The 552,994-nt window shown below is 42.4% G+C and overlaps 5 protein-coding genes across 10 annotated transcripts; 4 read left to right on the top strand and 1 right to left on the bottom strand.

Moving 5' to 3' along the window:
• The first annotated feature begins 45,536 nt into the window (after nucleotides 1–45,536).
• SCAF4 (SR-related CTD associated factor 4) lies at nucleotides 45,537–120,137 on the top strand. 2 transcript variants are annotated; one of them, XM_054047972.1, is made up of 20 exons: nucleotides 45,537–45,765; nucleotides 65,319–65,402; nucleotides 66,000–66,044; nucleotides 68,652–68,813; nucleotides 69,631–69,766; nucleotides 72,871–73,010; nucleotides 74,274–74,450; nucleotides 78,351–78,448; nucleotides 80,158–80,266; nucleotides 80,861–81,028; nucleotides 85,734–85,819; nucleotides 90,649–90,839; nucleotides 93,555–93,655; nucleotides 94,799–94,912; nucleotides 95,615–95,771; nucleotides 97,896–98,050; nucleotides 107,887–108,061; nucleotides 108,195–108,275; nucleotides 108,402–108,590; nucleotides 118,235–120,137. In XM_054047972.1, the coding sequence occupies exons 1-20, from the start codon at nucleotides 45,736–45,738 to the stop codon at nucleotides 119,068–119,070; spliced, it is 3,234 nt and encodes a 1,077-aa protein (XP_053903947.1). In that variant the 5' UTR covers nucleotides 45,537–45,735; the 3' UTR covers nucleotides 119,071–120,137. The 2 variants fall into 2 exon arrangements, with proteins under 2 accessions (XP_053903947.1, XP_053903939.1); XM_054047964.1 differs by having other exon boundaries at nucleotides 78,348–78,448.
• Nucleotides 120,138–123,080: 2,943 nt separating this feature from the next.
• On the bottom strand, nucleotides 123,081–132,279 carry SOD1 (superoxide dismutase 1). The gene is made up of 5 exons (XM_054047983.1): nucleotides 132,111–132,279; nucleotides 129,185–129,278; nucleotides 128,368–128,437; nucleotides 125,347–125,464; nucleotides 123,081–123,402 (listed from the first exon to the last, which is right to left on the bottom strand). Exons 1-5 carry the CDS (start codon nucleotides 132,183–132,185, stop codon nucleotides 123,292–123,294), a joined length of 468 nt encoding a protein of 155 aa, XP_053903958.1. The 5' UTR covers nucleotides 132,186–132,279; the 3' UTR covers nucleotides 123,081–123,291.
• A 46,400-nt stretch (nucleotides 132,280–178,679) lies between these two features.
• On the top strand, nucleotides 178,680–446,485 carry TIAM1 (TIAM Rac1 associated GEF 1). 5 transcript variants are annotated; one of them, XM_054047952.1, is made up of 28 exons: nucleotides 178,680–178,813; nucleotides 244,821–245,017; nucleotides 337,743–337,921; nucleotides 343,401–344,380; nucleotides 359,157–359,604; nucleotides 363,961–364,133; nucleotides 370,661–370,885; nucleotides 372,033–372,218; nucleotides 377,003–377,149; nucleotides 379,593–379,667; nucleotides 382,043–382,213; nucleotides 386,999–387,103; nucleotides 392,668–392,749; nucleotides 397,555–397,641; nucleotides 402,736–402,960; nucleotides 411,791–411,894; nucleotides 423,150–423,329; nucleotides 423,842–423,910; nucleotides 424,598–424,723; nucleotides 428,962–429,070; nucleotides 431,037–431,216; nucleotides 431,344–431,462; nucleotides 433,984–434,092; nucleotides 435,531–435,589; nucleotides 440,315–440,417; nucleotides 441,241–441,328; nucleotides 442,238–442,383; nucleotides 444,228–446,485. In XM_054047952.1, the coding sequence occupies exons 4-28, from the start codon at nucleotides 343,412–343,414 to the stop codon at nucleotides 444,710–444,712; spliced, it is 4,770 nt and encodes a 1,589-aa protein (XP_053903927.1). In that variant the 5' UTR covers nucleotides 178,680–178,813; nucleotides 244,821–245,017; nucleotides 337,743–337,921; nucleotides 343,401–343,411; the 3' UTR covers nucleotides 444,713–446,485. The 5 variants fall into 5 exon arrangements, with proteins under 5 accessions (XP_053903927.1, XP_053903897.1, XP_053903914.1 ...); XM_054047922.1 differs by having other exon boundaries at nucleotides 442,238–442,410; XM_054047939.1 differs by lacking the exon at nucleotides 178,680–178,813 and adding an exon at nucleotides 238,133–238,219 and having other exon boundaries at nucleotides 442,238–442,410.
• An 80,171-nt stretch (nucleotides 446,486–526,656) lies between these two features.
• Nucleotides 526,657–529,241, top strand: CLDN8 (claudin 8). Its single transcript, XM_054016457.1, has one exon. It carries the CDS (start codon nucleotides 526,760–526,762, stop codon nucleotides 527,435–527,437), a length of 678 nt encoding a protein of 225 aa, XP_053872432.1. The 5' UTR covers nucleotides 526,657–526,759; the 3' UTR covers nucleotides 527,438–529,241.
• Nucleotides 529,242–537,908: 8,667 nt separating this feature from the next.
• LOC128830589 (claudin-8-like) lies at nucleotides 537,909–539,653 on the top strand. The gene has a single exon (XM_054016456.1). The coding sequence runs from the start codon at nucleotides 538,038–538,040 to the stop codon at nucleotides 538,704–538,706; it is 669 nt and encodes a 222-aa protein (XP_053872431.1). The 5' UTR covers nucleotides 537,909–538,037; the 3' UTR covers nucleotides 538,707–539,653.
• Nucleotides 539,654–552,994: the final 13,341 nt, after the last annotated feature.

The following is a 552,994-nucleotide window of genomic DNA, read 5'->3' as shown; positions in this document are numbered from 1 at the left end:
CAGCGTGGATGCAGTTCGGGCCTATGCCCCCTGGACTCGGGCCCTAAGAGTCTGCCAATGCTATCCCACAATCCTACTGATGGTGTTGTTTGTCCTCTCTATTGCAAGAGTAGTCAATCAACTCCCAAGAAATGGTAGCAAACCCCGCCCCCCCTTTGTTCAAGTACAGTAGCTTCCATTTTATTCTGACCTCTGAACTGCAAACACAATGAACCTTCTCCTACGTTTAAAATAGCCACCGACCAGAGGAAGACCTTTGCCAAGTGTGCTGCTTCCTGGTCATGTGGGTTTTGGTGTATCTCTGGTGCGAGGCTAGCAACAAGTTTGATTTTAGTAAGAGCACCAGGAATGACTACACATACCAAGAGACAGCAAAGAAGCTGGCAGTGTTGGCGATTCACTGGACCAGTGCAGGGAGAGGATTAAGTGACTGAAGACTGACTACCAGAAAGTTAGAGATGAGAACTGCACCTCTAGAAACTCGCCATCATCCTGCCCCTTTTATGAGGAGTTTGACCAGGTGCTGGCTACTGCACTAGGGCTGCCAATTTTGGTTGGATGCATTCCTGGAGACTTCATCACATGACATAATCTTTAATTAAAGATTAATCTTTACTCCTGGGGACTCCAGGCCAATCCTGGAGGGTTGGCAACCCTATATTGCACTGAGCACAGCAGGGCCACCCAGAGGATTCAGGGAGTCTGGGGCAAAGCAATTTCGGGGGCCCCTTCCATAAAAAAAAAGTTGCAATACTATAGTAACATGTATTTGGAAATGTAAAAAATAACTAGTGAAATACATTCAAAAATTAATTTGTAATCATTTGAAAATACACTAAATACATTATTTAAAAACATTAAATGCTTTAATGGTATGTATAAATTTGCAATTACATAATGGGCTGTTGCTGGGTGATGGTGATGGTTGGTGCCAATGGGCTGTCGCTGCCTGGGGGTGGTGCTGCTGTTGCCCAGGGCTGGGTGGGGAGCTGGACTCTGGGTTGAGGGGTGCCCGGCTCACAGGGGCTGGGCTCAGGGATGTGGGGAGATGGGGTCGGGGGTGTCCGGCTCAGAGGGGCTAGGCTCAGAGATGGGGGTCAGGGCTGTGGGGGGATGGAGTCAGGGGGTGTCCGGCTCAGAGGGACTGGGCTCAGAGCTGGGGGGGATGGAGTCGGGGGGGTGCCTGGCCCTGGCCCATTACCATGCCGCTTACCCCCTCTCCCGGAGGCTCAGTGCACCGCGTCCAGCGCTGCAGCGGCGTGGTGTCTCCAGCAGGGCCTGAGCTCCTGCTGCTCAGCCACAGCTCGCAGCACCGCCCCCTTATCAAGTGAGACACCAGGGGATGGGGGAAGACGGAGGTGGGGGGAGCCTCTGACATACTCGTGGGGGCCCCTGCTGGGCCTGGGGCAAATTGCCCCACTTGCTCCCCCCTCTGGGCGGCCCTGGAGCACGGAGCCAACAATGCTTCATGATGGGCTAGTCAGCTGGGATGGCAACCTTCTCCCCCTGAGTCCATTATAGGACTGGAGAGGAACCAGCAGGTGCTGGATCAGGCTAGTGAAGTGACTCTGGTGCTGGAACCAGTCACTGTGAAGGCTTTGCCACCAGAGTAGCTGCAGCATACCCTGAGTCCTTACTTGGAGGAGCTTTTTTATGCCCCGCCCACCCCTGCTGCAGAACTGACAACAGAAAAGGAAGAAACAGAATGTGCGCCAAAGCCTGGTAGGTTTCTGGCTCCGTGTTTGTTTTATTAATGTAGGAATGGGAGGGATTTCCAGGTTATGAACCAATGCAAAAGTTATTACAATCCATGGTTGGCAGCAGGTATCTATGGCTGATTACATGCCAGTACCTTGGCATCCCCCTACCCCTATGGAATTCAAAATGAAGACAGGGAAGCATTTAAAAATGAAATTTTACTAGAAATTTACATATTCTTGCTAAGATGTGCTGGGGAGTTAAAAATAAGAACCTTATATTGCCCTCCTTGTTCGTACGCTGCTCCCTACTAACACAACGGTGTAATGAGCGACCTGTAAACACGGAACTGTCTGGGAGGGGGAAGGTTGAAATGAGTCCATTTATGAATGTAGTCCATTTAAGCTAAATGTAGTCCATGGGTGACAAAAACATTTGTCCAAAATAAGGCTGGGGAGCTGTATATAACCCAGAAACATGTTCCGTGGGGGGGGTGTCACTGTCGCTGTGGAGTTCTTTGCAAGTCCACATTAGCGTGTGTGTTTGCATACAGTCATAAAGGCTCTATCAGAAGCCATGGGAAGGCAGTAATCCATGTGGACACTAACGGAGCATCCTGCTGATTCATCCAGGAACTTTATCCCAATCGTGGGTGCTGACAACTGCAAACATATTCCCCTAGCAGGAATGCCAGACAGTCACATTTTGGGGAATGGTGTATTTTCCAAGGCCACTGTGGTAGCTGACCAGCCTCCTCTACTCGTAGTTGTGCTGTTCAGTCACCATAAATTTGAATATTTTGGTGGCATACATGGCTGGCTTGCCACCAGAAGCTAGGAATAAAGTCTCTCTCTGTCATTCAGGAACCACAAGAATTGTTATGTCCTCCAAAATGTGGAATGTCTGAAATGATAGAGAAGGCTTACATACTACACCACAGCCACCCACCTCCCCCAGAGCCCAGATTAGTCTGCAATTTTTAAACAAAATTGGGATTTTTAATTTACCATGCTCTGGACCCTCTTTTCATTGTGATTAACCCAGTTGTGTTCGTGGAGGTTCTGGGATCTGAAGCATTCCTCTGACAATATACTGACATTCAGTTCTGCAAAGTATCATTTTTTGTCCCTGAGATTCTACATGGATTGGCTTGTTGTTTTTTGTTTGGTTGGGGGAGGGGAGGTTGTGCTCTTGCACTGAACCATTTGTTAATAACTGAGACAGTAATGCTCTGTTTTATGTCTGCTTGCAGGCACCTCTAGCTCTACTGGCCGTTGTACCCGGTAGATCGCACATACTCCAGCTGAAGCCTGGGTCTCCATACAGTTATGGACCAGTCCAAGAGGAAGCGATTTCCATGATGAACTTATGGTTGACATTCTGAACATGGCCAACAAGCATGTGCAATACCAAAAAGAGAAAGATTCATGGCAAGGGTAGAGGCAAGTAGAGAGGCACAGGCAGGCTGCAAAGCCTGAGGACAGAATTGCTGCATGGGAACAGACACTTGCATCGCCATTCCAGTAATAGGGTTACCATATTTCAGCAAGCAAAAAAGAGGACGGGAGGAGCCCCGCCCTAGCCCCGCCCCCGTCCTGGCCCCGCCCCCGTCCTGGCCCCGCCCCCGTCCTGCCCTAGCCCCGCCCCCACCCTGCCCCTCCCACTTCCCGCCCCCCCAGAACCCCCAACCCTCCCCCCGTTCCTTGTCCCCTGACTGCCCCCTCCTGGGACCCCTGTCCCTAACTGCCCCCCAGGACTCCACTCCCTATCTAAGCCTCCCTGCCTCTTGTCCCCTGACTGCCCCAACCCTTATCCACACCCCCACCCCCAGACAGACCCCTGGGACTCCCAAGCCCCATCCAACCACTCTCCACCCCCTGACAGCCCCCCCCAGAACTCCCAACCCATCTAAACCCCTCTGCTCCCTGTCCCCTGACTGCTCCGATCCCTCTCCCCACCTCTGCCCCCTGACAGCCCCCCCCAGAACTCCCAACCCATCTAAACCCCTCTGCTCCCTGTCCCCTGACTGCTCTGATCCCTCTCCCCACTCCTGCCCCCTGACAGCCCCCCCAGAACTCCCAACCCATCTAAACCCCTCTGCTCCCTGTCCCCTGACTGCTCTGATCCCTCTCCCCACTCCTGCCCCCTGACAGCTCCCCCCCAGAACTCCCAGCCCCCCACTCCGCTCCTTGTCCCCTGACTGCCCCCTCCTGGGACCCCCTGCTCCTAACTGCCCTCCAGAACCCCACCCCCTACCTAAGACTCCTTGTTCCTTGTCCCCTAACTGCCCCCTCCTAAGACCCCCCCCAACTGCCCCCCAGGACTGTATCCTGACTGCCCAAAACTTTCTCCACTCCCTCCCAAAAAGCCCCCCCCCGTTTCTTGACTGCCCCCTCCAGAACCTCCCTGCCCCTTCGCCTGCCCCCCCTTACCCTGCTGCTCAGAACAGGGTGTTGGGCTCTGTGCGAGCGGAGCCGGACACCAAAACCCGGTCCCTGGCCCTGCACAACAAAACCCGGTCCCTGGCCCTGCACAGTGCTGCCAGACCGGGTTGCAGGGGAGAGCTGCCCCTGGCTCAGAATGCAGGGCGGATCCGGCTCCTCTACAGCTGCTCCTGAGTCCAGCCCGGGACTTCCCTGCAGCCCTCCCAGCCGCTCGCTCTGCCGGGGGAGGGGGGAAATCCCGGACATTGTGAGTGCTTTACAAATTCCCCCCGGACGCTATTTTTAGCACGAAAAGGAGGACATGTCCGGGTAAATCCGGACGAATGGTAACCCTATCCAGTAACGTCAATTGAAGGAGGACAACATAGTGCAGCAGAAAGACCTGTTTGAACAGCTGCTTTTGCTACTGGCCACAAGACTGCAGGCTCCAGCTGCCCCCACACTGTGGCCCGAGTCACCTCCACGGTACCATGGGCTGCATATCAGGAACACTTTGGACAATTCTATGTGTAGGTGGCCTATGCAACTGGGACTTAACAGCAGCTGGACAGGGCATATCTACCCACCGCATACTTCTACCCCTGCAGTGACCCATGAGATGCTGGTGGACACTTCGGCAGTGTTTTCAGAACTGATAATGGACCTGCAACAGTCTGGGACAGCTAGCTTCCAGACAGTTATAGCAATCTTCTTTTTAACTGATATGGCCCCCCTCATGTGTATGCTGTGATGCTGGAAGGTCGGGGCAAGCAAGGCAAATTCTGGACCCATTGATGGTCATCCTAGGTCCATATGATGTTGTGATCCCACCAGCCTACACTTATGGCCCTGCTCCAGAAGTGCCAGTCAATGTAGGGGGCATCAGCAGCTATATTGAGAGTCATGAGAAGCATCAGCCAGTTCAAGTCTTCCATCTGTATCATCTTCCTCCTCCTCTTTCTGTTCCATCATTAGCCATCATGGACTCCGTGGGTCAGAAAACACTGCCCAAGTGTCCACCAGCATCTAATGGAACCTCTGCCTGTTTCCTCCCATTGCCTTACTGATATTGTTTGTTTGTTTGCTTGCTTTGAATTGTAAATCAAAAAAAGATCCCAGCCTACCACACCTTTGCAGGACCTAATTTGGGTTTGTTGACTCAGTATTTGGGCTGAGCCACAACCAGGAGGCATCTTTCATATTCCAGTACCTACAGTCACAGCTGATCTTTGAATTTTAGTACTTCAGCCATTTAAATACTTTTTCTAACAACTTTCCCAAACCCATAGTTTACATGAGGGGAAAAAATCTGTAAGCAAACAAGTGATTCATTCCTGGGCTAAGGATCTATATGCTTCATTTAAAGCAGGGGTCGGCAACCTTTCAGAAGCGATGTGCCGAGTCTTCATTTATTCACTCTAATTTAAGGTTTTGTGTGTCAGTAATACATTTTAACGTTTTTAGAAGGTCTCTTTCTATAAGTCTATAATATATAACTAAACTATTGTTGTATGTAAAGTAAATAAGGTTTTAAAAATGTTTAAGGAGCTTCATTTAAAATTAAATTAAAATGCAGAGCCCTCTGGACTAGTGGCCAGGACCCGGGCAGTCTGAGTGCCACTGAAAATCAGCTTACGAGTCGCCTTCGTCATGTGTGCCATAGGTTGCCTACCCCTGATTTAAAGCCTGAAGCAAACTTTTGTAACTGAATTATAAACTCTTGGAAAATAGAGTTTTATCATGGAATTGCAGATAGACCCTAGTATATTTGAGCTGTGTAAAGGCAGTTACTTCGGCGGTGGGGGTGTAGAATTAAATGCTTAACCAAAAATGGATGCATGACAGCTGGTCCGGAGATTTCCACTTTAGCCCTGCTACATACCCTTCTCTACCTGTTTCCTTTTCTGCAGGCAATAGCAACTAGGTGATTCATGCACCGCATGCCTGTAAAACTAAGCTGTCTCTTTATTAAGAGAACTATTTACACAGAGGCAGCAACTTGTGCCATGCGCATACAGACTAACTTCCTGGTGCCTAATCCAAATTCTTCCCTCCTGCAGGCTGTGCTCTTCCATTTAAGTTCCATACAGGTTGCTGTACCAGGGGTGTACAGAAGGAGTGAACAGGATCTGTCCAACCTAGCACAGAATGTAGCGTAGCCAGTGTGCTATAGTTGGTTGCCTGCTTTCACATTGGGAATTATGGACCAACTGATCACTAGGGTGCACAACAAGTAGGTCTGCATGTCCCCGTGCAGGACTGAGCTCTCCCCAAGTTTTATAGTTGTGCAGGAGTGCCATTTATTCACTGTTTACCATCAACAGACAGCTGTATTCTTGTAGGCTCATAATAAACCAGATTTGTTGTCTGTCAGCCTGGAAGACAGCACCTTATCCATGAAATTATATTTAAATCAACTAACACTACAGATTTCTATCTGGTATGAAAAAAACAGTAAATAATATGTAGCTAATCATTGGTTTGATTGTTTTGCACAAATTCCAAAATATAATTAATATATATCTATACAAATCCTATTAATAAATTCAGTGTTAAGTGAGAATTTAGGACACATTATAGTTTTTAATTAGATTATAGCCCTTGAAATGAATGCAATATTTTTTTTATAAAATTCCTCTTGGTGCTTTGAAACAGAAAGCATTAATTTTCTCTGCGTCTTCCTTTGTATAGAGATAGACTTGCTGCACGATTATTGTTAAATCTCATTTGCAAGTCACGGTTAACTTGCTGCAGTCATGTCTCTCTATGCAATTCTCCTAGCTACTGAAACCACGAGAAAAATTTGGAGATGAGGGATTCAATTATGAAGTGCACATTTGATTTTCAGATGTGAACATTTCTGCATGCACATGGGACTTTGCCTACTTTGAAGCCCTATTTTACAAGTGACATTGGCTTATTAACAAAGAATGTAAGGCAAGGTTTAAAATATGAATCATTTCCATGTGATTCAAATAAGTGCTAAAATAATTTAGATAGGATTTGGTATACTCAGTTTATGTTCCTAATAATGTATAACTAACAAACATGACTGTAGGAGACTATTATTAATACTTATATAATACAGGAGTGCACGGTGCTTTGCAAATATAAAGTTCGATGTAGGGCCAAATCCCAATTTCTTTATTAACGAGATTATTCTTACTGGCTTTAATAGAGTTACTTGTGCAAGTAAAAGGGGAAAGTTTTGGCCTCTGTTCCCTGCTCTAAGTATTTATGCAAGCAATTAAAGGATGAAAGCAGGAGCAGGCAGAGGCATAGTTGATCAGCAGTGGAAGTCTGGGCAAATGTAGTATGTTTTAAAAGAGGATTTGATGAAGGAGAGATGACACATAGGAAGAAGGAGGCTGTGCCAAGTAGAGGGGGTGACATGAAGGAAGGCATGAAGACAAGAGTGGAGGAAGTAGACAAGTGAGATCTCCAAGGATCTGTAACAGCTTTCAGGATGGGCCCCTTAAAAATGTTTCCACTAGTGAAGTGATATCTGTTTATTCCATCACCTTCCATTCATACTATAGAGAGCCCATGTGTGGGGACATCTTCATATCAGGCTTGCAGTTTTCCCCATCCATTTGCCTTACAGGGAGACTAACTAGAATGATCTTGAAAAGAGAAAAAACGTTTGAAGAAAAGTCCTTTATTTGGCCAATGTGTTTCTATATTCCCTTGAAATTACATTTTGTTTTAATAAGGGCTTCCTACCACACAGGCAAACTCTTCTGTTTAATGATTCAGTGATGGTATAATCCTGAGCATATACTACATCCCAGTCTGTTGTCATGGAAGTGATTGTGAGATGGCTTCTCTGCAGCATCAAGAGAAGACAGTCTAGGAGGAATCAAAATTCTTGTCTAAGTATAAACAGCACCAGGATAATTAACATCTAAAATCATTTTGAAACAGCTGTAAGGTAAAAGGATTTTATTTTTAAATGTATTTATCAGACACTCTGAGTACCTGTACATAGTTTAAAAATAAGATACACAATGTACTGACCAAAGTCAGCCTTAAATAGACTCCCCCAGAACAAGCTACATATGAGCATCTCTGCCAGCCCCTCAGGCAAAGCCCTGAGAAAACAGATGGGCCTTATACTGTGCCCTGACTGTCAATAGACCAATGGGAGAAGTAAATTCCAGAGCTGAGTATTCTCCACCAAGAATGCACTGCTTCCAGTCACCAGATGTTCAAATGCAGGGCATGTCAACAAAAGCACCCTGACTGGTCTCAGCTCTCATGATTATCCACAATAGCAGAGGCAATTCCTTAGGCAGATAGGACTCAAATCGCATAGGGGTTCATCAATCAAAATCAGTACCCAATATTGCTCCCAGAACCAAACAGGAAGTCAAAGTAGATTTTGGAGGAAAATTGTAACAGTACTCTCTGTGGCTAGCATTACTAAATAAACAGGGTATCTGCATTCTGCACTATATATATAGCTTACAAGCGGTGCTCCTGGGTAACTCCATTTAGATGCAAACTTGATATATCTGAAAGTTTTCTCCAGTATGAAAATCCTTTTTTAAAGTATCCCCCTTTTTTTTTTTTTACAATAGCTCAGACAGACAGTTTAAAGCACTTTCTCACAGAACTTGTTGGCATCCTGCTCAGAGCTGCCAACAGTCAAGTCACATTTTGGTCTGCATAGGGATCTTTTAATATTTCATGGTTTTCTTTTATATACCACTACCAGACTACTCTAACTCTAGCTTTCTGGTATCAGTGACTAAGACTGCAACAGTGTGGTAGCCTCAAGACTGTGAAGCTACTCATAATTTCACTACAGCAAAACCTGGCCAAAACCAAACGTTAACTCAGCACTAGTTTGCCGCTTACTCAGCAGAATGTTTACTCCCATCTGCGCTCTGGTTCTCGTCAGGTTTTTTTGTTTGTTTTTTATTTTATTCCCTGAAGTAGTAGCTATAAACTTCATTCTCTGCAGAGATCCAGAAATTCTCAAATACTGTAATTATCCCATTCAGTTTTTAGAGAGGCCAATGGCACCAGAAATTAAAACCTGTGGGACAATAAGCAATTTAGAATGTTTGGCCACTGTCTCCACCCCCATAACCAATGTTAGTTAAGGAACCCTTTCCCCAAGGTTTTGTTAGCATCTCTCTCATTTTTACAAGGAGAAAGAGATGGGTTTTCCTAACCTTGTCTTCCTTTTTGTCTCCTGTGTGGCCACTCAGCCCTTCCCTATCCATCTGGTGCAAGAGCGGGATTTCCTCTGAACACTAGTAGGAGAGGGAGAGGATGAGTCACTCAATATTGGCAGCATGGAATTTGAATGGACATTAAAATGGATGGCAGAAAACCAGACTCAGCAGAAGCAACAACAGTTTCTTCAATGGTTGGCTGCCCAGCTGCAACAGCAGCAGCCAATTCAGCAGATGGCAGTGCAGCAGCAGCAATGGAAAACAGCTGGTACAGCAAGCGGCTGCCCCAAGGGCAGGCTGCAGTCCTAAATGCTCCAGACCCATAAGTACTACCAGATGTATCTTGCTGGCCACGTGAACAGCAGGCAATCCAGCAGGCTTCATATCTGATGGGCCAGTCCAGGCTTGGAAGCTGCTGTTGCTATTCTGGACCGCCAAACATCAATGAAGAAATGTACTGAGATGTTTTTTTCAAGCAGAAATATCTGCCTAGAGTGTGTCCCTATGCGGTGGCCAGGAAGCTACAAGGTAAAATTTTCAGAAGCACCAAACTCCCCATTTTCAAAAGTGACTAGCACTTCAGAGCCTAACTCTCACTGAAAATCTATACCAATGAGGCTCCCAAGTACCTGACTGACTTTTGAAAATGGGACTTAGGCTTCTAAGTGACTTAGGTGCTTTTGAAATTTTTACCACAGAAACTATGTTGGTGCTTGCTGACACCTGAGCATGCAGAAGTGATTACGGTGGAATAATGGTTCACATGGATTATTTCCATCAAGAGGAAGTGACTGGATCTACAGGCATCAAGCAAGCAAACATCACCTTGGAAAGTGAGGGAAGATCTGTTTATAGATCCTTCCCCGGCCAAACTGGAGTTGGGGTTAGAAATAACTACTGCTCTGATAGTAGGAGAAAACCTAATCCCTGAGCAGAAAGCCAAGACTGTCCAATTAATGGGAAAACTTTTTCACTGTGTTTTTGGTGCTGGTAGGATGATCACATGAAATAAATCACCGTATTGAAACAGTGTGAAAAGGAGCTTGCCACGTCTCATGGAAAATGCAGGAGTTTGCAAAAGAACTCCAAAAAATACCTGAGTCAGAGGTCCCTGAGACAGCTCATAGCAAATGGAAAAGCTCCATGGTCCAAATCCCAAAACCTGATGGGTCCAGGAGGTTCTGCATCACCTTCCCCCACATTCCTCCAATGTTGCTCTGTGGCATGTCTTCCTCTGGCATTCCGTTGTGGCCACCCAGCCCCCTCCCACTGTGATGCCCTGAAAGATGCTTCATATTAACACTACCTAGCATTGCCAGCTGCACACATTCAAAAATCACGAGTCAGGGCTCCCAAAATCATAGGATTGACTTAAAATTGTCAGATTTTTAAAAAATAATAAATGTTGGGTTGTTTTTATTTGACTTCTGGATGTCTGAACATTTAAGGTACACTTGGGTTTGTGGCTAGAAACTAGAAAGAAAGAAAGAAAGAAAGAAAGAAAGAAAGAAAGAAAGAAAGAAAGAAAGAAAGAGAAATTTGCATGTGGAGATGGAGCTTTGAGAAAACCTCCAAATAACACAAAACTTGCAACAAGATTGTGAATATTGGCAATAGTCCCTAGCCCTCACATTGTTTCATATCTCAGGGTTAGATACTCAACGTTCAGAAAGAAAGTTAATTTCCTTGCATTAACTGCAGTGTCTCCATGTTTAGAAACCTACATTTGCTATGAGTCAATGACCCCATAAAAAACTTTTTCTTCATTTTAGGGTAAAAGGTCATAGTACAGAATAATATTTGATTATTACACAGTCTCTTATCTCTTGAAACATACAAGGACACAGTCCAAAGCAATGAATTAACATTATATTAAAAAAGAAGAGGATATGAATGAGTTTTCTGTGTCTGAATTTGTATGCCCATCTGTTTCTACATAATACTCAAATCAGCTGGTGACAAATTTACACCTTTTCTAACTACATCTATGTTCAATAGATCTGATTCATGTGGAATCTCCATCACTGGAGATTTTTAAGAGCAGGTTAGACAAATACCTGTCAGGAATGGTCTGAGTCTAGGTAATAAGGGAGTACAAGTAATGAGACATTAAAGTCAGAAATGGTTTCAAGAAAAATAAAGCTAAAATGCTTTCTACTTAACAAACCAGACTTGGTTTAAGATGAAGTCACATACCACATTTCTAGTAACACTGCTGACCAAATTCTCAAGTCCAGTGGCTATTTCTTGTTTCTTTTTAGGTGAAAAGAGAGAGAAGAGAATAGGGAGAGATAACTTGGGGTGTTTTTGCCCCTCACTTTTATAGCCCAGTCCCCCTTTGAGATATGTTTTCCTGAAGGTTAACCCTCAAAGCAAAGTTTATTCAAACAATAAAGAAGGCAACATTGTCTGGTAGTGAAAAAGGATGTACGCTGTTTCTTCTCATCTCTGTTTGCTGAAGTAAAGATTTTCCTTGTCTCCTGTCTTCCCCCTTTCCTATCTGAGGATGCTGTTTACAACTTATATGTAAACTGAGGTGAACACACATTCCTTTGTTCAAGACCTGCTTAACCAGTTCTGCCTAATCGTTACTACTTGGATTTGAACATGTGCCATCAACATCATTCAGGGAACATCCAAAATTTTACATAAATTGTTGCTACATACATTTCATCATGATATTATTGACCAGTGAATGATTAGTTTTCAAATGACACCTCTCAAGGCATATTTTGTATTAAGATTATTACAGTAATGTGTAGGGTTTGATTACAGGGGTGCATTCGGTCGCAGTGGCTAATAGGCTGGTGTTATCAGGGAGCAGAAACCCAGTTAAGCATCAGCAAGTCTCTTTTGCAGGAGGCAGGGGGACAACAAGGTGACTCACAGTCCTGGGCACCCTGAGAACCATCACAGATTGGTCTGAACATATTGGTGTATTTGAATATCCAGTCACTAGGTACACAAGTTCTTGTTCTATATGACCCAAAATATGATGAGCCATTATAAATGTGTGAAATTTTGAATAGATATCTGGGGAAAAGTGGGGAAGGCTAGATCAGCCTGACTTCTTCTGAAAAAAGGAAGATATATGGAGGATAACAGTTCTAACCCTCCTTCGCTCCACACAACCCTTTGCCCCATATGCGCAACGCTCACATGGCAACTGAAGGAGCCTAGCAGATTTGGTGGAATTTCTGCTTACCGTCTCAGCCAAGTAATTCAGATTTCACATATTCTTAGGTGCAATGCATTCTGTAACACAAATCATCAGAGCAAGTAAAATTTTAGTTGAACGTGCAATATGATGATCATCAGTTTATAAAACAAACCATAAGGAGTGATGGCTAGCCATGGTGTGAGGCAGGTCCTGTTTTTCAAGGCAGGCGCTTCCAGATAAATGCATTGTATCATGCAAAACTATTAGCCCTTCAGGCCTAGGGTTGCATGGGCTTTTAAATCACTGTTGATGAAAAGCATCATCTCCATGACCTAGCTGGCTGAGTTTATAAGGAATGCTCAAATGCAGGATTCTTGGCAATTTCAGTGCCCTGCCGGCCCATAAAAAATGGAGTTGGATTGGAACATGGAGATATGGTACAATGTGTGCACATGCATATTCAACATCATGTTGTACAGGTGTACAGTTCCAGCAAACCTGAAAGCCCCACACATAAATAGGAAGACTGTACCTGACAATCAAAATTAGTATGAAAGACCAATCACTTGTCTGACAAAGCCAGTAAAGATTATGTAGAAAGATTATGAGGAAATACCTAGTTATTAAATACACTGCAGCATTTTCAATCACTTACAGTTTTCAGTTAGTATATGTAAGCATTTTATGGAAAAGCAAGTCCCCTGAATTATTATAATAACCTACCTTAAGAACACATACAGATTAAAAAAAACATAGCCCTCGTCTACACTGGGGGGAGGGAAGATCGCAACTTCAGCTACAAGAATAGCGTAGCTGAAGTCGACGTATCTTAGTTCGACTTACCTTGCATCCTCATGGCGCGGGATCGACTGCCACCACTCCCCCGTCGACTCCGCTTCCGCCTCTCGCCGCGGTGGAGTTCCGGAGTTGACGGCAGAGCGATCAGGGATCGATTTATCCACGTCTACACTAGACGCGATAAATGGATCCCCAATAGTGAAGACGGTCGTTTTGTCTAGAAATAAACAGAATAAGTATTCTTAAAGGAATCAAAAGCAAATATGATTATATTTAAAGGCTGATATTCAAAATGGGCCAAATTCTACAAACCCTTACTCCCGTAAGTAGCCCTGCTGAAGTAATGGGACTACAATACTTGTGTGCATAAGGACTACTGCTGCAAAAGTTTAAAGGATCCAACTCTATGGATGAAATCCTGCTTCCATTGAATTCAATGGGAGCTAGGCCATTGGCTTCAATGAGGCCAGGATTTCACCAATGTTTCTAATTAATAAGGAATATAAAAAAAGATTCCAGCAAAGTTTCACAGTCAGCACAATAACAACAACAAACACAACAACAACAAAAAACAACCCTGCATTAACCTGGAGTTAAGGTTGTCAATATCCATTTCTAAATAACACATTACTAAAAATAAAGGAAATCCTGAGATAAGTTTCTCTCCCAAACTTTAGAAATAATATACTCTTACATAATATTTCAATCAATACGCTTAAGTACAAATAAGAAACCAAAAAATTACATAGCAATCTTTAACTCTGACCACAATATGAGTTCAACTTCCCAGTACATATAACTATGTTTGTATGCTTACATGACACCTTTTCTGAAGAACTTTACATTCATAATCATAATTTTACATCATATCTCAAATTTGTAGGTAAACATTTGTTACTGAAAATAGAGCTTCACCAAAGTTATCAAAAACATTCTTGCATTATATATATATATATATATAACCACACCATGGCCAGGATTTTGTAAATACTACCAATAGTAGTAAAGTCAAGCATGTCTCTAAGTGTTTTCAGGATTGGGGCCAAAATAATTATTGTAGCCAGAAGAAATGCTCTTCATAAATGTATAACAAATTAAAGGATAGAAGTATCTGATTTACATTTGTTTCATGAATTTTAAGGTAACTTTATATTTCAGATTTTTACTTCCATTTTCACATCTACATCTATGGTATTCCTACACAAAATAATGCATTAATCTTGAATTAATGACAGATTTAAGAGGATATCCTAACAACACCTCTGACATATAACCTTCTTAATTGTTCCTTGAAATACAATATTACATCTCTGAAAATCTAGTGTCTCACGTTGGGCACATAAAAATGAAGACACCCAAAATTAGAGCCCACTTGAAAATATGGACCCAAGTGAATTGCTCAAGTTCACAGAGCAAGTGGCAACATTGGGAATAGAATGTAGGAATCATAGACTCATAGAATTGTAGGACTGCAAGGAACCTCGAGAGGTCATCTAGTCCAGTTCCCTGCACTCATGGCTGGACTAAGTATTATCTAGACCATCCCTGACAGGTGTTTGTGTAATCTGCGCTTAAAAATCTCCAATAATGGAGATTCCACAACTTCCCTGTGTAATTTATTCCATTGCTTAAGTATCCTGACTGCTAGGAAGTTATTCCTCATGTCCAACCTAAACCGCCCTTGCTGCAATTTAAGCCCATTGCTTCTTTTCCTATCCTCAGAGGCTAAGGAGAATAGTTTTTCTACCTCCTCCTTGTAACAACCTTTTATGTACTTGAAAACTATTATGTCCCCTCTTGGTCTTCTCTTCTCCAAACTGAACAAACCCAGTTTTTTCAATCTTCCCTCATAGGTCATGTTTTCTAGACCTTTAATCATTTTTGTTGCTCTTCTCTGGACTTTCTCCAGTTTGTCCACATCTTTCCTGAAATGTGGCACCCAGAACTGGACACAATACTCCAGTTGAGGCCTAATCAGCATGGAGTAGAGTGGAAGAATTACTTTTCATGCCTTGCTTGCAACACTCTTGCTAATACATCCCAGAATGCTGTTTGCTTTTTTTGCAACAGTGTTACACTGTTGGCTCATATTTAGCCAGTGATCCACTATGACCCTCACATCCCTTTCTGCAGTACTCCCTCCTAGACAGTCATTTCCCATTTTGTATATGTGCAACTGATTGTTCCTTTGTAAGTGGAGTACTTAGCATTTTTCCTTATTGAATTCCATGCTATTTTCTTCAGACCATTTCTCCAGTTTGTCCAGATCATTTTGAATTTTAATCCTATCCTCAAAGGCACTTGCAACCCCTCCCAGCTTGGTATCGTCCACAAACTTTGTAAGTGTACTCTCTGTGGCATTATCTAAATATTTGATGAAGATATTGAACAGAATCCAGACCCAGAACTGATCCCTGTGGGACTCCACTTGATACAGCCTTCCAGCTTGACTGTGAACCATTGATAACTACTCTCTAGGAACGGTTTTCCAACCAGTTATGCAATGCACCCATCTTATAGTAACTCCATCTAGGTTGTATTTCCCAGTTTGTTTATTGATTGCCAATCCCCTATCCTAACCATATTTTCTATATCCGTGTAACGTATCCTAGCCTTTTTCAAAGACAGTTTTCTGATTTGAAAAAAAAAATAATCCACATTAAATTATTTTATATGAAGAAGATTTTCAAAGGCATAAATGGCTGTGAGGCAGTTAATTGCCATTAGAAATCAGTGTGAGTTAGGTGCCTAACTGCCATCTATGGCTCTGAAAATCTGCCTCAATACTATCGGAAAGAACATGGTCACAATAGCTTTGGAATCTTTCCCAGAAATGGTTTCTGTACAGGTGGCCAAACACTTTTAGATCTATCAATGGGATTGTAAATTACTAAGGCACACATTATCACAAAGATAATTTTTAACATGGCATCCTACATTTAAAATTATTGCTCATAATAATGTATCTGTCACACTAACCCTCTCACCACGCTCCCTTCTCTATCCTTGAATGCTCTTCTGTTTTCAGTAAATAAAGATGATCTCAGGGTATGTAAAGTCATATTTTTCTTGGTGCTAACATTTCTACATGTCATTTAATACTAGATAATATATAGAAGCTCACTCAGTAGCAGCTTCAAGAAGCATTAGGAAATGAGGCAGACATTCAGGAGATCCTTGTTTGTGATTGGTCACATTACCACACTAATGCCTGCATATTAATATAATCCAAACAATGGGTTATGCAAATTGGTATTAGTATTTAGTTGCCTAGCAACAGCAGAGTGGATACAGAAAACAAAATATTGCTATACTACTACAGTGAGCTCTCAAAAGACAGAGCACTGCAAAATAAAAAGACAAAATATACAAATACTGCTCATTTTAAAATGTAAACAAAATCCTGAAAAATCAAAATTATTACTGTGTTTTCATTAGACGCACAAAGCTGAGGTTAGGAAGAGCTGGATGCTTTAGGTGAGAGGAAATGGGATTATTGAGCCTTTCACTTCCAGATCTCTGTTCAAATCTAATCCAGGAGTCCTGTTCTGCATTTCTTGAACATTCTAAATTTTTATTCTAGTTATGGAGGTGTTTAGCATAAGCAATGCCAGATCAGGCCCCAGGTCAGCAGTTACCAAAAACTGTTACATATCTGATGGTTATTTGGAGGTATATGTGGTCTCAGTCCAAGTGTCCTCAGGAAAATTTTTCTAAAGCACCTAAGCATTTAGGAGCCTATGTCTCATTGAAAGTCAGTGGGATTAAGTGCTTTAGGACCAGTTTTTTCAAAGACATTGAGGTACCTAAAGTTGCAGATAGGTGGCTAGTGGGATTTTCAAAAGCAACTAAGGAGGTTAGGTACCTAACTCTCATTGAAAGGCACTTTTGAAAATCCCACTGAGCACTTAAATGCATCTTTAGGCACTTTTTTGAAAATCTGAATTTGTTGCTCTTTTGAAAATAGGATTTAGGCACCTAACTGACTTAGGAGCTTTGAAAATTTTATCCTCAAAACAAAAAACTGCCATTACCATAATTGGAACCCTACTGGCAATCTCACAAAAGGCTCAGAGACTGAACTACCATCTCACCTGTGCTGATGGGCCTTCTAGGTCAGATGTGTGGTACACTGGAAGGAAGTGTGCACGTCTGCTGACTATATTTTAGCTTTTCTGTGGAAAAATATAGGATATCACTCTATAGCAGTGTCTATCTGGCACCCTGCATGAGCATTCAATTCTTATGCACACAATATTTTTTTTAAACTGAAGACCGTCTGCATATATTTTGTAGGAGGCTATGTCACTAATTCAAAAATTCAGCTCAAGAGCATATTGTCACTTTGACATGCCTATTTACAGTTAATGGAACTGGAAGTTACACTTGTCCATCCTATCCACTGAGATGAAAATATACCCCTAAACCTTATATTGCTGGGCTTTCAATATGTATTGGTGGTTATTAATGTTTTATACTTTATTGGATGTTTTGCACTGAAAGGTATATATTCTGATCCTTAGGTTAACGGGTCCAGAGAAAGATTATAAAACTTTGAAGTCATTTAGCACCTTCTATCTGGGGTTCTCAAAATACTTTATGAACACTGGTGAATTTAACAATACATAACCTCAAAGAGGTAAGCTATTAACCACATTTTATGGAAGGGGCACTGCGGCAGGGAGTATGTGGCAGAGCTGTGTACAGAGATCAGGTCTCCTGTCCTCCAGTCTATGCTAAACTCAGAATTCTATTCTATTCTATTCTATTCTAGTTCTTATACCACCCTCATCACTGTAGTATCTGAGCTCATTCCAGGACTGCATTAATTATAGCAGACTTGAGGACTGAAGAAGCTTGATGGCTTGACAGCAAATTGACACTTTCACTTCAGTACAAAGTGCTTCATCCTTGCTGTTCTTATAAAAAGTGATGCAGTTGGGCTGAAGGAAGTCTTTGAAAATAAATCAGTGTTAAAATACATGTGTGGTGGGGAACAGCATGGGTCACCCCATCCTGGATCCTGTACACCAGGTGAAAGGGCCAGAGCAGTGCTAAGAGGCCCTAAACATCTTGGTTCCTACCAGGGGAGAATTCCTCTGGTGCATGCACTGTGATAGACAGTAATAAATCTGCCCTCCCAGCACCCCCTGGCTAACCTGGTGTTGGAGATGAGAGGGGCATGCCAAGATGACACTGCAACACGCAACATTTCAGAGATTCCAGGTAGCGCTGCAGCCCACAGGGCAGTCCGGGGAGGCTACGGTAATTTAGGCAGGAATCCCTGGTTGCTTAAAGTATGCTGGAAGCCCTGGATCAGACCAGGATTGAGAGGATGGAAAGGTGACTGCCACCATACCTTAGCCCCTCCACTATTCCTGGGTTGTGGGTTCTGTACTGGGCCTCTTAGTGCTTGTCTATACACAATAGCACTGCTTTAACCATCCCAGTATAGTTAAAGCAATACCTCCCTCTTATATCTTCTTGCCATAAGCCAAGGGGAATAAACTATGCTGGTATATCTATGTCCAAACTAGGAACTGTACCAGCATAATTATTTCGGTGGGGGAAAACTACACCCCTAACTGACTTAGTTGTACCAGTCCAAAATCTGTGTTTAGACCCAGGGCCGGCTCCAGCTTTTCTGCTGCCCCAAGTGGCAAAAAAAAAAAAAAAAAAAAAAAGAAGAAGAAGAAGAAGAAAAAAAAAAAGCCAATCAGCGGCACTTTGGCGGCAGCTCAATCGCGCCGCTTCATACTTCAGCAGCAATTCGGCAACGGGTCCTTCACTCCCTCTCTTCCTCTTCGGCAGCACTTTGGCGGCAGCTCAAAGAGGAAGAGAGGGACTGAGGGGCCCGCTGCCAAATTCCCGCTGAAGACCCGGAGGTGCTGCCCCAATACTGGACGGAGTGCCGCCCCTTTGTATTGGCCGCCCCAAGCACCTGCTTCCTTCGCTAGTCCTGGAGTTGGCCCTGTTTAGAACAGGCCTTACAGTTGCAGCCCAGAACCTTACCCAGGGTGGTGAAAGCACTGGAAACAGCTTTTAAATTATTTTTTTATTGACAAGATTTTGAACTGACAGTCTCCTATATAATAATTTCATTATTTAAAAAGAATAAACCTTACTGTGGAAAAGGAAAATACAAGTTTCTATGTGGAATAACACATTTCTGGACTTTGGTCAGATGGCTAAATCCCTGCTTTCAATGTACTGCAGACAGAAGTGGTCTTTTATCTTGTATTTCATTGTATGTCTGAAGTGTGTCTATCTGTAAAATGAGTAAGTATACTTACCAGACTCACAGTGCAAGTAGTACACATGTTTATGGTCACACAGTAGATCATGTTTTAGGCCATAATCTTACAATTAGATCCAATACGTGGTAGATGTTTGCACTTGGTCAGAGTCCCTAAACTTCAAAGGCACTTCATGTGGTGCAAAGGGCAGGCTTGCACAGATCAGCTTGCCAGTTTGGGATCTAATGCACATGTGTATAATATAGTTTATACTCATGTTCCTGTTCAAAAAGTTATTTTTGCACAGATATAAATTTCAATCAGAAATAAATTACTTAAACATTCTGGTCTCCTTTTCAGTGTGTACTCAAGTGCCATCTACTGGTCACCAGGGGGAATTGACTCAGTACACAATAGTGGAAAACAAAGTTTAACACATAAGCACAACTCTTCATTAGTTTATAGAATTTAATTCTGAAAAGTTAAACCCATGTAATGACAAGAATGATTGTGCCAGTATTGTTTCCCTGTAGAAACCAAAGCAAATGTTAAAATCCCTTTCATGGCAGTTACTATGATAAGTAGAATTTCAGAAAATCTGACATTTCATTTGCTATGCTGTCACCCTGATGCGGCAACAGATCACGCTACAAAATTAAGTTGACTTAAGTTACCCACTGCAGTAATTAAATTGGCTCTTCACGTCCACACTACACTCCTTCTGCTGTGGTGTGCTTCCTCACCAGGAACGCTTGCACCGACTTGGGACACTGACACCTGGAACCCTGCCGCCCTGTGCAGGGCTGACACCCAGAGCCCCGCTATCCAGGGCTGACAGCCACAAGCCTCACTATCAGTCCTGGGCAGCGAGGCTCCGGGTGTCAGCCCGGCTGGAATCTGGCTGTCAGACACAGCCCCTGGCAACTGACAGCTGGAATAGTCAATAAACTAACACTTTGTCAACCTAAGTGCATCAATCCAAATGGTACATCTCTCACAGAGATGGAGTTATTAGATCAGTGTAGTGAGCAACTTACATCAGCTGGAGCAACATTGTAGTGTAGATGATGTAACCTGCCTTACATCGACCTAACTCTGTAGTATAGACTATGTGGACAAACTGCTACCGCTGCATGAAACCTGACAGGGCTCCACCTAGGACAGCAGTCTGCCCACATACACTCCACTGCAGGATCGGAGTCTGTATGATAACATAAAACTTATTATTTTATATGCCCAAAGCAGAGAAGAATCATTGTTAATTATCCTTTTTTCCAGTTATGACTTGATTTTAAATACAGTGTTCTGTGTGCAATTTGATTTTCATAGAACCTTGCTGATATCACCCAAGTGACAGTTACAGGCAGAGCTTTGTTCTACTGAATTGCAAAATCTTTATGTAACCAAATCAAAAGTTAATTAATTGGACATTCTCCCTTCATCTTTAATATTGGATAGCCATGTTCCCATAACAAATCCAGCATAGTTGCTAATTCTCATGATTTTATTGCAAATCTCATAATATTTGGTGTTTTTCTTAAAGTCACAGCATCTGGAGTCATAGGATTATGTGAGAATCTCAGCTCTCATTTTAAAAAAATATTTAAGTTTCTAGTCTCCCTGATTGAGAGGAAAAGCTGGAATACATGCTCTCTAAAGGCTCAAAAGCCAGAAGGAAAATAAAAATTACCCCAAAGTTATTATTTTTAATTATTTTTAAGCCATTCTTGTGATTTTTGGGGGGGACCTGACTCAAGAATTTTGAATGCCTGGGATTGGTAATGCTGAGTAGGGGAGTTTTTAGCACAATCCCAGCACAACAACCAACCACGTACGTAAATTACACACTGACAAAATCACTTCAAAAGTCTCCACCTGTTTTGCCCCAGAAAATAGTGTGTTTGTTATTGTTTTTAAGTATAATGTTCTGTGCAAATCACATCTAGACCTGAAACATGACTCTCTTTACTTATTGTTCATGATAATCACTGTGACAGGGTGTCCCCCATTCTGGGGTGCCACTTGATGTACTGGGGTTTCACTGAGCCCACCTGCTCCACCAGCCTGGGCTCCCTTACCCTGTTTTGTTGAGCCAGGCTCTCCGGCATCCTCCAGCACACACTCAGGTAGGGACATACCCAACAGCAGAATCATAGAGTCTGCAATCAGCTCTCCATGGGAAGACTCAGCTAGAAAATTGCCCAGTATTCAAGTCCACTTCCCCTCTGGAGAGTAAACCCCAAACTGTATTGTCTTGCGCTGCACAGAAGTCTATACAGCGTAAGCTCATGAAATTTGCTCCCTTCCTCAATGTGGAGGAAGATATACACAGCTTTTTGCCCCCCCCACTCCCCCAGTTACGAATTACACAAACTGGTTTTAGAATAAACAAAAGGCAAGTTTATAGACTACAAAGGATAGATTTCAATTGATTATAAGGATTAGCAAACAGATCAAAAGATTACTCAGCAAATAAAACAAAACCTGCAAACTAAGCTTAATACACTAAATTAACTGCTTAATAGTAGCAAATTCTTACCCTAAATGTTGTTTTATGCAGATTGCAAAGTTTCTTGAAGGTAAACTGCACCGCTAGCAGCTTAAATCTCCAGATATTCCTTTCACAGGCTAGACCTTGCTCACCTGGACTCAGCCCCTCCCCCCCTAGTTTAGATCCTTTGGGTATGTCTACATTACGGGATTAATCTGAATTTATATAATTCGAATTTTGGAAACAGATTGTATAAAGTCGAATGTATGCGGCCACACTAAGCACATTAATTCGGCGGTGTGCGTCCATGTACCGGGGCTAGCATTGATTTCTGGAGCGTTGCACTGTGGGTAGTTATCCCATAGCTATCCCATAGTTCCCGCAGTCTCCCCCGCCCATTGGAATTCTGGGTTGAGATCCCAGTGCCTGATGGGGCAAAAAACATTGTCGCAGGTGGTTCTGGGTACAGCCTCACTCCTCCCTCCATGAAAGCAACGGCAGACAACCATTTCAGGCCTTTTTTTCTGGGTGAACACTGCAGACTCCATACCACGGCAAGCATGGAGCCCGCTCAGCTCAAGACAGCAGTCATGAACATTGTAAACACCTTGTGCGTTCTCGTGCAGTTTATGCTGAGCCAGGACCAGAAAAACAAGGAGAGGAGGAGGCGGCGACGGCACCACAGCGACAAGAGTGATAAGGACATGGACATGGACATAGAATTCTCTCAAACCGCGGGCCCCGGTGCTTTGGAGATCATGTTGTAAATGGGGCAGGTTCTATCCGTGGAACGCTGATTCTGGGCCCGGGAAACAAGCACAGACTGGTGGGACCACGTAGTGTTGCAGGTGTGGGACGATTCCCAGTGGCTATGAAACTTTCGCATGCGTAAGGGCACTTTCATGGAACTTTGTGACTTGCTTTCCCCTGCCCTGAAGCGCCAGAATACCAAGATGAGAGCAGCCCTCACAGTTGAGAAGCGAGTGGCGATAACCTTGTGGAAGCTTGCAACACCAGACAGCTATCGGTCAGTCGGGAATCAATTTGGAGTGGGCAAATCTACTGTGGGGGCTGCTGTGATGCAAGTAGCCAAAGCAATCACTGAGCTGCTGTTACAAAAGGTAGTGACTCTGGGAAATGTGCAGGTCATAGTGGATGGCTTTGCTGCAATGGGATTCCCTAACTGTGGTGGGGCAATAGATGGAACCCATATCCCTATCTTGGCACTGGAGCACCAGGGTACCCAGTATATAAACCACAAGGGGTACTTTTCAATGGTGCTGCAAGCACTTGTGGATCACAAGGGACGTTTCACCAACATCAACGTGGGCTGGCCGGAAAGGGTTCATGACGCTCGCGTCTTCAGGAACACTAATCTGTTTAAATGGCTGCAGCAAGGGACTTACTTCCCGGACCAGAAAATAACCGTTGGGGATGTTGAAATGCCAATAGTTATTCTTGGGGACCCAGCCTACCCGTTAATGCCATGGCTCAGGAAGCCATACACGGGCAGCCTGGACAGGACTCAGGAGCTGTTCAACTACAGGCTGAGCAAGTGCAGAATGGTGGTAGAATGTGCATTTGGTCGTTTAAAAGGTCGCTGGCGATCGTTACCTACTCGCTCAGACCTCAGCCAAACCAATATCCCCATTGTTATTGCTGCTTGCTGTGTGCTCCACAATCTCTGTGAAAGTAAGGGGGAGACCTTTATGGCGGGGTGGGAGGCTGAGGCAAATTGCCTGGCTGCTGATTACGCGCAGCCAGACACCAGGGCGATTAGAAGAGCACACCAGGAAGCGCTGCGCATCAGAGAAGCTTTGAAAACCAGTTTCATGACTGGCCAGGCTACAGTGTGAAATTTCTGTTTGTTTCTCCTTCATGAAAACCCGCCCCCTTTATTGACTCAATCTCTGTAAGGAACCCACCCTCCCCCTTCCCCCAGCTTGCTTTCAAAGGAAATAAAGTCACTATCATTTAAAAATCATTTATTCTTTATTAATTGATTATAAAAAGAGGGAGAGAACCCGGGTGGGATTTGGGAGGAGGATTGGCGGGAAGGAAAAGGCCACTAAAAAAAGGTTTAAAAAATGACAGCCTATTGCTTGGGCTGTCCACTGGGGTGGAATGGGAGGGTGTATGGAGCCTCTCCCCCGCGTTCTTACACGTCTGGGTGAGGAGGCTATGGAACATGGTGAGGGGGGAGGGGGGTTATACAGGGGCTGTAGCGGCATTCTGTTATCCTGCTGCCGTTCCTGAAGCTCCACCAGACACCGGAGCATGTCTGTTTGCTCACACAGCAGCCCCAGCGTTGCATCCTGCCTCCTCTGATCTTCCTGCCGCCACCTCTCATCTCGAGCGTCTCTCCTGTCCTCACGTTGGTCCCTCCTGTCCTCATGTTCACTGGCTTCTTTCCTATACTTTGAAACCGTGTCCTTCCACTCATTCAGATGAGCTCTTTCACTGCGGGTGGATTCCATGATTTCTGTGAACATCTCCTTTCGCGTCTTCTTTTTCCCGACGCCTTATCTGAGATAGCCTTTGGGACGGAGGAGGGAGGCTTGAAAAATTTGCAGCTGCTGGAGGGAGGGAAAAAAGGAGAGAATTTTTTAAAAAGATACATTTTGCAGAACAATGCTTATACTCTTTCACGGTGACCAATACTATTCACATTACATAGCACATGTGATTTCTGTGCAAGGTCGCATTTTGCCTCTTAATATTGAGTGCCTGTGGCTTTGCTGCTAGAGATCACAGATGCAGGTCCGGGCAACAGAATTCGGCTTGCATGCGGCCATGGTAAGCCATTGTCTTTCGGCTTCTGCACCCTCCTTTCCCACATACCAAGCAAAGCCCGTTGAGTGCTGCGGTTTTCCTGTTAACCTTCAGCAGCAGAAAACAAACTAACCCCACCTCCTCCAATTCTCTGGATGATCGCTTTATCCCTCCCCCCACCGCATGGCTGGTATCAGGGACGATTCCTGCAGGAACCAAACTAACGCCCTCCACCCCACCAAGAATTCTCTGGGATGATCGCTTTACCCCTCCCCCCACTACGTGGCTGGTACCAGGGAAGATCCCTGCCAGCCAAACACGAAAAGCTCAGGGCCAATTCCCCGCCCCGCGCGCTTGGCTAACTGCAGGGAAGGATTTCTTTTCAGCCACAGGCAAACAGCCCAGTAGGAACGGCCACCCCTGTCCCCTTAATTAAATTCCCTTATTTCAAACAGGTTACCATGAGCGATATCACTCTCCTGAGGATTACACAGCGAGATTGTCATAACTATAAAGGGAAGGGTAACAGCTCTCCTGTGTACAGTACTATAAAATCCCTCCTGGCCAGAGACTCCAAAATCCTTTTACCTGTAAAGGGTTAAGAAGCTCAGGTAACCTGGCTGACACTTGACCCAAAGGACCAATAAGGGGACAAGATACTTTCAAATCTTGGGGGGGGGGGTAGACTTTTGTTTGTGCTCTTTGTTTGGGAAGTTGTTCGCTCTTGGGACTAAGAGGGACCAGACATCAATCCAGGCTCTCCACATCTTTCTGAACAAGTCTCTCATATTTCAAACTTGTAAGTAAACAGCCAGGCAAGGCGTGTTAGTTTACCTTTGTTTTCTCAACTTGTAAATGTACCTTTTGCTAGAGTGTTTATCTCTGTTTGCTGTAACTTTGAACCTAAGGCTAGAGGGGGGTCCTCTGGGCTCTTTAAGTTTGATTACCCTGTAAAGTTATTTTCCATCCTGATTTTACAGAGATGATTTTTACCTTTTCTTTAATTAAAAGCCTTCTTTTTAAGAACCTGATTGATTTTCCTTGTTTTTAGATCCAAGCGGGTTGGATCTTGATCCACCAGGAGTTGGTGGAAGGGAGGAGGGGGAATGGTTAATTTTTCCTTGTTTAAAGATCCAAGGGGTTTGGATCTGTATTCACCAGGGAATTGGTGAAGAGTCTCTCAAGGCTACCCAGGGAAGGGAATTAGCATCGAGAGTGATGGCAGCGGACCAGATCTAAGCTGGTAGTTAAGCTTAGAAGTTTCATGCAGGCCCCCACATTTGTACCCTAAAGTTCAAAGTGGGGAAGCAGCCTTGACAGAGATAAAGAAAGGATGTTGCTTGAATGCCAGCAAACACCAGGACCATATGCTGCCAGGCTTTGTCATGCAATACCAGATTGCTTGCAGCAAGCATGGCATGGTTAAGTGTCCTACCATGGAGGACAGAATAAGGCTGCACTGCCCAGAAACCTTGTGGCAAGGCTTTTGGAGTACCTCCAGGAGAGCTTCATGGAGATGTCCCTGGAGGATTTCCGCTCCATCCCCAGACACGTTAACAGACTTTTCCAGTAGCTGTACTGGCCACGAATGCATCCCAAGTCCTCAGGGCAAAGTAATCATTACAAAACGCTTGCTTTTAAAACAAGTTTTATATTTTAAAAGGTAAACTCACCTGAGGTCCCTTCCATGGGGTCATGGTCTTGGATACTGGCTTGGGAGGGTTGGGAAGATACTTCAGTCAAGCTGAGAAAAAGATCCTGGCTGTTGGGGAGAACGGAGTGCTGTGTGCTCTCCGCAAGCTCGTCCTCCTCCTCCTCCTCTTCCCCGTCCGCAGAATCCTCAGGTGTAGTTGATGAGATTACCCCCGCCTCGGAATCCACGGTCAGAAGTGCAGTAGTGGTGGCGGCCCCCCCTAGAACTGCATGCAGTTTGGCGTAGAAGCGGCATGTCCGCGGCTCTGACCCGGAGCGACCGTTTGCCTCCTTTGTTTTCTGATAGGCTTGTCTGAGCTCCTTGACTTTCACGCGGCACTGATCTGAGTCCCTATTGTGGCCTCTCTCCATCATGCCCTTGGAGATTTTTTCAAAAGTTTTGGCATTTCGTCTTTTCGAATGAAGTTCTTCTAGCACTGAATCCTCTCCCCATATAGCAATCAGATCCAGTACCTCCCGTACGGTCCATGCTGGTGCTCTTTTTCAATTATTGGCCTGCATGGTTACCTGTACTGATGAGCTCTCTGTGGTCACCTGTGCTCTCCACGCTGGGCAAACAGGAAATCAAATTCAAATGTTCGCGGGGCTTTTCCTGTCTACCTGGCCAGTGCATCCGAGTTCAGATTGCTGTCCAGAGCGGTCACAATGGTGCACTGTGGGATAGCTCCCGGAGGCCAATACCATCCAATTGCGGCCACACTAACCCTAATTCGAAATGACAATATTGATTTTGGCGCTACTCCGCTCGTCGGGGTGGAGTACAGAAATCGATTTTAAGAGCCCTTTATTTCGAAATAAATGGCTTCGTTGTGTGGATGGGTGCAGGGTTAATTCGATTTAATGCTGATAAATCCGAATTAAAGTCATAGTGTAGACCAGGCCTTAGTTTCTTCAGGTGTTTTCAGCAATCTTCCTTCTTGGGTGGGGAGGCAGTGGAGAAGAGCCTAGATTGGGATGGGCAAATTTTTTGACCCAAAGGCCACATCTGGGTATAGAAATTGTATGGCGGGGGAGCCATGAATGCTCATGAAAGTAGGGGTCTGGATGTGGGAGGGAGTCAGGGTTCCAGCTGGGGGTGTGGGCTCTGGGACAGGGCCAGAAATGAGGTGTTCAGGGAGCGGGAGGAAGCTCTGGGCTGGGGCAGGAGGCTGGGGTGCAGGGAGGGTGTGGCTCCAGCTGGGGCTGGGGATGAGGGGTTGAGGGTGCAAGGAGGGTGCTCCAGGCTGGGACCGAGGGGTTTGGAGTGTGGGAGGGGGAGCAGGCTCTGAGTGGCACTTACTTCAAGCAGCTCCTGGAAGCAGCGACATGTCCCCCCCTCTGGCTCCTATGCGGAGGCGCAGTCAGGCAGCTCTGCGCCCTTGCTCCGTCTGCAGGCGCCGCCCCTGCAGCTCCCATTGGCTGTGGTTCCCAGCCAATGGGAGCTGAGGAGGCAGTGCTTGAGGCAGGGGCAGCGTGCAGAGCCCCTGTCTACCCCTACGTGTAGGAGCCAGAGGGGAGATATGCTCCTGCTTCCAGGAGCCATGCGAAGCCACAGCACACGTGGAGCAGGGCAAGCCCCAGACCCCATTTCCCGGCTGGAGCAGGGAAAGCTCTGGACCCTGCTCCCCCTTGGGAGCTCGAGGGCCAGATTAAAATGTCTGAAGGGCTGGATGCCGCCCCCAGGCCATAGTTTGCCAACCTCTGGCCTAGATTAACTCACTCCCCAACCTTAAATAGGATTTGCATATGGCGGGAATCTTTTGTTTCCCAGTTTGACCCCCACCCCCTCTTAATGGAAAAACGTTAGAAGTCCAAGATAGTGTCCAGCACCAGGTGACATGATCACCTGACCCTGCAGTGTCAAAGCAGCATTCCAGGAAACTTCTCAGGAAAGAGGGAGATTAGCATCGTCAAAGACTTATTTTTCCCCCAATAGTCCATCCAGGCTGTTTGCATACTGTCTGGTGGGCGGTCCCCAGATGAAAACACAGTTGTAATTGTTACATAGTCAATATTCCTAACTTCAGATACAGAAATGATACATGAATACAAACTGGATAATTATATTCAGTAAATTATAACCTTTCTAGTGATATCTCACAACCCATCTTGCATAAAATACATCTTAGTTATGCCATATTCATATCATAAGAATATGTCTGTGAAGAATATGTGGCGTAATGTCACAATCACTATGGGGGAAATCCTTCTCCACTTCCTTTAATCGATGGTGTTAGTGGGAGTCAAGTACTGAGGAAAGAAATTAAGGCCTTGAATCTGCGACATCAAACCCCTGACCCTGTGTGAGACCCCACTGAAGTTAATGGAGAGTCTGCCCAAATTGAAAAATCTGCAGGTTCAAAACCTTAATAAGGACCTCATGCTTTGATCCTACTAGAATCATTGGATTTTGGAGTCACGTAGGCCCTGATCCTGCTACCTACAGAAGCCAGAAGTGGTGGATTTATTGGCTCTCTTTCATGTACACTTAAGGTACACTGTACAAGTTGAGAGCTAGTAACTAAACACAGAGGTCTTTTGCTTATTGACAAATATGATTTACTGACTATGGTGCAAGTTCCCTAATGCTTTTAACGCTTTATCTTTCTGGATATTAAGGTGTGAATATTTGATAAAAACAGTTGTTCTTAGCCTCCAAATTTAATCCCATACTGTGTCAGGCTGAAACTATTAACGTTAATCATTACACACTAATAAACATTTCTACATTTTCTTTCTTTCTGTGTATATCAAATTCAGAATATTTGTATTATTTATTGGTCCACAGTTAATTACATACTGAATTTTTTAAAAATATTAATTGGTTCTTGCTTTATTGCTGTTTCATCTTAGCAAACCCTGTCCCCACCTTATTGATACTATGATCAGTACTATAGTTTTACAATATTTATTACAACTGCAGTCTCTAGCATTCACATGAAGGCACAGAAAAACCAGAAGGAACTGCATTCTAATACCAGGTAAGAAGTCAATCCTGTAAGCTATCCATGTGCAAAACCTCCATGTACTTCAGAAGGCCTGGGCACACACCGAGAGCTTGCAGATCCTTATTGCAACTGAACTTACTGACATAATAAGGCAAGTCTCTTGTGCCTCACTAAATACCAGGGGTGAAATTCTGGCCCAATTGAAGTCAGTGGGAGATCTGCCATTGACTTCACTAGGGCCAGGATTTTACCCCACCTGCTATATCCAATCTGGACTTTCCTGTACAATTAACTTATGCATAGAAATCACTCCTTTTCAGATGGGATTCATGTTTTCTTTTTAATATTTGAACATCTAGGGTTTCCAATTTCTTTTATACATTAATCAATTCCAGGTAGATTCTGCCTTGCCTGAGGCCTTGTCTACACTACACATTTTTGTCAGGTTTCGTCAACAAATCAGTGGAGGTGTACACACAACAATGTTCCTCCTGCTGATTTAACTCTCCTGCTATGCCAACATAATAAAACCACCTTGACCAGCAGCATAGAGCTTTTTGCAACCAAGTTAGAATGACACACCATCAGTGTAGAGTAGACACTGTGCTTGCTTATGTCACCTTAAAGGGACTCCAGGTGGTGTCCCACACTGCCCATCATGACCACTCTGGTAAGAGGTTTCTACTCCGCTGCCCTGCAGCCAGGTACAAAGGCCTGCACTCTTCCCCCTTTAAAGCCCTGGGAATTTTTGAAATTCCACTTCCTGTTTGACATGGACAGCTCCCAACCACATCTTCCCAGACGACCATGCTGGGTTTCCGCAGCAAACGCGCTCCTGCCTGGAGTACACCAGAGGTGCTGGATCTGTTGGGTCTGTGGGGAGATGAGGCTGTGCAGTGGCAGCTCCAATCCAGCCATAGGAACTTTGATACCTACGAGCAGATTGCTCATGGCATGAATGAGAAGGGGCACAAATGGGACACACAGCAGTGCCATGCTAAGATCAAGGAGCTGAGGCAGGCATACTAGAAGGCAAGGGAGGCCAACTGTTGCTCTGGTGCAGTGCTAAAGACATGCCGTTTCTATAAGGAGCTGCATGCCATCCTTGGCGGCAATCCGACCTCTACCCCCAATAAACCCGTGGATACTTCGAGGGGATTGGAGACAGCAGTCATTAGAGTCAACCCCAAGGACGAAGCGGTGGACAGGGTCGACTTGGAGGAGGATGTAGGACAGATGACAGGCTCGTCCGCTGGTGTGGCAAAACAGGACCTCTTTTTGATTCCAAAACGGTCTAGCCAATCCCAGCAGTCCAGCTTTGGTGTACCTGAAGCAGGGGAGGGGGGGGGGCGGTAAGTACTCATTTTGCTTTGATAGTGCACAGCTACATAAGACAGAAGTGTCCTTTATTTTGTTACATGGTGCACATGGGAGAAGGGATTTAAATTAACACTAGGTATCACAGGTGCCAACTTTCCTTGGCGCCGGTGGGTGCTTGTGCCCCTCCACCCCAACTCCGCCCCCTCCCTGCCTCTATTGGACCCCTCCCCAAATCCCTGCCCCATCCCCGCCTCTTCCCCAAGAGCGCCGCGTTCCTCCTCCTCCCCCCTCTCCCCCAGCGCTCGCCGCACAAAACAGCAAGCGCTGGGAGGGAGGGGGGAGAAGCAGGACGTGGTGGTGCGCTCAGGGGAGGAGGCGGAGTGGAGGCGAGCTGGGGCGGGGAGGTGGTTCAGGGAGCTGCTGGTGGGTGCAGAGCACCCACTAATTTTTCCCCATGGGTGCTCCAACCCTGGAGCACCCATGGAGTCGGCGCCTATGCTAGGTATTGTTTGCATCTGCTTCTCATTCACCTGTACAGCTACACAGTGGGGGTGCTGCGGAAAAGTCTGTTAAGGCACACCAAGATCTCCTGGAAATCCTCCATAGAGATCACTAGGAAACTTTCCTGCAGATACGCTGCAATCCTCTGCTGAAGGTTCCTAGGCAGAACTAGTTTGTTTCCCTTCCCCCACTGTAGGAATCCTTGCTGCGCCAATCAGCAATGACTTCTGCAGGACCCAAAGTGGCACACAGGCGAGCAGCGCACAGATCCAGTCTGAAGATGCATGCAGGCAGAAGATGCCCTTGCATCTTCGGTTACTCTCAGTGATTTCAGCTTCAGTTGCTCCCACCTGAGAAAAACGGTGCCAGTGTTCAGAATAGTGGCCCTAGATGCTTGTACTGATCCCCTTCTGAAACCACCCTGACCCTTTGGGCGTGCACACACACACATATGGGCCGAACTCACCATGTTTAGTACTCTGTCCGTGGTGTGTGCTTGCCAAGGGAAAGTGAGCAAGAGGTGTATGTAACTTTTATCATTCAAGACAGAGAATGCACACACAATACTGACTCCATGTATTGTTTCTTTTGCTTCTTTCTGCAGCTGTGCCCTTGAGGGACTACACATTAGCGGAACGTCTCTGTCAGATAAGGAAGTGAACGAGGAGTAAGGAGGACATGTTTTGCAAAGGGCTGCAATCGTCAGATCAGGCCAATAGCGAGCATAGAACATGGAAAGACAAACAAAAACCCTAGAAATAGATAGCCAGGAGAGGAGGCAGGGGCAGAAGTGGATGAATCAGTGCTGCAGTTGGAACCCATGCATGCTCGACGCCCTCTGCAGCCCATACAAAACTGATTCCTTGCTCTCACCAAACTTCCCGCACACATTCCTTGCACATTCCTGGCCATAGGGACATTTTCTGTCATGACAGCTAGACTTACACCCAGCTGTGAGATGCTCATTTCAGAGAGTGCTGCTCACTGTCATGTCCCTTGTAAAAAATGTTAATCTGGGTATTGCTGTTTAATAAAAATTTAGTCTTACATATCCAGTTATTCTTTATTTGTGACCTACACATGTTTGGTTGCAGCAGAAATTCATACACAGTGGCAATTGGCATATTTGCCAACTACAATTAGTGCTCAGGCAGGAATCATTACAAGGATCCTTCAAGGTGGCAAGTAAACAACGCCTGGCTGAGTGCATTACAGAAAGACACATTACCGGCGCTCAGTGTCAAAATGCTGCTTCAAAGCCTCCCTGATTCGAATAGCCCTCCTTTGAGCCCCTCTAACAGCCCTGATCTCTGGCTCTTCAAAATCAGCCACCAGGTAGATCCATCCTGATGCTCCACTGCTAGGGAAACTTTTTCCCATTGGCTTCACAAATGTGATGCAGAGCACAGAAGGCTGCTACAACCATGGGAATATTTTACCCAATATTATCCAAAAAGGCAATACCAGCGACCCTTTAATCTACAGAATGCACATTCTATACCTGCTGAGCCTGTTGTTGAAGTGCTCCTTGCTGCTGGTAAGATTTCCGGTGTGAGGCTGGTGTAAGGGGTAGGCTGGGTCTCCCAAGATCAGTATGGGCATTTCCACATCCCCTATTGTAATCTTCTGGTTTGGAAAGAAAGTCCCTGCATGAAACTTTCTATACAGGCCAGGGTTCCTGAAGATGCATGCATCATGCACCTTCCCTAACCATCCTGCATTGATGTCACTGAAATGACCCCATTGATCCACCAGCATCTGCAATACCATTGAAAAAAAGCCCTTTCGGCTGATGTACTCCATTGCAAGCTGGTCTGGGGCCAGAATGGGATATGCATGCCATCTATCGCCCCACCACGGTTAGGGAATCCCATTACCACACAGCCACCATTTCCTGCATATTGCCCAGAGTCACAGTCCTTTGTAGAGGAGGCGATTAATGGCCCTGCCCTGCATGTTTGCATCATCGCAATCCCCATGTGGACTTCCCAACTCCAAACTAATCTGTGACTGACCGGTAGCAGTCTGCCAGCTTCCACAGAGCTTCCACAAAGTGATCACCACATGCTTTTCCACAGTTAGGGCAGCTCTGATTCTCGTGTCCTTGCGCCACAGGGTGGGGGCGAGTTCCGCACACAATTCATGGAAGGTGACTTTGTGCATATAAAAGTTCTGCAGCCACTGCTCATCATCCCATACCTGCATCGCAATCTGATTCCACCACTCAGTGCTTGCCTCCCGAGCCCAGTAGTGATGGTCCACCATGTGCAGCTGCTCCATGAATGCCATCATCAGTCTTGAATTCTTCCTTTCCATGGCACACAGCAGGGCAGGCAGCATGGATTCCTCTTCAGATTTGCAGCTAATGAAATGCTGCAAGATCAGCCGCATTGTGTTCATAACACTCATCACAAGACAGATGATCAGTGCAGGATCCATGCTTTCAGGCACAGATGGTGGGCACAAAGTTTACAGAGGCAGTTGAAAAATGGTGCAAAACATATTTGAAAGCCTTTGGAATTATGGGACAGAGAACACTGCCTCCTGGGGCGGTGATCCTGCCCCCATGATGCACTGCAATCCATTCCCAGAACTCCTAATGGGAGAAGGTGGCAATTTGCACAATGGGATCGCTACCCACAGTGCACTACTCCCCCTATTGGTGCTAGAGCACCGACTGTGGATGCGCTCTGCCAACACAAGGAGCATTGTGTGAATATGCACAGTGGTTTATGATTGTTGACTAAATTTAAGTTGACTTAACTCTGTAGTGTCGTCATGGCTTAAGACTGTGAATTGATGCTATTTATTGGTAATCTTGATGGTGTGACATCTATGTGAGGCAAGATCAGAGGCTCAACTTTGGTTGCAAAACTTTAAAATGAACTGGTAAACTAAACATTGGATATATGTAAGCTATATGCTCAATGAATAGATACATGTTAGCTGGAATTCAGGAGACCCAAAGTTTCTTCAACAGATAAAAAGTATTAAATAGTTTGATTTCTTTCTATGTATCCATTATAGCATTATCTAGGCACACAACATAATTTAAAGTGCTCACAATAGACAACACAAACAGAATTAAGTCTCCACTGTCCCAACTAACTGTAAAAACCCAACCCATAGAGACTAAATCCCTGACCAAAAAAAGATATATTTTGCATCATGCATTTTGTAAGCAAGCAGTCTTTGGGAGACCACCAGAGGCAGCAAGTTTTGCAGTTGGAGAACCTTACATGAAAACATCACAGATCTAGGGTCTGTCCGCAAAAACAACTTCTCTGATCTCAGTCATAGTAATGGTGCACAGGGAAAGAGGCACTCTACAGAGTAGCCAGCTTCCAAACTTTACAAGGCTTTATGGATTAGAACCCAGGACTTTAAAGTAGGACTAAATATTTGGAACAGAACTTGAAAGCAGATTGAAAGCTAGTTCTGTTCACATAGCGTAGGCAGTTTACTCACATTGACCTGCTCCACTAACCAAGTAGTCAACTGCATGCTGCACTAGCTAAAGCTTTCAAGTGGCCTTCAAAACAGCCCCAATACACTGTGTTGCAGCAGTACTCCAACCTGCCAGAAACAAAGGCATGGATGATTGAAGGAAGATCATCATCAATAAAGAAATGCTATAACCTCTTAGCTAAGTGCAGACTTCTGTTGTAAGCCCTAAGGGCTTAGTCCTGCAAGGTGCTGATAAAGACCAAGAGAAAGCTGAACTCCCCTCTCACAGAGCTGCTGATAGCAGCGGTTTGATTCACCACTGCCTTGCACCTTGTGTATTTATTTACACAGACGGGTAGTGTTTTACAACCACTTTGCACATATGTGAATGACTACATAAGGTATAAAGTAGTACAGAATCAGGCCCAGAATATTTATTATTTGTAAACACATACAATAATATTTGTTAGTAAAGAATACAAATCACAGTAAAATATTAAACATTGCATGCATACTGATTTTGACATTTACTTTAGAAGATAGGATTTCAGGAAATCCTGCTCAAGAACTTCAAACCCCATCAATTACACCGGTAAATGAGAATGTGATGACAATGCCTCAGGTGATAACTGCTCTTTATCAAATGATTCATCAGAGTAAAAATCAAAGGCAGACATGGAGAATGAAGGAAAAACATGTGAAAATAACATTTTTATGATTATCACCAATCATTTTGTCAATGACTTACAATGGTCATAATGATTTAAAAGACATGAAGGAAAGCTTACGTTGCTCAGCACCTTGCAGCATCAGAATCTACTAATGTTACTTTGCAAAAAAAATACATAAGAACCGTACATAATAATATATCTGTCAATGCCAATGTAAATTGAAGATCAATGAGGCAGAAAGTTGTATTATGGTAGAAAATGATAGCAAAGATGCCCAATGCAGAGAACTATTTCAGAAATAAACAAGCTTGAGTAAAGAAGTATGGCCCTACAGCTGCTGATGAAATATGAGTAAAAGTCATGAAGCATCAACAATTTTTCTGTTACATCAGATAACTGTGATTTATGTATAGCATACTCACGTCCAGGTATCGATACATCTTTTCTTTAGTACAGTCATCCCTGTGCTAGTAATATGAGCATGCGGACTGAAACTGTGTTAAAAAAAAACCATGTACAGGAGTGAATAGGAAAAAAAAGGGAGGGGGGGTGGAGAATCCTGAGCTTCCAAAGCACAGAAACTATATCAAAACAAAGGAAAAAAGTTAAAACTATAAAATATATGGATTAAAGCCATGTAAAATGTTCCATAAGTCATATTGTATTTCAAGCTCCTTGAGGCACAGACTGTAATTTATTATATGTTTGTATAGTACCTAACTCAGTGTGGCCCAACCGGATTATGGCCTTTAGGTACTATCACAATATAAATGTTAAATAATAATAAAACTACAGTGAGCTTTTTACAGGCAGACTGGGTCATAAGTAATGCAGACATCCCAGACTCATGCTGATAAAACCTTTATGCTATACCATATGATCATGTATTCTATATCTGTGTAATGTATGAGACACTCTGGTTACTTTTTCCAGACCTGAAGAGCTCTGTGAAGCTCAGAATCTTGTCCCTTTGACCAACAGAAGTTAGTCTAATAAAAGATATTCCTTCACCTACCTTGTATTTCTCATATATGTATATCATCTACCATTCTTGATGTTTTACACATTTTGGTCCCAATCCTGCAAACCCTAAAGTATATGTTTAACTTTATACACATAAGTATAAACTAGTCTCATGTGCAAAGTTGAGAATGTGCTTTAGAGTAAGCAGGAACCAGACCGTAATGTTTTGGTCTATTCATATTTTTTAGACATATAGGAGTTTTTTTCATTGCTGACTTTCTGCTATTAAATTGTACTGACAATTGTATAACTGTCAAATATATAGTTATCAATAGAACCTGATTTTATTATGCATATAATTTATATATAAACTGCCTCCTCTTCACACCAGTGTGGTTGGGGTACTGAAAAAGCAATTGCACATTTGAATTAAATCATCACAGAGCACCTGACCATTATTATAGTTGCAACAGCTCCTCCATTCTTGGGGGTCAGTGATATAAACCTAACAAAATGAGAACTTTTAAGAACATCAAAGTTTTGAGCCATTAAACTGCCTCCATGTAGCAAACAGGAGCTGCAAAAAGAGGAGTTTTAAAAGGAAGTTTGAAGAGGTAGATATACCTAACAAACATACTCTAAACGTAGACCACTAAACCCCCCACCAAAAAAACAAAAAACAAAACAAAAAACCCTGCAAGAATAAAAATAATGCAGACTGAAGTCCAGCAGCAGAGTGGGGGGGCTATCCAGTTTGTTGCACTGAATGCATGTACAATTACCTGCCCCGTGGGCAGGTGTCGTATGTGTGCTTATGGTGAAAGCAGCTCTTGGCCCTCAGAGACACATTATGGGCTCTTTAGGCCAGAGTGGCTGAACTGGAAGAGCTAAGGGTGACAGAGAGGTATATGAGACTTTCAGGGATACAATAGAACAGTCACATCCCCAGTCTTATAATCTCTGTGCTATTAAGGGAGGATGAAAGTCTCGGGAAAGGAGAATATCAAGCTGGAGCAGAGAGAAACAATCCCATAGTTGGGACCCGCTTTCCAGATGATGTCATGGTTTTCCCTCACACTGATGCCCCTCTTGAGGAGGGAACCCCAGTTATTAGGAAGAGCCAGGTAATAGTAATGGAGGACTCAGTTATAAGAAATAGACAGTTGCGTTTGTGATGATTAGGAGAACCACATGCCTTCCGGGTGCAAAGGTTGCAGATCTCATGAGATTTCCAGACAGTGTATAGAATCACAGAAGTGTAGGACTGGAAAGGACCTCAATAGGTCATCTACTCCAGTCCCCTGTACTCAATGCAGGACTACATAATAACTAGAGAATTTCTGACAGGTATTGTTAAAAACCTCCAATGACAGAGATTCCACAACCCCAGTGCTTAACTACCCTGACAGTTAGGAAGTTTTCTCCTAAACCTCCCTTGTTTCAATTTAAGCCTATCGCTTCTTGTCCCATCCTCAGAGGTTAACAAGAACAATTGTTCTTCCTCCTCTTTATAACAACCTTTTATGTACTTAAAAACTGTTATAGTGTCCTACCCCTGCCGAGTCTTCTCTCCTCCAGACTAAACAAACCAAAATGTTTTCAATCTTTCATCATAGGTCATGTTTTCTAGACCTTTAATTGTTTTTGTTGTTCTCCCCTGGACTGTCTCCAATTTTTCCTGAAATGTGGCACCCAGAACTGGACACAATACTTCAGCTGAGGCCTTATGAGTGCGGACTAGAGTCTTGCTTACAACATTGCTGCTTATACATCCTAGAATAATGTTCACTTTTTTTGCAACAATTTTACAGTGTCGATTCATATTTAGCTCATGAACCACTATCACCCCAAGATCCCTTTCCACATTACTCCTTCCTAGGCAGCCCTTTCCCATTTTGTATGTGTGCAACTGATTGTTCCTTCCTAAGTGGAGTACTTTGCATTTGTCTTTAGTGAATTTCACCTATTTATTTCAGACCATTTCTCCAGTCTATCCAGCTCATTTTGAGTTTTAATCCTATCTGCCAAAGTACTTGCAACCCCTACCAGCTCTATATCATCCAAAACTTTGTATGTGCAGTGCTGGAGAGCAGACAATGGTCATGGTGCAGGTAGGTATCAATGATATATGAAAATGTAGGAGAGAGGCAGTGGAGCAAAATTTAGGTTGCTAGGTTAGAGATTAAAGTCCAGGATCTCCATGGTAGCATTCTCTGAAATGTTTCCACCTCCAAAAGTGGGGCCTGGAAGACTGAGAGAACTGCCTGTCTCAATGTGTGGATGGGACAATGGTGGAGAGAGGAAGGATTTAGGTATATTAGGAACTTGGGAACCTTCTGGGAAAGGAGGAACCTATACAGGAAGAAGGGCCACTGCCTACACCAAAATGGAACCAGACTGCAGGCATATAAAATTACAAAGGTTGTAGAGGACTTTTTAAACTAATAGCTTGGGGAACACCCACAGGTGTGATGGAACACAGGGCTCAGGCGGAGACATCCCCTGGGGAATGAATTTATTAAAGGGGGAACGCTATATCCTAGTAAAGAGCATAGGAAAGAAATCAGTAAAGTACAGGTAGAAGCCAGTGAGAAAGGCAAATGTAATAGAATCCTATTTAAATATAACACATAAAGCAGGCAACTGAACATTGACAAAATGTACAAGTACTTATATACAAATGCTGGAAGTCTAAATACTAAGATGGGGGAAAGTACAGTGCCTGGCATGAAATGAGGATAGTGATATAATAAGCATCATGGAAATTTGGTGGAACGATGATAATCAACAGGAGATGGTAACACCAGGATACAAAATATATAGGAATGACAATGTAGGTCATGCTGGTGGAGGAGTGGCATTATATGTGAAATAAAGTAAAAATCTTAAATGAATAAAACTGTACCATAGAATCTCTATGGACAGAAATTCCATGCTTGAACAATAGGAGTATAGCAGTAGGAATATACTACCGACCACCTGACTGGGATGGTGACATTGATTGTGAAATGCTCAGGGAGATTAGAGAGGCTATAAAGGCAGAAAATGCAACACCGCCAGGGGTGTGACGGGTTGGATCAGAAACCCTCTTGGGAGCTGCCACCTGATGTGCCAAGACTACTTCTACCCCTGCTTTTCCTGCCAGCTCAGGACCCCAGCACCCTGTTTTGCTGAGCCAGACACTCCCATCTGCTCCAACAGAGACTCAGGGTCTGAATTACTTGCTCCAAAGCTGCAGGTTTACCTGAAAGCAGCTAACAGAAGCGTACCTGTCTTTAACACTCAGATGCCCAACTCCCACCGGGGTCTAAACCCAAATAAATCCGTTTTACCCTGTATAAGCTTTATACAGGATAAACTCATAAATTGTTCATCCTCTATAACACAGAGAGATATGCACCGTCATTTGCTCCCCCAGGCATTAATTAACTCAGAGTATGTATTAAGTAAAAAGTGATTTTATTAAATACAGGAAGTAGGATTTAAGTGGTTCCAAGTAGTGAGAGAGAGAACAAAGTAAGTCACCAAGCAAAATAAAATGTGCAAATCTAGGTCTAACCAAACTGAATACAGATAATCTCACCCTCAGAAATGCTTCAGTAAGTTTTCCTCAGACTGGACACCTTCCAGACCTGGGCACAATTCTTTCCCCTGGTACAGCTCTTGTTCCAGCTCAGGTGGTAGCTAGGGGATTCTTCATGATGGCGCCTCTTCTTTGTTCTGTTCCACAGGGCTGCCCGGGGGGGATGGAGGGGGGCAATTTGCCCCAGGCCCCACAGGCCCCCATGAATATAGTGTTCTATAGTATTGCAACTTTTTTTTTTTTTTTTTTTTAAATGGAAGGGGCCCCTGAACTTGCTTTGCCCCAGGCCCCCTGAATCCTCTGGGTGGCCCTGCTGTTCCACCCCTTTATATATGTTTTGCATAAGGCGGGAATCCTTTGTCCCTCTCCATTGAGAAGGAGGGGGTGGGAACCCAGAAAGACACCAGGTTAAAGATGGATTCTAGTTCAGGTGACATGATCACATGTCACTGCAAGACTTTTAATATTTAATATTTAATTTAATATTTAATTAATGGAGATATCCCATCTCCTAGAACTGGAAGGGACCTTGAAAGGTCATCAAGTCCAGCCCCCTGCCTTCACTAGCAGGACCAAGTACTGATTTTGCCCCAGATCCCTAAGTGGCCCCCTCAAGGATTGAACTCACAACCCTGGGTTTAGCAGGCCAATGCTCAAACCACTGAGCTATCCCTCCCCCTTCATTGCCTACTTGCCAGCACACAGGTATACAGGAAGACTCACAGGTAAAACACAGCCATTTGCAGACAATCGTCCTGGTTAATGTGAGTCATCAAGATTTCAAACCACTATTAATGGCCCACACTTTGCATAATTACAATAGGCCTTCAGAGTTATATTTCATATTTCTAGTTTCAGATACAAGAGTGGTACATTTATACAAATAGGACGATCACACTCAGTAGATTATAAGCTTTGTAATGATACCTTACAAGACCTTTTGCATGAAGCATATTCCAGTTACTTTATATTCACTCATTAGCATATTTTTATAAAACCATATAGACTGCAACATCACAAGGGGATTTCAACTATCCTCATATTGATTGGGTACGTGTCACCTCAGGAAGGGATGCAGAAATAAAATTTCTAGACACGTTAAATGACCACTTTTTGGAGCAGCTAGTCCTGGAACCCACAAGGGAAAGGCAATTCTTGATTTAGTCCTAAGTGAAGCACAGGATCTGGTCTAAGATGTGTGCACAGCTAATCTGTTTGGTAATAATGACCATAACGTAATTAAATTCAACATCTTTGTAGGTGAAAGAATACCAAAAAACCCATCACAGTAGCATTTAACTTTAAAAAGGGGAACTACACAAAAATGAGGACACTTGTTTGATGGAAATTAAAAGAAGCTGTCACAAGGGTTAAATGCCTGCAAGCATTGGGACTATTTAAAAACACTATAATAGAGGTGCAGACTAAATGTATACCCCAAATCTGAAGAGACAATGAGAGGACCAAAAGAATGTAACCAGGGTGAAACAGCAGAATAATGGAGACCAGCAGAAGCAAGAAGGCATCTTCTAAAATTTGGACGTGAAACCTAGTGAGGATAATAGGTAGGACCACAAACTCTGGCAAGTTAAGTATAATAAGGCAGGCCAAGAAAGAATTTCAAGAGTAATTAGCTAAGGACACAAAAACTAACAGCAATTTTTTTTTTTTTTAAGTGCATCAAAAGCAGGAAGCCTGACAAAGTCAGTGTGGGCACCATATGATTGAGGTGCTAAAGGAGGACTCAAGGTAGACAAGATCATTGCTGGAAAGCTAAACAAATTCTTTGCATTGGTCTTCGCTGCAAAAGATATGGGGAAGATCCCCACACTTGAGCCATTCATTTGAGGTGAAAAATCTGAGGTACTGTCCCAAACTGAGGTGTAAAAGCAGAGGAGGTTTTGGAACAAATTGCTAAATTAAACAGTAATAAGTCACCAGGACCAGACGGTTTCCACCCAAAAATTCTGAGGGAATTCAAATATGAAATTGCAGAACTAATAACTATAGTACGTAACCTATCCTTTAAATCAGCTTCTGTACCAGATGACGGGTTTAGCTAATATTATGCCAATTTATTAAAAAGGCTCCAGAGGTGATTCTGGCAATTACAGTCCAGTACCAGTCAAATTAGCTGAAACTATAGTAAAGCACAGAATTATCACACATAGATGAATGAGTTATGTTTTGGAAGAGTCAACATGGCTAACAGGAAATCATGAATCACCAATCAATTAAAATTCTTTGAGAGTGACAACAAACATGTTGACAAGAGTGATCCAGCTGATTTAGTGTACTTGTACACCTCTACCTCGATAGAACGCTGTCCTCGGGAGCCAAAAAATCTTACCGCATTATAGGTGAAACTGCGTTATATCTAACTTGCTTTGATCCACTGGAGTGCACAGCCCCCACAGAGCACTGCTTTACTGCGTTATATCCAAATTCGTGTTATATGAGGTCACGTTATACTGGGGTAACGGTGTACTTTCAGAAAGTTTTTGACAAGGTCCCTCACCAAAGACTCTTAAGCAAAGAAGGCAGCCATGGAATAAGAGGGAAAGTATTCTTGAATCAGTAACTGATTAAAAAATAGGGAACGAAGGGTAGGAATAAGTGGTCCATTTTCAGAGAGAGATCTGGAAAAGGGGGGTGAACACTGAACTGGCAAAATTTGCCGATGATACACGACTACCCTTCTGATACTTAAGTAATTTTGTTAGTCTGGATCTGTAAAAAGCAACAAAGAGTCCTGTGGCACCTTAAAGACTAACAGATGTATTGGAGCATAAGCTTTCGTGGGTGAATGCCCACTTCGTCAGACGCATGTAATGGAAATTTCCAGAGGCAGGTATAAATATGCAGGCAAGAATCAGTCTGGAGATAACTAGGTTAGTTCAATCAGGGAGGGTGGGGCCCTCTTCTAGTAGTTGAGGTGTGAACACCAAGAGAGGAGAAACTGCTTTTGTAGTTGGCTAGCCATTCACAGTCTTTGTTTAATCCTGAGCTGATGGTATCAAATTTGCAAATGAACTGAAGCTCAGCAGTTTCTCTTTGAAGTCTGGTCCTGAAGTTTTTTTGCTGTAAGATGGCTACCTTTACATCTGCTATTGTGTGGCCAGGGAGGTTGAAGTGTTCTCCTACAGGTTTTTGTATACTGCTATTCCAAATATCTGACTTGTGTCCATTTATCCTTTTACATAGGGACTGTCCAGTTTGGCCAATGTACATAGCAGAGGGGCATTGCTGGCACATGATGGCATATATAACATTGGTGGACGTGCAGGTGAATGAACCAGTGATGTTGTAGCTCATCTGGTTAGGTCCTGTGATGGTGTCGCTGGTGTAGACATGTGAGCAGAGTTAGCATCGAGGTTTGTTGTATGAACTGGTTCCTCTTACTTACTTATATAATTGGAAAAGTTGCAGAGAAGGGCAATGAAAATGATTAGGGGTGTGAAACAGCTTTCATACCAGGAAAATTTAAGAACACTGGGACTGATCAGCTGAGAAAAGACATGACTAAAGGGGATATGATAGAAATCTATAAAAATCACAAATGGTATGAAGACAACAAATCGGGAAATGTTATTTAGCCTTTCGCATAACACAAGAACTAGGGGTCACCCAATGATAATAATAGGCAGCAGGTTTGAAACAAACAAAAGAAAGTATTTCTTTACACAATGCACAGTCAACCTATGAAACACATTGCCAGCGGATATTGTGAGGCCAAAACTATTTAAAAAAATAATTAGATAAGTTCCCAGACAATAGGCTCATCAATGGCTATTAGCCAAGATGGTCAGGGACACAAACCCATGCTCCAGGAGTTCCTAAATCTCTGACTGCCAGAAGCTGGGACTGGATTTTAAATTACCCTATTCTCTTTATTCCCTCTAAGCATCTGACATCATCCACTGTCAGAGACGGGATACTGAGACAGACAGACCACTGGTCTAACCCAGTATGGCCATTCAAATGTTACCATCCTTCCTTCGCTCTCCCCAGACTGGTGGTGGCCTGCCTCCTTCACAATCCAAATCTGACCCAAGCCAAAGCATGTCCAGGTATTTTCATACCAGACCTGAACTCAATACCTGTAGTTGGGTTCTACAGGGTTTGGCACAGGTTGCAAACTTCTAGCACCCTATTTTGATTTGAAAACTTCAAGAAATGGGAATCTACCATTTCCCTTGATAGTTTGTTCTAATTTTTAAACACCTTTCCTTTTGCCCTATGCCGTTCAAATGTACATTCCACACTTGCTGAATCTGTAGATGAACTACTATCCCTCAAGGTCTATACAGACAAGGTGGGTGAGGTAATAACTTTTACTGGACCAACTTCTGTTGATGAAAGAGACAAGCTTTTGACTTTACACAGATCTCTTCTTCAAGTGTGGGAAAAATTTGTACAGTCAGGGTATGACTTTACAATCCAAAATAGCAATGGGTACGCAAGGGTCCCAGGGAATCACTACTGCTCAACCAAGCATTAAAAAAATCAAAGGTCAGTCCCTCCACCCCCAAATGATGAGATTGGCTTAAAAATCATGAGTTAAAATAATTAATGTTGGGTTCTATTTATTTTCCTTCTGGCTGATGAGCTCTTAGGGTGCTCAGAATCAGCTTTTCTCTTCAACTCTGAGAGCTAGAAAGTTGCTTAAAGAAAAAAAGCTGAGATTCTCTTGTAATCCACTGACTATTATGAGCTGGTGTGTTAAGAAATCACCAAATATCATGGATCTCACAATAAAAATCATGATATTTAGCAACACCAGAGCATCATAAGGGGAAAAAAAAAAAGAGGCCCCCATTAAAAAGAACACTGTGGGGCTGGGAAGAACATCCCACTGAATAAACGCTGACTTCTCCAATATGCTGGCATCAGTACTTTCCTTGGTAACCCTACAAAGGCATCCAACAGAAAGTCACAATGGTCCCTCAAAGACTTACATCGCTACTGAAACACAACCTTTGCTGACCAGGTACTCAGTATGACTTAGGACACAAAACGGGCCTCTAGGCTAGTTTGGGAAGCCCAAACGTACACATCTCTCTCTGTGACCCTAGGCACTTTGCTCACCTTACTCACAGCCCCCACCGTACTTAGAGCTATTGCTATGCACGCCCTCCAGACCAGACCAGCAGCCCCCAGGGGCTCCCCAAATGCTAAGCCCATTGGCCCATATTCATCTGGGGAGCCACCTTCCTCGGGACACTTGCTAGTCTCTGGACACCAGGACCAGCTGCATGCACAGGCAAAGACAGAGCTCCCTGCGCTTCGGGAGCGCTGGGCCATTGCTGGCCTCCTTACACTGGGGCTCCCTCCTCCCTCTGCAGGGGATGGGTGGGGGAGGAAGCAGAGTGCGTACGTGCTCGCTCAGCCCCTTGGGCTAGGTAAACCAGACCCCTTTCTCCGCCGGGCAAACACCCCTTCTGTGCGGGAGGGGAGGGAAGCGAGGGATTTATCTCCCCCCGCCCCGCCCATTGCCCCCTCTCCCCGGGGGCGGGGCCGCTGCTGACATGGCGGGGCTCGGGATAGTAACAGTGGAGGGGGGTGGTCACGTGGCGTCCCCGCAACCGCGCCGCGCGCGCGCGCGCGCTCTCCTGTGGGTGGCGCGGGGCCGGGAGGCCTACGCGATCCCAGGGTGCTGTGCGCGGCGTGGGCTCCCTCCGCCATCCCGCTGGGAGAGACGATCTGTGCGGGGCCCTGCCAGCGAGACGCCGCCTGCGCGCAGAGCTTCGCCGCCGAACGGACATGTTAGCGCCGAGCCCCTGAGCGGGACCGAGCCTCCCCCCGCGCGCCTCACGCCGCCGCGGGCACCCGCACCAGCCGCCGCCAACATGGAGGCCGTGAACGCCTTCAACCAGGAGGTGGGAGCCGGGGAGCGCGGGGGGAGGCCGGACCCGGGAATCGGTTCTGGGGATCACGAAGCCGCTATCGCGGCTGCCTGTCCCGCGGCTTCCGGCCCCGGGGCGAGGGAGAGGCCTGGCCGAGGCCTCCGCGGAGACCCAGGTAGCGGCCGGCCTGCGGCCTCTCCTCGCTCCCGAGGCTGTTCGGGCCCCCTGGGTCTGAGGGAGGCCGGGCGGCCCAGGAGCGGCCAGCGCCGCGTTACTCCGGGAGAGGCCGGGGGATCACCGCCCCCTCCCTGCCGCACGCACAGCGCGCGGGCCGCCCGGGAGCTGGGGAGCGCGGCCGGGCCCTCGCGCCCAGGCGTTACTCCGGGCGCGCTGCGCCCCGCGGGGGCCGGGCGGTTCACAGCCGAGGCGCCTTGTTCCCTGCCAGCGCTGGGGGAGGAAGCGACCACGTGAACGGGCGGCCGATAGCACGGGCTGGGCCGCCCCAAACGAAGGGGCTGCCCGCGATCGTGCAGGAACTTCTCCGTGTGTGGGTACGGAGCCGCGTCTGGGGAAATGAACTATGTGGCGGGTGGGGAGAAGTAGGGACCGGTCTCCTTTCATGAGGCATGGAAGGCCCTTGTGCCATCTCCGTCACTCTTCTTTCGGCTGCTGCTGCTCGTTGCAACTCTGCCTGATCTGAAAACTCTCTAGCTAGGCAATAATATACCAGCGATTGTGCCTTCCAAATTGGACATCAATATAGGCCAGACCCTGATGTCTAAAGTTTCCCCCCCCACCTAAATTTAAAATGAATGTGTAGTTAGAGAGAACTTTAAATAAAAGTTTTGGTGCGTAGGATGTCCTTGCAAATCATTTTAGGGCCACACAAGGTGTTAATTGTAGTGTGTTTTCATTGCAAGTAACCTGCCAAATCTAATTCTATCTTAAATGTAAGGTTTGCAAGACTTATTCCAGAATGTGTAATGCATTTTGAAGGTTAGTGTGCTGTGAGTGGTTGCTGAACAGAAACAGTAAAAATGGCAGACTGCTCTCATGTGACAAAGTCATGCTGTGTAAAGTTCATTCCTTGCATCTGCTTGTCAGTTACACTAGACTAGAGTATCATTATGAACACAATTACATACCTACTTATCCTTTACTAAATAACTGACTTTGTATTTTTCTCTTTTGGTATGATTTTTCTATTCTATTCATGGGGTCTTTACATTTTGAAACAATACAGATAACTCCATAGCTAAGTAGTGAATTTTGAGTGTGAATTTTAACCAGCACTTTTCATTTAAATTGACACGTTCCTTATTTTGTCACAATTGGTAGTTTGATGGCTATCCATTTTCCACATTTCAGGCATTTCAGTGGTGGTGTTTTTAAACAGAAATCTACTAAATTAAATTAATTGGAGTTAGATTGCACATATGATGTGCTTTCTACTCTTATTAGCATGTAGGACAGAAATAGCTTTTACCTGTCTAAATATCAGTGGAGATACTAGCAGTGCTTGCCACTTCATTCATCTCATTATATTGCTTCCTTGTACGGCTTAACTTTGCTGATATTGGACAAAATGCCATTCATATAAGTATACAAATTTTATTTGCTGACCCAAATGATTTACGTAAATGTGTTAATTTAGATAACCATCAGTATCTCTTGGTATTTTAAGTAATCTCATTCTGATGTATTCAAAATGGATATGTCTTAAATAACACATCTGGGTGCCCAAGAAATAGTAAATGTATGATGCCTGACTCTGTCAATGTTTTACTTCTGGATACAGAATAAAAAAGAGTACTTGAAATTCTGGTAACTCTGCAGAATTTGTTTGATAACTTATGTGAAGACTAAATTGTATTAAAAAATGTATCCAGTTGAGATTTTAATGATTTCCCTCACAAATGGCTTATTCTCTATGGTTCCAATTCTGCAGTCACTTGAGCAGTTGCTTAACTTTATGCTCAATGGGATTTACTCATCTGTTCAGTTCAACATTTAGTTTCCTGGCTTTCTTTTGATGCCCACAAGGAATTAGTTTATATATTTGAAAACTAAATAAAAAACTTGGCTCTTAATCCCTTCTCTGAACTTCCCAGTTTGTCCTTTTCTCTATATCTGTATGTTGGATTGTAAACTGATTTGGGAAAACACTAAATTTTCTACAGCAATAAGCACATCGTTTGTGCTAAACAAACAGTTATTCTGCCTACTATATTTTTACTCAAATTTTGAGCAGATATTGCCAACTGGTGGTATTTGGTAACCCAGTAATGTAGTGTATTACCCTTCAGCTAACTAGTTTGAACCAGGTACTCCTGAAGCAATGAATTATAATTTGTGAATTTTGTTCAAGTATACAGTTTTGTAGTTAAACATATAGTGAGCATAACTAATGGGTAACATGTTGAAGTGCAAAATCTTACTAACACATTTCTTGAGAAAACTAGTATACCAAAAAGATGACCTTGACACCCATGTGAAAAAAGCATGTAATGTTTCTTTTCCAATGTTCATTTCGGTTATATTTTAGTTTGGCAGTGTAGGTTTAGCTTTCGAATTTGAAAAAAAAATTGGTTAATTTAGCAATTATAAAAATTAGGGACCAGTACTGCTTATTATAGGCCTCTGCACAGTAAGGCTATGTCTGCACTAGAAATGCTGCAGTGGCAGTGCTGTAGCACTTCAGAGTAGACGTGCTACACCGACAGGAGGGTAGCTGTAGTTAATCCACCTCCCCAGGAGGCCGTAGCTAGATTGATGGAAGAATTCTTCCATTGACCTAGCACTGTCTATACAGGGAGTTAGGTTGGCTTAATTACATCACTCGGGTGTGTATTTTTCACACCCCGAGTTACGTAGCTGGGTCACCCTGACTTTTTAGTGTAGACTTGGCCTAAGCTTCTGTACTCAGCTTTGCCAATGGAAGTGATATAAGAGCCAACAGACTGATAATTGTGCATTGTTATAATTTTATGATTGTTAAGAACCAAGCGGTGTCATCACTCACTTCTACATGTGACTCAGGGTGGTGATAAAGACACTGTACTTCAAGTCAGTAAACCCCCTCTCCTCCCACAAATGAAGAGAATGGATACTTGGGTGGGCATTTCTTCTTTGTCTACAACTGTAGCTTAGTTCTTTATTTATGCATGGGCAGTTGACCAGACAATTGAATATTTGATCTAGTATAGCAATCTTATGCTAATGATTGATCTCATTTTGCAATGTTAGTGTACCTCTATCTTTTCCTCCCAATCTTTTCCGAAGTCACTCACCTGTTATCAGCTAGCATTATTTCCTTACATGAAGAGCGCAGTATTATAGTGCATTGCTAGCTCTGCTATAATTAAAGTTAGAACAGCTTTCTGTTTAAAGCCTGACTCTTCTAAATGCTCTAAAATCTGCATCGTTACTTGGATGGCCTTGAAATTTGGTTTCCTCTGTGGAGATACAGAGTAGAGTAAGTGATCCAAATTTGGGGTAATTTGATCAATCGGGATACTGAGATGAAAATATCTTCTCCCTCCAAAAAAACAGCTTTTCTAAAGGTTGATGGAGTCTGCCAACATATTTTTGTTCAGAGCCAAGGAACTGATCGTGCCCAAAATGGTCTCCATTGCAGGATATGTACTCCAGCTATTGCAGGGAATCCACTGCCCCTTGAGGGGAGCAAATTGAAAATAATAGCAAGAGAGTTCAGCTCTCTAGTTAGGCATATGCCTAACGTTCAGGCTTACTGGCCAGCAAGTTTTCACTACAGCTGGGTAGCTAAAGGGGATATGCAGTAGCCATTGAGCCAGAGCTACACCCAGCCAGTGTGAGTTCAAGTCTGACCTAGAGCAGAAATCTGAAAAAGATTGGAGGCATGTTGCTAAAGTATGTCTGTCAGGTGTGTTTTGGGGAAATGTATTGAACCAGAAAATAAATTCTGCATGCAAATGCTTGCTGGGATGGTAGTGGGGTTTGGGAGCGGAGGAGTGGGGGGGATAGAGGTGTGGAGCTGCATTGAGGGTGGCAGGAGGTCAGACTGGGAGTGGTGACATGGAGGTGGGTGGCACAGCAAGAGAGAGGGTTTAGGGTTGGGGAGGTGTGGAGTATCAGTGCTCTACAGTTAAGATTGAGATGATTGAGTGCTGTAAAATCCACATATGTACTTGTGTTGGCTTGACTTTTCCTGTGCTTCATGGGGATGTGAGATGGGGACAGTGAATCAGATTGGGGTCATTTGAGCAAGAGGTTCCCAAGATACAGCATCCCCGAAAAATGTTTTTATTAAAGTTTACAGATTCTACCAGCATTTTTTGTGCATACCTGGCTTCTGAAGTTCTGATGGCTCGATGGGACAACAAGGGTAGGGTGAGCTGGAAATGATGGAGGGGGCTATATGTTGCTGGGGTGTTATCTATCTCCCCCTCTTCCCCCCCCCCACACATCAATTTTCTCACAGGTCCTTAAAGTTACTGTAACCACTGTGTAATAAAACTCAACTTTGGGGGGCATATAACATGTGTGAGACTTCTTTCACCGTCCCTGTTAGCAATTACACACTCCAAACATTTTAGAGCATGACCATTATTCCTATTCCGCAATAACAAAGTGGTAGGGGTGATGTTGGCCAACTCACGTAATTTCTCAGTGTGTCAGTTTCCCCATCTGTACAATGGGGATAATGACATTATCCTCTTAGGAAAGTGGTGTTGAGATCTACTGATGAAAAGTGCCATGTAAGAACTAGGTACTATCCTTACCTGGCCACAGTAGCATCCCTACAGCAAACCTACATGATAAATACAATTGCCTAAATGACCATCAACCCTTACCAGTGACACATCTTTCTGTTTGTTTTTCTTTCTTTCTGTTGAAAAAACTAGAAAATTCACTGGCAAAAAACTTAATTAACATAGAGTTAAGGTTGCCCAGTGATGTATTGTGTCTTTCAAGAAAGTCAAGTTCAGCAAAACTCAAACATGTGAAAACCAAGTATTTCAAACTCAGACTTCTGAAAAGCAGGAAGTAAGTAAGGACTACCACAACTTTAACTCTCCCCTCCTTTGTGCTGGCAATAGCTTCTGGGAATTACCTGCATGCATTTCAGCTGCATTCATTGTGTTAGGTGTAGCTGTACTGAATAGTGGAGGGATTAATTGGAGTAGTTTGGAAGAGCTGTGATTGTGATATGAGAGGATGTGGAGGGCTGTGCCCTTGTAGTAGGGTATCAGTGCAAAGGAAAGAGATGCATGTATACCCTGAGAGATCCGATATTCCTCCTTTCAAGTATTGAGTCATGTAGATTCTGTCAGTAGCAGGGCACAGGCTGGTGGGAGATGAGTGTGATCTGTGGATTTAATTAAAGGAATGTTACATGGCATCTTTTGCATAAGAGAGAAGGGGTTATAGATTTTAGCAGATGAAGTGTTCTTTCTGTAGGGTAAGCTATGTCTCTAAATGTAGAGCAGATGTATGTAGCTCCTGTTAGGTACCATGAATGTGTTATGGGCATATTGGGGCATCACTCAGAGAAAGCAGAGTTCAGGTTATGTAGGTGTGTGCCTAATCTCTGTATTTCCCACTTTTCAAAAGTTTGAGTTTGAAGCACCTTAATGCTTTATTTTCTGGTTTTTTGCTGAACCTGGCATTCTGAAAAGGCATGATATACACCAGGCAACCTTAGTTTCATGTTGACAAAGGTTTTGTCAGTGATTTATGTCTGCGTTCAAGGTTTTAAACTTGGTACAGAAACATGGGTTTCCTGTGTTCTGTTCCCCCTAGGCCATATTAAGAGAATTCTCTGAGAGATCTTGCACAATATTTCCCCGGCTAGTGCAGTGGTATATGGAAACTGATGCAGTCCTAGTTATTTTATACTTTGTTGTATGGAAGAGCAGGAGAGGCACAGTTACCAATCTCTGATGCTAGGAGGAAAGACTAACATTGCTGTTTCTCTCTCCTGGCCATCTTGGTTCAAAAGGCAATTGAAGGTCATGCCTTTGTTGCTCCTGCAGAAAGCATGTTTCCCATGTCTGCAGGGGCAGTAGAGTGAAACAGGCTAGGGGCTTGTCTACACTGCATCTCAGTGCAGACTATAGCGGTGTGAATTGCAGAGTACACCAAAGAGTATCTTAATGTGAACTAGGTACTTTTTAGTTTGCAGCAGTAGCATCCACATGGGGCAGTTAAAGCACAACTCTGGTGCACTCTGCAGTTCGTGCCCCTGTAGTCCGCACTATGGCACTGTGTAGGCATAGCCTGGGATCATGCCAGTGTGACTCTCCAGATATCCTTAGGGGTTATTCTGAGTGTGTAAGCAGCAGCAGTGGATGTACATTGAGGGAAGAGGAGGAGTAAATATATGCAGTTAGAAGGGTATGATCGTTGCAGTACATCAGAATTTGGGATTAAGCTTGGTCCTTCATTTACTGTACTACCAGGACTGAGATTATTGCAGCAGCAGCAAATTCATCTTCTGGGGTAAGGAAGGTGCTTTGCATTGCTTTAGTGGCCACTTCAGAGCAACTGAAGGAGCAGTATCAGTGTGATCCTGAAGGATCACATTCCTTCTGAACAAGAGACAGAGAACAAGAAAGGTGGAGGATCCTGTCAGAGACTAGCAGAAGTAAAAAAAAATGGGGAAATGAAGAGAAGCAACCTTCAAGGGGAGTAGGAGATTTATGAAGGTAGAAATAAATTAATAAATTGATCTTAGTAGGCAGATAATGTTTCAGGTTTTGGGCTACTGAACTAAGTAGTTCATACCAAAACTAAATCTTCCCCCACATACTTTTTCATTTCCATTTGAAAGTGTTTATAAAGAAGTTTGCGCCAAATGGACTCCTAACTTTGTGAGTTTATCCTTCTAGTCAGCAGGAATACTTCAGTGGACTAAGTCTCATGTATGCTAGACTACCCTTGATTTATCTCTGGACAAATTAGGCTGTGGCTTCATCTTCCAAAGAACATAAACTGACAACTGTGCAGTTTATGATGGTCTCTTACCCTTGGCAGCAGCTAGTAGTTGCTAAGCGTCACAATTCACATATCAGAGGCTGACACTAATGATGGATCCTCTGAGCCACAGCCCAAGAGCAGAAATTTTGTAGGAATTCCAACATTTCTCTTTTCTCAGTAGCTCTGGGGATTTGTGGTAGGGTAAGGACCAGGCTTCTAGCCAGCAGGTAGACCCTGGACCCATTCATTTTTTATGTCTATCTGTAGCTGCTAGACCTTTTCAGTCTGATAATCCAGTAGTATTACTGGTGCTTTGGTAGCATAAGTATTTTGTTTTCTTCTTTCCTTCCTCCTCCATCCCTTCCTGCAAATATTCCATTAATTTTGCATAGGCATATGAGCAGATATCTAAAATTGTATTTGAATAACCTATAATATTGTTAGTGAAAAATATTTCTAACTGTAATTCAAATGTATTCAACACACTTGTAGAAAAAAAATCTGTTCTTGGATTCCTTATGTGCTAATTTTTATGAAGCCTTTTTATTTATATGTTTAGAACAAGTCTGTACAAGCAGTCAAGCAAGCAACAGCATAGTACTGTATAGGAACACATACTTTAATGCAGGGGTCGGCAACCTTTCAGAGGTGGTGTGCCGAGTCTTCATTTATTCACTCTGATTTAAGGTTTCGCGTGCCAGTAATACATTTTAACGTTTTTAGAAGGTCTTTCTATAAGTCTATAATATATAATTAACCTATTGTTGTATGTAAAGTAAATAAGGTTTTTAAAATGTTTAAGAAGCTTCATTTAAAATTAAAATGCAGAGCCCCCCAGACCGGTGGCCAGGACCCACGCAGTGTGAGTGCCACTGAAAATCAGCTCGCGTGCCGCCTTTGGCACGCATTCCTTAGGTTGCCTACCCCTGCTTTAATGTCTCAGCACCTGATAAGATGTAATGTAGTAGGTTGATTTTATTACTAAAGGTAAAGATTTTTCAGAGGTGCTCAATGCATATATTGCTCATTCACTTCAGTGGAGTTGTGTGTGCTCGCTTCCTTTGAAAGTCAGGCCCTGACTGTGTATGTAGAAAGACATTCTTCTTAGTCTTAGATGCCCAGTTTTCAGCATTTGCTGCTGGCCAATTAAGTAACTGATATTGATGTGAAGAACTATTAACTCGGAAGTTTGAGACTTGTCACATCAGACACACCCACTTTTCAGAAAAAGAGGTCTAATTGTTTGAGCTCCTTAAAGCAGTTTGCAAACCTTCACAGCTTCATGTTTGTGTGCCATGGTATTTAATACTGGTGGAAGCTACTGAACCTGAACAGTGTTCTGTTCAGTAGTATCGCAAAATGTATAATTATTTCTCACATTTGGTATTTCCCAAAAGATACAGGTGTTATGTGGTACTTGTATTTTTTAAAGATCATGCCCAGCCCCAAATATACTTTTTTTCTTGTCTTTGCAAACTTCAGTTTAAAAACTTTCAGAGTTTACCACTATCCTTTGCCCTAACTTCATATGGGTATTCTTGGTATTTCTGCCGCTGTTGTTCCTTGTCAAAATTTAAAAAAAGTGGTCTATCTTTATCATTGTTTCTGGAATTGTCCCCTACTTCCTTGCTCTTTGATATTATGTTGTAGTTGATGTACTTGTGTGTGTGGGGAAAACACTTTCAAAGTCTGCTTCATTATATTTCCTTGATGAGTTGCCTTAAATTAAAACTTCCTTGTGCTAGAGAAGGTGATTTGGAATTTGCGGGTAAGTGGCAGTATACATGGACTATGGAAGACCTGCTTTTGGAGAAATTTTCTTCAACGTGTTTGTTGGAAAACTTAGACTCACTTAGGAACATTCTTTGATAGTCTGCTGAATATATCTATAATATATTGGACTATTTTCTCTTGACCCTAAACAAGGCTTGGAAAAAATCACCAGAAACTTAGTAGCCAGTAGTCAATATCAAAGTTGGGGGTCGAGGGTTCAAAGGCAGTATCTTGTTGACAAAGGTCAGCTGCTGGTGTTTAAGCCTTGTCTACACTGTGGAGTTATCAATAAAAGTTATGCTGCTTTAATTAAACCACTGTTGCATGTCCACACTATCTGTGCTCCTTATGTTGGCAGAGCGCATCCACACTAGCAGCTCTTAGAATCATAGAACTGGAAGGGACCTCGAGAGGTCATCTAGTCCAGTCCCCTGCACTCAAGGCAGGACTAAGTATTACCTAGACCAGGGGTCTCAAACTCAAATGACTATGAGGACTAGTACATTGGCCCAAGGGCCGCATTACTGACACCTCCTCCCCCTGCTGCCCTCTGCCCCGCCCCCATTCCACCTCTTCCATGAGGCCCCACCTCTTCCCACCCCTTCCCTGCCCCCATTCCAACCCCTTCCCCGAAATCCCCACCCCAACTCTGCCCCCTCCCTGCCCCCAGGGGGTGCAGGAGGGGTGTGAAGTGTGGTGGGGGCTCAGGGCAGGGAGTTGGAGTGTGGGGTGCAGGAGGAGTGAGGGGTACAGCAAGGGGTCAGGGTGCAGGGTGCGGCAGGGGTTCAGGGCAGGGGGTCGGGGTGCAAGAGTGTGGGATGCAGCAGGGGGATCAGGGCAGTGGGTTGGGGTGCAAGAGGAGTGTGGGGTGCAGCAGGGGGCTCAGGGCAGTGGGTTGGTGTGCAAGAGGAGTGCAGGGTATGGCAGGGGGTTCAGGGGAGGGGGTTGGGGTACAAGGTGCGGCAGGGGGTCAGGGTGCAGGAGGGGTGCAGGGTACGGCAGGGGGTTGGGGTGCGGCATGGGGCTCAGGGCAGTGGGTTGGGATGCAGGAGGGTTGAGGCAGGGGGTCGGGGTACAGGGTGCGGCAGGGGGCTCAGGGCAGGGGGTTCGGCTGTAGGAGGGGTTTGGTGGGGCAGGATCTGGCCTGGCGTGGACCAGGGGCAGGGCAGGCTCCCTGCCTGCCTGCCCTGCCCCCGCAAGAGGCTGGAACGTGGGGAAGGGGGGGGTGAAGGGGCTGTGTGTTTCTGTTGCTTGAGGCACCACCTCCAGCTGCTCACATTGGCCGGGGATCGTGGGGAAGGGGGTGGCGGGGGGGCTGTGTGTTTCTGTTGCTTGAGGCACCGCCTCCAGCTGCTCCCATTGGCCGTGGATCCCTGTTCCTGGCCAATGGGAGCTGCTGGGGGCGCTGCCTAAAGCAACAGAAACATATAGCCCCTCCGCCCTCCCCTTCCCCACATTCCAGCCTCTTCCCGGAGTGGTGTGGGGGCAGGGCAGGCAGGCAGGGAGCCTGCCCTGCTTCCGGTGCACGTCCGGCCGCCGCTCTGATAAACACTGGGGGAGGGTGGGGAGGCTGCGAGGGGCTTGCTGGCCGCATGAACAGAACCGGACCCAGAACCGATCCCTGCAGGACCCCACTAGTTATGCCCTTCCAGCATGACTGTGAACCACTGATAACTACTCTCTGGGAACGATTTTCCAACCAGTTATGCACTTACCTTATAGTAGCTTCATCTAGGTTGTATTTCTCCAGTTTGTTTATGAGAAGGTCATGTGAGACAGTATCAAAGGCCTTACTAAAGTCAAGATAATGTTTTCACCTCTTTCTACATCTACCGCTTCCCCCCATCTATAAGGCTTGTTACCCTGTCAAAGAAAGCTATCAGGTTGGTTTGATATGATCTTGACAAATCCATGCAGACTGTTATTTATCACCTTATTATCTTTTAGGTGTTTGCAAATTGATTGCTTAATTATTTGCGTCATTATCTTTCTGGGTACAGAAATTAAGCTGATTGGTCTGTAATTCCCCGGGTTGTCCTTATTTCCCTTTTTATAAATGGGCACTATATTTGCCCTTTTCCAGTCTTCTGGAACGTCTTCCGTCTTCCATGACTTTTCAAAGATAATTGCTAATGGCTCAGATGTCTCCTCAGTCAGATGTCTCCTTGAGTATTCTAGGATGCATTTCATCAGGCCCTGTTGATTTGAAGACATCTAACTTGTCTAAGTAATTTTTGACTTGTTCTTTCCTTATTTTAGACTCTGATCCTACCTCATTTTCACTGACATTCACTATGTTAGACGTCCAATTGCCACCAACCTTCTTGGTGAAAACTGAAAGAAAGACATTATTAAGCACCTTTGCCATTTCCACATTTTCTGTTACTCTCTTTCCCCCCTCATTGAGTAACGACCTACTCTGTCCTTGGTCTTCCTCTTGCTTCTAACATATTTGTAGAATCTTTTCTTCGTTCCTTTTATGTCCCTAGCTAGTTTGATCTTGTTTTGTGCCTTGGCTTTTCTGATTTTGTCCCTACTTACTTGTGTTATTTGTTTATATTCATTCTTTGTAGTTTGACCGAGTTTCCACTTTTTGTAGGACTCTTTTTTGAGTTTTAGATAATTGAAGATCTCCTGGTTAAGCCAGTGTGGTCTCTTGCCATACTTCCTATCTTTCCTACGCAGTGAGATAGTTTGCTCTTGTGCCCTTAATAATGTCTCTTTGAGAAACTGCCAACTATCATCAGTTGTTTTTCCCCTTAGACTTGCTTCCCATGGGATTTTACCTACCCACTCCCTGAGTTTGCAAAAGTTTGCCTTCTCGAAATCCATTGTCTTTATTGTGCTGTTCTCCCTCCTACCATTCCTTAGAATCATGAACTCTACCGTTTCATGATCACTTTCACCCAAGTTGCCTTCCACTTTCAAATTCTCAACCAGTTCCTCCCTATTTGTCAAAATCAAATCTAGAACAGCCTCTCCCCAGTAGCTTTCTCCATCTTTTGTAATAAAAAATTGTCTCCAATACCTTCCAAGAACTTACTGGATAATCTGTGCCCTGCTGTGTTATTTTCCCAACAGATGTTTGAGTAGTTGAAGTCCCCCAACACCAAGTCCTGTGCTTTGGATGATTGTGTTAGTTGTTTAAAAAAAGCTTCATCCACCTCTTCTTCCTGGTTTGGTGGTCTGTAGTAGACCACTACCATGACAGCACCCTTGTTTTTACCCCTTTTATCCTTACCCAGAGACTTTCAACAAGTCTGTCTCCTATTTCTATCTCAACCTCAGTCCAAGTGTATACATTTTTAATATATAAGGCAACACATCCTCCCTTTTTTCCCTGCATGTCCTTCCTGAGCAAGCTATACCAATATTCCAGTCATACATATTGTCCCACTGAGTCTCCGTGATGCCAACTATGTCATAGTTGTGTTTATTTAATAGTATTTCGAGTTCTTCCTGCTTATTCCCCATACTTCTCGCATTAGTATACAGACATCTAAGATACCAATTTGATTTCCCCCCAACTCCCAGTTCTGTCTTGTGTCTCCCTTATTTCTACCATAACAGCCCATGCTCCCCCCAGATTCCGACCCTTCTCCCAGGTCTTCATGTTTTTGACTTAACTGTGGGCTTTAGTCACCTGTTTCTTCACGCCCCGAGACAGAAAGTTGCAGCGCTGTAAATTGCCAGTGTAGACAAGCCCCACCATTCCACATTAATGGTTCTGATTCCTTCTTAGTTCTCCCACAGCCTCCTGAGCTGCTCTGTGAGCTCCCACACTGAGAAATGTCAAAGCTTCCAGAATTTTGAAAGACGAGTGGCACATCATGTCTGCAGGGCAGCCGAGTTCAAAACAATGAGCAGAGCAGTCACGGCAGGCATTGTGGGATACTGGGGGAGGCCAGTTATGTCGACATAATGGCAGCGTGTACACTGATGCTTTGTTACTTTAACTTTTCTGAAAAAAACTTTCTCTCATCGAGGTGGTTTTATTTTGTCGCCAAAAGTGAAGAGTTTTGTCACCAAAAGTGGTATTGCGGTGTGTATAGCTCCACAGTTTTGTCGGCAAAAGACAGTTTTTGGCAGAGGGAAGCTGACAGAATTCTTCCGTTTTGTTTTGCTGCTCTTTTTGGGATCTGCTATGTACAGAGTTGGACTTTTTCCTTGGGGTTCTAAGATCAGGCCACATGTAAAAAAATTCTTTTTCATCCTTTGTCTTAGAACACTGCTCCTCTGCTGCTTCCAAACATAGTAGGTCCTCAAAATAAGTTGCAGAATGAAATTAATGCAATTCTTGTATACTTTGTTATGAGGGAAAATTTGTCGGGTACTTTTTTCAAGCTTTGGATGTGAGCCTGGACAGCTTTTACGCTGAGCTAGGAAAGACCTGGTAGGTCATCTAGTCCATTCTCCATAATTCCCTACATTATTTCCTCCTTTTGCACATATATTGACATTTGTAAGTTAGTCAGTATGACTGTTGCCCGTTTGACATTATCTATTAAAAGTCCAGTAATGTTCATAAGTTTGGTTCCTCTTGTTTGGTTGTATTTATTAGCCTGGAAAATGAGGTGGTAACTCTTCTCCTTCTAAACTTTGTGAGCATTGGTTTTACCGAACACTTTATTTGCTAACAGTTTAAGGAAGAGTATGCAGGATTGCATATGAATTTAAGTACTTTACGTTCAGCTGGTTTAAGTTCAGTAAGCTATTTAATATTAATATTGCTTTCATTTTCATAGCACAGTAGGTTGCAGAAGTAGCAGTAAAAAAGAAAAGCAGGGCTTTAATTTCACTTGTCTGTAAAAAGGCTCTCATGCTTGCTGTACTCCCACCACACACTGACTTTCAAATTTAAATAAGTTTTGGAATTTCCTGTTAAACTCTAATTTGGGGATAGTATTTGAGACTGTGCAAAATAAAAATCACATTCTTTTCCTACTATTGTTACTGGTAACAATTAAGACTACTAATAAGTGAAAGGTTAGAGAAATTTTCTTTTCAGCTTTTTACTTCATGGATTTGACAGCATTTGTACATAGTCAGTTTTCCCTATTGTGCGAAACGCCCCCACAATAAAATGGGAGAGAGAAACACATATTTTTAAAACACTGAAATCAGCAGAATTCAGAAGCAGGACTATAATACTTCAACCCTCCATAGTCTTCAGGCTGACAGTATCCCTTTTTAAAATAAAGCAGCTTCATTTTACTTCCGTCTTCACCTTGACTTTTTTTTTTATTAACATCCTAGATGACGGGGGTATTTTTTTGTTACTCCGTTCCCTCCCCAGTGCCTCAGCTTGATTCGAGGTGTGGCTTTGATTTGTCAAACTGAGTATCTGTGGCTCCAAGCAACCATGGGGAAAGGGGAGGAAATGGAACATGCTGAGAGGGGTTTGGCTCCACCTTTCATTTCTTTAGTCCATGAGGTCAGTAGCTGTGGATGGGGTTGGGGAGCAGCTATGAAACCTAAAGTGTGATCCACATAGAATATGATTGGCTCCACTGCAGAGTGAGGAAGGAGGAAAATCTACTGTTTTAGGTCCAGTTGCCTGGGGGAGAGGATTATAGGGAAAGATCCCTGTTATGAAGTAGTCAATTTAAAGTACTCTCTAAAGCTTTAAATTGGTGTCTTTTTGGTTAATTTTATCAAATATTCATTGCCATAAAAAGTAAGAACTTCAGTTTTTACATGGTTATCCAAGTGCTGTTTCTTAAAATGATTAAGATGTTGAATTTTAAGACACTTTTCAAATTGAGAAATTTGACATTTCTTATAGGTAATTTTATTGGAATGATGCTCTTCTCTACTGATTTGTGACAATATAACTTTTCTGCATGTACCCTGATTTGGGTTCAGTGTATATAACAAAAGATCCAAAGTTTAGCAGGACATTCCCACTCTCATATGTGGAAAGGACATAAACCTTATTGTAACATATCCCTGTTGTAACAGTGAGATTTTACACCAAAACAAATTTAAGGGGGTACTAACAAGGTTGGTAAAGACACAATTTGATTTTTTTCTTCAAAACATGGTTTTGCCACTTTTTTATTTAACTTCCACAGTTTAGCAATCACAATCAATTCTAAAATTGCAAATCACAGCGTTTATTTTAATGGGGTATGTGAAAATTGTTAGGGAAGGAAACAGATTTTTGTTTATTCCATCCCAAGGGCTAGTTACAAATTGTAGGTGCAGTTTTTTAAATAGCTTGTCTTCATTAATTTAGACTTGCATTTAAATTTGATCCATATCTTTCCACCCCCAATTTCCCCATGTATGCATTTTCAGAGTCCCCTTTGGGAATATTGCTTGTGGTATCCTCATCACTTTCACTCTGTTCATGCTGTTGTTGCTTGGGAAGTGCTATCTGCAGCAACACAGGCAGTATTCCCAAGTCCTGTGCCCAGCCCTGCTTTCCTCAAGGCCCTTGTTCATTTCTTTCTTTCTCGTGGATTATTTTACTAGGCCTCAATTCCTGCTTCTCTTGCTCCTTAGATAATGGCCCCATGTTATCAACTCCTACCTCATACACTTCTTCGTATTTGGTTTCCCACTTCCTACCTGCTGGGTGCTTGCCTGCTCCTTGGATCCTTCGCTGGTTCCTAGCTGTATCGTATCAGACTCTAGAAGCAGTCTCCTGATCTTCAGGCCTGGCTCCTACCTCCTCCTGGGTCCATGACTACCTTCTGCACTCCCAGAGTTCCTTGTTTTTTTTATTACACTCCTGAAATAACTGCTGTTCCTGAGGACAGTGCCTTGACACAGGCTTCTTTTGCACTCATGATAGGAGATTGGTTGCTTTCTCGGCTGGAAGAACTCCTCCTTAGTCTATGGGAAGAAAGAGGTGGCTCCTTTATACAACATGGCTCCTTGTACTCTTCTTTCCTTCTGTCAGCCTCCTGGCCACAGCTGCATCAAGGGAGTAGAATCTGCTCTTATGTTCTACCAGGAAGGGCAGGTGTGAGGATCACAATTTAGAAATCTCCATGCTAATGGTTACTTTGTCTTTCAATATTTTTATGTTGACATTCAGGAGAATCAGTGTTGGCATTCTCTTTGTTTACCCAACAGTGACTTCAAAGAAGGAATGTGTAATAATTTAGCAAAAAAGAGATTGAGCTTCAAAATGATAAAGGGAAGGAACACATTCATTGTGTGAAGCTAACTAGCAGGTGGCATGAAATGTTTTGTTAGCCATACTAATCCTTCCCGGCAGCCAGAGATGGATGCTAGCTTGGAATGTATCTATTGGTTTGAAATGTTGACTGGTTAAAGCCAATCTGGAGCTGGAATTTGCCTTGTGTGGAAGGGTTAGCCAAACTCCTGGGTTAAAAATTATCTGTCTCAAAGGGTTGATGATAACACAGAGAGAATGGATTCAACAGCTGTATGTGGTGGCTGGCTCCTCTATGTTACTGGGCTACTAGCTCCTGAAGGAAGATGCTGTTGAAAGAAAAATACTTTCTGGACTAGGAATCTAGTTAAGGAAACAAGCATGTACTTGTTTATTCTTCCTGTATTTAATTACTGCCAATGTTGGTTTTTTTTGTTTTGGTAACTATGCTGAAAGCTTGGTGGTTGTTTTCTGTGGCTACAAGTATTTAGTCCATAATTTTGTTATTTAACTAAACCTATTTCCTTTTGTTTTTTCTTTCCCTTAGTAATTGAAAAGAGAGGAGAAATCTGTTTAATCTGACATCCTCTGAAATGGGCTATTAAACATCTTACCAGGATCTCAGACTAACAATTATACTAGAAAAAAAGGGCTAATATGGTGGCTACAATTCTATTTTGGGTTAAACTGTCCAAAAGAGAATTCTCCGTTCCTTTGTTGTGTTTGGCTAATGGGTTCTTATTGGAGATGAGGATCCTGGTATTAGGCCTTTTTAACTGGTATTTCCTAGGCCCTGATGCCTGTATTACACAGCCCTGAGGAATAGAATCATTTTATATAATAGCTCATTTATTTTCTTTCTTTTTGAAATATAGCTGTATTTTTTACCTTGAACTCTCCCATGTGTATAGGATATTTTGAGACTTGCAGGCTTTTCAATTACAAGAATCATGTCAATTACATACTTCTGCCCATAGTAAGCAGCAACTTAGGGCCTGTCTGCATTGCCCCACAGTTCATACTAAGGGGATGTGACTAGCAGGGCACACCAGAGTGCTGTGCTATAATTTATCTGTGTGGACGTCCAAATTCAAGACCTTATAAGTTTGTGTACAGACGGGGGAGTTAGAGTGCAGCACTTTGGTGTGCTCTGACATTCATATCCCCTTAGTCTGAACTCTGGGATACTGTAGACATGCCTTCAAATAACAAGGGCAGTGTAGGGAAGGAGCAGCAAACATTCATTTTAATAGACTGGGAGATCTAGAAATAGACTTAATGACAGAGAGCAGGAGCTAAAAGGGGGAGTATGAAAAGTGGTGGTGCACCTCTTCTTAGGTTGGAGGAGGAGCAAGAGTGGCATTTCCTCAGAGGGTATGTCTATGCTCCAGTAAAAAAGCGCATGGCACAGTCTGTATTGGCTGACTTGGGCTCAGGCTGTGGGGTTGTAAAATTGCAGTGTAGATGTTCGGACTTGGGCTGGAGCTCAGGCTTTGAGACCCCACGAGGGGGAGGAACTGAGAGCCTGGGCTCCAGCAAGCCCAAACATCTACACTTCTATTTTTAGCCTGAGCCAGCTGACTTGGACTCAGACTCAGTACCATGATTTATTTATTTATTTATTTATTTATGTATTGCAGTGGGGCCTGGGAGAGGACGACAGGCAGGAGGGAAGGAGCTTTTGGATCAGGGATGTGCTGTCAGAAGTGCTCAGTAGAAAATAGAAACTGTATCAGAGCCAGCCATCTCATAAGATGTTGGGGCAACTTTGATGGTATAGTCTTTCTAGTGAATTATTCTTTGAGGTGACATAGATGATCTATGTGTATATAGACTTCAGTATAGTTATTAGCAAAAGCAACACAGTTTAGTGCTGGTGTGAAGTAGCTGTTGGTTGTTTTTCTTCTCTCTTCTGTTTCTACCCACCTGAACAGTGGTTGTCTCTAGGGCTTCACTGTCCTCAGCAGTCTGAAGAGTCAGTGTTATAGACGCTGAAGTACTACTGTGTGGGCAGTGGGAGAATTCTACTGTGATTAGGTGGTGGGTGAGGGTGGGGAGGAGTGCAGCTTCACCCCTTCTGTGCCAACAAGGAGAGAAGATGCTTGAACTTCCTCTCCTGGATCTGTTACTTGCTTTATAGTCTTGTTCAAATCACTTGGGGCTTGTCTACACTTACAGCGCTGCAGTGACATAGCTGTAGCGCTTATTGAAGATGCTACCTGCATACGCCAACAGGAGAGTTTCTCCCATCGGCGCAGGTATTTCAGCTCCCCGAGAGGCAGTAGCTGTATCAATGGTAGAAGCTCTCCCATCAACATAGCGCTGTCTACGCTGGGAGTTAGATTGGTATAACTATGTTGCTCTGGGGTGTGGATTTTCCACACCCATGAGCAATGTGGTTATACTGATATAAGTTTTTAGTGTAGACCCAGGCTTAATCTGGGTTTATAAATTTCCCTCTATACAAAATTGAGATACTACTACTCTGCCTTTCAGGGTAATGCTCATCACCTTGAAGAGGTAGAGTACTGTGTGTGTGTTTGTTAAATACCTTGACTCTAAGAGAAAACGGTTCCATTACGTTTTTAACCTTTCACACATCAGGTGCTGTTAAATTATAGAGGTGCCAGTTGTAGATCCACATTTTAAGGTTGAGTTGATTTTGTCCTTGTAGTAGTTTGAATCCCTGTTTTATTATGCATGGGGAATACAGTGTATCTTCCCCAAATTTACAGAACATTTTGGGTACTAATGCATTTTCTTAGAATTTACAAACCCATTACAGTTAAAATTAATTTTAAAATAGGTATTTAAAGAAATTTGACACTGTCAGGCCTTTTTTTGTCTTTAATGGTGGTGGTAATAGAATAACACTGACGCTTCTAATGTACTTAAAACAGAAATGTTGTGCTTAGATTATATTTGAATAAATTAGTTAATCCTGTAAATCAGGCTCTCGAGATGCCTCACATTGGTCATCCAAACTCAGTAATTACTTTTGAAAATCTTGGCCCTCATTTCTGAGGAACTTATAAATAACTTCCCCTCTGGGTAATATTAGCATGAAGAGTAGTTCAGTGTATGAAAATTTCCAAAGCAATTGATGCAGTTAGTTTCTGTGGTAGTATTTCACCCTTACTATTGCAAGAATGTTTAATGGAGGTATTTAGCATATATGCTGCTATACCTATATGTAACAGGATGAATAAGAGATGGGATATTGGTTTGTGATGGTTTCAATGGTTAAAAGTTTGTGCTCATGGGAAAACCTTTTTTTTGGACTCCGGAGTAGTATAGAAGTATAAACTGCAAGCTCAGGCTCAAACTGATGATGATCAGGTTAAATAACTTTAAGTCAAACTACAGTTTATTCTCTTGGTTTCAGATCGTTTCCATGAAATAGTTTAGAATTTGGGAATTAATGTGTACCTAGTTTCATAACTGGTAAGTCAGACACAGATGAAATCTTCTGACAACAGCCGCTAAATCCATGGATGGGGCTTTAAAAACAAACAAACAAAAAAACCTGACATTGATTGTACAACTTCAGACATTGGCTTTCAAGTCAGTAATTGCATTGTTGAAGTGGCTGATCTCTTGATTTCAGGCCTTGTTATAACACAATCTTGGTTGCATGACCGTTGCCAAGAACCTGCATTGATTGTTATGTTGACTGACTTGCTTGCTTCTTTCAGAATTTTTTTTAATGTTTATTTTCTCTGTTTAGCTCTTTTCACTCATGGAGATGAAACCTCCTATCTCCCGAGCAAAGATGATTCTCATTACTAAAGCTGCCATTAAAGCTATTAAGGTAAAGAAAAACAGAAATAAACCACAAATTCAGACCATACCAGTAGCATTATCTTTGGATTGTACTTGATTTCTAAAAAATGCATATCTTTTACATGATTTCTAAAATTTTATAGCTTGGTAAAGATTTCTTTTGTTTGACTTTTGGAGGGTTTTTTCCCCCAAAGGAAAGTGAGTGAACGTTCTTTATCTTGGGTTATGCTGCCAGTATCTCTGCAAAACGGTAACACCAACTTGTTTTTAAGAAAATGACATTTTCTGATGCTATGGTTTACAGTCTTGTTATGATTTGTATATGATAAAATCAAAATGTTGTAACATGTAACTACATCCCATCGCATCAAATTTAAAAAAAAAAATTAAAAACAGGAAAAAGTAGTTGTCACAATAGTACTGCCTTCATGTTATGTATATGTGATGTGAGATGCTTCCAATGGCAAGGTCAGTTTTATCCATGAAAACTTTTTAAGGAATGTTTGAGATGAAGTGCATCACACACTAGAATATATTTGTTTTCCTAATTGTTAATATGTACAAAAAATTAAAATACCTCTGAAATCGTACATCACTGATTAAATAGATCACATCTCTTTTCCAGCTCTACAAGCATGTAGTACAGATAGTAGAGAAGTTTATCAAAAAGGTAAGTGCTTTTTATAGTATTTTTAATATTTACTTAATGGGATCCTGGGCATTTAAACATCCACAGCTCTATCACTATTTTTTATTAACTACAGTAGCTCCTCACTTAAAGTCGTCCCGGTTAATGTTGTTTAATTGTTATGTTGCTGATCAATTAGGGAACATGCTCGTTTAAAGTTGTGCAATGCTCCCTTCTAACATCGTTTGGCAGCGGTCTGCTTTGTCCACTGCTTGCAGGAAGAGCAGCCCGTTGCAGCTAGCTGGTGGTGGCTTGGAACCAGGGTGGACCAGCAGCCCCCCATCAGCTCCCCGCTCTCCTAAGTTCCCTGTGCAGCAGCTGCCCAGCAGGCTATCAGTTGCCGGCAGTTCAGCTGTGTCCCTCCCCCCACTGCCATGTGCTGCTCCTGCCCTCTGCCTTGGAGCTGCTCCCCGAGACTCCTGATTGTTGTGCGGGGGCGGGGGGGGGAGGAGGAAGAGGGGGGCTGATTAGTGTCCCCCTCTTCCCTGCTCCTGCACCCCACTTACCCCATCTTCCATAGGGCAGGGGGGACACACGACAGGGCTCAAGACGGAGGGAGCTTGCTGGAAGCAGCTGCGGTCTCAGCAAGCTGATCTAATTAACAAGGCAGTGTACTTAAGAGTATGGTCAGCTTACTTACAGGGGTGTGTGTCTCTGTTTCTGTCTGTGATGCTGTCTCCCCTCCCTCCATTCCTGCTACCTTGTAGAGTGTGAGAGTTAACCCTTGAGGGCTCAGCCAATTGCTAGTTCATCATTTAGCAGTAAGGCATCCCCTGGGCAATATCCCACCCTCTGATTCCTCCACCTCAACCAAGCTTCACAATCATCATCACTGTGTACCAGTATTAAATTGTTTAAAACTTATACTGTGTGGTGTGTATGTGTGTGTATATAATAGTCTTTTGTCTGGTGAAAAAAATTTCCCTGCAATCTAACCCCCTCATTTACATTAATTCTTATGGGGAAAGTGGATTTACTTAACATCGTTTCGCTTAAATCCCATTTTTCAGGAACATAACTACAACGTTAAGTTAGGAGTTACTGTAGTAATACTACAAGTATTACCTAAGGCTACTTACTGTACTAAAAAATCAGAAAAAAACTCTATTTTTAGAGAACTTTTTTCAGCGTTTTTTTTTTCTTTGTGCATTTGACAGCAATTTGTATATAGTCAATCATTTCCCTCTGTTCATGTGAGTCTTTCATACAGCATCAGGAGATTGAAAAAAAAAAAAAAAAAAAAAGTGTGATTGTAAAACCACAGAAATCGTCAGTGGGATTTAAGGATAGATATAGTGCTTGAAACGCAAATTCTTCTAATTTTTCAAGTTGATTGTGTCTTTTTTTACTACTACCGTTATGATTGATGTTTCCAGAAAATGTAACTTACACACCCTGGTGCCTGGAAACTTAAAAAATAGGTTAAATACATCACCGTCCACAAAAGTAGACCAACAGGCATGTTAATTTAAGTTCCATTAGACAAACAGGAAGAAATGGCAATATATGCCGAATGAAAAAAGGCAACATCAGAAAGATAAATACTTTTTTTCAAGCATCTAATTAATTCTAAATTAGTGGAAGGAGACTGAAAAGTGAGTGAGAGTTAGCTTGATGTCCCAGTGGTGGTGGTCTATATTGGAAAGTAAGAGAGGAGTTGTGTTCAGGTCCCAGACCCTGCTTCTTAAGGCAGCAAAGGAGACAGTGAATCTTTACTACATAAAGGCACACAAACATCTTTCCTCTATTCTGCCCTAGGTCCCAAAGTAACTCCTTCCTCCCTACCTTTGCCACCAATTAATTTTAGTTACATTTAGAAACATTACAGGACATAATGCTTATGTAATACATGGAAGTCATCTCTTTTTTACATTCTTGATTTCTACATTTGCTCATTTAAACAATTTTCATTTCACAGTATCTACTGTTTGTGGTCCTGCTTTCTCCAAGTTATTCCAACCTTTTTTATTACATACAACAGAACTAGCTTTTTGCATTATTAAGATCAATATCTCATGCACCACTTTCTCTTACATATTTATCATCTTAACTCATTTCAGTCCTTACATTGTCCTCCCCCCCAAATTAATTAGTATAAAATTGATTTAAATAGTAAAACTTTTGCTGCATCATGTGTATAAATAGGCTTGCTGCAGTTCATTCTTTTTCCTGTAGGTTGTCTTTCAATTAGTGGGAAGGCCTAGATAGTTATTGTTCATGATTAATCATATTTTAAGTATTTGCTTTATGTAAGTGTTTTTACTCAAGTTTAAATTGTATTGCCATGCCAGTCTTTCTCAAAGATAAATATTTTAGCTACTTTGTTTATCAGGGTACACATTACGAACACATTTTGCTATTAGATTTACTAGTGTTAGACATAGCTCCTTGTACAGCCCTATAGTACTGGTAAAAAGAGAACTGTAAATAGTAGAATTCAAGTTTTCTATTGGGACCTGCAGGAAAATATTAAGTACAAGGTGCAGGTTGCTTGTAGCGATTCTGAAACCTATTGGGGCGTTAGGGTGGTTATGCTGTTAATACTGTATATGCTACCCTGCAATAACTGGGAACAATCTATCTTTTCAGTGCAAACCAGAATATAAAGTCCCTGGATTATATGTTATTGACTCTATTGTTCGTCAGTCTCGTCACCAGTTTGGAACAGACAAGGATGTTTTTGGGCCAAGATTTTCTAAAAATATAACTGCCACATTCCAGTATTTATATCTCTGTCCATCTGAAGACAAGGTATAGCTAAAACTTCTTGAATGTTTTGAATTGCTGAATTCTTAATTGTGTGTTCCTGCTTATATGAAAGCTAATTTGGTGGTTCTCTGCCTTGACTGCAATGCCATAGTCGTCATTGTGTGGGTAGTGGTAATATTAGAGGTAATACTTCAGTGGAGATCCTGATGATGATAAATTCTTTTTTAACTTGTTCTCTGTTCTTTGTGTTCATGTCTTTGTCCAATTGGAGACCATACCAAAACTATTTACTTTTCAGGGATCCTTCTCGTGTGGGACTTGTTGCAGTTGATTGGATTGGTAGCTGAAAGAAATGCAGATAGTCTTCCTCTCCCCTCCGTCCCCCTCCCTCCCCCCCCACTTCAAAACTCTGTTCTAGTATTTTCTTTTCACTTCCTTTCACTCCCTTTTGTCAGACTTTCCCACTTCACTTCTGCATTTTTGTTGTCTTTTTCTCGGCTCTTCTCTGCCTTCCCCTTCTGGGATTCTTCCAAAGGCCACATCAAACTCTCCTGAATGGCCGTATGACTGGATGCAACTCTTAATTTTCTATCACTGCTATTCCTTTGGTTTGCCAGAGGAGTTTGCTAGAGAGTGGCACAAGCTCTCTTGGTGTATCCAAAAAAAAAAGGGGGGGGGGGGGTCCAGTAGTGTGGATCCTGCTAACCTGTGCAACAAGTAATCAAGCTGTGTCTAAAACTTGAACATGCTACAAGACCACTGATCCAGTCACCCATTTCTTTATGTGCAAGAACTAAATTTAGAGCCTGTGCATTAGGAATATTTTGTTCTATATTAATACTTTCTTTTATTTGAACAGAGTAAGATAGTTCGTGTCCTGAACCTTTGGCAGAAAAATGGAGTGTTTAAAATAGAGATCATTCAGCCTCTCCTGGATATGGCAGCAGGAACTAGTAGCGCAGCCCCGATGGCAGAAAACGCTACAAATAATGAAGGTATGAATGTCAGTACAACTTGTAAATTAAAAGTTATGGAACCAATGACTTGTTACTATTTGGTGCACTAAGGTAAAAGTACCTCATGTTTGTAAACCAAGTTCACTAGCACACTTCAAAATTCACTTTTATCACAAAAATTATATAGAAGAATCTGAACACATTCTGAATAAATGTTGCTGCTGTATATTTATACATATGTTATTGGAAATTATTGAAATTTGAGCTAATATGGCTTTGGATATTTCCATACAACTAAGTATGTATAGACCTATTGGGTGTTGATAGTAATGTTCCCACTAAAAATGACTTCCTTCTTAATTTTCTTCTTGTATCTGTGAGACTTTTTATTATTTCCCAGTATGTTCCTTTTTAAGCATCTGGTTCAGTAAAGTATGGAACATCTTACAGTGGAGAAACTTCATGCCTTAAAGTATATAAAAATATTATTACCTACACAGCATATTTTTAGTGACTAGTATTTGTTGCAACACAAAAATCTTGAGGCAAGGTTATTTAGACTGCATAACACATTGGTGCAAGCCATAAAATGCAAGAAAATAATTGTCACTCAACACCCCACCTATTCTCCACTCTCCGGTTCCCCTTCTCAATCTTTTGCCTTCTCTGAACTATCTCCTTCCACCATCTGCAGCACACATCTCCATCCTCATCCTGAATAATCAGTTTGTACTTCTGACGCCCCCAATACAGGGTTGGTGTTGAATGGTGTGCAGTATTGTACATGGTTTAAATTGGTATAAGTGAGGCATGGTGTCAGCTCACAAGATTTCTGTGAAATGTTTTTCAGTAATGCTTAGGAAGACATCACCTATTGTCACTTTTCCTAAACATACAGAAAAACAGAGCTCAGAGACATCACTTGCTATGTCTAGTAACTTCCTGACAGCCTTGCAAAACTCACTCTGAGGTGTGACCATGATCTGAATTTTTTTTCTTTTCCTGTACTGCCACTGGTAACTAGCAGACCAAACTCCTTTCCCTCAGATTTAGCTGTGCAATCGTACTGATTTCAGAGGGATTTCATAAGTGTAATAGAGGGAGTAATTTGTCCCTGCAGTAAACAGTTCTGTTAGTGCATTACAGGAATAGAATCCAGCTCAGTCAGCACTGCAGAGCCTATCCAGCAAAGAGTAAAAAGTAGTAAACTTACTTTTGTCCCATAAGCAAGCAGTGTCACTGAATACACACACAGAGCAAGTCTTGAGATGTAATTTTTCTGAGCAGAATCACACTCTTGGAAACATTACAAAACATTTAATCTTGCATTTGCCTTCTGGGAAAACAAATTTTTCAGAACACTGTTTGCTTTCCCTTTCTGCAAGTCAACACTGCAGTTATTTAAACTGTCAACAGATCCACAGGTTCGTAGAAATAAGTCTGGCATTGTGATATGCAATGTTGTTGTAGCTGTGTTGGTCCCAGGATATTAGAGAGACAAAGTGGTAATATCTTTTATTGGACCAAGTTCCGTTGGTGAGATAGAGAAGCTTTCAAGCTTACACAGACCTCTTCTTCAGGTCTGGGAAACTTACCCAGGCCCTGTCTACACTACAAATTGAGTTGACCTAAGTTAGGTCAACATACTGTGGTGGTTCATGTCCACAGTATGCTACCTCTGTCAGAGATGCGCGTCCTCACCCGGAGTGCTGCCACTGATTTAACTTTTGGGGGGCACTGACAGCTGGAGCCCCCTTACCCGCCACGGGGCTAACAGCCCACAGGTGACGTCAGTAATGCGAGACCTGAAGAAGAGCTCTGTGTAAGCTTGGAAGCTTGTCTCACCAATAGAAGTTGCTCCAATAAAAGATTATTACCTCACCCACCTTTTCTCTCAGATATTTTGAAGCAGGTGTATTTGCATCATTTTCCCACTTACTAACAGTATAGTAATATCTTTACTGTATTTAATTTTGTATTGAACCATAATAAGGAATCTACTAGAGTTCTCACTTTTTTTCCTGATACTTAGTGTTTAACCGTATCCATTAAGTATAAAAGGGTTGAAGTTTATATTATTTCAATGGGAAAAAAAGTGCATTTCCCAATAAAATGTATTTATATATTTACAATGTGTAGGAATTGTGGATGAAATGTATCTGTTAATTTATTTTCTACTACTAAAACATTTGTGTAAGAATTAAGTGCAGAGGGCAGGCACTAAAAAACCAAAGTCCTAAATATAACTTTTGCTATTAGATTTTCCTTATATTCCTATGCATATATTAAAATATGTTGAACTGATCACATAGGTTTATTAAACCCATTGTAAATTTGTGTCCTTTCCTGGAAATAGTAGTATGAGATGTTTTTGCATTAGAGAACTTCATATATAGAAGATTAAGTTTGGCTTGTACTACTGCTAGTTCCTTCTGAAGCAGTATAAGAAATATATACCAGGAAAGAGTTGCTCATAAGAAATAGATTAAATGAGATTTTTAAGAGAAACTAAGCACTTGAACAAATGGCATATAGCCCTAACAGATCCTGTAATAGTTTCTGCATGGCTCAGTCTTAGATGGATGAATCATGAAAACTTTGTTTCTCCTTAAATAAACCATTGGATAGGAACCTAGAATAAATCATTGAATGAAAGAATTATTTAATAGTACAAACTTAAACTTTGCCATTGGAACTTATTTTACAAATGTGTTGATATGCAATGTTTGGTGCTATTTCAGTAGGTAAGTTTTCACCTTCCACTCCTCTAAAAAATATTGTAATACTATAAATGGAACATTGGGTCAAAGTTTCATGCATTGGACTCCCTCCTATGAGATCCAATATTTGTAGTTTTTTGTCATTGAATACAGAGCATGCAGGTGCTAGATAGTAAATGGGATATCTAAAGGAATGTTAGATCATGTTGTCAGGGCTAGTTCACAGTGGTATAAACTGGACTACAGATGCATTGATTTGGCTGAATTTAATGTACATCAGCAATTCTTTTGAGGGGGATAGCTAAGTTTACAAAGTAATGAGTATTATCTCTTCATTGGAAGGTAGAATATTTTATATTACACACGTGGACTGTTAGTACCTTAAATTGTAGTGGACTGGTTTTCAATGTAATTCTCTTGCAGGTTCACCACCCTCTCCAACAAAGGTTCTATCTGAACCCACCCAAGTCACTGCTAATTCAGTACCTACTGTATCACAATTGCCTAGTTCTGATGCCTTTGCAGCTGTAGCTCAGTTATTTCAGACAACACAAGGACAACAGGTAAGCTATCTGTATTTCCGTTACAATTGTAATTTTAATTCTCTCACAAATCACCTAACTTAGTTACAGCCGTTGCTTCTACAGCCTTGATACAAAATCTATAATAATACTGTACCCCTCCCTTCTCCCAAATAAAACCCTTAAAAATATGGAATTTAAGAGTTAAGGTAACTTATTTGAACAGTCGATGGTCTTTATGGGTAAAACCTCCAGTAATGTCAATATTTTTGTGGAAAATTCACTGACACATTCCAATAACCCTCACTGTTAAATTATCAAGATAGTTAAATTATCAATGTAATGAACAGTGTATTGCACTTATTATCCAGAAACCCTTTCTCTTCTATATTTTACTTAGCACCCTTCATCAAACATTTGCAGAGTGAGCAGGATCACTCAATCTTCCATTTGCTTCTGAAGTACTAGAAGGTGGCCTGTGAATCATATAAACTTTCTCTACCTAAATCGTTGGATTAGATTTTATATTCAAAACAAGCTCTCTGAATTCACTCCCAACATTCATCCTTTTTAACACTGATAGGTTTTTAGACTTAACCTGATTTTCCAAAGCATCAAGTTTTTCTTGATGACTCCATATTTCCCTTAAGGGTAGAGACACCTTAATCCATTGAATTTGTTTTTGACCTGAATTACTCAATTTGTAAATCCTCCTCTGAATTAGAGCAAACAAAACTTCCAACCTGGACTTATGGAAATATTCACTCTGTTCATAATGTTCTCTCATATTTGTCATGACTGTGTATGTATGCTTTCATCTGGTCAGCTACAACAGACAACCCCTGTGACTAATAAATTGCATGTAGGGCATTGTTCACCTTCTGCACTTACAGCCATTTTACTAACTTTACTGGAGCTAGAGTGCAAAAACTAAACAAATGAGCTCTGGTGTGGCTTGTAGGGAGAATCTGGTTTTAGGAGGAACATAATTGATTGTCTCAGGGGAGGATGAGCAGGGCCACACGTATCAAGAGTGTCTGTATGAATCTCCTTCTACTTCCTAGTGACTTCCCGCCCAACAAATCTATTGCTGGTACCCATCTAACTATCAAGAGTAAACAAATGAGTGCTATACCTGCACACAAGTATGTTGACCTCCTCTTAAAACTAACCACCTGTCTAGTGTACATTTTTATATCTGTATCTGTCTTACAAATATTGTGTAACTTATTCTGTTAACGAGTTCAGAAATTGCTTTTTTTTAAATAGAAAAACTCATTTTGATTTAATGTCTATTCTGTTAAGCTTCAGCAGATTCTTCAGACTTTTCAGCAGCCTCCAAAACCCCAGTCTCCAGTCATAGATAATACTGTAATGGCTCAAGTTCAGGCTATTACTGCTCAATTGAAGACTACGACAACACAACCACCAGAACAAAAAGCTGCTTTCCCGCCACCTGAGCAAAAAACTTCTTTTGATAAGGTAAGTCCTTTGTTGTTCTTTGCATTCATAAGGATCATTTTAACGTAGTAACTAATAGGAAGATGGAAATACAGGAATTTAAGTTCACCTTTGAGTGTTGTCAGTGCAGATCCCCAGTTTTGGGATGTGCCTGTGCCCTGCCCCAAAGCCCAGGACTCTCTGAAAAGCTCTGGTTGTTGGGGGCCACATGGACTTCACCTTGAGCTCTGAAATATTCCAAGTGATGTTTTCTGCAAAGAGGCGTGCACCTACCCCCAAATGTCCAACTGCTAGAACAAAAAAATCAGAACTTCCTCTGGCCCCTTGACTTCCAAATCACTGGTTTTCTTGTTTTCCTGTATTAAGGATAGACTTTTTGCTTTCAAAAATTGAATAAAACTGGTTTTGAACAGTTTAGATCTATGCTTTAAGTAAACTTCACTACTTCTTCAATGCTTGCTCATGTCTATTCCATTGTAGGTGTGTGTGCTCGCCACATGCGCTAGTGCCGGAAGTTTTTCCCTCTGTGGTATTCGTAGGGGACATGCTCTGGCGCCGTCTGGAGTGGCTCGTGTATGTCGCAATATAAGGGGCGCTGCTGGCTCCCCCCCACCCTCAGTTGCTTCTTATCACCAGTGATGGTGCTGGAACATCTCCTTAACTCAGCAAGCTTACTCCTCTCAACTGCTCGTTGTAAACTTTGATGTATATAGTTGTTGAAAAGTTGTTAGTTTTTAGTTCCCTGACTGTAGTTAGCTTGTAGTCCCTGACGGGACTCCAAAGCCTGTGACTGTTGCAGAAAACCTACGCCAGTCAATGACCACAACAGTAGCTGTTTGAAGTGCTTGGGGAAACCCACATTAGTGACAAGTGTTGCATTTGTAAAAGTTTTAAACCTTGGACCAAAAAAGGAGTGGGACATTCGCCTCTGAGCACTTCTCATGGAGTCAGCACTTACACCAGCACCAGAGCCATCCAGATCAGACTCCGCTCCTAGCACCGTGGTCTTGATGCAGAGTGTGCCACTGGCACCGACTACGGACCGGCCTCTATCTCCCTCCCCAGTACCAGCTAGAAAGCAAAGAGAGGCTGGGAGTGGAGGTTCTCTTGCGTCCGGTAAAGGGAAGGAAAGGGCCAGAGGGGAGCAAAGACCTGTGAGGGGCAGCTTTTCTCCTCCGGACGAAGGTCAGGCCCCTGCTCCCGCTGAGCGGGCTAGCCCACTACAGGATCAGCCCGCCACCCCAGGAAGCGGCAGAGGCATTTGACACCTGGCGGTGCCATCCACACTGGAGGCCTTTCAGGCCACGAAGGACATTGTCCCTACTGGTGCCTGCCATGGAGGTGCTCCGCTTCAGGGGAAAATCTGCCATGAGACCCTTCCAACGGTCCCCATCAGTGTGACACCGCTCCTCACCACAGGAAGTGTCCTGCCAGCGCTCACCTGCGCAGAGCCACCACATCCCGGTCACGGGTCAGCCCACCCATCAGAATCTGGATGTCAGTCCCTGGACTCCAGGCAGCGCTCCTCGGTCTCGAGGAGGCAATCGCCAGTGGAACAACGCAGACCCACAGAGGTGCGGCACCTGTTCCCGCAGCCCTGGTGACGGGAATGCCCGAGCCGCTCTCCCAGTGTATGGCACCACTGCAGTGGTTTGAGCCACCGGTCCAAGGAGCCATTACCGGTTGCTGAAATGACAGAGCCATCCGCCTAGCCTGTGGTGTCTTCCTGCTACAGTTGTCTGCTGGGGTAGTACAGGTGTTGACAGACAACGTGACCTCGAGGTTCTGTGTCAACAGGCAAGAGGGAATGCACTCGTCAACTCTCTGTCAGGAAGCATTCCGCCTGTGGGACTTTTGCATCCAGCACGCGACCCACCAGGAAGCTTCGCATCTTCCCAGCGTCCAAAACATGCTGGTGGATCGCCTAGGCAGGTCCTTTTTCTCTCACCACGAGTGGTCGCTCCACTTGGAGGTCGTTGGAATGCTCTTCCAGAAGTGGTGGGCTCCCTGAATGGATCTGTTTGCCACCAGACAGAACAGGAAGTGTCATCAGTTCTGCTTTCTCTAAGGCTTCGGCAGGGGCATCCTTTCCGAGGCCTTTCTCTTGTCATGGGCGGGGGATCTGATGTATGCATTCCCGCCAATTCCGTTGATCAGCAGGGTCCTATTGAAAATCAAAAGGGACAAGGCACGAGTCATTATGATCGCCCTGGTGTGGTCTCACCAGCTGTGGTTCGGCACACTCATGGATCTGGCTGTGGCTGCTCCATGGCCACTGCCCAGCTGCCCGGACCCACTCTCGCAGGACCCTGGTCAGCTTCTGCACCTGAACCTTCCCTCTCTTCACCTCATGGCTTGGCTGCTGCATGGCTGAACCCAGAGGAACAGGCCTGCTCTAGTCAGGTACAGCAGCTTTTCTTGGAAAGCAGAAAGCCCTCCCCAGAGCGACTTACCTGGCAAAGTGTAAGCGGTTCTTCTGCTGGGTGTCGGAGCATAGCATCTTCCCAACCCGGTTGTCTCTGCAGTCCATCCTGGATTACCTGCCCTACCTAAAGCACCACGGCCTTGCGCTTTCTTCCATCAAGGTGTACTTAGCAGCCATATTGGCCCTTCACCCATGTGTTCAGAGCAAATCCGTGTTCTCGCATGAGATGTCTGGTTCCTAAAGGGCCTTGAAAGGCTCTTCCAACCAATCTAGGACCTGGTTCCCCAATGAAACCTCAACCTGATCCTCTCTAGGCTCAAAGGCCCACCCTTTGAGCCTATGGCTTCTTGTTCCATTTCCCATCTGTCGTGAAAAGTTGCTTTACTTGTAGCCATTACCGTGGCGAGGTGTGTATCTGAGATTAAGGCCCTCTCTTCGGAGTCTCCGTATACGGTATTCTACAAGGACAAGGTCCAGCTGTGACCTCATCTGGCTTTCCTGCCTAAGGTGGTGTCCCCTTTTCATGTGAACCAGGATATCTTCCTCCTGGTGTTCTGTCTGAAGCCACACTCAACCAATCAGGAGAGGCGGCTACACGCTTTGGGTGTCCGGCACACTCTAGCATTCTACCTGGAGTGCACCAAACCCTTCCATAGATCGACCCAGCTCTTTTTCGCCACAGTGGACAGGATGAAGGGTCTCCCGGTGTCCTCGCAGAGGATCTCGAATTGGATCACCACCTGCATCTGGATCTGTTATGAGCTGGCTCAGGCCAAGCCACCACCTATAGTGAAGGCCACTCGACCAGGGCTCAAGTGTCCTTGGTGGCCTTCCTGGCACACGTCCCTATCCAGGACATCTGCAGGGCTGCGACGTGGTCTTTGGTACACACGTTCATGACGCACTACGCCATCACCCAGCAAGCAAGAGGTGACTGGATTTGGCAGAGCTGTGTTGCTCCTCTGGTGGTACTGCTTGGGAGTTGCCTACAATGGAATGGACATGAATAAGCACTCGAGGAAAAGACAGTTATCTTTTTTTCTTAACTAGTGTTTTTCGAGATGTGTTGCTCATGTCCATTCCATGATCCACCCTCCTTCTCCACTATCGGAGTTTCTGGCAAGAAGGAACTGAGGGTGGGGGGAGCTGGAAGCGCCCCATATACCACGACATGCGCGCGCCACTCCAGAGGCCACCAGAGCCGGTCCCTACAGATATCACTGAGGAAAAACTTCTGGCACCAGTGCATGTGGCGAGCACACACCTCTACAATGGAATGGACATGAGCAACATATTTCGAAGAGCACGAGTTACAAAAAAAAGGTAACTGTCTTTTTCTTTGCTCCTTGGGTAAAATATCTTTTGCCTTAAGTTTCCAGAGTTGCTAAAATTTTATAGCAAGACACTTATATCCTTAATGTAATAGAAATATTTTAGCTGCTCATTATAAAATATTGAGGAAAGTGGAGTTCGCTCAATGTAACTTCTTTCAGAAGCTGCTAGATCGATTTGACTATGATGATGAGCCAGAAGCAGTAGAAGACTCAAAGAAAGAGGATTCAGCTCCGTCTCCTTCCATTTCTCAACCACCATTGTAAGTTTTGTGATGCGTAGTAAAATCCAAATAATAAGATTCATATGAATACAAGAAAGCTTAAATTAAAATTCTAGGTTATGACAATATAGAAATAAAAAGTCTGCAAGTTTAGATATTGATGATTGTTTGACTATGTTATTTTTATTTAAATGGTACTGTGTAAGAGTTTGGCATGTCACAGAATTGGGTGAAGAATCTGTTCTGTAGGTTATCTTAACAGCTCATCTAGTTATAGGTGCAAGATTTCAGATTCTTTTTTTTTTTTTTTTTTTTAAAGCTGGATATTTCAAGGCATTTTTTTATTAATAAAATTAACTTGACTGCTTTACTGGCTGTGGAAGAAACACAGAATTGCTAAAAGAAAATTGAGTTTGCAACCTTAAGCACTCAGAGTTAAGTGCATCCTTAATTCATATGCAACTTCAGTTTGGCCCCTTTGTGCGTACACATTGTGGTAGTCTTTAATTACGTGATTACATACTTTTGCCTGTAATGGCCCTGCCTCATTCAGTGCACAGGCTTGAGTGCATGGTACTCAATGAATGGGTAGTTACTAAGCAGCTAAACAAAAATATTGAATATGTGGCCTCATGTCTTATTTGTCACAAACGACCCAAACTCCGCACTTAATGCAGAATTGTTAATTTCCTCATAAGCTCTTTTTATGGTGCTCGTCTCCATAGCATCTGAATGTTTCACAAATATTAATGAACTTCTCTTCACAACACCCATGTGAAGTAAATTGGTGGTAGTGCCCCCATTTTAAAGGTGGGAACTAAGGCACATAAAGATTAAGACCAAAATTATCAAAAGTATCCACTAATATTGGGTGTACCTCTTGAGGCCATATTGGGCCTGATTTTTTTTCAGTGCAGTTAATGTATTTATAGCACGTTAAATGTTTAATACACAGCTCCCATTGATTCCAGTTGCAGTTGAGTATGTAGCATTTCTGGAAATCCGGCCCCAGCTGTCTCAGGTTGGGCAAACAGAAAATGAGAACTCACACTGAAAAGTTTGGTTTAAGTGACTTGCCCTATATCACAAAGGAAATCTGTGGCAGAGTCATGGCTAGAGTCCAGTTTTTCACACTTCCATTCATTACACACCTTCCAACGTCTGCAACAAAAGAGACAAGGGTTCTATAACACTCTTATTCACTATGAATATCTGGTTAATTTCCTGAGCACTGTCTGTTCTGTTTACTGAGTAAGGCATCAAAAGGCACTTCTCTGATCCCAGTGTGACACTTATCCCTCTTCTCTCCCCAACCTCCCTTGGCCAAACTTCAAGTCCTGCTCCAAAGTGTGAGGGTATTAGAGTTTCTCAACAAAACATTTGTAAGATTTTTTTTTTTTAACATGGGCAAAATGTTTCTCTAACCTCATTCTCAAACAGTTGAACCTTTTTTGCTGAAACATGGGTGTAGCCTGAGAGAGATACCTGGCATGAAAAATCTCAGCTTCGATGATTAAATTTTGGCAAAGTTATCATTGAAAATGGGATCTTGTAATGCAAAGTTTTAGGTAGCCTTAACTAAAGAAATCACTTCCAGCTTTACCTGTAATTGGATGATTGGTTTCTATGGAGTTTTCAGCTAAATTTTTATCTAAATTTGAAGCAGCAATGAGATTTTTAAATGTAAAAACAGAATGTTTACATATTAACATTACCTTGCTGCTGCAGAGTAATTATCTGTTTTTTAGTGGCTTTCCAGGAGAAGGTATGCAGCAGCCGGTATATCCACAGCTCCCAAATATAGACCCATTTCAACCACGACTGATGGGAATGCAGCAAGATCCAATGCACCACCAGGTAGCTTTGAATTACTTTTGAGATTAACTTCCTTTGGAATTTGTTACTTTTATTAATACGTGTTTAGAATGTCTATTCTTCATATGGAATCATTGAATATTTTTGATGCATGGAACTGGAAGGAAATCTGTTAAAAATGAAGAAATAATGTTTGTATACACCATTAGCTTTGGTAAACAACTTATACACATCCATAATTTCATGTGTGATTTCATTGACTTCAGTTGCAGTACTTACATATAGAAAATTAAATGTGTTTGCAGCATCAGAGCCTTGTCAGTCCCCTAGAGTAGAAAATGTTTAGAACTAAGTTGCATTGTGCGTGCATGTTAATGTATTTTACATATTCTAATGACATATTGCATGCTAAATTTTTCAGCTGAGTTTTGAAAGGGGCCACACAACTAGGGAGATATATAAATGTATGTATGAACACACAGAGTTAATGTATATATGTGCTTTTTTCATATAAAACTTGCAGTGCTGCTCTGAGCAAAATATGTGCAGCTTTCCATTAATCAAGCCAAGCTTATTATTGTTGAAGTAGCAATTTTTTCACTGAGACTGAAAATGAATGTTTCCCCTCCCCTAAAGATCCCGCTCCCTCCTAATGGACAAATGCCAGGTTTTGGACTTCTACCTACCCCACAGTTTCCTCCCATGACTCAGCCTGTGATACCACCAACACCAGCAGTGCAGCAAACTTTCCAGTCTCCTTTCCCAGTACAGAGTGAACCACACATACAGAAAACACATCAGCAGGTGAGGACTCTTGCCATCCAATACAATTTTAGGCTCCTAGTGGTTTAAAAGCACTAACAGGCAATCTGTCAGATCACTGAAGGCGACTATGCCCACAGACATTCATGGAGGCAGCTCACTCGATAGAAGTTTAGGTGCGAAAGTGCTTCAGTAGACACTGCACCACAAGCGTTCTGCCTCTGTGTAGCAGAAGCAATGCTTACTTTTTTCCTGATTCTCTTTGGGAAAAGCCTTGGATTTGGATCTTGCAGCCAGTCTATTTATCTCTTTTCATCTCTCCCTCCACCCCCATCAAGCTGCAGGAATATTCTCTCTCCTCAAAGTCCTTGCGGCAATATCAGTCTGACTCTAATGAGCTCATTTTAAAGATTAACAATATATTTGAAAAAGAGGCAGACTCAAAAATTCCAAGAAATTCCCCTTAAAATGAAAAATAGTAGTTAAGGGATAGTTTCCCTTATCTCAGAGGTTTTGGAGGATATTGTGGATTTAAAGTGACTGGTTCCTTCTACGAAGTGATCAGTGAGCAAATTCTGATTTATGAGCGAGTATATACGGTAATTTAAGCCAAATATTTTTGGTAAAAAAAAGTGACGCATCAAAGAGCGGGGGTCTACATCAAAATTTGATGATTTTAAACTCTATGGAATCATTTAATTGAATATCTAATACTTTGTCGTTTTGTTTACCTGGAGTGTCTGCAGGCATGGAGCCCTGGGGCTCCATGCTAGCAGACGCTCCAAGTAAACAAAATGTCCCGACCCACCAGCGGCTTACCCTGACAGGCTGGGAGCCAAAGTTTGCCAACCCTTGAAATATAGGGTTGGCTTATGAAAGGGTCATACAGTTTTTGCTATTTTTACCTAACCATCTTGGGGGGTCGGCTTATAAACGAACGGGCTAATGAACGAGTATGTACGGTATATAAAGTTCCTAAACACAACAAGTCAAAATTTACCATCTCTAAAATGGATTCTAAGACTTTATCCGTGAAAGACTTTTGAGGGAGCAATTTCCCTGAAGAACGTAGGGATAAGACTTGAACATTCTCTGAAAGAAGATTGAGTGCATTCTCAGCAGCCTTGTGTACTTATAGCCTGTGTAGTCACATCCAGAGCTTCCCTTTCTTTAATAAAAGACAGTAAATCATCCAAATGGAGATCCAAAAAACAATGTGATTACAAAAAAGAGGCTCCGGAATCCATACTAAGTTTTCTCAATTTATGATGCAGTCTGTGATATCACAAGATTTTCTTCATGCTCTTTATTCTGTTCCACCACAATAGCCAGGATATACATTCAGTTGCAGTCCTGGGACATATGCTATCTTAAGAATCTATCTGATTCAGGCTCCCTTTATAATCACAAAAAGTAGATTGTTGAGGCCTTGAATGTGAACAAGCTTTCTGTGCACAAAGACAAAAATGATTGCTTTCTTCAGGCTAAGAACTTTAGGGTACTGGCAAATGCTAGAAACAATCCTTTCTTTCTGCTAGAGAGAGAAAGAGAGCGTACTTCTTAGGAGCCACTGAGCAGTCAGAGTGTTGATTCTGACTTTGCCTCCCTATCAGGGCTAGCTTGAGAAGGTTTCTTCTGTCAGTTTGGGCTAAATCCACTTGGGATACCAGTGTGTTTGGGACATTGTGCAATGTGACTACCACATTTTTATCCCCTCTAACCAAATTTCATGTCCCTAATTTGCTTCCCTTCAGTCCAAGCAAATGGGAAGCTCTTTAGGACTTGGTTCATCACCATCTGTCCCTGTATGCGATTTCACCTGCCCCAACCTTTGAAGAGGCAGTTTGATATTTAAGATTTGCTTTGGTTCCCAAAAATAATGATGTGGGTCCGTCCCAATCCTGGTCCTGTTTCCTGTAAATTGTAAATTCTGGCAGTAAGATGCCTGCTTGTGGATGGTGACCCTTTTTCTTCGTTCAGGACATCCAGCAAAGGAGTTGTTTATGTTGTGTAGATATAAAAATAATCCTGTATTTGCTTGTTTTCATTAATCTGTCATGTTTCTAGTACCTGTGATTATTGAGATCATCACCATTTTCAATATTTCTTCCCTCTCCCCCACCCTTGGCTTTTTTTGTCAGCTCCATGTTTGTTCCCAAGATTTTAGTGGCCGTATTTACCTTCCTCAAAGAAGAGGGTATATACATTTCAGTCCTTTGGATGACAACCACTTCAGGTTTTGTAGCAGACAGAAGGTGATTCAGAACTCCTGGAGAATGGTCCATTTCTTCAACACAGTTTTATGATCATCTGGGACAAATGCTCCTTATCATTTTTGTGGGACTTAACACACCCGAGGTTCAGGTTCTGCACACAGTTTGAAAGGGTCATTCTTCCTGCAGACTTAAACGTAAACTCTTTGGAGCAGGGTCTGTCTTTTTGTTCATTGTTTTTACAATGCCAGGACTGGGGCTCCTAGGTGCTACAATCATGTAAAATAATAAAAATACAATGACAAATTGAACAGTTGGTTCAGAGACTACACAGACACCCTGTTGCAACTATTTGGCAAGCCATTCATCTGGAATTGATGATTTATTGCTCACCTACAGCTGAGTGGACCGTCCTTTACAGTAGGTTTTTCCAGGCATTTCTTCTGTCGATAAGATCAGTGCCCGGTCTCTCTTCAGAGATCACCTTCCTCACTGAAGTTTTTCAGTCCCCGAGAAGATGGAACAAATCTAGCAACATGAGTGAGGAAAACGTCTGTCTAAAATTCTTACCGTGTGGTTTACGAGGGTTGCCTGCCTGATCAAGTGCAAATGGGAAGAAAAATAGTTCCCATGAGAATTCAAGAGGAGCATCCATTATCTGGGATTGTAGGCAGTTGGCTCCTCACAACTGCTTCCTCTGTGATTTAGGGTGAGATCTACCCCGTCTTGTTGTGGAACACATTTTGACTTAACTAGTTTCAGCTTCATATGTTCTGACAAAACTAAGGTTTCAGGCTGAGTGTTCAGGGGAGAGAAAACTGAGCTGCAGAATGAGTCAGTCTTCCAAGAGTTGGGGACTCTGCTGATCAATTTATTTGCTTCAGGCATCAATAAGTTGGACCTTTGCTGCTCCTGTAGCTCTGAGAAAGGCAGGTGACTTCATTCAATTGGCCAGACTAGATGAACATAATTATATATATTTTTTACCTTTGAAAAATGAGAGACTGGGCCTGTGGTTGCTTGATAACATTTAATCTCCCAATTCATGGAAATGACACCTTGCGCTCCCTGTAGGGATCTCTGACCAGAGACCTGATAGTAGAAAAAGTCTGAGAAAAGGAACATGGAGAGGATGGTGGAAGATTGGGAGGCAGGGAAAGAGCAGGATGGAGTCATGCTCCCTGCTTTTGAATGGAGAGGGAGGAGAAAGTGTTAAGCATTTAAACCTCAAGTTCTTAAAATATGGATGTCACTCCCCCCTACTCTCCTATCATTCCATTATATCATATACAATCTCCATAATCCACCCTGTATAACTTTGCTTAAAGTCTGCAGGAAGGGGGAGTCCCACATTGGGTCTCATAAGACATTTCAGAGCAGAGTTTCCTTGTTGCAGACTGGGGGGTAGGGGCTCCCTCCAGACCCCACTTCCAGTTGTTTGTCCTTCCCCCAGTTAGTAGCACATGAGGAGTTCTCTGAGTAAAACAGACAAAAGAAAGGTCCTCTCCCCTCTCTTTCCCTTATGAGAGAGGAGAATCTGTGTGAAAACAAAGGCAAAAGTAGCCTGGATATCAGGCAGTCTTTCTGGATTCAGCTTCAGATTCTGGGCTTAGTCTGTCAGCAGGTTTGTTGTCTTTCAATGGGGGCTACCTCCAGGTCCTCGTTTTGGGGGTGTGTGCTGCTTTGTAAGGGGGCAGTTTCACTGTCTCCCTCTCAGCTGGCCTGTCTCTGCTATCAGCAGTCTCTGAGGTGGAACAGTCCTCCTCCTGTTCACTGCCTCTTCCTGTGGCAGGTTTTCTCTTTTTTTAAGCTCACCCTTCCAGGCAGGACAAGCCTTGTAGGTGTGCCTCATTTGTGCTGAACAGGCCCGGAAGAGCTCGTTAGTCTCCTCCCACAAGAGTGAGGGCATGTCCCTTCGTGCACACCTTGTTTTGCCAGTGATTTAATCTTTTGGGGCTCAATTAAAAGAAAATGTTCAAACAAAAAGTTGTAAGTGGAGAATTTGAATTGGCAGTTGGAGCTAATATCTTTTACTATTAGGGCATACTGTTGTGGAACACATTGTTGAGACACAGACTAGGTGACTTTGGACATTACTTGTAACAACAGTAGGTTTTAAAAAAAATCATCAAAGGTTTTTTTTAGCTTGACTGTCATTAGTTATTCATACCCCATTCTTACTATAGAAACATTTATTATACCTAATAACATAACATGCTGAAATTAACTACGTGTGGAGAAAAATCAACAATTTAAAAATTGAAGACAAGTTTTGTATGAGTTATTTTTAAAATGTTGACATAGTAATAGTATTTATTACAAATGTATTGTGCTTATTATTATTTTTTGCACTGGTGAATAAAATAGTAAAATCTGTGTTTTGGACAAAATCATATCATGGTTTTGATTCTAGATATCTAACTATGAATTTAATTTCATGTAACTTGTTGGTAGACTAATTGAGTCTAGTCACAAACTGGAATAAAATTAATACTTGCAGTAATTACAGTAGTTTAACTTGTGGGGTATTTTAGGATATGGAGGTGGAACAGCCCTGTGTTCAGGAAGTTAAACGACATGTTTCTGATAACAGAAAATCAAGATCTAGATCGGCATCAAGGTAAGTTAATGTAATTTTTTCTAGCAATGGTAATATATGTATATTTTTTACATATATATATTTAACTTTAGCATATCTCATCAAAAGGATTCAAAGTGCTTTACTAAGTGTCTGTGTGTTGAGGAAGGATAGCCCTATGGTTAGTGTGGTAGCCAGGGACTTGGTGATCCTGGATTCATTCCCTGGTCTTCCTGCATGACCTTGAGCAAGCCACTAAGGGCTTGTCTAAACTGGGAAATTTACGGGTATAATTTTACCACTATAGAGATAGCAGGATAAATCCCTATGTGGACACACTTATTCAGGAATAAGAGTATGCACAAAGGATATGTGGTATAACTATGTTAGTACGTTTCCTGGTGTCGACAAGTCCTTAGTATCTTTATGCCTCACTTTTCCATGGGTAAAATGACCTCCTTACTTTACAGCGTGTGTTGTGTTGATAAATACATTTAAAGATTGTGAAGTGCTTGGATACTACAATAATGGGGGGCCAAATAAGTAGCTGCAGTAGATACATAGGAATCACTCTTATATCTCTGAAATGCAGTAACTACTTGAGTGGACTGAGACAGTCCTTCAGAGCCATCAACATCACATTTCTCCTCTTCTGGTAGAAGTGAAGAATAACTTCTCCCTTTGCAGTTACTGGAGAAATCTTAAATAGACAGAATGTCATTATTTAATTTGTACCAGGATTCTAGAGTTCATAACACTATATTTGCAAAAAGATCCATAGGCTCTTGAATGATTTTGTGGGTTGTAGGTTTTGCCTATCAGAAAGACAGACAGCATATCCTAACAGAATCCTGGTATACTGGTTCCATGGTGGCTAAAAGCCACCTGTATTTATGTGGCAAATCTGCCTACTAAATTACCAGGGCCACTCCTTTGCAGCACTTTACCTTTTTTTGATTACCTTGAAATACCTGTCAGGCCTTGGTTTGCTTAGCTTTAAATAATAGTGTAAAGTAGTATTGTTCTTCCTCAAGTGCTTGTTCATGTCGATTCCAAGTAGGTGTGCGCATGCCGTGTGTACAGTCATTGGAAGATTTTTCCCTTAATGGTACCTGTTGGGTCGGTGCCCCTTGGAGTTGCACCTTCATGGCGCTGCATATAGGGCCCTGCTGACCGCCACTTCAATTCCTTCTTACCACCCATGATGGTCATTGGAGCTGCGTGTCTCTTCTCTTGCATTCCCCTATTATTGCATTTATAAATAGAGTAGAATTAGTGTTTTAGTAGTGGTTAGCTTAGTTAGTTCCTCCCCCCCCCCCCCCCCCATTTGTTTCCCCATTCCCAGGGATCGAAGCATGCCTCAATCCCAAGAATTCAAGCCGTGCGGGACCTGCGATAAACCTACGCCAAAGGGTGATCCCCACAAGTCCTGTTTGAGGTGCCTGGGGAATCCCATCAGACAAATTGGTGTGGGATTTGCAAGGGATTTCGTCCTAGCACTAAAAAAGAGAGGGACTTCATACTTAAACATCTCCTCATGGAGGGAGCCCTTCGTCCCCAACTGGCAAGGACCCTGTTGAAGGCTGCCCTGGATGCAGCAGACTTGGCCACGCAAACAATGTTCTCCGCTATCTCCATGAAGAGGAATTCATGGCTGCAGGTGTCAGGCCTCCCTCCAGAGGCCCAACAAACAATACAGGACCTGCCCTTTGAAGACTTGGGGTTGTTTTCAGAGCAGATGGACTCCAAATTCCATAACCTGAAGGATTCATGGGCAACATTGAAATCCTTGGGGCTGTGTGCACCAGCCACACACAGAAAGTGCTCTAAGCCCCAGCCTCCCGCGTGTTGTTATCCTACGCAGCCTAGGCAGGACTACTCCAGGAAGCAGGGCAGGAACAATAGATGTAGGCCTCCCCAGTTCCCACCCAACCAAGGCCAGGGTTTGGTGAGGCAGCCCTCCGGTTCCAAGCATGCCTTTTGAGGGTGCACCCGGGCGATGCACCAGACCACATCCTGGATCCCTCTCCCTGTTTCTTGAACCATCTATCCCACTTCTATTGTGTGTGAACCCAGATAACTTCAGACTGCTGGATGCAGTGCACAGTAGAATTGGGATATTCTCTCCAATTCTGTTTCTCCCCTCCCTTCCATCCCCCTTCCCCGTCCCTCTTCAGGGACCGCTCTCACGAGCAACTTCTTATACAGGAGGTGCAAATGCTCCTAAGTTGAGGAGCAGTAGAGGAGGTTCCTCAGGAGCTATGGGGAAAGGAATTCTACTCCCGATGGAAAGCCAAAGGGGATCTCAGACCCATTCTTGACCGGCAAAACCTCAACAGGTTTCTGAAGTTTCTCATGGTATCTTTGCCATCATCATTCCCTCCCTGGATCCTGGGGAATTTGTATGCTGCCCTCAACTTGAAGGACGCATACTTTCATATATTGACAGTCCTGTCCCACGGGAGGTTCCTCAGGTTCGTAGTGAACTGCACTCATCTTACAGTCCTCCCCTTCGGCCTGTCAGCAGCCCCTCGGGTGTTTACCAAGTGCATGGCAGTTGTCACAGCTTTCCTGAGGAGACGGCAGGTGATCCCGTACCTTGACAACTGGCTTGTCAGGGGCCACTCCAGGGTGGAGGTAGAGGTGTATGTAAACCTGACATGGTCAACCTTTGATAGACAGGGTCTATTGCTGAACGTGCTGAAGTCAACCCTATCCCCTACCCAGAGGAGAGAGTTTATAGGAGCAATCCTGGACTCCACTCACGCAAGCGTATTCCTACTGGAGCCTCGCTTCCAAGCCATTTGCTCCATCATAGAGGACTTCAGGCGTTTTCACACCGCGATGATGCAGAGCTGCTTGAAGCTGCTAGGTCACATGGCCGCCTGCACATATGTAGTTCAGCATGCAAGACTGCGCCTCAGGCCTCTCTAGGCGTGGCTGGCGTTAGTGTACCAACCAAACAGAGACAATCTGGACAAGATAGTTTCGCTCCCACCTCTGGTTATAGAGTCCCTCCTATGGTGGCTCAATCCTCAAGTGGCATACACAGGGGTGCCCTTCACGGACACATCAGCGTTTGGGTGGGGAGAACATCTAGGGGCCCTCAGGACTCAAGGCTTCTGGTCCTAAGCAGAGCTCTTACTTCACATCAATGTCAGGGAGCAGAGAGTGGTTTGCCTAGTCTGCCAAACTTTCCAATCCCATCTGGAAGGTAGATGCATATCAGTCATGATGGACAATACAACAGCGATGTTCTATATAAACAGACAAGGTGGAGCACGCTCCTCTCCCCATACCAGGAAGCCCGCAAGCTGTGGGACTTCCGCATAGCCCACTCAATACACCTGGAGGCCTCTTACTTCCAGGATCCTAGAATGAGCTGGAGGACCATCTCAGCAGGTCCTTCCACAACCATGAGTGGTCCATTCACCCGGACACCATGAACAGCATCTTCCAACAGTGAGGGTTCCCCAGGTAGATCTGTTCATGACAAGACTCAACAGAAAGTGTCAGCAGTTTTGCTTCTTCCTGAACCACAGCCCTGACTCTATCACGGACGCATTTCTCCTTCCCTGGAAGAACCATGTGGTCTATGCATTCCCACCCTTCTCGCTCATTCACAAGGTCCTGCTCAAGGTCAGAAGGGAAAGAGTGTCTATCATACTGATAGTTCCAGCCTAGCCCTGTCAACACAGGTATACCACGCTCCTGGAACTGTTGGTAGCCACTCTGATCGCCTTGCCTTTGGTGCCAAACCTAATCACCCAGGACCACAGATGCATCCAGCATCCCAACCTCATCTCTCTCCACCTCACGGCATGGAAGCTTCATAGCTAAACCCCATGGAGTTGACATGCTCAGAGCCTGTAAGAGAGGTCCTCCTCGGCAGCAGGAAACCATCCACTAGAGCTACATACGTGGTCAAGTGGAAGAGATTTTTGATTTGGGCGATGCAGAAGAGTACATCTGATGAAAGCAATCAATACCCCTCATCTTGCATTTGAAGCAGCTAGGTCTAGTGGTTTCATCCTTAAAGGTTCAACTGACGGCGAGCTCTGCGCTCCACCCGGGGGTTGACGGTTGATTGGTGTTCACTAGCCTGATGGTGGGCTGCCTTTTCAGGGACTAGACAGGTTATACTCTCAAGTTCACCATCCAATACCAGCATGGTACTCTCCAGGTTAATGTGGTCCCCCTTTGAGGCCATAGCAACATGCTTGCTCTTGTACCTTTCATGGAAAGTGGCATTCCTAGTCACGATAACTTCAGCCAGGAGGGTATCTGAGCTCAGGGCCTTGACATCCAGGGGGCTCCTGGACTGACCTGATACCAGTAGGGGAAAAACCTTCTGACGACTGTGCACGCAGCGCACACACACCTACTTAGAATGGACATGAGCAACACATCTCAAAGAACAACGGTTACGAAAGGTAGGTAACCGTCTTTTTCACTGACATTTCTATTAATTTTTTAGTTGTCATCTTGTAAGAAAAGTTTTCCTCACTTATAGCTGCAAGTACATTATGTGATATAATAGATATTGGAGTTAGTGCCATAATACAAGAGTAAAATAAAAGTGATAGAGCACTTTTCTTTCAACTTTCAGAAGTTGAAAGAATAATAAATTACAATAAATTTGTAGTATAGATAAAGTATGTTGCTTAAGTTTTTACAGTTGGTATAAATACTTATTTGGGATACACTATGTACTGTTAAGTATAAATGTCTAGTGTGTACACACACTAATGCTTGATTTCAAAGTTTTTAAAAACGCAATTGTTGAACTTTCACTCCCGATGAGTCAAATAGATATTTATACTGTGTGTTTAGACAAAGCATTGTATGTTAATATTTTTATTTAAAATTAGATCTCCAAAAAGGAGACGATCGAGGTCTGGATCTCGATCTCGAAGGTCACGTCATCGTCGCTCTCGTTCCCGATCCCGGGATAGGCGCCGACACTCTCCTAGATCTCGGTCGCAGGAAAGGCGTGAACGAGAAAAAGAGAGAGAACGCAGATCAAAAGGCCTTCCTCAAATCAAATCAGAAACTGTTAGTGGTGAGTGCTCTCCTTTGCTGATTTTACTTTCAAAGGAAAGGAAGCTTTAGTGCAAAATGGTTCTTATTATAGCATCATTTCTCAGGTGCTCAAGATTTTCTCTGTAAACAGGTGAATTTTGTGAAAAGGTGAGGAAATTTCTTTTAGCAGTTTGAGTTCTGTGAGGCTGAAGAAATTGCTACAATTCCAGACAAATTTTACACCTAAAACAGTTGAAATTTCAAACATAGAATTTGGCTTCTAAAACCCTTAACTAGGCACAATGCCTTTGATAGGTTTGAGAGATTTGTGGACGAATTATAAATGAGTGAAAAATCACTTTTGAGCATTCTCAGAAGACCCAAGTATTTTGCAATCTAATGATGCCTGCCACACTTGACCTCATTGCGTGTTGTGTGGTCACTATGACAGACGGGGGGGAGGAGGGAGGAGGGACTGCTGCTTTAACTGTTGCTGCCTTAGTCTGAATGAAATAACTCATACAGAAACATGCCAAAATCAAGATTGGATGTTTTTCTAAGAGATGCTCTAGGAATTATTTTAGGAAAGTTCTATGGCCTGTGTTACACAGGAGGTCAGACTAGATCATGATGGTTCTCGTCTGGCCTTGAAATCTTTGACTGATGGGAAGCCTCAGACAATGCACTTTCAGCAAGTGCTGGTGCCAGATTGCTCTCAATGCTGGAAAGTCATCCATGCTGCTTGAGATTCTAATGTGTCAGCACCACGAGAGCTGACTTCTTAGTAGTGCTGATGGTGGTCCTAGATTTGACTTGGTTGCTATTCCCTTTTGACAATGGTGCTGTGCCACTGTCTCATCTGTTGGTGCAGTTAGACCTGGGCTGTCAGATGACCTTGGGTTCCCTCTGATCTCTACCATCAAATATAAGAGGAACTTTGAGGTGAGGAAAAAAAACAAAAACAAAGACCTGGATCTGAGAGGGGGAAATGTCCTCAAACTGCAGATGCATCTCCTGATGTTGCCAATTCCTCAGATGAAGACTGGGTCTCCTAAATATCATGGGAACTCTCTTGTGCCAGGGTTGTTGCCTCTTCCTCTACAAGGGCCATCTAAAAGGCCAGACAAAGGGATGAGTCTCCTCCATGTCGGTCTCAGTGCTAAGGATTGCCTGGGTTAAGCTTGGTGTCATCTGGGTTGGGCTTTGCGGTGTGCATGGATGCATCCTGGGAAGAAACAATCCCAAACCATAGTGGGATTCGTCTCTCCTCCTACTCCAAAGCTGTTTGAGTGAATTCATGCCATCTCCCTTTTGTGGGTCCTATTATACTTCGATAGTGTAGCCTTATTTGAATACCTCTATACCTTGGGATTCCTCAGGCTGTGTAAAGAGGGAAGCTAAGTCTGCACCCAGTCTTGTTCTTTGGCTTCTCCCAAGAAATCTGCAATTCTCACACTGTGTGCCTTGATGAGTTGAGCAGCCTGGTTCCTCTTCTCTACTGTTCAGCACTGTAGATCTGTCTGAATCGAAGGACTTTGGCGTGGAAGATGTGGGAGCTGATACTGAACCTTGTGTTGTCTACATTTCTAGATTAAAGAAATATGGAGGCTTTTTCTACATTTTCCCTGGGGATATGAAGTAGTTCCTGGATTCAGTAGACAAAATAAGAGACCTTGAATTTAGTGTTAGTCCAGGAGAAGACCTATCCTCTTTGATATCTGTGGATAAAGGCTGAAGCAGGGTTACTTTGCCTGTTAATGAGGGACTTCTTGACTAGCCAGACACGTCTGGGCAGCACACTTTCAAATGTTTTTATTATTAGAGGTGAAAAGACCTACTAAATGTCTCAGGTGTTTAGGTGCTGCTTTTCCAGTCTCTCTCCCAATTTCTTTGTCATGTCAGTTGCCCCTGGGAGATCCAGGATGTCTAGGGTTAGCCATTCTATACCTACTTGCAGGGGAGTGGAAAAGGATAGATGCCATGAGTCAAATTCTGCCATACTTACTTTTGGAGTGGTGGTTGTAGAAGCCTGTATTTTGAACTACTTCTGTTCCATTTTCAACCTAAAGAACAAAGTTAATTGTAATAAATTTAAACACACTGACCAGAGAAGGGAACCATTTAAGAGGAGGGATCTGTCATCCATTCTAATTGATTTATCCTAACTGCTGGAAGGGAGGCCTCTTATCTTGTGCCTGCCAGATACCACCTTGCTAGCAAGATCTTTCATATATGTATTGTCACCTATCTAGAATCTGTCACCCTGGCCTGCAATTAAAGTGTGAAACACTGGGAGTCAGTATTTGCCTTGTTGGGGTTTATTCACCATAATTTGTTGGGAAATCCACAGGTCTGCACTGACACAGCAGTAAAAAAAAAGTTTTTTCCACTTTCTATCACGAATTTTAAAATTCATGACTCTTTAAAATTCCAAGTCAATTAAGCATTTATTTATAATTTTGAAATCTCTGTATACATTCTAACAATGGTTGTATGTAGTCATGGCTAAACAGAACCCTGAATTCAGCTCCTGGCAGGTAAGAAAAAAGGAAATAACTTTCAAATGTTTCTGTTTTAAAAGCTATTTATTTTGTAATATTATAAATACTTGAATTATAAACATTTTTCTTTTAACAAAAAAAAAGCTTCAGTTTATCTTTAATGGCCATTTTAACGCAAGCCTTTATATTGCAAAAGTAAAGTTTAAAAGTGCTAATAGTAAAGTCCTATGTGTCAGAATTTATTTTTTTTCTAGTTTGTAGTACTACACTCTGGGTAGGACAACTAGACAAAAGAACAACTCAGCAGGATGTTGGAAGTCTTTTAGAGGAGTTTGGCCCGATTGAATCTATAAATGTGAGTATAAATAGTGAAATACAAGCAAAGGTCATGATAGGCCTTTATTATAAAGAGGCCTTTTATTTATAAACAACTCATTTATTTAAAACAACTTTGTTTTAGTGTTCATTCCCAAGATCAACACTTACCTTTTTCTCTATACCATCATCTTTTTTGAACTATTGCCACTGTTAGATTTGTGGAAAATATGAAGCGGTTGCTACAAGACACTTGCTTTTAAAAGCACCATTATTCTTGGGGTTAACCCAGAAGAGAACCCCGATTTCATGAGCACCATGCTTTGTCTGAGGAGACCCAAGTGAAAGATGGTGGATGAGGAGCTTAGCTGCAGGATGCTCGCTGCACAGCTGTTGTCCTCCATTCTCCTGATTGTGTGGAGACCCCTTGATTGCAGAACCTTGTTTATGTAATACTCTGCTAGTACACTTTTCTTCCCCTTCCTTTAAGCTTACAGCAGTCTCTCTCTTAATTTTTTTTTGTTATTTTGATATAGCTTATGGTCCTACTAGCAGTGAAACTTAAAAAATAAAAAATAAAAATCCATAATTTGGCTGTAGTTTCTCTCTGCTACCTCTAATTCCTCAAAACAAATTAGAGGTAGCTTTGTAAAATTAGATTTTAAAAAATGACTATTCTTAAAACGATTACAACCATTTGAAGAGAAAACTGAAAACAGAGGTGTAGGTGGCAATTTGTAGTTTTTAGAAAAACAAAAACAGAGTGCTTTATGTATTTGAGAAAAAAGTCTCCTGCAACCATTAAAAATGCCATGATCTTGGAGTTAACATCTGTATATGCTATTCTCAGCCATATTCAGGATGGAGTACTTTTCATCAGCATGTTCCCTCACATGGAATATCTACATTGTGGCATAAGTACTTGCCTCCTTGTTTACCAGGCTACATTCTCTTTAAACAGGAATTTTAGATGGATAAATATTAATGTCTGTCTTGATATTAGTTTAAAAGGATATCCACTAATAAGTATTAGATCTGTTTATGCCCTCTAACTCATCCAGAGGTTTTCCTGACATGCAAGACTGTTGTTTCAGCATACTTCTGTTTAATAATACATTGGTTACCTTTTGTTTTACCAAGTGTAGCAGCTTAAATAATGTTGTTCCTGTACATGTTGTAACAGATGATACCGCCTAGAGGATGTGCCTATATTGTAATGGTTCACAGACAGGATGCTTACCGTGCCCTACAAAAACTGAGCCGAGGCAACTTCAAAGTCAATCAGAAATCTATAAAGGTACTACTTTGAAAACTTTTATAATAGATTCAAACAGTTTTAAAACTTACCGTAATCTTTAAATTTAATATTTTATATATAGCATGACGTTCAGTAACTTAGGTGAATGCCCTACTTAGTTTGGTTATTGGTGAGAATTTGGTATATGGAAATTGATGGAATTTGGATCCTTTCTTCTCTTCCAGGTCACTAACAAGGGTTTCTCTTAAGCTGACAAAAGGGTGCCTGTCTTAAATTCCCTTTGTCTTGTAATCATTTTGGAGAAACCCTCAAAGAAAATAAAGTACTAAATAAAGTGAAGCTGATTCAGTAGTGGCATTCTTTCATCTGAATCAATATTAAATCAGTGACCCAATATCGTTTTAGAGAGTTCGGTGCTGTCTTCTTGAATGACACCGAAATGAAGTGCTGACCATTTGGGATCATTTAAAATAAACCAAAATCTTATAGCATCTTTTACAAAATTATATAGAAGAATTAGCCCAGACAATCTGATTAAATTCCAGTATTTATAATTGCCTAAATTTCTCCTGCAGCTCCGGTTGGACACAGTATCCTTCTGTTGCTTCCTGACCTATGTTGTGATGCTGAATGCTGTTTAATTTTAAGTGCATATTTTTTGAGTACTGAACAAAAAAGTTAAAATGCAGTTGGGCTCTGACCTTTTTTTTTTGTTTTTGTCCCTCTCCCTCCCCCCTTAAGATTGCGTGGGCTTTAAATAAAGGAATTAAACCAGACTATAAGCAGTATTGGGATGTAGAATTAGGTGTTACCTACGTACCGTGGGACAAAGTGAAGCCTGAAGACCTTGAAAGTTTTTGTGAAGGAGGAATGTTGGACAATGAAACTCTTAGCCCAGGTAAAATACACAAATTTTTTTAAATCACCTTCAAATGAATTATTTTGGGTTGATTTAACTAGAGCTGTGAATGGTTTGTTTCAATAGAAATCTGTTATTTACAAACATGTTAATATTGATTGTATAGAAATATTGTATTTGTCTTGACCTAAACTATACGCATAGACTTCTGTATGTGTACACGTGTACTGAAAATGCAAGTTTTGTTAAGTTTACAATAAGAAAATAGTGATAGATATCGTGGTAAACCACTTAATGGGAATTACCAAGCTCTGGCTCAACACAAGTGCTAACGATAACTTTCATTACTAACTGTTGTGTTTTAAGAAGTGCATAAAATAACCATGTGACCAAAACTTATTTTAAAGTTGGAAGTTATTGTGTCTGTTTTTGTGAACTGGTGATATGGAACACTAGACTATTGTTGATTTTAACAGTTTAGCCATTGATGTGTGTGAGAAACTTCAGTGGCCGATTAGTGTTATTTCAACATTCTTCATTGTTCTATCCAATTTTTAATAAGCAAAAAAGCCAAGAATGCATTAAAATGAGCGATAATATGTGAAAGCTTATTCAGAGATAATCTGGGATAGACTTCACATTGGCTTTACTCAAATTTTTTTACTTACAGTAACCTAAGTGATTTCAGGCATTTTGTATCATCTCAGCCACTATTTCAGTCTCATCTCAGTGCAGCATTTCTGTTGATAGCAAATCAACACTTGTGTTCCATCATCAAGAATGGCATTCTAAATCTCTTGTCTTTTCTGTTGCTGTTTTATTCTTTTTTGTGTTTAATATCTGGGCTGTTTCTCCAGGTAGTTTTTTGCCTCATCCATCTTGCTTTTTTCTCTGCTGGTTTCTAAGGCCTTGGCTACACTTGCAGCTGTACAGCGCTGTGAGGTAAACCTGTCTTCGTACAGCTGAGTAGGGAAAAGCGCTGCAGTCTGTCCACACTGCCAGCTGCCAGCGCAGTGGTGTGGCCACACTTGCAAAATTTGCAACTGTGTTGGGAGCGGTGCATTATGGGCAGCTATCCCAGCATTCATGTGGCTGCAATGTCCTTTTCGAAACGGGGGTGGGGGAGTGGATTGTGACAGGGAGTGTGGGGGAGAGAGAGTGCTTTTTGGAGCATGTCAGCTCTCTATTTTGCAAGTTCCGAACTCCCAGCCCCCTGCTCATTCATTCACTCGCTCAAAGTAAGCTGCAAACTGTTTGCTTTTCTCTGTGGTATGAGCTTTGAAACCAGCACTTCCACATTCCTGCAGCCGGTCACAACAATGGAGAGGATTGGCCACATGACAAGGTGATTAGTACAGCGCTGCAAGCGTTTACACTCACACCTGTGAGTCGTAGCCACTCCGCTGCAGCTGTTATTCACATTCCTCTCGGAGATGTGGAGTACCTGCAGCGATGTTCCCAGGGAGATACTGCGCTGTAAGTGCCCTGCCAGTGTGGACGGGGAGTCAGTTACAGTGCTGGGGGAGGCTTTACAGTGCTGTAACTTGCAAGTGTAGCCAAGGCCTAAGAAAGCATTGATTGGCAATAGGGACCTCCCCTAAATATGTCCTCATTCCATTATAAAATGAGTTTGGAGCTATAGCAAATGCTCCTCTAGTGGTGCTTGACTAGTTTTTTCTCTTTCTGTTTTGCACAGGAGTGTGTTGTACCACACAGTAGTAATACAATATTAGTGCTCCCAACATGGTGATTATCAGAGGGAAAAGCTGCCTTTGCCTTGCCCTGGAATAACTAATTATGCGTACTGACTGCAGAGCTTGTTCCAAGCAACATCCCACTGTTTTCATTGTCACTAATGTGCTTCAGAATCCTTTGCAGAAATGCAACAGCAGTTCTGAATGCAAAGAACTGAGTCACATCAGCTGTTAAATGACTATTGGAAGAATTTTTTTTTATTTTACTTGCCTTGCTTTAGTGACTGCTTGTTGTACAGTCTGTATTTACAGAGATTTTCAGAAACATCTTTACATACAATTAGTTTATAGGGACAGCTAGTTGATTGTTTGCAACATAATCTTCACATTGGCTTTACTTAGCAGCAGTCGATAGTGACTAAATATTCATACTCGTTCAACTGAACTGGCTTCTATTTATTTCCTGTAGAGTGGAAAGGAATTTCTAAGAAATCTGAAAATGAAGTAGCTCAAAATGGAGGTGCAGAAACTACACATAATGAACCAGTGTCACCTATCCCTAAAGCATTGCCTGTTCCAATGCCTGTTCCCATACCGGCACCTATAACAGTACCTCCTCCACAGGTGAGATTGTTTACTCATTTCTCTCCATTTGCTGCTGGATAGCTGCAACTAGAAACTTATTTAAATCATAGTTCAACTTGTCAATTCACGAATTAATCATAGAGATGGAAGGATGGGGGAAACAGAAGTCACAGAGTATCTCAGGTAGTGTTTAGCCTTTTTTTATTCTGGTATGCCTGTCTAACTGGTAACCCTGGCAGTGTGTCTCACATAATCTTCTTTTCCCACATCCAGCTTCTACCTGATACCAACTGCTTCAATCTTTTTTTTACAAAAAAAAAAAAAAAAAAAGCAGTGCAACTTCAGCCTAGTCTCACTTCCCAGCTGAGCACATCTCAGCAAAAAGCAACTGGTCTGATCCTAGCTGCTGAACTAAGTCTCAATGATAGTAACAAAAGAACTTTAAAAATCACAGAAGATGGAGATGAGGTATATGTGACAGGTTGGATCACAGAAACCCCCTTGGGAACTGCCAACTGATGTGCCAAGACTACTTCTGCCCCTGCTTTCCCTGCCAGCTGAGGACTCCAGCACTCTGGGTACGTCTTCACTTACCGGGGGGTCCGGCGGCAGGCAATCCATGTTCTGGGATCGATTTATCGCGTCTGGTTAAGACGCGATAAATCGATCCTGGATCGATCCCGGAAGTGCTCGCCGTCGACGCCGGTACTCCAGCTCGCCGAGAGGAGTACGCGGCATCGACGGGGGAGCCTTCCTGCCGCGTCTGGACCCGCGGTAAGTTCGGACTAAGGTACTTCGAATTCAGCTACGTTATTAACGTAGCTGAATTTGCGTACCTTAGTCCGAAGTGGGGGCTTAGTGGGGACCAGGCCTCTGTCTTGTTGAGCCAGACACATCCGTCTGCTCCAAAACCAACCCAGGGTCTGAATTACGTGCCCCAAAGCTGCAGACCTAACTGAAAGCAGCCTACAGAAGTGTTCCTGTCTTTAACACTCAGATGCCCAACTCCCAATGGGGTCTAAACCCAAATAAATCCATTTTACCCTGTATAAAGCTTATGCAGGGTAAACTCAAATTGTTTGCCTTCTATAACACTGATAGAGAGATATGCACAACTGTTTCTCCCTCCCTCCCCCCAGGCATTAATACGTATTCTGGATTAATTAATAAGTAAAAAGTGATTTTATTAAATACAGAAAGTAGGATTTAAGTGGTTCCAAGTAATAGCAGACGGAACAAAGTGAATTACCAAGCAAAATAAAATAGAACACGCAAGTCTATGTCTAAGAAACTGAATACAGATAAAAACCTCACCCAGTAGAATTTGAACAAAAATTAGTGTTTTCAATACTTCACTGAGTTGGCCTTTGAGTACTTCACTAAAAGTTTAGAAAAATCTATTGTTATGGTGCAGTAATGCTGTTTCTTTGAGGAGTGTCCCTATGGGTGCTCTGCTTCAGGTGTGCATGCACTGCATATGCCTTCAGTCTGAGACTTTCATTAGCTATGTCAGTTCAGCCCGTGCATGCACCCTACACAATCTCATGCCCCACCCCAAGGCTATAGAGGGCTGCCTGGGTGAACCAACTATACTTCCTTCTCAACTGCCTTGGCCTGAGATGGAGGTTTAGTATGTCCACCTTGAGCGTGCCTTGGATGTTTTTTCCTCCCTGATTATTTAGTTTAGTTTTTTAGTTTAGTAATTGAAAGGATTAGTTTTGTTCCTCTGTCCTCCCTCTGGAGAGACTTCCTTTCCTTGGAAGGGCATGCCAGGCTCACCAGGGTTCAAAATGTGCTTCCCTTGCTGGGAAGCCATCCCTGTTAGTGATCCTGACAGTCACTGTAACAGTGGATGCATCCCTGTTGGGAGGGAGAGCTCCAAGGCAGATGTGAAGACTGGTTTCTTGAAGTGACCATCAACCTATTGGAACTCAGGGCAGTCAGGAGTTCCTGCCTTCATTTTCTGCCTCTCATCAGGGACAAGTCAATCTGTGTCATGCAACCTACAAGTAGGAATGAGATCTCCTCTCTCTGTGCGCTGAAGCAATACAGCTTATAAAAAGGCAGCCAGTCACGAACCTAGGGAGCAATGAACCAAGAAGAAGCAAACACAAAGAGTTTGCCTTGGAGTTCTCCTAGGGAGAGAGCACAGAGTTTTTGCCTTTCAGGCTTCCGGAAACAAGAAAAACATGGTCTGAAGAGGCTCTTGATACCTCACTACCCATATTTTCTTCCTTGTAATGTATCCGCTATTGCGACCTGTTTGGTTTTCTCCTGGAGGATAGAAGCGTCTTCATCTGTATGAAGTGCAAGCCAGTCTCCCTACTGGAAGAAAAGGTTAAAGGACTGGAGGCCGAAGTAGCGATCCTGCTTTGCATCAGAGAAAATGAAGACTTCTGGAATAAAAGTCAGGATTTGGTACTGTAGGCACAGCATTCTGAAGAATCAGAGAAGGCAGTGCAGGGGGGACTGAAGAGCAGTGAAGAAAATTGGCAGTGTGAGACCTCCAAAAGGAGGAGGGGAACCGGTATACCTCCAACACAGAGGCAAGCAACCATTTTCAAGCTCTCGGTACAGGTACCACTGTTGAGAATGCCTTTGAGTAATCTGAGGGAATGGATCAGAAGGAGACCCTCGTTGACTGGAAGGCATGGGATACATTGTCCTAAGAATAGGGGTTCCACTACTATCATTCCCAAGTGGAGGAGAAAGGTGGTGGTGGTCAGGGACTCCCTCCTAAGGGGGATGGAGACATTCATCAGCCATCTGGACTGGGAATCCCAAGAAGTGTGCTGCTTGCCTGGAACCTGAATTCAGGATGTGACAGAGTCTGACGAGACACATCAAGGCCTCGGACTGCTACACCTTCCCATTTATCTGCATCAGTGATACCGCCAAAAATAACCTTGAGCAGATCATTGCAGACTACGTGGCTCTGGGAAGAAGGATAAAAGAGTTTGGAGGGCAAGTGGTGTTCTCGTCCAGGCTCCCTGTCAAAGGAAAAGGCCTAGGCAGGCACCATCGAAGCATGGAAGTAAATGCGTGGCTACACAAATGGTGTCAGCAAGAGAGCTTTGGTTTCTCCGACAATGAGCTGATGTTTCAGGAAAGAGGATTATTTTGCTGGGATGAGCTCCATCTATCAAATACTGGGAAGAGCATCTTTGGTCATTGTCTGGCTAATCTTATAGGGAGAGCTTTAAACTAGATCTCAAAAATCTGGCCAATGCGCATCTAGGCTCAAGTAATGAAGACAAGGGGAAGGGGCTAAATTCTGGAAAAGAGATTAGAAATGACAACTGCATTAGAGAGGCAAGAAGAAAAATAGGGCAGTCTGTGAAATATCTTGTGATGCCTGTATACCAATGCAAGGAGTATGGGAAACAAGCAGGATGAACTGAAGTCATGGTATGTGAAGAAAATTGTGACTTAATTGGCCTTACAGGGACTTGGTGGAACAACTCCCATGATTGGAGTACCAACATTGAGGGATATAGCTTGTTCCAGAAGGATAAGTATGGGAAAAAAGGAGGTGGTGTTGCACTGTACATCAAGAATGTATACACTTGCTCCAAGGGCCAAGAGGAAATGAGCAGCAGTCTTACTCAGAGTATCTGGGTGAGGATAAAAAGTGAAAAGAATAGTAGTGATGTTACGGTGGGAGGTATTATGGACCACCAAATCAAGAAGAGAAAGTGGATGAGGCATTCTTCAAGCAGGTAATGAGATTAGTTAACAACATGAGCTAGTATTAATGGGGGATTTTAACTTCCCTTATATCTGTTGGAAGACCAACAGAAAAACATGATATGTCCTGAAAGTTCTTAGCATGTATAGGGGACAACTTTCTGAATCAGAAAGTTGAGGAAACTACTAGGGGGGTCATCCATTTTGGATCTGGTTTTGACCAACAGGGATGAATTAGAAATGAATGCAAAGGTGGTTGGAAACTTAGGAAGAAGTGATAATGATCTGATAGAATTCAAGATCTAATGGAAAGGAGGACATGAGAAGAGAAAAACAAGGACACTGGGCTTCAAAAAGGCAGATTTCAATCAACTCAGAGAAATAGTAGGCAAGGTCCCATGGAGAGACCAGTTAGGAAGAAAAGAAGTTGAAGAGGGCTGGCAGTTCCTTAAAGATGTAATACTAGACCTATTGGGATCCAGGAAGTGGGCGGGCGAAGCCATGGCTAGCAAGCCACATGTAGCTCTTTTACAGTTAAAGTGTTGCTTGCAGAGGCTCCCCCCTCCCCCCAATTCTTCACCTACCAGACATTGGTGGTGGGGGAGCAAGGGGCCTTCTGCCCTGTGACAGGGTGGTGGGAGTAGGGGCTTCTGCCCTGCAGGGCATGTCTGCTGGGGCTTGGGGCTTGAGCTGGAGCCCCAGAAGGCGCCTCCCCACATGGCAGAAGCCCCAAGCCATGACAGGCACACACAGCTCTCAAACGTCTGAAGATTATCATATGTGGCTTGGAGGGTCAGTAAGTTTGGCCACCCCCTTGTTGGAGGCTCAACATCAAGCTATTCTGATGCAGAGGAAAAATAAGAAGAGCACAAGAGACCAATGTGGCTGTACAAGAAGCTTTTCAGCTACCTAAAAACCAAAAAGGATAGATACAGAAAATGAAAGGAAGGGGCATGTCACTAAGGATGTATACATATAAATAGCACAAGCACATAGGGACAGAGTCAGGAAAGCCAAGTCAAGAAATAAGTTACAACTGGCAGGAAATGTTACAGACAACAAGAAGGGGTCCTACAGATGTATCAGACAAAAAAGAAAGATCAGGGATGGTGCGGGCCCGTGAAGGTGGTGTGCTGGTAACAGATAAGAAGGCAGAGTAGTTCAATGCCTACTTTGCTCCAGTCTTCACACACACAGTAACTTTGCTAGTCATCCAGTCTCATGTTATCATAGACAATAAAGGGGAAGAGATGCAGATTGGGATAAGTAAAGAACATGGCAGAGATCTTTTCATTAAATTGAATGAATTCAAGTCAGCAGGGCCTGATGCTATTCACCCCAGGGTCTGAAGGAATTAGCTGAAGAAATCTTGGTGCCACTGGCGATATTTGCAAACTCATGGATGATAGGAGATGTCCTGGAAGACTGGAGAAGGGTTAATGTAGTGCCCATCTTTTAAAAGGGGGAAAAGGAAGAACTGGGGAACTATAGACCAGTCAGCCTGAGCTCAATACCTGGGAAGCTATTAGAGTAATGAATAAAGCATTGCATTTGCAAATACCTTGATGATGATGGAGTGATCACTAGCAGCCAGCATGGATTTACCAAGAACAAATCATGCCAAACCAGCTTGATTTTCATCTTCGACATGGTAACTGATTTCGTGGATAGGGAGAATGCGGTGGACATAATATATCTGGAGTTCCTCAAGGCTTTTAACACAGTCCCAAATAACACTCTCATGAGTAAGCTGGAGAAATGCGGGCACTGTAGACCTACTATTAAATGGATACATAATTGGTGAAACTGCAAAGAATAACTATTAATTGAATGATGCCAGATTGGAAGGAGGTCTCAAGTGGGGTTCTACAGGGATCTTTTCTGGGCCCGGTGTTATTTAGCATCTTTATTAATGACCTGGATATAGAAGCATATTGATCAAATTTACAGATGAGACAAAGATGGGGTGGTTGCAAACCTTTGAAGGCAAAACTAAAATTCAAAGGGGTCTTGATAAATTGGAGAACTGGGCTATAAATAACAAAATAAAATTCAACAAAGACAAATGTAAGGTGCTACACTTAGGGAAGAACAGATCACAACCTCAACATGAGTCAAAAATGTGATGCTGTTGCAAAAACAGCTAATGCAATTTTGGGTTGCATTAACAGAGGCATAGCATGTAAGTCACAGGAGGTGATAGTACCACTCTATTTGGCACTAGTTAGGCCTCATCTGGAGTACTGTGTCCAATTTTGGTCACTGCTGTATAGAAAGGATGTAGAGAAACTGGAAAGGATCCAGAAGCAAGTGACCAAAATGACCAAAGAGATGGAATGCAAGCCATATGAGCAAAGGCTGAAGGAACTGGGTATGTTTAGTTTGGAAAAGAGGAGGTTAAGTGGAGACATGATAGCAGTGTTATGCTATACAAAGCACATGGGATCTTTTATAGAGAAGAAGGCAAATACGCCGCATTTATTGAAAATACAACAGTTAGCATATGCTTTACACACACACACACACTCACACTCCTGCCAGTTGATGTTTATAGTTACTAGTCTGTTGTAGCTCGAGTCAATCTAATGGCCTGTTAGATTGAGCACGAGTGTGGAGCTGGGCTCTATTGATCGCGATCCGATGCGCCGAGGCTTTGCAGGACTGAACCCATAGTTCCATGGCAAAACACTCCAGCTTTATAGTTGTAAATTTCCATTTGAGTCCATGCATTTTGCAATGTCATCCTGTCCTTAAGTGGTGTTAATCTTGGGGTTTTCTGCTGTTCTCATTTGATGGTTATTGTCGGGCTTCCCATCGTTATCTCCTATTTGTTGTCTCGCCTTCGGGGGTGCCTGCCTCACTTCTTGAGGTCATCAATGCTGCTAACATGTTTAGCATCGGATACAATGGATGTTTTCTGATTGTTTCCTGGTCTTTCCAAGTCTCTCACTTTTTCTTGACCATCTGGACATTTGTGATGGCTTTCACACCTTATCTTTTCCTGATGCATGCATTCCTCATTCACACAAACAATCTCTTACAGAAACCTTCAAAGGTATACAGACAGCAGTATTTTATATTCAGCAGAATACATTGTAAATCAAGCCTTGCTAAATCTTATAACTAAAACAATTCACAGTGGGGCTTCAGGCCCTCAACATTCCTCTAATCTTCTTAACATAGATACAATACAAGATCCTGTCTCTTACTTACTAAAACCTTAAAACAAAGAAATATATATTTAACTAGAGTGCCTAATTTGTAATACATATAGGAAACCATAGTAGACATTACAACTTATCCTAAAATAAAAGGGTGACCATAATCAGTCGTAAGGATTGTTCTGGTCTGTCATTCCTTTCTGCTATTCAAAAAGAGTGGCTGGCAGGATGAAATCAAATCATACATTAATTCTCATAGTACAATTATAAAATCCTGCTCCTACAGCAGTCTTCAAATACTTTAAAGGCTGCCATGTGAAAGATGGAGAAAAATTGTTCTCTCTTGCCACAGAGGGCAGGACAAGAGACAATAAGGTTCAAACTACAACATAGCAGATTTAGATTAAATCTCAGAAAAAGCTTCCTAACTGTAAGAACAATATGTCAATGGAATAAACTGCCCTAGGGAAGTCATGGAATCTCTTTCACTGGAGGTTTTCAAAAAGGGGCTGGATAGCCATCAGTTTAGACCTACAGCAAATCCTGCACCTTGGCAGGGAGTTAGACTAGATCAGTGGTTTTCAAACTTTTTTTCTGGCAACCCAGTTGAAGAAAATTATTGATGCCCGTGACCCAACGGAGCTGGGGATAAGGGGCTTGGGAGAGGGCTCTGGGCTGGGGGTGCAGGCTCTGGGGTGGGGCTGGGGATGAGAGGTTTGGGGTGCAGGAGGGGGCTCCGGGTTTGGAGGGGGCTCAGGGCTGGGGCAGGGGATTGGGACGTGGGCTTACCTCAGTTGGCTGTGGTGCAATGGGGGTGCTAAGGCAGGCTTCCTGCCTCTCCTGGCACCGCGGACTGTGCTGTGCTGCGTCCCGGAAGTGGACACCAGCAGGTCCGGCTCCTAGGCAGAGGTGTGCTGCTCTCGCCTGCAGGCACCGCCTCTCCCTGCCCCCCAGCTCTAGAGTGCGGAGCCGGTGCTCAGGGCGGGGGCAACGTGCAGAGCCCCCCTACCTAGGAGCCGAACCTGCTGCTGGCTGCTTCCGGGGCACAGCAAGGTGTCAGAACAGGTAGGGACTAGCCTGCCTTAGCCGGGCAGCACTGCCAACAGGACTTTTTAATAGCCTGGTCTGCAGTTCTGACCAGAGCCGCTGCGACACAGTGCCTTGCATTCCGTGACCCAGTACTAGGTCATGACCCGCAGTTTGAAAACCACTGGACTAGATGACCCTTGCGGTCTCTTCTAACCCTATGGTTCTGTGATTCAAATGTTCTTTTGTCAAGTTTTAAAGTACAAACTGTTTTAGTAGTTAGTGTCCACTAGTTAATAATAGTGGTATTTGGAAACTCATCGTTATGCAATGGACAACTTACCTTAGTTGAAAATTTTTTCTAAATCAATGGAGTCTAAATTTTCTTGTCTGAGTATCAAACATTTTTAAAAAGGACTAGGGCTACAATCAGTACTTTGAAGCAGATGCTTTGCCTTTTTCCATTCCTTTCTAGCAGCGGCAGCTCCAGGCACCAGCACAGCAAGTGCGTGCCTGGGGTGGCAAGCCACTGGGGGGCGGCCTGGCGTTCGCTCCGAGGGCGGCAGTCAGGCCACCTTCAGCGGCATGCCTGCGGGAGGTCCGCCAGTCCTGCAGCTTCGGCAGCAATTCGGCGGCAGGTATGCCAAAGGCGCGGGACCGGCGGACCTCCGGCAGGCGCGCCACCGAAGGTGGCCTGACTGCCGTGCTTGGGGCGGCAAAAAAGCTAGAGCCACCCCTGCTTTCTAGGAAGTAGATACGACCCAAAAATCCACCATTGGTCAGTAATTATATGTAGTCTTCCAAATGACCCATTAGAGATCTTTTTAGGTCTCTCAATTAATGAGGCAGCCTTTTTAAAACTTACATCTTCAGTATGTTTTAGTAGTATCATGGCTATTACTATTGGGAATTGGGAAAAGAAAATGCTCTCCTCTTATTACTTGGTGTAATATACTGAGAAAGTTTTGTTTCGCTTATGTTTGGGATCTAATTTTAATAACGAAATTAATGCATTAAATTAAAACTCAGCAAAGAGGACAAACATCTATCATATGTAAACACCAGAAGTCCTTTTATTTTAATTTTCAGATAAGATACATTAACCAGATGTAATGAATGAGATGTTGATTTACACGAAAAATTCCAGTGAAAATGTCCATGTACACTAGCAGGAAATACAGAAAACTCTCATAACACCTTTATGAAAACTAACGACTGTATCTAAGAAATATAACCAAAACAATACACACAACAGGAAGGAAATGTAAATTAAAACTAACTTTATAACATTTTAAAATTGGAAATATTATGTTGAGGCATATTTCAGGCAGTCTAAACTTAAATGAAAATAAATTCAAGTCCGCTCTGAAAAACAAAATTATATTTAAAAAAAAAGTTATGAGAATGGTGGGATGGGGTTGTATGTTCCTCTCAATCTCCATATCAAATTTGCTTATTTTATGGCAAAAAGACAATCTCTGATAGATAACTCATGCAAACTCAGCTTAGGATCTGAGAGTTGAGCTGGGTCTTCCCTTCTTGTGCAATTGCCCTGTTTCATTCATTCTCTCTGAAGCACCTGGCATTGGTCACTGTCGGAAGACAGGATGCTGTTGTAGATAGACCATTGGTCTGACCCAGTATGGTGGTTCTTATGTTCTAAGGAATACAGTTCAGTTAAATCAAGAGCTATCATGGGTCTCCAGTGCTATTAGGAGTAAAAAATACCTACTCAGATGCGACGGAATCCGTGACCAAATCGTATCCTTATTTATAAGGTGCCATTTTTATCTAGTCACTTTTCAGAGCAGAACTGCAATTTAATCTGATGGTGTTTTGTGTGTTCTCCAGTGTTTGAGTAAAATCACAGCCATCTGTGATCAATTTCAGTTTTGACAGTAAATTTGTTACTTTGTCTTGTCTAACAAAGTAAGCACAGCAGATTATTTCTCACCAAATGCATGTGGTTTTAAGGCTAACTCTTCCTTCCTTCCTTTGTAGGTTCCACCACATCCATCGGTTCCACCACATCCATCAGGTCCACCTGTAGTTGGTGCACTTCAGCCGCCTACTTTCACGGCTCCTTTAGGGATCCCTCCTCCTGGGTTTGGCCCTGGTGTACCACCACCACCTCCATTTTTGCGACCTGGATTCAATCCAATGCATTTGCCCCCAGGTATATTAAGTACTTCTAGAGAATATACTTTGATTTAAACTTATAACCATAACCATTAAAAGTGTCTGCACTAAAACATGATCTAAAAGTACACAGTGTTAAAATTTGTCAATTTTTGTGTTTGTTCATATAGGTTTTCTTCCTCCTGGACCGCCACCTCCTATAACCCCTCCAGTATCTGTTCCTCACACTCCAGGAATAAGCATCCCAAATTGTAAGTGTGTGTGTGTGTGTGTGTGTGTGTCTACATTGATTAAGGGGACTATAGAGAGAAGGAATTAGATGTATGCAGGGAAAAATTACATCTAACTTTTCATATATTAATGTAATTGTTCCTCAGCTACTGTGGCTGGCATAAATGAAGACACTACAAAAGACTTATCTATTGGAAATCCCATTCCAACTGTGGTTTCTGGATCGAGAGGGAATGCTGAAACTGGTGATGGTTCCAAAATATTTGGGACTGTTCCACCACCTGTAGCACCTACTAACATACCTCCACCTGTCACCCAACCTATTTCACTTCTTGGTAAGTTCATTTTTTATTGTTTGCATATTTTTCAATTTATGCTCAGTTTGTTTAAGAAACAGGGTGTTTTTTGTTGTTGTTTTTTTTTAAGTAAACTAGGAGGTTTATGCTTCTTTCCTTGTTATCTATTTAAAATGTATGGGAAACTAACACAGTTCAGAGCAAGCTGTGTACTGAAATTTCTGTCTTGTTTATGTATGGCCAGTACTGGCCTTTTTATACATTTGCCTTGGTCTAGAACAAGCATTTAAACTTTAATTTTGTCTTCTGTTTCCTCATAAATGAAGACCCTATATTGTTAATCTAATTCTAAATCTTGGATAAAGTTTGGGACTGACTGACTCAGTCTAATGTTTAGACAGTTCCAGCAAATATGTACACTCATCCAAATAAGACTTTTAATTTAGCAATTATCTTTATGACATCCAGGTGTTTGGTCATATGGCATGATCTGTGCTCTAAGCTCGAATTTTGTGTGCATGGAGGAAATTGTACACATCCATTGAAAGAGTGCTATTTTCCTGAAAATAAATTTTAAAAAATCTGAACAATTGGTATATTATTTTTGTCTACAAAAATGGTAATTTTATATATATTGTCTTGACCTAGCTCTGTTGTATGCAAAGCTTTAGTAACTGCCTGTGGTACATGATCTCTTAAGTGTTAAATCTTAATAAATATTTACATTATAGAAGAAGAGATTTGAAAACATATTAGATTTGTACATACCAAAGTTGGTTTACTTGATTGATTATTTATTTTTTAAGTACATGTGAATACATGCAGATTGTAAAGGCAATTTAGTTTTCTACGGGTATGTTAAGAATGTCTTTCACATACCCCTTACTTGTTTCTACCAGTATGGGTCATTTTATCACATATGCACTCAAAAGTCTGCTCTAATTTTCAGATTGATTACAATAAAATAAAATACTTGTATTGCAGCAAACCATCTTTTAAATTTGGTTGTGGGAGTTTACGAAGAAGAGCTTGGCATGCATGATATAAAAGGATAACATTATTTAGAATAGTGTCCAGAAATTTGCTAAGTGCGTTACAGAAGTAGAAGGACATGGACCTTACCCTGAAAAATCTCATAGTGGACATGGTGGCAAAGATATTTAAAGGTGATTAGTGATTTTTTTTTTTTTTGGAGGCTCTCACTTGGAAGCTCAAAAATTGAGATAACTTGGAGACCTGATTTTCAGAAAGTGCTGAGCACACGCCCTCTGAAAATCAGGCTGCTTTAAGGTGCCTCTAAGTGGACATTCAAAATCAGTGTTCACTTGTGAAAATCTAGTCCAGTGTGACAAGTGGGGGATAACAAACTGTAGGGAGGTGTGGCTTGAGAGAGGATGGTGGTTATAGTGATAAGATCACTTGGTTATTCAGTCAAGGCATGTGGACATCTTGATGTCTCGATTTTTTTTTTTTTTTAAATAACTGACTCAGTATAAAAATGTGGGTTTTTTTTAATCTGTTTGGTAATGGTACCATAATGTATAACCTAGATCTTACTCAAAACAATTAAATTTATTAGAGTATTGTACTGTTTGCTGTTTGACTTTGTATATAAGGGATTTTATTTAGTGAAGTGAAAACCAACTTCATAAAGGAAAATAAATTCAAGTGACATTGTCAGCTTTTAAAAAAAATCAAAACATTTCTGAATCTTTTTAATTGCTGTGTTTACATGTGAAAGAGCTTAGAGAAATTGACTGAAAATTTTTTCTCCATTTTTATCAGTTTAACTTCATACATTGACAGTACTTTGCATACAGGAAAAACTGTGATGCTGATCTTACAGTCAGATTAGTTTATTCCAACATTCTGGCTATTTACTGAGTGGGGTATGGGGAGAAGCATTTTTTGAAAAGTTATTGTAAAAGCAGAATTTTTCAAGCGGGCTTGTTTCAGGTACTATACCTGTCCCTACTTTGCCACTACTAAAAATGACTATTTCAAGTTGATAGGTGTCCCTTTTACATTAGAGATTATATATACCAAGGAATTATGCAAGAACATGCAGATGAGACAAAAAAAACAACACAGGACCAGTAGAAATAAATATATACAAAGAGATGCATGCATTTTACAAATTAAAAGTCAGAAATTAACATCCTTGTTGTATTTACTAACTGAAAATCAACTGAAATTCTCGCACCCTTAAAAAAACAATATTCAAAGTGCATTACCCCTAGAGCAGGGGTGGCCAACCTGTGGCTCCGGAGCCACATGCGGCTCTTCAGAAGTTAATATGCGGCTCCTTGTATAGGCACCAACTCCAGGGCTGGAGCTACAGGCACCAACATTCCAATGTGCCGGGGGGTGCTCAATGCTCAACCCCTGGCTCCACCCCTTCCTGCCCCTGAGCCTGCCATGCCCTTGCTCCTCTTCCACCCCACCCCCACCCCCCGAGCCTCCTGCACGCCACAGAACAGCTGGTCTGGAGGGACGGGGGAGGCACTGATTGGGGCTGCCAGTAGGTGGGAGGGAGCTGATTGGGGTCTGCTGACGTATTACTTTGGCTCTTTGGCAATGTACATTGGTAAATTCTGGCTCCTTCTCAGGCTCAGGTTGGCCACCCCTGCCCTAGAGGGTTGAGTTCAGTACTGCTGTGTGAGAGAACCAGACCTGGTCTCTTGTTCACTAGACTAGCAAAAGACTGGGTGGGAAGCAGAAATTGTTCTCCTTCACTTAAGATAGTAAAGTAGAGTGCCTTGCATAACTCTTCTGAATTATTATCAAAATGGGAAGGGTATTAGAAGATAATACAACAGGCTGTAAACAGTCACCTGCAATTAGCTATCCATTGCCATGGAGAGAAGCAGGCAAGGGGCATCAAACACCTTGGACAATAGAACCTTTCATTCTTGAATATGGGGTGTAGCTATTTGGAATAGACATTGACAAATTCTACATGAAGGCCCTATCCAGCTTCTTCTGGGCCTTGAGGTGGGCCTTCAAAATTGAGAGAAGTGGGAAAGCAAATAGATGGAAAGATTTTCAAATCTTTCAAGAGCATCATGAAGGTCCATCTGAGGAACTAGGGGTGATCTGAGGTGGGGGGGGGGGAAGGAGGAGGGAAATGATCTTCAACGATGTGGACAACATAGAAGACGTATCTCAGCCAGTGGAATTTAAGGAAAGAAGATTGTTCTGACAAGATGTTCATAAAAGTCTAACCCTAATAATCTTGCCTGGGAATACTTTAAATGTAATCTGTATAAAGGCAGGGTCTTTCTTCTAATATTTTTGTAAATTAAAATGAAGCTTATTTATCTGTTTGGTTTACAAAAAACATGTATTATTGTATATAGAGTTCTAAATGGATTAATTACTGTAAGCTTTCTTATGCTGTTTTACAGTGATGTCATAGTTACGTTTTGTTCTGTCACTCCAGTCACCTATCCAGTTCACATCTGCATTATAGTTCCCTTCTCAACAGACAGTTTTGGTTCTGATTATCTTTATAGTCACATTGTGTCTGAATTTTATGTACAATATTAATTTCTGAAAGGACCTTTTTGTGCACTGAGAGTCTCCATAATGAAGATCTTTGGCCTTAACATAATATTTAACCAAATAGTTCACCTTCAGATGCACAGATTATTTCATGTACAAGTTACAAAAAAGTAGTCTTGGAAGAAAAATTGATACACAGCCCTAATTCTAGTAGAAGTGTGTCATTGTACCACTGTGTTCAAGTGCTGATAACTTAGCTTCAAAATGAAAAAATACATTTTTTGGTGTGATGTCTACATATGAGAGCAGTTTTTTAATAATTTTAACAACCAATCACATTTAATATAATTCTCCAGTTTAAACACCCTTGACTCTTTAGCCAATACAGTGGCTAAATATTTCCACCTTTTCAAAATATCTTTTTTGGAATGGAACATCCAAAGCACTGTTTATTTACCCAACATTAAGTGAAGTTTTACAACCATGTCAGGGTGGCTTTAATTCAATGGATGCTCCTGATCATATCTACTTTCATGATAGTATTCTCATTCTGCGCAAGACTGTAGAAGCACAACTTCACTTTGATGTTTTTGGTCTCATCCAAACTGCTCATAACATAACTTGGGATGTGATGTCATAAGTTCTCATATGCAAAGCAGATTTTTAGATCCTGCCAGTGATCATTGATCTGCCTCCTACAAGAAGTGGTGGTCTTGACTCACTAGGTGGTACTTTATTATTGAACAAATGCTCTAGCTTTAGTAGGCATGTCACTATTGAACATATGTTTGAGATGGCTGTTAAAAGGCTCTGACCTGGCTTTTTTTTTATGCTAATTGAGATACTGTGTCACACTTGGTATAAGTAGAAATGTTCTGGTGACCATCAAAATTCCAACTCTGGCACTTGCATTCTACCCGAAAACAAATTTTGCTATAATCAACTTCCTGATAATATTAAATGTGTGGTGCATATCTCTTCTCTCACCCTCTGCCATCCTTCAGTGAGGTAACTGCATGTTAGTGTAATCTATGTTAATAGAGAAAAATAAAGTAAAACACTCTGAGAAAAGATAACTCTATTTTGAGCTAAATAGAAGCAATGAATGTGTATTACAAAGTGGCAATTAGGAAAGGAAGTTTATGGGCTATTTTTAAAATGTACACTGTGCTGGTGACATAACTGTACCGCTAGACTTTTTTGTGATAACTCATTGTTACAAAAATACAATAAACATTTTATTTTTCTCCTTAATGTAGTAGCAATACCAACTCTCAAGACAAGTGACCAAATGAGAAATCTAGTAGAATTCATAGAATATTAGGGTTCAAGAGACTTCAGGAGGTCATTTAGTCCAATTCCATGCTCAAAGCAGGACCAACACCAACTAAAATCATCCCAGCTATGGCTTTGTCAAGCTGGGCTTTAAAACCCTCTAAGGATGGAGATTCCATCACCTCCCTAGGTAACCCATTCCAGTAAGAGAGGGAGAGCTCTCAAACACCACTCCTGTAATTGAACTCTACCTTAAATCAGTCACATGACATGCTTTGATTTCACTAACTAATGTTTTATAAAATCAATAACATAATTTATATATTGGTAGCCAAAGCTTGATATGGTAACCAAGTTTTTTTTTAAATGATGCCTAAAGTTAGGCTCTGAAGTTTGTATTTGGGCACGTAAATAAGTACCATGATTTTCAAAAGTGCTGAACATTCAGCGACTCCCATTGGCTTCTGGGGAAGCTGTTGAATGCTTGGTACTATAGAAAATCAGACCAATTATTTTGGTGCCTAAATATGGATTTACAGCCTAAATTTAGACATGCAGGCTTCTTTAAATCTTGGCCTGTGTTAATGGATACGATAGAAAACTGAGAGAAACAAAACTTCTTGGTTTCAGACATGGACTCAATCTTGAAAACACAAGAAGCTATGTCAAGTGAAATTGTGCATAAAATTATAATAAAGGAAATAGTGAAGTTGGGAGGAAATGACTGTTTACATCATTTAGAAATTTTTGCTGTGCAACCATTTTCATGGATTTCATGACAGTATTTAATTTTCCAATTTTATGGTGAGCAGTGTTAAGATCTTATCAGAGATTTGCAATGCAAAAATCTGATAGTTGTTGGAAATTAAACATTTTGAAATCTTAGCAATAGCCTCCATCTTAAACATTTGACCTCCTGATGGTCTAACAATGTCCCAGAATTTTGAATCTCAATATTTATATGTCATCCTAACAGATCTCCAGAAGAGGGTGTGTTTTGGAGCAAAAATGGATAAAGTTACACTGGACTTTGGACTGAATATTGTCCAGAGTTTGGTTTTTAAAACAAATGTAATATTTTTTAGCTACTTTAGAGTTACAAATGCTAAACCTACCAAAAAGAAACATGTGGATTTGTAAAAACTGCTGGGAGGAGCTGAACAGAAGTGGAATTACATTGGCCTAGAAATCTAGCTTTATCATTCATTACAAGTATATTAAAATGACTATATTAACTGTTTTAGTATATTATATCTGACAAACCCTGGCCTAAAGCTGCTTATACAAAACAAGGCAATTACAGCATTTTGAGGCATAGCTCATCTATGAATGAAGCGGAGTATCACAAAAGCAGCTTTTGATACTACGTGTAACACTAGCAACATCCATGTTTCTTGTTGAAGAACATATTTCAAATACATTTTATTGCTGAGCTCTTTGTGTTGTATACTTTTAAAAGCACCTTAGTATATATTGCTGGTAAAAGCTATGTAGGCCATTAATATTTTTTGTCCCTATGTGTTGCATGAATGAAATCTGACTCCTCACATATTCCTCATATAATAATGGCAATTAATGTCTGTTATGAGTACAAGCCATGTTCTAGCTAAGAGATGCAGAATGAAGCATGTAGTTAACCTATCTGGAGAGTTATAAATGGCTATATGTAATTTAAACCAATTATTAACAAAAAAAATTACAATAAATCTGTGTGGTTAAGATGTGATTTTTCACCACTGTCAATAGTCATGGATGGGCAAGTAGATCTTATTCCAGGGCAGGTAAATTTTCATGACTACCTACACAATTACTGGTGGACACTTAAGTGTGGGTGGGGTTGTGGGTGTTTTTTTTTTTTTTTTTTTTTTTTTTTAAATAACTCACATGTTGCTTACAAGGTCAAATGTTTGTAGGGGGAGCTTTGGTACTTCTTTTCACATTTGATGATTAACAGTTTGACATTGAAATCCTGTTTCTACCCCAAAGGATTACAAAGTAAATTATATCAAAAGTTGTGTGTACAATCAGAGTAGTGTTCTAATTTTTATTTAGCACTTGTCAGTAAACTTAGATATGTAATTTATGGACTTTAGGCTTAGAGTAAAATTAGTCTAATGCTTGAGTCAATTCAGTAAAGAAATTCTATAGCCTAACCTTGTATGGTGCAAGGCTAAAACATCCAAGACGCTTCACTTACAGTGAAATCTATTCAACTACTCTGGGATGATGAGTTGGTCCAAGCTGGAAAGAAAGGAACTTGCTGACCGTTTTATGTTCTTACACCGTGAGAAGACTGGGGGTGGGATAGACACCACTGCATTTTCAGTGTGCTGAGGATGAGAAATTAATGAGCAACCAAGACTTCAAAAATGGAATTAAATTTTTTCTTGTCATATTAATGTTTCTAAAGTTTGTTTCAATGTACTCTCATCTGTCCTATGCCAAATATAAACCCAAGGCATCTACCTGCCTTTTTAAACTCATTACATCACAGATTTAGATAGGTTTTTATTTGTCACATTTATTCTCTATGCAGTAACTTTGCCTCACAATATAAACAACCAACCATAGACTACACAGAGATGCTGGTTTTATGACTCATTACAATAATTTGTAGCACACACTACTGCCTGCTAACCCTGAATTGCACACTTCATTTTAAGTGGTCCCAAAGAAGAGCTTAGTGAAACTCAAAAGCTTGTCCCTTCCACCAACAGAAGTTGGTCCAATAAAAGATATTACCTCACCTACTTTGACTCTCAGGCATTCTTTGACATTTAAGAAGAATAAAATATGTATTAGCATGTATTGACTATTTGCTGAGCATTGTACAAATATGAGAAAATGGAGTCTCATGAGCTTAGTTTGTTCATAAACCAGATCATAATAGGCACAATTGCAAGAATGATATGGTGAAGAGGTTATCAAAATGCCCTTCTTTGGGAGACAAAAAAAACACAACTCAAGCTAGCTTTTACTGGTGGATTCTTTATCAAGAATGTCACAGTATCAAACTCTGTAGTTAAAGTATCTGGTTGGAGAGGAAGGCAAGAAGATGGACGACCGTACCATGGACCAGTACAACAGCCAGCTTCTTTATCATTCCTGCAGTAGACTCTTGCTATCTAGAGCCTTTAATATCCATGCTATAAGTAAGGAAGATACCATAGTGCTAGGTGTCAGAGATGGATGACCCTAGTTCCAAGGAATTTAATCTAAATTTAGTTATCATAACTGGAAACAAGACTGTGGGTACTGTGAGATGAGAGATTGTTCTTGGGAAAGCATTACACACTACTGATCATTAAACATGTCATGTTTACCTGGGGCAGGGGGAGAGGACTAAATATAGTCAGATTCACACTGAATTGAGTTGATACTGTAGCTGAAATGGAGTTGAGGGATGTGAAATGGGGGAGAGATCACTTGATGTGTCTTTTTCCCTCTGCTCACAACAGTGGCTTTAAAATTCAGGCCTTCTGTAGTGGTACTCTTAAGTAATTTAAAAATGTAATATATGGCTTTTGGTTAAGGTTTCTGGTTATTTGTCTCCCCTGGAAGAGCAATCTCAAAACATCTATAAGTTGCGTTGTTAGCTTTATGTTCACTTAGTCTAACTTTCCTGTGACTGCTTTTATGAATAAAATCTATTATTTTCATGATAAAAGTTTAAAAACAAAATAATTAATGAGACAGATTAAGATCAATTTACATGTTATGCTGAATGAAATCCTGCCAATATTCTGATTAAAGTTGAGTCCTGGAGGTTCCTTTCCCTTGAAGTAAAAACATTTTTGTAAAATATCTACATCAGTTTCTAGCTTTAAAGAAGTATTTTCAGACCAGCTTCTCAATGAGCAGAATACAGAAGTGACTGAAATGAGTCATAGGGCTGGGGTTGTAGATGCATATAAAAGCTAAATAACGGGCCAGCCATGTTATCAACTGTAAACAAATGGAACTGTGCAAGATAAACTCCCACAGTACATGTTTTAAATACTTGGCTGTGACAGTTCTTGCAGTCTGCTCTTTTTTGGACTCCCAGGTATGGAGCGTATGGATGTAAAGAAGCTCAGGATTGAGCCTGCTCTAGTGGGGTGTTCTCAAGTTTTATACTTTTTTCCTTATATCTGATCACAGCATTCAAATAGAGCCCAGATTTAAGAATGAAAAACAGTTGAGCGAGACTGCTATAAAGTAATTTAAAGGTTAAAATTTGGCCAACACCTGGCAGTTACCACCTTAAAGAACAAAGTAAAGTGAGTTGTATCTACTCTCACCACCTGCCCAGGTCCCCAGTTCTGGCCACACCCCCGTCTCAGGAAGTTATTCTGCACCTGCTGCCCCTCCCCCATTCACTCCGAGACTCTCCCTCCTGCCTAAATTCTAATCTTAGCTATTTTCAGTTGGGTATGAATTTAACTTTTCTCCTGCTCCTTTAACTACACTTTGCAGGCTGGATAGTGGGGAAGGTGCTGCAGCAGTTGTGAAATGTGGAATATAAATTGCTAGGAAGTTGGAGGTGTAGCCAGAGCAGTGCAGGGAGGTGGAGATAAACAGCCCACTTCAGTCTCTCTCCTGCACAGTAGCAGCTGCCAGGCTTTGAAGGTAGACTATGAAAAACAAAAATACTATTTAGTATTAACTATTTTTATGCAAATGTATAGACACAATCTCTATTTAAAAAATGGTGTGTTCTTTTACAGTGTTTAGTATATGGCAGATGTGTATTTATGAGACCGAAACTACAAGGAGTGAATAAAATTCAAATAGTATGCAAGCAGTTCTGATTTGTCCAGCCTTCCTAACCCTACTGTTTTTTATAAGCTTTAAGGGGGTAACTTTCATAAGAGAGACTGAGGTTATGGTCTTTTTATAACAGATTTACTTTTTTTGGTTTGCAGGTACTCAAGGGGTTACGCCACCTGCTCCTGTGATCGGGCTACAGGCACCATCTACTGGCCTCCTTGGTGCACGGCCTGGTTTAATACCACTCCAGCGACCTCCAGGAATGCCACCACCTCATCTACAACGGTTTCCCTTGATGCCACCTCGGCACATGCCTCCCCATATGTTGCACAGAGGTCCACCTCCAGGACCAGGGAGCTTTGGAATGCCTCCACCACATGGAATGAAAAACCCTTTTCCACCACCTGGTCACTTTGTCAGGCCTGGTGGGATACCAGGAGTTGGAGGACCAGGTGGGCCTGAAGATAATAGAGATGGAAGGCAGTTTAGGAATGATAGGCAGACATTCACTCCTAATAGAGACCAGGAAAGGTTTGGAAGGAGGTCTTTTGGAAACCGGGTAGAAAATGAGCGTGAGCGCTATGGTAACCGCAACGATGATAGAGATCATGAGCGACTTGGTAATCGCGAAAGGAGAGAATGGGGAAGAAGAAGCCCTGAACGTGATAGACATAGAGACTTGGAGGAAAGAAATAGACGGTCCAGTGGACACCGAGACAGAGAGAGAGATTCTAGAGATAGGGAGTCTCGTAGAGACAAGGAAGAAAATCGAGGAAAGGAAAAACCTGAGCTGACAGACAGGGCAGATGGTGACAAAAACCATGAATCTCATAGTGGCAAAGTGGAAAATGCAGACATTGTTTCAGAACTTAATAAAGGGGAGTCTGAACCTACAGGTGTAAAACCTGATGAAGAGTTAACATCTGAGGCTACCTCATCTGTTGAGCAAGCCGAAAAGGATACCGGCTCAGTTGTAGAGGCTCCTCGCTAGAGACTGGAATTTGTCAAAAACGTGACAGTGACATTTAATGGAGTGTAGAGCTTTAGAGTTGTACAGTACTGCTGTATTATATTTGCTTCTGCTATACCACAGCCCCTCAGTAGTTTGTGGGGAATTGTAAGCAATTTGATTGCTTCCCTTCTATTTAAAATAGTGTCAACATAACACAAAATACTGAAGATATGAATATTACCCATTTTTGCTGTAACTTTTTTAAAGTTTTGACTTTAAAAAGTTTACAAATCAGAAGTAGAAGTGCTTTCTATTTTTTTTTTTTTTTTAATTTAAGAAAAGGTAACGGTGAAAGCTCCTCAAAACAATAGGGATGTTTTTAATAAACTCTATTTTCGTAACAAACTTTAACGTGTGCTATTCTTCCTACACTGCACTGAAGTGGAAAAGGATTGTTCAACATCTTAAAGTTTGAACTGTTAATGCTGTACTGGAGTCTAAATTAGACTGTTTTGTTTATAATTGTTAAAAAGAAATACATCTGTTTGTGTAGCTATTCACAAAAGCAAATTTTTATTTGTAATAGTTATTTTGATTTTTAGATTGCTGCATTTTAATGATCTACTTGACCATACTAGGTAAAGGTTAGTGGTTTTAAAATGTTATTTGAAGAGGTAATTGTTTAAGTGTTTGCAATGCAATCAAGGTTTTATTTTTTCTCCAATTGGTTCTATAATGTTGCCCTAATTAACCTTTAAAAATACTTACTGACAAAGCAGACCACTTCAGAAAGTCTGCTCTGCTTGTAATGTTATATTAAGATTGTGTGTGGTGGGCTGGGGAAGCACCAGTTCAGCATCTTTTGTACTTGTAATTCATTAATGCTTTTTGGAAGGGGGGTGGGAGAGAAATCAGAGACACCAAATCACCAATTTAAAATGCTAACCTATTTTTTTTAAGTGGGGATGGGAAGTGGTGGTGGGGATATTCAAGGGTTTTATAAAATGCTGTCTGTTCCTTCACACAAGTCTAGCCAATTACTATTGTTTGTTTATATTAAAATTGCCTATCTCCTGTACTCTAGCAAGAGGTAGGCTTAAACTTTTTGCCCATGTGATGGTATAATTATCAAACTAATGGAAGAATACACATTCCTGTATTTGTGTAAGTTTAACTGTTTTCTCCCTCTGACAAATTATTTTTTTGTAAAATAAACTACAAAAGGGCAAGTACTAATTCTAATAGCCCTTCTGCTGCAAACAATTTAGAGGCTGCCAACAGTAATCTGAACCAAATCCCAAAGAATTCTACATCTGGAAGCTCTTTCTCCTTCATTATCCTGTGTACAAGAAAATGAGGCTTATGTTACACAGAGGTTCAACTGAAGCCTGTTGTACTATAAAATGTAGTGGGGGAAAAAAACTCTCTGAATCTTGTCCATGTTCAAATGTTTTTCCCCTGGGAGTAGATGTGCTCTGCATTTTAAAGTTGATTTTTCTTCCTAAGTGAAGGGCAGCTGCTTTCTTACATCAATACTTTTTCATAGCTGGGATTTTTTGGGAGGGAGGTAACAGTAGGGGGAGGATATGGGGGGGAAGAGGACATATATTTTTTGTTCTTGCAATAGCAGAATAAAGAAAAAAACTTTACATACTTGCAGTGAACTCAAATTCCATGTGTTAAAACTTGTGTATCCTTAATGTTTGTTCCATGGCAGGCCACTGGACCTAACTTTTTTTATATAAGAACACATTTGTCTAAGTGTAAAATAGTCTTAACTGTCAATTCTCCCCCTTCCTTATAGGTCTTTGAGTGGATACATTTTATCAAGACATGGAAATAACCATTTATGTATTATAGGTAACATGAGTGTCACCCTACACTTCCACCATCTCCATTTAGAAATCAGATTTTTCAAACAGTGAACAACTTACTGTTTGCAATGCCATTTCTTAATGGTGTCCTGTATACAAACTCTTAAACATTAAAGGGTAAATATGGTTTAATTGTGTGCCAGTAACATTGTGAAATAGTGCATATTTTAGGCTAGCCTGCTTTCATTAATATTTAATGGTCCAGTTAACCTTTGAAGTCTCCCCCCCCTTAGGATGCCTGTAATATGAGTTGCACTCAAATCAATGCAACCAGGCACTGCTGAGAAGGTGCTGAACTTTTTTCCTTTTCATGAACTTAAGTAACTGGTGTGGGTCATTACTTTGGAAAGGAGTATTTTGATAGTGCCCCATTTCAGATATATTATTGTATTTGGTCACTTCACCTGAGTTTTTTTATTATAGCAGAAAACTTTGTCATACCATCTGATACTTAATAGTATAAGAAAATGTTGTTTTGAAAGTAAATACCTGCCCCAGTTGTATAAAAGCCAGTTATTCTATAAAAAGTAGGTTAGCCTGTAGTGAGTGGAACTAGTGGATGATGCTTTGCAAGTTTCCCTGCTACCATGGATCAATCCACATCTGCAACAGTACAGTGCCTAAGACAGAGTTGACCTTTTCAGTAAGCCAATTTCAATTATTTTATAATTTAGACAAAACTGTCTTCTCCACTCCTTAAGTAAAATCAAACTTAGGCACATGTTGTCCAATAAGTTGATTTTAAATTAGAGGGTTGTTGGGGGAAGATGGTGGTGGTATTGGTACACACCTTATTTCAAAGGTTCAGCTGCCTGTGGTTGAGTAATGCTAAGACCCTGAAACATCCCCCTCACTAGTATCAGTACTACTGTCAGACAAGTCATGTGTAGAATAACAGAATGGTAGAGTTCCCTGGAACCTGTACATGATTGTTTGCCACCTTTAAAGAATGACAGCATAGGCATTTTCTACAGTTTTATTGCTATTCAAAGAACCATTCCATTTGTAATTAGTTACATGGGAATCTAGGTGGCTAGAACTGCTGCCAACTACCACAGCTCACATTTTATATATTCAAAATATGAAGGAGTGTTAACATCTTTAAAATTCTTATGAAGAGAAATAGAAGTGTTAAATAGTAGTATATACCAGGAATTACTGGGCCCTGGAAATGCCTAGTTACTATAATATACTGTATATATTATATTTGACACTACCTGGAGAAGAAAAGCCTTACATTAACTTCATATAGATGGTGCCCTTAAGACATGCATGGTCATTTCAACAGCATGACCTGGGCCAAGCCAGCTGGGTTGGTAATAGGTGAACTATCTTCCCAAACCATTCCAGCTAGTTAATTAGTTCAAGAGGTATGATATATAGTTTTGGCAAATGCAGTAAGAGTATCTTATGGATCTGTATCCAAAAGACTAGTGCCACATAATACTACAGTTTGATAAGCAGGTAAGGCTTTCAGTCTAGATGATTGCCCTTGTTCTCACCACCACCCCTGTAACTAAAGTAGCAAACTAAAGCCCTTCTCTGTGCTTGGATAGTATTAGGTTTGTTTTGCTTCCCTCCCATTCCAAAATGCTGTATAGCTACAGCTTGTAGGAAAAAAAAATTCTGATGAAATTACATATATAATATATAAAGAACAAGTTTTACCCTTAACCAGTCAGAACTGAGCATGTTGTATGGCAGTTTTAATCGTTTAGTATTGCTGCAAGTGAATAGGCAAAATGCTGTGCATGAAAAAGGTGTGCTCAGCATTTAGTTTAATAATACCTCCTTTCAACAGCAGAGGCAGCAATTCTATAAACAGTTTTGTTTTCAGATATTTCACTCAGATGTAATGTTCTGGTCTTCCAGACTGGACTAGAGAAGTGGATCCATATGGGGAACCCTGTTTACATGATCAATGATGCTAAGGGTTGAATGAATGACTTTCAGTGCAGCTGTTACCCTGGTGTATAACTATGTCCCTTCATTATAGAAGGTTTTACAGTTAGTATTACAGTGCTCACTCATAGGCCTTAAGTAACTTCTGCACCTGTTGAGGGTTTAGGAACTGGAAGCCACTACATAGATGCATGTTGATATTGACCCTATCCATCTTTAGGAGTGTTTTACTCCTACAGAGATGATGTTAGAACAGATGAACATACAACTACATATATTTCCATCAACATTTTAATTGCAGTACACATTGTACAAAATTAAGTCAATCTTTATACTGTTTTAGCCACTACATAGACTGAAAGTAGCAGTAAGATTAAAGAAAGCTTTTGCCAGAACAAGGCCAAAATATTGATGTTTTCAGGGAGATGTACATAGCTATATAGCCTACTTATTTCCACTTTAAGTGCTTCTAAGTAGTCAGTATTTAGATCTTAGCTATTCCAATAACACCACAAGCCAGACGACTACCAGCATTGCCAGTTTTTAAACTCTCATCATTTTCTCCTTTACCCAAGTCATCTTCTTTCTCGTGGACCTAAAGAAAAAGCAGTGTTAATTCTTAATCCATTTAAAATGGCAAGATATTAACATTTCAACCTTTAGCCATGCAACTTAAGTGGTAGTGGTTCCCTCTGAATTCTAGTTCATATCACCAAGGCAAGCCTAGTTTTTATAGATTAAGTGAGAGGAAAGATACTTCTACTTCCCTCGTGTTGCTGGAAACAGTGTCTTAGAAGTTAAGCACTTCCAGATAAGAGTTTAATTAGAGTGAGCAAGGTTCAAATAATTCTGTGCTGAATATTAAAGTGCACCTGACTGCTCATAAGTACTCAGCATGAGTGTCAATAGTATTTCTTTAAGAAATAGAGGTTACTCTTATGGCCAATTGACTTATTTGCAAGCTGAAATTTCCAATCAAGTTAAAATCCAAATTTAGAAAAAAAATTAGGCTTAATATTTTGGCACCATTACCCAAAAGGGGAGTATTAAGCTATTTAAGATTTAAATTCATCCCTGCAACAGGGACCCAAGCCAACAGGAAGATTTCAATAGCCAGTAGTAGGTTAAAGCATTCATAGCTAGTGCCTGTGCTGTAAACCTAATGGATGGCACAAGTCATTTCTCTGCTTGGTCAAACACTGATGCAGGCCAATACAACAGTGGTGATTTTACAGTGCATTCACAATCCAGTGATGCAACTGCATCACACCAGTTACCTTGCACAGTATATCTCCTGAACAAGAACTTTGCATTAAGTTATAGTAGTCTACAATAGAGATCCAGAGTGACTGAATACCCAACTAGAGTGTTATGGCACTAATTAAGTTAGCTGCTAACACAGGTTAGCAGCATCACTATTAAGTGCCTCTTGTCAAATCCTTCACTGAATCAAGTTACCTGTACTCAAACCAGTTACCTGAAAGCCATGCCTAAATACTAGAGGAAGCAATGCAGAGACCAGATCCACAGTTTCTTCTAGCCAACTTTTTTTAGTATCTCACCTACTGAATGAGACTTGGCAGGAGAGAGTTGGAAAGAAGCAAAAATTAAGTGAAGAAGGGAGTGAGTGAGCTTCAGAATCTAGCCTGCCAGAAGCCATCTGCCAGCCAGGAAGACACCACTTGCAGAAATCAAGTAGTTGGAGTAGTCTGTGTGACAAGTGACACCAATTCTTCATGAAATCCTTTAGGTGACATCAGAAATCAGGGAAGGACTACAAATATGTAGCTCAAGAGCTCCAACATGTTCAGCATCTTCCCACCTCTTCCTTTAAGATGGATCACAATTTTCTAGTCCTTTAAAGTGCAAGTAGATTTTAACCTTCCACCTTGAAACTGGTATCTTCTCCCCTCCACACAAGCCTTCATTATGCAACTCATACATCAAGTTTGCCATGTCTCATTTTAAATGAGGCTTCAAGTTTTGGAACTACAATTCATGCAAGAGAACTACTGCACATCTTTTAAAGTCAATAATGCAGATCAGCTTAAAAGTTTGAGGCTGAAAAGTCATCCTTCAGCATGACTTGTACACAGCTATGGATGCTGGTTATTAGCAGGTGTGTTCACACAAATTCTGCAAAGCTTCAGGTAACGTCATTAAACAAAGATACAATAACCTGCAGTCATGACGGTCCCTGTTTTTAGGGCATCACAGATTCATGCTGGCAAAACCAGAATTGTTGCAGTAGTAATCTATAAAGAGATTCTGAAACCCCAAAAAGTTGTTTGAATTGAAGAATTAGTTAAGGATATCCAGAAATGCTAGTGTTGACATTTAGCTTGTTCTTAGACACCCAATTTAGATTAATAGTGCTGTTCAGTTAATATTATAGCGTCCATTTACAAATGGTCACTGATTCAGCTTATTTGGTTCAGATTTTTCAGTCGAAGAATGGTAGATTCTGTAATATGGGGGCACTGTACCAAATTTCAGTCTCACAACAAGACTTTAGTACAGATAGTCAGCTGATACTTACCACCATGGTGCGTCCAATAATAGAAAACTGTCCCGTAAGAGAAATTAAAGAATCTTTAATTGACACTTCTGCCACACCGTCTTTATTAGCAATCACATTGCCAAGATCTCCAACATGCCTAGAATGCACAGAAATAATCGTTTGAGTCTTGAGACATTATTAGTTTTTCCATGTAGTGAATGACATGGTGTTAGATTCCTGGTTTCTTGTTTAGTACAAAAGTTGAGTTGTCATTTGTACTAGGTTTTGACCTGAAATAGTGAGTAAAGCATGCCACCTACCCCCATCTTCCCCAACTTAAGTCCTCACAATATTTAAAAGAATCAGATATTTAAGGATAAGGGTGATCTGCCAACATTTTGGCAGAGAAACTGTTCAGTTTGACTTCAAAACACTAGCTATGCTTTGTGGTCTCCAGAGCTCTGCCTGGGAATGAACATGCAGATGTTGAAACAAACAAACAAACATGGCTTAACCAGGACAGATGGTAGTCCAGCCTACAAAAATCTTTGCAAAACTCATCAAAATTCACCAGCTGGTAAAGTTGATCTGCCCCCATTTACCATACTAACATTTTCCACTTAAAAAGTTATTCATCTCAAGAAGGCAGAACTCTAAGCTGGCTTACATTTCTAGTGTCTGAGTCTTACTGACAAGGGCACAAGTAGCCACACTTAAGTGTTTGATGCAGTACCACAATACTTGCTGTCAACAGCTATTTGAATCAAAGCAAGCTCCCAGCTGAGAGGAAAAAGTTTGGTACCTCAAATGATCTGGAATATAAAAATCAGTGACCATTTTTTCCTATTCTATTCTTATGAGATGTGACCTTATCTGGCATTTTCCAGGGCTCTGGCCTACTGTGGAACATTCTCCCTAGCATGTGTTTCCCCATTATCTGATTCTCAATAATTAGGACATGCATCCATAAGCAGGGGGGGGGGAGGGGGAAGAGAAGCAGGAGGAGAGGAGAAGAAGAACAGGTTAGATTTGTTTTTGTTCTTTAAAGTCCAGGATTTTCCAGAAGAATTAGGATTTCCAGAGGGAAAAAAGTGGAATACCCTTGGTGTACAATTTAAATTAGAAGTGTACATAAACTCACCATGTCCAAATATCAATTTGAGATTGTTAGTGTTTGGCTGTATTTTGCTTGTACTAGCATCATTGCCTGTACTATTTCTTTTCTGACATCTGTATTTTATGAATTGCAAAATAAACTATAGGCAAGACACTAAGACTTTGTGCTTGCTCTAGTTACCCAGAAATTTGAAAATCTAGAAGTGCATCTTGAGATATAATTTGGAGACAGATGAATATCACTATTCTGACTAGTAATCAAAATACCAGACTAGACTAACAGCAGCCAATACCAGAAGCTTTTAAAGAGAGAATGCTTAGGTCAATAGTCTCCCCCCGCAAATATTTTTTTGCTGAATCCTCTAGAGTTTTAGTTGAGGCATACAATTTTCCTTTAAAATTGCTATGCTGTTTGGTTGGGGGGGGGGGGGGGGTGAGGGGAGCGGGAATCTAGAAGGTTTTTAAATGGTCTTTAACTTGATACTGAAGGATTTTCTTTTATTAATTATTATTATTAAAACAGTGAAGGCTCAGAAGTCTAGTTTTCCAGACTCCTATTTTGTAACCTTTTCCAAAGATGCCTACAAAACTGACTACATAAGCAATAAAAGTTTATGCAGGCCACTACAGCCAACACCTAAATGCTGAAGTTAATCACACCCACGTCTGCTAGAACTATGGCAGAAATTTTAAAGGGTTGGTAAAAGCTCTGCTCTAATGCAGAAATGGAGTCAAATGAAAAATAGCTTGGCTAGTCTGACAATTATAGCCATGCTTATGGTGTGGCTAACTTTGCTAGAAGTTGATTTGGGACACTCCTAGAAGTTATGTTGAAACATTTGGAATGAGTGACCACATTTACTATAAACCCTAAATGAAGTATTTGATCAATAGGATTAACTGCACAAAAAAGTGCACATTCAGTTCCATCATATACAAATAAATATTTATTGAATTAGATGCTTACAACACCTGCTACAGTGCTGTAGTCGAGTCAGGCTAGTGTAAACATTCACAAAAGTAACTCCACTTTTTTGGCTTCACTCCACTTGCCACCATTATAACAGATCTAGATGCAATTCTGTTCTCTACTCCAGTGCCAGTTCTGATGAGAGGATGGTCCTCTCAAGTACCGGACACACTGTCATTTGTCAATTATTCACAAGGGCATCATACAGGACAACACAATTGGGCCGCTGGAATTTCTAAGGAACAAAACCTGGCTCAGCTTGGTAGTGTTAGGTACACAGAGCTATCAAGCCTCTACACTGATCCTTAACTTTTATGGCCCATAACTAAACAGCAATTCCCACTCCACATATTGATGTGCTTTTCAGAATGGTATAGAGTTCACTTAAGGCCTTTTCTAAACTAGAGATTGGTATCAGCTAGTTCAAGTGCACCTTGTGGCTACACACAGTAATACTTAAATTGATTGACATGGGATATAGCCCTCAGCAAATTCGTACCAGTGCGAAACATCCATATAATTGTGTGGTCAACCCCGACAGCTGTCAAAGATTTCTATTCCTGTAGGTGAGCCCCCTTAGTCCCCACCATGCCACCTTCACCAGTATCTCCCAGTACCCCTCTCCCCAGACACTCCCATTCATGGTTCCCCATCCCCTACTGTGCAGTTCCACTGCACATATAGCTTAAGACTGCAGTCTGCTCCACTCCTCAAACAGTTTCTCCCTCGTGTTTACTAGGGGCAGAGGGCATCTCCCAGCTCCTATAACAGGCACTGTGGGGAGGTGGAGCCAGATATTGCAGTTCCGAATCGCCAATGGACTGCAGTGGCTGAAGACTGAGGAAGGCCAATGGCATAGGGTGAACTTTACACTAGTTTCAGGGGGACAGTTGGTGATGGAGCAACTGGTGTTAAGACCAGCTTATCTCTAGTAGAGATCCATAGAATGCAAGAAGTTAAATACTGATGCTCACCTCTCTTTATCCTGTGGTCCACCATGGTTTTTGCCATTAGGGTTGAAGTGAGCACCTGCACTGGTACATCCTGTAACAAGTTACAGTCTTCAGTAAAAAGTTAATGCAGAACAGAGTAGTCTTTCTGATGCATAAATTTACCTATTTCCCCAGCAAGATGTCTTATACAAGTTTAATACAACTCAGTAGCCATTTCCTGTAAGAAGGACGTGACACTTTCCACTCAAATATGGTGGAATGACTATTGCCCTGAACACCCACTACAGTTTATTCACAAGAGATGCTTCGAGAACTTCCAGAGTGCTTTATCCATGGTATCTAAAGAGTACTGTCAGGACAAGCTTCCTCAGATTGACCTACATAGATATGGAAGGTTAAAACTCCAGTGAGTCAATCCTTGCTTCAGCTGAAAATGATACTTTTAAAGTCTATCCACCCAGTTGTGGGCACAGACCAGTTAAACATTCAAATTTGAGCTAGCTGACCTCACGTTCCATTCCATTGCCTATTTGCTTTCAGATTTAAAACTACTGTGTTAGAATACTGGTAGCTCAGATGCAGTGGTCATATACCATCAGTTTCTTAAAGTGAGATACTGCTATCAACAACTAGCAGACAGACCATTTTATATTGCTTTCCTTTTATTTCAGTACACAGAAACTGAATTTACACTGGAATTTGATTCCAGTACGAGTATCACTACAGTAGTTTTATAGGCCCACAAGACATATTAAGGACAATCATGTCAAGTGCCATAAACTTAAAGGTGTCAGAATGCAGTTTAACTATAGCAAGAAAGCCCAGACAAGAACCCTACCATTTGTGTTGTCTCCAAATTCATGGACATGGAAGCCATGTTTTCCTTCAGTCAAACCTGTAATCCTTCCTGAGAGCATTACTGGTCCATTATCCTTCAAATGGAAAAAAAGTTATTTCTTTGTTAGTCTATAACAATTAGTTGGACTTCTAGAGTTTTAAGGCAGCAGATAAAGCTGTAACTGAGGCTTGCTAATCAATGAAGAGAATACACCTTGCAGTCCCATCGTTTGTACAGCACTTTGTACTTGTGAAAAACTGATGCAGTAGTTATGAACAACTATCATGAAATATAGTCAGTCCATCCAGCAATACAGGTGCTAAGCCTTATTGATTCAAGCCTCAAATGAAGATACAAAGCAGTCTTTTGACCTGACCACTTTATTTATAAAGTAGAATTGGTTTCTATATTATAATTCCACAGCACAATCACTGTTCAAGAAAGTTATCTTGTTGGCATCCATATTTTAAGACCCTTGTCAAGAGGTATTTGCCTTTTCAAGGAAGTGTATACACTTTACCTTATTTTCATGCTTTAAGGTGTTCTTTTAAACTCTGCAGTATAAATACAGTGATTTTCCTTTATATGTTTAGCCTGGAAGTAATTTTAATTAGCTTCAGTTTATTCTGGAAACTTATGTAAAGGATATTGTAACCTCTGGATCATCTCTGTTTTCAGCCCCCTTGATAGGCAGTTTAGTAATTTCTATTTGCAGAAGAATTTAGGCTCCTGCAGGTGCTACTTTTGATCATTATGATTGAAAACAAGAGTTTAAGCAGTATGCTGTCCAAGAAAGGTTTTCCATGGTACTGAATACTGCTTAACTGCTTTAAACATGCACAACACTTTCAAAAAGATGAGCCTGGGAGTTTAAAATCATTACTTTGCTAGACACTAAAAATCATGGACTGGACACACCAGATAAGCACCTCGCCCCCTTTTATCCTATAACTGCACAGGCATTAACAGGCCATTCTACCTTGAATGGTCCCTTACAATAGGTGCTCACTATTTATGCTAATCAAGCTGTTCCACCTTGCATTTTGCTGTCACTCTTCCCAGACCTGCAGAAGAGCTGCATGGCTCAAAAGTGTCTCTTACCAACTCCTGTTAGGCCAATGAAAGCTATTACCTCACCTGCCTTGTCTCTTTAGTTTAATATGTCAGTTATGAAACTACATTCTGCATGCACTATTTTAAGTGGCCCTGTTTACCAGGAATCATTGTTATGTACATTACTATTTGACAGGTTTCAGAGTAACAGCCGTGTTAGTCTGTATCCGCAAAAAGAAGAACAGGAGTACTTGTGGCACCTTAGAGACTAACAAATTTATTAGAGCATCAATCAATCAATAAATAAATAAATTTGTTAGTCTCTAAGGTGCCACAAGTACTCCTGTTCTTATTACTATTTGAGTAACATTCATGGATACATGCCCTCTTCAAGTAAGGAGCACTAGCACACAAAAGTCTTGTCAAGTACTGGTTGCGCGGAGGGGTGGCCAAGATGATCTCAGAGCAACACTGGCTCAGTGAGGTGGCATGGCTGCTCCTCTCCTCATTTACATCGAGGCCAACTGAAATCAACGGCATCATGCCAGCACAGATACAGGAGAGGGGGTGCCAGTGCCCAACCGCAGAGAACACTCAAAGCAAACTTGTTCCCAGTTTTCCATACTATTGCATAGTTCAGCCCATAAGACACTTCACATCCAGAGTGGCTCTATGGCTTTGTCTATAGTGTCACTTTCAGCACTAAAAGTGTAGTCATTCGGGGGTGTGAAAAAAACAACCCCCACCCCAAGTGATATGTTTCAGTGCTGAAAAGCGCCAGTACAGACAGCTCTGGGTGATAAACCTCCCTGAATGAGGGGTGGTAGCTTTTTTTTTTTAAAAGCTGAGCTCTCCCCCAATGATAAAGCGTGTCCTGCACTGCCCATGTCACAGTGCAGCTGTGCTGTAATGTGGGCACGGTAGACAGGTCTACAACTGGTGTAATAACTAGTTAAGATGACAGCCTTTCAACAGGTTTAGTAACTCAAAGCTTAAGTTCAACTGCTGTTTTGTCACAAATATGGATGTAGACAAACTGAAATGATTCGGTCAGTCCTACCAATAATGTCCCCTACGCACTGGTGGCTTTGCTAAGTCTCCCAGAATGCACAGAGCCTACAGCAACCTAGATTTATGCAAGTGCTACTGAGAACATGGGCAGAACTTGAACCTAGTTAGTAGAGCCAGTAGAGACACTGAAGCACTTGCACTTTAGCCAGTTCAGTCACAAACAGTTCAATTCTCTAGTGCGGCTCTGTCCCCACCGATCCCAAGTGGCTGGAGACTGGCTCTTGAAAGCCATTTCAAGCCGTACCATGGTTCGCTATGTAGGGGGACGTTCAGCTTCCATCCCTACGCCACAGGCAGCAGCAAAGCTTATCAGAGCCCGTTTTCAATAGTCTCTGGAGCCATTAAAGGAGCGGGAAGAGCTCGTACTTTGGAACCACCTTTCCGCACCGCCGCTCGCAGCCCAGCCACACCGGGGAGTCGGCGCGTGTCCACTGACCGCGCACGTCTCTTTGTAGCCGCTGCTTTCCAGGGTGTCTGCCCCGCGGGCTGCGGTTACCCGAGGACGGGCGGCGGCTGGTGCGGGGCGGCGCCCCGCTCTCCCCCAGGACAGCGGCGGCACCGCTTGTTCTGCCTTCCGGCATCCAGGCACCCGAGTAACCCCGGGCAGCCTCTTAAACCCGCAGCGCAGCCCCGACCCCGCACAGCCAGCGCGGCTCGCCCCACCCGCAGTGACTCAGCACTTCCCACCCGCCCCACAGAGCCCCGCCGACCCCGAGCTCCCCGCGGCACCCCGCACCCTTCCCCCTGGGGATTACGCAAACCCGCCCCAGGCCGCGGACACCCCCTCCTCCTCGGGCCTGACCTGCTGCTCGAAGTTGATGACGCCCGTCACGGGGCTCTCTCCCTTCAGCACACACACGGCCTTCACCGGCGCCATGATCCCGCTGCTCAGTCGCGCGCCGCAGCCTACCACGCGCCAGACACAAGAGACCAGACCCGCACTGACCTCTCACCAACGCCTGAGTCCCCTCCCTAACCCCTGCCGCGCCTCTTATAGCAGCCCCGCCGCCGCGTAGCCAATCACAACGGTGGCCTGCGCGGCTCTGCCCGCCTCGGGAGAGGCTCAACCAATCCAGGCGACCGAATCCGCCGCCCGAACCCACCAATCGGGAGCGGGAGCAGGAGCACTGTCGCCCTCCCCATTCTTAATCACTCTGCTCCCGCCGTTCCAGGTGAAGGGTGCAGGGAAACGCTGGGGCAATGACAGAAGGAGCGGAAGAGGCCAGTGTGGAGGCAGGGTTAACAGGGCATGTACCTCTGCATAGTCCAGCCTCCATCCTGCGCCCAGGGAGATCAATGGCTAGATTCTCACTTACCTCAGTGTGTGTCCCTCAGTCCCTTCTGCCCTTGGGAAGGAGGCAGTTCTTTTTCTTAGCTACGTTTGGCTGGGTCCAAGGCTGTGATCCTACAAAGTTACAAATGGCTGGAACCTGTTGCACACAGCAAGCTGAGCTTTCTGAAGGGTCAGCAAAGAGAATGGCAGAGCCTCAGGGCTTGTTACATAAAAACCCTTGATTACAGGGTCTTTTATTAAAAACATTACCTCATCACTTCACTTGCATTCTTCCACCCCCTCAGCCTGTGGAGATGGGCCTAAATTGCAGTTATCCCATTTAGATTAGGATAAAACAAGAACTCTGTTTGCTGATACTTTCACAATTTGAATCTCTTAGTCAGACAGCAGTTAGTTAGGCCCATCTACCCCTAGTTGGAGATGGATTTTATTATTGTTCTTAGCTGGGCACATCTCATCCAGCTTCTAGGCTCATCTGCTTGCTAATAACCCAGCTGACACATATTTCCAACTCTCATGGAACCTTTTTGTCCCTTCATTCCATCTCAGCCAGATAGTCAAAGCAACCCTCCACCATATCAGTTTCACCATGAATACACATGAGATGTAAAATCATGCTCATGCTATTTTGAAAATCTCTTACCTCCTTAAAATTGTCAAAGAGAAATGGGACAGAGAGGATGTGATCCAGACAACTTAGGAGGGAGGCAAACCAGCTTAAGTTTCCTTGAGTTTTGAAAAAAAGAAAGGCATTGTATTGGATGAGGGGTAGCAAGTAAGTACTGAAGATGACAGAGGACAGGGAAGACAGGGTCTGGTCCTACAGTCCCATGTCAGCAAGCATTAAGGGTGATAAGTGTGCACTCAGTCTCACAGGAGACGTTGAAGAGCATAGAAAGTCGCCTGGCTACATCCAGGCAGAAATCGTGAAATGTAGAGAAAGGGGTTTACAAACACCATCAGAATGCAAAGGCACTTGCCACTGCACAGTAGCCTGGTGTGAACAGCATTGAAATGATCTGATTCTCCCTTGCCCTGCGCTTTCTGTAGTCATTTACACCAGAGGTTCTCAACCTCTCTCTTTCTGAGGCCCCCCAACATGATATAAAAATTCCCTGGTCTACCTGTGCCACAACAACTGTTTTTCTCCATATCCAGTAGATTAAAAGCCAGGGCTGGCACTAGGGGGTAACAAGCAAGGCAATGGCCTGGGGCCCAGTGCCACAGGTGGCCCTGCAAAGCTAAGTTGCTCAGGCTTTAGCTTTAACCCTAAGCGGTGGGACTTAGGCTTTGGTTTTCTGCCCTGGGCCTCAGCAAGTCTAACACTGGCCCTGCTTTCTGGTTTATTTTAGCAGACCCTCTGAAACCTGCTTATGGCCCCACAGGAGGCCCCGGACCCCTGGTTAAGAGACCTGATTTACACTAATGCAATGTAGGTATACAATACACTGGGGCCAGGATTTTACCCATAGAATTCAGTGGCATAACTGCCACTGACTAGAAGGGGGCCAGGATTTCATACTACCATTTTTCCAAATATTTCTTACCAGAAAGGTAATAGATACTGACTGTTACCACTCTAATACTGAATTAATAGTGTTTTATAATGAGCATACAGTCAAAGAACCATTATATTTAGCAACACAAAACATTGGAACTTGCCAGTCATTTTGGAGCTTGTTCAGTTGCTTGTCAAGTGCTTCTTTTACAGCCTATGGCCTTGCCTTGCAGAACTCAGACACCTCATGGGCTTTTAATGTGACATGGGGGTACTGATTTAACAAAGAGGTCCTTTCAGGGCTGGCTCCAGGGTTTTTGCCGCCCCAAGCAGCAAAAAAAAAAAAAAAAAAAAAAAAAAGAGCCACGATTGCGATCTGTGGCACTTCGGCTCTACCACCTCCGCTTCAGTTTTCGGCAGCAATTTGGCGGCTGGTCCTTCACTCCGAGAAGGAGTGAGGGACCTGCCGCCGAATTGCCGCCGAAGAGCTGGACGTGCCGCCCCTCTCCATTGGCCGCCCCAAGCACCTGCTTGCTGGGCTGGTGCCTGGAGCTGGCCCTGGGTCCTTTATCTCACACCCTCTTACACATAGGTAAATACACGTGAACAAGAACAAATAAAAAACACAGAGTTTAAAACAGTCTGATTAAAAATGCCTTCCTCACTCAAGCCTCAGCTTTCAGTCCCTTGTGTTTTATAATGTCACAATTTCATGCTGCCATAAAATCTTCCAGGGTAGACAAGACCTGAATGTCTACTGTTAAAAACAAGTTGAACCCCTCGTTTCTGCTTCATTTTACAAAAATTTCTACATCATGAGCCTAGAAGCCTGTTTGTTTTTTCTCTTTGAAGGCCACCTTTAAATGACTCTGTTACAGAGTGGGATATATCTGTATCTAATTATGATTTTCATTTTGCATTATGAGTTGAACACGTTTAAGCTTGCCTGAGGGCAGCCTTGTACTGCATTCCAGACAATTGCCCTGTCCATGAAAGGCATTTTCCAATTCATTGATAAGCCATCAATACCACAACCTAAGGCCAGTTACTCTGATTTTGTTTCCCAACTGCTGGACCAGCCAGCCATGGAATAATGTTATTACTACACAGGGGCCCACAGATGAGGCAAACGTGTCAAAGGAGAGATGGGGGCTTCCCAGCTCTGCTGAAGCACATGGACCAGAGACAGAGGCTGTACATAAGAGCTGGGTTAGCTCTGTGCAGAGGGTCAACCATTGCCACATGTAAGAGAAACATGCAGGAAACAGGCCAATCCTTGCTTACAAACAGCCCCCCAACCTGAAGCAAATATTCACCAGCAATTACACACCACACAACAGAAACACTAACCCAGGAACCAATCCCTGCAACAAACCGCGTTGCCAACTCTGTCTGCATATCTATTCAAGGGACACAATCATAGGACCTAACCACATCAGCCACACTATCAGGGGCTCGTTCACCTGCACATCTACCAGTGTAATTATTCCATCATGTACCAACAATGCCCCTCTGCCATGTACATTGGCCAAACTGGGCAGTCTCTACGCAAAAGAATAAATGGACACAAATCAGACATCAAGAATTGTAACATTCAAAAACCAGTAGGAGAGCACTTCAATCTCCCTGGAGACTCAATAACAGACTTAAAAGTGGCCATTCTTCAACAACAAAAACTTCAAAAACAGACTTCAACGAGAAACTGCAGAACTGGAATTAATTTGCAAACTTGACACCATCAAATTAGGCCTGAATAAAGTCTGGGAGTGGCTGGGTCACTACAAAAAATAAATTTTCCCTCTGTTGATACTCACATCTTCTTGTCAACTATTGGGAATGGGCCACATCCACCATGATTGAATTGGCCTCATTAGCACTGACCCCCCCATGCAACTCCCATCTTTTCATGTGCTGTATATTTATACCTGCCTACTGTATTTTCCACTCCATGCATCTGATGAAGTGGGTTATAGCCCACGAAAGCTTATGCCCAAATACATTTGTTAGTCTCTAAGGTGCCACAAGGACTCCTCGTTGTTTATGCAGGAGAGAGCAGGCAGAACAGACTGGCCAGCCTGAAATGATGGCAAGATTGAGATCAGACCAGGCGAAGTCTATCTCAGCCTCAGGATTGTTGTTGTTTTCAAAGATTTGTAAGGCCATGTCTACACTACCAAGTTTTGTTGACAAAAGTGATGTCGACGTCCAAAAGTCGACATAATAAAAATGGGAATCTCATGTTCACATTCGCTCCCTCTGTCGGCAGAGCGCATCCACAGTGGGAGCACCATCATCAACAGTGTGAGCAATTCATTGTGGGTACCTATCCCACAGTCTAGCTTGACATCTTCTGTTGTCTCAATACTCCATGGACTTCCGGCTTTCTTTCGCAGCATTTTTGCAATGGCCCTTCTTTGCTGTGCGCCCGGAATCTTTGTGAGAAGGGATGTATCCTGCACTGCTCTTCTATACTCTGTTAACTGCAATGAAGACATCGCGGAGGGCAGTGCAGTTTATCGTGAAGTTCCTAACTGAAGAAGACTAGCAGGTGCCCAACGTTCTGCGTGATATGGATAGGAGCAACTTTAGATTGCTTTTGGCATTCACAGAACAGCTGCATACGGTAGACCATCACTTTTGGGCTCGGAAAACAAGCACTGAATGGTGGGATCATATCATCATGCAGGTGTGGGAATATAAGCAGTGGCTAAAGAACTTTCGGATGTGGAAAGTCACCTTCCTGGAACTGTGTGCGGAGGTCGCCCCAGCACTACAGCGCAAGGACACCATAATGACAGCTGCCTTATCAGTAGAAAAGTATGTGGCAATAGCTATGTGGAAGCTGGTGACTCCAGACTGCTACTGTTCTGTCATGAATCAATTTGGAGTAGGGAAGTCGACTGATGGGGCTGCGTTAATGCAAGTGTGCAGGGCAATAAATCAATCCTGCTATTAAGGACCATGACTCTGGAAAATGTGCATGAAATAATAGACCGTTTTGCACAAATGGGTTTCCCTAACTGTGGAGGGGCAATAGATGGCACACATATTGCAATTTTGGCACCAGATGGAGCATCTTGCAACTGAGTACATCAATAGGAAGGGGTACTTCTCCATGGTGTTGCAAGCACTTGTGGATCACTGTGGGCATTTCACTGACATCAACACCGGATGGTCTGGGAAGGTGCATGTCGCACGCATCTTCAGGAACACTGGCCCGCACAGAAAGCTACAATCGGGGACTTTCTTTCCAAACCAGAAGATTACAGTGGGGAATGTTGAAATGCCCATAGTGATCCTGGGAGACCCAGCATACCCCTTGAAGCAGTGGCTCAAGAAACCTTACACAGGACACCTGGACAGCAGTAAGGAGAGGTTCAACAACAGGCTGAGTAGGTGCCGGATGACAGTTGAATGTGGATTTGGCAGATTAAAGGCTTGCTGGCGATGACTTTATGGCAGGTTAGACCTTAATGAAGATAATGTTCCCAGGTCATAGCTGCGTGCTGTACATTGCATAATCTCTGTGAAGCTAAAGGTGAAAGGTTTGCTTGGGGGTGGAGTGCTGAGGCAGACCACTTGGCTGCTGATTTTGATAGCAGCCAGATACCTGGGCTATCAGAGGAGTCCAGAGGGGAGCAATTTGAATCAGGGAAGCTTTGAGGCAACACTTTGAAAATGAGAACCAGTAATGCATATCTCTGTGATTGGTGCTGCAATGTTACATTACATGTAGTTTTCCTAGGAAGCAATGGTGACATTTGGGGCCTTATATTCCAGTAAGCAAATGATTAAAATGCCTGTGCGTGTATTGATAGTGCCTGCAATCTCAATTTGTAGAAAACAAATAAAGTTGAGTTACCGTTTGAAAACTTTGCTTTTATTGCACAAAAAACAGCACACACAAACGCACAAAGATGCTTGCTGGGAAAGGAGGAACCAGGGAAGGGCAAACTTTCACAACTGTGTTTAGGTCCAGTTATCATTGTGAAAGTTGTCAGGGGGTGTGGAGTAAATGGGAAACTGAAAAGTTCCAGAAAGTGGAAAGGAATGTACAGGCAGAGTTGGGAGGTGGGCATAGAAAAGTGTTCTGAATGTGCAGCAATCTGCAGCATTATCAAGGACTTCAGTATCTGCGATTGCCCCTCCATTACTTTAATCATCCGCTCAGTTGCGTCCTTAACAAACTCCTGATTCTCTTTTTTGTCCTGCCATTCAGCTTCCCAGCACTTCTTGCGTTCCCTTTTCTCTGCATTGGAGCACTGCAGTATCTCCCGGAACATGTCTTCTTTGCTGTGTCTTGGGTGCTTTCTTATCTGGCAGAGACACTCAGCTGGGGTGCGTGGGATGCTCCTGAAGGCCACATCTGGTGAAGCACAGGGGACAATGCACAGAAGCAGGATTGCTAAAGTCACACACAGCATTGAAACATTTCAGTTAAATACACCTTTTGCAACATTGCAATCACTTTCTCACTGACCCTTGCCAGGCACATATCTCTGCGAACACCCAAAGCATGGTGAGTGTTGGCGGGGATGGGGGGCGCTCCACATAGGGAAAAAAGCACACACTCTTTGCAAGAGTTGTGGTGCAGCATAATAGGAAAAAATTCTAAAATTCTCCCACACTTTTCCACCGGCAGGTGTCATTCTAGCAGACATCTCACTGCTAAGGGTAAGTAGGGAAACAAGGGTACATCTACTCCATGCTTATAGCTTCCACCCTGCTCCCTATGCTGCTCACCTATGTGCCGCTTTGGTCCCTGCACAAGTGATTGCCGAATGGTGCAGGAAAGTTTCCTACAATGGGGAAAGGAACAAAGCTGCTCTGCCACAGAACCTTCAGCAGAGGATTACTGAGTACCTACAGGAAATTTTCGTGGCGATCTCTCTGGAGGATTCCATGAGATCTCGGTGTGCATAACACTCTGTTCTGCTGTACCAATCAGCTACACAGGGAAATGTGTCGCTCACAGAAACACAGCCAGCCTTTCACATTTCTACACCCTGAACCCACCTCTGCATTACACAAACCACAACCACTTACCAGGTATCTCCTCTCCTGCTTCTTGCTCGACGGAGACCAACTGCTGAGACTGGCTAGACCTCTCTGAAGTTGAGAACAGTTCCTGCCTGCCTGCCCCACCGGGTGACCCCACCGGGAGCTGCACATCGTCGTCTAACTCCATCTCTTCATCAATAACTTCGTCTTCTAGGTTAGGTCCTCTTTCCACTGCCTCCAGGCCCACCAAAGTATCCACAGGGCACCCGGCGGTGGAGGTGGGGTTGCCACCAAGGATAGCATCCAGCTCCGTATAGAACCGGCAAGTCTTAAGTGAAGCACTAGAGCAATGGTTTACCTCCCTTGCCTTATGGTAGGCCTGCCTCTGCTCCTTTATCTTCGCTCTGCACTGCAGCATGTCCTGATCATAGCCCTTTTCGCACAAGCCTCGAGAAATCTGCCCATAGGTATCAAAATTCCTACAGCTCAAGTGCAGCTGTGGCTGCGCCGTCTCCTCTCCCCATATACTGATCAGATCCAACAGCTCAGCAGTGGTCCAGGCGGGAGAGCGTTTCATGCGATAACCCGCCATGGTCACCTGGGAAGATGCAATGAGACCTCCATGCTGAGCCAACAGGAAATGGAATTAAAAAAATTCCCGGGGCTTCTAAAGGGGAGGAGTGGATGGTTGTTTGGCTGCGGGGCAGTGGAGTTCAAACTGCTGACATGAGCGGTCACAATGGGCATTGTGGGACACCTCCTGGAGGCCAATTAAAATGATGACTCAAGCATGGTGTCTTATCTACACTAGCACTTTGTTGAGAAAAATGTAGAGGAAAAAGACGTATGTCTCTCATTGGGATGGTTGCATTTTGTCACCAAAAATGGACATTTTTTATCAACAAAAGGCAGTTTTTGTCGACAAAACTTGGTAGTGTAGACAAGGCCTAACTTTCAAGTGCTTAAGAGTAAAGTGACTGTGGTTAAAGAAGTTCCTCTGCTCAAACTGTGCTCCTGGCTTTCCTGCTACATTGTCCCAGAAGGAGTTAAACTAGAAACAAGAGCACCACAACCTATGTGGGATACAGCACCACAGCTCTGGGGGATTGTTTGTAAGGGTATTTCTACACTAGCACTTTTGTCAGTAAAACTTTTGTTGATCAGGGGTGTAAAAAAACACTCCCCTGACCCCTTAGGGGAGGCTATCCCCGGCTCTGCCCCTTCTGCCTGCCCCTCTCCTACTGCCGGGGCCACAAGTCCCCCGTTGGCCGGAGGAGTCCCAGGCCAGCCGTAGCCCTGAGCCTCCCCTCGCCCCCACCCACCCAGAGTTGCCCCAACGCCCCCCCATACCTACCCGGAGCTGCCCCGGGTCAGCCGCAGCCATGCCGCACCTTCCTTCCCCAGACCCCAAACTGCTGCAGGGAAAAAGCCTCTTACTGTTGCCAAAAGAAGCTTTTGATATACCCATGCAGGTTCCGGGGCTGCTGAGGAGGTGGTATGTGCTACTCAGCTTCCTGGGTCCATCAGTAATCTCCCTGAAATCCAGAAAGATTACTGATGAACCCAGAAAGCTGAATAGCACATACCACCTTGTCAGCCGCCCTGGAATCTGCACGGAGCATAATAAAGTAAAAATTCCCCCCAAAACCCCACAACTGGGGGTCCGGCGGCAGCACCAGGGGAGGCACAGTCTCTCCTGGCCTATTATACCTGTCACCTAAGCTCCTTAATATTCCCTGTGTCTCATTATCAAACTTGTGACTTATAGCCTGTTTCAATACCATCTCCCTTAATGCCCACTCCTGCATAAAATTGCTGCCTTCCTTCGGAGTGTGTATCAAACAACCTCTTTTATACCCCTCCTTAAAAATCACTTTTTTCCCTTAGCCTTCCACTGATGATCACTTTGCCAGTGCTGTCTCTTACAACTTAATCTTTTTTCTAATTTACATTTCAAGTCCCTCAGGACAAGGGCCTTGTCTTCCTAGATGTATGCAAATTGTCGTTCACACCTATTTTGCTATATAAATTTTAAACAATAATTACTTTATAGTATGTGGCAAATGGCCTAGTGTGTCTGACTCTTATCTTTGATAATGTTGACAGCTTGTCTCGTGTGTTGGAGGATGAACAAGGGCAGATTTTGATAAGTCAGGTAATTACCGGGAAAAATTATGTAACCCTGTTTGACAATATCATAGGCAGATTTGGAGTCAGGCCTACAAATTATGTAAACATATAGCAAAGCTCTCAAGATATTCCTTCTTATGAAGGAATACATTGAAAATAAATAGTGGCACACTGCTTGTGGGGGGATGGTTTAAAATAGTTTGTCTGCAAAGTTAGTAGCTTGTTATTACGGTAAATATCTGTGGCTTCAGTGCCCTTATGCAACTAATCAGAGGTTAGATATGCAGGGCTCTAGAATGTTATATCATTCAGTTTCTTCTGCTTCTGATTACAATGTCTCTGGTTGCAATAGGCTTGATGTGCATAAAGCATGCATAGTTTCGAAACTAAATTATTGTTACCCCTTTTGACCTGAGTGGTTAGCAAATATTTGGAGTCTTGTGGGTTATTCGTTGAAGACAGTGTTTTCCTCAAAGTGCCAAAGCCTCTTTTCAGCTAACACTATACCCAAAAGCACTCTCTCAGCTTTTCCTCAGGGTCACACTACAAGTGCTTCTCTGACATCCTCTCTTCCTTCTTTTTGAGTTTCTTTGGTCTTCCTACTACTTGTATGTGGTCTAGTCCTTGGACAGGGGTTTTCCACTGTTTCAGCTATCACCAAACAAAGGAGCATTTAATTGTTCCCTCATTTAGCCACGGGCTAGCCTCTCCCAGCCAGCGGTTCACCCGCTGCCCATGGTTTGCAAACATAGCTGCAGACAGCTGCCTTCCAGAAAAACTTCCTACAGTGTAACAGCACACAAGCATGCCGCCAGTCACATCCAGGTTAAAATATCTCAACCCTCTCCAGCAAAAAAACTAACATTAATTTTTACAGCCCTAGACCATACCTCTGCCATGAGCTAATATTCTGTTAACTCTATCTAGGTGTTTATGCCACATTCATGACTGAGGTGTCTAAGTGCTTTATTATACCATAGTATCAAACCTATTCAAACAGATTTAGTCTGTTATTCCCCTTCACTTGGTTATGGCCATAGGCTAAAGGCCAGATCCTGTTATGAAAGGAGTTGTTCTGGATTTATTTAACTGAGCTCAGAATCTAGCTAAGTGCCCAAACAGGTCTGATTATGCAACACAGGCAAGCGTGGATGGGACATACAATCTCACTAAGCTGTAGGCATAACAGAACGATTTACTTTTAATATGCAGTTACTTATTAAATATTGTAGTGGGGCTCACTCACTCTTGGAGCGCCACTTTGTATCAGGGGCAATATCCCATGCCATCTTTGGTGCCAGCACCCCCTGCCGCCGCCTGCCTCTGGCCCCAGGTCTTCTGAGTCTCAGCCCTTCCACCAAGTCACCTAAGTTCAGACCCCTTCCTGGGTATCATAAACCAGTCACAACATAAGTTCCAAATGAAACTGAATAGTTGTTGTTCTCCCCTCTTGGACTACTGAAGTCTTTTCTTCTTTACTGACAGACCCTATCTGAGGACTTCCCTTGAGGAAGCCTTCGCTGCCCCTGTTGTCTCTGCCTACGTACCCTAATGTTGGGCTTCTCTCATCCAGAGAGACCTGTCTCCTCTGCCATCTCCCTCAAGTGAGCTCCTTCAATCTACTTATTATGGATTAGCTCTGCCCCCTCTGACCAAGAGCAAATTAGCTACTCACCTCCTCAGGGGCAAAGCATAAATAGTGGGGTGCATTGGCTAGCCTTGTAGTTGATGGGGGTTAAGCTCCATCTCAGCCCCTTCCCCCCCCCCCCAAGGTAGTATCCATCAAGGTACTCTCTCCCCATCACAGTACAGGGCCCTGTAGTTGCTCCAGCTCTTCCTCTAAGTCATGTACTTGGGTAAACAAACAATTTTTGTCCTCCTGCACATCTTCATAACATTCCTTCCAGTATTCTCTATTTTGGACTTGCATTTATAGGGCCTCCACTGCAACAGTTAATCTTTCTCAAAGTTCCTGGATCTCTCCATGCATGGTCTGGCTTCCCTCAGTTGCCCTTGTGGTGATGGGTCAGGGTCCACAGTCGAGGCAGCTTCTCCCATATCCTCATTCAAGATGTTCATTCTCCACGAACTCACCCAATCAGCTTCCTTTTCTGCAGGGGCCTGTTCTTGGCTTCTAGAGGCTGGGGCTCCCTTGTCACATGTTTCCCTGGCTTGCAGTCTAGCTAGCACCTGCTCAAGCTGCTGCCGACAATTATTTTCATACGCCAAGTCTAGTCTTGTCTGAATCAGTTCATGCTCTTGTTTTGTGGCCTCCTCTGTTATTTTTTGTCAGGATAATTTTACCTCCTCCAGCTCTTGGTTTATCATGTGTAACTGTGTCTCCTGGGCCTGTAGTCAACTTGGTGTCTCTTGTTCGACTCTCTTGACTAACTTCCCCGAGTCTGCTGAGTCCATTCACCTCAGCCCTGCCTCTGGGCTGCCTGGCCCAATAGCCCATGTCTGAGTAAGGGTCACCTTATGGTTAACTTGTTCTCTCTCGTAATAGGGCTGGGAAATTAGGCTAGGCTCTGCCTACAGTTATGGGCCAAGGGCGGTCTTTTACTGTACTAACTTTCAGCTTGTTTCTCTGACCTTGCATTTCTATCTCTACCTCCACTATTGGTATCCATGTCTCTCTGTGCACACACGAGATATGCACCTGCCGATCTATTTTCACAGTTGGGAGACTACTCCCTTGAACTAGTGTGTGCCCACACCCAGAGTCAATCGGTCCTCTCAATTTGTGTCCAGCTACATTAGCAGTTATTGTTAGGTTGGAGTGCACCCCCTACCAAGGGAGCATCCCAAACTGCAGACTGGGCTGTGTAGTAACAATCCAAATAGCCACACTTCATGCGTGGGCAGTCCTTTCTTATATGACCCGGTTGACCACACCAGAAACACATCACCACGTTTTCCTGACCAGTTCTCAGGTGCCTGTCTCAGATATCTAGTGACGACTGAGGCACCACTCCCTCTTCTCGTTTCTTAGGTACTAGATAGCCCAAGAACTTCTTTCCCTCTATGTCCCCCTTGCCATCCCAGGGTCGGGGTTCTTGGTCACATTGCTTCCCTCAGAATAAAATAGCCCCTTGAACTAACTCTTCATTTGGGTGGCTCAGTATTATCACTAGAAGTCAGTTGAAATCTCCAGATACAGCTGTGGGCTCCAGCAGGCAAAACCTTTAGGAATTGTTCTAATATTAGAAGGTCCACCAACTTGTCTAATGAGTTCATGAGGGGCTGTAACCACTGCATGGCCGGGTGCTGTAAACACTGTGCTGGCACTCCAGGGTGTGTACACACACACACACACACACACACACACACAAGAAAGGATCCATCCTAAACTGATGCTGGTATGCTTCCAGGGTCAATCCCGGCTTCATTCACAATTCTGTAGGGCCATGCCTGCTCATCGGACAAAGCTCGGTAGCCCGCTTGAGGTTCTCCTGAGAGGAATGTGGCCACTTGAGCTGCTTTGGAGGATTTGCCCCACCCTGCTGCTGTTGCTACCTTCCAAAAAGTGCGCAAGAATGCCTCTGGCTGATCACCTGGACCCAATTTTGCCAGACTGGGTACTGGTCTGGCAGAATTGTCTTCTCCTGACACTACCTAGGGCTCTGGGGTCCACTTTTCTAGGCATTGCTGGAAACATTCTTGCTGAGCCTGTTGAGGCTCTTGCTGTTGTTACTGCCCTTGCAATAGAAGCAACAAAAGAGCATATGCGTTTGCTCCTGTAGGACTGCCAGTGTGCAGACTATATCCTCCATATTCCCCAGACGGAAAGGAAAAAACGGGTCTTAATCTGTTCGTCTGCTTCTCACCTTTAAGGTAGTTGGTATCTGCCTCTAAGGTGGGATCCCCACAACCCCAATATGTGGCAAGCCTCTCTCACCCCCTTGCTTTGGTGTGGGATGTTGCCCCTATCTTCAGCTCCAGCCCCACCTCCAGCTGCCTGTCTCTGATCCCAGGTCTTCTGTATCTTAGCCCTCTGGACCAGTCTCCTAAGTTCAGACCCCTTCCAGGGCATCATAAACAACTCCAAACAAATGTTCAAATGAACCTGAATAGTTCTTCTGCCCTCTTGGGTTATTGAAGTCTTCTCTTCTCTACTGACAGACCCTATCTCAGGGCTTCCCCTGCAGGAGCCTAAGCTGCCCCCGTTGTCTCTGTCTCTAACTCATGGCTTCTCTTAGCCAGAGAGACTGATCTCACCTGCCATCTCTCCCTCTACTGAGTTCCTTCAGTCTACTTATTATGGCTTAGCTCCACCCCCTCTGAATAGGAGCCAATTAGCTATTCACCTCCCTAGGTGCAAAGCATAACTAACTGGATGCATTCACTAGCCTTGCAGATGATGGTAGTTAAGCCCCATCACAAATATCAAAAGACCCTTTCTGGAAGACAGATAAGAAAAATCAATGGTGCTAATCGTATTTCAGCATGTAAGAGACAAGGTCATTGCCATACTGTTTACAGTATTTTCTATCAGTGTTTGTTTTTCATGCATTACACAAGAAACACAAAAGTGTTGGCTTACATAAGTACTCTTTCATAGGAATCTTATACAAGATGCTGAGAACAAAAGAAATGTTCTTTCTTCCTTCCTATAGATTTCTTATTCACTTTGTTAACTCTTGCTAATACAAAGCAGCCTTTATGAAAATAACCAAAGAACAGGCAGAGTAATTAGCAGCAACTTCATTATTGAACATATCTTTGGTAATATTGCTTTTGGTGCCATAGTCAAAGCCAGAAAGATAAAGAATGAAACAAGAAAAGGTCAGTTGGATGGGCACTGCTAACTATGACGATAAAAGCTACAATAAGAGAGAAGTGTGACAGGTAGATATTGACGGGGAAATACAATGCTTTCTCTGATGATTCAGGTACCTGAGCCTGACAACTGAAGCCACTTTTATCAGGGGTCAGCAACCTTTCAGAAGTGATGTGCCGAGTCTTCATTTAGTTACTCTAATTTAAGGTTTTGTGTGCCAGTAATACATGTTAATGTTTTTAGAAGGTCTCTTTCTATAAGTCTATAATGTATAACTAAACTATTGTTGTATGTAAAGTAAATAAGGTTTTTAAAATGTTTAAGAAGCTTAGTTTAAAATTAAATTAAAATGCAGAGCCCCCCCGGACCAGTGGCCAGGACCCAGGCAGCATGAGTGCCACTGAAAATCAGCTTGTGTGCCGAGATTGCTCTACAGCCTCTTTGTTACAGCTAGACTCAGAGAGCTCTGCATAATCACTGTAGGAACCCTGGCCACAAGGAAGCATTTCAGAGTGAGCTAGAAGCAGGATAAGATTGAAGCAGAGGTAGGAGGGATTAGATCAGGGGTGTGAGGAGGCAAGGCCAGGGCAGACCTGTGTTCCCACTACTTTGTGCCCCTGCAGAGGCCTATATTGTGTAGGGGTTCAAGTTAGGGCAGCCTTTAGTGTTGATCAGTGGGGCTACTCAGACTACATAAAGGCAAACACAGATGTAAGGCTTTGAAGGAGTGGGATTCAAGTTAGCCCTTGCTGTTTCTTCACTTGTCTGTTTGAATGGCTAATTTCTACAAATTAAATTGTTAATGTGTGATGTAAATACACAGAACTCTTGCTAATAAGTTTCTAGACATGTGCAAAATGTCACGTAAAACAAAACAAAGAGCCCTCTAACTTCTGTGAAAATACATGATATATCAAAAATAAAAACCAGCAGCACATGAACGTGAGATTTTGGTTGAGATTTGACATGAACAAGAAATTAACAAGTTCAAAGTTACGGTTCCCACAATGACCATAACTCTGCCCGTAGTGCAAATGTGTAGTATTTTCTATCTGTGACAACTCTTTTGTCTGAATATATAAGTGTAATGTGGCTGAGTAATGGCTCCTGTGGGAAACCATAATTTTAAACTTCCTGAATTTGTGTATATATACTCTCCGTGATCAGTATTATGGTCCATAATACTGAATTAACATAGCATTTTATACTTAATTTCTTTACATTATGTAAGAAAAAAACAAAACAATGATCTCAGTGAATAACAATCCTTTGTATAGGATCATATTTCATTAAACCTACATCTCTCTTTAAATGTTTGATCACTGTAATAAACACCAGCATGCTTATTACACTGTGCAGGAACTTAGGCAATCACACTTTGGGCCCAATCTTCTTCACAGCACTGAGCTCAAATAAACAGGAGATCTCTGTCAGGTAAGCAAAATCCCACTCCCAGGCCACAGTGCAGGAATGGAGTCAGTGCAGGAATGGAGTCAGAACCTAGAGTCCCTGTTCTGCAGGGGGCAATGGTCAGATCAACTAGTCCCACTTCCTTCCCACCTCAGTCTTCTGTGCAGGGAGGCCCTTAGGAAGCTGGACTCCAAAGCACAGGCACCGGCTTCCTCATTTCCCCGGGGATGCTCGACTCCCACTCCGCCCCAGCCTCCACCCCCACTCTACCCCTTCCCCCAAGGCCCCACCCCCTCCCCGCCTCTTTCCACCCCTGCCCTGCATGCACCCCCCTTTGCTCCGCCCCCCTCCCCCAGCGCCTCCTGCACACCTCTCAACAGCTGATCCACAGCGGGTGGGAAGTGCTCGGAGGGAGGGCGAGAAGCTGATTGGCGGGGCCGCTGGCGGGTGGGAGGTAGAGGAGATGATCAGCGGGGCTATTTTTTTTTCTGTGGGTGCTCCATAGCACCCACGGGGTCAGTGCCTATGCTCCACAGCATCCCTCCCTACACTGCACAGAGGAATCATACCAATTTTCCTGCACTGCAAGCCACCATATATGCAGAGAAGGTAGGATTTACTTTTTAGTTCATGTGCTAATCTGTAAGGAGAACAATGCGCTGCACATAAATCATCACACCATGATCAATGTTCTTCCCCGACATGGTCCTGTGATCCATCACAGAACCCTCTGAATCTCATCATATGTAACGGCTGCTCTGTCTCCGAGTCCTTTTGTTGCTTTGAACATGTCATTTGCCCTCCCTACTCCAGCCTTCCCCATCTGTTAAATGTGGGTAACAACCCTTTCTTACCGTACAGGGGGTGTCATGAGGGGTTATTAACTCAGTTCATGTTTGTCAGCATTTTCAAGATGCGAAGAGCTGTAGATCTATTAAGTGTGATTAGGGTAGGAATTCGGTGATTGGGACTCCTTAGTGAACCACCTGTCACTCTAATTGTGCTGATAATAACCAACATATCCATTTAATTAAAATAATAACAGAGTGAAAGACTTTACATGAAATAAAATACCAGATTAAAAACCAATATTCACTGCAGTACGTCTTTATTTCTCCTTTTAATGACTGAGCTGAGCAAAGAGTGAATCTGTCTGCTTTCAGCCCCTTGCCCCTCAGTACACTGCAAGCTGAGCAAACTCAGCACCTTGAATCGTGAAATACAACAGAGAAGTGTGCAAATTTTAATGAAGATCTTAGTGTGCAGTGGGAGTGCAGTTGTAAGTTATAAAACAACCCTCCTGGGTCACTGCTGCCATACACAATATGAGCAAGTTTGTTACAGGTTAACTTTCAAAAGAGCTGGAGGATAAACACTTCACGTAAGGCCAAATCCTGCTCATTTTACTCCTGCAAGTAGTTCCAGTGAAGTCAATGGGATTTTCTGCAGGAGTCATTTGAGCAGGATTTAGCCACAGTAGCAAAACTCTTGCAGCTAGATTAAGAGTGGCACATGCATGTTGACACAGGGGCAAACAAGTAACATCCCCCTTGAACTGCTTACAGTAGAGTATAGGGACTGGCCACTTTTGCTTTTTCCTTTCGGAGCAAGAAGGGTGGGGAGGAGGTGGGGCCATGGTCTTGAACACACCAGCCCATGGTTTGCAGTCTACATACCAGCAGAGTAATCTACTCCATCCTATTATTATTATTTTCATTTGCCCCAACTGAGATCAGAACTGCTAAGCACTGTAAAACAGATAGTATGAGACATCCCCTGCCCCCCCCCCCCCCCAAGAGTTTATAATCTGCACAAAGGGTGGGAGGAGAAACAGGCACAGAGAAGTGAAAAGACTTGCCCATGGGCACACAGCAGGTCCAGTAGAAGATCTGGAAATAGAACCAAATTCATCTGGATCTCAACCCAGTGCTCTTTCCACTAGATTGTGCCTGGTGTGCCTCCTGGGATAGTTGAGCTCTGCACAGCCCCCACTCAGGCCTGTGGCATAAAAGTCTCAATCTAACCTATTTATATGTTGACACGTGCTTGTAGTAAGCTCTACATTGGTCTAACAAAGAGATTTTAAAGATTGAAACTGAAACAGTTATCAGAGTTATGACTTTTATTACTAAACACTATAAATAAGATTACATGGCTCACATGCTCACAGGATTCTAGGATTTCTCTGGAGTTTGGGTGAAAAGTCATGAACTTAACCTAATTTAAGAGGCCTTTTCAGAAAGCTGCTTCCTTGGAAAAGAGGGTTTCTTTTATCCTGCTGCTATGGAATTGAACTGGCAGACATCATAACTGCCGTTTTAAATGGCTTTAAATTATGAACTGCATGTTATTTCATGATTTTAAAGTTTTTAATCCCCAAAATAAAGAATATTTGTATTAAAATAAGGCAAGCCTTGACTTTAGGCTATTCTTTTTACTTTAAATGTGTGATTTTTGTCTTTTTTTCTTCCCAATTTGACAGTGGCTTTTTGTATAATTTACCAGGACAAACCACTAATTGTGACTGTAGTGAATCTTCCTGTAACTCACCTCTACCACTGACACAGTTTGGCTTGGAAGAAGCAAGAAGTCTCCCAAGACAAAGAAGATCATTATAACAAAGAGAATTATTAAGTGCTGCTGTCAGGGTTCCCTCCCCACTCTGAACTGTAGGGTACAGATGTGGGGGCCTCCATGAAAGACCCTGTAAGCTTATTTCTACCAGCTTAGGTTAAAACTTCTCCAAGGCACAAATTTTCCCTTGTACCTTGGATTAGGTAAACGCTGCCACCAGCAAGTGATTCAAACAAACATTTAGGGAGGGCCAGTTGGAGCCCTATCTCCCCTCTAATATCCCCCCCAAACCCTACACCACCTTTCCTGGGGAGGCTTGAGAATAAATAAGATGAGCACAAACCAACTTTGGGTTTTTTAGGACACTAAAAAAACCAATCAGATTCTTAAAAAAACAGAACTTTATTAGAAAGAAAAAAGGTAAAAGAAGCACCTCTGTAAAATTAGAATGGAAGATAATCTCACAGGGCAATCAGATTCAAAACATAGAGGATTTCCCTCTAGGCAAAACCTTAAAGTTACAAAAAGAAAAAAAAAACAGGAATACACCTTGGTCTCAGCACAGAGAAAAATCACAAGCCAAAACAAAAGATAATCTAATGCATTCCCTTTCTAGTACTTACTAATTCTATAGGATTTGGATTGCTGGCTTTCTTGACCTGCCTCCGGCAAGAGCCACACGGAACAGACAGAACAAAGCCTTCCCCCTCCAGATTTGAAAGTATCTTGTTCCCTTACTGGTCCTTTGGGTCAGGTGCCAGCCAGGTTACTTGAGTTTCTTAACCCTTTACAGGTAAGAGGATTTTGTGCCTCTGGCCAGGAGAGATTTTATAGTACTGTATACAGAAAGGTGGTTACCCTGTCCTTTATATTTATAACAGCTGTATTGCCACCCCAAACTTTCAAAAATCATGAGATTTAAATATATATATATATTCTGGATTCTTTTTATTTGCCTTCGAGACTTTAGGGTAAACTGGGCCTTGAAAGCACTTTCATGCTTTTCTCTGTAACCATGTGGGGCTGAAACCTTACTTTTTTTAAAATGGAAAGCTAGGATTCTCAGATATTCACACGAACACAGGAGCTGGGGCCTAAAGACCTTATATATTATCAGGAGTCTCACAATAAAATGGTGAGAGTTAGTACTACAGTGGACTTGACTCAGCAAAACCAGATTGAAAACGACACATATTTCTGAGTTTGCTCTCTGTGGAGGGGATGAGTCTCCATTCTTAGCTCTGTAATTTGCTCTTATTTTTCTCCTTCTCTCCCTTGGTGTGGATTATCATTGGCATGAGGCTTCCCTGCTAGCTCACTATAATGAGTCATAACCCAAGAAAGCATAACTGGTTCATCCCTCCATTCTGCACAGCCAAAGTCCTGTCCAGCTTCTCACAATGTCACCCCCACATGCCATCCGTAGCCTTCCTCTCCAACTGGCTTCTAGAACTCTCTGCCTAAGGGCTGGCTTCAGCACACATGTCGCAAGAGCACAGCACTAAGACACAGTACATGCAAATGGAAGGAAAAGAGACTCAGAAAATGAGAGAGAATGGTGGCTGGGGGGAAGCTTCAGAAGAGGAAGGGGAAAGTAGACTCAAGATGAAGATGTAAGGAGTGAATTCAGGAAGAAGAGGAGCAGCACAGGAAAAAAAGAACTGGGATGAAAAACAGGAGAAGAAAAGGAACAAACTGGGGAAAAGGAACAAGAATTAAAAGCAATTCATTATAAAAAATAAATTATACAGTAGTCACCCCAAATGCTGTAGTATCACCACTGTGAGCTAATGAGCTTCTGATTTCCCTCTCACACCAGTTCTACATTAGTGTAACTGGAGGTATTCCTTATGTACTCTAGTGTAAGTGAGAGGAGAATCCCTTAGAATCAGATTTTCAAAAGAGCTCAGCTCCCATTTAGGAACACAAGCATTGCTATACTGGATCAGACCCAAGGTCCATCTAGTCCAGTGTCCTGTCTCTGACAGTGGCCAGTACCAGATGCTTCAGAGGACGGCGTCAGAACCCTGCTGTAGGCAGTTGTATAGTAATCTACCTTTGCCATACTAGGTCTCAGCCTAATCTCTAGCAGTTCAAGACTGGCTTAAGCTCTGAAACATGAAGTTTAATACCCTGTCCACAATTTCATCATTAATTATGATAATTCTGGATATTCTTAGAATCCATATAAAAGTCCAGTCCCTGTTTGAATTCTGCTAAGTAGTTGTCCTCACTGAGTTCCTGAGGGTATGCCTATATTACAAGCGCTACAGCTGCACTGCTGCAGCTATGCCATGGTAGGGCTGTAAAGTAAACACTTATTTCAGCGACAGAAGGGGTTCTCCCATCACTGTAGTTAATCCACCCCCTCGAGAGGCAGTAGCGAGGTTGACAGAAGAATTCTTCTATCAACCTAGCGCTGTCTACATGGGGGCTTAGGTTGACTTAACTACATCTCTCGGGGGGGTGAATTTTTCACCCCCCTGAATTAGGTAGCTAGGGCGACCTAAGTTTTAGGGGTAGACCAGGCCTGAGACAATGAGTTCCACAGTCTAATTACACATTGTGTGAAAAAGTATTTCCTTTTATCAGTTTTGAATTTGCCACTGTATAATTTCATTGAATTTAGGCATCAAAATAAGCATTGAGATTTTCAAGAATGCTCAGTGTGCTGGGTCCTGAGCTCTTTAGAAAATCTGGCTCTTATTTAGGTGCTGTGACGGGGGTGTAAAAACCCCCCATGAGAAAGGCAGGTGTGAAATAGCAGACATGGGTTCACTTAGTCCTACCCCACTATATCTGGGTTTTGTGAGGCCTGGGAGGTTGACTTAAAAGGAGGGAAAGGGATGATGGGGAAGAAGAGTAAACAGGCAGCTACTGTGTGGGGCAAGAAGCTGGGCTGGGGGCAGGAGCTGTCTGGTGACTGCAGCCTGTTTGAACCCTTTGGTAAGAGGGTGAACTGGATTGTTGGTTTGATTGAAGCCCAAGAACCTGTTGTTGGATGTTGCTGCTTACCCCACCCCTGGAACGTTCCTCCATGCTCCCCTAAGGGGGCACACCTCACAGTTTGAAAACCTCTGTGTTAAGGTTTCTGAACTGTACCTGTTGTCTTTTTTTCTCTGCTATTTCTTTCATCTTCCGTCACTTGTCTCGTCTTCTAACTTGAGCTCTCAGTCTTTAAAGCCTTGTCTACAGTCATGATTTGCCCTGATTACAGCCATCAGAGGCCAGCTATTAGGGTAGCTACAACTGCACAATCCCTTGGCAGAGACAGTAAGACATTAGCAATTCTGTCCTGTCTACACAAATTGTTTGCACTGGTGCAGCTACACTGGTGGCTGCATCACTGATGGCTGTATCTAGGGAAAATCCCAGTGCAGACAAGCCCTAAATGAAGGTCTGCTGTTGTCAATGAAGAGAGGGCAGGCAGCCATTATCATTCTGCTGGACTTCTCTGCAGCATTTGACACGGTATACTAAAAGAGATTGCTGCCTCACCTAGATAGCAGGGATCCAGGGTAATGTGCTAAAATGGTATGAGCTGTTCCTGGAGGGACACACTCAATGGGCAGTGATGGGGAAACTACACCTTCATTACTAGACCCCTCACATGTGAAGTCCCATGAAGATCAGTTTTCTCTCAAGACCTATTCAACATCTATGTGCAACCAGTAGGTGAACCAATACGACAACACGGATTCAAGTGCCAGCAATATGCAGATGACACACAGTTCTTACCTAACCTTTACCACGTATGACTATGCCACTTCTACCAATATGGCTCAGTGCTTGGATGAGATGAGTTCATGGATGAGGAACAGCTGGTTGAAGCTGAACCCAAGAAAGACAGAGGTTATGCTGGTGGGCAGAGGAAAGCACTTTGAGGAGTTTAGAAGATATAGTGCAGTCTCTTTTGGTTGAAGGTACACACCAGCAGTTGGTCAATTCAGTCTGTAGTTTAGGTGTGCTCTTGGACTAGAAGACTGCAGTAACAGAAATGGGATGAAGTTCAATAGTATAAAGTGTAAGGTCATGCACATAGGGTCTAATAAAAAGAATTTCTGCTACAGCTGGGGGCTCATGATTTGGAAGTGACAGAGGAGGAGAGAGACCTGGATGTGTAGGTGGATCACAGGATGACTATGAGCCACTAATGTGATGTGACTGTGAAAAAGGCAAATGTGATCCTAGGATGCATCAGGTAAGGCATTTCCAATAGAGATAGACCCATTAATGCCATTGCATAAGGCCCCGATAAGAGCTCCTTTGGAATACTATGTACAATTCTGATCACCCATGTTCAAGAAAGATTAATTTAAACTGGAACAGGTGCAGAGAAGAGCGACTATGATGCTCAGGGGAATGGAGGGCCTAACTTATGAGAGAAGAGTGGAAGAGCTTGGCTTGTTTAATCTAGCAAAAAGAAGATTGAGAGAGGGTAGGATTGCTCTCTCTCTAAATACATAAGGGGGGTATATACCACGGAGGGTGAAGAGCTATTTAAGCTAATAGACAATATTGGCACAAGAACAAATGGAAATTCACTGGCTATGAACAAATTCACGCTGAAAATTAGAAGAGGTTTCTAACCATCAGAGGAGTGAGATTCTGGAACAGCCTCCCAATAGGAGTTTTGGGGGCAAAAAAACTTAATTAGTTTTAAAAGAGAGATGGATAAATTTAGGAGTGCAATTGTGTGAAGAGGTGGCTTTTGGTGGTAGGGTGCAGGGCTCAACAGCCCCGGGCCTCACTTTTGGTTTATATCTTGTGTTCCTAAAAGCTAATGCTTCAGGGTTTCAGTCAGCCACTTGCAAGGGTGAGGAAGGGATTCTCTCCCCTGCCCCCACAGTGTATTTCAGGGTTGTTTTATCTCCTTCCTCTGAAGCATCAGGGATGGTCACCAAGCATTCTCTCTGTCTCTCAGGTACTTGGCTGGCTGGTTCTTGCTCACATGCTCAGGGTCTAACGGATTGCCATATGTGGGGTCAGGAAGGAATTTTACCCAGGTCAGTTTGGCAATGACCTGGGGAGGGGGGGTTAACTTCCTCTGCAACATGTAGGTGCAGGTCACTTGCAAGTTTTATCTGGGTACATCTCCCTTAATCATTTCCCTGTCTTTGCAGGGGGCCTCAAGCACTGGTGTACCTTAGTCCCTCCTATTCTCTGCCTGTGGCACATAATAGTCTAGTCTCTGTCTTGTGAGCTATAATAGTTTAGTCTAATTTCAGTTGTTGGGTTTAGTGTGCAAGTGGCGTTGGTGGCCTGTGATATATAGGAGGTCAGACTAGATGATCTGATGGCTCCTTCTGGCTGTAAACTCTACGATGCCTCACTGACATTAAGATTTCACATAGCAGCCTCCATCAGTAATGCTTTCGACCATCTCCAGTTGGCTAGCAGACTTTGTCCCATCCTGGCAGACAATGACCTCACCTAATATATTCACACCTTTATCATCTCTTGGCTGGACTACAGTAATGCACTATACAGGGACAAGAAGCCTTCAAAGATTAGGAAACTCCAGTTGGAACCAAACACTGAAGTGCATATCTTCAGCAATACAGGCTGTGGCAAACATCAAATCTATCCTCCACTCTCTACCTTGGTTTCCCATAGAACACAGAATCAAACTCAAGATCTAGGTCCTTATCTTCAAGGCACTAAATGGCATGGGGTCAGCATATCCAAAACACCACCTAAAGCTCCCTATCAAGGTCGACAATTCCACTCCTCTGGCACAATAAAACTTGCTACAATAAGGTAAAGCTTTCTGTACAGGAGACAGCACTTTGTGTGTGTGTTGTGGGGGAAATATATATATTTGACCACTCCACGAGCTGGTCAAAAATCAGTGCATTTTTTCTATTGTCAAGAATTTCTGAAGTTTTCACACAAAAATTGTTGAAACTTTGAATATTTTCAAGCAACTCTGCTCACAGGTATTACTGTGGTTATTGGAGGCACTCATAGAGTTAAACAAATGTAACCAAAACAGTTGGAGGGATGATGTTTGCTATCAGAATGTAAAATGGAAGAGAGCTATAAAGTTCAAACAAAGCTTGTGCCCGATTTCATACAAAGACCTACATGTGACTTCATTTACTATAAGTAAAAAGAGAAGTGAATGTTCTTATATTTTAGCTAAATATTTCTCCATAAATAGAGATCCTGAGTCATGAAAATAGCAGATGTGCTCTTTATGCAACTTGACATATTTTGTAAGAATGGTAGTACCCTAGTATTTTACATGCACTGTCAACTAGATACACTTTTCTTTGATTCCGGACATAATTGCTATTGCGTTATTGCTATTAAACAGTTGCCACATTCTACCCTGTAGCTGGCTGCATTTCAGTAGTGGGTGAGGTGATCCCTACTTATCTCTTAATTACCTCTGCTGTGTTTGGGTAGTCCATGGGATTATAGACCCATCAGATATTTCAGTACCTGGCAAACTGGCTGAAAGGATAATTACAATTATAAAATACCTAGATGAACACAAACCAGCACACATCTGCAAAGTAAAATCAATCCTCCCAGTGTTTTTTAAACTTTTTAGGCTGTGTATCCCTTTCCAAATAATGTAGTCTACTGCATACACTCATTTGAGATAGGCTTTGAGCTGAGCCCTCCCTTTGCGTTACAATTTTTGGTTGTGCCCCCCCAACTCAGAGGCTAGGTGGCCTGCTGAAGTGAGTCAGGGGTGGAGGTGGCACTCTATCCCCAAGCCCCACTGCAAGGGGCTGGCTGAAGCTGCCTGGTGTCACTGCTCACTCCCCCCCCAAATGTTCCTCCATGCCCCCCTAGGGAAGCATACCCCACAGTTTGAAAACCTCTGTACTAAATAAAATGTGTTGTCTACCATTACAGGCTAGAATATCAGGGTTGGAAGGGACCTCAGGGGGTCATCTAGTCCCTGCTCAAAGCAGGACCAGTCCCCAACTATCCCCCTCAAGTATTGAACTCTGACAACCCTGGGTTTAGCAGGCTAATGCTCAAACCACTAAGCTATCCCTCCCTCCTCCAAAAGAAACCTGTAGTCAGCAGGATACAAACCTACGTGGGGAGACCCCAATGGATTTCTAGTCCATTGCCTTAACCACTCGGCCACAACTAGTCTTAAAACAGGGCTCAGCCAGGATTTGAACCTGGGACCTCTCTCACCCTAAGTGAGCATCATACCCCTAGACCAATGAGCCACTATATGAGGGATTGCCGCATAAAATTATGAGGTATTGCCACATAAAATTTCCTCTTTTCCATCATTTATTGCTCATTTCCAGGAAGGTGCAGCTTGGAACAGAGCCTCATCCCTCCACCTTCCCCATATTCCATTAAGCAGAGTCAGCAGCAGCAGGTTAGTCAAAATACAGCACAGAGCCAGCCAGGTCTCTTCAGTCAGAGCTATGCAGTTTACACTCAGAAATGCCATCACCTCACCCTGGCATGAAGCCAGTCCCCCTTTCTAAAAGCCGGCTGTCCGTCTTCATGGAGAGAGGCAGGGACATGTTAGTGTCTGGGTGAAACCATGGACTGGCAACCTCCGCTGATGGCATCAGCACAAACTGAGCCACAATGGGCATTTTCAACTGGTTCATCAGCTCAGCGGCCCGGGTCAGGATCTCCTCATTGTCTTCCTCACTGTACATTGAGGCCATGGCAGGGCTCTGAACAAATGCTCTCATCTTGGACAGGAACAGGGACATCCTGGGGATCAAATCTTGGCTGCATGAGGCCAGTTTGGTCAGCGTTGTCATGAGAACCATGATGACACATGGCAAATACTTTGGGATGCTGTCCGAGGGCCGGAGTTGCCTGATTTCAAACAGTATGGCCTCCAGGGCTTCGAAGAACTTGTTGATCTGCTCCACAGTACACCTTTTGTCGTATGAGACAGACATGTATTCTCCAATAGCCCAGACCACACAGGTGAAGATATCCTCTTTGTTCCGGATGTTGCTGACAGTTCCTGAAAACTCCAGATATTTCTTGCGTACCTCCTGATGAGAGCTTGCGTACCCCCAAGTGGTACGCATACCCCAATTTGAAAACCACTGAATTTATTAAAATGACATGGGCATGTCCACAAAATAAGGGACAAAGAAGAACTAGATCACATAATTTATTTGGATTTTCAACACTTGACAAAGTCTCTCAAAAGAGGCCATTAAGGAAACTGAGCAGTCATGGAATAAGAGAGAAAATTCTGTCATAAAAAGAAACTGGCTAAGTGACGGAACATGAAGAGTTCATGTTTGTACAGCAAGTCTCACAATAGGGCTTCCCAATACTACTGTAATTCAAATAATAAGTAGGAATATGTCTGGAAAATGCAACAGGCAGATATTCTAATAAATGTCTCCACATTACTATATAATTATTACTTACTGTATGCATAATAACCTCTACATTAGATAGGGAATTATCATTGCAGGTCAGTAGACTTCTGCACTATGCTTCAATCTGCCAAAATCAGGCAATATATCACCCACGGAGTGTATAAGTGAGTCAGCGTCTCTCCTGGTCTATGTAATCTGGGAATGGTTTGGTTTCATACCTATGGCAAATGTGGGCATGCAAATTCCCAGTGGAAAGTGAAGTAGAGTTAGTGTCAATACTGTTGGGTAGGAATAAAGTCCCCCTCAGTCCACTCCTGAAATGTCTAGATTTTGTGAAAACTCGAGCATCATGCCCTTTGCCTTGCCACTCTACGTTAATATTCTGGAACTGACTGCAATAATCCTCTCAGGCTTTCCTCTCCATTGAGTAGGAACCCATTCTTTTAATGTACCCCTGAGTTTGCAGAGGTTGCGAGATACAGAATGGCCACATAAATTCCACCAGAAGCTACTGCACAGTTCCAGAATCCCAATTGTTTAAATAGCCCAGTGTTCTCTGGCAAATTGCCCACCTGGATCACACGCCCCTGCATCACTCAGTGTTTTGCCATGCAAACCTTCTAAGACCACAGCATCCATTGTGGACTTGCCAACTTCAAATTGTTTTTCCACAAGTAACTATCTGGGGTAGCCAGCTTTCACAGGGCAATTGTCAAGCTTTTTCATAGCAAATGAAGTACTCATCCTGGTGGTCTGATGCTACAATGTTAGGCCATCCTCTCACAGAGGTACAGAAAAGTCTCCTTCCTCCTTCTGAAGCCATTGCTGTTCATCCTAGATCTTGAGAATTATTCAGTCCCATCAGTCTGTGATTGTGGTCTGAACTCAAAAGCAGCACTTAAAAATAAGATCAATCAGCTGAAGTTCAGCTGTCTATTCCAGGGGTGGCAAGTGCACAACAGTTATTTATAATAATCCTATAAAGCACTAATAATCTTATTCTCTAGCTCTTCGTAGGTATTTCTGGAACCTGCTAATCTCAGCTGCTGCCTCAGATTTCTAGCAGCTTCTTTTCAAAAACTCCCGCAGCAGGAATATTTCTTACTAAACAAAGAGTGACAGCTGAATGTTTATCTGGCCTTAATTTTGAGAACAAGACTAGAAAAGGGCACTGGTACACAGCAAAAAAAATTGAGTTTTGTAGGGGATTATGGGACTTCAACCTCTTCTCTCACAATTCCCCAGGGTTCCCAGAAGGTCTTTCAAAATCTCCCAGAAGCCATTGCTTCATGTAGCCATGCCAGGTACTGAGAGGCGCCCAGAAAGCTGTGCAATTATAATGGGTGCACTAGAGTGCAAGTATGTACATGAGGCAAAATTTTAACTGAAGTGGCCTGCCTAGTAAGGGGTGACTGTACTATTGGCATTGACATCAGTGCCGTCCCATAGGTTCAGTTGTCAAGGGTAGTGAGGGGGGAGGGGATAGGGAGCTCACTGAGTTGAATCCATCTTCTTCAGGAGCAAAGTGAGAATCTGATTGGGTTATACAGTCCACTTCCAAACGCTAACTATTTCACAGAGAATCTAATACTGATAGAATTTAGCAAGATTCCAAAAGGATTTCAGTCTATATGGATAACAGGAATATCTAAATTATAATAAGTACTAATGTCTTTGATGACTATTTCATTATTAAAAAAAAGAAGAACAGGAGTACTTGTGGCACCTTAGAGACTAACAAATTTATTAGAGCATAAGCTTTCGTGGACTACAGCCCACTTCTTCGGATGCATATAGAATGGAACATATATTGAGGAGATATATATACACACATACAGAGAGCATAAACAGGTGGGAGTTGTCTTACCAACTCTGAGAGGCCAATTAAGTAAGAGGGGAAAAAAAACATTTGAAGTGATAATCAAGATAGCCCAGTACAGACAGTTTGATAAGAAGTGTGAGAATACTTACAAGGGGAGATAGATTCAATGTTTGTAATGGCTCAGCCATTCCCAGTCCTTATTCAAACCGGAGGGATTGTGTCTAGTTTGCATATCAATTCCAGCTCAGCAGTCTCTCGTTGGAGTCTGTTTTTGAAGTTTTTCTGTTGTAATATAGCCACCCGCAGGTCTGTCACTGAATGACCAGACAGGTTAAAGTGTTCTCCCACTGGTTTTTGAGTATTTTGATTCCTGATGTCAGATTTGTGTCCATTAATTCTTTTGCGTAGAGACTGTCCGGTTTGGCCAATGTACATGGCAGAGGGGCATTGCTGGCACATGATGGCATATATCACATTGGTAGATGTGCAGGTGAACGAGCCCCTGATGGTATGGCTGATGTGATTAGGTCCTATGATGATGTCACTTGAATAGATATGTGGACAGAGTTGGCATCGGGGTTTGTTACAAGGATAGATTCCTGGGTTAGTGGTTTTGTTCAGTGATGTGTGGTTGCTGGTGAGTATTTGCTTTAGGTTGGGGGGTTGTCTGTAAGCGAGGACAGGTCTGTCTCCCAAGATCTGTGAGAGTAAAGGATCATCTTTCAGGATAGGTTGTAGATCTCTGATGATGCGCTGGAGAGGTTTTAGTTCTGGGCTGAAGGTGACAGCTAGTGGTGTTCTGTCATTTTCTCTGTTGGGCCTGTCTTGTAGGAGGTGACTTCTGGGTACTCGTCTGGCTCTGTCAATCTGTTTTTTCACTTCAGCAGGTGGGTATTGTAGTTTTAAGAATGCTTGATAGAGATCTTGTAGGTGCTTGTCTCTATCCGAGGGATTGGAGCAAATGCGTATCTTAGAGCTTGGCTGTAGACAATGGATCGTGTGGTGTGTCCTGGATGGAAGCTGGAGGCATGTAGGTAAGTGTAGCGGTCAGTAGGTTTCCGGTATAGGGTGGTATTTATGTGACCATCGCTTATTAGCACAGTAGTGTCCAGGAAATGGACCGCTTGTGTGGATTGATCTAGGCTGAGGTTGATGGTGGGATGGAAATTATTGAAATCATGGTGAAATTCCTCAAGGGCTTCTTTTCCATGGATCCAGATGATGAAGATGTCATCAATGTAGCGCAAGTAGAGTAGGGGCGTTAGGGGACGAGAGCTAAGGAAGCGTTGTTCTAAGTCAGCCATAAAAATGTTGGCATATTGTGGGGCCATGCGGGTACCCATAGCAGTGCCGCTGACTTGAAGGTATATATTGTCCCCAAATGTGAAATAGTTGTGGGTGAGGACAAAATCACAAAGTTCAGTCACCAGGTTAGCTGTGACATTATCAGCGATACTGTTCCTGATAGCTTGTAGTCCATCTTTGTGTGGAATATTGGTGTAGAGGACTTCTACGTCCATAGTGGCCAGGATGGTGTTTTCTGGAAGATCACCGATGGATTGTAGTTTCCTCAGGAAGTCAGTGGTGTCTCGAAGATAGCTGGGAGTGCTGGTAGCGTAGGGTCTGAGGAGAGAGTCTACATAACCAGACAAGCCTGATGTTAGGGTGCCAATGCCTGAGATGATGGGGCGTCCAGGATATCCAGGTTTATGGATCTTGGGTAGCAAATAGAATACCCCTGGTCGGGGTTCTAGGCATGTGTCTGTACAGATTTGTTCCTGTGCTTTGTCAGGGAGTTTTTTTAGCAGATGGTGTAGTTTCTTTAGGTAATCCTCAGTGGGATCAGAGGATAATGGCCTGTAGAATGTGGGGTTAGAGAGCTGTCTAGCAGCCTCTTGGTCATATTCCAATTTATTCATGATGACGACAGCACCTCCTTTGTCAGCCTTTTTGATTATGATGTCAGGATTGTTTCTGAGGCTGTAGATGGCATTGTGTTCAGCATTGCTGAGGTTATGTGGCAAGTGATGTTGCTTTTCCACAATTTCAGCCTTTGCACGGTGACGGAAGCAATCTATGTAGAAATCTAGTCTGTTGTTTCGACCGTCCAGAGGAGTCCACGCAGAATCCTTTTTTTTGTAGTGCTGGTAGGGAGGATTCTGTGGGTTAGTATGCTGTTCAGAGGTATGTTGGAAATATTCTTTGAGTCGGAGACGTCGAAAGTAGGATTCTGGTCACCCTAAATACAGCAGTATTGTATAGGCTATACCAGACAGTATTATTTGAGTGGTAGTGTGTGGTCAGCTCATACAGCTATGTTTTGTTATATAATTAGGTCAAATGTGTTACCATATGCAACCACTAGATGGCACCATTGGCACACGTTTAATTCATACAGCTCAGTTACTCTGATGAGCACCTTAAGTCTAGTGTCATTGGTTAATAATTTTAATTTATAAGATCGTCCTTCACACAGTGCCTGGATGCTGAACAAGAAATAAAATATCTGTGCCCAAAGAAAAACTTGCAGCCACCATTTAACTATACAGCATCCCTATATTCGTACCTTCTCAAGGAACCCTGAGAAAATAAATGAGTCTTATGCCGCAGGTCAGCAGACTAACAGACAATTTTTCTAAAGTATTGGCTTTGTATTGGCTCCAGTTTTGGCTGCCCACCTTGAGATACTTCAGGCCCGATTTTCAGAGCCACTGGGTGCCTGCAGCTCCCACTGACTTGAATTAGGGTTGTGGGTGCTCTGCACTTGTTGGCCTTAGGCTCTGGTGAACCTTCAGGGAAGTGAGTTCCATATACAGACAGATAATGTCTGCAGCCCTGTAATGGGGTATGCTCTGTCCTCATCCTCTGATGCCCCAGAAACATCACTAACTATGCCAGTAGGTAGCAACTTCACATGAATTTATTTATATTCCTATCACCAGTACAGTCTTGTGCAGCAAAGTATTTACAGTGTTTCTAGACCTTTTGCACAGGGCCAGGGTGGACCAGCTGTCACCTTTTCCTTGAACTCACCAAGCACTCTAAGCACAGGTGCTCCTCCCCACAGCCTTCCTGTATCCTCTTTTATGCCCCTCCGCTGATGGCTATCTGGTTCATCAGCTCTCCCAGACTGATGAGCTAATTAGCTGCACATCTCCAGATACTCAATAGGCGTTAGCTCCCAGCACTCTGTCAGAAGCCCCCAGACATTCAAATATAGGGACTGTCAGCAAATGTGCCCCAGCTGAGCTCTGCTTCTGCAGACATCCAGAACCCCAACCCTGTGAGGTTTCATTGGTCAGACGAATTCAAATTAAATTAAACCTTAGAGAACCTTTTCGCCCAGCTGTCTTGCTACATTAAAAGTCTATTATAGTTACCTATTACTTTGCATTAGAGTAGTGCCAGAGACCCTAATCAGAACTGACCCCTCTAGGTACAGGGACTGAAGTTCCATGGGAGCAGCACAGAGGGAGGAGACTCCTTACTCCACACACAACGTGCACATGCATAAGACACAGACACAAGTGTCTGGCTCAGACTGGGGCTTGCATGAGAGCTAGTTGGCTGAGGCACAACTCTGATAAGATGGCAGTAATGATGGCAGGCTGGAGGAAGCAAACAGAGGCAATGATGTTGCCCCTCAACTCAACAACAGGGAGCTTATATTGCATTTTTTTCTTTACTGGGGTTTGCAATTTAGAGATCTTGTTGGGATCTTTGGCTATTTAGTGATGTTCTAAGTGGAGGGGCCTAGCCTGTGAAATATATCTTCCCTTCTCCCCCATTCAGTATGACTGGAGAGGGAGAGGGTGGCTGTTTATGAAAATCCATTTCATGAGGAGTAAAGAGATTAACACTTCTAGTCTGAGAAGATATCAGAAAGCCATCAAGTTAGTGCAAATGATTGCACTGATTTCTGTAAGGACAAGGACTGGGCAAATGAATTTTAGTGTTCTGGAAAATAAGTCACAAAGGACTAGAGCTATGAGGAGTTACCACAAACCCCAAGTAAGGGGAAGCACATAGTTGCATTGCCAGGAACAGACCAGAGACTATATTATGACTCGGAGTCATGGGTCAGCACCTGTTTCCGATGTGCTCCGGGGTGGAGTAAGCTATGCCTTGCCTCTCCACATCAGGTCAGCTCCACTGGCTAATGAATTGATAGGTGGTGGAGACAAAACACTACCCACTCTCCATCTGTGCCTGCCATTTCTCACCAAAATATGCAGAATGGAGAGTAGCGGTCCTGCGGCGACTGCTTTCCCCCATGCTGATGCTCCATATGAAACCAGCATTTACATACATAGCACTCTTTATTTTTACTCCATTAAAAAATGATGCATTATACCCCAATACTTTGACCTTTATAATCCCTCCTATATTAATCAGGATTCTCTTCTGAAAGGAGAAAGCCAGTCATGCAGAATTTGGGCCACTTCCTGCAGTGGTTTTGAGATATGACCACAAGGGCAAATGTCCCCTATGGGATGAGGTTGAGAACAATAAATGCATTCTGCTAGTGACCTAAATCAGATCTGAACCCAGGTTTCCAGAAGTAAAAGGTTAATGCGTTAACCCATTTAACCCTTAGCATCAGATGTGTAGGGATAAGCAAACAGGACAAAAACAAATATTTAATTTTGTGTTAAATAATGTATTCTTCATCCATAAATTAATAATAAAGTTCACAATATCCTTTTAATACCATAACACAGCAACATAACTGGGGATAGGAGCAAGGGCTATAGCATCCCTATTCCTCTACTTATGACATTAGCAATCAAGCCCCCAGGAAAACTGTGCCTTTGCCTTTATCCAAAGCCCCGTTTGCATACATAGCACTTCAGAGTTATGACTGGCACTGTGTTTTTCAAAGAGTAGCATAGACTACGGTGGACTCTATTTCATCTAATGCACACTTCCCTTTTGTATAACCCTAGATCAGCTTCTATTATTATTGCTAATATCTGAAAGTTATAAAGAGAAACATTGGGAGAGAAAAATAGGGCTTGCTTTTTAATTCTTATAATATAAAAAAGACTAGGAGAGTTTTCTGAAAGGACAGTATGAGAATATGGTTGATATTTTGCACACTTAAAAATAGGGATTGTCCCTGCTACAGGCTATTCAGCAAGGGCAGCTAGCTTGTATGTATGGATCTCATGGTTTTGAAACCAATCTGAGTTCCTTTTAATTAAGAAGCAGAAAATAAAGATTTTTTTTCTGGGTTATAAGAAGCCCAGAAGACAATGAGCTTTGGGGTTGTGGGAAAAATTATTTTTTAAGGCACAGGCAGAATTGACAGCAAAATTAATATGAGTGGGAGAAATTAATGCTTGTGCAGAGGACCAGCACAAGGCAAGTCCCACTTAAGTCCATTTTTGAGGGCTTAGTTGGGATTTAAGTGATACATAGTCCTCGTGCTGGGCTGTTAACCACAGGAGTTAATTTCACCCTATATGCATAGGACATCATGTCCTTCAAATGATACTGTTAACATTTAAAAATGAGTTTTCCAAAAATTGTTTTCTTGGTATTTTTTCAACCACCCTAGTTAAACTTGAAGCATATTTCCTTACTGAAATGACCTCCCCTCTTCTATCTCTGAGGTGCATTAGTTTCTTTATTGGAGGTCTGCTCAGGGACACTAGATTTTTCTTCTCTCAGAAAAAGAATATCAAAGCATGCATTTGGGAGAACAACAAAATGCCAGACCTATAAATAATAGATTTTACAAATGGATAGGGGAGGGATTGAAAAGAAGTACATCAAATTTTATTTTTACTAGCCTTGTTAAACAAATATAATCTCTTGTGTTTACAATCACAGATGGAGCATCCTCACAATAAAATTCTTATCTGTCTGGTTGTGCTTGGAAAAAAATTTTTTTTCTTGATTCAGCTGCTTATGGCTGGCCCATACACCAATCAAACGGTTCTGATTTTTGTACACGTCAACAGTGACTTTGGTTTTTCAAATTCATAAGCTGTTCATCAATTAGCCTGAATGAAAGGTCATGTGGATTTCTTAATGGGAAGACGGTTTACTTCTTGCAAATTACCTGTGCACAAGTTTCCTGATGCCATGCAAATGGGGTTTAGCAAGTGGAATTTTCTGTTTGTTTCCTAATTCTGCTTCCTTTTAAATGTTTCTTAAGGAAACAAACTTTTTTATTCACACAATTACTGTGAGCCAAAAATAAAAATTAGTATTGAGGAGGTGGAACAGAGCTACAGGAGGAAGGTGAGGGGTACAACAAACATACAAGCATGCCACAACAGTCTGGATGTTTAAATATAGTGATATGACGATAGGCAGAATAACTAAAACTGTTAGTTGATTTATGGATTTCACCCACTATATGCTGAGGCCTCAGTAAATTAGCTAATAAAACAGGATTTTTTATATATATATATATATATTAGGACTGTCAAGTGATTAAAAAAATTAATCGCGATTAACTGCGCTTGTAGCGGGGTGGTTACCCCACTCCTGCCCTGAGGGGCTTGTTAGCCCAAGGGGAGTAAGGCAATGCTTCAGAGAGAAAATACTAGAAAAATGGTAGGGGGAAAGATAGAAAAGGAAAGCCCTTTTTCTCAGAAGAGCAGAGTCGTCTCCCTTCCGTGTCTGTCACTGGTGGATTTAGCTTACAATAAGGGTGTCCCTCCCTCCATGTGTGATATAATAAAAATAAAGAGAGACAAGGTAATATGGTTCAAACCAAAGGCAAGTATATTAAGGGCAAAGGTACAGAAAACTGGGGAAAATGGTGTGTGTGTGGGGGGGAAGAAACACAAACTTAACCATACTTAGATTCAGTGACTGGCTTTTGGAGCTTGAAGCTCAGACCCACAAAACCTCCCTTGGCATTTAGAAAAACAATAAAAGAAACCCCAATACAGAAACCTTTCCTATGATTTAGGCTCAGTGGACACAGTGTGCAGGTGCAAAGCCCAGGACCTTCTACTCTCCGGCTGATTTAGAGCCTTCGAAGAGGACTACTGGAGAGTCCCGACGACTGTTGGACTTTGTTGGAGGCAGGGAGGCCCTCTGGGAAGATGGATACCAGGAAAGCAGGACCCTCCACAGGTAAAATGGATTCAGTTCGCTGTGATGGGGATAGTGATGACAGGCCTCTCCTTCCTCAACCTCGCTGCGGGATAGATGGTACTCTTCTCTCTAGCTCTAGAGTGTTAGGAAGACCCGGGCACGCGCTGCCACTGGAATGGACAGCCCCCAGGCACTGAGCAGGCTCTTATATAGCCTTTTTGGCAGGAAAAACTGGTTCTGTCCAGTTTGAGCCAGTGTCTAAGTTGTAAACAAGTTTGCTTACAAGGATGGAGTCCAAGGATCATAATTCATATACTCCATATTAAATTCTATTAAAGCTAGTGATTCACTTAACATTACCTTAGAAATACATTATTAAAACAACTAATTGAACATATTAAACAACACCAACATTTCTTACTTCTTTATACCTAACAGGCTTAAAACAGCCCTGGGAGAGCCACAGCTGTAGCCAGTGCAATCAGGGCCCAGCTGGCCCTTATAAGAGGGCAGTGGGCCAGAAGGACAGGATAGTCTCTCTTTGGCTCTAGAAAGAGAAGAAGTGGGCTGTTTGGGAGCTGAGAAGGGTGCCTGAGGTAGAGCAGTGCTAGGGAAGGCAGAGGGAGATGGGGAGCTCCAGCCTAGTAAAACCCCAGGCTGCAGGCCTTGAAAAGGGCCTATAAAAAGGTACTAGGGCTGCAGAGGGGCAGCCCAGAGATAGGCGGAGGCAGCTGGTCCAAACCCCCTTGCCAATGATGAGTGGTTTGCAGCCTGCCCTAGGGAGTGGGGGCTAGATGGTGACTGGCAGTAATCACTGAAGCAAGGTAGGGATAGAGGGTTGGGGGTTCCCCTGGGTGGGGAGACCCAGATTGTGGGTTACTGCTGGGGCAGAACCCTGACATAGAGGGGCACCAGGGTCCGGGAGGGACACGGGGGGTCAGCGGCAGGTGAGACACTGGCCTGCATGGAGCGCTCTAGGCTGGAAGAGCTAATTCCCAGGATGACCAGCAGGAGGCGCCACGCCAGTGAGTCAGTGCCCTGCCACAGCACTGTTAAACAATAATAGAATTCTGTTTATTTACATATTTTTGGATGTTTTATACATTTTCAAATATATTGTAATCTGTGTTTGTAATTGAAATCAAAGTGTATACTGCTCACTTTATATTTTTGATTACAAATATTTGCACTGTAAAAAACAAAAATAGTATTTTTCAATTTACCTAATACAAGTACTGTAGTGCGATCTCTTTATTATGAAAGTTGAATTTACAAATGTAGAATTATGTACAAAAAAAGTTTTATTTTTGAATGCAATCTAAAACTTTAGAGCCTACAAGTCCACTCAGTCCGACTTCAGCCAATTGCTCAGACAAACAAGTTTGGTTACAATTTGCAGGAGATAATGCTGCCCGCTTCTTGTTTACAATGTCACCTGAAAGTGAAAACAGATGTTCGTATGGCACTGTTGTAGCTGGCGTTGCAAGATATTTATGTACCAGATGCATTAAAGATTCATGTCCCTTCATGCTTTAACCGCCATTCCAGGGTACATGCATCCATGCTGATGACTGGTTCTGCTCGATAACAATCCAAAGCAGTGCAGACTGACATGTTCCTTTTCATCATCTGAGTCAGATGCCACAAGCAGAAGGTTGATTTTCTTTTTTTTGGTGGTTCAGGTTCTGTAGTTTCCACATTGGAGTGTTGCTCTTTTAAGACTTCTGAAAGCATGCTCCATACCTCATCCCTCTCAAATTTTGGAAGGCACTTCAGATTCTTAAATCTTGGGTCGAGTGCTGTATCTCTTTGTTGTGAAAACGAATATGTGCTGAGTCATCCTCCGACTGCTATAACATGAAATATATGGCAGAATGTGGGTAAAACAGGAGACATACGATTCTCCCCCAAGGAGTTCAGTCACACATTTAATTAACACATTATTTTTTTTTTTAACGATCATCATCAGCATGGGAGCATATCCTTTGGAATGGTGGCCAAAGTGTAAAGGGGCATATGAAGGTTTAGCATCTCTGGCATGTAAATACCTTGCAATGCCAGCTGCAAAAGTGCCATGCGAATGCCTGTTCTCACTTTCAGGCAACATTGTAAATAAGAAGCAGGCAGCAGTATCGCCTATAAATGTAAACAAACTTGTTTGTCTTAGCGGTTGGCTGAACAAGAAGTAGGACTGAGTGGACTTGTAGGCTCTAAAATTTTACATAACTGCACTCCAAAACAAAATAATGTAACAAAAAAATCTACATATGTAAGTTACACTTTCACAATAAAGAGATCACACTACAATACTTCTGAGGCGAACTGAAAAATACTATTTCTTTATAATTTTTACTGTGCAAATATTTGTAATCGAAAACAGTAATATAAAGTGACCACAGAATAGTGTACAGTGTTGTAATAGAAATTAATATATTTGAAAATGTAGAAAAAATCCAAAATATTTATTTAATAAATTTAAATGGGTATCTATTGTTAGTGTAATCCAGGGGTTGGCAACGTTTGGCACGTGGCTCGCCAGGGTAAGCACCCTGGCGGGCCAGGCCAATTTATTTACCTGCTGACGCGGCAGGTTCGGCCAATGGCGGCCCCCACTTGCCGCGGTTCGCCGTCCCGGGCCAATGGGGGCAGTGGGAAGCCGCAGCCAGCACATCCCTCGCCCGGGCTGCTTCTCGCCGCCCCCATTGGCCCAGGACTGCGAACTGCGGCCAGTGGGGGCCGTGATCGGCCAAACCTGCCGCATCAGCAGGTAAATAAACTGGCCTGACCCGGCCCGCCAGGTTGCCTACCCTGGCGAGCTGCGTGCCAAACGTTGCTGACCCCGGTGTAATCAATTGTGATTACTTTTTTAAATCGTGATTATTTTTTGGAGTTAATCACATGAGTTAACTGCAATTAATCGACAGCCCTTCTCTCTCTCTCTCTCTCTCTCTCTAAAAATGAGTTACTGCAATCATATCTGCTCAAACAAAGCTCTGATCACACATATCTGACTGAAGAATATATCTAACATACCTATACAGCTCCCATTACTGTAGTATCTGAGTGTCTCACACTCTTAACGTGTGTGTTCTCACAACACCCCTGTGCAGAAGGGTACTATTATCTCCATTTTATAGCTGGAGACTGAGGCAGAGAGAGACTACATGACTTGCCTGAGGGCGCACACAAGATGTTTGTGGTAGAACTGGGAACTGAAACCTATTCCCAAGGCCTCAGGCTGGCACCCTAACCACTGGCCCATCCTTTCTCTCAGGGCTTGAGCCTATAAGGTGCTGAATACCTTCTACTCCCAATGAAATCAGTAGACATTGCAGGCACTCAGCATCTTGCGTTGTTTTAATATCTTTTAGTCTCAAATGGTCACTAAAAATTGTTGCCTGTGAAAAGTATTTGATCTGAAAAACTATGTCAATTTCTTCAGAATTTTATGTAGAAAAATTGAAGGAATGCAGTCAACTTAAAAATCAGTTTCGTACGAAAATTTGTACTTACTATTGTAACAAATAACATCTAAGTTAACTACAACTGAAAAACATTAGAGAAAATGCTTCACGCAATTTCTGTAATCTCACTTTCTGCATGTGACAGCACCTTCTGTGCAGTCAATTTCATTATTTCCACTGTAGCCAGTCAGTTCCATCTGTGTGGGTCCTTCATACAGAAACGGGGACAGGAAAAAATTGGGGCGGGGGGGGGGAAGGAAACGTGAATGTAAACCCACAAAAATTAGTAGGAGGACTCTAGGGCAGGTGTAGTACCTGAAACTACATCTTTTTATTGCCTAAATTAATATTGTTACTGTTACCCAAAATTGGGCCAACTAGTAAGCTTAGGGAGGACTAATGACCCACCAGAGTTTGGCAGAAAGCAGCACGTTTATTATACTGATAGCTAAGCTCAAAAGAAGGGGGCAGGGTCATACTCACGCTCCCGGGACAGGCATGGCACTGGAGATGTTAGGATCCTTCAAGGTAAGTGTCCCATAGCGCAGCGAAGGACAGTGCGATGAAGGTAAGTCTTCCCGAGGCACAATGAAATGCAATTTGGCAAACCACTAGCCAGGATGTCCGGGCGAAGGGCCTTCATGGGAGGTACAATCTTGTCAGTGCACTCCTGATCACATGGCCCCTTCCCCTTTTAAAGACCTGCTCCTCATGGCCTGGGACTAGAGATGACTTGGCTGCATCTGGTTGGTCACACTCCAGCTCGGGCAGTGTCCATGCATTGGGCGTGTGATTGCTGCCTAATCAGAGTTCCAGACACCTTGTCTACCTGGGAGGGAGCTCTTCTGATCTTCCAGCTGCTCAAGCAGCCCATTCATCCCACAAGCATTCCAGGAGGGAGCGGGAAAGCCACTTCATAGGTATTCAAAGAGGGAGAGGAGACAAAAAAAGTGTGTGTGTGTGTGGGGGGGGGGGGGGGGCGAGAATGTGTAACAGACCTTTTGAGCATACAGGTTATACAGAGCATAGTCATACAGGTCACTGTTGCTCCTACAACAGTTACAGTAAGAATGGAAGCAGCATGGTCATTTGCAGGGACATTTGCTCCCACCCTCAAACTTAGTTTCTCATACCCATGGAGAGCTGAAATATAGCTGTTCAGATATCATTGTTCCACTACCTGTGCACCTGAAGCAGTGTTAATGCCTTCTAGAAGGCTTTTTTCCTACTGTGATCAGTCTCGTCATGTCTGTCAGCACAATTTTTTTTTTTTTAGGTTTTCAGGTGGCAGAAAATAATCAGGCTTTGAAGATTCGGATTCAGTGGAATTTTAATTGTTAGAGATTGGGAAGACTATTTTTTCCAACCACCTGCCAATACAGGATTGTCACACTTGCAGAAGATTTCCATACTTTCAAAAGCCTGCTTCCCTTAACAACTGCTTCCCCTAATGAAACTACTCCACATTAGAAAGTTACAGGAGTACTTGTGGCACCTTAGAGACTAACAAATTTATTAGAGCATAAGCTTTCGTGGACACACACATACATATAGAGTGCATCCGAAGAAGTGGGCTGTAGTCCACGAAAGCTTATGCTCTAATAAATTTGTTAGTCTCTAAGGTGCCACAAGTACTCCTGTTCTTTTTGCGGATACAGACTAACACGGCTGCTACTCTGAAACCTGTCATTAGGAAGTTAGGCTTTTTCATACTGGCTTTAGTAGTCTTTGCTCAGTTTCATCCCATTACTCTTAGTCCTGGCCTACACTTTAAAATTAGGTCAACCTAGCTACATCTCTCAAGGCAGTGAAAAATGTTGTGCCCTGAGCATAGTTAGGTCAACCTAAATCCCGGGGTAGATAGATTATTTCATTGACCTAGCTACTGCCTCTAGAGAGGTGGATTAACTACAGTGACAAACCCTTCCCATCTGTGCTGCAGCTGCAGTGTAGATATGGCCTTTATTTATACCTTTGGAGCACAGAACAGTTAGAGTCAGAGTCTCAAGTGCAGTGCAAGTACTTTTTTCAGACACACCATCTGGCTGTAGAACTGGTTTAACTGGCCCTATATAGATCATCCCAAATCACTGGGAGTCCGATGATGGTGTAGAAACTCATGTGTGTGTGTGTAAAAAATAGTGTGGCCAAGAAACAACTTGCCACACATCTTCAGTTGCAGTTTTGGCCCATTGAGTCTTTGCAGCTAAACTTCCGTGAAAGCAGCTGTTACTAGGGACAAGCCCAATCCTGGCATGATGGAGTACAAAACAAGATTTTAAGTAGCCACTTTTGCACCATCCTCCTGGCCAGGAATGGCTCTAGGTGTTTTACCAGCCAGGGTGGAAAACTTTTTCGGACACTTGCAAAAACGTCCAAGGAAAAAAAAAAAGGCAGAGTGGGACAGCAGTTTGGCTTTGTAGAAATTGGCACATAGGGTGATAACCCTGCAAGCCCACCCCTAGAACTGGCCCTGATTCGGACTTCCAGTGTTTGCAGGATCGGGCCTTTCTTGATGTTCTTTCTAATGATTTGAGAATTTACCTCACCCTCCTTAGCTGTAATTTAGCCATGCTATGCAGTAATTAATATTTTAAAGCCATGTATGTGCTGAACTCTATTACATATTTAGCTGTTCTAATCTTTCCTTATAAGTAGAGCTGGTCATATCTTTTCATTCAAAATGTTTTGCTATGGAAAACAGAAATGCTCAAAATGGAAATTTCAGTGGAAAACTGTTTTTTAACAAGATTTTTTTGGGCTTTCATTTAAAAACAAAAAACAAACAAACAAAAACTGAAAATCCCAAACTGAAAGTTTTTGGAAGCTGAAATTTTCAGGTTTTCATCAAAAAACTGAACTTTTGAAGTAAAATCATGATAAAAATGAAACCTTTTTGGTTCTGTTGAAATTTTTCATGGGGCAAAAAAAACATTTCCTGACTAGCTCTACTAGTAAGTCAACTCCTCCAGGCCTTTAATTCTTTTTGTTGTTCTCTGCATCCATTCCTATTTGCTAACATTCTGGGTTCAAGTGCTGAGAATACTACACAGTATTTAAGACTTAGCCTCACAAATGTCATATGCAGAATTGTGCGGTATCATGTCCCTAGTGTATGACATGTGTCTCTGTATGCAACTTTAAACTGTACTAGATCCTTTTGCTAATATATTGCATTACAAGCTATTATCAAATGTGCATTATCACCTCTAGGTGATTTCTTTTTATTATTTCTATATTCCAGGTATCTCCAAAAGGGCCCTAGGAGTGATGGATAGTAAAATGATATAGGAGCCTGCAATGTGGTGTGACAGACTCTGTATTTGGGAGGGCAGAGACAATAAGGAGGGCAGGTGCACATGGCATTTGGGATTGCTAAAATCTAATTGTTGCCTTGGTTTTGTCTTGTATCTTGTTTACTGCTGAGTGATCTTCTTTGGATGTGTATATATTTAATATCCTGTTTTGGTTGTCTGGGTAGTGGCTCCATGGCAGAATCAGTATTCATCTGCCCTATATTGCCTTCCTCCTGTCTTCTTTAAAATGCCTAAAACATTAATCTCTGGGAGTTTTTTCACCTCTCCAAACTGTTGCTGGTGAAAGTGTCTGGCCATTTTGTTTTCTTTGTGCATGGTAGGAGTCAATATTCTCACTTGTAAAGGAGAAGTCAGCATAAACTGGAACAGTTTAAAATGGTGGTTTTCAAACATTTTTCTGGCTACCCAGTTGAAGAAAATTGTTGATGCTCACGACCCAACAGACCTGGGGGTGAGGGGTTTGGGGTGTAGGAGGGGCTCAGGGCTGGGGAAGAGGGTTGGGGTGTGGGAGGGGGTAACGGAGTCTGGGGTGGGGCTGCAGAGAAGGTGTTTGGGGTGCAGGAAGGGGCTCCATGTTTGGGGGCTCAGGGCTGGGGCAGAGGGTTGGGATGAGGGCTGTGGGGTGGGGCTAGGAATGAGGGGTTCAGGGTGTGTGTGTGGGGGGGGGCTCTGGATTGGGGCAGAGGGTTGGAGTGCAGGAGAAGGTCAGGGTTCTGGGGTGGGGCTGGGGATGAGGGGTTTGGAGACGGCTCAGTGCTGGCCATGTGCCCTTCCTGGCCAGGAAGAGGAGCTTATGCAGCTTTCTACCACCATAACTTTTGCACCGCAGACTTTCTGTTGCTGGGGACCTTCTCCCACAGTCTTTGCTAGCTCAGTCCCATAGTAAACTTGGGCCATTGTCATCCTCATTTCCCTTCCATGTAAAATTTTCTGAAATCACAAATCTAAGTGAAACTTATTATTAGTCACACAACTAAAGGCGAGCTTGTTTGACCTTAAAGGCGTAAAGGTTACAGTTATGATCAAATGTACAGATGGATAGACATCACCCATTAATTTATAAGCAGGTAGAACGCTGAAGACCTGGGTTTACATTGTGTGACTAATAAACTTTACTGAACACAGGATTCAATTTGAGCTAGCTTAAAATTACTTAAATTTTTAAGAATGTTTTGAAATGGTCACATGATTGACTGAATTTTCCTAAGCCAGGGTCATGTCATATGCTATCAATTTTTAAGACGAATTCCCCACTGAAGTGAATAGGAAATTCTACCTAAAAATCAGTGCCATGAGTGGATCCCCATACGGTGGTACTTCCAGATTAAATACATTGTAAAAGAAATATTTACCTCAAATGCACAGTGTGACAATGTCCTGTAAAAAACTACCATTAATCAATGACTTGAAGAAGAAAAGTGAGGTTTTAGGCTCTGATTTCATTATAAAGCAGCATACTGCATGTATTTGAGATTTTGTATTTTTTTTTAAAACATAGAATGCTCCTATTTGGTATGGAGTATTAGAAAATATGCATAAACATATGTATAACATATTTATTAAAGTAAATATTTTTAGTTGGTAAATTCCAAAATATTAATAGTAACAACAATTTATTTGGAATTGCCCATCTTGATGTTTGAAGGGGAACTCTCATTTTAATTTCTTTTAAAAATATCTTTATGTAGTTTAATTATTGTAAACTACTTCCTTTTAAGAAACAAAATTTATTGACTGATTTTTAAAATGTACCTACCCAGCTCTCAATAATTAATGAAAACATACAGTATACAAATTGGACCAATGTCTAAAGCTAGGTGTTCTCCCAAATTCTTATGAAACAAAAACTGTTCAGTTAACATTCAGATAATGTACTGGTTTAATTTCCATCAAAATGTTTAACTATGCTGAAAAAATATAGCAGCGCACAATCAACGGTTGAGATGTCACTGAAGAAAATCAATTCAATCCTTTATTATTATTATTGGATTATGTCTAAAGATAATTCAGATTGCTATTTGTGCTTGGGTAACTCAAAGATTAATTTTAAGAAAGTGAAACTTGGCATGTATGTCATCTTCAGTAAAGAATATGTGCTATGCCAAGTTTGGGAAAGAATTGCAAGATGTGATAACTGAGGGAATACTAGCATGCTTTGTATGCACAGTGCACTTTTTTCCTTATTTTTGTGCACAACGAGTGTGGCTATCCAATGCAGATGCCTTAGCATTTGTTTATCTGTGTTATACTCGGAATAATGCAGTCTAGTGGAGAAACAGAAACCAATCAACCAACCAAAAATAACCCCAACAAAATTCCTTTTATACAGAGCGAATTTCAGCTATATGACCAATCACAGTTGTGTGATCTGGTCATCTCAGAAGCACATTCAGCCAGTAAACCATGAGACAGAAGAATTACATCATCAGAGCACTTCTCTGGGTGAACAAAGCAAGAAGTGGGGATTTCAAACCTAGCAAGTACCGAGGGTTTATTGGCATTTCATTGATTACTATCCATTTAGATGTCAAAATCTGGGTAGCTAAACCATTAAAATAAGCATGTTGTATTTGATCCAACATGTCAATAAAATGTATAATGTAAATGAATGGTTCCAAAGTATGACACATATAACCCCCTTTTGATGTATCCAGGTATGCCACTGCTATGAAATTAGCTAGCTCCTCATTCTTCCTCCTTCAAGATTTATAAATGGTATGGTATTTCTCAAAGTTTACCATGTAACATTTTTAAGAACAAACAGCATGATTTTTAAAACTAGAATTATTTATTTTATTCAATATTATTATTGAACTACTTACTAAATGCTAGCTGGGGGGGAGGAGAGGGCAAAAGACCAAAATGTCTTAAAGATCTGAAAATAGGATTTAGAGACCATTTGTGTCATTTATTGCTAGTCTTTCATAAAGAAGAAAGTCTCAAGAGGTATTAGGGTCTGATCTTACTGCTATGATTACAGATGTGAGTATGGGCAGTAGGATGAGGCCCTTCATTTGAAATCATCATACATAATTTAAACAAAATTAACTGGGCAGTGGGGTGAGTGAGGGTGGAGTGGGGAGGGAGAGATGGTTTTATACCTTGTAATAGCTTAAGATAGTCTTTTTCTAAGGCTATGTCTATACATCCAGTGCTTCAGTTGAGTGACATAACTGGGTCGTCCTAATGTTTTAATGTAGACCTGATTGGCCTGTGTCTATGCTAGGGCTTTTGCCTGCATAGCTGTTGGGGGAGGGAAATACACTCCTGATTAACATATCTATGCCAGCAAAACTTTTAAGTATAGACCAGGCCTCAGTCTTAACCTTTGTTTTACTATCAGTAAGAAACAGTTATGATGTCTGTTTATAATTATATCATGATTGGTATATGGTTGGTGCACAGGGAAGAAAGGGATCATATCAAAAACATTTTTCTTTTGACAGGCATGCTGTTGAATGTTTTGCATGTTTTCTATATTTTCCTATTGTTAATAAAAACCTTCATAGACCCCTGAAAACAAATGTTTTCTTAAAATTGTTTTTCTTTCTTGTTGGCAGCTACTGTTTTTTCACCAGTTTCTCATGGCATGTAAGCAAATGTTGGTCATGTTCTTGTTTCCACCATAAATGATACATTGTTATTATAATTTATTTTTATTGCTCTAGTGCCCAGAGCTCCTGGGCAGGAGTGACACTGAACTCATTTCCAAGCTGGCTGTCCCTGACTCAAACACCAAATAACATCTGTCCTAGGTAAACGGGTAGTTTTGTTTTGGTTGCAGGTGATGTATTTTAAATAAGTCTAGCCATTCCTACCAATATGCTGTGGATGTTTTAGCAAGGGGTTCCTAGAAATATTTCCCCTCCCCGCTTAGTTTGTGATTAACCATGTTTCCGCAGGCTGTTCCCATACTACAGCCATGGGCTATCCGGCAGCTCAGCACACAGCTGGAGGAATATATTACTTTGTTCAGCCCTGTACACTAAAGGCTGGCTCCTGAGCACTGCCAGCCCAGAGCCCGGTGATACCAATGGCTGGGCTCTGAGTCGGTCTCGCTGGCAGGGTCCCAGCGCGTGAGCTCTGTACAGCGCTGGGGCCCCGGGGCGCCTGTCCCAAGGGCGAAGCGCGCGCACCCTGCCCCCTGCAGGCGGCGCTCCCGCAGCTGCCCACGTGTTACAGGCTGGGACTGTTTACTGCCCCCACCTCGGGCCGAGAAGGCGGGGCAGAGCTCCCCGCAGGCAGCCAATCCCGCAGGGTCCCCGCGCCGCGCGCGCTAACTTCATCTCACCCCTCCCTTGGCTTTGACTGGCTAGGGGGCACGTGAGATTGATAGGCAGCTCCGCAGACCCGCTGGTCGGGGGTCCGCTTTTGGGACAGGTTCCCCCAGCGTTCGGAACGTCGCAAGGCACGTGGTCGGCGGGGGAACCCCCTGCCCCGTGGGACAGGCCCCCTTCCCAGGGGTCCCGCCCCTCCTCCCCACCTGAGCGCCGCGTGCGCTATTGTCACCCAACCCAACATTCCAACTCCGAACGCCCCGCTGTTCGCCGCCAGCTCCCCTCATTGGCCCGCCTGGGTCAGACTGAGCGGCGGGGCAGCCAATGGCGTTCGGTATCCAAGGAGCCAGCTGGCCCCGCCCTTCGCAGCGCCTGCCGTAACAATATGGCAGCAGCTGCTATTGGTAGGGACGCGGTGTGAGCGGCGGTGGTGGTAGCAGCAGCTGCTCAGGCTCCTTCTCACCGTGTGCGTCCTTCTCCAGCGCCCCCTTCCCCCCGCGGCTGGCTTATGGCCAGGCCGGCGGCAGGACCGAGCCATGGCAGGTAGGTCGGGGGGCCGGAGCCGGGCACCTGGGCGAGCCGCACGAGCAGGGGATGCACTGGGGAAGCTGCCCGTATTGTCATGCCCTGCTGCCCGCCCCAGCCACCGCTCTCCGGGTCCTAGCGCTGGCGAGAGCGGGGTGACACCGTGCTTGGCATTGTGTGTTTCCCCGGGCTGGGCTCGGCGGCTGCGGTAGGGCTTCGGGGGGAAAGGGGCCCGGCGGTGAGTGAGGAGGCTGGAGCCAGACAGAGCAGCTGTGGCTGGAGGACGCCTGGGTCAGATGCAGCAGGGGAGGCTGTTTTCTCCTGCTCTCCCTAGCGGGAGGGGAGCTCGCTCTATAGTGGCGCTGGAGGGGGGAGTTCTCGGCTCCAGTGTATCGCTGAGCCCGGAGCTGCTTACGGCGACGCCAGCCCGGGGTTAGGGGTGGGGGTGCGGACTGCGGAGCGAGTGGCTTGCCCGTAACCTCGGGGTTGTCGTGCAAAAGCGCGATGCGGACTGGAGCTGGTAGGTAAATATTTGCCACAATGACAATGGGATCGGAGGATTCCTTGTTCGCAGAGGGGTATTGGCACAGATGGAGCTGAGTGAGCAGCGCAGAAGGGAAAATTGTTTAACCCCCTCCACCCCATAATCCCTTCCCCTCATTTACATCTGAATTTGTCAAAGATCAAAGCCAACATTTGTTCGTGGTTATTTGGTGTGGCGGGATACGTCCTTTATGTGTGTGGTTCTGCGGGGTGTACGCGCCGCGGGCATTGTACATTAGGATGCCTATGGAGGACTTTACCACTCGAATCACTATGCCACTTATTCATTATGCTACTGCAAGCTGCCGGCGCCGTCCTCCTGTCCTGCTCGCCGGGGCCTGCTTTTGTTTACAGTCTTCAGCTGTGGGCATAATCAGTGAATAGCGTTCATACTGAGATCGCCTTAACTGGTCCTCAAAGTGGTTGACAAGCTGGTAAGAGATTGTTTACTAGTTGTCAATTTCTTAAGCTCCCTTTTGAGAGCGGATGATGCAGAGTATGCAAATATGTATTTCAGTGAGCTTGTTTTTAAAGATTTTGGACCACTGAGAATAATGCATCTTGTTTCAGGGTCTGCACTGGATCATGGTACCAGAGTCTGCCCTTACAAGTTTCAGGATTCCAACTTTCAAAATGACTGCTTAAAAAAGCTGTCAAACTTGTGACCATCTTGCCATAAGCTGCCTTTAAAAAAATTGTCTGTCTAGCTATGCAGTCAGGTAGAATAGCACTACTTTGAGACCTGTATATAAATAATGTGAAGAACATGATATTTGCTGTGTGGGTTTCATTTTGATTTTACTTGTCATATGTCAGTGAATACAGTCTAAATCCCCTTCTTTCTTTACCTTTGGCAGATAAGTTAAGCATTGTAAAAATAATAACTTCAGTATTCTGTACGTTGTTTGATTACTACATGGAAATGCTAAAACAATGCAGTTAAAGTGTATACTTTGACACCAAGTTGTTTAGTAGATATTGAACAGAGAATGTGTGCTGCTGCATCTGAATATATTTGCATATCTAGTTTCTAATGTATAACTTGGAAGACTGTAAATGGATTACTCCTTCAAGGGATGTGTTAGTGGTAAAATGGAATTATGCACATGCATGATGGAGGGCAGGGGTGGAGTAGACCTCTGAATGTAGAAAATATATGCATCAGAGAAACTAAAATCTAGGAAAGTCAAGGTTCTAAAAATAAGTTGAACTTCACTTGTTTTGCTCTACTCTAGGATAGTTATTCCATATATATATTTACAAAAACCTAAATTTACTATATCTCAACATTACATATATCATGGCCCTGATGCTGCAAACATTTAAGAATGTGCTTAAATGTTAACATGGTGAGTACTCCATTAAAGTCAGTGGGACTATTCACTGTGTATAAACCTAAGCAAGTCTTTGCCGGATCAGGATCTAAATAAGTGAAAATGACTTAAATTACTACTTTTAGGGTCTGCTTGTGCAACCATTAAATTAGTGAGCACTTACTTATGCACATAATCTCAGCCTTAAATGGAACTACTCGCATAAGTATAATCTTGAGATTGCACAAGAGGGTCCTTAATTTCTCTGAGCAACTGAAGTGCAGTGTTTTGCATAAGGTCACAAAGAATTCAGGAATGAAAACTTTTAGAGAAGAGTTGACTTTTCTTTATTTTAGAAGCCCCTTCCCACTAATATTTCTAGTTCTGTAGTAGTTTTCATCTTCACCAGCCAAACTGGAAAATGCATATTTAATAGTTGTCAAGCAGTTCTTTACATCCATAATACTAAATACTGTAAATTAAAATAATTAGGAAAAACTCAGATCTGTTGAGTGATTACTTCTGGTGCCTAATTTGTGATAAGAGCACCTACTTTTCTTCCTGTATTATGGAAAAGCTGCTGCCAATTTCAATGGCACTTCAACAGCATGATATAATTTATTGAACAAGGGCAAATGAGGCTTAGTTTCATTTTAACTATATGGGCCCTATCCAGCAGAAAGCTGCTTTCTGGGTAAATAGCAGGAGGAGTCCCTGTTCTGAGTATTTGCTCCTTGCTAGTGTCCATGTAAAACCCTAGTCTGCCCTCTCCCTGGTGGAGTCAGTTTATTCAACCAGATTGCTTTTCTTATCATACTACGTATGACAGTTGGGCTCATTAGGAGGCAGTGTAATCTAGTGGATAGTTTTTTTCTACTTAGATTGTAAAGTCTGTCCTGCAGGGATTGTCTCTTGCTATGTGTTTGTACTGTGCCTAGTATAATGGGGACCTCATCTTGGTGGGGACCTTGGCAACTACTAAATAATAATAATTGGACTGACTCAATGTGTGTGTTTCGAGAATGACGTTCTACTTTGCTAGGAGCAAGGCCACTACATCAGCACTTTTTGGGTACCTTCTCTGTAACTTCCCACCAGTTGTGTATAGAAGAGGAGGAATTTCATATACAGGACTTGTCTCTCTGGTATGAGGATGCTCACACAAGGGCTACTCTAGTCTTATTAAGGCTGTAGGGAATTTTTGTGGGCAGTATAGCTCAAGGAGAGTTGAGGGACAAGTTAGGGTAGGGAATTCTGTCGAATTAGGCATTTATGGTCATGGGGTATAATGCCTTCTCCAACAGGATAATTTACTCTTGTGGCCTTTAGTGATCTTGAGTGATGTCTTTGTGTGTCATTAATAGCCATATTCTGGTGTCCTTACTCGGCCATTACACAGGTAAAACTCACCTTAGCTTTAATGAAAATATGACCTGAGTAATGACTAGGGGCTTCAGAATTTGGCTGTGTGTGTACTCAAACAATTATCAGAGGGGTAGCTGTGTTAGTCTGTATCCACAAAAACGGGGAGTCCGGTGGCACCTTAAAGACTAACAGATTTATTTGGGCATAAGCTTTTGTGGGTAAAAAAAAACACTTCTTCAGATCTCCATGCATCTGAAAAAGTGGGGGTTTTACCCATGAAAGCTTATGCCCAAATAAATCTGTTAATCTTTAAGGTGCCACCGGACTCCTCGTTTTTTTTCAAAACAATGCCGACGATGTTTTGGGTTAAAATAAATAAGCTGACAAACTGCCTCCTTAAGAAGTCTTTTAGGATTCACTGATTAATCTGTTAGAATGGATTTCTGTAAATCCTGCTTAATCTATTGAATGACCCAGCTCTAGGGTCTGTTTTTGGAAGAGGGAGACATGAACAACTTACTGTACACTTTTTCTGATGTGTTCAGAATCATTTGTTGTGGCTATACAGCATAACCATTCAGTAACCGTGAATGCAAATAATCCCCCATTACCCTACATGATATCTGGTTCAAGAGATCACTACTTTCGGAAGTTAAAAAGAACTGTTTGATACTGGATTTAACAGCTATTCATTGCAGTATTCGCTAATTGATAAGCTACACCACACAATGTCAATTATTCAAGAACTAGGTGTTCCTGCGACAGCGATGAGCATGGTATAAATAACTAGATCGATAGAACTAGCTTTTTAGCAACAGAATTCAAAGTTATGGTTTCCACAGCAACTATTACTCAGGCCCCCTTGCACATATGTAATATTTTCCATTTCTTATTTAGCTTCTTGTGCTTTTACCAGATCAAATACTCCTCCCTGCTCACATTTTGCTCTTATTCCTCCCACTCTCCTTTCTAGCTCCTTCCTTTCTCATTTTATTGCTCTCTCTGCCTCCTGCTCCCACTCTGAGCTTCATGCCTCCTTTTGAGCCACCTCCTACTCTCAATACAGCAGGTGCATGCATGCCTTTGAAAAAATCACTACTTGTCCAAGTGCCTTTTGTCTTCCTTCACATCCTTTCATTGTCTTATGCATCTGTTTCCAGCTGTGTTCACACTGTGCTAGGCACTGTACAAATGTATAGGAAGCAGCAGTCCCTGCCATGAATGTCTTGCAATCTAAAAATGAGACACTTCCTGCCCTTGGTTCTTTATGTGAAACCCATTCCTCCTTACCTGAAGCCTTCCTCACCAGTGGTGGCTTCACACTGTCCTGCACCTGCACTTGCACTGTTGCCTTGTGCCTTTTGTCTGAGTTAGATTATAAAATCTTTGGAGTAGGAATTATGGTTTTGATTTGTAAAGTGTTTGTCATGTAAACTTATGGTGTTGTATAAATATTCCCATGTGTAGTGTGAAGCTTAATGCATATATGCAAAGTGGCTGGAAGATGGTTTCCAGAGCTTCTAAACTTTGAATGGTTTTGCCATTTTAACTCTAATGGGGTGTTAGCATATTTAATTTTCCTGTTTTTTAAAAAGGAATCTTTAAGAAGAGTTTTTAGTAAGTAATGCGTTAGAAATGCACTTGCATTTATCTGAATATGTATAAACTTTAAGAGAGCAAGCAGATTTTCAGTCTTTCAAATAAAATTCACTTCTGGGTTGAGAACAAGCATTTTGGGGACTGACATTTTTCATATCTTAGTTACAGCATAAACCACTTAAAAATAAAAGCATAGAATGAATGCCATCTCAACCATAACTGTAATAAGAACTAATGAAATAAGTGCATTCTAGCAAGAATGAGTAAAAGTTAGAAAGCCTGATGTGAATCAAAAGGTAGCCAAGTCAGTAAACATCAAATGAAGGATTCTCCTTATTGCTGAGGAATCCATTCCAAAAAGGAATTGAACTGGAAATGTCTTGTATCCAAAATCAGTGGGGCTACCTATTGAGCTAAAGGATAATCTGCTTTGTCTATTAGTAGTTCTCTTTGAAGCCTCTAAGCAAGAGGGTTTCTTTGCAGAAAAGATAAGTGTTCTACAGTCCCTTTTCCTTAGAGGTTTTTCACTGAAGTGCTGACTAGGACCTTAGCTTATAGAACTAGCCATTCTACCAATGTATTTCAAGTCAGTTACTTTCAAAACAGTGGCTGTATAGGCAATATGGACACCCTCCATATTCCAAGAGGAATTTTTACCAACCTCCAGTCGGAGGCATTTTATTTAGTCAGCTTCACTTAAAACTCAAGAATTGGTATTAGCAGCAGTTCCATATAGTGGTTTGCTGGTTACCTGGGGACTCTTAGGAAGAAGGCTTCCTTGAAAATTGCTAGCTGAGACACAAGGGTGTTACAAATGGGGTTGCCTCTAGGATCTTGCTTTCTATTTTTGTTAGTAACCTTCCAGGTCAGTGTGTGTTCTTTTCTATGCATATGTATTCCGTTGATGTGGCTTGTGTATTACAGCGTGCCCATCCCCTTCCAGATTGTCAGCAGCCTACGGTTTTAGCTAAATAGAATGGGGAGCATGATTCTTCTCCCATGAGTTGATTTTTAAATGAAATTTAAACCCAATCATCATCTTTGATACGCTGCCCAATTATAGAAACAAACTACCTCACTGATTAAAACAGTAGCTGGTATTGTCTTGAAATAGGCTGACCAGTTTAAATACCTTTGACTCTCAACTAGATGTCTTTGAGCAAAATATATGGATTATATTCTCACCACAATGGGCCCAAATTTAACTGCATTGTGCAGATTAAGAATCTGAATTTATTTGCAAGGCAGCAGGTTACTCTTCAATAGCTATTATCCACCCTGCATAGTAGGGATATTGCATGTTGGGTGAGATAGCAGAGGTCAGTAGTAATAAACCGCCTGGGAGAAGAGCCAAATATAGTGTTTACTAGAGTAAGATCCATGTGTTTACTTTCTTGTGTATTCAGAACCCATCATTGTGCCCTCTGCAATCAACTTAATTGGAGTAGTCTGTCTACCAACATCAGCACCTTCACTCAGAAAATGTGTTTATATCTTGGCACTAGCACATTTAGGTTTGCTTCTTTCCATTGCAGTCTGCAAGTACACCTTTTTCTCTTCTCTCTCCATTAATTTTGAAGTGCCTCAAGCCAACCCTTATGAGGAGCAGACTATTGGGGCTGAAGACTGAGATAGTTGGAACAAGATACCTAATCCATAAGTAGGGCCTTACCAAATTCATGGCAATGAAAAACACATCACGGCCTGTGAAATCTGGTCTTTTGTGTGCTTTTTCCTGTACTTTGCAGATTTCATGGGGGAGACTAGCATTTCTCAAATTGGGGGCCCTAACCCAAAAGGAAGTTGCAGGGGGGTTGCAAGGTTATTTTAGGGGGGGTTGTGGTATTGTGATCCTTATTTCTGCGCTGTCTTCATAGCTGGGCGGCTGGAGAGCAGCGGCTGTTGGGCAGGTGCCCAGTTCTGAAGTCTGTGCCCCGTCAGCAGCAGCACAGAAGTAAGGGTAGCAATACTGTACCATGCCATTTTTATTTCCGCACTGCTGCTAGTGGCGGCTCCGCCTTCAGAGCTGGGCTCCTAGGCAGCAGCTACCGCTCTCTAGCTGCCCAGCTCTGAAGACAGGGTCGCTGCCAGCAGCAGCGCTTAAGTAAGGGTAGCAGTACTGCAACCCACCCCTACAATAACCTTGTGACCACCTCCCACCCCTGCCCACAACTCCTTTTTGGGTCAGGACCCCTACAATTACAACATCGTGAAATTTCAGATTTAAATAGCTGAAATCATGAAATTTACTATTTTAAAAATCCTATAACCATGAAATTGACCAGAATGGACTGCTAATTTGATAGGGCCCTTTCCATTAGTATTACAAAAGAAACTCAACTCTTATTTTAAGCATAAATGCCACCATTGAGGAATGGAGGAGAATGAGAGGGACTCGTCACACTCCCGGGGCAGGTCCTCAGCTTCTGATGTCAATTTGTCATTGACAACTTACACAGCTGAGGTTCTGCTGCCTAGGGTCTTCCTGAAATAATAAACAGAAAGAAGGTGGTAAAGAGTCATTGGGTAAGGCTTAGAGGATAATAGGTCCAAACTCTTTATAAAAAGATATATACTCTAAACAGAGGAAGACAGTTCCTGTCTCAAATAGAATACAATTTTAAAAGAGATGAAGATAGGCAAAGGGTGAGAGACCAGGTTGTTTAAATTTTCTAAAGATCTCCGGGGATAACTGCAGAAGTTCCAGAGTATCAGACTTCCTTGCTTGCCGAAATAGGCAAGGAAAGTAATCACCTGCATATAGGCAGAACAGTTTTCAGATATATTAATAAATCGAGCTTTAAAAACCCCAAACACTTCTTCAAATAAGACACAATATCCCATCATCACTAAGGTCTTCATATGTATCAACTTTGAAGTTTAAAAACCAAACCATTTAAAGTTAGTAGTAGTAGTTCTATCTTCAACAGAAAATCCTTACGTTTATTATAAAACTTAAAGCCCGAAGTGCAATAATACAAAAGTAACAATTTCAGTGCTTTGAATACTATAGGTACTTAAACTAAGGGCTATCTATCCTGTAAACAAAAGAATTACATTTTATCATGCAAAAAGGTTACTGCTTCATAGTATTCAGTACATCTTTCTATGTAATTTCTTATTTCTTCACCCACTCTGTTCCAACTCTTATTACACAGTTTTCCTCCCGATAGTTAATTTAATCAGGGGATAATCTTAAAATCAGATTAACTGATTTAAAAACAACAACCCCAAAACAAATACACACAATCATTTTTTTCTTAATCCAGGAAAGTTTCAGTTTCAAGCAACTGAAAATAGTTATGGAAATATCTCAAGCAAAATTAGAATGTCATTACTGAAATACTGTCATGGATTTTAAAGGTGTTTTTGCCTTCATTATTTGTGACATCTCATTGCGCAATGGTTTATTGACAATTCTATTTTACTTCAGGTAATCACATTATTTATTGAAGAACAATGATTTTTTCCCCCTCGGAACATTAGGCTTAATTTAATGCAAAGTAGTTCTCATACACATTAACTTGATTACCCTTTGACTGAGTAGCTTATTACGGCAATAAAGCTTTGGAGGAAATGTCCAACAATAAGTTGAGAAATGTATTATCTGCAAAGCTTCACTCAGAGCTAAAGATATAAACTGTCTTTCTGAAATGCAGCAAGTGTCCCAAAAATATCTGTTTTCCTTTCTCATAAATGCCACTGTTAATTCAGAAGCATTCTGATTCTCCTTGGGATCGCTAATTCTGTGGAAAGAATGAGTTGAAAAGCAAAGTTTGTCTGAAGTTTCTGGGTGCCCTTTACAGTCTGTTTCTAGCTGCAGTGAGTCTGTAGATCTACTATAGGAGTTCATACATGGTGGTTGTTGCCTGTTCTAGTTGGATATGGCAGTTTGAATATTCGGTGTGTTTCTGTGGCTTTCCCTCAGTTCACTTCCCTGTGTCTCAGCCATCTGCTTTTTTCACCTGCCCACTGCAGGCTGATGGTACTTTGTCCTGGGTCTATCCAGGACTCTCACAGTACATGATACTCCATCACTTTGTTTGCAGAAAGAGACCTCAGTGTTACCCTTTCAGACATGAAATTACTTCAGCAGAATGTTGTGCATGAATGCTGTCTCTGACTTTTCCAGACTTAATCTTTTTCTCACTTCCCTAGTCTGCTTTTTCTCCTATTGAAGTAGTTTTCTGTGAGGTTAACTTGCCTTGGGAGTGACTGGAAGTGAATTGATTTCCTGGATTGCAACACCACTTTGTAGATTTATTTCACTGGAATCTCAAGGTCTGGAATGTTTTCATTCATCTTTTCTTCTTAATTCTCACTCACCTTTCTCTGGGTATACTTCTTCCCCACCCCCATCCTCTAAACGCTGGTCTGTGGAGGCTCCTCGATGCTTGGTTAATATATAGCCTATAGCCTGGCTTTTTCATCTGGTGTCTTAGGCTGCCTTCCATTCAAGCTTCTAGGCTAATGGAAGTAACTGGCAACTAGTGGTGTTCCTCCCCCCCCCCCCCCCCCCCAAATACTATTGCAAGATAGAAAGAACCAGTGTAAGACGTGAATATGAAGCTGTGTTCATTTTTTGGCTTGTGCAGCATCAGCAGAAATATTCTCCAGGTGGAGTTCTGCCCTCCATTATAGCTACGCAACCTTAAGGCCTTCAGTGGGATTGCACAGGTATAATAAAGTGCATAATTAAATACAACAGGGCCCTACGAAAGGAACTTATCAATGCTGTCCATATGCAAGCCGGAAGAGCATCTCAATCACTGTCCAAGAGCAGAGTTGTTTCTGTAGGGCTGACAGCAGTAACATAGCAAAATCTCTTGTTAAAGTAATTGTATATAATCTGATATCAACAGGAAGTAGATCTGCTGAGTAAAAAGATACTTGTAAATACTAACTCGTCAGACCAGAACCACACTATAAGCAGGTGGAGTGCTCATCCTGCTCATGCAATAGTACACACACCCTGATGCTATCCCCTTCTTGAGGGTTTTGCTGATAACTGAAACAGAAACCTCAGCCTATACAGTACTTGGCTTTTTCTAGAGTTTATCCTTACCTGTTAGTTTCCTCTGATTTTATGGCTTGTCTTTACTGCATTATTAGCTCAGGCTATAATTTGAGTTTTGCCCCTAACCTGATTCCCATCCACACACAAACATCTGAGGCTCCACTTAAGTGGTTCTTTAATCTTGAGCTAGCTGGCTGGTCAGAGGGTGTAGGTTGAAGCTTGTCTCTTGCTGATTCTGGAGCTCATAATGCATTGGGGATGCAGCAGTTGAGTTACAACTCATCAGATGCGAATCCAATTACTCTGAGTTCAACCACTCAGTGTAGCTCCTGTTTTGCAGCATGGTGCCTGATACATAGGGCACGTCTACACTGGCAGAGTTACAGCTCCGGCAACTACTGCGCCGCTCAGAGAGCGCAGAAGGGAAACCGCTGTTGTGTGTTCACACTGACAGCTGCTTGCACAATAGCGTGTTCACACTTGCAGCGGTATTTGGAGCGATGGACTCTGGGCAGCTATCCCACAGAGCACCTTTTTTCTCTTTTGCCGCTAACACTTGTGGAGGGGCATCCTGGGTCTTGTCCCAATGCCCCATGATGCATTGCTTCACATCCCAGCAATTCCTGGGCTTCCGTCCGCGTTTGGCGCCATCTTTCAAAAGTTTGTGTACTGCGTGCCCTGCCTCTTTCGGACAGCAGGAATGGATCCCGAACTGCTGACCAGTATGCTGCTTGCTCTGACCAACATGTCATGAGTGGCAGTGGAGTTATTCCTTAAACTGCAAAGGCAAGAGGAGTGTGATATTGCTCTTACCATGTGTAGTAGCTATGGCACTTGATTGCTTGTGGCATTCATGGAGGTGCTGACCACAGTGGAACACTGCTTTTGGGCTTGGGAAATTGTGGTGGGATCACATTGAAATGCACGACTGGGATGATAAGTGGCTGCAGAACTTTCGCATGAGGAAAGCCACATTCATGGGACTGTGTGATGAGCTCGCACCAGCCCTGCAGTGCAAGGACATGAGAATGAGAGCTGCCCTGTTGCTGGAGAAGCGCGTGGCGATTTCACAGCAGAAGCTGGCTACTTCAGACTGCTACCGATTGGTCGCTAACCAGTTCAGAGTGGGAAAGTTGACCGTTAGACTCATGTTGACGGAAGTGTGCAGGGCCATTAATTGCATCCTGTTCCGAAAGACCGTGACATTTGTGGATGGCTTTGCACATATGGGCTTCCCTAACTGCAGAGGGGCAATAGATGGCACGCACATTCAATTCTGGCACCAGACCACCTAGCCACCGAATACATTAATCACAAGGAGAACCATTGAGAAATACCCCAGGTGCTTGTGGATCACCGTGGGCGTTTCACGGACATTAATGCAGGCTGGTCTGGAAAGGTGCATGACGCGCGCATCTTTCGGAACACAAGACTGTTCAAGAAGTTGCAAGCAGGGACTTTCTTCCCAGACCAGAGGATCACCATAGCGGAAGTCGAAATGCCCATTGTGATCTTGGGAGACCCTGCCTACCCCTTAATGCTGTGGCTTATGAAGCCATACACAGGGCAACTTCACAGCAGCAAGGAGCGGTTCAACAACTGGCTGAGCAAGTGCAGAACGACTGAGTTTACCATTGGCCATTTAAAAGCCCGTTGGCGATGCCTGTGTGGGAAGCTGGACCTTGCCAATGACAATATTCCTATGCTTATAGTCACGTGCTGTACACTCCATAATATTTGTGAAGGGAAGGGTGAAAGCTTCACTCAGGGCTGGATCGCAGAGGCTTAGCGCGTGGAGACTGAGTTTGAACAGCCAGAGACCAGGGCTATTAGAGGGGCACAGCACGGGGCCATAAGGATCAGGGATGCCTTGAGGCAGCAATTTGAAGCTGAAAGCCACTAATATTTGTTGCTATGCTCGGGATTGCAGTGCTTGTAATGCTAGGAGGTGATTGGTGCACATGATGCAAAAAGGGGGCTTAACATTATTGTATGTTGCTTTGCAGTGCTCTTTTTGCTTTCATTTAGAATAAAGATTGCTTTCAAGCCAACACAATTCTTTTTTTAAACTACAACCGGAGGAGAGAGTCAAACAAAAAAATTCTTCAGTAGGGAGGGGGATGGGATGGCAGATGGGAAGGTCTCAAGAGGAGGAGGGGTCCTGGGACGGCTACAGATTTGTGTATGTCCAGGTATCATATCCAACCTTCTCCTTTTGGAGTACAATGCAGCGGGTGCTGTACTTCAGCAGGGCCAAACTGCAAAGGGATGGGTATTGAGTGCAGTGGGAGTCCACACTGCTGGACTGTGAGGAGGGAGGAGTGGAATGCTGCAGGTAGAGACTGGAGCCAGGAGGTTGATAACAGTGTGTTTGGGGGTGGGGGATGCATGGGAAAGAGGTGTGGTTTTGTTTTTTGTTTTTTTGCAACAGCGGCTGCAGGGGCAGGCGGGCACGGAGCTGCTTGGTTTGAAGAGCTATTATTGCCTGGAGCGTGTCCACTTGATGCTCCATAATGTTTAAGAGCTGCTCTGGGGCTTCTTACTGGTGTGCCACGTTTTCCTTTTGGTTCCTCTTCTCGCTGTCCCGCCACTCCTTCAATTCCTGTTTCTCGGCGGTGGAGTGCACCACAACCTCACAGAGAAAGTCCTCCTAGTCTTGGCCGCTTTCTAATTCTGCGCAGCAGTTCTGCCACCAATAACAAAGAGGGAGGCTGGGCTCCCAAGGTCACCTCTGTGAAGTTTAAATGCAACACTTTACAGAAGCAGTATTGTTTGCAACACAGACAACACTGATTCAGTGCTTTAAAACACAGCCAGTACTCTCACACCTGTCACTAACTGGCTGACCCCAGGCACACACACATGAGCCACAAGATCCCCAGAATGGTGAGTAGCTGCAGGGGCAGTGGAAAGCACTCTTCCCGGACCCTGCTGTCAGGGCTGGCGCTTCCACTAGGTGATCCTAGGCGGTCGCCTAGGGCAGCAGGATGTGGGGGGCGGCAAAGTAGCATGGGAAAGTTACCGTTAATGGGGCAAGAAACAAAGCAGCTTTGCCGAGAAACCTGTGGCAGCGGATTGCCCAGTATCTCCACGAGAGTTTCCTGGAGATCTCTGAGGGAGATTCCCGTGAAGTGAGGGAATCAATCACCAGCCTGTTCCGCCGCTCAGACTAGGCATACGGTGGGAGACAAGCCTGCTTTCTGCAACCCTCCTGCCCCCAACAACTCACTTCAGCAATTCCCAAAATCAGATCCACTTACCAGGGGCCTCCTCTCCTGTTTGCGCTTCACCAAGATCCGGCTGCTGTGACAGGCTACCCTCCTCTGAGGTACAGAAGAGCTCCTGACTGCATGCATCTCTGGTGTCTGAGCCATCCTCTGCTTCTGGGTCCCCCTCCCCTTCTTCGTCCAAGATTTCCTCCTCCTGGCTTGGTCCACTCTCAACTGGCACATGAGCCAATGAAGTATCCCCAGGGGCCGTCGCAGTAGAGGTGCGGTTGTCATCGAGTATTGCGTCCAGCTCTTTGTAGAATCAGCACCGGAGTGGCGGTTTGCCTCCCACGCATTGTGGTAGGCGTTCCACAGCTTCATCACTTTTACCCTACACTGCAGTGTGTCCTGGTCATGGCCCCTTTCATTCATGCATCATGAAATCTGTCCGTTGGTATCATAATTCTTACGGCTGGAGCACAGCTGGGACTGCAGTCTCCTCTCCCCAAATGCTGATGGGGTCCAGCAGCTCGGCATTGCTCCAAGTGGAGGATCGCCTGCTGCATGGAGCAGGCGTGGCGAACTGGAAAGATGCGCTGAGACCACTGCATGCGTCACTGAGCAAAGAGGAAGGGGACTTTCAAATTTGCAAAGGAATGTACAGGGTGGGGATGACGGTTGGGCACCAGAGGGCAGGGCAGTAGAGTTCAAACCAATGACCAGAGAGGTGAGAACAGGCATTGTGGGACACCTCATGGAGACCAATCGCAGTGCTGTAATCGCCACACTGTCTACACTGGCACCACAGCGCTGTAGCCCTGGCGCAGAGAGCTCTATGCCTCTCGTTGGGGTGGTTTTTTGGTTGTTTGTTTAAGAGCGCTGCAACTGCGCAGTTTCTGCGCACTAAGTGGCTTGGCAGTGTGTACACCTCAAGAGTTACAGCATAGCAAGCTGCTTTACTGCGCAAAAACTTGCTAGTGTAGACGGCCTTACTTGTGCTAGGCTAGCTTGAGCGGAGTAACTCAAACTAGCTGTTGCAATGAAGACAAGCTCTGGTCTGGGTTCTTAGGATAGTCAGCAGAATAGTTCTGCATCTCCTAGCACAACACTCTTTTCACAAACTTCAGGTGCTACTTTATCAAATGAAGAAACATACTACGTCATCTTGGAAAGTTGAGGTTTAGGGACAAAAATGTTACACCAGTACAGATGAAAATGCCATGAAGGCATAAATAAGGATTAAGTAGCTTTCTTAGATTTCCATTCCTGAAATGTAAAGGCAAGAGTAATAGGTTGTTAGATGTTTTCCTGATAGCATGGGCAGATATGAAAGGAGGCAGTAGGTTGGGTGGGATAATGAAGCTTTGGTTACTCTTCTTGCTACTTCAGGTTTTAAGGTAAGTTTTGAATGTTTGGTGGTGGGGGAAGTGTAAGTGAATGAAGGATCTGATGAGATTGAAGGAGACAAGTCAGGAGAGGGCTGAAATGTTGGATCATATATAGAATTAGATATAGTTTTCACAGAAGCAGCACCAAAGGTTGAATTAAAAAATGCTCTGAGCAGATCAGTTGGAATGGATTGAGAAAGGGTGTGGGATGGGGCAAAGACATCACTGGAGAACGTTAGGAGAGTCCCTTACCAGTCACCAAAGGAATGGTTAGATTGGCATATGTGAAACCAAGAGAGCAAGTTTTCTGAGATTGGGACAAACTGACAGCAGTCAAGAAAGCTGTCATGGTTTATAGTATATGTAGGTGAAGAAGGATGAGAGTACACCAGGGCTCTATGAGATTGTAAAGCACATGTAGGAGGACAGACTCGGGACTACGGAAGTTACAAATGGGAAGGTTTTTCTCGGAAGATGAGGAACAAAGACCTTTTTCCCCTTAAAGACTTTGATGAGAAGAGAATGAGACAACAGCAAGTGAAAGAAAGTGCAAGGGGAATTTTTGAGGAGGTGGTGATATGGCAGGACTTCTGAGGAGGTTGGGGAAGGTATCAGACATAATAAGTATCTAGTTATTGCTGTGGCACACAGAACTGTGGATGAGTTGTTGGCAAGCAGGATGAGACAAGATGAGAGGGAATAGGATCTTGCATGAGTTACTTTTATTTATTGAAAGACTGGTGTTTGAGAATGTGTTAATATCCAGAAGAGGGTAGAAAGCTCTTTAGGGAGGATTAGTGTGGAGGGTTGATAGGATTGCAACTGCAGAGGGGATGGTTATGATGACTTCATGTGAAAAATCTCAAAAATAAAAAATAGAAAAATTGAAATCTGCAAAATTCAAAATGCAAATTTTCTCCAGGGAGGTGAGACAAGGTGGAAGAAGAGCAGGGAGCTCATTGCAGAGTAAATGCTAGTGCAGTGAGAAGTTATGGACATGATACTGAGTCACAGTAGTCCAGAGGGAGGTTTTATCCAGAGTCTAGTGATATTTTCAGATTTTGTGGTTTAGCTTCAGACTAGAGAGATGCCATTGCTACCAACAGCGGTTCTGGGGATGTGATTTCAGAGTGTCATTGTAGCAGCGGGAGAGGAAGTTATGGTCTTCTGAGCACGAAGGAGGTGAACTGGTTAAGAACAGGAGAGTTCAGGTGGGTAACCATGCTGGAAGAGGAGACTGGAGTGATAGAGAGTAAGAGTTTTTCAGATAGTTGGTCAGGGTGATGAGATTTAATGGAAGCTCTGGAACATGAACAGTTCTTTTTGAGGGAGAGCTGTTGGTTTGACAAGGAAGTGATCATATGGAACACTTTTATGGGGCAGGCCCACTAGGCAGCCAGTGGAGATACCAGAATACTATTGTCACATGCTGCCAATGAGACACATCACTTTACAAAAGGGATGTCACTTTCTGCACCAGCTTCAGTTTCTGAGCTGTTGTGTCTGATCTTGCAGTAACAAAAGCATGGAGTATTGCAGTGAGGCCTGCCTCAGAGAGGGGGTGGTGGTGGGGGAAGCCTTCCGCCTGACTGTCACTATCTGACCGTCCAACAGATCCTCCACTTGTAAATTTCATTGACAATCAGGAGACCATACTCTCAGTTGGAGGGGCTGATAGAAGATCTGGCAAGGACTCGTTTTCCCACAACTTACCAATATCACCTCAGCCTTATTCGTTCTCAAACAGGCTCTAATTGCTACCATGCAGTGAGAGAGTCAACCAGTTGCACATAGGCAGGGCAAAATGGAGAGAAAGCTGAATATCATCTCCATCTTAAAAACACTTAATTTCATGCCTCCTAACAGCCCCATCTGTATACACACTGAGCAAGATAAGTGATGAGAGAGAGCCTAGAGGAACCCCACATGAGAGAGCCTTTAGAGCAGGAAAGCAGTTGCTCAGTGAGGAAAGAATAAAGCTGCCCTAAAGCAGCCTCATCTGTTCTTCCTCAGATCCATAAACCAATCAAACCCCGCCCCCACATGATCAGTAGTATTGAAGGCAGTTGATTTATCCAGTAATATCTGCATGGACACTTGATCCTTATTTGATGCCAGGAGTAAATCATCACTGGCATAGTGAGGTTTGGAGCCAAATTGACACAGGCTGTGGAGTTCTGAGTTGCCTATGGTCCCTGAGAATTGTCACCACAATCATCATCTTTCTTCAGAAATGAAAGGATTGTCAGCACCAAGTTATGATTTCTTGAACAAAGTTCTTTATGTTCAGTTTGGTCAGGCACTTCTCACATGGCTTCCATAGATTTTGCTACATTTACTAATTATTACGTATATTGGTGTTTAACTGAGGGATTTCTTCTTAGCTGTTCCTTATCTTCTATTGGATGTTTGATGAAGTTATAGAGTTAAATCCTATGGGGAATGGAAGAGCTCCCAGTGACTTCAGTGGAGTCAGGATTTCACCCACAGTTCTCAATCTGTGGCATCTCACTTATTTCTGTGTTTATAGGCTGAGAGTCTTTAAAGACAGGATTGTGAATTCATTGCAGTATCTAGCAAACGGAGAAGTTGGTTGTGAGTAAAGACACTCCAGCAGATACACATACCTGCCGAAATAACTAAGTGGATACAAAAAGATCAGACCAGTAAATCTGGTTTTTGTATAAATTCTTTCTTGAGGTTTGCTGAAGTACGAAGATCCCTTTTTGAAAATAAGGTGGGCAATTAATGTTAAACAAAAAAAAAAAAATTAATATCAGTTGGGATGAACTAATTTAGGATTAATGTGGCAGTGTATGTAGTTTCAGGATAAACTGATTGCTTTGCATCACTTCTGAATGTAGCTTTCTTAAACAGTTATAGATTTTTTTCATTAGCGAATGAACAGACTATTTAATTAAATGTACATTAAGCCTAAAATAGTTTCCAAGAGTCTTCATTAGATCCTTTTATTTCTTCTTTGCTGGAGATAAGATGCAAATAGAGAAGAATATGACTTTCATGTCTATCTGATACGTTTCTTCTTGGAGGGTATTTTGTATGGCAAGACTGTTATAAGTGTCTTGTCTTTGGTAGCAATTACCGCAGCTTGCAATTGTGGTTTCTAGTTCAGAACAAAGCTGTCTAGTGAGTAATGATGGTTGACAGTTGACAACATTGGAGACTTCTCTTTATGACTGGAATATGATTCACCGAATTGCAGCTAAATTCAAATTATAGATTTATAATTTTAGCTGTAGGGCTTATCACACAGGCAGTTTAACAACAGATGAAATAAAATATTCCAAAGTCTCTGTTGAAGGTCTTACTTAAACCCGCAAAGCAAGGAAATGTTGCATTTTGACTGAAACAGCATTCTCCACACCAGTTTTCTTGCTCACCCACACTGCATCCTGGCTATAACTAAATATCCCATGCAATGCAATACTTAAACTTGCTCACTATTTGGAAATCTCTGCTACACTAAGGCACATGAAGTCCCAGATGTCACCCTTTTTCTACCCAGTTTACTATGTGGATTTCAATCACCGGAGTAGCTGCATGAGTGCAAATGTCCAGGCTGGACAGGTAAAGCTGTTTGCATGCTCTTCAAATGGAGGTATGCTGCAGTGGTGGAAATTGTGGTTTATAGAAGCTTTGCCTTGTCTAGGCTTGGGGGTTTGTACTGGTATCAATGGCTATAACCGGGGCAAATACCCACTATAGACAAGTCCTCAGATGTGTATTTCCTTACTTCTTGTGTCTTGTAATAAGACCATTAATGCTACTTGAGCATTTTTTGTGGTTTAATTTTCTTATTAATGGTGGCATTAAAATAATAATAAAAAAACTTGAATGCAAGTGTCTTGAGATGCTGCCTGACTCAGAGTGATTAGGGGTTTAAGTTGTAGATTAGTTGTAATTATTCTTCTGAAACCATTGTAGTACATTGTCAGTGTGCATGTGTCCATTTTTTTAAGTGTGTGTGTGTATGTGTGTGTGTGTGTGTGTATATATATATATATATATATATATATATATATATATATATATATATATGAGAGAGAGACTCTGACTTTTTTCATGAATTGAAATTAGTGTAGTTTTAAATTTCAAACTTAACTAAAGACTTCAGTTTTCTTTGTGGACAAAGTTTTCAAAACATCATTTTAAATGAGCGCGCCCCCCCCCCCCTTTTTTTTTAACATCATTGGAGAATTTGAAAGTAATAACTTCTTAGTTTCTACTTTTTGTAAGATCAGAATTAGCACTTTTTTAGTGTAAATTAAAAGAAATTTCCTTCCTGGACACACAGTATCACTGTGAAACCAACATGCCAACTGGACAGAGGGTATTGGGATGATTTTTAGATGGCTATCTGAGAATAGAAACACAGCCTATATATGGCTTGTCTATACAGTGAGGTAATGTGTTCTATGGGGGTGTGACTTCTAAAGCACACTAATAAGTTGTGTATTAATTTGTCTGTGTAGAACCTGGTGGGGCACTTTAATGTAGGGCTATTTGAAACAGTACTGTTAAAGCGCACTAGGGAACCTGTAGTGTGCACCAGCAGGGTCTACATGGTCCAATTAATGTGCAACCAGTTAGTTTGCTTTAGAAATCTCTTCCCCCCCCCCCCCCCCCCCCCCAAGAGCATTACCCCACCGTGTAGACAAGTCCCATAAGTGTGGCTGCAATGGTGGAGACATGCACTAATGTTATCTTATGACTGGCTGAAGTAATTTAGAGCCTTGGTAGCAATGATGCGAACATTAATGCTCACCTTGTGCTACTTAACAAGTCGATTATTGTGCCCTTATTACTTATGGTGACTTCCAATGGTTCAGCAGGATTGTGGCTCTGTTATGCCAAGTGCTGTCCAAATACATAGGAAGACAAAATCCTTGCTCTGGAGAGTCTGCTATGATCTAGTAATGGGCTAGTGCACAATGTGGAGAGTTGACTTGACAGTGTCTGGGTTTTGCTGAAACCGCCTCGCGACACAGTAGTTCACCTGTCCTTATGAGCCTTCTTCCTCTTCACGGTGTGTGGAGGGTTGGGTCCCTTAAGAATTACTGGCACCCAATGCTGATTTGCACCTCTTGTTTAATGAAGCTGCTGGATGTGTCCACACCAGGCCGATCCCCTTTCCATGATCCTGTCTGGATTTCAGAGCATGCACTTCCCTTCTGCTTTTTGGATGGAATTCTAGTGACGTCACCACAAAGTTATCTGGCACATGATGTCCAGAGGGGCTAGCATGAGAAAGGGCAACAGTCAATAGCAGTGGTCACCAACCAGTCAATTGTGATCGACTGGTCGATTCTAGAGGATCTTGCAGTCAATTGTGATCTCCGGCGACACAGCAGGGCTGCCACTAAGCCAGGCTCCCTGCTTGCTGCGGGGCCCCAGGGGCGAAGGGGTCTCCCTCCGTGCGCTGCTTCTGCCTGCAAGGATCGCCCCCGCAGCTCCTATTGGCTGGGAATGGGGAGCTGTGGCCAATGGGAGCTGCGGGGGCGGTGCTTGCAGTGAGGGGCAGTGTGCGGAGCCATGTGCCGCCCCCTTTCCCACCAGGGGCTGCAGGGGTGTGTTGGCCCCTTCCGGGAGTGGCGTGGGGCCGGGGTAGGCAGGGAGCCTGCCTTAGCAGCAGCCACCCTGCACTGCCAACTGGGAGCTGGTGGAGGTAAGTATTCCCTGGCAGGAGGCTGCACCCCAGCTCTGAGCCTCCTCCTGCACCCCAAACCCCAGCCCTGTCCCCCTCCCAGAGCCAGCACCCTGTACCCACTCTGCACCCCAACAGTCTGCCCCAGCCCAGAGCCCCTTCCTGCACCCAAACTCCCTTCCAGAAGTTGCACCCCTCACCCCCTCCTGCACCCCAACTCCCTGCCCCAGGATCATCCCAGAGCCCCCTCCCACACTGTGAACCCTTTGGCCCTATACCAAAGCCAACACCCCCTTCTGAACCCCTACCCCAGCCCGGTGAAAGTGAGTGAGGGTGGGGAAGAGTGAGTGATGGGGAGGGGGAGATGGAGTGAAAGGGCTGGGCCTCAGGGATGGGGCGGGGTAGATCCTGGGTTGCCCTTAAATTCAAAAAGTCATCTTGGGCATAAAAAGGTTGGAGACCACTGGTCTCATCCAGGAAAGATTCCAGATTGAGTTTGGATGTCGCACATCAAGAATGAAATGATCTGAACTGTTTAAAGCCTCAACGTGATTGGGGTTGGCCAACCCCAGACTTGCTGGGGACAAACTGCCACTGAGGCATGTGTGTGTGGAGATGCTTATTAGCTCACTAATTGCATCACTCACTTATGCCGTCTTGGACCTAACATAGCTAACACCCCTGTGGCTTGGTCTACTCTAAGATCAGCTTTCAGAGTAGCACCCGTGTTAGTCTGTATCCGCAAAAAGAACAGGAGTACTTGTGGCACCTTAGAGACTAACCAATTTATTTGAGCATAAGCTTTCGTGGGCTACAGCCCACTTCATCGGATGCACGTAGATCCTACGTGCATCCGATGAAGTGGGCTGTAGCCCACGAAAGCTTATGCTCAAATAAATTGGTTAGTCTCTAAGGTGCCACAAGTACTCCTGTTCTTTCTAAGATGAGTGTAACTACGTTGTATAGGGGTGTGAAATATCCACACCCCTGAATGGCATAGTGTAGAATTCTTCCAACGACCTAGCTACTGCCTCTCATGGACGTGGATTACCTACCCCAATGGAGGGCATAAGTGTCTACACTAAAACCCTGCAGTGATGCCGCTGTAGCATTTAAGTGTGGACAAGCCCTCAAACTAGTGATAAAGCCTGTGCCTGGCTGAACAGTGTTGTGTAGGGTTACTATATGTCCAGTTTTTCCTGGACATGTCCAGCTTTTTGGTACTCAAATCCCCATCCAGGGGGAATTGCCAAAAAGCCAAACATGTCCGGGAAAATACTCCTCCTTCCTCTCCTCCCCCGAGTCCCCTGCCTACCTTGTCTCTGGCAGGCTCTGAGCTGCAGGCAGATTCCCCTGCGGTGGTGGTGGTGGCTGCTGCTGCTCCCCCCAGACACCTCAGCTTTGTGTAGCTGAAGAGCCAAGCTGCTCCAGCGCTACCAGCTTCATGGTTTGCCGGGCAGCCCCCAGATCTCCAGACCCTGCGCCCCCAGGCGGGCACTTCCCCTCCCAGGCTCTGGCTGCGCTGGGGAAGTGCCCAGCCCGGGGTGCAGGGTCTGGAGGTCTGGGAGCTGGCCGGCAAACCGTGAAGCCGGTAGCGCTCAGGCAGCTTCACGTGGCTGGAAGGGAGGAGAGGTAATGCGGGGCGCTCAGGGGAGGGGGCAGAGTTGGGGCGGGGACTTTGGGGAAGGGGCGGGCTGGGCGGAGTTGGGGTGGGCCCCGTGGAGTATCCTCCTTTTTTAAGGTTTAACTATGGTAACCCTAGTGTTGTGATAAACTATGCTTGTGCTCCTTGCCCACAACAGTACTCCCAATGAAATCTAGACTTAAATAATTTATATTGTCCTTATAAATCTGAGTAGACATGCTTTTTGTTAGTGAAAATGTGGATAGGCCCTTAAATGCAGCAGAATTTCTAGGTGCAGCTTCCAAAAAGCCATTTTTAGAGGCTGGATGGGAAAAATGATTATAAAATGGAATCTTTATTAGCTGCTCTGACTTCCTATTAGGGTATTTTGATTTCTGGTCTAATTGGTAGAATAAATGATTTTGCTATTTTTGTGTCAGCTGTGAGGAAGTAACTCTGCTCTTACATAAAGGCACCCTACATCTGTGGAAAAGCAAAGGGGCTATGATAAACAACATTCAGCTAATAAATTTGGAAAACTTCTACAATATCCTTTCCAGTAAAGGAAACTCTAAATGTGGTAGGGAGGGGGATAAAGGGTGAGGGAAAACAGCAGCTGACTTGTGTGGTAGGTTCATTTCTTGGAAGTAACGTAATTAAAGGTATTCTGAAATGATAAAAGAGCTGTTGTACCTTGGTTTCCATTTATATTAAGTTCTAATACACACTTACTGTATAACCAAGTAGACATTGTGAAAACACTGAGCTCTGAGTCTAAGGCAGTGGTCTCCAAACTTTTTTGATCACGCACCCCTATCAGTAAAAACTTTTTGAGCACGCACCCCCAATATATGTATATTTATTTATGTATAAATTATATACATGTACTACTATACTAATATATTATGTACATTATAAAATGTACAAAAAATATAAATTAAAAAAGGATGAGATACAGATGAAAAACAATATTTATTTTTTTTATTGTATTTTATTTATTAACGGTACAAAAAACCTTTTTGCTCTCTCAATTTTTTTATCAATAATTTTAATGAGAGCAATGTGACTGAATATGCTTCATTATTTCTGAAAATCTTGGTTTAAGACTTTGTGATACAGAGATTCGAAGGTCTGGATTAGGGTTAGGGTGCAGGAGGGTGCTCAGGGTGGGGTGCGGGGTCTGGGAGGGAGTTAGGGTGCGGGAGGAGGCTCAGGGCTGGGGCAGGCAGGAGATGCAGAGCACTTACCTGGGGCAGCTCCTGTTTGGTGCAGGGGGTGTGCAGGTGGCTCTGCACAGCACGGCACTGCCCCCATGGCCACGATTCTGGGAGCTCCCCCCGGCCACTCGGAACGCAGGGGCTTTAGGGGCTGTAGGGTCCTGGGCTAAGGGGACCCTGGGGCCCTGGCCTGCAGCTCTAAAGCCCCTTTCGGAATGTGGCCCTGTGTGCACGGGCCGGAGGACTCAGGAGGAGTAGGGGCTGCTGCACAGCCAGCGGCCAGAGAGAAGTGGCGCTTTCCCCTTCAAAGTGCCAGCATGGCCGCGGGCCCACAATCCCCGACTGGCCGGAGCGCCGGGAGGAGGGCGGCGAGCCCACTGTGGCTCCACTCTCCCCAGTGGCCGGAGCACCGCAGGGATGGGGGAGCCCAGTCGCGGCCCCCCCACTCTTGGGCCGGAGCGCCCCGCCGCGCCGCCCCCCTCCAGGCGCCGCCCCAAGCACATGCTTGGTGGGCTGGTGCCTGGAGCTGGCCCTGCCTGAGCATTTGTTGGTTTTGCTGACATATGAACAACCAAATGACTCTCCCACCTTACAGTGGTTCCTGCATGCCACTTGCTTCCTTCTCCCCTGACCACCCAAAATGTGTAGGTTGTGTAGTGGGGTTTGTACTGAATTCTTGTATGTGCATAGGGCTGGCTATTGCTATACCCCAATGGGCAAAATAGATTCATTGGCAAGGAAGAGGGGGCCAGGAGAGCTGATCTTCTCGAGCTGCTGCTGTATTAGGCCAGCAAGGTATAGGTCTAGCTGTGTTCTAAATCTCCAGTTTAATATCACCAAACAGCATTTTTGTTTTAATCAGCCCATACCAAGAGATCTGGATTCTTTGTGATCTGTAAGAGGTTCCTTTCTTTTACTTCTCCAGAGTGATGGGGTCCTTTGGCTTTTATTCCTATTTTTTAATAGTTGAAGAATACCTTCAGATCTGCTCTAAGTGGCAAATCTGGACCCTGTGTCAAGTCAAAATGAACTTGTGGGTGTGGCACAAGAGGTGTGTCTGTGTGTGTCTGTGTCTGTCTCTGGTGGAGAGTGGGGAAACAATCTTCCAAATTGCAGAGCTGCTCCATTCCACCCCTTACTTCTGACAGTGTCGGAGGAACACCCTGGAGCAGGGGTTTGTGGAATCCACAAAAGCATGGCCTTCAGATTGTGAAATCTTACAGCTATCAGAAAAAAACCCATCATCCAATCATCAGAATGTCCAAGATGGATGTGGCAGTAGGAGCTAAGGAAACTGGCCTTTACAGAGATGGCTGTCCCTCAAAAGACTGGAAAATAGAAGCCTGTCTTTAGCAGAATTCTATGATTGTCTCTCAATCATAGCAGAATTTGTCCCATCTACCAGAGCAGTCGTTGCATGGTACATGGAACTCAAAGAGCTCAGGAGTCTCAAGGCAGGGCTGGCCATTAACCCTTTCTTTGTAGACTCCCTCATCCCACCCCATCGTAGAAAGCCAGACAGATAGTGATGGATTTCCCCCCCCTCCCCTATCCACTCTGCAGAAACACGGATTCTTAGTAAATTTCTGGAAGAGCAATTTGATCCTGACTGTTCCACATCTTAAAGTGGTGGTAGATACAGGTAAAAGGTACAGCTTCCCTGTCAGGAAAGTCCTCAAGATCCAGTGCGTTATTCTCTCTCTGATTGCTTGCTGAAAATCCAGCCAAGTCTCTTCTTTGCTTGCTGGGAATCATTGTGTCAGAAGAAGTGGAGATGGCAGTGTATGAAATGTCTCCAGATATTCACCCTTTCCAAATGGCTGAGGTCACAAAAGTCAATGAGTAGTCAAACTGCCTCTACCGGGACCGCAGCTTATTCCTTGTTGGGAAGGACAGAAGAGGAGGTTCATGCATGTTCATGCATAGTAGCTCTCTGCCAGTGGAACAGGAATGACCACCTCAGTGAATATAAGTCTCATGGGTTGAGGATCCCACTTGGGGACCCATACAACACAAGGTCTGTGGTCCATAGAGCAGCAGCAGTAGCGTAGTGGAACTCCAAATGCTCAGTCTTAAGGGAGTTACAGCTAGTTCTGCAAAACAAACACATCCTTGTTATGTCAAACAACCTAACTGCAGCAGCCTGCACAAATCGACAAGTGAGCACAAGGGACATCAAATTGTTTCAGGATGCATACAGACTGTTCCATTGGGTGCAGCGAGGTATCCAGACAACAAACCAGGTAAAAGAACTGATAGCAACAGGGTGGATTGGTTAAGCAAGATGAATGGTCTCTAAGGGTGTGTCTACATTGGAAACTTCAAAGCGTTGCCGCGGGAAGTGAGAGTGTGGTCACCTGGGAGCGCTGCAGGTACTCCACCTCCAAGAGGGGATTAGTTTACAGCGCTGGGAGCCTGCCTACACTAGCGCTTTAAAGCACTCAGACTTGCTTTGCTCAGGGGGGTGATTTTTCACTCCCCTGAGCTAGCAAGTTAGAGCGCTATAAAATGTAAGTGTAGACAAGCCCTAAGCCAGTTAGTTTGCGACTCACTTAGGGAAAGCCAGGGGCAGGCCAAGAACAGACCTGTTTGTGTAAGTAAACAAAATTCCAACATAGTTCTCCAGAAGCCTTCACTGGAAAACAGTGGCAGTGAATACTGCTCTCACAGTTCTCCCCAGCCAATTTCATACCTTCTCTTATGTCTTGTTACAAACCAGTGCAGAAAATCTGGAGAGAAGGACCAAGTCATCCTGCTTTCCTCCCCCACCTTCCTCAGTGGCCAAGAAGGCTTTGCTTTTTGGACCTGGCAAGTTTTCTGTTAGGCTTCAACCCCTCTACCAAACAGAGCAGACTTCTCTCAAGCCCCATTCAGGGTCCAGAGCTCTGAGCATAGCAGTGTAGTTGTTGAGTGGAAGTCTTTTGAAGAGGGCTGGATTATTTGACCCAGTTTCTTAGTAGCTAAAACTTCTTCTGTCTGTATGTTCTATTTCAGTTCCTGGGGCCAGCTCCAGTGCTGGTGCAAGGAAAAGGGTATAAATCTGAGGAAACTATACATAATCAGCATCCATGCCAATAGGCGATCTGTCTTGAGGATGGGTGGATGCCTTGCCAACTGGGCAGCTATGTACTCTTAAGTCAATGCTTTCAGTTCCTTTGGATTCTCAAACTTTCCTGCCATGGAAGAAAGCAGCAGAAATTTTAATAATGCCTAAGAGATTCGTTTGCCCTACATGGAATCTGAACGTGGTACTACAAGCATTAATGTGGGTATTATATGAACCTGTAAGTTCAGTGTTTATTTCCTTACCATTTATGAAGGATCAGCAAGCTTCATATCTGAGAAAAAAACATAACTAAGCAAATTTTTTCTTCCCAATATATCTTTGCATTCAGGCCTCACTCAGTTCCACCTAAATTACTCATGCGCAGTCAGGCTTAGACTCAAGAATATTAGAGAGAGAAGATGAAATAATGTGTCAACTTGCCCCCCATCTTGGAGTAGTCACTGCTCTGCTAGTCTTAGAATAATACATATATGAATTCCTAGGAGATCTTCATTGCCAGACTTCTCAGATTCTCATGCTTTGCCTACGTCAAGTCCAGTATTCAGTAAACTGAGGTATTTTGTTTTTGCACAGGTAGCAGTAAGCGTTGTTGTAATAGGTGTAGATACAGCAGAAGTGTTTATGCCATCAAAGGGTTTGATGCAAATGTAAAATCTTCTCTTGACATCTTTCTTCCTTCCCATGAGTACTTTAAAGCCCTCTTTAGATTGTGGGAGGAATTGTTATGCAAGACACTAGATCTGTGTTAGAGGAGGTGTCTGAACCTGTTTGTACTTCAAGGGCCGACACTGTACCTTCTTCCTTTATCCTCTTTAAAGATCAGCTTTTCTCCTTTTGTTTGCAGGAAGCTTTGAGCTTTTCTTCTTCTCCATATCACAAGCTACAGGAAAAGAGGCAATTTATTTTTGAATTATTATGGGTAGCAAATCCCTATGGCTGGCAGCAATGTCCAACCACCAAATACTTGACAGGATGGGGAAGGCTATTTGGTCTCATACTTGCCTCATAATCTCAATCAGTGTGAAATTGGATGATCATATCTGCTATGGCTCCTTATTCCCACCATTCTGTGAGCTAGGCTGTGTTGACAGTAGTTGGCTGGGAAGATACTTTTGCGAACATTTGCACAATGTAGTGCACCTGGATCTTTGGAAAGGCCTTATTAGGAGGCCTTCCTTAACACTCACATATACTATTGTTGGACATTTTTTTGGAAGGATAAGGAAAAACATACAGAATAGGTTTTCTTATGGGATTTATTTGCTTTCACTCTCCTCACTTCATATTTAACCAATTCCAGTCTCATCTTAACAGGAGATGATGTACTTTTCTTTCATCTTGGCCTTTTGCCCTCAAACCCTCTCTCCCCCTTTTCATTAAACCCTGCTATGTTCTGCGAATGGTTTTTGATGATTTTTTCCAACTTTAAATGGACAGTAAGAAAAGCAATGCATTTTCCTGTCTTGCACAATCACTGATTGAGTTGAATGCTGCCAGAATTGCATCTCTGTTCTCATCCCTCTGAAGGTGACTGAAGTGTTAAAAGAGCTAGGAAGTGCCAGAATTTGGTCTGTTTTCTTTCAGAGTAACTGAAATATATTTCTGCATATGGTATCTGTGTTGTGACCAGTGTTAGCTGTTGCTGGTTTGTTTGTTTTTAACTTGGTGGTGTACAGGCAGTAAAGCTAATGCTAAGTCTATAGATCTGAATGCTCCAAGTTATCAGACTTTTCCTGACTAAGGAGAGCTCCAAATTGAAGCTATGTTATGCAATATAAGACTAGAGCCCAAATTCAGTCTTAGTATGGGTAAAATTTCATTGAGATCTGTGTGGTTACAGTCACTTAGAGCAAAGCTTACTTTAGCCCTGATTTTTTTTTTTCTTTCAAGTTATCTATAATAGTGTCACTTCTCGGGATGCTCTTCTTTATAATTTCCTTAATGGTTGGTAGGAGAAGAATACTTCTATCCTTTAAGCTCTTTTTGAAGAGACTCCATCAATTTTCCACTAATCTGTGCCAACATTTTCTGTATTTATAAGTTGCTTCACTTAAATCAGGTAGGTAAGAGCAGGAAAAGAAGTCTTTTAAACAGTAGAAACATTGTAAAATTCAAGAAATGAAAGAATTGCACATGGCAAAGGAAAATGCCAGTGTATGTAGTTTTTGATTAAGGATAAATGTTAAAAGTGAACTGGAATGTTCTCTTTTAAAAATGAAGAAGATTATTGAAGAATCATAATCAACATAATTCATACATAGACTTAAACTAAAATTAATTTAGAGTAATAGTGAACTCTCTCCTCTCCTTTAAAACTCTTCATAAGATTGTCCTGGCCAAATTCCCTCTGTCTTCACCTTCCAGAAACAACTAAAACCTCTTTTCACGTATGTATTTTATATTACAATCGTGCCTAAAGGCCCTAACTGAAATCAGTCCCATTGTGCTAGATACTGAACATACACTTAAAAAAAGACAGTCCCTGCTCCAAATAAATTACAATCTGAATGGGAGGGGATGAAGAGAGATCACACAGTAGGTCAGTGACCAGAGCTGGGAATAGAATCCAGGCCTCTCAAGTTGTATTCCGGTGTCCTGTTCCTCATGTCCCACTCTGTTTACTGGCAAAATGTGTGTTTCATCCCCTTCTAGTGGCAGATCCAGCTAAGATAACCGCCTTCTGCTGGTACCAGTTACTCTGTTAGCTCAAGTGGTAGGGGACTGTGCTGTGGGTCAAAGATCCCCATCCTGCTTATGACTCGGTGGGGTGGGGGTGAATATGATTCCATTTGATGGAATTTTTTTTTCAATTTAAAAAAATACCAGAAGATGGAATTCGAAAAATCTACATTAAAAATGCATCATTGTTGCAAAGTCAAGCACTCAGACGTAGGAAATTCCTGCATTAAGGTTGCCTGTACATATGCATTATGGCATAGCCTTTTATTTCATGATCCAATACTTTTTCCCGGTGCCCACAGGATTCCTGCCTCATTCAGGATGGTTCCTTTAAAATAGGCTTTTTGTTTTTTTTTCTGATTTTATATAATTTACGTATACTATATAGTTCCATTTTAAGCGGCAGGTTCCTTGAAACCTTTCCCCTACCAAATTAGTCCACAGAAGAACAGCAAGACACACCCTTGTTTCTGCTATCCTGTTTTACATATCCCTTGTGGCTTTATGGAAATGCCATTTCTGTAACCTCCCAAGTGGTATGAATCCTGAGATTTAGATGCTAGAAAGATTTGGGATATGCTTACTGCTTATAGCAAAAGCTGATCCTGTTCTTTCCAAAAATAAAATCATCTTCATTAGGTTAGAGAAGAGGTTGTTCTTCTAACTTTAAATTCTAAAGCTGTATGTAAGGAAATCAATACTGGTTCTCATCAAGTGGCAAAGAAAGGAGCTCTGTCTGAGTACTCCATTTAGCAGAAAAAGCATCTTAAGAGCTTTTCAGCTTCTTCACTGAAAAAGCAGACTAGCTCAGTAACCAGCATTTCTGCTTGATAGAATGATCTTTCCAAGCTGCTGCTTGAGTAGCTGAAAATCTGTCCTTGCTCCTGTTTTCAACATGCTCATTTTTGGCACTGCCATAGACTTGAAAATCCGTCACTGCTCCTAACTGATTTAGAATCCTATGCCGTCTTTTCTGTTCTTCCCATCACCAAGGAGCAAAGTGGTTTGGCTCACTCAGGCAAGGCTCCGTTCACTAAGGACTACAGGATTTTGAGCCCAGAGTAGTTTGGCAAATGAAGGGGCCAAATTCATTCTTGATATAACTGCTGTCACCTTCAGCCCCCAACTAAAACCTCTCCAGCGCATCATCAAAGATCTACAACCTATCGTGAAAGATGATCCCTCACTCTCACAGATCTTGGGAGACAGACCTGTCCTCGCTTACAGACAACCCCCCAACCTGAAGCAAATACTCACCAGCAACCACACACCACTGAACAAAAACACCGACCCAGGAACCTATCCTTGCAACAATGCCTGATGCCAACTCTGTCCACATATCTATTCAAGTGATATCATCATAGGACCTAATCACATCAGCTGTGCCATCAGGGGCTCGTTCACCTGCACATCTACCAATGTGATATATGCTATCATGTGCCAGCAATGCCCCTCTGCCATGTACATTGGCCAAACCGGACAGTCTCTATGTAAAAGAATTAATGGGCACAAATCTGATATCAGGAATCCTGACATTCAAAAACCAGTAGGAGAACACTTCAACCTGTCTAGTCACTCAATGACAGACCTACGGGTGGCAATTTTGCAACAGAAAAGCTTCAAAAACAGACTCCAATGAGAAACTGCTGAGCTGGAATTGATATGCAAACTAGATACAATCAATTTAGGCTTGAATAGAGACTGGGAATGGCTGAGCCATTACAAACATTGAATCTATCTCCCCTTGTAAGTATTCTCACACTTCTTATCAAACTGTCTGTACTGGGCTATCTTGATTATCGCTTCAAAAGGTTTTTTTTTCTCTTACTTAATTGGCCTTTCAGAATTGGTAAGACAACTCCCACCTTTTCATGCTCTCTATATGTGCTATTCTATGCATCCGAAGAAGTGGGCTGTAGCCCACGAAAGCTTATGCTCAAATAAATTTGTTAGTCTCTAAGGTGCCACAAGTACTCCCGTTCTTTTTGCTTTTAAATTGTCATAGAGGGACTGCAGTCAGTGACGTTACATCATATGTGAATTTTCCCCACAGATCTTAAAACACATACCTATTTGGATGCTCTGTTTTACCTCTTGCTTTTCCAGTGTGATAACCTGGTCAGTGGTGGAGCCTGAAAGTCTAGTTCTGCAGCTTAATATGTCGCTTCAGGAATATTTTCCTCTCATCAATCTGAAAAGCAAACTAAAATTGAAAGTCAAACTGGGAGTAGGTGAAACCAGAAATGTCACAAGGAGCTTCTTTGTGCATATGTTTTGTTTTTTCTAAACTGCAAAATGTCCCCTTACTCCAGTAAATGTTCCATGTACCCTATGTTATAAATAATGTCCAATTTGGCATGACTGTGTGGCTATGCCTATAGGAGGCTTTACCCCTTTTTTTGCCACTCCACTGGTGGTAGACAGTGGGAAGACTAGTATAGGCAGGACTTCAGGTGGAACTGGAAATTACTACCTTGAAACCTAATTTGGAAGTCTGATTTTTTTTTTTTTTTTTGCAGACCCTCTTCTGAGTCACTGAGCTTATTTATAATCTCTTCGCTTGCCCTGACTGTTGTTCTTAGCACATCTTATAGCACATCTCTGACCTGTGGTTAAGTCTTTAGGTAGGATGGAGATTTTCTGAAATCTGAGGCTTTCCTTTCTAGTTTCTTTTTGATGAAGAGGTGTTGAGTCCTTAGTTCCACAGGCGAATGAATTATGTACGTGATACTAATATGATAGTATTCTTCAGCAGTCAGCCCGGGTCAGCATGTGATAGTGAGCAGATGTGTGTGTATTTTGTTTTCACTGTCCTGCTCCATTTTTGTGAGCAGGTGGAGTTTTGAGAATGGCCAGAATCAGAGCAGAGTGCACTTCAAAATTCTCTGTGCTGCCCTTGGAAAAGAAAAAAGCAGAGTAGACATTATGATGTGCTTGTGTCACATGCATCCGTGAACCAAAAGCAAGCTTGTATGTCAGATTTTAGTCCTTCAAGCTATGTGGGTGAAGACCCTTCCCCCACCCCCTTTTTTTTTTAAGATGGAAGTGGGTTAATCCTAATGTTGATCTGGTTTTCGGGGCGGGGGGAGTCTTGTGCAAGTTGTCATGAGAAGGATTAGAGAAAGCAGTTGTACTGATGGAAATGCAAACTGGCGGTGAACGAGAATATACAGGAGCAAGTTCTTATTTTTCTAGACAAGATGTCTTGTATCCCTACATGTGTTAAAATATTTATCATGACAACACAGAATGTAGAGTGCTTTTTATTTTATTCTTTTTGGTATAATTGATAAATATTTTCCTATTTTTTTCTTTGATTAGTCTATATTATGTTATTTTGGGCTGAATGGCTTCTCTCTAAATGAAATAAATACAGATTTTTAACTTAGCCAATTCCCCCTCTCCCCCTTCTTTCTATTGTAGTTAAAAGCTTGCTCATGCACCCTGGTGTGTAACCAAGTAGATTTGAGGGAGTGTTTCCGCTTCTGTAGTGTCAGAGAAAGGGAAGGAGTCCAGGCCCAGCATTAGAACAACATCTGCAAGGAGTGGTTAGATTATAAAGATCCTTTTGCAATCTGAGGCTGCTGATGCAATTGATAGAAATTGTTTTGTAGTATTGTAAACTGCTACTAGGTCTACAGTTCTCAGAAAGATATCCACCTGTGCACATGCTAGACATTACATTTGTATACATACCATGCGATCTGCACTTTCGTTTTTCTGTTTCCCTTCCCTGATCTCTATCGGTCCATCCACCCTTAGAGTTGGGCAGGGATGGTCTCTTTTTGCATGTCTGGAAAGTGCCTAGTGTATCATGAGTGCTACCACAAACAAACAGAGGTGGATTTTCACAGCCCTTACCTGGCTGTTCTAGGGAGTAAAGCTCCCCTGCTCTGCTTTGCTCAGGTTGTGACTCCAGCCTTTGGAAAGGGAGTAGGATGTAATCTTCTTATGCCCTTGTGTTTTGGAGTTTGGATCAGGCCTTACTAAGGACTTACTAAGTTAAGTTAGGGTTACCATTCGTTCAGATTCCCCCGGACATGTCCGGCTTTTTGAGCTAAAAATAGCGTCCGGGGGGAATTTGTAAATGTCCGGACTCTCCTCCCCTCCCCCCCCCCCCCAACAGGGCAGCCGGCCGGATGGTGCCACTTACATGGGGCTCCAACAGCCAGAGAGAGCCCCTCCTCCGCCTCCCCTGCAGCAGAGATCACTCCCTCCCTCCCTCCCTGCATTCGCAGATCGCCTCCGGCAGTCTGGAACTCCTCCCTGGCTCCTCCTCCACTGCTGCCGGGACGAACGGCTCAGGCCGTTCCTGAGCAAGTTCACAGAGACGTTAGGCAAAAGCCAACAACAAGGGGGCCAGGGGGTCGGAGAAGGGGCAGGGAGGTTTTGGAGGGGGCAGTCAAGAGATGGGGGGGGGGTGCTTTCTGGTGGGGGGTGTGGATAAGGTTTTGGGCAGTCAGGCTACAGGTAGGGGGTGGGGTTCTGGAGGGCAGTTATGAGCTGGGGTCCTAGGAGGGGGCAGTCAGCGGCCAAGGAGTGGGGGGAGGGTTGGGGGTTCTGGAGGGGGGGGCAGGAAGTGGGGGGCGGGGCTAGGGCAGGACGGGGGCGGGGCTCCTCCCGTCCTCTTTTTTACTTGCTGAAATATGGTAACCCTAGTTAAGTGAAATTGCAAATAATATGAAACTAAAAAATCTCTACTTGTAAATATTGTAATTTGAAAGTATTTATTTGACTTTCATCTTGTTTAAACTCCAACTGTAGTTTTTTTAATCCTATATAACAGTGTTTTTGGGAGGTTAATATTTCATAAGAACAGCCGTACTGGGTCTGTCCATCTAGCCCAGTATCCTGTCTTCCGACAGTGGCCAATGCCAGGTGCCCCAGAGGGAATGAACAGAACAGGCAATCATCAAGTGATCCATTCCCAGCTCCTGGCAAACAGAGGCTAGGGACACCATCCCTGCCCATCCTGACTAATAGCCATTGATGGACATATCAGCCATGAACTTATCTAGTTCTTTTTCTAACCCTATTATAGTCTTGGCTTTCACAACATTCCACTGCAAAACAGCAACAATAAAAATTAGCAGCAATGCTCATTTCCTGGGACTCAGAAATTCTTGCTTCAAAGAAACATCAATTACTGTAACACATTCTTTCTCCTTGACTTGACTCTAACAGTTCTATAAAACTCCTACATATGATGTTTTTCCTGGCCAGAATCTATTTATGCATGAAGTTAGAATTGTAGAATTAACACACACAATGCTTTCCAGCAGGACTTTTATCTGTTAAATTAATACGATGTGACGTGGCATCAAAATACATAATTTTTGGCTCTTTCTTTTAATACAATACGCCTCTTAATTAAAAGTTCAGAACCATCCCCCAAAATTATTATACATAATTGTTGTTTTGTGGTCACTGCCTGCTGCAGTGTGGAAAGATTCTTAATTGAAAAGGTTTTACTCAAAGAAAAGGGACTGGTCCTGCCAAGTGCTGAATGGTGTTTGTGAAGAGCTGGGTGCCCTCAACTCCTATTTAAGACACTGCTCAGCTTCTTGTAGGAGGTATTTAGCACTTCCCTTGTTTGAGTCCTTGTGGTGACAAAGGTAGGAGGAAAATACTTGTCTGTTTCTGTCTATCATGCTTCATAATTACATAACCTGAAATGGCAGTGTTCCATGATGGTTTACTTTATGCTCAGCTCATGTTCTATTTTGCACAGTAGACCCTTCATCTCTTGCACTCTTCTTCCCCTCTCTTAAGGGCCAGATCCAAAGTCTGTTGAAGTCAATAGGATGCTAGGTACTTTAAATCCCAGTTCTAGGATGTGGACTCCAAATCATTGCAGGTAGAAGACTCAAACAGTAACTTTCTTTTTCTAGACTAAGAGTGGGTATCTGTACAAATGTGAACAAGGACTACAGCTTGGTGCTTACATAGGCTTCAATCCTGCAAATGCTCACAAGTGGCAGAATTATCAATAATACTGCATTGTGCAGAATTCCTGTATTGTCTACAATTCATGCTCCCTGTCCTGCTGCACCACATTCTCAGGTGTTTGTTCTACAGGACACAAAGCAGCAGCTGGGAGTGGGGGAAGGCGGCATAGACCTTCCCATGGATCTCTGACCCCCTGGCCTTCTCTTTCCCAGACATACCAACTCTTACACATCTGTCACAAGAGATGTGATTTCTATGTAAAATTAAGCCTCACTCATGATCTTGCATGAGAACTCTTAAAGCTCAGGATTTTTTTTTCCAGCCCCAGGAGGGGCTCTGGCTGTCAGCCAGGGAAATGGCAGAGGGGACCCCACTGCAGCACCCCCAAGCCGGGCAGGGTGGAGAATCTTAAGAGAAGCAGTAGTGAGGCTGAGAAGGCTGAACTATGGCCTGGGGGCTGCAGGGGAGCTGAAGTGAGGAGGGGGGGGTAGGGCTGAAGGGGTGTGGGGGCTGAATTGATGGTGGGTGCTGAGCAGATGGGTGAGTGCTGGGAGGGCAAACGGAGGGCTGTCAGGGTCAATAGGCTAGGGGGACTGAACTGATGGGCTGATGATGGGCTGGGGGACTGAAGGGAGTGGGGGGCTGAATTGAGGGGAGGTTGGGTGGGGACAGAACTGATGGGACCTGGGGTGCAGGATTATTTGCTGGGCAGGAGATGGGCAGATGTGGTGAGAGCTCCTGCAGCAGGGGCCAAAATCACCGTATTTAGCATAGGTGCTGACTCCGGGGGCGCTCCACAGGAGCGGGGACGGGGCGCACTTGGAGTGGCTGGAACTGGGCAGGAAGAGGTGAGGTGGGGCCATAGGGGAAGGGAGTGGGGGCAGGGCCTGGGGCTAAGCAGGGGTTGAGCATCCCAGGGGAAAGGAGGAAGCTGGTGCCTGTGTTATCCAGTACATGTGGGAGAGTGGCCAACGCTAATTGACACACCCTGTGGATGGGCAGGGAGAGTTCAAAAATAAAGACTGACCTAAAAAAACGCATCATCTTTTAAAAAAAATCTCATGATTTTTTTTGGGGGGGAGAGTGGGAACTCAGAAGTTTGATCTCTTGAAGTTGACAACAATGTTATAAACAGGTGCAAGAAAACTAGAAAAGAAACTAAATTGGTCCAAACAAAAAGGCCAAGATATAACTCAAGGACTGTGTTATGATCATACTTGATAAACAAGAAAATGTGGATCCAGAAATTAGTGAACGAAAATTGATGTGTTAGATGTTGGGCATAACTGGGGGACAAAGAATGAAGGGATCAACTATGCCACCCACTCTCCACCCCCTGTTTTTTGGGGAGGTCTCAAAAAAGAAACTTTGAAAAATATCATTTGCTCTTGACTCGTCTCATCCCAGCTCATCTCACCCATCCCCAAGACAGAAAAAGCAGACCAGACCGAAGGATTTTCTTCCTGAGAGGAATGCCGTCAGGCCTTGCTTTTCTTTAAGGAATTTTATTCTTCAACTGTGAGTCCTGAAGTCGTCCTATCATCATGACATCCAGTCCTCACCCCACAAGTGGGGATATCTGATTGTCAGCACCACAGAGGCTCCAGTCAGAGGCATGTAGAATCCTGTTATGTCTCCATTTCCTTTCTGTGTTACTTTCTGCCCAACTATTCTTCCTCCTGTCCTATCTCTCTCGCTCTCTTGACCTTTCATCAGATCCTGAAATCAACTGTACTGCATACATCAGCACAGCAAGATGAGATGGCCCATCCAGATCTACCCTGTCTAAGGAGAGAGGACCCAACCAGATGATGTCCTTGACAGGAATGCGAGCCAGCGTCCAAGCAACAGGTGTTGAGGCCAACCTGCTCGCACAAAGCATCCGTTCATGGCTGACCAGCTGCCCAGAGGTCCAAGAGCAACAACAAAGCTGTTTTTTACCCCCCTCCCCCCACGCGCACACGTTTTCTATCCTGTCTCTCCTCAAACTTATGTCTGTCAATCTGTTTAAAACAGAAGTGAATATCCTTCTTGCATCAGGACTGAGAGTACAATTAACCCTTTTCTTGTCATCAAAAGTTTAGTGAAAATAAGAGACTGATATTTTGCCTCCAAAAGGCAAGATACTTTAATAGTAGGGCTGTCGGTTAATCGCAGTTAACTCAATTTTTTTGAGTTAATCACATAATGGCGATTAAAAAAAACATGATTAATCACAAGTTTAATCGCACTGTTAAACAATAGAATACCAATTGAAATTTATTAAATATTTTTGGATATTTCTCTACATTTTCAAATATATTGATTTCAGTTACAACACAGAATACAAAGTACACAGTGCTCACTTCATATTATTTTTATTGCAAATATTTGCACTGTAAAATGATAAACAAAAGAAATAGTATTTTTCAATTCACCTCATACAAGTACTGAAGTGCAATCTCTTTATCGTGGAAGTGCAACTTACAAACATTTTATTTTTTGTTTACATAACTGCACTCAAAAACAAATCAATGTAAAACTTTAGAGCCTACAAGTCCACTCAGTCCTACTTCTTGTGCAGCCAATTGCTAAGACAAACAAGTTTATTTACATTTACTGGAGATAATGCTGTCCGCTTCTTATTTACAGAATAAATAAGGTGGGAAGAGGCAGGGTGGGCGTGGCACCTTGGGGGAAGGGGTGGAGTGGGGGCAAGGCTTTGGGCAGAGCAGGGGTCGAGCACCCCCTGGCACATGAGAAAGTCGGCGCCTCTGGTTCTCTGATGGATATGTTGCAGGAAATGAACTGCTTTAAACAAAGCAAATGCTTTAAAAATTGCTCTGAAAAAGTAAATAAAAATATTGTGAAACAGTCTGTTATTTGTATATTTGTGTGTGTGTTGTATCTGTTTGTTTCAGGATATGAGAGAGACAAGCTGGGTGAGGTAATATCTGAAATGGAAACTCTACAACATGAAGAAGGAAGCCAAACTTAACAGTGACATCTACTTCCCGGGCAACTGCAAGAAAGAACACTTCATCCCCAAATGACTCATCATGAATAATCCTCTGACCCCTACATACAAAGAGAAGTTGGCCCAATAAAAGTTCTCTCACTCACCTTGTCTCTCTCTCTGCTATAAACACAGTTTAGAAGAGCTAATTTCGGGATGGTGTTTGTGACAGCTACTGTCTTGGCTAACGCATTGGGGACTGGCCCAAGCTAATAGCAAGAGGTAAAGAGCCCAGGTTCTCTAGCAGGGGCTGTAACATTCACATCTTATATTGATCAGGCCCAGAGGGGGACCTGTGACACACACTGACCAGTGGGCTACGTTTACAAACGTATTTCCATAAAGAGTGTGTGTCTATATCAGGTACAGCAGTGTTTTTCTTATAGCTTCCTACATTTATATTTCAAGATTCACTTTTTCCTGAAGATGAGCTGCGTTGAGCTTGAAAGCCTGTCTGTCACCCATAGAAGTTGGTCCAATAAAATATATTACCTCACCCATCTTGTTTATCATATCTTGGGACCAACACAGCTACAACAACATGGCAAACTTCAAATTGATTGTTTTAATATTTTGTTCCAGTATCTTTCCAGGTATAGAAGTTAGGGTGTGAAATCAAGATATATCACGTCTACTGCTTTTCCCCCATCCACTAGCTCAGTAACACAGTCAAAGAAGGTAATTAGGTTGTTTGGGTATAATTTGTTCTTGAGAAATCTATGCTGTCTATTCCTTATAGCCCTATTATCCTCTAGGTGCTCTTCCTGTAAAGAAAATCCTTAACTATTGCAATGTTGACTTGACCTGCTCAGGAAAGGGGTGATTCTGTGAGTTGCTGAGCAACTCCTGAGAGGTGCTGAGAAGTCTCAGTTCCCATTAGCTAAAATGGGTGCTGAGTATGCGCTCCATGGCAGAGAAGGCACTCTGCACCTTGCAGGATTGGGGCCTGAGCCACCTCACTTCCATTGACTTCAGCAGTTGAGGGTGCTCATAGTCTCTCAGGATATCGCCATACAACTTGCCTGTGGCTTGTGCATCAATATTTTTAGTTATGTAGAAATAAAAGGTCATGTATATTTAGCCTTTTCTTCATTGCTTAATTTCAATAAGGCTCTTACCCTTTCTGAATTCTGACTGGCTGGTGGAATATGCTAACATCTTGGGACACATGCCTATTTTTCTGTTTGTGGTATAACCATATAAAAATGAGCACCATGGCACAGCATAATCACAACCTAAATGTCCAGGACACCAGTCTGCAATTTGGCAAAACAATAGCTGAAAATAGTGGGGAAATTGTTTGGTATTTATAGTAGAGGCTGATATATAATCACATTGATTTTTATTCTTTTAATCTGTGACCGCCACCAACCAACTGAATATTCACTTCAGATGAGATTATGCCATGGAAAAGGAAAGCAAATTTAACTTTGAGGAATTTTACATTTAAGAATTCGAATGGCTATAGTGTGTGCTACAGTATTTATAGCACAGTACTGCTGTAAATACAAGGCTGAATTCAGGCTTGGTGTTGATCTGCAGCTCTGTTTTCCTGCCTCCCACATCTGTCCTCAGCCCGCAAGTAAATTATGCCTCGTGTTCAATATAGAGCCATCTGTTTCCTTGTATACTCTTTCCTGCATTTTGACCTGAGTGGAAAGGTGAGTTTAAATACATGTGGTGAGGACTGACTATTTTGTGTTTGCAAATAATTTGTTTCCAGCGAAGGATCCATCATTTCTAGCAACGTTGCACTGGTAGAGACCCTGTAGAATTTTGCTAGAAGCTATGGAATACCAGACAAGAGAGTCAAGGAGTTTTTATGATGGAAGTAGAGTGGCTAGAGGCCTAGGTGAGTGGTTCAGTATTGTGACTAGAGTTAGACAAGGGTGTGTGTTGTCACCAATCCTCTTTCTATTAGTAATAGACTGGGTGAGGAAGTGGGACAAAAGGCATCATAGCTGGTGTAAAATGAGTTAGTGGAGATGAGTTACACTATCTTGATTTTGATGATGATGCTTTACTAAGTATGACATAGAATGGAATGATTGCCCTTACAGCAGAGGTAGAACAGGAAGCAAAAAAATTGGATTGAAAGTAAATGCTGAGAAAACCAGGATCCAGAAGGTAAAAATTTGGACAACAGATGCAAAGGTGTGGATGGAAAAGAAATCAAACCGGTAGAGTTCTGCTATCTGTAGACTGTGATAAAATTTGAAGGTGGCTGCAGTGAAGATATTCATGTGTGATTAGGAAAAGCAAACACCACTGTTGGAAGGCTGAATAACATAAGAACGGCCATACTGAGTCAGACCAAAGGTCAGTGTAGCCCAGTATCCTGTCTTCTGACAGTGGCCAATGCCAGGTGCCCCAGAAGGCATGAACAGGTAATCATCAAGTGATCCATCCTCTGTCACCCATCTGGTCAAACAAAGGGTCTCCACACCAAACTATAGGTCAGAATATACTATGTGATTATACTGAGCAGGCTACTCTATGGAGCAGAGACTTGGCCAATGATAGTGGCTCACAAAAAGAGGTTGGAGGCTGCTCACCACAACTAGCGGGCGACCATAATCAATGGAAGAACTGAATTGCCTGATGTGTCAGAGGCACAGGAGGAGAAGGCAAAAGGATCCAAGGAATTGGACACCTAGGAGCACAAAGTTTATCAGGTGTCAATCAATGTGTGCTTAAAAGACAATAGGCAGATTGGATTGTTTTTGGTTAATGTTGCTGCCTCATACCTGTAGGTTTCTTGTCTGCCCCCAAGCTGACCCTGAAATAAATACAAATTGTGATGCTGACACATCCTCTGAATTTCCATGCTCCAACTGATTGAAGTTGAATTGTGTTAAATATAATGTTTGTATTACAAATCTTACTGTTTTATAAGACTAAGCTATTACATTAGCTCTTCATATTATTCACAGAAGAACATCGTACATGTGAATGAGCTTGTGGGGCTCAGTAACTCAACTGCCTCCTACTGGGTGAGTGCTTACTACTGAGTGGCCCATTGAAGTCCATAGGATTATTCAAGGATACAAACACTTACCAGGTAGTAAGCATTTGCAAGATCTGAACACTAGCAATGTAAGCTTCCTGACCTGCAATGTGCTGCCTTTACAAGTGAGTTGGTTGGTCAGTCTCTGTACCTCTGCTGAAGCTGTCAACTGTGCTTTTGTTAGAGGGAGACCTGCCCACTAAGGAAAAAAGACGAGTCTACACTGCAATTAAGACCTGTGGCACAGGCTTCCTCTGGCTCTGGCTTCCAGCGCTTGCTCTGCGGGGCTGAAAATAGCAGTGTAGATGTTCAGGCTTGGGCAGGAGCCTGGTCTCTGGAACCTGGTGTGGGTGGTGGTGTGGGTGGTGGTGGTGTGTGTGAGGGGGTCTCAGAGCCCAGGCTCCAGCCCACGCCTGATCATGTATATTGCTATTTTTAGCCTTGCAGCACAAACCAGAGTTATTTGATCCAGGCTCTGAGACTCTCTGCTGTGGGGTTTGGTGGTGGTGGCACAGAATTACCCTAAGAGCTTCACTGAGGCAACAGCATTTAATTGAGCAGTTTTCAGGTGGCAAAGAGTTTAGATCCCATTAACTTGGGCCTGATTCAAAGCAGTGACCGAAAAGATTCTCACTTTACATGGAGAAAATGGTTGGTGACGAGATACAAGAAACAGCCCAGCTACACGTGCCTGCTCTCTGCTTCACAGAGCACAAGGAAAAGGTATAGTGAAGTGCAGTCCTAATCTTCTATGAAATACTAGGGATTGTGATTTACAGTTACCACTAGGTATTTTTTTCTCCCTTACCCTCTCCAGAATTTCCTCCTGGTGTGTAGAGATGAGAATGCTATTGCTAATATCCTGTTTCTTCTGCACCATCTCAAATTTACATTGTAAATGAGAATTTATTTCTGCATTGGTACCTTAATTAATTGTAAATTAAATAATTTGTGTGAATTTTATTGCTGAAGGGTGCTGGAGTAATAGCTTTTGATACTGAAGTGTGTTCTCCACAGAAAGGGTACAGCAGCAATGCAAGCTGCTCTGCCAGTATGCCTCAGCCTTGAACTAAGCGTGTGGTGGGGAGGGAGAGGAGGAATTGATCTGCACGTTTTCCTGGACCTCACCTCTCCTGTGAGACTCCCAGCAAGCATGCAAATTATGCTAATGGCTTCCTAATATGGCCCTTGTTCACTTGAAAGTGGACTCAGACCAACAACATTATTTCATAGAGCATTGAATGGCAATGACTTTCGATCGCTATTGGCCTGGGCTGGATTTGAATTGACAGCCTAGAGGTGAGGGGCCCTAAATTCCATTACCAATCCCCTAAGCCTCCCAGCTTCTGCTCTCCTTTCTTTAAAAAATATTCTTTGAGCTGTGCTTTATTGCTAGTAAAGTATGCTAATGGTTGCACAGTCTGTTTTCTGAAAGTTCAGTGTGTGCCAAATTTTGAGGTTTTTACTCTGTTTCTTCACCATTTTTACCAAGTCCCTTGCTCAGGTAAAATTGCTGTTGACTTCCCTGGCAGTTTTGTTAGAGGGAAAGCTGAATATAAATGGAGTAAGGACTTCAGGATTTGGACCAGAGTGAGAACTCTCTCTTGTTGTATAGGAACTGAGAGATGTTTGTCAGTTAATCTTGTAATTCAAGGGTGATTTCTCAGCCTCTGACTGGGGCTGTCTATCTTTTGGAAATGTGACTTGTGACTATACCAGGATGAGAGAGCCTGATGGCAAAGCCCAAACTGGCTCATCCTGGCTGGATGTCATAAGAATTTTTAATGTTCTTTTTAGGGCTTGAGTCTTGTGTAGATAAAGTGGAGAGGATGAGTGGCAGCTGATTGCCAGGAGAAGATCTGGAATATACTTTCACAATGCCCTCACCATTTCTCCCCCCCTCCCCCATGATCCTGAATAGCTCCCCCAGTTCTGTCAGTTTTATGCCACTGGAGGATTCTCTTGTGCTGGGTATATTTTCCATTGGCCGCCTTCAGCTGCTTTAAGGCCATCAGCAGACCTTAAAATCCAGCCCTTAATATTTAAGTAATGCCATTTTTCCCCACAGTATTTATTTCCCACCCCCCCCAGAATTTTAATTAAAAATTCTTATTTTCAAATTTGACACATGATCAGATTTGTTTCCTGCCTGGTAACTTACTGTGTAAAGCAAATTAGGTAGTTTTCTTTTTAAAAAAGCTATTTAATTTAATTTAATTTCTGCTTTGACCCTTAAGTAGAAAGTTTCATGGCTCATTCTTGGGATCTTTAAAAAGAACAGGAGTACTTGTGGCACCTTAGGCCTGGTCTACACTAGGCGTTTATGTCGAAGTTAGCGCCGTTACATCGAATTAACCCTGCACCCGTCCACACCGCGAAGGTATTTAGTTCGACATAGAGGTCTCTTTAATTCGACTTCTGTACTCCTCCCCGACGAGGGGAGTAGCGCTAAATTCGACATGGCCATGTCGAATTAGGCTAGGTGTGGATGGAAATCGACGCTAATAGCTCCGGGAGCTATCCCACAGTGCACCACTCTGTTGACGCTCTGGACAGCAGTACGAGCTCGGATGCTCTGAACAGCCACACAGGAAAAGCCCCGGGAAAATTTGAATTTGAATTCCTTTTCCTGTCTGGCCAGTTTGAATCTCATTTCCTGTCTGGACATCGTGGCGAGCTCAGCAGCACTGGCAATGATGCAGAGCTCTCCAGCAGTGATGGCCGTGCAATCTCAGAATAGAAAGAGGGCCCCAGCATGGACTGATCGGGAAGTCTTGGATCTCATCGCTGTGTGGGGTGATGAGTCCGTGCTTTCCGAGCTGCGCTCCAAGAAACGGAATGCAAAGATCTACGAGAAGATCTCTAAAGACATGTCAGAGAGAGGATACAGCCGGGATGCAACGCAGTGCCGCGTGAAAATCAAGGAGCTGAGACAAGGCTACCAGAAGACCAAAGAGGCAAACGGACGCTCCGGATCCCATCCCCAGACATCCCGTTTCTACGAGGCACTGCATTCCATCATAGGTGCGGCCGCCACCACTACCCCACCAGTGACCGTGGACTCTGAGGATGGGATATTGTCCGAGGATCCGGCCGTGGACATGTTAGCGGACGGGGAAGATGAGGAAGGAGAAAAGGTGGACGAGGCAGTCGACAGCACTCACAACGCTGGTTTCCCCGACAGCCAGGATCTCTTCATCACCCTTACAGAGATCCCCTACCAACCGTCCCCAGCCGTTACCCCGGACACAGAATCTGGGGAAGGATCAGCCAGTAAGTGTTGTAAACATCTAAACATTTATTTTTAACAGAACAGGAATATTAACAATTAAAAAAATGGGTTTCTCATGATTAGTTTGCCCTAGGCGCTTAACGGTTCAGTCATGGGCAGTGCAACTATTGAAAAAAAAATCTAGCAATGTCCAGTTTTGCATGATTGTCCTGCCCAAGCCGCTCTACTGTTTAGTCACTGCTACAGCAGCTAGAGTAAAATGCGGTCTATATGTCCGGGGATGGAGCAGAAATCCTCCTGTGACATCTCGAGGAAGCTCTCCTGGAGGTAATTGGAAATCCGTTGCATTAGGTTCCTGGGGAGAGCGGCCTTATTGGGTCCTCCGTAGTACGACACGTTGCCGCGCCACGAGACAAGCAAGTACTCGGGAATCATTGCTCTGCACAGCAGGGCGGCATACGGCCCTGGTCTTTGGAGGCTTTCCCGGAGCATTCTCTCTTTCTCGCTGTCAGAGATCTTCATGAGGGTGATGTCGCTCATGGTGACCTGCTTTGAATGAGGTAGGGGAATGTTAGTGTTGGGACTGCTTTACCGTTCCTTTACAGAACTGTAACCGCTGGTTTGCAGCCACGCGGTGGAGGCGGGAGAGGGGCAGCCGAAAGGGATCGTTCCCGGGGACAGCCACGAGGGTGTGGGACAGGAGCAGAGTTCCTGCTTGCCGGATTGCTGGCAGCAGGGACCGACATTGATTTCAATGTGAAATGAGGCCATTGCTAATATTAAAGTTTTAAGCTGCCACGAGTCTACGGCTTACCATGTCTGCCTGCAACAGAAATTCCGTTGTCCTGACACGGTTCTCAAATGTGCTGTGCAAGACCCCAGGCACTGAATGCGAAGGCCGAGAATTCGACCTTGTGCTGAGTGCGCATGTGATAGGTGCTGTGCATGGTCTTGTTCACAGAGAAAGACTATGTTCTTTGTTCACAACTACATTTATCTTTCTGAGGAATTCACTCCCTTTTTCCCATTCCCACAGCCCCATCTGCGACTGTCTCACAACCTAGCCTGGCATCACACTCCCAGAGGCTAGCGAGGATTAGGCATAGGAAGAAGAGGACACGGGAGGACATGTTCTCAGAGCTTATGGCCTGCTCCCGAGCCCAGGCAGCACAGCAGACCCAGTGGCGGGAGAACTTGTCCCAAATGCAGCAAGCAAACATGGATCGGGAGGGGAGGAGAGGTGGCGGCAGGAAGACCAGCAGGCGACTCAAACCCTGCTTGGACTACTGAGGGAGCAAACGGACACGCTCCGGCGCCCTGTGGATGTTCTGCAGGAACGGAGGCAGGAGGACAGAGCCCCACTGCAGTCCATCTCTAACCGCCCTCCCCCGCCACCAAGTCCCATACCCCCCTCACCCAAAGTGCACAGAAGGAGAGGCGGCAGAGTCCACGCAAACTCTCACTCCACCCCTGCAGAGAGCTCTAGTAGCAGAAGGCTCTCATTCCCCAAAATTTGACAAGTTCTTTCCTTCCCGCCTGACACAAGCCCCCGTCCAAGTTTCACCTCCCAGTTCCATGTGTAGTTGATAATAAAAAATATGTTTCTGTTAACTAATGTTTCCATCATGTTCTTTTGGAGGAGGGGGGGAAAGGGGGATGGTAATTGGACAGGACAGTCACCTTTGGCAGGGTACATAGGCGGGGGCAGGTACAGCAGCAGGGCACATACACAGTGCAGTGACTAGTTGCCCTGGTCAGTCTGGGAGGTGGTTTTCATGTTCTGTAGTGGGGGGTGGGTTGCTGTGTGACTTTGTGGCCGGGGAGGGCAGTTACAGATCTTAAGCGGCGGTCCTTATGCAGGATCACAGAGCCACACAGCAGGAGATCTGTAACCGTCCTCCCCCTGCCACAAAGTCACATAGCCCCCCCATACACACAGTCCCGATCAGGAGGGGTGACAGGCTCCGTTGAAAGAACCAGCCCACCACAGCGGAGCCTGTCAATCCTTGAGTTTAGAAGCTTTCTTTGCGTCACTACACTACACCCGCTCCGCACCACAATCCGCGTCCCAGTTTTAAAAAATTCCTGCGAAAACAGTAGTAAAGAAAACGGTGTTCATTAACAAAGTAGAACTGATTTTATTTCGAAAAGTGTGTTGGAAGGGGGGGAGAAGGGGGTATGTAACTGGAGAGGATAGTCAACATTAACTGGGTAAAGAAACGGGGGCAGGTTCGGCTTCTCTGTACACAAACTTTACAGTCACAGGTTACCCTGCTCACTCAGGAACCTAGCTTTCAAAGCCTCCCGGATGCACAGCGCGTCCCGCTGGTCTCTTCTAATCGCCCGGCTGTCTGGCTGTGCGTAATCAGAAGCCAGGCTATTTTCCTCAACCTCCCACCCCGCCATAAAGGTCTCCCCCTTGCTCTCACAGAGATTGTGGAGCACACAGCAAGCTGCTATAACAATGGGGATATTGGTTTCGCTGAGATCACAGCGAGTCAGCAAGCTTCTCCATCTCCCCTTGAGACGGCCAAAAGCACACTCCACCACCATTCTGCACTTGCTCAGCCGGTAGTTGAAGAGTTCTTTTTCACTGTCCAGGGCGCCAGTATAGGGCTTCATGAGCCAGGGCATTAGCGGGTAGGCTGGGTCCCCGAGGATGACTATAGGCATCTCCACATCCCCAACAGTTATTTTGTGGTCCGGGAAGTAAATACCTTGCTGCAGCCGTCTAAACAGACCAGAGTTCCTGAAAACACGAGCGTCATGAACCTTGCCCGGCCATCCGACGTAGATGTTTGTAAAACGTCCCCTGTGGTCCACCAGTGCTTGCAGCACCATGGAAAAGTAGCCCTTTCTGTTAATGTACTGGCTGGCCTGGTGGTCCAGTGCCAGGATAGGGATGTGAGTTCCATCTATGGCCCCACCGCAGTTTGGGAATCCCATCGCTGCGAAGCCATCTATGATCGCCTCCACGTTTCCCAGGGTCACTACCTTTGGCAGCAGTACATCAACGATTGCCTTGGCTACTTGCATCACAACAACCCCCACAGTAGATTTGCCCACCCCAAACTGGTTCGCGACTGACCGGTAGCTGTCTGGCGTTGCAAGCTTCCAGAGGGCTATGGCCACTCGCTTCTGGACAGTCAGGGCTACTTGCATCCGGGTGTCATTGCGCTTCAGGGCAGGGGACAGCAACTCACAAAGTTCCAGGAAAGTTCCCTTCCGCATGCGAAAGTTTCGCAGCCACTGGGATTCATCCCAGACCTGCAGCACTATGCGGTCCCACCACTCAGTGCTTGTTTCCCGTGCCCAGAATCGCCGTTCCACGGCATCAACATGACCCATTGCGACCGTGATGTCCTCGGCGCTGGGTCCCCTGCTTTCTGAGAGGTCTGTGCTACTCTCAGACTTCAGGCCATCACCGCGGTGACGTAGCCTCCTCGCCTGACTTATCTGCATCTGCCTCAGGTAAAGGTGTATGATAAGCTGCGAGGCGTTGAGAGCGGCCACAACTGCAGCGATGGTCGCAGTGTGCTCCATGCTCGCAGTGCTGTGGCGTCCGCGCTGTCACTGACTAGAAAAGTGCGCGAACTGATTTCCCGCCGGCGCTTTCAGGGAGGGAGGGTGGGAGTGATGGACGGATGACGACAGTTACCCAAAAGCACCCTGGACACATTTTTTTTACCCAGAAGGCATTTGCGGCTCCACCCAGAATTCCAATGGGCAGCGGGGACTCCGGGAACTGTGGGATAGCTGCCCACAGTGCACAGCTTCCAATGTCGACGCTTTCCCCGTTAGTGTGGACTCACAAAGTCGAATTACTGTCCTTAGTGTGGACACACACGTTCGACTTTGCAATATCGATTCCAAAAATTCGATTTAAGTAAAATCGAACTACTCTCGTAGTGTAGACAAGGCCTTAGAGACTAACAAATTTATTTGAGCATAAGCTTTCGTGGGCTACATCCCACTTCTTTGGATGCATAGACTGGAACATATATTGAGGATATATATATATATACACACACATACAGAGAGCATGAACAGGTGGGAGTTGTCTTACTAACTCTGAGAGGCCAATTAAGTAAGAGGGGAAAAAAAACATTTGAAGTGATAATCAAGATAGCCCAGTACAGATAGTTTGATAAGAATTGTGAGACTACTTACATGGGGAGATAGATTCAATGTTTGTAATGGCTCAGCCATTCCCAGTCTTTATTCAAACCTAAATTGATTGTGTCTAATTTGCATATCAATTCGAGTTCAGCAGTTTCTCGAAGTCTGTTTTTGAAGCTTGATGCTGTCAGAATTCCCAGTGACTTCAACAATCAACACGAAAGCTTGTGCTCAAATAAATGTGTTAGTCTCTAAGGTGCCACAAATACTCCTGTTCTTTTTGCTGATACAGGCTAACAGAGCTGCTACTCTGAAAACTGACTTTGATATGAATTGTTTCCTTGAGGACTGGAGGATTGGCCAGTTAGTGACTGCAACACTCATTGGGTATTACCTGAATTGCTGTCTTCCTTGGGAAGTGTATGCATTTTGGAGTCTTTTATGGTTCACTTTCTGTTGTTGAAGTAATTCTGCAAAGCCTGATAAGCCTAAAATTAGTTCTACTGGCTGTCTGTTGGATTGTGAGCATGCATGTATGCTTGAGGCCCATGTGCTCATGCATATTGCACTGTCCTTATGTTCTTTCTGTCTGCCTGTCTTAGAACATAATGGAACTTATACTCCAGGAACTTCAGGGACCAAGATATTTGTATATTTCCACATCTTAGCTTGCAAGAATGAAATAGACAAGCAGATCCAGGTCACTGAGAAACCCAGCATGTACGGTTTTGCGTTTGGCAGGACAGCTTTGTAACCTAGAAATTTTAGTAGTGCTGCAATGTTTATTTTGGGGGAACTAATACATAGGAGTTAGAATTTTTTAAAAATCAGAATGATTGACTGACAAAGGAGTGACACGTACACACTGCATATCTTTGTGAAAACATACTGATAGGAGAATAGTCCTGCAAACCCAGGTTATATGTTCTGAAATCCTCTAAAACTTTTCACTGATAGTTTTACCATAAAGGGAAGTGGTCAAATTATACTAGGGTCCTTGATTTTGTGTAATTTCATTACACTTAATAGTTTTTTTTTTTTCATGGCTAATAATCTGCTAGCACTTGTGTTTGGTTTATAATCTGTCTCAAAATAACTAAAATGTACTCCAAATGCTGATTTTAGTGCAGAACCGGTGTTTGAAATGTAGTGGTGTATATTACTATGCTACACAGCTTTAGGTTTGAGCTTATACTAAGAATGAAAATCCTGGCTTTACTGAAGTCAATGGGAGTTCTGCCGTAGACCTCAGGAGAGCCAAGATTTTCCCTAAATGCAATGGTGTGGGTTTTTGTTTGTTTGTTTTGTTTTGTTTTTTTTAAGTAACACATTAGAGCTGGTTGAAAAATGAGGGGGGAAAAGTTTTTTGCAATTTTTTTTTTTAAGTTTTAAATTTTTTGATCAGCTCCAATACTCTGATCTTTAGAGATCATTATTATAATCATGACTGCATTTGATGAAAGAAGATTTGGCTTTAAAGGAAAGAATAATTGTAGGGCCCAAACTACGTTTTTGTGGGTGGGTGGGGGGAGGGGAGGGGGTTCCTCCTTGCCCCAACTCCTGTCTGGTTTCTTTTTCACAATCCTAAACTAAAGCAAATATATTTGTACAGGTGTGTGGAATTGGTACATTGCCTTATTCTGGAAATGAAACCTTTTCAACTACTAGAATATTCATCTAAGCATGTCGGTATGCTTTCTCCTAAAAGGCCAGATTCTTTGAGCCTACCCATTAAGGCCTGACTTCTCTTAGTAGAACGTAAAAACAGAACCGTGGAGCTTTGCTGTCTGCATGTTCTTCCTTTGCTTCTTAATTTTATCAGTTTCCCTCCTGATAATTAATTTAGTTGCCCAGTTTTGCTTCCCTTGAAGTCAGTGGTATTTTGTCATTGATTTCAACCAGTGAAAGATCAAGCCTCTAACAATTAACCTTAATATGTGGTCGTAGCTGTTAGTGATGGAATACTGCACCATTGAGATAACTAAACAAAAACACTTGCACATTCCCAGCAACCTGGCATAATATACAAATTCCATTTTTTTTTTTTTTTTTTGTTGTTGCTAGCTATCTTTTGAGCAGTATTCTACTACTTTTGGCCCAGAGAGTAAATAGATTACCATTAGCTTTTTAAAAACTGCTGTTTTCCCTATTAAAACTCGGCCTGGGTTTTTGAACATTCCTGTAGTTAAATGGACCCCTGTCATGCACATAGTAATATTGATCTTAAGGATGTAATCTGTAATTCCTAGTCACTATATGAAGGGTTGCTATTCATATTGGATTGGCAGACAAACAAAATGGTGGTGTTTGGTGTAGGTTCTACTAGTTTAGAATTATTATGCCTTAGAAAAGTGTGTGTGATTTCCTGCTCAGGTAAGTATAAACTATTTATGAAACTTACTATTCATCTTTATTTAATGAGAAATTCAGGGAATGTATCACATAATGCTAGTGGCACTTGATTCTAAAACTTTCAGTATAAATTAAGAGGCAGTATAATTTTATTGGCCAAAAAGACTGTAAACTGTGTTGTAGTCTACAATGTTGTAAAGGCATCTCTAAGAATTTTTGATGTATGGTAGAATAACGCTTAAAGTTACATTTTAAAACAGACCAATATGTAACTACTGTCTAGCTACCTCCCTCCCCCACCTCAAAACCAGTCCGTATAATGGTCAATACTCACTTTGTTGACTCCTGTTCATTGCTACACTAGTTTTAAAAAGTATCTGGAGCAAACATTGGTTGCTTAGCAACATACTCCAGTCTAAGAGTGTTGGAGAATGGGTCAGTGATTAACAATTATGTACAATCAAGGTTAAACATGCAGGGCAATCTGCAACATTACCACTCTGACAACTGGAATAGTTCAGCAGTATGGTATCTAAATTTATGGCAGTTGTAAGTAAATTTATAATAGTTGTAGTTTTGACCTCATGGACATGAATATTTAAGAGTCTCGTTTCATGAGATTGGGGGGGATGTCCTTCTCTATATCAATATATTGTGGAAGGACATCAAATAATCATTTGCTGAGTAATGTAAGAATGATCTGTATTTTAAGTACACTTCTTTCCAAGGGCCTGATCCTTCAAATGCATATGCAAGTCACTGGGTGATGTAACTGGGTCTACATGAGAGAGTGCCCCATTCTGCAAATCTTTATTGAAGAAAATGGCTTTTACTATCTGAATAATGAAAAGAATATGGATATTTTACTCAGTCACCTAGTTGAATGGAAACCTATTATTCACCCAAACAAGAAAACGAACAAATGCAGCATGAACTTGATGGCTCTGTTGTCTGAGCCTTACTTTTGCAGCACACACACTTTCATTATCCCTTTGTAGTTCTCCTAATGTGGGTGAAGGAGACCTTAGTAATTGTCCTTCCTTTATAGAGTAGGAAAGGGGGAGGCTAGTTTATGATTGTTGTTCTTTTTACTGGAATATGCATTGAGTATAAATCCTTAACATGGTAGTAAATCTTTTAGACTCTTTTTATAACTCTTGCAAAACTAATAATGTTTTTCATTTCCGAGAATCATTGACTTTAATTGTCTAATCAGTTTGTTAAGGTCTTTACCGATTTTTGCATTTGTGTTTAATTAGTGCTCCCCCTTCCCCAGACTGACATGACAGACTTGTGAAGTAAGAATCAATTGATAACACTTTTTTTACAGATCAAATGAAATAGTTATGAGACTCTTAACTGAAGGTAATTTATATTCCTAAGCACTAATGCTGTATCATTGTCTGAAATAAAAAAAGTCATAGGCAAGTGGGCAGCTCTTTTTCTTCAGTCTACTTGACATTTCTCTCTATACCCATCTAGTAGATTTCTTTAAAAACAAACAAAAAAACCCTACTAGTGATTAAGATGTCTTACGGGCAACTGTGATGAGCCTGTCACTCACCAGCCATAATCAGTCAATCAGAAAATCAGCTAAAATTTTTATTTTTAACAAAAATAAAAGTTCTTACAAATATTTTCCTTGTACTATTTCATGCCTTAAACACATTTTAGAACCCTGGATTGTTTTGGGGTTTGTTCCTGTTAAACACTGGAGAAAACAGTGATTTTATATCTTTAATCCAGAGGGATCCCAAAGACTTCTACTAATTGTAGCAGCATATATACAGACCACTTTGTGCATCACTGAATTCCAGCTACCTCTAGTTGCATGTAAACATTCTTTATCCGCACATCGCCCTATGGAGCTATCCAAATAAGTAAAGTTACAAGCATAAATAGCTGCAGGATTGGGCCCAAAGCATTGACCTTCACTCGGAATCCTTGGATGAGTGTACCCTTTCTCCAGATTCAATGGAAATGCATGGATAAAAGTGAAGGAAGAATTTGATTTTGTGTTAAATTCTCTGATTTGTCTATAAAAACAATTTGACAGTTTATACAAAATTAATAACCCAATCAATCCTTCACTTGGACAGCAGAGAATAATGTAGCATGTTGTTATTTATATAGGAACATAAAGCAATAGCCTCTTTAAACCTCATATGTGAACATAAAACCTATCAACCAGTACTGAGTAATGGATACTCAAGGAAGACTAGGGGAAAAATGTAACTGAAATAAACATAACACAAACATGGTATTGCCAGAGCTAGTTGTCACACTGAGGACTTTATTGCCTTACACTGCGGTACCATTTCAGCCCCATTAGTTTGTATCTGTGAATCTTAATTAACGCTAAATATATTCCAACACAAATAGTATTTAATTGTATAAAAATTATACACTACGTCTCTAATAATGAATATCTAATTCTGTTACTCTAGCCTTTGTGATTAAAAACTAATAATAATGCCTATCTCTTTTTATCAGTGGATCTCAAAGTGCTTGACAGAGTATCCTTATCCTCATTTTACAGCTGGGAAAACTGAGGAACAGAGGTGATGCTCACCCATCAGGCCAGTGGCAGAACCAGGAATAGCATCTAGGTCTCCTGAGTCTCAGTCCAGTGTATCCACTAGGCCACACTGCAGTGATGCTCTCTGCTGTTGATTTTGCACCATATTATAACTTCACCTGTTCTTTTGCAAGCAGCCGGTGAATTATTTTCAAGATTTGTTAACATTGCTTTATTACAACCATCCCTTCTTCAGCAACCAAGGAGTGTTGAGTCTTCAAAGTTTTGAAGTTTTTGTTTTTTTTTAAATTTCGTCAGAGTTGCCTCCTGCTGCTGCTAACGTGGGGGAATCTGGATTAGCTGCCTTCTGAAGATGCCGGTCTTCCTACTGGTAGAATATATTGTGGCTACCTGACAACTTCTTGGTTATCCATATGCCCCTGCATGGTGACAATTTATGATTCAGGCTTTTTCATTTTAGAGATTAGGATCCACTAGTTTTCTTTCTTTCTTTTTCCTTCTGATTAGTATATTATATAATGTGCCATAGTATCCATTCTGCAGAAATCACAGGTCAAATAATGCCCTACTGACTCGTATAACATGAAATAAGTACATGTAAAGGATTTTCCTGAATATTCTGTATGAATTGGTTAATTCTTGTTTAGTCTTTTGCAGATATGCTGCTGTTTTTGTCTCCTCTGTCATATTCAAGTAATAATCATGATCCAGAACTTGAAGAGCCAAATTCTACCTTCTCATGAAAGTGCCTTCAAATTGGAATGCATGTGTGCTGCAAAAGCAGTATTATCATAAAACTGTATTTTGAGAGGCAGTGGCTATACATATAGGCCCACCATACAGATTATCTTGGTGTCAGTGTTTGCATAGCTGCTATTGGTGGGTTGGTCAGGAGGTGTATGTGTGACAAACATACAGCCTATGGCCCTTGACTTCTAAGTTCCTTTGTGGCACTTGTTTTATTGAGGTGTTGAAAAATAGTTTGTAGGTTTGGGAGGGGGCCAGGGATGGGACAGGAAGCTTATTTCTGTGCTTCCCTTCTGCTGACAGTCTTTCTGGCATTATACTTATGTATGTAGTATTAAACCATCACAAGTTGGTTCTGGTCTGGATTGGTGAGAAACTGACACCTTGTAGTATAAAAATAAAATGCCATTTGTTGCCTTTCTGTGTTATATTTCAATAAATAAAATATTTTCCCTTGTGCAGCTTTAAAAGAATAAAGAAATTCCTGTCTTAAGATGTAAAGGGGAATTAAATTCAAATTTAGAAGATAGTTTCAGATTGTTTTGTTCTTAAAGCTCCATTTCTGTTTTAAGTAGGTTTAAAAAGAAATATTAATTGCATTTTAATTTGGTTTGTCAAAGTATAATTGCTAGGAATGAGGTAGGAAACTAATTTAAATACAGCATGTGTAACGGAGAATCCAATTTTCAGAAATCTGTAGAAATATAACTGGAGTCATTAGTGCTGGCTTCAGTAATTAAGAGTCAGTTTTTGATGTTTTAGGTTTGAATGCTAATTGGTGATGAAGTAAATAGGAAGGTGATATTTCGTTTGCTATGAAATTGGTGATTCTCTAGACCTATAGCCTTTGGCATGTATATTGGGCCAAATTCTTTTCATGAACCTATAGGATTCTAGTTCTCTTATTTGGATCCAAAATTTTCATTTGCTTTTGATAATCACAAAGAGATTATGAAGAAAGAGGTTCTCAGTTACCTTAGGAACTCTGAATCAGTCTTTGTGTTGCATGGAACAGGCATAACACTCTCCACCCTGGTGAATAGCAGTGATGTGGGAGGCTATACGCTAGGGTGACCAGTCAGCAAGTGTGAAAAATCAGGATGGGGTGAGGGGTAATAGGAGCCTATATAAGAAAAAGATCCGAAAATCAGGACTATCCCTATAAAATCGGGACATCTGGTCACCCTACTATACGCTAGGTACAGAGCAGGTTCTGCTGCCTTTGTCCTGCCTATGCAGGTATTCCCTGCCCTGGTACCAGGGGCATGTTTGTGAGGGCTGCAGGCAGAATGGGGAGTATGCCAGAGGAGGAAGGTGTGGCATGGGGCATCGCTAGGAGAGACCTGTGCCTCAGTGCTAATGTCGGTACAAGCTAGTGCAGTGGTGCACAGGGTAGAGCTTTTCTTACGTCTTCCCTAGCTTGTTTCAGGGGTGGACATGGCCCTCAACAGCCCAAGAATAGCTCTCCACCAGCACAGAGATGAATCTCTCCTGAAATTTGGTTAAGATGAGAGACCTTAACCCCAGTTAAAGTTCTGGCACAATAGCAAGCAACTGCCAGTAGATGTCAAGCAGCATCCCCTGTCCCCAAGCATGTTGCAAACCATTATCATTTGTGCTGTACTACACTTAACATTGAGGAAGGACGTTTTATCACACCAAAAATGAATTCTGCTTACGTATTGAGTCCACAAAGCTTGTTGGTGATCTAGTGCTGCAGATCCAATAAATTTGAGACCATCTACAGATTTAAAATTGCCTTTGAATTTATCCACTAAAGCAGTCAATGGGAGGGAAATGATCTACAGAGACAATATGGCTAGGATGCCATTATCTTTAAAAAGCCAGGATGTTATTTCCTGTTTATTGCTTCAATTTCTACAAAGATACTAATTTTTTTGCTAAGATAATAAAGACCCCATAAAAAGGCAAACATGCTGATAGTTATTATCAAGTATAACAGGCCAAAATTTTTACCTATTTTTCAGGGGTATGGAAGGTATTGTTTTGTTTCACTTTAAATGAAACCCCAGCAATCCCCACCCTCTGGCCTCCCAATGTCAAAACTGACTTGATATTTATTCTTGCACCCTGGAGTGCCCTCCTAAAAAACACCTAGTGGAGCTGTTTGTTTTGGCTGTGTTTTTTGTTTTGTTTTTATCTGGAATCACCCCTAAGCTTGGCCATGCCCCTTTTTTGATGTAAATAAAAATGATTGGAGTGTAAATAATAATGGTCTATTGTTTTAACTGAGGGCTTGTTAAAGGGGACTGTGCTGTGTGGCAAGCTATTTGGCCTGTAGATTCACACCCTAGCTTGCTGTGCACTAATATCCCATGTAGACAAGCCGTAAGAGAACTTCCCTTTGCAGTTGCAATATTTCCCACACTAGCTTGCAGCTATGCTTCAGCTTTGACCTATGGAACCCATCTCTAGGGTGAGAGGATAGAGTAGCGTTCCTGGGGCTGATCTTGCAAGGTGCTGAGCATCTCTGGAGAGGTGCTGAGCACTCTCTATTCCCGTTGCAGTTGAGGATGTTTGGTGCCTTGCAAGATCAGACCCCAATGCCTCTTCAGTCTGGACTTCTCTAGGGCAGCTGCCAGCAAGTTTACAGATGTGGTGATTCTTGTTGATCACCAGTTGGGACCGGATTTAAATCTGGGATGTATGGGCAAAAAGTCCATGTTCTGTTGCCAATCCCCTGAGAACTATCTAGTTCCCCAGGTGATGCATCTAGAATGGTTTGTTGTACTCGCAAAGGCAGAAAATCTTTGGAATGGTGAGAACAAATGTTTACAATGATTTTTTTCATGGCCTAGATTTGCAAGGGAGGGATGTTTTTAGGGTTTTTCTTTTGTTTTCTTCTGTTTTAGAGGATATTTTGAAAAAAGAAATGAATGAAAATCAATGGTGAAACATCTTCAGTCATATTTTTCTGACCCTTGAGAAGAGGGTGAATCAGTGGGCCCCTTGCTTTTCCCTCGTTGACAGAAGAAAAGTGTTCATCTAGGGTGATGTGTTTGGGCCACTGCAGCCTCTGCAGAAATCTTCCCTAACTGGTGGGCATTCAGTTAGGCTGGGTAAGCTCCTGCTCTAGGATACTACGTCAGGATGGTAATGAGGGATGCGATGAGATAGCTTTTGATGTGAGATTTCCTTTTGGTTTTAGTTCATTGATACAATTGCCTTCCCTACCAATGTAGGTGGCTGCCTAACCAGACTACTTGTTCACTTAGGCTGGGTCTACACTACCTGCCTGAATCGGCGGGTAGAAATCGACCTCTCGGGGATCGATTTATCGCGTCCCGTTGGGACGCGACAATCGATCCCCGAATCGACGCTCTTACTCCACCAGCGGAGGTGGGAGTAAGCGCCGTCGACGGGAAGCCGCAGAGGTCGATTTTGCCGCCGTCCTCACAGCGGTGTAAGTCTGCTGCGATACGTCAAATTCAGCTACGCTATTCACGTAGCTGAATTTGCGTATCTTAAATCGACACCCCCCCCCCCCCGTAGTGTAGATGTAGCCCTTCAGAATTGAGACCAACCTCCAAGCCTTAATAGCCTGGGGAGTTTACATGGATTGACAGCCTGAGAGGCTGCTTTCTCCTGGAGAGGCTCCCATGGAATCATACCAGACAGTGGCATTTCTCAGAGAATTGTACAATAGTGGCACAAAAAGAATCAATTTGACCCTTCTTTTCCCTTTTGCTTTTTGTTTTTAAAACAAAGGGAGAATTTTCAAAGCAGGTAGAATGGTGAATGGTATCAAACAAGATATGTCTGGCTTTTGGAAAATGTATCTGCATTTAATAACCTTGCAAGAAATACAGATGTTTACATTTTATAGTGAAGAAGATAGTCATAGTCATAGAGTCATAGGGTGGAAGGGACCTCAGGAGGTCATCTAAAGTCATCTAAAGTTCTTCCTTTAAAAGTGTGCTCTGTATCTTAGTAAAAGCATCTTCTTGCAGTATCCATGGTAAGTGCTCCCTCATAGTAGAGTAACAAACATAACCGACAATAACATGGTTACATAAAACAAGCAAAATGCCAGACCTAAACTGAAGGTTGCCCCTGTCAGCACTATATCTGTGTGCTTCGCTCTTTTCCCAGAGCAAAATCTACCAGAAGCACCAACAGACTCAGTGGCACATTTAATTTAACGCATTAGCTGTGTACCTCTCGTTATCTGAGTAAAACTGGACTTGGTTTCCTCCTACTCTCATGTGCTCATCACAGAATAATTGCATGATTCATCACAACAGACCCTCTCTGCTCATGAGAGGCTAATCACAGGAATATCGCTGGTCAGGGTTGAGGTGCACTAGCAGTGCTATATGAAGAAGAATTCAGAGTTTGTGTTTGCACTGTCTTGATATAATCAGTTATATCAAACCCTTACTCTCACAAGCCACCATACTCTCCCAGAAAACCAGCATCGAGAGAAGAGAGGACTTGCTGCTGAGTGCACAAAATACATGTTTACTTTCTGAGTTTTCTGAAAAAATCTAGGTGGTTCTTTGCAACTTAGTGGGAGCCTGTCCCCATGTGGTCATGTAGGTTTCCACTTTGATTGGAAATACATTCAATAGGGTTTATGGCATGTTAGAAGATGTAATATGTAAAATCCATTGAGTACATAACATCATGCAAAGAGTTAGATTTAAAATAAACAAAGCTGAGGAAATTCATTGTGTGCTACTTCATCCGCAACTTGCCTAGAGCATTTAGCTATTGCAGCACATATGGCATGTAAGATTAGCCACTGTTCTGAGACCCATGCAGTGCTGACCATAATAGAGTGACTGAATGACAGAGTAGGAGACTCTGAATTTTCTCATTTTTTGTGGTACAGCATTACTAAAGTGTGTAGGAAATCAACCCACTGTGTGTGGGTCTGCAAAACTGGGACATGGCACTTTATTTTGATAGCAAACTGCTGCTGCTTCCCTTTTTACCTTATGAAGCAGATGTACCTTCATCTAAATAATTTTTGGGGCATTTACAAATACCTTCACCAGCCAGTCTTGAAAAATCTGCCAGATCTCACTAATAGATGGAGATCTAAAGCTACAAAAGAGGATGAGGGTGGACCCACCACCAAGGTTCAGGGGCAACTCCTTGGTGAGAAGTATAGGTCTCCTGCCCCTTCCACGCCAATGCCAGAAGGGGAATGATGCTGGGATTCCTTTTGGTTGCTGTCCCTGGACCCTGTATCTTTCATATTAGTATTTGATTAGCAAGTGTCTAATAAATATGACCCTCCCACTTTAACTGCAGGAAGGGTAAAGGTGCTTTTTATATTTTCCTACCCACCCCTATAAAGTCTCTTGCTTTCACTCAAGGTTTTGGCATTTGGGTATGGGGAGAGAAGAGGAAACAGGTCTTCAGTACATTAACCCTCTCCATATTCACAGTCTCCATATTTTGGGAGGCAGAGGGAAGGGTGGGTGTTGGAAGCATCCTCCCAATGAATAACGGCAGCTTTCTCAGGCTACATAAAGATGACATTTTTGATAATTTCTCTGGTGTCCACAGGGTTCTGAATAGTAGCTGTATGCTTCCCACAACCTTGTTAACTCATCCTTATTGCTGCTTGGTAGCAGATGCAGCTGTGAGCAGCAGCAGAGGCACTGGAACTGTCTGTCTGCAGACTCTGGAAAGACATCACTGCATCGCTTGGCATTTGGAATGTTTCCAAGGTAGAAGCTTCATTATTTTAAATGAAAGCTGAAGTTCTGCAGAAACGGATGGCATGTTCCCTCCTCTCTCCAGGGAAAGCTTCCCCTTTGCCATGAGTGAGTGGTTTTTCAGGCCTTATTGACCAAGAAGCAGCTAATACAAAATAAAGCTATGAAATTTATATTGTAGCAATTAATCCGTCAGCCCTAATATTTTCCACTTGTAAACTGCCTGTGCTAACAGATTCATACTGTTGCAACTGAATAGATGTCCTTGTCAGAAATCAAAGATTTGTTATATTTGACTGACTGCAATATTGTGGAAACTCCACACCCAGCATTTAAATTTAGTGCAATGATTAGTGGAACAGAAAGTTTCCAATTATTAGCTAAAATGAATAGTTTTACTATTGTTGTTTGTGCTTGAGCAAAGCTGTAGTAGGAACAGTGTTATGTAGTCAGGGAACAGTCAATGCAAGTTTCAGGTTTCAGTTCAGTCTCATAGAATACATTGAAATTGGTCAATAAATTCTTGTTTCATTTTAGTAGAGTAGCTAATCTTCAGCATGGGTCATACAAACTCTTAGCCTGAGATTTGGGTTGATTTTTATGAAATTTCACAGTTAATGACATTTCATTTGAGGTAACACAAAACAGGGATTTCTGGCCCTTTGAGTCAGGGAGCCCTGGGTACCTGCAGATCAGGATTTAACAGAGCCTGTTGTTTCCCTTTGTAATGTTTGCACGCCTCTGGTGTAGCTTGTCACGTGCAATCTGTACAAACTTGTGTAATTTTGATCAGTTTGACATATGAGTTATATAACTAGCTGGATTTTTATTATAAAATGTATATTTTTTGATGTATGGTAAATTTCATATGGTGGTTTTTAGGGGTAATTTAGAGGAATATATTTTTTTAAGTAAAACCAAAAATTACAAAAGGAGCTTACTAAGCTTCTCTGAGGATTTCAGTGTTGGATTTGCTATATGAAATCTGAGCTTCCTTGGAAAACTGCAGTAAAGTTGACAAACTTAAAGATGCAAGTTAATTTAATGGCTGTTGATGAAACAGTGACAGAGGTTATTGCAGGGTCAGCATCTAGGCAGGCAGACTGAAGTTAATGGGGTCTGTTCTAGTGCTGGGGTCAACCCACAGAGCTCATTGTAGGATTCAGGCCGTTGTTTGCAAACTGCCAGATTCTGCTGTTTTTTACTTACTCTGTGAGTAGCTCCGTTATCCTGCCACTCTTAGTCACATGGTACCTTATACTACAAGCAGCTCTGTTATCTAAGTCATAAATAGCACTGTTGTCAATAGAGCTGATTGTGGAGTAAAGCACTACCTGAGTGGCAGAGTCTGGCCCAAAGCATCGAGTAATGCTAGAGTATTTCTACAGCTGTTTTTTTGCTTTTCGTGCAACTGAACAAGGTTGGCTTGTTTGTTATCCTTTCTCTGTGTTGATGGATTAAGTTGCTGTTTTCATGCCCCGTAATTACTCTGATGACCAAAAGTAACAAAATGAACAGGTCTGTTCATGCTGAGCATTGATAGCTTCTGTGGTTATTTCTTTCCCCCCAGAGTTAAAGCTGTGAAGTTAGAGATGAAACCTGTATTTCCTATTTTCCAGGCTGGTATTGTAATTGTTATTAGGATCTTTGTTTACATAGATCCAAGATAGATTAATGCTGCTTTTAAATTAGAATAATTGTCAAAAGTCTGGAGAACTATGTGGGTGATCAAAAATATTTCACATGGGGGCAGGGGCCATGCAAAGCCAAATTCCATAAAATAGACAAATATAACTATACAAACCTGTGTGTTAGAAAAGAACATAACGGCTATACTGGGTCAGAACAAAGGTCCTTCTAGCCCAATATCCTGTCCTCCGCCAGTGGCCAATGCCAGGTACCCCAGAGGGAATGAACAGAACAGGTAATCATCAAGTGATCCTTCCCTGTCGCCCATTCCCAACCCCTGGCAAACAGGGGCTAGGGACACCATCTCTGCCTGTCCTGGCTAATAGCCATTGATGGACCTATCCTCCTTGAACTTACCTAGTTCTTTTTTGAACCCTGTTATAGTCTTGGTCTTCACAACATCCTCTGGCAAAGAATTCCACAGGTTGACTGTGCACTGTATGAAGAAATACTTTCTTTTGTTTTAAATCTGCTGCCTATTAATTTCATTTGGTGACCCCTAGTTCTTGTGTTATGAGAAGGAGTAAACAACACTTCCTTATTTACTTTCTCCACACCAGTCATGATTTTATAGACCTCTATCATATCTCCTCCCCCCCCCCCCCCGTTGTCTTTTCCAAGCTGAAAAGTCCCTGTCTTATTAATCTCTCCTCATATGGCAGCCATTCCATACCCCTAATCATTTTTGTTGCCCTTTTCTGAACCTTTTCCAATTCCAATATATCTCTTTTTGAGATGGGGCAACCACATCTGCACACAGTATTCAGGATAAAATCTCGAGTGATGTGGAGGAAGAGAATAAGGAAAAGTTAACTACTTGTTCCCATAGTATGAGTAGGGGCCACCAAATGAAATTAATGGGCAGCAGGTTTAAAACACATAAAAGGAAGTTCTTCTTCACACAGCACACAATCAATTTGCGGAACTCCTTGCCTGAGGAGGTTGTGAAGGCTAGGACTGTAACAGGGTTTAAAAAAGAACTGGATAAATTCATGGAGGTTAAGTTCATTAATGGCCATTAGCCAGGATGGGTAAGGAATGGTGTCCCTAGCCTCTGTTTGTCAGAGGGTGGTGATGGATGGCAGGAGAGAGATCACTTGATCATTACCTGTTAAGTTCACTCCCTCTGAGGCACCTGGCATTGGCCACTGTCGGCAGACAGGATACTGGGCTGAATGGACCTTTGTTCTGACCCAGTACGGCCATTCTTATGTTCTTATGTGTTCTTATGATGTGGTCATACCATGGATTTACACAGAGGCAATATGATGTTTCTGTCTTATTATCTATTAGGATAACCAGATAGAAAGTGTGAAAAATCGGGACAGAAGCTGGGGGGTAATAGGCACCTATATAAGAAAAAGTCCTGAATATCGGGACTGTCCCTATAAAATCGGGACATCTGGTTACCCTATTATCTATCCCCTTCTTAAATGATTCCCAACATTCTGTTTGCTTTTTTGACTGTCGTTGCACATTGAGTGGATGTTTTCAGAGAACTATCCACAATGACTCCAAGATCTTTCTCGAGTAGTAACAGCTAATTTAGACCCCATCATTTTATATGTATAGTTGTGATTGTTTGCCAATGTGCATTACTTTGCATTTATCAACATTGATAAAGGTTTAACTTTTCACATAGTCAAATATTAAAATAACAAAAAGAAGTAACTTCACCCTCCTTTAACATTTATCAACCCATAATCTGTGCATCAGGGAATACTGGAGAAAAGGGAGCAAGCTATTGATTATTTATATTACAGTAACACTTAGAGGACACAATTGAAATTGAGATACCATTGTAATAGGTGCTGTACAAACACACAATGACAGCTGTCCCTTCCCAGACAGCTTACAATCTACGTAGACAAGACAGACAAAGGGTGGGAAGAGAGACAGAGACTCGGTGAGGTGACTTGTCCAACATCACACAGCAGGTCAGTGATATGTGGGTTCCATTCCCAGCTGTCTCTTGACTCCCAGTCCAGTACCTTTATCCGCTAGACCAGTGGTTTCCAAACTTTTTTCTGGGGACCCAGTTGAAGAAAATTGTTGTTGCCTGCAACCCAACGGAGCTGGGGATAAGGGGTTTGGGGTGTGGGAGGGGCTCAGGGCTGCGACAGAGGGTTGGGGTGTGAGGGTGAGGGCTGTGGGGTGGAGCCGGGAATGAGGGGTTCAGGATGTGGGAGGGGCTCAGGGCTGGGGCAGGGAGTTAGGGTACGGAAGGGTGTCAGGGCTCTGAACTGGGGTGCAGGCTCTGAGGGGGCAGGGATGAGAGGTTTGGGGTGCAGGTTCCCAGCCAATGGGCGTGCGGAGCCAGTGCTCGGGGTGGGGGAAGCGCATGGAGCTGCATGGACCCCCTGCCTAGAAGCTGGACTCGCTGCTGGCTGCTTCCAGGGCGCAATGTGGTGTCGAAACAGGTAGGCACTAGCCTGCCTTAGCTGGGCAGCACCGCTGACGGGACTTTTAACGTCCTGGTCGGTGGTGCTGACCAGAGCCACCCAGTGCCTTAAATGCTGTGACCCAAACTTTGAAAAACGCTGCGTTAGACTGGGCTGCAGCCTAAAATGAGTCAATGGCATGTTCTGTTGTCATAAGACCAAACTGGTCTCTTTTCTCTTAAATTTGATATATCACTTCAAATTTTAATAGAACAAATTGATTTAAAAGAACAAGTTAGAACTGCCATCCTGGAAATAATGTGTGGGCTCTTAAGTGCTTAAGTCTCACTGAAAGCAGTTCCTAAGTAGAGTTAGGTGAATGATGGATTTTTTTGGTTTGGTGATACGTTTTTTGGAATTTTTCAGTAAATTGAAAAGCTGAGGAAAATTTTTAGTTGAAACTAATCAAAATGTTTTGGTAATGTCAAAATAAATGCTATAAATGACAACGGGTAGTCATTGGGCCGGGGAAAGAGACTGAAGCAGTTGGGAGCCCTCTCGCAAAGTAATCTCTCTCAACTGTTTCATGTAAGCAATGTGGGCTTCTAGTCTGACCAGTGTTAATCACCCTCATCTGTGAAAGCAGTAGTTCAGTCTCCATACCCCTCTGCTGGTATTGCCAGCAATGGAGCCAGTTGATGCCAGTAAATTTATTTGTTGAATGCATTTCACCCTGTTTGTGATCTCTGCAACATTAGATTCTCTCATGGATTGAAAATTTTTATTTCACAAGTAAAATAATAAGAAAAGAATATATTAAGTTTAAGTTTTTATGAACACTTACTTTAGTGACGTTATTTATTACTGAGGAATCTACTTACGTTTCATTAAATCTTACTAGGCGTAATTCATATGACTATGGAGAAGTATCTCTGTCATCCGAGTCTCTCATTCCCAACAGTTGAAAGCATAATTAAACTTTCTCAGTCATAAGGGAGCTATTCTTTTAATTACAGCATCTTCTTTATGCCATGCAAAGCATTCAGCCTACAAAGAATAGCTTGACAGTTTACTAAATTTGATATGCATGCTTTCTTACTATCCCTTTTTCTTAGATACAATGCTGACCAGAAGAAATGACACTGAAACACCCATAGTACTACTGTACCCTTTGCGTTGGCTGAAGCTGGTGAATTTTTTTTTTTTTTTTGAAGTATTAATAGCATCAATAGGCTTTTTTAATGAAGTAGGACAAATAGGACAAAACCACATCAGAAGTTACTTTTCTAGACTTTCTTCACCGTCTTTGTTCTATTGACTCTCTCAAAAAACAAATTTTTAGATGAAAGTTCAGTATTTGGGGAAAAAATGTAACGAAAATTGTGATTTCTGGAGGGATAGCTCAGTGGTTTGAGCATTGGCCTGCTAAACCCAGGGTTAGGAGTTCAATCCTTGAGAGGGCAATTTGGGGATTTAGCTGGGGATTGGCCCTGCTTTGAGCAGGGGGTTGGACTAGATGACCTCCTGAGGTCCCTTCCAACCCTGATATTCTATGTGTAAATGGGTGTGTGTAAATTAACATTTTAAAGTATCAATTATAGAATGGTAATTCCCAGAATGCCAAAAGGGTGCCTTATATGGAGCGCCCAGGGGACTACAAGCAGGGGACATGCTCTTGTGGTTAGGGGATTGGACTGAGATTTCGGACATCTGGTATCACTTCCTAGCTCTGCAACGAACTTCCTGTGTGATTTTGGGCAAGTCGCTTAATGTCTCTGTGTCTGTTACTCTCTTCTGTAAGATAGGTTTACTAGCATGGGGGATTGGTGTATGGATACATGCATTAATATTTGTGAGGCATTCTAATTCCATGGGGATTAGGCCTGGATAGGTACTTCGATGTAGGCACACTGAGTTAAAACACACCTACATACTTTGCATAAAGGCTCATGGTTGTTGAGTCAAGTCCTAAGTAATGTTCTGTATTATGTAATATTTCTCTTGTTTTTTTCTTTTCGTGAAACTAGCCATTTTCTTTATATATTAAAAATGCACTTTTCCTGCCTTTTAATTTAGATCCCTGATCTATTTATTTCATAGCTCCTGATTTAGATATTAATTTTGCATATGTTGAAGTGCGCATGCTTCGGTATCATACACCATACCTACAGTTGGAACAACCGAAATGTGTCTGTATTCATCTTATGTAATTATCCTTATGATGGATACCTTTATGATCCTTCCCCATCTTGATTTTTTCCCTTCTAATTTGCAAAGCAAATTCTGCTTCGTGGGTAGTGTGTGTCATTACAAGAGTTTTCCCTAGCAACCAGATATTTCTAATAATAGCCCAAATTCATTGCCAAAAATCTTGAAATGTGGCAGAGCATCTTTGAACCCCAGGATGTTACACTGCAGCCTCTCTGATAAGTTAAAGCCTACAGTTTCTTTCAAATAATTGAATAAAATAAGGTTTACTGAACTGTAAGTAAAATTGATTCTGTGAATAGTGTATGGTTGTTTGAGCCATAAGAGAAATTCCTCTGATGCTTACATATTAAAAAAAAAAAAAAAAAAAAAAAAGCTTGTGAAGTCAAAATGTTTTTGCTGTGTATCAATGTATATGATTTCATTTACAGCTTCCTGTCTGAACAGTCATCTGCTTGATGAGCACCTGATCTTGAGAGACGTGTATTGCCTTGATAAGCCATGCTGTATTTGATGTTATCTACATAATTGTTGCTGTTGGACCTTCTGCATCTGTTACCTGGAGCAGCACACTATATGATTGCAAGACAGGATGAGCAATTAAGGTCTTTCCTTTCGTGCAGTTGAGGTATGTATGGTCTTCATTATGTGCCTATTAACAGACTTTGGTTTATAGAGAATATTTAAGGTATCTTTCGTGTGTGGCCATTCTCTCTTCTGCATCTCTCCATTTAAAGAAACCTCCAGTCCTTCCTTTTCATAGAGCTCCAGAAATAAAAGATGTAAAAGACTTATTAGGTCACTAATTCATCCTTTGGCATTGCAGCATTTCCCTTTACAGTTGATTTTAATTGCTTCCCTTTGGAAGCTATTTCATAGTCTAATAGATTTCACTGTTATTTTTTTCTCCTAATATTCAGCCTAAATTTTCCTCTGTTGATTTCATCTCAGTTATGTCCTTTTGTTCCACTTTAACAATTCCTTTCCCTCCTTGGAGTTTAGATTCTTTTACAGTACTTTTCCTTGGATTATTTTTCCTTGTAATATAACTAATGAATTTAAGCAAACGTCTTTTAAATTAGCTGGCATCACATCATAAGTTGGTTTGTTTATAACTTCCTACCACAGGAGTAGTTTTCAGCCCTATAGTGAAAAGGTGACCAATTTAATTAAAATAGAATATACCATAATTTTCAATTTTAAAAAAAAAGTTATTATAAAAGATGTGACAGTGAAAGCACTACAAATGAAGTTCTTTCTTTATCTCCAGAATGTATTCAGGATGTGCAATGCAAGCTTCCCCACACTATCTTGCCTATATGCCATAACTCCTGTTTTTGGTAGGACACTTTATCCTGCATCAAGGGCTTGTTTGCACTGAGAAAATGCATCAACTAGCATTATGTTTAAACATGATTTTACTCTTCGCATGGACAAGAATAGTCCTGTTTAAAAAAAAATCTTACTGAGATGCGGTAGGTACCAAGTTTTATTTAACATCATGTTAAAGCATGCGGCTAACACATTTTGTAACATGATGTGTTTCCGATGGTACACCTAGCCTAAGAGGACAGTTCAGTCTCTGTATACTTTACTGAGATGGCCGATAATAGCATCAGCTGGTGCCAATTGTGAGGGTGGATTTCCTGATTTAGAGAACTGCCTAGCAGGAACTGCATTAAGAACCTAATCCAAAGCCATCTGAAATCAATATGTGTCTCTTCATTGACTTCAGTGGGCTTTGTATCAAGCCCTGAGACCACTAACTCATTTCACACTGACCACTGAGTAGTCTTCAGGTGATACAAGGGAACAATAAATATGTGCCTTCCTTGGTGTATCTAAAACATAGAAATATACAATTTTCCATTATGGATCATATCATTGCTCCTTTGAGGCTGAAATCCTACACTCAGCAATGACCACTACTTGTTATGGGTAGAGGAAGGGGAAAAAATGTGCAATACTCTACATGGTTTAAGGTTTCCTTCCTGACTTGTGATCAGATTGCACCTTGAAGCATGAGATTTGTTTACTCCTGGCTTTACCCACATGACTAAAAATGTTCTTATGTAACATACAATTCTCTATCTGTCCCTACCTCGTCAATAGAGGTGTGACCTCCAAATAAGTACAGTAACTCCTCACTTAATGTTGTAGTTATGTTCCTGAAAAATGCGACTTTAAGCGAAACAATGTTAAACGAATCCAGTTTCCTCATAAGAATTAATGTAAATGAGGGGGTTTGGTTCCAGGGAAATTTTTTTCACCAGACAAGACACCCTCCCAACCCCCCCCCCCCCACACACACAATTTAATACTGGTACACAGTGATGATAATTGTGAAGCTTGGTTGAAGTGGTGGAGTCAGAGGGTGGGATATTTCCCAGGGAATGTCTTACTGCTAAATGAACTAGCAAATGACTGAGTGCTCAAGGGTTAACTCTCACACTCTACAAGGCAGCAGGAAAGGAGGGAGGGCAGACAGAGACTTACACTGTGTGTGTGTGTGTGTGTGTGTGTGTGTGTGTGTGTGAGAGAGATGCGCATTTCCTCTTTAAGTATGAAGAGTGGGGTCAGAAGTACACTGCCTTGTTAATTAGATCAGCAAGCTGAGATGGACTGCAGCTGCTGCTGCCTGGAAGCTCCCTCTGTCGTGTGTTACCCCATCTTCCAGAGAGCTGGGAGGGGGAAGTGGGGTGCAGGAGCAGGGGGACACCCTGACAGCCCCCCTGTCTCCCCCCACAGCAAGCAGGAGTCTCAGGGAGCAGCTCCAAGGCAGAGGGCAGGAGCAGCACGTGGCAGTGGGGGGAGGGACAACTACAATTGCTAGCCTGCCGGGCAGCTGCTGCACAGGGAACTTAGGGGAGCCGGGAGCTGATAGGGGGCTGCCGGTCCACCCTAGTTCCAAGCCCCCACCAGCTAGCTCCAACGGGCTGCTCTTTCTGCAAGCAGTGGACAAAGCAGGTGTCTGCCAAACAACGTTAGAAGGGAGCATCGCACAACTTTAAACGAGCATGTTCCCTAATTGATCAGCAACGTAACAACGTTAACCGGGACGACTTTAAGTGAGGAGTTACTGTAAACACAATTTTGTATGTTGATTTAAAAATGATATCACAGAGGTATGTATTTCTGGATCAGAAGTTATAGATTGTTGGTTAATGTAGAAAACAAGAGAAGCCACCAATAACATAATAAAATGTCATACTTTGATTCACTTTTATACATGTGGTAGAAAAATGATAATCCGATGTAAAATTTGCATTAAGTCAAATAGTTAAAAAAATTCTAATAGTTCATTCTCCAGGGCAATCCTGCCCTATGTGTTCAGTTTTCGGAAGTTTGACTGTATACATCATCTGCTTTTAGTTCCAAACAATATAACATTTATTACTGAATTCAGAACAAGTTGTTTTGGAAAAAATTCTGTAAGGAGTCAAAAGCTGTCTGTAATTTTGATTTCTGCTATGGCATCATTACTATATACAGTGTATATACCATCTGCGTAAATGAGGATGGTAATGAATATGTATAACACTTAAGTGACTGTTAATTGTCCTAATGATATTCATTGTGATTAGTCTCTTCAAGGAATATTACAAATACTTCTCTACTTGAAAGAATCTAGTTGTATTCCCAAGTATCGGGGGGTAGCCGTGTTAGTCTGTATCCACAAAAACAACAAGGAGTCCGGTGGCACCGTAAAGACTAACAGATTTATTTGGGCATAAGCTTTTGTGGGTAAAGCTTTTGTGGGATGCATCTGAAGAAGTGAGGTTTTTACCCACGAAAGCTTATGCCCAAATAAATCTGTTAGTCTTTAAGGTGCCACTGGACTCCTTGTTGTTTTAACTAGATTCTTTGGTTCTTTTCCTGGCTGCCCCCTTCCTCCTGCCATGTACAGAAATCCAGTAAATAAAATCAACATTTTAAAGGTGGGGACCATCTTACAAAACTTTGCTGGATAATTTAGTAAGAACACAATCTTTTTTCCTTGTCATTTTTACTCCTGGGGGAATTCTGTGCCAAAAAATTAAAAATTTTAAAATTCTGCACATTTTATTTGTCAAAATAACACTATATAATGATGCCAGTTTCAATTATTTTGGTAATTTATTTCAAAATATCTGTCAGCAAGTATGTCTGTATCAATACAGACACACACAAAATTCCCCCAGGAGCAGAGAGTTAAGGAAACCCCTATGACAACCCAGTTCTTGTTTCTCTGCCAGACACTTGTACCCCCTCTCCCCCAGAGCCCAGGGATCCAGATGGAGAAACAGCCTGATGCTGGGTCCTAGGCTTGCACGGAGTTTCCTATGCACCACTGCCTCCTTCCTTCAGGGCATGCTGGGAACCCTCCAGTTCCCACTGCTTCCTCTCCTGGCCTTGTGTTCTATTTGTGAGCTAGGCTCGGCCGGGTCCAGCGGCCCCTAGTGGCAGATAACATCTCTGCAGCCCATTTCTGTGCGGCGGGGTGGGAGTGGGGGGGGGGAAAGGAAATTATGTGCACACAACATTAATTTCTGTTAAGTTCTGTGTTGCGCAGTGGCGCAGAATTCCCCCAGGAGTAAATTTTAAGATCCTATTTCACTGCCTACATCTAAGCATGTCTTTTATTGTATAGGTGGAAGCATGACTGGAACTAGGGTGACCAGAAAGCAAGTGTGAAAAATCAGGGCAGGGTGGGGGGTAATAGGTACCTATATAAGACAAAGCCCCAGATATCCGAACTGTCCCTATAAAATCAGGACATCTGGTCACCCTAACTGGGACACTTTTAAAAAATTTCTTTTGGTGCCATAGCTGCATGCCCAGTGTGAAGGTCCAACTGTGGGCAGGTTGTGGTGTGCAGATCCACACTCTGGAAACACATGTTCAGAGATAAACAGCTAACTCCTGTATCCCCTTAGGGGTGCAATCTCAAGCACCTTCTGGGCGGTGCTGGGTGCCTAGTGTTAATGAAGGGCCAGCATTATCCTAGGTACTTTACCGATAGATATAAAGACAGAGTTCCTGGCTGACTGAACATACTGCAACACATTTGGTGATGGCAACCTGGCCTACATGGCTGTCCAGGTATATTAGGAGAACTAAAACTCTCACTTCCATGCCTCTGTGCAGTCTGCGTAGATCTTGGGTGTGAAAGGATAAAAAGACACTACGTAGCAGCTATTCTCCCTACCACAGTGGGGTGAACAGCAGTCACAAATGGGATCTTGGCTCTACTCCCAGTGCACTGTCTAGAGAAGTTTAGGGAGTGGAAGTATGGGTATGTCTACAGCAGCGCAGTTGCAGCTCTTGTGCTTCAGCGTAGACAACACCTACAGGATGGGTTCTCCCATCAGCACAGATAATCCACCACCTCCTTGAGAAGTGGTAGCTGGGTTGATGAAAGAATTTTCATCAACCTAGCATTGTCTACATCGTGGTATAGGTTGGCTTAGTTATGTGATTTGGGGGTGTGGATTTTTCATGCCCTTGAGACATGTAGGTATGCTGGTGTAAGTTCCCTGTGTAGACCAGCCCTGCATGTGTGTTGTAATCTGCTTGAAAGAGCCAGTACTGAGGAAGAATTAAGGAAGGAATCAGATGCTCTGAGGTGTGGTTCCTTGCATGCAAGCCCCACCGCTTACGCATGGCATTGTAAAAATGCAATCCAGTCCTACAAGGGTGCCATGCAAACAGGAGGAAAGTGGGAACGAAAAGGAGCAACAAAACCCAAAGCATTGCAGTTGTGAAATGGAGCATGTCTTACAATGTGCACAATTAAAAAAAATTGAGTTGAAATATTCGTAATACCTTCGTTTCTGAAGGATTTGAGGGAACTAAGCACCAAAATGGAAGTAAAACAAAACCAGTATTTTATTGTGTTACACTGATTTGTTTTTCTACTGTTCATTTGCATGGATGTTTCTAGCAGGACTTGATAGACTTTTTGAAAACCCACTTCTCTTCTCTCTGATTTAATGTTCAGTTCCTGTATTTTGTTGTTTGAAGGAGAGTGTGTGGGTAATTACTCCAAAATCCTAATAAAAATAAATGAGGGTTATGGGGAAGGGAAGACCAGGAATTTGGACATTTATCCACTGCCTGATCGACAAAAATGTACTGTGATTATCTCCCTGATGAGAGGATATTGTCTGTTTTTTTTCATTATAATTGAACCAAAAAAAGTTGCTTCCTAATCAAAATACTCACTTTTATTCTTGATATGGCAAAAATTAAATTGCTGGTAGACAAATATAGTGAAAGACCAAAGTTGTGAGTTCATAGAATCAATGTTCAGCAAAGCTAAGGGTTGAGATTGGGGTGGGTAGGAGGGGACTTACTTCTATACCAATTACATAATGAGTCTGATCTGGACATTTGGAGTAGACTTCCCATTGGAGATGGAAGAAGATTCTGGACCTGAAGGTTGCTGCCTTGCATTCTTGTGTCATCACTTACGCCTGTGCGAAGTGAGTGTGAAAAGCTACCACTGTAAGTAAGAGGAATTCTGACTTGGTGCTATTTTGCAACCACTTTGCACTCCCTTTGCACAGATGTAAAATAACACAAATGGCAAGGCAGGGCAGACTCTGCCCTCTCCTTCGACAGTCAGAGAGCACATTAAATTAAAGCTACAGGAAATCATCTTGGACAACACAATAGGAGGCTTCTTGACCAGAGGTAATTCCAATGACACTTGGTATCCATGTGGTATTATGAACTAAGTACAAAATGAGTGTTTTGGTCACATCATCTGTCAATAAATGAAGGAACCTCTGATCCTGTAATATTATTTTCTGTACTTACCTTCTTTCTTGAATGAGTTCAGCCTTATAGGCACATGATTGCTACACTTCATTGTAACTGAGAGGGCTAATATTATTGTATCATGAATTTTGTTATGAGAGTCCTTTCAAGTCTTTGTAAAATAATTAAGTATGGTATATAGAGTTTAATATATGGTATGTTTCACTTTGTCTTCCATGATATGTATATAATGAAATATCCTTTCTAGCTGGTTTCAAAGGAAAAAAAATTCGAACTCCTATGAAAACAGCGCAACGATAAGTTAGAGAACAATAAAGAATTTAAAAAAACACAAGCTGAACTGAATGTCTCAGGTACATAACTGATAATAAAGAAAAATTGATTTCTGTGGAACTACAAAATTCACTTCCTTGATTTTTGAACTAATATCATAAACAACTAAGTTAATTTTCAAACTGTGCTTTACTTCCTAAAATAATTCCTTGAGCATATCTTTTAGAAAAACACCCAGTCTTGATTTAAAAATTGCCAAAGGAGGAGAATCTACCATCACCCTTGGTAAACTGGTTAATTGTGAATAGTTAATTACTCTTGTTAAAAATTTACATCTCATTTCCAGTCTGAATTTGTCTAGCTTCAACTTCTAGCCATTGCATCGTGTTTATACCTTTGTCTGCTAGACTGAAGAGCTATTAAATTATTACATATTTGTTCCCCATGTAGGTACTTGGCTGTAAATAGATTGAGCTCCTTGAGTCTATCATTATAAGGCATGTTGTCTAATCTCTGAATCATTTTCCTGGCTCTTCTCTGAACCCTCTCCAATTTATCAACATCCTTTTTGAATTGTGGACTCCAGAACTGGACACAATATTCCAGCAGCAGTCACACCAGTGGCAATTTGTAAATCAAGATTGGATGCTTTTCTAAAAAATATGCCCTATGAATTATTTTGGGGGAATTCTATGGCCTGTGTTACATAGGAGGTCAGACTAGATTAACACAATGGTCCCTTCTGGTCTTGGCATCTATGAATTTGTGTGTTGACTGAACGGAGGAAAAATTATCCTGATCCAACTTACTTTTATCCAGTATGTTGATTTATCAAGCTAAGCGCATGCATAAGTGTTTGCAGGATCTGGGCTCTGTATTCAAATATTTCAGAAGAACTCATTATTACTAAGTGCCCAGTCCGGCTCCCATAAAGGTCAAGGAGAGAACTCCCAATGCGGGCAGATTTAGTCCCTGTGGGAAGAGTTACTGGGAAGGTATTCTCAAGTGAGTCCTTGTCTCAGGAATGAAATGCCTTTACACGTACCATTCCCTGGTATGCTAAATCACAGATTTGGTGATCTTTGGGTCATATTGCAAGGCTTGTCTATTCTTCAAGGCTCTCTTGAGGTAAGGGCTGGGGAGAGAAAGAAGGATTTAGTGGATAGGAAGATGTGGAGGCGCATCTGAGTTTGGGAGGCCTTATAGTTTTTGGACCTGGTCTATTTTAATATTGGATTTTAAAAACAATTTGTACGTGGTCTCAGAATATTAGGTAATCTCATTTTAAAATAAAGGACACTCGAGTTCACTTCCCCATTGTTTCCCCACGGAGTTTTAATGTCTTCACTACTTCGCTTTTATTATCAGTCCAGTTGTGAAATGTGTTATGTTTAAAAACCAAACACACACACACACACACACACACACACACACACACACACACACACACACACACAGCATATTCTAGAAATATTTATGCATGTGAATAACTTTATGGGGCTATTCACATACATAAGTGGTTACAGAAACAGGCCCTAAAGTGGCTGGTTGAGGATCAATAGTCTTGACATTGCATATTGGTTTTTTGTTTGTTTTTTTAAAGTATAAGTTATGTAGTGTCAGGCATTTGTATCCAAACTCTGAACAAAAATGTGCTTTACTTTGAAAAATCTCCTTGTGTTGGTAGTTTATCCTTTAAAAAGAGACTTTAAGAAGAATACAGCTTAAAAAAAAAACAGCGAAGAGAAATAATAGTAAATTTTAACTTCAGCTTTTAATTTTTAAAATTTATTTCTCCTTCTTCTGGGTCCTTTGGTCTGCCCAAGTCAAAAAGGAGCAAGAGGATACTTAAAAATGATGTAACAGTCTCCTTTGAGCACTCTGCATCAATTGGAAAAGGAACTCTTATACATTTTTTTTTCTAAAATGAGATGCAAACAAATTAGTTCTGCTAGGTGTAGGAGTGACATTTCAGAACCCCACTGACAGCTGGATTATCAAGTTAAAAATCATCTCTCCCATGCTGGAACTAACTGAATAACTCTCCTTTTTGTATAGGTTTTAATGAAATCACCCATGTGAACAGGGCCAGAACAAAGCACATGCATCCGAAGGACTTTAAAGGTGCCTGCCCTTGTGCTTTGTGCAGTAGTGAAATTTCACCTTCTGTGAGCAAGTATCATGCGATAGCTCTCTTTTTATCAGTCCTTTAGAAGATATGGTTTAAATTGGGGTGTTTTGACAGCCCATTTTTAATAAGGGTATAATAGAACAAAAAAATCTCCAAAATCTTGCCCCAAGCTGAGTTATGACCCCAAAAAGGGAGAAGTATCACAGACTCCATGAAGTCCACTAGGGACTTCTCTATTGATATTATGTAGAAAGTGCTTAGATACTACGTTGATGAGTGGCAGTATAAAATCTTAAGATGTATAACACTTGCTTGTTACATAGTGGTTTTCATCTGTTGATCTCACAGTACTTTGCAAAGGAAGACTTGTAACATTCCTATTTTAATAGGGAAATAACTTTGGTTAAGGGGAAACTGAGACACAGAGGTGAAATGACTTGCCAAAGGCCACGTGGTCAACCAGTGACAGAACTCGGAGTAGAACTTAGATCTACTGACACCCAATCAACTGACTATGCTTCATCCAGTTTTTTTAATTCTTTTGTTTTTAATTTGTGTATCCAGCTTTATGAATGTGTTTATAATGGTCAGTACTGATAGTACATCATTATAAAATAGAGGCAGTAATATGGTGCAATAATATTATCTGAAGTGCCTTTTGTGTGTTTGCTATTCCAGGTGTGCAATACAAAATGATGAAGCATTAACCTAGCTCCATAGATATACACAGTACTCTGAGATAATCTCTGCCTTGAGTAGCTGACTGTCTCCCATAGACAAGACAAACGACAACAGTTTAAAAAAGGGAGCATCTAGAGAAGTTCATGGAAGTAGTGGGGTTGAAGGAGGACTGAAAAGTTGTGTGGTGGGCAGGAAGAGAGACTGTAACAGATATAGGGAACAGCATGACAGAAGGCTTGCAGCCAAGGACAGTAGCTGGAGGCAAAGGAAGCAATAACGAGAGATAATTGGGAACAGCATAGGGAGGAGTAGGATGGAAATAGAGCAGAGATTAATTCTCTAGCTGATAATATTATATTCATGGACTGTAAGGCCAGAAGGAGCCATTATGACCAAGTTTGACCTCCTGCATAAAACAGGCCATGGAACCTTCCCCAATAATTCTTGCATCAAGCCCATAACTTTTGGTGAAACTTGTTAGAGCATTTCTTTTAGAAAGAAATCCATCTTTGGTTGAAAGACTTCAGCTGATGGAGAAGTCAACACACTCCTAGATAAGTTATTTAGTTTAGTAATCCTAGGTGTCTATGAAATGCTTATCACAATGGTGTTGATGTTTAGAGCTTTGTCAGTAAAGATGAGGAGTCTCAATTTGATGTCATAACAGACAAGAAGCCAGAGAAAAGATTGACGTTATTATTTAACACGTTTTGGTAGCACCCAGAAGTGTCAGCTTTGAGCCCCATTGTGCTAAACATTGTGCAAACACATAGTAAATGAAAGTCCCTCTCCCAAAGAACTACTGGGGAATGGGCGAGAGGGTTATGATTGCAGGAAATACAAGGTGGCTGGAGAAGTGGGAGGGGAAGATGACTCTAGCAGTGCTGTTTTCGATTGAGTAGAAGCAGCAGAGTGAGAGATGCTGAGGCTAGGGATGAATAGGAATCAAGGCAAAAAATAACCAACTTGTGGACAGAGTGTTGATTCTCCATGATGCCCCTGCCCTTCCACCAATACAGTTGTGCTCCACAGAGATGGAGCAACTGGATACACCCAGGGTCTGGTGACAGGCAGTGGGAGCAGGGTGTTTCTAGTGGCAGGACCCAGGCTGTGGAACTCTCTGCTTAAGGACTGAGGCTGTACCTAAGCCTGGTGTTGATCAAATCAAGGTATAAAACACATCTTCAGTAAATCCTTCCTGAGAATTAATGACTATCAGCAAACGAACAAAAGCCCTCCCTATGCACTGTCCTGCTGATCTTCTCTGGAAGAACATTGAGAGGGAAGTGCTGGTTTTTTTGTTCTTGTTCTATGATTTTATGCTCCTTAATATGTATAGTGTATAGCAATGTGTATAATGCTTAGGTACCATACTTATAGATGCTATATTAGAATGTAAGATAAGTAGGAACTAAGGAGGTGGAGAAGGGTTAGAAGGAAAGATGAGAAGTTCTTTTTGGGAGAAATTGGACTGTGGTAGTGGGACATTTAGGAGGGGATGGCTGATTGGTAGTGAAAGATGTACCCTGGGCAGAGGAACAGAAGGTGGATTTGGGAATTCTCTGCCTAGAGGTATATGTGTCAGTTGAAGCCACAGGAGTGGACATATTTGCCTAAAGAGATGGTATAGAGGGATTAATAGGGAGAGGAGCCACCAAAGTAGTGGTCAGTGAGGCAGAAGAACACAGCTGGAAATGTGGGGAAGATTGGAAATGATGGAGTAGATGGTGATTGTAGGCACATAGGACTTGTCCTATTGGATCAGACCAGTGGACCATCAAGTCTAGTGTCCTGTGATAAAGGCAACAGAGATCAAAATGATAAAAATAGAGAACTGGCCCTTTGGCTTAGCAACGGGATCATTATTCCTTTGGGCAAGGCCGTGTTGTTGTTGTAAACAGGGCAGAAACTAGCCTGAAGTGAGACCAGGAAGAAATTGGAGTAGAGCTAATGAAGAGGTTGGGCATGGACATTGTGCACAAGGGGTTTGGAGAGGAAGAGGAGGAGGATGGGACAGTGGTTAGAGAGGCAAGTAGTTGAGTTTTATTTTATTATTTTTTTTAAACTTTTTTTCAGACAGCAGGACAATGTGTGTGGTTATTGGTTGGTGGAAAAGAGCCAAAAGAGAGGATGAGGATGAGAGAGAGAGGCAGGAAACGATGGGGTTAGAGACTGCAAAAGGAACACTTCTGAGTCAGACTTGGATTCGGGAGGAAGGGGGAAAAGAGCAAAACAGGTAGAGCAATCCTTAACCTGACAACAAAGGAGTGGTTCGAATATGCTGCTTAGAAGAATAGGCTAGAATTATCCTTAAACATACTTTGCCATTTCTTCACTGTATATTGATATTAGCAGAATTAAGGTATGGTTAATTGAAACGGTTTACTATGTGGCTAGGTAGTATATTAACGTGACAATATTTACTGTACTCCATGGGTATTGTATAAGCCCAAGGAGTAATCTGTGTTACTGCGTTTGGAAAAATAAATAAAAATTATTCCAAGCAAATTTTACACTTGTTGAGAGGAGAACATGAAAATGAGCTGCAGGCTACAGCTCAGGCTGATTCCCAAGATGACTGTCTCTCTTTCTTTTCTTTTTTTTTTTTATTTTTAATGTCATCAAAAAGGGATTTTTTTTCCTTATCAGAAATTAAGTCTTTTAATGAATGCTGTTCTAATGGTCTTTACTTTGTTCATCATTATTGTTAGCTATTAACCGTGTAAAGGATACAGCGCAATGTACTAGATATAGGCTAGTACAGTAGTTCACATCTCTTAATTTACACAAATTAAAGAGAATTAACACAAATATAAATATCTCTTGGATCCTACCCATCTTAAACTTCCAATCCTCCTCTTTTCCCATTGTATTTGAAGTGCTTGGTGGCCCTTGACTAAGGCTCGTAAGCACTACTGCAATACAAATACATTGTTATTATTATTTATTATAATACAATGCTCAGGAGCATTTCATAGAGAGGTCTATTTGCACCACCAGAATTCCCTAAATCAGTGGTCCTCAAACCGTCGACCGCGACTGACAGGTCGATCCCAGTTGATCGCGATCTCCAGCGGCATAGTGTGGCTGCAGCTAAGGTAGACTCCCTGCCTACCCCAGCCCCACGCCACTCCCGGAAGCGGCCAGCGCAGCCCCGTGGCCTGAGGAAGGCAGGGTCTCCCTCTGTGCGCTGTTCCTGCCTGCAAGCACCGCCCTCGCAGCTCCCATTGGCCGGTGCAGTGCACGGAGCTACGTGTCCCCCTCCTCTCCCCAGGGGCTGCAGGGGCGCGTTGGCCCCTTCTGGGAGCGGTGTGGGGCTGGGGTAGGTGGGGAGCCTACCTTAGCCTCGCTGCGCCCAGAGCCGCTGGAGGCAAATGCTGCCTGGCGGGAGGCCACCCCTCCCCTAATCCCTGAGCCCCCTCCTGGAGCCAGCACCCCAAGCCCCCCTGCACCCCAAGCCCCACCCTGATCCCCCTCCCAGAGCCAGCACCCCAAGTCCCCATCTGCACTGCAACCCCCAGCCCCCTCCTGGAGCCAGCACCCTGTACCCCCTCCTGCACCCCAACACTCTGCCCCAGCTCAGAGCCCCCTCTTGCACTCAAACTCCCTCCTAGAGCTTGCATCCTTCATCCCCTCCTATACTGCAGCCCCCTACCCCAGGCTCAGCCCAGAGCTTCCTCCCACACTGCGAACCCCTTGGCCCCAGCCCAGAGCCCACACCCCCTCCTGAACACCAACCCCTTGCCCCAGTCCACTGAAAGTGAGAGAGGGTGGGGGAGAGCGAGCGACGGAGATGGGGCGGGGGGGAGTGGAGTGAGCGGGGCAGGGCTTTGGGGAAGCGGCAGGGTAGATCCTGGGTTGCCCTTCGATTCAAAAAATGATCTTGGGCGTAAAAAGGTTGGAGACCACTGCCCTAAACTGTAGTTTGAGAACCACTGGAATAGCGGATTTAGAGGGACAGGTTGGTTGTCTCGTGGAGATAAAGGGAAAGGGCAGGTTGACTGATGAGACTTAGCTGGTTTTAGGCTTGTTGAGAATGACTTCAGCAAAAGAGTGTGTTGGAGGCACAGATGGGGGGAAGAGAGATGGTGCAAGAGATGGTGATTGGGTAACTTTACAAACAGGTACAGCAGTAAAAGAGGGAGGAGACCTACTCAGTGGGTTTATGTCCAACCAGAGTTAAACAGGTTTTAGGTTCTGGATAGAAGTCAGGGTGATTCAGAAGATGTAAACATAGAATGAGGGATGTGGCTGCTGGAACAGCACACTTGGAATAGGCGACATGAAAGCGCTCAGGGCACTTTAAAGACGATGCAGACATTTTGCCTAGAAATAGAGACATAAACCTGGTGTGCACAATTGCTGGTAGAAGCAATGGGTTTACAAATGGCATCTTGGAGGAAAAGAAGGTTGGACAGCTGGTGCTGTTCAGAAGAGAAGAGATCTGCATGCAGGATTCTGGGAAGGAAAGCAAAATAGAATAAACTCCCCTCCCAGTAGTGCAGTGTAGGGGGAATACCTTAACTTCTCATAACCTCCCACATCTTTGAGGGGGTGTGACTGGTCACGGACTTTCTCTCTACCACATTTCCTTTCTCCCTTACTCTGTCGCTGTACCGTTCCCCTCTCCTCCTTGTCCAGACTCTCTGTAGCCCTCTCTTGAATGGAAGCTTGGATCTCTTGGAGTCTGCTTTGTTTCTTTACACAGGTGCTTTGCTCTTTTCTTTGTAGGCTATTATGACCCCATCACCATAGTATCCAAGTGCCTGTCATTAGCAAAAATGGCAACACATTTTGCTGTGTTCCTCTCATGAGGGAATGGAGTGGATCCATCGGTTGTGTGAGTTGCTGTTTTCACGGTGTCATTTAATAGTAGCATGCTGGGATAGACTCAGGAAAACAGCATGTCCCGTTTTCCTTTTCACCACACTTGAGAGGTGTGGTGTGATATTAAGAAGCTGAGCTACAGAAGAATTTATTGGTAATATAAAATAACTACGTGACCAGTTCCTGCTTTCCAGATTTGTGGTGAGATAAGAGAAGCATTTGAATGTGACTTGTCTACAGCCTGAAATATCCACTGGCAATGGAGAGCTAAATCTGTTCTATACAAATGCTAGGAGCATATGTAATAGGATTGCTGAATTGGAATTACACATTTTCAGGGATAAGTACTATGATAGTCCAAGTACATATCAGAGACATTCTTAAATCAGAAAAAAGACTGTGGATTTAAAAATAGTAGTCAGGGGATTGTTGGATTTTGCATTAGATTTCTAGAGTAGTGGGAGAAAAGAAAGGGCTTTTGTAGGCATGACAAAAGAGCCCTTTAAGAAGTCTAGAATTCTGGGGGAATCCTGGTGGAGTAAATATGAAAACTTTATAATCTGAGTGTTGCAAGGTGTTAAGGATTTCCATATGCATAATATACAGGCAAGCAAAACAATATTTTTTGTTGACTTGCTAGAATTTGGATTAATTTACATGGGGAAAAATAAGTGAATTGTTTTAGATTTCCCAAATATTTTTACTAAGTATCTTGTGCAGTACTCTGGATTCTTTGTGGCAGGGCACCTCCTCTGTCTCGCCAGGCTTCACACTTTCCCCTGGAGTAAATCAGCTGCATGCTGGATGGTGTTTGTTTTCTGACTGGGGGTATATTTATCAATATTTTCAAAGTAGGCCTTGGGACAGGCCCAAAGAGTGCCCCTCCACCAAACAAAGGAAACAAGTTCACAACACACAATAAAAGGGAAGAGTGTGTGTGTGTGTGTGTGTGTGTGTGTGTGTGTGTGTGTGTGTGTGTGTGTGTGTTGCCTTGTTAGCCCTGTGGTACCAGTCCTTCCCCTAAACACGCAGTCAGGTTGATTCCCTGGTGGGGAGGAAATCACCTGTTCACCCTGGAGAAATCTTTCTTCCTGCTGCCGCTAGCCCTGCAGCAGCTTGTCTCACCAGAAAAGGGGGTTTTAAAGGTCACAGGCAGCCCTTATTTGGACTCAGGTGTCCTTGTAGACCTGAGGTTTAACCTCTTTTCAGCTTATAGAGAAAGGGGTCTTTATCATTCTAGGGCTAATATACCTGCTTTCCACCACTCTCTTAGAGCTGTCCAGCCTGACTTTGTCACATAGTGTGTGCATGTGCACAACCTGGATACATCTCCTTCACATTTAACCTTCACACCTTTCAATTTCCTCAACAAATGAGGCAGGGGTCCCATAGCAACAGTTTCATTCATACACACCGCTAATTCAGCCCCTGTGCAATTTCATCCTGTGCACCGAAGGAAATAGGGTTCCTATGGAAACAATAGTATGTGGTCATTATAGGGGAGCTGGTAGCATTGGCTGTGTCCAAGGCTACCTGACACTTTCCATTATAAGTAAGGCCCTACCAAATTCACGGTCCATTTTGGTCAATTTCGCAGTCACAGGATTTTTAAAATGGTAAATTTAATTATTTCAGCTATTTAAATCTGAAATTTCAAGGTGTTGTAATTGTAGGGGTCCTGACCCAAAAAGGGGTTGTGGGGGGATCATAAAGGTTATTATAGTGGGGGTTGCGGTACTACTACCCTTATTTCTGTGCTGTTGGTGGCCCTGCCTTCAGAGCTGAGCAGCTGGAGAGTGGCAGCAGCTGGCCAGGAGCCCAGCTCTGAAGGCAGAGCCACCACCAGCACAGAAGGAAGGATGGCATGGTATGGTATTGCCACCCTTACTTCTGCACTGCTGCCTGTAGAGCTGGGCCCTCAATCAGCAGCCGCCACTCTCCGGCTGCCCAGCGCTGAAGGCAGCAGCGCAGAAGTACTGGTGGCCTGATATGGCATTGCCACTCTTAATTCTGCGCTGCTGCTGGTGGGGTGCTGCCTTCAGAGCTGGGCCCCCAGCTACCAGTTGCCATTCCTCAGCCGCCTAGCTCTGAAGGCAGCGCAGAAGTAAGGGTGTCAATACCACAGCTGCCCTAAAATAACATTGTGACCCCCCTGAAACTTCCTTTTTGGTAAGAACCCCCAATTTGAGAAATGCTGGTCTTCCCTGTGAAATCTGTATCGTATAGGGGAAAAGCACACAGAAGACCCCATTTCATGATCTGTGATGCGATTTTCATGAATGTGAATTTGGTAGGGCCCTAATTATAAAACCGTTTTCATTTGCTTATAACTTTGCTAAACTTCAACCATTTGGACTGAAATTTCTCATTCTGAGTTTCTGCCTCAGGCTTAATTTTTTTGGGAAGATTTCAGCTACAACGATTTAGCCTTTTCCAAGAACAAGGTAGGGGAAAATACATGGTTTGCACACGTTAAAGAAATTCTTACAGTTGTGTAATTGGTAAACCTCTGTAAAAAATAAATCTCCAGTTCACACATGATCAGTAGAGACTTTTTAGTTTGGTAGCTGAGTTCTGTAAAGATTCTGGTCTGCACTGAGCATGCTCCACCTGTATTGCAGGGGCCGAGTAGGACTTTCCTAAGCTCCATGCTTCTGGCAGCTGCAGGTGCTGTGGTGCTTGGGACAGGAACAGAGGGCTGCAAGCAGGGCCAGCCTTAATGAAAATGGTGCCCTGGGCAAACTTGTATTTTAGTGTTCTCCTCCCCCCCCCCCCCCATCACCTTTGAGCCCCACTGCCTCCCCCAGTGCTTAATTTGTATTGAAAGAGGTGCCAGAGCTCAGCCCCGGCACAAACTAAGCCGTGACTGGGCAGCTGGAGAGCAGCAGCTGCTGGCCAGGCGCCCAGCTCTGAAGGCACTTCTGCACTGCTGCTGGCAGTGGTGTTAAGGTGGCATGATATATGGTGTATTGCCACCCTTACTGCTGTGCTGCTGCGGTGGCTCGTGGTGCCTGGTGCTCAGCCTGTGACTCAAGGTGGGCTTTGCGCTGTTGCACAGGGACTGCATCTTGCCAGAGCCCACAGCCCTCTGGCTCACCATGTGTATTTTGACAGGAAATACCAAGCAGTAATAACAACACTATGTGTGGGTCTGAGAGAAAGTGTGAGACAATCTGTGTTGGGGGAATGTGAGAGAGAGTGTGTGTGTGTGTGTGTGTGTGTGTGTGTGTGTGTGAGAGAGAGACAGAGTGCTGTCACTTTAAGCACAGGACTCATTTGTTCAGACTTTTTCTGTCCAGACTCCAGCAGTTCCCTGACCCAGAGGCTGCGAGGGAGCAGCAGCACAAACTCTTATCTCCCCACCCCAGCACCCCGGAAACGGTACAGACGCAGGGGATGGGGATACCATCCTTTCTGCACAACACGCAGGAGGCTCTGGGAGCAGCTTGGCCAGGGGTGGCTCCAAGGCGGGGGGGAGTGGGGGCAGGTGCAGCAGCGGTGGCTGCAGACAGCAGCAGAGCAGTGAGGGGAGGAGGGGCACCCTTGCTCCTGAGACACCCTCCTTAGAATGCAGCATGGGAACCCCTCCCCTCTGCACAGCAGGCACGAGGCTCCCCGGAGCAGCTTGGCATGGGGCAGCTCCAAATGGGGGAGGTGGCAAGAGCACCGGTGGCTGCAAAGCAGCAGAGGGAGAAGGGGAACCCCTGCTCTGGAGGCACCCCCTCAGCAGTGTGCCTCCTGGGCCGACCCCCTGATAGTCCATGCTTAAGTCCAGGCCTGGCTGCAAGACAGTTTCCTCTGTGCTCCTAATACTTCCCTGAGGGTGCACAGGCAGTGTTTAGGAGGAGGAATTTACATCACACAATGGCAGACAGCTAAAAAGTGACACTTTTTAAAAATTATGTATATACAAATGCTAGAATACTAAATTCCAAGATGGCTGAACTTGAGTGTCTCTTATTAAATGAGGATATTGATATAATAGGCATCACAGAAACTTGGGGAAATGAGGATAATCAATGGGACACAGTAATATCAGGGTACGAAATATATCGGAAAGACACAATAGTGGGGAGTGGCACTATACGTGAAAGAAAGCGTAGAGTCCAATGAAGTAAAAATCTTAAATGAACCAAACTGTACCGTACAATCTCTATGGATAGCACTTCCATGCTTGAATAATAAGAATACAGCAGTAGGGTTATACTACTGACCACCTGACCAGGATGGTGATCGTGACTGTGAAATGCTCAGGGAGATGAGAGAGGTTATAAAAATAATAAAACCCCTCAATAATAATGGGGGATTTCAACTGTCTCCATATATTGACTGGATACGTATCACCTGAGAATGGGATGCAAAGATAAAGTTTCTTGACACCTTAAACGATTGCTTCTTGGAGCAGTTAGTCCTGGAACCCATCAGGGGAGAAGCAATTCTGGATTTAGTGGAGCACAGGATCTGGACCAAGAAGTGAATATAGCTCAACCACTTGGTAATAGTGACCATAATATAATTAGATTTAACATTCCTGTGGCTGGGAAAACACAAAGCAGCCCACCATAGTAGCATTTAATTTCAGAAAAGGGAACTACACAAAAATGAGGTTAGTTAAACAGAAATTAAAAGGTACAGTACCAAAAGTGAAATTCCTGCAAGCTGCATGGAAACTTTTTAAAGACACCATAATAGAGGCTCAATTTAAATGTATACCCCAAATTAAAAAGCATAGTAAGAGGACCAAAAAAGAGCCACCGTGGCTAAACAAAAAAGTAAAAGAAACAGTTACAGGCAAAAAGACATCGCTTAAAAAGTTGAAGTTAAATCCTATTGAGGAAAATACAAAGGAGCATAAACTCTGGCAAGTGAAGTGTAAAAATATAATTAGGAAGGCCAAAAAAGAACAGTCAACTAAAGACTCAAAAAGTAACAGCAAATATTTTTTTTAAGTACATCAGAAGCAGAAAGCCTACTAATCAACCAGTGGGGGCCACTGGACGATCGAGATGCTCAAGGAAGACCATTGCAGAGAAATTAAATGAATTCTTTGCATCGGTCTTCACGACTGAGGATGTGAGGGAGATTCCCAAACCCCTGAGCCATTCTTTTTAGGTGGCAAATCTGAGGAACAGTCCTAGATTGAGATGTCATTAGAGGAGGTTTTGGAACAAACTGATAAATTAAACAGTAATAAGTCACCAGGACCAGATATTGTTAACCCAAGAGTTCTGAAGGAACTGAATTGTGAAGTTGTAGAGCTACTAAGTGTGGTGTGTAAACTACCATTTAAATCAGCCTCTGTACCAAATGACTGGAAGATAACGAATGTGATGCCAATTTTAAAAAAAGGCTCCAGAGGCGGTCCAGGTAATTACAGGCTGGTAAGCCTAACTTCAGTACCAGGCAACTTGGTTGAAATGATAGTAAAGAGCAGAATTATCAGACACATAGATGAATATGATTTGTTTGGGAAGAGTGAACATGTTTTTGTAAAGGGAAATCATGCCTCACCAGTCTACTAGAATTCTTTGAGGGGGCCAACTATCATGTGGATAAGGGTGATCCAGTGGATACAGTGTACTTAAATTTTCAAAAAGCCTTTGACAAGGCCCCTCACCAAAGGCTCTTAAGCAAAGTAAGCTGTCATCGGATAAGAGGGAAGGTCATCTCATGGATCAGTAACTGGTTAAAATATAGGAAACAAAGGGTAGGAATAAGTGGTCAGTTTTCAGAATGGAGAGAGGTAAATAGTGGTGTCCCCCAGGGGTCTGGACTGGGATCAGTCCTATTCAACATATTCATACATGATCTGGAAAAAGAGGTAAACAGTGAGGTGGCAAAATTTGTAGTTGATAGAAAACTACTCAAGAGAGTTATGTGCAAAACAGACTGCAAAGAGTTACAAAGGGGTCTCACAAAGCCAGATGACTGGGCAACAAAATGGCAGATGAAATTTAATGTTGATAAACATGGGCAGCGTGTGACTCCTGCATTGGGGGAGGCTGGGCATGAGCACTGGAAGCTCCCTCGAAGTGTTTGGGGGCCACTGGTGCCCATACAGTGGCTCTACCCCCCTTCTCCATTCCAGGCCCTGCTTGGCCTTCTTTGCCTGAGGCCCCACCCTGCTCCCGCTCAGCCCCCTGCCCTGAGGGCCCTCCCCGCCCACCGCTTGTGCCTCTCTGCCCCCTCCCCAAAGGGCCCCCCTGCCCTTCGCTTGGACCTCTCCGTTCCCGGTGGGTGGGTGGGCCCGGCGGAGAGGCGTGAATGGGGGGGCCTCTGAGGAAGAGGTGGAGTAGGGACAGGAAGAGGTGGAGTGAGGGCGGGGCCTTAGGGGAAAAGGTGGAGGAGGGGTGGGAAGAGGACCAGCATTGGCAGGACCATGGCCTCAGGGCGGACCGTTGGTGGGGCCACAGCTTGGTCGCCATTTCAGCAATGGCGTTCCAAAGGCGGTGGGCCGGTCCGCCTCTAAAGGGAGATGCATTGCATCCTGGTTGGGGAGGCTTAGCCTCCCGTGGCTTATACCCGCTGCTCATGTTGATAAATGCAAAGGAATTCACATTGAAAAACATAATCCTAACTATACATATAAAATGATGGGTCTAAATTATCTGTTACCACTCAAGAAAGAGATCTTGGCATCATTGTGGATAGTTCTCTGAAAACATCCACTGAATGTGCAACGACAGTCAAAAAAGCAAACAGAATATTGGGAATCATTAAGAAAGGGATAGCTAAGACAGAAAATATGATATTGCTTCTGTATAAATCCGAGGAACGCTCACATCTTGAATACTGCATGCAGATCTCATCACCACATCTTGGAAAAGGTTCACAAAAGAGCAACAAAAATGATTAGGTCTATGGAACAGCTTCAGTGTGAGGAGAGATTAATAAGATTGGGACTTTTCAACTTGGAAAAGAGATGACTAAGGGGAGATATGATAGAGTAAATCATGACTGGTGAGGAGAAAGTAAATAAGGAAGTGTTTCTCATAACACAAGAAGTAGGGGTCACCAAATGAAATTAATAGGCAACAGGTCTAAAACAAACGAAAGGAAGTATTTCTTCACACAACACACAGTCAACATGTGGAACTCTTTGCCAGGGGATGTTGTGAAGGCCAAGATTATAACAGGGTTCAAAAAAGAACTAGATAAGTTCAAGGAGGATAGGTCCATCAATGGCTATTAACCAGGATGGGCAGAGATGCAAAACCTAGCCTCTGTTTGCCAGAAGCTGGGAATGGGCGACGGGATGGATCACTTGATGATTACCTGTTCTGTTCATTCCCTCTGAAGCACCTGGCATTGGCTTCTGTCAGAAGACAGGATACTGGGCTAGATGGACCATTGGCCTGACCCAGTATGGCCGTTGTTATGAGGCGGAAACAGCCTAATTCAAATGCAGAGGGGATAAGTCACAGATTGATGATGGGAATGTGGTGGAGGGAGTAGATTGGGACAAAGGATGTGGGTGTGGGGGGATTCTGGTATTGGGAGCTGGCAGAGGAGGAGAAGAGACTGGGACTGACTGGGCAAGGAGAGTGGGACTGGGAGCTGGGGGAGAAGTAAGGGAGTTGGTGGAGGCATTGGATGATGAGCTGAGGAAAACTGGGACTGGCTGGGCAAAGAAACGAATTAGGAACAGAAACTGTGGGGTGGGGGAAAAGAGACAACTGGGATAGGTTGGAAAGGAGAAGGGCAGAAAGATCTGTGCTCTCCGGAACACGCTTCCCTCCAGTGCCTGGAATTGAACCCAAGATTCCTGAGTCTCGCCCTTCCTCTGCTGTTTTTCAGATATCTGTGAAACCCACTGGCAAAATACGTAATCCCCCTTAGATTGAATGCTGTGAGTCTGGCAACATTATAAACTGAAAACACCTTCTATTGGAAAGTATTAGAGAACTATAGTTGTTGTTACAAGTTCTGCCCGCCTCCTCCCCCCGCCCTTGACATCCAGAATAAGAGAGAGATGCCTTTGTATATTTATATATAATATGAAATCTAAAGAAATAAATGATTTTTTCTATTTTAAAATGGTAGCTGATCCTTATCAACCCTGATTAAACTCAACTTTTCCCAAACAAAAATCCCCCCGCCCCCACACCAGCTCCCGTCAAGTTATTGCTTCTTGTAAAGCATGCAATGGGACCCCATTCATTTTCTAAAGTTTCATATCTTTACAGTGAATTTATCAGTTTATTGAACACACAGCTCCACTAGTAGAAAATAATGACCAGTGCAGACCAATTCAGAGGATTTTGGATCTAGTAAATGACTTGGGGCCTGATTCAAAGCCCTCGCGGCCAATGGAATTCTCCTTTGACTTAAATGGATTTTCGATCAGGCCCTTGAAACTGCAGTTTAAAGTGTGGGGAGGTCCAAAGAATTATCTTGCTCTCCCTGTCAAGAAGAGTCTGGCCCTGACTGTGCATTTTCCAGACTGCCTGGAGCTTGCTACCAGGAGTGAGGAAAACCTGACCTGCAATAACAATGCCTAGACCTGCTTCTTGTGCTCAGTGAAACAAACTCTGGGACTTAATGTCTTTAGTCTAGGGTTCTGGGTGGGCTTGCAAGCCAGGAGCAGATGCTTATTCTCTCTGTATATGAAGCATGTTGTACCAATCAGAAATTCCAGATCTGTTGTTTGCTCCTGGTTTACTACTCACAGAATGGGTGACTGGGCCCCCTGTGTACTGGACACAACATGCAGTACAGTGCTTATTGATTAATGAGGTATGTCACTTTTGAGGAAAGAATAATAAGGAAACCTGGCAGCTAAAGCAACACTGAGTCCAGTGGCAGCCTAATAGGATTGGTGCCTAGATGCTACAGTGATGAGTGCATTGGAAATAGCTATAACTGAATGATAGAGAAGGGAGTTGCCTGAAAAAAATGTTAGCAGAGCCTTCTCAGGCTTCATTTACATTAATCTTTGTGGTTGCAAACCTTGTTAAAACATGATTCAAATGTGGCTCTCACTGAAGTGTTTTCTAACATTTGGCAGGCTGGCGTGAATGGGGCCACTAAAGACCAGATGAGGTTTGAGCACAGTTCTAGAACTCTGTTGTCACACTGCTCATCCCCATCCATACCAGCTGGTCAAATGGTGGTAGAAAATAGCTCAGTACAAGCTGTGTTTTAACCAAATTTTCAACCATTTCTTCCTCCAAAGTGTAGACAGGGCTTAAATCTTGCCCAACTTACTCCAACACTTACCTTGGGCTTGATAATGATGAGTGATAGGCAAATCCTTGTTTTAAAGAAGAATAAAGTGGTTGGTGGAAACCAAGAAAATAATAAGTAAAACTGAAAGACTCCAGGACACAGTGCTCCAGTATTGAGGGTAATACAAATGGCAGAGAGAGCAGTGAATTGGGTACAGCTACAAAGTTAGCTGTAAGTGCAGTTTATGTAGTGGCATGTGATCTTGCTAATGCCCACTATCGTACAATAAGTGAGTGGTTATAAAATGCACAGAGAACTTTTTTAAGATGGGGGGATTGGCAGAGAATAGATGTTACAAGCCTTAATCTGGACATTGTAGCATGGTCAATGCTCTTGTTAAGGTTAGATATAGACTTTTCTTGGTATAGTAAGAGCAGTGGAAGGAAGCACCACAGAAAGCTACAAATTCTTTCACTCAGGATATCTCCTGATGAAATTTTGCAATTCCAGCTGCAGGGCCAGGTCCTTAGCTGGCATAAATTGGCATAGTTCAATCTGGCCTTCATTGTGAACAGGGGGAGTTGCCAGCCAATGGCTTAATAAAATAAAACCAAAATCCTCCTATAGCAGTGATTCCCTTTTAGTCTGGGATTCCCCTGTGGTAAACTCAACATGTGACTATTACCAAAATGCCTGCTGCACTGTGGTGGGGAACTCAGCGGTACTACCACAAGCCACAGAACGTGGCAGAGTGTTAATTCCAACCTAAGCATTTGCTTTACCTCATTCTGTTTTCTGTGGCATGGTGACAAGAGTGCAATTTTCAAAAGCCTGCCCATTTTATTTTTAGTTCAGCTCAGGATTTCCTACAACGTCTTACCTTTCGTTATTAATCTAGACAAACACAGTGATCATTTCATTGTGTTTTTGTTTAAACTTTCTTTATTTTATTGATTGAAAATCGTTTTGGTTGTCCAGCACTGGCAAATAAATGGAAGGAAACTTTGCTTTAGGAATTACAAGAGGAGAGGAGACACACGTGTCTCCATGAGTGGAAAATATTGAGGGTTATTGAGTGTTGTGGGGAGAGGAAAAAGTATGTTAGAACATAAAAACAGTCATACTGGGTCAGACCAAAGATCCATCTAGCCCAGTATTCTGTCTTCTGACAGTGGGCAATGCCAGGTGCCCCAGAGGGAATGAACAGAACAGGTAATCATCAAGTAATCCATCCCCCGTCGCCCATTCCCAGCTTCTGGCAAACAGAGGCTAGGGACACCATCACTGCCCATCCTGGCTAATAGCCATTGATGGACCTATCCTCTATGAATTTATCTAGTACTTTTTTGAACCCTGTTGTAGTCTTGGTCTTCATGACACCATCTGGCAAAGAGTTCCACATGTTGAATGTGTATTGTGTAAAGAAATACTTTTGTTAGTTTTAAACTTATTGCCTATTAATCTCATTTGGTGACCCCTAGTTCTTGTGTTATGAGATGGAGTAAATAACACCTCCTTATTTACTTTCTCCACACCAGTCCTGATTTTATAGACCTCTGTCATATCCCTCCATTGTCATCTGTTTTTAAAGTTGAAAAGTCCCAGTCTTATTAATCTCTCCTCATATGGAAGTCGTTCTATACCCCTAATCATTTTTGTTGCCCTTTTCTGAACCTTTTCCAGTTCCAATATATCTTTTTTGAGATGGAGCGACCACATCTGCAGGCAGTGTTTAAGTTGTGGGCATACCATGGATTTATATAGAGGCAACATGATATTTTCTGTCGTATTATCTATCCCTTTCTTAATGATTCCCAACATTCTCTTCGCTTTTTTGACGGCCGCTGCACATTGAGTAGATGTGTAACTAAATGTAGATTTGTTGCTCATATCCTCAGCTTCATTGAAGTAAACTAAGCTATGCCAATTTACATCACTTGAGGATCAAACCTGGAGTGCTTTGTCTGTGTGGACCTTTGCTTCATATACTCTGGAATTCATTCCATATGGCACAATTCACAGTTTTAAACATTTCCTTTCAGAACTGTTGCCCTGATCAGTACTGCAGACTTTGGCAGTATTGTTCTTAACTGTGACATATTTTAGCTGCATAGCGGTCTGACCATAGCTAGGTATTTGGCATTATTAACCAGTAAAAGACTGTTCACATTGAATTATGAATATATAAAACAGCGGTAGGATTTTTAATTGGCTGGCTATTAAGAAACAGGTGCTTCCTTTCTGGGTTTAAGTTACTAAATTCATCAGGGCATTTCAGCCTCTTGAATTTAAAGTCTCTGATCATAAAGAACAAAGCCATTTTCTCAGCTCTGAAAGACTGACATTTGCTTACAGAGATTAAGAGGTGCCTGTAACATTAGGCTCACATTTTCTTGGTGAAATGGGAGAGGTCAAGGGGAACTTTCCACATTGGTGCAAGTTCTTCCACTTAGGTGGAAATTGCTTTGGGAGTTATCAGAAAAGCATGTTTAAGTCTGCTTAGTTATTTGTCAGGGGTTTGATAGTATTCCGTAATTTATAATGTCAGTAGTTAGGACCAGTGATGCTTTAAAAGCACTTTTGTTGCACTCAGTTTAAATAGAAGAGTAAAAATTTCCTTTGCTTCTCCCTATGTGAATTGCTTGTTTTGAATAACAAATAGTTTTAAACAAAAAGTCCTCATCAGACAAACAAAGTCACCCAAAACAGTGTTATGATATGAAGCTATGACATACAGCTGAAAAGAATGATCACGGTAAAACTCATTTTGAGAATTATTTGTCAGGTCTTTATCAAATCACATTTCTAGTTGACAATATGTGGGTGATAGTGTATTTGCTGGGAATAATTATCTTCTGTTGCTTAGTCAAACATTAAGCTTTGTTTGTTTAAGTGTGATCAACTTTGTTAATTGAGAGCTGCATCATCATCTTCCGTTTGTGAGTCACTTGTTGATTGAGAGTCAGTCTAACCCAAATTTGGCCCAAAATTTAGATTTTGCTGACCACATACAAACAAAAGTGAAGCTTTGACAAAGCTGAAGATCAGTAGAAATGTTTAAATTAATTAAAACCATGTCCAGAGAAACAGTTGCTTTTAAACAAATAAACATTCCCTGAGGATATTTGCAACGCAAACATGGCAGTTCTGAGAACTTGGAGTGAAACTAACTGTAAACAAAAGTGAATCTGACTTTGTTGCTCAAGCAAAATATAAACAGCAATAAATAATGAAAAACAATTTGAATTTTAAAAAATCTTTCTTTTTTAATAATCTGAGGTGACGGTAATTTAGATAAGGAAAGTTGTTTAAAAATTTATGGCTAGATCCTGAGGTATTTTAATGTGGTATAAGTCCATTGAAGTCAGTGGAGCTATTCTGATTAAGACCAGCTGTGGATCTTGCCCTTGAATTTTCAGTTGACCTTTTAGGTTTCCCCCATTTATTTCCAAAAATCAAAACAGGACAACTCATGTGTCTGTACCTCCCTTCTTATTTTCAAGACACTGCTCTGTTGTGGGCAGCCACCACATGCTTGTTAGACTTCTTTGCATAATGCTCCACTTATTACCATTTCCTCTCCTTTTGTCTGTTTTGTCAGACCCCTTTTTTTATACTTCCTTGTGTTTTGATCTGGTCAATTTATTCATGGTTTTCATTTCTATGGTAGAACATGAGTCTCCACACTGTGCAGAAGTGGAATGAGTGCTGTTGTTGTTTTCAATGTTAAGACTTTTGTCATACAAAGTGTTTCAATGCATATAATCACATGAGCAGATGCATCTTTTATCCAAGGCAAATATATCCACAAATGTTATAGAATGATGACAGCACTAAACCTGGATTGTCAGTCACTAATCTTTACAAAGATACAAAGCTGATTTAAAAAAAGAATTCTCTCGAGGCATCATATAACTTGCAGTACATAGAACAACCCACACTTTTTAAAGCTCCCCATCCTGCTTTTATTATTCTCCACACTTCCTCCATGTGGTCACTTTAAATTGCTGCCAGCTGGCTTATTTATCATGTGTGTTTGTTTTACTGCTTCTAATTTTTGACCTTTCAGAGAACCAGACAAAATCTGTGGCTTATGCAAATGTACAAGTTTGCAAACAGCCTGCTCTTAGGAAGAGAAAATACTGTAAGGTAAGGCAAAATGAGACTGGATTCCTCTGTGAGTGGATGAGGAGTAATTCTATAGAGCCCAGTGTATATAAATGAGACTAGAGTCTTCTCTATGGTGTTGTGTGCTGGTTGTGTTTTTGTTTTGTTTTAAATTTCAGTGTTGCCTTCTGGTTTTATTTCAGAGACCAGGATGGTGTCTTTCTCTAGGTATTGTCAAACTGAGAAGTCTAATCTGTTTCATTAATTTCTTAATGAGTATACAGTAAATCAAAATGCCACACTTAATAATAAAGACAAATAACTATTTGAATAAAAATTGCAATGTTACAGAGAAATAAGATGAGAGCTGTGAAATGAAGATGTTGGTATTCAGCCTAATGCAGGGTAGTCAATAATTTTTTGTCAAGGTCAAAATGTCTTGGTCGAGGTATAGTTAAGGTCCAGACTCCAGAGAAAATAATTATAATAAAATAACGATAATAAGTAAATAAAAAGATTTTGGGGTCTGTTCAAAAGCATCTGGAGGTCTGGATTTGGCCCACGGTCTGCCTATTGACTACCCCGGCCTAATAAATCCCCTGAAAAGTGTGCATCTAACTAAAGAATCAGTTTGTTAAGGGAAACCATTTGTGAAGTTAGATGCTATTTTCAAAGGGTTTCGATGGTGCTAGATAGAACGTAGTTTACAATGGATAATAATATGTTTGTCATGTAGAACATGTTAATGTTGCCAGTGGCAACAGTCTGAATGATTACCTTGCAACCAATATAAAGCTGACACCTGTAGTTATAAATGGGTGCTTTAGGAATTGATTTAAGACACAGAATGATAGTGCTTTCAAAAATAAAAGTGAAAGAAAATAGGAGACTTTGCCCATTAGCAGGGTTGTTTTTCTTTTAAATTAAATATGACTAAGAGCTTGATACTCAGAGGTGCTGAAGCCAATGGTAGCTGCAGATGCTCAGCCCCTCTCAGCACTAGGTCCAAAAATTAGACCCCTTTTTATGTGGGAAGTGAGAGATTATGGGTAAAATTTTCAAAAGCACCTAAATGACTTAGGAGATGTGGTCTCATTTTCAAAAGTGACTTAAGCTCCGGGATTAGGCTCTGAAAAGCCTAAATCTCATTGGAAGTCTGTGGGACTTAAGAGCCTAAGTCACTTTTGAAAATGAGACCTAGGCTCCTAATTCATTTAGGTGCTTTTGAAAATGTTACCCATAATCTCTCATTGACCTGACACACAACCTGGTAACAGTTCACGTCACAGGGAAGTGCTTCAGAGGCCTCCCTGTACCTAACGCAAATTCTGCTATATAGAAAGGTCATTTTAATATTAGTTTTGAACGATGTGAAAGTGCCATCTCTTCTTGTGCACATTCCTGCATTTTCATGGCTGCAATGAATTTAAAGATGCATGGGTAATACAACTACCTGCATTTCCTTTTGAGGATTCTCTTCTTATCTCTTGAGCTCTTTAATTGGGTTGCTGCATCAGTGGTTGTTTGGGAGCACTCCTCTTGGGGAGGAAAATCCTTTTACAGCTATCTCTCTTTTATGCATTTTAGCATATGATTTAGGCCATCCTTATTTAGAAAAGCACATGAACAGTGATATCTGACTTGGCTATCTACTGGGCTGTAGACTGGTCCTAGACCTTCTGGATGGGCATGCTAGGAAAAAGATTCCTCCCGAGTCTTCCAGCAGCTTTTTTGGACGTTATTTACAGCTGGTCCAAAAAGAAAAATCAGTAAACATTTTTCATTACTGTTTTTGCCAAGTTTTTCCCTCTCCCCAAAATTTCAAATGTCAAAACTTTTTTCTCCTTGTATCTTTGGGTTCTCCACTCTTCCTGCCGAACAAAGAGGTGCCAGAAAGGAGCCTTGACTTATTCCCTAGCAGTGGCACTTGCTCAAGTCCTTCCACGCCGTGATGCCATGCTATTTCTGGCACTGTTGCCTCCTAAAGAGAGAGAACCTTTATGTACTCAACTTTTTATCTATCCTGCGTATAGTAAGGAACTTCTCAAACCTCACCAGTATTTGTTTCAACAAATGTGGATGTAATTCAAACTCAGCAATCGCTTAAACTACTTGTGTTTAGTAGGGGCACATTTCTCCTCTTTTAACATTACTTGTAGGTAATTTTATTCTGGTGTTGTATGAGAGTGAGCCTGGATCTCTCTCCCCCACTCCTCCACCCCAATTCACTCTTCCCATGTCCCAAAAGCTCTAATGGTGGCCTGACCCATCCTTGCAGCCAAAGTAACTTTGATACTGCTTCGAGTTTGGTCACCTGAGAGTGACATTAGACACCCCAGCCTCCTGTGGCTGAGTCTACTGTGGGCCCGAACCTTTGCCATTGAAATCAATGACAGCAGGATCAAGCTCTGTGTGCCCAGAAGCTCTGGCCCGATCTCAGCACCTGAACTGTGATCTCTCACATAAACAATATCAGGAGCGGTCTCCAGATTGTCAGACTGGTTTTCCTCTAGTGTCGGTTTCACTCAGTCCTTGCGTAAGGAACTCCCTCATTTAAATGATGATGGTTTCCTTACCTACTGAGCAAAGGTGTGACGATAGAAATTGACCCAGAGTCTAGATGTATTTTCTTCAAGTCAGCAGATATAGCATTCTTAGCATAATTAAGCTTACAGCATCTGATTGCTATTTCAGTGCAAGTAATGTAATTGATTAAATCAAACCCTATTATTGCTTTGCAGTGTACTTCTGTGCTCTTCCTGTCATTACAAGGGTACATTATTATTTCAGACCTAAACATACTCCTACATAATATACTGCTATTTCACTGTCTGTATTTTCATCACATTTTTATAAGGGGAAAAACATACAAACTTATACATGGAAGCATCTGTACTGATGTATCCACTGTACCGATGCCTCCCTCCTAAAACTCATACCGTTACTGCAGATAGCACGTCAAACTTCTGATTGTGTTTAATCTCAGATCAGACTTAATATTCAAGTAACATACAAAATTATGGAAACTAAAGAAGAAAGAAAAAGAACAAACAACTTCTAAAACAGGAAAAAAACAGGGTGGATCAATTTAAAGCAAAGCAATTTAAATCTCCGATTTTAGTCGTGATTTAAATCAGTGATTTTAATTGTGTTTTTCACTTGTACTGCATAGATATTTTCCTAAAGAAAGGTTGATTCTCACTGGCTGGTAATCATTGTTGATTTGCCTCTAAATATATATAGCCTTTGCACTAAATTTGGTACATTCTTTTTGCTAACCAGAAGGATTAACTATATCTATATGCATGTATTTAGGCAACTATATAGGTTAACATACATTTGTTTTTATTTATTTTTATTTTTATTTTTACTTTTTTTATATTGGAAAATGGGGAGTGACACATTTTGTATTTACTAGATGATTCATTTTTTATTTGTGATTTGTGCCAGTCTGCATTTGGATGGAAATTGAAATTCCATTGAAAATGTACAAAAACATAGCATTTAAAAAAAATTTTTTTAGTTAAATAGAATTATCTTAAATATGCTGGGTAATAAGAAAAAAATGTTTATCAGAGCATGTTTTGCATGTACAAATAACTGATATATTAAATAAAGGAAATATCTGGAGTTGGTAAATTGGACTGATTGTTTCTGGTCACCATGTCCTACAAGATTTTAGAACTAATAGATCTCATCCTCACACTTATATTCATGAACTAGAAGAGGAAAACGGCTTTCTTGCTTTTTCTACTGACATTCAATTTCTTAAATTTGAATTAACTTGTCATTGAACTGAAGAAGTTGAATAAACTAAAATGAAGAAAATATTTTCTCTGTACCTGCAGAAGAGGCTATTGCTGTCAAAAACTGTGTTAGATCTTCAATAAACTCTGGTTCCAGGTGCTTAGCCAGTAATTTCCACTAATTTAGTGATTTTACTTTTTTCAGAACTTCAGCAGCCAACATGTACTGCTTGAATATTATTTTCTGTTTCATTTAAATAGATTGTAATAAGTTTAGGGCATAATATATATTGTCATAATTTCATACTTTCTTTTAAATACATTTATTTTTAAAAATGAAAATGTATTTAATTTAAACCCCAAAGTCCAGTTTAAATAGAAATCTGATTTTTAAATAAAAAAGAAATCCAGTTTTTTAAAAATGGGGGGGGGGGGGGGGGAACCCAGTTTATTATCCCATCTGGAAAAAAATGTGATCAGCAATTTAAAAATGATGATGATATTCAGGGTTAGTTACCAGTATAAAAGACAGAGTCTCTCTGTCCATGGGCTTGCATAAATGATTAAACTGTATGGGAAATCTTAGCACACAAGTTTTTCAACAAAGGGGAAAGTATGGAAACGCGCTTTCCCAGCATTCAAAACAGGAGTCTCCTTTCAAGCATACAATGGAGATCAAGTTGCAAAAAAGTCCTGAAATTTAGATATTACTAATACGCACATTGAGAAACTTTATGCATGTGTATATGAATAGTCCCAATGAGTTCCAATTATCCATGTGCTTGTTTGTAGGATTGGGGCTTTCATTTGTGCATGATCATAATGAACCATATCCTTTCAACCCACTTGGTCTCTATTGGAGATGTGGCCCTTTTCCAAATGCTGGCTGATTGCAATTTTGTGTACAGTTTATTCTTTTAAAATTACTGACATCAGAAATGCAAAAAAAAGTTGAAACTGAGGTTTATAGACAAAAAACTGCAGAATTTCAGACTTTACTCCTGCTCTTGTTTTGCTTGTTGTGCGTGTCCACGTAAATGTCTACCACACATTATGAAAGAAAGCCAGTGTCAGAGCAGTGTTTTGCCGTCTTGTTATTCAGCTTCTCTTTCCTGAACAGAACGAAAAATAGAATTTGAATGATCTGATTCAGAGTGTTGACTTCCTGTAACCTTGGCATTTTTCTGATTAAGATGCACTCATGGTATTCAGTGTTCTAAATGTCAGATCTATGCATGTCCCTTATGCATGAAACACCCTCCCTGCTCAAAACTTACTTTTTCTCTGATGTCTTCAATAGGTGAGTCCTTGTGATTCACTGTTTTTAAAAGATAAAACAAACCAGCCAAAAACAAAGGGCCAAAGCCTCTTCTGGGGTAAATCGGCTTTATTCTACTGATTTCAATGGAGCTAGGCAGATATTCCCCAGCTGAGGGTCTGGCCAGGTAATCTTAACAACCGAAAAGCTGTGTGTGTACCTAAAATGAGTAACCATATAGGATGTTGTTGAAGTGTAACCCTTGTCTTTGTTCAGAACCTGCTGTTTCTCCCTCATTCATTTTGTCACATCTAAAATTTAAATTGTAATCTCTTGTGAGCATGGATGATGTCGTTCTGTTCCTATGAAGTACCTAGCACACATTTTGGCCCTATAAATTAATAGTCTTAAGAGAATCCGTTCAACACTGGTTATCCTTTTATACAAAACTCTGACAGTTTGCTTCCCTCTGTGGGGTCTTTGTCAATTTAGCGCCTCATCCTGCTTCTACTGAAGTCGGGGCATTTTGCAATTGACTTGGGTGGATGTAGGATCTGGCCCTTAGTATCCAAGGTGTCATTCAGCTAGAAAGAACACTCTCATAATCTGTCCAAAGACTAGAAATATCCTAAGCAAGGTAGAAGGTTTACATTAGTGTAGACTCAGTATTTCACAACAGCACCTTTGAAGACAGATTATGTCCTAAAATTATAGGCCTCTACATTGTGACAATTAACTGTTTTGGTTAACAAAAGGCCCGTACTGTACTACTAATATCTGGGGAGTATGCCATGGGTCGAGAGAAAGCTGATATTAAAAAGAAAAATGAGACTTTGGTTTGTAAACTGTACTTTGCTGATATTGTTGTGTTTGTGTTTCAGAAAAATAATTTGGAAAATCAAAAGTTTTAAGGGAAAAACCACTTAAAAGAAACTGGAACAAGGAGATTAGGAGGGGAGAAAAGAGGGAAGATACTAAGGAATAAAACAGGTGGTCAGATTTTATCTTTCAATCTCTCTGAGAGATGTTTGGGAGATGTAAGGCCCAATTCCACAAACACTATCAGTTGTAGTGTGTTTATAACCTTGAGTAATCCATTGAAGTCAGTGGAGCTACTCCTTCCATGAAAGTCTATAGGCCTATCCAAAGACTCCCACTGATTTCAGAGGACTTTGGATCATGCCAATGCGAGTGGTGTTAGTAGTTGTCAGTTCAGGGCAACGGCACCTGTGTTCTCCTCTATCTATCACAGTAGGAATGGGTCCAAAGGAAGTAAACTTTATGTGCATGGTATGCTTGCTATGTATTGTTTTAATAGAATCTGTTTGGAAGTAGATCTAGGTTGCTTTTTGTTTGGTTACCAATAATTGAGAAAACCCAAAATGAATTGTGGTTCACGATCTATAAAAAAGAGAACGCACCACATAAAATTGCACAATAAAAGTCAACATCCTTTTCCAGCTAGAGGCACAAAGGGATTTCTACCAAAGCTATGTTGTATATTAAGATTGTGTAGAAGGCAAAGCCAAAGTCTTTGAGTTTAAATATGTATAACTGTGAAATGCTGATTGGAATACATAAATAGAGCAGATAATAACAATAATTAATAATAATAATAAATAATGTAGTGGTTTATCTTGTCTCTACTATTAAAATCAGCACAGGTTTATCATTAAAATGTTGATTTGCATATTAGGCTAGATCTATCCCCCTTTGCAGTAAAACCTAAGGAAGATATCCTCTTGCAGAGTTTCTCCCTTATTGTTCCTTTGGGAAGGAGCAATTGGGTTGCCTCCTTGTGGGGTGAACCTTATGCCCACTCTCCCTAAACCCTGTGAATCCCTCTGTTCCCTGGGGGCTCCAACCCTGGTCTTTGGCTGCCCTAGGAGATCCTTAGCACAGAGGAGGCTCCATGGGAAAGGGCACATTTAAACCTAGGCTGTAATCTCTGATGGGCATGGTAGGAGGAATGGAGAGGGATAATGTCTGTTCCCTTCACAGCCCAGCCCTTGGCCCACTCACTCCTCCAATGGCCCTTCCAGTCCCGACCTCCTTTCCCCATATGGATCTTCAACCAGATGAAGAGTCCTCTGTTCCCTATTACATTACCTGGGTGAGAGGTGTTTTTCTTTAAAGGAGGCCATGTGGGTAAAGAATGGCGGAACTCTAGAATGGAATTTTTGGTTTTACATAATACCTTGAAATACTCAATATGTATCGTAGAGGCTTGGCAAAGTAGTCCAGTAAGTTAAATACAGGTGCAGCCATGACTATGTAGGCAACCAGAGCAGAAATTCTGGGCTTGGTATGCACCGTGTTTACATCAAGTAGTAGTCAAGCCCTGTGTATTCAGGAGTAGCTCATGCAGAGCCCTAAGGGTGGAGGGTGGGTAAAGAGAAAGGGACTGATTCTGGTTTCAATGGGATTAACTCCATTTGAGTTAAACAAATTACACTGGTGTAAAATAGCATGAGATCAGGTTCAGGCCCATAGGTTGGTCTGCTCCCTGTAAAGTCATTTATGCCAGTACCAGATCAGAACAGTAGTATTTTACACCCTCTTCAGGCTGGTGTAGATGAATACACAGACAACAAGCCAGCAGTGATTTGGGCCTAGAGCATGTGTGCTGGCTGAGGCACTGGGATTGTCTCCTGCTTTTTTTCAGATCTGCTACTGAATCTTTAACTTCTACCTGGACAGCCAGCAAACCTGCCAGAAGGGGATCTCTGTTTAATATCTTCAAATGCAAACCCACATGCATGATAAGCAATTATGCCTTGCTCAATGTGCTAATGTAATAATACGAGCCTAGCAACATCTGGTGTGTAATCTAGGGCACTTTGTCTTAATCTGCCATTTATTTCAGAAAGAAATCAGAGGCAAATGACAGCAACTAAACCATCTCTGTTCCCCAAGTGCCTGGGTTCTCAGCCTGGAAGTGTCAGCCACAAAGATTCTTTTTTTATTTTATTTTTTAAAGGGGTAGATAGGATGTTTTTCTGTTGTAGCATGGGGTCATGGTATGGAAAAGGTTGAGAGTCACTGTAGTAAAGGAGATGAACACTGTTAGTGCTAGCCATTTGGAGACTGTATGTATGTGTGTTTATCTTTGTATTATAAATTATACACAAAACTATGTTAAAAACATTATGAAAGTTGCAAAATCAAGCGCTCAAAAGTTAGGACATGCCAGTATTAAGGTTTCCTATGTAATTTTGTTTTAGCCTCCTTGTGGATATAAAGATACAGTCTTTAATTACATGGTCTCTTACTATTTGTCCATAGGATGCCAGTCTCATTCACTGCAGAGAATGGATAATTTTTATCCTCAGGTTTCAGTGTGTGGCCCTAGGCCTTATTTACTGCACACTATTTTAACCCTTCTGATAAGACAGAAGTATTAATTTCATTGTGGGCTTTTCTGTGGTACTCATCACTAGTATCTGACTGGTTCACAAACATTAATTAAGCTTTGCAATGCACCTGTGAGGTGCTGGGGCACTGTTATCCCCATTTTATAGATGAGGAACTGAGACACTGAAAAATTAAAGTCAACAGTTTGCCATCTAATTTTGGATGCTTATGCTTAGGACCTGATTTTTCAGATAATTTAGCATTATATAGCACTTTATATGTTCAAAGCAGTGCTTCCATTGACTTCAGTTGCAGCTATGAATGCTCTGCACTTCTGCAAATCAGACCTTAGGGTATCAAGTCCAGTACCCAGAAATGAGGAACACACATGTAGCTGAAATAATGACATGGGGCAACAGTCTATAGCAGGGTTTCTCAACCTGTGGGTCGGGATCCAGCATTGGGTCACCAGAATGTTTCAAAGGGTCACATGGCAGCTCCTAAGAGAACAGGAGTACTTGTGGCACCTTAGAGACTAACAAATGTATTTGAGCATAAGCATAAATGAAGTGGGTACTCGTTCTTTTTGCTGATACAGACTAACACGGCTACTACTCTGAAACATGGCAGCTCCTGTGGCTCCTGTCCCATGGGGCTGGCTGGGCTCACCTCCGTGTTCCAGGCACTGCAACCTCTGGGGTCCCAGTGCCACTCAGGTTTGGCCCAGCTGTCACAACGACGGGAGTCTGGGTAGGCCAAATCTGAGTGAGTGGCACTGGAACCCCATGAGCCAGGTCACAACTCCACTCACACAAAGTTGGTCCAATTGGGAGGTAGGGCCAAACCTGAGCAGTGCTGCAACCCCAGAGATTACAACACCTGGAGCAGAGAGCCAAGCCCAGCCAGCCCCACAGCACGGGAGCTGCAGGAGCCACCATTGTGGAGTAAGTGCCAGGCAGGAGCCGCCTGAAACTACCTCAGGGCCTCCACCTCCAGACTATCTGCTGGGTCGTGACAGCAGGCCATAAACATTAATGAATGGGTCCTGGGCCCAAAAAGGTTGAGAATCACTGTTCTTTAGCATTATAACTGAGTTATAATCCTCCCTATGAAACTCTGACTTTGTGAAAGTCACTTAACTTCCATTTAACCATCTGTAAAATTAAGATAATTCGTATTTCACTGGGGAGTTGAGAGGGTTAATTTGTTAGTAGTTTTTGTAAATCACTTTGAAAACGAATAGTGTTACAGAGATTATTGCAATGACATCTGATTATGATGCTTCATTTTCCTTCTCCTGTAAAGATTGAACTAATACAAGGACAATTCTGTTCATGTTATTCATGCTATTGACATTGGAGTTAGAGACACAGGATTTGGCCCATAAATAATCTCTTTCCTTCTTTGTTTTCTAGTGCTGGTGTTTTCAGTTAAAATGACACTATTGGATACAAAGTTTTACATTAGTGACTCTAGTCTTAACTCTCTCTAATTAATTCACTTTCACTCTTGGCAGCCAGCCTCCCCTAAATCTAAATTATGTGATGGAAGAGGCTTCTGCCTAGGACATAATGGGACCATTTGTTCTTCTGTTACTGAAACCTCTCAGTATTACTCAAGTAAAAATCTCTGGAGTCCTTCCTTTGCTGTTCATGTGGTTCAAATAACATCCTTTGCATGGGACAAACCTGTAAGTGCAGCTTTTCAGAAGCAGTCGGCTGCTCATTTGTGGATTTACAAAAAGACCGTGGTCCTGATTTTCTTCTCTCACTGTTGTAAATCAGGAGAAACTCTGTTCAAATCAGTGGGGTTGCTCAGGTTCAAAAATCTCTGTAAATGAAAGGTCCTATATGTTCTGGGCCCAGCTCATAAGAACACTTTAATAAACTCTTCATAAGGAAAATTTAATAAAGCGTGAAATCTCAGGTGAAGTAATATTGTGTGTCATGTTTTGGAAAAGAAATGTTTGAAGCAGAGTGGAATTTAGGAGTTTGCCTAAAACAACATAAAGTGAAAATTAAGGTAAATGGTGATGAGCCATTATGTTTGGGTATTCTCAGTAGGAGCCTGATGCAAAGTCAATTGAAGTCAATAGAAAGACTCCTGTTATTGACTTCAATGGGCTTTGGACCAGGCTCTGTGAAAATTGATTATTCAGTCTCTCCCCCTTTTTCTTTCTTTCCTTTGTGTATCTGTTTTCCTCCCACATCATGCTGTTGTACTTCATGCTGGTTTATAGCACCTTCTCTTTGGCTTGGCAGTATGCTGTGAAATTTAACAGTGGCCAGTGTGTTTTCCCGTTTAAAATAAATAAGGCTCAGAGACTATCCAGTCTAAGATGTTGGTCTTGTTAAGGTTTGGGCCTTAGGGCCTCAACCTGTTAGATGACCTGCGTCCCCTTGTTTAACACATTGATGCCATGGGATCCAGAGGTTATAATTCCTATTTTTAGTTTTCAAAAATCTTGACCGTTAATGTGAACCCTGCAATATATGTCATCTGAAAGTGTCCTCACCAATGCACAGCTTGTCCCTCTGATTTTAAAATGTTGTCCTGGCACTACAATTAAAACCATTGGCAGAGGTTACAAATAAGAATAACCTAGAATGTAGCATGAGAACGACAGCAATTTTTTGACTGTTTCAGAGACGGTTGGCAGAGATACTTGATTTAAATTCCTTAGATAAAATGCTCTTTGGTTATTTGCAACCAGAAGTAGAAACTCCGTCTATTTTTTTAAGCTCTCACTTGTTTTGTATGCACCATATCAACTATCGTGTGTTACGGTTGTAAGTGGTGTTGGTAATATTTGTGGGTTGCTATTGGTGAGTCAGTTCATCTGTAGTTCTTGTGCAATGTAGCTGACCACAAGCTTCCCCATTTGCTGGACCACATGATTGTAACAGCTGTACATATTCATTAGATACGTGCATCCTGGAGGATATATATTATTGTGCAGTTGTTGCCAAAGTCTAGAAACTCAAATTGGCTGAGTGTGTGTGTGTGTGTGTGTGAGAGAGAGAGAGAGAGAGAGAGATTAGTTACTGTAGATGTTTCCTAAGAACCTGGTGACTAAAGGGGCTACGTGGAAAGCTCTCAGTCCTGCAGACCCTTATGCATGTGTTTTAACTTTGCACATGCATGTAATCTGATTGATGCCAATGGGATTGTTTATGTGTAAAGTTAAAAATGTGCAGAGCATTTGCAGGATCAGGGCCTTAGTTTTCCATGGCTCATAATTACAAAATAAATGAAACAACTATAAGAAACCAGGGACACAATAGAACACAGATTTTAAAAGTAATCTTACTTACCCCATTGCTATTTCATATACAGATTTGTCTTGTTTATTTGGTAGGAGAAATTGAATTAAGCAGGAAAGCATTCCAGCTCAATGCCAGTCACCACTCCCTAAACCTAATCAGATACCTTTCAGCTGTCCTTTGCAGTGCAGTTGTAAGCACTGGGTATCAGTATAGTATAATGGTCTCCAACCTTTTTATGCACAAGATCACTTTTTGAATTTAAGATCAACCCAGGACTTGCCCCGCCCCACTCACTCCATTCCCCCCTCCCTCTGTCACTCGCTCTCCCCCACCCCCACTCACTTTCATTGGGCTGGGGCAGGGAATTGGAGTGCAAGAGGGGGTGTGGGCCCTGGGCTGGGGCCGAGGGGTTCGGAGTTTGGGAGGGGGCTCTGGGCTGAGCTTGGGGCAGGGGTTTGGGGTGCAGGAAGGGGTGAGGGATGCAAGCTCTGGGAAGGAGTTTGGGTGGGAAGGGCTGGGGTAGGGGGTTGCAGTGCGTGAGAGGGTACGGGGTCTGGGTGGGAGTTTGGGTGCAGGAGGGGGCTCTGGGCTGAGGCAGAGGGTTTGGGTTCAGGAGGGGGTGTGAGGTGCAGACTCCGGCCAGGAGGTACTTACCACAGGTGGCTCCTGGTTGGTGGCACAGCGGGGCTAAGGCAGGCTGGTTGCCTGCCCTGGCCCCATGCCACTCCCGGAAGCAGCTGGCATGTCTCTGCAGCCCCTGTGGGGGGGCCAGGCAGCTCTGCGCGCTGCTGCCGCCCCCACCCCCCAGTGCCGAACTGTGGCCATTGGGAACTGCGGGGGCAGCGCTTGCAGGCGCTGTCCCCACCCCTCCGGAGCCACAAGCGCCACCCCCGCAGCTCCCATTGGCCGTAGTTCCTGGTCAATGGGAGCTGCGGAGATGGCTCTGGGGAGGGGTGGGGCAGCGGCAGAGCACAGAGCCACCTGCCCCCTCCTCACCCCACCCCCCACCACCCCGGGCCGCCACAGAGACATGCCAGCTGCTTCCAGGAGTGATGTGGGGCCAGAGCAGGCAGGCAGTGAGCCTTAGCCTCGCTGCGCCACTGGACTTTTAGCGGCCAGAGATCATGATTGACTGGCAGAGGCTCCAGGATCTACCAGTCGAACACGATCAGCCAGTTGGTGACCACTGGTCTAGTTTATATGTGATGACTTCTTGAGAAAAAAATATGTCTAGTTTACAAGTTAAGAGGAGTCTTAAAAAACAAAAGACTTTCAACCCTGAAAACTCAGCCTAGGCTCTAATAGATTTAGTTGGTGTTGGTCCTGCTTTGAGCAGGGGGTTGGACTAGATGACCTCCTGAGGTCTCTTCCAACCCTAATCTTCTATGATTCTTTCCTTCTCTCAGATCTTCACTGAGCACAAGGCTGCTGCAAGCCAAACTCTTTGCCTTCAGTGATGTCCTCCGTGACATCTCTGCCATCTTGCTAGAGACTAGTAGGATTGCACAGGTGTTACTGTGGGTGTCAGCTGAAGGATTAATGGCTTGCCAGGTTTAAGTGATGGCATAATTTGGCCTGCAGCACTTTATTACCTGCTATGATGTACAGTAAGGAAAGAATACTGTGACTAGTGAAACACAATAAACATGGACTTAAGGAATTCCTAGCTGCATTACTAGCTCTTGCCAAGGAAATTAAATAAATAATGAGGGTTTTTTTTTTAGTTATATAAATAAAAAGAGAATAAGGAAAGGTGAGGTTGGGCCACTTTGCAGCTGTGGAGGGGGAAAAGATTAAAGATAATCTAGATATGGCCCAAAAATTAAATGAGTACTTTGCCTTGGTTTTTAGTAATGATGATGCTATGGAACATATGCATGAAGACAGGTACGCTGATGGAAATGAGTGTCTAGAAATGGAAATTACCACATCTGAGGTGGAAGAGAAACTTAGAACGTAATGCCCTGAGCTCGGGGGGACCGGATAATTTCCATCCCAGAATACTGAAAGAACTGGCAATAATGTTGTTGAAAATCTATCTATTTGGGGGTAGTACCATATGACTGGAGAATAGCTAATGTTGGACCTATATTTAAGAAAGGGGGGGTGGGGAGAATATCATCTGGGCAATTACAGACCTGTTAGTCTGACCTCAGTAGTATGCAAGGCTTTAGACCAAATTGGCAAGGAAAGAACAATTAAATTCATAGAGGTAAATGGTAAAGGGGATGTAACGCAACATGGGCTTACCAAAGGTATCATGTCAGATTACCTTATTTCCTTCTTTGAGAAAATACCTGATTTGATAAATAAGGGAAGTGCAGTATATCAAATATACTAGGACTTCAGTAAAGCATTTGACATGGTACCATATAAGAAATTATTAGATAAATGGAAGATGAGGATCAGCGTTATAAGAGGGATAAAGAATTGGTTAAAAGGGAGAAGGCAACAGGTGGTGCTGAAAGGAGAATTATTAGAGCTGAGGGAAGCTACTAATGGAGTTGCTCAAGGATGGGTCTTGGGACCATTCTTAATCAATATTTTTATTAATGACCTTGGTACAAAAAGCAGGAGAGGGCTAATGAAATGTGCTGATGATACAAAGTTGGGAGGCACCATAAGTACAGAGGAGGATCGCAATATTACACAGGAAGATCTGGATGACCTTGGAGACTGGCATGGTAGAAATTAGATGAAATTCAATAGTACAAAGTACAAGGTCAATGCATCTAGGGTCTAATAGGAAGAATTTCTGCTACAAGCTGAGTACTCATCAGTTGGAAGTGGTAGGAGGAGAGAGACCTGGGTGTGTGGGTCCATCACAGGATGACTATGAGCTACTAGTATGACACATCTGTGGAAAAGGCAAATGTGATCCTAGGATGAATGAGGCCAGACATAGCGATAGAGAGGTATTAATGCCATCGTATAAGGCACTAGTAAGACCTCATTTGGAATAATGTGTATAATTCTGGTCAGCCATGTTCAATAAAAATGAAATCAAACTGGAACATGTGCAGAGAAGAGCTGCTAGGATATTCAGGGGAGCGGAGGAGACTCTATTTTATGAGTGGAGACTGGAAGAGCTTGGCTTGTTTAGTCTAGCGAAAAGAAGGCTGTGAGGGGATATGATTGCTCCCTATAAATGCATTGGGGGTAGGGGTGGAGTTTAAATACCAGGGAGGCTGAAGAGCTGTATAAACTAAAGGACAGTATTGACACAAGAACAGACAGATATAAACTGGCCATGAACAAATTCAGGCTGGAAATTAGAAGAAGTTGGGTTCTGGAGCAGCCTCCCAATAGGAGTCGTGGGGGCAATCAACTTAATATAGTTTTAAGAGAGATCTGGACAAATTTGTGTGCAATTGTATGTCAGGGTTGTGTGTGATAAAAGAGGCAGCTCTCTGCATTCATGGGGCTAACTTCTAGTTTATGTTTTATTTTCCTGAAAACTCATGCTTCAGATGTTTTCAGCCTACCACCATCTGGAGTCAGGAAGGAATCCCCTGCAATGTATTTTTTAAGGGTCTTTTTTTATCTCCTTCCTCTGAAGCATCAGGGATGGCCAGGGCTGGAAATGGGTCATTGGATGTGGTGGGCCAGAGCACTGAGTGGCACCGAGCAGTCTCTCTCTCGGGTGCTTGGCTGGCTCGTTCTCTATCACATGCTCAGGGTCTAACTGATGGCCATATGTGGGATCAGAAAGGAATTTTCCCCCAGATTGGCAGTGACCTTGAGGATTTTTTGCCTTCCTCTGCAGTGTGAGAGTGTGGGTTGCTTGCCAGGATTATCTGGGTATATCTCACTTACCTAGGGCACTGGTGCACTCTGTCCCTCCTGTTCTGTGTCTGTGGCGCATAATAATCAGGTCTCCTGTGGGCTGTAATGCTTTAGTCTCATTTGGTGTGCGGGTGCTTGGTGGTGTTGGTGACGTGATATACAGAAGGTCAGACTAGATGAACTGGTGGTCCCTTCTGGCCTTAAACTCTGTGTTTCTCTGGGTATGCCTTCACAGCAACTATACACCTGTGCTGTATCCCAAGCCATACACTTATTAGTGTAGAAAGTGACAAAAGAACACAGCGTTCTCATATGCTAACCCTACCAGAAATTCTAACCACTTAGCCTCCGCTCTGTAACCTAAACCATGGGGAAATTTAGTCTCTTGAACTCGTTAAAAAAGGCAGATGGTCAATTGGTGCGAAGTTGGTAAATAGCATTTTGTTGAGGGGAGGCTTAGTTGTTTCAGTTATTGAGCAACAGGTGTCCTTAAGTAATTTGACTTTCTTAACTCCCCCCTCCCCCCACGATAGAGTTGGAAATGTGTGGCCTATTTAGCACTATTAAGTGAAGTTTAACACCCTTTATATCTTAACTCGATATGCACGGAAGAGAATGACTTGATCCCAAATGAGTCATTGTACTAAGAGTTACACCCAGCCATATTTTTGACCAAAGTGATGTCATTTTAACAGTGGGTTAACTCATTCATTCCATACAACCTGCCTCAGAAAAATCCTCCGTATCTTTTGGCCCAGAACAATTTCAAACCAAGATCTATTCACACAGTGCAGCCAAGAGGATCTGAGCACCATCATTAGCAGGAGGCGTTGGAGATGGATTGGCCATGTGCTTCGGATGGAAACTGATTCCATCACCAGAATAGCAATGAGATGGACACCTGAAGGCAAGCAAAAATGAGGCTGCCCGAAAACAACATGGCCAAGAGCTACAAGGAGTCTGGTGTGGAAGCTGAGCTGAAAAACCTGGGGCACAGCTGGGGAACCATTGAAAGACTTGCCAGAAACAGACATGAGTGGAGGAGCTTCACTGGCCTAAACGCCAGAGGTGTAATGGAAACATGATGATGATGATAACTCATGCAAGTTAATTAGCGGGTGTTCAGGGTGTGACAAGCCAGTGACGTTAATTAGGGTTGATAAGTGAATCTTCTCAGTGCTCGGTTCTGGCTTGTGTTTGAGTGGAGGCCATCATTGCCACTTTCACAAATGAGGAAATTATTGGTAGTTTGTTCCACAGCCTGTCATGGACAAAGCCACATTTGAGATTTTGTCCTTTTGAAGGTAAATCCACTTGTTAGAATCCCTGAGTGCATCTGGGTGTTTAGAAAAGCGTGCCAATTCCTCTCCGGTTCTTTGCCAGTTGTTGATGCATAAGGAAAATATTGAGGGGGTTTATTCCATAAATGGTATTTGGTTCACGTTGGACCAAAGGAGGTGAAAGGAGAGACCAGTTATTTAAGAGGCAACATAAGAGGATGGGGAGACAGACAATACTTGGTATTCTTGGTATCTTTTTTTATCAAATTATAATACTTTTGTTAACAACCCAAGAGTTGCTCTCTAGATATGTGATCTAGATTCTGTCAACAGACACCAAAGCCACTGAGAAAGGGAAAAGTGAAACAACAAAGGAGTGGTGATTAGAGGAGACCATGTCTTGTACTGCAATGATTTTGTGCTAGAAGAAAAACTATCTGCCACAGATTGTGAATTTGGGGTTCATGACACCGATCTGACCAAGAGAAACATGGGATGTAACTATAAGAGCTGGTTATGTCCTGCTAGAGTTGCTTATAGATCAGTTATTCGTTGTAGAAAAATACTGAAATTCTGTTAGTTAATGCCTGCACAGTGCTTTGAACATGGCAAGATCTGTATAAATCCATTATATAAATAAATATTCTATAAATGAATCCGGTGTTCATCAACATGGTACCTGAGTGTCCTTTATGGAAATAGTCTATGAGAATGAAACAGTACACCAGCAGGAGTTTAAATAATGTCAAACAAAATCTGAAGTTTTTTATTTGCATGGTGGCAACATCTGGAGGCTGGAGCCCCATTGTGCTAGGTCTGTTCAAATATATGGTAAGAGACAGTCCTTGCCCCTAAGAAGTTACAATTGGAATAAAGAAATCAGTTGAAGTATTATCTCCATTTTACAGATGGTGGACCTAACCACGGAGAAAGGACGGTCAGATTTTCACATGAGCTTAACACCCAAATGTTCTCAATGGAAGCTACTAGGCTCTGAGCTGTTTTGAAAATCTGTCCATTAGTGATGTGCCCAAGGTCACATATGAAGTGTGCGGTAGAGTGGGGAACCAAACATAGATTGCCTGAGCCCAGCCCAGTGCCTTAACTACAAGACCATCCTTTTCTCAACACCATGTAAATACACTGTTGTGCAGGGAGACATACCCCAGGGTTGTAAAACATAGCATATATCACCCGTGTCGAAGTACTTATGTGGCAAAGAAAAAAGTAAAAGTTTAAATGCTTGCTTGCTTATATGTGTGCCATAACAAACCCATATCAAGGCGTGTATCAGAGTGTCTCTGCTTAGCTGGTTGACAATAGCATGATTCAGAGCCTGGAAAAGCCTGTTCTCTGAAAGGAGGCAGACATGAACTGACAGGCCATGGTTTTGCCTTGAAGGGCTAACTGCAAGGGTGTTGTCAGTCAGCTTCTGCGAGCCTTCCTCTGCTGGTATGCGTCACTTATTCTCTTGGAACATGGTCAGATCATAACATGTCATCCATATGAATCACCTACCATAGTCAGACTTAACTGAAGGGACATTTTGCAGCAAAAAATCTCAGGAAAGAGGAAGGTTAGCAACAGCCAGGCCTAAAGTGCATGACCAAGGAGAAGTGGGCTGTAGTCCACGAAAGCTTATGCTCTAATAAATTTGTTAGTCTCTAAGGTGCCACAAGTACTCCTGTTCTTTTTGCGGATACAGACTAACACGGCTGCTACTCTGAAACAAGGAGAAAAAGATTTTGTATTTCCCCTCATCAATCACAATTGGGCTCTGCCTTTGCCAAATAAGATTAAGTTCTGAATCAGCATAAAACGTATCTAGGTTATATGATTGCATCTGTGGCTTTTCCAGTTCTCCCTCTTCAGATGCCTGGCTTTTCTTTATTATTTGCTGCTTTTGCTTTAATATCATAGGTCACCATAGAAAGGTTAAATCACTGCTTTCTTCTCCACTAATTTAAACTTAACCAAAGGTCAAATTGACATATGACTTACATTGTATTTTTTTGTTGTCTGAAGCTTTCTGAAAGAGGCAGTTATAGGGGAACTTCTGATCGTTAATATTTTTATAGGAATCTTGGGTAAGCCAAGGATTTCATTACTTAGCTAACAGCAGGCCAGTAGGATAAGATGTCGCAAATTGTTGTGACAGAATGCAAATTAACAGAGCGCTTCAAGTGAAAAGGTGTGTCTTGTTTAATCTTTTTAGAGTTGAAAACTACTTAAGATAAAGGTTAAACAATCACTTTCAATCTGTTGTCATCAGTGCAAATGTTTCTGCTTTAGGACTATAATATGTAATTGCTTTGTGTCTGTGAACCTGTGTGTGTGTGTGTATAAACATTAATGTCTGCATTTTAGTTAAACTACTCTGACATTGGTAAGTAAAATCCCAAAGTAACATATAGTTCTGGATTCAGTGGCTCATTCTGGGCTGTTAGCATCTGTATATCCACACTTCTCCTGTAATCCTAGCTTCAAATACTTGCTGTGTCCTGGTGAACCCGAAGAGAATTAAAAACAGTCCCTGTCATCTCCTGAATCACTCTCAACTTGCCAAACCTGCTCATTTGCAAGGAGTGTGTTAGTTACAGTAATTTAAAAATTCTGCAGGAGTCAGTCAATCTAGCTGATGGCTTTCTCCCATTCTTCCTCTAATTTGTGTCCTGTGACTGATCCACTAATATTCTCTATTAGTCTTGCTCATTTTCTGTTTTTCACTTAAGCTGATGCTAGTGCCCAGGTTTGTTTGTTTTTTTCTTTCTCTCTCCCCTCCCCTTATCCCCCAATGGATTAGAAAGGGTGTCTTCTATATTCGGCCATGATTTTTGGATTCATTCCTCCTGTCAAAAGGGGGCATCAAATCCTAACCATTGAAAAGATCTAATAAGCATGGAAGCCTGGTGACATCTGAGAGTGAGTAGGCATAACTGACATCTGATTTTTAAAGTATTTAGGTGCAAAATTATACATGCATTTAATGTCTGAATTTGCCCCAAACTGACCATTTACAGATTTACTCAATTTGCATACCCATTCCTGATAGTAGCACATGCAAATTAGGTGTGCATTTTGCATGCACAGTTGTGCACATAACCTTATTGAAAACCTGACCCACAAACTTATGCACAGAGCTGGTTTACAAAAAACAGTAATGATGATACTGTCTTGACTCAAAACAAGACATACAATGCTTCTGCAAATAAAGCCTCTTCTTAAATAGCAGTGCAGTCTCCACTTGTTACAGATAATCTACTAAAAAGCATAAGTATTAACAATAATATTATTGCATTATTGCATGGTGCTTTTGGATAAATGCATCAGCTTCCCTCCTTGAGACTTGTTTACAACTATGGTTAAACTTACATCTGAAGTGAATTTATTAATCTCACCTAGATCCCCATTGGACTTCTACCCATATGACAGAACTTCTACTGAGGCATGACTGAGATGCCTCATAGAAGTCCAGAACTGGAATACCCCTTTTGTTATTACACATTTCTGATACAGCATTTCCTACACAGATCGACATTAAAATTATTTGTAACTTCCTATTGCACCTAGTTATAACACTCAAAATATCTGCTTCCAAAGGGTCACGTTATAAGCTGGAGTCATGCAGTATTCTACTGAATGCCAAAGTTTATGCAGAACATTCAGAGTCATGCTACTTGTGCTCCTTCAAGGACAGTCCAGGGCTAGTTTCGTGCCTTTGAGGATCGATAATTTAGTGATCACAGTGAGATTTTAGTCCAGTGGTGGGCAACCCTTGGGCTGCACGCGGCCCATCAGGGTAATCTACTGGCAGGCTGTGAGACAGTTTGTTTACATTGGCACAGCAGTCTGCTGCTCCCAGTTGCTCTCCTGGCCACCGCTTCCTGCAGCTCCCATTGTCCGGGAATGGCGAACCGTGGCCACTGGGAGCTGTGGGCAGCCATGTTAATGTAAACAAACTGTTTCGCACCCCGCCAGCGGGAGTACCCTGATGGGTCGCGTGCAGCCCATGTGGGCTGCAGGTTGCCCACCACCGTTTTAGTCCATCCTGAATATAAATATTTATATCTGCAATGACTACCTGCAGTGAGTTATTGATTTCAAATTGTATCAATAAATAGCCTAATTTGTAAGTACATTCTAGGATTGTGCTACAAAATGTTCGTTTAATTTAGATTCAGTTATCTGATGGTGTTAAGCAGCACTCTTACTAGACTCTGTCTAATAGAAGTTCTAGGGAAAACACTGGTTCTTTGAGGGGATTTTTGGTTACCTTGTAACTAGTATGCTGTTGCTTGGTGAACCAAACATGATTGTGGGGTGTTTTGTCCTGTATACATTAAGGAGACTTCGCACCAAAGTTATTAAGCAAGAAAGAGGGACATTCTGATGGTTAAATCTGTCACACTGATTCAAACATTATCCATACAACTGATTTGAGACCTTTCTCAAAGAGGACTAAAAGTATACTGTACTTGCTTCGTTTCAAACATCCATATTCAGAAGGCAAAGTGATAATTGTTTAATCATTTTCCACTGTAATCTAGAAGAAAAAGTGTTGAGCAATTTAATCAATATCAGTTCAGCAAGGAAAAACAACACTGAAAGTGCATTTTAACTCATTTTAATGACAGATTTTGTTTTATTATTCTCCATTACTTACAATGCCCAACTAGAAACAAACAATAACTTGTCCTTAATCATTTTTTCATTTTTTGCAGTTGGTAAACATAGATTTGAGTCACAAAGAAACACAATAACAAGAAAGTACTTAGCTCAGTAGGTTCAAAGTAGTGTACAAAGATATAAATATTAATCCATTAATTAACTAATTTTATAGCTCTTCACCTGTCAAAATATTATCCATGATGTCAGTTTAGTTCTGAAAAAATCATTTTCATCATTTGCTCTGCTATATGGATGTGTGAAGAATCAAAATAGTGCGTGCAGGGTGGTAGATAAACAACAGTTATTGGTGGGTTTTGTTTTGAAATTTCTCCGGAACAGCAATACTTAAAATTAGATTCTGGAGGATTTTCTATAAATTTGCTTTCCTAAATTTCCCCTCTGTTTCAGATGGATAAGCTGTTTACATCTTGTCTTTAATATTTATGTTATGTAGTGTTTCTGTTCACTGTTAGACAGTTGTTGCATTTTATCTCAGAGGTGGCTGCATTTCAGTGGTCAGTAAGGTAATTGCTGTGTACCAGTTTAAGGTGCTGATCTTACAAGCACTTACACACGAGCAACTTTACAAATCAGAATAGTCTCATAATTATGTGCTTAAGTGTTTTTAGGATCAGAGCCAAAATCAGTGGTTCTCAACCTATTTACCATTGTGGACTGCAGCCCGCATCCAATACTACCTGTATGGTCCTGATGATGTCACTTGGGCCGCAGCTGTGTGCTGATGGGCTGCAAGCAGACCACAGGATGCAGGTTGAGAACCACTGGCCTAAATGTATAATATTTTGGGAGCTTTCAAGATGGAAAGCACTATTTACATGTCATATAGCATTCTCCATCAGAGTACAGAGTCCATTAAGAAATGCAGAATAGGTCAGAATGTGTCTAATCTTCTTGACTTATGTCTCATTAGCACATGCTTTCCTGAAAACGTGAAAGAAAGAAAGAAAACATTGACTCGAGCAGTATAAAGCTAATGACAATCAAATTCAGCCCTGGTGAAAGACAAATTGCGGTTACACCAGGGATGAATTTGATGCACTGCACCTATTTTACTATATGTGGAGAGACTCTGACAAGGCACAAAGTAGCCAAGCTGCCATTTCAGATGTTAATAAGTCACTCTGAAAGTCTACTATGTTGTAACAGTAGATTTGATATTTCAATTATTGGCTATTCTCACATTGTTTTACTCTTGTGAATTAAAAGCACCCTGCAGAGGTGTCTGCAGGAATTTAGATCTGAGGAGCCACAGGGGGTTGAGACATTGAATGACAGAAGTTCCCACCAGCCAGAGTTGTTTGTGTGAAGAATACCAAATGGAGCATTAAACTTGGGTGGGAGGGGGAAGAGGGGAGGCGAAAACCAAGGTTTCAAACACACCCAGTTGACCCATCTCATCTTGGCATGAAACTTAACAAGTTACACCCACTGTCTGAGCCAGAAGCGGAATGAAACACTGACGCTTCCTCATTTCTGTTACGGGCTGTAAGAGCTTGTGAAACACAACAGGAGAAAATGTTTGAACTATTGATGAATGGTAAGTTACTTTAAAAAAAACTTCTTGCTTTAATTTTTCTGATAGGTGATAGAAATTACAGCAGTGAAATTCAGACTATGGAAACACCTTTGCAAAGTGTAGTATTGTTGTCTAAAATGCCATGTGTACTGGAACCTCTTGCCTCTGTAAGTCTATCTCTTTTCACAGGCAGAGAGAGGTTTTGCTAATTCATGCTAAATAAGTGCTTTGAGTGCTACCTTTTCATTTTCAAAGGGTTTAGTGCTGCTCTCTAAGGCAATAGCAGAAGCAGTACATACATACTTAAAAAATTTTTTTAGACTTTTTAAAACCAAATTAATTTAATGGAAGTTAGGTATTTGATAGCTAAATTCCCTAACAGAGAAAATGTAGTATCATGTTACTTATTAAAGATGCGTCCTTTCCCCAGCAGTCTGGCTTTATTTTCAGTAATTACAGGTTGCCATGCTCTTTAATTGTTTAAAATGAACCTTGTGAAAGGTTTCAACTTGAATAAAGCCCTGTTAGATTCTGCACGGCACTGAAAACGTGAGCATTTGAAGGGCAGTACTTCAGTACTTTTAAAGAAAGCAAAAGAGCTTAGATTTGATGAGGTCTCTCTTGTATAACATTTCATAATATTGCAGAAACCAGGGCTACTGAAAGCTCTTCCATGCTGAGATGCTCCTTTTTCTGGTTATTTCCATTGTTACTTACAGGGTGATCTTATATCTCAGTTACTGTTTTTAAATGGAAAGTGCTTAATTCTGTTTTTTGAGGACAGACGTATGAGTACAGAACTCTGCCCCCTGAGTAATTATGAATAGAAACCAAACTTATCAAAGGTTGTCTAGAAAAGCATTCAGAAGCTACCCTTTGCTGACAGTGGGTGTCAGCAGTGGATGCAACTGAACATGTGTGAAAAAGGATTCGACACAAGCCTAAACCAGAACCACCTTGTCCTGCACTGTTTCAGAAACGTCAACTATCGTTTCTGAACTGCTGATGGACATGGACTATCTTGCAGCTAAACTGGATTCAGAACTGGTTCAGATGCACTCTTTGTCAGCAATGGGTAATTTTCCTCATGCAGACAAAGCACACATTTTTTTGGTAGCGGTAAGTCACACTGTAGCTGCTTTAAATATATCACTTTTGTCATTTCATTTAATACACCAGAAACCCGTTGTCAAGGCAGCTATTAATTTTTGACATTATTTTCCCATTGCAGGGTTGATTTAAACTTTCACATGCAATTAGCATTTTTGAACTGTGGGAGCAGTTTATACTGGTATTTTTTCAATCCATTTTGAACTAAAACTGATCAGCCCTTTATGAAAATTCGTAGAAAATTGCTATGCTAATCATGGTAAATCATGCTAAGAAACCCAAAGCAAAAGTGTGGCTTGCTTAGTTACAGTTGCTAATTAAAGTGTATTCTTTAAAGGCTGCACATCTGTTATAAGTTGAAAATCTTGATTTGGGGAGGAAAAGCTTTATTTTTCTGAATGGCTGGTGTAAAAAATCTTGTATGCCACTGATCTAGAGCTGGATCCTGCAAGCACTTGCTGTCTGGCATGAGGCTTGATCTTTTTGCCCATTTATATCAATCATAAAGTTTCCATTGCCTTCAATGGGGGCAGGATCAGGCATGTAAGTCTCAATGGTGCAGTATTGAAGTAAAATGGGAATTTTGCCATTGGCTTTGATGGGAGCAGGATCAGGCCCATAATGCTTACTCCTCTGAGCAGTCATGTGCCCTGATGTGTGGAGAACACTCAACACCTCACAACTGAGGGCCTTTTATTAGTCTCCTTTTATTAGTGTCCTTGGCTGATTAGTCTGTATTGGTTCTTTACTGTGCTATGAGAACTAATAATGCAAGAAAAATAGACCTCTGGTAAAAGAGGGACTCTCAGAATGAAATACCAGTTTATTTAAAAAAAAAAAAGAGTAAAAAGTCAAATGTAAAAATAAATCTCAGGGTCCATCAGTAAAACATTTAACAGCAAATGGTGCAGCTCTTAATAATTTTGTCTCTATTAAAATGTGTCTCTTTATATTATTTTGTTAAACTTAACTACAGACTGTGTGGCATGTTTTAGTGAGTTTTATGGAACAATAATCCATTGCTAGATGAGAGGAATAAATTATTTATAGATTAGAGTGTTTTAACATCCTACCATGGGGTTGTTAAGGAGGTCAAAATATAGAGCATTGAAAACGGGATTAACGCAGCTGTGCTGCAGACAGTGCAAAAGCAGAGGGAAAAGGAAAAAAATACTGTAATCATATACATATTTATATTTTAATCACAGTTCTTAAGAAATTGGACTTAAGACTTACAGGTTTCTAGAACCAAAATGAATTTCCTATGTGTGTCTCTTTCTGGTGAATAGCTAGCATTGGTTGCAACCTCTCAAATTTTAATGGAACCATAAACAAACATGAATATCTTTCTTCTCTAGCTCAGCAGGCTTGTTCTTAGCTGCTTGTTTTGTTTCCCTGTGGGATGGTGTCAAAAGACTTTAGGAACAGTGAGCTTTTATAATAAATAACAAATCTCCTTTTTCTATCAGGAGGAAGTTGCTGTTTTATTTCTGTGCATGAAGCTTCCATAAAGAACTCTTTGCAAATGTACCGAAAATACCTTCCCATTATTCGTATGTATAGTAGTTGGACTGAAAGCCTTGTAGGAAAACTTTATTGAATTGATTCATTACAATGTGCTTTTTATGTAATTGTTTTTTTAGAAACTTCCAGTTATGCTTTCACTAAGATTCTTTATAATGCATGAATGAGAGACAACCTTAGCCTGTTTAGGCTCTGGTATTTTTTCCTTTACATGAAAGCCATATACAGTGCCATGAGTAGCTTTAAAATAAAAAGTTATTAAAAAGCAATCAGTGATCCAAATTCTAACTGGCATTATAGCACTATGCATATCACATAGTCATCTGTGTTGTGTAATTTATAGTCTTCCAAGGATGCTGCAGAACCATGCTACCATTGTCCTTCAAAGGCTTTGTCTAGCTGGGTCCTTACCATAGTTTGAACGCGTGCCATCTACATTTTTGTAACATAGAATGTTCAGATAGTGTGATGGGGGTATCTAAACTACCTTTTTTTCCTCCTAAAATTTCCCATGATTGCTCTCGATAGAGATGGGAGCACAGCGTAGGAACCTAGTGTAGAGAAGATCGCCAATATTTTAACTATTGTGTTGTCTAATCCTGCTAAGAGTAGGTTAAATGACAGAGTGTTTAAATTGCCGTGCATATGCTGGTGTTCCCTTCTTTGCCACCACTGGTGGAGCTGTCTCAGTATTAATAACTATGTACATTTTAGGAAAATAAGGCTATGTTGACACTATGGACCTTACACAGGCGTAGCTGTACCGCTGCAGCTACGCTGCTGTAAGGTATCCTGTGTAGCTGCTCTGTGCTGGTGGGAGAGAGCTCTGAGCAGTACTGAATGACAACAGTGAGGATGCTAACTATTATGTCTGCATAGAGTGTTTGTATAGTGTTTGTATAAATAGGATGAATTTCAATAAGGACAAATGCAAAGTACTCCACTTAGGAAGGAACAATCAGTTGCACACATACAAAATGGGAAATGACTGCCTAGGAAGGAGTACTGCAGAAAGGCATCTGGGGGTCATAGTGGATCACAAGCTAAATATGAGTCAACAGTGTAATGCTGTTGCAAAAAAAGCAAATATCATTCTGGGATGTATTACAAGGAGTACTGTAAGCAAGACACGAGAAGTAATTCTTTCGCTCTACTCTGCGCTGATTAGGTCTCATCTGCAATATTGTGTCCAGTTCTGGGCGCCACATTTTTGAAAGATGTGGAGAAATTGGAGAAAGTCCAGAGAAGAGCAACAAAAATGATTAAAGGTCTAGAAAATATGACCTATCAGGGAAGATGGAAAAAAATGGGTTTGTTTAGTATGGAGGAGAGAAGACTGAGAGGGGACATAACAGTTTTCAAGTACATAAAAGGTTGTTACAAGGAAGAGGGAGAAAAATTGTTCTTTTTAACCTGTGAGGATAGGACAAGAAGCAATGGGCTTAAATTGCAGCAAGGGCGCTTTAGGTTGTACATTAGGAAAAACTTCCTAACTGTCAGAGTGGTTAAGCACTGGAATAAATTGCCTAAGGAGGTTGTAGAATCTCCAACATTGTAGATTTTTAAGAGCATGTTGGACAAACCCCGGTCAGGGATGGTCTAGATCAGTGGTTCTCAAACTAGGGCCGCCACTTGTTCAGGAAAAGCCCCTGGCGGGCCAGGCCGGTTTGTTTACTTGGCGCGTCCGCAGGTTCGGCCGATCCGCTGTTTGCCGCTCCAGGCCAATGGGGGCTGCAGAAAGGGCGGCCAGCATGTCCCTTGGCCCACGCCGCTTCCTGCAGCCCCATTGGCCTGGAGCGATGAACCGCGGTCAGTGGGAGCCGCGATCAGCCGAACCTGCGGACGCGGCAGGTAAACAAACTGGCCCGGCCCACCAGGGGCTTTCCCTGAACAAGCAGCGGCCCTAGTTTGAGAACCACTGGTCTAGATAATACTTAGTCCTGCTTTGAGTGCAGGAGACTGGACTAGATGACCTCTCGAGATCCCTTCCAGTTCTTTGATTCTATAGAAGCAGGAGTCAGGGAATATTTGTAGCATGAAGTTACTTTGCAATATTGTTTTTCTTTCCAAACCATTTGGAACTAGTGGACCCAGTTTTGTACATTCAAATCAGTGGGAGTTTTTCTTGCATAACAAGTACTGAATTAGACCTGTTTAACGATGTATTTATGGAGCACATTTATGGAGCATCAGTATTCTCAGTACTAATATCTCTGTCCAAACACCCTTCAACAGGAAACAGGTTTTTTTACAGTTACTGACACAAGAACATAAGAATGGCCATACTGGGTCAGACCAAAGGTCCATCTAGCCCAGTATCCTGTCTTCCGACAGTGACCAATGCCAGGTGCCCCAGAGGGAATGAACAGAACAGGTAATCATCAAGTGATTCATCCCCTGTTGCTCATTCCCAGCTTCTGGCAAACAGAGGCTAGGGACATCATTCCTGCCCATTCTGGCTAATAGCCATTGATGGACCTATCCTCCATAAATTCATTTAGTTCTTTTTTGAACCCTGTTATGGTCTTGGCCTTCACAACATCCTCTGGCAAGGAGGTTCCACAGGTCGACTGTGTGTTTGAAGAAATACTTCCTTTTATTTGTTTTAAACCTGCTGCCTATTAATTTTATTTGGTGACCCCTAGTTCTTGTGTTATGAGAAGTAGTAAACAACACTTCCTTATCTACTTTCTCTACACCAGTCATGATTGTATAGTCCAGGGGTCAGCAATCTTTCAGAAGTGGTGTGCCGAGTCTTCATTTATTCACTGTAATTTAAGGTTGTGTGTGCCAGTAATACATTTTAACGTTTTTAGAAGGTCTCTTTCTATAAGTCTATAATATATAACTAAACTATTGTTGTATGTAAAGTAAATAGGGTTTTTAAAATGTTTAAGAACCTTAATTTAAAATTAAATTAAAATGCAGAGCCCCTCGGACCGGTAGCCAGGACCCGGGCAGTGTGAGTGCCACTGAAAATCAGCTTGCGTGCCACCTTTGGCATGCATATCACAGGTTGCCTACCCCAGTATAGACCTCAATCAAATCTTCCCTTAGCCGTCTCTTCCAAGCTGAAAAGTCCCAGTCTTATCAATCTCTCCTCATTCGGAAGCCATTCCATACCCCTAATCATTTTAGTTGCCCTTTTCTGAACCTTTTCCAATTCCAATATATCTTTTTTGAGATGGGGCGACCACATCTGCACACAGTATTCACGATGTGGGCATACCATGGATTTATATATAGGCAACGTGTTATTTTCTGTCCTATTATCTATCCCTTTCTTAATTGTTCCCAGCATTCTGTTCACTTTTTTGACTGCACTGCACATTGAGTAGACGTTTTCAGAGAACTGTCCACAATGACTCCAAGATCTCTTTCTTGAGTGGTAACAGCTAATTTAGACCCCATCATTTTATATGTATAGTTGGGATTATATGCTTTCCAGTGTGTATTACTTTGCATTTATCAGTATTAAATTTCATCTGCCATTTTGTTGCCCAGTCACACAGTTTTGAGAGATCCTTTTTGTAGCTCTTCTCAGGCTGCCTAGGTCTTAACTATCTGTAGTAGTTTTGTATGATCTGCAAATTTTGCCACCTCACTGTTTAACCCATTTCCCAGATCATTTATGAACATGTTGAATAGGACTGGTCCCAGAACAGATCCCTGGGGGACACCACTATTTACCTCTCTTCATTCTGAAAACTGATCACTTATTCCTACTCTTTGTTTCCTATCTTTTAACCAGTTACTGATCCATGAGAGGATCTTCCCTCTTATCCCATGACAGCTTACTTTGCTTAAGAGCCTTTGGTGAGGGACCCTGTCAAAGGATTTTTGAAAATCTAAGTACACTATATTCACTGGATCCCCTTTGTCCACATGCTTGTTGACCCCCTTAAAGAATTCTAGTATATTGGTGAGTCATGATTTCCCTTTACTAAAACCATGTTGACTCTTCCTCAACCAATTATGTTCATCTATATGTCTGACAATATTGTTCTTTATTATCATTTCAACCAGTTTGCCAGGTACTGAAGACAGGTTTACAGACCTGTGATTGCCTGGATCACCTCTGGAGCCCTTTTTAAAAATTGGCGTCACATTAGCTATCCTCCAGTCATCTGGTACAGAAGCTGATTTAAATGATAGGTTACAGACGACAGTTAGTAGTGAGTTCCTTCAGAACTCTTTGGTGAATGCCATCTGGTCCTGGTTACTTATTGCTGTTTAATTTATCAATTTGTTCCAAAACCACCTCTAATGATACCTCAATATGGGACAGTTCCTCAGACCTGTCACCTAAAGAGAATGATTCAGGTTTGGGAATCTCCCTCACATCCTCAGCTATGAAGACTGATGCAAAGATTTCATTTCTTTTTTTCGCAATGGCTGTATTGTCCTTGAGTGCTACTGACCAGGCTGATGACCACACCGTGCACTGCATTAGAGAGCTCTCAGGACCTCTGGGGCTCAGGTTTCTCGAGTTCATATGTATGGCAGAGTTGAGATGTTTGAGAGAACTGTGGGTAGTAGAATCGAGACTGTTGGCTGTGCTGCTCCCCCAGCTCTCTCCAGTCCAACTAGTTTATAGAGCCACACTCACCCCTTGACATCTAGAGCTGAGGCTTCCTGGGTGTGAATGGAATTTTTTTTCCTCACATAACTGTTTGTGTTACCCTACTGATATATAGTAGTGTCAAAGAGCCAGCCATGACCATACTGGAGAATCAGGTGCTTTAAAGTAGGCTGCATGTGGAAGCATGGGGCACCACTAAATGATAGCTTCAGATTGATGGGTTAGGGGGAATTGTAGGATCTCATCTATAACAAATGCAAGCTTTGTGGGATGGGATAAGGTGGTGCTTGGAAGCCTGGAAGAGGATGAAGAAAGGAAAATATGTGGACCCTTATCTCCCATAAGTTTTTTATATACTGTGCACTAGCTGCCTTTTGGAATAATAACCCTCACCCTTCCTATTTTTAGCAGGATGCACAGTATTATGTGCCCAAATTCTTTTACTTCATATTGATCTAGGCAGTGCTGAAAAATTCTTTTAACAGTTTGGCTTCAGATGAGAAACCATCTCATATCTTACCACCAATTCCAGCAAGCTCTGAAAATTACATTTCATAACTTCCACAGACAGGCTGCAAACATCTCTTTCCAATACACTAGCTGAATATCTAATTTCAAAGCAGAAGAAAAAAAACCACCTCTATCCTCTTCCCAGATGAAAATTGTCTAGATTAATCATTTGCGTTAAATTGGTTTTGTGGACAGGTAAAGGTATATTAAGAATTTGCTCCAGGCACTTTCACATTTTACTGTGACAAAAGATACCTGGGAGTTTCAGACCCTGAACTGCAATTCCATTAAGAAGTGAATTAGCAAAGAGTTTGGATGCCAGCACAGAAATTTTGTCTGCTCCATATTGATGTGTGTGATAGTGATATACAAAGCCAGGAGGCGGACTGGGATGTGGTGGGAACAACAGGACATCTTAAAGTAGTGGGGAAATATTGAATAGTTATTCCAAAATAAATTTCACTTGAATGTGGTTATTTTGTAAGGCATAGTTGTGGCATGTTAGCTATTATGGAAGAAGCAAAAATAGGTTTACATATGCAGAGAATTGAGCCAGTGGGTTCTACTTTAATCCCTGCTCCTGATTTGCTGTGTGACCTGTGGCAAGTTACTTAGGGTAAAGTTTTCAAAGGTGACATCTCATTTGGGAGGCCTTAATTTAATTGCTCAACTTTAGACCCCGAGAGCCTAATCTTTAAAGATACTGCACATCCCCCCAATGAAGTCAAGTGGAGAAGTGGAAGCCCCCAACATCTCGGAAAATCAGACCGAAAGTGTCTCATGATGCGTACCCCAAAAACAAAGGTGCCCAAAACTAACAACCACTTACAAAAATGTTTGCCTTACTCTCTCTGTACCTCGTCTGCTGCATCTGTAGACTTACACCAGTTGCCTGTCATTGTAAAGCATTTTGAAACAGATAATTGTTGAAGAGAATGTAAGTTCAAAGTATTAGTATCATAAACAGGGAAGACGTTACATTCTGTTTTGTCTACATATGGTACTGCAGTTGTTCGCACAAGGAGTTGATCAACCAAACAGCATAAGACTTTAAGCATAACTGCTCCCAGGTTTCCTCATCAGGAAATTATTAGCTAATTCATTGCAAATTTATGCAATGAACAGAGTGGCTTCTACAAACATTTTCCAAGCATCTGATAATTTTCATTGGACATGACATGTACAACATGCCAAAGATAATTTTGTTTAAAAATTACTAATGTGCTTTTAAAAGCAACAAAAGATTGTCCTTTTCCTTCTGCACAATTAGTGGTAGGGCAGCCATTAGGCCTAGGTCTAAATTTTGCTGTAATCCAAGCAAGGAAAGACACGATGTCCACATTTCAGATCTGAATCTGATGTGTTTGTAATAAGCACCTGCATATTGAGTAGTCCTTTTGTCGTTCTCAAAACCCTTCTGACTTTCTGAAATGTTCACTGTTGCTAGTTTTGCTTCCGCCTTTTATTTCTTGAGTTGCTTTTTTTCCTATCTAGCATTCTGTAGAGATGATAGACAAAATAATAAAGGAAACAGAAGCTGACATCCATCTCCATATATATATTTTAGGATGAATTTTTATTTTTTATAGGTTTTCCTTCTGCATTCATCACTGCCATAACTGAGCACCTCACAAATTATTACAAAGACTCTTGTTGGGCTCAGGGCTTCAATGTGTTAGACATAGTCAAATACAACAGAAGAGACAGTCTCTGCCCTAAAGAGCTTGCAATCTAAGATAAAAATCCAGACAAGGCTTGAGGGAAAGGCATACAAGCAAAGTGAGCAGGCTGATGACAGGCACGTGTCATGTTACTTCCATGCCATTTTTGAAAAGTCTATTTGTGCTAAAAATAGTTTTAGGGTTTTTCTGAATGGAGCTTGGGGAGTTGATAGATATGCTCTAGGAATTATTTTGGGAAGTTCTATGGCCTGTGTTACACAGGAGGCCAGACCAGATGATCACAATGGTCCCTTCTGGCCTTGGACTTTTTGAATCTATGCACTTATATTTGATGTAGGGGAACTGAGGTACAGACAGATTAAGTGACTTGCTCACGTTCACACAGGAAGTCTGTGACAGAACCTAGAACAAAACCCAGCTCTTTTGAATGGTAGTCCAGCCCTAGTCCATCCTCATCTTCTTCTGGGTGGATGTGACATAGCACACCACTCACCGTTAGTCTGGTGCCTCCCCCGGCCGCTCTGGGAGTTGGCTCACCAGGTCAATGCCCACTCCCGCGGTTGCACGCCGTCACTTTGTCTCTCTCTCTGGTCTGCAGCATCTTTCTCACTCCAGGAACTGCAGCATCCTCTTCATGACTCAGCCCTCTGGCCAGGTCACTCAGCGTTCCCCCCTTCCAGTGTATATGAAAGTCTTTCCTTCAGCAGCCCTAGGCAGTCTTCTCATTCACTGCCTCAGGTGCCACTCCCTCAGTGGCTGGTAGGGGAACCCAGGCTCACCTTCTACTCCAGCTTCCAGTTCAGGGATCCTCAGCGCAGCAGTTCTGAGCTTTGTTTTCCCAGCCCTTTCTGCTCTTTCCTTGGACTGCTTCCTACCACTCCTGGTTCCGCCCCCCTTCCTACTCTGGGATTGCCACTCCAAAGCCTCCTCCCTCTTCTCAGGGAGTGACTGCTGCCCGCTTTCTTGCAGCCTTTCTCAGCAGCCCCCAAATATTCCTCCCTCTTCCCAGAGAGTGATTGCCCTTTCTCAGCAGCAGCCCCATTCTGTTGCCAGCTACCTAGTTTTATAGGCCTCGCCTGTTCCTGCTCATCTGAGCCTGCTTTCAAGTAGCTCCCTGGCTCCTCCTCCAGGTGTAGCTGGTGTAGTTAATTGGTTTAGCTGGCCATCTTAACCCCTGTCAGTCCTGTGTGGGGTGGACACCCCTTTACAGTGGACTTTGTACTTTTCTCAACTCTTGTAGTGTCCCAAAGCACAGTTAACAAGTTGCAGAATTCAGAGATGAAAGCATAGCCACTGTGCACAAAAAATTTGACAGCCTTGTTGAAAGACTCTGGGACAGATTTCAGAGTAGCAGCCGTGTTAGTCTGTATCCGCAAAAAAAAACAGGAGTACTCATGGCACCTTAGAGACTAACAAATTTATTTGAACATAAGCTTTCGTGGGCTACAGCCCACTTCATCGGATGCAGAGAATGGAACATATAATAAGGAGATATATATACACACATAGAGAACATGAAAAGGTGGGAGTTGTCCTACCAACTCTAAGAGGCTAATTAATTAAGAGAGAAAACTTTTGTAGTGATAATCAAGATGGCCCATTTTAGACAGTTGACAAGAAAGTGTGAGGATACATAACATGGGGAAATCTCATGATTTTTTTGGACACTTGAGTCTGGTGATACTGTATAATTTTCAGAGCCATAATAAGGGCCTCGGCTCCACTATGAACTGCCCTGACACTGACCTCCCCTTTTGCTGAGCAGGTTAGGTTATGTGTACACTATCGCCTATGACAGCAAAACATATGTCGTTCAGGGGTGTGAATATTCCACATGTGAAACTTATGTGAAAGACATGAGTTACACCAGCATAAGCATTTCTGTGCAGAATGTTGTGTCAGTGGGAAAGCTTCTCCCGCCGACAATCGCTTCTGCCGCTCACAGAAGTGTTTTTTTTATGCCGAAGGGGGAGCGCTCTCCCGTTGGCACAGAGCGTCTTCACCAGACGCTCTGCAGTGCTGTACGTATTGACGCACCCTTAGTCTGCTGGTTAAGGAAATACTCAAATGTCTTTCTGCTGCAGCATAGTGGAGTTTTACCTCAAGCCAGTCCTATTAGTTTTTCAAGCAGTAATTGAGCTCAGTAAGGCACTTAGGTGAACAAAGTTGTGCCGGTACTTAAGTATTCACAGGATTGGGGTCTATATTTTGGAAATGACAACACATGTAATTATTAGGAGAAATCAGAAAATAAGGTCAATTGTGCTTCTTCTAAAACACGAGAGGGTGCATAGTATAACATTACATTTATGTTTTTGGTAGCCTGAACAGGATGAAATACTGTGGTTTTCCTGCAATGCTGCTTGAAGTATGCCCTTCAAAGACTGCAGAGTTGTCAAATGTTGGAAATGCATCTTTGGGGAAAGAGAGTTCTTCCAGAACTTTTATTTATTTTAAGTAAGTAATTTATAAAGTGCCACTGGTGTGCATGGTGCTTCATACAATAAAGAAGAGAAAGTTCATGGCTATGATCTTATAGTCTAATACCAGATCCTGTATTGGGATCTACTAATGTGGGATCCTTCATCTGTTTAGAGTCCCATTCACATCAGTGGGACATTCTAGAATCCCAGTGCATGTATTGGGACTAATTTATACTATAAAGAAGTGGAGAGAGATACAAAAAGTCCTTCAGTTTGTGCTGGAGACTGGGGGGCAGGTATGTGTCTTGCTGCTCCTATTCCCTTCATTTACACTTTTGATGTATAAGAACTTTGATTTGATAATAAATGTAAAATGGAGTATGGGCACGGGAGAGGTGATCAGTGGTTAGATGGGGAAGCTAACTGAAAGGAGCAATGTGTTAGGTCTGATGTGAAGAAGGAGGAGTTTGAGGAGACAGGGGGCAGTGAATCAGGGAATCCATGGAAAAATGCACAGACATGAGTGGGAAGAGACAGTGTTTGGTAATGCTGGGGGAATTGGCAGAATTTACAAGATGGGTGGAATGTAGGTAGACAAGAGCAATGATGTAGGAAAGGAGGGGCACTACCACATTATGTCTTAAATGTAGGCTAAAGCTGTTGGGCCAGAGCCTAGGCGGATTTAAAATTGGTGTAGCTCCATATAAGTCAGGGCTACTCTGCCAGTTTCCACTAGCTGAGGATCTGGCCCATGATGTTGACTATGCAGGTTTACTGTACTGAGGCGCTCAAATGGCATCCAAAGTGAAAACGTTGGCTGGTTAGACTGTCCTTCTCATCTAATTTTTTTTTTTTTACTATGGGAATATGAGTATAGCTTTGCAGTTGCAGCATGTGCTCACACTGGGAGGGTGTAGGCGGGAGAATCATGGACGATTTCACAGACACTTTTGAAACACTTGAAATTTTCTGAGTAGTTTTAATTAACACCAAATCTGTGGTCATGTTCTGTGCTGATTCATTCTGCAATTCCATTGTCTTCAGCGGGGTTGAACAGCCTGTACATTAGTGCCAGTTTTGATCCGTAGGGTTTAACTGTGGTAGCTGTGAATCCCTTGCCAGCCATAGGATGCCGCTAGGGAACTCCTAGTCTTGGCATATGCTAAACATGGTTAAATCAACAGTCTAAAATGCTGGGCTACTATTGCAAGCTATGCAGTAATGGGGCTTTTATTAGCTACACTCATAGAGTAGAGAGTAAATTGAAAATATATCAATTTTGTTTCAACAATTTGTGCTTCTTTTTTTATTAATTTGCATAGTGGTAGCATCTAGCAGCCGCAGTCAAAGAACAAGGCCTCATTGTGCTAGGTTCAGTACGCCTTCCCCCGTCCTCCCCCCCCAAACAGATGGTCCCTGCACCAAAGAGTTTGCAATCTAAAACAAAAGACAACAGGTGGGTACAACTTTATATGAGCTCTTTGGGTCCAGGGCTGTGTATCCATATGCATTTGTATAACACCTGGGAGAACAAACCACAATCCTTATTGGAGGCTTTGGATGCTACCGCAATAGAAATAAAACTAAGTCTAGTGTATGTTAAAGTCTGCGATGGAGGTTTGAATGATGGTGTCCTTAAAGTAAAGTGTTAAAGGAGAATACGTCTCTTGTCTGCGTAAAGCACAGATAAAATGACCTAGGAAATGTATAGGCAATGTGTCAGTGGACTATGCTATCTCTGCATAAATCAACAGTGTAAAACGTCTGAGAAATGAAAGATAAACAGTGAAGTCCTTTGACAGAGACGTTGAAGTCTTTGATGGGTAATTTCAGGGACCTAGTGAAACCCCAACAGCCAGACAGGGAGTGGTCAGGCCAGACAAAATCACAAATAAAGGGCTTGTCTACACTGGCACTTTACAGCACTGCAGCTTTCTCGCTCAGGGGTATTGACCCCCCCCTCCCCCCGAGAGCTGCAAGTTTCAGCGCTATAAAGTGCCAGTGTAGACAGTGCACCAGCTGAGCTCCCAGCGCTGGTCGCTGCACCCCTCGTGGAGGTGGGTTTTTTAGAGCACTGGGAGAGCTCTCTCCCAGCCCTCTGCCGTGACGGCAACGCTTTAACATTGCCAGTGAAGACATGCCCAAAGTCATTAAGGCCATGTCTATATTAGCACTTATGTCAGCAAAACTTTTGTCGCTCAGGGGTGTGGAAAAAGCATTCCTCTGCGTGACATATGTTTTGCCAGCATAAGCGCTGATGTGCACAGCGCTGTGTCAGCGGGAGACGCTCTCCCACCAACATAGCTACCACCACTCATTGAGCTGGTTTTATTATGTTGACGGGAGAGCTCTCCCCTGTTGGCATAACGCGGCTAAACGAGAGATCTTACAGTGGCACAACTGTATTGGTACTGCTTTGCTGCTGCAAGCTTGTAACATGCCCTAAGATAAAAGATTAATGTCTGCAGTACTAAAATCTACAATGTGGTCATAGTTATAAAAGCCTGATGTAAATTTAGTATATAGTTAAAGTCGAAGCCTCAAAGAGAAAAAGCCATTAAGCTGTTAGTTAGTTTGGGATATCACCTTATCCCATAGAGCTTGGTTTTCCTTCCAGAGACACCACTAAGACTGCTACTGACTAAGGGTTTGTTTGTTGTTTTGGTTTGGAGAATAGAATATAGCATTCTGCCACAACAGGCACACACAACTCCAATGTAAATGTATGTTTGTACAGTGCAAGTAACACCCTTTAACTTCTTCAGAGTCCCCTCCATTCATTTCTTTTCAGGATTTCTTGTTTATATTCTGACGCTGTTTTAAAAAATTAGTCCTAGATGTTAATTTAATGTTATTTATATCAAGTGAGCTTAGTGTAGGGAATCAAGATTTCTGGGTTCTCTTCACACTGTCATTGTGACTTGGGCAGGTCATGTAACTCAGTTTCTACATCTGTAAAATGGGAATGGTAATACCTCACAGGTAGATTTTGAGGATTATTTAATATTTAGAAAGCGCTTTCCAATCCTCACATAAAGGCTCTGTATACATGCAAACTATTATTTTAGCTCTTCTGCTGATAAAAAGCCTAATCTTTAGAAGATCTTTAAGAATTCTGAAGAGATATGGTAACCAATGAAATGTGTAAAGATCAGCCAGCTACACACAGGCATTTGTTTACAAGATTCCCATGAATGCCAATAAGAGTTGCAAGTTTGTTTATTAAATTAATACATTTCGACAGTCACAGACAACCGGACAGTCTGCCATAAAACTGGTAATTTTGAGGTACAGGACCAGCTCTTCAGAGACCATTGGTCACTCACATCAACTTCAGTATGAGTTATGGGTGCTCAGCAAATCTGGAAATGAGTCCGAAAATTAACTAGAGAGACAAACAAAAACTGAGCAAACAAAGGACAGTTATTGGCATTGCATTATATTGACAATCCGATATTGAGCCTTGCCAACAGATACATAAAGTTCTAATACCTTTATAAAATTCCACATGGAAACCAGTGTACTTGAATACGAGAAGGGAAACCTTTTAGTATGTTCTGACTCTTCTAACCCACCGATTTGTTACACAAATGACAATAAAATAAACCTTGCCTCATTCTTGTCTGTACAAAGATATTAATTATCTTCTAATGTTACTTTGAATTTGGGATAGAAAAAAATGGCTGTTGTCACAAAGTTCCTTGAGCAGACTGAATATTTATCTCTTGCCTTGTGTTTTCCTTTTCCCAGCAGGAAGCATCAAAATGTGGTGATCCTGCAAATCAGGCTTTTATTTATTTATTTATTTTTAAAAATCTGTTTCCAAACTCTCACAATCAATTAAAAATAAATAAATAAATAAACAACTGAAAAGGGTCAATCCCAGTCTCTCCACAGGATCTACTGATTCCATGGGCCTCAGTGATTTTCTAGATGTTGGCAAGCCAAAATCTTTTTCTGTGGCTACAGAAGGTTCAAATTTCACATTTGAAATCTCATCTATTAAAACAGGCAGAACAAGAAGAGGATTATCTTCTTGAGACATCTCATTTAAATTGAATAGAGCAAAGCAGGAGGCCTGGGATTTGTGTTCCAGAGCCTCCCACCTATGTCGTGGTCAAAGACACCCACGCAGTGATTTTAGTTCAAAGACTCAAGCCTGAGGCCAGTTTATTGACATACATACTAGTGCACTGGGGTGCAGTCCAAAGACTGACATCCTGAGGACCACTTGCAGGCGGGTTTTTATTTCATTAAACCGCAAGCAAAGTACAAACAATACGTCATGAGTTAAGAAATTAGGGTTGGGGTCAGTCCCTCCCCAAACTGCGAGTTAAGAAATTAGGGTTGGGGTCAGTTTCCTCCTCCTCCCCCCTAGGTACTTTCCTCATTTTTCCGAGAATTAGATGTTTATTTGGGTAGAGGGGCGCTTGGTGGTTTTCCCCAGGAGTGGTACTTGGCACCAGTTTGGGTACATTTTTCAAGACACATGTTATTTTCTGGGGTCTTTTGGTTAAAGATTAAGGGGGGGTTTCCATGGGACGCCTAAAGAGGATCTATGATTGGCTATTTTTGCAGATAGCTGGAATCACGGAGTGGGTCACAGATCACCCAAAGGAGAAGCTGTATGAGTTAAGAAATTGCATTTAGCTAAAGTTACCTATTGCTTCACACAAGTGGTTATTATATTTCGTTAGTCATGAACATATTTCATTAGTGCTGCTGCTGAGGCTTTTTTTTTTTTTATTCTTTCCCTCCTTGCCCCTCCCCCCTCTGGTCATAACCCTTGACCGAGTTTGGCAGGGAATTGTGCCTTCTAGTCTAGTTCAGGCCCTGGCCAGGGTCCTGGCCTGTACTGCTTTGTGTAAGGGTAGTTAGCATAACTGATCTCTGTTGGAGGGTTTATTTTGGGGCCTTTAGATTCACAGTTCTGGCTATTAAAAAGAAGGCCCCCCTGCTCTATTTCCCCACACCTATAATGTCTATCAACATTATCTTGAAATAATTGCATTGGAGAGGGTCCTACAGTTTTAATTTGATCTCTTTTAAATAAGTTTGTATGATCCCTTTCTGTTTTTTCTAGGGATTCTTGTAGTTTTTTTAATCTGAGGTCAAATGGCATAAACGTTTTGATATATTGTTTTGATGAAATTATACAGTATGTTTAATGTAATCTCTTCTATCTAGTTAGATATTTATGTCCCTGTACTGTCAGAGTGCCTCATACACTAATGAATTTATCCTCACTATTATTCCTATGTCATAGAAAAGTATTATCCCCATTTTACAGATGGAGAACTGAGGCACAGAGCGATTACGTGACTTCCCTATGAATCTGTGGCAGAGCCAGGAATTGCACTCGGGTCTCGAGAATACTAATCCAGTGCTTTCACCACAGGACCACCTTTTCTTACACTTCAGAACTAAGGGTATGTCTACACTGCCCACATTACAGCATGGCCATGGCAGCGCTGTGACGTGGGCAGTGTAGACACGTCTTATTGCTGGGGGAGAGCTCTCCTGGCAATAAAAACAAATCAAAACAAAACCACCCTGAATGAGGGGTGGTAGCGCGGCTCCCGGCGATAAAGCGCTGTCTATACTGGCGTTTTTCAGCACTAAAACTTTTGTCGCTCAGGGGGGATGTTTTTTCACACCCCTGAATGACTAAAGTTTTAGCGCTGAAAGTGGCAGTGTAGACACAGCCTAAATAAATTAAATCCAGTCCTCTAGATCGGAGGTGGGCAAACTACGGCCCGCGGGCCACATCTGGTCCACGGGACCATCCTGCCCGGCCCTCAGGCTGCTTGACCTGACTGATCCCTGAATGCCAGCATAAGTTGGTGAACATGAGGAAAAAAAACAATTGAAACAAAGTTGAGAAACATTTGGGAAAGCCTATATGATTATTGCAAGTTATTTCATGAGACTAATGACACAATGTGGGATTACTGATGGGAAAGAACTATATAATGTTGCCTAATTTATTCAACATTTCTGATTGTTAATCATCTTCGATCTAGATGGTTGTTAGCCATTCCATTGTAAGCCATGAATTTCAGTCTCTCAGATCACCTCAGGCTGAAAGTGCTTATGCCAATAATTATGCCATTGAATCATTATTTTAAAAATTCTTTTTATTTAATTGTAACATTTTATAAACCCTAAAAGGATTAAAGAAAACATATGAAGGGCTTGATTCTTAAGAGTGTTAGGCATGGAAATTGTCTAATTTGCCCTCCGAGTTACTGTGATTTCATGTGTAATTTGAGTTGATTATGGAATTAATGACCAGTTATGCGTCTGGCTGCCTTATGCATGTGCAAATAGCCATTTTCCTCGGACAGTCATGGTAGCTGTGCATGCAAATGTGCATTTTGTGTTTGAAAACTGGGGCTTACATATGGGATTTTCAAAGGTGCTCAGAGAATTAGGCCAATTCTGAGTGCTTTCCCACGCTGAATTTCCCAAGACTTTCCAAATAAGGGCCTGTCTACATGTAATATAAAGTTTGCGGATGATACCAAGTTGGGAGGGGTTGCAAGTGCTTTGGTGGATAGGATTAAAATTCAAAAGGATCTGGACAAACTGGAGAAATGGTCTGAAGTAAATAGGATGAAATTCAATAAGGACAAATGCAAAGTACTCCACAATCAGTTGCACGCATACAAAATGGGAAATGACTGCCTAGGAAGGAGTACTGCGGAAAGGGATCTGGGGGTCATAGTGGATCACAAGTTAAATATGAGCCATCAGTGTAACACTGTTGCAAAAAAAGCGAACATCATTCTGGGATGTATTAACAGGAGTGTTGTAAAGTAAGGCACGAAAATAAATTCTTCTGCTCTACTCTGTGCTGATTAGGCCTCAGCTGGAGTATTGTGTCCAGTTCTGGGTGCCACATTTCAGGAAACGTGGACAAATTGGAGAAAGTCCAGAGAAGAGCAACAAAAATGATTAAAGGTCTAGAAAACATGACCTGTGAGGGAAGATTGAAAAAATTGGGTTTGTTTAGTCTGGGAAAGAGAAGACTGAGTGGGGACATAACAGTTTTCAAGTACATAAAAGATTGTTACAAGGAGGAGGGATAAAAATTGTTGTTCTTAACCTCTGAGGATAGGACAAGAAGCAATGGGCTTAAATTGCAGCAAGGGCGCTTTAGGTTGGACATTAGGAAAAACTTCCTGTCAGGGTGTTTAACACTGGAATAAATTGTCTAGGGAGGTTGTGGAATCTCCATTGTTGGAGATTTTTAAGAGCAGGTTGGACAAACACCTGTCAGGGATGGTCTAGATAATACTTAGTTATGCCATGAGTGCAGGGGACTGGAGTAGATGACCTCTTGAGGTTCCTTCCAGTCCTATGATTCTATGTTTCTATAAACGTTGTATTGCTTTAATTATGCCAGTATAGTTAAAGCAGTACAACTCCAGTTAGCGGGACACAGTTATATTGGTATCAAGGCACCTAATACTGATGTAGCTTACCCTCATATGGGAAGAAAAATAAGCCATCGTGGTATAACGCACCTTTTTATTAGTATAACTTCACCGATATTAGGGGTTGTATTGGAAAAACTATATCAGTAAAAAATCAGACTCCTAACTGACATTGTTATACCGGTGCAACAACTATGTGTATCCCAGGCCTAAATTTCTCTATTCTACATTTATTGTATACCTAAAACTCCCATTAAGCTCCAGAAAAATTTTGGATGTGCAAGAAATATATACAAGGGCCAAAAGATATAGTAATAATAGTAACAGCAATACTTAGCATTTATATAGAGCTTTAAGCTTCAAAACACTGCAGAAGCATTAGCTAATTCTCAAAACACTCTTGTAAAATGGGGATTATAATTCCTATTTTACAGATGAAAAAACTGAGAAACAAAGAGAGAATGAGTAGCGAGTGGGGAAAGGAGGAAAATTTGAATTATTTAAATTTTGCATTAGTGGAAGGGATTAATATTTCAAGCTTCACTTATCAGATGCCTCTTCTTAGATGTTCTTATTAGCTCCTGGTGGAATTAATATTGTATTGTTCTTCTGTGTCAGTGTAATATCTTTAAAGATGCTCCACATTTTTCTTCAAAGCTAAATAGGTTATTCCTTACTTTTTAATTAAAAAATGCTATATATGTAAGTATTTTTACCTAAAAACGTGGCAAAAATGGTTCTGGTTGGAACATTTTTATTGGTCCATGCTTAAAACAGCTTAAAGTAAAGCATACAAAAATTAACAGCTGTTATGGATTTCTGGTCCACAAAGTTTCATCTCCTATTCATTGAGTTGGAGTCTAAACAATATCTATTACTTCCATGGAAATCATGATGGTCTTATTGAAAAAACCTGATGGACATCTGCAATGCTGATCTCATTGATCTGTGTGGACTCGGTGATATTGAAATTTTTTAGATTTTCATTTATGCCGTGTCTACATGAAAAGATGTTAATGTGTTTGAAGGTCACTGTAAAGAATTGAATTAGCTCACATGATATTGACCACGCCTTTCTGGTTATTGTAGTCCAGGACTAATCATGTTCATCATCATGTCAGCTACAATTCAGTGATGAATAGTTCACATGATGTTGAATGTGATTTGCCCAGGTCTTCACTAACCACATAGTCGTGGTCAACATCCGGTTTACATACTTGATTCTTTATTACTGAGCTCTCAAACAAAGTAAAATTCTGTTCTTCTTCAAGTGATGATCCCTATTATATTCCACTGAGGGCTATACTCATGCGCCATGCATCCGGAGAATTTGAAAGTAGTAGTGTCCATTGGTCCGCGCATGCAATCGTGCTCCGCCTCATGGTTTCATTAGAGGTGATAAAGGGTGGGGCAAACCAACCGCGCCCTCAGTTCCTTCTCACTGCTGCCTGGTCGGAGTTGGAGCTGCTGGTGTCCTCTCGTCTTTCTCTGATGCACTTTAAAGAAAAACAACAACCTGTTTTTAGAATTGTACATAGTTAATTTTGGTTGTTTTTCAGTAGTTTTAGTCTTAGTGTTAGTTTTTAGGAATTAAGAGATATTGGGGACTCTGTTTCTCTGGTTCCTCCCCCGGTCTAGCACTCATGCCTAGGTACTGGACTATGCTAAAGATGCTGGGGTTCAAGATCTGCGCCTCCTGCCTGTGTTCGTTCTCGCACAGTGAGAAACACCACCTGTACTTCTTGGGAGAAACCCATGTTGCATCCAGGTGCAGTATCTGCCTCTCCTTCCAAGCCATACCTAGGAAGGCCAGGCTCTCCGCCTCAAGAAGCATCTCATGGAGGTTCCCATGAGGCCGGTATCGGATCCAGGTCAGGGAATAACCCCTGTACATCAGTCTGAGAAGCCCAGGAGTGCGCCTCTGACTACAGAGATAGAGTCTGGTTCTGTTGGTACCAGTACTACAGACTCCATGCTCGGGGCCTAGTGGTGAAGCAAGGGCATAAACATGGCAGTAAGTTTTCCTCCAGGCCTAGAAAGGACGATGAGCCTTCCATGAGTTCCACAGAGAAATGGTGTGTTCCAAAGCTCACAAGCACAACAAGAAGTCGCGCAAATAACCGGAGCCACCAGTTCCATCCACTGAGCCACGTACACCTTCCAAGTCAGTATCCCCTAAGTCTGGGGTTCTCAAACTTGGGGTCGTGAGGTTATTACAGGGGGGTCGCAAGCTGTCAACCCCTCCCTAAACCCCACTTTGCTCCAGCATTTATAATGGTGTTAAATATATAAAAAAGTGTTTTTAATTTATAAGGAGGGGTGGCACTCAGAAGCTTGCTATGTGAAAGGGGTCACCAATACAAAAGTTTGAGAGCCACTGCCCTAAGTCAAGCGAACCATCGGTCCTGAAGCAGTCATCATTGTGGCTCTTGTTCCTCTGACACTGGGGAGGCTGGATACGCGCCGACTTCCTCTCTGCCTGGTGGGTGCTCATTTTCCACCCCCCCGGCCCTGCTCCCGCCCCCGCCTCTTCCTGCCCCTGCACTGCCCTCGCCTCACTCCCATTCCACCCCTTCCCCAAAGTCCCTGCCCCACCCCTCCTTTTCCAACCTCAGTCCCACCCCTTCCCGCCCCCATTCCACCCCCTTCTCCTGCCCTGCCCTGCCTCTTCTCCGCCTCCTCCCCTGAGCGCACCGTGTTCCCGCTCCTCCCCCTCCCTCCTGGAAAGTCCTAAGCGCTGCCAAACAGCTGTTAGGCGTCAGGGGGGCGGGAAGTGCTGGGAGAGACGGGGAGGAGCGGATGCGGCATGCTCGAGGGAGGGAGTGGGGACGGAGGAGCTTGGCTGCTGGTGGGGGCGTAGTACCTGCTAATTTTTCCCTGTGGGTGCTCCAGCTCCAGAGCACCCACGGAATCGGTACCTATATGAGGTTGGTGTTGGTGCCTGGGCCCCAGGAATTTTTTGCTTTGGGTGAAGTGTTTCACCTCCAAGCGAAGTGGAAGCGTTTCACTCCAGAGCTAGGCAGGGAGGTCTGGCCCCTGATGGGGTGGACATTTCCCTTCTCTGAGAGTACCTTCTGCCTCTGAAGACTTCAGGGCTCACACTCAATTCCATTAAGATGCACATGACCGCTATTATTGCTTTCCACCCGCTTGTGGAAGGACGCGCTGTGTTTACTCACCCAATGACTAGCAGATTTTGGAAAGGTCTTAGAACTCATCCACCTGTTCAACCTATCGCTCCCCAATGGGACCTTAGTCTTGTCCTCTCAACATTAATAAAATCACCCTTCCAACCTCTGGCTCCCTGTCTCTCTTTTCCATGAAGGTCACCTTCCTGGTAGCTGTTACTTCCACAAGAAGGGTAAGAGAATCGGGGGCCATGATGGCTGACCCCCCCTCTTTTACCGTATTCAAAAAGAACAAAGTTTCCCTGCGTCTGCACCCAAGTTTCTACCAAAGGTGGTATCTCATTTTCATCTCAACCAACCTACACACTAACCTACTTCCTTTCCAAAGCCTCACACTTTGGTAGAGAAGTGGCACCTTCGCTCCCTCGAAATCTGCAGGACCTCGGCCTTCTACCTACACAGGACAAGACTATTAAGGAAGTCCCCTAGACTGCTTATCGCTGTAGTTGAACAGATTAAAGGGCAAGAGATCTCCCCACAGAAGATCTCTAAGTGGTGTTTGGGTTGCATTACGCTCTGCTATCGGTTATCGGGACTGTCCTCACCCCTTGGAGCAAGGGCCCATTCCATGAGAGCGCACGAATCAACTGTGGCCCTCCTGCACAGTGTACCACTTCCAGACATATGTAGGGCAGCCACGTGGAGTTGGGTACATACCTTCACTTCACATTATGCCTTGATGCAAGACTCTGCAACGGATGCTTCGTTTGGTGCAGCTGTCCTCCTTTCAACTATTCCATCATTTTTTCTCGCACCCTCCACCTACTTAAGTATTGCTTGCTAAATCACCCTCAATGGAATACAATAGAAGAAGAGGAGGTTACTTACATATAACTGGAGGTTCTTAGGGATGTGTGGTCCCTAACTGTATTCCAGTCCCTCACTCCTCCCCCTCTGCTGTGGATCTGTTCAATTTGCAGTGGAGTAGGAACTGAGGGCGTGGTTGTTCCACTCTGTCCTTTGACACCTTGGACAAAACCGTGAGGTGGAGCAAGGGCGCATGCACGGATCAACAGACACTACTACTTTCAAATTCTCTGGCTCCAGATGCATGGCCCATGCGTATAACTCTCAGCGGAATACAGATAGGGACCACACATCTCAAAGAACCTCCAGGTAAGTAACCGCCTCTTGTTTAAATCAGTCCTTAGGGTGAAATGCATGTATTTACCCCACAACTACTCTTGGTTAAGTTTGGTTCAGTTGAAAACAGTTTCGGTTGAATCTGAAAATACTTAAATATTTGTTTTTGTAGACATTAATCTGCTTGCAAATTAAATTTCAAAGCTCACTCTAGGGAGGGCCATTTCTGATGCTGTGAGATGTTAGAACATGTGGATTGGGATGATCTCTACTATACCTTGAGTTGGTTTGGTTTTGGTTCTTAAATTCATCATTTTGTTACCTTTGTTATACAAAATCCCCTTTCATGAATTATAGCCAGTGAAGATCTATCAAAACTTTGTACACAGGAAACAGACAAGGTTGTTCTCTGTGTTCACACTATTTTAGTTTATTTTAGCATTGACTTCTGTTAATTGCGATTCAGTCCAATCCTATTGCTAAAGGTTTAAATATGAGTTAAACTAGGAAATCTGTTCTTACATGAAAATGAACTCCTACTTTACTTTTCATATAATAGGGTATCTGTAAACAAGGTATTTTCTATTGAAATATTTTCCTACATCTCATGTTGTTGAATTAATTCGACTAAGAAATTTTGCCATTGAAAACATTTTGTTTTCTAGTTGATTTTGATGACTAGTCTTGAATGTTGGACGCTGGGAAGTGGATTTCTTACTGTATCAGTAATTCAGCATTGGATCAAATTATTGGCTGACAAGTTAAACTGAGAGCTGTTCGTTAGGTCACCATTAATCGTCATCTGGAAAATCAGTTTAAAATTCTAACATTGGTGATGGTTCCACAGCCAATATGCATGCTAAAGATCATATTCTACATTGATCCATGCATGGAACTGCCCATTAAAATAATGGGGAATTTTGCATGAAAATCTATTTTTTTAAATTAAATTTTTTTGTAAGGTTGCCCATCAGCGTGTATCGGAGTGTAAAAACTGATGATGATAAGATCTCGATGCTGCATAGAGTTAAGCACTTAACTTCAATTGCATGAGTAATCCCATTGAAGTCAACAAGAGTTTTCCCATTTACTTTAGTAGGAGAAGAGTTAAACTAATGCTGAGCGTTTTTAAAAAACCCACCATATTATTTTTTTTAAATATTCCCTCGCAGATGCACACTTTGCATTTCTGTGGGGGAAAACAAGAACATGTATTCTAGAAAACTTGCACAAATTAATTAAATTTGAAGTAGATTTGGCAAGCAATCTAATACTGCCATTTTTTTCCTGTTAAAACTTTCAGCAAAAATGTTTCTTGGTAATATAAAAATATTCCAGAATGCAGCTCTTATCAAAATAAACGGGTAGTCTAAACTATAGCTACACCTTTTCCTTTGGAAGTACCCTCCCCCCCTGTGTTAGCATTTTCTACATTTTTGTTGTTGTTGGACAGAGAAATGTCAGGGTACCTTTCCTGAAAGCAAAGGAATAATATCTTTATCCATTGTGCCTGAAACTCATTATGGGCCATTTTAAAAAAAAACTATTATGATAAGCCTAAAAAAACCCACCAGTGCAGGTATTGTCCACTTGAAGGCAAGTTTACAAGTTTAAGGAAGAGGATCAAATAAATGGGACTGCTGTGTTACACATAGGTAACATTTGTATTTTTTTCCAAGAACAAATAATTTGCTATACAGCATTAAACAGTTTTGTAAAAACAGAACGTAATTAACGTCACCGTGCTACCTTCAGCTGTCTTATCTCCCCTTGTGCAATATTTCAGTAGTGTCTGAAGCACTCCTTACCAATGTTATGATAATCATTGTAATTTTTTGTACCTTTCAGATGTTTCAAATCCTGTTAGTCCTTTTTTCTAGAGCTTCACGTTTGAGTTAATTTTATACTTGGGCACAATGTTGTTCATCAAATTAAGCAGCAGATTTTATAAATGGTTCCAAAACAAGTGCTTTTGTTATTCTGGAGATTATATACATTGTTTTCTGGATGCACTGTTTTAATTTATTCCAGCATAGAAGCCTCCATGTTATGCTCTCACTTAGAGCCACTGAATGACACATCACTATCCTGCATTTCAGCAAGAAGGATAGACAGAAATTATTTTAATATGTGTTGTGTATATGCCCACATTGGACTCCTATAGAAGGTACAAGAGACAAAAAAGAATAAAGAAGAGTTTGGTATTTACTAAACCCTGTCAAGTGAAAGGCATTCTAGTGGGTACATGAAAAATTCATTAACACATTTGGCCAACAATTTCTTTCATTCCAATATATAAACAAATTATATCAATATATAAACAAACGATTGCACAGATTTTTTCCCCCTCTCTTTTAGCTATACACTTTTTTAGATGTCACATGCAACATTTTTCCTAGGCACTAATAAAGAACTTAACAAAGCTCTGACTTGTTTTCTGGCTTGGTTAGGGAGAGTTGTTTTCTTTAAAAATAGAAGATTACTTTCAATACATTTTGTAAAGTTGAATGTTCTGCTGGGAAAAGTATACAATGGGCAAACGTCAGAAACTGGAGTGGAATATGAATGTGAATATACATTCCTGTGCATGTTTTCAGAAGGTGAGGAATAGGTTCAGACATGTTAAAGCCTGGATAAAAAGTGATAATATAATTTCCTCTTCCATTCCCACAGCTGGGTGTAAATAAGACACACCAAGCTTTTGTTTGTAACCTTTTCCCTACCTGGCCTGCTGCAGGTTCCGTATTTTGAAACCCCTAACATTTCTGTTTAATGGGAGTACTCTACAGAGCTGCAGCCATGCAGATCATACTCTCCATTTTGCTTTACTGTTGTGTTTCTGTCATGCTCAGCCATGTTTGAAATTCAAATTCATAAATAAACAATGAATTTAAACTAAATTAATCATTACTGTGTATTTTGCTATTTTTGTTTGGCTAGCAAGCGGTTAAAGCAACACTCCCACCTCAAAAGTGAACTACACCTCTACCTCGATATAACGTGACCCGATATAACACGAATTCGGATATAACGCGGTAAAGCAGCGCTCTGGGGGGGAGGGAGGGGTGGGGCTGCGCACTCCGGTGGATCAAAGCAAGTTTGATATAATGCGGTTTCACCTATAATGCGGTAAGATTTTTTGGCTCCCGAGGACAGCGTTATATTGGGGTAGAGGTGTATGTTCAAACACACTGCCAAAAGGCCGTGCTAGGAAGAGCCTAACTTTTTGGATAGTTGTTTGTTCTTACCTGACTCAGTTGTGCTATTCAAGAAATCATGTTTTCACCACATCAGAATCTGGCATGATAGTTCTGAAATGAAGTACCATAAATCTTTTTAATGCCACATTTACAATTTAACATGTATTTGATGTGTGTGTGTATATGAACACACACACACTCCCTTTATGTGTGAACGTATATGTGGGTGTTTTATATTTTTATATACATAGACCACAAAATAATAAATAGAAAAAAACCCAACACAATGGTGGGCAGCAGAGGCAGGGGAGCCCATAAATCAAATGGCTCTCCTTGAAAGGGAAGTGATAGGTGAATAAGCAACATAATAAAATAAGAAAAAAATGGAAAATGAAAGAAAGAAAGAAAGACATCTATTAAATCTACAACACTGTGCAGTTATGGAGCCTATGAATGTCTTTTTTTTTTTTTTTTTTTTTTTTTAAGATTCCTCATAAGATAGAAATTGAAGAGTTTAAAACTGTACAAAGCAATGCCCTGGGGACAATGAGGAGACAATAGAGACAAAAGGGGGTACCAAGAGCACAAAAATACCAGGGCAGGACATGGCTACTTCCTAGGAGTGGTGAAAAACACTGGTAGAGTTGAAGATAATAAAGCTAGACTCTGTATGTGGTGAATTCTCTTGTGCAACTTCGTACACGTCCCACCTTGTAACAAAAGCTATTCTGTGGTCAAGGACTGGGAATCAGATCTGGATCCTGTTCCGAGTTCTGCCACAGACTTTCTGTGTGAATCTGAATAAATCACTTAATTTTTCTGTTCCTCAGTTCCCCATCTGTGAACTGGGGCTAATACTCCCTACCTCACATGAATATTGCGAGGGTAAATTAATTAATGATTGTGAGTTATTCAGACACTGTAGGAATGGGGCCATATAATTACCTAGTTGGACAGAAGAATTCAGTGGCATTAGTTCAGTTATTTGCAAGAGGAAAAACAATGCGTCTTAAGTGCTTGCAGGGTTGGGTGTGTGGCACTCATTTATCTTTCTGCCTGACGTCAATTATTTTGTATTTTCTCCCCGGGGTGCTGAGTAACTCTCAAAGTTAGGCTTATTAGGAGAGCTTGTATGCTACTTGTGATTATAAGTGATAAGCTGCAATATTACCAACCCCAAATGTTAAAAAATTATGAGTCAGGCCTCAAAGTCATGCGAATTAAAAACAAACAAATAATACAGCTTTTTATTTGCCTTCTGATGTCTGAGCCTGGAGAGTTCACACTTTCCAGCTTTACTCCGCAACCATGAAGGCTAGAAACTTCCTTTAAACCATATTTTTTAAATAATAAAAGCTGGGATTCTCCACCAGTCACATGACCCCAGGGCTTTCAGAAAAACAGCAAATATCATGAGGCTTATGATAAAATCGTGAGAATTGCGAACTCTGAATTTGAGAGACCAGCATGAAGTTATTTAGCTATTCATAGGAAACAAATTTGTTTTGCCCCATTCTCTCTCTCTCTCTCTCTGTCTTTTAACATTATAATATTTTTATGAAAAAGAGCACTCTAGAATTATACAAACAGTTGCGTATATATTCAAGACTAGTGGATTGTTAATGTTATAATGATTGTACGCTAATCCTGACATAAAACCATATTTGTCTTTTTTTTAAATCAAGGGCCAAATTCTACCCCATTGACCCTTTGCTGTCCAGTGAAATCAATACGACTACTCACAGAGTAAGGTACTACTCAGCATGAATAAAAGTGGTGGAATCTGGTCCCAAATTATTTCCCCAGCGATCATCATAATGGTTTTTGTTGTATTTTAAAATTATTGAAGAATCTCCAATTAAAATCACACCTCTCTTGTGATCTAATATGCTAATAAATATCTGATCATCCAAATGATGTCCCATGTATCAACTGATGGAGAAGGATTTGAGATTGTTGTAGGATACGTATCATTCTTATTTTAAGTATTAAATGACTTTTTTTTTCTAATTTGGTTAATCATATAAGGTATTCTCTAGCTGCTCACACATTTCAGACTTAATTCTGAGATTTAATAATTAACCCTTAATGGCCTGTAAATCTGTGTAAGATTTCAAAGAAAGGAAGCCAATAAACTATGTCTCTATTATAAATCTAAGCCCCCAGATCAAGCAAACAGCATAAACCTCAGCAACAAATCACAGTTAGTGGATTTATTGTTTGCTATACCAAAAACTGTATAAATGTCAGTAGCTAATTGCAATCTTACATATGTCACTCTGGGGGTGCATAGTGGTGCTTGGGCATATTACACAAGTTGGAATTAAAGATCACTTTTCTCCAACTGAGAAGTGATCTAACAGAGTCCTCTTCTGAACTTAAAGCAATGACACAATTTTCTGCAGAGGAACAACCCGTTTGGCTGCTTTTTGGATGCCTTATATACATATCATTACTGTGGGAATTTGATGTGATAGCAAAAAATGTTAGGTGAGATGTCAACATGGATTGATTAAAATTGTAGCAAGTGATATAACTGAAGATTTGTCTAAAGCATAACACTTTTTCATATATGAATTTTTTGGGAAGGAGTTTGAAGACAAAAAGGTACATGGGTATACTTTTGAGAAGAATGTGTGGAAGCCAGAATAGTGGTTCTCTTGTCTGTTATTCCTTTGTTGTTTTTGGTGTGGAAATAGGTGAGGGAAAGGATGGAGGAAAGCTAGTTACTTCACTGAAGAATTTCCAGTTGCAAGCAAGTGAGCTAATAATCAGCAAAGTTTATCCAAATTTCTGACTATTCAAACCACATTATCTCTCTAAGGGCCTGATACACAAAGGCCTTTGAAGTCAATTTCCATCAAATTCATTGGGCTTTGGATCAAGCCCAAAAAGAAGACCATAAGAGAGCTGTCTACGTACACACCAGCAAAGTTGCTGGACTACTTATGTGGCAACCTGTTCTGCGTTATACTGAAATTGGCTAACAACCTCTTATTGAAAAAAAAAATTGTTTCAGCAGTGTGGGTGGGGGCTATTTTTCTGACATCTTAGGTTTCTGATGTATTTTGTTGTTGTTTTTGGAGTTGTTCATCTTCACTTTAGCCTGAAATTGGCAGTGCTGTGGCTTAGAGCATCAGCCATAGTGTAGCAAAAAGAGAATAATCATGTTGTGCCATGTTTGAACAACTAAACCCAGGGCTTCACTGAAGTGTCCAAACAATGAAATTCCATGTAACACTGGTAAAGAAAAGAACAGTTTTGCTCTGCTGTAGAACTGAAAGCATTAAGGCAGGTGTGAAAAGAAGCATAATGCTTCCCAAGCACAGGTGTGTAAAAGGGTAAGATTGAGGTCGTGTCTACATAAACGGTTCTGCTGGCACAGCTATATGCCCGTCAGGGATCACACCTCTTCACACCCCAGACTGATATCGCTATGGCGGCAGAAGTCAGCAGGTTAGCCCTGGCCTGGTTATGGCACCCTGCATCACATAGAGATGTCTTTGTCTCTTTGGCATAATGACTTCATGCACCAGAGGTAACTTTTCTTGCACCATATTTAATAGGATCAAAAGCTGTTTGGAAAATGGAGAAAATAAAATGTGAAATATTTTATTGGTTTTTCCTCCTTGCTGCTCCATTTCCCCCCTTTTCCCCTCTTTTTACATTTTGCTTCTGAAAAAGGGGGTTGGGGAAAGAAAAAAAGATGGAGACTTTTTTTTTAATTACATTTTCATTTTGGTAAAAAAAAAAAGTTGTTTTGACCAAAAAAAATTTTGCATTTGAAAAATTTCAACTTGCTCTAATACAATGTGAAGGGGCAGAGGGGTGAGGGTTTGCACTGGAGCCCGAGAGAGACTCCTTCTGGGCTGCAAGCTGAACTTTCAAGTTTACAGAGGCTATTGCACATTCCCAGAACCTCCACAAGCCACCAGATGGTCATGTCTGTTTGATCTTCTAATAGGGATTTGAGAATTGCAATTATATGAACATGTGCAACAGCTGGAATCCTGTAAGATTGTGATCTTTTCAAAAGTGATATGAAGGTCAATAGGAGACCTGTGCAAGACTGAAAAGTCTTCTTTTCTTTACATTCAAATGTAAAATCTCCTTTTTGTTTCTGCCTTGTCTTTTGGGATATTAGAAGTATTGCACAGGGTTTTCTTTTAAAGTGTGATTATGTTCCCAAAGACTGAAAAATGGCATCACCATCCTCTGCTTCCTGTTTGTCTTAGAATTTATATGGGATTACTGACAAAAATAAACTGTTACTTCTCTTTTAGCACTGTAAAAACAAATACAGCTATGGGCGGGTGGTGTTGGAACCCTTAATAGAGGCTGTAGAGTAAGAGGCTTTTGTGGAGGCTGTGACATCTTAAAGGAAGAAACTTTGATTTCAAAATGTTAGAGAAAAAGAATAAATACAGAAGTCCACGGTGCTATGTTTAATATTCACACCAATGTAATGGAATCTCTCTTCATGGTACAGCACCATTTTTAAACTGGAGATTATCACTCATGCACGCACACACACTCACACCCACACACACCGACAAAAGTGCAGCAAAATTGCAATGGTCACGCCTCGATTTTAGGAATCCAGCCCTTTGTTTGCTTGTGTGCAGTTTGTATGAATCCAGGAGCTATTTCCACTCTAGGATGTGTTGAATAATTTGCATGTAACTTGAGTATAGGTGAATAGGAGCCGTTTGTGCATATCCAAATATGATTATGTATAGATTTACTCCAATTTATGTTTTCATTTGGATTGGAAAAACTGCCATTTAAAATATCAGTAGCTTTTCTCAGCTAATAAAAGAATGTATCACTCTTTAAATTTAAAGTGAATGCTAGCTGTTTTTGTTTATTTTGGGTCACTTACCCGTGTGAGGCATTGAAATAATGAAATGACACATACCTTGCCAAAAATATAAACTGCTACCTAGATATACAGTATCCTCACCTGATGGAACTGCTGGTAATTTACTTCTCTGGCATTTCTAGTCAAAATGAAGAATTTTTAGAACCATTGTTGTAAATGGCAAAGAATGACTGCACATGCAAAATGAATTTTAGAACTTCTTGACAAACGTGAAGTACACTAATATTATGGCACTATGTAATGTTTTGTTTGCTACAGGATTGTAACCTGTAGCAGCTTCTATATCTAAGAAATGGATTCTTGACACAGAGATTCAGGTAGAACAGATTTTGCTGGTGACCTTATCGAAAAAAGAACTACATCACAGCTGACACTATGCATCTCTCCATTAACTAGCTCGTTCTATATTCAGTCAAACAGAACCTATAATGGTATCTGTAATAGCACCATCCGCTGACTTCCCAGTAATGTTTCACGCCCTTCTATTTGAAGATAAAGAGAACCTATCAGACCAGATCTTGCAATATGGAAATCTGAGTGGCGCAAAGGAGCCGGAATGTGGCCATAACTCTAATTGTAGTATGCCGTAATTGTCATTTTCCCCTCCCACCCTCGCAGGCAGGAACGGTCTCTGCTGGCGTAAAGCTGCACCAGCTGCCTCCTCACTCCAGCAGAGAGGATGTGTTAGGGAGAGTCATGTTTGGGCAGGATGGTTCACAGGTCTGCTTAGCCAATTCTCAGCTGGTGCATGGTCTCTTAGGGACCATTCACAGCTGAAGTAATTTAGAGCAGCCCTAGGCCTTTCTGACTAATACTGAGGCAAGGGCTGGGGCAAGAGAATCACAATTACAGAATCAGGGAGCCATAACCAGTTCCCTAATGGTCTCTGTCTCCCTTGCATTAGCGGATCTCAGTGCTAGTGAGAATCTAGCCCATCGAGTTTATTGTTACTAGATTTTTGAAATTTGCTATAACCCAATATTTCAAAACATTGCTACCACAGCCCACATAGGAATTCCTTAATAAATATTGATAATTCATTACCAATACATGGTTTTACATCTGGCCAATCAGGGCAGCACATTAATTGTTAGTGTCTTTCAAATTCTCTGTGGATTCTGGTTATAAAATGTTATGTGTGGCCAGGGGTAAAGTCCTCTGGTTGAACAAAACTCTCGTCTGGCCTGGAGATAGAACTTACTGTGTCAGAACCAGAATCAGTCAAACTGAGGTAAGCTTGCAATAAGAACAGATTTCTCCAGCTATGTCCCAATGTTCTTCTGCTGTCAGTGTATGCAAGATAGGATCTTGGTGTGAGTAGTTTGGCTTTGACAATGCCAGGTTGTTGCTGACCATCAGGGTTGTGAATGCATGCTCTTTCTCCTACCTGTAGAAAAAGGTAGGGGTTTTGTGTTATTGTAATATCTGGACTGGTGAATGTGTTCTTCTTTGATTGGTATGTTGATATCGGGTCAAACCAGCAATATTCGGTCCTTTGCTTGACCTATTCTGCTCCGACGTGCCCCGAATGAATTATATTTATTATTCCAAATTTCAATTGTTATGGAACCGCGTGCCTTTCACTTTCACAGATGGGCTCCTGTTCATTCCTCACAGAATGTCCAGAACTCTTTTGCTTTACAGAGACACAAACATTTTGATTTTGGCTACTCAGCAAAGAATTTCCAGTACTGTAGACAACTAGCAAACTGTTGCAACCCTGATTGCTGTCATTTTCTTGTCCAATACAGGTAAACTGGATATGACAATGTGAATGTATGCCTCAAATGTCTCCTCAGTATTGTCATGCCCTGTCAGAAATAATCTGCTTAAGATACTAGTGACTGGCATATCCCTTCTAGGTTTGTGTTTAATCACAGTCATATTTTCTGCTGGTGCAATTTCATTCATAGCTTCGGTGGTGCTGCTGTAAGAGGTTTTTTATGATGGCCTCTAAAGGCTTGTGTTAGATGCATTGTAACTTTTTCTCCAGCGCACATTGATGGAGGTGCTCCCTGTGAGACAGCATTGCCTATATCTCTCTTTCAGTCTGTGCAGTCTATTTCTGTGGATGTGAGAGACTTCGATGTAGAAAACCCTGACTTCCCTTCTTGCGGGGATACAGCCCCAGATCCTCACTTCGATATAGCCACCTGAACATTTCTTATGTGTGACTGTACTGCTTCTAAAAAGACAACGAGGAGTCTGGTGGCACCTTAAAGATGAACAGATTTATTTGGGCATAAGCTTTCATGGGTAAAAAACCCACTTCTTCCCACTACTTCCACGGCCCCCATATCTGAGCACCTCACAATCTTCACTGTATTTATTCTGTGACAAAGATCCTCCTCTATCTTGTTGGGTCCTGCGCTTATTGGCGGATTTTCTTGCCTCAGAGATTCACCATGTGGGTTGGGGAACAGCCCAGAGACCTTCCCCTCTGGAAGAACCCACAGTCCAGGTCAATTGGGAGGTTTGGGGGGAACCCGGGCCCGCCCTCTACTCCGGGTTCCAGCCCAGGGCCCTGTGGACTGCAGCTGTCTATAGTGCCTCCTGTAACGCTGCATGACAGCTACAACTCCCTGGGCTACTTCCCCATGGCCTCCTCCAAACACCTTCCTTATTTTCACCACAGGACCTTCCTCCTGGTATCTGATAACGCTTGTGCTCCTCAATCCTCCAGCAGCACACCCTCTCACTCTCAGCTCCTTGCGCATCTTGCTCCCAGCTCCTCACACTCGCACCACAAACTGAAGTGAGCGCCTTTTAAAACCCAGGTGCCCTGATTAGCCTGCCTTAATTGATTCTAGCAGCTTCTTCTTAATTGGCTCCAGGTGTCCTAATTAGCCTGCCTGCCTTAACTGGTTCTAGCAGGTTCCTGATTACTCTAGTGCAGCCCCTGCTCTGGTCACTCAGGGAACAGAAAACTACTCATCCAGTGACCTGTATACTTGCCCTCTACCAGACTCTGTACCCCACTGGTCTGGGTCTGTCACAATTCTTACAACACCCCCACACAATAGAGAGGTGCTGTTATGCCCAGTTTACAGATGGTGAACTAAGGCACAAAGAGACTAAATGATTTGGCCAAGGATGCACTCGAAGTCTGTGATGGAACAGGGAATCGAACCCAGGTTACCAGCCAATGCCTTATCCACCGGACCATTCTTCTTCTCATAGCTGGGCAGTGTCCTCCTGCACTGGCAGTTAGTTGCTTTATTTTGGTGAAGGCAGAATCTTACTGGGCATCAGATTGAAACTCAGAATCTTTCTTTGAGAGGTCCCCAAACAGCCTCAAAACTTCTGCAAAGTGTGGAATAAACTTAAAAGTAAATCACCACCCTTGATACTTTGCTTAGCTCAACACGACTTTTCAGTGGCCTTATTTCAGTAACTGCTGCTACTTTAGTGCTTTTTGTGTCTTACGTAAATAGCTTTTATATAGCTGAGCAAATACAACCAAAATACTGAAGTTGTTCTGATCATGCATTTGCTTGGATTTAACTTGACTCCTTTTTCTTTAGATCTCTCGAATGCCACATGTGGGGCTTCTTATCCCTCCATAGTATTCAAATTTGGGTACCTAAAATTAGGCATCTAAACCCATAGTTAGACACCTCATTAAGTGGCCTGATTTCTGAAGGTTCTGGGCATCCATAGCTCTCATTCCAATTTGAGCTATGAGTACCCCGCCCTTCCTGAAAATCAAGCCACTTATTTGGGTGCCTAACTATGGATTTACAGTAAATACTTTTGATACCCAACTTTGACAATATTGGCCTTAATTATTTTCTGTGTCTTTTAAATGTTATGTCCTCCATTTATTTGTGTAGTTGTACAATGGCTTCCCATTCACATAAGGAAAACGTTTCAATTATTAATATTAGTTTCTAAAATAGTGTACTGTCGAATCTACGTCTGTGCTCCATTTTTTACTCTGTGTTCTGTATCTCTCTTACTGTGAGTAGAACTGTCGCAGCCTAAGCTTCATTAGGTACTGGACATTTGTGCATTTATCACGTAAGCAGCTATTCTCTTTCTATTTGACATTTTAAAAAAATGTCTTTTATGTGACTACTTTGGTTGTTGTCTTTGATATGTTTGGCACACTGCTGTACTGATATGTATCAGCTGTTCTCTGTTCACTTGGCACAAGAAAAAAGTATGTTTCAAGTTAATTTTAATAATAATACAGAACTTTAAGATAAATGAACTACAGCCTACACTTTGGGGTATTTTTTTTGTTTTTGTTTTGAGAAATCCAATTGACTATCTATAAACATGTAGATGGGCCAATAGCTACCCTAACTACACCAGAGAAGGCAGAACAGCTCCTGCCACTCTTTCTCATTTCCTGCAGCTCCTCCTGTGGCTTAACATTGGTCTCTGCTTCCAAGGGCAGATTATGAAAGCCCCCACTTCCCAGGAAGGGGCACACAAGCTCCTTTTAACCTGCACAAGGGCTCCAGGGAATTCCCATGTTTTACTTGTGGCTTACAATTTGAAATTCGTTTTCAGAGTAGCAGCCGTGTTAGTCTGTATCCGCAAAAAGAACAGGAGTACTTGTGGCACCTTAGAGACTAACAAATTTATTTGAGCATAAGCTTTTGTGGGCTACAGCCCACTTTATCAGATGCATAGAATGGAACATATAGTAAGAAATATTATACATACAGAGAACATGAAAAGGTGGAAGTAGCCATACCAACTGTAAGAGGCTAATGAATTAAGATGAGTTATTATCAGCAGGAGAAAAAAAACTTTTGTAGTGATAATCAAGATGGCCCATTTCAGACAGATTTCAGACAGTTGACAAGAAAGTGTGAGGATACATAATATGGGGAAATAGATTCAATATGTGTAATGACCCAGCCACTCCTAGTCTTTATTCAAACCCAAGTTCATGGTATCTAGTTTGCATATTAATTCAAGCTCAGCAGTTTCTCGTTGGAGTCTGTTTTTGAAGCTTTACTGTTGCAAAATTGCCACCTTTAAGTCTGTTACTGAGTGGCCAGAGAGGTTGAAGTGTTCTCTTACTGGTTTTTGAATGTTATGATTCCTGATGTCAGATTTGTGTCCATTTATTCTTTTGTGTAGAGACTGTCCGGTTTGGCCAATGTACATGGCAGAGGGGCATTGCTGGCACATGATGGCATATATCACATTGGTAGGAGTGCAGGTGAACGAGCCCCTGATGGCGTGGCTGATGTGATTAGGTCCTATGATGGTGTCATTTGAATAAATATGTGGACAGAGTTGGCATCGGGCTTTGTTGCAAGGATAGGTTCCTGGGTTAGTGTTTTTGTTGTGTGGTATGTGGTTGCTGGTGAGTATTTGCTTCAGGTTGGGGGGCTGTCTGTAAGCGAGGACAGGTCTGTCTCCCAAAATCTATGAGAGTGAGGGATCATCTTTCAGGATAGGTTGTAGATCTTTGATGATGCACTGGAGAGGTTTTCGCCTGGGGGCTGAAGGTGACGGCTAGTGGCGTTCTGTTATTTTCTTTGTTGGGCCTGTCCTTTTCATACGTTGCCCTGCTTCTCTTGTAATGCATAAGTCCTTGCTGATTTGCCCTCCGGGAGGGAGGGAGATTTTCCCACCATTAATAATGGGAGGAGGAGGAGGAGGAAGGGAGGGAAACTGAAAAAACATAAAGATACTCTTGAAAACAATTTAAAAAAATCCTGAGAGTTACTCAGATACAACAGTATAAAAATAACAGAGCACTGAAAAGGTAGTTTTTCCCTTCACTGGCTACTTGTTCTCCTCCTCCACAGATTCACCACCATGCCCCCTTGTTAACACCATTTTTCTGGTTTTGTTGACTTTAACTGTGATTCGAGGATGTTAACTGTCAGTTATTATTGAGATTGCAGGTCTCCTGAGAGGGCTCATTTTTGTTTCTATTTATAGATTTGTGTAGGAGTGTTGTTCGAGCTGGAGGAATAATTTATTTGACTAGTTTAGCTTCATTTTCTGTTAGTGATTTCTTCATGAACTGACCGTGATTTTCTTCAAATGGAGTCATTATTCAACATTTATTTTCCAAATAGCTCCCATGGAAAATGGTGAGTCTTGTGGCTTGCTAGTGAGCAGTTTGTTTCAAATGTTTGAAATTCCAGCTCTGTTGGTCTATTTTGATTAGACATGTATCGCACTTCTCTTCTCTGGCCGGATGAGCATATTCCTTCAGGTCAGGTGCTAATCGGCTAAAAGTTAAAACATCACTTCAATGAGTATTTGCTAATATTAGTTTAAAATTTACTGTTTCCACAACCAGCAGGCTGGTTTGCTGGAATATTTACCAAAAGAAAACACAGACTGGGCATAAGCACATCAAACTGAACTTATTTAAAAATCAGCTAGACCATGCAGTGCCTTGCTGCCGAGCTTGGAGCCTCAGTGCTGTCCATAGTCTCATTGACTTAAAGTCACCACTCATGTTAGTGAGCTCTTTGCATGGTAGTGAAGGGACATGGCCTCTAGTTACAATTAAAGGGTAAATCTCCACTCCATTACACTGGCTTTGCACCAGAATTACACTGGCATAAAACTGGTGTGGTGGTATGGAGAATGCAGCCCAAAGTTACTTATTGATATTGAATATTTTCTATTTGAAATGGCTATGTGGTGTCCTCCATCGATCTGTGGAAGTTTATAATAGAATTACTGTGGGCTTCATAGAGTGGGATGATGGGTTGGGCTAATTATTAGTTTGTCTCACATCTGTAGATGTACTTTTGAAATGTTACTACTGTCTAAAAATGTCTTTGTATTATAAAATAAGGAAGTGAAAATATAATTGAAAAATGTTTTTAATTCTCATAGCCATCTCTGAATGACAAGAAGTAATGGGAGTAATTCTGCAGCAACGGAGATTTAGGTTGGATATTAGGAAAAACTTTTTAACTTTAAGGGTAATTAAGCTCTGGAATAGACTTTCCAGGGCGGTGGTGGAGTCCCCATCATTGGAAGCTTTAGACCATCCTTAACGGGGCTCTCTGTGGTTCACATAATATTTACATATTATTATTATTTATTATTATGTAAGCCCATATTTCAAAGTTCTGCACTTCTGTTGACAGTTCATGAACCCTTTCATTTTCCTGTACCTGTATTGGTTCTTTGGTACCAACAGGAAGTAATGTTATTTTTGTTAGTAAGTCAGCAGATACACCTCTACCCTGATATAACGCAACCCGATATAACATGAATTCAGATATAACGCGGTAAAGCAGTGCTCCGGCAGATCAAAGCAAGTTCGCTATAATGTGGTTTCACCTATAACGTGGTAAGATTTTTTGGCTCCCGAGGACAGCGTATATCGGGGTAGAGGTGTATAACCCTGGGTACATGTAGCTAGCAAATGTGATGAATAAATTGCTGCTATTTTTATATAGTCACCTTTCTGACTATAACCTCATTTTTAGGCACCTTACATCCAAAGACACTGGGTTGATGGTTGTAACATCAGTGGCCTAATTTTTAGCGCACACAACTTAAGTGGGAATTTTGAGTGCTCATCCTCTTAGAAATCATGTGGCCTGATTTTTCAGGATACTTTTTCATAGTCATTAAATTAATACTCACAAGTTAATTTGGCCCGAATACTGCAAAGAACATTGTCTCAAAGGGAGCTACACTCATGAGTAAAAGTTATGTACATGTATGCAAGTTTCCAGGAACCAGGTCTGAGACTGCAAATTTAGGGTATTTTTTAAACAAGTAGTTTGAAAAACTACATTTCAGATTCATTTTTGTTGTTTGTTTTTTTATTTTAACTTTCCCTGTAGTTGTTTATGACCGAAACATCAGCATTGAACATGGTCACTGACAAGTGTGTACTTTTGGGTCAGTAAAAGCACATCCATACCATGCGCATCACTGTGTTATGTCATGCCCATGAATAGGCCGTCAACACCCTGCTTGGTTCCACGCTCCACTAACGCTGTAGTGTCCATCAGAGCACTGAGCAAATATGCTGTACGGGGGGACGCTGCCCTATAGAGGAAATGAAGTCACCGGTACTGAGGGCTAGTCTACACTAGAAGTGCTACAGCAATGCAGCTGCACCCTGTAGCGCGTCTGATGGAGAGAGCTCTCACGCCAGCATACTAAAGCCAGCTCCACAAGAGGCGGTAGCTGTGTTGGCGGGAGAGCGCTGTCCACACCGGTGCTTCAGTCACTCACTGTAAGTTATATTGCTTAGGGAGGTGCTTATTCACACCCCTGAGCGACATAAATTATACCGACATAACTTGTAGTGTAGACAAGCCCCAAGTTTCTGTTCAGAACCCAGCTGTTCCCTTTCATGAGAGTGTGTGTCCCATCCCTTTTGCCTGTGGCGAATCATATCTCTTCTGTGCCACTCCTCCTGGGGAAGGAGCAGACCCCGTTATGCCCATGAAGACCTTTCTGCCAGAAGTCAGAATCTGCACCTGACTTGGGAATGTTGAAGAACTTCTGCTCTTGCAGAAAACCAAAGGGTGAGATGAAACAATAAACTGGTGGTTGGGGTGTTTTCTAAGGTGTATTAGAGGCAAAGTTAAATATTAAACTGATTTTTGTGTTTGGAAGAGTTCCTTTGAATTAGTAATAATAACTAACAAGAGCTGACTCTACTGGAAAAGAATCACGAGATAATGATACATCCTCAAGGAAGCATGTGTGCACATGCATATTGATATAGATGTGGATAGATATAAAGATAGATATAGAGCGAGACAGGGAGAGTAATCCAATTCCCCAAGTGGAAATACCCACTTGGATTTTTTCCACTTTGAAAAAACAACTCTTTTCCTTTAAGTGTTTTAGTACTGAGATACTAAAAGAGAATTATTTGGTTAGGAGCAAAGACTTCATATGAAACAGTCAACATTATTATTATTACTATTATTTTAATTCTCATAAAAGTGACCAGGGTTCTGACCTTTTTTTGCCAAATTTCGGTTTGGAGCAGATTATTTCAGCTGAATAACAAACTCTTCAAAAACAACTTGAGAATGAAAAAGCTGGTAACACTGCGCTACAGTTTAGTTTTCTTTTAAAATAACCTACTTGTGGCAAATATAGATACAGCAGGGGGGAAAAACCGAAGGTAAAACTTTTTTTTTTTTTCTTCTTAAAAAGTAAAGCATGTTAAACATAGGATTATTTCCTACATATGAGACGCAGGTGGAAAGACACTTGTCTGTAGGACCTTGTTTTCCATTAAGAGTCCAGCTTTGTAAATTATTGTCAGCTGGCATGATAATGAGTCCATTTCAATATAAATGAGTTTCATTTTATTAATTTCTGCCAGCTCCAGAGCAATACATGAACCTCTTTTCAGCTCTCGACCAGCAGCTTGGGGGAGTGGGGAGTACGAGGGAGACATAAAGGAGAAGGAAGAAAATTATAATTTTTTTAATTTAAAAAAGGAGTTGGTAACTCTCACTTCCTTTTGAGAATCCAGCCAAGCGAGGAAAGAAATTTACTACCAAGTTGCTCTAAGAACATGAAGGGCATCACTGACCTATTCTGAATTCATTGTTCTTGTAATCTTTTGAAAATATGTAAAACCCATGTAATAACTCTGTTTGCAATGCTTCTTGATGATCCACTTCTTTCATTTGCCTCTTCGCCTTGCAACTTGGCTGCATAAAGGAAATGTTATGACTTCAGGGCTTGATCCTGCAAAGCACTGAGTACCCAAAACTCCCACGAATTTACAGTACTCAGCATCTCACAGGATTGGACCATAAGGGTACATCTGCTGCAGCTGGGAATGAGCTTTGCAACGTGGGAAGATGGACTCGTGCTAGCAGGGCTCGAGCTAGTGCGCTAAAAACAGCAGTATGGATGTTATGGCTCGAGCGACAACCCAACCCCCTGGTTCTGAGCTTGGGTAGCTAGCTTGAGTCTCCACTGGAGCTGCCATGTCCACACTGCTATTTTTAGCATGCTAGCGCGAGTCTATCTACCTAAGCGGGGAGGCTTGCTCCCAGCTGCAGTGTAGACATACGCTAGTGTCTAAGGAACATGTGGTAATAAACTTTTAAATGGCATCAGACCAAGGCATAGTCTAGGAGTTTGATCCTGCGCGCATGTGTGCATGCACACACACACACACACACACAAAAGTAACTTCAGGTTTATTCACCTGTGTAAGTGAGTGCAGCAGCATCTCCTAGACTGTTCCTTTAGTGTGCATAGTTTACCTCACAATATACTCTGTGTGTGTAAATTTTCTGTAATCTCTGACTCCTTTCTAAAATTGTTCATTATACCAGTGCTTGTATTGCTGTCCATTTTAGTAAACTGTACAGATTGAACTATTGTTTTGTGTATTTAAAAAAAAAAAAAAAAAAGTCAGGACCTCTTCCTTAACCTAATGGAAAGCCATCTTCAAGCAGAAAGAAATACAAAATAGCCCTGCGCAGAATTCTGAGGGGAGTGTTGAGTATCTTTTATGAGGGACCCAGTTTAATTGCTTTTCTCTCTCCCACCCCCTCAAAAACCAACCAATCAAAACTAGAAAACCCAATACAAATGTAATTTTTCTGAGCTGTCACTGAGACCCTCCAGTCCTGTATCATTCTGTTTGCCCTCAGCAGTCTCTTGTCAATTTCTATAAAGATTCTTTATTATAAAAAGTGGTAAGAAAATGAATGGAGTTCATACCCTCGGTTTGGCTTCATAAAGTGTTAGACTGAGGTTTTCAGTGATTCTGGTATTGTCAGATTTTATATATATATAATTTAAATACAGAATTTAAGCACTGTATTATATAATGTTTCTTAGGTAAGTGATGAAAATAGGACTTGGCAGAAAATGTCCTCCTTTCTAACCATTTTTGCTAATCCTTTGCCTATTTCTTCTCTCCCCCTGCCCCCGCTCTCTCTCACCAGGTTTTTGGCATATATTCATAGACTCTGACGAGACAATAATGGAGGCGCTGAGTGGCAGGTGCTGACAGATTCTGTGGTTCCAGTAACTGTTCATTTTGATATCATTTGCAATTCTATACATCTAAATGCCACAGTTCTCTTGGGGAAAGTTGCATTGGCTACCAATATTGCCTTGTAAGGTACGTGTGTGTCTATGTATTTTCTTTAGGAGTTTGCTGTGTTGTGTATTGTTTGTGGGAGGGGAAAATTTGGAGAAACTGCACGTTGTTTATAGTTTAGAATTTCTATCAAGCAGCTACTGATGACATCCTTTCCTCCCTCTCCCTCCTACCTCCCACTTCCTCACCCTGCTTTTGAGTTGCTTGCAGGGCCTTTTTGGAGTACATCCCATGATTTAATGTATTTAAAGTGGATTATAAAAAGAAATATCTGGCTAAAAAGCTCTTAATTCAAAACAATGAAATATCCCATTGCAGTTTCTAAGAAACTCAAAGGTATAAGATTACTCTGGAACTTTAATCTCTTTTGGGGAAAAAAACCTTTTAATTGCCGTAAAATGTGTGTATTCCTTTTTAGTTACTATTGTAAATTGTTTTCTATGTGGGTTTTGCGAGTTGAGTAAAAATCTTTGTTGTTGGTTTGCAGAATTTAGTAAAAGTTCATTTCTGTAGAATAAGTTCTGGCTGTTGATTTTATCATTGTTCTGGTTCTCACAGCCTCCAAACTCAAACTCCAGGAGAAAAATAGAGTTTTGTTACCAAGACCTCCCACCAGAATCTAATTTTAAATTTGCAATCTGTTGTCTTGTGAGGTGCTTCAAATTTAACTTGGAAGTTAATAAATTTCATCCTTTCCTCTGCAATCTAAAAGTGCAGTTTGTCAAAAACTTGCAAGCTATTAAGTTAGGTTTATTTTCTGTAATTGCTATCTTGAATATTTTATTGGAGAAAAGGAAGAAGAGGAGAGAAAGGAAAATTAGTGTATTGAGGAAAAAATAAAATTTGAAATGGGACTTCAGCCAGTTACATCGAGAAAATCCTCTTTCTACATAGCAATATTATATTTTAAACCAATTCAAGGAGAACTCAACAATTCTATTACAATTTTATTTCTTCATCTAAATCAGTTAGTTTACAGGTAGGATTGTTCTCCCAGAGGTTTATTGTAGAATGTATACTTTTTCCTTACTGATATTCTGTTTGTGCCATCAGTCTTAAGTATTATTTTTCCAAAATAATATATTTTTTTAAATTGTTACTTATGACATGTTCTGTATGCCTCAATCTTTTGTTAGCTTTGGAAAATAAATTCAGAACAGATTTTTGACATGTTGCATCCCCGGACTCTGCTTTACAGCCATTTTTAAACATTGAGACAAGTTACCACTGATTTATGTGGCATCCTATTGCTACCTTGTACAGTGCTCAAATAGGCACCTTTTGATTCAGTTAATAAGATAACAATGGCAACTCTTTGTCTTCTCAATGTCTGTGTATAACTCCCATTAATATTACTCATGGTCTAATTTTGAGACAGGTTATTTTATGACTACTTCAAACACAGTTTATTCTGACCTGGCTCAGTCCTGCATACTCTTACTTAAGATCAGACCCTGCTCTGATTGAATTCAATGGGATTAGGAACAGGCCTATTTAAATCATCATTACTCACTTGAGCAGTGACTCAGGGCTAATCGCATAAGCAATGGTTTGCAGGATTTGGAGACTTTCATTGTTAAGTAAAACCCAAGTGTATATCAACTAAGAGACAATGGTCAACTCCTTACTTGGGAGCATGATTTTTCTTGTCAGTATCTAGCACATACTTTTCGTCATGTGAAACAGGTTGGTAAACATTCCTGTGAATGTCTATGTTCATATTCCCAAGGATGTTAGTGCTAAGAAAACCATTATCGCAGGTGCTGAGTTTTTATCTGTGTAGAAAATGCATTCCTCTTTGCATGAAAGCATTTTCTAGCCATCTGTTTTACTCACCGAATACAGGCTTATCCTCTGTTTCTTTTCTTGGCAAAATTTTTTGTTTGTTTTAAATTTTGTATGATTGTGTCCATTAATGTTACATTGGGACTGTGGCACATAACGATCGTTTGCTGAACTGACAGAGTGCTGTGTATCCAGTTGTTCTGTTCATTGAGCAAGTGACGAGTTTGCTGGTCTCTGGGGGGCTGAGTCTTTGTACATTGAGTGGTGCTAAGAACTTTCTGGCCTTTCTGCAGATTTGTGTCTTTAGTTAGAGAGCTGCCCTTTTCAATCATGTTTTAAATGTAAAAATCCTTAATTCTTCTCAAAATGACACCAAAATGGTGATTATCTTTCTTGATAATGGGGAAGATGACAGTGTAAAGATCTGCTTCTGCAGCCAGTGAAAATCCTTTTAAATGAAATTGTTGTTAGCAAGCGTTTTAAAGTCAGTGCAGCAAAAACCTTTCCCCTAGAGATTTCCTTCTACAAGCCTTAGAAGTGAGATCTGGTTTAGACCCAAGCTGCAAAGACAAAGGGCACCTTTCTGCTACCTGAGTTGCATTTCAAGGTTTTGGAAACAAAAGATAATGTAACTAACATTCATGTTCTGTCCTGACGAGATCAGAACAATCTAGAATAACACTTACTCTTAAGACTCAATTTAAATAATAAACCCTGTTCTTCAGCGGTTGATAACTCTATCATTTTAACATACATTGGGCTAAAATTTGCTGAGTGCATTTGTTTTTCTAAACCATGGGTAAATCCCCGGCCTCATAGGGTCTGTCTACACCGCAGTTAAAAACCCACAACTGGCCTGTGCCAGCTGGCTCAGGCTAAGGGGCTGGTTAACTGTGGTGTAGCTGCTCGGTTTGGGGCCTGGGCTCTAGGACCCTGTGAGGTGGGACAGTCTGGCTCAGGCTGCATAGAGGTCAATGGGAGCTTTGCCATTTACTTAAGTGAGTCTGGGATCTCACTCCGTGTGGTTTAATTCCCTTGGTCATATTTATGTCAGAGATGTCAGAATGTTTTAGGTAGTGCCCATCCCCCTTTCTACCACACAGATTTTTAGCAAGTCATAACTGAAACGTGACATAACTATTAATCTAGTTAGTTGTATAGGGAAACTCAAAAGCATACTAGCTCCTATTTTGACCATTTTCCAAAGTATTTGCAAAAATAAATAAATAAAATAAAATAAAATAAATACAACCCCACCACAAGTATTTGATACTACCTAAAGCAGAATTGTAAGTGTGATCATTTATCAGAATTGATTCAGTCCTTTCTGTGTAATCTATGTGAGGTTAAATAGGTTCTGTGCACTAGCTGATATTGTATATTCAGATGGTTAATGCATATACACAATCATATTCATTCTATGAGCATCTGATTCGATAAAGTATGGCACATGCTTATAATGGAGAAATCCACTGTCCTTAGGACTAACCCCCCCCCCCCCCCCGTCCCAGTTATCTTGCTTTCTAGACACCATTTACTGTTTTTCTCAAGTCTAATATAGCTGCCTCAAAACCAGAAAGTCTTTGCCCTGTGATCCCTCTTAAAGAATTGTGTTTTTTGTCTATATGTAAATAGTTGTACACCATTTTCTTTGTGTTTGTGTTTTTATTTTCATATTAAATTTTGTACGATTTTGTATTTTAATATATACTTGACTCTGCTCCTGGTCAAAACAGCTACTTTTCTTTTTTAATTTAAAACAGAGATTATTTATTTCATAATTTTGTATCTATGCTGCAAACAATGCTATTATCCAGTTACAATAATACTATAATTGTTCCTTTCTGGTCTTTCTTACTTATGTCAGTGTAATGCTGGTATAACTTCATTGACTTCACTGAGTTACACTAGCCTGCATGAGAAATTAATAGGCTGTGTGGGGCAAATTCTTCCTTGGACTTATCAGCTGAATTACACCAAGAATTAATTTAGCTGTTTTTGCAAAAGCCCTTGCACAGAGGCATTCATAGAACCTCCTACAAGATGCATTTGTTCTGTCCTTGTGAGTCTCAAGGAGCCTGGTTCCAACCCAGTTTAAGTAATGTTTAGCATTTTTGGAGAGGATGCTGAGTGGATATGACTCCTAACTCAGTTTTTGATGTCCAGCAAATGTCTTTACAAGTCTCATTACCAGCATGTCAAAATAAGATTTTTTTTTAAATGATTTTTTTTTTAATACTTTAGTCATGTAACCTACACATTGGAATCCGAGTTACTGTTGTTATTTCTTATTCTACATATACTGAAAAACTGTGGTACAGTATCTTACATACTAAAAAGAACCCAAAGAAAACTAAATACAGTGGTATATTTAATTATTGTTGAGGCAAAATAATGGTCTAAAGCTTGCCTAGATGAAATGAAGCACACACCTAGGACTGATTTTTTTGGAGACTTTTATTAGGGATCTTCAACCCTGTTTCTTAAAGCATTGTGCAGGTATTTAGCTGCAAAATTTCCCCTTAGTCAGCAGGAGTCATGTAGCTACAGCTCTACGTACGACTTTGAAAAGTCACCTGTAATGTTATTATAAAGTAACCTCGTCAAGGTTGTTAGACCTAGAAATTGACCTGCTTTCCTTGTGACTCCCTGACAGCACACCAGAGCATGTTCCCTGTGAGAGGGGATGGCTTGGAAGCACCAGTTTGCAGGATTCTTGGAACATTAGTGATCATTTTTCTCTTTCCTGGTGCAAGTATTGGCTTAAAAAAAATTTCAATCATTGGTACAAAGCATTAGAATGAGTTATGGGCCTCGATGAGGATCTCCTTAGAACAGTGTTTGTAGAATGTATTCCTCTGCAGAGTTGCATTTTGATGCCGTGGGTGCCAGTAGTGGTGTTGATAATTACAAATGTGGCTCCATTAGATTTTTTTTCAATAATATATGATGTTGCTCAAAGAGTAGAAATACAGAATCTCTCCCCTTTAACCATCTTCTGGTAGGAACCGAAATATACATAATTTTCTGTTCTTTTAGTGTACAGCATAGGTTCTGACCCAGGGGCTCATGAACAGGTATCAGGAGGGTGCAACCACCCTGCAATTCCATATTGCCAAATGAGAGGGAGTCCTGCTTCAGTGGGAGGGGATTCTGGTATGGAAATGAGACTTTAATTTTTACAGTTTACATTATTGGCCAGTGTTGCATTGAGGATTAACTGATTTTAATAGATTTAATTGATGTGTGCAAAACTGAGATTACCAATTTACTTTCATTATAAATTGGCTCACACTCAAAGCCACATTCAGAGCCAGATTCTCCTCTGATCTACATTGATGCAACCCCTGGATTCAGTGAGTTACTCTTGATTTATACCAGGGTAACTGAGACCTTGGGTTCATACCTTGAAAAACTTCACTGGATTATATTTGAGTTCACAAGTGATGTTGCAAACTGATTACATTTTATTATTGATCATCACTGTCAAAATAATTCTTGTTAGTTGCACCACATGTTTCAGCAGATGTACATGGATCATAGATACATGATGACGTATCTTTTAGCACTACTTCTGGATGAGAGGGTGTAGATTCCTTTTAAAAAACAGTCTCTTTCCTTTGTACAATCCATGGGCGCTACGGACAGGCATATTATATATATTGATACATATATTAGTTGAAAGTTTAATATTTCCCGTTCTTTAATCTTGCAGACCTTAAAACCATGGGAAACGCGGAAAGCCAAAATGTAGAGCACGCATTGTATGGAGACAAGCACGCCAGCCTGGGACGGAAGCACACATCACGCTCACTTCGCCTTTCAAATAAAACTTCTCGACGGACCAGGCATGCTTCTTCAGGGAAGGTTATCCACAGGAACTCAGAAGTGAGCACCCGATCTAGCAGTACTCCTAGCATCCCCCAGTCACTGGCAGAAAATGGCCTGGAGCCTTTTAACCAAGAAGCCAATTTAGAGGACTTTGGAAGCCCCATTTGGGTGGACAGAGTGGATATGGGCTTAAGGCCTGTTTCTTACCACACCGATTCTTCTGTTACTCCTAGCGTGGACAGCAGCACAGTTCTCACGGCAGCCTCAGTGCAGAGCATGCCAGACACAGAAGAAAGCAGACTTTATGGGGATGACACTACATTTTTGGCTGAAGAAGATGGCAGACAGCATCGATATTCAACAAACGGGACAACTTTCATGGAAACTGCAAGCTTCAAGAAAAAGCGTTCAAAATCTGCAGATATCTGGCGGGAGGATAGCTTGGAATTTTCGCTCTCTGACCTCAGCCAAGAACATTTAACAAGCAATGAAGAAATCTTAGGTTCAGCTGAGGAGAAGGATGGTGAGGGGATTCGAGGCACAGAAGCAAGCAACAGTCCCCAGCAGCTGGTCACCTGCCAACGTGCCAATTCTATGAGTGACTTGTATTCTCCAAAAAACTCAGGTGCTACAATAAATGGAGGCCCACGAAACACCTTTGGGGCTTATTGTCGGAACTTAGTGTCCGATATTCCAGATATTGGAAACCATAAGATGGCGTCAGCTACAGCAGAGGATACTCCTTCCTACAGTAATTATAATACACTCCCCTGTAGGAAATCTCACTGCCTTTCAGAAGGTGCCACCAACCTACAAATCAGCCACAGCAACAGCATGCAAGGCCGAAGGGCAAAAACTGCTCAGGTAATGCAGTTTTACTCTATTCCATTTAAACTTTTGAAACTCTTTTTTAAGTGCATGAATTTGCTAAACAGAAACAATGTTCTTTATTTAGATCATGGTCACAGATGTTTTAAGTAGGCTGTGGTATACTGGCAGCTGGATGTATGTTCTGTTTCCCTCCATATTCCTCTTTTTAAATAAGGGGGGAGTGGAACAAGTGCCTTCAGGAATGGGTGTACTTTCATGAATGGTCTGTTCATAACTCACAGCTCCATTTCAATCATGGTGGGGGGGTTTTCCACTCCTTCGAGTCATTTCTCTCTGGGAAGGAGAAATCTGCAGTTTGCAGAGAGATAGGAAGATTATTCTGTTTATTTGGTGGTGCTTTTAGGGTATCTGGTCAGAGCTTGGTCTCTTACCATTCCTCTCATGGAACTCAAGTGCATCATCCCCATGTCACACTTTAGCTATAATGGCCCAACCCCCATCCATCAAAATTGCCCTTGGATTGAAGCTCCCCCTCTACTTCCATTGATCTAAATGCCTGAATTTCAAAGCCCTGCAAAACATCACTCAGAAAACAGTGCTCTTCAATGGGAAGAGATTGGGAGTCCTGCAGGCACTTGGTCTGCTTGTACTCATCTATCAGGGATTGAAAAAGGAGGGGGAATAGTCACTGCACCAGCCAAGGAAGAAGGTGGTGGAGGAAGCACAGCTCCCCCAAGCCAGGGAGAGCACAAGATACAGAACTGTGCACTGTCCCCCCACACTCCATTTCTTTAACCTGTGGATCAGAGTTTTGGTCTGGCTCTTTATTGTGTGGATTGTGTTTTCACTGTATTAGCTGTGACACATCTGCTTGAGTTACGTTGCATTGACCTGTGCTGCATACAGCAGCACATTGCATGTGGTAAATAATAGCACAGTATCCCTTACAGAAATAGAAGTAATGCAGCATCCATGCCATCCATGCATGTGCCATATGCAGCCATTGCAGGTGAAATATATTTGAATGCAGAATGCATTTGGCATGCTGGCCCTTCTTTGAGGGGTGGCACGACTCCAAAATAGAAGGCTGACTATAATGTCTTCCCTGCTATGTATTTGCTGTCTGTGGCCATTGGATCGGAAGCAGAGCCAGTAGACAGAAACAGAACAGTCCGAGAAGAGCCTGACCAAATGGGTCAAGCTTTGCTCTAGATGACATGCTTTGGTGACTACCCTGATTTTACTATATGTTTTAATTTTAGTATGTATGTAGCACAGAGCACTCCTCACATCTTGTGACCTAGGGGGGGAAAAAAAGCACTTTGAATGGGTGTGGGAGACCGACAGATTTGCATCCTGATGCTGAACTGAGCTTTTGGCAGCACACCACTTCAAGGGAGATTAGATCTGACAGCATGAGCCAGGCGGGTCACAGTATCCTGCAATGTAGGTGTTGGGATCTGTTAACATGATGGATCAATGAGAGGGCCACTAGAACGTGAAATGAAACCCAACTGAGTGACTGAAGGAAGGGCATCGGTTGGCACTAACTTGCAGAAGGTGACTGGAGGTGGGTTGTTGGCTTAGTTGAAGATGTACTGCTTCTAAATATAAAAATGACGTTCTAAAACAGCTGCTGCAGCTTCTCACAGCAGAAGCTTTGTACTTCAAAATAAGCTCTAGATTTTTGGAGGCATTTTTTGTAGTATCATCACAGAAACTCTTCACATTCTCAACAAGGCTATTAAAGATAGCACAGGATGAAAAAGCAATAACAGGAAACAAAAAAACAGGTTGCCATTTAGGAGTAATAAACAAAGCATTTTCTATTCATCCAAAGAAAATTGTTAGGTTCAACTTCTGCCTTACAGTTCTCTTCAGAGTGTATTTGAAAAGCAGAGCGACGCAATTGGTAAATGCTGAAGTATTTTTTCTCCCCAGTGTTCATCATGCCATTAGAATATCCCTTTGAGGCACCTAATGAAAGTAATGAATTTGAGTCTCATTTCATCGGACATAGCCTGTGACATCACGTCAGTAGCTTGTATCACTAGAAGATCTCTTCCAATTTCAGACTATTGATCTAAAGAGACTCAGCAGCAATTATTTCAATAAATAAACTAAAATAAACAAAATTAAAAATCCGAAAGGGTTGGCATTCCCTCCAGGACCCTAACCCCAACAGCATGCAGTAAAGCTAAGGTTTATTTTTAGCAATAATCTTTGTTAGTCCAGACTTGTCTGTGGTGAGACCAGGAAAAAGATTTTAATATGTTGCTTTATTTATAAAATACAGCAAAAAGGAAATTGCAATGGAATATAGAATGAAAGAGCTACTTCCTTGGTGAGTCTGGTGAGGGGGGGATGGAGGGAAAGGAGAATTGTGGAAACACTAGGAATTTGAGGACCTTTTATGGTCCCCATTACTATTGTATCTGAGTGCCACACACAATCTGTAATGTATTTATCCTCACAGTGCCATAGCATAGGGTAGTGCTATCATTCTTATAGTACAGGTGGGGAACTGAAGCCCAGCAAGACTGAGAGATTTGTCCAAAGTCACACAGGAAACGTGTGGAGGAGTAGGGACTTGAACACAGGTTTCCTAAGTTCTAAGTGTGTGCCTTAACCACTGGATCCTCCTTTCTGTCAGGTTTTTTGCATTATAATTGCATAAATCTTAGCACATTTTTCAGAGAATCCTTTTTCAGAGACTTGTAGGTTTTCCATTCTCACCTGCTTTTATGATAACGGTGCCCAAACTCATAAGGTCCTGAAAGACTTTGGCAGGAAGCTCTTGTGAATACCCCAAATTTCCCAAGAGGTCACTAGGAGTTGGAGATGCTGAGCATGAGGGCTGAATTCTGCCATTGTTAAGCATGCACATCTCCTACTGCATGTACATTGGCAAGGTTCACTCTTAATTTTTAACATGATCCAAGTTTTCAAAAGGGGCTGGTGATTTTTGTGAAACTCTGTTTTGAGGTGTTCATCCTTAGACATCTTAAAGGAGCCTGCTTTTCTGAAAGTGTTGAGCATTGTTGTCTGAAAATCATATTGCTTTAAGGCACCTCAAAACAACCGAGGCACCTAAGATCACTTTTTAAAAAGCAAAGCCATATATTTTTCAGGATAACACTTGTGTCACAAGATCTTTTGGTAGGCCTGGCAACAATTATGTTTTTGTCAAATGTGAATAGAATCTCTTTATTTGCCTCTTATTTCAGGAGAGAATAAACAAATTAAATGAATTTTTTTCAGTTTCTAGCAAAAGAAATAAAAGGTCAAACCTTAAAATTGAAACGTGGGAGTCACTTTTCTTTAATTGGGAGCTAGAACCTTTCAGCACTGGAGAGACAATTAGTTTCAATGCGTACAAGCAATTAATATTCAGAAAGTGGCTTTGGGGCCCCCACACAGCAGTTCTATTTTTCCTTAACATTATAGGTTCAGGTCTGCTGACTCAAGACTTCCAGCAGAGCTCTGCTGGGATCCTACTGGGCTTTTGGAACTGATGTGATGTAGGTGGAAAAAGCTTACTTGGCTGGTATTATCACCCATTTCTGCTTACAGGAAGGCAAATTGCTGTTGTACACAGCTTATATCCCATTTGCTCCTTCCCCCCCTGAGTTTCAACTGAAGTTTTTGAGAATGAAAAATATAAATGTTGTGGGGGATGGTGGTTGGCAGCCAGTGACTACTGAAGACTCTGGTAAACCTCAGGGCTTCCTGCACTGATATTGGGTATTTGGTTTCAGATGAGACCCCGGGTGCTCTCAGTTTCCAGGCTGAGGCTATGTCTACACTACACTGCTTTTTGCGACATGGCTGTCTTGCTATAGCCATGCCGCTAAAAATCGTGCAGTGTAGCCGCTGTTTGTCGGCTCTCCTGCTGACAAAAAACTTCTATCCCCAATGAGCGGTGTGTTGTCGGCAGGAGAGCACTCTTGCCGACAACATGCCGTTCACACTGGCACTTGTCGCAGCAAAACTTTTGTCTTTGGGGGGGGTGGGGGCAGTGAGTAACACCTCTGAAAGACGAAAGATTTGTCATTCAATTGCCAGTGTAGACATAGCTTGAGAGATAGTCAAGCCCCAATAAGAAGTTAAGCTGTCTTTTTTTTTCCAGCAAGTGATCACCATTTGTCTGAAAACTGTATGTGGAGTATGGACTGACTGTTTCCATTTTTAAAAATTATAACTAATGGTCAGTAATCCAAGAGGTACTTATGGCCACATGGGTAGCAGGAGGGGTCCTTGTCCTCTTGTGACTGCTCCACAAAGAGGTTTATATATCTGTTACTGCTTCCAGTTTATGGCATAGTCCTTAAGTTCAAGGAGTAGAGACTCATGCTTTTAGCACTGAATGTCCTGGTTTCAAACACTCTGCTGGCCCAGGCTGGGCCATTTACGTAGGCATTGAGCTATTCCTTGACTCTAGGGAATAAGAAGTCTCCTTTCAACATCAGTAGTGCATTGTTTGTTATAAAATTAAATAGGAAGAGAGTGAACAAATATCCCTCTTTAACCCCTTTGGACACTGAAAATCTCAGTGCTGAACCCAAATCTTGTTGGGTCTTGGCACGTTAAAAACCTTTTAGTCGCTTTTGAAAATACCTTTGTTTACATTTTTAAGTCTTTGCAGGGATTCTGCTAATGGACCCGAAGCCATATCCCTGTGGAAAAGTTGTGGAGAATGCAATAGGGATGAAACCAGTTGGGTTCGATAGGAATTAAATCTGGCTGTATAGAAATCACTATAAAACCAGTTGATTAGAGAACGATCTCTGTCCTATAGTTTTATTTGTTTGTTTTTTGTACCATCCCATAGAATTCTGGGCCAGGTATCTAATTTTTCATTACATTCTATAGCAGGTTAAAGAGAAAAACTGTAGAAAGATTACAATTTTCTATTAAATCGTGTAAGACATCTCCACAAAGGATATGTATATTTCAGCTCATAGTTTAGTTTAAGATTAGAAAGAAGATTCCAAACATATTCTTAGCTGACGTCAAATGGGAGAACAGAAAACAGTTATAATTTAATGACACACAGTAAGGGAGAAGTATGAGAGAAGTATAAGTTAGTGGCCTTCTCTCATCTCTCTGTCTACTATGTACCTTGCAATTTTAAATGCTGGGTAAGCAAAGTTCTGTGGTTACTTCTCATTCTGCAGAGTTGCTTCTTCGTTCATCCTAATGCCATTGCACAAAGGTCTCAGAGGTATCCCTAACCATTCTCAGAATGGATGGGACTATATAATGTGTTGGGTCTGACCATTTTAGATATTTTAAAGCAAACAACAGCCAGAGGCCTTTCCAAGCACACTCTCATATGCCTGTGTGCTACGAGAAGGGTCTTGGGGAAAGTTTTTTGGATCCTTGGGCAAACCTTGTAATATTCTTTTGAAAATTCTAGTGGATTCTTTTTCTCCCTTTGTTCAAAGTTAGTAGAAAGAAAATCAACAGCCCTACAATCTGATCTAGTTCCTTTGTCATTTTTTTTTAACACTAGGACTGCGAACATTTATATATTTGAAGTACTTTTGCAGTCCCAGTAATTGTAATCTCGATAGTATATTGTATGCTTCTAGTTTCTAGGACTTCCCATGTAAAAACCACAGACAGTTGCCACAGCTGACCATCTGAGGGACTGCGCTTATTTAGCTGGATGTAATTTGCAATAGTGACACTCTCCACTTGAGTGTTTCTTCACTGAAATCTTTCTTTTCAGAATGCTTCACTGTATTATCCTATGACCTAGTTATCATCCAGCTTTGCAGACATTTTCCTGCCTTGTTCAGTTATGTAATTGTTCAGGTGAACTCCCAAATGACTTGCTTTGATTCTGATTTGTTTTTCTAGTTTACTTTTCTTTTTTCTCTCCTCCACCCCCTCAGTGACATTTTCAAGGAATTGACTTTTAATTAGAGTAAATAAATCTAACCCCGCGTTTTTACTTCATGGAGTTGGATGAAGCATGTTACTGTTTATTTAACTCCAGTGTGGTCAGAATACCCTTGTGTTTTATGCTTAGCATTATTTCCCAATCGGAATTTTCTTCATCTGGGTGGACCATTGGGTTGTAAGAAAGGTGAGTTTTGAGGGGCTAGTTCAACACGTCATCCATAGGCAAAAGGGTTAAGAGCCACAGTCCTCAAGAACTCTAAGATCTAGGTGTGGAGACTTTCTGTGCCGCTATTGACAGCAAAGAGGGCACTGTCTGTATGAGTCTTTGAGGGTATAGAAAGACATTGTAATGTAGTCCTATGTACAGAGCATTGCAAGAATCAGACTTTACTCGGTTACAGTCTTATTCTGCCTTTACTCGTGTCTTGCTGAAATCAGTGCTGAAAGCCATGAAAAAGCCACTTGTACCTAAGATCCCACGGTAATGCTCCAATCTGCTATTGAAGAGTCTATTGTCCTGTTACTGTGTGTTCCAGAATCTATGCTCTCATTTTTAAACAAGAAAAATTGTAGCCCATATAGCTGCAAAGGAAAACTTCAGCATATGAACGGAGTCTAACCTGATGGAGCAGTATCCTCCCAAGTCTGCAAACAGCCTCAAACAATAGTGTGTAGCAAATGTGAGCTGCTCCAACTATTGCACTGGGGCTTGAATGCTGAAGCCGAGTGGAAGCAATTTGAATGTCAGCCTTATTAACTACTTCACTGCTGATCATTTTACCAGAGATATTCAGCCGATGTGCATATTTAACATGGCTGGCGGCAATAGGCACCTGGTTGCTGTCGATTTTTGCTGAGGAAGGAAAAGGAGTTCAAGTCCCCCTGCCCACAATTTATAGACTAGGTCAATCCATCCCACAAGGGGAGCCGGGAAAGAGGATATGTGTCTGCTTGCCATTCTCAACTGCTTTGCGGGTGCACAAAACACAAACCACTTCCTACGCTTTCCTGGGGCAGAAATCCCCACTGTCTCTTACCCAGCTGTCAAAACACCCAGCTTCCCCACTGAAAGCCTTTCCCTGCTGTTATGCATTGTCAGTACAAAATTCTGCACCATGCTGAAAGGGGAGAATGGGGGGAGAGGGGGCAGTGAAACATAAATTGAATTGACTGAAAAAATAAACATCCCAAGGAATATTGTACTGACTGTTATGCTTTCCATAGTTAGTTCAATAAAAATCTCCATTTTTTAATTCAGCAGAACTGGCCTCAAGAGTTTTCATTTGCCTCACTTGCATATAACAGAAACCAGGGTGGCTTGCTGCAAAATTTAGGTCCAGCCGAGTCCTTGGTTATATCTTGGCCTTGGTTATATCTTGTTATCCCTTCTATTCAATGTGTATACAAGGCAATTGGGAGAGAGGGGAACACTTATAGCTGTAACGTCAGGCAGCCATAATCTAATGATGATCAGCTCTACCACTCCTCTACACTGAATCCATATTCTACCGTCTTTCCGCTCTGCCAGGCTATGACCAAGACTGGACAGAAACCACCTGACTGTGACTCAACCCTGTCAAGATACAAGTGGTGTTTGTTGGTATGGAAAGAATCTAGAGGAGTAGGCTAATATCTAGTTATCTAAAGATTCTTTCAAGGAAAGAAAAAAAGTGCCATCCTACTGAACCATTTCAGACAGCATCAATAGGATCAGATTTGTAATGCCATCTTTCAAATTTTGCAGTTTCTAATTTTGTAATTTCTGAAGCGCTATTGCACAAGCACATAGCATTTGATGCACAAGAATGAAGAACCAGAGCTTCTCTTAGATGTCAGCATATGTAAACTACTGGAATGTCCAAAGGCAACAGACTCAATAATTTTGTATCAGTGTGTAAAGCAAATGTCGCTTGTCAGTATATCTCTTCTATAGTACTTTATAGGGCACTTCCACAGAACATATACAAAGAAACCTTTATTTTGCCTTGCACTACCAAGTTTGATCTGTGGATGCCAATTTAATTCTTTTAAGCCTAGTAGATGTCACAGATCTACATATGTCTTCTAAACATTCTTCAGTATCAACTCCCAATTTTTGGTTGAGATGGTCTATCCAGTGTTGTGATCCCATATTGCACTCATGTCAATGTTACAGTTCCTCTCACTCTTAAGCAATTTATATAACATAAGCTTGATGCAGCTTGCTTTCCATTAGCTTTCAAGATTATGTTCCTCCCAGTGAGGGTGACTCATAGAGATACCTTCAAGTTTCTCTATTGCTGTTTTAAAACATTTTCTCCAAGTCAGATAAGAATGAAATCCATAATTTACCATAGTTTCTGAAAGGTTTTGAGTTGTTTCCTGGCAAACACATCTTCTGAAGTGTTGATTGCTTGCATGCCTCAAGTTTCTCGACAATGGATTTTTTTATTAATTTGGAGGGCAGGATTATGCTACAGTGGGGCTTGAGCAAAGCAACATGGGTGCCAGATGATGATACACCTTAGCACCGGACTGAAGACTATCATTCGGTCATAAGGTCACCTCTCAGTTTTATTGGGCGTCCATTCCATTTTAACATCTTTCTCTGGAGCTTGCCAAATTAATGTCTCTAACAAGTTATGTACAATTTTAGGGTACTGTTGAATTTTAATTGCTAATGGTTCTATTGCTAAACACAAAGAGGAGTGGAGACAGTGGACACTTCTGGTGGGAGCCTCTTCAAAGAATGACACTCTCCAACCACCGCCCATTGAACTTGGTTCACTTGTAAAGAGTGATTCACATCCAAGGGTACGTCTTCACTTACCGGAGGGTCCGGCGGCAGGAAATCGATGTTCTGGGATCGATTTATCGCGTCTGGTTAAGACGCGATATATCGATCCCGGATTGATCCCGGAAGTGCTCGCCGTCGACGCCGGTACTCCAGCTCGCCGAGAGGAGTACGCGGCATCGACGGGGGAGCCTTCCTGCCGTGTCTGGACCCGCGGTAAGTTCGGACTAAGGTACTTCGAATTCAGCTACGTTATTAACGTAGCTGAATTTGCGTACCTTAGTCCGAAGTGGGGGCTTAATGGGGACCAGGCCCAAGTGAAGAAGGAATTGTTTAGGGATGTAAGAGTCGCCATATTGGATCAGACCAGCGGTTCTTCTATCCTGTCTTTGACGGGGCCAACATCAGCTGCTTCAGAAGAATGTGCAAGAAATCTTGCAGTAGGCAGTTAGAAAGATTTTTACTAATCCCCAGTAGTCTGAGGTTGACTTATTCTCTGAAACATGAAGGTTTATATGTCTTCTGAACAAATCAAGGATTTTCAAGAAATGTGGCCATGCTGTATGATCAAATGTATCTTTGGCATCTAATGAGTTCACAGACACTACAATATCTTGTAAACTTGCTTGCTTGACATTGTATAATAGCCCTATCATACTCTCTGCTCCCAGCTTACTTTATGTGAAACCTGATTAGTATGTATAATATTACATAACTAGATTGCTAATGTTTTCACTAAGTTTTGGTTTATCAGTGATGTTGGTCTGTGTCTTTAACAAAGCAGTGATATTCTCACTTCATTATGCAGGGCTCTTATGAAGGTAGGGTTACCATACGTCCGGATTTTCCCGGACATGTCCGGGTTTTGGGGGCTCAAATCCCCGTCCGGGGGGAAATCCCCAAAAGCCGGGCATGTCCGGGAAAATCGGGAGGGCTCGGTGGTGCTCGGCCGGGGCCGGCGCCGGTGCGGGGCCGGGGGCATGGTGCCGGGCCGGGAACCAGTGGCGCAGTGCCGGGCCAGGGTCACAGTGCCGGGCCGGGGGCCGGGGAGCCGGGCCGGGAAGCCGAGCCTGCGGGGCGGGGAGCCGAGCCCGCGGGGCCGGGAGCCGGGGAGCCGAGCCTGCGGGGCGGGGAGCCGAGCCCGCGGGGAGCCGGGAGCCGGGGAGCCGAGCCCGCGGGGCGGGGAGCCGGGCCGGGAGCTGGGGCCGGGAGCCGGGGGGTGCGCTGGGCCGCCGGGGGCCGGCAGTGCTGGGCGGGCCGGGGGTGGTTGGCTGGGGCCGGCACCCCAGGGCCCGAGCCGAACCAGGCTGGAGCCGCCGGGGGCCAGCCTGGGCCGCGCCTCCTCCCCCCACACCCCCCCTTACCTGCTTCAGGCTTCCCGCGAATCAAATATTCGCGGGAAGCAGGGGAGGGGGCGGAGACTTTGGGGAGGGGGCGGGGTTGGGGCGGGGCTGGGGGCGGGGCCGGGGGCTGTGGAGTGTCCTCCATTTGGAGGCACAAAATATGGTAACCCTAATGAAGGTTATTATTGTCTCTGGTAGGGAGTCTTCTTGCTGGTCTCAATCAGCATTGGTAACAACAGCAAAAGGTATTTGATCTAACTGTAGATTTTAAAATTCTGTAGTGAATCTATCTGGCCATGCATCTCTTCACACCCCACCCCCTTAGTAGACAACTGTATAGTCTGCTTAGCCTCTTCTAATTCAGTCTGGGTGTTTAAAACCAATGCATCCTCAGATGTGAATGTAAGCAAGTACTTCCATCATCCTCTGCATCTGCAGATGCATAGAAGTTCTGGTAAAAGCCTTGGAATGTTAGGTTAATAACTATTGACTTGCTAAATAGAGTACTATTTTTATCCTAGATGGCTGCACTGCTCCTGCTGGATTCTGTTGATTTCAGTTCATAGGCTAATAATTCTCCTGCTTTCTCCTCACACTCCAAATAGCAAAAATTTAGTCAGAAGGGCAAACTCATAGATGTCTGTATTTGTTTGGTTCATATTCTTTATGGATTAAAACCTTTTCTGGTTCTGAGATTTAAGACATGAACATTCGTTCCGTTGAGCTCCTTGCTCTTTCTGCCTTCAAGGAGATAGCTTGCTCTCTTTCTCTAAGACAAAGCAGATGTTCTGCCCCAGGTCTGTAGGTATGCAAATAAAAGTGGAGAGGCGATGGGATGGCAATACAGATTTTGGCCCGAGTCTTCCAATGAACTTCCTGCATGTGGTTCCCCCGGGATTCTGCCTGGGTGCAGGTCTGCATCTGCTTAGAGAGAACTAGTTGCAGGACTGGGAGCTTAAATTGGGGATTTCCCTGGCAAAGAATAAACTATCAGGTGTCATTCCTGCATTTTAGAAGATTTTAGACAAGGATTTTAGTCAGAACCTAAACAAACTCCAAAAGAAACAAAAAGAAGCCCTATAGTGGTATTTCTGTGGAGTTCTAGAATAAATTTGCCCGTTGCAAATTATACTCTGTTAAAACAGCAAAAAACCATAGGCTCCAAAAGCACATGCATTGTTCTCATCAGACACCTCCTACCTTTGGAAATGTGGTCAACACTTTGCTGGATCAGGCCCTAAGTGCAGTGGTGTTTTTTTTCTTTTTTCTTTTCTCAATTACGAAGAATCTAGTCTCATAGACTATCAGGGTTGGAAGGGACCTCAGGAGGTCATCTAGTCCAACCCCCTGCTCAAAGCAGGACTAATCCCCAGACAGATCTTTGCCCTAAATCCCTAAATGGCCCCCTCAAGGATTGAACTCACAACCCTGGGTTTAGCAGGCTAATGCTCAAACCACTGAACTATCCCTCCCCTGTGAGCTGGAGACATGAATTCCAGAGAGAACATAAAATCCCTATACAGTGTACGTCGTAACCTGTCAATTCCAAACCTGTTCCCTGGTAATTCCTTTTACCCAGGAATGAAATGTGCTTTTGTGCCTTAAGTGCTAACCTGTGATATTAGAATGCCTCCCTGGCCCTTCCTGTAACAGATCCAGAACTCTGATAGTCTCCCTTTAAGAGGACATTAGTGTCACTATAATCCTGGGTGTTAGGCTGGTGTTTGAGCAATTGTGAAAGAAATGTTGAGTATTCTTTAATAGAAGCACACAGGACTGTCCCTTAATCTGTGTAATGCACAGCAGTCACCACATTCTTGGCCAAAAATTTGAAACGTGGGTGCCTAAAGTTATATTATCTGTATTAGATGATCTGATCAGTTGGAGCCATGGGTGCTCACCACCTTTGAAAATCCAGCCAAAATGTTAGTTTGGTGCCTAACTTCAGTCACCCAAATTTGACATTTTTTCTATTATTCCTTAATCAAAACCCATCTGTCTTTCTCCACTTGATACAGCGGACAACACGTTCAGTCTCTAATTCTCCCCCTCTTCCCCTCCCCGAAAATGCATAATAACCCTCGGTGACTTTCTGACTTTCTGCTGAACTCTTTAATTGAGACCCTATCAGTGTGCAGATTATAATATTTCAAGGTGTCATTAGAAAATTTCATGTGACACTCTCAAACTGATTATAACCCTCTGATGGGAACCAGCAGACAGTACAGTATAAGGCCCGAAGGCAAAAACCTGTCTGATGAATGCTCTTAACCTTACTAACCTATAGACCATTTATACAGCAGACCGTTTAAGATACTCATCTCACTAAATGTGACATTCTAATTCCTAAAGGCGAACAGTACTGGATGAATATCAACTGGCAACAAGTTTTGATCTATTCTCCCTTTTATGTATTCGGATTCTAATCCCCCTGCAGGGCCAGAATCTCAAGGCTAGTCTACACTAAATACGCTACATCAGTGCAGCTGCACTATGTCTGGTGAAGACGCTGTGTGCTGGCAGGAGAGAGCTCTCCTGTCGACATAATAAATCCATCTCCATGAGAGGTGGTAGCTATGTCGGTGGGAGAAGCGCTCCCACCAACATAGCGCTGTCCACACCGGCACTTAGGTCGATGTAAGTTACGTCGCTCATGGGGGTAGTTTATTTATACTCCTGAGCAATGTAAGTTATACCAAAGTAAGTGGTAATGTAGACCTCAGTTTTTTAGAAGATCTTGGGGTGTTGGTGAGAAGATATTGAGGACAGGGTAGAATCCTAAAATCATTGAGTTGTAAGGAAGCTTTTTGAACCATCTAGTCTATTCCATGGATCACTGCATGGTTATAATGATTGTTGTACAATACTTCTGAGTGTAGATAATGTAGTTATGCAGAGCTGCTCATCTTGTCAAGTGTTTTACAAACATCAGCTAACCGGTACAACATTCCTGAGAGGCATGTGGTATTAACCCCATTTACAGATATGGGAACCAAGGCAGATCTTTTATGTGACTTGCTCAAGGACACACTATGAATCTGTGTCAGAGCTAGGATTAGAACTTAGGAGTTCCTGGGTTTCAGTTCTGTGCTTCAACTACTACGATTATGCCTCTTTTTCAGAGAATTCTCATGGTCTGGCAAACAGAATATCAAGCACAATTTTTATAAATGTTGCCAAGAGGACAAATCATATTTCCATTACTCCCCTGCATTGATGGGTCTGTTTTAGTGAGACTTTATTTAAAAACAAACACACATTATTTTGTATGTTTTGAATAAAAATTAGAGAAGCAATATATTTAGAATTAACTTTATACATACTACATAGCATGAATAAAAAGATTACTAGAAATCTAAATGTCTGTTAAATCATTACTTGAATCAAACAATTAACTTTGTTTTCCTAAAATTAGAATATGCTTAAAAACTCAAGTGATTTTTTTTTAACTTGTGCTACACAATGGTCTATGTCAAATTAGAAATTAGTTACTTATAAGAGTTACATACGTCTCTAAAAAAAAAAAAATCCAACCAAGTGCAAAAGGTATTCATTGTTCCTTTATTAAATCTCCTGATTTGTATCCTGTAAGATATCTTCAGCCTGATTCAGCACGGAGGTGCTTCAGTTTTAAAGTTCACTGAGAGAGTTGGAATTGCATAGATGTGAAGCTGGTGGAAATGCTGTGACTACCCCTCACACGTGTGGTGTCTGACACATATAGAATTTTAGGAACTTAGATTAAGAATTTGTATTTTCCCTGCACCTTTCTGCATTTTGAGATGAGATGAGAAAATCAGTCTGTGACAGTCTGTTGTAAATGCGTGGTTTCTCAGCAGCACTGGCTCTGTTTCTCTAAGCATCCCCTTATTCTCTGTGTTGCAAGGAACTGAGGAGATTAATGGTTTCCAAAACAGGTGTATGGAAAAGCAAAAAATAAGATCCTGACCCGGAAAGTTGGTCTGTGCAGGAGGATCTCTGCACCCATATGGAGTCCCATTTAAGTTAGTGGAGCGCTGTGTGGATGAAGGGGTACAACAGTCCAGAGCAGCTTGCAGTATTGGGGTCTAAGAAGGTACTTTATTAATGAATGTATTGAAATCAAAACTGACCAGAAGAACTGGATTTACTGATTGGGTGAGGAAGTAGTTATTCTTCTAAACAGCGCATGTAGACAGACTCGCAAGTCTCTGTTGATATGTAGCATTTATAAAGAACGAGTCCTTACTTTCGGGGAGTGGGAATGCTACAATTTTTAATACATATCCACCTACAGGAAAAGTACATCTTTAGTTATATAAATGTCAAGTGGCAATCATAGGATGCCTAAGAGAGAGTCTCAGTTGTAAGTGTGAATATACAATAACAGTGTTTTCCTCTCTGAGCCTCATGGATGATGACTGCTTCCCCAGACATTGTCATTGATTTTGCTGTCACATGCTTTCCTTCCTGAAAACTTGATATCACCATTAACTTAGTCTAGGGTAAACAATTTAAGTTGTTTCCCCTCTCTCCCCCAACTTACTATGGTGGTGGGGCACATACTAAAACTGTATGGTCTTTCCTAAATTGTTGCCGGAAGCCCTGCTAGAATACCTATTCTTCCAGCCACTTGTCTTCACAGGGCAGATTTAAGGAAGCTCCAATGTCAAGCAAAGAAGGAATGTGAAGAAATTTGATACAATCAGGGAAACTTCAGGCTCTTTTAGCCTCTTCAGAATGCCAGGGTAGGATAGTATATCAGCTACCTTCATATGATGTTGTTTCCTTTTTTTTTAACCAGGATGTGAATGCAGGTGAAGGGAGTGAATTTGCTGACAGTGGAATCGAGGGCGTAACCACCGATACAGACCTCCTCTCCAGACGTTCAAATGCTACAAACTCTAGCTATTCTCCAACGGCTAGTCGAGCTTTCATTGGCAGCGATAGCGGCAGCAGCTCTACAGGAGATGGGGTCCGTCAGGGAGTGTATGAGAACTTCCGAAGGGAGCTGGAAATGAGCACCACCAACAGCGAGAACTTGGAAGAAGCTGGTTCAACCCTGAGTGATGAGCAAAGCAGTGGTACCTTGAGTTCTCCAGGGCAGTCTGACATTCTCCTTACAGCTGGCCAGGGCACTGTACGGAAAGCTGGGGCTCTTGCAGTGAAAAATTTTCTGGTGCACAAAAAGAATAAGAAAGTGGAGTCGGCTACACGCAGGAAATGGAAACACTATTGGGTTTCCTTAAAAGGTATATCAGATAGACTGTCATTAATAATTTACATAGATATCAAAGGGTCATCGAGGATGTAAATTAGCACAGAATTTGGCCTATAGCATCAAAATCTAGAGGCCTTGATCTGATTTAATTTTTAAATGTTTTTATCAACATGCAAAGTTCAGCTCTGATCCCTCAGTGAGCACCACTTGGGCATGCCTCTGTGCCCACATAGAGCTAACTGCAAAATTGGGGCTTTAAGGTATAATTCTTTGTGTTTTCTATCCAAAACAAGTAGCTGAATGCTGCCTTTTTAAAAAAAAACTATTTATTTATTTATGTGGTATTAACAAGTTTACAGACCCTTGCCATATAACTATTGGAATCAAAACAATAATCATTACAACAGTGAGCTTTTGTTTAAAGAGACATTATACAGGAATATAAACATCAGATCTATGTTTAACGGGGTGCTCCCATATTACAGAGTGAGCATCATTACAACGCGTAAGCCATGTCGTTTCTAGTGATTTTATTAAATTGAGTGAAATCTCTGATTACACATTTAATAGACAAGGCACGTCTACCAAATGGTAATATGAATGCTTCTTTTATGCTTGTTTAAAAAAGAAATGATGAAAGAAAAATCAATGCCAGTAGCACTCTTACCAAAGCCGCTGGAAAAAATTGCAAAATTAGTAGGGAAGTATCAGAGAATGTTCTTGATTTTCTTTGGGAATTTTTTTAATGGCCACTCACTCACAATTGCGGTATGTGCTTTTGTCAAAATTAATTTGCTGTGCTGCTTCTAAGGCAGAGTCTACACTATGCTTAAAATCATGCTAGCAACTATTGGATCTAACATGGCTTCCCTGACCAGCATGCACATTTCTCTGAAAAGCATGTTTATAAAAGTGTTATAAATGAAATCCTTGTCTGCTGTGATCATGGAATTGGTGCTAGAACTGTGCTAGTACCCACCGTGTGACAGCTGTCATTCAGTGGTAAGCTCTTTGGGGCAAGGACTGTGTCTTTGTGTATGTTTGTACAGTGCCTAGCACAATGGGGTGCCGATCCTGATTGAGGGTTCTGCATACTGTGAGACTATAAATAATTGTAGTACAATTTTAGCTCGTAGTATGGACAAGGCCTTGAATAGTATGAACAGGAGCAGCAGTGTGGCCTAATGGATGGGGCACTGGACTGGGACTCAGAAGACTTTGGTTCTATTTCTGGTTCACACACCTGCTTTGTGACCTTTGGAAAGACCTCTGTGACCTTCTTCTCCTGCTATCTTTTGTCTGTCCTGACCAGATTGTAAGCTCTTTGGGGCAGGAGCTCTCTCTCACTGTGTGTTTGTACAGCACCTAGTACTATGGGGTGGTGATCTCAGGTGGGGCCTCTAGGTACTACTATAATACAAATAAATAATAACAATAGTAAAGAAACAGGCACAGTAGGTTAAAATTGGATCTGTAAGTAGCCTTCTGAGAATCTCTGCGCAATCATCTTAAACAGCGAAGTGGAGAAACCAAGCTCATATTTGGACTCAGTCATCCATTTCCCAGCTCTGTAAGAGTCTGTGTACACTACGAGTAGAATTGTCAGGGGACTGGTAACAACACAGCTCTATTTCATAATGTAGATAGGACTACCAAAGGTTTTTGCATGACCAAGTCTTGTGTACAAAATGGAACCATGTTTTAACCAGGTCAAGGGGAAAACCATATTGTAACTAGGTTCCCTGACATAGTTTTGCTTTTTTATGTTGACTGTCCCTTAGAGATTAGCCATTGGAAAGGTACCTGCTGAGTTCCAGAGATGAAGAATAGGTTCTGACTCCACAACTCTTGCCAGGTGGCATGTACCAGTGTTTGTAGCAGCAATTTAAAAACAAATTGTGAGTGCCAGCCCTTCATTGCAATTGTTACAGAGGTTGGGGAAATAAAAGAAGAGAAATTCCACGGCTGAGGGAGCAGAGAGAACCCCTAATCTCCTTCTAGCTGAGGCAGTGTGACAGGAAAGGCTGGCTGTGAAGAATTGGTAAACAAAGAGCCATCTGGGAGGGGGGGGAAAGGGGAAGGATGAGCATAAATGCTATGTTACTTTAAAGTGCCTTGTCTCAAGTCAAATGTTTGTGTCTTAGATTGCTGTGACTTAATAACATCGCATTTAAACTAAGCTTTGAAGTTAACAGCTGCTAGTGTTTGGCTGCAAATAGTTTTCTCCAACGTTGGGTTAAAGGGGTAACCATGCATCAGTTTCCATTCTGACCACTATTTTCAACAGAAAAAGCTAGAAATTTCATTATTAAATTAAAATGTTTATATAATATTGAATAGTAGCAGAAATTGCAGAGATCCTAGAGTTACAGACTAACTATATTTTGCCTGAAAATTGTAAAGATTTTTTGCATGAAGCCTCTAAGTTATAGGCTGTCTTCACCTAAAATGCACAGGGATTCCCCCCCCCCCCCCCCCCCATGTTGATAACACATTGATCAATAGCTAAAACATTGCAGGGGAACAAAGGTTTTTTTGTTTTTGTTCATTAATTTTTTTTCAGTGGGAATAACTCAGTCTAATCTATTTTTTCACTTATTCATCGGGTTTCAGTCATTAAAAAAACCTTGATCTCTACCTTCAAGGAACCATAGTAACTAGTAGTTGCGAGACAGTTTAAGCAGGACAATGGTTTCCCTGAGGGCCTATCTACTCTATAAGGCTAATTGTGCTAGCTCACAGTAGTCTGGCATTCTGAGGGGAGTCCACCTTCTGACATATTGGGGTTTTTAATTTTTGTCACACTGATAGGGCAACATGGTTACAGAGCCGCCTTAAAGAATTGTGTTCACAGCTTCCATCTGTACCTGTATTTTCCCATCCATGGTACAGACAAAATAACCCAACAACCCCCCAACACCAAGAATAAAAACCCAAACAATGTTAGAATATGGACATCCCACGGCATGCCCCGGCACTGTGCACTATCGGGGCTGAGCGGGCAGGGAAGAGAGGCACCGTCGCTTGTAATCTCAGAGGCCAAGAGTTGAATGGGCCCTGGCGAATGAAGTATCCTCTCACATCCTTTGGCCTGTGACATATTGCTTCTGTGAACAATCCACGTCTCCAAGGCTGTTCTCCAGCACCTTCACATTTGAGGGTGGAAGAAAAAAGAGTATATTGATGGAATGATCTCTCATAGCAGTGGTCTAAGCGTATCCCTTAGTGTCACTGCAGTTAATGGGTAGCTATATTCACTAAATTCATTCTACCAGTATTGCTGGCTTTTGATGATTCGAGGAGTCAGGTCCTACCAGTGTAGCGCGAGGCCTATCCAGATGCAAATTCCTGCTTCCACTATCTCTTTCCTTCAGAAAGGCTCATACACACCACCCTTGCTCATCAGCAGATTTGCATTGGTTCTTTCTGTGTCTCCTGCCACTCTTTTTTCTCAATCTGGTTGCTTGTTGGGCGGAGAGAGGAGACTGTTCCCGCTTAGGTTTCCTGGGACAATGCTTGTCAGTTCACAGGCCACTGCTGTGCCTGACAGAAGCTCTTAATTGTCCTGAATGAAAGCAGAAATGAGGGCAGGTTCTGGAAAGAGAAATAGGGCATAAAATTAAATGGTTAATACAGTGTTTTTAAAAAAACAAAAAAAGGCGTGTGAGTTTGTACCAAAGGTGCGAACACTATTGCAATAAAGTATGGTTGGGAGCAAATATAGGTAGAAAGTCACTTTTAAGCATTTCGCCCATGTTTCCAAACGCAGAGGAGTACACTGTCAGTAGATGGTAAAGAGATTTACCTTTAGGACTGCCATCAGTGATACTGGGAACTGGGTGGTACATACTGAAAAACTTCCTTCAGATGTCTCTTACCAGACCAATAGATTTTAAGTAGTCTGTTGGCTGGTCTACACTAGGGGTGGGGGGTGGGGGTCGATGTAAGATATGCAACTTCAGCTATGGGAATAGCGTAGCTGAAGTCGACGTATCTTATTTCAACTTACCTTGGGTCCTTACGGCGTGGGATTGATGGCTGCGGCTCCCCTGTTGACTCCGCTACCGCTGCTCTCCTTGGTGGAGTTCCAGAATCGACGGGAGTGCGTTCGGGAATCGGTATATCGTGTCTAGATGAGACGCGATTTATCAATCCCCAATAGATTGATTACTACCCGCCGATTCGGCGGGTAGTCTGGACGTACCCTGTGTGGAAAATCCATAAAAAGGCATTGCTATAGCTGCCCAAGTATATATTGATTTAATTTTCATTTTTGGAGGACTCAGAGGATTAGGGCTACATTCTTCTGCAACAAAGCATTGAATAGATGTGGTTTTATGGTATTTAAATATGCTGCTTGCTAATGCCTTTCTCGTGTTTTTCCTAGGATGTACATTATTCTTCTACGAGAGTGATGGCAGATCTGGAATAGACCACAACAGCATCCCAAAGCACGCTGTCTGGGTGGAAAACAGTATAGTGCAAGCAGTGCCCGAGCACCCAAAGAAAGACTTTGTTTTCTGCCTCAGTAATTCCCTTGGGGATGCATTTCTCTTTCAGGTTAGTTCTGTACTTGAGTTATACAGAGTTGTTCTTTTTAACCTTTTTGTTCATCTTGCAAACCAGGGTGAAATTCTGACCCCATTGAAATTCATGGCAAAATTCCCATTGACTTCAGTGGGGTCAGGACTTTGCTCTAGGCGAGTAGAAAGGATGGAGTTCCTGCTCAGTAGCATTCATTCATTATGTAGAGAAAACAACCCTGAGGGGGCTTGACACCAAATTCAAGTCCCTTGTACAGTCCCAAGTCTACTATTTTATAACTCGCTGTGCTCTCTGCTTGTGTAGATAGATTTAAAGTCAACCGGTAACGTTAGCAAGTGGTTTTGCAACCCTATGAAAGCCAGAACTTTAATACAACTTAGTGCTATGGTTATAACACGGTTTGCTCCCACCTCCACAGGCAAGACCAAACTACAGTATATACTGCCCCAGAAGGGCTAACATCATAGCACTACCACATGTAGTTTGACTTCTATATTTGGGAGGGCAGCTCCAGTCAGGCCAATAGGGCCATGCGTTTGCAGGGGAGGGGTAAGTGGCAAATTCTGCACCTGCCCCAGGCTTGCGTTTTGGGGGGTGTTGCAACCCGCCAAACTATGCCCATGGCTAAAACACAACCCCCCGTCACAGTAAATATGCAATTGAAGATGGGACCTTACAGAAAGACCTGAGAAATGTACATGAGCATGAGTTGTGTGAATTAGCAGGAAATATTTGGAGGTCCACAGGTTCTTTTCATTACAGTTCACAGTGCGGAATCCCACACCACTCACAACAGACTCCACTGAACATTTCACTTTCCTAGGTCAGTGCATACTATGGTTCTAAATGTCTTGCAGATTTTAGATATTAAAATCAGCTACTTTTCTGCTTTATTTACAATTTATAGTTTATTAGCAGCTTAAAGAAAACCTAAAACTATACAATGGCCAGATGCTTATCTGATTAAAAAATAGCTCTACCTTTCAACTGTCTTTGTTACTCTGATTGGTTTTTTGGGGTCCAATCCAGCATTCCTTTCACACCAAAAACTCCTGTTAGCTATGATCTGACATTCTTTTTTTTACCAAATGGAATGATCAGCCTGCATTGAGCAGTCATTTCCCAGCTACACCCTTATCACTTTATAAGCCTAGCTATTTGTTGCAGATTTTCTCAATCAGTGAATTTTGTTTTGTCTAGTGACAATTTGGGAATGTAAATCTTTGATCAAATGGAAAAAATGTCTGGATTTTACTATATTTTTATATTCCAGTCCACTCTTGCAGAATGATTCTCCCCAACATTTCTTAATAAACCTTTAAAAGCAAACCTCTCAAAAGTATGCCCAGCTTTTATAAACATGGGGCCCGATCCTCAATTGCTGTAAATTGTCATAGGTCTATTGACTTCAGTGTGGCTATGCTGTTGATAATCTTGGCCCATGATATTTATACACACAAAAGGCTAAATTCTACCCTCATTTACATTGCTGAAACCCCAGTATATTTTTCCATAACTAATATTTGATTTTCTTCGCTGCTTCCTCCACCACTCCCCAATGCCTTTCTCTTAGGAGGTGTTTTTTGTCATCTTGGTGTGCTTCCATCCAGGGGGCAAATACAGTAGCATGTGGCCTCAGCATGAATTAAATAAGCTGTGAAACCATTTACATGAGTATAAAATCTTTCATTTGCATTTCTTTTGGAAAACCTCCCTTCTTGTAAAATTAATGCCAGTAGAGGCTAAATACAGAAAAGGTCACATTCAATACATTTCTTTTGTGGCAACTCAAGGCCTTATTCGTTAAAAGCTCTGTGTCATAATGTCATGACTAGATTTTTATGTAACTTAATGTGGGAAAGAGCAAAAGAGAACCTTTTCAAAGTAAATTATTGTTTTCTTGTGACTTATGAACCGCCCCCCCCCTTTTTTTGGAGGAAGGTCTTCTACATAGTGGAACCCATGTAACTCTAAAGGAAGAGAATTAGAAGAAAATGCAGGGGTGGATTTGGGGAAAGGGATGGGGAATCAGCCATAATTGTGGAAATAATTTGTAAGTGATTGTAGCCCCAGGGCTTAATCTTATGGACACAGAATTGCTGGAGCATGTACACTGCTGTTCAACAGTGTTTCTTAGCTACTAATAATACGTACACATAGATTCATACAATACAAAATGTTATACTAGTTAGTTTAAAAAAAAATACCAGGGAACAGTAGTAGATTATTTCTGTCCAATGGAGACTGTAGGCTTAGAGGAAACATAAAGCCACAGTTTAATATTATACCTTTTGTAACAACTTTTCTCACTGCATTGTGTCCAGAGACATCAGACATCTCCTACATTATAATTCCCTGTTCAGTCAGTTCCTATCATGCCTACACAAATCCATTACATGTGGATGTCACATGCATTTGCCAGAAGTTCAGTGTATCTTGCAACACCACATACATTTGAGATACATGCAGCTTGTTTACAAGGTTTTTCCTTTCCGCTGGAGGCAGAGCAATCCTCTTGGTCTGCGTGCTTAATAGCCTGTTCCATGTCCAAAAAAAGAGTTAAAGTGCTTAACAAAAAACAGTCGCCCCCTCCTCCCAAACAAAACAAAACAAAAAACCCCTAACAAGAAGTGAATCTGATATAAAAATACTATTTTAAAAGAGAAATAAGACATTTTACAATTATTATTGTGCTGTAGATTACCATATATTTGATCACACAATAAAACAATCTGTCTTATTTTAATGATTTTTCCTCCATCATCTGTACAAAGAAGGGTTTTATACAATAAGGGCTAGCTGCTGCCATCCTAACTCTCAACTAGCAGTCTTTACTCCACAGACCGTTTGATTATTTCAGTAGCATTGCTCGCCAAGTTAGGTTCTACTCATCACCAGGATTGGTGGCAAATTCTAGTGAATTCCTCAGTGAATGAGAGCTGATTAGATTGCTGTGAGCTTGTTTAGATTTAACATGGAAATACAGTACAATTTCTATGGTATCAATAGAGAACAAAGAAAGAGATATAATGTTAATTCTGTCAATATGGGCCTGATCCAGCTCCTGGGAACTCAGGAAACTAACCCTGTTCAGGTTAGTATGTAAGCATATGCTTAACCTTAAGCACACCTTTGAGTCCCATAGAAGTAAAAGGGGATTCTGCGTGTACCTAATTGCTTTCCTGAACTGGGCCTCCTTGGGAATCTTTTCATTGACATCGATGAAAATTGGATCAGGTCCTTAGCAAATAATGATAACCTCTGGTGGAGTAGGAAGAGGCAGTCTTCTTACTCCTCTTTGCTGGTGACTGAAGAAAACAGATGGTGGTGGTGATATTTATGGATAAGTAGGCTTAATTAGAACAAGGTGGTCTGCTATTCGCAGGTCCTTTAGCCACAAGACAAATACTCATGTGATTACTGTTAAAGGTTGACATGCAAAGGAAGTCTATTGAATCTCTTACAACATATTGTTGACTATAAAACTTTGTTTCACTATATGCTGTAAATTAGTGAGGGCTTAGTAAGGGGGTTAGGGCGATTTACTTTTTATTTTGTAAGGATGGAAAAGGAGTACTTGAAATATTTTCTTTAGCTGTAAAAAAAATCTCAAATCAGAATGCTGGACTTCCATGAAACTGCACCCCTGTCACGTATACTAGTCCAGCATTCCCCCCTCCTCCAACTACCCCCATACATGCACAGTTTGAGAGAGGCAAGTGCAAGGGATCAGCAGGGTGTGTATAGAAATTATGTGGAATAAGAAGAGTAGGCCTTTAACAATACAGATTGGATTCAAAGGTGGGTATAGTTACCTTCATGTTCCTGAAGGTGAGTTTAGCTTTCCAAAGTCTGGGAAATGCTGCAATCTTAGCTGCCGACATGAGAGGGGAAAACAAGGATTTTAAATAGCTCACATCACCATAATATCTGAGTGTTTCACATACAGTAATACATTTATCCCTGCAACACCTTGTGAGGTGGGGAAATATTATCTCCATTATTCATATGAGGAATTGAGACAAAGAGTGACAAAGGGCCTGATTCAAAGCCCAAGGAAATCAGTGGGAGCCTTTGGTTAGGCCTTAAGTAACTTCCCCAAGGTTATGCAGAAAATCCATAGCAGAACTGGGAACTGAACCCAACTCCCCTGAGTACCAGTCCAGTGCCTTAAGTCAAGATCATTCTTCTTCATGGCCTTTTTAGGTTGACATCCCTCCAGATATGTTTGCAGTGTCGTTGTAGCCATGTTTGTCCAAGGATATGAGAGCTACAAAGTGGATGAGATAATATCTTTTATTGGACCAACTTCTGGTGGTGGAAGGGAGAGAGCCACCCAAATACCCTGGAAGAATACAGGGGAGAAACACCCCTCCCCCACCCCACTAACCCCACACCCCTAGTTTTCCCTACCACCCCACATTGGAACCCATAGGGGGTATCATCAAGCAGTTACAACTCATACTTGATGGGGAGCAGATCCTGAAAGAAATATTTCCCGAACCCCCTCTTCTGGCCTTCAAACAAACCCCAGCCTCACTAAGCTCATCATGAAAAGCAAACTCCCCACAGAACAGGACACAACAATTCAAAGTGGCACCAGATCTGCCAGAACAACAGATGCAAAACCTGCAGATATCTCTCCACTGTTATGGCGATCAATATCCCCAACATACCTTTCAAGATCCATGGCTACACATGCCTATCACAACATATGCAGTGCATTAAATGCTCCAACAACAACTATGTGAGTGAGACCAGACAATCACTATGCTCTTGAATGACAGAAAAATGACAGAAGACAAAAAACACTTTTCACAAAGTAATCATTTCATATCTGACCTCTCAATTATCATCCTCAAAGGAAATATGCACAACCCCTTCAAAAGACAAGCCTGGGAACTTAAATTCTTAACTCTGCTAGACACTAAAAACCATGGGCTTAACAGAGACACTGGTTTCATGACTCATTACAACAATTTGTAACACACCCAACTCCCTACTAACCCTTAATTGCCCACTTCATTTTAAGTGGTCTCCTACAGTATGTGTGAACCCCTTGTGCTTAATGATCTGTCCAACCTCATAATTAGTTCACATGCTCTGGTTACTTTCTCCAGACCTGAAGCTCAAAAGTGTGTCCCTTCCACCAAAAGATGCTGGTTCAATAAAAAGATATTACCTCACCTACCTTGTCTCTCTCTTCCCTCTGTGTAGGGGAAGATATATGGCAGTGGTTCTCAAACCTTTGTACTGGTGACCCCTTTCACATAGCAAGCTCTGAGTCTGACCCCCCCCCTTATAAATTAAAAACACTTTTTTATATATTCAACACCATTATAAATGCTGGATGCAAAGTAGGGCTTGAGGTTGAGGCTGACAGCTCACGACCTCCCATGTAATAACTTCACGACCCCCTGAGGGGTCTCGATCCCCAGTTGGAGAACCTCTGATATATGGTGACATGTTTTCCAGATTAGAATAGTAGCAAGTCCAATAAAACATGCATCTGATAAATAAAAAAGAAAATGGACCAGAAAATAATAAGCAGGAGGGGAAGTATGGGCATGTAAAATGGATCTCTCTAGCTTTTATTGTTTGTGTGTGAAACTTACAATTCTAATGATTTACCAGAATACTTCATAATAAAACCAACAGAAAACTGAAAAGAGAGAATGGTGAGAGGAAACATGCTCATCTATTAACAAAAGTACAGTGGTACCATTTGACGTTTTATTTTCAGGTTGCTGGCATCTCTACTAAATATTCTGGTGAAAGATCAGGGGATGCTGTTAGCAGCAGTAAATATGGAAGAGCCTGATTCTCATTCATGCTCAGGCCCCTTATTATAAGAAGGGTGAATTGTTCAGTGGTTAAAGCACAGGATTGGTGTTATGGAGATCTTTTTAATATTCCCAGCTCCTTCATTACTCGCTCTTTGATATAGTATGATAACTACTATATGTCCTCATTCCCATCTGTAATATACTGATAATAGTACTTACCTACTTCCCAGGGGTGTTTGTGAGGATTGAATCCATTAATGACTACAGAGGGCTTTGAGACCTTCATTTGGAAGCAGCTATACTTTGCTCTTGTATTAAGCTATAAGCTGATACTATGGCCACGTATTATTTCATTGATTTATTATTAATTGTTGCATGCCAACCATGTGCGCCACGCTGTTAGGACAGACGTTGTCTGCCTCAAGGAATTTGCAGTCTAAAAAATTTCATTTAATGCTACAAATTATTGTAGCATTATGAAGGCCAAGGAAAGTCATTTTTAAGCCCTTGCTATCAAATATGCTACAGCTGCTAGGCATAGATATATGTCTAAATACTGAATTCAGGGTGCTGAGCTAAAAATGGCCTGTTTCATATGCAGTATAGAATGACAGTTTTTTATTTCTTCTGTTATAAGTGGATTTAAGGCTTTGGTTCTTGAGATCAAGGGAAGAGGAATCTCCTGAGAATTGCATTTGTTAATCTCTAATCAATTTTAAGAGGATCCTGACTTTTTTTTCCTTTCCGTCTCTTCAGACCTCTAGCCAGACCGAACTAGAGAATTGGATCACTGCAGTCCATTCTGCTTGTGCCACTGCGGTAGCAAGACAACATCACAAAGAGGACACGGTCAAACTGTTGAAAACTGAAATAAAAAAGCTGGAACAGAAGATAGATATGGATGAGAAAATGAAGAAAATGGGTGAAATGCAGCTGTCCTCAGTAACGGACTCCAAGAAGAAGAAGACCATACTTGATCAGGTAATCTTTCTTGTATATCTGAAACAGATTAATGTTAAATATCTGAGAGACTTATAAATGCTGCTGCTGTTAGAGGCTTAAATATTGAACACATTTATTCTTCTGTACTCAGCCTACCTAAGTATGGAACTCAGAAACTGCCTCAATTCTGTGTTTTCTCTTATCAACTTTATAGCTAGCATTGCCATCATGACTCCTCTGTTGCTTGTACTTCCAACTTAAAGTGGACAACTTAGCTGCATTTGAGAAACAGAAATCCTAGAGCAGATGTCTCTCCTGCTGTCACAATGGCACCTTATTTTAGGAAACTAACATATGGACCCCGCTTCATTAAACAGCAGCACTCTTAACCCAGGCTGCCAAATGTGTTTGGAATTCTACCCATAGAAGGAGGGGGCTTCTGGGTCTTTAATGTGCTGAGTTAAGGAGATTTCCCACCCCGCAAAAACCTTTGAGAAGAGGTGAGAGGGGGGAGGGGATGCTTATCTTGCTGTTCAAATGATTCTTTTCAAAGCCTTTAAATCCACAACCAGAGGACAGAGCAGTTTTTCTGTCCCTTTATCTTGCTGGTTTTTTAGCACTCTGAAAAATATTTTGTACCAGCAATTTTAATTACTTAAATGAGTCCTCACATAGGCTGATTATAGGGCTCTTCCACTGATAAGTTTAATTATCTCCAGTGTACCTCACTTCTTTTTCAAATATAACACCGCGCTTCATTGATTCTTAAACTACCACTGATGATGATGAAGAGCCAGGACTCTATTTGTGGAATCTTGTTGGTTTTTTTGGTCTTCTCATATCTCTATTGTCCTTGATGTATAAAATCTGCCTCTTAGGAGCTATTCAGAAGAGAATTCTGGGAAACAAAGAAAATGAAAAATGGAATTTTAATACTGTTAATTAGCACTGAATCAAAGTAGCAGTTGCCTTGGGAGACGATTTCTACGATGAACATAAAAATATTTGTTATTCATCCAATTAAAAAACTTTGAATCATTTTTGTTTCTTTTCCCTCCTTTGAAATGCAATCAATGTTGATAGAAAATTTAATTAATGTGATTTTCTAGTAGTATTTTTTTAAAAGATATTTACTACTGTGTTCTTTTTCTCTTCCATACCACTCCCTAATCCACACTTTTTACAGATCTTTGTTTGGGAACAGAATCTTGAACAGTTCCAAATGGACTTATTTCGGTATCGTTGTTATTTAGCTAGCCTCCAAGGAGGGGAGCTGCCAAACCCAAAAAGGCTACTTGCTTTCGCAAGTCGTCCAACTAAAGTTGCAATGGGCCGTCTTGGAATCTTTTCAGTATCTTCTTTTCATGCACTGGTGAGTTTCAGCTGAAGCCAGAGGTCAGCATTGGTAAACTATAAATCGCTTGGTGGTTTCACAGAGAGATTAAATCAACAAAAGCTGTCATTGATGTCTGTGGGGTAAATTCTTACTTCAACATGCAGGGATTTCTGCATTTTGGGATGGGTACATGTCTTTGATCTAATTTAAAAAATTGATACTCTGAAGTGATTGTCTTGAAGGAGATTTGGTATCAAGTTTGTTCTTTTTAACCTTAGGAGAACCACACCTTTTAGACATGTATAATATTCATGCCAGATATACTTTATACATATCGTTATTATAAACACACTGCTGACTGTTACCAAAACCATAACGGGGCCCAAGAACTTCCTTACAGACATGGTGGTACTGCGGGTGTTAAAGATGACCCAGATCCAAAATCCCTGTTCCAAACTTTGAGACAGTCTGGATCCAAACTTTGCAGCTGGTCCCCATCTCTCCAGTGGGCTGAACCAAAAGCCTGGATGTGACCAATTTTGAAATTTGAGAAGATTTAGCTCTGGCTGTGAACTTTGCAGCTTGGGCCCCTCTCCAATGCCTGTGAACTCATAGGGCCTGATCTAAACCCCAGTGAAGTCAATAGGAGTCTTTAAATTGACTCAGTATGTGTTGGATCATACCCAGTATGGCAAGACCAACTTTCCCACAGAGTGAATAAGATTATTGGCCCATCTAGTCCAGTATCCTGTCTCCAGTAGCGATCAGCACCTGATGCTCCAGCAGAAAGTGTAAAACCTCTCCTGTACTCTTTCCCATTTGGCAAACAAGCCTTCAGCTGTGTTAAAATGGTTTAAATTTAAATACCATAACAATACAGCTCTTTAAAACACATAAAAATGTACTGCACACTGTTGCTTTTTGTTATGAATTTAAATGGCATGCCTGTAGTTTAGGCTTGCGTTCCTGGAGCTTTACAGAAATAGCTGAGCTCTGCTGTTGTCTTGTAGATGTCAGCTGTACCCTTCAATTGTGAATACAGAGCTGTAATTCAGTCAGAGGCGGTTTTATTCTTTTATATAAAAAGATTAGCATCATCATCCTGATAATTGCTGGTGAATTTATATTTTTAAAGAAGCGGGTCTTCATTTACATTTGTGCTCATTTTCTTTTGCCTCTAGCTTTTCGGTGATGAATTTTATTGCATTGCATGGAATTTAGCTAAATCTGCCTTCTCATGTAGCTTTCTCTATAGCCCCAAATTTTGAATATGTTGTCTTGGAAAAGAAAAGTTCTTCCCTTAATAATGCATCAATGGAACAGTTACATTGCTATGATTCAAATATAGAGTTGAATTGTATAAGATACGGGGCACCCTGAACTCACATTGAGGGTACTGAGTTATTATGGTGATGAGCATAATATAACTTAGAAAAGTTAGATGCCTGCAAGTCACCCGGGCCTGATGAAATGCATCCTAGAATACTCAAGGAGCTAATAGAGGAGGTATCTGAGCCTCTAGCTATTATCTTTGGAAAGTCATGGGAGACGGGAGAGATTCCAGAAGACTGGAAAAGGGCAAATATAGTGCCCATCTATAAAAAGGGAACTAAAAACAACCCAGGTAACTACAGACCAGTTAGTTTAACTTCTGTGCCAGGGAAGATAATGGAGCAAGTAATTAAGGAAATCATCTGCCAACACTTGGAAGGTGGTAAGGTGATAGGGAATAGCCAGCATGGATTTGTGAAGAACAAATCATGTCAAACCAATCTGATAGCTTTCTTTGATAGGATAACGAGCCTTGTGGATAAGGGTGAAGCGGTGGATGTGGTATACCTAGACTTTAGTAAGGCATTTGATACGGTCTCGCATGATATTCTTATCGATAAACTAGGCAAATACAAATTAGATGGGGCTACTATAAGGTGGGTGCATAACTGGCTGGATAATCGTACTCAGAGAGTTGTTATTAATGGTTCCCAATCCTGCTGGAAAGGCGTAACGAGTGGGGTACCGCAGGGGTCTGTTTTGGGACCGGCTCTGTTCAATATCTTCATCAACGACTTAGATATTGGCATAGAAAGTACGCTTATTAAGTTTGCGGATGATACCAAACTGGGAGGGATTGCAACTACTTTGGAGGACAGGGTCATAATTCAAAATGATCTGGACAAATTGGAGAAATGGTCTGAGTTAAACAGGATGAAGTTTAACAAAGACAAATGCAAAGTGCTCCACTTAGGAAGGAAAAATCAATTTCACACATACAGAATGGGAAAAGACTGTCTAGGAAGGAGTACGGCAGAAAGGGATCTAGGGGTTATAGTGGACCACAAGCTAAATATGAGTCAACAGTGTGATGCTGTTGCAAACAAAGCAAACATGATTCTGGGATGCATTAACAGGTGTGTTGTGAGCAAGACACGAGAAGTCATTCTTCCGCTCTACTCTGCTCTGGTTAGGCCTCAGCTGGAGTATTGTGTCCAGTTCTGGGCGCCGCATTTTAAAAAAGATGTGGAGAAACTGGAAAGGGTCCAAAGAAGAGCAACAAGAATGATTAAAGGTCTTGAGAACATGACCTATGAAGGAAGGCTGAAAGAATTGGGTTTGTTTAGTTTGGAAAAGAGAAGACTGAGAGGGGACATGATAGCAGTTTTCAGGTATATAAAAGGGTGTCATAAGGAGGAGGGAGAGAACTTGTTCACCTTAGCCTCTAAGGATAGAACCAGAAACAATGGGTTTAAACTGCAGCAAGGGAGGTCTAGATTGGACATTAGGAAAAAGTTCCTAACTGTCAGGGTGGTTAAACACTGGAACAAATTGCCTAGGGAGGTTGTGGAATCTCCGTCTCTGGAGATATTTAAGGGTAGGTTAGATAAATGTCTACTAGGGATGGTCTAGGCAGTATTTGGTCCTGCCATGCGGGCAGGGGACTGGACTCGATGACCTCTCGAGGTCCCTTCCAGTCCTAGAATCTATGAATCTATGAATCTATAACAAACTAGACTGACAGCACACTCATCCTCTCTTAGGAGAGCTTGTGTAAATTAGCATAGGGCTATTGACTTCAGTAGTGTTATAGAAATGGTCTAAGTAGACAGGTTCAGAAGTCATGGTTAGGTTGGTTGTTCTGTACTATGTTAGGCAGAGGTCTTGTTAGGTCTTTCCGATACAAGACAGATACCATAGATAAACTAAGTAAATATTCACAAGGTTTGCCTTTATGAAGCTAGAAACCTGCAACGGCAGTTCAACTTCTGTTTTTCCCTTACTTGTCCACTTTCCAGATGACAAACATGATTACTCTCAGTATATCTGTTCTCTGGATGCCCAACCCAGTATTCTGTTATGCCAGTTCTCATACCGTATTCATGCTTACAGTACCAAAACCAGTCTCTCAGCGTCTTATCACAAAGCTGCCTAGGTTTCTTTGTTCTACCCATGACTGTGTGCCAAATGACAGTCAGATATTGTTAGTTTCGTGTGTGGGACTCTCTTAAAAGTAGGTTTCAGGAAATTCACCTCCAGGGTTGCAAGGCGGGTGTGTCCTTTTCACTTTTTCCCCCAAGTCATACTTGCCATACTTCTTACCACTCCTTCTTTCACAAAAGAAGTGCTTGGGTGTCCTGCATATTAGAAGGAACACCCAAGAAGCTTGCAAAGAAGCTTTGCTTCCGACCGATGATCCATTTTTTCCCAGGAGGGATTCCCGGGTTGGGAAACCTTCCCAATTACCATGTCATGTAAAGGCAAATAGGTTTTAGCTAAATAGATTGTTATGGGTCATTGTTTTCAAATATCCAGGCAATCGACACTTATCTAACTTGAAACTTCATTTCAGCTCCCACAGGATTGTGCTGAGTTGCTCTTGCACAACTGCAGTGCCCCAGATTACATCATTCGGTATAATCACAGGTACCACTGGAGCCCTATCGGAGTATGGGCTGCATTTTAGGGGATTAGGTAGGGTGGGTTATTTTGTTATATAGCACAGATTTCATGGGGAAATACTATATCTAATGTAACAATCTGTACTCTCTCTCTCTATAGATAGATAGATAGATAGATAAAATCTGCAAAACTGTGCTATAGAATAATAAACTGTCACTTCCTGAGCCTCTAGAGCTGTATTCCATGGGCAACTGTGATGTCACCGAATGATGCATTCTGGGGCATTACAGCAGATCAAAAGCTTCCTGAGAGGGAGGTAGAAATGAAGAAGTGGCGGGGAAAGAATTGTGCCCTGAAGGCCTCTCTTACTCTGGCTATAGGAGGAATTCAGGACAGTAAAATGTACTTAGTTCTTTTCTTGTTTTTAAACACATTATTCACCTTTAAGGAAATACTTGTATTTAAATGCCTGACATTTGGCCTGCTAGAAATCATGAATCTGTTTAGGTGAGCACAGTCCATTTTACATGAAGGAATAAAGACACAGACGAAGCTCTTCAAAAGTGACTAGTGATTTTGGGTACCTCCCTTTTTGGGTGCCAATCCTGAAACATTATAAAGGGGCCTGATTTTCAGAAAGTGCTGAGCTCTCACTCTTTGCAAACCAGGACTCTTTAAAATAACTCAAACTGGGCACCCAAAACCATTAGATACTGTCTTTTTGTGTATGTAATGTTGGAAGGAATGAGTTCTGTTACAGTGGGAGGCAAATAGCTGATCTGGAGTCATCAACATTCCTGTTGCGAATACACATTGGTTGCTCCAGTATTTACCATTTGCCCACTTGACTTCACTGTCAAAGCCTGTAAGCAATGGTATACAGGGATGCTGCACCCTTTAATTTTAAAACCTTACGGCACTGGCAGGTGGCAGCTCGCACTGGGGAGGCCGGAGTAAGAAGAAGAACACAGGCCATGTCCAGATCCGCCAGCAAACGGAGAAGCAGGTTTTCTTCTCTTTGGGGACTGGATACTACCTCAAAGAAAAAACAAGGGAGGCCAAGCATTAACCAGGTAGGTAGATAGAACATTAAGCTTCATTGTTATTTTCAAGGCTTATTTTATTACCATGCAGAAGACACTTTGAAAAATAGCCCCAGCTCAGGGAAAGAAGTGTTGGTTACGCGGAGCACTTTTAATGTGCATTGCATACCCAGCCTTAATCTCTCCTGTTTAATCCTTCATGGTTGTGTAGTCATCACACTTAATATTCTCTTCAAAATGAGTAATTGTAATTACAGATAACTATATAACAGCTCATGTTTAAATGGTCCCGAGTGAGGTTTGAGGCCCATACCTTTTTTGAGATGAATGGGTTGTGTTTCTATTGATGCTGTCCTTTGTCTGGAGACTGTTTTCTGCAAGTTTAGGTTAGTGAGGCAGCAGCAGAACATCTGTTTACAGCTGCATTTTTGTAATAGGAAAAAAATAGGAAATTAATTTGTCTTTAAATGAAAGCTTAGAATTTGTAGAATGTTACGGGTAAGTTTGGAGAGAGCCCTGCAATAGACAATTCTCTGTATTTAGGAGGAACAATTCATGCTTCTTTTGAACAAAATCTTTCATTTTCATGCTGTCCCTCCCAAAATCTTCCACAGACAAATGTATTTCAGTGGATTAAGCAGGTGTTTCCCTGCCTTACTCTCCAAACATCCCTAATTATAGCTTTCAGATATTGGTAGTTATGCCTCATCTAATTGCAGGAATCACAGGGTTTTCTTTTTCTTCTGTTCTCTTTTTTTGGGAAGTGGGCGGGGCAGAATTTGTTTTGGGTTTTAGGCCTGTGATTTCCTCCTGTCCCTGTTGTTAAGACAGTGGTGTGGGTGGGAGAGTATTTATTGCTGAGGAATATGCCATATAATGTGTTGTTAATGAGACATTAAAAATCCACCTCATGCATGTTCTCATCAACTCTTACCTTTGTCTATCTCTCTCGTCAGTTCAGCCCAATGATTACAAAGGGGGCAGAATTTCACTAGAGAACTAGCTGATGCCTGATAAGCATTTTCAGAAGTTACATTTCTATTGTGTGTAACATGCTTGCTTTTAAAAAAAAAATTCCCCAAACCAAGCAAAGTCTCTAGTGCTCAGCAAGGATTCTGTCCATGCCAAGTTTCAGATGTCAGGTATTTGTGCCATAGATTGCCAAATCCCACTCCCACTCCCCCCCCCCAACAGAGAGAGGTGTATTTCCCCACTCCCACTTCCCCCGCCCCCAACAGAGAGAGGTGTATTCCTTCCCCCCCCCCCCCCCCCCCCCCCAGTCTTCCACAACCCTGAATTGGCTGAGGAATTTTGCTCCAATTAAAAACATTAGATCTGGACAGAGACCAAGCTTTAAAGAAAATTCAGAAAGTGAATGTTTTGGAAGGTTAGCAGTATGCCTAACTCTGTGGGGATTAGGCACCTAAATACCTTTCAGGATCTGGGCCTATATGTTCTCTGTAAATTTAGGCCCCATTCCTGCTGATATTTACTCATATGCTTAATTTTAAGCATGCTAGTAGTCCTATTGACTGTTAAGTTAAGGGTTTGCAAAATGGGGGCTTTAGATTGTAAGCTCTGTTGAGCAGTGTCCATATCTCTTTCACATCCTGCATAGTTCCTGGCCCATCTTAGACACAACATAAATAACAATTAATAACACAATTATAAATAAGTGAATACATGAAGTTATAGAAACTGTTTTCCAATCTTAATTCTAGCAGGCTTCTTGTAGTGCCTGATGTAATGAAATCAAAGCTGTGTGTCTTCCCTTCACCAAGATGATAAATGCTTATGCCCTATGCCCAAAGCTGTAGTGGATTGTTAGTTTTTGCAGGTGTGCCAGTCTGGATCCATTCCAAGTCAGTTACTGCCTGATCCTGCAAATACTTCTTCTCTACTTGTATTCTTGCTTCTGCACTGTCCCATTATCTTAGTGTCCTTACCTCGTGCTGGATCATTAACTGTTACTTCACTAGCATGAAGTCATGTTGCGCCCAGACTGTTGTGGTTGGATGAGTGTTTACAAAATAAACAAATAAACTTGCTTATAAGAAAAATTACACAGCACTCTTCATCTAGAGATCTCAAAGCGCTTACTGAAAGTGGGTAAGCGTTATTAACCTCATTTTACAGATGGGGAAACTGAAGCACAGAGAGGATAAAAATTGTCCAGGTTCACACAGCAAGTCACCAACAGGACTGGAAGTAGAGTTCAGGCCTCCAGTCTCCCAGCCTGGTGCCCCATCCACTAGGATATTCCTGCCTCCCTCTGTCTTTTTAGGAATCTGATCTTTTTCTTTTATATTTTTTGCGGTTATCATTGAAATAGATTTGGTCAGTTTAACTTACATGCTTGATGTCAGAGATTTTTTTTTTCTTAAGACCCTGTAATGTGTCCTATTTAGAGTCTGTTTCCAGATTTGAGAGCATTATTGAATTATGTTATAAAATAGCACTTTTTGCTCTTCAGGTCTTTGGTGAAGGAGTTGATTCCGTGAAGAAGTCTTTAGAAGGAATCTTTGATGATACAGTACCAGATGGCAAGGTAAGAAAACCCTGGGCTTTACAAAGGAGTTCCATTAATTTATTTGCCTGCTTGAAAATAAAGCACATTCTTGCAGTGCTAGTAAGATGAGGTAGAATCTTGATAGGGAGGCAGATCCTATGACAGCAATTCTGCCTGTAGTAGTTTCTACCAGGCATGGAGGGGCAAGATGCTGGGCCTGCACCCTCTGTAGACTGACATCTTGCCATGAATGGGATAGAGTCATTGCAGTCATAGCGACAGGGATCCACTGGACAATCCATTCTGTGGCTAGAGTTGCAGAACCCGTAAGGACTATGAACCTTAGGAGGATTCCTAACCTACCAGTTTTAGCATATAACTAATTATAGTAGGCATTTAATATTGCTTATAATAATGTCATCATTTGTCATGTACTAAGTTTTTACTTCAGCAGATGGAGGTGATGATGCAACACTGTATGTTAATATACAATAAACAGGCTTTGATAATGTTAATTGTAATTGGCAAAGGATTTATGTGAACCTACTGCTAATTTAGGATTATTGCAATTGGAAAGTACAGTATTCTCCACATTTAGCTTTAATACTATATGTTCCTCCATAAGGCTTTTAGCTTTCCGAAAACAACCACAATCCCCTTCCCAAGCACCCAGAGGAAAGTCAGCTGTAAAACACTGTTAAGCCAGTGCTAAGGAGCACATTTTTAATGTAGTGAGTAGGGATTTAGCTGTGTGACTCCATTTGCAGCTAACAGGAATTGTGCAGCTCTCTCACTTGCTCAAAAATGTACCCCCGAGGGTCCAACTTCAACCTACAAAAGAGAATTCAAAATGAATGCTGGGATATGCTATCCTGTAATACCTAGAAACCTTAGCACGGTCAGCTGTTTTCTTTGTGCTTGGGGGTAACTGGGAGAAATGATGCATTGGAGCCTTAATTTTTAACATCAGTCCTTTTTTTATATTATGCCCCCCACATTGCTAATACCCATAGGTATCGCTCCATTTAACTCCATAGGAATTTTGCATTGACTTCAGTGGGGTCAGGATTTTACCCATAGTGTTTGTGGTTTGACCTTATTACTTTACACTTGTACTTGTTTAGCACCTTTCATCTGGGGCCTTCAAAGCGCTTTACACTCACTGCTGAATGTAACTCACAATTCCCCTATAGAGTGGATATGTTATCCACATTTTACATATGGAGAAACTGAGGCTACAATAGAGCTAAATGAGTTGAGCAGTGTCCTGCAGAAAGTCTGTGGTGGAGGCAGGAACAGCACCCAAATTTTCGGATTTTCTATCCGGTGTATTAACCATAGATCAGCCTTTCTCGCTTGTTATAGTCCATATCTCCTGGTCTATTTGTATCTGTCTGTCCCAAGAAATGGAAACTACGTGGATATTTTAATTAGTGCTGTGTGATCACAGATACAATTTAAAAAGAAAGTTTTGGAAGGGATATGAAGCCCTCATGCATCAGGGCGGAAGCCAACCTGTAACTACTGGGGGTTAGGAGGAAACTTTCCCTGGAGGCAAGTTATCTCAGATCTGCCTGCTGCAGTTTCTTCCTCTGAAGCAGCTAGTGCTGGCCACTGTTGGAGACAGGATACTGGACTAGATGACTACTGGTATAATTCTGTATGGGAATTCCTGTGTTCCTACCACCTACGTACTGAACTTTGCTATAGTGAAACTCCATTTATCTGATGTACAATAAAAGCCCAAAATTCTTCCAGTCCAAACTGCAATATAAAAACTGCAATTCCATTGCTACTTGAGCATCCACTAAGGGATGGTCTACACTAGAAAAGTTGTACTGGTATAATTATATCCTATCCTATCTCCTAGAACTGGAAGGGACCTTGAAAGGTCATCAAGTCCAGCCCCCTGCCTTCACTAGCAGGACCATGTACTGATTTTGCTCCAGATCCCTAAGTGGCCCCCTCAAGGATTGAACTCACAATGTTGATTATGGGTGTGGGTTTTTTTAATCGATATAGTTATACTAATATGAGCCCTAGCACAGTCACAGTTCTACCTGTATAAGAGTGCCTTACACCACAATAGCTTATTCTTCTTCCCAAACTAGAGTAAGCTATACTGGTATAAGCACATTTATACCAGTAAAATTGTCTCCACACTGGGGGGAGTGAGGAGGTAGGGGGGTGGAATTGCCATTTTAATCTGTACCAGTATAATTTAAAGCAGCAAAACTTTCTAATATAGACAAGCTCTTAGTCTAGGTTTGTGAATAAAATGTCTTCACTCTAACTGGGTTCCCCAGTAGGGTGTATGTATAGTACAGCATACTAACTTCCTTACACTTGGTATTGAAGAAGAGATGGATGATATTTTACCATCAATGTTTTAATTAATGGATTTTTCTCTTCAGAGGGAAAAAGAAGTGGCACTGACCAGCACCCATCAGCATAATCCTGATTGTGATATTTGGGTTCATGAGTATTTTACGCCATCTTGGTTCTGCCTGCCAAATAACCAGCCTGCTTTGACAGTAATCCATCCAGGTGACACCACAAGAGATGTTTTGGAAATGATTTGTAAGGTAACGGTGCACTTTGAAATGAACATTTCAGTGAAAGTTTTTCATTTCCAATTTTTAGGCATTTCATGAACAAATCTGCTATACGGTGTTTAACAGACCAGTTGGACTTGAGGTATAAAATCACAATAACTCTGAGTTGTTTAGTAAAATTACACCACATTGAATAGGAAACAAAATTCTTAAATATAGTGTTTAGCTTTTTTAAAGAAAAGTCTGTGTTTTTGTTAGTTGTCTTTTTCTCTTAAAATACTGCAGTGAATAAATTGCCTTCACATGACATCCCCACCAAGCCCTTTACAATCCTTTCCAAGATGACACAACTGCATGTAATTCACCTCGTCCCACAACGATGTCTCTATTCCCTTCCCCGACAAGCCACCCAAAAGAACTTCCTGCTGCTGAAAACCCGCATGATAGGGGATGCGGCCTTCTTCATTCCCATTACCAACCCCACCTGCTTCCCCATGACAGAGCTAGCTCCTGCCAAACTCTCATGTTACCTACCTCCCCCATACAAGTGTGATGACATCACCCATTTCCCAAATTGCTAAGTAGCTCCCAGTTTTCAGGTGTCATCCACCTGCCAAATAAGGAGTGTTCTGAGAGCTAAAGCCAGAACTTCAAAAAGAATATGAAATCACTGGAATAAAAAAAAAAGTTATCTGTGTTTACCCATGTTGCAGAGTCAGTTTCATTCAGTGTGAGGAAGGGGAGGAGAGAAGGGAACTACATCCATATACTGGAAACACACATTTACTTTTCAAAATAAATAATTCAGATAAAAAATTGGGTAAGCTTGGCTATTAAAAGCTTCCAAAGCTTTAAACTTCCAAATCTCAGGAAATGAAGTTTATAGTTTTGGTTAATCTAACCCATACTCTCAGTGCTAGTGCCCAAATAAAGCATTCTACTAACCAGCTAACTTGCAAACTAAAACTAACTTGCAGAAACTTAAATGCTGTTCTGTTCTGGGGCTTCTTTTTACTTAAAATATCAAGATCTATTAACAATTTAACTTTGGGGAGTTTTAAAGCTATGTTGAGTATGCTTCTAAAGAGCTGGAAGGTGCAAAGAAAGGCATTTGTTTTGGGTAATTATACACTGTACTCAGCTCACTGCCAGGTGCACTTCTAAAGACTGCTGCAGCTTCTGAAAGCTCCTCATTGTAGTCAGGGAGAGATGACATTTTTAAGAGAGAGACATAATAGGGAAGTTGGGTGATACACTATTAGTAATGATTTATTTTTAGGGCTGATATTTTCCTTCTGGATAAGAGTGATTAACTCAGTGGGTCAGATCCTCAGCTGGTGTAAATTGGTGGAGCTCCACTGACTTCAGTTTACACCAACTAAGGATCTGATCCATGCTGTATTTTTGTGGGTTGGGGTTTATTTAGAGCTAATATCTGTTTCCTTCCTTTCCATAATAGTTGTCAGTCTGGAAAATACTGATGGATGCATTCTTTTCTATAACATTTAATAATCAATCTCTTTCTTCTGTCTCTTGCATTCAGCTCTTTCTTTTTCCTTTTACTATCTGATCCACATCATTTCACATCAGTTTGCCATCTGCCATCTGAGAAACAGTCAAGTTCTGGTATAGTAAACATTTCAAGATCTACATTTCATTTAAACCTCTTCATGTTGTAGATGTAGTTAAGACTATCCATGTCATTAAACTGATCTTGACTATTCTATCCGATAATTCAAAATGCAGTAGAATATTTGCAGAATAATGCATTCTTCTTGCTAATGCTGCTGTTTGTGTGTAATCATCGCGTTTTAGGGTTTTAAAAAATATTTTTAGTATTTGGGCTTATTTTTTAAGATGGTTTGGTTTTCTCTAAGATTTAACAAGTAATGTCATTTGGAAGCCAAGAAAAAACTATCAGTTTGTGTGTGTGTATTTAAGTATTTCATACTAATACGTATCTATGTAAATTTATATATAAGTATAGACAGATATTTGTATAGTGACTGTATGTTTCCAAAAGGTGGGGACTTGTATCTCCTGAAGTGAATGAAGTGCCATTCTATAAGCCCAATGTATCTGCCAAGGCTAATACATTTTCTAAGAAATGCCATCTGGATCAAAATATATGATCAAGATTATCAATTGACTCTTCTATTTCTTCTGCAAATTATCAAAATCAGGGATCTCTCAGAAATTCATGGGAACAAATAAGCACCACTGAGGAATGGAATACAAACATGGTGTAGAAATTTCTGGATTTGAAAGACCATCTACTGAAGTTGACCAACAATTTTGTCCTGTTTTCTGTCCTCAAAATCAATTAGGAGGAGAAATCTAAATTGACACTGCCCAAAACAATATTCTGCTCGTGGATTTTTTTCATGGTTTCAATACTGCATTCAAAATCTCTCCATTTGCCTCAGTCCTAATCTTTGAGATGGTGAGCAAAAAGGTTATGCTTCTAATCAAACATCTCCAAAATGACCTGCATGAAGATAGATACACTTACAATTTTCTTTGGGCCTGATTAGGAACCCATTTAAATAAGTAGAAAGGCTTTCATTGACTTCAGTGAGCTATAGATCAGGCTGTCCATGGGGAAAGTTGCTATGGTAAGATGATAGCAACCCCAAGGATTAACATATACACTCAGTGATTTCTATAGGATTTCTGAATAGTGTTCAGGCAAATTGAAACATCATTATAAGGATATTTCTTGGAATAGGAAGAAATCTAGTATTGCTGTTTGGAAGCTACAAACATACAGAAGCGTGGGCAGTATACTTCTTTTGGGTCCTAGACTCTATTAGATTCCATTTAACGTCAGGCTAAATCTTGTTGGCATGTCATTCTGTCAATAACTGCCAGGCAGACATCTCTGATGTTGAATGAGCTGCAGAATGTACACAAGGCACAAGAGATCGCAGAATGACAGAGATGGCTACTGGGTCATCTATTCCATTTCTCTGTCAGTACATTGTTTTTTACCGATAGTTTACTTTTGTGCTGCTTTGTCCAGTTTTGTTTTAAATGTCTTACACAATGGGGCATCTGTCCATTCCATATACAGTCTCACATTGAGATTTATCAGAGAGCCCCCTGATTGTAAATCTAAATTTTCAGATCACTCTCAGAATACAAGGCAGGTGTATACATGTATTTTTATTGGATTCGAGGTCCCGACACTGTTTAATGTGGCAGGTTTCTCATCATTGACTCATCTGATAACTGGTGGTAGTAGATTAATCTGACCAGAAACTAACATCTGGCTGATTTATTTATCTGCACAATTAAAACAACCATGCTTCGTGTGTGTGTGTGTGTGTGTGTGGTAGTATAAATAGGCTGCAAATAAAATGGCAAACTGATAAATGCTGATCTCACAAAAGTTTTGGTAGAATGAGGATGTCTTATTTCGCTATTTTTATTTTGAGGTAAACTTCAAATTGTTTTTAATTAACTGATATATTGTCTAAATTACAATGGTTGTCTGATTTGATACTCAGTTTTCTGTAGTGATAATTTCATCTGTTTAAATTAGACAGATTTAGATGTAAAGTCTGATTTAATTAGTTGTGAATAATATTTGTTTCAAATGGGGTCCTTTTTCAGTGTGTGAATCTTTCTGGGTTCTAGATATTCACTGCAGAGTCCATAAATGAAAAAAACCCATAGGCTGATATTTAAATTGTTCACAATAGCTATTTGCTGTGCATTATTCATTATGTATGATGTGTGGTTCTTCACCTAAGTCCTAGAGTGTTGCTTCTACTTTGTGATTGGGTAGCTGAAATTTTTACAGCACTAGAATAACAAATAGCAAATTATGCAATTCCTGTACAAATTTTCAGATCAACCATTGTACTAATATCTGGGAAACTTTTGGGATTTGTGACTATTTTCTGAATACAAACAGTGAATAATAGGCTCCACAAATAACAGTGAGGGATGTACTTGTCTCTTATATTTGTGAATCACATCTGGTGCTAGTCAACAGCTTATTAACTTTGCAAAGTAACTTTTGAATGCATCCTTCGTATTTGTCATTGCCCTAATGCATTTTGATTACACACTGAGTTAACCTCGGTTTGATTTAAGGTTATTAACTGTGCAGAAGAAAGGTCATTACCATCTCCCAGGTCAAATGCCATACCCGCAGCTAACCATAACGTCTTTAAAGTGACATAGGGTGTTTCCACTGGGAAGTAATCCAGTGTGCATCTCTAGAGTCATCCTCATGCTTTTTTAAGCTAGCATACTATGTGCTGTTTACAGTCTAAAGTACTGAGGTGGATATTTTATGCATAATCTTGCTTGCAGACTTATCACAGAATGCCTCAATGTTAAACTATGCAAAGGTTCAGAAAGAAACTACTTTCATGTTGTATCTTTCTCTTTGTTAGCCAGAATATATTTTCTTCTTCTTTTTTTTTTAAATGTACTTACATACAGGAAGTATGGTCTAATTCCTTTGCATTAATAATACTGTGCTCAACATCTCTATAATAATATGGAGTGGGTGAGGATAGAATTGTCAAATAAGCAAAATTGAAGGTGGTACTTAGAGTAATAGCATTACTTATGAAATACCGATAAGCAGTTAGGTGAAAATTTCTTATTTGGAAGGGGAGGAGAAAGAAACTTTCAGACTCTGTTTAGGTTACAAAATTTTCACACCTCTTACGATAGAGAACTTTTTTTTCCCCTGGTGTCATCATCTATTTCTCCTTAAACATGTGTGGTTTTGTTTTATTGTATATAACTGTAGTCATTGTCTTTTCTCTCTTAAAGTGTCTCCTCTGTTTGTTGCAGACATATCAGCTGGATCATTCAGCTCACTTTCTACGTCTTAAGTTCCTGATAGAAAACCAGATGCAATTTTATGTACCAAAGCCAGAAGAGGACATCTATGAATTGGTAATGCTAATTGCCGAACAGTGTTAAATGCTACTTTAGTTTACAGGGCACTATTAGCTATTCACTTGCATTAATCAAGGCAATTTTAAATCCAGATGCAATTATCTAATATTTGTAGTGCATGGAGTTAGGCTTTTTGATTTTGTAGACCAAAAATCACCTTGTAGTTACAGTGCCTTGCAGTCCATAGCAAACAGCCTCACCATATAAACGATCTTATTTGCATCCTATAAAATAATCTTAACAAGTATTTCTTCTTGTAGACGGAGTGGATTTGTACTCGCTGTGTATGTAATAAAATCACAGTCACTGGTGGTAACCACTATATTTAATGTTGAATTTGAACTTCCACTCTAATCCCCCTTTTTTCTAACGTTCCTAATTTTCAGTTTGCTCAAAGAAATCTCTTTTGTGTCAAAACATTCCATACTTAGACACCGCTCAAAGATGATTTTCCCCCCCCTGTTGGGCGGGGGTGGAGTTTGAGGTAAAAAGGCTCTGGAGTAACTCAAATGGTATCAAATTGCTTTCCTCCTATGTTTCAATTGGAATATTTGAATTTGCATATCTCAAAAACTGCTGAAGTAAAAAAATCAGTTAAAAAACCCCCACACCCTTGTCAGTTCAGGATGCCTCTGTTAATGGTACCTTACTTAAGGATGTGTTGGGATGGAACAACACCCTCAACCTCCACCACCATTATCACCCATAAAACATAATAGAGAAATTAAATGAGGGGAAATAGCATTAATGGCATGTTAGAACTGAGAAATTAAGCACTCAAAAGTCAGGAAACTCAAATGTTAAGGAGCCGGATCCTGGCCTTCACTGCTTAGAGGGATCAAAACAGCCTTCTGGGAAATTCCCCCAGCGCCAGGGTAGCATAGGGCTGATGTAGCCATCCAACATTCTATGAAAAATAAAGCCGTGATCCTGCAGCACTTATGCATAGTGCTTAACTTTAAAATCTTAATTTGAAATCAGTGGGACTATTCACATGCTTAAAGTTCACAATGCATGTAAGTGTCTGAAGGACCAGGACCTAACCTATCGCCAGAAGGACAGCAGTGCATGTGTCGTATTGTATGCTTACTAGAAAGTCTTTGTGATTATTTTTATTTAGGTGTTTCTTGAAGAGATCCTCTTGCAATTAACTTATAATAAAATTGACTAATGCCTTCAGTTTTGTAGTCTCTCAAATAGCTATTTACAGGGTTATTTAATATTAATGTTGCCTAACTCTCTACTTTCCTTCTAATCAACAGCTTTTTAAATCTATTCATTTAGAAAAAGTTTAATAGAATTTCTGAGGCAACTAAGATGTTCTCTTTTCTTTCATCATAAACTAGGTGATTTTTCAATCAAAATTAGAGATTTGAAATCTATATTTTCAAAAACATTTTATAATGTAAATGAAGTAATTATATTCAAACATTTTTTTAAGAAAGCCCATGGAGGCTTGTAACTCTGAGGGTTATTTTTTAGTGTTAGCTGTGCTACAGGATAGTTGCTTTTTATTTTGTATTTGTTTTTAGTGCTTTTAGTGCTTTTTAGAGCAAATAAGCATGTCAGGTTTCTTTTGGCTGGAATCTGACATGCTAAACTGCTTTCCTTTCCATCTGATTTAGGTGTTACTGTTCTGTGAAGTAATGCATGGCTTTAATTGGGAAACAAGGGACTGTGTAGTAAAGGCCTGAGCTTTGGGTTGGAGCGAGGGAGAAGGCATCAGGAGTTACAGGAAGGGGCGGGGACGGAGGGGAGAGAATCAAAGCTTTAGAGGAAAATGGCATCTGTGCAAGGACATGAAAGGCTTGAGAAGAGTTAAAACAGCTACTGGAGATGGCAATGCCTTGATCTTTTGGAAACATTGGGAGCTGAGAGGGAATCTGACTGGAACAAAGAGGAAACACTGCCACCTAGAGTTGGAGATTGGGCTTGCCGGATAATGAAATGGTGCCATGCTGTTGTTCATGGTATTACAAGAGAGTATAACAAATCTTGTAAGAGGCTCTTGAACTGACTGCAGTATAAAAATGTAGATTATTAAATCTCTTCTTTAAGATGCCCCGCTGCTTGTGCTCATCCATTGAAGCATGACAACTCTGGGCTCCTATTTAGTCCGTGAGGGGACACTACAGCGGGATAAAAGACCTACGGCTCAGCCACGGCCGGCCCAAGTCAGCTACCTCAGGCTCGGACTGCAGGGCTAAAAATTGCTGTCTAGAGGTTTGGGTTTGGTCTGGAGCCTGAGTTGTGGGACCCTGCGAGGGAGGAGGGGTTCCAGAGCTCAGGCTCCAGTCCAAGCCTGAATGTCTATCCCGCAATTTTTCAGCCGGAGCCCCATGAGCCCATAGCAAGCCCCACCTCCTCTCTATGGGCCAGATCCTCAGTGTGTGTAATTCATCGGCGCTGAGTTGAAGTTAATGGAACTATGACAGTTTACATCAGCTGAGGGCCTGGTTCCATGTCTTTAGAAACACCTTGCTGAGAAAGTTGCTATGGAGCAGTACTCTGTAGTCTGCAGACAGTGTAGCGTTCACATGAGTATTTTCTGTGCAGCCTTCCCTACCCCCACATAGATCCATGCCAGTCACACTTTGTTTCTGGCCTTTTATGCTGCTCAGGACTTCCTCTTTGGTTTAGATGGCACAGTTCATATTGAGGAAAGGGACTAGAAACACGTTATGTTGTGAAAATATCCCAATTAAGGAATCTGTAGTAAATTTGTTTCTAGGGTGGCACCATTTCAATGAAGGTTATTTACGTAATGATTTAAATAACTTTTTTTAAAACCTTTGATTTAAATCAGGTTGAGGCTTTGTAAAACTAATTTGAATTTTTCTACTATTGCAGCTTTAGATGATAATGAACAAGATTGTAAATGCTGCTGCTGCTTCTTTTTAAAACACACACACACACACACACACACACACACACACACACACACACACACACACACACACACACACACACACACACACACACACACACACACACCCCACTCCTAGTAGGGACTCTTATTTGAATTTTTTAAAAACTGCCATAGGCAAAAATCAAAATATTGAAAATTAAGGCTCAGATCCTGCAAGTATTTAACCAGATACATAGCTATACTTAAAGTTCAGCATGTGATTCTATCATATGATTCTATGTCAGCGGTTCTCAACCGGAGGTCTGCAAGCCCTTTCGGGGGGAGGGGGGGCGCGGAGCCCTGCGGCCGAAACCCAGTGCCCCGAGCCCCAGCGCTGAAGCCAGGAGCGGCGCGGGGCTAAAGCTGGTGGCCCCGCTGCCCCAAAGCCAGGAGGAGGGCAGGGCTGAAGCTAGCGCCACCCCCACCCCACCCCAGCCAGGAGCAGCACAGGGTTGAAGCCGGTCGCCCCCCACCCCAAGCTGGGAGCGGCGTGGGACTGATGCCAGCACCCTCTCAAGCCCCCGAAGCCGGGAGTGGTGGATCTGAAACTGGCAAACCTCCCCCCGCAAGCCAGGACTAGCTGGGGGGGGGCTGAAGCCTGGAGCCCCAGCCCCCTCCCCCCCCCCCAAGCTGGGAGCCACACTGGGAGCCCTGTTCCCCACCCGTACACAGCCCCTAGCTACCCCCTTCCTGCACCCTGAGCTACTCTCCTCACTTCATACAGCCCCAGCTACCCCCGTCCCTGCACCCTGAGCAATGTTCAAACTTTTTGAACTGAATCCCCTCTTGGAGTCATAATTTTTGGTTGTGCCCCCCCACAGCCCAGACAGGCTGCATGGCCTCCTGAGTGAGTCAGGGGTTGGAGGTGGTGCTCCCTCCCTGGACCCGGCTGTGCGGAGCTGGCTCAAGCCCCGCCAGCTCTTCCCCCCCCCCCCCAATAGAAGTAAAACTATGCCTATGCCCAAGGTCATCGACCTACCCCACGCCGGCATAGAGCCCCAAGTCCTTTCGCCCCAGCCCCCGCTCGGCCTGGTGTTTTTATAGCGGGGGGGGGGAGGGGACTCAGTAAGAAAAAGGTTGAGAACTCCTGGTCTCTGTGCTTAAACATGTATAGCACCAGGGGGCTAAAATTGTATTTTTATTAAAAATACTTAGTGCATAAAACCTTAGTCACTCCCATACAGATTTGCATCAGCATTAACAATGTAGCTATTTAGACAATTGATCTGTTCGCAAACTTATTGTCAATGTTTTTCTACACACAGGCCAACATTTACAAATACAGGAGCTTACAGTTAGGCTGCTAATCCTGCATTTAGGCATCTGAGGGTGGGATGTCTTGAAAGAGAGAAAGGATGTTCCAGTGGTTAGGCCTAGGACCTGGAGGACCCGGGTGCAATTCCCTACTCTGCCACAGACAGCCTGAGTTACCTTGGCTAAGTCACTTATAGGGCCAGATTTTACAAAGGTTTTTAGGGACCTAGTCGGAATGTCAAAAGCTGATTTCAGTGGCAGTGAGCTGCCTACTTGGTTTTGAAAATCCCATTAGGCACCAAGCTGCATTTTGAGATATCCAAATTCCTTTGTAAATCTGGCCCTTAGCCTCTCTGTGCCTCAGTTCCCCATCTGTAAAATGGGAATAATAGCACTGCCCTGCCTCACAGGGGTGTTGTCCAGATAAATACATTAAAGACCATGATGTGCTCAGACCCTATGGTAATAGGATGTGCGGGATATACGTGACATAGACAAAGAAAGAAAGAAAGGCATCTGACTGATTTAAAAGCACAAGTCCCATTGAGTTCAAGTTGCAATCCCTAGTAGGTGGAGTATAGCCTGGTAGAAGCCATTTCAGTTTTGTTTACTTGTGGAAATTTGATATACCAGAAGGTGGTGTTCCTTGCACATATAATCGTTTTTGTGTTTTGAGTTTATGGTGTTCCCCCAGTAAGGATGTTAATAATAATAATAATACCTAACTAATTTTAAGATAGAGCTTGATAAATTTATAAATGGGATGATATGATGGGGTTGCCTGTGATAGGAAGAGACTGGACTTGCTGACCTAGATGAGCATTTCAAGTGTGAAACTTTGTAGTAGAGAAATCTCTCTGTCAGATGTGATATTCTACTAGCAATTAGGAAATAAATAAAATAAAATAAATCCACTTCAGCAATTTCAGGCTATAAAATGGGGAAGAAGGAAAGAACGGGCAACATGTAAATAAAAAATCGGATATAAAATTTAAAAAATAGTCTCAATACAAATAATGATTTAAATCTATTTTTAAATCAGAATTCTTACACACCCTGAATTTTCCCAGACTATTAAATAGAAATACCTGGGGCCAAACCCTGCAGTACTTGTGCACTCAGAACTTTACTGGTGGATGGACATTGGCATATAACCACTTGCATGTAGGCAGTGCTAGAAATATCACATTTCTCTCTTTTAATCACAATTCAGTGTTTCTAAAAATAAAGCACAATGGCTCCAGCAATACATTTTACAGGTGTAGAGAAGGCTGCAGTAAATAAATGATCATGGTTCCCCTTCTGCCCCTTTAATTAAAAAGAAAGATCTGCTCAGAATGGTGACAAACAGTGCAACCTTTTGTGATAATGGATTTTTTTAAATATTTTGTCTGTTCAGTTATACAAAGAAATTGAAATCTGTCAAAAAATTACACAGCACATTCAGATTGAGAAGTCCGATACAGCCTCTGATTTTTATGGTAAGTTTTCTTCCTGATTTGTTTTTGTTTTTCCTATCAAATCCTGGTGTAAACACGCTCTTATTTACAATTCATTAAAATACCTTAAGGGACTGTTGAGCAAAATAAAAAAAGCACCTCTGACTCCTGTGTCATCCAGAGCAAGAGAAACCATAAAAAGCCAGATTGGAGCTGGATGGATTTTTTTTTTTTTGGGGGGTTAACAAACTGAATGCAAAGTCCACACTGGCACATGAACTGTAGCATGTGCAGATCGCTCATGAATGTTAATGTTTTCTTGTTTGTGTAGCTTCTCAGAACATACTGTGCAAAATCCTTGTGATTAAGAATATGGCACAGAGATATGGAACCACGGAGTGCTTTTGTCAGCGGGAATGGTGAAAAACAGAACCTTGTAGAGCAGAACTCCCCTCTCCCAATAGCCATGTGTTATGTTAATGTTTGTATTATAAGATAAATTGTGGCTTTGCAGTAAGTCTCAAGTGACAGTGTGTTGTTGCACTGCTGCAGGAGCAGATGGGGAAGCAGATTGTGACTCTGGGCTTGCCTACAGAGGGTGGTAGTACACTCCGGTGGGGTGCACATTCCAATGCACACCAATGTGTTGCAAACTAACTGGCCCATGTGAACCTTGCTGGTGTGCACTAAAAGTTCCCTAGTGCGCATTAACGTTAGCCCAGAGTCACAGCCTACCTCCTGGTTAACCTGCTGCTCCAAGTGGAAAGTATCCAGCACCATCTCTATGCATGATGTATCTCATGTCCCCCAATGCATTGGGACCGAGGGGAATGGACCCTTGTCCCCCTCATTTCTGGCTTCCTCCAGTCTCTTCCTTGCCCATGTGTGGGGGTTATATAGTGGCCCTTCAGAGGATGCACTCCCCTATATGGTGCTACCCACAGCATGGGTAACCATCTCAGAGAAGTAAGGAAGCCCCTTGTGCCCCTTTACTTCCCTGCCCAAGCACCCGAGACAGGTCACAATCTTGTCCAGCATAGGCGGGCTTTGAATACACGAGTTTGGCATCCAGTGAAGTCTATAGAAGCTCAGTGCATCTCTGAAGCCGGAATATGCCCCATAATATTAACACATTTATAAAGAGGGGGGAAATACTCTGTATATCATTTTAGCAAAATCTCTGTTGTCTTATCTGTTTTTTTAGCTTTTTAGTATTCAAAATTACAAGCCTTTAGATTGGCAAGATTGCCCTTTGGTCAGGCAATTACAGTATTTTTACATTTCTTTTGCAGTCTACCCCCCGGGCAGCCAATCCGCATCTTTTAATGTTTATCCAAATATTCTGTTTTAATGAATAGAATAATTTTGAATCCCAAAACTGATTATTATACAGCTGTAGGCCATTTTGAATGTTGAGCTCTGGTGCAAAGCTGCGATACTGGCTATTTGAAAACTAAAGATTTAAGACGTACATATTAACTAGCACAATTATGACCCCAGGTTCAGTAATTATGTTGTGTCTGTGAAGACTTCAATAGTTAAGGGCTTGTCTTTATTCCCTTTTGGGTTTATTTAGTGGCAGGAGCGTAAAAAAGGGGAAAACAATGAAAACAAATGATTGTAAAATAAAATGATCAGTTGAGCTGTTTGAGGCAGGAAATGTGTCTTATGGGTGGGCCTGATCCTGCAGACAATTAATACCCCTCATAATGCTTACTGCACTCATTGAAAGAAATAGCAAAACTCCTTTTGACTTTAATGGGAGCAGGATCGGGCTCTGAATAAGGCCTGGGTCCTGTAAAAATAATATTAAGTGATGTTGTAATATTAAGCCTATATTGAAATGCATGCATACGAGAGACAAGAGTTAAGGTTGCAAGTGCATTTGAATTTTTAATGCTTGACGTTGCCTTTATGTAGATTAACATAACCGTTGCAATTTTAACAAAGTGCTGTCTTTTACAGTCCTACCAAGATCATGTGCTTAAGTTTACATGCAGTGAGTAGTCCTACTGACCTCTCGCAATATGAAAAAAAAACTAAGCATGTGTGTAAGCCTTTATAGCATTGGCACCCTAAACTTTGCTGTCTTAACAGAGATATTTTTTAAATTTCCTAGTTTTTTAAAAACCATAATAATTAAAACAAATCCGTAGTGTGGCAACACTGTAGCCCCAAATCAGGAAAGCATATAAGCACGTGTATAAGTGCTTCCATGAATAGGGATGCTTTCCTGAATTGGAGCCTATGTTAGTTAGATAGCAATAGAATGCGCCTTTGCAGGATCTTAAATTGTTGTATTGAATGAGGCAGTGCTCCTACCACCTTCAGTGTGCTCTGTAAAAGACTGCTTCCAAATTATCATATGCTTTCACTGCTGTGCTTCATTCAATCCAAAGTGAACTTACGGCACATTTTTAAGATTTTAACACTATGTACCAAAATTCCATGTGCCTTGTGCAGCCTGCTTGAGAAAGTGTTATTTAAAGAAGTGTTGTCATTACTGAAATTGTAGGCAACATTAACTGTTGCTATTGCTAGAATTCTAGCTATAATCATCATAATAATTCTTGTACACTTTTAATCTTCTTACAAACTGTTAATTAATCCTGACAGTGCCTTTGTAAGGTAGGAAAGTGTTCCTATCTTCATGGAACAGCTAGAGAATCAAAGGCAGAGAGGTTAAATGACTTCGCTAAGGTAAAGCAACTCAAGGCAGACAAACCCAGCTCCCCAAGCAAAATGGTAGAGAGAAACTCTACTAAGGCCTGGTCTACACTACACAGGTCAATGTAAGCTGCCTTGCGTCGACCTAGCTGTGGAAGTGTCTTCACTTAAATTTGGCTCCTGCCAATGCCTCTCTATGCCGATTTAGTAACACCACCACCCTGAGCAGCGTAGAGTTACGGTCAATGTAATTAAGTTGACACAGTGTCAGTGTAGACACTGCGTTGCTTACTTTGATTATTACTAGCTTTCAGAAGCCATCCCACACTGACAATACGGTCGATACAAGTGCTCCTGGTAAGGACGTGCACCACCGACACAAGGAGCCAAGCATGCACACACACAAGCGATTTAATAACTGCGGTGGCTGTATGCGCCGTAAGTTTGGTCGACGTAATTTTGTAGTGTAGAGATGGCCTACAGTAAACTGCAGAGTTTCCAGCTGAACTTGTCCACTTGCACCGGGTTCTCTCTGGAAGGGGACACTATAGCTCATAAACAGCTCACAAGTGTCTCATCAATGTCTTGGTCCCATCTTTCAAGAGCCATGTTATAGGCTATGTGTTCACTGCAGTGTTGGCTGATCTACACTTGAGTTAATGCCTCTGGAGTTGGTCTAGCTTGAACACACGTTGCAAAATAACACTTGAGCTGCACAGAGTGATTGGAGTAGCAGCTGGTGTGTTCTGCTAACTCGTGCTGTAGCCTCGATGGGTCAGTTCACTTTGTTAAATGCACTGCCACACTTGAGTTAAGGGGTTTTGTGACTGGATGGGACTTGAATTAACTCTGCAGTGAGGACAAGCCCATAGTTACCATTTCTTTTTTCCTGGCCGTTCTTCAGTTTATTCAGAATTTCTCTCCCCACTAACCTTGGTGCATGAAGTGAGCTTGACAGATTCCATTTATATTCCAAGTTGAGGAGCCCAGCTTTTGGTCTCCAAATTGGCTGTTAAGTGATAAATGGCCATATGCCACAGGCCTGTGGGCTGGCCCCTATTTTTTTTAATGATGAATGAAAGAATAACTTGCCATCCATAAACATCAATTTGAAGGGAGTCAGAGTCAGAATAGGCTCCCAGTACATCTGCTTCCTCTTGGCTGATTTCATGTCAAACAAGCATCTCTCCCTAGAGATTCATAAAAGTTTTCTTTGAAAAAAAGAATAATACACATCTAGGGTGCCATGAAGTTTCAGAAAAGCAAATGTCCTTTTTTAGGTAAGTCTCAATAGTAAATAAATAAAACAAATTTAATAAAATACATTTTATTTTGTACACACATTAGAGCTGACATTATATGATATCCAAGTAATGGATAAAGAAAATCACCAATATCAAATATAGTTGTGTAATTTGCACTCTTAAAATTAAGTCTGTGTCAGTATTTCCATTATAAATCTCTGGTTTGCAGGTTTATAACTTAGCCATAAAAGTGTGCACTGGAACTTGGTGAATAACAAGTCATGCCAGCAGCAGCTGAGAAAAGAAAAAAAGGTAGCATTTTACAAACCAGCCCAGCCCAGGAAATTCAAAAAGTAAAAGCTGACATTCTGCTTGAACAGGCACTATTATGCCTTGTGTGAGTATCAGCCATAACTCTGAATTTCCTGGCCTTTGTTGGTTTGGGACACAAACCATAACTTTATATACATTTTGTCTGCAAATATCCAACTTCTTGAAGTGACCAATTGTGGCAAGACAGTTTTAAGTGCATTCCAACAATTTACAGCTGTGGTTTCCCCAAATAAAACTTGAATGATTTATGTAAATGCAAAAATTCAGTTCAGCTTTTAAGTAACTTTTTTATTTAGTAATTTTCCTTTTCAGTTTTTTAAAGCTTTAATACTACCCCTCACTCCCTGAAAAATTGGGCCCCAGTTCTGAAAAGCCCATTACTCACATAGATAATCCTTACTCACGAGTAGACTTCTTGAATACTGCTGTGGAACTACTTGCATGAGTAAAGGATGCTCACAATAGGATCAGGTACTGCTTTATCAAGGATTTTGCTTATTGTGGAAAAGAGTGCCCTCAGATATTGTGCATGAGATGTTTCTTGTGGTTTTTATATAACTAATTCTGAAGATGTTTTAATTGTGTCGCTTGGTATTTCTGTAGGCTTTTCTCTCTCTTCTGTGGAAGAAGAAGGGTTTCGTAGGCTTTATGTGAACCGTGTAAAAGAGACGGGTCTGGCTTTCAAGAAAGGTAAAAGATACTGGAAGACTTCTACCCAAGTTAAAATAGTCTTATTGTTGTTGTTATTTTATTATTGGTATTGCAGTAGCAGTTAGGAGTGCCAGTCATAGACCAGAAGGACTCCATTGTGTTAAGTGCTGTACAAACACAGAACGAAAAACCTGTCCCTGTCCCAAAGAAGTGTTTGGAAGGGCCCCAGATACCTTAGCACAGTGATTCGTAACCTGTTTATCATGGTGGGCCACATATGCGACCCACAAAGTGTTACCTGGGCCACAGGTTGAGAACCACAGTGCCCCCCACCTAGCCCCTCCCCACAAACCCCTATGCTCAGTGCCCTCTGCCCAGAGACCCCTCCACAGAGTGGGGCCAGAAGCGGAGAGCTGGGCGGGGAGCAGGGACCCTGCCTCCAGACGCTGCTGTGTGGGGACCCTACCATGTGGGGCTGGGGGGTAGGACCCCATTATGTGTGGCCAGGTGGCAGCCAGCTGCCCAGATCCTGCTGCGCAGCTGTGAGCCTGGAGCCCGCCATGCAGCAGGGCAGCTGGGAGCCCAGAGCCCATGGCCTTTAGCACACAGCTGAGCTGGGCCACAGCTGTGTGCTAATTGGGCCAAATGCGGCCCGCGGGTTGAGAACTGCCTTAGCATATGTCTACCTCCCCGTCCAACCTACAGAATGATTTGGGATTGACTACAGTATATGTGCAGTCACCCTTCATTCTGAACTGCTTTTCTGCCCATCCCTTCTCTTCCATAACAGGATCACCATGTACTGCAGCGAGAAAGACAAGTGGTCCATAAAGCCACTCTAGAACTGATACTAAGCGATGAAGAAATAAAATAAATTGCACATCTTCACTCCAGTGGCTGAGATCACTGTCCCTAGTTTTGCTTTCAGCCATTTCAGGAAGCATGGCTGCTCTGAACCTGGGATGTAACAGAGCTGACTAGGCCAGAGAACTGACCTAAGGGTGTAATCAGCTAAGAGGATTTCAGTAGTGTTTTTGGAGGACTCTACATCTCTTTCAGAATCATGAAGATCCTCCACTTTTTTTTCCTGTCACTTTCCACTCCCCGCTCTCTTCCCATATGAATGGCCACCATCTTTCTGGCCAGGGTGTATGAAGTTTCCTGCAAAATCCTTTAACATTTCTCCTTACACAATGCAGGCTCCTTACACTCCTTACACCAATTGCATAGGTAGGCAAACAAAAGGCTCTGGGATTCTGTGGTGAGTCAAGGCAAATGTAAAGGGATAGGGAAGGGAGGTCTGGGCAGTCCTCCTTCAGCTTGGAAATTCTGGAAATATCAAGTGCAGTTTCCTGAATTTTACAAGATATTTGAGCAAGATTCTAGACAAAAAACAAGCAAACAAAGAAAACTGGGCGCGTGCCTACTCTGGATTTGGAATGCTAAACTAAGTTGTCAATAGGAAATTGGTCTTTTCAAAAGAACAGGGTAAACTTTAAAAAAAATCACACTTCTGTGTGAACATTTTTTTTACCTACTATTGTAGTAAGTAAAATGTAAGATACCTATAACTGAGAGAGAAATAGTGACTATATTTCTCAGTTTGTACAGCTGATAGGACTTTGTATAGTGAGTTGACAAACTGGAAAAAACATTTGCTCTCTACTCTTTCAATTACAGTAATCTTAGGTGTACTCAAAGTAATAATAGGTAAAGAAATTCAGAGAGAAGCATGTTTAATATTTCAAAGTGAAGATGTCCCTTAATCAAGTATCTTAGAATTTGTATTATGTATTTATCTTTATAAAATAATGATATTTCATCCCATCTGACAAGAACCAAGGTTAGAAAGAGTCTATAAAGCCTCAATTGCAGCATTTATGGTCACACACATATTAATGTGTTAACACTGTGACAGGGCATTAGTTAGCAGAAAAGAAAACGGAATAATGCTAAATGCTTGACCTGTTTTGTTCTTGTTTAGACTATGATTTTGCGGTCCATTTATTTTGAAGCTATTCTCATTTGTTTCATTTTATTCTGCTGTTAGTTTTGCAAATGAGTCAGTGCAAGTATAAGTTTTATCATGCAAAAAATAATGGTGAAGGGTGGGGAAGTGGTGAATATTATTAGGGCTGGTCAAATTCTGAGAATTTTTACTGACAATTTTTTCCTTTTTAATCAATAAATTTTGAAGTTTGCAACTTTTGGACCAGCATTGTTCTTATAGCTATATGGTGCCCAGCACTACAGTATCTGGGCACAATTATATATGTTTAGGGCACATCTACATTGCAGCTGGGGTGTGCTTCCCAGCTCAGGTAGACAAACACACTCTAGCTTTGCTTGAGCTACCATGCTAAAAACAGCACATGCGGCAGCTTGGGCTAGCCACCCGAATACGAAACCACCTGGACTCCCTGGGTACATATGTGGGCAGCTAGCCCAAACCGCTGCCTGTGCTACCCCTGGCTACTCTGCTATTTTTAGTGCGCTGCATACCTGAGTTGGGAAGCACACTCGCAGCTGCAGTGTAGACGAACCCTGAGAAGTATCTTTTTTTTTCCCCTCTAAAGAAGAACAAAGCTCCCACAGCCTCCTCTGACATCTCTCCCCATTTCACCAAATGTAAAGCCACTTACTTAAGCAGATTCAAATCTGGGCTGCTTATTTCCTGGAGGATACAGCTGGATTCACAATGCAATTCTTAGGGGAAGTCTTGTTGAAAGAGCTGAGTCTTGCATCCTGCCCTCAGGATGGCAAGACTCAGGGTCTGCATGATCTCCTATAGAGAGAACTCTGTGCTTAAACAGCTTCCACCAAGAACAGCTTATCCTCTGACCCTGCAATTTCCGCTGTCCGTCAGCCTGAGCACCCCTTTCAAGTGCAGCTGACACATCGGGGTGTGGAGCAAGAGGTGATTTTGCAGATGAACAGGATGGAGCCTGGCTAGGGGTCTGAAGATAAGGACCAGGATCTTGAAATCAGCCCAGTGCTGGCTAGGCAGCCAGTGCAGAATATTATTTATTGTGATGTGCTCAAGTCGGTCTGCTCTGCCAAACAGGCAGTGGTGTGTTGAACTAGCTTTCTTTTTCAGGTGGCCTCCAGGGCCAGTCCAAGGTACAGCATATTGCAAAGTCCTAGCCTAGCTACATTAATCAATGCACTCAGTACCTCCAGAACAGATCACTGTGACATGCTTCAGCCTGGATTGACCCTGGAGGCCCCCCTGATAATGAAAGCTGGTCCAGCATGCAGCTGGCTGCCAGGATGTACAAACCGCCTGTTCAGAGTGAGGTCATATTCTCTGCTGGATCTTCAAAATGCTTCCGTTTGTCTATCATCACCACCTTTGTCTTTCCTGGGCTGAGTTGAAGCCAGCTGTTTTCTCTCCAGATTCTTATTTCCCTTAGACACTGGGACTACAGATAGTGCCAAAAATTGGATAAATACCATGAATAAATTTCCAAGCAATAAATTTAGCTTTAAGGATTTGTGTGATAGGATATAATATGTTTTCAGGACGAGGGAGGAGGCAAAATAAAGTCCTAAATCCAATTCTGTTTCAGTTAGGGACATTGCCTCTTTTCCTTAGCCATCGTAATGACTTGCCTCTTTCAATAAAGCACTCGTCAGTGTGAAGAAAATTAAATAAACGATATAGCTAATCCTGCTTTATAAAGAGAGTGTCAGCAATTCAGTCACACGTGTTCAGATGACTTTTACCGCAGGGATTGCACCATGAGAACACAAGGTACTCCAGTTCTGCCAGATAGAAGAGCTGTGAATAGTTGATGGGAAGAGACAACACAATGCTCAAACCAACCAGTAAATCTTCCTGGCGTCTATCTATTGGAAAAAGCAGTTTTCGGTCATAAAATGGCTTTTGCTACTGCAAAAATGGAAATGGAGACGCTAGAAAAGGCAGAACTGGGGAAATGCCCAAAATCCCTGTTTTTTTCCATTTGGCTATGAGCCTTATCGCACCTGCCTACTACTTCCCTAGTTCTCACCCTAAGTAATCCTCCTCCTCTCCCTTTTCTGTATTATACCCACTGGTTTGTAAATACTGAGGGCTAGACGGTGGCTCACCTTTGGTGGGCAAGGAAGGGCAGGAGCACAAGAAGCCTTCTGCAGAGTCCAGGTGGAGTCCTCCTACACAATACCAGAGTGCTAGAAATCTAGAAGAGGAGGTCTCAGTGCAAGGGGTCGTGGCCATCTTGCTCTTTCCATATTGCTAAAGGGGAGGTGCCATCCCAGCTAAATGGAGGGGGAGGGGAGTCCTGGTATTGAAAAAGATGAGATCCCCTGATCTAAGATGAATTATGGTGCTAGTCTGCATGAAAGGGTGGGGTCATGATTGGGCCTCTCTCCCATCCCTTCCTGTGCACTGATCAGCAGAGAAGGGCCACCGTTACCTGGCTTTTCCTCCTACCCACCCCTGCAATGCAGCCACTAATGTAAAGCCACAATCTTGCCCTAAACATTTTCTAACAAACAGTCTCTGCTAAATGACTCCAGTTAATGATGAGAATTGTGATGTCTTGAAACTTGGAAGTTTTACTTTCTTGGGACAATTTACTTTAAAGTTAAAAATGTTTTTAGTCTTGAGGAATTAATTAGTGTCTTATTTCTATGATCCATTTTTTCTCATTCTAACCCCCAGGTCAATGTGAAGCAGGAAAGTAGATTCCTGTTCGAATTCATGTCACACTACTACTTTCTTCACCAATAATCTGGAAAGCTTTAGAAATCTGAGTCTGTTTATAAGCAGTGTGTTCTGTAAATGCTGTGCATGGTTTTTCTCCTAGAAAATAATGTAGAGAAAAGTTTATTTCTTCACTCACAAAGAGCGTATGGTGGAACTCAGTGAATACATTGTAAATGTACTACATGGTGACAGCAAGCATAATGATACTATGGTGATGGGATGCCGTAGAAAACCCTAAGATAGATCTCTTCACAAAAATCAGCATCCATCAAGTTTCTGCATGTTTGGAATCATAAATGTTTATGTCATGTCTAGACATCACAGTTACTAGCACTTCATAAATAAACAGACTGAGGTCTTTGGGGTACATGGGCAACAGAAACTTACTGTGTGATACTTACCTGTTACTTTCTGTTCTGCAGGCCTTAAAGCTGGTGATGAAATTGTTGAGATTAACAAAAGAGGAGCTGAAGACCTGGATTCAACCATGCTGAAAGATGCCCTTGTTCAGCCTTCACTGTGCCTTACAGTGCGTACTTATCCTGAGATAGAGGGGGGGCAGAAGTTAATGCAACTACCCCCACGTCGCATGGAAAACCTGTCTGACTTGAGTGACAGTGCACTGATGTATAGCGGCAGTAACCAAGGTAACAATGTCCATTGAGGAAATTAACATAAAATGGGTTCACTTTGGTTCCAATATACATCAGTATAACTCCATTGACCACAGTGGAGTTACTCCTGATTTACACCTGCGTGAGATGAGAATCAAGCCCTAAACATTGTGGTTAGACTATCAACAGGAGCTTGGGAATTTATGACGTGACCTGTGGTTACATTAAATTGCAACCACAAATTCCCTGGCTTGGTAGTGATTTGGTAGATATTTGGTCAGAGAAATGTGTGAGTTTTTATTTGGCTTTTTAAATATGTGAGTACCCCAAAACAAAAGACACTCTTAAGTGTGTTTATTTGTTTGATTTATTTTTTCAGAAGTTCAGTTAAAAATATGGTCAGAATAACATAAAATTGAGTGGTTTTTTATTTTCTTTTTTCTCCTTTTCCTGCTCTGAAGAAGGCAAACATGAAAGAAGGCTCCTAAAAACTGACCATGTTTGAAATTGTTAGCTAGCAGATAGAACACGAACAGGCATCAATAGTAGTTGAATGATTGCTTTTAAAAAGCAGTTGTGAGGATGAGGTGGGAATAATCGTAAACTCCATACCTGGGATTTTGATATTTGGCCACAAGATGTCACCCTTACACATAGAAAATTAAGTGATTTTATTTCTTGAGGTAAGAGCATCTTGATCCCAGTTTGAGTAAGTTACTACCCTTCCAGTGCAGGGCTTATAGGTCATAGGGAAGGCTAAAACCTTGTTGTCAGAATTTTTTCCCCATAGCAGGAAAATTGGGGAGGTGAGTATGGTTTTCCCTTTATTTCACTGTTGCTGAAGGAAGAGTAGGAATATCAATTTAAATTGAAGGAAGCAATAAAATAGCATTTCAGCAGATGGTTCAGAGGTGCTTACAGAAGTTTCAGTAACACAATTTTACCTTGTTAAAGTGCTTGCAATTGCCATATGCATCTAAAGCATGGTGTTAAAAATGTTTAAAACTGAACAACACACACGTTCTAATTGGGAAGATTTTAGATTAAAGCGGGAATAGGGTTTGGGACCTACTTCAAAGGTTGAGGTTTGGAGGCAAGCATTTAGATCTCCTCCATCACTTTCCATCTCTTTAGACATCAGTGGAAGAAAGTATAAAAGGTTTTTCCAAAGCTCTTATTCTTCTAGCCCCTGTGCATTATTCGGTTTTTACTATCTGAAACTGGATTGAAATGTAAGTTAAATAGAGGTACCTTTTATTATTATATCTGGGATTGTAGCTGTGTCTCAGATTTTTGGTTTCAGCTCTGTGACTTCTTGTCCAAAGCAATCAAGTGTGAAATACCCATTGACCTATTTATTTGTATCCTAGCTGATTACTGCCAGCTTGGCTGGCTGGATAAATCAGCTCAGTGGTTTCTATCACATGCTTTACTTATAGCATGTACACTTATATTTCTGTACTGAGCTAAAAGAAAATCCACCTAACACTGCAGTTTAACATTATTGGGCTCAGGATCTGGCTGGACCATTATGTTTATGTGGCTTTAGACGCTATACTTTACTGGAGCAATTTGCTGCATGTCATGCAGAGAGTGTGGGATGGAATTTTTACCAAAGGAGCTTTGGTAGATCATTCTGTTTATTGGGTCAATATTTTAGATTCTGATCCTTTTAGGAAGCCTTTAAAAATGTTGATATTGGATATTTTTTTACTGGTGTGTGTTTGGGGGGGGAGGGGGGAGGTTAATAGAAAACCAAACCAAAATTCCAGCAATTTAAACCCTGTTGGACCCACTGGCTCTTAGCCACTCTTGTTTCTTTTGTGATTAATTAGGCTAACTACTAAGATTTTGATGTATAGCAAGGTGAAGAAGAGGCATATAGAACCTCTCAGGGGAAAATATGTGCCTGTTACAAAACCACAAAGATTTCCTCCTCTCACCTTTTAATTTTCTCCCAGGTTTTAATCTTCTATTCCCCCAACACAGCCATTATAATTTTGCTTGAGAAGCACTTTACATGCTAGGACTCCCTCTGGAGACCCTCAACATTTTCCCCGTAATTAGCTAAAATGACCACTTAAGGCCCTCTCCCTTCCCCAAGAATAGTGTCTTGCCTCTAGTCTACAACACACAACTTCATCCAGTCCAGGGAGTGAGAGAATGGGGACTAGAAATCCAGAGGTAGGTCTCCCAAATGCTCAGCATAGAGCATTGCCACTAGGTTAGTAACATGCCCTAAAGGTTATTTTTTATCCATAATTTCTTGAGGCATTCCCTACTTCTCTTCTACATATTGAAACCATATGGCCTCCATGTGGAGATATGTGAGCTACTTCTTCATGTACTAGATTTTGGGGGTGAGGCTCTAAATATTCTTGTTCTGTATGAGATTACAGCATCGGAAGACATAGAACACACTATGCAAAATACAGGGACAACTAAGAGCCTTACAGATCACTTCATGTGGTATAGGGGGTAAAACAGGTATATCACTATTTTGAATGAATACATTCATTTTCCATTTATGAACCAGTTAAGTGTTCCTTAGCAGTCTGTGATTTGTCACTCTGCGAGCATGAAAACCAGAGCAGGTTACCCTAGGATCTGAAAGATTCATATGTTGTAAAAACAAACAAACTGTTCACCGCATTATAAGAATCTCCATTTTTTTTCTTTCTGTCTTCTTCTCTTGCTGATTCCCCAGAGCAAGTAAATTTGGATTTCAGAGCAAGTTAAGAGTAACAGTGACCTTAGTTTTGTCTGGGTTATTTTTGTGAGGCAGACTTCTAATTTGAGGTGTCATGTAGTATGTTTAAAATACCTTTACTGGTTCTTTACATGGTCTTAAAGTTTCAATAGGACTTACAGGATGATAATCTGAAGATTTTGCCCATTACGCAGGGACCAGGTAAAGAAGTGAAGAGCCAGAGGAACAGATCACTATTACTGTTACAACCCTTATGATGTTAAACATTGTGAACATACAATTTCAAAGGAAGTTTTTGGTGATTTGGTCTGTGTCTGCCAGCTGTGTTTAGAATTTTTGTTCTTCAGTCTTCCGAAACCCTTCATGTATCCAGTTGTACTGCTTTTTAACCTGTTAGAAAGCAGCATTGTTAACACTTCAGTTTTTAGACTGTAAAGCTCCAGGACCCACTTAAAAATTACCATTTTTTTTCTGTAAAATCTCAACAGCTTTATTATGGATATACAGATCATCTGAGTGTGCATGTGGTGTTATCACTCCCCCTTCTGGCTCCATGCTTGTTAGTTAGCATTACAGTAGAACCTCAGAGTTACCGACACCTCAGGAATGGAGGTTGTCCATAACTCTGAACATTACGGACTTCTGCCATGGGGCTGGGGGGGAGAGGGAGAGTTGGGGCTTTGGGCAGGGTCAGGGCTTCTGACCAGTGATGAGCTCCCAAAATCCTAAGAACCGGTTCCCTACCAGGTCCTCGGCGGCACTTCGGTGGCAGAGGGATCTTCACTCGCTCTGGGTTTTTGGCAGCAGGTCCTTCACCTGGAGCAAGTGAAGGACCCGCCGCCGAAGTGCCACCAAAGACCCAGTAGGGAACCGCGCGGTGAGTACAAGCCCCACATGCCTGTCTCCTCTCCGCCACCCACCCGTCCGACCCCAACCCATGTCCTGCCCCCCTCAGAACCCACAACCCATCAACCCCCCCCTTGTCCCCTGACCACCCCCTCCCAAGACCCCCCCACTCTTACTGCCCCCCCAGGACCCTGCACCCTACCCAACTCGCCCCACTACCTGTCCCCTGACTGCCCGAACCCCATCATCCACCACCCCGACAGACCCCTGGGACTCCCACGCCTACCCAACACCCCCCCCCCCCATTCCCCATCCCCTGACCATCTCCCCATAACCTCCACTCACTCCAACTGCTTCCTACCCCTTATCCAACCCCTCCTCCCAGCCCCAGCTGGCCCCATTACCATGCTGCTGTGTAAGGATACTGCACAACTGCCGTAGCTTGCAGCCCCACCCCCTTACCCAGAAGTGAAAGTAAGCTGGTGCGTCATACCGGGGTGGCCCGGCTTCCCCAGGGGGGCAATTTAAAGGCTGGAGCCCCAGGCCCTTTAAATTGCCACCAGAGCCCCACTGCTGGAGCCCTGGGGTAGGGCTGCGGGGCTCTGGGGGATATTTAAAAAGTCCAAGACTCCCGCTGCTTCTATCGCCCCGGCCCTTTAAATAGCCGCCGGAGCCCCACCGCCGCTACCCCAGGGCTCTGGCGGCTATTTAAGGGGCCGGAGCGATAGAAGTAGGGGAGCCCCGGCCCTTTAAATAGCCCCCGAGCCCTGGGGTAGCGGGGTGCTCCAGGGGCTATTTAAAGGGCCAGGGCTCCAGCTGCCTCTGCCACCCCTGTCCTTTAAATAGCTGCTGGAGTCCCGCCACTTCCCCCAGGGCTCCGGCGTTTCTGCAAGAGGGGGTTGTAATGGGGGAGGGGCCAGGGGAGCCTTGGCCTCCCCATCTGGGAGCTCAAGTGGACCAGACAGGACGGTCCCTCAGGCCGGATGTGGCCCGCGGACCGTAGTTTGCCCGCCCTTTTAGGAACCAGTTCTACACCGGCTTCTAAATTTAGCAACTGGTACTTGCGAACCGGTGCGAACCGGCTACAGCTCACCACTGCTTCTGACCCTGTGAGCACCAGGGCTCAGGGCTTTAGATCTGGGGTAAGCACTGCGGCTTGGGGCTTCAGCCCCGCAGCTTCATTCGTGGCTTTTGCCCTGTGAGGGGCACTGGGGCTCAGGGCTGCCCACGGCTCCAACCCCAGTTTCAGCTGGGGTGGGGGGTGCACCAGGGCTTGGGGCTTTAGCTGTGGTGGGAATGCTAGGGCTGAAACCAGCACTCCCCTTATAGCTAAAGCCCCAAACCCCCAGCACCCCCCGCAGGGCCGAAGCCCTGAGCCCCAGTGCTCCCAAGGGAAAGAAGCCCTGACTTCCACCCCCTGCCCGGAGCCCTGACCCCCCTCACCCTGTGACTGCAGCCTTAGCCCCCAACCTGGCTGAAGCCCTGAGGCAGTAAAATATTTGCTGCCCTTCCTCCCCCCCCCCCCCTTTTTTTTTTTTTTTTTATTTTTGGTCTCTGCTGCTACCTGATACCCTCTGGAACCGGAAGTTGTCCGGTTGACCAGTCAGTCCATAACTCTGGTGTTCGTATCTTTGAGGTTCTACTGTAGGTATGCGAATTCTGTGCTGGACCTGGACCTGGACCTGGACAGTTTCCCTTTAATTTAATTTTTTTAAAACCAAACTCTTCTTATGCATCGGGTAAAACAAACAACAGAGCGAAATCTCTTACAAGCACTCCTAAAAAGGACAGCTATTTTTGTGGTCATTGTTACCCTGGTTTGGCAAGATACTTGAGCACATATCCAACTTTTAAGCATCAGAGCAGTCCTGTTGATCTTAATGGGATTACTCATGTGCTTAAAGTGAGACATGTTCTTAGCTACCTTGCTGCCCCTTTGCTGTTTTCTGAATTTCTCTTTCTAATTCCTTCATAAAAAGTGAAGCCACTTTGCCGTCTTCATTAACAAGTTGTATATGCCTAGACTGTCTCCAGTTACAGCAAAAGAGAACTTAGTACATTGTCCTTATAGAGCTCCATTAATAGCTAAATAAAGATTTTCAGGATATGAATAAAACCATGCAATGAACCAACAGTAAGGGGACAGTAACTGCAATGTATTTAAATAGATATTGTAAGAACATTCAACTTTACTGAGTTCAGTGGCAAAGTATAACTACCAGCAGATAACCCTATTAAAGAAACACTGAGTTTGACAGCCTAAGACTTTTGTGTGAAAGAACAATGCAGAACATGCATTGTGTGACTGTTCATTAAGATGTAAGTGAAAGATTGCTGTCTGTATTGGGTAGGAGTGTTTATACTGCAGGAAGTAGATTAAAGAGGTGTCTGACTAGTAACAGGAAAAGAAGCCCTGATAGCCATAAAAGGCAGGCTGTTCATTGGCTTAGGCTGAGACATAATTGTGGGCTGCATTTCACACTGCTTATAATGGATAATTAATCGTAGGGGACAAACAGAGGCTGCTCACGCCAAACTCATGATATTCTGCACATGTCCCTTTTTTTAAATGGACATTTAAGGGGATTTGAGAGTTTTGCTAGATATTAGTAAAGGTGTCAGAAAGTAATAAAAGTTGATGGACTAAACTGTAGAAATGAGAGGTTCAGCACAGATTTAATTTCTTAGAAACCAAACACTTCCACAAATGCATTTCATTATCATCTATCTTAACCCATTAAACCAGACCTTGTCAAGATCGAGATCTTAGATTTTTCAGCACAATGGAGATAGGCCTCCATGGGAACCTCCCATATGAACCTCCTCTCTGCTATTTTTGAATATTTTAATTCAAAGGTCACTCAGCTCTGTACTGGTTTCTACAGGTTGGTGCAAGTTGGAGCCAAACCAGCAGGGTCACGTTTTCTGAATTTGGTTCAGATGTAACTCAGGATGGGGAAAATCTTGCAAGATCTTGCAAAGTTTTTGCCGGTTGTGGCTAAAAGCTTGAGAGATGTTTTGATGAGATTTTGGCACTCTTGAACCCAGGCCCAAAGTCAAGTATGAATTGTCTTCAAATGAGAACTAGAAAGCCTGCCCTAACATGCCTTCTTGGCCCAACTTTATTTTTTTAGCAAAACACTCATAATAGCAACTGTACTAACTTTAACTTTCTGTGAACTTCAGTGAAGGGCCAGCAGAATTGAATTTTCTGATATGTCTAATAAATTTCTTAAAATACATCTCTATTTCCAGATATAATAATGAATTCCACTTCAGTACACCCACAGAATAAATCAATAGACTTGACAGGGGAGATTTTGAGCACACTAATCACTACAATGGCTTGCCATTCACTCTGAATCAGAACACCCAAACAGTCACCCATAATCTTTTCGCTCAAAACCCCACTGAATACAGCTGAGAAATATCAACGGCATAAATCTGTTTTGTAATCGGTATGTGCTTTCTGTTGTTTTCTTATTTACAACATGAGAGCTACAATAGTGCCAATATTGGTCTAGGCTGAAAACATTATCAAATGCTAATTTATATAGAAGAAAACTGTGACCTACATAAATCGAAACATCTTACAGAAAATACCTAGTAATTTAAGAGAGCTGCTCATATCCCCTTTGGGATCAAAGAAATAGATAATAGGTTTTTCCAGCATGTTGCATATAACTAGAGCATAATTTTTTGTCGGACTGCTGAAAGGTTAAAAACTGGATTACTAATGCCACACACACAAAAAGGCTAACATGGGATATTCACAATGTTTTTTTCTTCCTTTGACATTCTTTGTTGTTGTTTCATTGCTTATTGATAGAGTATTCTTTAGGTAACTTATATAATGTAAAAACCCATATGCTATAAAGAACAATACAGACTACATATAAATAGTAGCCCCAATTCATGCAGGTGGATCCTTGCACCTGTGCGGCACACTGCTGATATTAATGGGGCTCAGTGCAGACAACGGGGGCCTGTCCATGTTCATCGGATTTGCAGGATTGTGACAACCTTGAATGAACTTGTAGTTATGAGTTAATGGGAAAAAAAGTTAAAATCTAGACACAAATACTCAGCTTTTCTGGAGTGTCTGTTTAGTCTGGCACAAAATTCGAGTGCAGCAGCACTCAAATTGACTTGGGATCTGGAAAAATTTTCCTGTCTCTGGTGCCGTTCATTGCCTCGCTGAATACTGTTAAATTATTCCTATTAGGGATAGTTTTTATGCCAGGCTCATAAAGGTGCTTCTGAAAAGCAAATGAGTTGCCTTTAGATTTACGTGAGATCCATGAATGTCATATATGAATAATCTTCTTAAGGAGGAAACTTCTGGTACGCCTCCATTCTCCCCTCCAGTTAGAACACTGTAACTGTTCATTCCCCTGTTAGATAGCTAGAAAGCTAACGTATGTAAAATTTGGCTTTCCCAGAGACCTAAGACATGTTTACTTACATTTCTACTCACAGCTGCATGAGTCAAAGGCACACATTTCTTTAAGTATATGAGTAGTCCTACTGACTTCAGTGGGACTACTTGTGTGCAAAAATTACGCATGTGCTTAAGAGTTCGTGGTCTTGGGCAGTACCTGCAAAGGAATCTTTATGGGCTGTTGTATCAGAAATGTAGTTCTTAGACTGCCAAGATATAGATTAATGCAGTTACTTTAGTATATTGCATACAGAAAGATGCAATTGTCAATTAATAGTGTAACTTAAAAAATCCCTGTAAAAGTATTTTTGATTCTAACATTAAAAGAAAAAACTTAATGTAAAACAATAAACTGTAATTTATTAAACTCTTCCAATATAAGGCTGTGTGGAGGAAATGTTAACTAAGGCCTTGATCCTGGAAAGACGCACTCAACTTTACATGAGTAGTCACAATGAGCTCAGTGGAATTGCTCGAGTATAAAGTTAAGCACAGGCCTTTGTAGGGCTGGAGCTTTATAAAACCTAATCTCAACATGGAACTTGGCCTTAACTCTGCATCAACTTTTGTGGCTTCTAACTTCAGTCAGGCCCATAACATTATGTGATTAGTGTTTATAGTTCAATCAAATTTCATATGTGGCCATGAAACCTTTGTGCTCAATTCCCTGTTTAGGCCCTGCTCCTGCAGTGAGCTGAATGCTGCTAGGCCCCTGTGCATCCAAGGAACCACTGGCACAGACGCCTGCTGAGCTCATTGCAGGATGAGAATCCGAATGTTCATGAAAGCTCATTATTCACTGCTCTGAACTTTCACATTTTGCATAACCCACTATTTTGTTTCCACATACATGTCAATTTTGGCAGGGCACACGCTTTTCAGCGAACAAGAAAGCAGTGCTGAGGCAGTCCTAGAAGAAGCAGAAGTGCCTGATTTGGAGACCTCTGATGAGACAGATAGGATGAGCAAGGTGAGAGATTTTCATTTTCACATTACAAAGACCTAAGGTGCAGTAGAGTCACAGCTGACATGCTGACTTCACAGCTGTGCATGATTAGAGCATCTTCCCTAGGAAAATGTTGATCTTACTTTTAAGGTGTTTACAAGTGATACAGAGTGTAACAAATTACAGCCTTGATTACAGCACATCAACACCTGTTGAGTAAGACCTGTATTCTGGATCCATGAGGGGTAAAGAGTAGACCTGGTTCTGATCTTCTGTGGTGTGTGATAATGCTTTCACATATTAAAATATAGCAACTCTATCACTTCCTCCCTTTGGGCAGGTGAGCTGAATGCATTTCCAGATTGATTTGTCACATTTTCCTCCCCTTTTCTCTTTAGTAACTTCCCAAGGTGTGAAGCACAAAAGTTATATTATTGCCTTAAATCAATAGTATAGTTTACATGTTAGCAGCTTAAGTGCAAAACTAATTACAGCCAATCTACCTTTGATTAAAGCAGAACTCTCCAATTATAGTTAACAGGCTGCATAAATAGATTGCTAATTGCTGGCTATTAAGGGATGAGTTCTGGCATGGTTTGGTAGTTTGTTCTAGCTGTGGTAATCGTGAATACTGCACAAAATGATCTGTGGAGATTAGTGTTCTCTGAAGCTGAATCAAGTACATATGGTAAGATTACTTTAAAAGGGCTGGCTGTTTGTTATATTTTAAGTACTTGCTGCATAATTGATGCTGCGTTAGTAACCCAAGCTCTACAGAATTCACTGTGCAGTGAGTATAGACTATGTAGGACTGATCTCATTGCGTCTCTGTGGCTCCTCCCCATGCTCATTCGCTTGCTCACTCTCTCTATATCTATTTCTGTGGTTTCCCATCATTTTGTTTTAGTTGAAAATGTGTCTTGGTGAGTCATAAACCAATCCCCCAAATACCACTATTAGATTATCATAGTTGAAAGGAAGGAAAAAGCCCCTGGCCTCTTGTTTCCTGATCCCTTATGTCATACTAGCTTGTAGCCTTTCCTTTGATAGATAGGAGAAAGCATTCCCATGCATGAAACATACACACAACTTGTATGTAAAGCAGAAGATTATCTTTAAACTTCGTCTCTAGATTTTCCTAGGGAATCATTTTATAGTAAGTATAAAATTTATATTTTTCAAAAGTGGGGGAAGTACTAATGTGTGTAGACATTTATTTATTTATTTATTTATTTAAAATTTAAGTGTGGATACCTGCATGATTTGTAAGGAGGTCTGAAATGAATGTTTCTTTACAGAAAAACAGTCCACATATTAATGGGATCTATTGCTAACTTGGCTAGGGATACTCTTGCTGTGGTTGGTTTTTCTGTAGCTTTTAAAAGTTTTATGTATGAATTATGTAAGAGGCTGCGATGTCCCATTTCACACTTTGCTTCTGTGAACCGTCAGCTGTCTAAAGCAAAGTATATGAACTGTATGATCAGCCCTGTGCTTCGGCTGTGTTTTAGTAGTTATTACACTTCTGATAAGAGAGGAGAACTGTAACTAACTTGTACATTTAATGAGTGCAGACTTTCAATGAGGTGGCAATTTCCTTTTGTGTCAATGAAACATTATCACCTGTTTTACACATTTCCAAATATTAGAAAATGCATCTTTGAAGGAGCCTCTCATTATACATAACTTACGTGATTCATGGGGGAGAATTTTTGAGTTCAGTGTTTTGTTTTGTTTTTTCTCCTTAAACTTTTTTTTTAGTCTTGAATCAAAAGGCTGGGAGGGGATGTGTGTGTGTTTTTTTTTTTTTTTTTTTCAATACAGAACATATTTATAGTGACAACAAATACATCTTTTAACTTGCTAACTCTACTTTCCCTGTTTATATATAGAACTCTGTATTCTTTACAATTCTCCCATGCTCTTGAATTTCAACAAAACTTAACAATAGTTCTGTTAAAGCCAGAGAGAATGCTAGTAAATGTGTAGCTTAAGAAGCTGCACTGGAAAGGCGGCTCTGACTTTTGTTCCTAATTCCTCTTTATAGTTATGCTTTGCTTTAAAATGTCTTCAGTATCACTGGGCATTTAATTAACACACTCTACCGTCAGCTAATCTCCTCTATGAAGGTACCCTCACCACATGTCATACTCCTAAAATCCCCTGGAAGTCATTTGCAAGGTAATGCAAGAAAAGGTGTCTTCTCCATGCTATTGCCACCTCCTTCCAACCCTACTGAGATTATGAATCATGCTCACATCATCAGCCTTAACTTGCACTGACTGTCTCTGTACACCGTGAAATGCACCTGGAGGAAGTGGGGAGAGGAAAGAGTTTGAAGGCAGTGGTCAGTGGAGATGCTATTTGAGCATGGCTACTATGAGAGGCATGGCTGTAACCTGCAAAGAATTCTGCAAAATTTGAGCTTGTTCCCTTTTTACTTATCTGACTTGATAAAGTAGACCTGAGAGTCCCCCCTGCTGTTGCCAGCTCCCCCCCCTTCTCCAGCAACCCCTCACCCCTTGTTTTCTAACCTTTAGACAGTATGTTTTTTCCTGATGATATTAAAATAGTTCCAGAGTATGCCAGGTGTGAATTTTGAATGGAAAAAACAAGCAGGAGAAACTTCTAGGCTCCTTTCATATATCACAAAGAAGGGGGGAAAGACACAAGGAAAGACACAAGGTTTTTTTTATTTATTATTTATTTTTATTTATTTGCCGTTTCCTAAGCAGGTCTCCATTAAATTGGGACGCATTAGAACAAAACCTCATTATTTCAATGGAATTATCCCGCTGTAAACAGCAAGAGATGGGATGTCTTAAAATTGTGCTAGATAAAGCATTAGAAAATACATTATAAAAACAATCCTGCATAGGAAGAGGGAATTGACTGATAGGTCTGGTGGTTTTAATCTCTAGGTTGTTTTTTTGAGATTCTAATCGCTCTTCTTTCTTTTAAAAGTTAAGGCAGCCCATGTAGAGCTGACTTTTAGTGAGCTCAGTATCTCTCAGTTGTAAACATGTAAATATTGGCAAGCTCCTATGCTTATATTTTTAACAAAAGTTGCACTAGAGACGGGCCACAGCCCCTCTAAGCCAAACTCCTTTGAATTTCAGTGGGTTGTGCACATTTATAGACTGTCTACATGAGCACATTTGTTGGCAAACCCTTTTTGTCAGTCAGGGATGTGGGAACCCTCCCGTGATATACGTTTCACTGACAAAAGTGTCAGTATGGACAGTGCTACATTGGTGGCTGCTCTCCTGCTGACATTGCTACTGCCACTTGTTGGGGGTGGTTTTCTTATGCCGGCAGTAGAGCTCTCTCCTGTCGGCAGAGAGTGGCTACACAGGCGACCTTACGGCAGCAGAGCTGCCGCTGTACAGTTGTGCCGCTGTGAGGTCTATAGTGTAGACATAGCCTCAATTTCTAATCCAAGATCGGTATGAGAATTTAAACCAGTTCTAAGTAACATCTTTGTCAGTCATCCATCTCCAGTTTAACAGGATACCATGTAGCTGACTTACTAGTGTAAGTTTTATTTAACAAAAACTAGCCTTAGTAATTATCTCCTTATTTGCTTAAAGTGTGCTAATTTAACACCCTTGGTCTGGAGGTTAAAACATGTAGAGGCAGGTTCTCAATATCTCTCAGCAACAAAAGCTTAAGTATTTTGCACATTGTAGCCATCATGACACATTTACTGTGGTGATCAGGTCAGTGGCGCTTTGTTTAGTGATCTGCCACATTTTCCACTTGTGGATATTTAAAAATCTAATGAGTTGAAATGCTACTGGATGTTCATTTCCTTTTTTCTAATTTAAGACCTGTCTCTTGAAATTAAAACTAATTACCTTGCAGCTGTGCTTAAGGTACCATGCACTAATGACTCTGTATGCATGTCATTTACCGAACATGTTCTGTGAAGATGAATCTTCTTTTGCAGTGTTAATGAAAACCAAAATTATCTATTGATACAAATCCCTCAACACATGTAGAAGATGAGGTAAAAGGATTAAAATGGGGATTTCTTAAAAAGCAACTTTAAGGTTTTCCAAGAATCTAACTGGCTTTTTAAAGTTGTCTAATTGGTGTGTGCTGTCTGCCCTGATGTTTAATAATCTTATGCAGTACAGGTTGCAGCCAATCAGCTGATACTAATCCACAGGCAATAGACATTTATATTCCACTGTCAGCTTCCCCTCTGCACGTTTCAGCCATTTCTTGCAGGAGTTCTCATATGACCGTTTCATGAAAGGGAGTCTTCAGAAGTGACTTCACTAGTTAGAGCTGAGAATTAAATTCTCATTGATCTATTGAAAGAACGAGACCTACAGCAAATGACACAGGAGCAGAGACTTGCAGAAGTGCAGTAGCTGCCCTCTCATTAAAATACAGGGGAGGGTGTTTTCTGTGCTTGTGTCTCAAGTAAGCAGCATGGAATATGAGGAAAGAACACTTGTCTGGAGCAGGAAAGAATTTCAGATCAGCTGAATATGGAAAGAATGTGGATTTTTTTTTAAGTGTATTTGTTACTGAAAATGAAAATGCTGAGTAACAACAATATCTTTCCAATGATGTCAGCTTTTTGGAGAGTTAAACGTAAACCCAGGAACAAAGGCATGGAGAGGTCCTGTGATTCTCTTTATCACATGCTGCATTTGGTGAGCAGATCTACTGTTGTGCAGTGTAACTAGATTAACCAATTAGCCTTTCATGCTATAGTAATTTTAAGAAGATTCTAAATGTGATACTAAGTAAATAGTAATGCTTATGCCAACAGAAGGTTGGTTTTTTTGTTTTGTTTTGTTAGCATATGCAGTCCACGTAACAATTGAGGCCAAGCCTCGGTGGGATTTGCCTGAAGTTTTGTTTGGATTTTGGAGAACAGTTTTTATTTAAAAAAAAAAAAGTCCATTTTTGGGTAGAGGTGTTGAGTGCCCTGAAGGACCACACTTGACTACACTCATTCAACCCCTATCTTTTTTTTTTTTTTTTTTAATGGGGACTGGCAGAGGAAATTGCAGTCTTCTCTCAATTAGAGGACAATGGGCCAAAACACCAACTTTTTCAATGATGTCAGCATGCTCAGCTTTTGAGGAAATGCTCCTGCCCAGGAAGGACGTGAGATTAGCTTACCTGCCGAGCTCTTTGCAGGATGGGGGTGGTTTTTGTTTAATTGGTGTGCACAGACCTAGCACCCAATCCTACAAACCCTTCTTTGCACCAGTAATTCCGTCATAGTCACTACTTGGGATTACTTTTGTGAGTGAAGGTTTGCAGGATTGACCCCTAAATATGATGCAATAGTTTCCTTGACTTAAACGAACACACCCTGAACTGGTCTCTCACTACACCAGTGCTTGGTAGGGAACAGATCTGGAATTGGAAGGTAAAGGGAGCTAGTTGTTTATCTGTCTACCAAATTACTCTGTTCTCTTCCCTCTAAATCTCTAGGCAATTGGATAATGGTGACATTTTAATAAAGTGTTTAAGTAAAATCTGCACTGTATCATAACTAACACTACTTTAGCTGGCTGTAAAGTGTGTCTCTTTCAGCCTGTCACTATTTACTTTCTCTAAATAAGACATTGGCAGAGAATGCCTTTCTAAAGGTGCATGCAAAAAGATGTTTTGATGCCTGTGCCTTGAGCAAACGTGAACAAGTTCATGAATGTCAGTGGCCTTAAGATTTGTCTGTTGCAAAGCATCAATTTTAAATAACTTGTATTTTTACCAGATTTAAAATATAACTTGATGTGAGGAATCCAAATTGCAAAGTAGAAGTGCTGCTAGATGACACCTGACACGACTGAAGTTTGTGACTGGTCATCTCATATGTGAAGGGGGAAAAAAAAGAACAAATCCATGCCTTATTGTGGGCCAATATTTTGGAACATAGGAATTGTTACACCATCCTCACTAGAATAGTGTCAGACTAAGGCATTTAAACTATAATGAGCACTTCACTTAAATGAGCATTTAAATCTAGTAGTTCATATTAAAAGCTTTCCCTGTTCTTTATGTAGTCCATCTTTTCTAATGACTTAATGTGAACAACTTCTATGAAAGGCGTGATAACCCATAGTTAAAATGTGTGGGATTTAAAAAAACAAAACAAAATTGCTCTACTTTATAAAAGCTTCAAAACCACTGAGACCTCAAGTTCTAGAACTGTAATAACTGTTACAAATGTAATTGTCTTTTTGTGGCTATATATTTCCTATACTCTGCATTGCAGAAGTCACAGCTGATATAACACAGTATAAATAGTTTCTACAAACTTATGTATGATACTGCCTTGATAGAAATAACTTCTTTCCAAATGAGATGCTGAAATGGAAGTGGGGAAAAATCAAATTTGTAGATAGGTAGAAATGTACATTTAGGTCCACGTATAGCCCCAGTCACGATAGTCTCTTTAATGTAGTTATCCTCATAGCACTTCCTTACATCACAGGAGTGGTATTGTCTCCATTTTACAGATGGAGATGTGAGCGACAAAGAGGCTAAGGACTTGTCTTTCATGCACTGTTAGCTTGAGCTATCTACTGAGAGTTAACTCCTCTGGAGTGAGCTAGAGTGAGAACGGTCACACTGCAAAATAACACTTGAGTAATAGGGGGTTTGGATTAGCAACAGTAGCTGAGCCCTCACTGCATTACTTGCTTGAGCTTCAGCAGCACTATAGCTTCAATCCACACCCCCTGATGGGCCAGCTACCTTAAGTTTAAAGCACCACTTAATTCAAGGTGGAGATTTTTGTGTACGCACATAAGTCAGGTTGGGGTGACCTTTGAGATATACCTCAAGCTAATCCTGAAGTGAAGACCAGCCCTATGTGACTTTCCCAAGGTCACACAAGAAGCATGTGGCAGAGCAGGGACCCAGGTCCTAGGATAGTGTCCTAATCACTGGACCAGCCTTCCTCTCTGGGGAATTTACCTCATTAAATACAGTGACCCAGAATGGTCTAAACTTAGGCCTGCTTCGCCACTTCTTAAGCTGCCAGTTCCCTACAGCCCTGATTCAACAAGGCACTTTTAGCATATGCTTAAGTTCCAATAAAGTCCAAGAATGAAATCTTGGCCCCAGTGAAGTCTGTAGTAAAACTTCCAGTGACTTCACCGGGGCCGGGATTTCACCCCAAGTGCTTTGCTGAATTGGGGCTGTCAGGCTTGATCCTACCCCAAATGGTGCAGGATCAAACCCTTAGTGAGCATCGATGGAGTGAGGAACAAGAGAGCCCACAATCGATAACATGATTATGGTGCAAGATAACTGAGTTATTTATACAACTGTATTTAATCAGCAGTAAAATACTGCAGGGTCAAAAGAGAGGTTACCGACTACCTAGGAGCTGAATTAGAAGCAAATTAGTCCTACTATCATAATTCAGGTAGAACAGATAAATTGCTACTCTGTTCTATACTACTTGATCTCGACTATTCAAGATTAATGTTATTGCTGTAATAATCAAACTCCAACTAAAAGAGTTTTTCTTCAGCCATTCGTATTTCCTGTAAGTCAGCTGTAAACTGTTGATCACTTAAATGTGCGTATTAAAGAAAATGTCACCTTTGTGTAATTACTGATCGAATACATAGCAGTTTTATGCTTGGATGGGTGTTGGCAGCCATAAAATAGCTGTGGATGAAGCAACAGTATTGTTCCAGGAAATTCCTTACCAAGTGGAGATAATGCTCCTTTTGGATTTTGTGGCACTACGCTTATAGAGGTGAATTAGAGGGAAGTAATGGCAGTATATAAGCAGAATGGCTATGGGACAGGGACCCTTTCACCATTAGGTCACCAGTCCATATCTGGCCTAGGTCAGTAGTAGCTGAAATTCATTCCCACCTGCCAGTTGTTTGGCCTATGTTAAATGAATTGATGGTATCCCTTCACCTCCTGGTGGGCAGGGCTCCTTCTCCTAAGTGGCTTCTCTGGTCATTCTCTACAGAGACTGTGAATGCATTTTCAGTGAATCCTTAATGCAGATTGAAGGGGCACAGAGACTGAATTACTCTGACCCCAGAGTTTCCTCCAACTCTGGATTAAGGAACAGTAAAGTGGGGAAACTTGAGCAGCCACTGTCTAATATACCATACCGTCTCACTCATTACACATTCATCATTCCACCCTGCCTCCTTCCCTCTTCTTATCTCCTCTTAAACCCTCTCCTTATGTTCCACCTGGCTTGCTCCTGTTTCCTCACTCTGACCTCTTCTTTTTTTTTTTTTATATATATATTGTCCCATATGATTGGAACAACCTCAGAATCAATATTCATCAACTTCTTCCCAGATTTCTGGCCTCAGACTTCTAAAAATGCCCATAACCCAGGGAGCATTCTAGATTTGCCCACAGTATGCAGTGTGGATTGACCCTCTTCTCTCCTCTCCTCCCCCCCTCCCCCACCCCCGATGTCTTTAGCAATATAAATATGCTTCCTAAAGAAAAGCTCATTTATTAGTTGGTAATGGAGCAAAAACATGTTTTGTTTCCAACTTGATGCATCAACACACCATAGACTACTAACTAATACTGCAATTTGATAACTGCAGAGATTTTTCCAAAAGAACCTAAGGGTCACCCAAATACAGAATGAATTTCACCCTCTATATGCAGTAACTGGAAAGAATCCAAAATAAATTAAAACAAAAAGGACAGTTTTTTTTAATGTCAGTAAATCTTAATGTATCAACTAGAAATATAAGCTGCATTGTTAGAATTAATCTGAATGTTTTTAGAAACACTTTTCCCCCTTTTACTGGGATTTTTATAGCCAACAACAAAATAATCAGCAAATTATAACAATGTATAAGGCAGTGCTAATACCTCTTTCCCATGAAAATAATCTGACTAGGACCCACTTGCTGTTTTATACCAAGGTGAAATGAAAAAACAATAGATGTAGAATAGTCAGGCTAGATGCCTACAACAGCATCCATATTATTCTTGCCGTGATCACCACACTTTACAAGACATTGTGTCATTCTTTCTCCCAGGGACCACATTTATTACACTCCTGCATTTGGTTTGTGCTCTCCTTTAACACTATCAGCAGGTACAGAATTGGACAAAAGCAGTTTAAAACAATGGTGGGCCACTTACATCAGCACAACTGCCAGTGACTCTACCCTAGTTGTAGTGATGGTGGGGATATTTGAGTAAAGAAAGACTAGTAAAGATATCCATAAAGACACCTGTGCAGCTCTCTTGAGCATTACTCTGCACAGGTGTAACTGAGTGGAACTTTGTAAACAAGTCTGAGGCTCAAGAATAATAGACTGACGCTCTCCTGTATCTGTGTTGGCTCTGCAGTGATTACAGGAGGTAAAAAGCATTAAAAAATTCACTGCTATCATCAGATATGACTAAGGTGCCTTTTTTTATTTTTTGACTAAAACTGCACTTTCCTGGGGGTGGGAGGAATGGGGGAGTTGTGAACTCTACCAGAGAGAGGGTGAATCCTACAGTGATGAAAATGGTACAGTTATGCAATGCTTAATTTTTATTTGAGGTTTATTTAAAAAATAAATACCCCTTGCACAATGCTTAGGGCTCACGTACATAATCTTATAAAGACAATTATCTGTCACTCCATCTTTTGTAGAGCTGAAGGGAGATGGAACAGAGCAGGGAGAACAGGAGTAACCCCTCCAAACCACCATTTTCCCAGGGTACACTCCAACCTCCTCCAGCATCAGACCTTGCATTCAATAAAAAGGCCAATAAACCTGTCAGTTGAAGCAAGTTACGAGTTGAGGGGGAGCCCCACTGAGAATGCCCTGCTTGTAGCCCTCTTGCATTTAAATCGAAGACTGTTTCTTTAAGTGCCTCTGAATAGATTGGGACAGTATGATTCTCTAACCTATTAAACTGATCCCTTGTTAACTGGAATATTTGAATAATTAAATTACCATTATATTATTTATTCGTCTTGTGGTAGTACTTAGAGGCTCGGGCTCCCCCACCATGCTGCATGCAGTAACTACAAATAGTAAAGATATGTATGCTCAAAGAACTTTTGTCTAATTAGATACAATCAGTATGACAAACAAAAGAGGGGAAGGAAAGTGGACACAAGTAACAACAGTAAATCACAGGGTTAGGCAGCTAATTGCATGACTTGAAGGTTTCATTATTGTTTGTTTGGTATTGCGGTAGCACTTAACGCTCCCAATCATGGAGCAGTACCCCATTGTACTAGATGCTATACAGACCAGTGCAAAGATGATCTCTGCCCCAAAGAGCTTACAATCGAAGTCCGCTTAAGCCTCATGACGCGGCTGTATTTTAAAATCTAAGCTTTAGACATTCTTAAAGGTTGAATTAAAAATAAAGTCAGAGAGAGTCTCAGGACATGGCCAAACATCACGTCCATGTTCTACTTGGATGTTGTAATTCCTTTCCCTTGTCCCCTGCTCTTCCCTCTTTCTTTTAGAGTTTAACTTCTTTAGAGCAAGGACTGCCCCTCCATTAGTGTTTGCACAGTGCTTAGCGTGTTCTGAGTGCTACCAAAAGCAAATTACAAAAATGTACTTTAAGTCATTTTTAGCGACTGTTCTGTGATCTCAGACTTCTGTTTTGTACTTGCCCATGCTTTTTGGGTCAGAGACTTGTTAGTGGTCTGATGCAATTCCCTTGCTGTACAGTTGTGGCACTGTCTAAATATACTTATTTTACAGGCTGTGGTCATTATGTGACATATCACTCTGAATTTCTAAGAACAATGCATCTGGGGTTCTTTATAACAGGGGTCCTGATTCTCAGTTAGTACAGAATGACAGCTGCCCAGAGCCAGGTGTGGTCCCTCATCCTTGGCTCTCCAGGCCCCAGGGGAGTTAGTGTAGATTCCCTGCCTTTCTGATTTCCACCACCTGCATAAACTCCATAACTGAGCTTATAACAGCAGAGGATCTGGCATTGTAGAGTTTGGTTTCACCATGCTGGCTCTTCTTCTCCCTTTCCCCAATGATCAGGGATGCAGGTGGTGTAGGAGGTAACTATTCCTGTACAAAAGGAGAAATTTCTAGTTTAAATCTCTGGCTACTTTAAGGTCACTTTGCACTGTGTATGCTGTGGACAGTGAACTTGGCAGACTGGAACATCCAGCCCTGGATGATAAAACCTCCGATACAGAAGCACAGCACACTTCTTAAAGTTACATTAGTACATACAACATGTACGTGGGGTATACAATAGCAGAATTAGAGTTCAAATAGCTCCTACTTTAAAACAACTAGGCATAATGTTTTCTCTTTTTAAAGAGTACAGAACAAGTTGCTGCATTTTGTCGCAGTCTACATGAGATGAATCCTTCTGATTCGAGTTTGCATCCTCAAGAATTTACAGGGCCTCAGCTGTCCACCATGAGACAACTTACAGATGCTGATAAACTGCGCAAGGTTATTTGTGAATTGCTTGAAACAGAACGCACCTATGTCAAAGTAAGTTACATTTTGTCTACATTTTTCCTTTTCCTTCCAGAGTTGAACTTCTAAAAAGTTAAAGTTCTGCAATATTTTTTGTACCATGAATAAAAAAATAAAAACTAATTTACTAGACTAGTGGCAAGTTACCTTTTACAGTAAGACTTCTCATCAATTTTAATAGCAGCATCCAAAATACACTAGATATTTTAAAACTGAAACAACTTTTAAAAAAAAAATTCAAACAGTGGCATGAATCTTATTTGGTTGGGATACAGATAAATATTTTCAGACAAAATTGCATATCTTAGTTTATAAGTACCGGTAATCTAAATTGTACAACTTTTTTTAATGTCTTAAATTTCACTAAAATAGAATATACTCCTGTCTTATACAAGACCGATTGAAAGACCTAGAGACTACATCAGTGGTGTTAAGGAGAGGATCTTTGTCACTGTAACAGTTTGAGAGAGGTACTTGGAGGAAATGACATTAAAGAGTATTTTCTTTATTTTTGTGTTTATTTTAAGGACTTAAACTGTCTAATGGAAAGATACCTGAAACCTCTACAAAAAGAAACTTTCCTCACTCAAGATGAGGTATGGGAACTGTTGCCATAGTGCTGCCAGATGTTTTGTTTGACTCTTACTGTCTGATAGAGGAAGGAATGGAAGGAGCCATGAATGTTAAACTTACTTAGGAACATTTTTAAATGGACTGACGCTGACTTTAAAAATACTGATCAGTGCTGTCTGATCTTCTGATAACAACCACACCACACTGTTGGAGTTTAAGGCCATGTCTACACTACAAAATTATGTCGACCTAACTTGTCAGCATACAGCCACCGCAGTTATTAAATCGCTTGGGCACACACTTGGCTCCATGTGTCAGCAGTGCGTGTCCTCACCAGGAGCGCTCATTTTGATTGTATTGTCAGTATAGGGCATTGTAGGATGGTTCCTGAAAGCCAGTAACAGTCGATGTAAGCAATGCAGTGTCTACACTGACTCTGCAACAACCTAATTACTCAACCGTGACTTTGTGCCGCTCGGGGAGGTGGTGTTACTAAATTGGCATCGAGGCACTTCACTTAAATTTGGCTCCTGCTGAGGTAAAGGCACTGGCACAGCTAGGTTGAGGCAAGGCAGCTTACATCGTCCTAACCCTTTTGTGTACACCAGGCTGAAGAAAAGCTAAGTGCTAATGGTCTGTAAATTGGGACTGGCTGGAAAGTCATCTAAATTGAGATTTTAAGCATATTAAACTTTTTTCTCTTTTATTAGCTCGATGTTCTCTTTGGGAATTTGACTGAAATGGTAGCATTCCAGGTGGAGTTCCTGAAAACTCTGGAAGATGGAGTGAGGCTGGTGCCAGACCTGGAAAAGCTTGAAAAAGTTGACCAATTTAAGGTAAACATTTTATTTAAATGCTGGCTGAGTGTCTAAAGCAAACTTAAATAAGGCTTATGGCATACTTACTGTACAGTATTTTTGCACTGCCAAAATGTACTGCAGAAGTAGTCCTCTTAACCTTGTATCAAACCAGTTTGACTACCATGACTTACTTTGTAAGAACACATTTTAAGATTTTTACATGAACTTGTGTTGCCTACCACCACCATGACTCCTTGAAACTAGAATATCACACTGTAGCTATAGTTCATGTTGCATTTAGCTTTATAGATCAATGCCACTCAGCAAAAGCGTGATATTTACCTCTTTGTTAGATTTCATGTTTCAAACTCTGAGGAAAAGCTAGTGGCAGAAATATAATTGCATAAAACCTTAGTACTGACAAGTCTAAATTGCCAGTTCGGGGAAGCCACAGGGGAAATGGTTTTGAACTGTAAATTGTATTTTGTACTCGGCAGGCTCTTAATGCACATGTAGGCTGGAATGGCAAGCTATTGAATATAATGCTGCTTTTGAATCTTAATTTCAAATACTTTGGGGGGGGGGAGTAGAAATCTTAAAGGGAAGAAACCCAAACTGAATTAAAAATAAATGGGGAAAGACATAGTGGGGAAGGGTTGGTTGCTAAACAAATAATTAATACCACCACCACTGTAATTGGATCCGTCTATGGCAAGTAACTCATGTTGAAATTAACACAACCCAACGCATCTCCTCCTGGTACTTTGGCTCGTTTCAGCACTGACCTTGATAAAAGGACGAGATGTCTTGGTGAATAATAATCCCACTGGGTTTGCTCCTCCAGGAACATGGATGAATTGAAGAGCTTGTGGACGAAGTCTCTCTTTTGGTTTTGTTCTGGATTGCTCATTTTAAATTGGCATTAGTCTCACAACCTACCGCTATGGTTAATCATTAGAAAATAATTTTGTTCTTTAACAAAGAAGGGGGAGGGATAGCTCAGTGGTTTGAGCATTGGCCTGCTAAACCCAGGGTTGTGAGTTCAATCCTTGAGGGGGCCACTTAGGGATCTGGGGCAAAATCAGTACTTGGTCCTGCTAGTGAAGGCAGGGGGCTGGACTCGATGACCTTTCAAGGTCCCTTCCAGTTCTAGGAGATGGGATATCTCCATTATTTTTTTTTTTTTTTTTTTTTTTTTAACTAAGCATACTGAAATGTTGTGCTGGGCAAACTGGACTTTCATTGATGAATAGGTCTTGCCTCCTGCGGTCCCATGTCTTGCTTATGGACTCAAAAATGACTTTATATTGAAGCAAATTTGCGGGATCAATCAAACTTGTGTACTCCACATATTGCCAGACCTGAACCCTCTTTGAGGTAGACATCGAGCAGTTAGTCATTCCATATGTGTAGTCAGTGCTACATCCTGAGCATAAAGTGTTTTGACTTTGTGAGATAGTGACATTTTACACAAAGATCTAGCCTTCCTTCCATACATCGTTCTATTCAAAAGCAGCGTTCCATGCTCTTTGGCCAGGTTTCCACGATGAACAAAAACAGCCCAGCACACTGTACTATCAAACTCTCCATTGACACATGAAGGCCATCTGTGGAGCTGCCCCAGAGACTTGTGTATTTGCAGGATTGAGCCAGAGCTGAGCTTCTCTACACAAGGCCTAGTGTGATGCCAATAACCATGGTCTCCCTGATTAGTGCAATGGTCTTTAGTAGACTCTGTATGTTGTTACTGAAGCATCTACACTACATTCTCACAGTAACATATTGGAGAGGACTGTCCTAAATATTTTTGTGTGGCTTTTTTTGTTTTTGTTTTTTTCCCCACCACATGAAACTCTTATTTGTTCTCTTTTTACACTGGACAGAGATAACAGAATATTGACAATTTATTCCTATGTACCTTTATAAAAGAGTAACTCAAGTAGCCGAACAGATCAGGTTCCCTAATAAAAAAACTAGACTTCAGGAGTAAGTAACCATTGCTTTCTCCATGGAAGTAAACACTTTATGAATCCCATAGATGTTGCTGCATAAGAATTTAATGGTACATATGAAATCAAGATTATAGGCGTAGACTTAATAGAAGATCATTAAAAAATATTAACATATCTAGCAGTGATAAATAACCTGTCCACCCACTTGACAGGGGCGGGCAAGCTTTTTGGCCTGAGGGCCGCATCGTGTTTTGTAAATTGTACGGAGAGCCAGTTAGGGGAAGGGGTCGTAGCCTGGCCCCCACCTCCTATCTGCCCCCTCCCCCGGGACTCCTGCCCTATCCAACACCCCCCCCCCCCCCGTTCCCTGACTGCCCCTCTGGGACCCCTGCCCCATCCACACACACCCCACTCCCTGTCCCCTGACTGCCCCTGGACCCCCACCGCCCCATCCAACCTCTCCTCTCATTCCTGACAGCCCCCTTGGACCCCCGCCGCCCCAGCCAACCACCCCTTCTCCCTGTCCTCTCACTGCCCCCGGAACCCCTGCCACCCCATCCAACCCCCCCCTCCTTCCTGACTGTCCCCCCTGGGACCCCACCCCCATTCAACCCCCTGTTTCCCCCCACCACCACCATCCACACACCCCCCTGACCACCTCCCCAAACTCCCCTTCCCTCTATCCAACCCCCCAACCCCCTTACCGCGCTGCCTGGAGCACCGGTGGCTGGCGGCACTACAGCCGTGCCGCCCGTCTGGAGCTGGGCCACGCAGCACAGAGACTGGGTCAGGTCAGGCTCTGCAGTTGCGTTGCCCCAGGAGCTCACTGCCCTGCTGCTCAGAGCATTGTGCTGGCTGTGGAGCGAGCGAGCTGAGGCTGTGGGGGAGGGGGGACAGCAGGGGAGAGGCCAGGAGCTCGGGGGCTGGGCAGGACGGTCCTGTGGGTCGGATGTGGCCCGTGGGCCGTAGTTTGCCCACCCCTGCACTTGACACTCTGCAGACGAAGGGGGAAATAACTAATCTAGCACACTCTATAAACACTCTAATATAGCTAGGCTAGGCAGAATTTTACTTTTTAATATAATTTGATGGATAATATCTATTTTTAAGTATTTTTTTCCATTTTTCTTTTATTTCTAATTTCAGTTGTGCAGAATTATGGGGTTTAAGCTTTGTTTTTTCCAAAGACTTTGAATTTATTTCAACATCCACAATTGTGGGGAAATTATGGAGGGTCAGATAATTATTTAATGACAGATCTCAATATTCAAAAAACTGTCAATATTATACGTTCAAAATTTTAGCCTTAAATCACTCTTAAGTTCTCAAGCAGCATTTTTCTGACTTTGCCTATCTGTAAATTTCAATTCTCATAGATGGAAATGTTTTCATTTGATTTGTATATACACTGACGTTCATCATTTACCGTTAAAAATCGAATTCTTCCATGCCTAAATATGGCCCAAGAAGGAGGATTTTGTGGGTGAATAATGGAAAAAAAATGGGACTTGGGAGATCAGAGTTAAGTTCTACTACATATTTCCTGTGTGACCTTAAGCAAGGTACATAGCTTCTCTCTGCAGTGGTTCCCTAGTTGTAGAATGGACCTAATACTTGTCAATTTAGATTTTAAGTTTTTTTTTTTCTTGGGTCAGACTTCCTTACTACGTGTTTGTATAGTACAATTGGGCCCTGATCTTGGTTGGGTTTCTGCGCATTTCTGTAATACAAATAATATTTGGGGAGAAGACCAGTCCCTGCTCTGAAAATAAAGCTGTCTGAGGACGGGGGTGGAGGGAACAGACTGCAATATACATAATATTTGATCACTTTCAGCTATATATTTAATAGTTGGTGTATGGTAACTACAGCAGATTACAGAAGTTAGTTTTTGCTCATTAAACATATGGAAGTATTTAGGTTCCAAATAAGCCCATGAAAAAGAAATTTGCACATTAAAATTATATATACAATATGACACATTCTAGATCAACACCAATTTAAACAGGAAACCATCAGTTCTACAGTAGATTATATAGAACAGGTAGAAAAGACTCTCTTATTCATGAATCTCTGACCTTCTGTTCTTCTCCGGCTACCTGGTGAGGAATTCCCCCTCACCTAATCTTCTGATTACTGAATGTTCCTGGGCAGGATGAGAACCTAGTGTGAATGGTCAGGGACATTGTAATCATGTGTGATAGCCATAAAACATGGCACAGAAGATCTTATTCTTTCTAAGTGGTCTGATTTCAATAGCTTTGTCAAAAGGAAATCTAATGATTGTGGTTTTTTGTTTGTTTGTTTGTTTTTTAATCCTAGAAAGTGTTGTTTTCCTTGGGTGGATCCTTTCTTTACTATGCTGACCGTTTCAAGCTGTACAGTGCCTTCTGTGCCAGCCACACTAAAGTTCCAAAAGTATTAGTAAAAGGTAAGATCTGCATGCTTTATATGTATCTTTTCCAAACACTCTTTTGATGTGGAAAACTGCCCTTGCACAATGTAGGATGTGGTTGACAGGGCAAAGGCTGCAGAATGGTCAGGTGTTGTCAGTCTGACAAAGCAGAAAAATTGACCACCAATGTATGTGCCAAAATGCCAACTGAGAATCCTGTTAACATTATGACAGCACCACCCTTACCACCGTAGCATCTGAGCCCCTTCCAGTAGCACATTTAAGTAATGTGACTAATATCTGTTGTGCATAGTTTGTGTGTTCACCCTCTCCCCCAGGGAGAATTGTGCATGCAGGATAGAGCGAGTGTTTGAGGGTTGTGTGTTGGAGAAGGCAGGTCGAATAAGTGTGCCTTTGCACTTGGAGTGAAGCTTGTGATACCCATAGGAATTAAGGGCCATGTACTACAGAAGTCCGGCTTATGTCCTATGTTAAAATCCAAAGAAACTTGGCAGGGACCCTCCAAGAAGGGAGTGGAGGACAAGGAAAATCTTCTTGTTGCTTCCTCTGCCGCCACTATTCTAATCTGGGTCCGCTTGTGTGGCCCTTTTTCCTCCCTCTTCCATGAGGTGCTGCAAAAGATCTCCAGCTCCATACTACGCTGAAGAGCTGCTGTGCCCAAAGTGCCTGTGGAGCTGGGTTTCAATGTGCCTGCTCTGCGGGAGTGACTTTCACCTTGAAAGAGTTAATCTAGTAGTGGATTCAGCAAAGCTTTATTTATATAATTTTTTTATCTTGGATGGTGGGTAGACTAGCAGTTCCAGTTGCAGGAGCAACATAATTAGAAAAAATATGCTCTGATTTTTCAAGGAACACTTGATGTCAGATAAATAAGCCAGAAGACTTCTGTTGTTTTTTTTTTTTATTGTAAACTCTATTTACCATGCAGACACATGCTGGCAATCCCCCTGAATACATGAATAAATGATTTGTTGCCAGCCACTTTTATGCTCTCTCCTGGCAGCGTCTAGGTTGACCTTATTAAGGACATAGGCTGGGTATCTTTGGCTGGTAGCCTTTTAAAATCCCTGTATCTGTTGAATTGTAGACTTAGATTTGGAGCCCTGCTTGCTCCAAAGATAAATCTTTAAAAGTCTGGTAGAATGACCGTATTTTCATATGCAGTTTTGCGTGGTCCTATGGCCTTCTGGTTGCAGTGGCAGTGCCTTTTTTATTTTAAATTGTAATAACTTTATTGCATTGATATAACTGTCTACTAAATGCCCAACTTCTCCTGGAAACCGTTATCCTTATGGAGGGAATACTTCCTGTACAACATACTCACATTTTTATAGTATCCATTCTTGAACAATCTCTGGGGTTGGGAGCAGTAGAAAAATCATCAATGCTCTATTTATAGGCAGGCTAACAACTTACTGCACCATGCCTCTATCTAGTATGTCTGAAATATATCGCAGGTATTATGTACGTGTATAATTTATATAGTTCCATCGGTGTATTCTGTTCCACCTCCTTACAAATTTTTTGATGTTTGTTGTTTGTACTGTACTTTAAGGCTGAAAAGTAACAACAAAATGCCATTAAAGATGCACATAATATTAACAAGACCAGACATACCTATGACACTACTGCTGTGAATTCTTATAAATAGCAGTGACACTTTTTGATTAAACTAGTGGGAGAGAGGAGGGTTGGTGGGCTTCATACCGCTCTACGGTACTAGAAATAATGTGACAAAGGATGGTTAAATAAAAGATGTTTATCTTGGTATGATGTTCAATCATGAGTTACTTCTCTATGGCATTTGATACTAACTAAAAACCTGAAGTGTATAAAACATGGTATTGTATACTTGATCAAAATGTGTATTTCTCCACAAACCACGCTTATTCTAGGCAAGTGAATTTCACCCTCTAAAAAGTTACTTCATTCTGGCAGATCTTTGAGCTAATTAAAAACAAATCTTAATTTTAACTTCTAGCTAAGACAGACACTGCTTTTAAGGCATTTTTGGATGCTCAGAATCCTAGACGGCAACACTCCTCAACACTGGAGTCTTACCTTATCAAACCTATCCAGCGGATACTAAAGTATCCTCTCCTGCTGAGGGAACTCTTCGCTCTGACTGATGCAGACAGTGAAGAACACTATCACCTTGATGGTAAGGTGCTGAACTATGGAACAGTGTTTACCTGCTAAACTGGGGGGTGGGGCACGTTTCTATCCCCCTCACTCTTTCCATGAAGCAACTACGTAACTAGTTAATTTCCACTTGCTTTTTCCTCTAGTGGCCATAAAAACAATGAACAAAGTTGCCAGCCATATTAATGAAATGCAGAAAATACATGAAGAGTATGGTGCAGTGTTTGATCAGCTCATAGCAGAACAGACTGGGGAAAAAAAAGAGGTAAGGATTTTATTCTTGGCTTTCTTTATTACAAGTCTGTTATTCAGGAGTCTCTTTCTTCTGGTATGAATTACTGCATATTGTTACAGCTACCATTACAAATTCCTTTTTCTGCACTGTGTCTAGCACAACATGCTAAAAGTTCTTATTAAAGGTATGGTATAGGCTTGGAGACCAATACATAGAAACAATCTTTCAGCAGTGACTGGTGATTTTGGGTGCTCATCTCAAGACTCCTTAAAGGAGCATGATTTCCAGAGAGTGCTGAATGCTTACCCTGTGAAAATAAGGCCCATTTCAAATTGGGCATCTCAAAATTGCTAGTTACTATTGAAAATGTAGACCACTTCTTTGGAACTCTTTCAAGGTGGAACCTCACCATGGAAGGTTGGTGAGACTAAGATATGAGATGGGGATTCAACAAAGCAGAGCAGAAGGGGGACTAGAGCAGCAGCCTGCGGGAATGGTGAGGAGAGTCTTGAGATGAGAAAGTGGGGCTGGGATGGGAGGGGTGAGCTTCAGCAGCTACTTGGAAGTCAAGCAGGAGAGGCAGTTGTGCTCATGGAGGAGGGTGGTCCTGAGGGTGGGTAGCAGCACTGTGAAGGCTGCAGGTGCAAGCAGGGTTGGACAATTGGTGTTGAGACTACCAAGAGGTATGTGAAGACCAGAGTTTGGTCTGGTAGGCAGGACTGAGTGGAAGTGCTATAACCCTGGATTGAAGAGCAGTCTTGTGTGCTAGTAACTTACTGACATTTTAAACACAAGTGAGACTGGGTTGGCCTAGAGGTCCCACCAATTCAGGGCAGGGGGACAGTGTGGGGAAGCAGGCACTGCTGTTACCCATGTTTTACTCTGTTCTGTGGCTAAATGGAGGACTTAACTTTCCAGAGATGTCAACTTAGCGCTTCTCACAAGTGCTGAATTCTCAATTTGTGTGTTCACGGGGGAAAAGGTGGAAAACAGCTTTTAGATGTGGGAAAGGGTGAGTCTTAATGAAACTGACTTGTTGCCTCTGGAGATCAAAGTGAAAAATCTAATTTGTCTTGACAACTTTATTGTATATCTGCCCACAAAGGTTAGCACCGTTATTAGTCTTTGCTCAGGAAATACTTAGAACTTGCAGGTTCGATTTAATATTCCTTGGCAGAGCTGTGTACAGGAGGCAAAGTTGTGTACCAGAAGCACTGTGGCTGGCTTCAGCTAGTAGAAATGTTCAATTCTTTGAGCACATTAAATGTAAAACAATCTAATGAGAAACTGAAACAGGGAGAGATGGACAAATACTATAAGAGTTCACAGAAATTTTTGGCTTCTTCGTTATGAAATTAAACCTTCTTACAGATTTTGAATGGCCAGACTTTCAACGCTAGGCTGTACCTAACTTGTGCACAAAAATTAGGGATTTGAGTGCATGTATGATCAGTTAGCATTGAATGCAGTTAGCACTTGGCACAATCTATTTGCACAAAATTGCAACTGCCTAGTCCTGACGGAAAATCTTGCTCCAAAAGTTTGCTGCTTTTTAGAGTAAAATTCATCTAAATCTACTAAGGCAGTTAAAACCCTTTGGAGGATGGTGTGGACTGCACTCTCAGCAAGTTTGCAGATGACACTAAACTAGGAGGCGTGGTAGATACACTAGAGGGTAGGGATCGAATACAGAGGGACCTAGACAAATTAGAGGATTGGGCCAAAAAAACCTGATGAGGTTCAACAAGGACAAGTGCAGAGTCCTGCACTTAGGACGGAAGAATCCCATGCACTGCTACAGACTAGGGACCGAATGGCTAGGTAGCAGTTCTGCAGAAAAGGACCTACGGGTCACAGTGGACGAGAAGCTGGATATGAGTCAACAGTGTGCTCTTGTTGCCAAGAAGGCTAACGGCATTTTGGGCTGTATAAGTAGGGGCATTGCCAGCAGATCAAGGAATGTGATCGTTCCCCTTTATTCAACATTGGTGAGGCCTCATCTGGAGTACTGTGTCCAGTTTTGGGCCCCACACTACAAGAAGGATGTGGAAAAATTGGAAAGAGTCAAGCGGAGGGCAACAAAAATGATTAGGGGTCTGGAGCACATGACTTCTGAGGAGAGGCTGAGGGAATTGGGATTGTTTAGTCTCCAGAAGAGAAGAATGAGGGGGGATTTGATAGCAGCCTTCAACTACCTGAAGGGGGGTTCCAAAGAGGATGGAGCTCGGCTGTTCTCAGTGGTGGCAGATGACAGAACAAGGAGCAATGGTCTCAAGTTGCAGTGGGGGAGGTCCAGGTTGGATATTAGGAAACACCATTTCACTAGGAGGGTGGTGAATCACTGGAATGCGTTACCTAGGGAGGTGGTGGAGTTTCCTTCGTTGGAGGTTTTTAAAGCCCGGCTTGACAAAGCCCTGGCTGGGATGATTTAGTTGGGAATTGGTCCTGCTTTGAGCAGGGGGTTGGACTAGATGACCTCCTGAGGTCCCTTCCAACCCTGATATTCTATGACACTGGTGCTTTTGTATTTTCATATGTTTGTGATTGGCAGGTTGCAGACCTTTCCATGGGAGACCTACTTTTGCATAATACAGTGATCTGGCTTAACCCTCCTGCATCACTGGGGAAATGGAAGAAGGAACCTGAGTTAGCAGCATTTGGTATGTACTCTGGTGATTCTTTCAAACACAAATAGGATTGCAGATTTTACTTGAGCAGACACACCTAAGATCTGTGAGAAATGTACATAGAGAATGACAGTTACCTAACAGTGTTCCTGCTACATCATCTAGAACTTGGAAAATTAAATGCACAATGATTTGCCCCTGAATTTAAAGGGCCAAATTCTGTTCTGTTAGTGATGTAAATCTAGAGAGATTCAATTCAAGCACCTACTGTAACTGAGTAGAATGTGGCCCAAAGTCCATAGGAAGTGCGTAGCTAAAACCTCCCACTACATGTTAGCAACCCTCCCCCACCCTTGATTGATTAGTATTTGTGTTTCAATAGCCTAATTCATGGCACTTCGCTTTCTTGCTTTTAGAGTTACACCTAGGACAGTGATACTTTGACTGAGGCTCTGTAATGTCTCCTGTGGCTCTTTGCAGCGCACATTAAAACTCTAATTTAATTACTAAGCAGGATGCTTTTACTATGTTATTAACCAATTGTAGAATGCTTGGTTAGTTCTGTTGCTGTGAGAATAATATATGTATATAAATAGAAAATAAACAATGAATTCACACTACTATGGCTCTTTTGGGTGACGCTGATTGCTAATTTGGCTCCTGAACCACTGAGGTTTAAATCCTCTTTATAAAATCTCAAGATCCCAAATATTTTAATTCTAAAACGAAGGGTGTCGCTCTGTGGGCCACTGTGGAAATTATGATTTCATTCCTTTGCCTGATTCTTTAAACCCAAATTCCAACATACTTTCCCATAACATGTGCATGTAACATTCCAGCTATAACTGTATATTGACTCCTATTTATAGGCCACTGTCACAGACATCAATGGTCCAAGTACGCCATTGGTCTGTTAAATGCAGTGTCAGCCCTATGACTCCTTGCATGCAACTAGGCAGGGACTATTTTTTGTTGTAGTTTGCTGTTCTGTTTTTGAACAGTGCCTAGCTCAGTGAGCCCCTGAGCTATGATTGGGGGGCTCCTAGGCACTACTGTAGTACTAATAATACACCAACCACTCAGTGGGCTTAGCCAGATGGGTTTAAAATACACAACAAAACATTTTATTTTAGGTAGAATCCTGTAATTTGCAAACATGTCATTGTGTGAATAACCATTTAAAGAACACTTAACTTGTGAATTCTGAAACATCAAAGCCACCTGAGAAATTAATTGTTGTGTAAATTCTACTGGGGGGAAGAATAATACAGGAACATAGAGTCTTTATAATTATCCTCTTGCTCTTTTCCCCTCCTGGCCCCTGACTGAAACAAAGGCTTACCAGGAATGTGTATGATCTTGTCATGATTAATGGTGTGTGTTTGACTTCTGTGTACGCTTGGGCTTTACAGGAGACAAGGGTACAGGGGCCATTACTGACTGTGGGTTTTTGTTTTTAATCTTTCTCTAGTGTTCAAAACTGCTGTTGTCCTTGTATATAAAGATGGTTCCAAACAGAAGAAGAAACTTGTAAGTTTTGTTGCTAATTTTCCTATGTATTGAGGGATCCAAAATGAGCAAGGCCAAGATTTTCTAATTGTATTTGTACATGTAAACCATTATACAGTGGCTAAATATTGATTAGCTAATCTCTTTACATCGTTGTGCTAGTAGGTTGTAAAGATTTTTACAAGCAGGTAGTCACCAGTCAGGTTAAACATATAACTGCCTTTCTCCCTTTTGCAAATAGGAATTTGCCCTGTGTCAGTGTGAATGGGGTCAATTTTATGAATAATTTGAGGTGCCAGTTAGATTTTAAAGCTATAATCCAGGGGTCGGCAACGTTTGGCATGCGGCTCGCCAGGGTAAGCACCCTGACGGGCCAGGCCAGTTTTATTTACCTGGTGACCCGGCAGGTTTGGCCGATCACAGCTACCACTGGCCGCGGTTCGCTGTCCCGGGCCAATGGGGGCGGCGGGAAGTGGCGCGGGTGAGCGATGTGCTGGCCGCGGCTTCTCGCCACCCCCATTGGCCCAGGACGGCGAACCGCGGCCAGTGGGGGCCGCGATCGGCCGAACCCGCCGGGTCACCAGGTAAATAAAACTGGCCCGGCCTGCCAGGGTGCTTACCCTGGCAAGACGCGTGCCGAATGTTGCCAACCCCTGCTATAATCAAACAACTAGCTTTGCCAATTTGATAAGTGGGAGTGTAGCCAATATTGGGATAGAATTTAATTAGGATAACCGCTGCTTATTGAGTCCAGGGAGCACTAGTTTATTAACTTTTAACAGTAGGTTCTCTTCAGAACAGCACTTACCTTGGACAGAATTCTCAAATCGGGACAGTTGGTGTTCTTGCCTTTATAATCTTGTTGACTGGTTACCAAGAACCACAGAAGTACGTAATCAGCAGTTCTTCAATCCAGTGTAGATTCAACAAATACTCGAGGGCATGCAAGAAATTGTCATAGAACAGTATTGAGGTCAAGCAGTTATAACAGAAAACAAACAATACAAATATCCAACATTTTTTATTGCATTCACTTATTCCCCATTATCAGTTCTTTGTCTCTAATACACTTACCACACTTGAAGTAATTCCCCAAGGAAGAGGGTTGCACTTTGCCTTAAGGCAATCTTAGAAATGTGGTCCCTGCTGTTTTTAATGTTTGATATGAAATGGCCTAGTTTAAAATACTAGAAATAATTGCTTAAAGGAATAGTTTAAAACTCTCTAGGCCAAAGTAGTGTCCTAAGCATGTTTCCCCTTTGTTTAGGGCACTACTTTGTTAAAATCCAAATCCAGTTTTTTGGGGTCTCACTAGAAACAGTGTAGACTTACCAAGGAACTTTGTTACTTATCTTAAAGAACAAAATATCTGAAATGAAATCTCGCTGTTTTTTCTCAACCTTGTAACCCTGGAAAAGAGGAGGATTTGCCATGTGGCTGGGCCAAGTGTCAGTAGCACGCCTAGATTCTGCCGCTGCTTTTGTGGTTTCAGTGAACTCTGGAGTGCCACATGGTGACCCCTTTTTACACCCTGGTTTCAGGGGTTGCTGGAGAGTGGCTGCCCTCTTGATTCTGTTGGATGCTTTCCAAACTGCTTTCAGCTCTGTTTCTCTGCAGATTCTATTGATATCCAGAAGAAGGTGTTGGTGTATAACACATTCCTTCAATCCTTTTCTTGTCTGGAAGGTTCCTATTTTATTAATCTCAAGGACTGTATTTCTGTATTATCCAAATGTTAATTGGACTCTCACCCCTCCCTTTTTAATTTTCTTTGTATATTTCAAAGCTATATACCATTTTGATGCTTATATCTTTGAGTACTCCTTGTGACCTACAACTCCTGTATTTCCAGAATGCAACATTCATTTATAGTTCCTCTAAATTTAGTGGACATAGTAAATTCCTTGATTATATCCAATAATCTTCGCATCCTTTGGGGCTACAAGAGACATTATCTTAAAGGAATAAGAGAGAGAGATAGCTGAGTCATAAAACAGTTAAATGCACAGTTTCTAATTTGGCTTGAAAGATTATATTTATATCTGTAAAAATAATGGAGCCCTGTTTGCTCCAAAGATAAATCTTTAAAAATCTGTGTGTTTTGTGTGTGTAGGGCAGCATTTTCATATGTGGCTATGGGTGGTCTTATGGCCTTCTGGTTGCGGTGGCAGTTCCGCCTTTATTTTAAATTGTAATCGTTACATTAATACGATAAAATTATCTTCAAAATGAACAAAACTTCTGGAAACCATTATCCTTATGCAGGGAATACTTGCTGTGCAGCATAATCCAAGAATAGCTATTATAGAAACATGAACCGTCTTTTGGGGATGGGAGCAGTAAAAATCATCAATTCTATAACTAATATAGACAGGCTAATAACCTATTTCACCATGCAGCTATCTAGTAGGCCGAAAATACTTTGCAAGTATAGCATACATGTATAACTTACATAGTGCCATAGGTGTATTTGGTTCTGCCTCCTTACTGTTTTTTTATGTTTGTGCTGCACGTTAAAGCTTAATAAAAGTAACAACAACAAAATGCCATTATTGCCTTTATTAGAGTGCCCATAATAGTGACAAGGCCAGGCATGCCTATGACACTAGTGCTGTGAAATCTTATAAATATGCAGTGTGATCCTTTTTGATTAAATGTGGGGGGAGGTGGGCTTCATACAGCTCTAAACTAGCAAGGGTCCTGGTAATGTGAAAGAGGGTGGTTAAATAAAAGATGCTTATGGGGTATGATGGTGGTTGGATATCTGATGTTCATTCATGAGTAACTTCTCTATGGCATATGATACTAACTAAAAACTCGAAGTGCATTAAGACAGTACTGTATACTTGTGTCAGTATTCATAGCTACAAGGAGAGAGAGAGAGAGAGAGAGAGATTCCATCCCTATGTCATTGAGACTCTTGCCTAGTAAGGACTGACAATAATTCTCATTTAAACATCGCATTTCTTATTCTTGGAGTCAGGGCCGGCTCCAGCATGTGCTTGGGGCGGCACCTGGAGGGGGGCGGCGCGGCCTGGCGCTCCGGCCCGAGAGCAGAGCCCCAGCTGGGTTTGCCGCCCTCCCCCCGGCACTCTGGCCGCCGGGGAGAGCCGGAGCCCCGGCCAGGCTTGGCGCCCTCCCCTGCTGTGCTCCCCGCGCGGGGGGGGGGGGGGGGTGTTGGGAGGGCTTTTTTGCCTGGGGCGGCAAAAAAGCCAGAGCCGGCCTTGCTTGGAGTGATAAGATTCTTTAGCTAACGTCTCTAAAATATGGATTGTTGGCTGCCTACTCTGACAGGGTGACCAGTGTGCATCTTGTAACCCAGTTCTGTATCCTTGCTGGGATAGGGTGTTTCCTTGATTAAAGGGCAGAGGGAGTTTGTGACTAATGTATTCAAGGCATATTTGACATCTTTAAACTTTACCCCTTCTGAAATCGTGCACCACGTTAAATGTGATGTCTTTCTTCTGTATGGCCTTCATCAGTTACTGTAATGGTTAGTGAATGTAAAACATGGTCTTCAATTCTGGACTTTGGTTTGTGCACACATCACCACCACTGAGTAAATGTTGGTTGCTTGCAGTTACATAGGCCTCAATCTAGCTAAACATTCAAATGAGTCTTATTTGGAATCAGTGGGATTGCATTTGCATAACTTTAAGCACATTGCTGCACTAAGGCCATAGTGCAGTGTTTTGGGGCCAGTAGCAGTGGTTATTAATGCTGGTTCCCAACTGACATAGTGTAGACACAATGTTGGTGTGACGTTTTTTGAGTGTACAAGAATTTTTGGAAGGAGGATAGAGTGCGCAGGCCTATTTTGTGCAGAATGATCATCTTTGACTTGTACAATGGGCTTAATTGTTATCCATGAGCCAAGAAATAGCAAACTACCTCCAGGTAGTGTTACCTGAGGATATTTGAACCCAAAACTATGGGTTCAAATAACACAAACTTTTTTTTAGATAGTTTTAGGAAATTGGGGGACACAATGAATGGGGGACACAACACCTCTGATAAATGATTGGTACACAAGATTGCTTTTATTTAAAATGTTTTGTTTGAGTCTAAAGCACACATTTAAAAGAGCAATAGTCTGGGTAACTATATCTGAGGTACTCTAAAGTTTGAGATGGTGTTAAGTGGTCAGCCTTCCTTTTAGCCACTGGGGAGTTGGATGTCAATCGTTTAGCTCATTGACATTTTTTTTCTCTTTAAATTGCACATTTTCACTAATTTTTGTAGAGGTTGCTTAAAACAAAGCACACGACTTATAGTAACTCCCAATGGGTTAACAATTTTTTAGCCTTAGCAAAAAACTTTTAACTTTACTTATTAGCAAAGTAACTTCTAGCAAGAAACTTATGGTCATAGACACCCAGACCCAAGGTTAGCTATTTATATTTTTTTTTATTTTATTTTTTATTAAAGCAGCTGTTTTGTTTGCTTAGGCAAACATCAAATTATTCCTGACTACATGGTGGTCTTGCTTTCAGGTAATGGTGAGCTGAGTACACAAAATGGCTGCGGTTATGTCAAGTCCAGCTCTCTTGTAACATTAGTGTTAAGTGCTTTTTTGAGGTGTTGAGAACTGATCATTGTGGCATGGTGACATTTTATCTATACTTCCTTCCCGTGACCTAATATTCATGAAACTTCTTCATAGGCATTTCTATGGTTCCTACCACCAAAAAATACCAAGCCTCTAAATTCCTAATGTAAACTTTCCTGACTCTTTTTTTGATCCAGGGAGGATCACATAGGGCTTCAATTTATGAAGACTGGGACCCATTCCGTTTTCGTCACATGATTCCCTTAGAAGCTCTGCAGGTTCGCGCACTGGCAAGTGCAGGTAATGTTGAAATGTATTCATAAGTCTGTTACAATGCCCATCTCATTGCTTACTATCCAACATATGCTCTTTATAGGAGTTGGGGTTGTGTGTGTGTGTGGTGTTTGATTTATATAACAAACAAACAAAGTTCTAAAACTGACTTTGTGTTTCTCCACCTCCCATTTTGTTTCTCTCCTCCTCTTCTGCCTTCTAGTGAGTTGTAAGATTAGAGAAGGCAAAAGCTGTACTTCAAAATTGTGGAAAACTCTCCAAGAAAAAATGAGTTTTGGTTTTCAAAGTTTTAATTTTTTTGTGGACAATACTTTTTGTTTCAGATAACACAAACACTCACTCTGGCCAAAGGCCATGTAACCACTTTGCTGTTGTTACCAGAGAAAATCCTTATGACTAGTTGTATACACTTCAGAGGGGTCTGTTTGCTTCAATAAAGCCTGTGTGGAAGACGATGCAGGTGCAGAACTACATACACTGTGAAGATGATAAATAAGTTCAGACTTAACAAAACTAGGTGTATAATAGTTGTCTTGGGAATTTAAAAAATCTTTACATTGTGGAGGGTTATGAAAAATCTTTGACCTTAATGGTTTAATTTTTATTGTCGGGTATGTAACTGTGTGTGACCAAGTGTAGGAGTCATAACCAAGTGCCCTTCTGCTAGGGTTTGTAATCAACTTGTGTTCTAGGATACCTTTTAAATTTAATAAAACTGTTTCTCACAATTAGAGTACTTCTCAATTCTAGTTGAAATTACAACATGATGTGACCGCGTATATAATTAAGTAGTATAACGTGGTACAAAATGTTCTCCATATCTCTCTAGATGCAGAGACCAATTCTGTGTGCGAGATTGTTCATGTTAAATCTGAGTCCGAAGGCAGACCAGAGAGAACATTCCACCTCTGCTGTAGGTGAGTGTGCTTCCATGTGTTCTATTGTTGCTGGATTTCTAGATGCTCGTTGTTCTTAAAAGAAATACATGATGATAGCACAAGAGATTTACAACTTTTTCTAGTTCTACTGGCGAAGGATTCTCAAACAGAACAAAGCCATATTTAACCAATACGGAAGCTTTACAGGAATATTAATTTTTTTTCCCTTGCAAATTTGCCCCCAGCTATTGAATTCTATATGCAAATTTGTTTTTAAGGCTGCATTCACTGTCACTGAGCATTTGTCAGAACGCCAGGCAGCTGCTGAAGTGTCCAGTTTGGTCAGTGCTTTCCATGCTGGCAAGGCCTGACTCCCACTGTTAAGGGGCTTCGAACAAAGTACAGTGCCATGTTAACATGATATTATCTATCAAATCTGTATATTTAAAAGGGTTAACCCTTACTTCAGAATTTTGTTTTACCATTTTTAGGTTTTTTTTAAATTGATAGAAGTCCCTGCTGGGCTGATATTAAAAATAGTTCCGCCTGCTGTCTAGATGAGATTTGCATGATTTCTGCTCAGTCTGTCCAATGCAAGCACACAATATGAGAGATTACATTAGCTACAATAGGTTTGCCAAATAAGTGAGTAGCTGGCATCAGAGGAAAAGGAAGAAGAGAGAGGTAGACAGTACTTCCGTAATGCAGGATGCTTGTTTCCTTGGACATGGGTTTAAACTTGCACAGATTTAACAAAGCAAGGTGTACATTATACACTTTGATCTGAAAACTTTATGTTCGAATGACAGGGAAAGGCAGGCAGAGCAATTCACATTTTCTTTCAGTACTGGTGTTGATTTATCTTGCTCTGTCACATACTTGCAGGAATTATGGATCTCTTGTGAGCTTGTGCCCTAACTTTTTTTTTTTTTTTTTTCCTGTTTTCAGTTCCCCAGACCACAGAAAGGATTTTCTGAAGGCTGTGCACTCCATTCTACGTGATAAGCACAGAAGGCAGCTTCTTAAAACTGAAAGTCTGCCCTCATCCCAACAATATGTTCCTTTTGGAGGGAAAAGACTGTGTGCTCTAAAAGGTGCAAGGCCAGCAATGAACAGGGCAGGTACTGTAGGGATGCAGACTTTCAAGATCCCACTGATCCCAGCACCACTGTAGGTCACATCGGAGTTATAATATTTATTACCCATAGATCAGGGTTAGTGTTGCATCTGACCTGCCTTCACATCCCTATAAGAGCCTTAACAAGTGCCTCCATTTATACCACTCTTCACTCAAGGTTCAACATCAGAGCAATGATCCTTCTGGTGTAGGAGGCCCAAATGGGACTCCTTTCAGTTTCAATCAACTGTACGTTTTTTAATCTGCCAAATGGGTTGCAGTTGAATAAAGCTTTGCAGCAAAATTATGTACAGGATTTCTACAGATGACCAGTAGTGGTTTAAAACAAAACCAGCTCCAAAAGTGTCTCTAGCTCATCACCTCAAATCTTCAGCAGGGTTTGAAATTAGTTCTGCTTCATGTATCCTCCATTTCTCCTTTTTCACTTCTATTGGGAGTGGGCATTTGTTTGTCCTCCTCAGATCTCAGAGGTGTACTGGATTAAATGGTCTGTCTTAAAATGTGGACTTCATTTTCAGTTGACTTCAGGCAAAACACACTTTTAAAAAAAAAAAATCACAGGGAAAAGCAGTTTCGTGTTTTGGCAAACACTAAATGAAGAAGGGAAGAAACTTGCTTCTAAATATACTTTTTCTGCTCATTAGATCCAGATAACCAGGCTTTCTGTTCCTCCTCTGTAACAAGCAAGCCACACCAATAACATTCACAGCATGGCCTCTCTCAGAGGCTAGGGAAGGTTTTCACACATTTAAGATTCAAAGGCAGCCCAAAAGGTATCTAATTTGTACCATAGTGCTTCAATCATCCCATGAGGCTCCATATGCTTGAAATGTCAGAATCTTCTTTTAAGTGGGTTTGTCTAGTCATTTGCATGGTGGATGCAGTGGGGGTAAACCCCCTGCGTGCCCCACCCCAGCCTAGCTGGGCCCTTACTTGTAAATTTTTTTAACCCTAAATACTGAGCTGATATATTTGTGTTTTCGGGCTTAGGATAATGATTCTTTCCCCAAAGATGAATGCGTTTAATAGATGTGTTCTGAAGGTGCTTTCAGTGAGGGGACAAACAACCACCTCTGAATCTCAACAGCCTACAGTGGAGCTATTGTGTGCACAGAACACTGACATTTCTGCAGATCCTTCAGCGGGAGAATTCATCCTTTGCTTTGTCTGACAAGCCTCCTATGAAGATATTTCAACATGGAAGATGCCAAAATGCTATCTGAACCAGTCACAAAACTAGCAGACAGGTCTGATGCTGAAGATGGAATTTATGAAAGCAAAAGCCAGAAAATAACCCAGCAATGATGGGGCACTTGCACCTACATAAAGAGTAGGCAGCAACTCCAGTGTCTCCCAGCTCCTTCTAACTTGGAATGATTCTACATCATTCCTGTGGAGGCACCACAATATTTCCTTGTCAGTTTTGGGACACGCTGGGTTATTGCAGTCTGTTAACAGCAGGGCACGGCTGGTGAGAAGCTTAGCTCTACTCACGCTTTTTCATGCTGGCTGCCTGCCTGCCACCCACTTAGGAGGAACAGTAATTGTGGCCCATTATCTCAATTTGTGGATCTAAGAAGCAGAAACTTTTTACAGCTGGCAAAAAAATACCTGTTTCCATGAGAAGCTAAGTAAAGCATAACTTATGCATGCATATTGATAGGGAGGAGTAGGTCGTGCTGGGAAATCCTGATAGCTGGTGCCAAGGGATGTTAGGAAAGGGCAGTTGGAAGACTAGTTTTTAGATACATTTTTACCTTGTGTAAAGCATGTGGGATTTTATCTTTTGTGTGTGTGCAGTGTCTGCCCCAAGCAAGTCTCTTGGGAGGAGGAGGCGGCGGCTGGCCCGAAACAGGTTTACCATTGACTCGGATGCTGTCTTCGAAAGCAGCCCTGATAAAGAATCCCAGCAGCCCACAGCCAGTGGGGACACTGACCGCTGGGTAGAGGAACAGTTTGACCTTGCTCAGTATGAGGAGCAGGAGGACATCAAAGAAACAGACATCCTCAGCGATGACGATGAGTACTGTGAGTCTACGAAAAGCACCACAGTTGACAGAGAACTTCAGGAGCGGTTGCAGGCTGCTTCCATTACAAGCAGCCAGTCACGTCGGGCAGAGAAAGCACGGCATGCAATGGGCACACATGCTGCCAGAATGACTCAGTTGAAGAAGCAAGCTGCACTCTCTGGGATCAATGGCGGGGTGGAAAGTAATAGTGAAGAAGTCATCTGGGTTAGGCGTGAAGACTTTGTACCTAGCAGAAAACTGAACACTGAGCTCTAAACCTGTCACTTTCTCATTAGATGGTCTGTGTAGATATCACCCCTCTTCCCCACCGTCCCCAATACATGCAGTGGAGCATGATCCCTTAGCTTGCACACACAGTTTTGGCAGCTGAACCACTCTGAAACTGTGCAGCCACATTGTAGAAACTTTAAAAGGCAGGCGGGGAGTGTAAAATTTGAAATAAGCTGGAGTCCTATCTGTATATTACTAAGGGCTTTTAAACTTTTATTTATTCTAAAATGGGATACATAATATCACTGGAGAACAAGTTACTGTCGGCATCTTACGTATGTGCAACTTAAGTGATAGCACAATGAACAAAGAGGTTTTTGTATCTGTGAAATGTCAATCAGAGGCTCATCTCCTTAATGAGGAAACTGCCTTTCTAATTTGTACAGCTGCGGTGTTCTTAATCTTTTCCCTCTTAAAAGACTATACATGTATTTTAGGAGTGTGTGAGGAAAGGTTGGGATTTATGTTGTGCTGCGTTCTCTTGGTGTGTCTGGTCTAACTTATTTTCAGTGTTGGAAGCTCTAATTTTACGTAACATTTTATAAAGTTGCCAAACTCTTGAAAGAGATCCAAATTTAACACTTGAAATTTTTTTTTGTACTTTTTACCTGAGATGCAGAGGCACAAATGGGTAAGAATGTTAGTGTTACTTAGGATAGGAGGCTAGCCTTTTTTGCAGAGGGTTCAGTAGGCTAGTTTTTATTAAAATATCAACTGGAAACTCCTGCTTAGGGATAACTGGAATTCAGTTATGTTACAAATAATGTGACTGAATTACAAAGAGGGCTAAATTAATCCACGACTTCAGTGGAGTCATATCAGGGATGAATTTGGCCCATTATGACTGACAACATTTGGGTTTAGGGGAGGGGGGGAATTTATGGCCAAAAAACTGACCTCATCCAACTCTTAGTGTGGATGAAACTAGTGTATATATAAATTCCTTTGTAAAGGCTTTTTCCACTGCAATACACTTTGAACAAAGTTCTAAATAAGCAAACCTCTCAAACCTTTTTATTTAAATATCTAAAACAGGGTAAAAAATCTAGTGTTTTTAACGTAGACTTCCAAATATAAAAAAAGAGAAAATATAGCACTTTTAATTTTTTTAGATTTATATAGCTTTCCCATTTCACTTTCCACCTACAAAAGAGGAAGATAATGACATTTTCTTTGTATCTATTGATGTTTGACACATTGGTGGATACTTTTAAACCTGGTATTTTATAAATAGCTTTAGGACTATATTTTATAAGATCAGCTGTGACTATATTTTGAAACATAACAAATTGTTCCCCCCCAAAACATCAGATGTCTTGTGTCCCAGCCAGCATTCCTTCCCCACCACTCCCCCCGCCACCAGCTGGTTACCAGTGCACTATACTTAGTCTTTTGAATGTTTTCTTGTATCGGCTTTTGCTATCTTCTGATTTTTCTTTTCCTAAAAGCTTTAGAACGATTTCTATACCCTTTTATCATCACTTCATGGTTCTATATCATCTAAAGTCCATTGTGTCCCAATTTAGTAGAAAAGCAGAGGTTGTAGTTGTCCTACTGGAATACAGACAGTTGGGAAAGACTGGAAAGTCTGGTGCTTGGGAGGGTGCCATTGTTCTTGTACATAATGTCATGACATGTCTATGTCAAAGGTTCTTGTATATTTCTTTTATAAGCTGAAAGAAGGTCTATTTTTATGTTTTTAGGTCTATGAATGGAACGTTGTAAATGCCTGTCAAACAATAAAATACTGAAAACATCTGAATAGTGTTGTGGTGGTGAAGGGTGGGGTGTGAACGCACCAAGGACATCTCTGTCACTTCTGCCGTGATCAAAAAGAGCAAGCTGTAACCAAAATCCAATAAATGGATTTCAGCTGTTCAGGGCTGCTTAATACTACTCCAGTGACCTGTAACGGTTTGGCTTGGCAAAAGTTTTTTAGATTTTTTCTAATCAGTTATTTTAAAAAAATATATTTAAATTTTCAGTTGTGGGAACTTATGGGGGAGGAGAGTTGCACAAGAATTATTTAAGAATCAGTTATTTTATAGACATTAAAACATAAAATATATAAAGTACTAACCTTAAATTTCACTCTAAGTTCAAGCAGCATCACTGCCTAACTGTAAACTTCAATTGTTGATGGAAATCTTTTTTTCAACAATTGATGTGTACAGTGAAATTGAGGTTTAGTGTCATGCTGATAAACATCCAAGCCCATTATAGTATATCCTCCAACTTTGCTCCTTACAAAGGTGTATGTGCTCAATTTTATGAAGATCCTGGTTCAATTTCACAAACAATTTTTCTTTGTACAAAGAAGGGGGTAGTTGGTTAGATGATTATTTGGACAACAGCTCCCTTCCACACCCTGCACGGAGGTGGAATTCACCCCTGTGCAGATGACCAGCACAAAGCTTGTGCATATTTACATCACACTTATGCCCAATTTGATGGGTTAGTACAGTTGTAAATTAGAACAAAGAGGAAAAACCTTTCCTGGTATGAAATTCCTGCTAAAGCCAAATTCAAAGGGTCTTTTAATTAGTTAACTTCCCCTCCCCCCCAAATTGGATCTACTTCTGATCAAATGTATGTGTTCAAACATTCCACATTAGTTGGTTTCACAGTTGTACCATTTGACCCAAATGTGTCACCTAGTGGTGTGTGTGTGTATTTGAATTGGATTGTGATTCTATGCCCTGTCTAAGGGTGGCCTCACTTTCCTGAAATATTCATTTTCCTATGTTAATTTTCCTTGGTCTGTTCTTGACAGATTAGTCCCTGTTATCTCTCATACCCTCAACCTGGTCTGTCTCTCTCTCTCACCCCCACACTTTGAGTAGATCCACAACTGCAATTAAAAACCTGCAGCTGGCCTGTGTCAGCTGACTTAGGCCAGGGCTGTTTAAATTGCTGTGTGGAGGATCAGGCTTGGGTTACAGCCTGATCTGTGGGACCCTCCCACCTCACATGGTCCCAGGCTGTCGCCTGAGTCAGGCAGCACAGGCTAGCTGCAGGTTTTTAACTGAAGTCTAGACACACCCTCTGAGTCCCAGCTGGATACTAAAGTCAGTGTCTTACTACTTGATGCTGTTTTCTCCACTCTTGGCCAATTGAGCTTGTGGCTATTGCGTTTGTTTCTCTGGTAGACCAGATTATACCTTTTAAACAATAAACCACATTGCCTGTGCAAGATAATCAATTACAGAGCTTGAAATAATGCAACAAGGTAGATATGTTTCACCATAAAAGCGCATACATGCTTCTAGCTTAATCTTTAAAACTTGCAGTAGCATTTGTGGAAAGGATAAGTGTAGCTACCGCCACTACCACCCCCCATCTCCACAAGTCTAATATGCCCCAGGAATGGTGTGATGCTCTTAGAAAAAGTAGTATGCAGTTAGGATCAAATACCAGACCTTAGCTTGCCACATTATCCAGTATGCATAGCAGGAGGTAACTTCTGTACTGTACTGTACTGACCTGACAAGTGGAGTTCAAAGAGCAGAGATGGAAGCTGTGAGGTTTAAATTCACCAAGCACGTCTGGAAACACTTGCCATTTGTGCAGGAGATGAGCTCATTCTGTGCCTCAATCACCCCTGCTATGTTCAAAGGGCATCTCCATACACTTCTTCCCTTGTCTAGATATAAAGTTGTTTCTGCTTTAATCATTGGGTGTACGACTAGCCTACATTTTAGTACTGGCTTCAGTCTCTTAAGTAACAACTTCTGAGTCTTGTCACGCTTTATTGCTGGAAAATGTACGGCTTTATTTTAGCTCCTGCTGGATAAGAATTGTGGGTGATTTTTTTTTTTTTTTTAAAGCTTTTCTTTAAAAGCAAACACTTTTCCTCTTGCCCCCTATGAATTTTTGGTTTATTGTTGTATGGACTCATCAAGTGGGTGACATAACCACCCCGAAGTTATGCAAAGTAGTAGGAGACCCTGCAATGTTTGGTAATGAATGGCTTGCATGCAGTGCCTGAGTTCACAAGTGGAGGTCCTGCTAAACCAAATGTTCATTAAAAATGATCAATACCACCCCTGCACAGGCTGGCTTTCATAGAATAGAATATCAGGGTTGGAAGGGACCTCAGGAGGTATCTAGTCCAGCCCCCTGCTCAAGGCAGGACCAATCCCCAACTAAATCATCCCAGCCAGGGCTTTGTCAAGCCTGACCTTAAAAACCTCTGAGCACTTGGCTACACTTGCAGCTGTACAGCACTGTGAGGTAAACCTGTCTTCGTACAGCTGAGTAGGGAAAGTGCTGCAGTCTGTCCACACTGCCAGCTGCCAGCGCAGTGGCGTGGCCACATTTGCAGCTATGTTGGGAGTGGTGCATTATGGGCAGCTATCCCAGCATTCATGTGGCTGAAAAGCACGTTGCAAAACGGGTGGAGTGTGACAGGGAGTGTGGGGGGAGAGAGTGTGCTTTTTGGAGTGTGTCAGCACTCTATTCTGCAAGTTCCGAACTCCCGGCCCCGTCCTCGTTCATTCCGCTCACTCAAAGCAAACAGCAAACTGTTTGCTTTTTCTCTGTGGTACAAGCTTTGAAACCGGCACTTCCGCATTCCTGCAGTCTGGCACAACAATGTAGAGGATTGGCCATTTGACAAGGTGATCAGTACAGCGCTGCAGGTTGATTCCTGGTACACACTCACAGGGGAGAGTCGTAGCTACTCCACAGTATCTCTTATGCTTCTCGGGGAGGTGGAGTACCTGCAGCAATGTACCCAGGGAGATACAGCGCTGTGTGTGCCTTGCCAGTGTAGCCAGTCAGTGAGTTACAGCGCTGTAACTCGCAAGTGTAGCCAAGGCATAAGAAAGGAGATTCCACCACCTCCCTAGGTAACCAATTCCAGTGTTTCACCACTCTCCTAGTGAAAAAGTTTTTCCTAATATGCTTAAACTTAAACCTCCCCCACTGCAACTTGAGACCATTACTCCTTGTTCTGTCATCTGGTACCACTGAGAACAGTCTAGAGCCATCCTCTTTGGAACCCCCTTTCTGGTAGTTGAAAGCAGCTATCAAATCCCCCCTGATTCTTCTCTTCTGCAGACTAAACAATCCCAGTTCCCTCAGCCTCTCCTCATAAGTCATGTGCTCCAGCTCCCTAATCATTTTTGTTGCCCTCTGCTGGACTCTTTCCAATTTTTCCACATCCTTCTTGTAGTATGGAGCCCAAAACTGGACACAGTACTCCAGCTGAGGCCTCACCAACGTCGAATAGAAGAGAATGATCACGTCCCTCGATCTGCTGACAATGCCCTACTTATACAGCCCAAAATGCCGTTAGCCTTCTTGGCAACAAGGGCACACTGTCGACTCATATCCAGCTTCTCGTCCACTGTAACCCCGAGGTCCTTTTCTGCAGCAGTGCATGGGATTCTTCTGTCCTCCGTGCAGGACTCTGCACATGTCCTTGTTGAACTTCATCAGGTTTCTTTTGGCCCAATCCTCTAATTTGTCTAGGTCCCTCTGTATCCTAGCCCTACCCTCCAGCGTATCTACCACTCCTCCCAGTTTAGTGTCATCTGCAACATTGCTGAGAGTGCAGTCCACGCCATCCTCCAGATCATTAATGAAGATATTGAATAAAACTGGCCCCAGGACCAACCCTTGGGGCACTCCGCTTGATACCGGCTGCCAACTAGACACTGAGTCGTTGATCACTATCCATTGAGCCCGATAATCTAGCCAGCTTTCTATCCACCTTATAGTCCATTCATCCAGCCCATATTTCTTTAACTTGCCGGCAAGAATACTGTGGGCTTGTGTAGCACCCAGAACAATGGGATCCTGGTCCTGTTTAGGGCCCATGAGTTCTGCAGTAATATAAATATAAATGCCATTAAGAAAAGGAGGTGAGGGCTTTAGGAAGTGCCCTTCAAACAGTGTTGGGATATATTTGCTGGATAAAGTAAACCCTCCAGCTGCAATCAGCCACCCCCCCCCCCCATGCAGCAGTGCAGGCAGGGGAGGTTCGAGGCCTCATCTTCCCAGAAGCCTCCTTGACCTAGGACCCCCAACCGCCACATGAGCCTCTATAGTGTGTATCGGGGGGCGGGGGAGGGGAGAAATTCTGGGTGAGCTACAGGAAACAAGCGATTGAGGGGTAGGGTAGATAAATGGCTTGGGTGTCGGCGGTCCTATAACGGTGCTGGGGGGCAGGAGTGAAGAGGGAGGTTGGGGGTCAGGCTGGTGGGCAGTGGCAGGGTGATGCATGGGGGCATTGTGCAGTGGGGGGGTTGGAGTATGTTTATTGGAGGCTGGAGTGGTTTAAGCAGCAGCTGACTAGTGATGCTAGCAGCTCCAGCTGGCTGGGTGTGGCTTCCTCTTCCACCACTCCCATCCTCTCTCTTCCTGCACTGGCACCACCTCCACTTGCAAACACCAGGGAGAGATGGACTTGCTGTTGCTACACCAGGGATGGGGCTGGCAAGACACTACCCCTAGCATCAAGCAGGGCCCTGCAGACTGATCCTGTGGCCCAGTGACTCAGCAGCCCTAGTTCCCCACAGCCTAGTGCGGCATCTCCCACGACAAAAGTGCTGCTAATGGGAGAAGGGCCAGACCATGTGTCCACCCTGGACACCACTCCTGCTCCTGTATCACTCCACTTTAACCTATACACTCATTTAATCAGAGATTATCCTATGACGAAGGCTTCTCATATAACCTGTATTCTGCCATTTCCTGAGTTGCATACTTAACTTTGCAACCCTAGCTGCATAATATTCTTCTAGTGTAGTGTTTCCGCATGTCACTTGCTTTTAAATTCTCCATTGCATGTGTACCACCATCATCTAGCGGTTGAAACCAGGAACTTCAGAACAGAGCTCTACCATTTGAACTACAGCTATTATCCAGAAGCATCAGGAACATACTGTTCTCTATAGTTTGGTCTTAGCCTGGCAGACTTGTGTCACTCAGGAATGTGAGAGGAAAAAAAAAACAACAGTCCTGACTGACACACTTTGCTGGCAGAAGGCACTGTGGTTCAGGGAGGTGGTGTTCCTACATCAGCAGAAAAACTCCTCCTGTCAGTGTATACTGTATTCTACATTAAGGGGATATGCTACCATAGGCTCTGTAGTACAGACATAGCTAATGAGAGGATGAGGAACAGGGACTTGTACCACAGGCCCAACTGGCCTTGGTTTATAGACAGCATAGCCATGTACATACATTTTAACAGATTCTGAGAGGCAGCTTATTGAGATTTGAGCTGTTATAGTAAAGTGAGGAGGGACAGCTCAGTGGTTTGAGCATTGGCCTGCTAAACCCAGGGTTGTGAGTTCAATCCTTGTGGGGACTATTTAGGGAATCTGGGGCAAAAAATCTGTCTGGGGATTGGTTCTACTTCAAGCAGGGGGTTGGACTAGATGATCTGAGGTCCCTTCCAACCCTGATTCTAGTCTCAGCTCTACCAGCAATGACTGTGCAACATCTTGGTAACTCCCCCTGCAAGTGCTAACATTGGTCTGCTTCTAGGGGTAGGAGGCCTTCCACAATATTAAGGACTGTGAAGTGCTATTTAGAAGAGGATAACCTAGAATTCTTAGTCATCTTACTCCCCGACCTAGGAGCCCTTCTGTCTGTGGCTGCTTCAAAACAACATAGGAAGCAAAGTGTGCTTCACTGCAGATGAAATGTTGAAATAATTTAAAAACAATATTGTCAAGCTTTACTGCCCATGTGCAGTTAACTGTTGCTCAAAATGTAGCAATTCTGGACAGCTTTACGTGGAAAAAGAAAACAGCACCTCCCTGATCCCAGCATTACCCCTTGTCACATTTCAAGTTCCTGCTCCAAATCCCCAAGGCTCTAGCTTTCTTTGTTTTTTTAATATTCATCCTTTGCCAAACAGAACGCTATAGCAACATTAGAAAGGCCAAGGTTCCAAACTAGCTAAGGACACAAACATTTTACAAATACATTTGAAGCAAGAGTAAATGGGGTAGGATCTGAGGCTAAAATAGGGAAAGAACAAGTTAAGAATTACTTAGGGCTTGTCTACATTTGAAACGCTACAGCAATGCAGCTGCACCACTGTAGTGCTTCAGTGTTGACACTACCTATGCCAATAGGCGGGATTCTCCCATCAGCATTGGTAATCCACCTCCCCGAGAGGCAGTGGCTAGCTTGAGGGAAGAATTCTTCCACCAACCTGGTGCTGTCTGTACCTGGGGTTAGGTTGATTTTTCACATCCCTGAACCAGGGCTGGCACCAGCCCAGCAAGCAGGTGCTTGTGGCGGCCAAGGTGAAGGGGCAGCACATTGGGCTCTTTGGCGGCAATTCAGCGGTGGGTCCCTCGGTCCCTCTCAGAGGGAAGGACCTGCGGCCGAATTGCCATTGAAGAAGAAAGCGGCGCAGTGGAGCTGCTGCCGATCGCGGCTTTTTTTTTTTTTTTTTTTCCCCCCGCCGCTTGGGTTGGCAAAAACCCTGGAGCCGGCTCTGCCCTGAACGACGTTGTTGGGTGGACCTAACGTTTTAGTGTAGACCAGACCTTAGACAAGTTAGATATTTTCAAGGCAGCAGGGCCTGATGAAATACATCCTTGAATACTTAAGAAACTGACTGAAAAGCTCTCTGAGCCAGTAGCAATTATCTTTTGAGAACTTGTAGAGGACAGGATTAGAGCACTTTGGAGGACAGGATTAGAATTCAAAATGATCTGGAGAAAAGTATGAAATTCAATATGGACAAAAGCAAACACCTACACCTAGAACATAAGAATGGCCATACTGGGTCAGACCAAAGGTCCATTTAGCCCAGTATCCCGTCTTCCGACAGTGGCCAATGCCAGGTGCCCCAGAGGGAATGAACAGAACAGGCAATCATCAAGTGATCCATCCCGTCCCCCATTCCCAGCTTCTGGCAAACAGAGGCTAGAGACACCATCCCTTCTCATCCTGGCTAACAGCCATTGATGGACCTATCCTCCATGAATTTATCTAGTTCTTTTTTGAACCCTGTTATAGTCTTGGCCTCCACAGCATCCTCTGGCAAAGAGTTCCACAGGCTGATGGTGCGTTGTGTGAAGAAATACTTCTTCGAGTGATTGCTCATGTGTATTCCATAGTAGGTGTGCGTGCTCTCCACCTGCACCAGTGCCGGAAGTTTTTCTCCTAGCAGTACCCATAAGGGAGCGCCCTTAACGACTCCTGGAGTGGTGCCTCTATGGCGCCGTATAAGGGGCGCTGCGCGCTCTCCCCACCCTCAGTTCCCTCTTGCTGCCAGTGAAGGTGCATCGGAACTGCTCTGCAGCTTTCCTCTTGAACTCTTGTTCATTTGTAGTTAGTAGTACCTGTAGTTGAAGTAGTTTAGATTAGTGGTAGGTCGGGGCATGCCCTGTGCTCCAAGTTGTGCAACACTTGCAGGCAGCCGATGCCAGTGAGTGATCCACACGCGGACTGTTTACGCTGTCTGGGCGAAACCCATCTCAGTGATCGCTGCAAGATTTGCAGATCTTTCAAGCCTCGGACCAAGAAAGAAAGAGACATTCGGCTCCGAGCCATTCTGATGGAGTCAGCATTGACCCCATGCTATTACTGGCTGATTCCTTAAGGAGTTGGATTGTCTCTTCCCATATGTTAGGCCCTAAGTCCTGCAGTGGGACCTGAACTTGGTGCTGGCCCAGTTGACGGCTCCCCCCCCCCTTTGAGCCACTAGCTACATGCTCCTGGTCGCACCTCTCATGGAAGCTGGTCTTCCTGGTGGCAATCACGTCAGCTAGAGAGGTCTCAAAACTCAGGGCCCTGACCTCCGAGCCCCCGTACACAATGTGCCATAATGATAAGGTCCAGCTCCACCCACATCCTTCATTCCTCCCGAAGGTGGTCTCCGCCTACCACATGGGTCAGGACATTTTCCTGCCAATCCTCTGCTCCAAGCCCATGCGTCCAGTGAGGAGCGCTGCCTCCACACTCTGGATGTGAGACGGGCTCTGGCCTTTTACCTGGAACAGAGTAAGCCGTTCAGAAAGTCTTCGCAGCTGTTCATCGCCTCGGCCGAACACGAGGGGTTGACCGATCTCCACTCAGCGGCTTTCCAACTGGATCACCTCATGCATCCATACCTGTTACGACTTGGCGGGAATCCCCCCGCCATCAATTACGAGGGCACACTCAACTAGGGCGCAAGACTCGTCGGCTGCCTTTTTAGCCCATGTCCCCATTCAGGACATTTGCAGGGCTGCCACATGGTCTTCAGTTCACATGTTCTCCTCACATTATGCGATCGTCTCCCAGACGAGGGAAGATGCTAGGTTCGGCAGGGCTGTGCTCCATCTCGAGAGTTTGTGAACTCCTACCCACCTCCAACACATACAGCTTGGAATCACCTATTGTGGAATAGACATGAGCAATCACTAGAAGAAGAAAAGACAATTACCTTTTCTGTAACTGGTGTTCTTCTAGATGCGTTGCTCATGTCTATTCTACATCCCGTCCTCCTTCCGCTCTGTTGGAGTTGTCTGGCAAGAAGGAACTGAAGGTGGGGAGAGCGCGCAGCGCCCCATATACCGCACCATAGAGGCACCACTCCAGGGGTCGCTAAGGGCACTCCCCTACAGGTACTGCTAGGGGAAAAACTTCTGGCACAGGTGCACATGGCGAGCATGCATACCTATTGTGGAATAGACATGAACAACACATCTCGAAGAATACCAGTTACGGAAAAGGTAACTGTCTTTTCCTTTTGTTTGTTTTAAACCTGCTGCCTATTAATTTCATTTAGTGACCCCCTAGTTCTTGCATTTTGAGAAAGAGTAAATAACACTTCCTTATTTACTTTTTCCACATCAGTCATGATTTTATAGACCTCTATCATATCCCCCCTTAGTCATCTTTTTTCCAAACTGAAAAGTCCCAGTCTTATTAATCTCTCCTCATATAGAAGCTGTTCCCTACCCCTAATAATTTTTGTTTCCCTTTTCTGTACCTTTTCCAATTCCAATCTGCACGCAGTATTCAAGATGTGGGCATACCATGGATTAATATAGAAGCAATATCATATTGTCTGTCTTATTGTCTATCCCTTTCTTAATGATTCCCAACATTGTTTGCTTTTTTGACTGCTACTGCACATTGAGTGGATGTTTTCAGAGAACTATCCACAATGACTTCAAGATCTCTTTCTTGAGACATGACAGCTGATTTAGACCCCCATTTTATATGTATAGTTGGGATTATGTTTTCAAATGTGATTTACTTTGCATTTATCAACATTGAATTTCATCTGCCATTCTGTTGCCCAGTCACCCAGTTTTGTGAGTGTGATGGGTTGGATCACAGAAACCCCCTTGGGAGCTGCCACCTAATGTGCAAAGACTACCCCTGCTCCTGTTTTCCCTGCCAGCTCAGGACTCCAGCACCCTGTCTTGCTGAGCGAGACACTCCCGTCTGCTCCAACACAGACCCAGGGTCTGAATCACTTGTCCCAAAGCTGCAAGTTTACCTGAAAACAGCTCACAGAAGTGTGCTTGTCTTTGGCACTCAGATGCCCAACTCCCAATGGGGTCTAAACCCAAATAAATCTGTTTTACCCTGCATACGCTTTGAGTAGTTTTGTATGATCTGCAAATTTTGCCACCTCACTGTTTACCTTTTTTCCAGATCATTTATAAATATGTTGAATAGTACTGGTACAGAAGACACCACTATTTACCTCTCTCCATTCTGAAAACTGACCATTTGTTCCTACCCTTTGTTTCCTATCTTTTAACCAGTTACTGATCCATGAGAAGACCTTCCCTCTTATCGCATGACAGCTTGCTTTGCTTAAGAGTTTTCGGTGAGGGACCTTGTCAAAGGCTTTCTGTAAATCTATGTACACTATATTCACTGGATCCCCCTTGTCCACATGCTTGTTGACCCCCTCAAGGAATTCTAGTATATTGGTGAGGTGTGATTTCCCTTTACAAAAATCATGTTAACTCTTCCCCAACAAATTATGTTCATCTATGTGTCTGACAATTCTGTTCTTTACTATAGTTTCAACCAGTTTGCCCGATACTGAAGTCAGGTTTACAGGCCTGTAATTGATGGGATCACCCCTGGAGCCCATTTTAAAAACTACCGTCACATTAGGTATCCTCCAGTCATTTGGTAGTCATTAGGAAGGAATGATCATTTGCACAAATAAAAAAATGAGACATGACTGCCTAGGAAGGAGTACTGCAGAAAATGATCTGGGGGGTTATAGTGGATCACAAGCTAAATACGAGTCAACAATGTAATACTGTTGCAAAACAAGTGAACATCATTCTCGGATGTACTAGCAAGAGTGTTGTAAGCAAGACATGAGAAGTAATTCTTCCACCCTACTCAGCACAGATAAGGCCTCAGCTAGAATATTGTATCCAGGTCTGTTCACCACATTTTGGGAAGAATGAGAACAAACTGGAGAAAGTCCCGGGGAGAGCAACAAAAATAATTAAAGGTCTAGAAAACGTGATCTATGAGGAAAGATGACTGGGGGAAGAGGAGCGGGCATGATAGCAGTCTTCAAGTACGTAAAAGGCTGTTATAAAGAAAAATCGTCAATTACCTAGAGAGGTTGCCTCCCCAACTGGAAATTTTTAACACCACCACACACCTATCAGGGATGGTCTAGGCAATACTGAGTCCTGCCTCTGTGAAGGGCACTGGACTAGACGACCTATCAAGCTCCCTTCCGATCCTACATTGCCATGATTCTAAAACTGACCCCCCCCTCCCCCCCAAAATTAAGCCACTTGTACCTAATCACATTCTCAAATTGCTGAGCTGCCCCAGTGAAACTTTCAAAAACTATTGTAGCCTGAGACAGAGCAAATTTTCAGTCCAGTTAGTTTGGTGAAATTCTAAGTGACTGAAAACTGGGGTTATAACAGGAAGCATCAGGCAACCTTACTATAGGGGTTTCTACCAGTTCTGATAAAGTGTGTGTCTATCCAGATGTTTGGAAATGGAATAGCCTACTCTCTCTTCTGGGGAAGAGTACATCTGAGAAATGACTTTTCGGAACTTGTTTGTTCTCCTTTTCACCAAAGATGTTTCATGAATAATACCCAGCAGCTCAATGGCACACTCAGGCCACGGCAACACTACAAACTTTTGTGGGAGTAGTGATGTCTGTAAGGGATGGGGAGGTTTTTTGGTGGCATTTCTATCTTGGCAAAAGCCCTAATGTAGACACTGGCATAAAAGTGTTTTTGCTGCAATAGCTTATTTCGCTCAGGGAACCAGTATAAACTGTATTGCCAAAAAGCACTCTTTTGCTGGTATAAACTGCAACTACACAAGGAGGGTCTGTTATACCTACACCAGCAAATCTTTTCTAGTGTAGACTAGGCTTAAGTCACAGCTTGCATAATATTCTACACATAATGAAATCTTACAGCAGCCCTGAGAAAACTGAGATGGAGAGGTTAAGTAGCATGCCCCAGCTCATGCAGCAAGTCTACGGTAGACTGGGATGAGAATTCAACTCTTCTGTTCTTACAAGAGACTCCTATTTTGTTTTTGGCAGTAGACCATGCCTCCTCCTTATTAATGTAATGGAGGTAATTAACTGCAGTATGAAGCCAATTTTTGTGGCAGAATAACAAACAGAGCAGGAAAAAAGTCACCCTACCTGACTACCAATCCTAGCATTGTTTGTCCCTTTACATACAGCTTGAACTACGAAGGAAGTTGGTGCAGATTCCACTTTGTTTTCTCTTCTCAATTCTGATCAACTTAATGACATTTCAGGAGAAAGGAATGATTCACAGGATAATTGAAACCAATAAAATACCTTTCACTTGAGCTGCAAAATAAATCATCTTGTTTTTGTAGATGTTTACCTCCACTCACAGGTGTTTCAGGTGAGTGGCTGCAGGCAGTCATATGAAGATCTAACCCACAGCGAGACTGGCTGAAATAAGTTTCTCTTTTTGAAGCAATTGCTGAGGAAACAATTCTTCCATCAATGAAATACAGGAAGTGTTTGCTGCTCCTTAGTGTTCAATGGAAAAATTCATAACTACATGTAATGTAACAACACACAGTCATCAGATGAATAGCTAAATAACAGGAGGAAGCACAGTGATAATGTTTCCACAGTAAACTATGTCTATTTTACCTGGTCTCCAGGCTTACCCCACACACTAAAGGGCAGAAAACTATGAGGATTTGACAGACAAATTTGAAAGCTGGGATACAAGCCATGCTAGGCTGTATCATTTATCCGAAAGGCAGCAAATAGAAATGCATATAAGGGAAGTCAGCAGCATAATCTTTTGCCTTTGTCTAAAAAAGTTAAAATATTTTCTAACATGGTACAAACACGTAAAACACCATTTTTCCTTTAGGGTAGACAAGGAGAGCAGTGACTAAAAACACCCTAACTCAGGGGTAGGCAACCTATGGCACGTGTGCCAAAGGTGGCACGCGAGCTGATTTTCAGTGGCATTCACACTGCCTGGATCCTGGCCACCGGTCCTGGGGGCTCTGCATTTTAATTTAATTTTAAATGAAGCTTCTTAAACATTTTAAAAAAGCTTATTTACTTTACATACAACAATAGTTTAGTTATATATTATAGACTTATAGAAAGAGACCTTCTAAAAACGTTAAAATGTATGACTGGCACGCGAAACCTAAAAAACAGAGTGAATAAATGAAGACTCGGCACAACACTTTGGAAAGGTTGCCGACCCCTGCCCTAACTGGTCCTGGTTAACACTAGGGATCTTCCCAATATATTTTAAAACACTGCTTGTCCCTGTCTGCACTAGTCATGTTTAATATCATGTTAGTTAACACATGATGCATTTTCCCAAAGTGAGATCGCCTCCCTCCACCCCTAATAGATAAAGGCAAGGCAGAACTCTGATTATGAACTCTAGTTTATATTCCCCCTTCTTCCTCTAAACATTAGATAGGATGTTCAAGCTCAGAATCGTATCAGAAATTCAGACTTTTTTCAATGAGGCAAATGACAGAAAAGTCTACAAACAAGGGCCTAGAGCATAAGGTGAACAGAGGGATACTAATTCAACTCATCTGTTTCTGAAGAAGTGTGAAAACTAAAAATGTAGCCAAGCTTTGTAAAAAGAAGCTCAAAACCATCAATTCTACATCCTACAACATAGAGGTGAGTTATATCAGTGCACCCAAAAGTTGTACATCAAGTACAGTGGCCAAAATTTTCAACCATGCCCACCGTATTTGGGTGTGTCAAATTTCGGGTGTCCAACCTCAGATGTCTCAGTCTGATTTTCAGATGTGCTGAGGACACACAACTCCTCATGAAGTCAATGGAGGGGTTTGACCTCAGCACCTCTGAAAAAAATCAGGCTCTAGCCATTTCAATCTTGACACTGACAATTAGAGAGTGAAACTTTTGAACATGCTGGTGTAAGTACCAACTGTGAGACAAACAATACCATTATTTTTGTATTTCAAGCCAAATCCTATGACGGCAAACCTTTTCCTAAAGAAGACGACAAAACGATTGAGGGGAAGGCAATGGGAAAAGTAACTGGAGATTAAATGCTGTCAGGGGAAACTGTGTGAGAAAGGTATATGGCTAGTGGCGACTTTGGCAAATCTCAATGTTAATCCAGAGGCAAGACAAGAGAAGGTACATGAATGAACTGCATCAAAATGGAGCATACTGGATGTAACAATCAGTGCTTTGCCTGTTCACCCCAATAAAAATGGTATCTCTTTTAGCAAGTATAACCTTTACTTTCATGTAGGGGTTAGTGCTATCTGAGAAATAATGAAACATTCTAATGAAGAGAGGTTTGGGTGTCAGTGCAGTAGTATGGTCAGGGACCCAGAGAAGCATACAGGTAGAAACCTGCAGAAGGGAGAAGAATGCTTCAAGAAGATACAAAAGGTGTGAAAAAGGGTTTGTGTGGGTGCTAGCACTATGTGTATTTCAATACACTTCATCCGACATTTGTGGCAAACTCCTCCATCCCACCCATGTCTGTGGCATGTCCGCACCCAGACCTGCAACAACTTCCAATTGCTGTAGTATCATCTAGTAAAAATTAAGTGCTTCTGCGACCCAATCGTGTGTGTGTGGAGCAGCATTAGAATGGAAACTCACCTGGAATCAGAGACAGTATTTTCTTCTGCAGATATACACACTTCTAACCATACACATTAAATTAGCTTGTGGGCCTCTCTACCCTGTACCCAATGGAATGTGCATTACATTGTAAGTGTCTGTCTGTTTTCAATGGTCTTGCCTTCTGGAGGTTGAAGGCTTGAAGATATAAGCACCAGTACAACTGAGTTAAGAGGGTCTCCTTTAGCTCAACTGCTAAAGATGTGCTAAAGATGAGGTTATGATTTTGATTCCCTGCACTGCATCTGTGGAATTAGCTGATGATCCATATACAGCGATGGGTTGTTACAATAACCAAGTACGCTATTCAGAGGGGAAAATTGTTCAGAATGAAATAGGTGTCTTGAGGAAATAAGAAATTATTAGAAACAGCATATGAAAATTAAAGAGCAAGAAGGCCTGAAATTAATTAATCTTAATGCTGTAAGAACCAGAGCAAAGCCAGAAACTGAGAATCAAAAAGCTGTAGAAATATCTGAACAGAATATTAAACATGGACTAAATTGTATCTGAAAGGAGAGGTGGGCGCAAATCCAAAACTGTTTGCGGGGTTGAAGTGTGGAGGGGAAAACGAAACATTTCTGAATGCTGAGAGTTCAATATGCAGCTCTATAATTTGTAGCTTAGATCCATCTCTAAATGAAAGGCATACACGACCCTGAATTGAAAGTAAAACCCCCAAATACTACTCTATATTGGAATCTAGTCTCTTTCCCCAAATCTGGACAAGGGCTACGCTCAGCTCCAGTCCATCAGTTTCACTCTCCTGCTCTCAGGACTCTGATAGCTAGTCCTTATAGGAAGTGTTCATGTTGCCTGCCTTACACGTCATACAAAAAGCCATCAGGGTCCTTCAAGGCCAGATTTACCATTGCGCTATTCATCAGTATGCCACTGATCTCAAAGAGGTTGCACCAGTATAAAACTGAAGTAACACAATGGTGAATAAGGCACTCAAACCATTTTTAAAATGCTGCCCGTATGTACATTCCACAGCAATCTCTCTTAGCCTAATAGGGGGAAAAGATCTATCTTATTTCTCTAGTCATGGTGAAAGCTTTTCAACTCTTGCCAATGTAGCTTAGCAAATATGCGATACAGTAAGCCAACTTTCTTTGTTCCCAAGAATGAATGTGCTATCACTCACATGTTCTTTAGACCAGAGCTTGGTTTTCTGACACATCATGCCTGAGGTACTCAAAGCATTTTGTAACAACAGCTCTTGAGTTAGAAAGTGGTAGTTCAGTAACTATGCAGGTGACTGTGGTACATATTATACTGAAATAGCTCATATGTGCAGTCTTGGATGCTAGAGCCTGTTTTATTGGTACTGATATTGACTTCTGGACATGACAAGTGCATTACCCCTTTATACTTCTCTAGAGTGCTCATGGGCTCTCTCTAATCTCTGTCAAGGTGGTAGTTAGAGACAGAAGGTACATCATTTTATTATCTACTCTCTTCAAAAGCCCCTTCCCTCAGACCCAGTACTCCCCTGCAACATCAGCCTTACCTTTGAACCCAAGTCCCATTGTGGGACTTAAACACTAGATGTTCTGATGCAGAAGTATCAGTGCAAGCCAAAAGAAACAGTGGATTCAGCAGCTACTGATCTATTCCAAGGAAGACTAGCAAGTAAAGAGGCAATTCTGTAGACACAGCAATGTATGGGGATGGTAGATGACCCAATTGGTGCTTTCCAGCTCTAGGATCTCTGAATTTATCACTAATTGTCTCCTACCTCACCATTAGTAACCATTCCCCATATAGAGATAGGTGGTCACTTAAGATACTAGAAGAAGATATTGGATTATTGTAACTGTAACCCTTCTGCCAGGTGGAGTCAGCAGCAACAAAGGCCGGGTTCAATGCCCAGGGATTTCTCTTAACAACAGAAAATTGAGCTGGCTTGAGCCCCCACCCACTAAGCTGGGAAAACTAAACACTACCTTGGGTGACTCTAAGAGGCAATACTTGCCTCACAAGCACTGAGTCTGTGTACAATAAAACAAAACTTTTATTAAAAGTGAAAATGAACCCAACGTTAATTTGGGAAAACACCACAACCATCATTCAGAAGCATGTGACCATAGGCAAACACCCCACAACGTGTTGAGCAGTGTCTTTTGCCTCCGTTTTTTGCCTTAGCATGTGGAAGTCCGACAAACGAATGACCCTTAACACACCATTCCCCTCTCCCTCCACTATTCCCCACTCACAGTTGGCGGTCTGTGGTTGGCAAAGACCCAGAGTGCGGAGGTGCATTTACAGAACGGGGGTGGCCTCCCATTCCAGGGGTGGGGTGGGGGGCATTAAGCAATGCCTCTGCTGCTTCCAGCACTGCAACTGCCTCACAGTTGCTGCCAGGCCTCTGCTACTGCTGTCCCTCCACCACACTTTCCACTGGCGCTGCTGCCCACCATCTCTCTGCTGCCTCGTCATGTTCTGAGGTCTTGCCACTTACCCCCACTCTCAGTGACTTCAGCAGGTAGTGTGGAACCTCACTGCCAGTGCAGTTGCTGGGTTGCCTTTCACTGTTCCCACACAAGGTCTAAAGCTTAGTCCTTAGACTTGCTGAGCAGTGAAGACAGCTCTAGGAATCACCAGCTGGAAAAAAGGACTCTTAATCGAGTCTAATTAGCTCTGCCATTAAATAGTGGAGAGGGGCAGGCCAAAGGGTGTCTACAGCTCTTTAGGCAGCATACACACCACAAGGTAGGAACACCTATCCCCACCAACTCTCATCTTCAATAGGACTTGGCATTCCTACACCCTGCTGAGCAAGTGAGGTTCAGGTTAGGCTGAACCCCTCAATCAGGACAAGCTAAGCACAGTTCTGCTGCCCTTTACTCATACAATAAGGATAACAACAGTTCATTACCCCCACATTTGAATACTAGAGTGATATGTAACCATCCAAAATTGATCATTTTGGCAAAGCAGCTCCATCTGCTGTGCACCTAGGCAGAGTACGTATGTTGGACTTATCAGCTCTGTGTTCTTGGGGAACCAGGGCGCAGTACCCAGCCTGTCTGACTCATGAAGGACCCCCCCCCAGGCCTCTGCTTGAACCAAAGCGGATCAGAAGAAAGACTTGAAAAAAGCAATGAAAAGGCAGTGGGAGACCCACCTATACCACTCTGGACAAGGGTGACAGGATTAAGGAAACTCCCCTAGCCTCATTTGCATCAAAGATGGGACAGGGAGGCATCGCCATTAGCATATGCATTAGCATAGAGAATGGAGAACAGAGATTCCAGGGCAAGAACCGCACTGAACTCTGGGACCAGAAAAGCAGGGAAGCACTGCATCCTGGGGAATCTCTGCTCCAGATGTTAATGAACCCACGCCTGCACACCCCCAGCTCAGTAGTTATCAGACCAATTCTATAATAAATCCTTTATTGGTATAGTGCCTAATTACATTGTGAGCTTCCTCGAAGGAACACCGCCCATAGCCAGAAATGATCAGTTCCTATTGTCTAGCCTGAACAAAACCACTCTGGTATACTCCCTTGAGCCATCAGTTTACCCATAAACAAATCTAGTGTTCTCCCTTGAACTATTGTTCTTTCCCTACAAAAACCCCTACCCACGCTCAAGTAAGTGCTCTGATGCCTGGATCCAAAATCTGCATCAGTTCCCCTGGGACTTCATCTTCTCTTGACTGATCGTGCTGGGGACTCTGCCTGTCTCCATCATTCTGGACCCTCAGCTACTACCACTATCTGGGAACCTCGATCGATCCAAGCTTCATGGAGTGGTGAGAACCTCTCTCTCTCTCGGTATAGCCTTCTGACCTGACTTGTATGATCAGGTATAGTTTTCTAAACCTGACTTTCGTAATCAAATTTAAGTTAGATTTAATATTGTAACTGTTTTGTTTGTTTGGCTCCCCTTGTATGGTTATTACCTGGCAACAAATAATTTTCATGGTTAAGCTGGTTGCTTTCCTCTCTCTCTCTGCAGCAACGCTCCTCATAACTAAGAGAAAGATCCCCACAGCATCCAAAAATCCTGTGGGGTTTGCTCATCAAGTGGGTTACTACCAGAACAATTGTAACGTGAAAGTGGGGATAGGGACATGCTGAAGCTGGGGCATATGAGGGAGGCAGCTTGAAAGTGCTGCTCGACCCAACCTGCTCAGGCGTACTGTATTCCGGTGCGGTGCCCATGACATATGAGGGTGACAGTGTGGAGGTGCTGTTCAACCCAATCTGCTGAGTCCAGGGACATATAAGGGGTCAGTGTGTGAGTGCTGATTTACCTAATCTGTGCAGATACGCTCTGTTAATGTGTGTGTGTGTGTTCATCTGATTCTGGGGCTGGAGGAACCCAGCCCTGAGGAAACTAGGTCCTGCAGGATAGCTCCATTGGGAGGGAACTTGCAGAAGGGAGAAGTAGAGCTCCGTATGAGAACACAAGTAACACCTCCCACCCCCAGCAGAGTAACCTTAATAAATGAGCGTACCCCAAAGTAACTGGCAAATGTGGTAACAACGTCTATGGAAATACAGTCTGCTCCTGAAGACTTCCCCTCCACCCCACTAGCTCATTCAGACCCTGCTTCCATAACATTTCTATGCAAAGATTGATATTGAAGTCTTTTATCAGGTGTGCAGCCACTGACACACCCACTGAAAGGTAATGGCTCCAACTTCTCCATGAGTCCATATAGAGCAGGAACAGCATTAGAAAGTCACGTGGTGTGCAGTACATTCCATATGGAAAGAAAGGTATTTACACAACAATACTTGTGACCTGCATTGAGAAAACATTTCTTTTCTACAGCCAGAGGATGTCACTGTTCCCTTAAAAATACATATGCAGAAAGGGCAATGATTTGGTTCCAAATTGCCTGTTTTTAAAGCAACAGGATTACTACTTTGATGACAATTTAAACATATGTTCTATTTGCTTTGTTAGCCAGTCAAACACTGTATTCCTTACTGGCAGAGGACGGTATGCATAGATACAAAAGAACTATCAGTGTGGCATTCCGGAAGGGCGGGGTGGAGGGCAAAGGAGGGAGGTATTTGCATTTGACATCATTCAATGAGAAAAAGTAATTTCCAGGGATAGATTCAGATTCAATTCTGTGCAGTGGAGATTAATTAAAGTCTAAAGGGGTATTAGAGGGTTCCGTATCTTCCTCTGCTTTCAGCCACGAGTCACAAAGAGCCCGATCCCACTGGGTTTACTCAATCCTTGATACCATTGGATATTTTACTTGAGGATTTTGCTGCTTTCTGGTCAAGTGAAAAAATTCTTTAGTTAATATTTTTGATGAGCTTGCTAGAGACTGAAGTAAGAATTCTGCCAGGATTTTAGGAAATGGTGGCACATAATAGAGACTAATGCATTAAAGATTGTGATGTATTCAGGCCCAGGTCAGCCAAGGGACTTAGGCACCTAAATACCTTCAAGGATCTTGGCCTCCAATACTACAGTAATGGGGGCCTGGCAAAGAATCTTGGATAGATATTAGAAGGAGCTTACAATCTAAAGGGACGAGACACACAAAGGATTGGAGAGACAAGCTATGATCATCATTTCCATTTTACAGACTAGAGAGGGACTGAGGGCCACATCTTCACTGTTGTATATCAGCATTGATTTTAGTAGATCTGACCTAAGTGACTTGTTCCAAGTCAAATAGGAAGCCAGGATCTGAAACCAGAGCTCCTGGTTTCCAGTCCCTAGCACCTTAGCCATCCTCCCTCTCTTGCATATTAATACGTTGCACGTGCACAATGCTTTATCACCTATAAATCTCATAGCATTTTACCAAGGTGAATCAGAACTATTATCATTTTTAGCTTTTTTTTTTTTTTTTTTTTTAAACAGATGATGTAAAGGAGGAATAGATTTCTAAAATCTTGAAAATGCCCCTTAATTAGCTCCCACATACTGTGTTACTTTTGAAGTCTCTGTGATGCACTGTATTGTTTAAAAAAACATTATTCTATTAGATTAGTAATTAGTAAATAATTTATGTGCTTTATCTAGTCAAGAAAATTGTAGGTGAGATTCTCTGTGTGATAGCTGCTTGGCTGAGTATGTAAGCCTGGCATTGTTGGAGAAGTTTGCTTTGAGAATTGCTACACAATCCTTAAAAATTAACCGCAGTGGGCACATTAGAATACTGTTGAGAGATTTAAAATAAAATGACCTGTACTGGTATTGGAGAAGGGGGAGGGAGCTGAGAAGAATACTCTGAATTACTTAAGGGAAAAGAGAAGGCCAGCAGAAAAGGAAAATGGTCTTCAAGCTACCTAATGGGTGTCAGGAAAATAAGAAGGTATATCAGGATCAAAAGTAGTAGTAATGAGAGAGCAAAGCCATATGTAATGAAGTGGGGATGACATTAAGCAGTGTTTGCCAAACTGGGGTCGCCCTTTTGTAGGGAAAGTCCTTGGCGGGCCGGGCTGGTTTGTTTACCTGCCCCGTCCGCAGGTCTAGCCGATCATGGCTCCCACTGGCCGTGGTTCGCTGCTCCAGGCAGGGACGGCTCCAGGGTTTTTGCCGCCCCAAGAGGGAAAAAAAAAAAAAAGCCGTGATCACGATCTGCAGTGGCAATTCGGCAGAAGGTCCTTCGCTCCAAGTGGGAGTGAGGGACCGTCCGCCGAATTGCCGCCGAATAGCTGGACGTGCTGCCCCTCTCCAGAGTGGCCATCCCAAGCACCTGCTTGGCAATCCATCCCTAGCTCCAGGCCAATGGGAGCCGCTGGAAGTGGCGGCCAGTACGTCTCTTGGCCTGCGCCGCTTCCAGTAGCTCCCAGTGGCCTGGAGCAGCGAACTGCGGCCAGTGGGAGCCACGATTGGCCAGACCTGCAGACGGGGCAGGTAAACAAACTGGCCCGGCCCGCCAGAGGCTTTCCCTGAACAAGCGGCGTCCCCAGTTTGGGAAACACTGACGTTCAGGATAACTCAAAAATGAGACACTGCGCTGCTTTTCTTTGAACTAATAAATAAAGAAATTAGGACTATTCTAAAATAAGACTTTGGCTTAGTAGCTATTGATAAAAAGCAGAGAAGGAAATACTTTGAAGGTCAGTACTCTGATGTAAACTTCACCTTGAATACTGTGGCCAGTGGTGACAACCTTCATCCCTGAATGATGCAGACCAATTGGAGAGGGAGGGAGTTTAGAGAAGAGCAACAAAAATTATTAGGAGCTGAAAGTTAAGTTAAGAGCTACGGGTCAGATCCTCAGCTCTGAACTCAATATAATTATGACAATTCACATAAGCTGAGGGTCTGCCCCTAAATAGGAAGTTTCTATAAGCCACAACAACGTGGCAAGAGGAAAAACAACAGTCTACAAACATTTGAAGAATATAAACACCAAGGGGGAAGAATTATGATTTAAGGTGGGACAAGACAGTATAACAGTGAGAAATGGGATGAATAGGAGAAAAGAGAAATGTAGTGCAAGTATCAGGAAACACACCCAAACAGGACAATCCTATTCAATTGTGGGGTAGTTACCTTAAATGAAAGCACCATAACAGGGGGGGCGTATTTGAACTCCACTGGGCTAGTGCTGAAGAATATACCATATGGAACAATCCTACACTGGGGTGGGGAACGGTCTATGCTCTAATATGTCTTTTCCATCTTTATTTTTTATGATTGCTATATCCCACATTTTCACCATCTATTAATTCAGTTCTGTAGCACAGGGAGATCTGTAATTGTTCTCAAATCAACAGTCCACAGGGAAACTGTTCTTCAGTCTCACTTCCACCTGGCTCGTTCATGAGTGGGCTCTAAAGAGATAACATGTAAAACCAGCTGGCTAATGGTTCCCTCTCTGCAATCCCATCTCTGCTTTTTTTTTTAAAGTTTAATTTAATTTTAGCATATTTTAAAAGGTCTGATATGATAGCATGCTAATAAATAAGCACATAATATACAATAATGCTATGTTAGGAGTGTACTTGGCATGAATCAAAGACGCTAAAATATCAAAAGCTGTTAACTAATCTTTGCATCTGACCACATTGTCAGCATGCAAAGGTTAACCACGCATGGAGAAAATGTGACTGACGGGTTGGGGCGTATGAGAAAGAACATTTGTCCATAATACATTGAGCCCCAGATTCATGATATGAACTTAGAGAGCTACCATAATAACAATAATATGTTTTTTTCATTTTTGCAGAAAATGGAAATCTGTATGGAACGCTGAGAAATCCCATCTTCTGCCACTAACCTTAGTGGGAGTTATTTACATCCTGGATGGGAGAATAGACCCTCTTGAGGGAAAAAGATAAATGGACTGAGATCTCTGACTTACTCAATATGGGGCCTGATTTAGCAAAGCACTTATGAATGTGCTTGACTTTAAGCCCATATGGAAATGCTTTGCTGAACAATAGATATAGTAACCTCCACTCTAGTTGGTCTTTTGAAATCAATGAGAATCAACTAAGAACGAGCAAGGAGCTTACTTGAGGAAGGGTGGAGATGAACAAAATTACTTCCCCGACTGACTGCAGAAGGTTATGTGAAGGCTAACTCAGTGTGCTCCCAACCTCCGTTTGTCTGAGAGCACTCCCTCCTCACAACTCCAACCCCACTGTCTCCCAGGGACAAGAGATCAATTTCACCCTGCAAGCTATCACTTTAATATCCTTAAAAAGAAGAACAGGAGTACTTGTGGCACCGACAGAACCACATGACGTGTGTTTCTGTGAAGTACTGATGTTTGTCCATGAAGGGTCAACACTTCTTTGCTAGGTTTATATAATTTAATTAAATTAAGTAAGAGCCTGAGGGCACTGTTTATATTACATTATACAATGTAATAGCTGGACGGAAATGCAAAGCTACGAGCCAACGAAACAACACTGAGCACAGGAGAGCATCTCCAACTCCCAAGAGCTGGCTTGACAAAAACTCCACACCCCTGTGAGCTTTCAGCATGGAATTGTTGCTACTGTACATCAGGTTAGAGTGTTTTCACATAAGAGCTTGCATGCTGCACAATTATTTCAAAAGCTTCCCATACCGTATGATGGTGACACTGACAGGCATTGTAGCCTCTGGATTTGAAATGTACTGGGAAGACTGTTATCATGCTGCAGTGACAGGCCATAATACAGACATTAACCGTCCAGCTCCCAATTGCAGCTATTTCAAAATGCCTTCTTAACAGCCACAATTTGAAAAGTGAATAAAATACAGATGGCTGTTAAATTACAGTTTGGTGACAATTAGGATAACTGTGGCTCAGGGAAATCTTTCCTATTGTAATTTCTTCATTTAATATGTGAATAATCTGATCCTACTGTGGTGGTGGAGTCACTCAACTCAATTGTCATTGGAGAGGAGACTATTATATCGATAAAATCTCATGAATCTCTTCAAAGCAAAGAGAAAACCTATGGCCTTTCCTCATTTAAAAGAAGAGTTAAATGTATGCATGACACTCTGGCAATATTAAACTACATTTTTAAACAAACAACCTTTTCTTCAAAACAATCTGGGTATCCAGAGTTATATGGGGGCTGTCTTTCTAAAAAAATCTGAAATTCCTAGTAAAAGTAATTAATTTTACCCTATCCCCAGCTATTGTCCTTTCTCTCTTTACAAAGAAACTTTAGCTGATGTGTAAAAACTAGAACAGGAGTACTTGTGGCACCTTAGAGACTAACAAATTTATTAGAGCATAAGCTTTCGTGGACTACAGCCCACTTCTTCGGATGCAAGTGGGCTGTAGTCCATGAAAGCTTATGCTCTAATAAATTTGTTAGTCTCTAAGGTGCCACAAGTACTCCTGTTCTTCTTTTTGCGGATACAGACTAACACGGCTGCTACTCTGAAACCTGTAAAAACTAGCTACAGCTCAATTCTCTTGCCAGCTCATTTTAAGGCCATGGTGATCTGTCACATAGTTGAGGGAGCTTGTATCTTCAGGATAAAAGGAACCTGAATTGGTATTTTGTTCTGACAATTGTCTTTTCATCAGGTGAACACCAGATCCGACATACCTAGTTAACAATATGTACTGTATTCTTTGAATTTTTCTTGTGCCAGCAAGATTCTGATTTGGTAAACATTCACTTAGCAGAGCAAGCAAATGGTTAAAGACACTGTCAAGGTAGTAAGCAAGTGTGGAAGGATTAGATTTTTATTGGTAAATGTTGATAAACATCGATTTCACCATACACACACAAATGGATGAAAAAATATTTCCCTCGATGATCATTGAAATTTGCAGGTAAGCAAGCAAAATAAGAAAAATGCTGCTTGAGAACTTATTAAAGTTTGATTTAAGGATATTTACTTTGTATATTTTGATTAATGTTGGGAATTTAGGTTTTAACATTTATAAAGCTTTAACATTTTGAATCTCAACATTTACTGTCCTTAAATAGTTATTGTCTCCCCCATAATTTCCCACAACTGTGAAAATTTAAATAGATAAAAATTGGAAAGCAATGCTTAAAAATAGACATCAATATTATCAGTTGAAATTATAAAAAAAACCCTGAATTCTGTCATGCCTCATTGTAAGGGTTATTAATAACAGGAACAAAGCAGAAAAAAAAAAACAATGCAGAACTTAATGTACGCCTAAAGGTTTTGACTGTTGTATAAAAAGCCATATAACTGTATTATATATTAAATCAGTGTTCCCCATAGTTTCATATTTCACACTCTTGGTTCTTAATAATCCCATCTATTCTGTCTCAGTATGGTTTTAAAATTGCATCAAGTGCTTATTTAAAAAGATGCAATGTTTCATTTTCCAAAAACTCTTCAGTGGGAGTTGCTGGGTAACTAGCACCTTTGAAAATCAACTATTTACTTAGTTGCCTATCTATAGTTTTCAGAGCTTAACTTTACCTACCCATCTTTCAAAATACCGGTTTGAAAACATTGTGTTTTTTTTAATAACCCATATACATCTTTCCTTTACCAAAATAAAATGTTACAATAAAACAATAACCTGTTTTTTCCTACCTTTCTTTTGTTTTACATCTTTGTTTTGATTTGTCTTTCAAAAAGTTTAAAAAATTTAGACATTTGTGGTGCATGTGCATCCATATATAAAAACCAAAACCAAAACATACCTTTGAGGACTATCCACTCACTGTGCAGCAACTGAACATTTAGGCTCAGTATAAAGTTCTTTGTCTCACTTGGATATCAGTACATTTGACCAATTGAATATACCAAGTTCTCTGCACCTATGTAAAGTAAAATCTGTTCACAAATCTGCAGTGTGGATATCTGAAATGCCAATATGGGCCAAAATGTCCAAACTGGAGTGCATGAAGTAGTGGTATGTGTCTGTGTGATATTGTAACAATAGCAGATTTCTGCAAAAAGGTATTGACTTTTTTTCTACTCTCAGTACAATCTATTAATATTAGATCAATATATTGCTGCCTTCTTTTGACTGTGTTCTGTCATAGCAGGGGAAGTTACATATTTTTTATTTTATGCTATAACATTTTATTTACTACACAATCAAGAACGGTTTCAGTTCCTGGGATGGTAATGTTATATGTTAGAAATTCAATTTAGATTTTACATTGAGGATGAATGATATCGCGGCTCAGATGCAGCAGATTTGAGGTACAAGGTGAATGAAAAATAAACAGAAAAAAACAGAATTTAGAGAGAATACACAATTAAGACTTGATTTTTTTTAAATGCACCACTATTCAAATGTTAATTAGAGTAATATCAACAGGTATTTCAGAAAATACTTTGTAAGATTTCTATATTTTTCAGGAATATTTCTTAGGAAACCAGGATAGCACTAGATACGGAAACAAACTATTCCAGACAGCATCGAAGAAGCTATGAAATTAAAGATGGAAAACCCCTGTTATATTATCTCGTCCATCTAGGGAACCTGGGATGGCTTCCCACATGCATGTCTGAGTGCTTTGTACAGAACGTTTCCCAAGGGCAACACGACCAGTGTAATTCTATTTCCAGAATTCTATGTTCCTCTGGGTATGTAAGGAGCAAGATAAAGGCAATCAATCCCATACAACTGTCAAAGAAAAGTGGCTTATTAAGCAAAAATATCAAGTGAACTGTCACATCATAGTTCCTATGTCTTCCCATGTGTTCAGAGAGCAAGGCTATCTTGGCGGATGGGTGTTTTTTTATGCAAGCTAGCATATGCTATATTAGGTGTGATTTTATCAGTACACTGGGAATGGCAACTCAAACAAGAACCAACAGCAAATATATTGAAGGATTAACACATATTAAATAATAAATTGCAAAAATTCCTGCCAGTGAAATAAAAGCAATAGCAAACCTAAATACTACAGCAGATGTTCATCAGGTGTTCAATCCTGCCGGGTGCTGGTTCCTAGTTCCCGTCCAGCATTTTGGCATGTTCTTAAGTGTAGTCTTATTGATTTCAGTGGGATTACTCATGTGCTTAAGAACTTAAGCATATGCTTAAATTATTTACCAGAACAGTCCCAGATTCAGCAAACAAAAGTAGAGCAAAAGTATAATTGACAAACTGCTCTAAAGCAATTCAATAAAGCAACAAAGGGCCAAATCCCAGTCTCATTGAAGTTGATTATCTTCCAGAGGCAGAAGAAAGAAAAGGGCTCTATTTACAAACTGAAAAAGCAGCTGAATATTCCTTACTCATTGCAAAAACAAATGGAACACAAAATTGATCATCACAGACCCATTGATAATCCAACATTTCACAAATATCGGACCTGGATTATGTGACGTTAAACCGTTGCCTTTCAGAAAACTTAAGAAAAATTAGCTGCCACAAAATTGAAAATTGGACTGAATAGAGACCGAATTTATGGTTTATTACAACAATCTACAACCCACTAAAACCCCCCACAGCAGCCTTCCCTCTCTTTCCCTTCCTTTCCCCCCCTATGACTGTAGGGATGTTAACAGGCCACGTCACCTTGAATGATCTCTTAAAATACTTCTTAACTACTTATGCTAAACAATCTATTCTACTTTGTATTTTGCTATGCCACTCTGAGGCTATGTCTACACTACCACTTACCTCGGTATAACTTATGTCGCTCAGGGGTGTGAATCAGCTTCCTGCTGAGTGACATAAGTTACACCGACCTAAGCGCTGGTGTGGACAGCCCTATGTCGGCGGGAGAGCTCTCTCCCATCTGCTTAGAGAGGTTACACTAGAGAGCTTACAGTGGTGCAACGGCACGGTGCCACTGTACCGCTGTAAGCTCTCTAGGTTAGCCATAGCCTGAGTAAATTTCCCAGACCTGAGAAAGAGCTCTGTTAGCTCAAAAGCTCGTCTCTCTCACCAACAGAAGTTGGTGAAATAAAAGATATTATTGATGGAAATATTTTTTCTTCGGCTTGTGTGTGTACAGAGAATTTATTAACATTTCCCGATAAAAATCTAATCCTTCCTACCCTACACACACAGTAAATTGATTTTAACTGTAAGAGTCCATCAAGAGTTTATCAATCTCACTCTTGTGCTTTGTATCCTGCCGCGGGAGCGGTAAAGAAGCACCGTAGTTGTTCAAAAATTGATGCTATCCTACAAATTTCAGGATGAGGTAACAAACCTGCATGGACTATCAAGAGAACACTGGGATGTAACTGCCTTCTCAAATCAATGAGCACAGCTTGCATGATCCATACCCAGTTATATATTTTAGTTTCTTATTTGGCCCCATTACCAAAATATCTGAGCACCTTGCCATTTTTAATGGGTTTTTTTCTCCCAACACCCCTGTGAGGTAGGGCAATGCTATTATCCCCATTTTATGGATGGGGAGCTGAGGCTGCACAGTGTGACCAAAGTCACACAGGAAGTCTGTGGCAGAGCAGGGAATTGATCCTACATCTCCTGAGTCCCAGGCTAGCCCCATAATCACTAAGTGCCATCTTTCCTTACCTTCACAGAGCCCTTACAAATATGCCATAAAGGAATTATAAACTGGGTGCCAACACACAGTAATGTTAAAACAGTATAAAATAAAATCCAAAAGCAATTGTTTTTTTTTAATACTAACAAAATGTGTACGTTCTATAGACCACAATATCCTCATTACCTTATTTAGCAGAACACTGAGAGCTAAGGCCCATATTTTAAAAGGTATTTTGGATGACTAACTCTCAGCAGCCCAAACTGAGCTGCCATCTTGAATATTGCGGGCAGATGTGGTTGCCCCATCTCAAAAAAGATATTTTGGAATTGGAAAAGGTTCAGAAAAGGGCAACCAAAATGATTAGGGGTATGGAACAGATACCATCCGAGGAGAGTTTAATAAGCCAATGCGGTCTTGGGATGCATTAGGCGAGGTATATCTAGTAGGGATAAGGAGGTGCTGCTTCCGTTGTACAAGGCACTGGTGAGACCTCATTTGGAGTACTGTATGCAGTTCTGGTCTCCCATGTTTAAAAAAGATGAACTCAAACTGGAACGGGTACAGAGAAGGGCCACTAGGATGATCAGAGGAATGGAAAACCTGTCGTATGAAAGGAGACTCGAGGAGCTCGGGTTGTTTAGCCTGACCAAACGAAGGCTGAGGGGGGATATGATTGCTCTCTTTAAATATATCAGAGGGATAAATACCAGGGAGGGAGAGGAATTATTCCAGCTCAGTACTAATGTGGACACGAGAACGAATGGATATAAACTGGCTGTGGGGAAGTTTAGGCTTGAAATTAGACGAAGGTTTCTGACCGTCAGAGGGGTGAAATATTGGAACAGCCTTCCGAGGGAAACGGTGGGGGCGAAGGACCTGTCTGGTTTTAAGATTAAGCTAGATAAGTTTATGGAGGGAATGGTTTAATGGGATAACATGATTTTAGTCAAAGGAACAGCGTGCCATGGCAGGTAAATAGCATAATGGCTAATGAGGGTCAGGCTGGAGAATCTTGCCTACGTGCTCGGGGTTTTACTGATCGCCATATTTGGGGTCGGGAAGGAATTTTCCTCCAGGGTAGATTGGCAGAGGCCCTGGAGGTTTTTCGCCTTCCTCCGCAGCATGGGGCAGGGGTCACTAGCTGGAGGATCCTCTGCTAATTGAAGTCTCTAAACCACAGGATTTGGGGACTTCAACAGCAGAGTCAAGGGAAAGGGTAGGGACGGCTTTGTGGCCTGCATCATGCGGGAGGTCAGACCAGATGATCAAAATGATCCCTTCTGACCTTAAAAGTCTATGAGTCTATAAGACTGGGACTTTTCAGCTTGAAAAAGAAACAGCTAAGGGGGGATATGATAGAGGTCTATAAAATCATGACTGGTGTGGAGAAAGTAAATAAGGAAGTGTTATTTACTCCTTCTCATAACACAAGAACTAGGGGTCACCAAATGAAATTAATAGGCAGCAGGTTTAAAACAAACAGAAGGAAGTATTTTTTTTATACAATGCACAGTCAGCCTGTGGAACTCCTTGCAAGAGGACGTTGTGAAGACCAAGAGTATAACAGGGTTCAAAAAAGAACTAGATAAATTCATGGAGGATTGGTCCATCAATGGCTATTAGCCAGGATGGGCAGTGATGGTGACCCTAGCCTCTGTTTGCCAGAAGCTGGGAATGGACTACAAGGAATGATTACCTGTTCTATTCATTCCCTCTGGGGCACCTGGCATTGGCCACTGTCGGAAGACAAGATGCCGGGCTAGATGGACCTTTGGTCTGACCCAGTATGGCCATTCTTATGTGGGCCTTGTAAGACAATCTGCAGCTGTTTTACTCAGTTCCTACACCACGGGGTATTCTCCCTCGGCCCTGTCTGGGATTTTACGGTCCCTTTATGCTGCTGTGGCAGAGGGAGAGTACCTCCAAATCTCTCTCCCTTATATCTTGCTCCTGTTTTATCTCTCACTTTGTCATTCTGCCTTAAACTTCGAACCTCCATGACCATCCGTTAGCATGGACCACTGTACCTGTGCAGAATCCAACTGAAGCCAAAGGGACTCCACACAGGTAAATGCTAGTATTCCCTGAAACAGAATTGGACATTAAGGGCCTTGTCCAACATCCAATGAAGGCAATGGTGACCTTCGTGGCACTGGGTCAGGCCCTTACATTGTAAGCACCTTTGGACAGGGACATTGTCTTTTCTTCTTTCATAAAGTGCCATACACCTGATGGTGCTGAATATGATAAATAATAAATCCTGATATATATATTAATAAGATTTAATGGTGAACCCCAATTTTAAAATGCTGCACATTTGTCTTTAACCTTTTCATTTACATTTTTATTTATTTTCCACAATACGAAAAGATAATTTAAACAATAATCCAAGGTACTTTATATTCACAGACATATTTATAAAGGAATCACTGTGATTCCACAAGGAACCGAGGAAAATAATAAGAGTACCGTTTGAAGAACAGTAGCATAATGGAAGGTCTGGCTGTCTTTTTCCAATTAGAAAACTCTCTCATAACACCAGTCACTAAAGTATGACTGAATGGTGTCATCTGTGAAATTCTGGGCAAAATTCACCCTGGTGCAGAGGGCACACACCTGAATCTATGCCCATCACAGGTAAGTGCTTAAGTGGGCCATCAGGCTTCCTGAAACGAATGATTTTCACCTTCCCTGTAGATGTTATGTTATGATTTGAACCTCTGGTTTTCAATAGTCTTGAAAATATACATGTGAAATAAAGGGAGTATAATTCCATTGACTGAAAAATGTGTTACTTGTTTCTTTAAGACAAATGAGACATGGATAGCATGCCTCATATGGAAACATTGAGCCACCAATCCCTTTATTTATACCAAAACATTTAAAAATATTATTTCTTATTTGCATTACATTAGCATTTACGAGCCTCAACCAAGATCAGGACCTATAATGATTAATAGTTATTTGTACTGTGGCAGCACCTAGAGCACCCAGTAAGGGACCCCATTTTTCTAGGCACTGTACTACTACATAACAAAAAGACAGTCCCTGACCCAAAGAGTGTGCTAGGCACTGTACAAAGACACAGTGAGAAACAGTCCTCTACAGAGCTCACAATCTAAATAGACAAGGCAGACAAAAGGGAAAGGCACAGTGATTTGCCCCAGGTCACAAAGCAGTTGCCTGGCACAGTAAGGAATTAGAACCCAGTCTCCAGATTCCCAGTTCAGTGCTGCATTCACTAGAGTCTGCATTCACTAGTGACTAGGCCATTTTGTTGAAAAATCTCTCAATGTTGACAAGTTTATGTTGGCATGAAGGATCTTCATGGGTTAAACACTACGGCATTGAAGTTCATTTGGATTTTGTCAAACAAATAAAGATATTAGACCAATGCCTTTTGTTCCTCAGTAGAATGTTTTAGTCAGTGAACAGAATTAATTGTGTTGACATAACGCATTTATTGTTTCAACAAAATGTCTGTGGATAAGGGATTTGACAAAACTAATGCTGAGTTCAGAGGATTCTCATATCACTGAATTATCCAACAGATAAAATGCCACTAGCGTAAAAGAGAACATGCAAAAAAACAAGGAGTCAATAGCCCAGAGGCCCTAATGTTAAGGAGATGTATGAGCTAGTTGTATTTCATAAAGAACACATGAAAGTTCTTCATTTCCAGCTGCTTTTATCATCAGAGGGTTTCTGTCCCTGCAGAGGTAAATGGGACACAGGCTCAGAAGACCCTTGTCTGAATGGAGAAAAGCACTCACCAAGAACAGGCCTGAATGTCTGCAGGGGCTGGGCAAAAGAGGAGTAGTCTTAGTTTGGGTTTGCATAGGAGTTTCTTCCCTGCCAACACTGAACATCTTGCTACAGGTCCAATGGCCAAACTATGGGGCTAGAACCAGCAATGGTAAACTGTGGGAGTGCCGAGTATCAGAGGGGTAGCCGTGTTGTTCTGGATCTGTAAAAACTGACAAAGAGTCCTGTGGCACCTTACAGACTAACAGATGTATTGGAGCATAAGCTTTCATGGAAGTGCTGGATCTCTAGGTAAGAGACAAGGTAAGACAAGGTCAACATTACAGAATGTGGGAAATGAAGATGCAAAAGGTAGAAATTCAGATAGTAGTTCAGTCAGAACTCTGCCTCCACCGAAAACCCACATATTTACAGCATTATAAAGAGCCACATACCTTTAAAACCCCTGGGTATCTCCTACCTCCAAACTGATAATATTCACATGGGATGATTTCCATGACAGGGAGGATGTTGCTATTCAAGGCTCTTCTTTCCCCTTTCCAAGTGTACTGGCCCATTTTGGATGGTATCCATGTGACTTTTCTCCCATCTATGAACACATTATATGTGCCTAGCTAAAGCAATGTCCTTTACTTTCATGGGCACTATACTCATCCATTTTTAAAAATATAAAAACTTTACAAAGCTAGATACAAAGAAAGATGTAGAGCTTCCACTTAGTGGGGAAGGAGAGCTAGTAACATCAAAATGACTGAGGTGTTTAATGCCTATTTTGCTTCAGTCTTCACTAAAAAGTTTAATGGTGACCAGATTCTCACAATACAATTAATATTAACAACAAGGACACAATACTTTAGGAAAAATGTGAACGAATTGGACACAGTCCAGAGGAGAGCAACAATAATAATAAAAGGTTTAGAAAATCAGACCTATGAGGAAAGGCTAAAAAAACTGGGCATGTTTAGTCTTGAGAAAGATGACTGAGGGGTGACCTGAAAACAGTCTTTGAATATGTTAAGGACTGTTCTCAATGTCCACTGAAGATGGACAAGTATTCATGGGTTTAATCATCAGCAAGGGAGATTTAGATTGGATAGTAGGAAAAACTTTCAAACTATAAGGGTTGTTAAGCTCTGAAATAGGCTTCCAAGGGAGGTTGTGGAATCTACATCATTGGAAGTTTTCAGGAACAGGTTGGACAAACAGCTGTCAGGGATGATCTAAATTTACTTGGTCCTGCGTCAGTGCAGGGGGCTCAATTTGATGATTTCTCAAGGTCCCCTCCAGCCCTATATTTCTATGATTTTATATAAAATAAATGTTAACACCTAGGGATTTAAGACAATAGAATAGATTGTTTTTATTCTCAGTTAAATCTGTGACAAAGACTGAAAACTGGAATAGTACAGTCTTACCATTTGGTATTATGATCAAGTGAAAATATACTATTCTGTATATTTTCATGCATTATTCCTCATACAAGTTTGGACCCTGGTGTTTAGAAAGAACCACCTGCTTCTAAGAACAGGATTTACTTGCATTCTATAAGCTTAATGCACTAACTGAATGCGCTTAGATACTATGGTGATGACCAATGTTCAGAGGTGAAAGTAAGCCGGTACGCCCCGGTATGGCATACCGACAAGAGCCGGTATGCCGGACCGGACCGGCTTCCCCAGGTGACACATCACCTCCATATTGGTATGCATAACAAAATTCATGTGGTGGGGGTGGAGCCGAGAGGGTGGGGGTGGGCCAGAGGATTGTGGTGCGGGGGAGGAAGGGTTCCAGCTGGGGATGAGGGGTTCAGATCTGGGGCAGAGGGTTAGGTTGGGGTGTGCGTGTGTGTGTGAGGGCTCTGGGATGGAGCCGAGGATGAGGGCTCTGGGTGCAGACTGCCCACAAGAAAGAAAGGATCAGACCACTAAACTCATTTTCACCTGGGCCCTTAGCCAGACTAAGTTCAGGATGTGAAAGGTGAAATGCCAATAATTTAACTAAATGTACTACTTTCCTTCCCTTTATATTTCATTTGAAAAAACAAAATCAAGAATTGTGTTCCTTCCAAAGGAGATTGCTTAAATGCAAAATAATTTTCCACTGAAAAGCAGACAGACATTCTTAGAATTTTTCAATAGTAACTTAAGAAACCAAGTAGTCCCTGAAATTCTCCCTTGGTATCATAAATAGGTGTGAGGAACATCAGCACTGGAAAGCATCATAGAATCCCTGGGCATCTGAAGAAGGTAATTAACAAACAATGAAGTTGGAACTCTTAGTGAGTGGATGAGGGGACTAGAGGCGAGGGAAGTACAGCTGAAGGGCAGAGAGAAAGAACTTCCAGGCAAAAGAAACATGCGTCCGTGGAAGCCCAGAGAGCAGGGCGTCTTGGAAACAGCATGAAATGAGGCCTTGAATCTAGAGATGGGGCTCTGAAATTTCTATTTTTGAATACTTGGGTAGTGCTCAGATACTACAGTGAGGAAGGTCACATATGTAGCTAGACAGCTAGGCAAGGTCAAATACTGACTGAACTGTACAACTAGACGGCTTATTGTGAGACTCATTTTTCTTTTCTGTTCACTTTATGCTGCCACAACATGTAGCCTTGTTAGTCAGAAAATTCTCAATGATTTTAGCATGAAAAACACATTTTGCAGTGGAGAGGGAGGTTATGCTGGTCTGTATTTCTGCTTCTCTGAGCTGCTTAGGTTTTTTTCTGTAAATTTCTTTTAAGGTAAGGGGTAAGTGCATTTGTGTGTTTTCCCGGTGGACTTGCTGCTATTATTGCCCTGGGGAAATAAAGTGTCAGAAAGTAAACAGAGCCTATTTATTCACCTGTCTTCTAAAATGAATTCTCCTCTGCTCAAGAGTTGACACCATTTGTAAGCTGTGCTCTTCTTGCCTGATGAATGCTTGACTGCACAAGGTCTTAGACTTGATAACAGAAGGCAAAGAATCTCTATGAGGAGAAATAATTGCAACTGCTGATAAAATGAATTAAAAGAAATTAACTTGAGTTAGTTGAATGTAGATTAAATGGTTTCTATCTTCAAACATTACAAGATGCAGCCACAATTAAATCCGACATAAGCACTAAATGAAAACAGGAATGTGAAACAAGTATTATTATTACAAACAGGAATGTGAAACAAGTATTATTATTACTATAATAAAGAAATAGTGCTGTAGGTACGAGAACTCACTGTGAGCTTGATCCTCAGTGGCATTCTGTACAGCTGAGGCATGTGAGGCAAAAATGGCTCTAAGCTACCTTTCTGCTTTCCCTGAGCTTGGGACTGGACCCTGGCTCAAGTTAGATGACCCAAGAGCTTTTTGTCCCTGCAGAGTTTCTATCCCTTGCACGTACTCTGGATTGAACTCTCTTTTAAATCCTGTTTTTTCAGCCCAGGATCCCTCAACTTCCTCCCCCCCCCATCACACTCTGAAACACCCCAGAGTGCTCTCTATACAGAAGAACTGAACGGGATCAATAAAATCAATGGGAATTGCACCGCTTTCACTGAGGCCATAGTGGCCTTTAGTATTGTAAGCCCTAGGGCCTAAAGACTTTGGGATATATCTACATAGTGAAGGCTTCAGCCCAGCACAGACCCTGGGTACCTGCTTGGCTCACTAGCTCCCTCTGAAGCTTGCACTGCACTGCTTTCACTGCTATTGTTACCTACTAGCTGGATTCAAGCTAGCTCGGATAGGCTAGCCCGTGCACAGCTTTTGCTGTACAGACATACCCTTAGAGGGATGGAATTCTGGGTATAGAGGGGAAAGGGAAAAGCCAGGTCTGGCTAGCTTCATTTACATAAGTTATGATGTTGTGTACCCATAATTTCACCTACTGAGTTTTGTTGATTTGGTTGGAATTTGTTTGTTTTGATTGCAAAAGGAATAATAGATTGTTATTATCACTGTACTCATGAAAGGGCACAGGAATTGTGCAGAATATGCTCTGAAGCGAGTGGGTTACCATGAACGTACGGGTAGTGGAATTTGGTTTGGTAACAAAATCCAAGTTTAATAAGAAAGGCCTCAAGGGAGCTCTGTCCTTGGACACCAGGAGCAGGTCCTCTGTCCAAGTGTTCTGTTTTGCTCTGGGTTCTCTACCTGGAGATTTGTGCCCTGTGGGGAATGGATGTGATAGTGCACAGCTGACTTTGGAGTGAGCCCTACCAGATTGGGGGTGGAGCAGAGCTGATTTCACAGCCACTCCTGACTGGATTGGCAGTGATGTACAGCTGACCCTGCAACACCCTGACAGGCAGCAACAATTCTGAGCTGACGTCACAGGTTGGCAGAAGCAGTAGGACAATTAGTGTTTGGAACGGTGGGGTTGACTAAATTCCTGATGTCCTGATTTGGGTTTCTCATTTTCTGCTATATGTGCATAAATGGTGATCATGTTTATTTTGATTGTTTCCTCCCCTTTTCCCAAATAAAAACGACTTGTGTTCCATGTTGCCAAGGCCTCTATGTGCTTCTGGTTGGGAATAAACTCACCTGATAAGGTGACAGAAATTCTTTGTTTTAATTTTCCAGAGCCAGAAATTGGAGTCTGGCTCTGGATGCAGGCTCTGAGCTATAGTTTTATATATTTTAGAGAAAGACCCCTAGACAGATTCAAACAGGCTCTTGTTGCTGCTATTAGTGCCTGATAAAAAGGTTATAGTTTTTATATAGAGCTTCAAACCATCAAAGTCAACATTTTATGACAAAAATTAGTAGATTTCATTTGCATAACATTGCATGCATTTGCATAAAATACCACAAATTCACATGAAGTACAGCTGGTACAAAGAGCTCCCGATTCTTCTAAAACACCAATTAATTAATTCTGTGCACTTCCAGCCCCATATCTGATTCTCCCCCAGCCCCACATCAATTAACGATGCACCTCTAGCACTACAAAAATCAATTAATGCAGCACTGCCTGGCCTCACATCAATTATTTTTATTCCTCTAGCCTCCCATCAATTCTGCACCCAGCAGCCCCAAATCAATTAATTTTGTGCTCCCCCTAACTCTAACAGCTGCTCCAATGCCTACTCTTATACAACACTACACCACCCAGCCCCCCCATCTTGCCTCCAAGTATACTTCTGCTTTTCCTGCTGCTGTGGAATTTCTTCACCATGTCCTCCTAGGTTTAGGCAGGAGCATCTTCAGGGGCTCTTCCCCCTTCCCCTACCCCAAAACTCCTAGCAGTTCCAGAGTGCGGAAGAACTCTGACTGCCACCTCGGATTGGTTGCCTTCCCCAAGGAAGGTAGGGGAGTTGAGAAAGCAGCCAATTGGAGGCCTTTCAGCTCTCCTCCCCCCAGCAGACCTGTAGTAGGATCTGAAAACCCATAGTCTATGGGGAAGACCATAGAGCCTGCAAAAGTCTGGAAGTGTTGCACAGGTATTCAATAATTCTGTTGATGAGAAAATTGAATCAATGGGGCAGCCACCATTAGGACTTAGGATATCATGGCTTCTGTTCCTGTGCTTCTTGTTACTAAGGCACACTGCCTCACTATCTAACAGGTTTCAGAGTAGCAGCCGTGTTAGTCTGTATCCGCAAAAAGAACAGGAGTACTTGTGGCACCTTAGAGACTAACAAATTTATTAGAGCACAAGCTTTCATGGGCTACTGCCCACTTCTTCGGATGCATGTATATATATATATATATATATATATATATATATATATGCATAAACTTTTAACTTACTGGCAAGAATACTGTGGGAGACCGTATATATATATGCATCCGAAGAAGTGGGCAGTAGCCCACGAAAGCTTATGCTCTAATAAATTTGTTAGTCTCTAAGGTGACACAAGTACTACTGTTCTTTTCACTATCTAACTTCTTTCAAACTTTGTACAATATATGAAAAAAACAAAGAAACCCAGATTCAGGCTGATGCTTAGATCGGAGATAACTGGCTCTATGGATACGGGAAAAGCGGTAGATGGGATATATCTTGACTTTAGCAAAGCTTTTGATACGGTCTCCCACAGTATTCTTGCCAGTAAGTTAAAAGTGTATGGATTGGATGAATGGACTACAAGGTGGATAGAAAGCTGGCTAGATCATTGGACTCAACGGGTAGTGATCAATGGCTCCATGTCTAGTTGGCAGCCGGTATCAAGCAGAGTGCCCCAGGGGTTGGTCCTGGGGCCAGTTTTGTTCAACATCTTCATTAATGATCTGGATGATGGGATGGATTGCACCCTCAGCAAGTTCACAGAGGACACTAAGCTGGGGGAAGAGGTAGATATGCTGGAGGGTAGGGGTAGGGGTAAGGGTAGGGTCCAGAGTGACCTAAACAAATTGGAGGATTGAGCCAAAAGAAATCTGATTAGGTTCAACAAGGACAAGTGAAGAGTCCTGCACTTAGGACAGAAGAATCCCATGCATTGCTACAGGCTGGGGACCGACTGGCTAAGCAGCTGTTCTGCAGAAAAGGACCTGGGGCTTATAGTAGATGAGAAGCTGGATATGAGTCAGCAGTGTGGCCTTGTTGCCAAGAAGCCTAATGGCATTTTGGGCTGTATTAGTAGGAGCATTACCAGCAGATCGAGGGAAGTGATTATTCCCCTCTATTCAGCACCAGTGAGGCCACATCTGGAGTATTGCATCCAGTTTTGGGCCCCCCACTACAGAAAGGATGTGGAAAAATTGGAGCGAGTCCAGCAGAGGGCAATGAAAATGATTAAAGGGCTGGGGCACATGACTTATGAGAAGAGGCTGGGAGAACTGGGCTTATTTAGTCTGCAAAAGAGAAGAGTGGGGGGGATTTGATAGCAGCCTTCAACTACCTGAAGGGGGGTTCCAAAGAGGATGGAGCTTGGCTATTCTCAGTGGTGGCAGATGACAGAACAAGAAGCAATGGTCTCAAGTTGCAGTGGGGGAGGTCTAGGCTGGATATTAGGAAAAAATTTCACTAGGAGGGTGGTGAAGCACTGGAATGGGTTACCTAGGGAGGTGGTGGAATCTCCTTCCTTAGAGGTTTTTAATGCCTGGCTTGACAAAGCCCTGGCTGGGATGATTTAGTTGGGGTTGGTCCTGCTTTGAGCAGGGGATTGGACTATATGACCTCCTGAGGTCTCTTCCAACCCTAATCTTGTATGATTCTATGATTTTGTATGCCAAGTGATAGCCTGGGGCAAAGTGTTAAACTTCAAAAAGCATAGGATTATAATGAAAATGCTGACACAATATTAACTACAGTGGTGTGAACAGTCCTATTGTAACTTCATATATACAAGCTGCACAGAGTCACTCAGAAGAAAGCTCTGATCTATGTTTAAAAACAAACAAACAAAAAAACCCAACCCCCAAAAAATGATTAGTGATTTTCTGTGCTTACACTGATTCAAAAACAGTGCTGAGAACCCATGGTTCTCAAAATCAGGCCCCTTTCATGGTATCTCCAAAACTTACTCATCACTTTTGAAAATATAGTCCAATAGTGTTTGGTTTAATTAGCAAGCTTTTGCAAATGTATTTAGCTTGACTAAGCATTTCTTTATTTAACATAAAATTAGGAAAGAATGGCCGAAAGAATGGGTGGAGCTTTGACAGTAAAGATGGAAAGGCCATATTTTTGTTCTGCATTCCTACAGCACCTAGCGCAATGGAATCCTGTTCCATGAATGGGGTTCATAAGCACCATTGCACCATAAATATTAATAATAGTTATGGATAGCTCACAGCTGTGTTCTCTGGCAATGGATGCTGGTAGTTTGGTAGCATGGCAGTATGAGATCTATGGCCTTCTGAGCCTTTTTTTAAAATACCAAATGCAGGTATCACTCAAATTTTCTTCCATAATCAAAGGGCTGGAACATTGTAGAGCAAGTGCTTGAGAAGAGACTTATCAGGAACACTGTTTGTCATAATCATAAATTATTTTTATTTCTCCATACAAAAGAAATGCAAAAGATGTTTGACACATTGACACTATTGTAGGTGTAAGGCCAAATTCTGCCTAGAATGTCCCAAATTGTGACCTCAGTCACACATCTGCAAACTAATTAACCTTGCCTGAGTATAGCAGTGGGAGGTATATGGCCCATGCTGTATGAACCAATAATCTAACTTGATCCTTTAAGAGTACATGGAAATAAGGAAAGCGTCAAAAGATTTAGTGACTCTGTTCAGTTTGGATGCTTTCCAACCTCAGTGGTCAGGAAATTTCACAAAAATATAGACAGGGCCGGTGCAAGGAAGTTTCGCGCCCCAGGCGAAACTTCCACCTTGCGCCCCCCCCCCCAGCCCTGCAGCAGCTCCCCGCCCCCCCCCCCGCCCTGACGCGTTCCCCCTCTGCCCCCCTGCGGCACCTCCTTGCCCGGGGAGCCGTGCAGCAGCTCCCCACCCCAGCTCACCTTTGCTACACCCCCTCCCCTTGTGGCAGCGCAAGGCCTGGGAGGGGAGGAGAATTAGAGCGGGGGTGGCGTGCTCGGGGAAGAGGTGGAGCAGAGGTGAGCTGGGGTGGGGAGCTGCCACATGGCTCCCTGGGGGGGGGGGTGAGCTGCCGTGGGGGGGGTGAGCTGCCACAGGGCTCCCCACCCCAGCTCACCTCTGCTACGCCCCCTCCCCGAGCACACTGCCCCCACCGGCAATGACAATAATTGCATGGAGCGGCTGCTGCGCTGGGAGAGGGAGTCTGAGCTGCACGTGTCAGTGCGCTGCCAGCAGCCCAGCCCAGGAACGCTGTAAAAAAAAATTGGGGGCACCGCTTTTTGGCGCCCTAGGCAACCACCTAGTTTGCCTTAATGGTAGCACTGGCCCTGAATATAGGATCTCTCAGAAGACTTCCAGTATTTCCTGTGAGCATTGCAGAATTAACAGAACATCACCACAAAAAACAAAAAACAAAATTTGCTGCTAATTATGGGCCTGATTCAAAGCCTGATGAAGTCAAAGGGAATCTTTCCACGGACTCAAATTTGCTAAAAATCAGGTCCTATGCCTCTAACAGAGACCCTCTGAGGCCTGGTCTACACTGGGGGGCGAAGGAGAGGGAGGGGATCAATCTAAGTTATGCAACTTCAGCTATGTGAATAACGTAGCTGAAGTCGATGTACTTAGACCTACTCACCGCGGTGTCTTCACTGTGGTGAGTCGACTGCTGCCACTCCCCCGTCGACTCTGCCTGCATCTCTCATGGTGGTGGAGTACAGGAGTCAACAGGAGAGTGCACGGGAGGTCAATGTATCGCGTCTAGACTAGACGCGATAAATCCACCCCCGCTGGATCGATCACTGCTCGCTGATCTGGTGGGTAGTGTAGACATACCCTGAGAGAGAGGTGATCTACATAAATTCAAAGGACAGTTTTACCATCCTCCATGCTACTCTTCCCTCCATCTCTGGGAGCATGCCAGAGCCTGAGCTGCTTCTAGGGTGTGTCTTTAAGGGTATGTCTACACCTCAAGGCTACATCTACACTACACACCACTTTTGGCAGCACGTAGCGTAAGTGTAGCAACATGCAGCAGTGAAAAGCACACCCGGTCCAGACTGTGGGGTGTAGCTACCTATGTCATTGAAAGGCTCTGGCAGCGGGAGGCAGCAGGAAAAGGCTTCAGCTGCTTCCCACAGCCAGATCCTTTCACTGCAGTGAGGAGAAGCTCTGGCAGTGGGGAGGCAGAGGGGACAGGGCTGAGCCTTTTACCTGCTGCCTGCCTGCCGCCAGAGCCTTTCCCCACTGTAGGAGAAGGGCTCCAGCAGATGGGAGCTGCTGGAGCCTTTCTGCACTACTGGAGTCTTTTCATGCAGAGGGGGACGCTGCCTGCAGTGGTAGGCAATGGGACACTATACGGCTAAAAACAGCTGTATAGATGGGAGGCACAGCTTGGGCCAGTAGACAATGTGTAGAGTATGTACTCTGGGTACATATCCACATCCTTCAGGTGTGTCTTTACTGGCTTAATCTGTGCCTCACCTTCTACACTGCTCTATATACCCATGCTAGGGGGATTATGCATGTGTGTTCGCTATACACCACCAAAAGAATCCTGCAGCGTAGACACACCCCGTATGAAGGTGTGATTATAGCACAGTTATGACTACCTATGCTAGCTTTAATTTAGCTAGCACAGATGACAATAGCAGTGTGTAGATGTGGTAGCACAGGTTTCAGCCTGGGCTAGCAACCCAAATATGTACCCGAGGTCCCAGGAAGGCTTGTACTCTGGTTGCTAGCCTGTGCCAAAGCCCAGACCACCACATCTACAATGCTATAGTTACCTATGATAGCTAAATTCAAGCTAACACAGGTATGCCTACTCATGCCACAATCACATCTTTTACTTGCAGTGTAGACATACTATAAGAGGCAGGCCCTGGGGCCTATAACTCACTTCTTGTATCAAGATATCTATTGTCTTTTCCCTAAGAAAGCACAATAACCACAATAACAAAGTAAAGGCTGCTGCTTTATGACATGCCCAGAAAAGAGAACAGCATGAAATGGCATTTGATAGAGTAAATAACTTCAACAGTTTCAATAAAAAAAACCCAATTCACAGCAATCTGCAAATCATCTTGTCTCTCAGTGCCATCTCCGAGAAGGCCATGGCACCCTCAGACTCTCCTAATTAATGAGGTACACCAGCCAGCCTAGGGCTAAAGCATACACATAACTGAGGACAGGATTTTACCAATGTGTCCTGCATCTGCGAATCTGCTGATGAAAAATGAAACTTTTTTGGAGGGTGTGGCACTCCAAGGACTAAGGGCCTGTCTACACATCCAGCGCTGCAGCGGCGCCGCTGTAGTGTTTAGCGAAGACGCTACCTACAGTGACGGGAGTGCCCTCTTGTTGACATAAGTGCTGTCTACACCACGAGTTCGGTCAGTATACTGTTATGCTGACATAAGTATGTAGTGCAGAGTAGTAAAGTTAATACAACCGGACTTTCTTTTGTTAGGTTTACTAAAGTGGTTCCTGAAAATCAATCGCATTAGTTTTCATCCTTTGTAGTATTGGCAAAAGGTGGCACATTATCAGCCCTACAAACTAAAGTACCCTCATCACAGCACAGCCCAAGGCAAGGTGAGGGCAACTGAGGGTAGTTCATTTCTATATCTATTCACTTAGTAGCCTCTGTTTTAATACTCTTTATTAAGGATGTTAACTGAGCTGGTAGCTTTATGATGTGGACATTTGTCCACTAACAACTGTGATCACTATTTCACATGTACTCCCTGAGAGCTGTCATGTGGTCACTACTGACTGAGCTATATTTGAACTATCAATATAAAGGTGAAATGCTTCCCTAGCTCATTGCCAATTTCTTGAGGTATCCAATGAGGTATCTGTCTGATAGATTGTATACCAACTGAACAACTCAAACAGTGAAATGGAGGTACACCTCAGAAATGCTGGGATAAACATTGATTTTGTGAGTTCACAGTCTACTTTGCAGTGTTTAGTATTGCAAAAAGCAGACATCAAATAGAAAATATTGTCATTCTAATTACTGGAAGCTTTGTTTACTGTAACATTTTCATTTGCAACAAAGTTAAGGAGCAGGTCCATGTTTATGCAAGTGCAAAAGTCTACAACCAATGCACACAGAGACAATTTCTACTTTAATTAAGGATATGTACAAAGGTTAATCTGAGATTCTAACAGCTAATTCAAGTGTACACTTCCTACATGCTTACGTCATCATGTTCTTTGAAGAGAATTTACAGGAAGATTTTAAGAGTTAAAGTTATTTGGCTGAAGAGATCTGATTTAATATCAAGTGATGTATCCTTTGTTTTATGGTCCTTTTACATTTTCAGAGTACAACCTTAAGCCATAGAGGTGTGTTCTTGCCACAGTACATCTATGACAAAAGGAGTACAGACTTCTTAATGGTCTCCCAGAGCTGCTATGGATCCTTACTTACCACTAACCTCTTGGCCCAGTTATACCTGATGGTTCATTTTTACAATATAGTATTTGTAACATGATTATCCTGTGTCTTCTTAAACTGCAGTAGGTTTTATACTAACAAAATTCCCTCGAGATCCAAAAAGGATTCTTTCTATGAAACCTTATTCTGCGGTCATTAAAGTGAGGATTATTAAAGGCTATTTTCCCACCCCAAAATGGGGAAACAGTTCCATATCCTTCCCAGAGGGACATAGGGCCACCACAATAAAGGTTTCACCATATTAATAATAGCTGTCCATATTGGCGCTTCTGTTACTTTATCTGATTTTTAAGATGCCCCTGTGCCGTTGGTGGGAGAAAGTGTTTTGATGGGAATTTTCAAAGTATCAAGGGCATGATTTTTATGACTTTCACCCACAGCAAGTATTTAGGACTGAAAAAAATCTCTCAGTTTGACCTTATGGCTTTCAAGAACAGAACTCTGAACATGCCATTGTTATTCTCTTCACCAGACCCTTTTAAATTCACTACCACTCTCCATAGTTTCAAAACAGCCTAAACACATTTTGAAAGTATTAGTCTACAGGGAGTAGAATAAACTTTTCTTACCCAGGGATTACAAAGTCTCAGAGCTTCAAGTGGATACAGTGCTGCATTTTTAACAGATATAAAGGCACAGGGTTTTGTTTTTGCTTTTTGTGGGGTGGAGGCAGAGAGGGAGACATGATCTCTCTCAGGCGTCTCTTGACAATTACTCTGGAGGTGAAGGGAAGATGAGTTACAAAGAAAACTGGGAAAATGTATCCCATTCCCAGTGGTTGATAGTATAAGGAAAGAAATGTATATACATAAATGTAATTATTACATTGGCTTAGAAACAGATGGGCAAGTGTACAGAGTATCTATAAGCATGGCATTTCAGTGAAATAAAACATTGGAAATGGAAGCATCTATTATATACCCCTACACACACCTGTTTTCATCTCTGCCTAAAACAACAAGAAATTAACACTTGATAATGTTTGCATGTGTGATTATGTTGTATGGAGACTTTTAAAGTACTCTGCCCCTCACTAGCTCCTGCTATTAGAAAATAAGTAAGAAGCGCAAGGAGGTAAAATGTGTTGGATCTATAAGGCTGCCCTCTAATCTCTTCAGAATGTCTTAACATGCTCATGATACACTGGTTATGATTTTTGTTGGTGGTGTCTCCCAGATCCATTTAATTAGAATTAGGATTTTACATTCGTGTGCAGCACAGCAGCAATAGAGAGATGATGTTTATTATGAAGTAAAAGGGCAGGGCAAAATACCCATTTTTAGTTTCCATATAAATTAGCTGCCAGAATTCCCAACAAGAACTCATATGATCTAAACCAACATGAATAAAACATTTGTATGTGTCATAAATGGAGGCAGTGAGGGCACGTACCAGGTAACAGAAAAGGTTAACTGAGACTTTTGAGGAGTGAAGGGGAGAAAGGTAGACTCATTGGCTCCCTGCACTATCCATGTTGTGTGAATTTGGGAGGAACAGTGATACTTTGTAGGCACATATCTGAGAAGCTGGTACACTTCTCCAGTGTACTTTCCCTTAGTGCATATAGCAGTTGAAATCAGCTCTAATGATGGTTCCATTTATTTAATTCAAAGCAACATGACATTTGTTGCTTGACAAGTAATCAAGTATCTCCTTCAATGAATTACAATACACCATTAGTTGCTGTTTGCAGGACAGGTGGATTGGATGAACGGAAAGATTGCCGAAGCAAGTTTTGCGGGGACTGGTGCCAGGTGCCCAGGGCAGGAGATGCCCATGGCATATGTAGTTTGATGATGGGCTATCTGGACAGGATGCTACATGGCGTGCATCTCAGGCTGTGTGAAGACTATAAAATGTGTAAGAAGGTTGCTGGGCAATGACTCTCATGTCTTGTGATTACTATTCATTGTGATGTGACTTAGGCCTGGTCCACACTAACCTCCCATTTCAAACTAAAGTACGCGACTTCAGCTACGTTAATAACGTAGCTGAATTCGAAGTACCTTAGTTCGAACTTACCGCGGGTCCAGACGCAGCAGGCAGGCTCCCCCGTCGATGCCGCATACTCCTCTCGCCGAGCTGGAGTACCGGCGTTGACGGCGAGCACTTCTGGGATCGAGCCGGGATCGATTTATCGCGTCTAGACAAGACGCGATAAATCGATCCCAGAAGATCGATAGCTTACCGCCGGACCCGGAGGTAAGTGTAGACCTACCCTCCATGGTGCTTTGCCCTATGATAATGTTAAATTAATTATTGTGGATGCCAACTGCAACATACATAGCTGTAGAATCAGTGCTCCATCTTTCATTCCTTTTTAGCAACAGAACAGGGTATCAGAGAACTCACAAAATAATGAAACATGGTTTTTGTGGGTATATTCAAAACAACAGAATGTTATGGTAGTCACAGATGTAAGCTAAATGCAAGATGCACAGAACTGAACTGATGTGTTATAAATAGAACCGTGTTATTGTTGACAGATGTTTGGATGCGTGTGTATGTTCCCTCTGTGTGCCGCCCCAGTCCTGCACAGACAGCTGGCACAGCAGACCTCGAGCAAACTGCCCAATGACCACAAGATTCATTAAGGGATGAAGGCACCCAGCCAGGTTTATTGTTGACAAAGCATGATACTAGTATCCCACTGACTTTACAGGACCACTAATACATGGAGGCATGTAACAATGGACCAGCTCAGTGAACGGCAGGACTTTCCGTTCCTCCCTAGGCCAGACAAAGATACTTCCTCTGAGATACAACTTTATACCTCAATATAAACAAGTTAGTATTGCCCCTCTGACAGAGTTAGTTACTGCCCCCTGACATGTCTAGTTATCTCCCATCACCTTGTACATATTGGTTTGATTAAAACATTTCTATTACGGATTGTTATCCTGATCTTATCTTTTAGGAGGGGTCAGTGTGTTCCTGTTAGCCTTGGGGAATGTTTTTGTACCATCCTTGATAGCGGGATGTTCTGGTACCACTTCATATCAGGATGTATTTGTGTGAGCACTCTGTAACTGGCACTTCTTTGGAATGTGTATTTCTGCAATATTAGCCCTGTTCTTGACAGATTCTGTGAGCAGGTCCTGCATCATACAAGGCCTCTGATACAAGGGCTTATGTCTCAGGCTCTCTTCCTACCACATTAGTGGCTGTAGCATAAGAGCTGCACTAAATTGTGCCAAATTGATGGCTTTCAATCATCAAAAGGGACAGAAGGAGTGCTCTATCTATATGGTTGTCAGGTTAGATGCTAACCTGGATTCCCACTAATTTAGACCATATGCTTAAGAAAAACACAGCTTTGCTGTTGTTGGTGATGGGAGTTGGGTATAGGTTTTGCAGGTAAGGGTAGTAATATGCAGATCCATGACAGTACTTATATTTGGTTTATTAGCAATGTGTCAGTGCCTGGCTTCTCTGAATGGCTTTGGGCAAGTTGAGAATAATGTAATGCTAATAAACAAGACAAAATGTCTTACATACATGTTTAGTAAAACACGTTCATTTAAATTGTGTAAGAACACTTGTTGAAAAGTGTGGATGAAAACAAGAACTTAACAAAGAAGGATGATAATCATAAAGGGGAGATCCACCTTGGTTCCTCCTCCCCGTCCCTCAGCCCCTCTTTACCCGTGATAAAAGGGTCAGAGTACTGTAAAAGGACACAAGTCCTGGATCCACTGTGGCAGAAAGCCATAAGACTGCATTCTGAGGATCCCCTCACAAGTCCGGGTATAAGAGGAATGTTAGGAGTAGGGCTGGAGGTGGACTGCAGCATGCAGAACTGCAAAGCTTCCAAGCAGTGCTGTGACACTTAGACAGCTAGGGAAAGGCTGCCATAATTTAGACAGACCCATCAGGGCTGTCAGTGTTAGGAGGGCACAAAAATGATTTAAAGCCACCATGGACCCTTTTGTCCTGAGCTGCAAGTTCTGTGTTGTGCTTCTGGGAGGCTCAGCACAGACACTCACCCAAAGATTTTTATCCTATGAAAGCCCTGTGGAGGATTCCTCAGAGGATTCTTATTCTACGTGGCATATAGGATCAAATATTTCTCAGATGTTGGACATTAATCTATTTCTAGTAATGATAAAAATATTTAGACTGTGACTATAAATATTCTTGATTTTCTTACATGAACTATATTTCATACCTTGGTTTTTCTGCTTCAGTAATAATTTGTGTCTTGTAAGAGTCTATAGTGGGTCTACTCAGATGCTTTATATTGTAGATGGGTCACAGGAAGTCTTCATGTTATATACTCAAACTTGACATGTGCATAAAGGGTTTTGTTTTACGTATTTTATTTCCTTATTGGTGGTGTGCACTTATGAAAATTAAGCTTTATTTTACAAACTGCAAAATATTCTCAGCCTCTTTATCTAAATCAGAGTCTCCCCAACATTTGCAAGCTGGGCCCTGCTCCAGGAAAATGAAACTATGAATTAAGGAAATTGTAAAATAGGTTTTAAAATCATTATGCGCGGCTACATTAAAGATAGAATCCTGTATATTAGACTTCATAGTCACTTCCCTTCTTCCCTCATCCGGCGAGACGCTGCAGTGCTATTTCTTTTCTCAGAAAGAGTATGAAATAGAAATAGACGTCCATCAATAATGTTAGAAACTGCACATCTGAATTCTGCAAAAGCAGGTGTAACTGGGGCAGGATGTAGGAATGAATAGATTATGGAGAATTATGCTTTATAATATTCTTGCATATTCTTTAAATATGGTGAAAAGCAGCTTTCTGTGCAGTAAATTATCTTTAAAACGAGGAATGTTACAGTCCTAAAAAGCTAAAGTAGATTTGCCTGCATCACATAAGAACTCTTAAATTAATCCTCAACCAAAATCTAAGCTTTTGCATGGGTAGCTAATGTAGGTTTTACATGGACTGTCATGTATCAACATAGATGGGCGAGATAATATCTTTTATTAGACCTACTTCTGTTGGTGAGAGAGACAAGTTTACAGAGCTCTTCCTCAGGTCTGGCTCTGGGTAAGCTCGAAAGTGTGTCTCTCTCACCAACAGAAGTTGGTCCAATAAAAGATATTACCTCATCCACCTTGTCTCTGATATTCTGGGACCAACAAAGCTACGAGAATACTGCATATATCAACATAGTAAATTGATCAAGAAATCAGCAGTGAAGTACAGTTCTGTAGTGTTTGAAATACAATACATCCAGCTGTGAACTACAGTGTGTTAGAAAAATTCATGAATTAAAAAAAATCAAATGTTTCTGGCCTTTGTGGTCCATATCTGACTAGCTTTGATCTATGATATATTTTCAGTCAGAACTGTTGTTGGCTTTTAAGGCATCTCACTAGAAATCAGATATATGATGGTCATACAGCAGTCAGAAATGTTAGAGGCAGTGTAGGAACTAGCAGATAGCGAGTCCTGATTCCCAAGCCCCTGCTCCGAGTTTAAATACAGACTTTGCCATGGACTTGCTGTATGACTTTGTGCAACTCACTTTACCTCCGCCTCAGTATCCCCATCTATAAAATAAGAATGATGATACTTACCCATCTATATCACAGGTATGTTTTGAGGATAATTGGTTAATGTCTACACAGTGCTTTGAACAAGCCAAGTACTATGTAAATATTAAGTATTATCATCATCATCAGTGTTTGTGATTCAAACAGGTGGCTCCTGGATTCTGGAATACATGTGAATTTCAGACCACTAAGTCAGACACTTTTATTTTAGATGATTTATACCGACAAACCCTTCAATTTACAAAGCAGAGGTTTTTCAGAAGATGAGACGTTAATTGGATTTTGATACTTCCCTTAGCTGTGGCACATTATCTGCTCACATGTGCGACGGCACTTTTGCCTTTAGCCAGCTGTTGACAGTTCACTTACATGATAATCTGGCCCTTAACCTCACAGTTCATCTAAATAGTTGAGAAATACTTGCTGTTATGGAAACAGTACTCAAATGTGCATAAATCATGTGATGTCACTCTTCCCATGTTTTCTGGAGTTTCGGGACACCACGTCTTAGGTGAATTGAGGTGAGTAATTTTCAGAGGTCTAGTTAAGATAGTGAGTTTATTTACACCAATGGAGGCTTCAGGGCACATCCAGATTTTAAGGAAGGGTTATATAATGTAAAAAAACCTTCAGGTGCACATGAAAATAATTTCTTAATCTCTTTGGCCTAAATTTGCTCTCATTTAAACTGATGTATATCTGGAATAAGCCTAAAGAAATCAATGGAGGACACACACCTCAAAGAACCATTAGTGCACAAGGTGAGTAACCGTTATTACTTCTTCGAGTAGTGTCCCTATGGGTACTCCATTTCAGGTGACTCCCCAGCAGTATCCTCACAGGGAGGAGGGTGCTTCAAAATCAAGACTGAAGACAGTACAGCAGAACCAAGTACTGCATCAGATCTGATGGTGTGGACCAAGGCATAGTGTTTAGAAAAGGGACGCACTGTAGCCCATGTAGCAGCTCTGTATAGCTCAGAAACTGGAATGTTCTTGAGGAACGCTGTGGAAATTGCTTGGTAGAGCATACTTTGGGGAAGCAAAGCACCAACTGCATGACAGCAAGCAGTAGCACACCCAGAGACTCACCTCGGCAGCCTCTGTGAAGAGATCATGGATCTTTGTGCGATGGAGACTGTTAGGGAATGTTAGCATGAGTGACTCCATTTTGGTTTGGGCCCGCCCTTAGCTAGAAGCGAGCACATCATGTACTGGAAAATGGGGAAGGGGAGTGTAGTGAGTCGGTGTGGCTCCCCTCCTGCCCGGAAGAGGGAGCCCACGTGCAGGCACCAGAGTGGGTGGGACCACCACCGCCTGTTCCCGCCCCCCGGAAGTCAAGGGGCGGGACAGGAAGTATAAAGGCCGGCCGCCAGAGCTCAGTCGGCGGCCAGCCACCGGAGGGAGCAGACGTGCGGCCGGGAGCTCCCGGCCAGGAGACCGTCGAAGACTGAGGCCTGGACCCTAGCTGGCCTGAGCTACCCCGGGCCCGCTACGAGGAGGAGCCCGTCCACGCCCGCCATTGGGAGAATCCCTGGGAACCGGACCCCACTAACCCTGAGGGTGAGACTGGACCCGAACCCCTTCGCCCCTGCTGCTATCCAGAGGAGCCGCCTGAGGACCATTGGCCGGACTTCCTGGCAGAGCTACCAGACTTGCCGCCGAGCCCGGGCAGAGAGGAGCCCATGCAGGTGGACTGGCCCGATCCCGGCGCAACGAACGAGGTAGGCTTTGAGGGGGATCACGGAAGTAGCCCGGGGGTAGCCGACCCCGGTCCGGCTGCAACTGAGTGTGAGCCTATGTCAGTGTGTTGCGGTCTGGATACCCCACTGACCAGCAGCGGCAGCAACCGCTGTTAGGGCCCCGGGCTGGAACGCAGTGGAGTGGGTGGGCCTGCGTTCCCCCCCTGCCACCCCCGCTCATGGGTGGCAGGCTTCCCCCTCACCCAACGCTTGGCTACAGAAGCCTAGGCGTGCCATACCTGAACTATTTGCTCGCTCAGCCCCTGCAACAAGGGCCTGAGCCTAACTGTGTTTGCCCCGCCCTGATCCAGGGCCTGGGCTTTGAACTATTTGCTCGCTCAGCCCCTGCAACAAGGGCCTGAGCCTAACTGTGTTTGCCCCGCCCTGATCCAGGGCCTGGGCTCTGAACTGTCTGCTTGCTCAGCCCCTGCAACCAAGGGCCTGAGCTAACTGTGTTTGCCCAGCCCTGATCCAGGGCCTGGGCTCTGAACTGTCTGCTCGCTCAGCCCCTGCAACCAAGGGCCTGAGCTAACTGTGTTTGCCCCGCCCTGATCCAGGGCCTGGGCTCTGAACTGTCTGCTCGCTCAGCCCCTGCAACCAAGGGCCTGAGCTAACTGTGTTGCCCCGCCCTGATCCAGGGCCTGGGCTCGGAACTGTCTGCTCGCTCAGCCCCTGCAACCAAGGGCCTGAGCTAACTGTGTTGCCCCGCCCTGATCCAGGGCCTGGGCTCTGACTGCCTGCTCGCTCAGCCCCTGCAACCAAGGGCCTGAGCTAACTGTGTTTGCCCCGCCCTGATCCAGGGCCTGGGCTCTGATCTATTTGCTCGCTCAGCCCCTGCAGTCAAGGGTCTGAGCTTTAACTGTGGTTGCTCCGACTCTGCACCAAAGAGCCGGAGTTTCGGGACTAACTGACTGCTTGTACCCACAGTAAGTCGGTGTGGCTCCCCTCCTGCCCGGAAGGGTCGAGCCCCGGCTAGGACCTACTACAGGGAGAAAGGAACATCTGGAAACAGTAAAAGGAAGGAATGCCAGCTAATTCAGACAATATGGCCTTGAGGAGGAGGAGGAGGGGGGCTTGTGCATGAGCTCGGGGGCTTGTAATGCTAGCCAGCATGAGGAAAATGCTTAGTTAGGATAGGTGAGAGACAAGTAAGCGGCTTATTCACTGGGCAAATGTTACGATGCACAAGGGTAGCATGCACTGCTAAAAGGTATAGAATCTTTGTGTAACCGACAGTCTGGGTCCCCTCCTGATTAGCAGGGGGGCACCTCACTTGAGTGAAATAAACCTATTATCTCTGTAATACTCTGCATTCACGGACTTTATTCCTGTGCCTCAGCCTAGACTCGAACTGCGCGTGACCTATAGGTGTAATTCGCAACAAGACAGAGTCTAAGTGATTTCAGAAATTGCTTGTTCCTATCCAGATAAAAAGCCAATGCCTGTCATACATCTAACATAGGAAGGGAGACTTCCCGCTGAGATTTATGTAGTTTAGGAGAAAATACTAGTAGATGAATAGATTGGTTAAGATGAAAATCTGACAGCACCTTCGGTAAAAACTTGAGATGCGGTGGTAGGGAGATCTTGAACCCTCCATTTACGATATTTTTCAAGGACGCCATCAAGGATCCAATTTCCTCAACCCTGCGGGCTGACATGATAGCTACTAGAAAAGTCATCTTCATAGATAAGCAGGTTGCCATAGGTTCAAACAGAGGTTCCATAAGATATCTGAGTACCAGGTTGAGATCCCAAGTCGGAGCAGGATCCTTAACCTGGGGGTAAAGATTCCATAGACCCTTAATAAATCTTGAGGACAGACCAAGGGCTAGCAAAAATAGAAAACCCTTCTAGTGGGGAGTGAAATGCTCAGATCACAGTGAGATGAACCTTATTGATAAATCCAATTTTGTTAAGTCCAGCAGACAATCCAAGATGGCTGAGAGAGTAGAGGATTCAAACACAAGGCAGTGACAATGACACCAGTGGTTGAACCTCTTCCATTTCTGAAGGTAAGCAATTCAAGTTGACCCCCTTCTACAGTTTAGCAATACTTCTTGTACTCCCGTTGAGCAGGTGGATTTTAATCCTGTGAACCATCTAGGACAGCGGTGGGCAACCTGCAGCCTGTCAGGGTAATCCGCTGGTGGGCCGCCAGACAGTTTGTTTACATTTGCCCGGGTGCCCACAGCTCTCAGTGGCCATGGTTCGCCATTCCTGGACAATGGGAGCTGCAGGAAGCAGCATGGGCTGCAGGGACGTGCTGGCTGCTGCTTCCCGCAACACTCATTGGTCGGGAACAGCGAACCGTGGCTACTGGGAGCTGCAGGGAGCCATGCATATGTAAACAAACGGTCTGGCAGCCCACCAGCGGATTACCCTGACAGGCCACGTGCAGCCTGCAGGTTGTCCACCACTGCTCTAGGAGCGATGCTTGGAGATGAAGGACCCCTAGGGAGAGGAGATGAGGGATGGGTGGAAGTTTGAGTGCCAGTTGGACACACAGGTGAAGCAGGTAAGGATACTATGCCTGTCTCAGCCAAGTCAGTACTATAAGGAAAACCCTGTCCTTGTCCTTCCCAATCTTGTTCATGACTCTTAGAATTAATGATGTTGGGGGGAATGCATAGAACAGGCCCTTTGTCCAAGGATGGAACAAGGCATATCCCAAAGAGAGGTGAGCTCAGTCTCCTATTAAACAGAGTAAGGGGCACTTGCTGAATGTGGTGAATACATCTACCTATGGAAGTCCCCACCTTCAGAATATTCCAAAAGAAAAAGAGGACTTGCAGCCAGAAAGAACAGAAGGGGGAAGGCCAGAGAACTGCACCAACACCATGAAGAGGCAGTTCTACGTGACTGGGGACTCCCTACTAAGAAGAACAGACAGGCCTGTCATCAGAGCTGATCCGGAGAACAGAAGACTCTGTTCTGCCAGGAGCTAAGATACGGGATCTGGACCTGAGGCTGAAGAGGATCCTAAAAAGAGCTGGAAAGAATCCAAGATTGTCCTTCACATGGGAACAAATGATACAGCTAGATTCTCACTGGAACACATCAAGGGAGATTATGCCAGGCTGGGGAAAATGTTTAAAGAAATGGAGGCTCAGGTGATTTTCAGTGGGATTCTACCTATCCCTAGAGGAGGAGAATGAGTGAGGACAGCTGGCTTCAGCAGTGTTACTGAGCATGCTCAGTCCATGTGAGCATGCTCAGTGCAAACCAAGCAGAAAATCTGGGGAGGCATGTGACCCTGCAGGCCTCCTCACCCCACGTGTCACCTCTGGCATCAGTACCGAAGCAGCAGTTGACTTTGGCAGTACTACTGGTGTGGAGCGGGTAGGCATTGGGACTGAAGGTATGTGCTTTGATTTTGATGGTACCGATGGAGCCGAGTGGGAAGGCACTGTTGGTAAGTCTGAAATAGATGGTGCTGATCGGCAGGTGGATGGTACCGGGGCCCTGCTGGTGTCACGTTTTTCCAAAGTGCTCCTGGATCTCCCTGCTCTGCTAGTACCAGAGGAAGAGTTTCTCTCTTCCATGATACTGAGTTCAGAAAGTAAGGCATCTGACACTGTAGACCCTAGCAGGACATCATGACTTCTTGGGAGCTGACTCTTGTGGTGGGAGATTGAGCTCTTCTTCTTTGGAGACTTCCCTGAGTCCTCAGAGATCTTCACCTTCTTAAGTAAAACCTTACCCGAAGTCGGAGGGACACTGGATCTGTCAGGAGACAGATGTACGGGGGATGAGGGGAGGCTCTCCTGACCTGACTTGTAAGTGGGTCCAAGGGAACACTCCATCAGCAGTAGCTTCAGTTTGGTCTCCTAACTTTTCTGAGCTCTAGATTTTAGAGTCAGGCAAATGTTACACTTTTGGGAGATATGGGATCAACTCTCCCAAGCAAAGAATGCATTTAGCATGGCCCCCGCTGATCGGGAAAGCCTCCTGCTAAGAGAGGCAGCATTCTGAATCTGGTGAACCAGGCATGCCCAGCCAGGCCAAACAAGCTCTCCAGAAAAAAAAAAAAAAAAAGGGGGGGGGGGGGGAGAACAGGGAGTGGAAACTGAAACCTCTCACAAATATCTAACAACTAATCCTAACTAGAAACACTAAACTAACTAAACAACAACTACAAAACAACAACGAGGTGGATGTGCCAGAACTCTGTCTCAGGCCTAGGCGCTAGGGAAGGAACCAAAGGCGATTCACCCATGCACGTCTCTCTATACATGGCATGAGGTTGTAGACAGCATGTGCACAGGCTAAATGGACACTGCTAATGGAAAATCTCCGATCAAGGGCTTGAGAGGCGCATGTGCATATGAAGTGGATCACACATCCCAAAGAAGAACATGTATTACTTGTGATGATGCACAAGCAGGAGTGAATCCAATTTGACCTTCAATTCTCAGACTTATTTGCAGTGCTAGCAGTTTGGGAAAAAAAAAACATTTTAAAATTTGTAACCTGAGCAAATTTGATCTGGAGACATGGTAATAATAGCTGAGCCACAATAAGACCTGGAACCCCACAATGTCATTTTTATAGAATAGCTTTCCAGACTAGAGCCACACAAAGTTAAAGGTGGGAGATGTTTTTCTGGAAAAAGACATTGAGATAAAAATGGTGAGGTAATTTTTTTGACATTAACATAGTTTTAAATATTCAGATTTCAAGTGCTTTATGTTATAAGTGAAGTGAATTTAATAGTCTTTCGTGGATATTGGAAAAAACTATGTAATCATTTCTCTCTCTCACTCTTTTAGCTAGGGTGCTGCAAGTGAAATCAAGTGAAAATTGCTATATCACTGGTGACTAGTCACTGGATATACATTAAGTTAAATGAATTTCATATCAAACAATTCCCACTTGTGAGGTTTTTTGTTTTGGTTTTCCCCCAAAATATGGGAATTTTCAGGGCTGTAACAGCCTGATTCAACTCCCACTGAAGTCAATGGGAATTCTAGTATTGACTTCAATGATAACTGGATCAAATTCTAAGTGCAAGGAAGGAGACAGGTACAGTTGCAAAGGTATATTATGAAACTTGCATAATACCCTCCTGCTCTACAGGTATGCCTGGACCAAGCCTGTACTTATCAGGAACCTAATTACTTGAGCAATACATTCTTGTGTTTGTCTTAATGGGCATCTATACTGCTGTGAGGGGTTGACCTTCATGTCTGACAATATTATTACTATACCTAAATAAATCATGTTTAGGCAAACTTGCCAAACAGGGAATTCACCTTTTATCTGTTTTCTCTAAACAAGGCTTCTGCAGAAAAATAGTAATCATTCTTCACAGCCTTCTCTATTTAAAAAGCATTGTTTATTCACAATTATTGCACAGCTGAGATACCACAGTCATTTCTGATATGAAATAATTCTCTTATCCTTATGGCACAATGTATCTCCTTATACTTTTAAGATACAAAATAACTGCTGTGCACCTCAAGTAACACTGTATGGTAAATGTGGTGCAATGTTTATTTTTTAGTGGTGATAGATCAGCTTAGAAAATGTTAGTGTAGGTTTGCTAGCCTCTATATGAGCTCCTGAACCTGGTCCTAATGTTTAGTGTATTTTGTATTAATAATCACCTGTTTCACAAGTTATATTAACATGTCTTTGCTCTCATACTAACAATAGTGTTACAGCACAGTTTCCAAAAATTTGATATTGTTCTGACTAAAACTGACCACCTGCCCCAAACTCACCATGAACAGAAAATATGTTTCGACAAGATCTCACAGTTAAGGTGACAGAATAAAAACTCAATAGAATCCCCCAAAATCTGTAAAAGTGCTTGTGTTGACTTCTCCATTTTTTTCCTCTTTAAATTTATATTTCGGTTTGTTTGTCAGTGCCCATTGGGATACACAACCCACATTAAGTGAGAGTTATCCTGCATTATGCTTATTTGGGGATTTATTTGAAGGAAAACTTAAATTATGGTGCTGCATTATTAATGGGCCATATGGGCATCAGGCTTGAGAGATAGGAGCTTAACAAGAGCACAGGAAAACAATCTTTCAGATCCTTCCGGCCTCTTCTAATGCATAATCCATTCATTTCCCTACTCTGAGCACAGGAAAAGAACTAAAATATTTAAAATATGGTGGTTGAGAACATTAGGAGGACAATATATTATTTTTATAAAAAGGTCTCAGATAAATTAGACAATTAATTCAGCTCATCAATAGATTAATTTCTTGCACAGAACTCTTTTAAAGCAACAACATTTGTTAATGTTCTCTAGACTGAGAGAAAGCAGCAGCAAGTGATACAAACCCTCTCATTTCCTGCTCAGTTATATGCATGTTCCCCACTGATACTCATTGCAACTGTTCTCTCAGTGTCATTGTGTATTTCAGTTTTCAAATAATCTAAAAATAAGCGTAATTTCTCTTAGGCACCAGATTTTATGTTGTTCCGACTAAAACTGACCACCTGCATGTGGTGGGGTCCACATTACAATCACGCTTCTAGAGCTTTCACAGTAACCGCAATAAAGATAATTCTGAAAAATATTATATTTCTCAATCTCTTTCCACTTGCTGTTTTATAACAGCATCTTGGAAATGCACCTCACCTCACATCTTTTCTCCCCATTGCATCTTTGCCAGCTTTTAAAGCGTGAATGAAAATGGGAGGTGAAGGTCTGGGGTGGAGATGATGACTGGGGTATTTGGGGGTGAGAGGAAGTGCATCTTTTGGATCTGCAGGGGAGGAGGCAGCCTTCTTCAATCCATTGGGGGTTGTGGAGCAAGGAGGGGAGACACTTCCTAGAGGTGAAGAGGAGACATCCCCTGGGACTTGAGTGGTAGAGAGACACACCCGAGGGAACAGGGACAGAATGACGGAAGGGAACATGACACATTTGAGGTTTGGGGACAGTTCTTCAGATGGTCTCAAAGAAAATGTGTTGCTGTCCCTCTCTCCAGTTTTCCTATAGGAATTCTGGCACAAAACTCCAACACACCCGAAGGTTAAAACCTCAAAGTTCTCGTGCAACTGACCCTGTATGAGGAATCATCACTACCTATGCTCGAAAAAACAAATCAATGCAAAAATCTAAATTATGAGGGATTGAAACATTTTCTGGGCAAGTTCAGTATTACCTATGTTCCTATAGTCAGTGGGGAATTCAGACAAAAATAGGTGAATGGCCCATCAATCAGAAACATAAATTTACTAGGGCTTTCAATTAATCAAAGTTAACTCACATGATTAACTAAAAAAATAATCACGATTAAAAAAAATATTTGTGTTTAATCGTACTTATAATAATAGAATACCAATTGAAATTGATTACATATTTTTGGAAGTTTTTCTACATTTTCAATATTTATTTCAACTACAAGACAGAATACAAAATGCACAGTGCTCACTATCATTTTTACAGTGCATATATTTGTAATAAAAAAATAATATAAACAAAAGAAATAGTATTTTTCAAAAAGCAACAGAGGGTCCAATTCACCTCATACAAGTACTGAAGTGCAATCTCTTTATCGTGAAAGTGGAACTTAGAAATGCAGATTTTTTTTTGGTTACATAACTGCACTCAAAAACAAAAACTAGTGTAAAACATTAGAGCCTACAAGTCCACTCAGCCCTACTTCTTATTCTGCCACTCGCTAAAACAAACAAGTTTGTTTACATTGATGGGAGATATTGTAAATAAGAAGCAGACAGCAGTGTCACCTGAAAGTGAGAACAGGCATTCACATGGCACTGTTGTAGCTGGTATTGCAATGTATTTACATGCCAGATATGCTAATCATTCGTATGCCCCTTCATGTTTCAGCCACCATTCCAGAGGACACGCTTCCATGCTGATGATGCTCTTTAAAAAAAAAATGCATCAATTAAATTTGTGACTGCACTCCTTGGGTGGAGAATTGTATGTCTCCTGCTCTGTTTTACCCACATTCTGCATATGATCCAGCATATGTTTGTTTTAAGAACACTTTCACAGCAGAGTTGACAAAATGCAAAGAAGGTACCGATGTGAGATTTCTAAAAATAGCTACAGCACTCGACCCCAGGTTAAGAATCTGAAGTGCCATCCAAAATCTGAGAGGGATGAGGTATGGAGCATACTTTCAGAAGTCTTAAAAGAGTAACACTCTGATGTGGAAACTACAGAACCCAAACCACCAAAAAAGAAAATCAACCTTCTCCTGGTGGCATTGGACTCAGATGATGAAAATGAACATGCGTCAGTCTGCACTGCTTTGGATCATTATCTAGCAGAACCCATCATCAGCATGGAAACATGTCCTCTGGAATGTTGTTTGAAGCATGAAGGGACATATGAATCTTTAGCGCATCTGGCACGTAAATATCTTGCAACGCCAGCTACAACAGTGCCATGCGAATGCCTGTTTTCACTTTCAGGTGACATTGTAAACAAGAAGCGGGCAGGATTATCTCCTGAAAATTGTAACCAACCTTGTCTGAGTGATTGGCTGACCAAGAAGTAGGGCTGAGTGGACTTGTAGGCTCTAAAGTTTTACATTGTTTTATTTTTGAATGCAGTTTTTTTGTACATAATTCTACATTTGTAAGTTCTGTAGAGATGCATAGCTCCCGAATCGCCAGTCCACAGGCGCGGCAAACTGCTCCCATGGCTACGAGGCAGGAGTGACCTTCAATCCAGCGTTTGTGTTTGGGAAACTTATTTGGCTGATTTGATTGTACCCTCGCAGCTGGTGTTCACGCGCTCAAGAGATGGGTTCGTTATCTTATGTGCATGTATACTGCCTGGCTCTTCTATGCGCAAGAATGTAACCACTAAGAAGAGTTGTAAACAAAGTAAGGAGAGAAATAAAAACCCCAGGAAAAGTTTTCCTGGGAGGCTTTTTGCAAGAGGCTTGTAAAGCTCTCTAGCTACCACAGACCTGGCGTTCTGTTTCCTTTCCTGCGTCGTCACCACAGCTGGTGACCCCGACGTGATACCCCTCTACTCACCGGCTGGATACGCCGAGCGCGCCCGCGGCTGTTTGCCGCCCCTTATTCGTGAGTATGGGGGGGAAACTTTCCAGTGCCCAGAAGGAGCACGCAAGAGAGTTACAAGAGATTATACGACAGCGATCATGTGTCGCTGTCCCGGTCGCTCATATTGAGGACCTCCTAAGGGAAATAGATCGCCAGTGCCCCTGGTATCCAGACTGCGGGTCATTGCAGCTTTTTGATTGGATACAGATTGGGATCACCTTGTATAGTAAACCCCGTGCCCCAGTTCAGTGCCTGCTGCTCTGGCAGCGTTGTAAGGAGGCACTGGAGGGGATCGGCCCCAACAGCCCCAAGCCGGTCCCCCTTTTGCCCCCAGGTGATGGGCCACCCCCCTCCTGCCCACAGCTGACCCTCCCTGCGCCGCCGCCCGTGGCGGCGCCCCCCTGCCTACCGGTCGGGCAGGGGGGCGCTGTCGCCGCGGCGGTGCGGCAAGCGCGTGAGGCCGGTCTCTTGACCGATGAGGAATCCAAGTGTGGGTTCGAGGCGTTTCCCGTCTCTTGGCGGGATAATGGAAATGGGGGGCAGATAGTGGACTGGGAGGCTCTCCCCTACTCAGTTCTGCGCGAGCTCCGCAAGGCAGTTCGTGAGACCGGGGTGCGGTCCACTTTCACCCTGGGGATCTTGGAAGGTGTGTCAAACGGTTACTTCTTGCTCCCCCAAGATTGGAAAGACATGTGTCGCATGGTGCTGTCTCCCGCGCAATACGTTGTGTGGGATAGCGAGTACCAGCGAGAGGCGCTTGCAGCAGCAGCGCAAGGTGGGGGGGCTTATCTTGCTGAGCAGTTATATGGCACAGGGCAGTTTTCGAGCATCCCCGAGCAGGCGGCGGGCACGCCCCGGGTAGCTTTTCCCATCATTGGCCAGTGTGTCCGTCGCGCGTTCCGCAGGGTCCCCGCTGCAGGCGAGTCCTCTAAGTCCTTTGCGGTTACTCGGCAGGGTGCCACCGAACCATTCCACCAGTTTATTGACCGCCTCCAAGAGGCAGTCCAGAGGCAGATTGATAACCCGCAAGCCCAGACTGAACTAATGATAAAATTGGCTTACGAAAATGCCAATGCAGACTGCCGCCGTGCCATGCAGGCAGTGGTCGGGCGCCCCGGGTATACCCTGGCAGAATTGCTGCAGGCGTGTGCTGACGTAGGCACTCAGACCCATCAGATGGCCCTGCTGGCAGCTGCCCTGCACAAGGGGCAGAAGCCTCAGGGGAACTGCTTTAACTGCCAGAAGCCCGGACATTTTTGGCGGGAGTGTCGGGCCCCTGCGGGGGGCATGTGTAAAAACAAACCCAAGCCCCGGACAGACCAGAGGCCCCGCACGCTGTGTCCGAAATGCAAAAAGGGCTACCATTGGGCTGCGCAGTGTCGCTTGGCCGGGGGTGACAGCCGGGTCTTGGCTGCTAACCGAGACAACCCCCCGGGAAACTAGTAGGCGGGCCTGCGACCAGCCCGAGACCCAAGGCCGCGCCCCTCTCCGTGCACGACGCCCCCGCCGCCACAAGGGGCAGTGCGGGGATTGACCTTGTTAATCAGGAAAATATGGATATCACTCTCCCCGGGGAGGTCCTCCTCATGCCGTCCCAGATTCAGGGCCCGCTGCCGGAGGGCATGGTGGGCCTTGTCCTACCCCGCTCGTCCGCCAGCAAGCAGGGCCTGTTTGTGGTGCCTGGGGTGGTGGATTCGGACTATGGTGGAATTATCCATGTTCAACTGTGGAGTCATCTCCCGAAACGGCTGTTTCAGGGAGATGCCTGGGCGCAACTCATACTTGTGCCCTACTCCCTTCTGGCAGGGGGAAGAAACGTTCCCCGAACCGGAGGCTTCGGGTCCACCGACCAGCGCACTATTCACCCACAAGTGGCAGCAGTTGTTAAAGACATTGGAGCACCCCAACCCAAACGCATTTACTGCCTCAACGATCAGCCGTTCGAGGGTGTTATCGACTCTGGGGCAGACATTACCGTCATTGCCGCTGCGCAGTGGCCCGCCCATTGGCCCACAGAGCAGGCTCCGGCAGTTTGGGGTGTGGGCGGGGCACAGGACTCACAACGAAGTGCCCGATGGTTGGAGGTTAGGGCGCCCCAAGGCATCCGCCGCGCCTGTATCCGGCCTATCATTCTCCCCGTCCACCTCAACCTGTGGGGCCGTGATTTATTGACACAGTTCACTGCCACCATCCATATCAATGATTAGGCATACGGCCCTCCCCCTCCGTTGGCTCACTGACGAACCCGTATGGGTTGCGCAGTGGCCGCTTCCTTTAGAAAAGCTGGAGGCCCTCCAGCACTTGGTTAATGACCAGCTGAAGGCAGGACGTTTGGAGGAGTCCACTAGCCCCTTTAATACCCCCGTGTTTGTGATTAAAAAGAAATCTGGCAAGTGGCGCCTCCTGCAGGACCTTCGCGCCATTAACAAAATTATACAGCCTATGGGTCCCCTGCAGTGTGGTACCCCTAATCCCAACCTTATTCCCTGTGATTACCGGTTATTTGTAATAGATTTAAAGGATTGTTTTTTTACCAGCCCCTTGCACCCTGAGGACCGGGTGCACTTTGCCTTCACTGTTCCGGTTTTGAATCACTCCCAGCCCACTCCACGCTATCAGTGGAATGTGCTCCCTCAAGGCATGTTGAATAGCCCCACCTTGTGTCAGCATTTTGTTGCGCAGGCCCTACGGCCCTTCCGCGCAGCACACCCAGATGCCTTAATTTACCACTACATGGATGACATCCTGGTGGCTCACCCCGTCCTCCCTGATGACTGGCTGGACGAACTGCGCCACCAGCTTGCGGCGTGTGGCCTGGTTGTGGCACCGGACAAGATCCAGCGTCAGCCACCCTTTTTGTATCTTGGTCACCGCATGCTCCAGTCATATGCCCGTCCAGTTTGTCCCGAGTTGGTATTGCCCAACCCTCTTACGTTTGTACAGCTTCAACAGTTATTGGGGTCCCTTAATTGGATTCGTCCTTTTTGCCCTCTGACTACCTCCATGCTGTCCCCTCTTTTTTCTGGCCTTCGGCAGGGCCGTCTCCCTGGAGATATCATTCCCGTTTCCCAGGAACAGCGCCAAGCGGTCACCCTCATTAACCAGACCCTGGCCCAGGTGTGGGTCGACCGCCGAGAAAGGGAACAGCCCCTTTTTGCCATTTTGCTTCCCACACTCTCACAACCGACAGCTGTCCTCGCCCAGGAGGGGGCGGCAGCGCGTCTTCGTTTAATTGAATGGATTTATTTGACCCACTCCCCTCCGCATACTATTCAGACACTCCCTCAACAGGCCGCAGAGCTGATTTTTAAAGTGCGAGAACGGTCCCGTACCCTCTTGGGTTGGGACCCCGTTGCCATTATTGTCCCCATCCCGGCTAAAGACTGGGAACGCACTGTCTCTTGCAGTGCCACCCTCCAATTGTCTCTTGCTGACTATGTTGGGGAAGTTAAATATCACATTCCCCCTGACCCCCGTCTTTCATTCCTACAACAACGTTGCCTTCACCTCCGGCCGTCCTTGTCAACCGTCCCCATTAAGGATGCACTTACCCTTTTTACGGACGGCGGCCCAACACGAGGTGCGGTCAGCTGGCAGGTGCAAGGCACTTGGCAAGTCCGCTTTACCCTGCCTCAGCGCTCCCCACAGCGCGCAGAGTTGGCTGCTGTCATCCTGGCCTGCCGATGCTTCCAGGATGACCCTTTTAATTTGATTACTGACAGTCTTTATGTTACTAATGTTCTTAAGTCTCTTCCAGGTTCCTATGTGTCGCCCTCCTGTGATGACAATTTGTTGGCCCTTTTTCTTACCCTGCAACAGCTCCTTTCCTCCCGCTCTAGCCCACTGTTTGTGGCACACATTCGCAGTCACACCACACTACCGGGCCTATTAACAGAAGGCAACACGGTGGCCGACCAGGCGGTCAAATCGGTGGCCTCAATTTTTTCCTCCCCAATCGAAAGCCACGCCTTTTTTCATCAATCCGCCAAGGCCCTTGCCAAGCAGTTCACTCTCCCATTGTATCAGGCGCAGGCCATTGTTCGCCAGTGAGACCTTTGCGCTTCTCTCTCCAATAGCCCGGAGGTAGGGGTTAACCCTCGTGGAACCTCGGCCAACCAGCTCTGGCAAATGGATGTTACACATTTCCCTCCCTTTGCCCCCTGGCAGTATCTTCACGTGTGTGTAGATACCTTTTCCCATTATGTGTGGGTCACCCCCCAGAAGGGTGAGGCCTCTCGTCATGTTATTAATCACATGATTCGCGCTATGGCAATCATGGGTCACCCATCCCATCTTAAGACCGACAACGGCCCCGCCTACTGTAGCTCGGCCTTTGCCTCCTTCTGTACCACGTGGGACATTGTCCACACGTTTGGTATCCCGTATAACCCCACAGGCCAGGCCATTGTGGAACGAGCCAATCGTGCGCTCAAACAAGCCCTGGTCCGCCAAAAACAGAAAGGGGGGATTCCCGTAGGCCTTCCTCCCCGCCAGGAATGGCTGGCTGCAGTGCTTTTTACCCTGAATCATTTGAATTTGACTGACAACTACTCTGCAGCAGAATGTCATTTTCGCAGCTACCAGGCCTTGCCCCGCCCCTTTGTTAAATATCGCAAGGCCCCAGACCCTCAGTGGCATGGCCCAGTGCCCCTTATAACGTGGGGACGAGGGCATGCTGCCGTTTCTCTTCCTACAGGTCCGTTGTGGGTTCCGGCGCGTAACGTCCGCCCGTGGCACGGCGATGGCCTGGCACCAGGGACTATCGAACCCCATTCCACAGTTCAACCTACATCTGCAGGATCCCGAGCGTCCTCGCCAGCGCCCCCCGCGGGGGCCCCCGCAGCGCATAACCTGGGGACAGGTTAAAGCCCTTTCATTGCAGGCCGAGCAGCTGCGAGTGCAGCAGCAGCTAGAACCTACCGCAGAAAATTACCTTGTGACATTGTTAGCTTGCCTTAATGCTAATTCACTCCTTATTTTGTGTGTATTGGGGAGTTTCCTGTTGGCCCCTAGCTGCCAAGGCGAACCCCAGATGGAGCAGCGGCTGCAGTTTAACACCTGGGTCCACCTGGCAGAAGTATTAAATCAATCTGATTTCTGCCTGGCCGTTGCCCCGGAAATGCAAGGTCTGTTAAGTACCTGCCTTGTTCCTGTCTGTAAACCACCCAGCAACATCTGGGGTGTGAGACAGTGAAAGAAATGTGCTGTTTTAAGCTTGCTGATAATAGTTTTGTATGCAATAGCAAATTGATATGCTGAAATGCTATGCTTAAGTCATCTGCCAAGACGTTTTTCTTCCTTGGTAGGATTATATTTAGTTATAGCCACCCTTAGAGTGGATGAAGACCCTTTTATAGTATGGGGTCCTAGTTTTGATGTTTGACGTTTTACTTTGCTGCTTTGTTTAATGTATACCCAATCTAGTAGCATTGTGTATGCTACCCTGCGAGAGTGTTTTGTTTAAACACCGCATTTATAAAATAAAACAGGGGGAGATGTAGAGATGCATAGCTCCCGAATCGCCAGTCCACAGGCGCGGCAAACTGCTCCCATGGCTACGAGGCAGGAGTGACCTTCAATCCAGCGTTTGTGTTTGGGAAACTTATTTGGCTGATTTGATTGTACCCTCGCAGCTGGTGTTCACGCGCTCAAGAGATGGGTTCGTTATCTTATGTGCATGTATACTGCCTGGCTCTTCTATGCGCAAGAATGTAACCACTAAGAAGAGTTGTAAACAAAGTAAGGAGAGAAATAAAAACCCCAGGAAAAGTTTTCCTGGGAGGCTTTTTGCAAGAGGCTTGTAAAGCTCTCTAGCTACCACAGACCTGGCGTTCTGTTTCCTTTCCTGCGTCGTCACCACAAAGTTCAACTTTCATGATAAAGAGATTGCACTACAGTACTTGTATGAGGTGAATTGAAAAATACAACTTTTGTTTTTTACACTGCAAATATTTGCAATCAAAAATAAATATTAAGTGAGCACGGTACACTTTGTATTCTGTATTGTAACTGAATATATTTGAAAATGTAGTAAATATCCAAAAATATTTAAAATAAATGCTATTCTATTGTTGATCAGCACGATTGAGATTAATTTTTTTAATCTCGACACCCTAAAATTTATTTAATAATTTAGAAGCTGCCTCTGCTTTCTCCTTGCTCTCTCAAACTGTCCATCATAAAATCCACAACCTGACCAAGAAACCCACATCACACAAACTTACTTGATGGGTGACCCCTTTTCCATTTCTTCCCCAGCACCTTCCTTCACTCCTGTTGACCCTCCTGCTCATCAAGTCTTTTAGTGGCTACCTCTCCTCTTCACCTGGCCCCTTTAATGAATGCTCCCTCCTCCTTTGTTGTTGCCCCCAATATCAATGAACACATTAGATCTAGGCCAGTGTAACTGAGAACAGAATCTGGTTCTCTTGGGCCTGTCTACAACTAGGGAAAAAACGGTGTTTTTTTAAAAAACAGAATTGGCTAACATGCTTTCAAATACCATTTAGCACCTAGCGTAGACACTTTTATAATTACATTAGAGGTCTTATTTCCCCCCTTCCTGTGAATAATAATAGTTACTAACTACCTCACAGGGGAGGTGTTAGGATTAATTACCATTCTCTAGGGCTTTGAAGATGTTATAATATATGCTAAGTATTATTATAAAGATGGACTCAGTCCAAACTTTCAGAACCAAACAATCTCACATTCTGGGGAATTTTGGAACCAGAGCACGAGAGTATGCCTAACCCTCCTCATTCTGCCTTTGGGACCACTATTTTTCCATTTCACACCTCTGTTCCTCCTTTCCCTGAGGACTCACCTGCTTTTTCCCTTGGTGGTGCCTCCCTCCCCACATGCCCTCACTTCCTTCCACCACCCCCACAAAGCTTATGAATTTTTGTTACCTTTCTGGCCTGGTGTCTCACCTCCTCTTCTACGCCCATTACTTCCCTCCTGGTGGCTGCCTTCCCCACCTTGACATCACCCCCGCCCCAATATTTTCTATATGTCAACAGCATACATCCTTTTAAAAATGGGAATGAATAGATTTTGATTTGGCAGCACCAAGGCATGGCTGGAGAAATGCACAATGATTAATTCCTATGTTATATTCCTAATGGTTTTGTTGTTGCTACTTATGCTGTTTTGGTTCACGTTTCTTGCATTTAATGGTTTTCTTCAAACTGGAATTGGTCACCATCCTTGCTATCTTTATGATGATAAAAATCTCTGTGTATATCAACTCCTTAGTTCCCCACTCATGACAAACTTGCATTAGTCTCTAAAGCCAGGCCTCCGAAGTAATTGCTATCATGTTGTTTGATATGAAAGAATCCCTCATTTCCAGTCTGTGCTAATCATCATATGCAAGATGAATCTTCCCATAAACCAGAACACCCCTTACCAATTTTTGATGAAAATAATTGTGATTCCTCTCCCATCCTCTACCCCAACCCAACCGCCTACCATTTTTTTCTTCTACCACAATATATGCCACATAATAGTGCAATCTCACAGTAACCTTTCTGTGCTGAACTGCAGCTTGGCAATCCACATACTTCTATAATCATATCTGTCTGCTCTGCGATGCCTGTTATTTACCCAAAGAAGAAAGAGAAGAACAAGAAGAAAAAAAGTCAGAAATGTGTTGTACTTCTCCAGGGAGTCATGGGGTTTTCATTTCACTTTGCCTCTCTATTGTCACTTTGCAATGAATATGTGTTAAGGAACATCTTGTCTGGAGAACTGCATCTAAAATTAGAGATGGGAGCAGCATATCTGCTATACCTTTTGTTTCACATTTCGGGATGTGTTAACAGGCAATGGAATTCTTTGTTTAGCAGACTTAATAATTGGGTCCATAGAGGGGTTTAACAATCTTTGACGCGCTTTATTTTAGATGTTGTGAGCTTATAAAACAGAGTACACACTGGGTGCTTTTTTGCTTGCTGCCTACAGATCACCCCTAAAAACAGTCATTAAACTCTGAGCTGTTTTTAACTTGACAGCTTAGGACACACTATAATGCATTCCAAGTTTCTTCCCAAGGCTCAGGCACACACCTATTCCACCTTGCCATTTTTGCTATAGTACTGAGTCCTGACGACAGCTTTTTAGCAAACACTTAGTGCTTTTGTTGTGCCAGTCAGGCATGGCCCATAGTATTGAGCATTCTCCAGCTGCACTGCCCCAGAGGGAGACATATTCCTTTCCAGAGCCTGGGCCGGCTCTAGGCACCAGTGTTCCAAGCATGTGCTTAGGGCGGCCCTTTGCAGGCGGCACTCCGGCTTTTTTTCTTTTTGCGCTTGGGGCGGTGAAAACCTGGAGCCGGCCCTGTCCAGAGCTCCAGGATGTGGAACCTAGGAGTGCCTGCTATGCACCTCACAAAGGAGTGTGCCCTCAGTTTATTCTCTCCATTCCTGTGTGAGCAGCCAGCTTTGCTATTCAGTTGGGTAACTCCTCAGAATGAGGAGCAAAATTGCCTAACTTGGTCTTACACAGCTAGCTAGGCCTGAACAGTGCTGAGGATGAATTTACAGATTTGAGGATAAGACAAATCATATTAATTGCATCCTGCAATGTCCTATGCAGAGATGGGTTCTTCCCTGTCAATCTGTCCTGAACTCTGAATGGGCCTAAGTAATGTCCTTGGCTGACAGTCTACAATGAAGCTCAACTAGGAGGAAGCCACGGGGCTAATAGATATGAAGGCCAGAAGGGACCATTGTGATCATCTAGTTTGAGCTCTGGCATAACACAGGCCATAAAACTTCCCCAGAATAATTTCTAGAGCGCATCTTGATTTAAAAATTGCCATCAATGGAGAATCCACCAGGACCCTTGGCAAATCATTCCAATGGTTAATTACCCTCACTGTTAAAAATGTATGCCTTATTTCCAGTCTAGATTTGTCAAGCTTTAATTTCCAGACATTGGACTGTTATTTTTTTCCTGCTAGACTGAAGGGCCTACGATCAAATATTTGTTCCCCGTGTAGATACTTACAGATTGTAATCAAATCACCCCTTCACTTTCCCTTTGTTAAAACTAAATCAATCGAGCTCTTGAGCGTATCACTATAAAGCCATGTTTTCCAATCCTTTAATCATTCTTGTGGCTCTTCTTTGGACCCTGTCCAATTTATCAACATACTTCTTGAATATCCTCCCATATTCTATAAGCATGGGGTGGGGAAGGGGAAGATGCCTTACATAGTAGCTGTGCAAAAGTGGGACCTCCAGCCCTCATACAACAATGACTGAGAGATGGGAAAGGCCCTCACCCCCATCTCAAGGTAATTTCTTTATTTCCCCACTGACAAAATGCCAAACTTGGACCTGATACTCTCCCTTTCTCCAAGTCACCCTCAGAACTACATGCAAGTCTGGGGCTGAAGAAATTCTTGCAGGCTGCTTAACACCAGCAGTGGATATGGAAGACAAAGTAATGAAGTCATTTACATGAGCTACTCCAGAGATCAGCAACCTTCGGCACGCGGCCTGCCAGGGTAAGCCCCCTGGCGGGCTGGGCCTGTTTGTTTACCTGCTGCATCTGGAGGTTTGGTCCATCGCGGCTCCCACTGGCCACGGTTTGCTGGTCCAGGCCAATGGGGGCTGCAGGATGCGGTGGCCAGCACATCCCTCAGCCTGCACTGCTTCCCGCAGCCCAGGTGGGCCGCGTGCCAAAGGTTGCCGATCCCTGACCTGCTCACTCCCAAGCTAGGTTTAGCTTTTCCCCTCATGCAGCAGGCCAGCTTTTACTCTGGATAATTTGACTTGCTCTGCAGCCAGTACCTGTGCGCTCATGGGGCTTGCCAGCCTTGCAAGCAGGGCCGGCTCCAGGCACCAGCTTCTCAAGCAGGTGCTTGGGGCGGCTGCTCCGGAGAGGGGCGGCACATCCAGGTATTCGGCGGAGGGTCCCTCCCTCAGGCTTTTTTTAGATCGCCATCGCGGCTTTTTTTTTTTTTTTTTTTTGTTTTGGCTGGTTGGGGCGGCCAAAACCCTGGAGCCGGCCCTGCTTGCAACGCCACTTGCACTAATTTCTTCAGGAAAAGACCATCTGTGTTTAAATAAGACAATGGGAGTTTTGCCAAAGGTTTCAATGAAAACAGGAGCAGAACCCCATCTCTCCTATTCCATTTAGTGCTGCAGAAAACTAACAATAATCAGTCAATAACACATTACTCGTTGCTCTCGCTGAATCAATAAAAACCTATATTGCTAATGCTAGTTTTGGCTATTGCACCTGCAGAAACAAATTGGGCATGTGTTTAAAAGCATTGATTTTTAATAGATTTTTGTTCTGTTTTAGTCTTCTCTTTACTGCTGAAGGAATCAGGATAATTTCTCATTACTGTACACAGCTCTGCATACTTGAAACCTGAGCAGGGCATTTGTTCTGATTTTTCTCCATAGGCTTGTACTGGGGGCAATGCAGACGTGCATCATCCCAATGGGAGCAAAAGGAGGTGCAATGCCTTTACTTACACCCCTTTTGTGCACCTGTGCAGAGCCCAGCCACAATCAGAGCCCAGTGTAACGTTCCAGAAGAACACTTTATCAAACAGGACAAAGGATTGCTGGGGAAAATGAAACATTCTCCCAGTTATTTATGTGTGAGAAATCAGTGAGACCTGGCATTAAAACCCATTCTTCAAAATGTTCTACATGTATGTCTCATTAATGCAAACTGTGGTCATAATTGAACAAAGTGGTTTTTATCTGCCCGGTTTCTAGGATAAATTTAACTTAGTTTGTTAGATACAATATCAGAGTAGTAAGAACATTTCAACATCATTGTTTTATTTCTGGAAGCTATGTTTTGATCATTGTTTTTGTAACATGCCCCTGAAAATGTACAGTACAGCCTCCATTGGGCTAAATATGGTTTAATACCCTAAGTTCAATGGAAGTTCAAGTGTGAACTCTTTGGCATAAGCTTTGCTAATTGAAAAGGCATTTATATTTGGAATGAATACTTGATATTAGGAGATCGGCAATAAATTGAGCATAATTGGGATCTCAGAAAACAATATAATCAACACTATGAATAAGTGTAGAAGCTTTTCTGCACAGTGAAAAGTCCATTCAGTAAGTATTCAACTACTAAAAAAACCAAACAAACAAATAAAATACACACAAACAACAACCCACAACATCCTCCACTTCACTATAACATGAGGAGTCTGACTCAAACCTAGAAGAAAATGGTGCTTAAAAGTTCAGGCCCACACTCTTTTTTCAGGCCCAATGATCCCTTCCTCTTCTGCACCTGTAGAGCAAGCAGGCCAGGGCTACGACGAGTGGTGGGAGAGGTAACAGGACACTGGCTGCAACAGATATCACCCACGGTTGAAATGGCCCTTTCCACTGAAGCTGCACAGGGTCAAAACTCTGCATATAGTTGGGGCAGGAAAGGACCAAGGGAGCCGCTGCATATTGAGGCATACAGGCCCTGCCTGATGGTTCAGCTTTTACACTTGCGCTTCTCTCAGAGAAGGAGCAGGGTTTGCACAGGTCTGGGTGGAGGCCTATGGAAACATGGCTCCTGTTGGAGCAGTGCTGCTTGGGCAGGCAGGGGCTAGAACTGCAACAGTACAGAGGGGATGGCTTCACACACATCCATGTCCCTGAATCTAAGGGACTTGACAGTCTTTGTCCAGGTAGAAAACAGTATCCTCCTCTGCTTAATTATGTTTTTTTCCCCTATGCTCCATCTCTTTGCTTTGCCCTCTGCTCCACTGGCCTTGTTTTGTGTCACCATCCATCTTTTAAGGATTCCCTATCGTGGCCCCTAGGTTGGCAAGCTATCACACCTTGGCTCTGATGACTCCTACACTGTTGAACCCACTCTTTCTTGACATTCTCCTCAGTCCACTTCTCCTAACTGTAGGCAACTACAAACAACTCCATTATTAATATTAAAATGATAGTCAGAAAGTGACCCTTCCTTTTCCACCCAACCCTGCTTTGTTTAGAGGTTTTTTCCTTTATCAGACAGATTTTTATTGTAAGTTTTATAAGGCTTTGAGATATTAGAATGTATTAGGTAGCATCCAAGCACGTCCGCAGAGGGAGAGTGCATTATAAATAAAATTACTTCTTTAGATGTTAGTGCTTCAGAGATCACGGGTTTAATCACTGTTAATTGGGGCCTAATGCTGCAGCCACTTCATGCCTAGAACTCCAGTAGATACAAAGGAATGTTGGAAAGCATATGGGCTGCAAGCCTGGATTTTTTAGTAAAGAAAAGAAAAAAGAAAATGAAAAAGCCAGCCTGCAAAATAGGAGGAAAACAATAAGAAAAAGTTGTAAGCAGAAGACAATTCTGTAAAGCCTGAGACAATATTTATGCTTCAAAATAGGTTTGCCCAGCTACTTACAAATGTTATCACTTTGTTTATTGAAAAGATTGAATGTGAATTCTTAGATTGGGGACAACCTTTACTTAATTAAAAAAATATTCTAAGCAGAAATTCTTCACGTGTATAATATACAATTGGCCAAATTCTGCCCTCACTGACACTTGTAAAATACCACTGAAATCAAGGAGGTGGCATGGGTTTAACTAAAGGGAGAATTTGGCCTATAACTTACACACTGGCTAGAGATCCATCTTGGCTGTCTTTTCCAGAGACCCCCAACTGCAATATGATGGAGGTGAGATCAGAAGGCGGGGGGGGGGGGGGGGAGGGGATGGGGAGGGGGGTGCTAAAATTTACAGGGTTCAGACTGGACACTGTAGACCAGTTTTTGGTCACTCTTGAAAGAGCATCCTCATTCCAGAGCAGGACAAGAAGATCTGGCATTTTTTAAAAGGTATTCCAGGAGCTGCACTGGAGTTTTACTAATACAAAATCCCTCATAACTACAGCTGATAAACTGGGAATTGGAAGCCATGTATTTTAAACCTTTCCCTTAATCATATTGCTCATATGTGAGTATTTTTCTTCCAAAATTAAGAAGTTTTCTCATCCCAGGGTTTTAGTGGGGCGGAGAGGGGGGGAGGGAGGAGAAGAAGGGGAGCTCACCACTTTCCTACTCAAATGAAAGGAGGTGGCTTTATGAGAAGCCCTCGATTTTCCCTTTGAGTTCACCCCTGAGAAAATTAGTCTGGCCCTCACACCTGTACAAAGTTGGTATCAGAACACACTCACTTTGCACCGGTATAGCTGACTACATCAGGTGCTGGGCAACAGAGACTCATGCCAAGAATATTTTGCTTGCTATTTATTGTAGGATTTTCAAAAGCACCTAAATTACTTAGAAGCACAAGTTCCATTTAAAGTCACGGTGCATGCTTTTGAAATTCCACTCAGACCAACTTTTCCCCTCTCGGTAACATCCCATTCCCAGTTAGGCAAAACCATCATATTAGCACTTCACAACACAGTTTAAAACTGAAAAACACAAAAAGCACAAAACCAAAGGGAAACTGTCAAACACGACCACAGATTTTACATAAACAAAGATGGTGATGAGCAGGAGGAAATGAAGCTGCATTAATTAATGCTTGTAAAGTTCTTTGGGAATTGGGATCCTCAGTCAAAACGTGCTAGAGAAGTATAAAGAATTATTATTTGTTACACTTCTGTTCTCTGATGCATTCTTTATCTGCTAGATCCTTGTTACTATCGACTGGTGGAGACACATGGTACGGAAGCAACTTTTGCCCAGACTAGAAAGGTGTGACTCTGCAGTGGAGCTGGTTATGAATGAGTGGGACTGTTTCTGCTTGCAGTATATATGCTGAACTGGTTTTTCATGATTTGCACATTACGTAAAATACCTTTAAGGAAGAAATGCAAGGCTATAGTGCACCTGGGGCAAACTAAAGACTAGTACACATATACAGACACGGTAATAATAGCTTTGCAAGAAAGAAAATGCTGAACAACTGGTCTGAATCAGAACTTTACTTTTCTGTAAGAACATAGATAATTTGAATTTTTTAAAGTGCTATTGATTTGAAGCCTGATTTTCTGAGGTGTTGAGCAACTGCCTGCCCCTCTGGGACCAGCTGGAGCTGTTCAAAAGCCACTTACTGCTTTTGAAAATCAGAAATCGTTACATGTTCTTGAACAAGAAGCATGGTACACTTAATAGTATTTTAAATAGTAGCAAATAAATGACAGGGATTGAGGTGCTGAGTGGCGAAGAATGAGCTTAATGGGTAGCAATGGAGAATCTCCAAAACCCCAATGAACTGAAGCCCAAACTACTCAAAGAACACCTAACTAGCTTCAACATCTAATTAAGCAGTGGCCAAGTTAAAAAGACAGCAATGACTCTCCTGGCTTATTTAGAGGAGAAAGGTGCTGCTAAAATGGTACAGCTGTTATTTGTCAAAAAATTCCTAACCATGAGATGGTGCAAATGTTCATTCAAAATAGGGTGACCAGACAGCAAGTATGAAAAATCGGGACGGGGGTGGGGGGGTTATAGGAGCCTATATAAGAAAAAGCCCCAAATATCAGGACTGTACCTATAAAAATCGGGACATCTGGTCACCCTAACTCAAAAACAATTCTAGTTTCTGGCCTGCTTTGGGTACTGCTCAATGTCAGTCCCATTTGCTGGAGCAGAGGAAGGCTAATAGTTTTTTCTTTCATGTATACACATACACACACCCACCTCTGACTTATTGACCTGTTCTATGAAGAGTGAATGAGAGAATGATCTGGGAGACATAATTAATGCATCAGGCAGAAAAGCTGAGAATTACTTTAAAATATGCTCATTCTTTAGGTAGCCCTATATAGCCAATTCCCCCATTATGCTGGAAACTGTGGATTGCAGTGCACAGATTTTGGTCATGTCCTAAAGTGCTGGAATTCTAGCATAATATCCAGGAACAAATCTGGATGATCACTGACTCTCTCTCTCTCTAATGTCTTTCTACTCTGCACCTCTCCCCTCATAAGCCATTAAGGACATTTGATCCCTTTCTTATTACAGTGGCCAGACCAAGCTGGCTTAAAAGTGAGATCTCCCCATACACTCTGCTTTATGGAGACAGCACATTTAGGAAAGCAATTCTGAAGACTGTATAGCAAAGGGGAACTCACTCCAGGGATAAGATGAGATGGCCAATAAGTGCCACTCAAAGTTTGCACAACTTCCTCTTTGTGTTAAAGAGTTATGCCATCTAGGGTTGTATGAGCCCCATAGGAAATGTACAACTAATCTTAGTTATTTAATTATAGTTTAGTGTTGTTTTCAGGCTCCATGTTTTTTGATATTGCCCTAAGTTACCAAAAACTAAGTCCCTTCAGTGTTTAAACTAGGGGAAGTGGATAGTAAAGAGCTACGTGCCACCTTTTTCCTTGGTGTTTTTCCTGCCAGTAGTAGTGAGAAGTGGGGGTTTGCCTTACTATACTGTAAATCTGCGCCCTGTGTCTTTTCATACTGCTGGTCACAAATGGGAATTTTCAGTATGAGCATGGGTACCATTGACTTCAAATCGGAGCAGCGTTAGGCAACGCTGAATACTTCTGAAAATTGCAGAGTACAAATCTAAATGATCTGTATGTAATGTTATACATATAACATTACACTTGTTATAATGAAAGGTATAAAGGTACTTAGGACAGTGGTGAGCTAGAAAGTCTGATTATATATTTACAAGTACTCCTGACATTTGAATTGGTACCTAAAATTATCCTTGATTTGTAATTGCATCTTTGACTATACCAATACAAGAATAAGCAACAAAAATAAGTACCAAGAATTATGATTTGCATCCTTTCCCATGTTATGATTGTAAACAATCAGATGTACTCCAGAACTCCTCCAAATAAGATTGCTCAACTGTTTCTTCCAAACAAGTTTTAAATAAAATAAGGCAAAAAATTATAATGCTGATAAAATTGTGCAAATCCTGGTTCCCGGATGCAGACAGTTTTAACCTTGAATTTATCTGGCAAGCTTTAATGATTTTGTATGTTAATCAATAAGGTGACTAAATTATATTTCATCCTTTTCTCATGTCCTATAAATTACAACTTCAGTAGTCTACAAGAAAACTCAGTCCTGTTGCTTGTATCATATTTGGTTTACTTACTCGTATGTTGGTTTTTCTTTTTTACACAGAAATTAAAAATTTGAGCAAGAAAACTGAAGACGATTACAAGCATCAACAGAACAAACTCTCATTGGTTGACTATCCCCTGAGGCAGGGGTGGATTAAGACTAATTGGGGCTTGGATCCACCATAATTTCAGATAACCCCACAAAAATTTCAACCCACACACTTTGCCACAGCTCTTTTCTGAAACACTCCTCACTTGTGGCATAATCATAGAACTGGTAATTAGTCCTGCCACAAGTGGCAGGGCACTGGACTATAGTCATAGTCCAGTGCCCTGCACTTGTGGCAGGACTAATTATCTAGACCATTCCTGATGGGTGTTTGTCTAACCTGCTCTTAAAAGTCTCCAATGATGGAGATTCCACAACCTCCCTAGGCAATTTATTTCAGTGCTTAACCACTCTGACAGTTAGGAAGTTTTTCCTAATGTCCAACCTTGCTGCAATTTAAGCCCATTGCTTCTTGTCCTATCCTCAGAGGTTAAGAAAAACAATTTTTCTTCCTCCGCCTCATAACAACCTATTACATAACAGTTTTCAAGTATGTAAAATGTATGACAATATGACAGTTCTTGCTTGCCACCTGCTAAGCATGATCTCAGTTATAGATGTCTAAAATTAAAGTAATTAATTTGGTTTCTACAGTAATAGTGTAGGGTTCAGTGGAGTTACTCTAGATCAGGGATCGACAACCTTTGGCACACGGCCCATCAGGGAAATCCGCTGGCAGGCCGGGACAGTTTGTTTACTTGCAGCGTCTGCAGGTTCAGCTGATCGCAGCTCCCACTGGCCGCGGTTCACCATTCCAGGCCAATGCGGGAAGCAGTGTCCAACACATCCCTTGGCCCGCATTGGCTTCCCACAGCCCCCACTGGCCTGCAATGGCAAACCACGGCCAGTGGGAGCTGCGATCGGCCGAACCTGCGGATGCTTTAGCTAAACAAACCGGCCTGGCCTGCCAGCGGATTTCCCTGATGGGCTGCGTGCCAAAGGTTGCCCATCCCTGATCTAGATTAATACTATTGTAAATGGGACCAGCATCTGGCCCAGTGAGAGTCACTGGCTTGGCAGCTCCTTGGAAATGACACTTCCCATACGGCTCGGAGTTGTACATGGCTATAGTTTACCATCATAAATCTCAGTTCATATCTGCAGCATCACTACTCATGCTAAGGTTACATACAGATGTCAGGCCAAATTCTTCTCTAGATTTATACCAATGTAAATGAATGAAATCCCTCTGGCGTCACTGGATTCTCTGAATTACTCCTGGTGTTTTCTGTTGCTTCTGGCTCCCCTCCCCCGTACCCCCACGCCCTCCCAAATTTCTTAGTGCTGTCATTTTCCAGGATTGCTTCTGGGGGCGGGGAGGGGTTACTGGGATACTAACTCCCTGCTAGGAACAGGAATACCCCACTTCTGACAGGAGGGCACTATCCTGTCTCCTGCACTCATGGTACTGTACCGCAGAATCAAAGACCCTGAGAGAGAGAGAGAGGTGCCTGACCAAAGTGAAAAGGACTGAGGTAGTCAAAGACTACCTTAACTAATGAAGAATACTAGATTATGCCTAAGTTTTGCAATCAGATGTAGCAGAAACGGGTTCAACTAGCAGTGGTGGATATTTAAAAACAGAGGTTAAAATTGTAAACACATCTCTGGCAGAGAAAAAGCAGGGCAAGCGGAGTATTGTGGGTACAGCATAACCTTGCTGTGAAGCAGATGTCTGCAAAGTACTGCAGCAAGTTTCATTGAGTAGGCTTGATTGTAAAGCACTTGGACTCCAAAAGAGGCATTGGGAATAGCAGGCAAAAAAGGACACCACCAGGATAACTGGACTTTTCAGAGAAAGGTACCCAATGCCATTGGGTTAGGTAAGAGCAGAGGTAACAGCTGTGATTTCAGAACATACGGGAAAGGGAATAGCTAAATATAAAACTTAGAAACAAATCAGCACTCAAGAAACTAGTCGTTGGATCAGGGTGAGATGCAGTAGGCCTTTCAGCAGATAAAAAAAAAAGATCAACTCTATTTGGTGTATGCCTTTTCCTGTGACGCTGGAAGTATCTTTCCCAGACCTGAAGAAGAGCTCTGTGTGGCTCCAAAGGTCATCTCTTTCACCCACAGAAGTTGGTCCAATAAAAGATATTACCTCACTCACCTTCTCTCTGACATTATTTGGGGGCAGGTAGTCTTGGCAGCACAGAACACTGGTGGTGGTGAGCCACGAGCCCCTTAAGAATATAGGTGGATATGAAAACCACACTGAACAAAAACGAGGGAAAGATTTGTACAGCAGCAAGGAATTCTCTCTCTCTCTCTCTCACACACACACACACAGGAATATAAAATACTATCTGTATGCAATATTGTCAAGTTAACGTTCCTGTAGGATCCTTGACTTTTGAATGTCTTAGGTTTTTGCATAGTTAGTTTCTCAGACTTATTATTGCATTATTGTAATTTTTTCCATTTAATTTCTATAGTATGTTTTAAAGAAGAAAAAAGGAAGCAAAGATGAAGAAAAAAAAATAAGAGGGGAATAAGAGACTAGAATACTAATCTCCAGTGAGCAATATCATTAACCCGTCTTTGGAGATATTATATGGCAATCACTTCCTCAACATATGGGGCAGTGGTTTATAATCATATATCTCAGTTCATATGTACAGTTTCACTGCCCGTGTTAAAGGTAGACAGACAGACATTAAGCCAAATTCTTCTGGCTTACAAATTACACTGGTATAAATCAAGAGAAACCCCATTGTATTCATGGGAGTTTCCTCTGGATTTCTACGGATGCTTTCTGTTGCTTCTGACTTCCCCCACAAAAAATTCCTTTGATGCTGAGATTTTCTAGGATTGCTTTCAGCCCAAAAGGTAATTGGGGATGCGGGGGGAATCTGACCAAGATCTACTTAGTAGATCTTTTTAAATTATGAACTTCAAATTATCTTTCTTTCCAGTTATTGTAAATTTTTCTTTTGTATATGAATAACTCAGAAATGGTTTTACTTTCAATGCTGGAATTCTCCGTGGAGCTAGATTAGGGATAGTCTCTTAGTTCAGATTCAGGTGGGGAACTATTTTTCTGCATTAACTAAAAACTCCATTCTATACCTCTCATCCTGTAACCATTTAAGTACATGCTTGAGTACACCTGTTCAACTCAATGGGACTATCCACAAGGGTAAAACTATGCAAGTATTCCTAGGAGTGGGGCCTATTATTGTTCTATTACACACTTTAAATGGTATTTTACAGTTTTGGTTATCCTCTGCTAAGACATCGGTTTTAGTTCATGGTGTCATGTTTTCTTTTTGATTTAGTTTATTCCTTAATCCCGTCATAGCAGTATTTTCCTCAGAGCTTCAGAAAAATTAATACAAAAAAGCATGGTTTCCCAAGTAAAGGCAGCAGCCCTGTAGCAGTCAGTGTATCTCAGCTTTCCTTCGGGCACTTTGGCTACGCAGATTTCTGAGGCAGAGAGCATATTCTCTACTCATATAACCTGCAGCACCAGTAGCTGCAGCCATGCATATAAAAGTATTGCGTGTCCTCTCATTACAAAGACCGGCTTATTTCCTTGGCACACGTAAAACTTTTATACAATAAGTGAGGGTTAAACCTGAGATTTTGGGGTTTTCTAGAAAGAAAGTAGAGCATATTTATCCTCAGTGTCTTTTGCCGGTTTAGACAAACCCAGCCCTGTCTAGCCTTTTATTGGCTTTGAAAGCTGTTACACTTGATTGGTCAGTTTATCTGTTTGAGTCAGTGGAATTTTAAAGACAATGAAATGCAGCTAAGTACTAGCCAGCATACACCAGATTTAAGCTGGTTTGAAGTCGCAGAGACTGCCTATTTAAAAGGTTCTTGGCAGAAACAAGATCTATTTCGGAGGAGCATCTCTTCAGCTGCTTATTTTTCGGCTTCAAACAAAACTGCTTTAGGAACTTGTTGTCCTGCCTTGTCTCAGACGGAAATATGGCCAGTGGTGTACTGCAAATCGTTGGATTGGTAGTTGGAGGCATTGGCTTAGCTGGGACTTTTGCAGTGACTGGCATGCCTCAGTGGAGAGTAACTGCCTTCATTGAAAACAACATTATAGTATTTGAGACCATTTGGGAAGGACTATGGATGCACTGCATCAGACAAGCCAACATCAGGATGCAGTGCAAAGTCTACGACTCCCTCTTGGCACTTTCACCTGATCTACAGGCATCCAGAGGACTGATGTGCTCTGCTTCAGCACTCTCATTTCTTGCTTTTATGATAGCCATTATGGGCATGAAGTGCACTCAGTGCACTGGGAACAACGAGCGAATCAAGGGTCACGTTCTGCTGGCAGCTGGAGTTCTCTTCATCCTATCTGGTATTGTTGTGTTCATCCCAGTGTGTTGGGTTGCCAATACCATCATCAGAGACTTCTATAATCCAGTTGTCAACGTAGCACAAAAACGAGAACTTGGGGAGGCCCTCTACATAGGCTGGGTATCCGCATTCTGTCTCATCGCCGGGGGAGCAATATTCTGTTGCTTCTGCCGTTGTAATGAGAAAACCAGAAACTACAGGTTCTCAGCGCCTTCACATCATACATCTTACAAAACTCATCATATGCAAAGGAAAACTGAAAGCTCATATTCCAAAAGTCAGTATGTCTAGTTGCTTCTTGGTCTTTTAGCTCAGCAAGTCAGTCTTTGTGAACGGACTTCAATGTTCACACTGAACTACAAGTAGGTCAGAGGAAACTTTATTTGTATTTCATACCTTAACTACAGTAGCCATCCTTAAATTCATGGACTATAGTTAAATCTATTAACTCAATCATGGCTAATACTGCAACACGGACAACGTATTATGAAGTTTTATCACAGGAGAAAAAAAATTACACCTTTATCTTTTTAGATGTTTTAAAGTTTCAATTTGCTTTAAAAATATTTAGCATCCATATAAAAGCAAAATGTTTAATTTCTTTTTAATAGTTTTTTGGAACAGTTTTTGGGTTTATTTGGGGGCTGTGTTTCATACGGCAAATATTACAAATGGGCTGAAAATGTATTTTATATCACAATAGAATCAGATTGATTGCTGGGAAGAAATGGAGCAAACCAATTTTTTCTGGGCATAGGGTGATAAGACTGAATAAGGATAATAAAGTACTTGTTTAAAAGAACAATAGCTAAGGGATCAATACATTGTAAATGAAGGGTACTGTGAAGGATTAGCTCGGCATTGAGAGGGAGGCCAAAATGTTTGAAAAATGTCCCTTATTTCAGAATGAAAGTTTCAGGGTAGACACACTGCTCTATATTTACCTAGAAATATTTTTACTGTAAATTGATATCTATTTTGAGATGGTGAAAGGTCTGACTGGTTTGTTTTTAAAAGCGACAGTATTCTACAATGATGCCTCTAAGCACTGCAATGTACAACATGGTTATAACAGTGTTCTGGATCTTTACTGTACAATACAGTCTTTTTTTTTTAAAATATGGGTATTTAATACAGCCCTCAGACTGCAGTGACTCCCGTGTGGGAAGACTCCTTCATCTGCACCAAGTCCCACTGATTTCAATGCAGAGGTCTGCCCATGTGCAATTTAGTGCAGAACTAGGGCCTGAAGGGGTAAAAAAGCAGGATGTTTCAGTGTTTTAGTCACTGCTCATTTGCAAAATGCAAACAAGATTTCTAATAATGTGACTGTGTACCCCCCTTATGGAAAATAAGGGAATAGAAACTACACAGGGTCTACAGAAGTTACTCTAAAATGTAGATGTTTTTAACCAGCAGAGAAGGTGATCTCCTGGCCCCACTGAAATTAGTGGGATGTTTATCTTTGACTATAGTGGGACCAGAATTTTGCCTGTGGAATTTAACAGAGTGTGAGATCCCTGTTTTACAATTTGGATTGGTTTAAATAGTCTGTGGAAAGGTTATAATGCAATCCTGTTTGTATTATCGTGCTCTACCCTTAGGATATTTCTAGCTGAAAAATATCAGGCACCAAATTCTTCTTTAAGGTGCAACTTCCATTGAGCTAAAGAAATCAAAATCCTCATACTGGTTTAGAATTGTCTATTTACAGTTTTAGGTTATGTTTTTAAAGCTATGTCTAAATACACATATTTCTATTTTGCCTCATTATTTTTAAAGGTGATTCCTGGCTATGTACATACATAATGTGCGCAATACATATGTTATACTGCACAGCTTGCCTGTATTTCTATTACACAGTTTTGTTTATCTTTTATATTTGCAATCCTTCTATTATTTGTGGGAGAGGGCTGTTGTGCTGATTTATTGCACTAGGTGAATGGTTGTTCCCTGCAGAATGTATAGCTTCAAACTTCCATTTATTTTGTCAAAAAGTATTATGTCTTTGTGTTTGCACCTTGTTCTTATACTTTCACTCATTCTGTTTCATGGGTTGTAACAATGAGCATAATAAAATCATTTGTTGAGTTCACCTTTTTTAACTAGGATGCAAGGTCCTACTCAAGAGGGTGTATATATTCGTGTACTATAATTATTTACACTATCATGTGACATAAGTGATGCATACAGTAATTATCTATGAATTTAAAGTAAGAATCTTAAATGCAACAAACAAGTAACTTTTTGTTTGCAATCCAAAAATGTTTGTATACTTAGTATGCTCAATATATACAGTATTATAAATCATTATAACATTTATTTCTGGCAGCACAAAACATTCTAGGCACTGTACAAATACCCATAAAAAGACACAGATTTTCAAAAATGCTTAGAGGATTTGGGAGTGCAAGTCTCATCAATGGGACTATACTGCTTTTGAAATTCTCCCAGAGAATCCATACACCAAGCCAGATTACTATACAAGCATATCTACACTATTTGCCCCTCTCACCAAGTACAATAATATTTATCATGTCTTCAGGACAACCAAAAGAAACCATTTCAGTTCTGAACAGAAAAAAGTCTGTTCATTTACAACAAATCTTTGGTAGTCTGGCCAGACGTCTTCACAGAAGGGAATATATTCAGACATACTTGTGAACCAACGGTATTAGGAAGGAAATTACTCCCATCTACAGCAGACTGCTTCCTTAGTCAGGAGAACCATACATTCCAAGAGGACAGCAACAGATTGCAAAACCTGACTGCACTGCTCATAATGCAACATTAAGTTTTATTTTACGTAAACGTATTTGAGTGTTAAAAAGCCTGAGCTTCATGTATGGAAATGCAAAAGAGTTGAAAATCAGAACAAAGTTGTGTGAGCTGAGCTCATAGTTATATCAACTTAAACCAAGATTTTCCAAAAGAGATGCCTAAATCCATGTTTAATCTCAGCTCTTTTGAAAAATCCAGGGACTTCTTTAGAAACCTAATTATGTATTGCAGGCACCAATTTTTTTTAAACCTTGGTCTTGATTAATAATGGTCTCAAAACTCGGGCTGGTCAAACATTTTTCATCAAAACTTCAGTGGAAATTTTTGACGTTTTGTCAAAAAAAGGAAAACTAGAAAACAAACATTACAGCAAAAAAAGTGAACATTTTTATTCTGAATTGCTGCCATAGTAACTCAGGGAAGTTGTAGTTTGGGTGCTTCTTGCCCCTCTACAGACCAGACTCTCGAGCTGGAATATAATTCCAATGATCCACCACCGCCATAGGACTTCTGTGAGGCACCGTAGTGGCTCAGGAAGTGGAGGGAACCATGCTGCATCAAGGGATTTGAAGTCTAAACTAAAAGACTGGGAGACACAAGGTCAGCAAATCTGAATCAAAATTTTTGGGTTTTAGCTAAAAGTTTTGGTTCCTGATTTTTTTTTTTTTTTTTGGGCAGAAAAGTCTAAATTTTATGTGGGGAAAAAAACAAAACAAAATAAAAAAAAAAAACACAACAACCACCCATTTTCCAACCAGCTCTACTTGAAACACCAAAATATAAGGATTCTTTCCCCTTTCCTCACTCACAACATTTGGATAAAGGTTATAACAAATAAAACTATTTTAAATGTACTTCATTTTTTTCAGATTTGAAATAGAAACTCCATACAGCTTTACTGGTAAACTTTCAGGTACTCTATCCTATAATAGCATATGCTTTATTGTTTATAGATTGAAGAGATTTAGGAAATAGGATGCTTGCCACTTATGAATAAAATTCCTGGCTCATCTCTGCCCTGTACCTTGTACATTTATTAATGTCAGTGTAAAGTGGGAATAGAACATTATCAAATCGGTTGGCTAGCATTTTAGGCCTACTTTGCATTGGTATAAAGGACTACACAAAGTGCCAGGTGACAGAGAATAGGGCCTCTTTTGGCTCAGGTGAATGAAGGTTTAAGATTTCATTCAATAACTAAGTCCTTGTCTATATTTAGGATTTTCTGAAATTCTCTCACTGTTGCTCTAGGGGTGGAAAAGTCCCACTGGTGCACCCACTATCATACACTTCTTAGATTAGATCACACAATTTACAGCTAGATGACAAGTGGTAAAATAGCTGGTGACAGGTATGTACTAGTAACCCCAGCAGCAGAGCTGCAGTTTCAGAAAATCCTTTTTGTGGACATAGCCATGTTTGAAGCAGAACCATAATGGGTTACTAACAGCCAATTGAATAAGTTTAAAAAGATAAAAGTTATATAGATGCACAGGCACAACTGTACACCCAAGTCTCAATCATGTGGTACCTTGCAATTCTGTATATGAACAAATTACCCAAGGTATACTGGGAAGTTATCAACTTTCTACAAACCTATTAAGATCACCTGCATATAAAGGGCTGAAATCAGCTGTAAAAAACCATCTGGACTATGCTCAATACCTGCCAAAGCTTTTCAGTGCATGGAGGGGTGTGCGCGTGCGCGCGCACACACACACACACACGACAGATTTAGGATACCCTTTCATTTTATAAACAACACAGACTACTGTGGCACAATTGTATATAACCCACCTAAAACAAACTAAAACAAGGCATCTCTAAAATGCTCCTCCTACACCAGATGGACATATAGGAGAATATTTTCCTGCAATACCCTCAGATCCGTTACCTCCGTTGTGGTTTCAGCATGCTTGTCATGCAACGATTGAAATAACCACAGAGGTTGCTTGTGCAAATAAACTGAATATACAACATTATCATTTAAATTAACATTGAAGAAGAGTTGGCTAAATAATACCTTTAAGCTCTTTGAGCTGCTGTACTGAGATGTATTTCAGTAAGTGCCTTGATTGGAAGACAGTACTTCTAGGGACAATTTCACTGCACCAGCCAATTTGTGTCTGTGATATAGAATCATTCCCAGATAAAGGTAATCTCTTGGAATTATGACGTTATACACAGCCGGTAAAAAGTAATGTGAGCAACAAAGTTCCCCTTAGAATGGCCCTGTCTCTTTCCCTTCCTAGATATTCCTAGAGAACAGGGTTGTTAGGACCAGAAGAGTTGTTCCCTTCACAACTTCAGACTCTGTATGCCTGCAAGCTTTCACACACTTTTGCTTATCTGACAATGGGCCATTTTCCATTCCATAATCTTTTCTACCTCTTCTCTCACTGTCCTAATGCTATACACAGGGCTGACGAGAGGGGGGGAAACCGGTACAAATTACCAGGGCCCAGTGGTCCGGAAGGGGGCCCTGGACCCGGCTTCCCTCTCCCACCCCCTCATCAGCCCTGTTTAGCCGGTCCACCCTTGCTGGGGGGCCTGAAAAAAAAATTTTCACCAGGGCCTGAACCCGCTCTTGGCGGCCCTGGCTATACAATATACACAACACTAATAATTAATTGTGACTCAGACACCATATCTTTCTTCTTCCCATAATGATTTCAAATGTTAAGTATTATATTATGTGCTATAGTCTGCAAAAATCAAGGCCATTTCAAAGTTCGTGTGACAGATACCATGGATGATAAAGTATCAGATTCAGATTTCAGCACAATACACTGGGTGCTACTATCTGGTATCACTAGCGGAGCAGAAATGTCATAGAAATGTTTCTTTGTTGACTCCAGGGTACCCAATGCTGATTAATTCTTTTGTTCCCATTCACTGTACAGGGGTTTGCTACCAGCAGACTGGCATGCCAGTGTGAACCATCACATGCAATACAGGAAACCTGTGTAAGGTCATGGAAGAAGCCCATATTTGCCACTTTGAGAAATAATCTATTTGCCACAGATAATGCAGGACTCAACTAGGTGTCTCATTCTAGACAATAAATAGGGCCAAGCACCCAACAAATATGGACACACTGGGCTCAGGATCAAACAGTAGCATACTTTGTCGCAAACAGTATGCCCATCTTGGATCCAACAGATTCATACGGATTATGTAACAGATCCAGTGCCAAAGCAAAACTAGCTTGCCCTTCCTGTGAAATGCCGTTGCTTCAGGCTCCAACACCAGCACAAATTCCATAGTGTCTTGTGCCAGTTGTGTAGCCTGTGCCATCACGACATGACTGGCAAGCCAGTTCAATTATGTACTGTAACGGTTTGATCCATGAGTAAACACTTATTTTAATCACAGAAAATTTTCAGTTAGTTAGTCTCACATCATTTCATCCAGTACTAATCTGACTGTATACATTGCTGCTAATTCTCATAAAAGCACTCAATGCTGCCGTGCAGGTTCTCCCTCATTTTATTTTCAACAGCAGAATGTGAGTTGTTCAATCAACATATTCTCAAAATGTATATTGTAGTTACTTTCCTACCTTTAAGTGTTATCTGTGCCGACCATCACCAGAATCCTTTGGTCTTCTGTTCTGAAGCAGTAAGATGGGATGTCTTCTAACATATCTACCTTTATGAGGACCGTTGCGCTCCACACTTAAATACCAAGGTGACAGGTGCCTCATAAAATGCCTGAAATAGATTAGATAGATTAGACCAGAAAGATCTCAAAAGGATATTGAATATTTTGTCCAGGGCATAAAGGGATCATCCCACAACTATCCAAATGGGTCAGGCTCTGGGAATTCTGAGAATCCCATTCCCATCGCCATTTTTTGGTAGTATTTTTGTTTTTAGGTGTGTTAGTGAGAGAAGAACTAAAAAAAAAAGGACATACACAGAGTTCATGTAGCAAATTATTACATCTCTTAGCATGCCATCTCTGGTTCAGTTCCAGTTCAGCTACATCTCTATCCCGATATAACATGAATTCAGATATAACGCGGCAAAGCAGCGCTCCGTGGGGGAGAGGTGGGGCTGCGCACTCCGGTGGATCAAAGCAAGTTCGATATAACGCGGTTTCACCTATAATGCAGTAAGATTTTTTGGCTCCCGAGGACAGCGTTGTATCAGGGTAGAGGTGTATTTGTATACAAGCAATGAACAACACCTAGTCTCTCTCCTCCCACTTTTTGCTTTTCCTTTATTCCTTTCATCCCCACAGGGTTCAACTAACAATAATTATCCTATTATTGGACAGTATGTAAGTATAGTTGGTATGGTAACATTTGTTTTACACACATATGGTGTGATATCTTCTTTAGGAGGTAACAATCTAGAAAAAGCATTAAAATACTTAAGATGTTTTGGATGTAATGACACAAAATGGCATGTGATAAATTTTTTTCAAGTTTTTCTGGGAGTAATTTATCTCCCACACAAGTCATATTCTGACCACCAGAGTGTAGTTTTATGCATGACCTCAACAGCTGACCCTCCCCCCCGCCCAAATCACAAGATTGTAACACTTAGCTTTCAGACAATTCCAGTAGACATTATAGATCAGGGCACTGGGCATGGTAAGTCAGAGTTTGGTATCTATTAAAGTTGGCTGAAAATTTTTGAACAACCATTCCCCCCCAGAATAGCCTTTCAATACCAGTGTTGATATTTTCAATAAAAATATTAATATTTTTTTAAAAAAGGGAAAAGATTGTTCTGTTTCAAAGTCTGTAAAATTTTGACTTTTTTGGTGATAAAATAAAACTCATCAAGCTCTAAAGAGCTACTGTATAAGTGAGAAGCAGTGAAGAGATCAAGGTCCAAGCTTACTACTGCAGGCTCCATATCTAGGCCTCTATTCAAAAGTCCATCTCTGAGAAAGTAGTATCCTGCTTGAAATTAGAGCCGGTGTCGTTTAATGCTCGATGTACGAGACTGGGAAGCAGGCTCCTACGTCTGAGCTCTAGCCTCAGCTTTGACACTTCTCTCAGAGGCTTATTAATGTCCCTGCCTCACCTTCCACAGCTATAGAATAGGGACAATAATTCACATCTACCTCATAGGCCTGTTGTGAGAATTAGAGAATGTTTAAAAAAAAATGCTTAGAACTTCAAGAGCACTATCCAGATGTTAAATATTGTATCTCCATCAAGGAGGTTTTAGGTCACTCTGTGGTTCCTGCTGCTAGACTCAAAATTATTTGGCCAGTGCCCCCTACAGGACTTAACACACAGGTATGTAAAATCGGTTTCAATGCTCAGCTCACTTTGCAAAGCACTATTTCCAGACCCTCCTTGGTCTGTTAGAATCTGAATTCGTAGTGGTAGGCTGAGAGAGTTTTTTTTTCACCCCTTATAAGCCAGTGAAGGCAAAATCATTTTATTATGGATCTTATCCTTATTTTTAATAACTTAAAATACTTGTATAAGCACCTTTGGCTGTAACTAAATTTAAAAATAAATATAAAAATCAAGGAATGCATTTGACCTCTCACACATATGTAAGCAGAGTCAGGATGAGCTCTACCCTGACATCTGGTGGTGAATTATGGCGAGTGTGGAAAAGAACTCCAGGGGCTGATCTTGTTTGCATAGGCACATCCACCCATCTGGCATGAGACAACAGCAACTGAAAGTGGTTACTTTGGCTGGTGTAGGATCCCCAGTTTCTCCGTTATTGGGGCAGGAAGAATAAAGTTTTGTTACCCTGATTCTGTGAATCAAGGCCAGTGGAACTGTTGTATGACAGAAGGACTTGCCATTAACTAAGTAGCACTTGCTTGACAAGGGGCATGGGTTACAAAACCTAGTGAATTGAGAGAGGTTAGGTATTTGTACCTGGTAGTGTGGGCCCCCTTTGTGAGCCTGAAACACCAATTGCACCTCCTCCTCTCTCCACTGTTGAATGTCAGAGCTAACTTTAATTCCATTAGGAGTCTAGTTGCAGGCTGCTGAGCTGAATTCACTTCGGGCCAATAGTGCACCAGCACGGGGGCTCCCCTACTACTAGCTGAAATCACAAAAGAGCTTAAGTTACTAAGAGCTGAGATCACTGAGTGCTGTGTTAACTAGTGGGGGAGCCTGAAGCTATATTGCTAAGTGGCTGGCAGAGCAGTTTGCGGGGACGGCTGGAGGAGCAGCTGGCAGAGCGGAGCCTTGCAGGGACAGCTGGAGCGGCCCAAGGAATGGTGAGCGGAGCTGAGCCATTTGTGGGGACAGCTGGAGCGGCTCACAGGTCGGTGAGCGGAGCAGCTGGTAGAGCAGAGCAGTTCATGGGATGGCAGGAGCGGCTCGTGGTGAAGGCTGCGGCAGAACCCCATGGCGAGGCGGCCGCTCGGGCTCGGATCATGGAAGGTGCCCCTTAACACCCTGCACGCCCACCACCCCTTTGAACTCTGGGGCTGGACTGACCAGGGACAGAGACTTTGGGGGTTGTTGGTTTCCAGAACCACCAGGAAAGAACACGGCCCAATTTGCTGGGGTGAGTCTTCGCTGATGGTTTGGTCTATGAACTCTAGTTGTGGTGTTTTCCCACTTTAATGCTATGTCATTTACCTCATGTTGTTAAACATTTTCTGCTACACCGAGACTGTGCTTGCAAGAGGGGAAGTATTGCCTCTTTGAGGCACCCAGGGGTGTGTGTAAGATTTTCCCAGGTCACTGGGTGGGGGCTCGAGCTGGTTTTGTGTTACGCTGTAGGGAGGGGACCCCTCTGTACTGAACCCGGCCCTTGCTGCTATCAACTCGGCCTGGCAGAAGGGTTACACATATATAAAGCTGACAACTCAACAATTATTACAGATAGCTCTTAGACAGCACTTTATGGGCCAGATCCTCAGTTGGTGTGCATTGGCATAGTTCCACTGCCTTCCGTGGATCTACACTAACCTAAAACCAGCGGAGGATCTGGCCATGTATACCAAAGAGCTGAACTAACAGAAACTAATTAATCTCCATAAGACTCAAGTGTAGCTATGTATTAACTCCAGTCAGGAATGGGAAAATGAAAGAGTGAGAGAGGTTAAACCCCAGGCCCAACGCAAACCAGACCACTGGCAAGATTACAGCTCAGGAGACCTGGTTCATAGTCCTCTGAGCAGTCCATGTTATATATTGTAGGAGGTATCCATAGCCATTAATCCATCATGTAAGTGTTGTCCACTTAGAGAATAGGCAAACACTGTAATATGAATGAATGAATTAATTAGTGCCTCGTTATTTTGTTGGAGAGCTTTTCTTCCCTGCTAGTGTCCACTAGAAGAAGTTATTGTAACAGAATACACTCACCTGCTAATAGGAAGTCACAGAGAGGTTATTTCCTGTCACTGGCCTTTCCTTCTAGACTCAATTGAAAAAGCTATGAAATGATGCCAGCTCCTTGTTTTGGTGTCCTTATAAATTATGCATCTGTTTAGGTAAAGCTTTGATGTTGACTACAGTACTTGAGCTTACTGTACATAATTCTATGATAATACTTTTACATTGATCAAAACCAGGAGTCACTGTTAAAGGACTACAGTAAGTGCCTACTAGTTTTTCATCTAGGGGAGAGCAAAAAGCATGTAAGCCCCACTTTAAATGCAATTTTAGATTTCATCATAGAAATAATTGTACTGATCTAAGTTAGGCAATATTTTACATGACAGAAATTAAGTCCTGCGCTAACACCTCATGTTCTGCATTTCAACACAGATGCAGTTTTGCTGTGGAATAATTAACCTTGTAATTAGCTTTCTATAATGGAGACCCTGACACACACTTAATTATAGCATCACTAAGGAGCAATGAAGTCAAGTATGATATTCCTAGATACACCCTATCTAGCCTCTCATTGGCTGGAAAGCTGTTGGACCTGATTGTGAAGTGCTCTAGTCAGAGGTCTTTCAAATATCAAAGCAGATAAATAGCAGGTCCTTCTACTCAGTCAGCAATGGACTGCTGCCTATTGAACTTCAGAAATACAAATTGAAACTGCTTCAAAGTCACTTTGGCACACAAGCTCTTGCTCTCGATTTTATCTCCCAGAAACCCTGCTTTGGAAACACGTTCCTGTGGACTATCTTTTTGTGCACCTGTCTCAGAAGAAATATGGCTTGTTGGGCACTGCAAATCACAGGCCTAATACTTGGAGGCATCGGCATGATTGGGACTTTTGCAATCACTGCCATGCCTCAGTGGAGAGTGTCTGCTTTCATTGAAGGTAACATTGTGGTGTTTGAGAACATCTGGGAAGGACTATGGATGAATTGTGTCTACCAAGTCAACATCAAGATGCAGTGTAAATTCTATGACACTGTACTAGCACTCCCACCTATTTTAGAAGTATCCAGAGGACTGATGTGTTTTGCTGTGATGCTGTCTGTTATTGCCTTTCTGACAGCCATTACTGGCATGAAGTGCACTGTATGTGTTGGGGATAACAAGCAAGTCAGGAGTAACATTTTTCTGGCAGCTGGGATCATTTTTATCCTAACTGGGATTCTAATTTTGATACCTGTGTCTTGGACTGCAAGCAACATCATTGGAGACTTTTATAATCCAGCAGTTCACGCAGGATTGAAACGAGACCTGGGAGCTGCCCTCTACTTAGGCTGGGTGAGCTCAGCATTTCTCATGATTGGAGGAGCAATATTTTGTAGCTTTTATAGCTGTGCTGATAAACCCAGAACATGGAGGCATTCATCACATTCCTGCCATAGACCACACAAATTTGAGCATGTAGAAATGAAATCCACAACCAAGCACGCTTATGTCTAGCTGTTTTGTGATCTTTCTGTTTAGCATTTTGATTTGTACTGATAGATATTAATACCCACTTTGAATTGTAAGTGGCTAAAGTAGGAACTGTTTGGTTCATTTGTAATTCACTATTATCTATCTATTGTGACAAAGTTCCTCCTCTATCTTGGTGGGTCGTGCACTTATTGATGGATTTTCTTGCCTCAGAGATTCACCATGTGGGTTGGGGAACAGCCCAGAGACCTTCCCCTCTGGAAGAACCCACAGTCCAGGTCAATTGGGAGGTCTGGGGGGAAACCTGGGCCCCCCCTCTACTCCGGGTTCCAGCCCAGGGCCCTGTGGACTGCAGCGGTCTATAGTGTATCCTGTAACAGCTGCATGACAGCTACAACTCCCTGGGCTACTTCCCCCTGGCCTCCTCGAAACACCTTCCTTATTCTCACCACAGGACCTTCCTTCTGGTGTCTGATAACGCTTGTGCTCCTTAGTCCTCCAGCAGCACACCCTCTCACTCTCAGCTCCTTGTACCTCTTGCTCCCAGTGCCTCACACTCACACCACAAACTGAAGTGAGCGCCTTTTAAAACCCAGGTGCCCTGATTAGTCTGCCTTAATTGATTCTAGCAGCTTCTTATTAATTGGCTCCAGGTGTCCTAATTAGCCTGCCTGCCTTAACTGGTTCTAGCAGGTTCCTGATTACTCTAGTGCAGCCCCTTCTCTGGTCACTCAGGGAACAGAAAACTACTCATCCAGTGACCAGTATATTTGCCCTCTACCAGACTCCATGACCCCACTGGTCTCTGTCTGTCACACTATCTATTATTATTTATCATTCAGCTTGGAAGGACTAGTCTTTTGTCAGTAAATGTCCATTTCACCACACACGCAAACCAATGAAAAGAATATTCCTATCAGTAATAATCAAAATTTGCAGATAGGCAAAGAAAGAAAAATACCACTTAAGAATATATTAGAGTTTGATTTGAAGAGATTTGCTTTGTATGTTTTGACATATGATATTGACAATTTGTGTTTTAATGGTTATAAAACTAACTTTTTGAACCCCCATGTCTACTGTCCTTAATTATTGTCTGACTCACTCCATTGTCCGACACCATCTTTGGTGCCTCCAAGCATGGTTGTGGACAGTCTATGTTCTGAGCAGAGATGTCTTGAACAAGCAAATCTTACAAAAACAACAAGAGTCTGGTGGCACCTTAAAGACTAACAGATTTATTTGGGCATAAGCTTTCGTGGCGACACCATCAGAGGACCCAACCACATCAGCCACACCATCAAGGGCTCATTCACCTGCACATCCACTAATGTTATATATGCCATCATGTGCCAGCAATGCCCCTCTGCCATGTACATTGGCCAAACCGGACAGTCCCTCCGCAAAAGAATAAATGGACACAAATCGGATATCAGGAATGGTAACATACATAAGCCAGTAAGTGAACACTTCAGTCTCCCTGGTCATTCTATTACAGATTTAAAGTCACTATCATTGAACAAAAAAAACTTCAGAAACAGACTTCAAAGAGAAACAGCAGAACTAAAATTCATTTGCAAATTTAACACCATTAATCTGGGCTTGAATAGGGACTGGGAGCGGCTGGCTCATTACAGAAGCAGCTTTTCCTCTCCTGGAATTGACACCTCCTCATCTATTATTGGGAGTGGACTACATCCACCCTGATTGAATTGGCCCTGTCAACACTGGTTCTCCACTTGCAAAGTAACTCCCTGCTCTCCATGTGTCAGTATATAATGCCTGCATCTGTAACTTTCACTCTATGCATCTGAAGAAGTGAGGTTTTTACCCACGAAAGCTTATGCCCAAATAAATCTGTTAGTCTTTAAGGTGCCACCAGACTCCTTGTTGTTTTTGTAGATACAGACTAACACGACTACCCCCGATACTTAAGCAAATCTTAGTCCCTCAGAACATTCTAGCATTGTTTACCTGGTGGGAAACCAAAGAGACTCTGTGCGTAGGGGTCCCCTTTGATCCTCCATATACCACAAAAGTCACTCATTATGGATGCTTCTCTACTGGGCTGTGGAGTGCACCTGGACAGCCATGGGCTCAGGGCTCTTGGATTCTGCTGGAGTCCAAACTGTGCACCAGTCTCCTCAAACTTTATGCAGTGCCCAAAGCCCGCAAAAGATTTTTACCCTTCATCCATATCATGCATGTCAGAGTTATGACTATGGGGTTTACAACATAAACAGGGAAGAACAAGGTCCACCGCACTCTGCATGGAGGCGATCAAACTCTGGAATTGGTGCATCGGACATCAGATCATCCGGCTGGCTGTGCATCATCTGGGAGTAATGAACACATCTGCAGACTGCCTCAGCAGGAATTTCCACAAGAATAATGAATGGGAGCACCAATTCTCAGGGGTAAATGATATTTTGCCCTGTTCAAAGTTTTGCCTTGACTGGAAGGATAGTAACTGCAGCATAGGGCCTAGAGTGGAGGGGGGGGGGGGGGGGGGAGGGCGGGGGGGGGGGAGGGGAAATGGATGATTCCTGGGGTTCTGGCGTGAATTGTGGATGACCTTTCTAAAAGATTTGTCTTTAGCTGGTGTGTGAAAAGCAACTGCAAAAAATCAATCCAAATCACACAATAGACATATTTTTAGTTTAGTAAGAAAAGGCCTAACGTAAGGCAGCACTACAAGGGAATCACATTTTCAGGAACACATTTTGAGGAATTAAGAAATCTAGGGGCAAATGATACTCTTACTCCAGCTCTCAGAGACATGGAGACCCATGGTTATGCGCTACAGGGAAAAGGACAGAACACCAGCAACACCTGAATAAAAGCATAAATGACTCAACTTTTCTGAAAATGAAGAACACAGAACAAACATCAAATATAGATGTGCAAGGTCTTAAAAATATAAGAATGGCCATACTGGGTCAGACCAATGGTTCATCTGGCTCATTATCCTGTCTTCCAACAGTGGCCAATGCCAGGTGCTTCAGAGGAAATGAACAGAACAGGCAATTATCAAGTAATCCAGGCTATGTTGTCCACTCCAAGCTTCTGGCAATCAGATACTAGGGACACTCATAGCATAGGGTTACATCCCTGACCATCTTGGCAAATAGCCATTGATGGACCTATCCTCCAAGAACTTATTTAATCCTTTTTTCAACCCCATTATAGTTTTGGTCTTCACATCCCCTGGCAATGAATTCTACAGGTTGACTGTACATGACTTAGTATGATTCTTAAAAAACAGGTATGGTCCTTCATGAACATTGAAGAGGAATTGTGCTTTGACTATGTCAGTGAATAAACAGAACCGACCACATGGATGTATTTACTTTTAAGATACTACATTCACAATCCTCTTCTCCCTCCCACCCTGCAACTGTTGTGACCTTATGATCAACTGTATGTGTTATTACTGGGTTTTTAAACCTCAGTATTTAATACTTAGTTTAATAACTTGATGTGACCATCCATTTAAATATTTTTGAGATTACAGGAAGAAAGAGCTTTGGAAATGACAGTTAACAGCTAAGAAATTTAAAATAAATATATGCATATTTTGCTCTTTCCTTTAGTCTTGCTTTTTTAAAAAAAATTAAAGTGAATGAATATATTTTTCTTTATAGCCAGTGCAAGGGTGCTTTAATCTCCTTATCGCCAGTGCTTTCCTACTTCAGTCTTGTTTTATGCATTAGGTCTCAGGATTTGCTATATAATAAACACAGGTGCTCTGATTCCTTGGGAAATAAAACACTCAAAACTGATTTACTGACATCTTCCAAGACTGGTTTGTAAGAAGCTGCCTGGAACATGACTAAATTTCAAAAGCTGATTCTGAAATATATATTTATCTCAAGGATGGGGAAAAAAAGTCTGGAGAAAATAAGGCAGTTATTAAGATCTAACCAAGATAGCCAATTTATGGAAAAATTTATGACTTAGCAAAATATTTGCTCATCAAATAGAGGGATCAGTCAGGATTTAAGTCAAATGAATGCATACTTCCTTTGATATTCTAATGATATGCATAAACAAAGAATTGTTTTGGAAGGCAACAATAAAGTGTGTAACAACTCCCATTAAAGTCAATGGAAAGATTCTCAAAGACTTCAATGGGAGTTGGTTTAAATTTAATCAATAACAATGCAGTCCAAGAGCAGAGGGGTCATTTCTTTTATCCCCCTCCATTTTTCCTGACACACAGAAACACCCCAGTTTATACACACACACATTGGAGTTTGTTTACTGACTTGGGCCGGATAGTCTCAGTACAAGTTCTAGAATATGTTGATATTATACGACTACTTTAATAAATGCTTGTAGAGTAAAAGCAAATAAACACCCTTTTAGGAAGAACATGCTTAGATAAAAAAAGTCAGGAGAGGTCAGCACATGAGCTTTCAAGGAGCTGAGTTTTTACTGCATTCAGCACACTAAATCATGTAAAATACGTTCCCACTCCCCCCTCCACCCCCAGCCACACTTTCCCTTCCCCCATCTCTGCCTCCTCTCAATTCAAGGAAATCTAAATTCTTTACCAATATTAATTATTCCCTTCCTCCATAAATCCTGCTGATTTTCCCTTCCTTCAACAGATCATCTTGCTCATGGTGCAGACTCAATGATTCATGTAGTTCTCCATTCCCTTACCTTAACCTGCATTTTCCCCTCCCTCACTCTCAGTCCCTCCCTGATCCACAAGCCCATGCTCTTGCTTGCAGTCCCTTCTTGATGGATCAGTTCCCTCTTGTTTCTCCAGGCAAGACATTCTTGCAGGGGCATCCCTCGTTCAGAGATCCCTTTGAATTCACAGCATACCTCTGACCTAAAGGAGCCTGATGGTGCAAAAGGTCTGAATTTCGCAGCTGGCCAGGATCCAGCAGGCACCTCCAGACTGCTGAGAGAATGATATCTTGCAACTGGAACATCAGTAAAGAATGTTGAAAGAAACTACTGGGCTTCAGAGGAGAAATTTAAACAAAGGGGAAAACAGATTTCTTTTTTGTATATGCATCCAGCTCATTGTGAGGGACTCAGCTGATTGTACTAATGGGCTAATTGAAATATTCCCCCCCCCCCCCCCCCCAACATTTTACTACATTTGCCCATCACCTAGAACAGGCTTCTCGCTCTCCTTTGTTCGGTCATATGAATAATGAAAAATGCTAAGGTATTGTTCAGGGTGCATGAGTGCTGGAAAAGTAAACTTCCACCTATGTTTATTGTTCTTGCTTCTTAATGGGTTCAGATAATAAGACCTGCAAACCAAACAAGTCCTGCTAATTAATAAGACAAGTTTTAAGGAGAAGTGCCCTTTTGATCAAGGATTTTTTACTCATACGAATACTGGAGGGCTCAATTCTCACATTATAATGATTGCTGCTGTGATGGGGTAGCAAAATTACAAAAACTAGATTCAGTTGATGTGCTTTGATAAGGTAACTGACAAAATAATCCCAAAACATTTGAACTTGAAGTAATTATTCATAAAATATACACGCTATGACTATTTGGACAGTATCTGAATAAACAATATCTGTGTGAAAGCCACCATTGAATGATTTTATCAAACTGGTCCCTCCCGCATTCTCTTTTTAAACATCTAATTTCATCTAAAAAAGTCTATTCCAATTTTACTGACAAATCTGACATTATCCCTTGGTGCCAAAAAAAGGGGTGGGGAGGGAGGAAGACATGCAGCATTTTAAAAATAGAAACTGCAAAAACGTCAGGTGGGTATTACTCCCTGTGTTAGTCTAATTGAAAGATACATTAAGCTTTCTAAATCTGTGTTGCCCGTTTTTGACATGTGTCCTTAATTTGTAGTCTTTGTCTTGGAGTTTTGTGAAGTTGTCCCTGATTACCATATGACAAAGATGATGGGTAAATTAGCATTTCAGTTTCTATCGAATGGATGAGTGACTGACAGACTGATAAGCAATGTTTATTCATTAAAAGATTCACACTGTAGTGCCAGATGGTGCTGGGAGACAAAAAATACTCTAGACCCCAAACAAACATTTGCTTGCATACTGTCACATATATCCTGAAATTAACATAAACTGGCAGCAAAAGCTTCATGTGTGAAGGAAAAATTCTATTATTAACTAAAATATATATTTTTTTAATAGTCCCAGACTTTGTTGGCTAAATTGGTTTCTGGTCTCTAAAGGCCCAGTCTGCCACCCTTACTCACATTACACAGTGCTAGACTTACAAGGCTGTAAATGCACACAGCTCAGAGGAACTCTGCAGGGAGCAGTTCTGTAAGTTACTGGCTCCTGAAAGGAAATAGGGGGAGCTGCAAGAAAGACAGATGCTGGTGCTAAAGCCCTCCCTGAAGCCATCAGGATAAAGGAAACATTATGATGGCTGCCTGTGCAAAGGCACAGTTAGATTTTCTTTTCCTTCCCTTGCCTGAATTAGCTTGCAAGCTTTGTGACAAGATTCAGGTTCTGGGGTGTGCAAGGACTGCCAGTATTGGCTCCAAAACTGCTTTGCTGCTGACCCCAAGGGAATCCCAAACTTAAAGCCAGGAAAGTGGAGGCTAGCTCATGCTGGAGGCACAACAGTGATTCTGGAAGGGAGGTGGGTGTTAAAGCCATCTTGAACTCTTTGAGTGCATTTCCAGTCTATTATGCAGGATGGGTCTGATCAAACAGCCTTTCGCCAAAATTGAAAATGGCCGACAGTTACCTCCCCACTTCTGGCTCTCCACAGTGTGGAGGTAGACAGAATCACACGAGACGTTCCCCCGCACAGTTCCACATTTGTACATAACACACACAGAGTTCTATTTGTATTTGCAAACAGCTACCCACTGTGCGGGCACATACACACACATGCTTTTGTATGACTATCTCTGGGCCTATTTTGGGACATGGCTTCCTTTCACGTACACTTATTCTCATGTCCCCATTCTTATCCTGATACTATGCCCCCTTACACAAAATGATGCAGTGGCACTTCACCATGTGACATCAACACTTATGACAAACATACAGCTTCTAGAATTAGTGAGCTCCCACTGCTGCTTTGATCTATTTTAACAAGCATAGGACCCACCAAAAAACAGGCAAAGATGAGAGTGAGAGGAGGAACATTAGAACAGCCTACCCAAGAGAAGTAGTGAAGGCATTGTCAGTGGAGGTATTTAAGAGTTGATCAGCTAAAACACTAGTATGAGTAAATATACCTCCCTCTTAGGCTATCGCAATCCAATGAAGAATTTTGCCAAAGCTAATCTGCTATTACAGTGAACTTCCTCCAGTCACAAAAGTGCTTGTGTCATTTCCCCATTCTTTCCCCGTGCCAACATCAGCTCTCCCCCGTATGTGTTGCATATCATCAGAAAAATCCAGTTGATGTCTTAGTGTTGAAAAAAAAAAAAAAAAAAAAAAAAACCCACACAACACAGAGTAATTATATGTTAAGCTTTTCCTGACTATGCTGTGCCTATGGCAAATTATCAGAGGAAGGCCAAACATTTCTGTGCAATGCACTGTGCATAATACTATGAATCAGACAGTCCTGTAACACTGGGATGGTGTTCCTAAAAGGTACATTTCACAATACATTCCATGGAATGAAAAATGTCCCTATGAATTTGATACTGAATGAAAGGGTATTAAATATAGCGTAAAAGACATAAGGATTTGAAGGCAATAGTTACAGATGGTATACTCCTCTTGTGTTGGGTCAGAAGAGGGTCAGATCTAGAGCTCACTGAAGTCAGTGGAAAGACTCCTAAAGCCTGTTGAAATCAATGGATCAGGCCCTAATACCAGTTACAATTGTTTGCGTTCAGCTCTAACTGACATAACAAATGTTTGGTCAATAGCTTAGTATTTAATAAGAGGAGAACAGATTGAAATTGCTTTTTGAACTCTGCTTTTTGCCCACTTTTCTCCTTCCTCATCACCTTTCTGGGATACAGACTCCCCGCAGCTTGTGGTAAAGTTACTGATGTGCACATTACATCATGATTTTACATCATTTCCAAAAAATGGTCTTTAAATTAGGTTTTTAACAGGTCTAGCTGAGCTCCCCAGTTCGATGCCCACCAGAGTGCATGTGCCCACTGGGTCTGATATGCTTTAAGCCTCCAGAGTCTGTACAGAGTCCAGGCACTGCCCCGTGTTTGTACCCCAAGAATATGCCTAGAAACCCCAGATTCTCTCTGTAGCACCCATCTTGAGTGCTAAGAGCCTGTGGTGCCAACTGTGCAGCCCCTGGAATCAATGCTAACTGTGCCTCATCCCCCCAGCCCGGACTCTCCTACAGTTTAAACACACCCTCTTCCAGAACTTCAGCCATGTGGGTGACCTGGACATTTAGCTTACCATTTCAACTGCATGCAACAGTGAAAACCAACAGGCACAGAGAGAGACTTTGCACAGGATTCTGATCACCACTGCTCTCTACTTAGTAAACACATCTATAAATATTTTCCCACCTCAGTTTCCTCACCACTCTGGCGAGTTCTGAGTTTAGGCAGAGTCCTCTACCCAGGATCATAGAAGCTTAGGGTTGGAAGAGACCTCAGGAGGTCATCTAGTCCAACCCCCTGCTCAAAGCAGGACCAACTAAATCATCCCAGCCAGGGCTTTGTCAAGCTGGGCCTTAAAATCCTGTAAGGAGGGAAGATTCCACCACCTCCCTAGGTAACGCATTCCAGTGCTTCACCACTCTCCTAGTGAAATAGTGTTTCCTAATATCCAACCTAGACCTCCCCCACTGCAACTTGAGACCATTGCTCCTTGTTCTGTTGTCTGCCACCACTGAGAACAGCTGAGCTCCATCCTCTTTGGAACCCCCCTTCCGGTAGTTGAAAGCAGCTATCAAATCCCCCTTCACTCTTTTCTTTTGCAGACTAAACAAGCCCAGTTCCCTCAGCCTTTCCTCATAAGTCACATGCCCCAGCCCCCTAATCATTTTAGTTGCCCCCCGCTGGACTCTCGCCAATTTGTCCACATCCTTTCTGCAGTGGGGGGCCAAAACTGGACGCAATACTCCAGATGTGGCCTCACCAGTGCCAAATAGAGGGGAATAATCACTTCCCTTGATCTATTGGCAGTGCTCCTACTAATGTAGCCCAATATGCCATTAGCCTTCTTGGCAACAAGGGCACACTGTTGACTCATATCCAGCTTCTCATCCGCTGTAATCCCCAGGTCCTTTTCTGCAGAACTGCTGCTTAGCCAATCAGTCTCCAGCCTGTAGCGGAGCATGCGATTCTTCCATCCTAAGTGTAGGACTCTGCACTTTTCCTTGTTGAACCTTTTAGCCCAATCCTCCAATTTGTCTCGGTTACTCTGGAGCCTGTCCCTACCCTCCAGTGTATCTACCTCTCCTCTCCCCCCAGCTTTGTATCATCTGCGAACTTGCTGAGGGTGCAATCCATCCCATCATTCAGATCATTAATAAAGATGTTGAACAAAACCGGCCCCTGCAGCTCATAACTTCTCTTCCAAAACTTAGAGCCTTCTCTGACCTGCAGTTAGACAGGATGCCCTGCTTCCAAAGACTGCCTGTCTCTTTCCCTCTCCTGCCCAAAATGTCCTCTGAGGTTCTGTGAATCTTCCTCTGGTCTACCCAGCCTCTGGTTTTTAAAGGCAAGCGTCAGCACTTTAAGGTGTTAAAACTGCCTTGCTCTGAAACCTTTAGTGCATTACTAGTCTATGATGCAGGATGGGTCTGATTCAACAGCCCTTCACGAGAATCTACAATGGCCGTCAGTTACTTCTCCCTTCTTGCTTTCCCCAGTGTGAAGTGCATTTGAAGATTTTCCACTCTCCATACACCAGCCCCCAGCAAAGAAGTAAGAGAAAAATGGTTCTCCTACCTTTCAGCTAACCCATTGTTCCATGGTGCTTTCACCTGAACAGGTGGCCATTAAGTTCTATTGAACCATTGTATCTGGTCTAGGAGGGATCTTATGCAGTCCTTGTTAGCCAACAGTGGAATCTACTTACACTGAAGCAGTCTAGGACAGAGGTGGGCAAACTACACCCGCGGGCCACATCCAGCCCGAGGGGCCACCCTGCCTGGCCCCTGAGCTCCCAGCTGGGGAGGCTAGTCCCCAGCCCCTCCTCTGCTGTCCCCCCTTTTCTGCAGGCTCAGCATGCTGCGTCACCAGCACAGCAGTGTGGCTGGCTTCAAAATATCACAGTTTCACAAAGATTAGAACAATATTGTCAGGCACTTTATTTTATTATTATTATTTTTTACACTCCCTATGTGTTTATTTCCCTTGTCAGAGGCTCAAATTCCTTCCTAATTTTTTTTCTTTTTAGGATACAGTCCCGATTCCCCCCTCCACCCTGGTGTTTCTAGTGGATCTTGATGCTGACATGTTTTCCTGAGTTATTTATGCACCATAATCATCATTGATATCAGCATAGCTATGGGAATAGTGCTAGTCAGTTAACTTCAACTGCATGGCCAAAGAATAAAATAATAAAGTTGTGTGTGGGACCTAGATAAATATTGGCTATTGATTCCCTGCCCCCCCCCCCCCAATCTCAGCAAGAATGGATATATTTTTATACTAAGGTACTGGTAGAATAGAATATCTTCTGACAATGTAGTATAAAGCTCTCAGATCTAGGATTTAGCTAAGCTTTGAATCACATTTCAAACAAAACTACAATACGTTTATCATAGAAGTTACATCTTTCTTTGTTTGCCTCTGAATTTTGCACAGTTGGCCACATAAAGAGGCATCTGTCACTATCAGCAGAATAAAACAATAGTGTCTATGCTTTGGAATAATGTAAAGTTGTTCTTGCAGTGCAATTTGTTTAATTAATAGTGTTAGTATTGGGGGGAAAATCTATGTATTATCACTTAAAAAACCAGTAAGAAGTAGAAATGATCCGTTTTCTTCATTTAAAGTACATCATCTATTCATGTAAAAAGTTGCTGGGTTTATAACTTTCATAAACCCATGATTTATATGAGACTTCACTTCTTAAAGGTTTGCCATTACAGAAGAAACAATGAAAAATAATGCTTAATATATAAACAATTTTTGCAAAGTATTGTTAAAACATAAAGGTCAAATCATTTAATCATTAAATGCAATCAGGAGGAAAGAAAACTATTTACTAATGTTATTCTGGAACTGCTGAAAAACTATTTTTGTACTGCTGCATGAAGCTTATTTTTCTTTTTTCAGTTCAGTGATGAATGAATCATCAATCCTTAATTTAGACAATCTCCTTGTTACCATAAAGTTCAAACTATGTGTGGTCCTTAGCATGTATGGTTCAGACAATGATTATATTTTCTAGGATAGCTTGAAAAAGAAAATAACTCTTATAAACTCATCACCTGACCATGCATCTGCTTGAATGAATTCAAATTGCTGCTTATTTTTCAAACACTCATTCTAACAGTGTTGCTAAAGCAATTATGAGCACAGGAAGTGCATTTATTGATGTCTAAATCTATAAGTCTTCATAACGACTGAAAAACAGAAGTCATCACTTCTGGTGGCTTGGTAAAACAAAATGAATCTACTGCCCCTTTCAGCACTTGTCAGAAACATACAGCTAATGGTAGCATAAAATCGCTCTTTACCCTGTAAAGGGTTAATCCCTCCTTTCCTGTAAAGGGTTAAGAAGCTCAGATAACCTGGTTGGCACCTGACCAAAAGGACCAATAAGGGGAGAAGATACTTTCAAATCTGTGGGGGCAAGTTTTTGTTTTTGTGTTCCTTTGTTCTCTCCCGGTCAGCGAGGAGCCCAGGGCAGGGAAAATACATCTCCCTAAGCCACATCTGAACTAAGCATCTAATATTACAGAAATAGTAAGTAATAGCAAGGAAATGCGTTAGATTATCTTTTGTTTCAGCTTGTGAATTTTCCCTGTGCTAAGAGGGAAGTTTATCCCTGTTTTTGTAACTTTAAAGTTTTGCCTAGAGGGGAAATCCTCTGTGTTTGGAATCTTTTTATTACCCTGTAAAGTTATCTTCCATCCTGATTTTACAGAGGTGATTCTTTTATCTTTTTTTAAATAAACTTATTTTAAGAACCTGATTGTTTTTCAGTGTCCTAAAGACCCAGGGGGTTTGATCTGTGCTCACTTTGTAACCAATTGGTTAGGATATTATTCTCAAGCCTCCTCAGGAAAGGGGGTGTAGGGGTTTGGGGGGATATTTGGGGAAGGTAGGGCTCCAAGTGGCCCTCCCTGAATGTTTGTTTAAAATCACTTGGTGGTGGCAGCGATACTAAGGGCAAGGAAGGAATTTGTGCCTTGGGGAAGTTTTAACCTAAGCTGGTAGAAATAAGCTTAGGGGTCTTTCATGTGGGTCCCCACATCTGTACCCTAGAGTTCAGAGTGGGGAGCGAATCCTGACAGCATTAAATAAAGTTATTGATGTATATATTTTTACCAATAATTAGTGGAACACATCTCTTCTCCCTTTGTTGTCAAAACCTTAAATCCTTAGGTTCCTCAAATTCCCAGCAAAACTATTTATTCAACCGGGGAAGAAGGGTGGGAGAGAGGGGAAGGTGGGAAGAGGAATGTGTTCCTAGACTACTTTGAGCTTTTATTTTGTGACTCAAACTATGTGATCAGGTTAGTCATATTCCACCATTTTATTTCTGCAAAATATCTTCTATACAAAAGTATCAGAGAATGCTTTGTGGTTTACTGCAATCTATACATAAAAATAAAAGCAGATCATGGTGGTTACAATATAGAATACAGGTAGCAGCAATAGGTATGGTGGAGCAAAGATGAAGAAGGGTAAAAATCTATATTATGGGGATAGCAATTGAGCAGAGAAAAACTGGGATGTTCAGCAAGTACAGAAAAAGCAATCCTAGTGTCATTTGAAATACTGTATTAACCATACAGTTCTGTACTTGAAACCTCAACACAAACACCTAACTGAGAAGAGTCTGCTGGAAAGCATGATGGCCTAGAAAATGATGCTAAGCACGAGTGTCTAATGCTTAGCACTTATTTGGTACTGCACAAATATTAATTTATGAATTTGCACAACATCCCCTTTGATCTAGGAAAGATTTTTCATCCCTTTTTTACAGATGGGGGAAATTGAAATAGAGTTTAGGCTCCAGTTCACAAAAGCATGTAACCATGAGCTTAACTTTAATTATTTCAATGGAAATTAAGCACATGCTTAAATTCTTTGCTGAATTAGGGCTGAAGGGCCAAATTTCAAAACGATATCTAGGTGCCTAGTGGGATTTTCAATAGCACATAGGGGCCTAAATACCTTTAAAAAAAAAAATCTAGCCCTACGTGACTTTCTCAAGACTACTCAGATAGTCAGTGTAGCAGTGAAAGGAATTCGTAGACTTTAACATCAGAAGGGACCATTGTGATAATCTAGCTTGATTGAGGTTCTGTGGCCTGCAGTGTGCAGGAGGTCATCCACCCATTCCTGTAATAGACCCCTAACCTCTGGCTGAGTTACTGATATCCTAAAATCATGGTTTAAAGACTTCAAGTTACAGAAAATTCACCATTTACACTAGTTTAAACCTGGAAGTGACCCATGGCCATGCGGCAGAGGAAGGCGAAACCCCTCTCCCTCTCCCCCCAATATCTGCCTATCTGATCCAGGGGAAAATTCCTTCTGGACCCCAAATAGTACTCAGGGGGCCAGAATCTCCATAAAGCCAAGGGAGCTATGACAATTTACTCACACAAGGATTCGGTCCAGGAATCCCTAGTTCCTAGATGTCTGGTCATAATCAAGCTACAGAGTAAACAGATTTAACATGATACTTGCTGAATAAATTTGAACAATGTCTTATTTTGAGGAAATCACAATCTGCTTTCAGGTGTTCTGTGAGCACAAAAATACAGTCAGCCCAGGTCTACACTAAAAAGTTAGGTCGACCCAGGTATGTTGCTCAGGAGTGTGAAAAATCCACACCTCTGAGTGTGGTAGTTAATCCATTCTAACCTCCAGTGTAGACAACACTAGGTCAATGGAAGAACTCCTGTCAACGCAGCTACCACCTCTGGGAGGTAGATTAACTATAGTCATGAGAGAACCCCTCCTTGTCTCTGTAAGGAGTGTCTACACTGAATTGCTAAAGCTGTGCCAGTGTAATGGTTTAAGTGTAGACATAGCCTAAACTCAGCCTAAACTCGTCTAATAAAACATTTGTGCCGATGGATGGATTAAAAACTAGATAAGAGATAGAAAAATGTATAAGAACAAATAGTTAACTTTCAACATGGAAGGAGGTTAACTCTGGGGTGCCCCCATAATTCCTACTAACACTGGCATTTGTTAACATTTTTCTCAA

The sequence above is a fragment of the Malaclemys terrapin genome, chromosome 1 (genome assembly GCF_027887155.1).
Source record: "Malaclemys terrapin pileata isolate rMalTer1 chromosome 1, rMalTer1.hap1, whole genome shotgun sequence".
Taxonomy (NCBI): Eukaryota; Metazoa; Chordata; order Testudines; family Emydidae; genus Malaclemys; species Malaclemys terrapin.
Note: the sequence above shows the minus strand (reverse complement) of the source record. Positions and strands in the feature narration are given on the sequence as shown.

What these genes read in the sequence shown, in the direction of transcription:
- SCAF4 (XM_054047964.1), top strand. Translation starts at nt 45,736, where the DNA reads ATGGAGGCCGTGAACGCCTTCAACCAGGAG. An exon ending in TCTGTCCATCTGAAGACAAG is followed by an intron (nt 68,814 to 69,630) that starts GTATAGCTAAAA and finishes TTATTTGAACAG; the next exon opens with AGTAAGATAGTTCGTGTCCT. An exon ending in CCAACCTATTTCACTTCTTG is followed by an intron (nt 108,591 to 118,234) that starts GTAAGTTCATTT and finishes TTTGGTTTGCAG; the next exon opens with GTACTCAAGGGGTTACGCCA.
- SOD1 (XM_054047983.1), bottom strand. Translation starts at nt 132,185, where the DNA reads ATGGCGCCGGTGAAGGCCGTGTGTGTGCTGAAGGGAGAGAGCCCCGTG. An exon ending in ATTTGGAGACAACACAAATG is followed by an intron (nt 128,438 to 129,184) that starts GTAGGGTTCTTG and finishes AACTTGTTACAG; the next exon opens with GATGTACCAGTGCAGGTGCT. An exon ending in TTATTGGACGCACCATGGTG is followed by an intron (nt 123,403 to 125,346) that starts GTAAGTATCAGC and finishes CTTTTTCTTTAG; the next exon opens with GTCCACGAGAAAGAAGATGA.
- TIAM1 (XM_054047922.1), top strand. Translation starts at nt 343,412, where the DNA reads ATGGGAAACGCGGAAAGCCAAAATGTAGAGCACGCATTGTATGGAGAC. An exon ending in GGGTCTGGCTTTCAAGAAAG is followed by an intron (nt 397,642 to 402,735) that starts GTAAAAGATACT and finishes TCTGTTCTGCAG; the next exon opens with GCCTTAAAGCTGGTGATGAA. An exon ending in TCCAAAAGTATTAGTAAAAG is followed by an intron (nt 429,071 to 431,036) that starts GTAAGATCTGCA and finishes TTTAACTTCTAG; the next exon opens with CTAAGACAGACACTGCTTTT.
- CLDN8 (XM_054016457.1), top strand. Translation starts at nt 526,760, where the DNA reads ATGGCCAGTGGTGTACTGCAAATCGTTGGATTGGTAGTTGGAGGCATT.
- LOC128830589 (XM_054016456.1), top strand. Translation starts at nt 538,038, where the DNA reads ATGGCTTGTTGGGCACTGCAAATCACAGGCCTAATACTTGGAGGCATC.